Source organism: Heptranchias perlo, chromosome 39, assembly GCF_035084215.1.
Source record: "Heptranchias perlo isolate sHepPer1 chromosome 39, sHepPer1.hap1, whole genome shotgun sequence".
NCBI lineage: Eukaryota > Metazoa > Chordata > Chondrichthyes > Hexanchiformes > Hexanchidae > Heptranchias > Heptranchias perlo.
The window spans coordinates 17853504-18399754 of NC_090363.1; positions in this window are offsets into that span (position 1 = coordinate 17853504).

The following is a 546251-nucleotide window of genomic DNA, read 5'->3' on the forward strand; positions in this document are numbered from 1 at the left end:
AAAAAAAAGAAAGAAGAGCAGGACCTAAGAGGAAGAGAGAGAGATAGATAGATAGAGAGAGAGAGCTGGAAAAGAGATAAGAAGCAAGAAGCAGAGACAGCAAAAGTAACAGAGCAAACCAAGAGAGCAAAACAAGTGACAGCAAAAGCAAGACTGCAGAACACGAGGGAGAGGGGTTTCGAGCTTTCACTTATGTACACCTCTCTTACAATGTTCTTCGTCGTTAAAAGAGGCACTTCATGTCTGTTTAAACAGTTCTTACAAAGTCCTTATGAATCTTTGATGGCTTTTGATGGTCTCCCATCATGTTGCAATCATTCTCTCGATGGGCCATTGTTCATTCCGATTTGTTGAGCACTTGCCATACAAGGCTCTCTTTGTATCGAACGCTCTAGGTGTTGATCGCTTTTGTTTTAAAACAAAGGCGTGGCCCCAACTTGTCTGGAGCAGTTGCCTCTCTCAATGGCCGACTGCCTCTCGAATTAGTGCTGAGTGTTGATCACATGCTGTAGGTTTTGCATTAAAATAGAGACATGTCTGAAACAATAAATCTTCCACATTCCACTGTGTGTGTTGTTGATTCGTCTGGTGACCTCTCACCTATTCTTCCATCTTAGAATTTTGGTCAATGGCCAAAATTTTACATACTCAGGGAAAAGGTGGAATTCCCAGAATCCTTACAATGTGATGTGGGCGTCGCTGGCAAGCCCAGCATTTATTGCCCATCACTAATTGCCCTTGAGAAGGTGGTGGTGAGCCGCCTTCTTGAACCGCTGCAGTCTGTGTGGTGAAGGTTCTCTCACAGTGTTGTTAGGTAGGGAGTTCCAGGATTTTGACTCAGCGTTGATGAAGGAACGGCGATATATTTCCAAGTCGGGATGGTATGTGACTTGGAGGGGAACGTGCAGGTGGTGTTGTTCCCATGTGCCTGTTGCCCTTGTCCTTCTAGGTGGTTGATGTCGCGGATTTGGTAGGTTCTGTCGAAGAAGCCTGGGCGAGTTGCTGCATTGCATCCTGTGGATGGTACACACTGCAGCCACGGTGCGCCCTGGTGAAGTGAGTGAATGTTTACGTTGCTGGGTTGGGTGCCAATCACGTGGACTGCTATGTCCTGAATGGTGTCGAACTTCTTGAGTGTGGTTGGAGCTGCACTCATCCCGGCAAGTGGAGAGTATTGCATCACAGTCCTGTCATGTGCCTTGCAGATGGTGGAAAGATTTTTTTGGGCGAAATTAGTCTTTCGCTGCAGATTACCCAGCCTCTTGTCGAGCTCTTGTAGCGACAATGTTTATGCGGTTGGTCCAGTTAAGTGTCTGGTCAATGGTGTAAGAATCAACCCAATAATGGATATAATTTTGTATTTATATAAACAATAGTGGAAGTAGAATAGAATATACTATGAATCCATGTATCTATACATTTAAACTACTGTGTATTAATATAGCATGAACTATGTAAACATGTGTTTAATAAGAAAGTGCTGTTAGGTCGAGAAGGATGCACAATGATTATTATAATCAAGTTTGCAGCTGAAAATAACAGAATGCTGACAAACATTGAAGTGGGAATTAATAGACCTTGGGGAAAATCACAGGCGCGGAGAGGGGATGTGCTGCAATGACATAATGTCCAAAAGGCATGTAGATAAAGGGACTGAAGGTGAAATAAATCAAGGAGTCTCACAGCCTTAGGCCTCTCTATCTCGATATCTCAAGCCCCCAGAAGCTCGTGATTGTCATGGAAGAGTCTGGGACGTTGGCAGAAAGGTAGATTCTGTGAGTATGGCTATGTCAGGCTGTTGTTTGACTATTCTGTGAGACAGCTCTCCTAATGTTGGGACAAGTCCCCAAATATAAATGAGGATAGTCTGGGCTTGGTTTGCCTTTGTCGTGTCCGGTGCCTGGTAGTCTGTCCATTTTCATTATGACTTTTTGTAGCGAGAGTGTACAACTGAGTGGCTTGCTGGGCCAATTCAGAGGGTGATTAAGAGTCAACCACAGAGCTGTGGGTCTGGAGTCATATATAGGCCAGACCGGGTAAGGGCGGCAGGTTTCCTTCCCTAAAGGTCATTAGTGAACCAGATGGGTTTTTACAACAATCCGGTAGTTTCATGGCCACCATTACTGATAGTAGTATTTTATTCCAGATTTTATTCAATTAAATGAATTGAAATTCCCCAGCTGCCGTGGCGGAATTTGAATTCATGACTCCGGATTATTAGTACAGGCCTCTGGATTATTAGTCGAGTAACATAACCACTATGCGACCGAGCAACAACTCGTGGACATTGTTTTTCTTGGAACAACATATCATGATTTATGTACAGACATCGCATTGAAATAGCTTTGTACAACTGTGAGGCAGCTTTTCGGGAGTCACCTATCTAATATGAGACCAGCAACAATGACTAGGATCAAAAGCAAAATACTGCGGATGCTGGAAATCTGAAATAAAAACAGAAAATGCTGGAGAAGTTCAGCAAGTCAGGCAGCATCTGTTGAGAAAGAAACAGATTTAACGTTTCAGGTCGAAGACCTTTCGTCAGAACTGGAAGATGTGAAAGAGTTGAAGTTTTTGAACAAGTACAGAGTCAGGGGAAGGGGGGCGGTAGCGGGGAGTGCAGGAAAACACAAAAGGGAAGGTTTGTGATAGGGTAGAGGGCAAGAGTGATTAAATGACAAAAGGGATGACGGTGCAAGTTCAGGAAAGTACTAATGGGATAGATTAAGAAAGAAAAGGTTGGTCAAGAGCAGCTGTAAACAGTGACTAAGATGAAGTTTTAATGGCCATTTGTCTTTTTGCTCTTTCGTTATATTCCGTTTCATTGTTCTCTGCAACTGATGATTAGGCTGATTTTTCAGTTGCTAAAGGAACAGAGTTTGGTTCAGCACAGGATGGAACACAGAACAGGGAGACTTCACTGTTCAAAGCGACATTCAGGGAAACTTGCCTAAGTTCGAAAGTCATCCTTGTTGCTTCAGGCTGTTTTGAAGCCAAACTCAGGCAATCTACTTTCACGGAGATAAGCGGCAAGGTTAAAGATAAGACACCTGCCGAGCTCAGCCTTGAAAGTCTGTTGGGTACTGCCGTAAATAACAGATGCTGCAGCATCAGTTTGTTGAACCATGGGAAGGAGAGAGGGAACAGTACCAGCAGGTTGTTGTTGCCAGCGAGAGTGGGATCAGATCAACAACTCTAGGAAGGAGGAGACACGGTCCACGAGTCAGACCAGAAGAACATCAAGAAGGATGTTCCTCTACACTGTCGTATCAAACACTCCCAGGGCAGATACAACATGGATTAGAAACAGAACAAAGCTCCCTCTACGTTGTCCCTCTATACTGCCTACAGTAAACATCCAGTAGTGTAATATCTCCTCTATTGTTGCTTACTTTTAACCAAATAGATTCTGCCTTTGATCCCTAAAGTAAATCATCCCTTTCCAGTGCTATAATAGTTTCTTTGATCAATACTGCCAATCCAACCCCCTCCTTTCTTTCCTTCTCTATCGTTCCTGAACAGCTTGTAGCTAGGAATATTATGTACCCAATCCTCCCCTTCTTTGAGCCAGACCTCTGTCATTGCCGCTGTGTCATATTCCCACGTGACGACTTGAGCCTGCAGCTCACCAACCTTATTCATTATGCTAAGTGCATTTACGGCCTTGAACTCCAATCTAATTTTAGACTGCGTCGCAGTTGCCTCCTGACTGATCCCTCTTATTTCTTAACTACACATTACCCTAGTGCTACTTATCCCTCCCAGACCTCTGTGCTCCTTGTTTCTCCTCTGTATTGTTTCCTCCTGGTGACCATTCCCCTGCCAAATTAGTTTAAACCCTCCTCCACCTCACTAGTTAACGTCCCCGAGAACATTTTGAATCTGCCGCTCTGGATCTCCAGATCGGCTCTGCTGCTACTGCTGGCAACACGTTTATTGTATTCAATTTGTTCCAAGGTGTCATACATTCATTTGGCGCTTGGAGGGACAGTGGGCATGAAGCAGAAGGGTGAGAAAGTTTTCGGTTGCAAGTTTTGAAGTTAAGGATAGAGAAACGTGTCTGAAGAATCATTTTATTCCCACAAATGTGCAAATCAGTCTGCTTGTTTACATTCATCCACAATGTATACGTAACTTTGTCTGTACACATCTCAATCTGTCGGTGCACACACCTATCTGTTTAACTACATTCTGTTGCTTTTCCTGTAACTCAGTCAGTTTGCTTCTCTCTATGTGAAATGTACATACAATGAGAGCCATAACAGTTACAATGAGATCCACTCAGTGTGGCTCTGGATTCCCGGCGCAATTCCAGATGTTCATCTCCAGTTGAACTGAAATGATAACCCCACAGCATGAAACAGATCAACGTTTATGAGTGACAATTGAAAAGTAGCACTCCTGCAACATTGAAGTGGACACTACTCGAACATTATTGGTAATGACCCTACTCTAACATTAATGGTAATGAACCTACTCAAAAAGTACTGGTGATGGCCCTAATCTAACATTACTGATGTTGACCCTACTCTAACATTACCGCTGTTGACCCGACTCTAACATTACTGCTAATGACCCTACGCTAACATTACTGGTGTTGACCCTACTCTAACATTACTGGTAATGACCCTACTCTAACATTAATTGTATTTACTCTACTCTAACATTACTGGTAATGACCCTACTCTAACATTACTGATGGTGAACCTACTCTAACATTACTGGTGTTGAGCCTACTCTAACACTACCGGTGTTGACCATTCTCCAACATTACTGGTGTTGACCGTACGGTGACATTACTGGTGTTGACCCTACTGTAACATTACTGGTGTAGACCCTACCCTAACATTGCTGGTGTTGACCCTACGGTAACATTACTGGTGTTGATCCTACTCTAACATTACTGGTGTTGACCATACTCTAACATTACCGGTGTTGACCCTACTCTAACATTACTGGTGGTGACCCTACTCTAACATTACTGGTGTTGACCATACTCTAACATCACTGGTGTTGACCCTACTCTAACATTACTGATAATGACCCTACTCTAACATTACTGATGGTGAACCTACTCTAAAATACTTGTGTTGACGCTACTTTAACATAACTGATGTTGACCCTGCTCTAACTTTACTGGTGTTGACCCTACTCAAACATTACTGGTAATGACCCTACTCTAACACTACTGGTGTTGACCATACTCTAACATTACTGGTGGTGACCCTACTCTAACATTACTGGTGTTGGCCCTACGGTAACATTACTGGTGGTGACCCTATTCTAACATTACTGGTGTTGACCGTACTCTAACATTACTGGTGTTGACCCTACTCTAACAGTACTCGTTCTGACCCTACTCTAACATTACTGGTGGTGACCCTATTCTAACATTACTGGTGTTGGCCCTACGGTAACATTCCTGGTGTTGACCCTACTCTAACATTACTGGTGTTGACCCTACTCTAACATTACTGGTATTGACCCTATTCTAACATTACTGGTGTTGACCCTACTGTAATATTACTGGTGTTGACCCTACTCTAACATTCCTGGTGTTGACCCTACTCTAACATTACCGGTATTGACCCTACTCTAACATTATTGGTGTTGACCATACTCTAATATTATTGGTGTTGACCCTACTCTAACACTACTCGTTTTGACCCTACTCTAAGATTACTGGTGTTGACCCCACTCTAACATTACTGGTGTTGACCCTACTCTAACATTACTGGTATTGACCCTATTCTAACATTACTGGTGTTGACTCTACTCTAACATTACTGGTGTTGACCCTACTCTAACACTACTCGTTTTGACCCTACTCTATCATTACTGGTGATGGCTCTACTCTAACATTATTGGTGATGACACTACGGTAACATTACTGGTGATGACTCATTTCCCTGCAATAGAAAAGCGAACAGTGTGCTAAATAGTGAGATAATCTATCCCATGGATCACTTCCCATGACCATGATCTTGCATTCGGGTGACGAATGGTTGAACTTAAGATCCAATGGACGATTGTTCACGTGGGTTCCGACCCCACTTCTAGTAGTTCTGATAAGCGACGTGTTTGAATTCGCATCTGCTGGTTGTATATTTACTGAATCTGCATTAAAATGATCAAATCTTTGGAGAGAATGTGCCATATTTATACTTGACAGTTTGCGCAGTTTCAAGTCAACTTTTCCTTATTTACTTTTATTACTGATGATCAGGAGACTTACCCAATCAATCTTACCCAAAAATGTAATTAACCGGAATACCAGCCATTTACCGGCTCAGTTTCCACTGTATACACAAGAACAAATCAGGCCGAGTTCCACCCTTGCCAATGGGGAACATCCAGCCCCGGATATCCATCAAAATCAGCGCTTTGGAACCGGATGACTGAGTCTTGTGACCCTGTTGCTGGGCCTCTGACGTCAGAACGGGCGACAACGCTCGCTCAGCTCGAGCTGGAGACCGTTAAGAGCGGTTAGGATTTAAACCTGGAGCGGCCCGATGAAGGGCAGGTACAGAAAATGGCTAAAAATGTTCATATAATGAAACTAATAACGTTTATATATTGAAATGATCACAACTCCACTCTCAGTCCGGGTCTGATATCCTGCAACGACTTCAGCTGATTCTGTCCAGTTGAACTCAACTGATTCTCCAACAGTCTGAAACAGATTAAAGATTAAACACCAAATGAACAGATTGCACAACAATATAAATAAAAGGGAGACTGGAGTTAAAATGGGGCAGAAATCGTTCCCCCAATAACGGAGGAGCTCCAAAGAGCTCTCAGTTGTTGGTGCAAAAGGGTGGAGCAAGTTCCGATGTTCGTACACGCGCAGCGAAACGTGCAAATCTGCAACTTGTTCCTACTGGTTAGCCGGCGATTTGACAGGTTCAAATTAAAGGGACATCACAGGCTGCAATCAGGAAAATCATTGAAAAAGCGCCAACTTGCTTATCCGCCTAGCTGGAAAGTAACTAATTACGCCACCAAACAGATGCATTTAAAAATACCAGGTTTAAACTAAGTTTTAACAGCGCTGTAAGTGTTAATGACTAGCAAACAACTAAAAATTAACTTTCAAAATTGTGGAGTCTGATATTACTCCTTATTTTAATAGTTTTTGATCAACCCTTACTGCGGGCTGTATGGCGTGCAATTCCTTGAATTTGAATTTTTAAAATGTTGTTCACTATCAATCCAGCCTCTGAGCGGCTGGGAGAGGAGATGACACGCCCACAAAATCTGCCAGGAAGAGAAGTCACGCCCACAGATTCAGCCTGCATTGCTCAATTTAGACTGAAACGAAGGGGGCACGATTAAGATGTTTTCAGATGATACTAAAATTGGCCGTGTGTTTGACAGTGAAGAAGAAATCTGTAGACTGCAGGAAGATATCAATGGACTGGTCAGGTGGGCAGAAAAGTGGCAAATGGAATTTAATTCGGAGAAGTGTGAGGTCATTTATTTGGGGAGGGCAAACAAGGCAAGGGAATACACAATTTGGTAGGATACTTAGAAGTTTAGAAGAACAGAGGCACCTTGGAGTGCATGTCCACAGAACCCTGAAGGTAGCAGGACAGGTAGATCAGGTGGTTAAGAAGACATACGGGACAGTTTCCTTTATTAGCTGAGGCATAGAATATAAGAGCAGGGAGGCTATGCTAGAACTGTATAAAACACTAGTTAGGCCACAGCTAGAGTACTGAGTACAATTCTGTTCACCACATTACAGGAAGGATGTAATTGCACTAGAGAGGGTGCAGAGGAGATTTACGAGGATGTTGCCAGGACTGGAGAATTTTAGCTATGAGGATTGATTGGATAGGCTGGTGTTGTTTTCTTTGGAGCAGAGGAAGCTGAGGGGAGATTTAATTGAGGTGTGTAAAATTATGAGGGGCCGAAATAGAGTGGACAGGAATGACTTATTTTCCTTAGTAGAGATGTCAGTAACCAGGGGCCATAGATTTAAGGTGATTGGTATAAGGATTAGAGGGCAATTGAGGAGATTTTTTTTTCACCCAGAGGATGGTGGGTGTCTGCAGCTCACTGCCTGAAAGGGCGGTAGAGGCAGAAAGCCTCATCACATTTAAAGGACACTTGGATGTGCACTTGAGATGCCATAACCTACAAGGTTAGCTCTTTTTCTGTCTGCACAGACACGATGAGCCGAATGGCCTCCTTCTGTGCCATAAATTTATATGATTCCATGAAACACTCATTGGATCCGCTCCAGGCTCCTGCGGGTCAGTATGAGGCGGAGGAAAGCGGGGACAGATCGGGCTGTGAAGGAATTTGATCTCAGACTCAGGAACGTCAGTGACCGCATTGAACTGAGAGCGGAGACGAGAGCCTCGGTACAAGAATCTGTGAGACCGACATCATACAACCTGGGAATCAGAGAGAGAGAGAGAGAATAGTAACACGAATCACGATAATTCCCCAATATTTATTGATAAAACTATTAGATACTGATAATGTACAGTTTTTATTACTAACAGTATTACTGATACAAATAATAATTTACAGTGTTTATTAATAACACTATTACTGACACTAATAATGTACAGTGTATATTAATAACATTATTACGGATACTAATTATGCTCAGTGTTTATTAATAACACTATCACTGATACGGATGATAACATACAGTGTTTATTATTATCTGTAATAGTGTCATTACTAAACACAGTACATTATTTGTGTCAGTAATAGTGTTATTAATAAACACTGTACAGTATTAGTGTCAGTAATAGTGTGATTCATATGCACTGTACATTATTAGTATCATTAACAGTGTTATTAATAAACACTGTACATTATTAGTAGCAGTTACTAATAATAATGTACAGTGTTTATTAATGACAGAATTACTGATATGAATAATAATCTACAGTGCTTATTAATTACACTATTACTGATACTATTAATGATGTAGTGTTTATTAATAATACGATTACTGGTGCTAATAATGTAGCGTTTAATAATAACTCTATTGCTGATACCAATAATAATGTATAGTGTTGACTAATTACTGTATTACTGGTAATAATAATGTAGTGTTTGTTAATGACACTATTACTGATACTAATAATAATGTACAGTTTTGACTATTTACAGTAGTACTGGTACTAATAATGTAGTGTTGATTAATAAGACTATTACTGACACTAATAATAATGTAGTGTTGATTAATAACACTGCTACTGACACTAACAATAATGTAGTGTTTATTAATAACACTGTTACTGACACTAATAATAATGTAGTGTTTATTAATAACACTACTGCTGACATGAATAATAATATACTTTATTAATAACACTATTATTGACACGAATAATAATGTCCTGTTTTTTAATAACACTATTGCTGACACTAATAATAATGTAAACTTTTCGACATTCAGTTACTATGAAAACAGTCTGGTACTTACACCAGTTTCTGTATTTTACAGTCCGGGTTCCTCAGAGCCGCAGACAATAGTTTCACTCCTGAATCTCCCAGTTTATTATTACCCAGGTTCAGATCCGTTAGTAACATGTTTGTATTGAGAGCGGAGGCGAGGTCTTCGGTGGAAGAAATTGTGAGACCGTCATGATACAGCCTGGGGATCAAAGAGAAATAACAGGATTCAGTGTAAATCCTGTGAGTTTATGAATAACAATATTACTGATATTAATAAACACTGTACATTATTATTAGTAACACCATTACTGATACAGTAATAATGTACAGTGTCAGACATCCAGTTATTATAAACAAAATCTCACACTAAATCCAGTTTCTGTATTTTACATTCCGGGTTACTGAGGGCCGCAGACATTAGTTTCACTCCTGAATCTCCAAGTTTATTGGTGCCTAATCTAAATACAAACAGACAGAGAAGGAGAAACAAACTGAATGAAACTCCGGATCTGATACAATTTTTCTGTCACGGATATTACCGAAGGCATTGAGAAACTTCAGGAAATGATTAAACAGATTTTCTTGTCACCAACAATCAATCTCACTCAGTGCATCTCCCCACATATTCAGGGACTGTCAATAAATGCATTTATTAAATAAAGCGCTGGCTGTGTGAAGCTTTTAAATATCCATCTGGAGAGTTTCATTCCCTCATGATCAGAATAACCACCTGGGAGGTCAGGGACCGGGTCCGTCATGCTTGGGGAAACTTGGGCTCGATTTTAGCAGGCCTGCGGGTTTCCTGCGGGTTGGGTTTCGGGTGCGTGGCCTCCGCGCCCGTTGAAATTAGTGGGTTGCCCGCGCGATCGTAGCAGGCAACACACTAATAGGAATCAATTACCTGCTCCTCCGGGCTCCGCGCTGCTGGTGTGCGCGTCGGGCGGGCTGCGCATGCGCAGTACGATCTGTCAGCTGGAGACTCTCTAGTTAAAGGGGCAGTCCTCCACTGACAGATGCTGCAACCAATGGAACAAATTACAGCATGGAGCAGCCCAGGGGGAAGGCTGCTCCCAGTTTAATGATGCCTCATCACAGGTATCATCAGATGGGGTGCGGAGGAGGGGGAGGACAGAGATCTTCCACCTGGCGGGTGGGAGGAAGCGGCCTGCCTCTGCCACCAAGAAGGCCTGGCTCGAGGTGGCAGAGGGGGTCACCTGCGCCACCAACATATCGCCCACCTGCATACAGTGCAGGAGGCGCTGCAATGACCGCAGTAGGTCAGCCACAGTGAGAACACGAAGTCTTTCCCCTACACTCCGTCTGCACAACACTGCCCCCACCCCACATCTCCTTCGGCACCGCCAACACTACTCTGTCACATCACCCGTCATACCCACTCAAACCCCATCCTCATCTGACCTCCACCTACTCACCTCGCCAGTACTCATCCTGCCACTAACACGCAACCCAATCCCATACTCACCCTCTCGTGCATCTCCCTCACGGCCAGCCTCACTCAACCTGCCACCACCTGTGCTGCAGCCACAGGGCATGCATCACATATGTGCAGTAGGCAGCGTAAGGCAAACGTGTCGTGAGCATGAAGGGGGTGCACAAGGGTGTCGGAGGGTTTGCCATGGGTGTTACCTATATTGAATTGCAGAGCAACAAACATCACACATTATATTGGCACCACCACTGCCATGTCTCCGAGAATCCTGTCTGTTGTGTCCAATAATGCCCGCTCCTGGGTATCACTATGAGGACCCACCACTGATGCCACCCATCGTGTTACTGCAGAGTAGGTGCAGGTGTATTTGCAGGGCTCTTCCGCGCAGACGACTGAGAGACATCGGCGGTGTACCCGGCTGCACCCTGGAAGGATGCGGAGGAGAAGTTGTGGAGGGCAGTGGTGACTTTGACAGCGACAGGTAAGCAGTTGGTGCTGGGGTCAGCCAGGAGCAGCTCAGCATGAAAGAGCCTGCAGATCTCCACGACAACATGTCGAGCGAATCTGCGCCTCCGTGTGCACTGCTGCTCAGAGAGGTCCGGGGAGCTGCGCCTCGGTCTGTGGACCCTGTGGCGAGGGTAGTGGCCTCTGCGATGCGTCTCTCTCTGCGGTAGCCCACCCTCCTGCTGTGCAGGTGGGCGTGCAACAACACCGTGTTGGGGGGCTCCACCTCTCTGCGGCAGACGGTGTGGACTGCGAGGCTGCTGGGGCTGATCATGCTGTTCGTCCTCCGAGGGTGTCCACGCACCACCCATCTGGCAGTTGTTGGTCTGAGGGGTTGTGCAGGGTAGGTGGGTGGTTCCTCGGACTGGGGCTGCGGTTTCCTGTCGGTCTGTCCTCTGGCTTGGCGGGGGGTGGTGGGGGACAGGGGTTGCCCTATGTGACGCGGTGGCCTCCTGCGTGGGTGAGGGTACTCCCCCGTGGATTGCACCTTGGCACCTGCCACAGGCTGCTGGCTGCAACACGCCTGGTTGGAGGGAGATTGTTTCCCCCAGTGTGTGAAACACTCTGCGATGAAGGTGAAATCCCACACTTCCTCTTTTGACAGCTGATTCAGCTCATTTAATGACCTCAACAAGCAAGGTAAGTACACTCAAGTGGAACCCCGCTGACTTTAATTGCCTGCGGGATTCGCACCAGCGGGGGACACACACGCAGCCCCGCAAGTCATCGGGGAACCCGGAAGTGGTCGGGATCGCGGCGCGATCCGTTCACGTGACCGGATATCGGGATTTTCGCACCCCCCCGCTGGAAACCCGCAGGAAACCAGACGCTAATATCGAGCCCATTGACTCCAGGTCTGTACACAGTCACTGACTCACTGTCTGAAAAGAGTCAATGATTCTGGCCTCAACAAATTCATGGACTCCCGGCCTGTACAGATTCAATGACTCCCCGTCAGTACAGATTCACTGATTCCGGTCCGTGCAGAGTCACTGACTCCCCGGCCTGCACCGAGTCACTAACTCCCGGTCTGTACAGAGTCACTGATACCCGGTATTAACAGAGTAACTGACACTCATTCTGGCGAGAGTTTCTGACTCCCGGCCTATGAAGAATCACTGACTCCCAATCTGTATAGAATCATTGCCGCCCGGTCTGGAGAGAGTCCCTGACAGCCGGTCTGTACAGAGTCACTGAATCCCGGACTGTACAGAGCCACTGACTCCAGATCTGTGCAGGTTCACTAAATCACTGTCTGCACAGAGTCACTGATTCCGGTCTGTACAGAGTCACCGACTTCCGGTCGGTACAGAATCACTGACTCTCGCTCTGTACAGCATCGCTGACTCCAGGTCTGTACATGATCAATGATTCGAACTGCACAGATTCGCAGACTCCCGGCCTGTACAGAGTAATTGACTCCCGTTCTATACAGAGTAACTGACTCCCGGTCTGTGCAGAGTCACTGACTCCAGGTCTGTACAGCATCACTGACTCCCGGTCGTACAGCGTCACTGATTCCCGGTTGGACAGAGTCACTAACACTCGGTCTGTTCAGTAATACTGACTCCCGGTCTGCAAAGACTCACTGACAACCGGTCTGTACAGAATTACTGACTCCCGGTCTGCACAGAGCCACTAACTCCCGGTCTGTACAGCTTCACTAACTCCAGGTCTGCAGAGAGTCACTGAACCTCGCTATGCACAGAGTCAATGACTCCCGGTCTGTACAGAGTAACTGACGACCGTTCTGTACAGAGTCACTGGCTCCCTCTCTCTACAGAGTCAATGATTCCGATCTGTACAGAGTCACTGACTCCCCGGACTGTACCGAGTCACTGACTCCCGGTCCGTACAGAGTTACTGACTCCCGATATATGAAGACTCACTAACACCCGGTCTGTACAGAGTCACTGACACCCGGTCTGTGCAGTGTCACTGATTCCTGTCTGTACAGAGTAACTGACTCCCGGTCTGTGCAGAGGCACTGATTCCAGTTATGTACAGCATCACTGAATTCCGTTTGGACAGAGTCACTAACACTCGGTCTGTTCAGAGTTACTGACTCCAGGTCTGTACAGAGTAACTGACTTCCTGTCTATGCAGAGTCACTGACTTCCGGTCTGCACAGAGTCACCGACTCCCGGTCTGCACAGAGCCATTGAATCCCGGTCTCCACAGAGAAACTGACTCCAGGTCTGTGCAGAGTCACTGACACCCGGTCTGTACAGAGTCACCGACTCCCGGTCTGCACAGAGCCATTGAATCCCGGTCTCCACAGAGACACTGACTCCAGGTCTGTGCAGAGTCACTGAAACACGGTCTGTACAGAGCCACTGACGCTAGGTCGGTAGAGATTCACTGACTAACTGTCTGTACAGATTCAGTGACTCCCGGTTGTACAGAGTCACTGACTACCTGTCTGTACAGTTCACTGACTCGCTGTCTGCACAGAGTAACTGATTTCGGTCTGTGCAGAGTCACTGACACCCCGTCTGTAAAAAGTCACTGACTCCCGGTCCGTACAGTGTCACAGACTCCAGGTCTGTACAGTCACTGATTCCAGGCCTGTACACAGTCACTGACTCCCGGTCCGTGCACTGTCACTAAATCCAGGTCAGCACAGAGTCACTAACTCTCGTTCCGTTCAAAGTTATTGACTCCCGGTCCATGAAGACTCACTGACTCCCGGTCTGCAGAGAGTCAATGATACCCAGTCTGTACAAAGTCTCTGACTCCCGGTCTGAACAGAATCACTGACTCCCGGTCTGTACATAGTAATTGACTATCGGTCGATGCAGATTCACTGACTCCCGGTCTGGACAGAGTAACTGACTCCCGGGCCGTACAGAATCACTGATTGCCGGTCATTACAGAGTCACCGATTTGCGGTACGTGCAGAATCACTGACTCCCGGTATGTACAGAGTCGCTGACTCCAGGTCTGTACATAATCAATGATTCTGAACTGTACAGAGTCAAGGACCCCCGGTCTGTACATAGTAATTGACTTCCGGTCAATGCAGATTCACTGACTCCCGGTCTGGACAGAGTAACTGACTCCAGGGCCGTACAGAATCACTGACTGCCGGTCTGTACAGAGTCACCGACTTGCGGTACGTACAGAATCGCTGACTCCAGGTCTGTACATAATCAATGATTCCGAACTGTACAGAGTCACTGACTCCCAGCCTGCACAGAGTCACCGACTCCAGGTCTGTACAGAATCAATGACTCCCCGACTGTACAGAGTCACTGACTCCCGGTCTGGACAGACTCACAGACTCCGGGTCTGTAGAAAGCCACTGACTCCAGGTCTGCATACGTTTACTGACTCACTGTCTGAATAGAGTCACTGATTCCGGTCAATACAGAGTCACGGACTCCCGGCCTGTACAGATTCACTGACACCCTGTCTGTACAGATTCACTGAATCCGGCCTGTTCAGAGTCACTAACTGCTGGACTGCACAGAGTTACTGATTCCCGGTCATACAGAGCCACTGACTACCGGTCTGTCCAGAGTTATTGACTCCCTTATTGTACAGAGTCAATGATTCCGATCTGTACAGAGTCACTGATGCCCCGGCCTGTACCGAGTCACTGACTCCCGGTCTGTACAGACTTACTGAATCCCGATCTATGAAGACTCACCGACACCCGGTCTGTCCCGAGTCAATGACACCCGGTCTGCACAGAGTCACTGATTCCAGTCTGTACAGAGTAACCGACTTCCGGTCGGTACAGAATCAATGACTCCCGCTGTTTCGAGAGTCGCTGACTCCAGGTATGTAAATAATCAATGATTCCGAACTGCACAGAGTCGCTGAATCCCGGCCTGTACAGAGAAATTGGCTCCCGTTCTGTACAGAGTGACTGACTCCCGGTCTGTGCAGAGTCACTGACTCCAGGTCTGTACAGCATCACTGACTCCCGGTTGGACAGAGTCACTAACACTCGGTCTGTTCAGAGTTACTGTCTCCCGGTCCGTAAAGACTCACTGACTCCCGGTCTGGACAGAATCACTGACTCCGGGTCTGCACAGAGCCACTAACTCCCGGTCTCTACAGATTCACTGACTCCAGGTCTGCAGAGAGTCACTGAATCCCGCTATGCACAGAGTCATTGACTCCTGGACGATACAGAGTAACTGACTTCCGGTCTATGCAGGGTCACTGACTTCCGGTCTGCACAGATTCACCGACTTCAGGCCCATACAGAATCACGGACTCCCGGTCTGCACAGAGCAATTCATCCCGGTCTGCACAGGGACACTGAATCCAGGTCTGCACAGAGACACTGACTCCCAGTCTGTACAGAGAAACTGACTCCAGGTCTGTACTGAATCAATGACTTCCTGTTTGTACAGATTTACTGATTCCGGTCTGAAGAGTGTCACTGACTCCCGGTCTGTGCAGAGTCAGTGACTCCAGGTCGGTACAGAGTCACTAAGTCTCGTTCCTTTCAGAGTTCCCGACTCCCGGTCTCTGAAGATTCACTGACACCCGGTCTGTAGAGAGCCACTGACTCCAGATCTGCGCAGATTAACTAAATCACTGCCTGCAGAGAGTCGCTGATTCCAGGTCTGCACATAATCAACGATTCCGAACTGCACAGAGTCGCAGACTCCCGGCCTGTACAGAGTAATTCACTCACGTCCTATACAGAATAACTGACTCCCGGTCTGTGCAGAGTCACTGACGCAAGGTCAGTACATCATCACAGGCTCCCCGACTGCACAGAGTCACTGACTCCCGGTCTGTACAGACTGACGGACTCCGGGTCTGTACGGAGTCACTGACGCCCGGTCTGTACAGAGTTACTTACTCCCGGTCTTACAGAGTCACTGACTCCCTGTCAGTACAGATTCACTGATTCCGGTCCGTGCAGAGTCACTGACTCCCCGGCCTGTACCGAGTCACTAACTCCCGGTCTGTACAGAGTCACTGATACCCGGTATTAACAGAGTAACTGACACTCATTCTGGCGAGAGTTTCTGACTCCCGGCCTATGAAGAATCACTGACTCCCAATCTGTGTAGAATCATTGCCGCCCGGTCTGTAGAGAGTCCCTGACAGCCGGTCTGTACAGAGTCACTGACTCCAGATCTGTGCAGGTTCCCTAACTCACTGTCTGCACAGAGTCACTGATTCCGGTCTGTACAGAGTCACCGACTTCCGGTCGGTACAGAATCACTGACTCTCGATCTGTACAGCATCGCTGACTCCCGGTCCGTACAGTGTCACTGATTGCAGGACTGTACAGAGTTACTGATTCCCGTTCTTACAGAGTCACTGGCGACCGTTCTGTACAGAGTCACTGGCTCCCTCTCTCTACAGAGTCAATGATTCCGATCTGTACAGAGTCACTGACTCCCCGGACTGTACCGAGTCACTGACTCCCGGTCCGTACAGAGTTACTGACTCCCGATATATGAAGACTCACTAACACCCGGTCTGTACAGAGTCACTGACACCCGGTCTGTGCAGTGTCACTGATTCCTGTCTGTACAGAGTAATTGACTCCCGTTCTTTACAGAGTAACTGACTCCCGGTCTGTGCAGAGGCACTGATTCCAGTTATGTACAGCATCACTGAATTCCGTTTGGACAGAGTCACTAACACTCGGTCTGTTCAGAGTTACTGACTCCAGGTCTGTACAGAGTAACTGACTTCCTGTCTATGCAGAGTCACTGACTTCCGGTCTGCACAGAGTCACCGACTCCCGGTCTGCACAGAGCCATTGAATCCCGGTCTCCACAGAGAAACTGACTCCAGGTCTGTGCAGAGTCACTGACACCCGGTCTGTACAGAGTCACAGACTCCCGGTCTGCACAGAGCCATTGAATCCCGGTCTCCACAGAGACACTGACACCCGGTCTGTACAGAGCCACTGAAGCCAGGTCGGTAGAGATTCACTGACTAACTGTCTGTACAGATTCAGTGACTCCCGGTTCTACAGAGTCACTGACTACCTGTCTGTAAAAAGTCACTGACTCCCGGTCCGTACAGTGTCACAGACTCCAGGTCTGTACATTCACTGATTCCAGGCCTGTACACAGTCACTGCCTCCCGGTCCGTGCACTGTCAATAAATCCAGGTCAGCACAGAGTCACTAACTCTCGTTCCGTTCAAAGTTATTGACTCCCGGTCCATGAAGACTCACTGACTCCCGGTCTGCAGAGAGTCAATGATACCCAGTCTGTACAAAGTCTCTGACTCCCGGTCTGAACAGAATCACTGACTCCCGGTCTGTACATAGTAATTGACTATCGTTCGATGCAGATTCACTGACTCCCGGTCTGGACAGAGTAACTGACTCCCGGGCCGTACAGAATCACTGATTGCCGGTCATTACAGAGTCACCGATTTGCGGTACGTGCAGAATCACTGACTCCCGGTATGTACAGAGTCGCTGACTCCAGGTCTGTACATAATCAATGATTCTGAACTGTACAGAGTCAAGGACCCCCGGTCTGTACATAGTAATTGACTTCCGGTCAATGCAGATTCACTGACTCCCGGTCTGGACAGAGTAACTGACTCCAGGGCCGTACAGAATCACTGACTGCCGGTCTGTACAGAGTCACCGACTTGCGGTACGTACAGAATCGCTGACTCCAGGTCTGTACATAATCAATGATTCCGAACTGTACAGAGTCACTGACTCCCAGCCTGCACAGAGTCACCGACTCCAGGTCTGTACAGAATCAATGACTCCCCGACTGTACAGAGTCACTGACTCCCGGTCTGGACAGACTCACAGACTCCGGGTCTGTAGAAAGCCACTGACTCCAGGTCTGCATACGTTTACTGACACACTGTCTGAACAGAGTCACTGATTCCGGTCAATACAGAGTCACGGACTCCCGGCCTGTACAGATTCACTGACTCCCGGTCTGTACAGACATACTGACTCCCGATCTATGTAGACTCACTGACACCTGGTCTGTACAGAGACACTGACACCCGGCCTGTACAGAGCCACTGATCCCGGTCTGGGCAGAGTCACCGACTTCCGGTTTGGACATAATCACTGATTCCCGCTCTGTACAGCATCGCTGACTCCAGGTCTGTATATAGTCAATGATTCTGAACTGCACAGAGTCGCTGACTCCCGGCCTGTAAAGAGCAATTGACTCCTATTCTATACAGAGTAACTGACTCCCAGTCTGTGCAGAGTCACTGACTCCAGGTCTGTACAGCATCACTGACTCCCGGTCGTACAGCGTCACTGACTCCCGGTTGGACAGAGTCACTAACACTCGGTCTGTTCAGAGTTACTGACTCCCGGTCTGTAAAGGCTCACTGACACCCTGTCTGGACAGAATCACTGACTCCCGGTCTGCACAGAGCCACGAACTCCCGGTCTGTACAGATTCACTGACTCCAGGTCTGCAGGGAGTCATTGAATCCCGCTATGCACAGAGTCACTGACTCCCGGTCTGTACAGAGTATCTGACGTCCGATCTTTGCAGACTCACTGACTTCCGGTCTGCACAGAGCCACCGACTTCAAGTCCGTACAGTATCACCGACTCCCGGTCTGAACAGAGTAACTGACTCCCGGTCTGTACATAGTAATTGACTTCCGTTCGATGCAGATTCACTGACTCCCGGTCTGGACAGAGTAACTGACTCCCGGGCCGTACAGAATCACTGTCTGCCGGTCTGTACAGAGTGACCGACTTGCGGTACGTACAGAATCACTGACTCCCGGTCTGTACAGAATCGCTGACTCCAGGCCTGTACATAATCAATGATTCCGAACTGTACAGAGTCACTGAGTCCCGGCCTATACAGAGTCACCGACTCCAGGTCTGTACAAAATCAATGACTCCCCGACTGTACAGAGTCACTGACTCCTGGTCTGTACAAAGCCATTGAATCCCGGTCTGCACAGGGACACTGACTTCCGGTCTGTACAGAGTCACTGACACCCGATCTGGACAGAGCCACTGACTCCAGGTCTGCACAGTTTCACTGACTCACTGTCTGAACAGAGTCACTGATTCCGGTCCACACAGTGTCATGGACTCCCGGCCTGTACAGATTCACTGACTCCATGCCTGTACAGATTCACTGATTCCGGTACGGACAGATTCACTGACTCATGGCCTGTGCAGTCACTGACTCCCGGTCTGTAGAGAGACACTGACACCCCGTCTGTACAAAGTCACTGACTCCCGGTCCGTACAGTGTCACTGATTGCAGGACTGTACAGAGTTACTGATTCCCGTTCTTACAGAGTCACTGGCGACCGTTCTGTACAGAGTCACTGGCTCCCTCTCTCTACAGAGTCAATGATTCCGATCTGTACAGAGTCACTGACTCCCCGGACTGTACCGAGTCACTGACTCCCGGTCCGTACAGAGTTACTGACTCCCGATATATGAAGACTCACTAACACCCGGTCTGTACAGAGTCACTGACACCCGGTCTGTGCAGTGTCACTGATTCCTGTCTGTACAGAGTAATTGACTCCCGTTCTTTACAGAGTAACTGACTCCCGGTCTGTGCAGAGGCACTGATTCCAGTTATGTACAGCATCACTGAATTCCGTTTGGACAGAGTCACTAACACTCGGTCTGTTCAGAGTTACTGACTCCAGGTCTGTACAGAGTAACTGACTTCCTGTCTATGCAGAGTCACTGACTTCCGGTCTGCACAGAGTCACCGACTCCCGGTCTGCACAGAGCCATTGAATCCCGGTCTCCACAGAGAAACTGACTCCAGGTCTGTGCAGAGTCACTGACACCCGGTCTGTACAGAGTCACCGACTCCCGGTCTGCACAGAGCCATTGAATCCCGGTCTCCACAGAGACACTGACTCCAGGTCTGTGCAGAGGCACTGACACCCGGTCTGTACAGAGCCACTGAAGCCAGGTCGGTAGAGATTCACTGACTAACTGTCTGTACAGATTCAGTGACTCCCGGTTCTACAGAGTCACTGACTACCTGTCTGTAAAAAGTCACTGACTCCCGGTCCGTACAGTGTCACAGACTCCAGGTCTGTACATTCACTGATTCCAGGCCTGTACACAGTCACTGCCTCCCGGTCCGTGCACTGTCAATAAATCCAGGTCAGCACAGAGTCACTAACTCTCGTTCCGTTCAAAGTTATTGACTCCCGGTCCATGAATACTCACTGACTCCCGGTCTGCAGAGAGTCAATGATACCCAGTCTGTACAAAGTCTCTGACTCCCGGTCTGAACAGATTCACTGACTCCCGGTCTGGACAGAGTAACTGACTCCCGGGCCGTACAGAATCACTGATTGCCGGTCATTACAGAGTCACCGATTTGCGGTACGTGCAGAATCACTGACTCCCGATATGTACAGAGTCGCTGACTCCAGGTCTGTACATAATCAATGATTCTGAACTGTACAGAGTCAAGGACCCCCGGTCTGTACATAGTAATTGACTTCCGGTCAATGCAGATTCACTGACTCCCGGTCTGGACAGAGTAACTGACTCCAGGGCCGTACAGAATCACTGACTGCCGGTCTGTACAGAGTCACCGACTTGCGGTACGTACAGAATCGTTGACTCCAGGTCTGTACATAATCAATGATTCCGAACTGTACAGAGTCACTGACTCCCAGCCTGCACAGAGTCACCGACTCCAGGTCTGTACAGAATCAATGACTCCCCGACTGTACAGAGTCACTGACTCCCGGTCTGGACAGACTCACAGACTCCGGGTCTGTAGAAAGCCACTGACTCCAGGTCTGCATACGTTTACTGACACACTGTCTAAACAGAGTCACTGATTCCGGTCAATACAGAGTCACGGACTCCCGGCCTGTACAGATTCACTGACACCCTGTCTGTACAGATTCACTGAATCCGGCCTGTTCAGAGTCACTAACTGCTGGACTGCACAGAGTTACTGATTCCCGGTCATATAGAGCCACTGACTACCGGTCTGTCCAGAGTTATTGACTCCCTTATTGTACAGAGTCAATGATTCCGATCTGTACAGAGTCACTGATGCCCCGGCCTGTACCGAGTCACTGACTCCCGGTCTGTACAGACTTACTGAATCCCGATGTATGAAGACTCGCCGACACCCGGTCTGTACCGAGTCAATGACACCCGGTCTGCACAGAGTCACTGATTCCAGTCTGTACAGAGTAACCGACTTCCGGTCGGTACAGAATCAATGACTCCCGCTGTTTAGAGAGTCGCTGACTCCAGGTATGTAAATAATCAATGATTCCGAACTGCACAGAGTCGCTGAATCCCGGCCTGTACAGAGTAATTGGCTCCCGTTCTGTACAGAGTGACTGACTCCCGGTCTGTGCAGAGTCACTGACTCCAGGTCTGTACAGCATCACTGACTCCCGGTTGGACAGAGTCACTAACACTCGGTCTGTTCAGAGTTACTGTCTCCCAGTCCGTAAAGACTCACTGACTCCCGGTCTGGACAGAATCACTGACTCCGGATCTGCACAGAGCCACTAACTCCCGGTCTCTACAGATTCACTGACTCCAGGTCTGCAGAGAGTCACTGAATCCCGCTATGCACAGAGTCATTGACTCCTGGACGATACAGAGTAACTGACTTCCGGTCTATGCAGGGTCACTGACTTCCGGTCTGCACAGATTCACCGACTTCAGGCCCATACAGAATCACGGACTCCCGGTCTGCACAGAGCAATTCATCCCGGTCTGCACAGGGACACTGAATCCAGGTCTGCACAGAGACACTGACTCCCAGTCTGTACAGAGAAACTGACTCCAGGTCTGTACTGAATCAATGACTTCCTGTTTGTACAGATTTACTGATTCCGGTCTGAAGAGTGTCACTGACTCCCGGTCTGTGCAGAGTCAGTGACTCCAGGTCGGTACAGAGTCACTAAGTCTCGGTCCGTTCAGAGTTCCCGACTCCCGGTCTCTGAAGATTCACTGACACCCGGTCTGTAGAGAGCCACTGACTCCAGGTCTGTTCAGATTCACTGACTAACTGTCTGTACAGAGAAACTGACTCCAGGTCTGTACAGAGTCAGTGACTCCCGGTCCTACAGAGTCACTGACTCCCTGTCTGCACAGATTCACTGCCTCTCGGTTTGTACAGATTCACTGACTCCCTGTCTGTACAGAGTCATTGATACCGGTCTGCACAGTGTCACTGATTCCCGGTCTATGCACAATCACTGACTCCTTTTCTGTCCAGAATCACTGACTTCCGGTCCATGCAGCAAATCTGACTTCCGGTCTATGCAGAGTCACTGAATCCCTGTCTGTTCAAAGTCATTAACTCTCGGTCTGTACAGGGTCAATGATTCTCTGTCTGTACAGATTCACTGACTCCCGGTCCGTACAGAATCACAGGCTCCCGTTTTGTACAGAGTCAGTAACTCTCGGCCTGTTCAGAGTTACTGATTCTCGGTCTGTACAGAGACACTGACTCCAAGTCTGTGCAGCGTCACTGGCTCCAGCTCTGTACAGACTAACTGTCCCCAGGTCTGGACAGATTCACTGACTCCAGCTGTGTACAGAATCAATGACTCCCCGTCTGCACAAAGTCACTGACTCCCGTTCTGTACAGAATCACTGACTCCCGGTCTGTACAGAGAATCCGACTGCAGGTCTGTACAGAATCATTTACTCCAGGTCTGCACAGCGTCACTGACTTAAGGTCTGTACAGAGTCACTGACTCCACGTCTGTCCAGAGCCACTGACTCCCTTTCGTTCCAGAATCACTGATGCACATAATCAATAATTCTCCTTCTGCACAGAGTCACTGACTCCCGGTCTGTTCAGAGTCACTGACTCCCGGTATGTGCAGAATCACTGAATCCGGTCTGCACAGATTCACTGACTCCAGGTCAGTACAGAGTCACTGACAACCGGTACTACAGACACACTGACACCCGGTCTGTACAGAGTCACTGACTCTCGGAATGTTCAGATTCACGGACTCCCTGTCCATACAGAGTCACTGATATCGGTCCACACAGTGTCACTGACTCCCGGTCTGTGCAGTGTCACTGTCTCCAGGCCAGTGCAGTGTCATTGACTCCGGGTCGTAGAGATTCACTGACTCCCAGTCTGCATTGAGTCACTGACTTCCGGTCCGTGCAGCTAAACTGACTTCCGGTCTAAAAACTGTCACTGACTCCGGTCTGTGCAGACTCACTGATTGCTGGTCTGCACAGATTCAATGACACACGGTGTAAAGAAGTCAGTGACTCCCTGTCTGTGCAAAGTCACTAACTCACCGTCTGTACAGGGTCAATAATTCCCTGGCTGTACAGGTTCAGTGATTCCCGGTCTGGACAAACTCACTGAATCCCAGTCAGTGCATCGTCATTTGCTCCAGGTCTGCACAGACTCACTGACTCCAGGTCTGCACGGAGTCACTGAATCCAGGTCTGCACAGGGCTACTGACTCCAGGTTTTGTACAGATTCACTGACTCCAGGTCTGTACAGAATCAATGACTCCCCCTCTGTACCGATTCACTGACTCCCGGCCCCTACAGAATTACAGACTACCGTTCTGTACATAACCATTGACTCCCGGTCTGTACAGAGAACCCGACTCGAGGTCTGTACAGAGTCACTTACTCCCGGTCTGTACAACGTCACTGATTACAGGACTGTACAGAGTCACTGACTCCAGGTCCATACAGAATCAATGACTCCCCATCCGTACAAAATCAATGACTCCCCGTCTGTACAGAATCACTGACTACCGACCTGTATAGAGTCACTGATTCGTGGTCTGTACAGAGACACTGACTCTAGTCTTTACAGAGTCACTGACTCCCGGTCTGTGCAGAGTCACCGACTCCCGGTCCGTACAGAATCACTGACTCCCGGTCTCAACAAAGTCACTTACTCCCGGTCTGTACAGACTCGCTGACTCCAGGTCTGTACAGAGTCACTGACTCCCGGTCTGTACAGAGTCACTGACTTCCGGTCTGTACAACGTCACTTGCTCCAAATCTGTGCAGACTCACTCACTCCAGATCTGTACAGAGTCACTGAAACCCCGTCTGTACAGCGTCACTGATTCCAGATCTGTACAGAATCAATGACTCCCCGACTGTACACAGTCACTGACTCCCGGTCTGTACAGACTCACGGATGCCCGGTCTGTACAGAATCCCTGACTCGAGGTTTGTACAGAATTGCTGACTCCCACTCTGTACGGAGTCACTGACGCCCGGTCTGTACAGAGTTACTGACGCCCGCTCTGTACACTGCCACTGATACCCGTTCTGTACAGAATCGCAGAATCCCGGTCTGTCCAGAGTCACTGGCTCTCGGTCTGTACAGCGTCACTGGCTCCAGAGCTGTACAGACTCACTGACTCCAGGTCTGGACAGAGTCACTGACTCCCGGCCTGTGCAGTGTCACTGACTCCAGGTCTGTACAGAGTCACTGACTCCCCGTCGCACAGCGTCACTGACTCCCCGTCGCACAGCGTCACTGACTCCCGGTCGTACAGAGTCAGTAACTCTCCGTCTGTTCAGAGTGACTGACTCTCAGTCTGTACAGAGCAACTGACTCCAGATCTGTACAGAGTCATTGTCCCCAGGTCTGGAGAGAGTCACTGACTCCGGTCTGTACAGAGTTACTGACTCCACGTCTGTACAGAGTCGCTGACTCCAGGTCTGTACATAATCAATAATTCCCCGTCTGTACAGAGTCACTGACACTAGGTCTGTACAGAATCACTTACTCCCGGTCTGTACAGCATCATTGATTTCAGGTCTGTACAGAGCCATTGAGTCCAGGTCTATACAGAATCAATGACTCCACGTCTGTACAGAATCAATGACTCCCCATCTGTACAGAAGCACTGAATCCCGTTCCGTACAGAATCACAGACTCCCGTTCTGTACAGGACCACTAAATCCCGGTCTGTACAGAGAACCCGACTCCAGGTCTGCACAGAGTCTCTTACTCCCGGTCTGTACAGCTCACTGATTTCACGTCTGTACAGAATCAATGACTGCCCGTCTGTACAGAATCACTGACAACCGACCTGTACAGACTCACTGACTGCCGGTCTGCACAGAGTCACTGACTCCGGTTGTACACAGAGTAAATGACTCCAGGTCTGTACAGCGCAACTGGCTTCAGGTCCGTACAGGCACTCTGTCCCTAAGTCCGGACAGAGTCACTGACTCCCGGTCTTACAGAGTCAGTAAATCACGGTCAGTTCAGAGCTACTGAATCTCGGTCTGTACAGAGACACTGACTCCAGGTCTGCACAGCGCCACTGGCTCCAGGTCTATACATAATCAATAATTCCCCGTCTGTACAGAGTCAATGACTCCAGCTCTGTGCAGAGGTACTGACTCCAGGTCTGTACAGAATCACTGACTCCCGGTATGTACAGACTCACTGACTACCGGTCTGCATAGAGTCACTGACTCGAGGTCTATACAGAATCAACGACTCCCCGTCTGGACAGAATCACTGACTACGGACTTGTACAGAGTCACTGACTCGTCGTCTATTCAGAGACACTTACACTGGGCTTTACAGCGTCCCTAACTCCCGGTCTGTACAGTGTCACCGACTCCCGGTCCGTTCAGAATCACTGACTCCCGGTCTGTACAGAGTGACTGATTCCCTGTCTGTACAAAGTCACTAACTCTCGGTCTGTACAAGGTAAATGATTCCCTTTCAGTACAGGGTCATTGATTCCCGATCTGTACAGACTCATTGACTACCGGTCTGTACATCTTCACTTGCTCCAGTTCTGCACAGACTCACTGACTCCAGGTCTGTACGGAGTCACTGAATCCCGGTCTGTACAGCGTCAATGACTCCAAGTTTTGTACATATTCACTGACTCCAGGTCTGCACAGAGCCACTGATTCCGGTCCGTACAGAGTCACTAACAGCCGGCCAGTACAGAGTCACCGACTCCAGGATGGTACAGAATCACTGACTCCCGGACTCGTCAGAGTCACTTACTCCCGTCTGCAAAGAGTCGCTGACTCCAGGCCTGTACATAGTCACTGACTCCTGGTCTGCACAGTGTCACTGACTTCCGGTCTGTACAGCCTCACTTGCTCCAGGTCTGTGCAGACTCACTCACTGCAGGTCTGTAGAGAGTCACTGAAACCCTGTCCGCACATCGTCACTTACTCCAGGTCTGCAAAGAATCAATGACTCCCCGACTGTACAGTTTCACTGATTCCCGATCTGTACAGTCACACTGACTCCTGGCCTGTACAGAGTCACTGACTCCCGGTCCGACAGAGATACTGAAACCCGATCTGTACAGAGCCACTGACTCTCGGTATGTTCAGATTCACTCACTCCCTGGATGCACAGAGTGACTGATTCCGGTCTGTACAGAGTCACTGACTCCCGGTCTACACAGTGTCACTGACTCCCGCTCTGTGCAGAGTCACTGTCGTTAGTTCTGTTCAGATTCACTGACTCCTGGTCGTCGAGAGTCACTGACTCCCGGTCTGTCCAGATTCACTGACTTCCGGTCCGTGCAGCGACACTGACTTCCGGTCGAAGCACTGTCACTGACACCCGGTCTGTGCAGACTCACTAATTGCTGGTCTGCACAGAGTCTAGAGAAGTCACTGATCCCAGGTCTGTACAGAGTCACTGACTACCCGGCATGTACACAGTCACTGACTTCCGGTCTGTACAGAGTCACTGATACACGATCTGTACAGAGCCACTGATTCCAGGTCTGCACAGCTTCACTGACTCACAGTCTGAATAGAGTCACTGATTCCAGTCCATACAGTGTCACGGACTCATGGCCTGCACAGACTCCCGATGTATGAAGACTCAATAACATTCGGTCTGGAAAGAGCCTTTGAATCCCGGTCTGCACAAGTTCACTGACTCACTGTCTGAAAAGAGTCACTGATTCCGGTCAACACAGAGTCACGGACTCCCGGCCTGTAGAGATTCACTGACTCCCTGTCTGTACAGATTCACTGATTCCGGTCTGTACAGAGCCACTGACTGCAGGACCGCACAGAGTTACTGATTCCGGGTCTTACAGAGCCACTGACTGTGCAGAGTCACTGATTCCGGTCTGTGCAGAGTCACCGACATCCGGTCGGTACAGAATCACTGACTCCCGCTCTGTACTGAGTCGCTGACATCAGGACTTTACAGCATCACTGACTCCCGGTCGTACAGCGTCACTGACTCCACGTCTGTATAGAGTCATGAACTCTCGGTGTCAGTGACTCTGTACAGACTGGAAGGCAGTGACTCTGTAGAGAGTCATTGTCACCCCGTCTGTCCAAAGTCACTGACTCCCGGCCCGTACAGAGTCACTGACTGCAGGACTGTACAGAGTTACTGATTCCCGGTCTTACAGAGCCAGTGACTACCGGCCTGTACAGAGTCACTGACTCCCTCACTGTACTGAGTCAATGATTCCGATCTGCACAGAGTCACTTACTCCCCCGTCTGTACCTAGTCACTGACTCCCGTTCTGTATAGACTTACTTACTCCCGATCTATGAAGACTCACCGATACTCGGTCTGTAAAGAGCCTTTGAATCCCGGTCTGCACAGGGAAACTGACTCCAGTTCTGCACAGATTCACTGACTCACTGTCTGCACAGAGTCACTGATTCCGGTTTGTACATTGTAACCGACTTCCGGTCGGAACAGAATCAATAACTCCCGGTCTGTACAGATTCACTGACTCCAGGTCTGCAGGGAGTCACTGAATCCCGCTATGCACAGAGTCACTGACTCCTGGTCTGTACAGAGTAACTGACTTCCGGTCTATGCACGGTCACTGAATTCCGGTCTGCACACAGTCACCGACTTCATTTCCGTACAGGATCACCGACTACCAGTCTGCACAGAGCCATTAAATCCCGGTCTGCACAGGGAAACTGACTCCAGGTCTGGGCAGATTCACTGACTCACTGTCTGCACAGAGTCACTGATTCCGGTTTCTACAGAGTAACCGACTTCCGGTCGGTACAGAATTACTGAATCCCGCTCTGTACAGAGTCGCTGACTCCAGGTCTGTACAAAATCAATGATTCCGAACTGCACAGAGTCGTTGACTCCCGGCCTGTACAGAGTAATTGAGTCCCGTTCCATACAGAGTAACTGACTCCCGGTCTGTGCAGAGTCACTGACTCCAGGTCTGTAAAGCATCACTGACTCCCGGTCTGGACAGAATCACTGACTACCGGTCTGCACAGAGCCACTAACTCCCGGTCTGTAAAGATTCACTGACTCCAGGTCTGCACAGAGTCACTGACTCCCAGTCTGTACAGGGAAACTGGCTCCATGTCTGTCCTGAATCAATGAATCCCTGTTTGTACAGATTCACTGATTCCGGTCTGTACAGTGTCACTGACTCCCGGTCTGTGCAGAGTCACTGACTCCAGGTCGGTACAGAGTCCCTAATTCTCGGTCCGTTCAGAGGTACCGACTCCCGGTCTCAGAAGACTCACTGACACCCGGTCTGTACTGAGTCACTGACTCCAGGTCTGCACAGATTCACTGAATAACTGTGTACAGAGACACTGACTCCAGGTCTGTACACAGTCAGTGACTCCCAGTTCCACAGAGTCACTGACTCCCAATCTGTACAGGTTCACTGACTCTCGGTTTGTACAGATTAAATGACTCCCTGTCTGTACAGAGTCACTGACTCCCGGTCTGCACAGTGTCACTGATTCCCGGTCTATGCAGATTCACTGACTCCCTTTCTCTCCAGTATCACTGACTTCCGGTCCGTGCAGCGAATCTGACTTCCGGTCTATGCAGAGTCACTGACACCCTGTCTGTTCAAAGTCACTCACTCTCGGTCTGTACAGGGTCAATGATTCCCTGTCTGTACAGATTCACTGACTCCCGGTCCGTGCAGAATCACAGACTCCCGTTTTGTACAGAACCACTGACTCCCGTTCTGTGCAGAGTACCCGACTCCAGGTCTGTGCAGAATCACGGACACCCGGTCTGTAAAGAGTGACCGACTCCCGGTCTGCAAAGAGTCCCTGGCGCCCGGTCTGTGAAGAGTCACCGAGTTCCGGTCCTTAAAGAAACACCGATTCCCGGTCTGGACAACGTCACTGAATTCAGGTCTGTACAGAATCACTGACGACCGGCCTGTACAGAATCAATGACTCTCGGTCCGTACAGAGGCACTGACTCCAGGCCTGTACAGAATTACTGACACCCGTTGGACAGCGTCACTGACTCTCGGTCGTACAGAATCGCAGAATCCCGGTCTGTCCAGAGTCACTGGCTCTCGGTCTGTGCAGCATCACTGGCTCTCGGTCTGTACAGCGTCACTGGCTCCAGAGCTGTACAGACTCACTGACTCCAGGTCTGGACAGAGTCACTGACTCCCGGCCTGTGCAGTGTCACTGGCTCCAGGTCTGTACAGAGTCACTGACTCCCCGTCGCACAGCGTCACTGACTCCCGGTCGTACAGAGTCAGTAACTCTCCGTCTGTTCAGAGTTACTGACTCTCAGTCTGTACAGAGACACTGACTCCAGGTCTCTTCAGCGTCACTGGCCCCAGATCTGTACAGAGTCATTGTCCCCAGGTCTGGAGAGAGTCACTGACTCCGGTCTGTACAGAGTTACTGACTCCACGTCTGTACAGAGTCGCTGACTCCAGGTCTGTACATAATCAATAATTCCCCGTCTGTGCAGAGTCACTGACACTAGGTCTGTACAGAATCACTTACTCCCGGTCTGTACAGCATCATTGATTTCAGGTCTGTACAGAGCCATTGAGTCCAGGTCTATACAGAATCAATGACTCCACGTCTGTACAGAATCAATGACTCCCCATCTGTACAGAAGCACTGAATCCCGTTCCGTACAGAATCACAGACTCCCGTTCTGTACAGGACCACTAAATCCCGGTCTGTACAGAGAACCCGACTCCAGGTCTGCACAGAGTCTCTTACTCCCGGTCTGTACAGCTCACTGATTTCACGTCTGTACAGAATCAATGACTGCCCGTCTGCACAAAATCACTGACTACCGACCTGTACAGACTCACTGACTGCCGGTCTGCACAGAGTCACTGACTCCGGTTGTACACAGAGTAAATGACTCCAGGTCTGTACAGCGCAACTGGCTTCAGGTCCGTACCGGCACTCTGTCCCCATGTCTGGACAGAGTCACTGACTCCCGATCTGTACATAGTCACTGACTCCCCGTCGCACAGCTTCACTGACTACCGGTCTTACAGAGTCAGTAAATCACGGTCAGTTCAGAGCTACTGAATCTCGGTCTGTACAGAGACACTGACTCCAGGTCTGCACAGCGCCACTGGCTCCAGGTCTATACATAATCAATAATTCCCCGTCTGTACAGAGTCAATGACTCCAGCTCTGTGCAGAGGTACTGACTCCAGGTCTGTACAGAATCACTGACTCCCGGTATGTACAGACTCACTGACTACCGGTCTGCATAGAGTCACTGACTCGAGGTCTATACAGAATCAATGACTCCACGTCTGTGCAGAATCAATGACTCCCCGTCTGTACAGAATCAATGAATACGGACTTGTACAGAATCACTGACTCGTAGTCTATGCAGAGACACTTACACTGGTCTTTACAGCGCCCCTAACTCCCGGTCTGTACAGTGTCACCGACTCCCGGTCCGTACAGAATCACTGACTCCCGGTCTGTACAGAGTGACTGATTCCCTGTCTGTACAAAGTCACTAACTCTCGGTCTGTACAAGGTAAATGATTCCCTTTCAGTACAGGGTCATTGATTCCCGGTCTGTACAGACTCATTGACTACCGGTCTGTACATCGTCACTTGCTCCAGTTCTGCACAGACTCACTGACTCCAGGTCTGTACGGAGTCACTGAATCTCGGTCTGTACAGCGTCAATGACTCCAAGTTTTGTACATATTCACTGACTCCAGGTCTGCACAGAGCCACTGATTCCGGTCCGTACCGAGTCACTAACAGCCGGCCAGTACAGAGTCACCGACTCCAGGATGGTACAGAATCACTGACTCCCGGACTCGTCAGAGTCACTTGCTCCCGTCTGCACAGAGTAGCTGACTCCAGGCCTGCACATAGTCACTGACTCCTGGTCTGCACAGTGTCACTGACTTCCGGTCTGTACAGCCTCACTTGCTCCAGGTCTGTGCAGACTCACTCACTGCAGGTCTGTCGAGAGTCACTGAAACCCTGTCCGCACATCGTCACTTATTCCAGGTCTGCAAAGAATCAATGACTCCCCGACTGTGCAGAGTCACTGATTCCGGTCTGTGCAGAGTCACCGACATCCGGTCGGTACAGAATCACTGACTCCCGCTCTGTACTGAGTCGCTGACATCAGGTCTTTACAACATCACTGACTCCCGGTCGTTCAGCGTCACTGACTCCACGTCTGTATAGAGTCATGAACTCTCGGTGTCAGTGACTCTGTACAGACTAGAAGGCAGTGACTCTGTAGAGAGTCATTGTCACCCCGTCTGTCCAAAGTCACTGACTCCCGGCCCGTTCAGAGTCACAGACTGCAGGACTGTACAGAGTTACTGATTCAGGGTCCTACAGAGCCAGTGACTACCGGCCTGTACAGAGTCACTGACTCCCTCACTGTACTGAGTCAATGATTCCGATCTGTACAGAGTCACTTACTCCCCCGCCTGTACCTAGTCACTGACTCCCGTTCTGCATAGACTTACTGACTCCCGATCTATGAAGACTCACCGATACTCGGTCTGTAAAGAGCCTTTGAATCCCGGTCTGCACAGGGAAACTGACTCCAGGTCTGCACAGAGTCACTGACTCCCAGTCTGTACAGAGAAACTGACTCCAGGTCTGTGCAGATTCACTGACTCACTGTCTGCACAGAGTCACTGATTCCGGTTTGTACAGTGTAACCGACTTCCGGTCGGAACAGAATCAATAACTCCCGGTCTGTACAGATTCACTGCCTCCAGGTCTGCAGGGAGTCACTGAATCCCGCTATGCACAGAGTCACTGACTCCTGGTCTGTACAGAGTAACTTACTTCCGGTCTATGCACGGTCACTGAATTCCAGTCTGCACACAGTCACCGACTTCATTTCCGTACAGGATCACCGACTACCAGTCTGCACAGAGCCATTCAATCCCGGTCTGCACATGGAAACTGACTCCAGGTCTGCACAGAATCACTGACTCCCAGTCTGTACAGAGAAACTGACTCCAGGTCTGTGCAGATTCACTGACTCACTGTCTGCACAGAGTCACTGATTCCGGTTTCTACAGAGTAACCGACTTCCGGTCGGTACAGAATTACTGAATCCCGCTCTGTACAGAGTCGCTGACTCCAGGTCTGTACATAATCAATGATTCCGAACTGCACAGAGTCGCTGACTCCCGGCCTGTACAGAGTAATTGAGTCCCGTTCCATACAGAGTAACTGACTCCCGGTCTGTGCAGAGTCACTGACTCCAGGTCTGTAAAGCATCACTGACTCCGGGTCTGGACAGAATCACTGACTACCGGTCTGCACAGAGCCACTAACTCCCGGTCTGTAAAGATTCACTGACTCCAGTTCTGCAGAGAGTCACTGAATCCCGCTATGCAGAGAGTCACTGACTCCTGGTCTGTACAGAGTAACTGACTTCCGGTCTATGCACGGTCACTTACTTCCGGTCTGCCCAGAGTCACCGACTTCAGGACCTTACAGAATCACCGACTCCCGGTCTGCACAGAGCCATTGAATCCCGGTCTGCACAGGGACACTGACTCCAGGTCTGCACAGAGTCACTGACTCCCAGTCTGTACAGGGAAACTGGCTCCATGTCTGTCCTGAATCAATGAATCCCTGTTTGTACAGATTCACTGATTCTGGTCTGTACAGTGTCACTGACTCCCGATCTGTGCAGAGTCACTGACTCCAGGTCGGTACAGAGTCCCTAATTCTCGGTCCGTTCAGAGGTACCGACTCCCGGTCTCAGAAGACTCACTGACACCCGGTCTGTACTGAGTCACTGACTCCAGGTCTGCACAGATTCACTGAATAACTGTGTACAGAGACACTGACTCCAGGTCTGCACACAGTCAGTGACTCCCAGTTCTACAGAGTCACTGACTCCCAATCTGTACAGGTTCACTGACTCTCGGTTTGTACAGATTAAATGACTCCCTGTCTGTACAGAGTCACTGACTCCCGGTCTGCACAGTGTCACTGATTCCCGGTCTATGCAGATTCACTGACTCCCTTTCTCTCTGGTATCACTGACTTCCGGTCCGTGCAGCGAATCTGACTTCCGGTCTATGCAGAGTGACTGACACCCTGTCTGTTCAAAGTCACTCACTCTCGGTCTGTACAGGGTCAATGATTCCCTGTCTGTACAGATTCACTGACTCCCGGTCCGTGCAGAATCACAGACTCCCGTTTTGTACAGAACTCCCGACTCCAGGTCTGTGCACAGGAACTGATTCCAGGTCTGTACAGAATCACGGACACCCGGTCTGTAAAGAGTGACCGACTCCCGGTCTGCAAAGAGTCCCTGGCGCCCGGTCTGTGAAGAGTCACCGAGTTCCGGTCCGTACAGAAACACCGATTCCGGGTCTGGACAACGTCACTGAATTCAGGTCTGTAAACAATCACTGACTACCGGCCTATACAGAATCAATGAATCCCCGAATGTGCAGAGCCACTGAATCCTGGTCTGTACAGATTCATTGACTCACTGTCTGTACAGAGTCACTGATTCCGGTCTTTACAAGGTCACTGACTCCCGTTCTGTGCAGAGTCACTGACTCCAGCTCTGAACTGAGTGGCTGACTCTCGGTCCGTTCAGCGTTACTGACTCCTGGTCTATGAAGACTCACTGCCTCCCGGTCTGTACAGAATCATTGCCTCCCGGACTGTGGAGAGTCACTGACTCCCGGTCTGTAAAGAGTAATTGACTTCCGGTCTGTACAGATTCACTGACTCCCAGTCTGCACCAAGTAACTGACTCCAGTTCTGTACAGAGTGACTGACTCCCGTCCTTTGCAGATACACTGACTCCCTGTCTGCACTGAATCACTGATTCCGGTCCGTACAGAGTCACTAACTCCCGTCCTGTACAGAGTCAGTGACTCTGGTTCTATACAGAGTCACTGACTCCCCGTCGTACAGCGTCACTGACTCCCGGTCGTACAGAGTCAGTAACTCTCGGTCTGTTCAGAGGTACTGATTCTCGGTCTGTACAGAGACACTGACTCCAGGTTTGTGCAGCGTCACTGGATCCAGGTCTGTGCAGACTCATTGTTCCCAGGTCTGGACAGAGTCACTGACTCCCTGTCTGTGCAGAGTCACTTACTCCAGGTGTGTACAGAATCACAGATTCCCGTTCTGTACAGAACCACTGACTCCCGGTCTGTACGGAGAACCCATCGCCAGGTCTGTACAGAGTCACATGCTGCCGGTCTGCACAGCGTCACTGAATTAAGGTCTGTACAGAGCAACTGACGCCAGATTTGTACAGATTCACTGACTAACTGTCTGTTCAGAGACACTGACTCCAGGTCCGTACATAGTCAGTGACTCCCGGTCCTACAGAGTCACTGATTCCCGGTCTGCACAGTGTCACTGATTCCCGGTCCATGCAGAGTCACTGACTCCCTTTCTGTCCAGAATCACTGACTTCCGGTCCGTGCAGCGAATCTGACTTCCGGTCTATGCAGAGTCACTATCACCCTGTCTGTTCCAATTCACTCACTCTCGGTCTGTACAGGGTCAATGATTCCCTGTCTGTACAGATTCACTGACTCCCGGTCCGTACAGAATCACAGACTCCCGTTTTGTACAGAACCACTGACTCCCGGTCTGCGCAGAGAACCCGACTCCAGGTCTGTGCAAAGCAACTGATTCCAGGTCTGTACAGAATCACGGATACCCGGTCTGTACAGAGTGACCGACTCCCGATCTGCAAAGACTCACTGACGGCCGGTCTGTACAGAGTCACCGAGTGCCGGTCCGTAAAGAAACACAAGATTCCCGGTCTGGACAACGTCACTGAATTCAGGTCTGTGAAGAATCAATGACGACCGGCCTGTACAGAATCAATGACTCCCCGACTGTACAGAGTCACTGAATCCGGGTCTGTACAGACTCACTGACTCTCGGCCCGTGCAGAGGCACTGACTCCAGGTCTGTACAGAATCACTGACTACTGGCCTGTACAGAGTCACTGACTTCCTGTCTGTACAGAATCACTGACACCCGGACTGTACAGAGCCACTGACACTCGGTCTGTGCAGAGCCACTGAATCCTGGTCTGTACAGATTCATTGACTCACTGTCTGTAGAGTGTCAATGATTCCGGTCTCTACATTGTCACTGACTCCCGGTCTGTGCAGAGTCACTGACTCCAGCTCTGAACAGAGTGGCTAACTCTCGGTCCGTTCTGAGTTACTGACTCCGGGTGTATGAAGGCTCACTGCCTCCCGGTCTGTGCAGAATCATTGCCTCCCGCACCGTGGAGAATCACTGTAAAGAGTAATTGACATCCGGTCTGTACAGATTCACTGACTCCCGGTCTGCACAGAGTAACTTACACCAGTTCTGTACAGATTGACTGACTCCCGTCCTGTACAGATACACTGACGCCCAGTCTGCACTGAATCACTGATTCCGGTCCGTACAGAGTCATTAACTCCCGGCCTGTACAGAGTCAGTGACTTCGGTTCTGTACAGAGTCACTGACTCCCGGTCGTACAGAGTCAGTAACTCTCGGTCTGTTCAGAGTTACTGATTCTCTGTCTGTACAGGGACACTGGCTCCAGGTCTGAACAGACTCACTGGCCCCAGGTCTGGACAGTGTCACGGACTCCCTGTCTGTACAGAACCACTGACTCCCGGTCTGTATGGAGAACCCGACTCCAGGTCTGTACAGAGTCAATTAATCCCGGTCTGCACAGCGTCACTGACTTAAGGTCTGTACAGAGTCACTGACTCCAGGTCTGTACCGAGCTACTGACTCCCTTTCATTACAGAATCACTGATTCCGGTCCGTACAGAGTCACAAACTCCCGGCCTGTAAAGAGTCACTGACTCCAGTTCTATACAGAGTAATTGACTCCAGGTCTGCACAGGGTGACTGACTCCCGTCCTGTCCATATTCATGGGCTCCCTGTCTGCACAGAATCACTGATTCCGGTCCATACAAAGTCACTAACTCCCGGCCTGTACAGAGTCGCTGACTCCGCGTGTGCACATAATCAATAATTCCCCGTCTGTACAGGATCACTGACTCCGGTCTGTACAGAGTCACTGACTCCCGGTCTGTGCAGAATCACTGAATCCGGTCTGCACAGAGACACTGACTACCGGTCTGCACAGAGATATTGACTCCCGGTCTGGACAGAGGCACTGACTCCAGGTCTGTACACAGTCACTGACTCACGGTCAGTACAGAGCCAGTGACTCTCGGTATGTTCAGATTCACGGACTCCCTGTCTATAAAGTGTCACTGATTCCGGTCAACACAGTGTCACTGACTCCCGGTCTGTGCAGAGTCACTGATTCCAGGTTTGTACAGACTCACTGACTCACTGTTTGAAAAGAGTCACTGATTCCGGTCCATACAGAGTAACGACCTCCCAGCCTGTACAGATTCACTGACTCCCTGTCTGTACAGATTCACTGATTCCGGTCTGTACAGAGACACTTCCTCCAGGCCTGTACAGTCACAGCCACCCCGTCTGTACAAAGTCACTGACTCCCAGTCCGTACAGAGTAACTGACTGCAGGACTGTACAGAGTTACTGACTACCTCCCTCTACAGAGTCAATGATTCCGATCTGTACATAGTCACTGACTCCCGGTCTGTACAGACTTACTGAATCCAGATTTCTGAAGACACACTGACACCCGATCTGTACAGGGTCACTGACACCCGGCCTGTACAGAGCCACTGACTTCAGGTCTGTGCAGACTCACTGACTCACTGTCTGCACAGAGTAATTGACTCCCGTTCTGTACAGAGTAACTGACTCCCGGTCGCTGCAGAGTCACTGACTCCATGTCTGTACAGCATCACGGACTCAATGTCTGCACAGAGCCAGTAACTCCCGGTCTGCACAGAGTTACTGATCCCGGTCTGTAAAGACTCACTGACTCCCGGTCTGGACAGAATCACTGACTCCCGGTCTGCACTGAGCCACTAACTCCTGGTCTGCACAGATTCACTGACTCCAGGTCTGCACAGAGTCACTGAATCCCGGACTGTACAGAGAAACTGACTCCAGGTCTGCACTGAATCAATGACTCCCTGTTTGTACAGATTCACTGATTCCAGTCTGTACATTGTCAATGATTCCCGGCCTGTGCTGAGTCACGGACTGCAAGCCCGTACGGAGTCACTATGTCTCGGTCAACTCAGATTTGCCGACTCCCGGTCTCTGAAGACTCACTGTCACCCGGTCTGTACAGAGCCACTGACTCCAGGTCTGTACGGATTCACTGACTAACTGTCTGTACGGAGATACTGACATCAGGTCTGCACAGTGTCACTGATTCCCGGTCTATGCAGATTCACTGACTCCCTTCTATTTACATGGGTAAGATGGGTATAGAGGGATATGGGCCAAGTGCAGGCAACTGGGACGAGCTTAGTGGTATAAACTGGGCGACATGGACATGTTGGGCCGAAGGGCCTGTTTCCATGTTGTAAACTTCTATGATTGTACAGAGTCACTGACTCACGGTCCTTACCGAATCATTGACTCTCGGTCTGTATAGAGTCACTTACTCACGGTCTGCACAGACTCACTGACTCCAGGTCTGTACAGTCACTGACTCCCGGTCTGTACAGACTCACTGAATCCAGGTCTGTACAGAGTCACTTACGCACGGTCTGTGCAGAGTCACTGACTCCGGTCTGTACAAAATCACTGACTCCCGGTCTGTACAGAGTTATTTACTCCAGGTCTGCACAGACTCACTGGCTCCACATCTGTACAGAGCCATTGACTCCCGGTCTGTCCAGATTCACTGACTTCCGATCTGAACAGCGTCACTTGCTACACGTCTGTAGAGAGTCACATACACCCGGTCTGTGCAGCTTCACTGACTCCAGGTCTGTACAGAATCAATGACTCCCTGACTGTGCAGAGTCACTGACTCCAGGTCTGTACAGACTCACTGACTCTCGGTCAGTGCAGAGGCATTGACTACAGGTCTGCACAGAACCACTGACTCCCGGTCTGTACGGAGTCACGGACGCCCGGTCTGGACAGAGTTACTGACTCCCGCTCTGACAGAGCCACTGACTACCGGTCTGTACAGAGTCACTGATTCCCTCCCTCGACAGAGTCAATGATTCCAATCTGTACACAGTCACTGACTCCCGGTCTGTACAGACTTAATGACTCCCGATTTCTGAAGACACGCTGACACCCGGTCTGTGCAGGGTCACTGATACCTGGCCTGTACAGAGCCACTGACTTCAGGTCTGTGCAGATTCACTGACTCCCGCTCTATACAGAGTCGCTGCATCCCGGCCTGTACAGAATAATTGACTCCCGTTCTGCACAGAGTAACTGACTCCCGGTCTCTGCAGAGTCACTGACTCCAGGTGTGTGCAGCTTCACTGACTCAATGTCTGCACAGAGCCACTAACTCCCGGTCTGTACAGAGAATAACTGACATCCGGTCTGCAGAGAGTCACCGACTTCAAGTCCGTAAAGAATCACCGACTCCCGGTCTGCACAGGGACACTCACTCCAGGTCTGCACAGAGTCACTGAATTCCGGACTGTACAGAGAAACTGACTCCAGGTCTGCACTGAATCAATGACTCCCTGTTTGTACAGATTCACTGATTCCGGTCAGTACAGTGTCAATGACTCCCGGCCTGTGCTGAGTCACTGACTCCAAGTCCGTGCGGAGTCACTAAGTCTCGGTCCGTTCAGAGTTACCGACTCCCGGTTTCTGAAGAGTCACTGACACCCGGTCTGTACGGAGACACTGACTCCAGGTCTGCACAGTGTCACTGATTCCCGGTCGATTCAGAGTCACTGACTCGCTTTCTGTCCAGAATCACTGATTTCCGGTCCGTGCAGCGAATCTGACTTCCTGTCTATGCAGAGTCACTGACTCCCTGTCTGTTCAAAGACAATAACTCTCGGTCTGTGCTGGGTCAATGATTCCCTGTCTGTACAGATTCCCTGACTCCCGGTCCGCACAGACTCCCGTTTTGTACAGAACCACTGACTCCCGCTCTGTGCAGAGAACCCGACTCCAGGTCCGTGCACAGTAACAGATTGCAGGTCTGCACAGGATCACGGACACCCGGTCTGTACAGAGTGACCGACTCCCGGTCCGCAAAGAGTCACTGACGTCCGGTCCGTACAGAAACACCGATTCCTGGTCTGGACAACGTCACTGAATTCAGGTCTGTAAAGAATCACTGACGACCGGTCTGTACATCATCAATGACTCCCCGACTGTACAGAGTCAATGAATCCCGGTCTGTACAGACTCACTGACTCTCGGCCCGTACAGAGGCACTGACTCCAGGTCGGTACAGAATCACTGACTACCGGTCTGTACAGAGTCACTGACTCCCTCTCTGTACAGAGCAATTGACACCCGCTCTGTGCAGACTCACTTACTCCCGGTCTCGACAGAATCACTGACTCCCGGTCTGCACAGAGCTACTAACTCCCGGCCTGTACAGATTCACTGACTTCAGGTCTGCAGAGAGTCACTGAATCCCGCTATGCACAGAGTCACTGACTCCTGGTCTGTGCAGAGTCAATGACTCCCGATCTGTGCAGAGTCACTGACTTCATGTCCGTACAGAATCACCGACTCCCGGTCTGCACAGAGCCATTGAATCCCGGTCTGCACAGGGAAACTGACTCCAGGTCTGTACTGAATCAATCACTCCCTGTATGTCCAGATTCACTGATTCCGGTCTGTACAGTGTCAATGACCCCCGGCCTGTCCTGAGTCACTGACTCCAGGTCTGCAGAGAGTCACTGAATCCCGCTATGCACAGAGTCACTGACTCCTGGTCTGCACAGTGTCACTGATTCCCGATCTATGCAGAGTCACTGACTCCCTTTCTGTCCAGAATCACTGAATTCCGGTCCGTTCAGCGAATCTGACTTCCGGCCTATGCAGAGTCACTGACTCCCTGTCTGTTCAGAGTCACTAACTGTCGGTCTGTGCAGAGAATCCGACTCCAGGTCTGTGCACAGTAACTGATACCAGGTCTGTACAGAATCACGGACACCCGGTCTGTACAGAGTGACCGACTCCCGGTCTGCAAAGACTCACTGACACCCGGTCTGTTTGGAGTCACCGAGTTCCGGTCCTTGCAGAAACACCGATTCCCGGTCTGGACAACGTCACTGAATTCAGGTCTATACAGAATCACTGACGACCGGCCAGTACAGAATCATTGACTCGTAATCTGCACAGAGTCACTGACTCCGATTTGTACAGACTCATTGACTCCAGGTCTGTACGGATTCACTGACTAACTGTATGTACGGAGACACTGACTCCAGGTCTGCACAGTGTCACTGACTCCCAGTCTATGCAGATTCACTGACTCCCTTCTATTTACATGGGTAAGATGGGTATAGATGGATATAGGCAAAGTGCAGGCAATAGGGACTAGCTTAGTGGTATAAACTGGGCGACATGGACATGTTGGGCCGAAGGGCCTGTTTCCATGTTGTAAACTTCTATGATTGTACAGAGTCACTGACTCACGGTCCTTACCGAATCACTGACTCTCGGTCTGTATAGAGTCACTTACTCCCGATCTGCACAGACTCACTGACTCCAGGTCTGTACAGAGTCACTGACTCCCGGACTGCACAGACTCACTGACTCCAGGTCTGTACAGAGTCACTCACTCCCGGTCTGTACAGACTCACTGACTCCAGGTCTGTACAGAGTCACTTACGCACGGTCTGTGCAGAGTCACTGACTCCGGTCTGCACAGAATCACTGACTCCCGGTCTGTGCAGAGTCATTTACTCCAGGTCTGCACAGACTCACTGGCTCCACATCTGTACAGAGTCATTGACTCCCGGTCTGTCCAGATTCATTGACTTCCGGTCTGTACAGCGTCACTTGCTACAGGTCGGTGCAGACTCACTCATTCCAGGTCTGTAGAGAGTCACTGACACCCGGTCTGTGCAGCTTCACTGACTCCAGGTCTGTACAGAATCATTGACTCCCTGACTGTACAGAGTCAGTGACTCCCGATCTGTACAGACTCACTGACTCTCGGTCAGTACAGAGGCACTGACTCCAGGTCTGCACAGAATCACTGACTCCCGGTCTGTACGGAGTCACGGACGCCCGGTCTGTACAGAGTTACTGACTCCCGCTCTTACGGAGCCACTGACTACCGGTCTGTACAGGGTCACTGACTCCCTCCCTCTCCAGAGTCAATGATTCCGATCTGTACATAGTCACTGACACCCGGTCTGTACAGACTTACTGACTCCCGATTTCTGAAGACACGCTGACACCCGGTCTGTACAGGGTCACTGATACCCGGCCTGCACAGAGCCACTGACTTCAGGTCTGTGCAGATTCACTGACTCACTGTCTGCACAGAGTCACTGATTCCGGTCTGTACAGAGTCACCGACTTCCGGTCGGTACAGAATCACTGACTCCCGCTCTGTACAGAGTCGCTGACTCCAGGTCTGTACATAATCAATGATTCCGAACTGCGCAGAGTCGCTGCATCCCGGCCTGTACAGAGTAATTGACTCCCGTTCTGTACAGAGCAACTGACTCCCGGTCTGTGCAGAGTCACTGACTCCAGGTCTGAGCAGCGTCACTGACTCAATGTATGCACAGAGCCACTAACTCCCGGTCTGTACAGAGTTACTGACTCCCGGTCTGTAAAGACTCATTGACACCCGGTCTGGACAGAATCACTGACTCCCGATCTGTCCTGAGTCACTGACTCCAGGTCGGTACAGAGTCACTAAGTCTCGGTCCGTTCAGAGTTACCGACTCCCGGTCTCAGAAGACTCACTGACACCCGGTCTGTCCAGAGTTACTGACTCCCGGTCTGTAAAGACTCATTGACTCCCCGTCTGGACAGAATCACTGACTCCCGGTTAGCACAGAGCCACTAACTCCCGGTTCTGTACAGATTCACTGACTCCAGGTCTGCAGAGAGTCACTGAATCCCGCTATGCACAGAGTCACTGACTCCTGGTCTGTACAGAGTAACTGACTTCCGGTCTGCAGAGAGTCACCGACTTCACGTCCGTACAGAATCACCGACTCCCGGTCTGCACAGAGCCATTGTATCCCGGTCTGCACAGGGGCACTGACTCCAGGTCTGCACAGAGTCACTGAATCCAGGACTGTACAGAGAAACTGACTCCAGGTCTGCTCTGAATCAATGACACCCTGTTTGTACAAATTCACTGATTCCGGTCTGTACAGTGTCAATGAGTCCCGGCCTGTGCTGAGTCACTGACTTCAACTCCGTGCGGAGTCACTAAGTCTCGGTCCGTTCAGAGTTACCGACTCCCTGTCTCTGAAGATTCAATGACACCCGGTCTGTACAGAGTCACTGACACCCGGTCGGTACAGAGCCACTGACTCCAGGTCTGTACGGATTCACTGATTAACTGTCTGTACGGAGACGCTGACTCCAGGTCTGCACAGTGTCACTGATTCCCGGTCTATGCAGAGTCACTGACTCCCTTTCTGTCCAGAGTCACTGACTTCCGGTCCGTGCAGCGAATCTGACTTCCGTTCTCTGCAGAGTCACTGACTCCCTGTCTGTTCAAAGTCACTAACTCTCGGTCTGTACAGGGTCAATGATTCCCTGTCTGTACAGAACCACTGACTCCCGGTCCGTACAGAATCACAGACTCCCGTTTTGTACAGAACCACTGACTCCCGCTCTGTGCAGAGATCCCGACTCCAGGTCCGTGCACAGTAAATGATTGCAGTCCTGTTCAGGATCACGGACAACCGGTCTGCACAGAGTGACCGACTCCCGATCTGCAAAGAGTCACTGACGCCCGGTCTGTACAGAGTCATGGAGTTCCGGGCCGTACAGACACACAGATTCCCGGTCTGGACAACGTCACTGAATTCAGGTCTGTAAAGAATCACTGACGACCGGCCTGTTCAGAATCAATGACTCCCCGACTGTACAGAGTAACTGAATCCGGGTCTGTACAGACTCACTGACTCTCGGCCCGTACAGAGGCACTGACTCCAGGTCTGTACAGAATCACTGACTCCCAGTCTGTACAGAGACACTGACTCCCGGTCTGCACAGTGTCACTGATTCCCGGTCTATGCAGAGTCACTGACTCACTTTCTCTCCAGAATCACTGACTTCCGGTCCGTGCAGCGAATCTGACTTCCGGTCTATGCAGAGTCACTGACACCCTATCTGTTCAAAGTCACTCACTCTCGGTCTGTACAGGGTCAATGATTCCCTTCTGTACAGATACACTGACTCCCGGTCCGTACGGAATCACAGACTTCCGTTTTGTACAGAACAACTGATTCCCGGTCTGTGCATAGAACCCGACTCCAGGTCTGTGCACAGGAACTGATTCCAGGTCTGTACAGAATCACGGACACCGGGTCTGTAAAGAGTGACCGACTCCCGGCCGCAAAGAGTCACTGACGCCCGGTCTGTTTCGAGTCACCGAGTTCCGGTCCGTACAGAAACACCGATTCCAGGTCTGGACAACGTCACTGAATTCAGGTCTGTAAAGAATCACTGACGACCGGCCTGTACAGAATCAATGACTCCCCGACTGTACAGAGTCACTGAATCCGGTTCTGTACAGACTCACTGACTCTCGGCCCGTACAGAGGCACTGACTCCAGGTCGGTACAGAATCACTGACAACCGGTCTGTGCAGATTCACTGACTCCCTCTCTGTACAGAGTCATTGACACCCGCTCTGTGCAGACTCACTGACTCTCGGTCTGGACAAAATCACTGAATCCCGGTCTGCACAGAGCCAATGACTCCCGGTCTGTACAGATTCACTGACTTCAGGTCTGCAGAGATTCACTGAATCCCGCTATGCACAGAGTCACTGACTTCTGGTCTGTACAGAGTTACTGACTTCCGATCTATGCAGAGTCACTGACTTCCGGTCTGCGGAGAGTGACCGATTTCAAGTCCGTGCAGAATCACCGACTCCCGGTCTGCACAGAGCAATTGAATCCCGGTCTGCACAGTGACACTGACTCCAGGACTGTACAGAGTCACTGAATCCCGGTCTGTCCTGAGTCACTGACTCCAGGTCGGTGCAGAGTCACTAAGTCTCGGTCCGTTCAGAGTTACCGACTCCCGGTCTCAGAAGACTCACTGACACCCGGTGCGTACAGAGTCACTGACTCCAGGTCTGCACAGATTCACTGAATAACTGTGTCCAGAGACACTGACTCGAGGTCTGTACAGAGTCAGTGTCTCCCAGTCCTGCAGAGTCACTGACTGCCAATCTGTACAGATTCACTGACTCTCGGTTTGTACAGATTAACTGACTCCCTGTCTGTACAGAGTCACTGACTCACGGTCTGCTCAGTGTCACTGATTCCCGGTCTATGCAGAGTCACTGACACCCTGTCTGTTCAAAGTCACTATCTCTCGGTCTGTACTGGGTCAATGATTCCCTGTCTGTACAGATTCACTGACTCCTGGTCCGTACAGAATCACAGACTCCCGTTTTGAACAGAACAACTGACTTCCGGTCTGTGCAGAGAACCCGACTCCAGGTCTGTGCACAGTAACTGATTCCAGGTCTGTACAGAATCACGGACACCCGGTCTGTACAGAGTGACCGACTCCCGGTCTGCAAAGAGTCAATAACGCCCGGTCTGTACAGAGTCACCGATTCCCGGTCTGGACAACGTCACTGAATTCAGGTCTGTACAGAATCACTGACGACCGGCCTGTGCAGAATCATTGACTCGTAATCTGCACAGAGTCACTGACTCCGATTTGTACAGATTCACTGACTCACGGTGCTCACCGAATCACTGACGCTCGGTCTGTATAGAGTCACTTACTCCCGTTCTGCACAGACTCATTGACTCCAGGTCTGTACAGAGTCACTGACTCCCGGTCTGTACAGACTCACTGACTCCAGGTCTGTACAGAGTCAGTTACGCACGGCCTGTGCAGAATCACTGACTGCGGTCTGTACAGATTCACTGATTCCGGTCTGTACAGTGTCAATGACCCCCGGCCTGTCCTGAGTCACTGACTCCAGGTCTGTACTGATTCACTGACGAACTGTCTTTACGGTGACACTGACTCCAGGTCTGCACAGTGTCACTGATTCCCGATCTATGCAGAGTCACTGACTCCCTTTCTGTCCAGAATCACTGAATTCCGGTCCGTGCAGCGAATCTGACTTCCGGCCTATGCAGAGTCACTGACTCCCTGTCTGTTCAGAGTCACTAACTGTCGGTCTGTGCAGAGAATCCGACTCCAGGTCTGTGCACAGTAACTGATACCAGGTCTGTACAGAATCACGGACACCCGGTCTGTACAGAGTGACCGACTCCCGGTCTGCAAAGACTCACTGACACCCGGTCTGTTTGGAGTCACCGAGTTCCGGTCCTTGCAGAAACACCGATTCCCGGTCTGGACAACGTCACTGAATTCAGGTCTATACAGAATCACTGACGACCGGCCAGTACAGAATCATTGACTCGTAATCTGCACAGAGTCACTGACTCCGATTTGTACAGACTCATTGACTCCAGGTCTGTACGGATTCACTGACTAACTGTATGTACGGAGACACTGACTCCAGGTCTGCACAGTGTCACTGACTCCCAGTCTATGCAGATTCACTGACTCCCTTCTATTTACATGGGTAAGATGGGTATAGATGGATATAGGCAAAGTGCAGGCAATAGGGACTAGCTTAGTGGTATAAACTGGGCGACATGGACATGTTGGGCCGAAGGGCCTGTTTCCATGTTGTAAACTTCTATGATTGTACAGAGTCACTGACTCACGGTCCTTACCGAATCACTGACTCTCGGTCTGTATAGAGTCACTTACTCCTGATCTGCACAGACTCACTGACTCCAGGTCTGTACAGAGTCACTGACTCCCGGACTGCACAGACTCACTGACTCCAGGTCTGTACAGAGTCACTCACTCCCGGTCTGTACAGACTCACTGACTCCAGGTCTGTACAGAGTCACTTACGCACGGTCTGTGCAGAGTCACTGACTCCGGTCTGCACAGAATCACTGACTCCCGGTCTGTGCAGAGTCATTTACTCCAGGTCTGCACAGACTCACTGGCTCCACATCTGTACAGAGTCATTGACTCCCGGTCTGTCCAGATTCATTGACTTCCGGTCTGTACAGCGTCACTTGCTACAGGTCGGTGCAGACTCACTCATTCCAGGTCTGTAGAGAGTCACTGACACCCGGTCTGTGCAGCTTCACTGACTCCAGGTCTGTACAGAATCATTGACTCCCTGACTGTACAGAGTCAGTGACTCCCGATCTGTACAGACTCACTGACTCTCGGTCAGTACAGAGGCACTGACTCCAGGTCTGCACAGAATCACTGACTCCCGGTCTGTATGGAGTCACAGACGCCCGTTCTGTACAGAGTTACTGACTCCCGCTCTTACGGAGCCACTGACTACCGGTCTGTACAGGGTCACTGACTCCCTCCCTCTCCAGAGTCAATGATTCCGATCTGTACATAGTCACTGACACCCGGTCTGTACAGACTTACTGACTCCCGATTTCTGAAGACACGCTGACACCCGGTCTGTACAGGGTCACTGATACCCGGCCTGCACAGAGCCACTGACTTCAGGTCTGTGCAGATTCACTGACTCACTGTCTGCACAGAGTCACTGATTCCGGTCTGTACAGAGTCACCGACTTCCGGTCGGTACAGAATCACTGACTCCCGCTCTGTACAGAGTCGCTGACTCCAGGTCTGTACATAATCAATGATTCCGAACTGCGCAGAGTCGCTGCATCCCGGCCTGTACAGAGTAATTGACTCCCGTTCTGTACAGAGCAACTGACTCCCGGTCTGTGCAGAGTCACTGACTCCAGGTCTGAGCAGCGTCACTGACTCAATGTATGCACAGAGCCACTAACTCCCGGTCTGTACAGAGTTACTGACTCCAGGTCTGTAAAGACTCATTGACACCCGGTCTGGACAGAATCACTGACTCCCGATCTGTCCTGAGTCACTGACTCCAGGTCGGTACAGAGTCACTAAGTCTCGGTCCGTTCAGAGTTACCGACTCCCGGTCTCAGAAGACTCACTGACACCCGGTCTGTCCAGAGTTACTGACTCCCGGTCTGTAAAGACTCATTGACTCCCCGTCTGGACAGAATCACTGACTCCCGGTTAGCACAGAGCCACTAACTCCCGGTTCTGTACAGATTCACTGACTCCAGGTCTGCAGAGAGTCACTGAATCCCGCTATGCACAGAGTCACTGACTCCTGGTCTGTACAGAGTAACTGACTTCCGGTCTGCAGAGAGTCACCGACTTCACGTCCGTACAGAATCACCGACTCCCGGTCTGCACAGAGCCATTGTATCCCGGTCTGCACAGGGGCACTGACTCCAGGTCTGCACAGAGTCACTGAATCCAGGACTGTACAGAGAAACTGACTCCAGGTCTGCTCTGAATCAATGACACCCTGTTTGTACAAATTCACTGATTCCGGTCTGTACAGTGTCAATGAGTCCCGGCCTGTGCTGAGTCACTGACTTCAACTCCGTGCGGAGTCACTAAGTCTCGGTCCGTTCAGAGTTACCGACTCCCTGTCTCTGAAGATTCAATGACACCCGGTCTGTACAGAGTCACTGACACCCGGTCGGTACAGAGCCACTGACTCCAGGTCTGTACGGATTCACTGATTAACTGTCTGTACGGAGACGCTGACTCCAGGTCTGCACAGTGTCACTGATTCCCGGTCTATGCAGAGTCACTGACTCCCTTTCTGTCCAGAGTCACTGACTTCCGGTCCGTGCAGCGAATCTGACTTCCGTTCTCTGCAGAGTCACTGAATCCCTGTCTGTTCAAAGTCACTAACTCTCGGTCTGTACAGGGTCAATGATTCCCTGTCTGTACAGAACCACTGACTCCCGGTCCGTACAGAATCACAGACTCCCGTTTTGTACAGAACCACTGACTCCCGCTCTGTGCAGAGATCCCGACTCCAGGTCCGTGCACAGTAAATGATTGCAGTCCTGTTCAGGATCACGGACAACCGGTCTGCACAGAGTGACCGACTCCCGATCTGCAATGAGTCACTGACGCCCGGTCTGTACAGAGTCATGGAGTTCCGGGCCGTACAGACACACAGATTCCCGGTCTGGACAACGTCACTGAATTCAGGTCTGTAAAGAATCACTGACGACCGGCCTGTTCAGAATCAATGACTCCCCGACTGTACAGAGTAACTGAATCCGGGTCTGTACAGACTCACTGACTCTCGGCCCGTACAGAGGCACTGACTCCAGGTCTGTACAGAATCACTGACTCCCAGTCTGTACAGAGACACTGACTCCCGGTCTGCACAGTGTCACTGATTCCCGGTCTATGCAGAGTCACTGACTCACTTTCTCTCCAGAATCACTGACTTCCGGTCCGTGCAGCGAATCTGACTTCCGGTCTATGCAGAGTCACTGACACCCTATCTGTTCAAAGTCACTCACTCTCGGTCTGTACAGGGTCAATGATTCCCTTCTGTACAGATACACTGACTCCCGGTCCGTACGGAATCACAGACTTCCGTTTTGTACAGAACAACTGATTCCCGGTCTGTGCATAGAACCCGACTCCAGGTCTGTGCACAGGAACTGATTCCAGGTCTGTACAGAATCACGGACACCGGGTCTGTAAAGAGTGACCGACTCCCGGCCGCAAAGAGTCACTGACGCCCGGTCTGTTTCGAGTCACCGAGTTCCGGTCCGTACAGAAACACCGATTCCAGGTCTGGACAACGTCACTGAATTCAGGTCTGTAAAGAATCACTGACGACCGGCCTGTACAGAATCAATGACTCCCCGACTGTACAGAGTCACTGAATCCGGTTCTGTACAGACTCACTGACTCTCGGCCCATACAGAGGCACTGACTCCAGGTCGGTACAGAATCACTGACAACCGGTCTGTGCAGATTCACTGACTCCCTCTCTGTACAGAGTCATTGACACCCGCTCTGTGCAGACTCACTGACTCCCGGTCTGGACAAAATCACTGAATCCCGGTCTGCACAGAGCCAATGACTCCCGGTCTGTACAGATTCACTGACTTCAGGTCTGCAGAGATTCACTGAATCCCGCTATGCACAGAGTCACTGACTTCTGGTCTGTACAGAGTTTCTGACTTCCGATCTATGCAGAGTCACTGACTTCCGGTCTGCGGAGAGTGACCGATTTCAAGTCCGTGCAGAAACACCGACTCCCGGTCTGCACAGAGCAATTGAATCCCGGTCTGCACAGTGACACTGACTCCAGGACTGTACAGAGTCACTGAATCCCGGTCTGTCCTGAGTCACTGACTCCAGGTCGGTGCAGAGTCACTAAGTCTCGGTCCGTTCTGAGTTACCGACTCCCGGTCTCAGAAGACTCACTGACACCCGGTGCGTACAGAGTCACTGACTCCAGGTCTGCACAGATTCACTGAATAACTGTGTCCAGAGACACTGACTCGAGGTCTGTACAGAGTCAGTGTCTCCCAGTCCTGCAGAGTCACTGACTGCCAATCTGTACAGATTCACTGACTCTCGGTTTGTACAGATTAACTGACTCCCTGTCTGTACAGAGTCACTGACTCACGGTCTGCTCAGTGTCACTGATTCCCGGTCTATGCAGAGTCACTGACACCCTGTCTGTTCAAAGTCACTATCTCTCGGTCTGTACTGGGTCAATGATTCCCTGTCTGTACAGATTCACTGACTCCTGGTCCGTACAGAATCACAGACTCCCGTTTTGAACAGAACAACTGACTTCCGGTCTGTGCAGAGAACCCGACTCCAGGTCTGTGCACAGTAACTGATTCCAGGTCTGTACAGAATCACGGACACCCGGTCTGTACAGAGTGACCGACTCCCGGTCTGCAAAGAGTCAATAACGCCCGGTCTGTACAGAGTCACCGATTCCCGGTCTGGACAACGTCACTGAATTCAGGTCTGTACAGAATCACTGACGACCGGCCTGTGCAGAATCATTGACTCGTAATCTGCACAGAGTCACTGACTCCGATTTGTACAGATTCACTGACTCACGGTGCTCACCGAATCACTGACGCTCGGTCTGTATAGAGTCACTTACTCCCGTTCTGCACAGACTCATTGACTCCAGGTCTGTACAGAGTCACTGACTCCCGGTCTGTACAGACTCACTGACTCCAGGTCTGTACAGAGTCAGTTACGCACGGCCTGTGCAGAATCACTGACTGCGGTCTGTACAGATTCACTGATTCCGGTCTGTACAGTGTCAATGACCCCCGGCCTGTCCTGAGTCACTGACTCCAGGTCTGTACTGATTCACTGACGAACTGTCTTTACGGTGACACTGACTCCAGGTCTGCACAGTGTCACTGATTCCCGATCTATGCAGAGTTACTGACTCCCTTTCTGTCCAGAATCACTGAATTCCGGTCCGTGCAGCGAATCTGACTTCCGGCCTATGCAGAGTCACTGACTCCCTGTCTGTTCAGAGTCACTAACTGTCGGTCTGTGCAGATAATCCGACTCCAGGTCTGTGCACAGTAACTGATACCAGGTCTGTACAGAATCACGGACACCCGGTCTGTACAGAGTGACCGACTCCCGGTCTGCAAAGACTCACTGACACCCGGTCTGTTTGGAGTCACCGAGTTCCGGTCCTTGCAGAAACACCGATTCCCGGTCTGGACAACGTCACTGAATTCAGGTCTATACAGAATCACTGACGACCGGCCAGTACAGAATCATTGACTCGTAATCTGCACAGAGTCACTGACTCCGATTTGTACAGACTCATTGACTCCAGGTCTGTACGGATTCACTGACTAACTGTATGTACGGAGACACTGACTCCAGGTCTGCACAGTGTCACTGACTCCCAGTCTATGCAGATTCACTGACTCCCTTCTATTTACATGGGTAAGATGGGTATAGATGGATATAGGCAAAGTGCAGGCAATAGGGACTAGCTTAGTGGTATAAACTGGGTGACATGGACATGTTGGGCCGAAGGGCCTGTTTCCATGTTGTAAACTTCTATGATTGTACAGAGTCACTGACTCACGGTCCTTACCGAATCACTGACTCTCGGTCTGTATAGAGTCACTTACTCCTGATCTGCACAGACTCACTGACTCCAGGTCTGTACAGAGTCACTGACTCCCGGACTGCACAGACTCACTGACTCCAGGTCTGTACAGAGTCACTCACTCCCGGTCTGTACAGACTCACTGACTCCAGGTCTGTACAGAGTCACTTACGCACGGTCTGTGCAGAGTCACTGACTCCGGTCTGCACAGAATCACTGACTCCCGGTCTGTGCAGAGTCATTTACTCCAGGTCTGCACAGACTCACTGGCTCCACATCTGTACAGAGTCATTGACTCCCGGTCTGTCCAGATTCATTGACTTCCGGTCTGTACAGCGTCACTTGCTACAGGTCGGTGCAGACTCATTCATTCCAGGTCTGTAGAGAGTCACTGACACCCGGTCTGTGCAGCTTCACTGACTCCAGGTCTGTACAGAATCATTGACTCCCTGACTGTACAGAGTCAGTGACTCCCGATCTGTACAGACTCACTGACTCTCGGTCAGTACAGAGGCACTGACTCCAGGTCTGCACAGAATCACTGACTCCCGGTCTGTACGGAGTCACAGACGCCCGGTCTGTACAGAGTTACTGACTCCCGCTCTTACGGAGCCACTGACTACCGGTCTGTACAGGGTCACTGACTCCCTCCCTCTCCAGAGTCAATGATTCCGATCTGTACATAGTCACTGACACCCGGTCTGTACAGACTTACTGACTCCCGATTTCTGAAGACACGCTGACACCCGGTCTGTACAGGGTCACTGATACCCGGCCTGCACAGAGCCACTGACTTCAGGTCTGTGCAGATTCACTGACTCACTGTCTGCACAGAGTCACTGATTCCGGTCTGTACAGAGTCACCGACTTCCGGTCGGTACAGAATCACTGACTCCCGCTCTGTACAGAGTCGCTGACTCCAGGTCTGTACATAATCAATGATTCCGAACTGCGCAGAGTCGCTGCATCCCGGCCTGTACAGAGTAATTGACTCCCGTTCTGTACAGAGCAACTGACTCCCGGTCTGTGCAGAGTCACTGACTCCAGGTCTGAGCAGCGTCACTGACTCAATGTATGCACAGAGCCACTAACTCCCGGTCTGTACAGAGTTACTGACTCCCGGTCTGTAAAGACTCATTGACACCCGGTCTGGACAGAATCACTGACTCCCGATCTGTCCTGAGTCACTGACTCCAGGTCGGTACAGAGTCACTAAGTCTCGGTCCGTTCAGAGTTACCGACTCCCGGTCTCAGAAGACTCACTGACACCCGGTCTGTCCAGAGTTACTGACTCCCGGTCTGTAAAGACTCATTGACTCCCCGTCTGGACAGAATCACTGACTCCCGGTTAGCACAGAGCCACTAACTCCCGGTTCTGTACAGATTCACTGACTCCAGGTCTGCAGAGAGTCACTGAATCCCGCTATGCACAGAGTCACTGACTCCTGGTCTGTACAGAGTAACTGACTTCCGGTCTGCAGAGAGTCACCGACTTCACGTCCGTCCAGAATCACCGACTCCCGGTCTGCACAGAGCCATTGTATCCCGGTCTGCACAGGGGCACTGACTCCAGGTCTGCACAGAGTCACTGAATCCAGGACTGTACAGAGAAACTGACTCCAGGTCTGCTCTGAATCAATGACACCCTGTTTGTACAAATTCACTGATTCCGGTCTGTACAGTGTCAATGAGTCCCGGCCTGTGCTGAGTCACTGACTTCAACTCCGTGCGGAGTCACTAAGTCTCGGTCCGTTCAGAGTTACCGACTCCCTGTCTCTGAAGACTCAATGACACCCGGTCTGTACAGAGTCACTGACACCCGGTCGGTACAGAGCCACTGACTCCAGGTCTGTACGGATTCACTGATTAACTGTCTGTACGGAGACGCTGACTCCAGGTCTGCACAGTGTCACTGATTCCCGGTCTATGCAGAGTCACTGACTCCCTTTCTGTCCAGAGTCACTGACTTCCGGTCCGTGCAGCGAATCTGACTTCCGTTCTCTGCAGAGTCACTGACTCCCTGTCTGTTCAAAGTCACTAACTCTCGGTCTGTACAGGGTCAATGATTCCCTGTCTGTACAGAACCACTGACTCCCGGTCCGTACAGAATCACAGACTCCCGTTTTGTACAGAACCACTGACTCCCGCTCTGTGCAGAGATCCCGACTCCAGGTCCGTGCACAGTAAATGATTGCAGTCCTGTTCAGGATCACGGACAACCGGTCTGCACAGAGTGACCGACTCCCGATCTGCAAAGAGTCACTGACGCCCGGTCTGTACAGAGTCATGGAGTTCCGGGCCGTACAGACACACTGATTCCCGGTCTGGACAACGTCACTGAATTCAGGTCTGTAAAGAATCACTGACGACCGGCCTGTTTAGAATCAATGACTCCCCGACTGTACAGAGTAACTGAATCCGGGTCTGTACAGACTCACTGACTCTCGGCCCGTACAGAGGCACTGACTCCAGGTCTGTACAGAATCACTGACTCCCAGTCTGTACAGAGACACTGACTCCCGGTCTGCACAGTGTCACTGATTCCCGGTCTATGCAGAGTCACTGACTCACTTTCTCTCCAGAATCACTGACTTCCGGTCCGTGCAGCGAATCTGACTTCCGGTCTATGCAGAGTCACTGACACCCTATCTGTTCAAAGTCACTCACTCTCGGTCTGTACAGGGTCAATGATTCCCTTCTGTACAGATACACTGACTCCCGGTCCGTACGGAATCACAGACTTCCGTTTTGTACAGAACAACTGATTCCCGGTCTGTGCATAGAACCCGACTCCAGGTCTGTGCACAGGAACTGATTCCAGGTCTGTACAGAATCACGGACACCGGGTCTGTAAAGAGTGACCGACTCCCGGCCGCAAAGAGTCACTGACGCCCGGTCTGTTTCGAGTCACCGAGTTCCGGTCCGTACAGAAACACCGATTCCAGGTCTGGACAACGTCACTGAATTCAGGTCTGTAAAGAATCACTGACGACCGGCCTGTACAGAATCAATGACTCCCCGACTGTACAGAGTCACTGAATCCGGTTCTGTACAGACTCACTGACTCTCGGCCCGTACAGAGGCACTGACTCCAGGTCGGTACAGAATCACTGACAACCGGTCTGTGCAGATTCACTGACTCCCTCTCTGTACAGAGTCATTGACACCCGCTCTGTGCAGACTCACTGACTCCCGGTCTGGACAAAATCACTGAATCCCGGTCTGCACAGAGCCAATGACTCCCGGTCTGTACAGATTCACTGACTTCAGGTCTGCAGAGATTCACTGAATCCCGCTATGCACAGAGTCACTGACTTCTGGTCTGTACAGAGTTACTGACTTCCGATCTATGCAGAGTCACTGACTTCCGGTCTGCGGAGAGTGACCGATTTCAAGTCCGTGCAGAATCACCGACTCCCGGTCTGCACAGAGCAATTGAATCCCGGTCTGCACAGTGACACTGACTCCAGGACTGTACAGAGTCACTGAATCCCGGTCTGTCCTGAGTCACTGACTCCAGGTCGGTGCAGAGTCACTAAGTCTCGGTCCGTTCAGAGTTACCGACTCCCGGTCTCAGAAGACTCACTGACACCCGGTGCGTACAGAGTCACTGACTCCAGGTCTGCACAGATTCACTGAATAACTGTGTCCAGAGACACTGACTCGAGGTCTGTACAGAGTCAGTGTCTCCCAGTCCTGCAGAGTCACTGACTGCCAATCTGTACAGATTCACTGACTCTCGGTTTGTACAGATTAACTGACTCCCTGTCTGTACAGAGTCACTGACTCACGGTCTGCTCAGTGTCACTGATTCCCGGTCTATGCAGAGTCACTGACACCCTGTCTGTTCAAAGTCACTATCTCTCGGTCTGTACTGGGTCAATGATTCCCTGTCTGTACAGATTCACTTACTCCTGGTCCGTACAGAATCACAGACTCCCGTTTTGAACAGAACAACTGACTTCCGGTCTGTGCAGAGAACCCGACTCCAGGTCTGTGCACAGTAACTGATTCCAGGTCTGTACAGAATCACGGACACCCGGTCTGTACAGAGTGACCGACTCCCGGTCTGCAAAGAGTCAATAACGCCCGGTCTGTACAGAGTCACCGATTCCCGGTCTGGACAACGTCACTGAATTCAGGTCTGTACAGAATCACTGACGACCGGCCTGTGCAGAATCATTGACTCGTAATCTGCACAGAGTCACTGACTCCGATTTGTACAGATTCACTGACTCACGGTGCTCACCGAATCACTGACGCTCGGTCTGTATAGAGTCACTTACTCCCGTTCTGCACAGACTCATTGACTCCAGGTCTGTACAGAGTCACTGACTCCCGGTCTGTACAGACTCACTGACTCCAGGTCTGTACAGAGTCAGTTACGCACGGCCTGTGCAGAATCACTGACTGCGGTCTGTACAGATTCACTGATTCCGGTCTGTACAGTGTCAATGACCCCCGGCCTGTCCTGAGTCACTGACTCCAGGTCTGTACTGATTCACTGACGAACTGTCTTTACGGTGACACTGACTCCAGGTCTGCACAGTGTCACTGATTCCCGATCTATGCAGAGTCACTGACTCCCTTTCTGTCCAGAATCACTGAATTCCGGTCCGTGCAGCGAATCTGACTTCCGGCCTATGCAGAGTCACTGACTCCCTGTCTGTTCAGAGTCACTAACTGTCGGTCTGTGCAGAGAATCCGACTCCAGGTCTGTGCACAGTAACTGATACCAGGTCTGTACAGAATCACGGACACCCGGTCTGTACAGAGTGACCGACTCCCGGTCTGCAAAGAGTCAATAACGCCCGGTCTGTACAGAGTCACCGATTCCCGGTCTGGACAACGTCACTGAATTCAGGTCTGTACAGAATCACTGACGACCGGCCTGTGCAGAATCATTGACTCGTAATCTGCACAGAGTCACTGACTCCGATTTGTACAGATTCACTGACTCACGGTGCTCGCCGAATCACTGACGCTCGGTCTGTATAGAGTCACTTACTCCCGTTCTGCACAGACTCATTGACTCCAGGTCTGTACAGAGTCACTGACTCCCGGTCTGTACAGACTCACTGACTCCAGGTCTGTACAGAGTCAGTTACGCACGGCCTGTGCAGAATCACTGACTGCGGTCTTTACAGATTCACTGATTCCGGTCTGTACAGTGTCAATGACCCCCGGCCTGTCCTGAGTCACTGACTCCAGGTCTGTACTGATTCACTGACGAACTGTCTTTACGGTGACACTGACTCCAGGTCTGCACAGTGTCACTGATTCCCGATCTATGCAGAGTTACTGACTCCCTTTCTGTCCAGAATCACTGAATTCCGGTCCGTGCAGCGAATCTGACTTCCGGCCTATGCAGAGTCACTGACTCCCTGTCTGTTCAGAGTCACTAACTGTCGGTCTGTGCAGATAATCCGACTCCAGGTCTGTGCACAGTAACTGATACCAGGTCTGTACAGAATCACGGACACCCGGTCTGTACAGAGTGACCGACTCCCGGTCTGCAAAGACTCACTGACACCCGGTCTGTTTGGAGTCACCGAGTTCCGGTCCTTGCAGAAACACCGATTCCCGGTCTGGACAACGTCACTGAATTCAGGTCTATACAGAATCACTGACGACCGGCCAGTACAGAATCATTGACTCGTAATCTGCACAGAGTCACTGACTCCGATTTGTACAGACTCATTGACTCCAGGTCTGTACGGATTCACTGACTAACTGTATGTACGGAGACACTGACTCCAGGTCTGCACAGTGTCACTGACTCCCAGTCTATGCAGATTCACTGACTCCCTTCTATTTACATGGGTAAGATGGGTATAGATGGATATAGGCAAAGTGCAGGCAATAGGGACTAGCTTAGTGGTATAAACTGGGTGACATGGACATGTTGGGCCGAAGGGCCTGTTTCCATGTTGTAAACTTCTATGATTGTACAGAGTCACTGACTCACGGTCCTTACCGAATCACTGACTCTCGGTCTGTATAGAGTCACTTACTCCTGATCTGCACAGACTCACTGACTCCAGGTCTGTACAGAGTCACTGACTCCCGGACTGCACAGACTCACTGACTCCAGGTCTGTACAGAGTCACTCACTCCCGGTCTGTACAGACTCACTGACTCCAGGTCTGTACAGAGTCACTTACGCACGGTCTGTGCAGAGTCACTGACTCCGGTCTGCACAGAATCACTGACTCCCGGTCTGTGCAGAGTCATTTACTCCAGGTCTGCACAGACTCACTGGCTCCACATCTGTACAGAGTCATTGACTCCCGGTCTGTCCAGATTCATTGACTTCCGGTCTGTACAGCGTCACTTGCTACAGGTCGGTGCAGACTCACTCATTCCAGGTCTGTAGAGAGTCACTGACACCCGGTCTGTGCAGCTTCACTGACTCCAGGTCTGTACAGAATCATTGACTCCCTGACTGTACAGAGTCAGTGACTCCCGATCTGTACAGACTCACTGACTCTCGGTCAGTACAGAGGCACTGACTCCAGGTCTGCACAGAATCACTGACTCCCGGTCTGTACGGAGTCACAGACGCCCGGTCTGTACAGAGTTACTGACTCCCGCTCTTACGGAGCCACTGACTACCGGTCTGTACAGGGTCACTGACTCCCTCCCTCTCCAGAGTCAATGATTCCGATCTGTACATAGTCACTGACACCCGGTCTGTACAGACTTACTGACTCCCGATTTCTGAAGACACGCTGACACCCGGTCTGTACAGGGTCACTGATACCCGGCCTGCACAGAGCCACTGACTTCAGGTCTGTGCAGATTCACTGACTCACTGTCTGCACAGAGTCACTGATTCCGGTCTGTACAGAGTCACCGACTTCCGGTCGGTACAGAATCACTGACTCCCGCTCTGTACAGAGTCGCTGACTCCAGGTCTGTACATAATCAATGATTCCGAACTGCGCAGAGTCGCTGCATCCCGGCCTGTACAGAGTAATTGACTCCCGTTCTGTACAGAGCAACTGACTCCCGGTCTGTGCAGAGTCACTGACTCCAGGTCTGAGCAGCGTCACTGACTCAATGTATGCACAGAGCCACTAACTCCCGGTCTGTACAGAGTTACTGACTCCCGGTCTGTAAAGACTCATTGACACCCGGTCTGGACAGAATCACTGACTCCCGATCTGTCCTGAGTCACTGACTCCAGGTCGGTACAGAGTCACTAAGTCTCGGTCCGTTCAGAGTTACCGACTCCCGGTCTCAGAAGACTCACTGACACCCGGTCTGTCCAGAGTTACTGACTCCCGGTCTGTAAAGACTCATTGACTCCCCGTCTGGACAGAATCACTGACTCCCGGTTAGCACAGAGCCACTAACTCCCGGTTCTGTACAGATTCACTGACTCCAGGTCTGCAGAGAGTCACTGAATCCCGCTATGCACAGAGTCACTGACTCCTGGTCTGTACAGAGTAACTGACTTCCGGTCTGCAGAGAGTCACCGACTTCACGTCCGTACAGAATCACCGACTCCCGGTCTGCACAGAGCCATTGTATCCCGGTCTGCACAGGGGCACTGACTCCAGGTCTGCACAGAGTCACTGAATCCAGGACTGTACAGAGAAACTGACTCCAGGTCTGCTCTGAATCAATGACACCCTGTTTGTACAAATTCACTGATTCCGGTCTGTACAGTGTCAATGAGTCCCGGCCTGTGCTGAGTCACTGACTTCAACTCCGTGCGGAGTCACTAAGTCTCGGTCCGTTCAGAGTTACCGACTCCCTGTCTCTGAAGACTCAATGACACCCGGTCTGTACAGAGTCACTGACACCCGGTCGGTACAGAGCCACTGACTCCAGGTCTGTACGGATTCACTGATTAACTGTCTGTACGGAGACGCTGACTCCAGGTCTGCACAGTGTCACTGATTCCCGGTCTATGCAGAGTCACTGACTCCCTTTCTGTCCAGAGTCACTGACTTCCGGTCCGTGCAGCGAATCTGACTTCCGTTCTCTGCAGAGTCACTGACTCCCTGTCTGTTCAAAGTCACTAACTCTCGGTCTGTACAGGGTCAATGATTCCCTGTCTGTACAGAACCACTGACTCCCGGTCCGTACAGAATCACAGACTCCCGTTTTGTACAGAACCACTGACTCCCGCTCTGTGCAGAGATCCCGACTCCAGGTCCGTGCACAGTAAATGATTGCAGTCCTGTTCAGGATCACGGACAACCGGTCTGCACAGAGTGACCGACTCCCGATCTGCAAAGAGTCACTGACGCCCGGTCTGTACAGAGTCATGGAGTTCCGGGCCGTACAGACACACAGATTCCCGGTCTGGACAACGTCACTGAATTCAGGTCTGTAAAGAATCACTGACGACCGGCCTGTTCAGAATCAATGACTCCCCGACTGTACAGAGTAACTGAATCCGGGTCTGTACAGACTCACTGACTCTCGGCCCGTACAGAGGCACTGACTCCAGGTCTGTACAGAATCACTGACTCCCAGTCTGTACAGAGACACTGACTCCCGGTCTGCACAGTGTCACTGATTCCCGGTCTATGCAGAGTCACTGACTCACTTTCTCTCCAGAATCACTGACTTCCGGTCCGTGCAGCGAATCTGACTTCCGGTCTATGCAGAGTCACTGACACCCTATCTGTTCAAAGTCACTCACTCTCGGTCTGTACAGGGTCAATGATTCCCTTCTGTACAGATACACTGACTCCCGGTCCGTACGGAATCACAGACTTCCGTTTTGTACAGAACAACTGATTCCCGGTCTGTGCATAGAACCCGACTCCAGGTCTGTGCACAGGAACTGATTCCAGGTCTGTACAGAATCACGGACACCGGGTCTGTAAAGAGTGACCGACTCCCGGCCGCAAAGAGTCACTGACGCCCGGTCTGTTTCGAGTCACCGAGTTCCGGTCCGTACAGAAACACCGATTCCAGGTCTGGACAACGTCACTGAATTCAGGTCTGTAAAGAATCACTGACGACCGGCCTGTACAGAATCAATGACTCCCCGACTGTACAGAGTCACTGAATCCGGTTCTGTACAGACTCACTGACTCTCGGCCCGTACAGAGGCACTGACTCCAGGTCGGTACAGAATCACTGACAACCGGTCTGTGCAGATTCACTGACTCCCTCTCTGTACAGAGTCATTGACACCCGCTCTGTGCAGACTCACTGACTCCCGGTCTGGACAAAATCACTGAATCCCGGTCTGCACAGAGCCAATGACTCCCGGTCTGTACAGATTCACTGACTTCAGGTCTGCAGAGATTCACTGAATCCCGCTATGCACAGAGTCACTGACTTCTGGTCTGTACAGAGTTACTGACTTCCGATCTATGCAGAGTCACTGACTTCCGGTCTGCGGAGAGTGACCGATTTCAAGTCCGTGCAGAATCACCGACTCCCGGTCTGCACAGAGCAATTGAATCCCGGTCTGCACAGTGACACTGACTCCAGGACTGTACAGAGTCACTGAATCCCGGTCTGTCCTGAGTCACTGACTCCAGGTCGGTGCAGAGTCACTAAGTCTCGGTCCGTTCAGAGTTACCGACTCCCGGTCTCAGAAGACTCACTGACACCCGGTGCGTACAGAGTCACTGACTCCAGGTCTGCACAGATTCACTGAATAACTGTGTCCAGAGACACTGACTCGAGGTCTGTACAGAGTCAGTGTCTCCCAGTCCTGCAGAGTCACTGACTGCCAATCTGTACAGATTCACTGACTCTCGGTTTGTACAGATTAACTGACTCCCTGTCTGTACAGAGTCACTGACTCACGGTCTGCTCAGTGTCACTGATTCCCGGTCTATGCAGAGTCACTGACACCCTGTCTGTTCAAAGTCACTATCTCTCGGTCTGTACTGGGTCAATGATTCCCTGTCTGTACAGATTCACTGACTCCTGGTCCGTACAGAATCACAGACTCCCGTTTTGAACAGAACAACTGACTTCCGGTCTGTGCAGAGAACCCGACTCCAGGTCTGTGCACAGTAACTGATTCCAGGTCTGTACAGAATCACGGACACCCGGTCTGTACAGAGTGACCGACTCCCGGTCTGCAAAGAGTCAATAACGCCCGGTCTGTACAGAGTCACCGATTCCCGGTCTGGACAACGTCACTGAATTCAGGTCTGTACAGAATCACTGACGACCGGCCTGTGCAGAATCATTGACTCGTAATCTGCACAGAGTCACTGACTCCGATTTGTACAGATTCACTGACTCACGGTGCTCACCGAATCACTGACGCTCGGTCTGTATAGAGTCACTTACTCCCGTTCTGCACAGACTCATTGACTCCAGGTCTGTACAGAGTCACTGACTCCCGGTCTGTACAGACTCACTGACTCCAGGTCTGTACAGAGTCAGTTACGCACGGCCTGTGCAGAATCACTGACTGCGGTCTGTACAGATTCACTGATTCCGGTCTGTACAGTGTCAATGACCCCCGGCCTGTCCTGAGTCACTGACTCCAGGTCTGTACTGATTCACTGACGAACTGTCTTTACGGTGACACTGACTCCAGGTCTGCACAGTGTCACTGATTCCCGATCTATGCAGAGTCACTGACTCCCTTTCTGTCCAGAATCACTGAATTCCGGTCCGTGCAGCGTATCTGACTTCCGGCCTATGCAGAGTCACTGACTCCCTGTCTGTTCAGAGTCACTAACTGTCGGTCTGTGCAGAGAATCCGACTCCATGTCTGTGCACAGTAACTGATACCAGGTCTGTACAGAATCACGGACACCCGGTCTGTACAGAGTGACCGACTCCCGGTCTGCAAAGACTCACTGACACCCGGTCTGTTTGGAGTCACCGAGTTCCGGTCCTTGCAGAAACACCGATTCCCGGTCTGGACAACGTCACTGAATTCAGGTCTATACAGAATCACTGACGACCGGCCAGTACAGAATCATTGACTCGTAATCTGCACAGAGTCACTGACTCCGATTTGTACAGACTCATTGACTCCAGGTCTGTACGGATTCACTGACTAACTGTATGTACGGAGACACTGACTCCAGGTCTGCACAGTGTCACTGACTCCCAGTCTATGCAGATTCACTGACTCCCTTCTATTTACATGGGTAAGATGGGTATAGATGGATATAGGCAAAGTGCAGGCAATAGGGACTAGCTTAGTGGTATAAACTGGGCGACATGGACATGTTGGGCCGAAGGGCCTGTTTCCATGTTGTAAACTTCTATGATTGTACAGAGTCACTGACTCACGGTCCTTACCGAATCACTGACTCTCGGTCTGTATAGAGTCACTTACTCCCGATCTGCACAGACTCACTGACTCCAGGTCTGTACAGAGTCACTTACGCACGGTCTGTGCAGAGTCACTGACTCCGGTCTGCACAGAATCACTGACTCCCGGTCTGTGCAGAGTCATTTACTCCAGGTCTGCACAGACTCACTGGCTCCACATCTGTACAGAGTCATTGACTCCCGGTCTGTCCAGATTCATTGACTTCCGGTCTGTACAGCGTCACTTGCTACAGGTCGGTGCAGACTCACTCATTCCAGGTCTGTAGAGAGTCACTGACACCCGGTCTGTGCAGCTTCACTGACTCCAGGTCTGTACAGAATCATTGACTCCCTGACTGTACAGAGTCAGTGACTCCCGATCTGTACAGACTCACTGACTCTCGGTCAGTACAGAGGCACTGACTCCAGGTCTGCACAGAATCACTGACTCCCGGTCTGTACGGAGTCACAGACGCCCGGTCTGTACAGAGTTACTGACTCCCGCTCTTACGGAGCCACTGACTACCGGTCTGTACAGGGTCACTGACTCCCTCCCTCTCCAGAGTCAATGATTCCGATCTGTACATAGTCACTGACACCCGGTCTGTACAGACTTACTGACTCCCGATTTCTGAAGACACGCTGACACCCGGTCTGTACAGGGTCACTGATACCCGGCCTGCACAGAGCCACTGACTTCAGGTCTGTGCAGATTCACTGACTCACTGTCTGCACAGAGTCACTGATTCCGGTCTGTACAGAGTCACCGACTTCCGGTCGGTACAGAATCACTGACTCCCGCTCTGTACAGAGTCGCTGACTCCAGGTCTGTACATAATCAATGATTCCGAACTGCGCAGAGTCGCTGCATCCCGGCCTGTACAGAGTAATTGACTCCCGTTCTGTACAGAGCAACTGACTCCCGGTCTGTGCAGAGTCACTGACTCCAGGTCTGAGCAGCGTCACTGACTCAATGTATGCACAGAGCCACTAACTCCCGGTCTGTACAGAGTTACTGACTCCCGGTCTGTAAAGACTCATTGACACCCGGTCTGGACAGAATCACTGACTCCCGATCTGTCCTGAGTCACTGACTCCAGGTCGGTACAGAGTCACTAAGTCTCGGTCCGTTCAGAGTTACCGACTCCCGGTCTCAGAAGACTCACTGACACCCGGTCTGTCCAGAGTTACTGACTCCCGGTCTGTAAAGACTCATTGACTCCCCGTCTGGACAGAATCACTGACTCCCGGTTAGCACAGAGCCACTAACTCCCGGTTCTGTACAGATTCACTGACTCCAGGTCTGCAGAGAGTCACTGAATCCCGCTATGCACAGAGTCACTGACTCCTGGTCTGTACAGAGTAACTGACTTCCGGTCTGCAGAGAGTCACCGACTTCACGTCCGTACAGAATCACCGACTCCCGGTCTGCACAGAGCCATTGTATCCCGGTCTGCACAGGGGCACTGACTCCAGGTCTGCACAGAGTCACTGAATCCAGGACTGTACAGAGAAACTGACTCCAGGTCTGCTCTGAATCAATGACACCCTGTTTGTACAAATTCACTGATTCCGGTCTGTACAGTGTCAATGAGTCCCGGCCTGTGCTGAGTCACTGACTTCAACTCCGTGCGGAGTCACTAAGTCTCGGTCCGTTCAGAGTTACCGACTCCCTGTCTCTGAAGACTCAATGACACCCGGTCTGTACAGAGTCACTGACACCCGGTCGGTACAGAGCCACTGACTCCAGGTCTGTACGGATTCACTGATTAACTGTCTGTACGGAGACGCTGACTCCAGGTCTGCACAGTGTCACTGATTCCCGGTCTATGCAGAGTCACTGACTCCCTTTCTGTCCAGAGTCACTGACTTCCGGTCCGTGCAGCGAATCTGACTTCCGGTCTATGCAGAGTCACTGACTCCCTGTCTGTTCAAAGTCACTAACTCTCGGTCTGTACAGGGTCAATGATTCCCTGTCTGTACAGAACCACTGACTCCCGGTCCGTACAGAATCACAGACTCCCGTTTTGTACAGAACCACTGACTCCCGCTCTGTGCAGAGATCCCGACTCCAGGTCCGTGCACAGTAAATGATTGCAGTCCTGTTCAGGATCACGGACAACCGGTCTGCACAGAGTGACCGACTCCCGATCTGCAAAGAGTCACTGACGCCCGGTCTGTACAGAGTCATGGAGTTCCGGGCCGTACAGACACACAGATTCCCGGTCTGGACAACGTCACTGAATTCAGGTCTGTAAAGAATCACTGACGACCGGCCTGTTCAGAATCAATGACTCCCCGACTGTACAGAGTAACTGAATCCGGGTCTGTACAGACTCACTGACTCTCGGCCCGTACAGAGGCACTGACTCCAGGTCTGTACAGAATCACTGACTCCCAGTCTGTACAGAGACACTGACTCCCGGTCTGCACAGTGTCACTGATTCCCGGTCTATGCAGAGTCACTGACTCACTTTCTCTCCAGAATCACTGACTTCCGGTCCGTGCAGCGAATCTGACTTCCGGTCTATGCAGAGTCACTGACACCCTATCTGTTCAAAGTCACTCACTCTCGGTCTGTACAGGGTCAATGATTCCCTTCTGTACAGATACACTGACTCCCGGTCCGTACGGAATCACAGACTTCCGTTTTGTACAGAACAACTGATTCCCGGTCTGTGCATAGAACCCGACTCCAGGTCTGTGCACAGGAACTGATTCCAGGTCTGTACAGAATCACGGACACCGGGTCTGTAAAGAGTGACCGACTCCCGGCCGCAAAGAGTCACTGACGCCCGGTCTGTTTCGAGTCACCGAGTTCCGGTCCGTACAGAAACACCGATTCCAGGTCTGGACAACGTCACTGAATTCAGGTCTGTAAAGAATCACTGACGACCGGCCTGTACAGAATCAATGACTCCCCGACTGTACAGAGTCACTGAATCCGGTTCTGTACAGACTCACTGACTCTCGGCCCGTACAGAGGCACTGACTCCAGGTCGGTACAGAATCACTGACAACCGGTCTGTGCAGATTCACTGACTCCCTCTCTGTACAGAGTCATTGACACCCGCTCTGTGCAGACTCACTGACTCCCGGTCTGGACAAAATCACTGAATCCCGGTCTGCACAGAGCCAATGACTCCCGGTCTGTACAGATTCACTGACTTCAGGTCTGCAGAGATTCACTGAATCCCGCTATGCACAGAGTCACTGACTTCTGGTCTGTACAGAGTTACTGACTTCCGATCTATGCAGAGTCACTGACTTCCGGTCTGCGGAGAGTGACCGATTTCAAGTCCGTGCAGAATCACCGACTCCCGGTCTGCACAGAGCAATTGAATCCCGGTCTGCACAGTGACACTGACTCCAGGACTGTACAGAGTCACTGAATCCCGGTCTGTCCTGAGTCACTGACTCCAGGTCGGTGCAGAGTCACTAAGTCTCGGTCCGTTCAGAGTTACCGACTCCCGGTCTCAGAAGACTCACTGACACCCGGTGCGTACAGAGTCACTGACTCCAGGTCTGCACAGATTCACTGAATAACTGTGTCCAGAGACACTGACTCGAGGTCTGTACAGAGTCAGTGTCTCCCAGTCCTGCAGAGTCACTGACTGCCAATCTGTACAGATTCACTGACTCTCGGTTTGTACAGATTAACTGACTCCCTGTCTGTACAGAGTCACTGACTCACGGTCTGCTCAGTGTCACTGATTCCCGGTCTATGCAGAGTCACTGACACCCTGTCTGTTCAAAGTCACTATCTCTCGGTCTGTACTGGGTCAATGATTCCCTGTCTGTACAGATTCACTGACTCCTGGTCCGTACAGAATCACAGACTCCCGTTTTGAACAGAACAACTGACTTCCGGTCTGTGCAGAGAACCCGACTCCAGGTCTGTGCACAGTAACTGATTCCAGGTCTGTACAGAATCACGGACACCCGGTCTGTACAGAGTGACCGACTCCCGGTCTGCAAAGAGTCAATAACGCCCGGTCTGTACAGAGTCACCGATTCCCGGTCTGGACAACGTCACTGAATTCAGGTCTGTACAGAATCACTGACGACCGGCCTGTGCAGAATCATTGACTCGTAATCTGCACAGAGTCACTGACTCCGATTTGTACAGATTCACTGACTCACGGTGCTCACCGAATCACTGACGCTCGGTCTGTATAGAGTCACTTACTCCCGTTCTGCACAGACTCATTGACTCCAGGTCTGTACAGAGTCACTGACTCCCGGTCTGTACAGACTCACTGACTCCAGGTCTGTACAGAGTCAGTTACGCACGGCCTGTGCAGAATCACTGACTGCGGTCTGTACAGATTCACTGATTCCGGTCTGTACAGTGTCAATGACCCCCGGCCTGTCCTGAGTCACTGACTCCAGGTCTGTACTGATTCACTGACGAACTGTCTTTACGGTGACACTGACTCCAGGTCTGCACAGTGTCACTGATTCCCGATCTATGCAGAGTCACTGACTCCCTTTCTGTCCAGAATCACTGAATTCCGGTCCGTGCAGCGAATCTGACTTCCGGCCTATGCAGAGTCACTGACTCCCTGTCTGTTCAGAGTCACTAACTGTCGGTCTGTGCAGAGAATCCGACTCCAGGTCTGTGCACAGTAACTGATACCAGGTCTGTACAGAATCACGGACACCCGGTCTGTACAGAGTGACCGACTCCCGGTCTGCAAAGACTCACTGACACCCGGTCTGTTTGGAGTCACCGAGTTCCGGTCCTTGCAGAAACACCGATTCCCGGTCTGGACAACGTCACTGAATTCAGGTCTATACAGAATCACTGACGACCGGCCAGTACAGAATCATTGACTCGTAATCTGCACAGAGTCACTGACTCCGATTTGTACAGACTCATTGACTCCAGGTCTGTACGGATTCACTGACTAACTGTATGCACGGAGACACTGACTCCAGGTCTGCACAGTGTCACTGACTCCCAGTCTATGCAGATTCACTGACTCCCTTCTATTTACATGGGTAAGATGGGTATAGATGGATATAGGCAAAGTGCAGGCAATAGGGACTAGCTTAGTGGTATAAACTGGGCGACATGGACATGTTGGGCCGAAGGGCCTGTTTCCATGTTGTAAACTTCTATGATTGTACAGAGTCACTGACTCACGGTCCTTACCGAATCACTGACTCTCGGTCTGTATAGAGTCACTTACTCCCGATCTGCACAGACTCACTGACTCCAGGTCTGTACAGAGTCACTGACTCCCGGACTGCACAGACTCACTGACTCCAGGTCTGTACAGAGTCACTCACTCCCGGTCTGTACAGACTCACTGACTCCAGGTCTGTACAGAGTCACTTACGCACGGTCTGTGCAGAGTCACTGACTCCGGTCTGCACAGAATCACTGACTCCCGGTCTGTGCAGAGTCATTTACTCCAGGTCTGCACAGACTCACTGGCTCCACATCTGTACAGAGTCATTGACTCCCGGTCTGTCCAGATTCATTGACTTCCGGTCTGTACAGCGTCACTTGCTACAGGTCGGTGCAGACTCACTCATTCCAGGTCTGTAGAGAGTCACTGACACCCGGTCTGTGCAGCTTCACTGACTCCAGGTCTGTACAGAATCATTGACTCCCTGACTGTACAGAGTCAGTGACTCCCGATCTGTACAGACTCACTGACTCTCGGTCAGTACAGAGGCACTGACTCCAGGTCTGCACAGAATCACTGACTCCCGGTCTGTACGGAGTCACGGACGCCCGGTCTGTACAGAGTTACTGACTCCCGCTCTTACGGAGCCACTGACTACCGGTCTGTACAGGGTCACTGACTCCCTCCCTCTCCAGAGTCAATGATTCCGATCTGTACATAGTCACTGACACCCGGTCTGTACAGACTTACTGACTCCCGATTTCTGAAGACACGCTGACACCCGGTCTGTACAGGGTCACTGATACCCGGCCTGCACAGAGCCACTGACTTCAGGTCTGTGCAGATTCACTGACTCACTGTCTGCACAGAGTCACTGATTCCGGTCTGTACAGAGTCACCGACTTCCGGTCGGTACAGAATCACTGACTCCCGCTCTGTACAGAGTCGCTGACTCCAGGTCTGTACATAATCAATGATTCCGAACTGCGCAGAGTCGCTGCATCCCGGCCTGTACAGAGTAATTGACTCCCGTTCTGTACAGAGCAACTGACTCCCGGTCTGTGCAGAGTCACTGACTCCAGGTCTGAGCAGCGTCACTGACTCAATGTATGCACAGAGCCACTAACTCCCGGTCTGTACAGAGTTACTGACTCCCGGTCTGTAAAGACTCATTGACACCCGGTCTGGACAGAATCACTGACTCCCGATCTGTCCTGAGTCACTGACTCCAGGTCGGTACAGAGTCACTAAGTCTCGGTCCGTTCAGAGTTACCGACTCCCGGTCTCAGAAGACTCACTGACACCCGGTCTGTCCAGAGTTACTGACTCCCGGTCTGTAAAGACTCATTGACTCCCCGTCTGGACAGAATCACTGACTCCCGGTTAGCACAGAGCCACTAACTCCCGGTTCTGTACAGATTCACTGACTCCAGGTCTGCAGAGAGTCACTGAATCCCGCTATGCACAGAGTCACTGACTCCTGGTCTGTACAGAGTAACTGACTTCCGGTCTGCAGAGAGTCACCGACTTCACGTCCGTACAGAATCACCGACTCCCGGTCTGCACAGAGCCATTGTATCCCGGTCTGCACAGGGGCACTGACTCCAGGTCTGCACAGAGTCACTGAATCCAGGACTGTACAGAGAAACTGACTCCAGGTCTGCTCTGAATCAATGACACCCTGTTTGTACAAATTCACTGATTCCGGTCTGTACAGTGTCAATGAGTCCCGGCCTGTGCTGAGTCACTGACTTCAACTCCGTGCGGAGTCACTAAGTCTCGGTCCGTTCAGAGTTACCGACTCCCTGTCTCTGAAGACTCAATGACACCCGGTCTGTACAGAGTCACTGACACCCGGTCGGTACAGAGCCACTGACTCCAGGTCTGTACGGATTCACTGATTAACTGTCTGTACGGAGACGCTGACTCCAGGTCTGCACAGTGTCACTGATTCCCGGTCTATGCAGAGTCACTGACTCCCTTTCTGTCCAGAGTCACTGACTTCCGGTCCGTGCAGCGAATCTGACTTCCGTTCTCTGCAGAGTCACTGACTCCCTGTCTGTTCAAAGTCACTAACTCTCGGTCTGTACAGGGTCAATGATTCCCTGTCTGTACAGAACCACTGACTCCCGGTCCGTACAGAATCACAGACTCCCGTTTTGTACAGAACCACTGACTCCCGCTCTGTGCAGAGATCCCGACTCCAGGTCCGTGCACAGTAAATGATTGCAGTCCTGTTCAGGATCACGGACAACCGGTCTGCACAGAGTGACCGACTCCCGATCTGCAAAGAGTCACTGACGCCCGGTCTGTACAGAGTCATGGAGTTCCGGGCCGTACAGACACACAGATTCCCGGTCTGGACAACGTCACTGAATTCAGGTCTGTAAAGAATCACTGACGACCGGCCTGTTCAGAATCAATGACTCCCCGACTGTACAGAGTAACTGAATCCGGGTCTGTACAGACTCACTGACTCTCGGCCCGTACAGAGGCACTGACTCCAGGTCTGTACAGAATCACTGACTCCCAGTCTGTACAGAGACACTGACTCCCGGTCTGCACAGTGTCACTGATTCCCGGTCTATGCAGAGTCACTGACTCACTTTCTCTCCAGAATCACTGACTTCCGGTCCGTGCAGCGAATCTGACTTCCGGTCTATGCAGAGTCACTGACACCCTATCTGTTCAAAGTCACTCACTCTCGGTCTGTACAGGGTCAATGATTCCCTTCTGTACAGATACACTGACTCCCGGTCCGTACGGAATCACAGACTTCCGTTTTGTACAGAACAACTGATTCCCGGTCTGTGCATAGAACCCGACTCCAGGTCTGTGCACAGGAACTGATTCCAGGTCTGTACAGAATCACGGACACCGGGTCTGTAAAGAGTGACCGACTCCCGGCCGCAAAGAGTCACTGACGCCCGGTCTGTTTCGAGTCACCGAGTTCCGGTCCGTACAGAAACACCGATTCCAGGTCTGGACAACGTCACTGAATTCAGGTCTGTAAAGAATCACTGACGACCGGCCTGTACAGAATCAATGACTCCCCGACTGTACAGAGTCACTGAATCCGGTTCTGTACAGACTCACTGACTCTCGGCCCGTACAGAGGCACTGACTCCAGGTCGGTACAGAATCACTGACAACCGGTCTGTGCAGATTCACTGACTCCCTCTCTGTACAGAGTCATTGACACCCGCTCTGTGCAGACTCACTGACTCCCGGTCTGGACAAAATCACTGAATCCCGGTCTGCACAGAGCCAATGACTCCCGGTCTGTACAGATTCACTGACTTCAGGTCTGCAGAGATTCACTGAATCCCGCTATGCACAGAGTCACTGACTTCTGGTCTGTACAGAGTTACTGACTTCCGATCTATGCAGAGTCACTGACTTCCGGTCTGCGGAGAGTGACCGATTTCAAGTCCGTGCAGAATCACCGACTCCCGGTCTGCACAGAGCAATTGAATCCCGGTCTGCACAGTGACACTGACTCCAGGACTGTACAGAGTCACTGAATCCCGGTCTGTCCTGAGTCACTGACTCCAGGTCGGTGCAGAGTCACTAAGTCTCGGTCCGTTCAGAGTTACCGACTCCCGGTCTCAGAAGACTCACTGACACCCGGTGCGAACAGAGTCACTGACTCCAGGTCTGCACAGATTCACTGAATAACTGTGTCCAGAGACACTGACTCGAGGTCTGTACAGAGTCAGTGTCTCCCAGTCCTGCAGAGTCACTGACTGCCAATCTGTACAGATTCACTGACTCTCGGTTTGTACAGATTAACTGACTCCCTGTCTGTACAGAGTCACTGACTCACGGTCTGCTCAGTGTCACTGATTCCCGGTCTATGCAGAGTCACTGACACCCTGTCTGTTCAAAGTCACTATCTCTCGGTCTGTACTGGGTCAATGATTCCCTGTCTGTACAGATTCACTGACTCCTGGTCCGTACAGAATCACAGACTCCCGTTTTGAACAGAACAACTGACTTCCGGTCTGTGCAGAGAACCCGACTCCAGGTCTGTGCACAGTAACTGATTCCAGGTCTGTACAGAATCACGGACACCCGGTCTGTACAGAGTGACCGACTCCCGGTCTGCAAAGAGTCAATAACGCCCGGTCTGTACAGAGTCACCGATTCCCGGTCTGGACAACGTCACTGAATTCAGGTCTGTACAGAATCACTGACGACCGGCCTGTGCAGAATCATTGACTCGTAATCTGCACAGAGTCACTGACTCCGATTTGTACAGATTCACTGACTCACGGTGCTCACCGAATCACTGACGCTCGGTCTGTATAGAGTCACTTACTCCCGTTCTGCACAGACTCACTGACTCCAGGTCTGTACAGAGTCACTGACTCCCGGTCTGTACAGACTCACTGACTCCAGGTCTGTACAGAGTCAGTTACGCACGGCCTGTGCAGAATCACTGACTGCGGTCTGTACAGATTCACTGACTCCGGTCTGTGCAGAATCACTGACTTCCGGTCTGTACAGAGTCATTGACTCCCGGTCTGTCCAGATTCACTGACTTCCGATCTGTACAGCGTCACTTGCTCCAGGTCTGTGCAGACTCACTCACTCCAGGTCTGTAGATAGTCACTGACTCCCGGTCTGTGCAGCTTCATTGACTCCAGGTCTGCACAGAATCAATGACTCCCTGACTGTACAGAGTTACTGACTCCCGGTTTGTACAGACTCACTGACTCTCGGTCTGTACGGAGTCACGGACGCCCGGTCTGTACAGAGTCACTGATTCCGGTCTTTACAGGGTCACTGACACCCGGTCTGTGCAGAGTCACTGACTCCAGCTCTGAACAGAGTGGCCAACTCTCGGTCCGTTCAGAGTTACTGACTCCGGGTTTATGAAGACTCACTGCCTCCCGGTCTGTACAGAATCATTGCCTCCCGGTCTGTGGAGAGTCACTGACATTCCGTCTGGACAAAGTCACTGACTATTGGTTTATTCAGAGTCACTGACCCCCGGTCTGTAAAGAGAAATTGACTTCCGGTCGATGCAGATTCACTGACTCCCGGTCTGTCAGGAGTAACTGACTCCCGGTCCGCACAGAATCACTGACTCCCGGTCTGTAGGGAGACAGTGACTCCAGGTCTGCACAGAGTGACTGACTCCCGTCCTGTACAGATAAACTGACTCCCAGTCTGCACAGAATCACTGATTCCGGTCCGGACAGAGTCACTAACTCCCGGCCTCTACAGAGTCAGTGACTCCGGTTCTATACAGAGTCACTGACACCCCGTCGTACAGCGTCACTGATTCCCGGTCGTACAGAGTCAGTTATTCTCGGTCTGTTCAGAGTTAATGATTCTCGGTCTGTGCAGAGACACTGACTCAATGTCTGTATAGAGTCACTGCCTCCAGGTGTGTACAGAAGCAATGACTCCCCGTCTGTACAGATAAACTGAATCCCGGTCCGGACAGAATCACAGACTCCTGTTCTGTACAGAACCACTGACTCCCGGTTTGTACGGACAACCCGCCTTCAGGACTGCACAAACTCACTTACTCCCGGTCTGCACAGCGTCACTTAATTAAGTTCAGTACAGAGTCACTGACTCCAGGTCTGTACAGAGCCACTGACATCCGGTCTGTTCAGAGCCACTGACTCCAGGTCTGGACGGATTCACTGACTAACTGTCTGCATGGAGACACTGAATCCAGGTGTGCACATAATCAATAATTCACCGTCTGTCCAGAGACACTTCCTCCCGGCCTGTACAGAGTCACTGACATCCGGTCTATGCAGAGCCACTGACTCCAGGTCTGGACGGATTCACTGACTAACTGTCTGCATGGAGACACTGAATCCAGGTCTGCACAGTGTCACTGATTCCCGATCTATGCAGAGTCACTGACTCCCTTTCTGTCCAGAATCACTGACTTCCGGTCCATGCAGCAAATCTGACTTCCGGTCTATGCAGAGTCACTAAATCCCTGTCTGTTCAAAGTCATTAACTCTCGGTCTGTACAGGGTCAATGATTCTCTGTCTGTACAGATTCACTGACTCCCGGTCCGTACAGAATCACAGGCTCCCGTTTTGTACAGAACCACTCACTCACGGCCTGTGCAGAGAACCCGACTCCAGGTCTGTGCACAATAACTGATTCCACGTCTGTGCAGAATCACGGACACCCGGTATGTACAGAGCGACCGTCTCCCGGTCTGCAAAGAATCACTGATGCCCGGTCTGTGAAGAGTCACCGAGTTCCGGTCCGTACAGAAACACCGATTCCCGGTCTGGACAACGTCACTGAATTCAGGTCTGCACAGAATCACTGACGACCGGCCTGTACAGAATCAATGACTCCCCGACTGTACATAGTCACTGAATCCCGGTCTGTACAGACTCACTGACTCTCGGTCCGTACAGAGGCACTGACTCCAGGTCTGTACAGAATCACTGACACCCGTGGGACAGCGTCACTGACTCTCGGTCGTAAAGAGTCAGTAACTCTCGGCCTGTTCAGAGTTACTGATTCTCGGTCTGTACAGAGACACTGACTCCAGGTCTGTGCAGCGTCACTGGCTCCAGCTCTGTACAGACTAACTGTCCCCAGGTCTGGACAGATTCACTGACTCCAGCTGAGTACAGAATCAATGACTCCCCGTCTGCACAAAGTCACTGACTCCCGTTCTGTACAGAATCACTGACTCCCGGTCTGTACAGAGAATCCGACTGCAGGTCTGTACAGAATCATTTACTCCAGGTATGCACAGCGTCACTGACTTAAGGTCTGTACAGAGTCACTGACTCCACGTCTGTCCAGAGCCACTGACTCCCTTTCGTTCCAGAATCACTGATGCACATAATCAATAATTCTCCTTCTGCACAGAGTCACTGACTCCCGGTCTGTTCAGAGTCACTGACTCACGGTATGTGCAGAATCACTGAATCCGGTCTGCACAGATTCACTGACTCCAGGTCAGTCCAGAGTCACTGACAACCGGTCCTACAGACACACTGACACCCGGTCTGTACAGAGTCACTGACTCTCGGTATGTTCAGATTCACGGATTCCCTGTCCATACAGAGTCACTGATATCGGTCCACACAGTGTCACTGACTCCCGGTCTGTGCAGTGTCACTTTCTCCAGGCCAGTGCAGTGTCATTGACTCCGGGTCGTAGAGATTCACTGACTCCCAGTCTGCATTGAGTCACTGACTTCCGGTCCGTGCAGCTAAACTGACTTCCGGTCTAAAAACTGTCACTGACTCCGGTCTGTGCAGACTCACTGATTGCTGGTCTGCACAGATTCAATGACACACGGTGTAAAGAAGTCAGTGACTCCCTGTCTGTGCAAAGTCACTAACTCACCGTCTGTACAGGGTCAATAATTCCCTGGCTGTACAGGTTCAGTGATTCCCGGTCTGGACAAACTCACTGAATCCCAGTCAGTGCTTCGTCATTTGCTCCAGGTCTGCACAGACTCACTGACTCCAGGTCTGCACGGAGTCACTGAATCCAGGTCTGCACAGGGCTACTGACTCCAGGTTTTGTACAGATTCACTGACTCCAGGTCTGTACAGAATCAATGACTCCCCGTCTGTACCGATTCACTGACTCCCGGCCCCGACAGAATTACAGACTACCGTTCTGTACAGAACCATTGACTCCCGGTCTGTACAGAGAACCCGACTCGAGGTCTGTACAGAGTCACTTACTCCCGGTCTGTACAACGTCACTGATTACAGGACTGTACAGAGTCACTGACTCCAGGTCCATAGAGAATCAATGACTCCCCATCCGTACAAAATCAATGACTCCCCGTCTGTACAGAATCACTGACTACCGACCTGTATAGAGTCACTGATTCGTGGTCTGTACAGAGACACTGACTCTAGTCTTTACAGAGTCACTGACTCCCGGTCTGTGCAGAGTCACCGACTCCCGGTCCGTACAGAATCACTGACTCCCGGTCTCGACAAAGTCACTTACTCCCGGTCTGCACAGACTCGCTGACTCCAGGTCTGTACAGAGTCACTGACTCCCGGTCTGTACAGAGTCACTGACTTCCGGTCTGTACAACGTCACTTGCTCCAAATCTGTGCAGACTCACTCACTCCAGATCTGTACAGAGTCACTGAAACCCGGTCTGTACAGCGTCACTGATTCCAGGTCTGTACAGAATCAATGACTCCCCGACTGTACACATCACTGACTCCCGGTCTGTACAGACTCACGGATGCCCGGTCTGTACAGAGTCCCTGACTCTAGGTCTGTACAGAATTGCTGACTCCCACTTTGTACGGAGACACTGACGCCCGGTCTGTACAGAGTTACTGACTCCCGCTCTGTACACTGCCACTGACACCCACTGGCTCTCGGTCTGTACAGCGTCACTGGCTCCAGAGCTGTACAGACTCACTGACTCCAGGTCTGGACAGAGTCACTGACTCCCGGCCTGTGCAGTGTCACTGACTCCAGGTCTGTACAGAGTCACTGACTCCCCGTCGCACAGCGTCACTGACTCCCGGTCGTACAGAGTCAGTAACTCTCCGTCTGTTCAGAGTTACTGACTCCACGTCTGTACAGAGTCGCTGACTCCCGGTCTGTACATAGTCACTGACTCCCCGTCGCACAGCGTCACTGACTACCGGTCTTACAGAGTCAGTAAATCACGGTCAGTTCAGAGCTACTGAATCTCGGTCTGTACAGAGACACTGACTCCAGGTCTGCACAGCGTCACTGGCTCCAGGTCTACACATAATCAATAATTCCCGTCTGTACAGAGTCAATGACTCCAGCTCTGTGCAGAGGTACTGGCTCCAGGTCTGTACAGAATCACTGACTCCCGGTATGTACAGACTCACCCCCCAGTGTTTCTCTATATCCCTCTCTCCCTCCCCCCAGTGTTTCCCTCTCTCCAAAGGTAGGGGAGTCTATAACGAGGGGGCACAGATTTAAGGTGAGAGGGGAGAGATACAAAAGGATCCAGAGGGGCAATTTTTTCACTCAAAGGGTGGTGAGTGTCTGGAACGAGCTGCCAGAGGCAGTAGTAGAGGCGGGTACAATTTTGTCTTTTAAAAAGCATTTGGACAGTTACATGGGGAAGATGGGTATCGAGGGATATGGGCCAAGTGCAGGCAATTGGGACTAGCTTAGTGGTATAAACTGGGCGACATGGACATGTTGGGCCGAAGGGCCTGTTTCCATGTTGTAACTTCTATGATTCTATGATGATTCTCCCCCAGTGTTTCTGTTTCTCTCTCCCCCAGTGTTTCTCTCTCTCTCTCCCCAGTGTTTCTCTCTCTCTCCCCACAGTGTTTATCTCCCTCTCCTCCCCCCAGTGTTTATCTCTCTCCCCACAGGGTCTTTCTCTCTCTCTCCCCCCTGTGGTTCTCTCTCTCCCCAGTGTTTCTCTCTCTCCCCACCAGTGTTTCTCTCTCTCTCCCCACAGTGTTTCTCTCTCTCCCTCTCCCCCCAGTGTTTCTCTCTCTCTCCCCCAGTGTTTCTCTTTCTCTCTTTCTCCCCGTAGTGTTTCCCTCTCTCCCCCCCCGCAGTGTTTCACTCTGTCTCTCTCCCCTCAGTGTTTCTCTCTCTCTATGCCTCCAGTGTTTCTCTCTCTCTCTATCTCCTCCCCCAGTATTTCACTCTTTCTCTCCCCGCAGTGTTTCTCTCTCTCCCTCGCTCCTCACCCATTGTTTCTCTCTCTCTCTCCCCCCAGTGTTTCTTTCTCTCTCCCCAGTTTTTCTCTCTCTACCCCGAGTGTTTCTCTTTCTCACCCCAGTGTTTCTCACTCTCTCTCTCTCCTCCCCCAGTGTTCCTCTCTCTCTCTCCCCCAGTGTCTCTCTCTCTCTCTCCCCCGCAGCGTTTCTCACTATCTCCCCCAGTGTTTCTCTCTCTCTCCCCAGTGTTTTTCTCTCTCTCCCTCCAGTGTTTCACTCTCTCTCTCTCCTCCCCCAGTTTTACTCTCTTTCTCTCCCCGCAGTGTTTCTCTCTCTCCCCCCCAGAGTTTCACTCTGTCTCTCTCCCCTCAGTGTTTCTCTCTCTCTATCCCTCCAGTGTTTCTCTCTCTCTCTCTCCTCCCCCAGTGTTTCTCTCTTTCTCTCCCCCCAGTGTTTCTCTCTCTCCCTCTCTCCTCCCCCATTGTTTCTCTCTCTCTCTCCTCCCCCATTGTCTCTCTCTCTCTCTCCCCCCAGTATTTCTCACTATCTCCCCCCAGTGTTACTCTCTCTATCCCCAGTGTTTCTCTCTCTCTCCCCCAGGGTTTCTATCTCTCCCCACAATGATTCTCACTCTCTCATCCCCCCAGTGTTTCCCATTCTCACCCCAGTGCTTCTCTCTCTCTCTCTCTCCCCAGTGTTTCTATCTCTCCCCCAGTTTTTCTCTTTCTCTCTTTCCCACCCCAGTGTTTCTCCCTCTCTCTCTCCCACCAGTTTTTCTCCCTCTCTCCCCCAGTGTTTCTCTCTCTCTCTACCCCCAGTGTTTCTCTCTGTCTTTCCCCCAGTGTTTCTCTCTCTCTCACCCCAGTGTTTCTCTCTCTCTCCCCACAGTGTTTCTCTCTCTCTCCTCCCCCCAGTGTTAATCTCTCTCCCCCCAGTGTCTTTCTCTCTCTCTCCCCCCAGTGTTTCTCTCTCTCTCTCTCCCCACAGTGTTTCTCTCTCTCTCTCTCTCTGTCTCTCTCTCCGACCAGTTTTTTTCTCTCTCTCCCCCAGTGTTTCTCTCTCATTTCCCCTCAGTGTTTCACTCTCTCTCTCTCCTCCCCCCGTGTTTCTCTCACTCTCTCCCCCCAGTGTTTCTCTCTCTCTCTCCCCAGTGTTTCTCTCTCTAGCCCAGTGTTTCTCTCTCTCACCCCAGTGATTCGCTCTTTCTCTATCTCCTCCCCCAGTGTTCCTCTCTCTCTCTTTCCCCATTGTTTCTCTCTCTTCCCCAGTGTTTCTCTCTCTCTCTCTCTCTCCAACCAGTTTTTTTCTCTCTCTCCCCCATTGTTTCTCTCTCTCTATCCCTCCAGTGTTTCACTCTCTCTCTCTCCTCCCACCATGTTTCTTTCTTTCTCTCCCCCCAGTGTTTCTCTCTCTCTCTCTCCCCAATGTATCTCTCTCTAACCCCAGTGTTTCTCTCTCTCACCCCAGTGTTTCGCTCGCTCTCTCTCTCCTCCCCCAGTGTTCCTCTCTCTCTCTCTCCCCAGTGTGTCTCTCTCTCTCTCCCCCCAGTTTTTCTCACTATCTCCCCCTAGTGTTTCTCTCTCTCCCCCCAGTGTTTCTCTCTCTCTCCCGCAGGGTTTCTCACTCTCCCCACAATGATTCTCACTCTCTCATCCCCCCAGCGTTTCCCATTCTCACCCCAGTGCTTCTCTCTCTCTCTCTCTCTCTCTCTCTCCCCAGTGTTTCTCTCTCCCCCAGTTTTTCTCTCTCTCTCTCTCTCTCACCCCAGTGTTTCTCTCTCTCTCTCCCACCAGTTTTGCTCCCTCTCTCCCCCAGTGTTTCTCTGTCACTCTTCCCCCAGTGTTTCTCTTTCTCTCTCCCCCAGTGTTTCTCTCTCTCTCTCCCCACTGTCTCTCTCTCTCCCCACAGTGTTTCTCTCTCTCTCCTCCCCCCAGTGTTTATCTCTCTCCCACCAGTGTCTTTCTCACTCTCTCCCCCTGTGTTTCTCTCTCTCCCCACTGTTTCTCTCTCCCCCCCCCCAGTGTTTCTCTCTCTCTCCCCACAGTGTTTCTCTCTCTCCCTCTCCCCCCAGTGTTTCTCTGTCTCTCTCTCCCAGTGTTTCTCTTTCTCTCTTTCTCCCCGCAGTGTTTTTCTCTCTCTCCCACAGTGTTTCACTCTGTCTCACTCTCCTAATTGTTTCTCTCTCTCTATCCCTCCAGTGTTTCTCTCTCTCTCTCTCTCTCCTCCCCCACTGTTTCTCTCTTTCTGTCCCCCCAGTGTTTCTCTCTCCCTCTCTCCTCCCCCATTGTTTCTCTCTCTCTCTCCCCCCAGTGTTTCTCTCTCTCTCCCCAGTTTTTCTCTCTCCACCCCCAGTGTTTCTCTCTCTCACCCCAGTGTTTCTCACTCTCTCTCTCACCTCCCCCAGTGTTCCTCTCTCTCTCTCCCCCAGTGTCTCTCTCTCTCTCCCCCGCAGTGTTTCTGACTATCTCCCCCAGTGTTTAACTCTCTCCCCCCAGTGTTTTTCTCTCTCTCCCTCCAGTGTTTCACTCTCTCTCTCTCCTCCCCCAGTTTTACTCTCTTTCTCTCCCCGCAGTGTTTCTCTCTCTCCCCCCCCAGTGTTTCACTCTGTCTCTCTCCCCTCAGTGTTTCTCTCTCTCTATCCCTCCAGTGTTTCTCTCTCTCTCTCTCCTCCCCCAGTGTTTCTCTATTTCTCTCCCCCCAGTGTTTCTCTCTCTCCCTCTCTCCTCCCCCATTGTTTCTCTCTCTCTCTCCTCCCCATTGTCTCTCTCTCTCTCTCCCCCCAGTTTTTCTCACTATCTCCCCCCAGTGTTTCTCTCTCTCTCCCCAGTGTTTCTCTCTCTCTCCCCCAGGGTTTCTATCTCTCCCCACAATGATTCTCACTCTCTCATCCCCCCAGTGTTTCCCATTCTCACCCCAGTGCTTCTCTCTCTCTCTCTCTCCCCAGTGTTTCTCTCTCTCCCCCAGTTTTTCTCTCTCTCTCTTTCCCACCCCAGTGTTTCTCTCTCTCTCCCCAGTGTTTCTCTCTCTCTCCCCCAGGGTTTCTATCTCTCCCCACAATGATTCTCACTCTCTCATCCCCCCAGTGTTTCCCATTCTCACCCCAGTGTTCCTCTCTCTCTCTCTCCCGAGTGTCTCTCTCTCTCTCTCCCCCCAGTTTTTCTCACTAGCTCCCCCTAGTGTTTCTCTCTCTCCCCCCAGTGTTTCTCTCTCTCTCCCGCAGGGTTTCTCACTCTCCCCACAATGATTCTCACTCTCTCATCCCCCCAGCGTTTCCCATTCTCACCCCAGTGCTTCTCTCTCTCTCTCTCTCTCTCTCTCCCCAGTGTTTCTCTCTCCCCCAGTTTTTCTCTCTCTCTCTCTCTCACCCCAGTGTTTCTCTCTCTCTCTCTCCCACCAGTTTTTCTCCCTCTCTGCCCCAGTGTTTCTCTCTCTCTCTACCCCCAGTGTTTCTCTCTCCCTCTCCCCCAGTGTTTCTCTCTCTCTCACCCCAGTGTTTCTCTCTCTCTCCCCACAGTGTTTCTCTCTCTCTCCTCCCCCCAGTGTTAATCTCTCACCCCCCAGTGTCTTTCTCTCTCTCTCCCCCCAGTGTTTCTCTCTCTCTCTCTCCCCACAGTGTTTCTCTCTCTCTCCCCCAGTGTTTCTCTCTCTCTCTCTTTCTCCCCCCAGTGTTTCTCTCTCTCTCTCTGTCTCTCTCTCCGACCAGTTTTTTTCTCTCTCTCCCCCAGTGTTTCTCTCTCACTTCCCCTCAGTGTTTCACTCTCTCTCTCTCCTCCCCCCGTGTTTCTCTCACTCTCTCCCCCCAGTGTTTCTCTCTCTCTCTCCCCAGTGTTTCTCTCTCTAGCCCAGTGTTTCTCTCTCTCACCCCAGTGATTCGCTCTTTCGCTATCTCCTCCCCCAGTGTTCCTCTCTCTCTCTTTCCCCATTGTTTCTCTCTCTCCCCCAGTTTTTCTCTCTCTCTCTTTCTCACCACAATGTTTCTCTCTCTCTCTCTCCCCAGTGTTTCTCTATCTCTCTCCCCCATTGTTTCTCTCTCTTCCCCAGTGTTTCTCTCTCTCTCTCTCTCCAACCAGTTTTTATCTCTCTCTCCCCCAGTGTTTCTCTCTCTCTATCCCTCCAGTGTTTCACTCTCTCTCTCTCCTCCCACCGTGTTTCTTTCTTTCTCTCCCCCAGTGTTTCTGTATCTCTCTCTCCCCAGTGTATCTCTCTCTAACCCCAGTGTTTCTCTCCCTCACCCCAGTGTTTCGCTCTCTCTCTCTCTCTCTATCCCTCCAGTGTTTCTCTCTCTCTCTCTCTCCTCCCCCACTGTTTCTCTCTTTCTCTCCCCCCAGTGTTTCTCTCTCCCTCTCTCCTCCCCCATTGTTTCTCCCTCTCTCTCCCCCCAGTGTTTCTCTCTCTCTCCCCAGTTTTTCTCTCTCCACCCCCAGTGTTTCTCTCTCTCCCCCGCAGTGTTTCTGACTATCTCCCCCAGTGTTTAACTCTCTCCCCCCAGTGTTTCTCTCTCTCTCCCCAGTGTTTCTCTCTCTCTCCCCCAGGGTTTCTATCTCTCCCCACAATGATTCTCACTCTCTCATCCCCCCAGTGTTTCTCATTCTCACCCCAGTGTTCCTCTCTCTCTCTCTCCCGAGTGTCTCTCTCTCTCTCTCCCCCCAGTTTTTCTCACTAGCTCCCCCTAGTGTTTCTCTCTCTCCCCCCAGTGTTTCTCTCTCTCTCCCGCAGGGTTTCTCACTCTCCCCACAATGATTCTCACTCTCTCATCCCCCCAGCGTTTCCCATTCTCACCCCAGTGCTTCTCTCTCTCTCTCTCTCTCTCTCTCTCTCCCCAGTGTTTCTCTCTTCCCCAGTTTTTCTCTCTCTCTCTCTCTCACCCCAGTGTTTCTCTCTCTCTCTCTCCCACCAGTTTTTCTCCCTCTCTGCCCCAGTGTTTCTGTCTCTCTCTACCCCCAGTGTTTCTCTCTCCCTCTCCCCCAGTGTTTCTCTCTCTCTCACCCCAGTGTTTCTCTCTCTCTCCCCACAGTGTTTCTCTCTCTCTCCTCCCCCCAGTGTTAATCTCTCACCCCCCAGTGTCTTTCTCTCTCTCTCCCCCCAGTGTTTCTCTCTCTGTCTCTCCCCACAGTGTTTCTCTCTCTCTCCCCCAGTGTTTCTCTCTCTCTCTCTTTCTCCCCCCAGTGTTTCTCTCTCTCTCTCTCTCTGTCTCTCTCTCCGACCAGTTTTTTTCTCTCTCTCCCCCAGTGTTTCTCTCTCATTTCCCCTCAGTGTTTCACTCTCTCTCTCTCCTCCCCCCCTGTTTCTCTCACTCTCTCCCCCCAGTGTTTCTCTCTCTCTCTCCCCAGTGTTTCTCTCTCTAGCCCAGTGTTTCTCTCTCTCACCCCAGTGATTCGCTCTTTCGCTATCTCCTCCCCCAGTGTTCCTCTCTCTCTCTTTCCCCATTGTTTCTCTCTCTCCCCCAGTTTTTCTCTCTCTCTCTTTCTCACCACAATGTTTCTCTCTCTCTCTCTCCCCAGTGTTTCTCTATCTCTCTCCCCCATTGTTTCTCTCTCTTCCCCAGTGTTTCTCTCTCTCTCTCTCTCCAACCAGTTTTTCTCTCTCTCTCCCCCAGTGTTTCTCTCTCTCTATCCCTCCAGTGTTTCACTCTCTCTCTCCTCCCACCGTGTTTCTTTCTTTCTCTCCCCCAGTGTTTCTGTATCTCTCTCTCCCCAGTGTATCTCTCTCTAACCCCAGTGTTTCTCTCCCTCACCCCAGTGTTTCGCTCTCTCTCTCTCTCTCTATCCCTCCAGTGTTTCTCTCTCTCTCTCTCTCTCCTCCCCCACTGTTTCTCTCTTTCTCTCCCCCCAGTGTTTCTCTCTCTCTCCCCAGTTTTTCTCTCTCCACCCCCAGTGTTTCTCTCTCTCCCCCGCAGTGTTTCTGACTATCTCCCCCAGTGTTTAACTCTCTCCCCCCAGTGTTTTTCTCTCTCTCCCTCCAGTGTTTCACTCTCTCTCTCTCCTCCCCCAGTTTTACTCTCTTTCTCTCCCCGCAGTGTTACTCTCTCTCCCCCCCAGTGTTTCACTCTGTCTCTCTCCCCTCAGTTTTTCTCTCTCTCTATCCCTCCAGTGTTTCTCTCTCTCTCTCTCCTCCCCCAGTGTTTCTCTATTTCTCTCCCCCCAGTGTTTCTCTCTCTCCCTCTCTCCTCCCCCATTGTTTCTCTCTCTCTCTCCTCCCCATTGTCTCTCTCTCTCTCTGCCCCCAGTTTTTCTCACTATCTCCCCCCAGTGTTTCTCTCTCTCACCCCAGTGTTTCTCTCTCTCTCCCCCAGGGTTTCTATCTCTCCCCACAATGATTCTCACTCTCTCATCCCCCCAGTGTTTCCCATTCTCACCCCAGTGCTTCTCTCTCTCTCTCTCTCTCTCTCTCTCTCCCCAGTGTTTCTCTCTCTCCCCCAGTTTTTCTCTCTCTCTCTTTCCCACCCCAGTGTTTCTCCCTCTCTCTCTCCCACCAGTTTTTCTCCCTCTCTGCCCCAGTGTTTCTCTCTCTCTCTACCCCCAGTGTTTCTCTCTCCCTCTCCCCCAGTGTTTCTCTCTCTCTCACCCCAGTGTTTCTCTCTCTCTCCCCACAGTGTGTCTCTCTCTCTCCTCCCCCCAGTGTTAATCTCTCACCCCCCAGTGTCTTTCTCTCTCTCTCCCCCCAGTGTTTCTCTCTCTCTCTCTCCCCACAGTGTTTCTCTCTCTCTCCCCCAGTGTTTCACTCTCTCTCTCTCCCCACAGTGTTTCTCTCTCTCTCCCCCATTGTTTCTCTCTCTTCCCCAGTGTTTCTCTCTCTCTCTCTCTCTCCAACCAGTTTTTCTCTCTCTCTCCCCCAGTGTTTCTCCCTCTCTATCCCTCCAGTGTTTCACTCTCTCTCTCTCCTCCCACCGTGTTTCTTTCTTTCTCTCCCCCCAGTGTTTCTCTCTCTCTCTCTCCCCAGTGTATCTCTCTCTAACCCCAGTGTTTCTCTCTCTCACCCCAGTGTTTCGCTCTCTCTCTCTCTCCTCCCCCAGTGTTCCTCTCTATCTCTCCCCCCAGTGTCTCTCTCTCTCTCTCCCCCTAGTTTTTCTCACTATCTCCCCCTAGTGTTTCTTTCTCTCCCCCCAGTGTTTCTCTCTCTCTCCCGCAGGGTTTCTCACTCTCCCCACAATGATTCTCACTCTCTCATCCCGCCAGCGTTTCCCATTCTCACCCCAGTGCTTCTCTCTCTCTCTCTCTCTCTCTCTCTCTCTCCCCAGTGTTTCTCTCACCCCCAGTTTTTCTCTCTCTCTCTCTCACCCCAGTGTTTCTCTCTCACTCTCTCCCTCCAGTTTTGCTCCCTCTCTCCCCCAGTGTTTCTCTGTCACTCTTCCCCCAGTGTTTCTCTTTCTCTCTCCCCCAGTGTTTATCTCTCTCTCTCCACACTGTCTCTCTCTCTCCCCACAGTGTTTCTCTCTCTCTCCTCCCCCCAGTGTTTATCTCTCTCCCACCAGTGTCTTTCTCACTCTCTCCCCCTGTGTTTCTCTCTCTCCCCAGTGTTTCTCTCTCCCCCCCCCCAGTGTTTCTCTCTCTCTCCCTACAGTGTTTCTCTCTCCCTCTCCCCCCAGTGTTTCTCTTTCTCTCTTTCTCCCCGCAGTGTTTTTCTCTCTCTCCCCCAGTGTTTCACTCTGTCTCACTCCCCTCATTGTTTCTCTCTCTCTATCCCTCCAGTGTTTCTCTCTCTCTCTCCTCCCCCACTGTTTCTCTCTTTCTCTCCCCCCAGTGTTTCTCTCTCCCTCTCTCCTCCCCCATTGTTTCTCTCTCTCTCTCCCCACAGTGTTTCTCTCTCTCTCCCCAGTTTTTCTCTCTCCACCCCCAGTGTTTCTCTCTCTCACCCCAGTGTTTCTCACTCTCTCTCTCTCACCTCCCCCAGTGTTCCTCTCTCTCTCTCCCAGTGTCTCTGTCTCTCTCTCCCCCGCAGTGTTTCTGACTATCTCCCCCAGTGTTTAACTCTCTCCCACCAGTGTTTTTCTCTCTCTCCCTCCAGTGTTTCACTCTCTCTCTCTCTCCTCCCCCAGTTTTTCTCTCTTTCTCTCCCCCCAGTGTTTCTCTCTCTCTCTCTCTCTCCCCTCAGTGTTTCTCTCTCTCCCCACTCTTTCTCTCTCTCTTTCTCCCCCCAGTGTTTCTCGCTCTCTCTCTCTCTCCCACCAGTGTTTCTCGCTCTCTCCCCCAGTGTTTCTCTCTCTCTCTCCCGCCAGTGTTTCTCTCTCTCTCATTCTCCCCCCAGTGTTTCTACATATCCCTCTCTCCCTCCCCCCAATGTTTCTCACTCTCTCTCCCCCAGTGTTTCCCTATCTCTCTCTCCAACCAGTGTTTCCCCCTCTCTCCCCCAGTGTTTCACTCTCTCTCTCCCAGTGTTTCTCTCTCTCTCTCTTTCTGCCCCCAGTGTTTCTCGATATCCCTCTCTCCCTCCCCCCAGTGTTTCTCTCTCTCTCCCCCAGTGTTTCCCTCTCTCTCCACAGTGTTTCTCTCTCTCTCCCCACGGTGTTTATCTCTCTCTCCTCTCCCCATTGTTTATCTCTCTCCCCACAGGGTCTTTCTCTCTCTCTCCCCCCTGTGTTTCTCTCTCTCCCCAGTGTTTCTCTCTCTCCCCCCCAGTGTTTCTCTCTCTCTCCCCACAGTGTTTCTCTCTCTCCCTCTCCCCCCAGTGTTTCTCTCTCTCCCCCCAGTGTTTCTCTTTCTCTCTTTCTCCTCGCAGTGTTTCTCTCTCTCCCCCCCAGTGTTTCACTCTGTCTTTCTCCCCTCAGTGTTTCTCTCTCTATCCCTCCAGTGTTTCTCTCTCTCACTCTCTCCCCCCAGTGTTTCTCTCTCTCTCTGCCCAGTGTTTCTCTCTCTAGCCCTGTGTTTCTCTCTCTCACCCCAGTGATTCGCTCTTTCTCTATCTCCTCCCCCAGTGTTCCTATCTCTCTCTTTCCCCATTGTTTCTCTCTCTCCCCCAGTTTTTCTCTCTCTCTCTTTCTCACCACAATGTTTCTCTCTCTCTCTCTCCCCCCAGTGTTTCTCTATCTCTCTCCCCCATTGTTTCTCTCTCTTCCCCAGTGTTTCTCTCTCTCTCTCTCTCTCCAACCAGTTTTTCTCTCTCTCTCCCCCAGTGTTTCTCTCTCTCTATCCCTCCAGTGTTTCACTCTCTCTCTCTCCTCCCACCGTGTTTCTTTCTTTCTCTCCCCCAGTGTTTCTGTATCTCTCTCTCCCCAGTGTATCTCTCTCTAACCCCAGTGTTTCTCTCCCTCACCCCAGTGTTTCGCTCTCTCTCTCTCTCCTCCCCCAGTGTTCCTCTCTCTCTCTCTCCCCAGTCTCTCTCTCTCTCTCTCTCCCCCCAGTTTTTCTCACTATCTCCCCCTAGTGTTTCTCTCTCTCCCCCCAGTGTTTCTCTCTCTCTCCCGCAGGGTTTCTCACTCTCCCCACAATGATTCTCACTCTCTCATCCCCCCAGCGTTTCCCATTCTCACCCCAGTGCTTCTCTCTCTCTCTCTCTCTCCCCAGTGTTTCTCTCTCCCCCAGTTTTTCTCTCTCTCTCTCTCTCACCCCAGTGTTTCTCTCTCTCTCTCTCCCACCAGTTTTGCTCCCTCTCTCCCCCTGTGTTTCTCTGTCACTCTTCCCCCAGTGTTTCTCTTTCTCTCTCCCCCAGTGTTTCTCTCTCTCTCTCCCCACTGTCTCTCTCTCTCTCCCCACAGTGTTTCTCTCTCTCTCCTCCCCCCAGTGTTTATCTCTCTCCCACCAGTGTCTTTCTCACTCTCTCCCCCCTGTGTTTCTCTCTCTCCCCAGTGTTTCTCTCTCCCCCCCAGTGTTTCTCTCTCTCTCCCCCCAGTGTTTCTCTCTCTCTCTCTCTGTCTCTCTCTCCGACCAGTTTTTTTCTCTCTCTCCCCCAGTGTTTCTCTATCATTTCCCCTCAGTGTTTCACTCTCTCTCTCTCCTCCCCCCGTGTTTCTCTCACTCTCTCCCCCAAGTGTCTTTCTCTCTCTCTCCCCCCAGTGTTTCTCTCTCTCTCTCTCTCCCCACAGTGTTTCTCTCTCTCTCCCCCAGTGTTTCTCACTCTCCCTTTCTCCCCCCAGTGTTTCTCTCTCTCTCTCTGTCTCTCTCTCCGACCAGTTTTTTTCTCTCACTCCCCGCAGTGTTTCTCTCTCATTTCCCCATCAGTGCTTCACTCACTCTCTCTCCCTCCAGTGTTTCTCTCCCTCTATCCCTCCAGTGTTACACACTCTCTCTCTCTCCTCCCCCAGTGTTTCTCTCTTTCTATCCCCCCAGTTTTTCTCTCTCTCCCTCTCTCCTCCACCAGTGTTTCTCTCTCTCTCTCTCCCCCCAGTGTTTCTCTCTCTCTCCTCCCACAGTGATTCTCTGTCTCTCCCCCAATGTTTCTCTCTCTCTCTCTCTCTCTCTCCCCCCAGTATTTCTATCTCCACCAGTGTTTCTCCTTCCCTCCCCCACGGTTTCTCTCTCTCCCCCAATGTTTCTCACTCTCTCCTCGCTCCAGTGTTTCCCTCTATCACCCCAGTGTTTCCCCCTCTTTCCCCCAGTGTTTCACTCTCTCTCTCCCCAGTGTTTCTCTCTCTCTCTCTTTCTGTCCCCAGTGTTTCTATATATCCCTCTCTCCCTCCCCCCAGTGTTTCTCTCTCTCTCCCCCAGTGTTTCCCTCTCTCTCCCCCAGTGTTTCTCTTTCTCTCTCCCCCAGTGTTTGTCTCTCTCTCTCCCCAGTGTTTCTCTCTCTCTCCCCACAGTGTTTATCTCTCTCTCCTCTCCCCAGTGTTTATCTGTCTCCCCACAGGGTCTTTCTCTCTCTCTCCCACCTGTGTTTCTCTCTCTCCCCAGTGTTTCTCTCTCTCCCCCCCACTGTTTCTCTCTCTCTCCCCACAGTGTTTCTCTCTCTCCCTCTCCCCCCAGTGTTTCTCTCTCTCCCCCCAGTGTTTCTCTTTCTCTCTTTCTCCCCGCAGTGTTTTTCTCTCTCCCCCCCCAGTGTTTCACTCTGTCTCTCTCCCATCAGTGTTTCTCTCTCTATCCCTCCATTGTTTCTCTCTCTCTCTATCTCCTCCCCCAGTGTTTCTCTCTTTCTCTCCGCCCAGTGTTTCTCTCTCTCTCTCCCCAGTGTTTCTCTCTCTAGCCCAGTGTTTCTCTCTCTCACCCCATTGATTCGCTCTTTCTCTATCTCCTCCCCCAGTGTTCCTCTCTCTCTCTTTCCCCATTGTTTCTCTCTCTCCCCCAGTTTTTCTCTCTCTCTCTTTCTCACCACACTGTTTCTCTTTCTCTCTCTCCCCCCAGTGTTTCTCTATCTCTCTCCCCCATTGTTTCTCTCTCTTCCCCAGTGTTTCTCTCTCTCTCTCTCCAACCAGTTTTTCTCTCTCTCTCCCCCAGTGTTTCTCTCTCTCTATCCCTACAGTGTTTCACTCTCTCTCTCTCCTCCCACCATGTTTCTTTCTTTCTCTCCCCCCAGTGTCTCTCTCTCTCTCTCTCCCCAGTGTATCTCTCTCTAACCCCAGTGTTTCTCTCTCTCACCCCAGTCTTTCGCTCTCTCTCTCTCTCCTCCCCCAGTGTTCCTCTCTCTCTCTCTCCCCCCATTGTCTCTCTCTCTCTCTCCCCACAGTTTTTCTCACTATCTCCCCCTAGTGTTTCTCTCTCTCCCCCCAGTGTTTCATAGAATCATAGAATCATAGAAGTTACAACATGGAAACAGGCCCTTCGGCCCAACATGTCCATGTCGCCCAGTTTATACCACTAAGCTAGTCCCAATTGCCTGCACTTGGCCCATATCCCTCGATACCCATCTTACCCATGTAACTGTCCAAATGCTTTTTAAAAGACAAAATTGTACCCGCCTCTACTACTGCCTCTGGCAGCTCGTTCCAGACACTCACCACCCTTTGAGTGAAAAAATTGCCCCTCTGGATCCTTTTGTATCTCTCCCCTCTCACCTTAAATCTGTGCCCCCTCGTTATAGACTCCCCTACCTTTGGGAAAAGATTTTGACTATCGACCTTATCTATGCCCCTCATTATTTTATAGACTTCTATAAAATCACCCCTTAACCTCCTACTCTCCAGGGAATAAAGTCCCAGTCTGTCTAACCTCTCCCTGTAAGTCAAACCATCAAGTCCCGGTAGCATCCTAGTAAATCTTTTCTGCACTCTTTCTAGTTTAATAATATCCTTTCTATAATAGGGTGACCAGAACTGTACACAGTACTCCAAGTGTGGCCTCACCAATGCCCTGTACAACTTCAACAAGACATCCCAACTCCTGCATTCAATGTTCTGACCAATGAAACCAAGCATGCTGAATGCCTTCTTCACCACCCTATCCACCTGTGACTCCACTTTCAAGGAGCTATGAATCTGTACTCCTAGATCTATTTGTTCTATAACTCTCCCCAACGCCCTACCATTAACGGAGTAGGTCCTGGCCCGATTCGATCTACCAAAATGCATCACCTCACATTTATCTAAATTAAACTCCATCTGCCATTCATCGGCCCACTGGCCCAATTTATCAAGATCCCGTTGCAATCCTAGATAACCTTCTTCACTGTCCACAATGCCACCAATCTTGGTGTCATCTGCAAACTTACTAACCATGCCTCCTAAATTCTCATCCAAATCATTAATATAAATAACAAATAACAGCGGACCCAGCACCGATCCCTGAGGCACACCGCTGGACACAGGCATCCAGTTTGAAAAACAACCCTCGACAACCACCCTCTGTCTTCTGTCGTCAAGCCAATTTTGTATCCAATTGGCTACCTCACCTTGGATCCCATGAGATTTAACCTTATGTAACAACCTACCATGCGGTACCTTGTCAAATGCTTTGCTGAAGTCCATGTAGACCACGTCTACTGCACAGCCCTCATCTATCTTCTTGGTTACCCCTTCAAAAAACTCAATCAAATTCGTGAGACATGATTTTCCTCTCACAAAACCATGCTGACTGTTCCTAATTAGTCCCTGCCTCTCCAAATGCCTGTAGATCCTGTCCCTCAGAATACCCTCTAACAACTTACCCACTACAGATGTCAGGCTCACTGGTCTGTAGTTCCCAGGCTTTTCCCTGCCGCCCTTCTTAAACAAAGGCACAACATTTGCTACCCTCCAATCTTCAGGCACCTCACCTGTAGCGGTGGATGATTCAAATATCTCTGCTAGGGGACCCGCAATTTCCTCCCTAACCTCCCATAACGTCCTGGGATACATTTCATCAGGTCCCGGAGATTTATCTACCTTGATGCGCGTTAAGACTTCCAGCACCTCCCTCTCTGTAATATGTACACTCCTCAAGACATCACTATTTATTTCCCCAAGTTCCCTAACATCCATGCCTTTCTCAACCGTAAATACCGATGTGAAATATTCATTCAGGATCTCACCCATCTCTTGTGGTTCCGCACTTAGATGACCTTGTTGATCCTTAAGAGGCCCTACTCTCTCCCTAGTTACCCTTTTGCCCTTTATGTATTTGTAGAAGCTCTTTGGATTCACCTTTGCCTGATCTGCCAAAGCAATCTCATATCCCCTTTTTGCCCTCCTGATTTCTCTCTTAACTCTACTCCGGCAATCTCTATACTCTTCAAGGGATCCACTTGATCCCAGCTGCCTATGCATGTCATATGCCTCCTTCTTATTTTTGACTAGTGCCTCAATCTCCCGAGTCATCCAAGGTTCCCTACTTCTACCAGCCTTGCCCTTCACTTTATAAGGAATGTGCTTACCCTGAACCCTGGTTAACACACTTTTGAAAGCCTCCCACTTACCAGACGTCCCTTTGCCTGCCAACAGACTCTCCCAATCAACTTCTGAAAGTTCCTGTCTCTCTCCCGCAGGGTTTCTCACTCTCCCCACAATGATTCTCACTCTCTCTTCCCCAGTGTTTCTCTCTCTCTCTCCCCACTGTCTCTCTCTCTCTCCCCACAGTCTTTCTCTCTCTCTCCTCCCCCCAGTGTTTATCTCTCTCCCACCAGTGCCTTTCTCACTCTCTCCCCCCTGTGTTTCTCTCTCTCCCCAGTGTTTCTCTCTCCCCCCCCCCCAGTATTTCTCTCTCTCTCTCTCTCCTCCCCCACTGTTTCTCTCTTTCTCTCCCCCAGTGTTTCTCTCTCCCTCTCTCCTCCCCCATTGTTTCTCTCTCTCTCTCCCCCCAGTGTTTCTCTCTCTCTCCCCAGTTTTTCTCTCTCTACCCCCAGTGTTTCTCTCTCTCACCCCAGTGTTTCTCACTCTCTCTCTCACCTCCCCCAGTGTTCCTCTCTCTCTCTCCCCCAGTGTCTCTCTCTCTCTCTCCCCCGCAGTGTTTCTCACTATCTCCCCCAGTGTTTAACTCTCTCCCCCCAGTGTTTTTCTCTCTCTCCCTCCAGTGTTTCACTCTCTCTCTCTCTCCTCCCTCAGTTTTTCTCTCTTTCTCTCCCCCAGTGTTTTTCTCTCTCCCTCGCTCTCTCCCCGCAGTGTTCCTCCTTCTGTCGCCCAAGTGTTTCTCTCGCTCTCCCCCAAGTGTTTCTCTCTCTCTCTCTCTCTCTCTCCCCAATATTTCTATCTCTCTCCCCCAGTGTTTCTCTCTCCCTCCCACACGATTTCTCTCTCTCCGACCAAATGTTTCTCACTCCCTCCTCCGTCCAGTGTTTCACTCTCTCACCCCAGTGTCTCTCTATCTCTCTCTCTCTCTCCCCTCAGTGTTTCTCTCTCTCCCCCACTCTTTCTCTCTCTCTTTCTCCCCCCAGTGTTTCTCGCTCTCTCTCTCTCTCTCTCCCACCAGTGTTTCTCCCTCTCTCCCCCAGTGTTTCTCTCTCTCTCTCCCGCCAGTGTTTCTCTCTCTCTCATTCTCCCCCCAGTGTTTCTACATATCCCTCTCTCCCTCCCCCCAATGTTTCTCACTCTCTCTCCCCCAGTGTTTCCCTATCTCTCTCTCCAACCAGTGTTTCCCCCTCTCTCCCCCAGTGTTTCACTCTCTCTCTCCCCAGTGTTTCTCTCTCTCTCTCTTTCTGCCCCCAGTGTTTCTCTATATCCCTCTCTCCCTCCCCCCAGTGTTTCTCTCTCTCTCCCCCAGTGTTTCCCTCTCTCTCCCCCAGTGTTTCTCTTTCTCTCTCTCCCCAGTGTTTCTCTCCCTCCCCACCCAGTGTTTCTCTCTCTCTCCCCACAGTGTTTCTCTCTCTCCCTCTCCCCCCAGTGTTTCTCTCTCTCCCCCCAGTGTTTCTCTTTCTCTCTTTCTCCCCGCAGTGTTTCTCTCTCTCCCCCCCCCCCCAGTGTTTCACTCTGTCTCTCTCCCCTCAGTGTTTCTCTCTCTATCCCTCCAGTGTTTCTCTCTCTCTCTATCTCCTCCCCCAGTGTTTCACTCTTTCTCTCCCCCCAGTGTTTCTCTCTCTCAAACTCTCCCCCCAGTGTTTATCTCTCTCTCTCCCCAGTGTTTCTCTCTCTAGCCCAGTGTTTCTCTCTCTCACCCCAGTGATTCGCTCTTTCTCTATCTCCTCCCCCAGTGTCTCTCTCTCTCTCTCCCCCGCAGTGTTTCTCACTATCTCCCCCAGTGTTTCTCTCTCTCTCCCCAGTGTTTTTCTCTCTCTCCCTCCAGTGTTTCACTCTCTCTCTCTCCCCTCAGTGTTTCTCTCTCTCCCTCTCTCCTCCCCCATTGTTTCTCTCTCTCTCTCCCCCCAGTGTTTCTCTCTCTCTCCCCAGTGTTTCTCTCTCTACCACCAGTGTTTATCTCCATCACCCCAGTGTTTCGCTCTCTCTCTCTCTCCTCCCCCAGTGTTCCTCTCTCTCTCTCCCCCCATTGTCTCTCTCTCTCTCTCCCCCAGTTTTTCTCACTATCTCCCCCCAGTGTTTCTCTCTCTCTCCCCAGTGTTTCTCTCTCTCTCCCCCAGGGTTTCTATCTCTCCCCACAATGATTCTCACTCTCTCATCCCCCCAGTGTTTCCCATTCTCACCCCATAGCTTCTCTCTCTCTCTCTCTCCCCAGTGTTTCTCTCTCTCCCCCAGTTGTTCTCTCTCTCTCTTTCCCACCCCAGTGTTTCTCCCTCTCTCTCTCCCACCAGTTTTTCTCCCTCTCTCCCCCAGTGTTTCTCTCTCTCTCTACCCCAAGTGTTTTCTCTCTCTCTCCCCCAGTGTTTCTCTCTCTCTCACCCCAGTGTTTCTCTCTCTCTCCCCACAGTGTTTCTCTCTCTCTCCTCCCCCCAGTGTTAATCTCTCTCCCCCCAGTGTCTTTCTCTCTCTCTCCCCCCAGTGTTTCTCTCTCTCTCTCTCTCTCTGTCTCTCTCTCTCCGACCAGTTATTTTCTCTCTCTCCCCCAGTGTTTCTATATCATTTCCCCTCAGTGTTTCACTCTCTCTCTCTCCTCCCCCCGTGTTTCTCTCACTCTCTCCCCCAAGTGTCTTTCTCTCTCTCTCCCCAAAGTGTTTCTCTCTCTCTCTCTCTCCCCACAGTGTTTCTCTCTCTCTCCCCCAGTGTTTCTCACTCTCCCTTTATCCCCCCAGTGTTTCTCTCTCTCTCTCTGTCTCTCTCTCCGACCAGTTTTTTTCTCTCACTCCCCGCGGTGTTTCTCTCTCATTTCCCCTCAGTGTTTCACTCACTCTCTCTCCCTCCAGTATTACACTCTCTCTCTCTCTCCTCCCCCAGTGTTTCTCTCTTTCTCTCCCCCCAGTTTATCTCTCTCTCCCTCTCTCCTCCACCAGTGTTTCTCTCTCTCTCTCCTCCCACAGTGATTCTCTGTCTCTCCCCCAATGATTCTCTCTCTCTCTCTCTCTCTCTCTCTCTCTCTCTCTCCCCCCCCCCAGTATTTCTCTCTCCACCAGTGTATCTCCTTCCCTCCCCCACGGTTTCTCTCTCTCCGCCAATGTTTCTCACTCTCTCCTCGCTCCAGTGTTTCCCTCTATCACCGCAGTGTTTCTCTCTCTCTCTCTCTCTCTCTCTCTCCCCACTGTTTGACTCTCTCACCCACTCTTTCTCTCTCTCTCTTTCTCCCCCCAGTGTTTCTCTCTCTCTCTCTCTCTCCCACCAGTGATTCTCCATCTCTCCCCCTGTGTATCTCTCTCTCTCCCCCAGTGTTTCTCTCTCTCTCTTTCTCCCACCAGTGTTTCTCTGTATCCCTCTCTCCCTCCCCCAGTGTTTCTCTCTCTCTCCTCCCCCGAGTGTTTTTCTCTCTCCCCCCAGTGTTTCTCTCTTTCTCCCCATTGTGTTTCTGTTTCTTCCCCAGTGTTTCTCTCTCTATCTCTCTCCAACCAGTTTTTCTCTCTCTCTCCCCCAGTGTTTCTCTCTCTCTATCACTCCAGTGTTTCACTCTCTCTCTCTCCTCCCCCCGTGTTTCTCTCACTCTCTCCCCCCAGTGTTTCTCTCTCTCTCTCCCCAGTGTTTCTCTCTCTCCCCCCAGTGTTTATCTCTCTCACCCCAGTGTTTCGCTCTCTCTCTCTCCTCCCCCAGTGTTCCTCTCTCTCTCCCCCCAGTGTCTCTCTCTCTCTCCCGCCAGTTTTTCTCACTATCTCCCCCCAGTATTTCTCTCTCTCTTCCCAGTGTTTCTCTCTCTCTCATGCCCCCATTGTTTCCCATTCTCACCGCAGTGCTTCTCTCTCTCTCTCTCCCCAGTGTTTCTCTCTCTCCCCCAGTTTTTCTCTCTCTCTCTTTCTCACCCCAGTGTTTCTCTCTCTGTCTCTCCCACCAGTGTTTCTCCCTCTCTCCCCCAGTGTTTCTCTCTCTCTCCCCGCAGTGTTTCTCTCTCCCCACAGTGTTTCTCTCTCTCTCCTCCCCCCAGTGCTTATCTCTCTCCCCCCAGTGTCTTTCTCTCTCTCTCCCCCCAGTGTTTCTCTCTTTCTCTCTTTCCCCAGTGTTTTTCTCTCTCCCCCCCCCCCCCCAGTGTTTCTCTCTCTCTCCCCAGGGTTTCTCTCTCTCCCCAAAATGTTTCTCACTCACTCATCCCCCAGTGTTTCCCTTTCTCACCTCAGTGCTTCTCTCTCTCTCTCTCTCCCCAGTGTTTCTTTCCCTCCCCCAGTTTTTTTCTCTCTCTCTTTCTCACCCCAGTGTTTCCCTCTCTCTCTCTCCCACCAGTGTTTCTCCCTCTCTCCCCCAGTGTTTCTCTCTCTCTCCCCCAGTGTTTCTCTCTCTCTCTTTCTGCCCCCAGTGTTTCTCTATATCCCTCTCTCCCTCCCCCCAGTATTTCTCTCTCTCTCCTCCCCCCAGTGTTTATCTCTCTCCCCCCAGTGTTTCTCTCTCTCTCTCCCCCAAGTGTTTCTCTCTCTCTCCCTCTCCCCAGTGTTTTTCTCTCTCCCCCCAGTTTTTCTCTCTTTCTCCCCATTGTGTTTCTCTCTCTCCCCCCCCCAGTGTTTCTCTCTCTTCCCCAGTGTTTCTCTCTCTCTCTCTCTCTCTCTCTCTCTCCAACCAGTTTATCTCTCTCTCTCCCCCAGTGTTTCTCTGTCTTAATCCCTCCAGTGTTGCACTCTCTCTCTCCTCCCCCCGTGTTTCTCTCTTTCTCTCCCCCCTGTGTTTCTCTCTCTCCCTCTCACCTCCCCAATTGTTTCTCTCACTCTCTCCCCCCAGTGTTTCTCTCTCTCTCTCCTCAGTGTTTCTCTCTCTAACCCCAGTGTTTCTCTATCTAACCCCAGTGTTTCGCTCTCTCTCTCTCCTCCCCCAGTGTTCCTCTCTCTCTCTCCCCCCATGTCTCTCTCACTCTCTCCCCCCAGTTTTTCTCACTATCTCCCCCCAGTATTTCTCTCTCTCTCCCCAGTGTTTCTCTCTCTCTCATCCCCCCAGTGTTTCCCATTCTCACCGCAATGCTTCTCTCTCTCCCCCCAGTGTTTCTCTCTCTCCCCCAGTTTTACTCTCCCTCTCTTTCTCACCCCAGTGTTTCTCTCTCTCTCTCCCACCAGTGTTTCTCCCTCTCTACCCCAGTGTTTCTCTCTCTCTACCCAGTGTTTCTCTCTTTCTCCCCACAATGATTCTCACTCTCTCATTCCCCCAGTGTTTCCCATTCTCACCGCAGTGCTTCTCTCTCTTTCTCTCTCTTTCCCCAGTGTTTCTCTCTCTCTTCCAGTTTTTCTCTCTCTCTCTTTCTCACCACAGTATTTCTCTCTCTATCTCTCCCACCAGGGTATCTCCCTCTCTCCCCCAGTGTTTCTCTCTCTCTCTCCCCAGTGTTTCTCTCTCTCCCCCAGTTTTTCTCTCTCTCTCTCCCCCATCAGTGTTTCTCCCGATCTCCCCCACTGTTTCTCTCTCTCTCCCCCCGCAGTGTTTCTCTATCTCTCTCCCCTAGTGTTAATCTCTCTCCCCCCAGTGTCTTTCTCTCTCTCTCCCCCCAGTGTTTCTCTCTCTCTCTCCCCCAGTGTTTCTCTCTCTCTCTCTTTCCCCCCAGTGTTTCTCTCTCTCTCTCTGTCTCTCTCTCCGACCAGTTTTTTTCTCTCTCTCCCCGCAGTGTTTCTCTCTCATTTCCCCTCAGTGTTTCACTCACTCTCTCTCCCTCCAGTGTTTCTCTCCCTCTATCCCTCCAGTGTTACACTCTCTCTCTCTCTCCTCCCCCAGTGTTTCTCTCTTTCTCTCCCCCCATTTTTTCTCTCTCTCCCTCTCTCCTCCACCAGTGTTTCTCTCTCTCTCTCTCCCCCCAGTGTTCCTCTCTCTGTCGCCCCAGTGTTTCTCTCTCTCTCCTCCCACAGTGATTCTCTGTCTCTCCCCCAATGTTTCTCTCTCTCTCTCTCTCTCTCTCTCCCCCTAGTATTTCTCTCTCCACCACTGTTTCTCCTTCCCTCCCCCACGGTTTCTCTCTCTCCCCCAATGTTTCTCACTCTCTCCTCGCTCCAGTGTTTCCCTCTATCACCCCAGTGTTTCTCTCTCTCTCTCTCTCTCTACCCCAGTGTTTGTCTCTCTCACCCACTCTTTCTCTCTCTCTCTTCCTCCCCCCAATCTCTCTCTCTCCCTCTCTCCCACCAGTGTTTCTCCATCTCTCCCCCAGTGTTTCTCTCTCTCTCTCCCCCAGTGTTTCTCTCTCTCTCTTTCTGCCCCCAGTGTTTCTCTGTATCCCTCTCTCCCTCCCCCAGTGTTTCTCTCTCTCTCTAACCCAGTGTTTATCTCTCTCTTCCCCCAGTGTTTCTCTCTCTCTCCTCCCCCTCGTGTTTTTCTCGCTCCCCCCAGTGTTTCTCTCTTTCTCCCCATTGTGTTTCTCTCTCTTCCCCAGTGTTTCTCTCTCTCTCTATCTCTCTCCAACCAGTTTTTCTCTCTCTCTCCCCCAGTATTTCTCTCTCTCTATCACTCCAGTGTTTCACTCTCTCTCTCTCCTCCCCCCGTGTTTCTCTCACTCTCTCCCCCCAGTGTTTCTCTCACTCTCTCCCCAGTGTTTCTCTCTCTACCCCCAGTGTTTCTCTCTCTCACCCCAGTGTTTCGCTCTCTCTCTCTCCTCCCCCAGTGTTCCTCTCTCTCTCTCTCCCCCCAGTCTCTCTCTCCCCCCATTTTTTCTCACTATCTCCCCCCACTATTTCTCTCTCTCTCCCCAGTGTTTCTCTCTCTCTCATGCCCCCAGTATTTCCCATTATCACCGCAGTGCTTCTCTCTCTCTCTCTCCCCAGTGTTTCTCTCTCTCCCCCAGTTTTTCTCTCTCTCTCTTTCTCACCCCAGTGTTTCTCTCTCTCTCTCTCCCACCAGTGTTTCTCCCTCTCTCCCCCAGTGTCTTTCTCTCTCTCTCCCCCCAGTGTTTCTCTCTTTCTCTCTCTCCCCAGTGTTTCTCTCTGCCCCCCCCCCCCCCCAGTTTTTCTCTCTCTCTCCCCAGGGTTTCTCTCTCTCCCCAAAATGTTTCTCACTCACTCATCCCCCAGTGTTTCCCTTTCTCACCTCAGTGCTTCTCTCTCTCTCTCTCTCCCCAGTGTTTCTCTCCCTCCCCCAGTTTTACTCTCTCTCTCTCTCCCACCAGTGTTTCTCCCTCTCTCGCCCAGTGTTTCTCTCTCTCCTCCCCCCAGTGTTTATCTCTCTCCCCCCATTGTTTCTCGCTCTCTCTCCCCCAAGTGTTTCTCTCTCTCTCTCTCTCTCTCCCCAGTGTTTTTCTCTCTCCCCCCAGTTTTGCTCTCTTTCTCCCCATTGTGTGTCTCTCTCTCTCCCCCCCCCCAGTGTTTCTCTCTCTTCCCCAGTGTTTCTCTCTCTCTCTCTCTCTCCAACCAGTTTTTCTCTCTCTCTCCCCCAGTGTTTCTCTCTCTTTATCCCTCCAGTGTTGCACTCTCTCTCTCCTCCCCCCTGTGTTTCTCTCTCTCCCTCTCACCTCCCCAACTGTTTCTCTCACTCTCTCCCCCCAGTGTTTCTCTCTCTCTCTCCCCAGTGTTTCTCTCTCTAACCCCAGTGTTTCTCTATCTCACCCCAGTGTTTCGCTCTCTCTCTCTCCTCCCCCAGTGTTCCTCTCTCTCTCTCTCCCACCAGTGTTTCTCCCTCTCTCCCCCAGTGTTTCTCTCTCTCGACCCAGTGTTTCTCTCTCTCTCCCCACAATGATTCTCACTCTCTCATTCCCCCAGTTTTTCCCATTCTCACCGCAGTGCTTCTCTCTCTCTCTCTTTCCCCAGTATTTCTCTCTCTCCCCCAGTTTTTTTCTCTCTCTCTTTCTCACGCCAGTGTTTCTCTCTCTCTCTCTCCCTCCAGTGTATCTCCCTCTCTCCCCCAGTGTTTCTCTCTCTCTCTCTCCCCAGTGTTTCTCTATCTCTCTCCCCCAGTTTTTCTCTCTCCCCCCCAGTGTCTCTCTCTCCCTCCCCACAGTGTTTCTCTCTCCCCCCCCCCCCTCACTGATTATCTCTCTCCCCCCCAGTGTCTTTCTCTCTCTCTCCCCCCAGTGTTTCTCTCTCTCTCTCTCTCCCCAGTGTTTCTCTCTCTCCCCCCCCCTGTGTTTCTCTCTCTCCCCCCCAGGGTTTCTCTCTCTCCTCCAAAATGTTTCTCACTCTCTCATCCCCCCAGTGTTTCCCTTTCTCACCAAAGTGCTTCTCTCTCTCTCTCGCTCCCCAGTGTTTCTCTCTCTCCCCCAGTTTTTCTCTTTCTCTCTTTCTCACCCCAGTGTTTCTGTCTCTCTCTCTCCCTCCAGTGTTTCTCCCTCTCTCCCCCAGTGTTTCTCTCTCTCTCTCCCCCTGTGTTTCTCTGTCTCTCTTTCTGCCCCCAGTGTTTCTCTATATCCCTCTCTCCCTCCCCCCAGTGTTTCTCTCTCTCTCCCTGTGTTTCCCTCTCTCTCCCCCCAGTGTTTCTCTCTCTCTCCCCCCAGTGTTTCGCTCTCTCCCCCCAGTGTTTCTCTCTCTCTCTCTCCCCCCAGTTGTTCTCTCTCTCTCTCTCCCCAGTGTTTCTCTCTCCCTCCAGTGTTTCTCTCTCTCTCCCCCAGTGTTTCTCTCTCTCTCTTTCTCCACCCAGTGTTTCTCTCTCTGTCTCTGTCTCTCTCTCCAACCAGTTTTTGCTCTCTCTCCCCGCAGTGTTTCTCTCTCTCTCCCCCCAGTGTTTCACTCACTCTCTCTCCCTCCAGTGTTTCTCTCCCTCTATCCCTCCAGTGTTTTTCTCCCTCTATCCCTCCAGTGTTTCACTCTCTCTCTCTCCTCCCCCATTGTTTCTCTCTCTCTCTCTCCCCCCGTGTTACTCTCTCTGTCGCCCCAGTGTTTCTCTCTCTCTCCTCCAAGTGTTTCTCTCTCTCTCCTCCCACAGTGATTCTCTGTCTCTTCCCCGATTGTTTCTCTCTCTCTCTCTCTCCCTCTCTCTCTGTCTCTCTCTCTCTCCCCAGTATTTCTATCTCCCCCAGTGTTTCTCTTTCCCTCTCCCACGGTTTCTCTCTCTGTCCCAATGTTTCTCACTCTCTCCTCGCTCCAGTGTTTCCCTCTATCACCCCAGTGTTTATCTCTCTCTCTCTCTCTCTCTCTCCAGTGTTTCTCTCTATCCACCAACTCTTTCTCTCTCTCTCTTTCTCCCCCCAGTGTTTCTCTCTCCCTCTCCCTCTCTCCCACCAGTGTTTCTCCCTCTCTCCCCCAGTGTTTCTCTCTTTCTCGCCCCCCAGTGTTTCTCTCTCTCTTTCTGCCCCCAATGTTTCTCTATATCCCTCTCTCCCTCCCCCAGTGTTTCTCTCTCTCTCCCACAGTGTTTCTCTCTCTCTTCCCCCAGTGTTTCTCTCTCTCTCCCCCACAGTGTTTCTCTCTCTCCTCCCCCGAGTATTTATCTCTCTCCCCCCGTGTTTCTCGCTCTCTCACCCCCAGTGTCTCTCTCTCTCTCCCCACAGTGTTTCTCTCTCTCCCCCCCCCATTGTTTCTCTCTTCTCCCCAGTGTTTCTCTCTCTCTCTCACTCCAACCAGTTTTTTTCTCTCTCTCCCCCCGTGTTTCTCTCTCTCTATCCCTCCAGTGTTTCACTCTCTCTCTCTCCCCCCCCCCGTGTTTCTCTCTCTCCCTCTCTCCTCCCCAATTATTTCTCTGTCTGTCTCCCCCCAGTGTTTCTCTCTTTCTCTCACCCCAGTGTTTCGCTCTCTCTCCCTATCTCCCCCAGTGTTTCTCTCTCTCTCCCCCCGCAGTGTTTCTCGATCTCTCTCCCCCAGTGTTTCTCTCTCTCTCCCCCCAGTGTTTCTCTCTCCCCACAGTGTTTCTCTCTCTCTACTCCCCCCAGTGCTTATCTCTCTCCTCCCAGTGTCTTTCTCTCTCTCTCCCCCCAGTGTTTCTCTCTTTCTCTCTCTCCCCAGTGTTTCTCTCTCCAACCCCCCCCCCCCCCCCAGTGTTTCTCTCTCTCTCCCCAGGGTTTCTCTCTCTCCCCAAAATGTTTCTCACTCTCTCATCCCCCAGTGTTTCCCTTTCTCACCTCAGTGCTTCTCTCTCTCTTTCTCTCCCCAGTGTTTCTCTCCCTCCCCCAGTTTTTCTCTCTCTCTCTTTCTCATTCCAGTGTTTCCCTCTCTCTCCCACCAGTGTTTCTCCCTCTCTCGCCCAGTGTCTCTCTCTCTCTCTCTCCCTCCAGTGTTTCTCACTCTCTCTTTCTGCCCCCAGTGTTTCTCTATATCCCTCTCTCCCTCCCCCCAGTATTTCTCTCTCTCTCCCCCAGTGTTTCTCTCTCTCTCTCTCCCCCCAGTGTTTCTCTCTCTCTCTCTCTCCCCAGTGTTTTTCTCTCTCCCCCAGTTTTTCTCTCTTTCTCCCCATTGTGTTTCTCTCTCTCTCCCCCCAGTGTCTCTCTCTCTCTCCCCACAGTGTTTCTCTCTCTCCACCCCCCCCACCTCAGTGTTTATCTCTCTCCCCCCAGTGTCTTTCTCTCTCTCTCCCCCCAGTGTTTCTCTCTCTCCCCCCCTGTGTTTCTCTCTCTCCCCCCCAGGGTTTCTCTCTCTCCCCAAAATGTTTCTCACTCTCTCATCCCCCCAGTGTTTCCCTTTCTCACCACAGTGCTTCTCTCTCTCTCTCGCTCCCCAGTGTTTCTCTCTCTCCCCCAGTTTTTCTCTTTCTCTCTTTCTCACCCCAGTGTTTCTGTCTCTCTCTCTCCCTCCAGTGTTTCTCCCTCTCTCCCCCAGTGTTTCTCTCTCTCTCCCCCTGTGTTTCTCTGTCTCTCTTTCTGCCCCCAGTGTTTCTCTATATCCCTCTCTCCCTCCCCCCAGTGTTTCTCTCTCTCTCCCTGTGTTTCCCTCTCTCTCCCCCCAGTGTTTCTCTCTCTCTCCCCCCAGTGTTTCGCTCTCTCCCGCCAGTGTTTCTCTCTCTCTCTCTCCCCCCAGTTGTTCTCTCTCTCTCTCTCCCCAGTGTTTCTCTCTCCCTCCAGTGTTTCTCTCTCTCTCCCCCAGTGTTTCTCTCTCTCTCTTTCTCCACCCAGTGTTTCTCTCTCTGTCTCTGTCTCTCTCTCCAACCAGTTTTTGCTCTCTCTCCCCTCAGTGTTTCTCTCTCTCTCCCCCCAGTGTTTCTCTCTTTCTCTCTCTCCCCAGTGTTTCTCTCCCCCCCCCAGTGTTTCTCTCTCTCTCCCCAGGGTTTCTCTCTCTCCCCAAAATGTTTCTCACTCTCTCATCCCCCAGTGTTTCCCTTTCTCACCTCAGTGCTTCTCTCTCTCTCTCTCTCCCCAGTGTTTCTCTCCCTCCCCCAGTTTTTCTCTCTCTCTCTTTCTCATTCCAGTGTTTCCCTCTCTCTCCCACCAGTGTTTCTCCCTCTCTCGCCCAGTGTTTCTCTCTCTCTCTCTCCCTCCAGTGTTTCTCTCTCTCTCTTTCTGCCCCCAGTGTTTCTCTATATCCCTCTCTCCCTCCCCCCAGTATTTCTCTCTCTCTCCCCCAGTGTTTCTCTCTCTCTCTCTCCCCCCAGTGTTTCTCTCTCTCTCTCTCTCCCCAGTGTTTTTCTCTCTCCCCCAGTTTTTCTCTCTTTCTCCCCATTGTGTTTCTCTCTCTCTCCAACCAGTTTTTCTCTCTCTCCCCCAGTGTTTCTCTCTCTTTATCCCTCCAGTGTTGCACTCTCTCTCTCCTCCCCCCGTGTTTCTCTCTTTCTCTCCCCCCTGTGTTTCTCTCTCTCCCTCTCACCTCCCCAACTGTTTCTCTCACTCTCTCCCCCCAATGTTTCACTCTCTCTCTCCCCAATGTTTCTCTCTCCAACCGCAGCGTTTCTCTATCTCACCCCAGTGTTTCGCTCTCTCTCTCCCCCCAGTGTCTCTCTCACTCTCTCCCCCACTGTTTCTCTCTCTCTCTCCCCATTGTTTCTCTCTCTCCCACCCCCCATTGTTTCTCTCTCTCTCCCCTAGGGTTTCTCTCTCTCCCCAAAATGTTTCTCACTCTCTCATCCCCCAGTGTTTCCCTTTCTCACCTCAGTGCTTCTCTCTCTCTCTCCCCCCTGTGTTTCTCTCTCTCTCCCCCAGTGTTTCTCTCTCTCTCTTTCTCCCCCCAGTGTTTCTCTATATCCCTCTCTCCCTCCCCCATTGGTTCTCTCTCTCTCTAACCCAGTGTTTCTCTCTCTCTTCCGCCAGTGTTTCTATCACTCTCCTCCCCCGAGTGTTTTTCTCTCTCCCCCCAGTGTTTCTCTCTTTCTCCCCATTGTGTTTCTCTCTCTTCCCCAGTGTTTCTCTCTCTCTCTATCTCTCTCCAACCAGTTTTTCTCTCTCTCTCCCCCAGTGTTTCTCTCTCTCTATCACTCCAGTGTTTCAGTCTCTCTCTCTCCTCCCCCCGTGTTTCTCTCACTCTCTCCCCCCAGTGTTTTTCTCTCTCTCTCCCCAGTGTTTCTCTCTCTACCCCCAGTTTTTCTCTCTCTCACCCCAGTGTTTCGCTCACTGTCTCTCTCCTCCCGCAGTGTTCCTCTCTCTCTCTCCCCCAGTGTCTCTCTCTCTCTCTCTCCCCAGTTTGTCTCACTATCTCCCCCCAGTGGTTCTGTCTCTCTCATGCCCCCAGTGTTTCCCATTCTCACCGCAGTGCTTCTCTCTCTCTCCCCCAGTGTTTCTCTCTCTCTATCACTCCAGTGTTTCAGTCTATGTCTCTCCTCCCCCCGTGTTTCTCTCACTCTCTCCCCCCAGTGTTTCTCTCTCTCTCTCCCCAGTGTTTCTCTCTCTACCCCCAGTTTTTCTCTCTCTCACCCCAGTGTTTCGCTCACTGTCTCTCTCCTCCCGCAGTGTTCCTCTCTCTCTCTCCCCCAGTGACTCTCTCTCTCTCTCCCCCCAGTTTGTCTTACTATCTCCCCCCAGTGGTTCTCTCTCTCTCATGTGTTTCCCATTCTCACCGCAGTGCTTCTCTCTCTCTCCCCCAGTGTCTCTCTCTCTCTCTCTCCCCCAGTTTTTCTCTCTCTCCCCCCAGTGTTTCTCTCTCCCCACAGTGTTTCTCTCTCTCTCCCCCCAGTGTTTCTCTCTCCCCCCAGTGTCTTTCTCTCTCTCCCCCCCCCCAGTGTTTCTCTCTTTTTCTCTCTCCCCAGTATTTCTCTCTCCCCCCCAGTGTTTCTCTCTCTCTCCCCAGGGTTTCTCTCTCTCCCCAAAATGTTTCTCACTCTCTCATCCCCCAGTGTTTCCCTTTCTAACCTTAGTGCTTCTCTCTCTCTCTCTCTCTCTCTCTCTCTCTCCCCAGTGTTTCTCTCCCTCCCCCAGTTTTTCTCTCTCTCTCTTTCTCACCCCAGTGTTTCCCCCTCTCTCTCTCCCACCAGTGTTTCTCCCTCTCTCCCCCAGTGTTTCTCTCTCTCTCTCCCTCCAGTGTTTCTCCCTCTCTCTTTCTGCCCCCAGTGTTTCTCTATATCCCTCTCTCCCTCCCCCCAGTATTTCTCTCTCTCTCCCCCAGTGTTTCTCTCTCTCTCCTCCCCCCAGTGTTTATCTCTCTCTCTATCCCCAGTGTTTTTCTCTCTCCCCCCAGTGTTTCTCTCTCTTCCCCAGTGTTTCTCTCTCTCTCTCTCCAACCAGTTTTTCTCTCTCTCTCCCCCAGTGTTTCTCTCTCTCTCTCTCCCCCAGTGTCTCTCTCTCTCTCTCTCCCCAGTTTGTCTCACTATCTCCCCCCAGTGGTTCTGTCTCTCTCATGCCCCCAGTGTTTCCCATTCTCACCGCAGTGCTTCTCTCTCTCTCCCCCAGTGTTTCTCTCTCTCTATCACTCCAGTGTTTCAGTCTATGTCTCTCCTCCCCCCGTGTTTCTCTCACTCTCTCCCCCCAGTGTTTCTCTCTCTCTCTCCCCAGTGTTTCTCTCTCTACCCCCAGTTTTTCTCTCTCTCACCCCAGTGTTTCGCTCACTGTCTCTCTCCTCCCGCAGTGTTCCTCTCTCTCTCTCCCCCAGTGACTCTCTCTCTCTCTCCCCCCAGTTTGTCTTACTATCTCCCCCCAGTGGTTCTCTCTCTCTCATGTGTTTCCCATTCTCACCGCAGTGCTTCTCTCTCTCTCCCCCAGTGTCTCTCTCTCTCTCTCTCCCCCAGTTTTTCTCTCTCTCCCCCCAGTGTTTCTCTCTCCCCACAGTGTTTCTCTCTCTCTCCCCCCAGTGTTTCTCTCTCCCCCCAGTGTCTTTCTCTCTCTCCCCCCCCCAGTGTTTCTCTCTTTTTCTCTCTCCCCAGTATTTCTCTCTCCCCCCCAGTGTTTCTCTCTCTCTCCCCAGGGTTTCTCTCTCTCCCCAAAATGTTTCTCACTCTCTCATCCCCCAGTGTTTCCCTTTCTAACCTTAGTGCTTCTCTCTCTCTCTCTCTCTCTCTCTCTCTCTCCCCAGTGTTTCTCTCCCTCCCCCAGTTTTTCTCTCTCTCTCTTTCTCACCCCAGTGTTTCCCCCTCTCTCTCTCCCACCAGTGTTTCTCCCTCTCTCCCCCAGTGTTTCTCTCTCTCTCTCCCTCCAGTGTTTCTCCCTCTCTCTTTCTGCCCCCAGTGTTTCTCTATATCCCTCTCTCCCTCCCCCCAGTATTTCTCTCTCTCTCCCCCAGTGTTTCTCTCTCTCTCCTCCCCCCAGTGTTTATCTCTCTCTCTATCCCCAGTGTTTTTCTCTCTCCCCCCAGTGTTTCTCTCTCTTCCCCAGTGTTTCTCTCTCTCTCTCCAACCAGTTTTTCTCTCTCTCTCCCCCAGTGTTTCTCTCTCTCTCTCCCCCCCAGTGTTTCTTTCTCTCTCTCTTTCTGCCCCCATTGTTTCTCTATATCCCTCTCTCCCTCCCCCCAGTGTTTCTCTCTCTCTCCCCAAGTATTTCCCTCTCACTCCCCCCAGTGTTTCTCTCTCTCTCTCCCCAGTGTTTCTCTCTCTCTCCTCCCCCCAGTGTCTATCTCTCTCCCCCCAGTGTTTCTCTTTCTCTCTCTCCCCAGTGTTTCTCTCCCCCCCCATTGTTTCTCTCTCTCGCCCCACAGTGTTTCTCTCTCTCCCTTTCCCCACATGGTTTCTCTCTATCTCCCCCAGTGTTTATCTCTCTCTCTTTCTCCCCCCAGTGTTTCACTCTCTCTCTCTATCTCTCTCTCCCACCAGTTTTTTTCTCTCTCTCCCCGCAGTGTTTCTCTCTCTCCCCCCAGTGTTTCACTCACTCTCTCACCCTCCAGTGTTACTCTCCCTCTATTCCTCCAGTGTTTCACTCTCTCTCTCCTCCCCCAGTGTTCCTCTCTTTCTCTCCCCCCAGTTTTTCTCTCTCTCCCTCTCTCCTCCCCCAGTGTTTCTCTCTCTCTCTCTCCCCCCAGTGTTCCTCTCTCTGTCGCCGCAGTGTTTCTCTCTCTCCTCCCACAGTGATTCTCTGTCTCCCTCCAGTGTTCCTCTCTCTGTCGCCGCAGTGTTTCTCTCTCTTCCCCAGTGTTTCTCTCTCTCTCTCTCTCTCTCTCTCTCTCTCCAACCAGTTTTTCTCTCTCTCCCCCAGTGTTTATCTCTCTCTATGCCTCCAGTGTTTCACTCTCTCTCTCTCCTCCCACCGTGTTTATTTCTTTCTCTCACCCCAGTGTTTCTCTCTCTCTCCCCAGTGTATCTCTCTCTAACCCCAGTGTTTCGCTCTCTCTCTCTCTCCTCCCCCAGTGTTCCTCTCTCTCTCTCCCCCCAGTTTTTCTCACTATCTCCCCCCAGTGTTTCTCTCTCTCCCCCCAGTGTTTCTCTCTCTCTCCCGCAGGGTTTCTCACTCTCCCCACAATGATTCTCACTCTCACATCCCCCCAGTATTTCCCATTCTCACCCCAGTGCTTCTCTCTCTCTCTCTCTCTCCCCAGTGTTACTCTCTCTCCCCCAGTTTCTCTCTCTCTCTCTCTCTCACCCCAGTGTTTCTCTCTCTCTCTCTCCCACCAGTTTTTCTCCCTCTCTCCCCCAGTGTTTCTCACTCACTCTTCCCCCAGTGTTTCTCTTTCTCTCTCCCACAGTGTTTCTCTCTCTCTCTCCCCACTGTTTCTCCCTCTCTCCCCACAGTGTTTCTCTCTCTCTCCTCCCCCCAGTGTTTATCGCTCTCCCCCCAGTGTCTTTCTCACTCTCTCCCCCCTGTGTTTCTCTCTCTCCCCAGTGTTTCTCTCTCCCCCCCCAGTGTTTCTCTCTCTCTCCCCACAGTGTTTCTCTCTCTCCCTCTCCCCCCAATGTTTCTCTCTCTCTCTCCCCCAGTGTTTCTCTTTCTCTCTTTCTCCCCGCAGTGTTTTTCTCTCTCTCCCCCCAGTGTTTCATTCTGTCTCTCTCCCCTCAGTGTTTCTCTCTCTCTATCCCTCCAGTGTTTCTCACTCTCTCTCTCTCCTCCCCCACTGTTTCTCTCTTTCTCTCCCCCCAGTGTTTCTCTCTCCCTCTCTCCTCCCCCATTGTTTCTCTCTCTCTCTCCCCCCAGTGTTTCTCTCTCTCTCCCCAGTTTTTCTCTCTCTACCCCCAGTGTTTCTCTCTCTCTCTCCCCCAGTGTTTCTCTTTCTCTCTTTCTCCCCGCAGTGTTTTTCTCTCTCTCCCCCCAGTGTTTCACTCTGTCTCTCTCCCCTCAGTGTTTCTCTCTCTCTATCCCTCCAGTGTTTCTCACTCTCTCTCTCTCCTCCCCCACTGTTTCTCTCTTTCTCTCCCCCCAGTGTTTCTCTCTCCCTCTCTCCTCCCCCATTGTTTTTCTCTCTCTCTCTACCCCCAGTGTTTCTCTCTATCACCCCAGTGTTTCTCACTCTCTCTCTCACCTCCCCCAGTGTTCCTCTCTCTCTCCCCCCCAGTGTCTCTCTCTCTCTCTCTCCCCCGCAGTGTTTCTCACTATCTCCCCCAGTGTTTCTCTCTCTCTCCACAGTGTTTCTCTCTCTCTCTCTCTCTCTCCCCCCAATATTTCTATCTCTCTCCACCAGTGTTTCTCTCTCCCTCCCACACGGTTTCTCTCTCTCCCACCAAATGTTTCTCACTCCCTCCTCACTCCAGTTTTTCACTATCTCACCCCAGTGTTTCTCTCTCTCTCTCTCTCTCTCTCTCTCCCCTCAGTGTTTCTCTCTCTCCCCCACTCTTTCTCTCTCTCTTTCTCCCCCCAGTGTTTCTCGCTCTCTCTCTCCCACCAGTGTTTCTCCCTCTCTCCCCCAGTGTTTCTCTCTCTCTCTCCCGCCAGTGTTTCTCTCTCTCTCATTCTCCCCCCAGTGTTTCTACATATCCCTCTCTCCCTCCCCCCAATGTTTCTCTCTCTCACTCCCCCAGTGTTTCGCTCTCTCTCCCCACAGTGTTTCTCTCTCTCTCTCCCCCAGGGTTTCTCTCTCTCCGCACAATGTTTCTCTCTCTCACCCCCCAAAGTTTCTCTCTCTCTCTCTCCCCGCAGTGTTCCTCCCTCTTTCGCCCGAGTGTTTATCTCGCTTTCCCCGAAGTGTTCCTCTCTCTCTCTTTCCACATTGATTCTCTCTTTCTCCCCAGTGTTTCTCTCTCTCTCCCCCCAATATTTCTCTCTCTCTCCCCCAGTGTTTCTCTCTCCCTCCCACACGGTTTCTCTCTCTCCCACCAAATGTTTCTCGCACCCTCCTCCCTCCAGTGTTTCACTCTCTCACCCCAGTGTTTCTCTCTCTCTCTCTCCCCTCAGTGTTTCTCTCTCTCCCCCACTCTTTCTCTTTCTCCCCCCAGTGTTTCTCTCTCTCGCTCTCTCTCCCACCAGTGTTTCTCCCTCTCTCCCGCCAGTGTTTCTCTCTCTCTCATTCTCCCCCGAGTGTTTCTACACATCCCTCTCTCCCTCCCCCCAATGTTTCTCTCACTCTCTCAACCAGTGTTTCTCCTTCTCTCCCCACAGTGTTTCTCTCTCTCTCCTCCCCCCAGTGTTTATCTCTCTCCCCCAGTGTCTGTCTCTCTCTCTCCCCTCAGTGCTTCTCTCTCTCTCTCTCTCTCTCCCCAGTGTTTCTCTCTCTCACCCCCCCAGTGATTCTCTATCTCTCCCCCAGGGTTTCTCTCTGTCCCCAAAATGTTTCTCACTCTCTCATCCCCCAGTGTTTCCCTTTCTCACCCCAGTGCTTCTCTCTCTCTCTCTCTCTCTCTCTCCCCAGTGTTTCTCACTCTCCCCCAGTTTTTCTCTCTCTCTCTTTCTCACCCCAGTGTTTCCCTCTCTCTCTCTCCAACCAGTGTTTCCCCCTCTCTCCCCCAGTGTTTCACTCTCTCTCTCCCCACAGTGTTTCTCTCTCTCTCCCCCAGTGTTTCACTCTCTCTCCCCCAGTGTTTCTCTCTCTCTCTCCCCAGTGTTTCTCTCTCTCTCCCCACAGTGTTTCTCTCTCTCTCCTCCCCCCAGTGTTCATCTCTCTCCCCACAGGGTCTTTCTCTCAGTCTCCCCCCTGTGTTTCTCTCTCTCCCCAGTGTTTCTCTCTCTCCCCCCCAGTGTTTCTCTCTCTCTCCCCACAGTGTTTCTCTCTCACCCTCTACCCCCAGTGTATCTCTCTCTCTCCCCCAGTGTTTATCTTTCTCTCTTTCTCCCCGCAGTGTTTCTCTCTCCCCCCCCCAAGGTTTCACTCTGTCTCTCTCCCCTCAGTGTTTCTCTCTCTCTATCCCTCCAGTGTTTCTCTCTATCTCTCTCCTCCCCCAGTGTTTCTCTCTTTCTCTCCCCCCAGTGTTTCTCTCTCTCCCACTCTCCTCCCCCATTGTTTCTCTCTCTCTCTCCCCCCAGTGTTTCTCTCTCTCACCCTAGTGTTTCTCCCTCTCTCTCTCTCCTCCCCCAGTGTTCCTCTCTCTCTCTCCCCCAGTGTGTCTCTCTCTCTCTCCCCTGCAGTATTTCTCACTATCTCCCCCAGTGTTTCTCTCTCTCTCCCCAGTGTTTTTCTCTCTCTCCCTCCAGTGTTTCACTCTCTCTCTCTCTCCTCCCCCAGTTTTTCTCTCTTTCTCTCCCCGCAGTGTTTCTCTCTCTCCCCCCCAGTGTTTCACTCTGTCTCTCTCCCCTCAGTGTTTCTCCCTCTCTATCCCTCCAGTATTTCTCTCTCTCTCTCTCTCCACCCCCATTGTTTCTCTCTCTCTCTCCCCCCAGTATTTCTCTCTCTCTCACCCCCCATTGTCTCTCTCTCTCCCCCCAGTTTTTCTCACTATCTCCCCCCAGTGTTTCTCTCTCTACCCCCAGTGTTTATCTCCATCACCCCAGTGTTTCGCTCTCTCTCTCTCTCCTCCCCCAGTGTTCCTCTCTCTCTCACCCCCCATTGTCTCTCTCTCTCTCCCCAGTTTTTCTCACTATCTCCCCCCAGTGTTTCTCTCTCTCTCCCCAGTGTTTCTCTCTCTCTCCCCCAGGGTTTCTCTCTCTCCCCACAATGATTCTCACTCTCTCATCCCCCCAGTGTTTCCCATTCTCACCCCAGTGCTTCTCTCTCTCTCTCTCCCCCCAGTGTTTCTCTCTCTCCCCCAGTTTTTCTCTCTCTCTCTTTCCCACCCCAGTGTTTCTCTCTCTCTCTCTCCCACAAGTTTTTCTCCCTCTCTCCCCCAGTGTTTCTCTCTCTCTCTACCCCCAGTGTTTCTCTCTCTCTCTCCCCCAGTGTTTCTCTCTCTCTCACCCCAGTGTTTCTCTCTCCCTCCCCACAGTGTTTCTCTCTCTCTCCTCCCCCCAGTGTTAATCTCTCTCTCTCTCCCCACAGTGTTTCTCTCTCTCTCCCCCAGTGTTTCTCTCTCTCTTTCTCCCCCCAGTGTTTCTGTCTCTCTCTCTGTCTCTCTCTCCGACCAGTTTTTTTCTCTCTCATTTCCCCTCAGTGTTTCACTCACTCTCTCTCCCTCCAGTGTTTCTCTCCCTCTATCCATCCAGTGTTACACTCTCTCTCTCTCCTCCCCCAGTGTTTCTCTCTTTCTCTCCCCCCAGTTTTTCTCTCTCTCCCTCTCTCCTCCACCAGTGTTTCTCTCTCTCTCTCTCCCCCCAGTGTTCCTCTCTCTGTCGCCCGAGTGTTTCTCTCTCTCTCCTCCCACAGTGATTCTCTGTCTCTCCCCCAATGTTTCCCTCTCTCTCTCTCTCTCTCTCCCCCCAGTATTTCTCTCTCCACCAGTGTTTCTCCTTCCCTCCCCCACGGTTTCTCTCTCTCCCCCAATGTTTCTCACTCTCTCCTCGCTCCAGTATTTCCCTCTATCACCCCAGTGTTTCTCTCTCTCTCTCTCTCTCTCTCTCTCTCTCCCCAGTGTTTGTCTCTCTCACCCACTCTTTCTCTCTCTCTCTTTCTCCCCCCAGTGTTTCTCTCTCTCTCTCTCTCTCTCCCAGCAGTGTTTCTCCATCTCTCCCCCAGTGTTTCTCTCTCTCTCTCCCCCAGTGTTTCTCTCTATCTCTTTCTCCCCCCAGTGTTTCTCTATATCCCTCTCTCCCTCCCCCAGTGTTTCTCTCTCTCTCTAACCCAGTGTTTCTCTCTCTCTTCCCCCAGTGTTTCTCTCTCTCTCCTCCCCCGAGTGTTTTTCTCTCTCCCCCCAGTGTTTCTCTCTTTCTCCCCATTGTGTTTCTCTCTCTTCCCCAGTGTTTCTCTCTCTCTCTCTCTCTCTCTCTCTCTCTGTCTCTCTCTCTCTCCCCAGTGTTTGTCTCTCTCACCCACTCTTTCTCTCTCTCTCTTTCTCCCCCCCAGTGTTTCTCTCTCTCTCTTTCTCTCCCACCAGTGTTTCTCCATCTCTCCCCCAGTGTTTCTCTCTCTCTCTCCCCCAGTGTTTCTCTCTCTCTCTTTCTCCCCCCAGTGTTTCTCTATATCCCTCTCTCCCTCCCCCTGTGTTTCTCTCTCTCTCTCTAACCCAGTGTTTCACTCTCTCTTCCCCCAGTGTTTCTCTCTTTCTCCCCATTGTGTTTCTCTCTCTTCCCCAGTGTTTCTCTCTCTCTCTATCTCTCTCCAACCAGATTTTCTCTGTCTCTCCCCCAGTGTTTTTCTCTCTCTATCACTCCCGTGTTTCACTCTCTCTCTCTCTCCTCCCCCCGTGTTTCTCTCACTCTCTCCCCCCAGTGTTTCTCTCTCCCTCTCCCCAGTGTTTCTCTCTCTCCCCCCAGTGTCTCTCACTCTCCCCCCCAGTTTATCTCAATATCTCCCCCAGTGTTTCTCTCTCTCTCACCAGTGTTTCTCTCTCATTCCCCCAGTGTTTCCCATTCTCACCTCAGTGCTTCTCTCTCTCTCTCTCCCCAGTGTTTCTCTCTCTCCCCCAGTTTTTCTCTCTCTCTCTTTCTCACCCCAGTGTTTCTCTCTCTCTCTCTCCCACCAGTGTTTCTCCCTCTCTCCCCCAGTGTTTCTCTCTCTCTCTCCCCGCAGTGTTTCTCTCTCTCTTTCTACCCCCAGTGTTTCTCTATATCCCTCTCTCCCTCCCCCAGTGTTTCTCTCTCTCTCTCCCCCAGTGTTTATCTCCATCACCCCAGTGTTACGCTCTCTCTCTCTCTCCTCCCCCAGTGTTCCTCTCTCTCTCACCCCCCATTGTCTCTCTCTCTCTCCCCCCAGTTTTTCTCACTATCTCTCCCCCCAGTGTTTCTCTCTGTCTCCCCAGTGTTTCTCTCTCTCTCCCCCAGGGAATCTCTCTCTCCCCACAATGATTCTCACTCTCTCATCCCCCCAGTGTTTCCCATTCTCACCCCAGTGCTTCTCTCTCTCTCTCTCTCCCCAGTGTTTCTCTCTCTCCCCCAGTTTTTCTCTCTCTCTCTTTCCCACCCCAGTGTTTCTCTCTCTCTCTCCCACCAGTTTTTCTCCCTCTCTCCCCCATTGATTCTCTCTCTCTCTACCCCCAGTGTTTCTCTCTCTCTCCCCCAGTGTTTCTCTCTCTCTCACCCCAGTGTTTCTCTCTCTCTCCCCACAGTGTTTCTCTCTCTCTCCTCCCCCCAGTGTTAATCTCTCTCTCTCTCCCCACAGTGTTTCTCTCTCTCTCTCTGTCTCTCTCTCCGACCAGTTTTTTTCTCTCTCTCCCCGCAGTGTTTCTCTCTCATTTCCCCTCAGTGTTTCACTCACTCTCTCTCCCTCCAGTGTTTCTCTCCCTCTATCCCTCCAGTGTTACACTCTCTCTCTCTCCTCCCCCAGTGTTTCTCTCTTTCTATCCCCCCAGTTTTTCTCTCTCTCCCTCTCTCCTCAACCAGTGTTTCTCTCTCTCTCTCTCCCCCCAGTGTTCCTCTCTCTGTCGCCCCAGTGTTTCTCTCTCTCTCCTCCCACAGTGATTCTCTGTCTCTCCCCCAATGTTTCCCTCTCTCTCTCTCTCTCTCTCCCCCCAGTATTTCTCTCTCCACCAGTGTTTCTCCTTCCCTCCCCCACGGTTTCTCTCTCTCCCCCAATGTTTCTCACTCTCTCCTCGCTCCAGTGTTTCTCTCTCTCACCCCAGTGTTTCTCACTCTCTCTCTCTCCTCCCCCAGTGTTCCTCTCTCTCTCTCCCCCAGTGTCTCTCTCTCTCTCTCCCCCGCAGTATTTCTCACTATCTCCCCCAGTGTTTCTCTCTCTCCCCGCAGTTTTTCTCTCTCTCCCCCCCAGTGTTTCACTCTGTCTCTCTCCCCTCAGTGTTTCTCCCACTCTATCCCTCCACTGTTTCTCTCTCTCCCTCTGTCCTCCCCCATTGTCTCTCTCTCTCTCTCCCCCCAGTGTTTCTCTCTCTCTCCCCAGTGTTTCTCTCTCTACCCCCAGTGTTTATCTCCATCACCCCAGTGTTTAGCTCTCTCTCTCTCTCCTCCCCCAGTGTTCCTCTCTCTCTCACCCCCCATTGTCTCTCTCTCTCCCCCCAGTTTTTTTCACTATCTCCCCCCAGTGTTTCTCTCTCTCTCCCCAGTGTTTCTCTCTCTCTCCCCCAGGGTTTCTCTCTCTCCCCACAATGATTCTCACTCTCTCATCCCCCCAGTGTTTCCCATTCTCACCCCAGTGCTTCTCTCTCTCTCTCTCTCCCCAGTGTTTCTCTCTCTCCCCCAGTTTTTCTCTCTCTCTCTTTCTCACCCCAGTGTTTCTCTCTCTCTCTCTCCCACCAGTTTTTCTCCCTCTCTCCCCCAGTGTTTCTCTCTCTCTCTACCCCCAGTGTTTCTCTCTCTCTCCCCCAGTGTTTCTCTCTCTCTCACCCCAGTGTTTCTCTCTCTCTCCCCACAGTGTTTCTCTCTCTCTCCTCCCCCCAGTGTTAATCTCTCTCTCTCTCCCCACAGTGTTTCTCTCTCTCTCCCCCAGTGTTTCTCTCTCTCTTTCTCCTCACAGTGTTTCTCTCTCTCTCTCTGTCTCTCTCTCCGACCAGTTTTTTTCTCTCTCTCCCCGCATTGTTTCTCTCTCATTTCCCCTCAGTGTTTCACTCACTCTCTCTCCCTCCAGTGTTTCTCTCCCTCTATCCCTCCAGTGTTACACTCTCTCTCTCTCCTCCCCCAGTGTTTCTCTCTTTCTATCCCCCCAGTTTTTCTCTCTCTCCCTCTCTCCTCCACCAGTGTTTCTCTCTCTTTCTCTCCCCCCAGTGTTCCTCTCTCTGTCGCCCCAGTGTTTCTCTCTCTCTCCTCCCACAGTGATTCTCTGTCTCTCCCCCAATGTTTCCCTCTCTCTCTCTCTCTCTCTCTCCCCCCAGTATTTCTCTCTCCACCAGTGTTTCTCCTTCCCTCCCCCACGGTTTCTCTCTCTCCCCCAATGTTTCTCTCTCTCTCTCTCTCTCTCTCTCTCCCCAGTGTTTGTCTCTCTCACCCACTCTTTCTCTCTCTGTCTTTCTCCCCCCCAGTGTTTCTCTCTCTCTCTCTCTCCCCCCAGTTTTTCTCTATATCCCTCTCTCCCTCCCCCTGTGTTTCTCTCTCTCTCTAACCCAGTGTTTCTCTCTCTCTTCCCCCAGTGTTTCTCTCTCTCTCCTCCCCCGAGTGTTTTTCTCTCTCCCCCCAGTTTTTCTCTCTCTCTCCCCCAGTGCTTTTCTCTCTCTATCACTCCAGTGTTTCACTCTCTCTCTCTCCTCCCCCCGTGTTTCTCTCACTCTCTCCCCCCAGTGTTTCTCTCTCTCTCTCCCCAGTGTTTCTCTCTCTCCCCCCAGTGTCTCTCTCTCTCCCCCCAGTTTTTCTCACTATCTCCCCACAGTGTTTCTCTCTCTCGCCCCAGTGTTTCTCTCTGTCTCATGCCCCCAGTGTTTCCCAATCTCACCGCAGTGCTTCTCCCTCTCTCCCCCAGTTTTTCTCTCTCTCTCTTTCTCACCCCAGTGTTTCTCTCTCTCTCTCTCCCACCAGTGTTTCTCCCTCTCTCCCCCAGTGTTTCTCTCTCTCTCCCCCCGCAGTGTTTCTCTATCTCTCTCCCCCAGTGTTAATCTCTCTCCCCCAGTCTCTTTCTATCTCTCTCCCCCCAGTGTTTCTCTCTCTCTCTTTCTCCCCCCAGTGTTTCTCTCTCTCTCTCTGCCTCTCTCTCCGACCACTTTTTTTTCCTCTCTCCCCGCAGTGTTTCTCTCTCATTTCCCCTCAGTGTTTCACTCACTCTCTATCCCCCCAGTGTTCCTCTCTCTGTCGTCCCAGTGTTTCTCTCTCTCTCCTCCCACAGTGATTCTCTGTCTCTCCCCCAATGTTTCTCTCTCTCTCTCTCTCTCTCCCCCCCCCAGTATTTCTCTCTCCACCAGTGTTTCTCCTTCCCTGCCCGACGGTTTCTCTCTCTCCCCCAATGTTTCTCACTCTCTCCTCGCTCCAGTGTTTCCCTCTATCACACCAGTGTTTCTCTCTCTCTCTCTCTCTCTCTCTCTCTCCCCCCAGTGTTTGTCTCTCTCACCCACTCTTTCTCTCTCTCTCTTTCACCCCCCAGTGTTTCTCTCTCTCTCTCTCTCTCTCTCTCTCCCACCAGTGTTTCTCCATCTCTCCCCCAGTGTTTCTCTCTCTCTCCCCCAGTGTTTCTCTCTCTCTCTTTCTCCCACCAGTGTTTCTCTATATCCCTCTCTCCCTCCCCCAGTGTTTCTCTCTCTCGAACCCAGTGTTTCTCTCTCTCTTCCCCCAGTGTTTCTCTCTCTCCTCCCCCGAGTGTTTTTCTCTCTCCGCCCAGTGTTTTTCTCTCTCTCACCCAGTGTTTCTCTCTCTCTATCACTCCAGTGTTTCTCTCTCTCTCTCCCCAGTGTTTCTCTCTCTATCCCCAGTGTTTCTCTCTCTCAAACCAGTGTTTCGCTCTCTCTCTCTCCTCCCCCAGTGTTCCTCTCTCTCTCCCCCCAGTGTTTCTCTCTCTCTCATGCCCCCAGTGTTTCCCATTCTCACCGCTGTGCTTCTCTCTCTCTCTCTCTCTCTCTCCCCAGTGTTTCTCTCTCTCACCCAGTTTTTCTCTCTCTCTCTTTCTCACCCCAGTGTTTCTCTCAATCTCTCTCCGACCAGTGTTTCTCCTTCTCTCCCCCAGTGTTTCTCTCTCTCCCCCCCGCAGTGTTTCTCTATCTCTCTCCCCCAGTGTTTCTGTCCCTCTCCCCCCAGTGTTTCTCTCTCCCCACAGTGTTTCTCTCTCTCTCCTCCACCCAGTACTTATCTCTCTCCCCCCAGTGTCTTTCTCTCTCGCTCCCCCCAGTGTTTCGCTCCTTCTCTCTCTCCCCAGTGTTTCTCTCTCCCCCCCCCAATGTTTCTCTCTCTCTCTCCCCCAGTGTTTCTCTTTCTCTCTTTCTCCCCGCAGTGTTTTTCTCTCTCTCCCCCCAGTGTTTCATTCTGTCTCTCTCCCCTCAGTGTTTCTCTCTCTCTATCCCTCCAGTGTTTCTCACTCTCTCTCTCTCCTCCCCCACTGTTTCTCTCTTTCTCTCCCCCCAGTGTTTCTCTCTCCCTCTCTCCTCCCCCATTGTTTCTCTCTCTCTCTCCCCCCAGTGTTTCTCTCTCTCTCCCCAGTTTTTCTCTCTCTACCCCCAGTGTTTCTCTCTCTCTCTCCCCCAGTGTTTCTCTTTCTCTCTTTCTCCCCGCAGTGTTTTTCTCTCTCTCCCCCCAGTGTTTCACTCTGTCTCTCTCCCCTCAGTGTTTCTCTCTCTCTATCCCTCCAGTGTTTCTCACTCTCTCTCTCTCCTCCCCCACTGTTTCTCTCTTTCTCTCCCCCCAGTGTTTCTCTCTCCCTCTCTCCTCCCCCATTGTTTTTCTCTCTCTCTCTACCCCCAGTGTTTCTCTCTATCACCCCAGTGTTTCTCACTCTCTCTCTCACCTCCCCCAGTGTTCCTCTCTCTCTCCCCCCCAGTGTCTCTCTCTCTCTCTCTCCCCCGCAGTGTTTCTCACTATCTCCCCCAGTGTTTCTCTCTCTCTCCACAGTGTTTCTCTCTCTCTCTCTCTCTCTCCCCCCAATATTTCTATCTCTCTCCACCAGTGTTTCTCTCTCCCTCCCACACGGTTTCTCTCTCTCCCACCAAATGTTTCTCACTCCCTCCTCACTCCAGTTTTTCACTATCTCACCCCAGTGTTTCTCTCTCTCTCTCTCTCTCTCTCTCCCCTCAGTGTTTCTCTCTCTCCCCCACTCTTTCTCTCTCTCTTTCTCCCCCCAGTGTTTCTCGCTCTCTCTCTCCCACCAGTGTTTCTCCCTCTCTCCCCCAGTGTTTCTCTCTCTCTCTCCCGCCAGTGTTTCTCTCTCTCTCATTCTCCCCCCAGTGTTTCTACATATCCCTCTCTCCCTCCCCCCAATGTTTCTCTCTCTCACTCCCCCAGTGTTTCGCTCTCTCTCCCCACAGTGTTTCTCTCTCTCTCTCCCCCAGGGTTTCTCTCTCTCCGCACAATGTTTCTCTCTCTCACCCCCCAAAGTTTCTCTCTCTCTCTCTCCCCGCAGTGTTCCTCCCTCTTTCGCCCGAGTGTTTATCTCGCTTTCCCCGAAGTGTTCCTCTCTCTCTCTTTCCACATTGATTCTCTCTTTCTCCCCAGTGTTTCTCTCTCTCTCCCCCCAATATTTCTCTCTCTCTCCCCCAGTGTTTCTCTCTCCCTCCCACACGGTTTCTCTCTCTCCCACCAAATGTTTCTCGCACCCTCCTCCCTCCAGTGTTTCACTCTCTCACCCCAGTGTTTCTCTCTCTCTCTCTCCCCTCAGTGTTTCTCTCTCTCCCCCACTCTTTCTCTTTCTCCCCCCAGTGTTTCTCTCTCTCGCTCTCTCTCCCACCAGTGTTTCTCCCTCTCTCCCGCCAGTGTTTCTCTCTCTCTCATTCTCCCCCGAGTGTTTCTACACATCCCTCTCTCCCTCCCCCCAATGTTTCTCTCACTCTCTCAACCAGTGTTTCTCCTTCTCTCCCCACAGTGTTTCTCTCTCTCTCCTCCCCCCAGTGTTTATCTCTCTCCCCCAGTGTCTGTCTCTCTCTCTCCCCTCAGTGCTTCTCTCTCTCTCTCTCTCTCTCCCCAGTGTTTCTCTCTCTCACCCCCCCAGTGATTCTCTATCTCTCCCCCAGGGTTTCTCTCTGTCCCCAAAATGTTTCTCACTCTCTCATCCCCCAGTGTTTCCCTTTCTCACCCCAGTGCTTCTCTCTCTCTCTCTCTCTCTCTCTCTCTCCCCAGTGTTTCTCACTCTCCCCCAGTTTTTCTCTCTCTCTCTTTCTCACCCCAGTGTTTCCCTCTCTCTCTCTCCAACCAGTGTTTCCCCCTCTCTCCCCCAGTGTTTCACTCTCTCTCTCCCCACAGTGTTTCTCTCTCTCTCCCCCAGTGTTTCACTCTCTCTCCCCCAGTGTTTCTCTCTCTCTCTCCCCAGTGTTTCTCTCTCTCTCCCCACAGTGTTTCTCTCTCTCTCCTCCCCCCAGTGTTCATCTCTCTCCCCACAGGGTCTTTCTCTCAGTCTCCCCCCTGTGTTTCTCTCTCTCCCCAGTGTTTCTCTCTCTCCCCCCCAGTGTTTCTCTCTCTCTCCCCACAGTGTTTCTCTCTCACCCTCTCCCCCCAGTGTATCTCTCTCTCTCCCCCAGTGTTTATCTTTCTCTCTTTCTCCCCGCAGTGTTTCTCTCTCCCCCCCCCCAAGGTTTCACTCTGTCTCTCTCCCCTCAGTGTTTCTCTCTCTCTATCCCTCCAGTGTTTCTCTCTATCTCTCTCCTCCCCCAGTGTTTCTCTCTTTCTCTCCCCCCAGTGTTTCTCTCTCTCCCACTCTCCTCCCCCATTGTTTCTCTCTCTCTCTCCCCCCAGTGTTTCTCTCTCTCACCCTAGTGTTTCTCCCTCTCTCTCTCTCCTCCCCCAGTGTTCCTCTCTCTCTCTCCCCCAGTGTGTCTCTCTCTCTCTCCCCTGCAGTATTTCTCACTATCTCCCCCAGTGTTTCTCTCTCTCTCCCCAGTGTTTTTCTCTCTCTCCCTCCAGTGTTTCACTCTCTCTCTCTCTCCTCCCCCAGTTTTTCTCTCTTTCTCTCCCCGCAGTGTTTCTCTCTCTCCCCCCCAGTGTTTCACTCTGTCTCTCTCCCCTCAGTGTTTCTCCCTCTCTATCCCTCCAGTATTTCTCTCTCTCTCTCTCTCCACCCCCATTGTTTCTCTCTCTCTCTCCCCCCAGTATTTCTCTCTCTCTCACCCCCCATTGTCTCTCTCTCTCCCCCCAGTTTTTCTCACTATCTCCCCCCAGTGTTTCTCTCTCTACCCCCAGTGTTTATCTCCATCACCCCAGTGTTTCGCTCTCTCTCTCTCTCCTCCCCCAGTGTTCCTCTCTCTCTCACCCCCCATTGTCTCTCTCTCTCTCCCCAGTTTTTCTCACTATCTCCCCCCAGTGTTTCTCTCTCTCTCCCCAGTGTTTCTCTCTCTCTCCCCCAGGGTTTCTCTCTCTCCCCACAATGATTCTCACTCTCTCATCCCCCCAGTGTTTCCCATTCTCACCCCAGTGCTTCTCTCTCTCTCTCTCCCCCCAGTGTTTCTCTCTCTCCCCCAGTTTTTCTCTCTCTCTCTTTCCCACCCCAGTGTTTCTCTCTCTCTCTCTCCCACAAGTTTTTCTCCCTCTCTCCCCCAGTGTTTCTCTCTCTCTCTACCCCCAGTGTTTCTCTCTCTCTCTCCCCCAGTGTTTCTCTCTCTCTCACCCCAGTGTTTCTCTCTCCCTCCCCACAGTGTTTCTCTCTCTCTCCTCCCCCCAGTGTTAATCTCTCTCTCTCTCCCCACAGTGTTTCTCTCTCTCTCCCCCAGTGTTTCTCTCTCTCTTTCTCCCCCCAGTGTTTCTGTCTCTCTCTCTGTCTCTCTCTCCGACCAGTTTTTTTCTCTCTCTCCCCGCAGTGTTTCTCTCTCATTTCCCCTCAGTGTTTCACTCACTCTCTCTCCCTCCAGTGTTTCTCTCCCTCTATCCATCCAGTGTTACACTCTCTCTCTCTCCTCCCCCAGTGTTTCTCTCTTTCTCTCCCCCCAGTTTTTCTCTCTCTCCCTCTCTCCTCCACCAGTGTTTCTCTCTCTCTCTCTCCCCCCAGTGTTCCTCTCTCTGTCGCCCGAGTGTTTCTCTCTCTCTCCTCCCACAGTGATTCTCTGTCTCTCCCCCAATGTTTCCCTCTCTCTCTCTCTCTCTCTCCCCCCAGTATTTCTCTCTCCACCAGTGTTTCTCCTTCCCTCCCCCACGGTTTCTCTCTCTCCCCCAATGTTTCTCACTCTCTCCTCGCTCCAGTATTTCCCTCTATCACCCCAGTGTTTCTCTCTCTCTCTCTCTCTCTCTCTCTCTCTCCCCAGTGTTTGTCTCTCTCACCCACTCTTTCTCTCTCTCTCTTTCTCCCCCCAGTGTTTCTCTCTCTCTCTCTCTCTCTCCCAGCAGTGTTTCTCCATCTCTCCCCCAGTGTTTCTCTCTCTCTCTCCCCCAGTGTTTCTCTCTATCTCTTTCTCCCCCCAGTGTTTCTCTATATCCCTCTCTCCCTCCCCCAGTGTTTCTCTCTCTCTCTAACCCAGTGTTTCTCTCTCTCTTCCCCCAGTGTTTCTCTCTCTCTCCTCCCCCGAGTGTTTTTCTCTCTCCCCCCAGTGTTTCTCTCTTTCTCCCCATTGTGTTTCTCTCTCTTCCCCAGTGTTTCTCTCTCTCTCTCTCTCTCTCTCTCTCTCTGTCTCTCTCTCTCTCCCCAGTGTTTGTCTCTCTCACCCACTCTTTCTCTCTCTCTCTTTCTCCCCCCCAGTGTTTCTCTCTCTCTCTTTCTCTCCCACCAGTGTTTCTCCATCTCTCCCCCAGTGTTTCTCTCTCTCTCTCCCCCAGTGTTTCTCTCTCTCTCTTTCTCCCCCCAGTGTTTCTCTATATCCCTCTCTCCCTCCCCCTGTGTTTCTCTCTCTCTCTCTAACCCAGTGTTTCACTCTCTCTTCCCCCAGTGTTTCTCTCTTTCTCCCCATTGTGTTTCTCTCTCTTCCCCAGTGTTTCTCTCTCTCTCTATCTCTCTCCAACCAGATTTTCTCTGTCTCTCCCCCAGTGTTTTTCTCTCTCTATCACTCCCGTGTTTCACTCTCTCTCTCTCTCCTCCCCCCGTGTTTCTCTCACTCTCTCCCCCCAGTGTTTCTCTCTCCCTCTCCCCAGTGTTTCTCTCTCTCCCCCCAGTGTCTCTCTCTCTCCCCCCCAGTTTATCTCAATATCTCCCCCAGTGTTTCTCTCTCTCTCACCAGTGTTTCTCTCTCATTCCCCCAGTGTTTCCCATTCTCACCTCAGTGCTTCTCTCTCTCTCTCTCCCCAGTGTTTCTCTCTCTCCCCCAGTTTTTCTCTCTCTCTCTTTCTCACCCCAGTGTTTCTCTCTCTCTCTCTCCCACCAGTGTTTCTCCCTCTCTCCCCCAGTGTTTCTCTCTCTCTCTCCCCGCAGTGTTTCTCTCTCTCTTTCTACCCCCAGTGTTTCTCTATATCCCTCTCTCCCTCCCCCAGTGTTTCTCTCTCTCTCTCCCCCAGTGTTTATCTCCATCACCCCAGTGTTACGCTCTCTCTCTCTCTCCTCCCCCAGTGTTCCTCTCTCTCTCACCCCCCATTGTCTCTCTCTCTCTCCCCCCAGTTTTTCTCACTATCTCTCCCCCCAGTGTTTCTCTCTGTCTCCCCAGTGTTTCTCTCTCTCTCCCCCAGGGAATCTCTCTCTCCCCACAATGATTCTCACTCTCTCATCCCCCCAGTGTTTCCCATTCTCACCCCAGTGCTTCTCTCTCTCTCTCTCTCCCCAGTGTTTCTCTCTCTCCCCCAGTTTTTCTCTCTCTCTCTTTCCCACCCCAGTGTTTCTCTCTCTCTCTCCCACCAGTTTTTCTCCCTCTCTCCCCCATTGATTCTCTCTCTCTCTACCCCCAGTGTTTCTCTCTCTCTCCCCCAGTGTTTCTCTCTCTCTCACCCCAGTGTTTCTCTCTCTCTCCCCACAGTGTTTCTCTCTCTCTCCTCCCCCCAGTGTTAATCTCTCTCTCTCTCCCCACAGTGTTTCTCTCTCTCTCTCTGTCTCTCTCTCCGACCAGTTTTTTTCTCTCTCTCCCCGCAGTGTTTCTCTCTCATTTCCCCTCAGTGTTTCACTCACTCTCTCTCCCTCCAGTGTTTCTCTCCCTCTATCCCTCCAGTGTTACACTCTCTCTCTCTCCTCCCCCAGTGTTTCTCTCTTTCTATCCCCCCAGTTTTTCTCTCTCTCCCTCTCTCCTCAACCAGTGTTTCTCTCTCTCTCTCTCCCCCCAGTGTTCCTCTCTCTGTCGCCCCAGTGTTTCTCTCTCTCTCCTCCCACAGTGATTCTCTGTCTCTCCCCCAATGTTTCCCTCTCTCTCTCTCTCTCTCTCCCCCCAGTATTTCTCTCTCCACCAGTGTTTCTCCTTCCCTCCCCCACGGTTTCTCTCTCTCCCCCAATGTTTCTCACTCTCTCCTCGCTCCAGTGTTTCTCTCTCTCACCCCAGTGTTTCTCACTCTCTCTCTCTCCTCCCCCAGTGTTCCTCTCTCTCTCTCCCCCAGTGTCTCTCTCTCTCTCTCCCCCGCAGTATTTCTCACTATCTCCCCCAGTGTTTCTCTCTCTCCCCGCAGTTTTTCTCTCTCTCCCCCCCAGTGTTTCACTCTGTCTCTCTCCCCTCAGTGTTTCTCCCACTCTATCCCTCCACTGTTTCTCTCTCTCCCTCTGTCCTCCCCCATTGTCTCTCTCTCTCTCTCCCCCCAGTGTTTCTCTCTCTCTCCCCAGTGTTTCTCTCTCTACCCCCAGTGTTTATCTCCATCACCCCAGTGTTTAGCTCTCTCTCTCTCTCCTCCCCCAGTGTTCCTCTCTCTCTCACCCCCCATTGTCTCTCTCTCTCCCCCCAGTTTTTTTCACTATCTCCCCCCAGTGTTTCTCTCTCTCTCCCCAGTGTTTCTCTCTCTCTCCCCCAGGGTTTCTCTCTCTCCCCACAATGATTCTCACTCTCTCATCCCCCCAGTGTTTCCCATTCTCACCCCAGTGCTTCTCTCTCTCTCTCTCTCCCCAGTGTTTCTCTCTCTCCCCCAGTTTTTCTCTCTCTCTCTTTCTCACCCCAGTGTTTCTCTCTCTCTCTCTCCCACCAGTTTTTCTCCCTCTCTCCCCCAGTGTTTCTCTCTCTCTCTACCCCCAGTGTTTCTCTCTCTCTCCCCCAGTGTTTCTCTCTCTCTCACCCCAGTGTTTCTCTCTCTCTCCCCACAGTGTTTCTCTCTCTCTCCTCCCCCCAGTGTTAATCTCTCTCTCTCTCCCCACAGTGTTTCTCTCTCTCTCCCCCAGTGTTTCTCTCTCTCTTTCTCCTCACAGTGTTTCTCTCTCTCTCTCTGTCTCTCTCTCCGACCAGTTTTTTTCTCTCTCTCCCCGCATTGTTTCTCTCTCATTTCCCCTCAGTGTTTCACTCACTCTCTCTCCCTCCAGTGTTTCTCTCCCTCTATCCCTCCAGTGTTACACTCTCTCTCTCTCCTCCCCCAGTGTTTCTCTCTTTCTATCCCCCCAGTTTTTCTCTCTCTCCCTCTCTCCTCCACCAGTGTTTCTCTCTCTTTCTCTCCCCCCAGTGTTCCTCTCTCTGTCGCCCCAGTGTTTCTCTCTCTCTCCTCCCACAGTGATTCTCTGTCTCTCCCCCAATGTTTCCCTCTCTCTCTCTCTCTCTCTCTCCCCCCAGTATTTCTCTCTCCACCAGTGTTTCTCCTTCCCTCCCCCACGGTTTCTCTCTCTCCCCCAATGTTTCTCTCTCTCTCTCTCTCTCTCTCTCTCCCCAGTGTTTGTCTCTCTCACCCACTCTTTCTCTCTCTGTCTTTCTCCCCCCCAGTGTTTCTCTCTCTCTCTCTCTCCCCCCAGTTTTTCTCTATATCCCTCTCTCCCTCCCCCTGTGTTTCTCTCTCTCTCTAACCCAGTGTTTCTCTCTCTCTTCCCCCAGTGTTTCTCTCTCTCTCCTCCCCCGAGTGTTTTTCTCTCTCCCCCCAGTTTTTCTCTCTCTCTCCCCCAGTGCTTTTCTCTCTCTATCACTCCAGTGTTTCACTCTCTCTCTCTCCTCCCCCCGTGTTTCTCTCACTCTCTCCCCCCAGTGTTTCTCTCTCTCTCTCCCCAGTGTTTCTCTCTCTCCCCCCAGTGTCTCTCTCTCTCCCCCCAGTTTTTCTCACTATCTCCCCACAGTGTTTCTCTCTCTCGCCCCAGTGTTTCTCTCTGTCTCATGCCCCCAGTGTTTCCCAATCTCACCGCAGTGCTTCTCCCTCTCTCCCCCAGTTTTTCTCTCTCTCTCTTTCTCACCCCAGTGTTTCTCTCTCTCTCTCTCCCACCAGTGTTTCTCCCTCTCTCCCCCAGTGTTTCTCTCTCTCTCCCCCCGCAGTGTTTCTCTATCTCTCTCCCCCAGTGTTAATCTCTCTCCCCCAGTCTCTTTCTATCTCTCTCCCCCCAGTGTTTCTCTCTCTCTCTTTCTCCCCCCAGTGTTTCTCTCTCTCTCTCTGCCTCTCTCTCCGACCACTTTTTTTTCCTCTCTCCCCGCAGTGTTTCTCTCTCATTTCCCCTCAGTGTTTCACTCACTCTCTATCCCCCCAGTGTTCCTCTCTCTGTCGTCCCAGTGTTTCTCTCTCTCTCCTCCCACAGTGATTCTCTGTCTCTCCCCCAATGTTTCTCTCTCTCTCTCTCTCTCTCCCCCCCCCCAGTATTTCTCTCTCCACCAGTGTTTCTCCTTCCCTGCCCGACGGTTTCTCTCTCTCCCCCAATGTTTCTCACTCTCTCCTCGCTCCAGTGTTTCCCTCTATCACACCAGTGTTTCTCTCTCTCTCTCTCTCTCTCTCTCTCTCCCCCCAGTGTTTGTCTCTCTCACCCACTCTTTCTCTCTCTCTCTTTCACCCCCCAGTGTTTCTCTCTCTCTCTCTCTCTCTCTCTCTCCCACCAGTGTTTCTCCATCTCTCCCCCAGTGTTTCTCTCTCTCTCCCCCAGTGTTTCTCTCTCTCTCTTTCTCCCACCAGTGTTTCTCTATATCCCTCTCTCCCTCCCCCAGTGTTTCTCTCTCTCGAACCCAGTGTTTCTCTCTCTCTTCCCCCAGTGTTTCTCTCTCTCCTCCCCCGAGTGTTTTTCTCTCTCCGCCCAGTGTTTTTCTCTCTCTCACCCAGTGTTTCTCTCTCTCTATCACTCCAGTGTTTCTCTCTCTCTCTCCCCAGTGTTTCTCTCTCTATCCCCAGTGTTTCTCTCTCTCAAACCAGTGTTTCGCTCTCTCTCTCTCCTCCCCCAGTGTTCCTCTCTCTCTCCCCCCAGTGTTTCTCTCTCTCTCATGCCCCCAGTGTTTCCCATTCTCACCGCTGTGCTTCTCTCTCTCTCTCTCTCTCTCTCCCCAGTGTTTCTCTCTCTCACCCAGTTTTTCTCTCTCTCTCTTTCTCACCCCAGTGTTTCTCTCAATCTCTCTCCGACCAGTGTTTCTCCTTCTCTCCCCCAGTGTTTCTCTCTCTCCCCCCCGCAGTGTTTCTCTATCTCTCTCCCCCAGTGTTTCTGTCCCTCTCCCCCCAGTGTTTCTCTCTCCCCACAGTGTTTCTCTCTCTCTCCTCCACCCAGTACTTATCTCTCTCCCCCCAGTGTCTTTCTCTCTCGCTCCCCCCAGTGTTTCGCTCCTTCTCTCTCTCCCCAGTGTTTCTCTCTCCCCCCCCCCCAGTGTTTCTCTCTCTCTCCCCAGGGTTTCTCTCTCTCCCCAAAATGTTTCTCACTCACTCATCCCCTAGTGTTTCCCTTTCTCACCTCAGTGCTTCTCTCTCTCTCTCTCTCCCCAGTGTTTCTCTCCCTCCCCCAGTTTTTTTCTCTCTCTCTTTCTCACCCCAGTGTTTCCCTCTCTCTCTCTCCCACCAGTGTTTCTCCCTCTCTCCCCCAGTGTTTCTCTCTCTCTCTCCCCCCAGTGTTTATCTCTCTCCCCCCAGTGTTTCTCTCTCTTTCTGCCCCCAGTGTTTCTCTATATCCCTCTCTCCCTCCCCCCAGTATTTCTCTCTTTCTCCCCCAGTGTTTCTCTCTCTCTCCTCCCCCCAGTGTTTATCTCTCTCCCCCCAGTGTTTCTCTCCCTCTCTCCCCCCAGTGTTTCTCACTCTCTCCCCCAGGGTTTCTCTCTCTCCCCAAAATGTTTCTCACTCTCTCATCCCCCAGTGTTTCCCTTTCTCACCTCAGTGCTTCTCTCTCTCTCTCTCTCTCCCCAGTGTTTCTCTCTCTCCCCCAGTTTTCTCTCTCTCTCTCTTTCTCACCCCAGTGTTTCCCTCTCTCTCTCTCCCACCAGTGTTTCTCCCTCTCTCCCCCAGTGTTTCTCTCTCTCTCCCCCCCCCAGTGTTTCTCTCTCTCTCTCTTTCTGCCCCCAGTGTTTCCCTATATCCCTCTCTCCCTCCCCCCAGTGTTTCTCTCTCTCTCCCCCAGTGTTTCCCTCTCTCTCCCCCCAGTGTTTCTCTCTCTTTCTCCCCAGTGTTTCTCTCTCTCTCCTCCCCCCAGTGTTTATCTCTCTCCCCCCAGTGTTTCTCTCTCTCTCTCTCTCCCCAGTGTTTCTCTCTCCCCCCATTGTTTCTCTCTCTCTCCCCACAGTGTTTCTCTCTCTCCCTTTCCCCACAGTGTTTCTCTCTCTCTCCCCCAGTGTTTATCTCTCTCTCTTTCTCCCCCCAGTGTTTCACTCTCTCTCTCTGTCTCTCTCTCCCACCAGTTTTTTTCTCTCTCTCCCCGCAGTGTTTCTCTCTCTCTCCCCCCAGTGTTACACTCATTCTCTCGCTCCAGTGTTACTCTCCCTCTATCCCTCCAGTCTTTCACTCTCTCTTTCTCTCCTCCCCCAGTGATTCTCTCTTTCTCTCCCCCCAGTGTTTCTCTCTCTCCCTCTCTCCTCCCCCAGTGTTTCTCTCTCTCTCTCTCCCCCCAGTGTTTCTCTCTCTGTCGCCGCAGTGTTTCTCTCTCTCTCCCCCAAGTGTTTCTCTCTCTCTCCTCCCACAGTGATTCTCTGTCTCTCCCCCAATGTTTCTCTCTCTCTCTCTCTCTCTCTCTCTCTCTCCCCCCAGTATTTCTCTCTCCCCCAATTTTCTCTTTCCCTCCCCCACGGTTTCTCTCTCTGCCCCAATGATTTTCACTCTCTCCTCGCTCCAGTGTTTCCCTCTATCACCTCAGTGTTTCTCTCTCTCTCACTCTCTCCCCAGTGTTTCTCTCTCTCCCCCAGTCTTTCTCTCTCTCTCTTTCTCCCCCAGTGTTTCTCTCTCTCTCTCCCTCTCTCCCACCAGTGTTTCGCCCTCTCTCCCCCAGTGTTTCTCTCTTTCTCTCCCCCCAGTGTTTCTCTCTCTCTCTTTCTCCCCCCAGTGTTTCTCTCTATCCCTCTCTACCTCCCCCAGTGTTTCTCTGTCTCTCTCCCCCAGTATCTCTCTCTCTACCCCCAGTGTTTCTCTCTCTCTCCCCCCAGTGTTTCTCACTCTCTCCTCCCCCGAGTGTTTATCTCTCTCCCCCTCTGTTTCTCGCTCTCTCACCCCCAGTATTTCTATCTCTCTCCCCACAGAGTTTCTCTCTCTCTCCCCGCATTGTTTCTCTCTCTTCCCCAGTGTTTCTCTCTCTCTCTCCAACCAGTTTTCTCTCTCTATCCCTCCAGTGTTTCACTCTCTCTCTCTCCTCCCACCGTGTTTCTTTCTTTCTCTCCAACCAGTGTTTCTCTCTCTCTCTCCCCAGTGTTCCTCTCACTTTCTCTCTCCCCAGTGTCTCTCTGTCTCTCTCCCCCCAGTTTTTCTCCCTCTCTCCCCAGTGTTTCTCTCTCTCCCGCAGGTTTTCTCACTCTCCCCACAATGATTCTCACTCTCTCATCACCCCAGTGTTTCCCATTCTCACCCCAGTGCTTCTCTCTCTCTCTCTCTCCCCAGTGTTTCTCTCTCTCTCCCAGTTTTTCTCTCTCTCTCTCTCACCCCAGTGTTTCTCTCTCTCTCTCTCCCACCAGTTTTTCTCCCTCTCTCCCCCAGTGTTTCTCTCTCTCTCTCCCCACTGTTTCTCTCTCTCTCCCCACAGTGTTTCTCTGTCTCTCCTCCCCCCAGTGTTTATCTCTCTCCCCCCAGTGTCTTTCTCACTTTCTCCCCCCCGTGTTTCTCTCTCTCCCCAGTGTTTCTCTCTCTCCACCCCAGTGTTTCTCTCTCTCTCCCCACAGTGTTTCTCGCTCTACCTCTCCCCCCAGTGTTTCTCTCTCTCTCTCCCCCAGTGTTTCTCTTTCTCTCTCTCTCTCTCCTCCCCCAGTGTTTCTCTCTTTCTCTCCCCCCAGTGTTTCTCTCTCTCCCTCTCTCCTCCCCCATTGTTTCTCTCTCTCTCTACCCCCAGTGTTTATCTATCTCTCTCTTTCTGCCCCCAGTTTTTCTCTATATCCCTCTCTCCCTCCCCACAGTGTTTCTCTCTCTCTCCCCCAGTGTTTCCCTCTCTCTCCCCCCCAGTGTTTCTCTCTCTCTCTCCCCAGTGTTTCTCTCTCTCTCCTCCACCCAGTGCTTATCTCTCTCCCCTCAGTGTCTTTCTCTCTCGCTCCTCCCAGTGTTTCGCTCTTTCTCTCTATCCCCAGTGTTTCTCTCTCCCCCCCCCACCAGTGTTTCTCTCTCTCTCCCCAGGGTTTCTCTCTCTCCCCAAAATGTTTCTCACTCACTCATCCCCCAGTGTTTCCCTTTCTCACCTCAGTGCTTCTCTCTCTCTCTCTCTCCCCAGTGTTTCTCTCACTCCACCAGTTTTTTTCTCTCTCTCTTTATCACCCCAGTGTTTCCCTCTCTCTCTCTCCCACCAGTGTTTCTACCTCTCTCCCCCAGTGTCTCTCTCTCTCGCTCCCCCCAGTGTTTATCTCTCTCCCCCCAGTGTTTCTCTCTCTTTCTGCCCCCAGTGTTTCTCTATATCCCTCTCTCCCTCCCCCCAGTATTTCTCTCTTTCTCCCCCAGTGTTTCTCTCTCTCTCCTCCCCCCAGTGTTTATCTCTCTCCCCCCAGTGTTTCTCTCTCTCTCTCCCCCCAGTGTTTCTCACTCTCTCCCCCAGGGTTTCTCTCTCTCCCCAAAATGTTTCTCACTCTCTCATCCCCCAGTGTTTCCCTTTCTCACCTCAGTGCTTCTCTCTCTCTCTCTCTCTCCCCAGTGTTTCTCTCTCTCCCCCAGTTTTTCTCTCTCTCTCTTTCGCACCCCAGTGTTTCCCTCTCTCTCCCACCAGTGTTTATCCCTCTCTCCCCCAGTGTTTCTCTCTCTCTCCCCCCCCCAGTGTTTCTCTCTCTCTCTCTCTTTCTGCCCCCATTGTTTCCCTATATCCCTCTCTCCCTCCCCCCAGTGTTTCTCTCTCTCCTCCCCCCAGTGTTTCTCTCTCTCTCCTCCCACAGTGATTCTCTGTCTCTCCCCCAATGTTTCTCTCTCTCTCTCTCTCTCCCCCCCCCAGTATTTCTCTCTCCCCAATGTTTCTCTTTCCCTCCCCCACGGTTTCTCTCTCTGCCCCAATGTTTCTCACTCTCTCCTCGCTCCAATGTTTCCCTCTATCACCTCAGTGTTTCTCTCTCTCTCACTCTCTCCCCAGTGTTTCTCTCTCTCCCCCAGTCTTTCTCTCTCTCTCTTTCTCCCCCCAGTGTTTCTCTCTCTCTCTCCCTCTCTCCCACCAGTGTTTCTCAATCTCTCCCCCAGTGTTTCTCTCTTTCTCTCCCCCCAGTGTTTCTCTCTCTCTCTTTCTCCCCCCAGTGTTTCTCTCTATCCCTCTCTACCTCCCCCAGTGTTGCTCTGTCTCTCTCCCCCAGTATCTCTCTCTCTACCCCCAGTGTTTCTCTCTCTCTCCCCCCAGTGTTTCTCACTCTCTCCTCCCCCGAGTGTTTATCTCTCTCCCCCTCTGTTTCTCGCTCTCTCACCCCCAGTATTTCTCTCTCTCTCCCCACAGTGTTTCTCTCTCTCTCCCCGCATTGTTTCTCTCTCTTCCCCAGTGTTTCTCTCTCTCTCTCCAACCAGTTTTCTCTCTCTCTCCCCCAGTGTTTCTCTCTCTCTATCCCTCCAGTGTTTCACTCTCTCTCTCTCCTCCAACCGTGTTTCTTTCTTTCTCTCCCACCAGTGTTTCTCTCTCTCCCTCTCCCCAGTGTATCTCTCTCTAACCCCAGTGTTTCTCTCTCTCAGCCCAGTGTTCCTTTCTCTATCTCTCCCCAGTGTCTCTCTCTCGCTCTCCCCCCAGTTTTTCTCACTATCTCCCCCCAGTGTTTCTCTCTCTCTCCCGCAGGTTTTCTCACTCTCCCCACAATGATTCTCACTCTCTCATCACCCCAGTGTTGCCCATTCTCACCCCAGTGCTTCTCTCTCTCTCTCTCTCTCTCCCTCTCCCCAGTGTTTCTCTCTCTCTCCCAGTTTTTCTCTCTCTCTCTCTCTCACCCCAGTGTTTCTATCTCTCTCTCTCCCACCAGTTTTTCTCCCTCTCTCCCCCAGTGTCTCTCTCTCTCTCTTCCCACTGTCTCTCTCTCTCTCCCCACAGTGTTTCTCTCTCTCTCCTCCCCCCAGTGTTTATCTCTCTCCCCCCAGTGTCTTTCTCACTCTCTCCCCCCTGTGTTTCTCTCTCTCCCAAGTGTTTCTCTCTCTCCACCCCAGTGTTTCTCTCTCTCTCCCCACAGTGTTTCTCTCTCTATCTCTCCCCCCAGTGTTTCTCTCTCTCTCTCCCCCAGTGTTTCTCTTTCTCTCTTTGTCCCCGCAGTGTTTTTCTCTCTCTCCCCCCAGTGTTTCACTCTGTCTCTTTCCCCTCAGTGTTTCTCTCTCTCTCTCTCTCTCTCTCTCCTCCCCCAGTGTTTCTCTCTTTCTCTCCCCCCAGTGTTTCTCTCTCTCCCTCTCTCCTCCCCCATTGTTTCTCTCTCTCTCTACCCCCAGTGTTTATCTCTCTCTCTCTCTTTCTGCCCCCAGTTTTTCTCTATATCCCTCTCTCCCTCCCCACAGTGTTTCTCTCTCTCTCCCCCAGTGTTTCCCTTTCTCTCCCCCCAGTGTTTCTCTCTCTCTCTCCCCAGTGTTTCTCTCTCTCTCCTCCCCCCAGTGTTTATCTCTCTCCCCCCAGTGTTTATCTCTCTCTCTCTTTCTGCCCCCAGTTTTTCTCTATATCCCTCTCTCCCTCCCCCCATTGTTTCTCTCTCTCTCCCCACAGTGTTTCTCTCTCTCCCTTTCCCCACAGTGTTTCTCTCTCTCTTCCCCAGTGTTTATCTCTCTCTCTTTCTCCGCCCAGTGTTTCACTCTCTCCCTGTCTCTCTCTCCCACGAGTTTTTTTCTCTCTCTCCCCGCAGTGTTTCTGTCTCTCTCCCCCCTGTGTTTCACACACTCTCTCTCGCTCCAGTGTTACTCTCCCTCTATCCCTCCAGTGTTTCACTCGCTCTCTCTCTCCTCCCCCAGTGTTTCTCTCTTTCTCTCCCCCCAGTGTTTCTCTCTCTCCCTCTCTCCTCCCCCAGTGTTTCTCTCTCTCTCTCCCCCCAGTGTTCCTCTCTCTGTCGCCGCAGTGTTTATCTCTCTCTCCCCCAAGTGTTTCTCTCTCTCTCCTCCCACAGTGATTCTCTGTCTCTCCCCCAATGTTTCTCTCTCTCTCTCTCTCTCTCTCTCTCCCCCCCCAGTATTTCTCTCTCCCCCATTGTTTCTCTTTCCCTCCCCCACGGTTTCTCTCTCTGCCCCAATGTTTCTCACTCTCTCCTCGCTCCAGTGTTTACCTCTATCACCTCAGTGTTTCTCTCTCTCTCACACTCTCCCCAGTGTTTCTCTCTCTCGCCGACTCTTTCTCTCTCTCTTTCTCCCCCCAGTGTTTCTCTCTCTCTCTCTCCCTCTCTCCCCTCAGTGTTTCTCCCTCTCTCCCCCAGTGTTTCTCTCTTTCTCTCCCGCCAGTGTTTCTCTCTCTCTCTTTCTCCCCCCAGTGTTTCTCTATATCCCTCTCTACCTTCCCCAGTGTTTCTCTCTCTCTCTCTCCCAGTGTCTCTCTCTCTCTTCCCCCAGTGTTTCTCTCTCTCTCCCCCCAGTGTTTCTCACTCTCTCCTCCCCCGAGTGTTTATCTCTCTCCCCCCGTGTTTCTCGCTCTCTCACCCCCAGTATTTCTCTATCTCTCTCTCCACAGTGTTTCTCTCTCTCCCCCCAGTGTTTCTCTCTCTCTCCCCACAGTGTTTCTCTCTCTCTCCCCCATTGTTTCTCTCTCTTACCCAGTGTCTCTCTCTCTCTCTCTCTCTCCAACCAGTTTTTCTCTCTCTCTCCCCCAGTGTTTCTCTCTCTCTATCCCTCCAGTGTTTCACTCTCTCTCTCTCCTCCCACCGTGTTTCTTTCTTTCTCTCCCCCCAGTGTTTCGCTCTCTCTCTCTCTCCTCCCCGAGTCTTCCTCTCTCTCTCTCTCCCCAGTATCTCTCTCTCACTTCCCCCAGTTTTTCACACTATCACCCCCAGTGTTTCTCTCTCTCCCCCCAGTGTTTCTCTCTCTCTCCCGCAGGGTTTCTCACTCTCCCCACAATGATTCTCACTCTCTCATCCCCCCAGTGTTTCCCATTCTCACCCCAGTGCTTCTCTCTCTCTCTCTCTCCCCAGTGTTTCTCTCTCTCCCCCAGTTTTTTTCTCTCTCTCTCTCTCACCCCAGTGTTTCTCTCTCTCTCTCTCCCACCAGTTTTTCTCCCTCTCTCCCTCGGTGTTTCTCTCTCTCTCCCCACTGTTTCTCTCTCTCTCCCCACATTGTTTCTCTCTCTCTCCTCCCCCCAGTGTTTATCTCTCTCCCTCCAGTGACTTTCTCACTCTCTCCCCCCTGTGTTTCTCTCTCTCCCCAGTGTTTCTCTCTCTCCCCCCCAGTGTTTCTCTCTCTCTCCCCACAGTGTTTCTCTCTCACCCTCTCCCCCCAGTGTTTCTCACTCTCTCTCCCCAGTGTTTCTCTTTCTCTCTTTCTCCCCGCAGTGTTTTTCTCTCTCTCCCCCCAGTGTTTCACTCTGTCTCTCTCCCCTCAGTGTTTCTCTCTCTCTATCCCTCCAGTGTTTCTCTCTCTCTCTCCTCCCCCAGTGTTTCTCTCTTTCTCTCCTCCCAGTGTTTCTCTCTCTCCCTCTCTCCTCCCCCATTGTTTCTCTCTCTCTCTCCCCCCAGTGTTTCTCTCTCTCTCACCATTTTTTCATCTCTCTAACCCCAGTGTTTCTCTCTCTCCCCCCAGTGTTTCTCTCTCTCCCTCTCTCCTCCCCCATTGTTTCTCTATCTCTCTACCCACAGTGTTTCTCTCTCAACAGTTTTTCTCTCTCTAACCCCAGTGTTTCTCTCTCTCACCCCAGTGTCTCTCTCTCTCTCCCCCGCAGTGTATCTCACTATCTCCCCCAGTGTTTCTCTCTCTCTCCCCAGTGTTTTTCTCTCTCTCCCCCCAGTGTTTCTCTCTCTCCCTCTCTCTCCCCCCGCAGTTTTCCTCCCTCTTTCGCCCCAGTGTTTCTCTCGCTCTCCCCCAAGTGTTTCTCTCTCTCTCTTCCCACAGTGATTCTCTCTCTCTCCCCAGTGTTTCTCTCTCTCTCTCTCTCTCTCCCCTCAATATTTCTATCTCTCTCCCCCATTGTTTCTCTCTCCCTCCCACACGGTTTCTCTCTCTCCCACCAAATGTTTCTCACTCCCTCCTCCCTCCAGTGTTTCCCTCTCTCACCCCAGTGTTTCTCTCTCTCTCTCTCTCTCCCCTCAGTGTTTCTCTCTCTCCCCCACTCTTTCTCTCTCTCTTTCTCCCCCCAGTGTTTCTCTCTCTCTCTCTCTCTCTCTCTCTCTCTCTCTCCCACCAGTGTTTCTCCCTTTCTCCCCCAATGTTTCTCTCTCTCCCTCCCCCAATGTTTCTCTCTCTCTCTCCGCACAATGTTTCTCTCTCACACCCCCCACAGTTTCTCTCTCTCTCTCCCCGCAGTGTTCCTCCCTCTTTCGCCCCATTGTTTCTCTCGCTCTCCACGAAGTGTTTCTCTCTTTCTCTTCCAACAGTGATTCTCTCTCTCTCCCCAGTGTTTCTCTCTTTCTCTCTCTCTCTCTCCCCCCAATATTTCTCTCTCTCTCCCCCAGTGTTTCTCTCTCCCTCCCACATGGTTTCTCTCTCTCCCACCAAATGTTTCTCACTCCCTCCTCCCACCAGTGTTTCACTCTCTCACCCCACTGTTTCTCTCTCTCTTTCTCTCTCTCTTTCTCCCCCCAGTGTTTCTCACTCTCTCTCACTCTCTCTCCCACCAGTGTTTCTCCCTCTCTCCCCCAGTGTTTCTCTCTATCTCTCCCGCCAGTATTTCTCTATCTCTCATTCTCCCCCCAGTGTTTCTACATATCCCTCTCTCCCTCCCCCCAATGTTTCTCTCTCTCTCTCCCCCAGTGTTTCTCTCTCTCTCCCCACAGTGTTTCTCTCTCTCTCCTCCCCCAGTGTTTATCTCTCTCCCCCACTGTCTTTCTCTCTCTCTCCCCCCAGTGTTTCTCTCTCTCTCTCTCTCCCCAGTGTTTCTCTCTCCCCCCCCCCCCTGTGTTTCTCTCTCTCTCCCCCAGGGTTTCTCTCTCTCCCCAAAATGATTCTCACTCTCTCATCCCCCAGTGTTTCCCTTTCTCACCCCAGTGCTTCTCTCTCTCTCTCTCTCTCTCCCCAGTGTTTCTGCCTCTCCCCCAGTTTTTTTCTCTCTCTCTTTCTCACCCCAGTGCTTCCCTCTCTCTCTCTCCAACCAGTGTTTCCCCCTCTCTCCCCCAGTGTTTCACTCTCTCTCTCCCCAGTGTTTCACTCTCTCTCTCTTTCTGCCCCCAGTGTTTCTCTATATCCCTCTCTCCCTCCCCCCAGTGTTTCTCTCTCTCTCCCCCAGTGATTCCCTCTCTCTCCCCCAAGTGTTTCTCTTTCTCTCTCCCTCAGTGTTTCTCTCTCTCTCTCCCCAGTGTTTCTCTCTCTCTCCCCACAGTGTTTCTCTCTCTCTCCCCCCCTGTGTTTCTCTCTCTCCCCAGTGTTTCTCTCTCTCCCCCCCCAGTGTTTCTCTCTCTCCCTCGCAGTGTTTTACTCTCTCTCCCCACAGTGTTTCTCTCTCTCCCTCTCCCCCCAGTGTTTCTCTCTGTCTCCCCCAGTGTTTCTCTTTCTCTCTTTCTCCCCGCAGTGTTTCTCTCTCTCTCCCCCCAGTGTTTCACTCTCTCTCTCCCCTCAGTGTTTCTCTCTCTGTCTCTCTCCTCCCCCAGTGTTTCTCTCTTTCGCTCCCCCCAGTGTTTCTCTCTCTCCCTCTCTCCTCCCCCATTGTTTCTCTCTCTCTCTCCCCACAGTGTTTCTCTCTCTCTCCCCAGTGTTTTTCTCTCTCTCCCTCCATTGTTTCACTCTCTCAATCTCCTCCCCCAGTTTTTCTCTCTTTCTCTCCCCCCAGTTTTTCTCTCTCTCCCTCTCTCTCTCCCCACCGTGTTCCTCCCTCCGTCGCCCCAGTGTTTCTCTCGCTCTCCCCCAAGTGTTTCTCTCTCTCTCTTCCCACAGTGATTCTCTCTCTCTCCCCAGTGTTTCTCTCTCTCTCTCTCTCTCTCCCCCCAGTATTTCTCTCTCTCTCCCCCAGTTTTTCTCTCTCTCTCTTTCTCACCCCAGTGTTTCCCTCTCTCTCTCTCCAACCAGTGTTTCCCCCTCTCTCCCCCAGTGTTTCACTCTCTCTCTCCCCAGTGTTTCTCTCTCTCTCTTTCTGCCCCCAGTGTTTCTCTATATACCTCTCTCCCTCCCCCAGTGTTTCTCTCTTTCTCCCCCACTGTTTCCCTCTCTCTCCCCCCAATGTTTCTCTCTCTCTCTCCCCAGTGTTTGTTTCTCTCTCCTCCCCCCAGTGTTTATCTCTCTCCCCCCAAGTGTTTCTCTCTCTCTCTCCCCCCAGTGATTCTCTCTCTCTCTCTCTCTCCCCAGTGATTCTCTCTCCCCCCATTGTTTGTCTCTCTCTCCCCACAGTGTTTCTCTCTCTCCCTTTCCCCACAGTGTTTCTCTCTCTCTCCCCGCAGTGTTTCTCTCTCTCTCCCTCCAGTGTTTCTCTCCCTCTTTCCCTCCAGTGTTTCTCTCTCTCTCTCTCTCCTCCCCCAGTGTTTCTCTCTTTCTCTCCCCCCAGTGTTTATCTCTCTCCCTCTCTCCTCCCCCATTGTTTCTCTCTCTCTCTCCCCACAGTGTTTGTCTCTCTCTCCCCAGTTTTTTCTCTCTCTACCCCCAGTGTTTCTCTCTCTCACCCCAGTGTTTCTCACTCTCTCTCTCTCCTCCCCCAGTGTTCCTCTCTCTCTCTCCCCCAGTGTCTCTCTCTCTCTCTCCCCCGCAGTGTTTCTCACTATCTTCCCCAGTGTTTCTCTCTCTCTCCCCAGTGTTTTTCTCTCTCTCCCTCCAGTGTTTCACTCTCTCTCTCTCTCTCTCCTCCCCCAGTTTTTCTCTCTTTCTCTCCCCCCAGTTTTTCTCTCTCTCCCTCTCTCTCTCCCCCCAGTGTTTTTCTCTCTCCCTCTCTCTCTCCCCACCGTGTTCCTCCCTCTGTCGCCCCAGTGTTTCTCTCGCTCTCCCCCAAGTGTTTCTCTCTCTCTCTTCCCACAGTGATTCTCTCTCTCTCCCCAGTGTTTCTCTCTCTCTCTCTCTCTCTCTCTCTCTCTCCCCCCAGTATTTCTCTCTCTCTCCCCCAGTTTTTCTCTCTCTCTCTTTCTCACCCCAGTGTTTCCCTCTCTCTCTCTCTCCAACCAGTATTTCCCTCTCTATCCACCAGTGTTTCACTCTCTCTCTCCCCAGTGTTTCTCTCTCTCTCTTTCTGCCCCCAGTATTTCTCTATATCCCTCTCTCCCTCCCCCCAGTGTTTCTCTCTCTCTCCCCCACTGTTTCCCTCTCTCTCCCCCCAGTGTTTCTCTCTCTCTCTCCACCCATTGTTTCTCTCTCTCTCCCCACAGTGTTTCTCTCTCTCCCTTTCCCCACAGTGTTTCTCTCTCTCTCCCCGCAGTGTTTCTCTCTCTCTCCCTCCAGTGTTTCTCTCCCTCTTTCCCTCCAGTGTTTCACTCTCTCTCTCTCTCCTCCCCCAGTGTTTCTCTCTTTCTCTCCCCCCAGTGTTTCTCTCTCTCTCTCTCCTCCCCCAGCGTTTCTCTCTCTCTCTCTCCCACCAGTGTTCCTCTCTCTGTCGCCCCAGTGTTTCTCTCTCTCTCCTCCCACAGTGATTCTCTGTCTCTCCCCCATTGTTTCTCTCTCTCTCTCTCTCTCTCTCTCCCCAGTATTTCTCTCCCCCCCAGTGTTTCTCTTTCCCTCCCACACGGTTTCTCTCTCTGCCCCAATGTTTCTCACTCTCTCCTCGCTTCAGTGTTTCCCTCTATCACCTCAGTGTTTCTCTCTCTCTCACTCTCTCCCCAGTGTTTCTCTCTCTCCCTCTCTCCTCCCCCAGTGTTTCTCTCTCTCTCTCTCCCACCAGTGTTCCTCTCTCTGTCGCCCCAGTGTTTCTCTCTCTCTCCTCCCACAGTGATTCTCTGTCTCTCCCCCATTGTTTCTCTCTCTCTCTCTCTCTCTCTCTCTCTCTCTCTCTCTCTCCCCAGTATTTCTCTCCCCCCCAGTGTTTCTCTTTCCCTCCCACACGGTTTCTCTCTCTGCCCCAATGTTTCTCACTCTCTCCTCGCTTCAGTGTTTCCCTCTATCACCTCAGTGTTTCTCTCTCTCTCACTCTCTCCCCAGTGTTTCTCTCTCTCCCTCTCTCCTCCCCCAGTGTTTCTCTCTCTCTCTCTCCCACCAGTGTTCCTCTCTCTGTCGCCCCAGTGTTTCTCTCTCTCTCCTCCCACAGTGATTCTCTGTCTCTCCCCCATTGTTTCACTCTCTCTCTCTGTCTCTCTCTCCCACCAGTTTTTTCTCTCTCTCCCCGCAGTGTTTCTCTCTCTCTCCCCCCAGTGTTTCACTCACTCTCTCACCCTCCAGTTGTTTCTCTCCGTCTTTCCCTCCAGTGTTTCACTCTCTCTCTCTCTCCTCCCCCAGTGTTTCTCTCTTTCTCTCCCCCTAGTGTTTCTCTCTCTCCCTCTCTCCTCCCCCAGTGTTTCTCTCTCTCTCTCTCTCTCCCACCAGTGTTCCTCTCTCTGTCGCCCCAGTGTTTCTCTCTCTCTCCCCCAAGTGGTTCTCTCTCTCTCCTCCCACAGTGATTCTCTGTCTCTCCCCCAATGTTTCTCTCTCTCTCTCTCTCTCTCTCTCTCCCCAGTATTTCTCTCTCCCCCAGTGTTTCTCTTTCCCTCCCACATGGTTTCTTTCTCTGCCCCAATGTTTCTCACTCTCTCCTCGCTCCAGTGTTTCCCTCTATCGCCCCAGTGTTTCTCTCTCTCTCTCTCTCTCTGCCCAGTGTTTCTCTCTCTCTCCCACTCTTTCTCTCTCTCTCTTTCTCCCACCAGTGTTTCTCTCTCTCTCTCCCTCTCTCCAACCAGTTTTTCTCCCTCTATCCCCCAGGGTTTCTCTCTTTCTCTTTCTCCCCCCAGTGTTTCTCTATATCCCTCTCTCCCTCCCCCAGTGTTTCTCTTTCTCTCTCCCCCAGTGTTTCTCTGTCTCTTCCCCCAGTGTTTCTCTCTCTCTCCCACTCAGTGTTTCTCTCTATCTCCTCCCCCGAGTGTTTATCTCTCTCCCCCCGTGTTTCTCGCTCTCTCACCCCCAGTGTTTCTCTCTCTCTCTCCCCCCAGTGTTTCTCTCTCTCTCTCTCCCCACTGTTTCTCTCTCTACCCCCAGTGTTTCTCTCTCTCACCCCAGTGTTTCGCTCTCTCTCTCTCCTCCCCCAGTGTTCCTCTCTCCCTCTCCCCCCAGTGTCTCTCTCTCTCTCTCCCCCCAGTTAGTCTCAATATCTCCCGCCAGTGTTTCTCCCTCTCTCCCCAGTGTTTCTCTCTCTCTCCCCCAGGGTTTCTCTCTCTCCCCACAATGATTCTCACTCTCTCATCAACCCAGTGTTTCCCATTCTAACCCCAGTGCTTCTCTCTCTCTCTCTCTCTCTCCCCAGTGTTTCTCTCTCGCCCGCAGATTTTCTCTCTCTCTCTTTCTGACCCCAGTGTTTCTCTCTCTATCTCTCCCACCAGTTTTTCTCCCTCTATCCCCCAGTGTTTCTATTTCTCACCCCCCGGTGTTTCTCTTTCTCTCTCCCCCAGTGTTTCTCTCTCTCTCTCCCCAGTGTTTCTCTCTCCCTCCCCGCAGTGTTTCTCTCTCTCTCTCTCCCCAGTGTTTCTCTCTCTCCCCCCAGTGTTTCTCTCTCTCTCCCCCAAGTATTTCTCTCTCTCTCCTCCCACAGTGATTCTCTCTCTCTCCCCAGTGTTTCTCTCTCTCTCTCTCTCATTCCCCTCAGTGTTTCTCTCTCTTCAACACTCTTTCTCTCTCTCTCTTTCTCCCCCCAGTGTTTCTCTCTCTCTCTCTCCTCTCTCTCCCACCAGTGTTTCTCCCTCTCTCCCCCAGTGTTTCTCTCTCTCTCTCCCGCCAGTGTTTCTCTCTCTCTCTTTCTCCCCCCAGTGTTTCTCCATATCCCTCTCTCCCTACCCCCAATGTTTCTCTTTCTCTCTCCCCCAGTGTTTCTCTCTCTCCCCAGTGTTTCTCTCTCCCTCCCCACAGTGTTTCTCTCTCTCTCCTCCCCCCAGTGTTTATCTCTCTCCCTCCAGTGTGTTTCTCTCTCTCTCCTCCCAGTGTTTCTCTCTCTCTCTCTCTCTCTCCCCAGTGTTTCTCTCTCTCCCCCCCAGTGTTTCTCTCTCTCCCCACAGTGTTTCTCTCTCTCCCTCTCCCCCCAGTGTTTCTCTCACTCCCCCAGTGTTTCTCTCTCTCTCTTTCTCCCCCCAGTGTTTCTCTGTCTCTCTGTCTCTCTCTGCCACCAGTTTATTTCTCTCTCTCCCCGCAGTGTTTCTCTCTCTCTCCCCCCAGTGCTTTACTCTGTCTCTCTCCCCTCAGTGTTTATCTCTCTCTATCCCTCCAGTGTTTCTCTCTCTCTCTCTCTCCTCCCCCAGTGTTTCACTCTTTCTCTCCCCCCAGTGTTTCTCTCTCTCCCTCTCTCCTCCCCCACTGTTTCTCTCTCTCTCTCCCCCCAGTGTTTCTCTCTCTCTCCACAGTTTTTCTCTCTCTACCCCCAGTGTTTCTCTCTCTCACCCCAGTGTTTCTCACTCTCTCTCTCTCCTCCCCCAGTGTTCCTCTTTCTCTCTCCCCCAGTATCTCTCTCTCTCTCTCCCCCCAGTGTTTCCTTCTCTCTCCCCAGTGTTTCTCTCTCTCTCTCCCTCCAGTGTTTCACTCTCTCTCTCTCTCCTACCCCAGTGTTCCTCTTTCTCTCTCCCCCAGTATCTCTCTCTCTCTCCCCCGCATTGTTTCTAACTATCTCCCCCAGTGTTTCTCTCTCTCCCCAGTGTTTCTCTCTCTCTCCCTCCAGTGTTTCACTCTCTCTCTCTCTCCTCCCCCAGTTTTTCTCTCTTTCTCTCCCCTCAGTGTTTCTCTCTCCCCCCAACTCTTTCTCTCTCTCTCTTTCTCCCCCCAGTGTTTCTCTCTCTCTCTCTCTATCTCCCACCAGTGTGTCTCCCTCTCTCCCCCAGTGTTTCTCTCTCTCTCTTTCTCCCCCCAGTGTTTCTCCATATCCCTCTCTCCCTCCCCCCAATGTTTCTCGCTCTCTCTTCCCCAGTGTTTCTCTCTCTCTTCGCCCAGCGTTTCTCTCTCACTACCCCCCAGTGTTTTCCTCTCTCTCTCTCCCCAGTGTTTTTCTCTCTCCCCCCAGTGTTTCTCTCTCTTCCCCTGTGTTTCTCTCTCTCTCTCTCTCTATCTCTCTCCAACCAGTTTTTCTCTCTCTCTCCCCCAGTGTTTCTCTCTCTTTTTCCCTCCAGTGTTGCACTCTCTCTCTCCTCCCCCCGTGTTTCTCTCTTTCTCTCCCCCCAGTGTTTCTCTCTGTCCCTCTCTCCTCCCCAACTATTTCTCTCACTCTCTCCCACCAGTGTTTCTCTCTCTCTCCCCAGTGTTTCTCTCTCTACCCCCAGTGTTTCTCTCTCTCACCCCAGTGTTTCGCTCTCTCTCTCTCTCCTCCCCCAGTGTTCCTCTCTCTCTCTCCCCCCATTGTCTCTCTCTCTCTCTCCACCCAGTTTTTCTAACTATCTCCCCCCAGTGATTCTCTCTCTCTCCCCAGTGTTTCTCTCGCTCTCATCCCCCCAGTGTTTCCCATTCTCACCGCAGTGCTTCTCTCTCTCTCTCTCTCCCCAGTGTTTCTCTCTCTCCCCCAGTTTTTCTCTCCCTCTCTTTCTCACCCCAGTGTTTCTCTCTCTCTCTCCCACCAGTGTTTATCCCTCTCTCTCCCAGTGTTTCCCCCTCTCTCTCCCCCCAGTGTTGCTCTATCTCTCTCCCCCAGTGTTTCTCTCTCTCTCCCCCCCAGTGTTTCTCTCTCTCTCCTCCCCCCCAGTGTTTATCTCTCTCCCCCCCAGTGTCTTTCTCTCTCTCCCCCCCAGTGTTTCTCTCTCTCTCCCCCAGGGTTTCTCTCTCTCCCCAAAATGTTTCTCACTCTCTCATCCCCAGTGTTTCACTTTCTCACCTCAGTGCTTCTCTCTCTCTCTCTCTCTCCCCAGTGATTCTCTCTCCCCCCCCCAGTTTTTCTCTCTCTCTCTTTCTCACCCCATTGTTTCCCTCTCTCTCTCTCCCACCAGTTTTTCTCCCTCTCTCCCTCAGTGTTTCTCTCTCTCTCTCTTTCTGCCCCCATTGTTTCTCTATATGCCTCTCTCCCTCCCCCCATTGTTTCTCTCTCTCTCCCCACAGTGTTTCTCTCTCTCCCTTTCCCCACAGTGTTTCTCTCTCTCTCCCCCAGTGTTTCTCTCTCTCTCTTTCTCCCCCCAGTGTTTCTCTCTCTCTCTGTCTCTCTCTCCCACCAGTTTTTTTCTCTCTTTCCCCGCAGTGTTTCTCTCTCTCTCCGCCCAGTGTTTCACTCACTCTCTCTCCCTCCAGTGTTACTATCCCTCTATCCCTCCAGTGTTTCACTCTCTCTCTCTCTCCTCCCCCAGTGTTTCACTCTTTCTCTCCCCCCAGTGTTTATCTCTCTCCCTCTCTCCTCCCCCAGTGTTTCTCTCTCTCTCTCTCTCCTCCCCCAGTGTTTCTCTCTCTCTCTCTCTCCCCAGTGTTCCTCTCTCTGTCGCCCCAATGTTTCTCTCTCTCTCCCCCAAATGTTTCTCTCTCTCTCCTCCCACAGTGATTCTCTGTCTCTCCCCCAATGTTTCTCTCTCTCTCTCTCTCCCCCCAGTATTTCTCTCTCCCCCAGTGTTTCTCTTTCCCTCCCCCACGGTTTCTCTCTCTGCCCCAATGTTTCTCACTATCTCCTCGCTCCAGTGTTTCTCTCTCTCTCCTCCCCCCAGTGTTTATCTCTCTCCCCCCAGTGTATTTCTCTCTCTCTCCCCCCAGTGTTTCTCTCTCTCTCTCTCTCCCCAGTGTTTCTCTCTCTCCCCCCCCCCAGTGTTTCTCTCTCTCTCCCCCCCAGGGTTTCTCTCTCTCCCCAAAATGTTTCTCACTCTCTCATCCCCCAGTGTTTCCCTTTCTCACCCCAGTGCTTCTCTCTCTCTCTCTCTCTCTCTCTCTCTCTCCCCAGTGTTTCTCTCTCTCCCCCAGTTTTTCTCTCTCTCTCTTTCTCACCGCAGTGTTTCCCTCTCTCTCTGTCCAAACAATGTTTCCCCCTCTCTCCCCCAGTGTTTCACTCTCTCTCTCCCCAGTGTTTCTCTCTCTCTCTTTCTGCCCCCAGTGTTTCTCTATATCCCTCTCTCCCTCCCCCCAGTGTTTCTCTCTCTCTCCCCCAGTGTTTCCCTCTCTCTCCCCCCACTGTTTCTCTCTCTCTCTCCACAGTGTTTCCCTCTCTCTCCTCCCCCCAGTGTTTACCTCTCCCCCTAGTGTTTATCGCTCTCTCCACCCCCAGTGTTTCTCTCTCTCTCTCTCTCCCCAGTGATTCTCTCTCCCCCCATTGTTTCTCTCTCTCTCCCCCAGTGTTTCTCTCTCTCTTTCTACCCCCAGTGTTTCTCTCTCTCTCTCTCTGTCTCTCTCTGTCACCAGTTTATTTCTCTCTCTCTCCGCAGTGTTTCTCTCTCTATCCCCCCACTGTTTCTCTCTCTCTCTCCCCCCAGTGTTTCTCTCTCTCTCTCCACAGTTTTTCTCTCTCTACCCCCAGTGTTTCTCTCTCTCACCCCAGTGTTTCTCACTCTCTCTCTCTCCTCCCCCAGTGTTCCACTCTCTCTCTCCCCCAGTATCTCTCTCTCTCTCTCCCCCGCAGTGTTTCTCACTATCTCCCCCAGTGATTCTCTCTCTCTCCCCAGTGTTTCTCTCTCTCTCTCTCTTTCCCCTCAGTGTTTCTCTCTCTCCCCCACTCTTTCTCTCTCTCTCTTTCTCCCCCCAGTGTCTCTCTCTCTCTCTCTCTCTCCCACCAGTGTTTCTCCCTCTCTCCCCCAGTGTTTCTCTCTCTCTCTCCCGCCAGTGTTTCTCTCTCTCTCTTTCTCCCCCCAGTGTTTCTCCATATCCCTCTCTCCCTACCCCCAATGTTTCTCTTTCCCTCTCCCCCAGTGTTTCTCTCTCTCCCCAGTGTTTCTCTCTCCCTCCCCACAGTGTTTCTCTCTCTCTCCTCACCCCAGTGTTTATCTCTCTCCCTCCAGTGTCTTTCTCTCTCTCTCCTCCCCAGTGTTTCTTTCTCTCTCTCTCTCTCTCTCCCCAGTGTTTCTCTCTCTCCCCCCCCAGTGTTTCTCTCTCTCCCCACAGTGTTTCTCTCTCTCCCTCTCCCCCCAGTGTTTCTCTCTCTCCCCCAGTGTTTCTCTCTCTCTCTTTCTCCCCCCAGTGTTTCTCTCTCTCTCTGTCTCTCTCTGCCACCAGTTTATTTCTCTCTCTCCCCGCAGTGTTTCTCTCTCTCTCCCCCCAGTGTTTTACTCTGTCTCTCTCCCCTCAGTGTTTATCTATCTCTATCCCTCCAGTGTTTCTCTCTCTCTCTCTCTCCTCCCCCAGTGTTTCACTCTTTCTCTCCCCCCAGTGTTTCTCTCTCTCCCTCTCTCCTCCCCCACTGTTTCTCTCTCTCTCTCCCCCCAGTGTTTCTCTCTCTCTCCACAGTTTTTCTCTCTCTACCCCGAGTGTTTCTCTCTCTCACCCCAGTGTTTCTCACTCTCTCTCTCTCTCCTCCCCCAGTGTTCCTCTTTCTCTCTCCCCCAGTATCTCTCTCTCTCTCTCCCCCCAGTGTTTCCTTCTCTCTCCCCAGTGTTTCTCTCTCTCTCTCCCTCCAGTGTTTCACTCTCTCTCTCTCTCCTACCCCAATGTTCCTCTTTCTCTCTCCCCCAGTATCTCTCTCTCTCTCCCCCGCATTGTTTCTAACTATCTCCCCCAGTGTTTCTCTCTCTCCCCAGTGTTTCTCTCTCTCTCCCTCCAGTGTTTCACTCTCTCTCTCTCTCCTCCCCCAGTTTTTCTCTCTTTCTCTCCCCTCAGTGTTTCTCTCTCCCCCCAACTCTTTCTCTCTCTCTCTTTCTCCACCCAGTGTTTCTCTCTCTCTCTCTCTATCTCCCACCAGTGTTTCTCCCTCTCTCCCCCAGTGTTTTTCTCTCTCTCTTTCTCCCCCCAGTGTTTCTCCATATCCCTCTCTCCCTCCCCCTAATGTTTCTCGCTCTCTCTCCCCCAGTGTTTCTCTCTCTCTTCGCCCAGCGTTTCTCTCTCACTACCCCCCAGTGTTTTCCTCTCTCTCTCTCCCCAGTGTTTTTCTCTCTCCCCCCAGTGTTTCTCTCTCTTCCCCTGTGTTTCTCTCTCTCTCTCTCTCTCCAACCAGTTTTTCTCTCTCTCTCCCCCAGTGTTTCTCTCTCTTTATCCCTCCAGTGTTGCACTCTCTCTCTCCTCCCCCCGTGTTTCTCTCTTTCTCTCCCCTCAGTGTTTCTCTCTGTCCCTCTCTCCTCTCCCAGTGTTTCTCTCTCTCTCTCTCTCCCCAGTGTTCCTCTCTCTGTCGCCCCAATGTTTCTCTCTCTCTCCCCCAAATGTTTCTCACTCTCTCATCCCCCAGTGTTTCCCTTTCTCACCCCAGTGCTTCTCTCTCTCTCTCTCTCTCTCTCCCCAGTGTTTCTCTCTCTCCCCCAGTTTTTCTCTCTCTCTCTTTCTCACCGCAGTGTTTCCCTCTCTCTCTGTCCAAACAATGTTTCCCCCTCTCTCCCCCAGTGTTTCACTCTCTCTCCCCAGTGTTTCTCTCTCTCTCTTTCTGCCCCCAGTGTTTCTCTATATCCCTCTCTCCCTCCCCCCAGTGTTTCTCTCTCTCTCCCCCAGTGTTTCCCTCTCTCTCCCCCCACTGTTTCTCTCTCTCTCTCCACAGTGTTTCCCTCTCTCTCCTCCCCCCAGTGTTTACCTCTCCCCCTAGTGTTTATCGCTCTCTCCACCCCCAGTGTTTCTCTCTCTCTCTCTCTCCCCAGTGATTCTCTCTCCCTCCATTGTTTCTCTCTCTCTCCCCACAGTGTTTCTCTCTCTCCCTCTCCCCCAGTGTTTCTCTCTCTCCCCCAGTGTTTCTCTCTCTCTCTCTGACTCTCTCTGTCACCAGTTTATTTCTCTCTCTCTCCGCAGTGTTTCTCTCTCTATCCCCCCACTGTTTCTCTCTCTCTCTCCCCCCAGTGTTTCTCTCTCTCTCTCCACAGTTTTTCTCTCTCTACCCCCAGTGTTTCTCTCTCTCACCCCAGTGTTTCTCACTCTCTCTCTCTCCTCCCCCAGTGTTCCACTCTCTCTCTCCCCCAGTATCTCTCTCTCTCTCTCTCTCCCCCGCAGTGTTTCTCACTATCTCCCCCAGTGTTTCTCTCTCTCTCCCCAGTGTTTCTCTATCTCTCCCTCCAGTCTTTCACTCTCTCTCTCCTCCCCCAGTTTTTCTCTCTTTCTCTCCCCCCAGTGTTTCTCTCTCTCCCTAACTCCTCCCCCACTGTTTCTCTCTCTCTCCGCACAATGTTTCTCTCTATCACCCCCCAGAGTTTCTCTCTCTCTCTCTCCCCGCAGTGATCCTCCCTCTGTCGCCCCAGTGTTTCTCTCTCTCTCCCCGAAGTGTTTCTCTCTCTCTCCTCCCACAGTGAATCTCTCTCTCTCCCCAGTGTTTCTCTCTCTCTCTCTCTCTCCCCCCAGTATTTCTCTCTCTCTCCCTCCAGTGTTACTATCCCTCTATCCCTCCAGTGTTTCACTCTCTCTCTCTCTCCTCCCCCAGTGTTTCACTCTTTCTCTCCCCCCAGTGTTTATCTCTCTCCCTCTCTCCTCCCCCAGTGTTTCTCTCTCTCTCTCTCCCCAGTGTTCCTCTCTCTGTCGCCCCAATGTTTCTCTCTCTCTCCCCCAAATGTTTCTCTCTCTCTCCTCCCACAGTGATTCTCTGTCTCTCCCTCAATGTTTCTCTCTCTCTCTCTCTCCCCCCAGTATTTCTCTCTCCCCCTGTGTTTCTCTTTCCCTCCCCCACGATTTCTCTCTCTGCCCCAATGTTTCTCACTATCTCCTCGCTCCAGTGTTTCTCTCTCTCTCCTCCCCCCCAGTGTTTATCTCTCTCCCCCCAGTGTATTTCTCTCCCCCCCCCCAGTGTTTCTCTCTCTCTCCCCCCCCAGGGTTTCCCTCTCTCCCCAAAATGTTTCTCACTCTCTCATCCCCCAGTGTTTCCCTTTCTCACCCCAGTGCTTCTCTCTCTCTCTCTCTCTCTCTCTCCCCAGTGTTTCTCTCTCTCCCCCAGTTTTTCTCTCTCTCTCTTTCTCACCGCAGTGTTTCCCTCTCTCTCTGTCCAAACAATGTCTCCCCCTCTCTCCCCCAGTGTTTCACTCTCTCTCTCCCCAGTGTTTCTCTCTCTCTCTTTCTGCCCCCAGTGTTTCTCTATATCCCTCTCTCCCTCCCCCCAGTGTTTCTCTCTCTCTCCCCCAGTGTTTCCCTCTCTCTCCCCCCACTGTTTCTCTCTCTCTCTCCACAGTGTTTCCCTCTCTCTCCTCCCCCCAGTGTTTACCTCTCCCCCTAGTGTTTATCGCTCTCTCCACCCCCAGTGTTTCTCTCTCTCTCTCTCTCCCCAGTGATTCTCTCTCCCCCCATTGTTTCTCTCTCTCTCCCCACAGTGTTTCTCTCTCTCCCTCTCCCCCAGTGTTTCTCTCTCTCTCTTTCTCCCCCCAGTGTTTCTCTCTCTCTGTCTCTCTCTCCCACCAGTTTTTTTCTCTCTCTCCCCGCAGTGTTTCTCTCTCTCTCCACCCAGTGTTTCACTCACTCTCTCTCCCTCCAGTGTTATTCTCCCTCTATCCCTCCAGTGTTTCACTCTCTCTCTCTCCTCCCCCAGTGTTTCTCTCTTTCTCTCCCCCCAGTGTTTCTCTCTCTCCCTCTCTCCTTCCCAAGTGTTTCTCTCTCTCTCTCTCCCCCCAGTGTTCCTCTCTCTGTCGCCCCAGTGTTTCTCTCTCTCTCCCCCAAGTGGTTCTCTCTCTCTCCTCCCACAGTGATTCTCTGTCTCTCCCCCAATGTTTCTCTCTCACACTCTCTCTCTCTCCCCAGTATTTCTTTCTCCCCCAGTGTTTCTCTTTCCCTCCCCCACGGTTTCTCTCTCTGCCCCAATGTTTCTCACTCTGTCCTCGCTCCAGTGTTTCCCTCTATCACCTCAGTGTCTCTCTCTCTCTCTCTCTCCCCAGTGTTTCTCTCTCTCCCCACTCTTTCTCTCTTTCTCTTTCTCCCCCCAGTGTTTCTCTCTCTCTCTCCCTCTCTCCCACCAGTGTTTCTCCCTCTCTCCCCCAGTGTTTCTCTCGTTCTCTCCCCCCAGTGTTTCTCTCTCTCTCTTTCACCCCCCAGTGTTTCTCTATATCCCTCTCTACCTCCCCCAGTGTTTCTCTCTCTCTCCTCCCCCGAGTGTTTATATTTCTCCCCCCGTGTTTCTCTCTCTCCCTCCACAGTGTTTCTCTCTCTTCCCCCAGTGTTTCTCTCTCTCTCCCCACAGTGTTTCTCCCTCTCTCCCCCATTGTTTCACTCTCTTCCCCAGTTTCTCTCTCTCTCTCTCTCTCCAACCAGTTTTTCTCTCTCTCTCCCCCAGTGTTTCTCTCTCTCTATCCCTCCAGTGTTTCACTCTCTCTCTCTCTCCTCCCCCAGTGTTTCACTCTTTCTCTCCCCCCAGTGTTTATCTCTCTCCCTCTCTCCTCCCCCAGTGTTTCTCTCTCTCTCTCTCTCCTCCCCCAGTGTTTCTCTCTCTCTCTCTCTCCCCAGTGTTCCTCTCTCTGTCGCCCCAATGTTTCTCTCTCTTACCCCCAAATGTTTCTCTCTCTCTCCTCCCACATTGATTCTCTGTCTCTCCCCCAATGTTTCTCTCTCTCTCACTCTCCCCCCAGTATTTCTCTCTCCCCTAGTGTTTCTCTTTCCCTCCCCCACGGTTTCTCTCTCTGCCCCAATGTTTCTCACTATCTCCTCGCTCCAGTGTTTCTCTCTCTCTCCTCCCCCCAGTGTTTATCTCTCTCCCCCCAGTGTATTTCTCTCTCTCTCCCCCCAGTGTTTCTCTCTCTCTCTCTCTCCCCAGTGTTTCTCTCTCTTCCCCCCCCAGTGTTTCTCTCTCTCTCCCCCCCCCAGGGTTTCTCTCTCTCCCCAAAATGTTTCTCACTCTCTCATCCGCCAGTGTTTCCCTTTCTCACCCCAGTGCTTCTCTCTCTCTCTCTCTCTCTCTCCCCAGTGTTTCTCTCTCTCCCCCAGTTTTTCTCTCTCTCTCTTTCTCACCGCAGTGTTTCCCTCTCTCTCTGTCCAAACAATGTTTCCCCCTCTCTCCCCCAGTGTTTCACTCTCTCTCTCCCCAGTGTTTCTCTATCTCTCTTTCTGCCCCCAGTGTTTCTCTATATCCCTCTCTCCCTCCCCCCAGTGTTTCTCTCTCTCTCCCCCAGTGTTTCCCTCTCTCTCCCCCCACTGTTTCTCTCTCTCTCTCCACAGTGTTTCCCTCTCTCTCCTCCCCCCAGTGTTTACCTCTCCCCCTAGTGTTTATCGCTCTCTCCACCCCCAGTGTTTCTCTCTCTCTCTCTCTCCCCAGTGATTCTCTCTCCCCCCATTGTTTCTCTCTCTATCCCCCCACTGTTTCTCTCTCTCTCTCCCCCCAGTGTTTCTCTCTCTCTCTCCACAGTTTTTCTCTCTCTACCCCCAGTGTTTCTCTCTCTCACCCCAGTGTTTCTCACTCTCTCTCTCTCCTCCCCCAGTGTTCCACTCTCTCTCTCCCCCAGTATCTCTCTCTCTCTCTCTCCCCCGCAGTATTTCTCACTATCTCCCCCAGTGTTTCTCTCTCTCTCCCCAGTGTTTCTCTATCTCTCCCTCCAGTCTTTCACTCTCTCTCTCTCTCCTCCCCCAGTTTTTCTCTCTTTCTCTCCCCCCAGTGTTTCTCTCTCTCCCTAACTCCTCCCCCACTGTTTCTCTCTCTCTCTCTACGCACAATGTTTCTCTCTCTCACCCCCCAGAGTTTCTCTCTCTCTCTCTCCCCGCAGTGATCCTCCCTCTGTCGCCCCAGTGTTTCTCTCTCTCTCCCCCAAGTGTTTCTCTCTCTCTCCTCCCACAGTGAATCTCTCTCTCTCCCCAGTGTTTCTCTCTCTCTCTCTCTCTCCCCCCAGTATTTCTCTCTCTCTCCCCCAGTGTTTCTTTCTCCCTCCCCCACGGTTTCTCTCTCCCCCACTCTTTCTCTCTCTCTCTTTCTCCCCCCAGTGTTTCTCTCTATCTCTCTCTCTCTCTCTCCCACCAGTGTTTCTCCCTCTCTCCCCCAGTGTTTCTCTCTCTCTCTCCCCCCAGTGTTTCTCCATATCCCTCTCTCCCTCCCCCCAATGTTTCTCTCTCTCTCCCCAGTGTTTCTCACTCTCCCCCAGTGTTTCTCTCTCTCTCCCCACATTGTTTCTCTCACTCTCCCACCCCAGTGTTTCTCTCTCTCCCCCAGTTTTTCTCTCTCTCTCTCTCGCCAACCAGTTTTTCTCTCTTTCTCACCCCAGTGTTTCCCTCTCTCTCTCTCTCCAACCAGTGTTTCTCCCTCTCTCCCCCAGTGTTTCACTCTCTCTCTCCCCAGTGTTTCTCTCTCTATCTCTTTCTGCCCAAAGTGTTTATCTATATCCCTTTCTCCCTCCCCCCAGTGTTTCTCTCTCTCTCCCCAGTGTTTCTCTCTCTCTCCTCTCCCCAGTGTTTATCTCACTCCCCCCAGTGTTTCTCTCTCTCTCTACCCCCAGTGATTCTCTTTCCCCCCATTGTTTCTCTCTATCTCCCCACAGTGTTTCTCTCTCTCCCTCTCCCCCCAGTGTTTCTCTCTCTCCCCCAGTGTTTCTCTCTCTCTCTTTCTCCCCCCAGTCTCTCTCTCTCTCTCTCTCTGTCTCTCTCTGCCACCAGTTTATTTCTCTCTCTCCCCGCAGTGTTTCTCTCTCTCTCCCCTCAGTGTTTCACTCTGTCTCTCTCCCCTCAGTGTTTCTCTCTCTCTATCCCTCCAGTATTTCACTCTCTCTCATCTCCTCCCCCAGTGTTTCTCTCTTTCTCTCCCCCCAGTGTTTCTCTCTCTCCCTCTCTCCTCCCCCACTGTTTCTCTCTCTCTCTCCCCCCAGTGTTTCTCTCTCTCTCTCCACAGTTTTTCTCTCTCTCCCCTCAGTGTTTCTCTCTCTCTATCCCTCCAGTGTTTCTCTCTCTCTCTCTCTCCTCCCCCAGTGTTTCACTCTGTCACTCTCCCCTCAGTGTTTCTCTCTCTCTATCCCTCCAGTATTTCACTCTCTCTCATCTCCACTCCCAGTGTTTCTCTCTTTCGCTCCCCCCAGTGTTTCTCTCTCTCCCTCTCTCCTCCACCACTGTTTCTCTCTCTCTCTCCCCAGTATTTCTGTCCCTCTCTCCCCAGTTTTTCTCTCTCTAACCCCAGTGTTTCATTTTCTCCCCCCAGTGTTTCTCTCTCTCTCTCACCCCAGTGTTTCTCTCTCTCTCTCTCTCTCTCCCCAGTGTTTTTCTCTCTCCCCCCAGTGTTTCTCTCTTTCTCCCCATTGTGTTTCTCTCTCTCCCCCCCCCCAGTGTTTCTCTCTCTTCCCCAGTGTTTCTCTCTCTCTCTCTCTCCAACCAGTTTTTCTCTCTCTCTCCCCCAGCGTTTCTCTCTCTTTATCCCTCCAGTGTTGCACTCTCTCTCTCCTCCCCCCGTGTTTCTCTCTTTCTCTCCCCCCAGTGTTTCTCTCTCTCCCTCTCTCCTACCCAACTGTTTCTCTCACTCTCTCCCCCAAGTGTTTCTCTCTCTCTCTCCAGTGTTTCTCTCTCTACCCCCAGTGATTCTCTCTCTCACCCCAGTGTTTCGCTCTCTCTCTCTCTCCTCCCCCAGTGTTCCTCTCTCTCTCTCCCCGCAGTGTCTCTCTCTCTCTCCCCCCAGTTTTTCTCACTATCTCCCCCATTGTTTCTCTCTCTCTCCCCAGTGTTTCTCTCTCTCCCCCAGATTTTCTCTCCCTCTATTTCTCACCCCAGTGTTTCTCTCTCTCTCTCTCCACCAGTGTTTCGCTCTCTCTCTCTCTCCCCAGTGTTTCTCTCTCTCCCCCCCAGTGTTTCTCTCTCTCTCCCCCAGGGTTTCTCCCTCTCCCCAAAATTTTTCTCACTCTCTCATCCCCCAGTGTTTCCCTTTCTCACCTCAGTGTTTCTCTCTCTCTCTCTCTCTCCCCAGCGTTTCACTCTCTCCCCCAGTTTTTCTCTCTCTCTCTTTCTCACCCCAGTGTTTCCCTCTCTCTCTCTCCCACCAGGGTTTCTCCCTCTCTCCCCCAGTGTTTCTCTCTCTCTCTCCCCCCAATTGTTTCTCTATCTCTCTTTCTGCCCCCAGTGTTTCTCTATATCCCTCACTCCCTCCCCCCAGTGTTTCTCTCTCTCTCCCCCAGTGTTTCCCTCTCTCTCCCCAGTGTTTCTCTCTCTCTCCTCCCCCCAGTGTTGATCTCTCTCCCCCAGTGTTTCACTCTCTCTCTCCCCCCAGTGCTTCTCTCTCTCTCTCTCACCCCAGTGTTTCTCTCTCCCCCCATTGTTTCTCTCACTCTCCCCACAGTGTGTCTCTCTCTCCCTTTCCGCACAGTGTTTTTCTCTCTCTCCCCCAGTGTTTCTCTCTCTCTCTTTCTCCCCCCAGTGTTTCTCTCTCTCTGTCTCTCTCTCCCACCAGTTTTTTTCTCTCTCTCCCCGCAGTGTTTCTCTCTCTCTCCACCCAGTGTTTCACTCACTCTCTCTCCCTCCAGTGTTATTCTCCCTCTATCCCTCCAGTGTTTCACTCTCTCTCTCTCCTCCCCCAGTGTTTCTCTCTTTCTCTCCCCCCAGTGTTTCTCTCTCTCCCTCTCTCCTCCCCAAGAGTTTCTCTCTCTCTCTCTCCCCCCAGTGTTCCTCTCTCTGTCGCCCCAGTGTTTCTTTCTCTCTCCCCCAAGTGGTTCTCTCTCTCTCCTCCCACAGTGATTCTCTGTCTCTCCCCCAATGTTTCTCTCTCACACTCTCTCTCTCTCCCCAGTATTTCTTTCTCCCCCAGAGTTTCTCTTTCCCTCCCCCACGGTTTCTCTCTCTGCCCCAATGTTTCTCACTCTGTCCTCGCTCCAGTGTTTCCCTCTATCACCTCAGTGTCTCTCTCTCTCTCTCTCTCCCCAGTGTTTCTCTCTCTCCCCACTCTTTCTCTCTTTCTCTTTCTCCCCCCAGTGTTTCTCTCTCTCTCTCCCTCTCTCCCACCAGTGTTTCTCCCTCTCTCCCCCAGTGTTTCTCTCTTTCTCTCCCCCCAGTGTTTCTCTCTCTCTCTTTCACCCCCCAGTGTTTCTCTCTCTGTCGCCCCAGTGTTTCTCTCTCTCTCCCCCAAGTGTTTCTCTCTCTCTCTTTCTCCCCCCAGTGTCTCTCTCTCTCTATCTCCCACCAGTTTTTTTCTCTCTCTCCCCCAGTGTTTCTCTCTTTCTCTCCCCCCAGTGTTTCTCTCTCTCTCTTTCACCCGCCAGTGTTTCTCTATATCCCTCTCTACCTCCCCCAGTGTTTCTCTCTCTCTCCTCCCCCGAGTGTTTATATTTCTCCCCCCGTGTTTCTCTCTCTCTCTCCACAGTGTTTCTCTCTCTTCCCCCAGTGTTTCTCTCTCTCTCCCCACAGTGTTTCTCTCTCTCTCCCCCATTGTTTCACTCTCTTCCCCAGTTTCTCTCTCTCTCTCTCTCTCCAACCAGTTTTTCTCTCTCTCTCCCCCAGTGTTTCTCTCTCTCTATCCCTCCAGTGTTTCACTCTCTCTCTCTCCTCCCCCCGTGTTTCCCTCTCTCACTCCCCCCAGTGTCTCTCTCTCTCTCTCTCCCCAGTGTATCTCTCTCTAACCCCAGTGTTTCTCTCTCTCACCCCAGTGTTTCGCTCTCTCTCTCTCTCCTCCCCCAGTGTTCCACTCTCTCTCTCCCCCCAGTGTCTCTCTCTCTCTCCTCCCTGTTTTTCTCACTATCTCCCCCCAGTTTTTCTCTCTCTCTCCCCAGTGTTTCTCTCTCTCTCTCCCGCAGGGTTTCTCACTCTCCCCACAATGATTCTCACTCTCTCATCCCCCCAGTGTTTCCCATTCTCATCCCAGTGCTTCTCTCTCTCTCTCTCTCTCCCCAGTGTTTCTCTCTCTCCCCCAGTTTTTCTCTCTCTATCTTTCTCCGCCCAGTGTTTCTCTCTCTCTCTCTGTCTCTCTCTCCCAACCAGTTTTTTTCTCTCTCTCCACCCAGTGTTTCACTCACTCTCTCTCCCTCCAGTGTTACTCTCCCTCTATCCCTCCAGTGTTTCACTCTCTCTCACTCTCCTCCCGCAGTGTTTCTCTCTTTCTCTCCCCCCAGTGTTTCTCTCTCTCCCTCTCTCCTCCCCCAGTGTTTCTCTCTCTCTCTCTCTCCCCCCAGTGTTCCTCTCTCTGTCGCCACAGTGTTTCTCTCTCTCTCCCTCAAGTGTTTCTCTCTCTCTCTTTCTCCCCCCAGTGTCTCTCTCTCTCTATCTCCCACCAGTTTTTTTATCTCTCTCCCCGCAGTGTTTCTCTCTATCTCCACCCAGTGTTTCACTCACTCTCTCTCCCTCCAGTTTTACTCTCCCTCTATCCCTCCAGTGTTTCACTCTCTCTCTCCTCCCCCAGTCTTTCTCTCTTTCTCTCCACCCAGTGTTTCTCTCTCTCCCTCTCTCCTCCCCCAGTGTTTCTCTCTCTCTCTCTCCCCCCAGTGTTCCTCTCTGTGTCGCCCCAGTGTTTCTCTCTCTCTCCCCCAAGTGTTTCTCTCTCTCTCCTCCCACAGTGATACTCTGTCTCTCCCCCAATGTTTCTCTCTCACTCTCTCTCTCTCCCCAGTATTTCTCTCTCCCCCAGTGTTTCTCTTTCCCTCCCCCACGGTTTCTCTCTCTGCCCCAATGTTTCTCACTCTCTCCTCGCTCCAGTGTTTCCCTCTATCACCTCAGTGTTTCTCTCTCTCTCTCTCCCCAGTGTTTCTCTCTATCCCCCACTCTTTCTCTCTCTCTCTTTCTCCCCCCAGTGTTTCTCTCTCTCTCCCTCTCTCCCACCAGTGTTTCTCCCTCTCTCCCAAAGTGTTTCTCTCTTTCTCTCCCCCCAGTGTTTCTCTCTCTCTCTTTCTCCCCCCAGTGTTTCTCTATATCCCTCTCTACCTCCGCCAGTGTTTCTCTCTCTCTCTCCCCCAGTTTCTCTCTCTCTCTTCCCCCAGTGTTTCTCTCTCTCTCCCCCCAGTGTTTCTCTCTCTCTCCTCCCCCGAGTGTTTATCTCTCTCCCCCCGTGTTTCTCGCTCTCTCACCCCCAGTGTTTCTCTCTCTCTCTCCCCACAGTGTTTCTCTCTCTCTCCCCCCATTGTTTCTCTCTCTTCCCCAGTTTTTCTCTCTCTCTCTCCAACCAGTTTTTCTCTCTCTCTCCCCCAGTGTTTCTCTCTCTCCTCCCCCCGTGTTTCTTTCTTTCTCTCCCCTCAGTGTTTCTCTCTCTCCCTCTCTCCTCCCCAACTGTTTCCCTCTCTCTCTCCCCCCAGTGTTTCTCTCTCTCTCTCTCTCCCCAGTTTTTCTCTCTCTACCCCCAGTGTTTCTCTCTCTCACCACAGTGTTTCGCTCTCTCTCTCTCTCCTCCCCCAGTGTTCCTCTGTCTCTCTCCCCCCAGTGTCTCTCTCTCTCCCCCCAGTTTTTCTCACTATCTCCCCCCAGTGTTTCTCTCTCTCTCCCCAGTGTTTCTCTCTCTCTCCCGCAGGCTTTCTCACTCTCCCCACAATGATTCTCACTCTCTCATCCTCCAGTGTTTCCCATTCTCACCCCAGTGCTTCTCTCTCTCTCTCTCTCCCCCCAGTGTTTCTCTCTCTCTCCCCCAGTTTTTTTCTCTCTCTCTTTCTCACCCCAGTGTTTCTCTCTCTCTCTCTCTCCCACCAGTTTTTCTCCCTCTCTCCCCCAGTGTTTCTCTCTCTCCCTTCCCCCAGTGTTTATCTTTCTCTCTCCCCCAGTGTTTCTCTCTCTCTCTCCCCACCGTTTCTCTCTCTCTCCTCCCCCCAGTGTTTATCTCTCACCCCCAGTGTCTTTCTCTCTCTCTCCCCCCTGTGTTTCTCTCTCTCCCCAGTGTTTCTCTTTCTCTCCCCACAGTGTCTCTCTCTCTCCCTCTCCCCCCAGTGTTTCTCTCTCTCTCCCCAGTTTTTCTCTCTCTACCCCCAGTGTTTCTCTCTCTCACCCCAGTGTTTCTCACTCTCTCTCTCCTCCCCCAGTGTTCCTCTCTCTCTCTCCAGTGTTTTTCTCTCTCTCCCTCCATTGTTTCACTCTCACTCTCTCTCCTCCCCCAGTTTTTGTCTCTTTCTCTCCCCCAGTGTTTCTCTCTCTCTCTCTCTCTCCCCGCAGTGTTCCTCCCTCTGTCGCCCCAGTGTTTCTCTCGCTCCCCCCCAAGTGTTTATCTCTCTCTCTTCCCACAGTGATTCTCTCTCTCTCCCCAGTGTTTCTCTCTCGCTCCCACACGGTTTCTCTCTCTCCCACCAAATGTTTCTCACTCCCTCCTCCCTCCAGTGTTTCACTCTCTCACCCGTGTCTCTCTCTCTCTCTCTCTCTCTCTCTCTCCCCTCAGTGTTTCTCTCTCTCCCCCACTCTTTCTCTTTCTCTTTCTCCCCCCAGTGTTTCTCTCACTCTCCCGCCAGTGTTTCTCTCTCTCTCATTCTCCCCCCAGTGTTTCTACATATCCCTCTCTCCCTCCCCACAATGTTTCACTCTCTCTCTCCCCCAGTGTTTGCTCTCTCTCCCCACAATGTTTATCGCTCTCGCCCCAGTGTCTTTCTCTCTCTCTCCCCCCAGTGTTTCTCTCTCTCACTCTCTCCCCAGTGTTTCTCTCTCTCCCCAAAATGTTTCTCACTCTCTCATCCCCCAGTGTTTCCCTTTCTCACCCCAGTGCTTCTTTCTCTCTCTCTCTCTCTCTCTCTCTCTCTCTCCCCAGTGTTTCTCTCTCTCCCCACTCTTTCTCTCTTTCTCTTTCTCCCCCCAGTGTTTCTCTCTCTCTCTCCCTCTCTCCCACCAGTGTTTCTCCCTCTCTCCCCCAGTGTTTCTCTCTTTCTCTCCCCCCAGTGTTTCTCTCTCTCTCTTTCACCCCCCAGTGTTTCTCTATATCCCTCTCTACCTCCCCCAGTGTTTCTCTCTCTCTCCTCCCCCGAGTGTTTATATTTCTCCCCCCGTGTTTCTCTCTCTCTCTCCACAGTGTTTCTCTCTCTTCCCCCAGTGTTTCTCTCTCTCTCCCCACAGTGTTTCTCTCTCTCTCCCCCATTGTTTCACTCTCTTCCCCAGTTTCTCTCTCTCTCTCTCTCTCCAACCAGTTTTTCTCTCTCTCTCCCCTAGTGTTTCTCTCTCTCTATCCCTCCAGTGTTTCACTCTCTCTCTCTCCTCTCCCCTTGTTTCCCTCTCTCACTCCCCCCAGTCTCTCTCTCTCTCTCTCTCTCTCCCCAGTGTATCTCTCTCTAACCCCAGTGTTTCTCTCTCTCACCCCAGTGTTTCGCTCTCTCTCTCTCTCCTCCCCCAGTGTTCCACTCTCTCTCTCCCCCCAGTGTCTCTCTCTCTCTCCTCCCAGTTTTTCTCACTATCTCCCCCCAGTTTTTCTCTCTCTCGCCCCAGTGTTTCTCTCTCTCTCCCGCAGGGTTTCTCACTCTCCCCACAATGATTCTCACTCTCTCATCCCCCCAGTGTTTCCCATTCTCATCCCAGTGCTTCTCTCTCTCTCTCTATCTCCCCAGTGTTTCTCTCTCTCCCCCAGTTTTTCTCTCTCTATCTTTCTCCGCCCAGTGTTTCTCTCTCTCTCTCTGTCTCTCTCTCCCACCAGTTTTTTTTCTCTCTCTCCACCCAGTGTTTCACTCACTCTCTCTCCCTCCAGTGTTACTCTCCCTCTATCCCTCCAGTGTTTCACTCTCTCTCAATCTCCTCCCGCAGTGTTTCTCTCTTTCTCTCCCCCCAGTGTTTCTCTCTCTCCCTCTCTCCTCCCCCAGTGTTTCTCTCTCTCTCTCTCTCCCCCCAGTGTTCCTCTCTCTGTCGCCCCAGTGTTTCTCTCTCTCTCCCCCAAGTGTTTCTCTCTCTCTCTTTCTCCCCCCAGTGTCTCTCTCTCTCTATCTCCCACCAGTTTTTTTCTCTCTCTCCCCGCAGTGTTTCTCTCTATCTCCACCCAGTGTTTCACTCACTCTCTCTCCCTCCAGTGTTACTCTCCCTCTATCCCTCCAGTGTTTCACTCTCTCTCTCCTCCCCCAGTCTTTCTCTCTTTCTCTCCACCCAGTGTTTCTCTCTCTCCCTCTCTCCTCCCCCAGTGTTTCTCTCTCTCTCTCTCCCCCCAGTGTTCCTCTCTGTGTCGCCCCAGTGTTTCTCTCTCTCTCCCCCAAGTGTTTCTCTCTCTCTCCTCCCACAGTGATACTCTGTCTCTCCCCCAATGTTTCTCTCTCACTCTCTCTCTCCCCAGTATTTCTCTCTCCCCCAGTGTTTCTCTTTCCCTCCCCCACGGTTTCTCTCTCTGCCCCAATGTTTCTCACTCTCTCCTCGCTCCAGTGTTTCCCTCTATCACCTCAGTGTTTCTCTCTCTCTCTCTCCCCAGTGTTTCTCTCTATCCCCCACTCTTTCTCTCTCTCTCTTTCTCCCCCCAGTGTTTCTCTCTCTCTCTCCCTCTCTCCCACCAGTGTTTCTCCCTCTCTCCCAAAGTGTTTCTCTCTTTCTCTCCCCCCAATGTTTCTCTCTCTCTCTTTCTCCCCCCAGTGTTTCTCTATATCCCTCTCTACCTCCGCCAGTGTTTCTCTCTCTCTCTCCCCCAGTTTCTCTCTCTCTCTTCCCCCAGTGTTTCTCTCTCTCTCCCCCCAGTGTTTCTCTCTCTCTCCTCCCCCGAGTGTTTATCTCTCTCCCCCCGTGTTTCTCGCTCTCTCACCCCCAGTGTTTCTCTCTCTCTCTCTCCCCACAGTGTTTCTCTCTCTCTCTCCCCATTGTTTCTCTCTCTTCCCCAGTTTTTCTCTCTCTCTCTCCAACCAGTTTTTCTCTCTCTCTCCCCCAGTGTTTCTCTCTCTCTCTCCCTCCAGTGTTTCACTCTCTCTCTCTCCTCCCCCCGTGTTTCTTTCTTTCTCTCCCCTCAGTGTTTCTCTCTCTCCCTCTCTCCTCCCCAACTGTTTCCCTCTCTCTCTCCCCCCAGTGTTTCTCTCTCTCTCTCTCTCCCCAGTTTTTCTCTCTCTACCCCCAGTGTTTCTCTCTCTCACCCCAGTGTTTCGCTCTCTCTCTCTCTCCTCCCCCAGTGTTCCTCTCTCTCTCTCCCCCCAGTGTCTCTCTCTCTCCCCCCGGTTTTTCTCACTATCTCCCCCCAGTGTTTCTCTGTCTCTCCCCAGTGTTTCTCTCTCTCTCCCGCAGGCTTTCTCACTCTCCCCACAATGATTCTCACTCTCTCATCCCCCAGTGTTTCCCATTCTCACCCCAGTGCTTCTCTCTCTCTCTCTCTCCCCCCAGTGTTTCTCTCTCTCTCCCCCAGTTTTTTTTCTCTCTCTCTTTCTCACCCCAGTGTTTCTCTCTCTCTCTCTCTCCCACCAGTTTTTCTCCCTCTCTCCCCCAGTGTTTCTCTCTCTCCCTTCCCCCAGTGTTTATCTTTCTCTCTCCCCCAGTGTTTCTCTCTCTCTCTCCCCACTGTTTCTCTCTCTCTCCTCCCCCCAGTGTTTATCTGTCACCCCCAGTGTCTTTCTCTCTCTCTCCCCCCTGTGTTTCTCTCTCTCCCCAGTGTTTCTCTCTCTCTCCCCACAGTGTCTCTCTCTCTCCCTCTCCCGCCAGTGTTTCTCTCTCTCTCTCCCCCAGTGTTTCTCTTTCTCTCTTTCTCCCCGCAGTATTTCTCTCTCTCTCTCCCCAGTGTTTCACTCTGTAACTCTCTCCTCCCCATTGTTTCTCTCTCTCTCTCCCCCCAGTGTTTCTCTCTCTCTCCCCAGTTTTTTTCTCTCTCTCTCCCTCTCTCCCACCAGTGTTTCTCAATCTCTCCCCCAGTGTTTCTCTCTTTCTCTCCCCCCAGTGTTTCTCTCTCTCTCTTTCTCCCCCCAGTGTTTCTCTATATCCCTCTCTACCTCCGCCAGTGTTTCTCTCTCTCTCTCCCCCAGTTTCTCTCTCTCTCTTCCCCCAGTGTTTCTCTCTCTCTCCCCCCAGTGTTTCTCTCTCTCTCCTCCCCCGAGTGTTTATCTCTCTCCCCCCGTGTTTCTCGCTCTCTCACCCCCAGTGTTTCTCTCTCTCTCTCTCCCCACAGTGTTTCTCTCTCTCTCCCCCCATTGTTTCTCTCTCTTCCCCAGTTTTTCTCTCTCTCTCTCCAACCAGTTTTTCTCTCTCTCTCCCCCAGTGTTTCTCTCTCTCTCTCCCTCCAGTGTTTCACTCTCTCTCTCTCCTCCCCCCGTGTTTCTTTCTTTCTCTCCCCTCAGTGTTTCTCTCTCTCCCTCTCTCCTCCCCAACTGTTTCCCTCTCTCTCTCCCCCCAGTTCTTCTCTCTCTCTCTCTCTCCCCAGTTTTTCTCTCTCTACCCCCAGTGTTTCTCTCTCTCACCCCAGTGTTTCGCTCTCTCTCTCTCTCCTCCCCCAGTGTTCCTCTCTCTCTCTCCCCCCAGTGTCTCTCTCTCTCCCCCCAGTTTTTCTCACTATCTCCCCCCAGTGTTTCTCTGTCTCTCCCCAGTGTTTCTCTCTCTCTCCCGCAGGCTTTCTCACTCTCCCCACAATGATTCTCACTCTCTCATCCCCCAGTGTTTCCCATTCTCACCCCAGTGCTTCTCTCTCTCTCTCTCTCTCTCCCCCCAGTGTTTCTCTCTCTCTCCCCCAGTTTTTCTCTCTCTCTCTTTCTCACCCCAGTGTTTCTCTCTCTCCCTTCCCCCAGTGTTTATCTTTCTCTCTCCCCCAGTGTTTCTCTCTCTCTCTCCCCACTGTTTCTCTCTCTCTCCTCCCCCCAGTGTTTATCTCTCACCCCCAGTGTCTTTCTCTCTCTCTCCCCCCTGTGTTTCTCTCTCTCCCCAGTGTTTCTCTCTCTCTCCCCACAGTGTCTCTCTCTCTCCCTCTCCCCCCAGTGTTTCTCTCTCTCTCTCCCCCAGTGTTTCTCTTTCTCTCTTTCTCCCCGCAGTATTTCTCTCTCTCTCTCCCCAGTGTTTCACTCTGTAACTCTCTCCTCCCCATTGTTTCTCTCTCTCTCTCCCCCCAGTGTTTATCTCTCTCTCCCCAGTTTTTCTCTCTCTACCCCCAGTGTTTCTCTCTCTCACCCCAGTGTTTCTCACTCTCTCTCTCCTCCCCCAGTGTTCCTCTCTCTCTCTCCAGTGTTTTTCTCTCTCTCCCTCCATTGTTTCACTCTCACTCTCTCTCCTCCCCCAGTTTTTCTCTCTTTCTCTCCCCCAGTGTTTCTCTCTCTCCCTCTCGCCTCCCCCAGTGTTTCTCTCTCTCTCCACACAATGTTTCTCTCTCTCAACCCCCAGAGTTTCTCTCTCTCTCTCCCCGCAGTGTTCCTCCCTCTGTCGCCCCAGTGTTTCTCTCGCTCTCCCCCAAGTGTTTCTCTCTCTCTCTTCCCACAGTGATTCTCTCTCTCTCCCCAGTGTTTCTCTCTCGCTCCCACACGGTTTCTCTCTCTCCCACCAAATGTTTCTCACTCCCTCCTCCCTCCAGTGTTTCACTCTCTCACCCGTGTCTCTCTCTCTCTCTCTCTCTCTCCCCTCAGTGTTTCTCTCTCTCCCCCACTCTTTCTCTTTCTCTTTCTCCCCCCAGTGTTTCTCTCACTCTCCCGCCAGTGTTTCTCTCTCTCTCATTCTCCCCCCAGTGTTTCTACATATCCCTCTCTCCCTCCCCACAATGTTTCACTCTCTCTCTCCCCCAGTGTTTGCTCTCTCTCCCCACAATGTTTATCGCTCTCGCCCCAGTGTCTTTCTCTCTCTCTCCCCCCAGTGTTTCTATCTCTCTCTCTCTCCCCAGTGTTTCTCTCTCTCCCCAAAATGTTTCTCACTCTCTCATCCCCCAGTGTTTCCCTTTCTCACCCCAGTGCTTCTCTCTCTCTCTCTCTCCCTCTCTCTCCCCGGTGTTTCTCTCTCTCCCCCAATTTTTCTCTCACTCTCTTTCTCCCCCCAGTGTTTCCCTCTCTCTCTCTCCAACCAGTGTTTCCCCCTCTCTCCCCCAGTGTTTCACTCTCTCTCCCCAGTTTATCTCTCTCTCTCTTTCTGCCCCCAGTATTTCTCTGTATCCCTCTCTCCCTCCCCCCAGTGTTTCTCTCTCTCTCCCCCAGTGTTTCCCTCTCTCTCCCCCCAGTGTCTCTCTCCCCCCAGTGTTTCTCTATCTCTCTCTCCCCCCAGTGTTTATCTCTATCTCCCCCCAGTGTTTCACTCTCTCTCCCCAGTGTTTCTCTCTCTCTCCCCCCAGTGTATCTTCCTCAACCCCCAGTGTTTCTCTCTCTCTCTCCCCCCGTGTTTCTATCTCCCTCTCTTTCTCTCCGCAGTGTTTCTCTCTCCCTCTCTCTCTCTCTCTCCCACCAGTGTTTCTCCCTCTCTCCCCAAGTGTTTCTCTCTCTCTCTCTCCCCCAAGTATTTATCTCTCTCTTTCTCTCCCCACTGTTTAACTCTCTCCCACCAGTTTTTCTCTCTCTCTCCCCCCAGCGTTCCTCTCTCTCTATCCCTCCAGTGTTTCACTCCCTCTCACTCCTCCCCCAGTGTTTCTCTCTCTCTCTCTCCCCCCAGCGTTCCTCTCTCTCTATCCCTCCAGTGTTTCACTCCCTCTCACTCCTCCCCCAGTGTTTCTCTCTCTCTCTCTCCCCCCAGCGTTCCTCTCTCTCTATCCCTCCAGTGTTTCACTCCCTCTCACTCCTCCCCCAGTGTTTCTCTCTTTCTCTCCCACCAGTGTTTCTCTCTCTCCCTCTCTCCACACCACTGTTCCTCTTTCTCTCTCCCCCCAGTGTCTCTCTCTCTCCCCGCCGTGTTTCTCTCTATCTACCCCCAGTGTTTCTCTCTCTCTCCCCAGTGTTTCCCTCTCTCTCCCTCCAGTGTTTCACTCTCTCTACCACTAGTGTTTCTCTCTCTCCCCCCAGTGTTTCTCCCTCACCCCCCATTGTTTTTCTCTCTCTCTCTCTCTCTCTCCCCTCAGTGTTTCTCTGTCTCTCTCTCACCCCAGTGTTTCTCTCTCTCTCGCTCTCCCCAATGTTTCTCTCTCTCCCCAGTGTTTCTCTCTCTCCCCACAGTGTTTCTCTCTGTCTCCCCCCAGTGTTTCTCCCCCACCTCACCAGTGTTTCTCTCTCTCACTCTCCCTCTCCCCCCCATTGTTTCTCTCTCGCTCGCTCTCCCCAATGTTTCTCTCTCTCTCTCCCACCTGTGTTTCTCTCTCTCTCTCCCCAGTGTTCCTCTCCCCCCCATTGTTTCTCTCTCGCTCGCTCTCCCCAATGTTTCTCTCTCTCTCTCCCACCTGTGTTTCTCCCTCTCTACCCCAGTGTTTTTCTCTCTCTCTCCCCCAAGTATTTCTGTCCCTCTTTCTCCCCCCAGTGTTTATCTCTCTCCCCCCAGTGTTTCTCGCTCTCCCCACCCCCCAGTATTTCTCTCTCTCTCTCTGGTGGGAGAGAGAGAGAAACACAGGGGGAAGAAAGAGAGAGAGAGAGAGAAACACTGGGGAGAGAGAGAAACACTGGGGAGAGAGAGAGAGAAACACAGGTGGGAGAGAGAGAGAGAAACATTGGGGAGAGCGAGCGAGAGAGAAACAATGGGGGGGAGAGGGAGAGTGAGAGAGAGAAACACTGGTGAGGTGGGGGAGAAACACTGGGGGGAGACAGAGAGAAACAGGGAGTTAGGAGGTAAATTAAAAAATAGGACCTCAAAGGTAGTAATCTCAGGATTGCTGCCAGTGCCACGTGCTAGTCAGAGTAGAAATAGGAGGATATTTCAAATGAATACGTGGCTAGAGGAATGGTGCAAGGGGGAGGGATTCAAATTCCTGGGACACTGGAAACGGTTCTGGGGGAGGTGGGACCAGTACAAACCGGATGGTCTGCACCTGGGCAGGGCCGGGACCGCTGTCCTAGGAGGAGTGTTTGCTAGTGCTGTTGGGGAGGGTTTAAACTAAAGTGGCAGGGGTTTGGGAACCTGAGCAGGGAGAGAGAGGAAAGCGTAACAGGAAGGGACAGAAGGTATGGAGTAATAGGTAAAGTGTTAAAAAAGGAAAAAGCAGGAACTAAGCATCACAAAACAGATTTGAAAGTTGTTTATCTGAATGCACGTAGCATTCGTAATAAAATGGACGAGTTAACGGCACAAATACCTACGTATGGGTATGATCTTGTGGCCATTACAGAAACATGGCTGCAGGGTGACAACGACTGGGAATTAAATATGCCAGGTTATTTAACAATCAGGAAGGACAGGCAGGAAGGAAGGGGAGGTGGGGTGGCTATGTTAATAAAGGAAGGAAACACTGTAATACAGAGAAATGATATTGGGACAAAGCATCAAGATAATGAAACAGTTTGGGTGGAGATAAGGAATAATAAGGGAAAAAAAAACATTAGTGGGCGTAGTATATAGGCCTCCTAATAGTTGCAACTCTGCTGGAAGAAGTATTAATCAGGAGATAGTCGGGGCATGTAGTAAGGGAACAGCCATAATTATGGGGGATTTTAATTATCATATTAACTGGACAAATCAAATTGGGCAGAGCAGCCTTGAGGACGAGTTCATTGAGTGCATCAGGGATGGATTTCTTGAGCAGTATGTAACTGATCCTACAAGGGGGCAGGCAACCTTGGACCTGGTCCTGTGTAATGAGTCAGGATTAATTAATAATGTCCTAGTTAAGGATCCCCTTGGAACGAGCGACCACAACATGGTTGAATTCCATATCCAATTAGAGGGTGAGAAGGTTGATTCTCAAACAAGCGTACTGAGCTTGAATAAAGGAGACTATGATGGTATGAGAGCGGAATTGATTAAAGTGGACTGGGAAAATAGATTAAAGGGTAAGACGGTACATGAGCAGTGGTGTTCATTGAGGGAGTTATTTTACAACTTTCAAAATAAATATATTCCACTGAGGAAAAAAGGGTGTAAAAGAAATGACAGCCATCCGTGGCTAAGTAAAGAAATCAAGGATAGTATCCGACTAAAAACAAGGACATATAAGGTAGCCAAACTTAGTGGGAGGATAGAAGATTGGGAATTCTTCAAAAGACAGCAAAAAGTAACTAAAGGATTGATTAAGAAAGGGAAGTTAGATTATGAAAAGAAATTAGCAAAAAATATAAAAACAGATAGCAAGAGTTTCTATAGTTATATAAAAAGAAAAAGGGTGGCTAAGGCAAACATAGGTCCCTTAGAGGATGAGACCGGGAAATTAATGGTGGGAAACATGGAGATGGCAAAAATGCTGAACAAATATTTTGTTTCAGTCTTTACAGTAGAGGACACTAAGAATATCCCAACACTGGACAAACAGGGGACTCTCGGGGGGGAGGAGCTAAATACGATTAAAATCACTCAGGAGATGGTACTCAGTAAAATAATGGGACTCAAGGCGGATAAATCCCCTGGACCTGATGGCTTCCATCCTAGGGTCTTGAGGGAAGTGGCAGTAGGGATTGTGGATGCTTTGGTGATAGTTTTCCAAAATTCCCTGGACTCAGGAGAGGTCCCGGCAGATTGGAAAACTGCTAATGTAACACCGTTATTTAAAAAGGGTAGTAGGCAGAAGGCTGGAAATTATAGGCCAGTTAGCTTAACATCTGTGGTGGGTAAAATTTTGGAGTCTATTATTAAGGAGACAGTAACGGAACATTTAGATAAGCATAATTTAATAGGACAAAGTCAGCATGGCTTTATGAAGGGGAAGTCATGTCTGACAAATTTGCTTGAGTTCTTCGAGGATATAACGTATAGGGTGGATAAAGGGGAACCAGTGGACATAGTGTATTTCGACTTCCAGAAGGCATTCGACAAGGTGCCACATAAAAGATTATTACTTAAGATAAAAAATCACGGGATTGGGGGTAATATTCTGGCATGGGTGGAGGATTGGTTATCGAACAGGAAGCAGAGAGTTGGGATAAATGGTTCATTTTCGGACTGGCAACCAGTAACCAGTGGTGTTCCACAGGGGTCGGTGCTGGGTCCCCAACTCTTTACAATCTATATTAACGATTTGGAGGAGGGGACCGAGTGCAACATATCAAAATTTGCAGATGATACAAAGATGGGAGGGAAAGTAGAGAGTGAGGAGGACATAAAAAACCTGCAAGGGGATATAGACAGGCTGGGTGAGTGGGCGGAGATTTGGCAGATGCAATATAATATTGGAAAATGTGAGGTTATGCACTTTGGCAGGAAAAATCAGAGAGCAAGTTATTTTCTTAATGGCGAGAGACTGGAAAGTACTGCAGTACAAAGGGATCTGGGGGTCCTAGTGCAAGAAAATCAAAAAGTTGGTATGCAGGTGCAGCAGGTGATCAAGAAAGCCAACGGAATGTTGGCTTTTATTGCTAGGGGGATAGAATATAAAAACAAGGAGGTATTGCTGCAGTTATATAGGGTATTGGTGAGACCGCACCTGGAATACCGCATACAGTTTTGGTCTCCATACTTAAGAAAAGACATACTTGCTCTCGAGGCAGTACAAAGAAGGTTCACTCGGTTAATCCCGGGGATGAGGGGGCGGACATATGAGAAGAGGTTGAGTAGATTGGGACTCTACTCATTGGAGTTCAGAAGAATGAGAGGCGATCTTATTGAAACATATAAGATTGTGAAGGGTCTTGATCGGGTGGATGCAGTAAGGATGTTCCCAAAGATGGGTGAAACTAGAACTAGGGGGCATAATCTTAGAATAAGGGGCTGCTCTTTCAAAACTGAGATGAGGAGAAACTTCTTCACTCAGAGGGTGGTAGGTCTGTGGAATTTGCTGCCCCAGGAAGCTGTGGAAGCTACATCATCAGATAAATTTAAAACAGAAATAGACAGTTTCCTAGAAGTAAAGGGAATTAGGGGTTATGGGGAGCGGGCAGGAAATTGGACATGAAGCTGAGTTCGGATCGGTCAATGCCCTGTGGGTGGCGGAGAGGGCCCAGGGGCTATGTGGCCGGGTCCTGCTCCGACTTCTTGTGTTCTTTACATTTGTGGTTGGGATCAGATCAGCCATGATCTCATTGAATGGTGGAGCAGGCTCGAGGGGCCGATTGGCCTACTCCTGCTCCAATTTCTTATGTTCTTATGTTCTTATGTACCCCAGTGTTTCTCTCTCTCCCCCAGTGTTTATCTCTCTCTCTCCACGGTGTTTCTCTCTCTCCCTCACCCCTAGTGTTTCTCTCTCTCTCCCCCCAGTATTTCTCTCTCTCACTTTCTCCCCCATTGTCTCTCTCTCTCTTTCTCTCTCCCAGCAGTTTTTCTCTCTCTCTCTCCCCAGTGTTTCTCTCTCTCTCCCCCCAGTGTTTCTCTCTCTCCCCCCAGTGTTTCTCTCTCTCTCCCCACAGTGTTTCTCTCTCTCCCTCACCCCCCAGTGTTTCTCTCTCTCTCCCCCCAGTGTTTCTCTCTCTCTTTCTCCCCCAGTGTCTCTCTCTCTCTCCAACCAGGTTTTCTCTCTCTCTCCCCACAGTGTTTCTCTCTCTCTCTCCCCCCGTGTTTCTGTCTCTCTCTCTCCCCCCAGTTTTCCTCTCTCTTTATCCCTCCAGTATTTCACTCTCTCTCTCTCCTCCCCCAGTGTTTCTCTCTTTCTCTCCCCCTAGTGTATCTCTCTCTCCCTCTCTCCACTCCCACTGTTCCTCTCTCTCTCCCCTCAGTGTCTCTCTCTCTCTCCCCGCAGTGTTTCCCTCTATCCCTCCAGTGTTTCACTCTCTCTCTCCCTCCTCCCCCAGTCTTTCTCTCTTTCTCTCCCCCCAGTGTTTCTCTCTCTCTCCGTCCAGTGTTTCACTCTCTCTCGCCACAGCGTTTCTCTCTCTCTCCACCCGTGTTTCTCTCTCTCTCTCTCCCCCAGTGTTTCTCTCTCTCTCTCTCTCCACCCGTGTTTCTCTCTCTCTCTCTCCCCCAGTGTTTCTCTCTCTCTCGCTCTCCCGAATGTTTCTCTCTCTCCCCAGTCTTCCTCTCTCTCCCCACAGTGTTTCTCTCTCTCTCCCCCCAGTGTTTCTCCCTCAACCCCCAGTGTTTCTCTGTCTCTCTCCCCCAGTGTTTCTCACTCTCTCTCTATCCCTCTGTCCCCATTGTTTCTGTCTCTCTCGCTCTCCCAAATGTTTCTCCCTCTCTCTCCCCCCTGTGTTTCTCTCTCTCTCTCCCCAGTATTTCTCTCTCTTCCCCAGTGTTTCTCGCTCTCCTCCCCCAGTGTTTCTCTCTCTCTCTCCCCCCAGTGTTTCTCTCTCTCCGCCCGTGTTTCACTCTCTCTCTCTTTCTCCCCCCAGTGTTTCTCTCTCTCTCTCTCTCTTTCCCACCAGTGTTTCTCCCTCTCTCCCCCAGTGTTTCTCTCTCTCTCTCCCCCAAGTATTTCTCTCTCTCTTTCTCTCCCCAGTGTTTAACTCTCTCCCCCCAGTGTTTCTCTCTCTCTCTTTCTCCCCAAGTGTTTCTCTCTCTCTCTCTCTCTCCCACCAGTTTATCTCTCTCTCTCCCCACAGTGTTTCTCTCTCCCTCCCCAGTGTTTCACTCTCTCTCTCTCCCCCCAGTGTTCCTCTCTCTCTATCCCTCCAGTGTTTCACTCTCTCTCACTCCTCCCCCAGTGTTTCTCTCTTTCTCTCCCACCAGTGTTTCTCTCTCTCCCTCTCTCCACCCCACTGTTCCTCCCTCTCTCTTCCCCCAGTCTCTCTCTCTCTCTCTCCCCCAAGTGTTTCTCTCCATCGACGCCCAGTGTTTCTCTCTCTCTCCCCACTGTTTCCCTCTCTGTCCCTCCAGTGTTTCTCTCTCTCTACCCCCAGTGTTTCTCTCTCTCCCCCCAGAGTTTCTCCCTCACCCCCCATTATTTCTCTCTCTCTCTCTCCCCCCAGTGTTTCTCTGTCTCTCTCTCCCCCCAGTGTCTCTCTCTCTCTCCCCCCAGTGTTTCTCGATATCTCCCCCCAGTGTTTCACTCTCTCTCCCCCGTGTTTCTCTCTCTCTCTCTCTCTTTACCCCCAGTGTTTCTCTCTCTCTCTCCCCCCAGTGTTTCTCTCTCTCCCCCCAGTGTTTCTCTCTCTCCCCCCGTGTTTCACTCTCTCTCTCTTTCTCCCACCAGTGTTTCTCCCTCTCTCCCCCAGTGTTTCTCTCTCTCTCTCCCCCAAGTATTTCTCTCTCTCTTTCTCTCCCCCGTGTTTAACTCTCTCCCCACAGTGTTTCTCTCTCTCTCTTTCTCCCCAAGTGTTTCTCTCTCTCTCTCTCTCCCACCAGTTTATCTCTCTCTCTCCCCCCAGTGTTTCTCTCTCCCTCCCCAGTGTTTCACTCTCTCTCTCTCTCCCCAGTGTTCCTCTCTCTCTATCCCTCCAGTGTTTCACTCTCTCTCACTCCTCCACCAGTGTTTCTCTCTTTCTCTCCCACCAGTGTTTCTCTCTCTCCCTCTCTCCACCCCACTGTTCCTCTCTCTCTCTTCCCCCAGTGTCTCTCTCTCTCTCTCCCCCAAGTGCTTCTCTCTATCAACGCCCAGTGTTTCTCTCTCTCTCCCCAGTGTTTCCCTCTCTCTCCCTCCAGTGTTTCACTCTCTCTACCCCCAGTGTTTCTCTCTCTCTCCCCCCAGAGTTTCTCCCTCACCCCCCATTATTTCTCTCCCTTTCTCTCCCACCAGTGTTTCTCTCTCTCCCTCTCTCCACCCCACTGTTCCTCCCTCTCTCTTCCCCCAGTGTCTCTCTCTCTCTCTCCCCCAAGTGTTTCTTTCTATCGACGCCCAGTGTTTCTCTCTCTCTCCCCACTGTTTCCCTCTCTCTCCCTCCAGTGTTTCACTCTCTCTACCCCCAGTGTTTCTCTCTCTCTCCCCCCAGAGTTTCTCCCACACCCCCCATTATTTCTCTCTCTCTCTCTCCCCCCAGTGTTTATCTGTCTCTCTCTCCCCCCAGTGTCTCTCTCTGTCTCTCCCCCCCAGTGTTTCTCGATATCTCCCCCCAGTGTTTCACTCTCTCTCCCCAGTGTTTCTCTCTCTCTCTCTTTACCCCCAGTGTTTCTTTCTCACTCTCCCCCCAGTGTTTCTCTCTCTCCTCCCAGTGTTTCTCTCTCTCCCCCCGTGTTTCACTCTCTCTCTCTTTTTTTTCCCACCAGTGTTTCTCCCTCTCTCCCCCAGTGTTTCTCTCTCTCTCTCCCCCAAGTATTTCTCTCTCTCTTTCTCTCCCCAGTGTTTAACTCTCTCCTCACAGTGTTTCTCTCTCTACCCCCAGTTTTTCTCTCTCTCACCACAGTGTTTCTCTCTCTCTCTCCATCCTCCCCCAGTGTTCCTCTCTCTCTCTCCCCCCAGTCTCTCTCTCTCTCTCTCACTCCCCCCCCACTGTTTCTCTCTATCTCCCCCCAGTGTTTCTCTCTCTCTCCCCAGTGTGTCTCTCTCTCTCCTTCCAGTGTTTCACTCTCTCTCCCCCCAGTGCTTCTCTCTCTCTCCCCCCAGTGTTTCTCTCTCTCACCCCATTGTTTCTCTCTCTCTCCCTTCAGTGTTTCACTCTTTCTCCCCCCAGTTATTCTCTCTCTCTCCCCCCAGTGTTTCTCTCTCTCTCCTCCCCAGTGTTCCTCTCTCTCTCCCCAGTGCTTCTCTCTCTCCCCCCGTGTTTCTCTCTCACACCCCAGTGTTTCTCTTTCTCTCGCTCTCCCCAATGTTTCTCTCTCTCTCCCCCCAGTGTTTCTCTCTCTCTCCTCCCCAGTGTTCCTCTCTCTCTCCCCAGTGCTTCTCTCTCTCCCCCCGTGTTTCTCTCTCACTCACCCCAGTGTTTCTCTCTCTCACCCCAGTGTTTCTCTTCTCTCTCTTCCCCCAGTTTTCCTCTCACTCTCCCCAGTGTTTCTCTCTCTCCCCTCAGTGTTTCTCTCTCTCACCCCAGTGTTTCTCTCTCCCTCGCTCTCCCCAATGTTTTTCTCTCTCTCTCCCCACAGTGTTTCTCTCTCTCTCCCACCAGTGTTTATCTCTCTCTCCCCACAGTGTTTCTCTCTCTCTCCACCCCCAGTGTTTCTCTCTCTCTCCCCCAGTGTTTCTCTCTCTCTCTCTCTCCCCCCAGTGTTTCTCTAAATCCCTCTCTCCCTCCCCGCAGTGTTTCTTTCTCTCTCTCCCCGAGTTTTTCTCTCTCTCTCTCCCACCAGTTTTTCTCTCACTCTCCCCCAGTGTTTCTCTCTCTCTCCCCCCAGTGTTTCACTCCCTCGCTCTCACCCCAGTGTTTCTCTCTCTCTCCCCCCAGTGTTTCACTCCCTCGCTCTCCCCCCATTGTTTCTCTCTCTCCTCCCCCAGTGTTCCTCTCTCTGTCGCCTCAGTGTTTCTCTCTCTCTCCTCCCACAGTGTTTCTCACTCTCTCCCCTCAGTGTTTCTTTCTCTCTCCTCCCACAGTGTTTCTCTCTCTCTCCCCCAGTGTTTCTCTCTTTCTTTCTCTATCTCTCTCCCCCCAGTGTTTCGCTCTCTCTTCCCCAGTGTTTCTCTATCTCTCTCCCCCAGGGTTTCTCTCTCTCCCCCCTATGTTTCTCACTCTCTCCACCCCCCAGTGTTTATATCTCTCCAACCACTGGTTCTCTCTCTCTCTCCCCCCAGTGTTTCTCTCTCTCTCTCTCCCGTGTTTTTCTCTTCCCCCCAGTGTTTCTCTCTTTCTGCCCACAGTGTTTCTCTCTCTCCCTCTCCCCAAGTGTTTCTCTCTCTCTCTCCCCCAGTGTTTCTCTCTCTCTCTTTCACCTCCCAGTGTTTCTCTCTCTCTCTCTCACACCAGTTTTTCTCTCTCTCTCCCCCCAGTGTTTCTCTCTCTCTCTCTCCCGTGTTTTTCTCTTCCCCCCAGTGTTTCTCTCTTTCTGCCCACAGTGTTTCTCTCTCTCCCTCTCCCCAAGTGTTTCTCTCTCTCTCTCCCCCCAGTGTTTCTCTCTCTATATTCCTCCAGTGTTTCACTCTCTCTCTCCTCCCCCAGTGTTTCTGTCTTTCTCTCCCCCCAGTGTTTCTCTCTCTCCCTCTCTCCTCCCCCACGGTTTCGCTCTCTCTCCCCCTAGTTTTTCTCTCTCTCCCTCTCCCTAGTGTTTCTCTCTCTAACCCCAGTTTTTCTCTCTCTCACCCCAGTGTTACTCTCTTTCTCTCTCCCTCCTCCCCCAGTGTTCCTCTCTCTCTCTCCCCCAGTCTCTCTCTCTCTCTCTCTCTCACCCCCCCCCCAGTGTTTCTCTCTATCTCCCCCAGTGTTTCTCTCGCTTCCCAGTGTGTCTCTCTCTCTCCCTCCAGTGTTTCACTCTCTCTCCCCCCAGTGTTTCTCTCTCCCTCCCCCCAGTGTATCTCTCTATCACCCCAGTGTTTATCTCTCTCTCCATCCAGTGTTTCACTCTCTCCCCCCATTGTTTCTCTCTCTCACCCCAGTGTTTCTCTCTCTATCTCACCCCAGTGTTTCACTCTCTCCTCCCCCCAGTGTTTCTCTCTCTCTCCCCCCAGTGTTACTCTCTCTCTCCTCCCACAGTGTTTCTCTCCCCAGTGTTTATCTCTCTCCACTCAGTGTTTCTCTCTCTATCTCTCCAGTGTTCCTCTCTCTGTCGCCTCAGTGTTTCTATCTCTCTCCTCCCACAGTGTTTCTCACTTTCTCCCCTCAGTGTTTCTTTCTCTATATTCCTCCAGTGTTTCACTCTCTCTCTCCTCCCCCAGTGTTTCTGTCTTTCTCTCCCCCCAGTGTTTCTCTCTCTCCCTCTCTCCTCCCCCACGATATAACGTATAGGGTGGATAAAGGGGAACCAGTGGACGTAGTGTATTTAGACTTCCAGAAGGCATTCGACAAGGTGCCACATAAAAGATTATTACTTAAGATAAAAAATCACGGGATTGGGGGTAATATTCTGGCATGGGTGGAGGATTGGTTATCAAACAGGAAGCAGAGAGTTGGGATAAATGGTTCATTTTCGGACTGGCAACCAGTAACCAGTGGTGTTCCACAGGGGTCGGTGCTGGGTCCCCAACTCTTTACAATCTATATTAACGATTTGGAGGAGGGGACCGAGTGCAACATATCAAAATTTGCAGATGATACAAAGATGGGAGGGAAAGTAGAGAGTGAGGAGGACATAAAAAACCTGCAAGGGGATATAGACAGGCTGGGTGAGTGGGCGGAGATTTGGCAGATGCAATATAATATTGGAAAATGTGAGGTTATGCACTTTGGCAGGAAAAATCAGAGAGCAAGTTATTTTCTTAATGGCAAGAAACTGGAAAGTAGTGCAGTACAAAGGGATCTGGGGGTCCTAGTGCAAGAAAATCAAAAAGTTGGTATGCAGGTGCAGCAGGTGATCAAGAAAGCCAACGGAATGTTGGCTTTTATTGCTAGGGGGATAGAATATAAAAACAAGGAGGTATTGCTGCAGTTATATAAGGTATTGGTGAGACTGCACCTGGAATATTGCATACCGTTTTGGTCTCCATACTTAAGAAAAGACATACTTGCTCTCGAGGCAGTACAAAGAAGGTTCACTCGGTTAATCCCGGGGATGAGGGGGCGGACATATGATGAGAGGTTGAGTAGATTGGGACTCTACTCATTGGAGTTCAGAAGAATGAGAGGCGATCTTATTGAAACATATAAGATTGTGAAGGGTCTTGATCGGGTGGATGCAGTAAGGATGTTCCCAAAGATGGGTGAAACTAGAACTAGGGGGCATAATCTTAGAATAAGGGGCTGCTCTTTCAAAACTGAGATGAGGAGAAACTTCTTCACTCAGAGGGTGGTAGGTCTGTGGAATTTGCTGCCCCAGGAAGCTGTGGAAGCTACATCATGAGATAAATTTAAAACAGAAATAGACAGTTTCCGAGAAGTAAAGGGAATTAGGGGTTATGGGGAGCGGGCAGGAAATTGGACATGAAGCTGAGTTCGGATCGGTCAATGCCCTGTGGGTGGCGGAGAGGGCCCAGGGGCTATGTGGCCGGGTCCTGCTCCGACTTCTTGTGTTCTTTAGATTTGTGGTTGGGATCAGATCAGCCATGATCTTATTGAATGGCGGAGCAGGCTCGAGGGGCCGATTGGCCTACTCCTGCTCCAATTTCTTATGTTCTTATGTTCTTATGTTCTCCCACAGTGTTTCTCTCTCTCCCCCCAGTGTTTCTCTCTCTCTTTCTCAATCTCTCTCCCCCCAGTGTTTCGCTCTCTCTTCCCCAGTGTTTCGCTATCTCTCTCCCCCAGGGTTTCTTTCTCTCCCCCCTATGTTTCTCACTCTCTCCACCCCCCACTGTTTATCTCTCTCCAACCACTGGTTCTCTCTCTCTCTCCCCCCAGTGTTTCTCTCTCTCTCTCTCTCTCCCGTGTTTTTCTCTTCCCCCCAGTGTTTCTCTCTTTCTGCCCACAGTGTTTCTCTCTCTCCCTCTCCCCAAGTGTTTCTCTCTCTCTCTCCCCCAGTGTTTCTCTCTCTCTCTTTCACCTCCCAGTGTTTCTCTCTCTCTCCCACCAGTTTTTCTCTCTCTCTCCCCCCAGTGTTTCTATCTCTCTCTCCCCCCTGTGTTTCACTCTCTCTCTCTCCCCCCAGTGTTTCTCTCTCTATATCCCTCCAGTGTTTCACTCTCTCTCTCCTCCCCCAGTGTTTCTGTCTTTCTCTCCCCCCAGTGTTTCTCTCTCTCCCTCTCTCCTCCCCCACGGTTTCGCTCTCTCTCCCCCGAGTTTTTCTCTCTCTCCCTCTCCCCAGTGTTTCTCTCTCTACCCCCAGTTTTTCTCTCTCTCACCCAGTGTTACTCTCTCTCTCTCTCCCTCCTCCCCCAGTGTTCCTCTCTCTCTCTCCCCCAGTCTCTCTCTCTCTCTCTCTCTCTCTCACCACCCCCCCCCAGTGTTTCTCTCTATCTCCCCCCAGTGTTTCTCTCGCTCCCCAGTGTTTCTCTCTCTCTCCCTCCAGTGTTTCACTCTCTCTCCCCCCAGTGTTTCTCTCTCCCTCCCCCCAGTGTATCTCTCTATCTCCCCAGTGTTTCTCTCTCTCTCCATCCAGTGTTTCACTCTCTCCCCCCCATTGTTTCTCTCTCTCACCCCAGTGTTTCTCTCTCTCTCACCCCAGTGTTTCACTCTCTCCTCCCCCCAGTGTTTCTCTCTCTCTCCCCCCAGTGTTACTCTCTCTCTCCTCCCACAGTGTTTCTCTCCCCAGTGTTTATCTCTCTCCACTCAGTGTTTCTCTCTATCTATCTCTCCAGTGTTCCTCTCTCTGTCGCCTCAGTGTTTCTATCTCTCTCCTCCCAGAGTGTATCTCACTCTCTCCCCCAAGTGTTTCTTTCTCTCTCCTCCCACAGTGATTCTCTCTCTCTCCCCCAGTGTTTCGCTCTCTCTCCCCCACTGTTTCTCTATCTCTCTCCCCCAGGGTTTCTCTCTCTCCCCCCAATGTTTCTCACTCTCTCCTCCACCCAGTATTTATCTCTATCCACCCAGTGTTTCTCTCTCTCTCCCCCAGTGTTTCTCTCTCTCTCTCTCTCCTCAGTGTTTTTCTCTCCCCCCATTGTTTCTCTCTTTCTGACCTCAGTGTTTCTCTCTCTCCCTCTCCACCAATGTTTCCCTCTCTCTAACCCAATGTTTCTCTCTCTCTCTTTCACCTCCCAGTGTTTTTCTCTCTCTCTCTCCCACCAGTTTTTCTCTCTCTCTCCCCCCAATGTTTCTCTCTCTCTCTCCCCACAGTGTTTAACTCTCTCTCTCTTCCCCCAGTTTTTCTCTCTCCATATTCCTCCAGTGTTTCACAATCTCTCCTCCCCCAGTGTTTCTCTCTTTCTCTCCCCCCAGTGTTTCTCTCTCTCCCTCTCTCCTCCCCCACTGTTTCTCTCTCTACCCCCAGTTTCTCTCTCTCTCCCCCAGTGTTTCTCTCTCTCTCTCCCTCCTCCCCCAGTGTTCCTCTCTCTCTCTCTCCCCCCCCCCATTGTCTCTCTCTCTCTCTCACCTCCCCCCAGTGTTTCCCTCTATCTCCCCCCAGTGTTTCTCTCTTTCTCCCCAGTGTTTCTCTCTCTCTCCCTCCAGTTTTTCTCTCTTTCTCCCCTGTGTTTCTCACTCTCTCCCCACAATGTTTCTCTCTCTCACCCCAGTGTTTCTCTCTCCCTCGCCCTCCCCAATGTTTCTCTCTCTCTCTCCACTCAGTGTATCTCTCTCTCCTCCCCCCAGTGATTCTCTCTCTCTCCCCCCAGTGTTTATCTATCTCTCTCAGCAGTATTTCTCTCTCTCTCTCACCCCAGTGTTTCTCTCTCTCTCTCACCCCAGTGTTTCACTCTCTCCTCCCCCCAGTGTTTCTCTCTCTCTCCCCCCAGTGTTTATCTCTCTCTCTCCCCAGTGTTTCTCTCTCTCTCCCCCCAGTGTTACTCTCTCTCTCCTCGCACAGTGTTTCTCTCCCCAGTGTTTATCTCTCTCCAATCAGTGTTTCTCTCTCTCTATCTCTCCAGTGTTCCTCTCTCTGTCGCCTCAGTGTTTCTCTCTCTCTCCTCCCACAGTGTTTCTCACTCTCCCCCTAGTGTTTCTTTCTCTCTCCTCCCACAGTGATTCTCTCTTTCTCTCCCCCCAGTGTTTCTCTCTCTCCCTCTCTCCTCCCCCACTGTTTCTCTCTCTCTCCCCCTAGTTTTTCTCTCTCTCCCTCTCCCCAGTGTTTCTCTCTCTACCCCCAGTTTCTCTCTCTCATCCCAGTGCTTCTCTCTCTCTCTCACCCCAGTGTTTCAGTCTCTCCTCCCCCCAGTGTTTCTCTCTCTCTCCCCCAGTGTTTCTCTCTCTCTCTCCCTCCTCCCCCAGTGTTCCTCTCTCTCTCTCCCCCCATTGTCTCTCTCTCTCTCTCACCCCCCCCCCAGTGTTTCCCTCTATCTCCCCCCAGTGTTTCTATCTTTCTCATCAGTGTTTCTCTGTCTCTCCCTCCAGTTTTTCTCTCTCTCTCCCCAGTGTTTCTCACTCTCTCTCCCCACTGTTTCTCTCTCTCACCCCAGTGTTTCTCTCTCTCTCCTCCCCCAGTGCTCCTCTCTCTCTCCCCAGTGTTTCTCTCTCTCACCCCAGTGTTTCTCTCTCCCTCGCTCTCCCCAATGTTTCTGTCTCTCTCTCCCCACAGTGTATCTCTCTCTCCTCCCCCCAGTGTTTCTCTCTCTCTCCCCCCAGTGTTTATCTATCTCTCTCCGCAGTATTTTTCTCTCTCTCTCACCCCAGTGTTTCACTCTCTCCTCCCCCCAGTGTTTCTCTCTCTCTCCCCCCAGTGTTTATCTCTCTCTCTCCCAAGTGTTTCTCTCTCTCCCCCCAGTGTTATTCTCTCTCTCCTCCCACAGTGTTTCTCTCCCCAGTGTTTTTCTCTCTCCACTCAGTGTTTCTCTCACTCTCCCTCCAGTGTTTCACTCTCTCTCCTCCCAGTGTTTCTCTCTACCTCCCCCCAGTGTATCTCTCTATCTCCCCAGTGGTCCTCTCTCTCCATCCAGTGTTTCACTCTCTCACCCCATTGTTTCTCTCTCTCATCCCAGTGCTTCTCTCTCTCTCTCACCCCAGTGTTTCAGTCTCTCCTCCCCCCAGTGTTTCTCTCTCTCTCCCCCCAGTGTTTATCTCTCTCTCCCCAGTGTTTCTCTCTCTCTCCCCCCAGTGTTACTCTCTCTCTCCTCCCACAGTGTTTCTCTCCCCAGTGTTTATCTCTCTCCACTCAGTGTTTCTCTCTCTCTATCTCTCCAGTGTTCCTCTCTCTGTCGCCTCAGTGTTTCTATCTCTCTCCTCCCACAGTGTTTCTCACTCTCTCCCCCCAGTGTTTCTTTCTCTCTCCTCCCACAGTGATTCTCTCTCTCTGCCCCAGTGTTTCCTCTCTCTCTCTCTCTCTCTCTCTCTCTCTCTCCCCACAGTGTTTCGCTCTCTCTCCCCCACTGTTTCTCTATCTCTCTCCCCCAGGGTTTCTCTCTCTCCCCCAATGTTTCTCACTCTCTCCTCCCCCCAGTATTTATCTCTCTCCACCCAGTGGTTCTCTCTCTCTCTCCCCCAGTGTTTCCTCTCTCTCTCTCTCTCTCTCTCTCTCTCTCCCCACAGTGTTTCGCTCTCTCTCCCCCACTGTTTCTCTCTCTCTCTCCGCCCAGTGTTTCTCTCTTTCTGCCCACAGTGTATCTCTCTCTCCCTCTCCACCAGTTTTTCTCTCTCTCCCCCCAGTGTTTCTCTCTCTCTCTCCCCACAGTGTTTCACTCTCTCTCTCTTCCCCCAGTGTTTCTCTCTCCATATTCATCCAGTGTTTCACAATCTCTCCTCCCCCAGTGTTTCTCTCTATCTCTCCCCCCAGTGTTTCTCTCTCTCCCTCTCTCCTCCCCCACTGTTTCTCTCTCTCTCCCCCTAGTTTTTCTCTCCCACCCTCTCCCCAGTGTTTCTCTCTCTACCCCCAGTTTCTCTCTCTCTCCCCCAGTGTTTCTCTCTCTCTCTCCCTCCTCCCCCAGTGTTCCTCTCTCTCTCCCCCCCCATTGTCTCTCTCTCTCTTTCACCCCCCCCAGTGTTTCCCTCTATCGCCCCCCAGTGTTTCTCTCTTTCTCCCCAGTGTTTCTCTCTCTCTCCCTCCAGTTTTTCTTTCTCTCTCCCCAGTGTTTCTCACTCTCTCTCCCCAGTTTTTCTTTCTCTCACCCCAGTGTTTCTCTCTCCCTCGCGCTCCCCAATGTTTCTCTCTCTCTCTCCCCACAGTGTATCACTCTCTCCTCCCCCCAGTGTTTCTGTCTCTCTCTCTTTCACCTCCCAGTGTTTCTCTCTCTCTCTCTCCCACCAGTTTTTTTTCTCTCTCTCCCCCCAGTGTTTCTCTCTCTCTCTCCCCACAGTGTTTCACTCTCTCTCTCTTCCCGCAGTGTTTCTCTCTCCATATTCCTCCAGTGTTTCACTCTCTCTCCTCCCCCAGTGTTTCTCTCTTTCCCTCCCCCCAGTGTTTCTCTCTCTCCCTCTCTCCTCCCCCATTGTTTCTCTCTCTCTACCACTAGTTTTTCTCTCTCTCCCTCTCCCCAGTGTTTCTCTCTCTACCCCCAGTTTCTCTCTCTCTCCCCCAGTGTTTCTCTCTCTCCCTCCTCCCCCAGTGTTCCTCTCTCTCTCTCCACCCATTCTCTCTCTCTCTCTCTCTCTCTCTCTCTCACCCCCCCAGTGTTTCCCTCTATCTCCCCCCAGTGCTTTCTCTCTTTCTCCCCAGTGTTTCTCTCTCTCTCCCTCCAGTTTTTCTCTCTCTCTCCCCAGTGTTTCTCACTCTCTCCCCCCAGTGTTTCTCTCTCTCACCCCAGTGTTTCTCTCTCTCTCCTCCCCCAGTGTTGCTCTCTCTCTCCCCAGTGTTTCTCTCTCTCCCCCCAGTGTTTCTTTCTCTCACGCCAGTGTTTCTCTATCCCTCCCTCTCCCCAATATTTCTCTCTCTCTCTCCCCACAGTGTATCTCTCTCTCTCTCACCCCAGTGTTTCTCTCTCTCTCGCCCCCCAGTGTTTCTCTCTCTCTCCCCCCAGTGTTTATCTCTCTCTCCCCCCAGTGTTTATCTCTCTCTCTCCCCAGAGTTGCTCTCTCCCACCAAGTATTCCTCTCTCTCTCTCCCCCAGTGTTTCTCTCTCTCTCTCCCCCCAGTTTTTCTCTCTCTCTCCTCCCCCCAGTGTTTCTCTCTCTGTATCCCCAGTATTTCTTTCTCTCTCCTCCCACAGTGTTTCTCTCTCTCTCCTCCCCCAGTGTTTATCTCTCTCCACCCAGTGTTTCTCTCTCTATATTCCTCCAGTGTTTCACTCTCTCTCCTCCCCCAGTGTTTCTCTCTTTCTCTCCCCCAGTGTTTCTCTCTGTCCCTCTCTCCTCCCCCACTTTTTCTCTCTGTCTCCCCCTAGTTTTTCTCTCTCTCCCTCTCCCCAGTGTTTCTCTCTATACCCCCAATTTTTCTCTGTCTCCCCCATTGTTTCTCTCTCTCTCTCTCCCTCCACCCCTAGTGTTCCTCTCTCTCTCTGCCCCCATTGCCGCTCTCTCTCTCTCGCCCCTCCAGTGTTTCTCTCTCTCGCCCCAGTTTTTCTCTATCTCTCCTCCCCCAGTGTTCCTCTTTCTCTCCCCAGTGTTTCTCTCTCTCCCCCAGTGTTTCTTTCTATCACCCTATCTCTCCCTCGCTCTCCCCAATGTTTCTCTCTCTCTCTCCCCCACAGTGTTTGTCTATCTCTCTCCCCCCAGTGTTTCGGTCTCTCTCTCCCCCCAGTGTTTCACTCTCTCCTCCCCAAGTGTTTCTCTCTCTCTCCCCCCAGTGTTTCTCTTTCTCTCCTCCCCGCAGTGTTTCTCTCTCTGTACCCCCAGTATTTCTCTCTCTCTATCCTCCAACAGTGTTTCTCTCTCTCTCTACCCCAGTGTTTCTCTCTCTCTCTTTCTCCACCCAGTGTTTCTCTATATCCTTCTCTCCCCCCCCAAGTGTTTCTTTCTCTCTCTCCCCCAGTTTTTCTCTCACTCTCCCCCCAGTGCTTCTCTCTCTCTCTCACCCCAGTGTTTCACTCCCTCTCTCTCCTCCCAGTGTTTCTCTCTCTCCTCCCACAGTGTTTCTCACTCTCTCCCCCCAGTGTTTCTTTCTCTCTCCTCCCACAGTGTTTCTCTCTCTCCCCCAGTGTTTCTCTCACTCTATCTCTCTCTCTCTCCCCCCAGTGTTTCTCTATCTCTCTCCCCCAGGGATTCTCTCTCTCCCCCCAATGTTTCTCACTCTCTCCTCCCCCCATTGTTTATCTCTCTCCACCCAGTGGTTCTCTCTCTCTCTCCCCCCAGTGTTTCTCTCTCTCTCCTCCCCAGTGTTTCTCTCTTTCTGCCCACAGTGTTTCTCTCTCTCCCTCTCCCCCAGTGTTTCTCTCTCTCTCTCCCCCAGTGTTTCTCTCTCTCTCTTTCACCTCCCAGTGTTTCTCTCTCTCTCTCTCTCCCACCAGTTTTTCTCTCTCTCTCCCTCCAGTGTTTCTCTCTCTCTCCCCCCGTGTTTCACTCTCTCTCTCCCCTCAGTGTCTCTCTCTCTATATTCCTCCAGTGTTTCACTCTCTATCTCTCTCTCCTCCCCCATTGTTTCTCTCTCTCTCCACCTAGTTTTTCTCTCTCTCCCTCTCCCCAGTGTTTCTCTCTTTACCCCCAGTGTTTCTCTCTCTCACCCCAGTGTTTCTCTCTCTCTCCCTCTCTCCTCCCCCAGTGTTCCTTTCTCACTCTCTCCCCCCAGTGTTTCTCTCTCTCTCCCTCCAGTGTTTCACTCTCTCTCCCCCCAGTGTTTCTCTCTCTCACCGCAGCGTTTCTTTCTCTCTCCTCCCCCCGTGTTCCTCTCTCTCCCCACAGTGTTTCACTCTCTCTCTCTTCCCGCAGTGTTTCTCTCTCCATATTCCTCCAGTGTTTCACTCTCTCTCCTCCCCCAGTGTTTCTCTCTTTCCCTCCCCCCAGTGTTTCTCTCTCTCCCTCTCTCCTCCCCCATTGTTTCTCTCTCTCTACCACTAGTTTTTCTCTCTCTCCCTCTCCCCAGTGTTTCTCTCTCTACCCCCAGTTTCTCTCTCTCTCCCCCAGTGTTTCTCTCTCTCCCTCCTCCCCCAGTGTTCCTCTCTCTCTCTCCACCCATTCTCTCTCTCTCTCACCCTCCCCCAGTGTTTCCCTCTATCTCCCCCCAGTGCTTTCTCTCTTTCTCCCCAGTGTTTCTCTCTCTCTCCCTCCAGTTTTTCTCTCTCTCTCCCCAGTGTTTCTCACTCTCTCCCCCCAGTGTTTCTCTCTCTCACCCCAGTGTTTCTCTCTCTCTCCTCCCCCAGTGTTGCTCTCTCTCTCCCCAGTGTTTCTCTCTCTCCCCCCAGTGTTTCTCTCTCTCACCCCAGTGTTTCTCTATCCCTCCCTCTCCCCAATATTTCTCTCTCTCTCTCCCCACAGTGTATCTCTCTCTCTCACCCCAGTGTTTCTCTCTCTCTCGCCCCCCAGTGTTTCTCTCTCTCTCCCCCCAGTGTTTATCTCTCTCTCCCCCCAGTGTTTATCTCTCTCTCTCCCCAGAGTTGCTCTCTCCCACCAAGTATTCCTCTCTCTCTCTCCCCCAGTGTTTCTCTCTCTCTCTCCCCCCAGTTTTTCTCTCTCTCTCCTTCCCCCAGTGTTTCTCTCTCTGTATCCCCAGTATTTCTTTCTCTCTCCTCCCACAGTGTTTCTCTCTCTCTCCTCCCCCAGTGTTTATCTCTCTCCACCCAGTGTTTCTCTCTCTATATTCCTCCAGTGTTTCACTCTCTCTCCTCCCCCAGTGTTTCTCTCTTTCTCTCCCCCCAGTGTTTCTCTCTGTCCCTCTCTCCTCCCCCACTTTTTCTCTCTCTCTCCCCCTAGTTTTTCTCTCTCTCCCTCTCCCCAGTGTTTCTCTCTATACCCCCAATTTTTCTCTGTCTCCCCCATTGTTTCTCTCTCTCTCTCTCCCTCCTCCCCTAGTGTTCCTCACTCTCTCTGCCCCCATTGCCTCTCTCTCTCTCGCCCCTCCAGTGTTTCTCTCTCTCGCCCCAGTGTTTCTCTATCTCTCCTCCCCCAGTGTTCCTCTTTCTCTCCCCAGTGTTTCTCTCTCTCCCCCAGTGTTTCTTTCTCTCACCCTATCTCTCCCTCGCTCTCCCCAATGTTTCTCTCTCTCTCTCCCCCACAGTGTTTGTCTATCTCTCTCCCCCCAGTGTTTCGGTCTCTCTCTCCCCCCAGTGTTTCACTCTCTCCTCCCCAAGTGTTTCTCTCTCTCTCCCCCCAGTGTTTCTCTTTCTCTCCTCCCCGCAGTGTTTCTCTCTCTGTACCCCCAGTATTTCTCTCTCTCTATCCTCCAACAGTGTTTCTCTCTCTCTCTACACCAGTGTTTCTCTCTCTCTCTTTCTCCACCCAGTGTTTCTCTATATCCTTCTCTCCCCCCCCCCAAGTGTTTCTTTCTCTCTCTCACCCCAGTGTTTCACTCCCTCTCTCTCCTCCCAGTGTTTCTCTCTCTCCTCCCACAGTGTTTCTCACTCTCTCCCCCCAGTGTTTCTTTCTCTCTCCTCCCACAGTGTTTCTCCCTCTCCCCCAGTGTTTCTCTCACTCTATCTCTCTCTCTCTCCCCCCAGTGTTTCTCTATCTCTCTCCCCCAGGGTTTCTCTCTCTCCCCCCAATGTTTCTCACTCTCTCCTCCCCCCATTGTTTATCTCTCTCCACCCAGTGGTTCTCTCTCTCTCTCCCCCCCAGTGTTTCTCTCTCTCTCCTCCCCAGTGTTTCTCTCTTTCTGCCCACAGTGTTTCTCTCTCTCCCTCTCCCCCAGTGTTTCTCTCTCTCTCTCCCCCAGTGTTTCTCACTCTCTCTTTCACCTCCCAGTGTTTCTCTCTCTCTCTCTCTCCCACCAGTTTTTCTCTCTCTCTCCCTCCAGTGTTTCTCTCTCTCTCCCCCCGTGTTTCACTCTCTCTCTCCCCTCAGTGTCTCTCTCTCTATATTCCTCCAGTGTTTCACTCTCTATCTCTCTCTCCTCCCCCATTGTTTCTCTCTCTCTACACCGAGTTTTTCTCTCTCTCCCTCTCCCCAGTGTTTCTCTCTTTACCCCCAGTGTTTCTCTCTCTCACACCAGTGTTTTTCTCTCTCCCTCTCTCCTCCCCCAGTGTTCCTTTCTCACTCTCTCCCCCCAGTGTTTCTCTCTCTCTCCCTCCAGTGTTTCACTCTCTCTCCACCCAGTGTTTCTCTCACTCTCCCCCCAGTGTTTCTCTCTCTCACCGCAGCGTTTCTTTCTCTCTCCTCCCCCCGTGTTCCTCTCTCTCCCCGCAGTGTTTCTCTCTCTCTCCTCCCCCCAGTGTTTCTCTCTCTGTAACCCCAGTGTTTCTCTCTCTCTCCTCCCACAGTGTTTCTCTCTCTCTCCTCCCCCCAGTGTTTATCTCTCTCCACCCAGTGTTGCTCTCTCTCTCTCCCCACAGTGTTTCTCTCTCTCTCCCCCCCCAGTGTTTCTCTCTCTCTCTTTCTCCCCCCAGTGTTTCTGTCTCTCTCTCTCTCTCCCCCCAGTGTTTCTCTCTCTCTCCTCCCCAGTGTTTCTCTCTTTCTGCCCACAGTGTTTCTCTCTCTCCCTCTCCCCCAGTGTTTCTCTCTCTCTCTCCCCCAGTGTTTCTCTCTCTCTCTTTCACCTCCCAGTGTTTCTCTCTCTCTCTCTCTCCCACCAGTTTTTCTCTCTCTCTCCCCCCATTGTTTCTCTCTGTCTCCCCCGTGCTTCACTCTCTCTCTCCCCTCAGTGTCTCTCTCTCTATATTCCTCCAGTGTTTTACTCTCTCTCTCTCTCTCTCCTCCCCCACTGTTTCTCTCTCTCCACCTAGTTTTTCTCTCTCTCCATCTCCCCAGTGTTTCTGTCTCTACCCCCAGTGTTTCTCTCTCTCACCCCGGTGTTTCTCTCTCTCTCCCTCTCTCCTCCCCCAGTGTTCCTCTCTCTCTCTCTCCCCCCAGTGTTTCTCTCTCTCTCCCCAGTGTTTCTCTCTCTCTGCCTCCAGTGTTTCACTCTCTCTCCACCCAGTGTTTCTCTCACTCTCCCCTCAGTGTTTCTCTCTCTCACCGCAGCGTTTCTTTCCCTCTCCTCCCCCCGTGTTCCTCTCTCTCTCCCTAGTGTTTCTCTCTCCCCCCCCCCAGTGTTTCTCTCTCTCACCCCAGTGTTTCTCTCTCTCTCGCTCTCCCCAATGTTTCTCTCTCTCTCCCCCCAGTGTTTCTCTCTCTCCTCCCCCCAGTTTTTCTCTCTCTCTCTCCCCCCAGTGTTTATCTCACTCTCTCCCCAGTATTACTCTCTCCCCCCCAGTATTTCTTTCTCTCTCTCCCCAGTGTTTCTCTCTCTCTCTCCCCAGCAGTGTTTCTCTCTCTCTCCTCCCCCCAGTGTTTCTCTCTCTGTACCCCCAGTGTTTCTCTCTCTCTCCTCCCACAGTGTTTCTCTCTCTCTCCTCCCCCCAGTGTTTATCTCTCTCTACCCAGTGTTTTTCTCTCTCTCTCCCCCCAGTGTTTCTCTCTCTCTTTCTCCCCCCAGTGTTTCTCTCTCTCTCCCTCTCCCACCTGTGTTTCGCCCTCTCCCCCCAGTGTTTCTCTCTCTCTCTACCCCCAGTGTTTCTCTCTCTCTTTCTCCCCACAGTTTTTCTCTATATCCCTCTCTCCCTCACCCCAGTTTTTCTCTCACTCTCCCCCCATTTTTTCTCTCTCTCTCTCCCCCCAGTGCTTCTCTCTCTCTCCCCAGTTTTCCTCTCTCTGTCGCCTCAGTGTTTCTCTCTCTCTCCTCCCACAGTGTTTCCCATTCTCTCCCCCCAGTGTTTCTTTCTCTCTCCTCCCACAGTGTTTCCCTCTCTCACCCCAGTCTCTCTCTCTCTCTCTCTCTCTCTCTCTCCCCCCCCCTGTGTTTCTCTCTCTCCCCCAGTGATTCTCTATATCTCTTTCTCACCCCCAGTGTTTCTCGCTCTCCCTCCCACCAGTGTTTCTCCCTCTCTCCCCCAGTGATTCTCTCTCTCTCCCCCCAGTGTTTCTCTCTCTCTCTCTTTCTCCCCCCAGTGTTTCTCTATATACATCTCTCCCACCCCCAGTGTTTCTCTCTCTCTACCCCAGTGTTTCTCTCTCTCTCCCCCCAGTGTTTCTCTCCCTCTCCTCCCCCCAGTGTTTATCTCTCTCCAACCATTGGTTCTCTCTCTCTCTCCCCCCAGTGTTTCTATCTCTCTCTCTCCCCCCAGTGTTTTTTCTCTCTCCCCCCCAGCGTTTCTCTGTCTCTCTTTCACCTCTCAGTCTCTCTCTCTCTCTCCCACCAGTTTTTCTCTCTCTCTCCCCCCAGTGTTTCTCTCTCTCTCCCCACAGTGTTTCTCTCTCTCCCCCCCTAGTGTATCTCTCTCCATATTCCTCCAGTGTTTCACTCTCTCTCTCTCCTCCCACAGTGTTTCTCTCTTTCTCTGCCCCCAGTGTTTCTCTCTCTCCCTCTCTCCTCCCCCACTGTTTCTCTCTCTCTCTCCACCCAGTTTTTCTCTCTCTCCCTCTCCCCAGTGTTTCTCTCTCTACCCCCAGTGTTTCTCTCTCTCCTCCCAGTGTTTCTCTCTATCTCCCCCCAGTGTTTCTTTCTCTCCCCCAGTGTTTCTCTCTCTCTCCATCCAGTGTTTCACTCTCTCTCCCCCCAGTGTTGCTCTCTCTCATCCCAGTGTTTCTCTCTCTCTCGCTCTCCCCAATGTTTCTCTCTCTCATTCCCCACAGTATTTCTCTCTCTCCTCACCCCATTGTTTCTCTCTCTCTCTCCCCCCAGTGTTTATCTCTCTTTCTCTCCCCAGTGTTACTCTCTCCCCACCAGTATTTCTCTCTCTCTCTCCCCAGTGTTTCTCTCTCTCTCCCCCCAGTGTTTATCTCTCTCTCCTCCCTCCAGTGTTTCTCTCACTGTACCCCCAGTATTTCTCACTCTCTCCTCCCACAGTGTTTCTCTCTCTCTCACCCCAGTGTTTCTCTGTCTCCTCCTTCAGTGTTTCTCTCTCTCTCCTCCCACAGTGTTTCTGTCTCCCCCCCCAGTGTTTCTCTCTCTCCTCCCCCAGTGTTTCTCTCTCTCTCCCCCCAGTGTTTCACCCTCTCTCTCCCCCGCAGTGTTTTTCTCTCTCCTCCCCCCAGTGTTTCTCTCTCTATCCCCCCACTGTTTCTCTCTCTCTCCCCCCCAGTGTTTCTCTCTCTCACTTTCTCCCTATATTGTTTCTCTCTCTCTCTCCTACCAGTGTTTCTCATTCTCTCCGCCCAGTGTTTCTCTCTCACTCTCCCCCCCCCACCCGCCCAGTGTTTCGCTCTCTCTATCCCTCCAGTGTTTCTCTCTCTCTCTCTCTCCTCCCTCAGTGTTTCTCACTCTCTCCTCCCCCCAGAGTTTCCCTCTCTCACCCCAGTGTTTCTCTCTCTCTCTCTCTCCCCCAGTGATTCTCTCTCTCTCTCTCTCCCCCCAGTGTTCCTCTCTCTCCCCCAGTGATTCTCTCTCTCTCTCTTTCTCCCCCCAGTATTTCTCTCGCTATCTCTCTCCCACCAATGTTTCTCCCTCTCTCCCCTAGTGTTTCTCTCTCTCTCTCCCCCAGTGTTTCTCCCTCTCTCTTTCTCCCCCAAGTGTTTCTCTATATCCCTCCCTCCCTCCACCCAGTGTTTCTCTCTCTCCCACAGTGTTTCTCTCTCTCTCCCCCCAGTGGTTCTCTCTCTCCCCCCAGTGTTTCTCTCTCTCTCCTCCCCCCAGTGTTTATCTCTCTCCACCCAATGTTTCTCTCTCTCTCCCCCGAGTGTTTATCTCTCTCTCTCTCTCCCCAGTGTTTCTCTCTCCCCCCAGTGTTTGTCTCTCTCTGCCCACAATGTTTCTCTCTCTCCCTTTCCCCCCAGTATTTCTCTCTCTCTCTTCCCCAGTGATTCTCTCTCCCTCTTTCTCCCACCAGTGTTTCTCTCTCGCTCTCTTTCTCCCACCAGTTATTCTCTCTCTCCCCCCTGTGTTTCTCTCTCTCTCCTCCCCACAGTGTTTATCTCTCTCCACCCAATGTTTCTTTCTCTCTCTCCCCCGAGTGTTTCTCTCTCTCCCCTCCCACAGTGTTTCTCGCTCTCTCCCCGCAGTGTTTCTCTCTCTCCCCCAGTGTTTCTCTATCTCTCCCCCAATGTTTCTCACTCTCTCCTCCCCCCAGATTTTCCCTCTCTCACCCAAGTGTTTCTCTCTCTCTCTCCCCCCAGTGTTCCTCTCCCTCCCCCAGTGATTCTCTCCCTCTCTTTCTCCCCCCAGTGTTTCTCTCTCTCTCTCTCCCACCAGTGTTTCTCCCTCTCTCCCCCAGTGTTTCTCTCTCTCTCTCCCCCAGTGTTTCTCCCTCTCTCTTTCTCCCCCAAGTGTTTCTCTATGTCCCTCTCTCCCTCCACCCAGTGTTTCTCTCTCTCCCCCAATGTTTCTCTCTCTCTCCCCCAGTGGTTCTCTCTCTCCCCCCAGTGTTTCTCTCTCACTCCTCCCCCCAGTGTTTATCTCTCTACACCCAATGTTTCTCTCTCTCCCTTTCCCCCCAGTATTTTTCTCTCTCTCTCCCCCAGTGATTCTCTCTCTCTTTTTCTCCCACCAGTGTTTCTCTCTCTCTCGCTCTCTCTCTCCCACCAGTTATTCTCTCTCTCCCCCCAGTGTTTCTCTCTCGCTCTCCCTACAGTGTTTCACTCTCTTTCTCTCTCCTCCTCCAGTGTTTCTCTCTTTCTCTCCCCCCCCCCCAGTGTTTCTCTCTCTCCCTCTCTCCTCCCCACTGTTTTTCTCTCTCTCTCCCCCCAGTTTTTATCTCTCTCACTCTCTCTCCCCAGTGTTTCTCTCTCTACCCCCAGTGTTTTTCTCTCTCACCCCAGTGTCTCTCTCTCTCTCCCCCCCACCAGTGTTTCTCTCTATCTCCCCCCAGTGTGTCTCTCTCTCGATCCAGTGTTTGTCACTCTCTCCCTCCAGTGTTTCACTCTCTATCCCCCCAGTGTTTCTCTCTCTCCCCCCAGTGTTTCTCTCTCTCTCCCCCAGGGTTTTCTTTCTCTCCCCACAATGTTTCTCACTCTCTCATCCCCCCAGTGTTTCCCTTTCTCACCCCAGTGTTTCTCTCTCTCTCCCCCAGTGTTTCTCTCTCTCTCTCCCCCCAGTGGTTCTCTCTCCCTCTTTCTGCCCCCAGTGTTTCTCTATATCCCTCTCTCCCTCCCCCCAGTTATTCTCTCTCTGCCCCCCCCAGTGTTTCTCTCTCTCTCCTCCCCCCAGTGTTTATGTCTCTCCCCCCAGTGTTTCTCTCTCTCTCTCCCACCATTGTTTCTCTCTCTCTCTCTCTCTCTCTCCCCAGTGTTTCTCTCCCCCCCGCATTGTTTCTCTCTCTCCCCACAGTGTTTCTCTCTCTCCCTCTCCCCCCAATGTTTCGCTCTCTCTCCCCCAGTGTTTCTCTCTCTCTCTTTCTCCCCCCAGTGTTTCTCTCTCTCTCTATCTCTCTCTCCCACCAGTTTATTTCTCTCTCTCCACGCAGTGTTTCTCGATCTCTCCCCCCAGTGTTTCTCTCCCTCCATCCCTCCAGTGTTTCACTCTCTCTCTCTCTTCTCCAACAGTGTTTCTCTCTTTTTCCCCCCAGTGTTTCTCTCTCTCCCTCTCTCCTCCCCCAATGTTTCTCTTTCTCCCCCCCCCCCCAGTGTTCCTCTCTCTGTCGCCCCAGTGTTTCTCTCTCTCTCCCCCAAGTCATAGAGTCATAGAGTCATAGAGTTATACAGCACGGATGGAGTCCCTTCGGCCCATCGTGTCCGCGCCGGCCATCAAGCCCTGTCTACTCTAATCCCATATTCCAGCATTTGGTCCGTAGCCTTGTATGCTATGGCATTTCAAGTGCTCATCCAAATGCTTCTTGAATGTTGTGAGGGTTCCTGCCTGCACAACCCTTTCAGGCAGTGAGTTCCAGACTCCAACCACCCTCTGGCTGAAAAAGTTCTTTCTCAAATCCCCTCTGAACCTCCCGCCTTTTACCTTGATTCGATGCACCCTTGTAATAGAACCCTCAACGAAGGGAAAAAGCTCCTGATTATCCATTCTATCTTTGCCCCTCATAATTTTGTACACCTCAATCATGTAACCCCTCAGCCTCCTCTGCTCCAAGGAAAACAAACCCAATCTTCCCAGTCTCTCTTCACAGCTGAAGCGCTCCAGTTTCTCTCTCTCTCTCCTCCCACAGTGATTCTCTATCTCTCCCCCAATGTTTCTCTCTCTCTCTCTCTCTCTCTCCCCAGTGTTTCTCTCTCTCCCCCACTCTTTCTCTCTCTCTCTTCCTCCCCTCAGTGTTTCTCACTCTCTCTCTCTCTCCCACCAGTGTTTCTCCCTCTCTCCCCCAGTGTTTCTTTCTCTCTCCCTCCAGTGTTTCTCTCTCTCTCTTTCACCCCCCAGTGTTTCTCTATATCCATCTCTCCCTCCCCCCAGTGTTTTACTCTCTCTCTCTCCCACAGTGTTTCTCTCTCTCCCCCCACCAGTGTTTCTCTCTCTCTCCTCCCCCAAGTGTTTCTCTCTCTCCGCCAGTGTCTCTCTCTCTCTCCCCACAGTGTCTCTCTCTCACTCTCCCCCCCCACCCAGTGCTTCTCTCTCTTCCCCAGTGTTTCTCTCTCTCTCTCACCAACCAGTTTTTCTCTCTCTCTCCCCCAGTGTTTCTCTCTCTCTCCCCCCAGTGTTTCACTCTCTCTCTCCCTCCGCCCAGTGTTTCTCTCTCTCTATCCCTCCAGTGTTTCACTCTCCCTCTCTCCTCCCCAAGTGTTTCTCTATTTCTCTCCCCCGAGTGTTTCTCTCTATCCCTCTCTCCTCCCCAACTATTTCTCTCTCTCTCCCCCCCCCCCAGTGTTTCTCTCTCTCTCTCTATCCCCAGTGTTTCTCTCTCTACCCCCAGTGTTTCTCTCTCTCACCCCAGTGTTTCTCTCTCTCTCTCTCTCTCTCTCTCTCTCCCCAGTGTTTCTCGCTCTCTCCCCCAGGATTTCTCTCTCTCCCCACAATAATTCTCACTCTCTCATCACCTCAGTGTTTCCCATTCTCACCCGAGTGCTTCTCTCTCTCTCTCTCTCACCCCAGTGTTTCTCTCTCTCCCCCAGTTTTCTCTCTCTCTCTTTCTCACCCCAGTGTTTCTCTCTCTCTCACTCCCACCAGTGTTTCTCCCTTGCTCCCCCAGTGTTTCTCTCTCTCTCCCCCCGCAGTGTTTCTCTCTCTCTTTCTACCCCCAGTGTTTCTCTATATCCCTCTCTCCCTCCCCCAGTGTTTCTCTCTCTCTCTCCCCCAGTGTTTCTCTCTCTCTCCCCCCACTGTTTCTCTCTCTCTCTCTCCCAGTGTTTCTCCCTCTCTCCCCCCAGTGTTTCTCTCTCTCCTCCCCCCAGTGTTTATCTCTCTATCCCCAGTGTCTTTCTCTCCCTCTCCCCCCAGTGTTTCTCACTCTCTCTCTCTCCCCAGTGTTTCTCTCTCTACCCCCACAGTGTTTCTCTCTCTCCCTCTCCCCCCAGTGTCTCTCTCTCTCTCTCCCCCAGTGTTTCTCGCTCTCTCTTTCTCCCCCCAGTGTTTCTCTCTCTCTCTCTGTCTCTCTCCCCCACCAGTTTATTTATCTCTCTCCCCGCAGTGTTTCTCTCTCTCTCCCCCCAGTGTTTCACTCTCTTTCTCTCCCCCCAGTGTTTCTCTCTCTCCCTTTCTCCTCCCCCAGTGTTTCTCTCTCTCTCTCTCCGCACAATTTTTCTCTCTCTCTCCCCCCAGTGTTTCACTCTCTTTCTCTCCCCCCAGTGTTTCTCTCTCTCCCTTTCTCCTCCCCCAGTGTTTCTCTCTCTCTCTCTCCGCACAATGTTTCCCTCTCTCTCCCCGCAGTGTTCCTCCCTCTGTCGCCCCATTGTTTCTCTCTCACTCTCCCCACAGTGTTTCTCTCTCTCCCCCAGTGTTTCTCTCTCTCTCTCTCCAACCAGTTTTTCTCTCTCTCTCCCCCAGTGTTTCTCTCTCTCTCTACCCCCAGTGTTTCACTCTGTCTCTCTCCCCCCAATGTTTCTCCCTCTCTTTCCCTCCAATGTTTCACTCTCTCTCTCTCCTCCACCAGTGTTTCCCTCTTTCTCTCCCCCCAGTGTTTCTCCCCCTCCCTGTCTCCTCCCCCACTGTTTCTCTCTTTCTCTCCCCCCAGTGTTTCCCACTCTCCCTCTCTCCTTCCCCACTGTTTCTCTCTCTCTCTCCCCAGTGTTTCTCTCTCTCCCCCATTGTTTCTCTCTCTCTCTTTCTCCCCCCAGTGTTTCTCTCTCTTTCTCTCCCACCAGTGTTTCTCCCTCTCTCCCTCAGTCTTTCTCTCCTTCTCTCCCCCCAGTGTTTCTCTCTATCTCTTTCTCCCCCCAGTGTTTCTCCATATCCCTCTCTCCCTCCCGCCAGTGATTCTCTCACTCCCCCCCAGTCTTTCTCTCTCTCTCCCCACAGTGTTTCTCTCTCTCACTCTCCCCCCAGTATTTCTCTCTGTCTCTCCGCCCAGTGTTTCTCACTCTCTCTTTCTCCCCCAGTGTTTCTCTTTCTCTCTTTCCCACCAGTTTTTTTCTCTCTCTTCCCCCAGTGTTTCTCTCTCTCTCTCTCCCCCCAGTGTTTCACTCTCTCTATCTCCCCCCAGTGTTTCTCACGCTCCATCCCTCCAGTGTTTCACTCTCTCTCTCTCCTCAACCAGTGTTTCTCTCTTTTATCTTCCCCCAGTGTTTCTCTCTCTCCCTCTCTCCTCCCCCACTGTTCCTCTCTCTCTCTCCTCCCCCAGTGTTACACTCTCTCTCTCCCCCAGTGTCTCTCTCACTCTCCCCCCAGTGTTTCTCACAATCTCCCCCCAATTTTTCTCTCTCTCTCCCCAGTTTTTCTCTCTCTCTCCCTCCAGTATTTCACTCTCTTTCCCCCCAGAGTTTCTCTCTCTCTCTCCCCAGTGTTTCTCTCTCTGTCCCCAGTGTTTCTCTCTCCCTCCCCCAGGGTTTCTCTCTCTCCCCCCAATGTTTCTCACTTACTCCTCCCCCCAGTGTTTCCCTCTCACACCCCAGTATTCCTCTCTCTCTCTCCCCAGTGTTTCTCTCTCTCCCCCACTGATTCTCTCTCTCTCTTTCTCTCCCACCAGTGTTTCTCCCTCTCTCCCTCAGTCTTTCTCTCCTTCTCTCCCCCCCTGTTTCTCTCAATCTCTTTCTCCCCCCAGTGTTTCTCCATATCCCTCTCTCCCTCCCGCCAGTGTTTCCCTCTCTCTCTCTCCCACAATGTTTCTCACTCTCTCACCCCAGTGTTTCTCTCTCTCTCCCCCCAGTGTTTCTCCCTCTCTCCTCCCCCCTGTGTTTAACTCTCTCCCCCAGTGTTTCTCTCTCTCTCTCCCCCAGTGTTTCTCTCTCTCTCTCTCTCACCAGTGTTTCTCTCTCTCCCTCCCAGTGTTTCTCTCTCTCTCCCCACAGTGTTTCTCTCTCTCACTCTCCCCCCAGTGTTTCTCTCTGTCTCTCCCCCAGTGTTTCTCTCTCTCTCTTTTTCCCCCAGTGTTTCTCTCTCTCTCTCTCTCTCCCACCGGTTTTTCTCTCTCTCTCTCCCCAGTGTTTCTCTCTCTCTCTCCCCCCAGTGTTTCACTCTCTCTCTCCTCCACCAGTGTTTCTCTATTTTTCACCTCCCAGTGTTTCTCTCTCTCCCTCACTCCTCCCCCACTGGTCCTCTGTCTCTCTCCCCCCCCAGTGTCTCTACCTCTCTCTCTCCATCCAGTGTTTCTCTCTATCTCCCCCCAGTGTTTCTCTCTCACTCCCCAGTACTTCTCTCTTTCTCCCTCCAGTGTTTCACTCTCTCTCCCCCCAGTCTTTCTCTCTCTCTCCCCCCAGTGTTTCTCTCTCTCCCCACAGTGTTTCTCTCTCTCTCCCCCTGTCTTTCTCTCTCTCTCTCCACCCAGTGTTTATCTCTCTCTCTCCCCCCAGTGTTTCTCTCTCTCTACTCCCCCCAGTGTTTCTCTCTCTGTCCACCCAGTGATTCTCTCCGTCCTCCCACTGTGTTCTCTCTCTCTCTACCCAGTGTTTCTCTCTCTCCTCCCCCAGTGTTTCTCTCTCTCTCCTCCCCAGTGTTTCTCGCTCTCCCTCCCCCCAGTGTTTCTCTCACTCTCCCCCCCAGTGTTTCTCTCTCTCTCTCTCCAACCAGTTTTTCTCTCTCTCTCCCCCCAGTGTTTCTCTCTCTCTCGCCCCAGTGTTTCACTCTGTCTCTCTCCCTCCAGTGTTTCTCTCTCTCTATCCCTCCAGTGTTTCACTCCCTCTCTCCTCCCGCAGTGTTTCTCTCTTTCTGTCCCCCCATTGTTTCTCTTTCTCCCTCTCTCCTCCCCCACTGTTTCTCTCACTCTCTCCCCCAGTGTTTCTCTCTCTCTCTCTCTCTCTCTATCTCTCTCCCCAGTGTTTCTCTCTACCCCCAGTGTTTCTCTCTCTCACCCCAATGTTTCTCTCTATCTCTCTCCTCCCCCGTGTTCCTCCCTCTCTCTCCCCCAGTGTCTCTCTCTCTCTCTCCCCCCACTGTTTCTCACTATCTCCCCCCAGTGTTTCTCTCTCTCTCCCCATTGTTTCTCTCTCACTCCCTCCAGTTTTTCACTCCCTCTCCCCCCAGTGTTTCTCTCTGTCTCCCCCCGCTGTTTCTCTCTGTCCCCTCAGTGTCTCTCTCTCTCTCTCCCCCCACTGTTTCTCACTATCTCCCCCCAGTGTTTCTCTCTCTCTCCCCATTGTTTCTCTCTCACTCCCTCCAGTTTTTCACTCCCTCTCCCCCCAGTCTTTCTCTCTCTCTCCCCCCGCTGTTTCTCTCTGTCCCCTCAGTGTTTCTATCTCTCTCCCCAGAGTTTCTCTCCCTCCCCCCAATGTTTCTCACTCTCTCCACCCCCCAGTGTCTCCCTCTCTCCCCCCACTGTTTCTCACTATCTCCCCACAGTGTTTCTGCTCTCCCCAGTATTTCTCTCTCTCCTCCCCCCTCTGTTTAACTCCCTCCCCCCAGTGTCTCTCTCTCTCTCTCCCCCCAGTGTTTCTCTCTCTCTCCCCAGTGTTTCTCTCTCTCCCCCCCTTTGTTTCTCTCTCTCTCCCCACAGTGTTTCTCTCTCTCACTCTCCCCCCAATGTTTCACTCTGTCTTTCACCCCAGTGTTTCTCTCTCTCTTTTTCTCCCCCAGTGTTTCTCTCTCTCTCTCGCTCTCTTTCTCCCACCAGTTATTCTCTCTCTCCCCCCAGTGTTTCTCTCTCTCTCCTCCCCACAGTGTTTATCTCTCTCCACCCAATGTTTCTTTCTCTCTCTCCCCCGAGTGTTTCTCTCTCTCCCCTCCCACAGTGTGTCTCGCTCTCTCCCCGCAGTGTTTCTCTCTCTCCCCCCAGTGTTTCTCTCTCTCCCCCAATGTTTCTCACTCTCTCCTCCCCCCAGATTTTCCCTCTCTCACCCAAGTGTTTCTCTCTCTCTCTCCCCCCAGTGTTCCTCTCCCTCCCCCAGTGATTCTCTCTCTCTCTTTCTCCCCCCAGTGTTTCTCTCTCTCTCTCTCTCCCACCAGTGTTTCTCCCTCTCACCCCCAATGTTTCTCTCACTCTCTCCCCCAGTGTTTCTCCCTCTCTCTCTCTCCCCCAATGTTTCTCTCTCTCTCCCCCCAGTGGTTCTCTCTCTCCCCCCAGTGTTTCTCTCTCACTCCTCCCCCCAGTGTTTATCTCTCTCCACCCAATGTTTCTCTCTCTCCCTTTCCCCCCAGTATTTCTCTCTCTCTCCCCCAGTGTTTCTCTCTCTCACCCCAGTGTCTCTCTCTCTCTCCCCCCAGTGTTTCTCTCTATCTCCCCCCAGTGTTTCTCTCTCTCGATCCAGTGTTTGTCACTCTCTCCCTCCAGTGTTTCACTCTCTATCCCCCCAGTGTTTCTCTCTCTCCCCCCAGTGTTTCTCTCTCTCTCCCCCAGGGTTCTCTTTCTCTCCCCACAATGTTTCTCACTCTCTCATCCCCCCAGTGTTTCCCTTTCTCACTCCAGTGCTTCTCTCTCTCCCCAGTGTTTCTCTCTCTTCCCCAGTTTGTCTCTCTCTCTCTTTCTCACCCCAGTGTTTCTCTCTCTCTCCCCCAGTGTTTCTCTCTCTCTCTCCCCCCAGTGCTTCTCTCTCCCTCTTTCTGCCCCCAGTGTTTCTCTATATCCCTCTCTCCCTCCCCCCAGTTATTCTCTCTCTGCCCCCCCCAGTGTTTCTCTCTCTCTCCTCCCCCGTGTTTATGTATCTCCCCCCAGTGTTTCTCTCTCTCTCTCCCATCATTGTTTCTCTCTCTATCTCTCTCCCCAGTGTTTCTCTCCCCCCCACCATTGTTTCTCTCTCTCCCCACAGTGTTTCTCTCTCTCCCTCTCCCCCCAATGTTTCGCTCTCTCTCCCCCAGTGTTTCTCTCTCTCTCTTTCTCCCCCCAGTGTTTCTCTCTCTCTCTCTATCTCTCTCTCCCACCAGTTTATTTCTCTCTCTCCACGCAGTGTTTCTCTATCTCTCCCCCCAGTGTTTCTCTCCCTCCATCCCTCCAGTGTTTCACTCTCTCTCTTCTCCAACAGTGTTTCTCTCTTTTTCCCCCCAGTGTTTCTCTCTCTCCCTCTCTCCTCCCCCAATGTTGCTCTTTCTCTCTCTCCCCCCCCCAGTGTTCCTCTCTCTGTCGCCCCAGTGTTTCTCTCTCTCTCCCCCAAGTCATAGAGTCATAGAGTCATAGAGTTATACAGGACGGATGGAGTCCCTTCGGCCCATCGTGTCCGCGCCGGCCATCAAGCCCTGTCTACTCTAATCCCATATTCCAGCATTTGGTCCGTAGCCTTGTATGCTATGGCACTTCAAGTGCTCATCCAAATGCTTCTTGAATGTTGTGAGGGTTCCTGCCTGCACAACCCTTTCAGGCAGTGAGTTCCAGACTCCAACCACCCTCTGGCTGAAAAAGTTCTTTCTCAAATCCCCTCTGAACCTCCCGCCTTTTACCTTGATTCGATGCACCCTTGTAATAGAACCCTCAACGAAGGGAAAAGCTCCTGATTATCCATTCTATCTGTGCCCATCATAATTTTGTACACCTCAATCATGTCCCCCCTCAGCCTCCTCTGCTCCAAGGAAAACAAACCCAATCTTCCCAGTCTCTCTTCACAGCTGAAGCGCTCCAGTTTTTCTCTCTCTCTCCTCCCACAGTGATTCTCTATCTCTCCCCCAATGTCTCTCTCTCTCTCTCTCTCTCTCTCCCCAGTGTTTCTCTCTCTCCTCCACTCTCTCTCTCTCTCTCTTCCTCCCCTCAGTGTTTCTCACTCTCTCTCTCTCCCACCAGTGTTTCTCCCTCTCTCCCCCAGTGTTTCTTTCTCTCTCCCACCAGTGTTTCTCTCTCTCTCTTTCACCCCCCAGTGTTTCTCTATATCCATCTCTCCCTCCCCCCAGTGTTTTACTCTCTCTCTCTCCCACAGTGTTTCTCTCTCTCTTCCCCCAGTGTTTCTCTCTCTCTCCCCCCACCAGTGTTTCTCTCTCTCTCCTCCCACAAGTGTTTCTCTCTCTCCGCCAGTGTCTCTCTCTCTCTCCCCACAGTGTCTCTCTCTCTCTCCCCCCCCAGTGCTTCTCTCTCTTCCCCAGTGTTTCTCTCTCTCTCTCACCAACCAGTTTTTCTCTCTCTCTCCCCCAGTGTTTCTCTCTCTCTCTCCCCCCAGTGTTTCACTCTCTCTCTCCCTCCGCCCAGTGTTTCTCTCTCTCTATCCCTCCAGTGTTTCACTCTCCCTCTCTCCTCCCCCAGTGTTTCTCTCTTTCTCTCCCCCGAGTGTTTCTCTCTATCCCTCTCTCCTCCCCAACTATTTCTCTCTCTCTCCCCTCCCCAGTGTTTCTCTCTCTCTCTCTATCCCCAGTGTTTCTCTCTCTACCAAGGATAGTATCCGACTAAAAACAAGGACATATAAGGTAGCCAAACTTAGTGGCAGGATAGAAGATTGGGAATTCTTCAAAAGACAGCAAAAAGTAACTAAAGGATTGATTAAGAAAGGGAAGTTAGATTATGAAAAGAAATTAGCAAAAAATATAAAAACAGATAGCAAGAGTTTCTATAGTTATATAAAAAGAAAAAGGGTGGCTAAGGCAAACATAGGTCCCTTAGAGGATGAGACCGGGAAATTAATGGTGGGAAACATGGAGATGGCAAAAATGCTGAACAAATATTTTGTTTCAGTCTTTACAGTAGAGGACACTAAGAATATCCCAACACTGGACAAACAGGGGACTCTCGGGGGGGAGGAGCTAAATACGATTAAAATCACTCAGGAGATGGTACTCAGTAAAATAATGGTGGATAAATCCCCTGGACCTGATGGCTTCCATCCTAGGGTCTTGAGGGAAGTGGCAGTAGGGATTGTGGATGCTTTGGTGATAGTTTTCCAAAATTCCCTGGACTCAGGAGAGGTCCCGGCAGATTGGAAAACTGCTAATGTAACACCGTTATTTAAAAAGGGTAGTAGGCAGAAGGCTGGAAATTATAGGCCAGTTAGCTTAACATCTGTGGTGGGTAAAATTTTGGAGTCTATTATTAAGGAGACAGTAACGGAACATTTAGATAAGCATAATTTAATAGGACAAAGTCAGCATGGCTTTATGAAGGGGAAGTCATGTCTGACAAATTTGCTTGAGTTCTTCGAGGATATAACGTATAGGGTGGATAAAGGGGAACCAGTGGACGTAGTGTATTTAGACTTCCAGAAGGCATTCGACAAGGTGCCACATAAAAGATTATTTCTTAAGATAAAAAATCACGGGATTAGGGGTAATATTCTGGCATGGGTGGAGGATTGGTTATCAAACAGGAAGCAGAGAGTTGGGATAAATGGTTCATTTTCGGACTGGCAACCAGTAACCAGTGGTGTTCCACAGGGGTCGGTGCTGGGTCCCCAACTCTTTACAATCTATATTAACGATTTGGAGGAGGGGACCGAGTGCAACATATCAAAATTTGCAGATGATACAAAGATGGGAGGGAAAGTAGAGAGTGAGGAGGACATAAAAAACCTGCAAGGGGATATAGACAGGCTGGGTGAGTGGGCGGAGATTTGGCAGATGCAATATAATATTGGAAAATGTGAGGTTATGCACTTTGGCAGGAAAAATCAGAGAGCAAGTTATTTTCTTAATGGCGAGAGACTGGAAAGTACTGCAGTACAAAGGGATCTGGGGGTCCTCGTGCAAGAAAATCAAAAAGTTGGTATGCAGGTGCAGCAGGTGATCAAGAAAGCCAACGGAATGTTGGCTTTTATTGCTAGTGGGATAGAATATAAAAACAAGGAGGTATTGCTGCAGTTATATAAGGTATTGGTGAGACCGCACCTGGAATACTGCATACCGTTTTGGTCTCCATACTTAAGAAAAGACATACTTGCTCTCGAGGCAGTACAAAGAAGGTTCACTCGGTTAATCCCGGGGATGAGGGGGCGGACATATGAGGAGAGGTTGAGTAGATTGGGACTCTACTCATTGGAGTTCAGAAGAATGAGAGGCGATCTTATTGAAACATCTTGTGAAGGGTCTTAATCGGGTGGATGCATTAAGGATGTTCCCAAAGATGGGTGAAACGAGAACTCGGGGGCATAATCTTAGAATAAGGGGCTGCTCTTTCAAAACTGAGATGAGGAGAAACTTCTTCACTCAGAGGGTGGTAGGTCTGTGGAATGTGCTGCCCCAGGAAGCTGTGGAAGCTACATCATTAGATAAATTTAAAACAGAAATAGACAGTTTCCTAGAAGTAAAGGGAATTAGGGGTTATGGGGAGCGGGCAGGAAATTGGACATGAAGCTGAGTTCGGATCGGTCAATGCCCTGTGGGTGGCGGAGAGGGCCCAGGGGCGATGTGGCCGGGTCCTGCTCCGACTTCTTGTGTTCTTTAGATTTGTGGTTGGGATCAGATCAGCCATGATCTTATTGAATGGCGGAGCAGGCTCGAGGGGTCGATTGGCCTACTCCTGCTCCAATTTCTTATGTTCTTATGTTCTTATGTTCCTCTCTCTCTCTCTCCCCAGTGTCTCTCCCTCTCTCTCTCCCTCCAGTGTTTCTCTCTATCTCCCCGCAGTGTTTCTCTCTCTCTCCCCAGTGTTTCTCTCTTTCTCCCTACTGTGTTTCTCTCTCTCTCCACCCACTGTTTCTCTCTCTCGCTCTCCCCAGTGTTTCTCTCTCTCTCTCCCCCCACTGTGTTTCACTCTCTCTCCCCACAGTATTTCTCTCTCTCTCTCCCACCAGTGTTTCTCTCGCTCTCTCCTCCCAGTGATTATCTCTCTCCCCCAGTGTTTCTCTCTCTCTGCTCCCCCCAGTGTTTCTCTCTCTGTCCACCCAGTGATTCTCTCTCTCCTCCCATTGTGTTTCTCTCTCTCTCTCCCCAGTGTTTCTCTCTCTCCTCCCCCAGCGATTCTCTCTCTCTCCTCCCCAGTGTATCTCTCTCTCTCTCCCCCCAGTGTTTCTCTCGCACTCTCTCTCTACTCCCAGTATTTCTCTCTCTCTCTCCCAGTGTTTCACTCTCTCCCCCAGCGTTTCTCTCTCTCACCCCCCAGTGTTTCTCTCTCTCTCCTCCAACCAGCGTTTCTCTCTCTCCCCCAGTGTTTCACTCTCTCTCTCGTTCTCCCCCCAGTGTTTCTCTGTCTCTCTCTATCTCCCACCAGTGAGTCCTCCTCTCACCCCAGCGTTTCTCTCTCTCACCCCCCAGTGTCTCTCTCTCTCTATCTCCCACCAGTGATTCTCCCTCTCTCCCCCAGTGTTTACCTCTCTCCCCCCCGTGTTACTCTCTCTCTCCACCCCGCAGTGTCTCTCTCTCTCTCTCTCCACCCAGTGTTTCTCTCTCTCACCCCAGTGTTTCTCTCTCTCCCCCACAGTGTTTCTCTCTCTCTCTCTCCCCAGTGTTTGTCTCTCTCTCTCCCCCCAGTGTTTCTCTCTCTCTCTCCCCCCATTGTTTCTCTGTCTCTGCTCCCCCCAGTGTTTCTCTATCTGTCCACCCAGTGATTATCTCCCTCCTCCCACTCTGTTCCTCTCTCTCTCCCCCAGTGTTTCACTCTCTCCCCCAGCGTTTCTCTCTATCACCCCCTGTGTTTCTCTCTCTCCCACCTCCCCCCAGTGTTTCTCTCTCTCCCCCCAGTGTTTCTCTCTCTCCCCCAGTGTTTCTCTCTCTCTCTCGTTCTCCACCCAGTTTTTTTTTCTCTCTCTCTCTCTCCCACCAGTGTTTCTCCCTCTCTCCCCCAGCGTTTCTCTCTCTCACCCCGCAGTGTCTCTCACTCTCTCTCTCCCACCAGTGTATCTGCCTCTCTCCCCCAGTGTTTATCTCGCTCCCCCCAATGTTTCTCTCTCTCTCCACCCCCAGTGTTTCTCTCTCTCTCTCTACCCAGTGTTTCTCTCTCTCCCCCCAGTGTTTCTCTCTCTCTCCCCCCAGTGTTCCTCACTCTCTATCCCTCCAGTGTTTCACTCTCTCACTCTCCTCCCCCAGTGTTTATCTCTTTCTCTCCCCCAGTCTTTCTCTCTCTCCTCCCCCAGTGTTTCTCTCTCTCTGTCCCCCACTGTTTCTCTCTCTACCCCCCCCCCCAGTGTTTCTCTCTCTCTCCTCCCACGGTGTTTCTCTCTCTCTCCCCCCAGTGTCTCTCTATCTCCCCCCACTGTTTCTCTCAATCTCCCCCCAGCGTTTCTCTCTCTCCCCCCATTGTTTCTCCCTCACCCACCAGTATTGCTCTCTCTCTCTCTCCCCCTAGCGTTTCTCAATCTCTCCCCATAGTGTTTCTCTCTCTCTCCCCACCTTGTTTCTCCCTCACCCCCCAGTGTTTCTCTCTATCTCTCTCCCCCCAGTGTTTCTCTATCTCTCTCTCCCTCTACCCCCATTGTTTCTGACTCTCTCGCTCTCCCCAATGTTTCTCTCTCTCTCTCCCCCCAGTGTTTCCCTCTCCCTCTCTCTCTACCCCCAGAGTTTCTCTCACCGCCCAGTGTTTCCCTGTCTCTCTCCTCCCCCCAGTGTTTCTCTCCCCACCAGTGTTTCTCTCTCTCCCCCAGTGTTTCTCTCTCTCTCTCTTTCTCACCACAGTGTTTCTCTGTCTCTGTCTCTCTCTCTCTCCTACCAGTGTTTCTCCCTCTCTCCCCCAGTATTTCGCTCTCTCTCCCCACAGTGTTTCTCGCTCTCTCCCCCCACTGTTTCTCTCACTCTCACTCTCTCTCTCCCCACAGTGTTTCTCGCTCTTTCTCCCCCCAGTGTTTCACTCTCTCTATCTCCCTCCAGTGTTTCTCTCTCTCTATCGCTCCAGTGTTTCACTCTCTCTCTCTCCTCCACCAGTGTTTCTCTCTTCCCCCCCCCAGTGTTTCTCTCGCTCGCTCTCTCCTCCCCCACTGTCCCTCTCTCTCTCTGTCCCCAGTGTCTCTCCCTCTCTCTCTCCCTCCAGTGTTTCTCTCTATCTCCCCCAAGTGTTTCTCTCTCTCTCCCCAGTGTTTCTCTCTTTCTCCCTACTGTGTTTCTCTCTCTCTCCACCCAGTGTTTCTCTCTCTCTCTCTCCCACCAGTGTTTCTCCCGCTCTCTCCTGACAGTGTTTATCTCTCTCCCCATAGTGTTTCTCTCTCTTTGCTCCCCCCAGTGTTTCTCTCTCTGTCCACCCAGTGATTCCCTCTCTCCTCCCATTGTGTTTCTCTCTCTCTCTCCCCAGTGTTTCTCTCTCTCCTCCCCCAGCGTTTCTCTCTCTCTCCTCCCCCAGTGTATCTCTCTCTCTCTCCCCCCAGTGTTTCTCTCGCACTCTCTCTACTCCCAGTGTTTCTCTCTCTCACCCAGTGTTTTACTCTCTCCCACAGCGTTTCTCTCTCTCACCCCCCAGTGTTTCTCTCTCTCTCCTCCAACCAGTGTTTCTCTCTCTCCCCCAGTGTTTCTCTCTCTCGCTCCCCCCAATGTTTCACTCTCTCTCCACCCCCAGTGTTTCTCTCTCTCTCTCTACCCAGTGTTTCTCTCTCTCACTCCAGTGTTTCTCTCTCTCTCCCACCCCAGTGTTTCTCTCTCTCTCCCCCCAGTGTTCCTCTCTCTCTATCCCTCCAGTGTTTCACTCTCTCTCTCTCCTCCCCGAGTGTTTCTCTCTCTCTCTCCCCCCAGTGTTTCTCTCTCCCCTCCCCCAGTGTTTCTCTCTCTCTCCTCCCACAGTGTTTCTCTCTCTCTCCCCCAGTGCCTCTCAATCTCCCCCCAGTGTTTCTCTCTCTCCCCCCAGTGTTTCTCCCTCACCCACCAGTATTTCTCTCTCTCTCTCTCCCCCCAGTGTTTCTCTCTCTCTCCCCCCAGTGTTTCTCTCTCTCTCCCACCGTGTTTCTCCCTCACCCCCCAGTGTTTCTCTATCTCTCTCTCCCTCGACCCCCATTGTTTCTGAGTCTCTCGCTCTCCCCAATGTTTCTCTCTCTCTCCACCCTGTGTTTCTCTCTGTCTCTCACCAGTGTTTCTTTCTCTCCCCAGTGTTTCTCGCTCTCCCCACAGTGTTTCTCTCTCTCTCTCTACCCTCAGTGTTTCTCTCTCTCTGTCTCCCCCCCCCTCTTTCTCCTCTCCTCCCCCCAGTGTTTCTCTCTCTCTCTCACCCCAGTGTTTATCTCTTTCTCTCCCCCCAGTGTTTCTCTCTCTCCTCCCCCAGTGTTTCTCTCTCTCTCTCCCCCCAGTGTTTTTCTCTCTCCTCCCCCAGTGTTTCTCTCTCTCTCCTCCCACAGTGTTTCTCTCTCTCTCCCCACAGTGTTTCTCTCTCTCTCCCCAGTGTTTCTCTCCCTCTCCATCCAGTGTTTCACTTTCTCTCCTCCCAGTGTTTCTCCCTCACCCACCAGTATTTCTCTCTCTCTCTCTCCCCCCAGTGTTTCTCTCTCTCTCCCCCTAGTGTTTCTCTCTCTCTCCCCCCGTGTTTCTCCCTCACCCCCCAGTTTTTCTCTCTATCTCTCTCCCCCCAGTGTTTCTCTATCACTCTCTCCCTCTACCCCCATTGTTTCTGACTCTCTCGCTCTCCCCAATGTTTCTCTCTCTCTCTCCCCCCTGTGTTTCTCTCTGTCTCTCACCAGTGTTTCTCTCTCTACCCAGTGTTTCTCGCTCTCCCCACAGTGTTTCTCTCTCTCTCTACCCTCAGTGTTTCTCTCTCTGTCTCGCCCCAGTCTTTCTCCTCTCCTCCCCCCAGTGTTTCTCTCTCTCTCTCACCCCAGTGTTTATCTCTTTCTCTCCCCCCAGTGTTTCTCTCTCTCCTCCCCCAGTGTTTCCCTCTCTCTCTCCCCCCAGTGTTTCTCTCTCTCCTCCCCCAGTGTTTCTCTCTCTCTCCTCCCACAGTGTTTCTCTCTCTCTCCCCACAGTGTTTCTCTCTCTCTCCCCAGTGTTTCTCTCCCTCTCCATCCAGTGTTTCACTCTCTCTCCCCCCAGTGTTTCTCTCTCTCCCCCCAGTGTTTCTCCCTCACCCACCAGTATTTCTCTCTCTCTCTCTCCCCCCAGTGTTTCTCTCTCTCTCCCCCAAGTGTTTCTCTCTCTCTCCACCCCGTGTTTCTCCCTCACCCCCCAGTTTTTCTCTCTATCTCTCTCCCCCCAGTGTTTCTCTATCTCTCTCTCCCTCTACCCCCATTGTTTCTGACTCTCTCGCTCTCCCCAATGTTTCTCTCTCTCTCCCCCCTGTGTTTCTCTCTGTCTCTCACCAGTGTTTCTCTCTCTACCCAGTGTTTCTCGCTCTCCCCACAGTGTTTCTCTCTCTCTCTACCCTCAGTGTTTCTCTCTCTCTGTCTCGCCCCAGTCTTTCTCCTCTCCTCCCCCCAGTGTTTCTCTCTCTCTCTCACACCAGTGTTTATCTCATTCTCTCCCCCCAGTGTTTCTCTCTCTCCTCCCCCAGTGTTTCTCTCTCTCTCTCCCCCCAGTGTTTCTCTCTCTCCTCCCCCAGTGTTTCTCTCTCTCTCCTCCCCCAGTGTTTCACTGTCTCCCCCAGCGTTTCTCTCTCTCACACCCCAGTGTTTCTCTCTCTCTCCTCCCCCCGGTGTTTCTCTCTCTCCCCCCAGTGTGTCTATCTCTCCCCCCAGTGTTTCTCTCTCTGTCTATCCATCCAGTGTATCAATCTCTCTCTCCTCCCCTAGTGTATCTCTCTTTCTCTCCCCCCAGTGTTTCTCTCTCTCCCTCTCTCCTCCCCCACTGTTTCTCTCACTCTCTCCCCAGTGTTTCTCTCTCTCTCCCCAGTGTTTCTCTCTCTACCCCCAGTGTTTCTCTCTCTCACCCCAGTGTCTCTCTCTCTCTCTCTCTCCTCCCCCATTGTTCCTCTCTCTCTCTCCTCCAGTGTCTCTCTCTCTCTCTCCCCCCAGTTTTTCTCACTACCTCTCCCCAGTGTTTATCTCTCTCTCCCCAGTGTTTCTCTCTCTCTCCAGTGTTTCACTCTCTCCCCTCAGTGTTTCTCTCTCTCTCCCCCTGGGTTTCTCTCTCTCCCCCCAATGTTTCTCACTCTCTCCTCCCCCCAGATTTTCCCTCTCTCACCCCAGTGTTCCTCTCTCTCTCTCTCCCCAGTGTTTCTCTCACTCTTTCTCCCCACCAGTGTTTCTCCCTCTCTCACCCGGTCTTTCTCTCCTTCACTCACCCCAGTGTTTCTCTCTATCTCTTTCCCCCCCCCCCCCAGTGTTTCTCTCACTCTTTCTCTCCCACCAGTATTTCTCCCTCTCTCACCCGGTCTTTCTCTCCTTCACCCCCCCCCCCAGTGTTTCTCTCTATCTCTTTCTCCCCCCAGTGTTTCTCCATATCCCTCTCTCCCTCCCCCAGTGTTTCTTTATCTCTCTCCCCTAGTGTTTCTCTCTCTCCCCCAAGTGTTTCTCTCTCTCTGCCCCAGTGTTTCTCATTCTCTCCTCGCCCCTGTGTTTAACTCTCTCCCCCCAGTGTTTCTCTCCCTCTCCCCCAGTGTTTCTCTCTCTCTCTCTCTCCCCACTGTTTCTCTCTCTCCCACCAGTGTTTCTCTCTCTCTCCCCGCATTGTTTCTCCCTCTTTCTCCCCCCAGTGTTTCACTCTCTCTATCTCCCCCCAGTGTTTCTCTCTCTCTATTCCTCCACTGTTTCACTCTCTCTCTCTCCTCCACCAGTGTTTCTCTCTCTACCCAGTGTTTCTCGCTCTCCCCACAGTGTTTCTCTCTCTCTCTACCCTCAGTGTTTCTCTCTCTCTGTCTCGCCCCAGTCTTTCTCCTCTCCTCCCCCCAGTGTTTCTCTCTCTCTCTCACACCAGTGTTTATCTCATTCTCTCCCCCCAGTGTTTCTCTCTCTCCTCCCCCAGTGTTTCTCTCTCTCTCTCCCCCCAGTGTTTCTCTCTCTCCTCCCCCAGTGTTTCTCTCTCTCTCCTCCCCCAGTGTTTCACTGTCTCCCCCAGCGTTTCTCTCTCTCACACCCCAGTGTTTCTCTCTCTCTCCTCCCCCCGGTGTTTCTCTCTCTCCCCCCAGTGTGTCTCTCTCTCCCCCCAGTGTTTCTCTCTCTGTCTATCCATCCAGTGTATCAATCTCTCTCTCCTCCCCTAGTGTATCTCTCTTTCTCTCCCCCCAGTGTTTCTCTCTCTCCCTCTCTCCTCCCCCACTGTTTCTCTCACTCTCTCCCCAGTGTTTCTCTCTCTCTCCCCATTGTTTCTCTCTCTACCCCCAGTGTTTCTCTCTCTCACCCCAGTGTCTCTCTCTCTCTCTCTCTCCTCCCCCATTGTTCCTCTCTCTCTCTCCTCCAGTGTCTCTCTCTCTCTCTCCCCCCAGTTTTTCTCACTACCTCTCCCCAGTGTTTATCTCTCTCTCCCCAGTGTTTCTCTCTCTCTCCAGTGTTTCACTCTCTCCCCTCAGTGTTTCTCTCTCTCTCCCCCTGGGTTTCACTCTCTCCCCCCAATGTTTCTCACTCTCTCCTCCCCCCAGATTTTCCCTCTCTCACCCCAGTGTTCCTCTCTCTCTCTCTCCCCAGTGTTTCTCTCACTCTTTCTCCCCACCAGTGTTTCTCCCTCTCTCACCCGGTCTTTCTCTCCTTCACTCACCCCAGTGTTTCTCTCTATCTCTTTCCCCCCCCCCCCCCAGTGTTTCTCTCACTCTTTCTCTCCCACCAGTATTTCTCCCTCTCTCACCCGGTCTTTCTCTCCTTCACCCCCCCCCCCAGTGTTTCTCTCTATCTCTTTCTCCCCCCAGTGTTTCTCCATATCCCTCTCTCCCTCCCCCAGTGTTTCTTTATCTCTCTCCCCTAGTGTTTCTCTCTCTCCCCCAAGTGTTTCTCTCTCTCTGCCCCAGTGTTTCTCATTCTCTCCTCGCCCCTGTGTTTAACTCTCTCCCCCCAGTGTTTCTCTCCCTCTCCCCCAGTGTTTCTCTCTCTCTCTCTCTCCCCACTGTTTCTCTCTCTCCCACCAGTGTTTCTCTCTCTCTCCCCGCATTGTTTCTCGCTCTTTCTCCCCCCAGTGTTTCACTCTCTCTATCTCCCCCCAGTGTTTCTCTCTCTCTATTCCTCCACTGTTTCACTCTCTCTCTCTCCTCCACCAGTGTTTCTCTCTTTTTCTCCCCCCAGTGTTTCTCTCGCTCCCTCTCTCCTCCCGCACTGTTCCCCCCTCTATCTCCCCCCAGTGTGTCTCCCTCCAGTGTTTCTCTCTATCTCCCCCCAGTGTTTCTCTCTCTCTCCCCAGTGTTTCTCTCTTTCTCCCTCAAGTGTTTCACTCTCTCCCCCCAGTGTTTCTCCCTCTCTCCCCCCACTGTTTCTCTCACTCTCACTCTCCCTCTCCACCCATTGTTTCTCTCTCTCGCTCTCCACAGTGCTTCTCTCTCTCTCTCCCCGCTGTGTTTCTCTCTCTCTCTCCCCCAGTGTTTCTCTCTCTCCCCAGTGTTTCTCTCTCTCCCAACAGTGTTTCTCTCTCTCTCTCTCCCCCCAGTGTTTCTCTCTCTCTCTCCCCCCAGTGTTTCTCTCTCTCTCTCTCCCCCCAGTGTCTCTCTCTCTCTCTACCCCCAGTGTTTCTCTCTCTCTCCCCCCAGTGTTTATCTCTCTCTCTCTCCCACCAGTGTTTCTCCCTCTCTCCCCCAGTGTTTCTCTCTCTCTCTCCCCCCAGTGTCTCTCTCTCTCTCTCTCTCTCCCACCAGTGTTTCTCCCTCTCTCCCCCAGTGTTTCTCTCTCTCTCTCCACCCAGTGTTTCTCTCTCCCTCTCTCTCTCCCCCCCAGTGTTTCTCTCTCTCACCGCCCAGTGTTTCTCTCTCTCTCCTCCCCCCAGTGTTTCTCTCCCCCCCCAGTGTTTCTCTCTCTCCCCCAGTGTTTCTCTCTCTCTCTCTTTCTCACCCCAGTGTTTCTCTGTCTGTCTCTCTCTCTCCCACCAGTGTTTCTCCCTCTCTCCCCCAGTGTTTCGCTCTCTCTCCCCCCCAAGTATTTCTCTCTCTCTTTCTCTCCCCAGTGTTTATCTCTTTCCCCCAGTGTTTCTCTCCTCCACCCCCAGTGCTTCTCTCTATCTCTCTCTCCAGTGTTTCTCTCTCTCACCCCAGTGTCTCTCTCTCTCTCTCCCCCCAGTGTTCCTCTCTCTCTATCCCTCCAGTGTTTCACTCTCTCCCTCTCTCCTCCCCCACTGTTCCTCCCTCTCTCTCCCCCAGTGTCTCTCTCTCTCCCCCCCCCATTGTTTCTCTCTATCTCCCCACAGTGTTTCTCTCTCTCTCTCCAGTGGTTCTCTCCCTCTCCCTCCAGTGTTTCACTCGCTCTCCCCCCAGTGTTTCTCTCTCTCTCCCCCCAGTGTTTCTACCTCTCTGCTCCCCTCTGTGTTTAACTCTCTACCCCCAGTGTTTCTCTTTCTCTCGCACTCCCGAATATCTCTCTCTCCCCAGTGTTTCTCTCTCTCCCCACAGTGTTTCTCTCTCTCTCCCCCCAGTGATTCTCCCTCACCCCGCAGTGTTTCTCTCTCTCTCTCTCTCCCCAGTGTTTCTCTCGCTCACCCCAGTGTTTCTCTCTCTCTCCCTCCAGTGTTCCTCTCTCTCTTTCCCTCCAGTGTTTCACTCTCTCTCTCCTCTCCCAGTGTTTCTCTCTTTCTCTCCCACCAGTGTTTCTCTCTCTCCCTCTCTCCTCCCCCACTGTTCCTCTCTATCTCTACCCCCAGTGTCTCTGACTCTCTCCCCCCAGTGTTTCTCTCTCTCTCTCACCCCAGTGTTTCTCTCTCTCTATTTCTCCCCCAGTGTTTCTCTCTCTCTCTCTCCCACCAGTTTTTCTCTCTCTCTCCCCCCAGTGTTTCTCTCTCGCTCTCCCCCACTGTTTCACTCTCTCTATGTCCCTCCAGTGTTTCTCTCTCTCTATCCCTCCAGTATTTCACTATCTCTCTCTCTCCTCCACCAGTGTTTCTCTCTTTTTCTCCCCCCAGTGTCTCTCCCTCTCTCTCTCCCTCCAGTGTTTCTCTCTCTCTCCTCCCAGTGTTTCTCTCTCTCTCCCTCCAGTATTCTCTCTCTCCCCTCAATGTTTCTCTCTCTACCCCCAGTGTATCTCTCTCTCACCCCAGTGTTTCTCTCTCTCTCTCTCTCTCCTCCCCCAGGGTTCATCTCTCTCTCTCCCCCAGTGTCTCCCTCTGTCTCTCCCCCCAGTGTTTCTCACTCTCTCCCCCCAGTGTTTCTCTCTCTCTCCCCAGTGTTTCTCTCTCTCTCCCTCCAGTGTTTCACTCTCTCTCCCCCCAGTGTTTCTCTCTCTCTCCCCCCAGTGTTTCTCTCTCTCTCCCCTCAGTGTTTCTCTCTCTCTCCCCCACTGTTTCTCTCTCTCTCTTGTTCTCCCCCCAGTGTTTCTCTCACTCCTCCTCTCCCCCCAGTGTTTCTCTCTATCTCGTTCTCCCCCCAGTGTTTCTCTCTCTGTCTCCCCCAGTGTTTCTCTCTCTCTCCCCCCAGTGTTTCTCTCTCTCTCCCCCCAGTGTTTCTCCCTCTCTCCTCCCCACTGTGTTTAACTCTCTCCCCCCAGTGTTTCTCTCTCTCTCGCTCTCCCGAATGTCTCTCTATCCCCATTGTTTCTCTCTCTCCCCACAGTGTTTCTCTCTCTCTCCCCCCAGTGATTCTCCCTCACCCCGTAGTGTTTCTCTCTCTCCCTCTCTCCTCCCCCACTGTTCCTCTCTCTCTCTCCCCCCAGTGTTTCTCTGTCTCTCCCCCCAGTGCTCCCTCACTCCTCCCCCCTGTGTTTAACTCTCTCCCCCCAGTGTTTCTCTCTCTCTCTCCCCCCAGTATTTCTCTCTCGCTCGCTCTCCCGAATGTCTCTCTCTCCCCAGTGTTTCTCTCTCTCCCCCCAGTGTTTCTCGGTCTCTCCCCCCAATGTTTCGCTCACTCTCACTCTCCCTCTCCCCCCATTGTTTGTCTCTCTCGCTCTCCCCAGTGTTTCTCTCTCTCTCTCCCCCCTGTGTCTCTCTCTCTCTCTCCCCAGTGTTTCTCTCTCTCCCCAGTGTTTCTCTCTCTCCCCACAGTGTTTCTCTCTCTCTCTCTCCCCCCAGTGTTTCTCTCTCTCTCTCCCCCAGTGTTTCTCTCTCTATCTCTCCCCCCAGTGTTTATCTCTCTCTCTCCTACCAGTGTTTATCTCTCTCTCCTCCCCCAGTGTTTCTCTCTCTCTCTCCCCCAGTGTTTCTCTCTCCCTCTCTCTCTACCCACAGTGTTTCTCTCTCTCGCCCAGTGTTTCTCTCTCTCTCTCTTTCTCACCCCAGTATTTCTCCCTCTCTCCCCCAGTGTTTCGCTCTCTCTTTCTCTCCCCAGTGTTTATCTCTCTCCCCCAGTATTTCTCTCTCTCCACCCCCCAGTGCTTCTCTCTCTATTTCTCACCAGTGTTTCTCTCTCTCACCCCAGTCTATCTCTTTCTCTCCCCCCAGTGTTCCTCTCTCTCGATCCCTCCAGTGTTTCACTCTCTCTCTCCTCTTCCAGTGTTTCTCTCTTTCTCTCCCCCCAGTGTTTCTCCCTCTCCCTCTCTCCTCCCCCACTGTTCCTCTCTCTCTCTCCCCCAGTGTCTCTCTCTCTCTATCCCCCCATTGTTTCACTCTATCTCCCCACAGTGCTTCTCTCTCTCTCCCCAGTGTTTCTCTCCCTCTCCCTCCAGTGTTTCACTCTCTCTCCCCCCAGTGTTTCTCTCTCTCTCCCGCCAGTGTTTCTACCTCTCTCCTCCCCCTTGTGTTTAACTCTCTCCCCCCAGTGTTTCTCTCTCTCCCTCTCTCCTCCCCCACTGTTCCTCTCTCTCTCCCCCCAGTGTCTCTCACTTTCTCCCCCAAGTGTTTTTCTCTCTCTCTCTCCCCAGTGTTTCTCTATCTCCCCCCAGTGTTTCTCTCTCTCTCCGCACAGTGTTTCTCCCTCTCACTCTCCCCCCAATGTTTCACTCTGTCTCTCACCCCAGTGCGTCTCTCTCTCTCTATCTCCCTCCAGTGTTTCTCTCTCTCTATCCCTCCAGTGTTTCACAATCTCTCTCTCTCCTCCACCAGTGTTTCTCTCTTTTTCTCCCCCCAGTGTCTCTACCTCTCTCTCTCCCTCCAGTGTTTCTCTCTCTCTCCCCCCAGTGTTTCTCTCTCTCTCCCTCCAGTATTGTCTCTCTCCCCTCAGTGTTTCTCTCTCTACCACCAGTGTTTCTCTCACTCACCCCAGTGTTTCTCTCTCTCTCTCCTCCCCCAGTGTTCATCGCTCTCTCTCCCCCAGTGTCTCTCTCTCTCTCTCCCCCCAGTGTTTCTCACTCTCTCCCCCCAGTGTTTCTCTCTCTCTCCCCAGTGTTTCTCTCTCTCTCCCTTCAGTGTTTCACTCTCTCTCCCCCCAGTGTTTCTCTCTCTCGCCTCAGTGTTTCTCCCTCTCTCCCCCACTGTTTATCTCTCTCTCGTTCTCCCCCCAGTGTTTCTCCATATCCATCTCTCCCTCCCCCCAGTGTTTCACTCTCTGTCTCCCCCAGTGTTTCTCTCTCTCTCCACCAGTGTTTCTCTCTCTCTCCCCCCAGTGTTTCTCCCTCTCTCCTCCCCCCTGTGTTTAACTCTCTCCCCCCAGTGTTTATCGCTCTCTCTCCCCCCAGTGTTTCTCTCGCTCCCTCTCTCCTCCCCCACTGTTCCTCTGTCTCTCTCCCCACAGTGTCTCTCCCTCTCTCTTCTCCCTCCAGTGTTTCTCTCTATCTCCCCCCAGTGTTTCTCTCTCTCTCCCCAGTGTTTCTCTCTTTCTCCCTCCTGTGTTTCTCTCTCTCTCCACCCAGTGTTTCTCTCTCTCGCTCTCCCCAGTGTTTCTCTCTCTCTCTCCCCCCACTGTGTTTCACTCTCTCTCCCCACAGTATTTCTCTCTCTCCCTCTCCCACCAGTGTTTCCCTCTCTCTCTCCTCCCAGTGTTTATCTCTCTCTCTCCCCGCAGTGTTTCTCTGTCTCTCTCTCTCACTCTCTCCCAGCAGTGTTTCTCCCTCTCTCCCCAGCGTTTCTCTCTCTCACCCCCCAGTGTCTCTCTCTCTCTCTCTCTCTCCCACCATTGATTCTCCCTCTCTCCCCCAGTGTTTAAATCTCTCCCCCAGTATTTCTCTCTCTCTCCAGCCCCAGTGTTTCTCTCTCTCTCTCTACCCAGTGTTTCACTCTCTCACCCCAGTGTTTACCTCTCTCCCCCCAGTGTCTCTCTCTCTCTCCACCCAGTGTTTCTCTCTCTCACCCCAGTATCTGTCAATCTCCCCCCAGTGTTTCGATCTCTGTCCCCAGTGTTTCTCTCCCTCTCCATCCAGTGTTTCACTCTCTCTCCCCCCAGTGTTTCTCTCTCTCCCCCCAGTGTTTCTAACCTCACCCACCAGTATTTATCTCTCTCTCTCCCCCCAGTGTTTCTCTCTCTCTCCCCCTCGTGTTTCTCTCTCTCCCCCCCCCGTGTTTCTCCCTCACCCCCAAGTGTTTCTCTCTATCTCTCTCCCCCCAATGTATCTCTATCTCTCTCTCCCTCCACCCCCATTGTATCTGACTCTCTCGCTCTCCGCATTGTTTCTCTCTCTCTCTCCCCCCTGTGTATCTCTCTGTCTCTCACCAGTGTTTCTCTCTCCCCCCAGTGTTTCTCGCTCTCCCCACAGTGTTTCTCTCTCTCTCTACCCTCAGTGTTTCTGTCTCTCTGTCTCCCCCCAGTCTTTCTCCTCTCCTCCCCCCAGTGTTTCTCTCTCTCTCTCACCCCAGTGTTTATCGCTTTCTCTCCCCCCAGTGTTTCTCTCTCTCCTCCCCCAGTGTTTCTCTCTCTCTCTCCCCCCAGTGTTTCTCTCTCTCCTCCCCCAGTGTTTATCTCTCTCTCTCCCCCCAGTGTTTCTCTCTCCCTCTCTCTCCCCCCACCCCGTGTTTCTCTCTCTAACCCAGTGTTTCACTCTCTCCCCCCCCAGTGTTTCTCTCTCTCTCCTCCCCCCGGTGTTTCTCTCTCTCCCCCCAGTGTGTCTCTCTCTCCCCCCAGTGTTTCTCTCTCTCTATCCATCCAGTGTATCACTCTCTCTCTCCTCCCCCAGTGTTTCTCTCTTTCTCTACCCCCAGTATTTATCTCTCTCCCTCTCTCCTCCCCCACTGTTTCTCTCACTCTCTCCCCAGTGTTTCTCTCTCTCTCTCTCCCCAGTGTTTCTCTCCCTTCCCCCAGTGTTTCTCTCTCTCACCCCAGTGTTTCTCTCTCTCTCTCTCCTCCCTCTGTGTTCCTCTCTCTCTCCCCCCCAGTGTCTCTCTCTCTCTCCCCCCCCAGTTTTTCTCACTACCTCCCCCCAGTGTTTATCTCTCTCTCCCCAGTGTTTCTCTCTCTCTCTCTCTCTCCAGTGTTTCACTCTCTCCCCTCAGTGTTTCTCTCTCTCTCCCGCTGGGTTTCTCTCTCTCCCCCCAATGTTTCTCACTCTCTCCTCCCCCCAGAGTTTCCCTCTCTCACCCCAGTGTTCCTCTCTCTCTCTCTCCCCAGTGTTTCTCTCACTCTTTCTCTCCCACCAGTGTTTCTCACTCTCTCACCCGGTCTTTCTCTCCTTCACTCCCTCCAGTGTTTCTCTCTATCTCTTTCTCCCCCCAGTGTTTCTCCATATCACTATCTCCCTCCCCCCAGTGTTTCTCTCTCTCTCTCTCCCCCAGTGTTTCTCTCTCTCTCCCCCAAGTGTTTCTCTCCCTCTCCCCCAGTGTTTCTCTTCCTCTCTCCAGTGTTTCTCTCTCTCTCCCCACAGTGTTTCTCTCTCTTTCTCCCCCCAGTGTTTCACTCTCTCTATCTCCCCCCAGTGTTTCTCTCTCTCTATCCCTCCAGTGTTTCACTCTCTCTCTCTCCTCCACCAGTGTTTCTCTCTTTTTCTCCCCCAGTGTTTCTCTCGCTTCCTCTCTCCTCCCGCACTGTTCCCCTCTCTCTTCCCCCAGTGTCTCTCCCTCTCTCTCCCTCCAGTGTTTCTCTCTATCTCCCCCAGTGTTTCTCTCTCTCTCCCCAGTGTTTCTCTCTCTATCCCTCCAGTGTTTCACTCTCTCTCTCTCCTCCACCAGCGTTTCTCTCTTTTTCTCCCCCAGTGTTTCTCTCGCTCCCTCTCTCCTCCCACACTGTTCCCCTCTCTCTCTCCCCCCAGTGTCTCTCCCTCTCTCTCCCTCCAGTGTTTCTCTCTATCTCCCCCAGTGTTTCTCTCTCTCTCCCCAGTGTTTCTCTCTTTCTCCCTCCAGTGTTTCACTCTCTCTCCCCATTGTTTCTCTCTCTCGCTCTCCACAGTGTTTCTCTCACTCTCTCCCCCCTGTGTTTCTCTCTCTCTCTCCCCAGTGTTTCTCTCTCTCCCCAGTGTCTCTCTCTCTCCCCACAGTGTTTCTCTCTCTCTCTCTCCCCCCAGTGTTTCTCTCTCTTTCTCCCCCCAGTGTTTCTCTCTCTCTCTCTCTCTCCCCCCAGTGTTTCTCTCTCTCTCTCCCCCCAGTGTTTATCTCTCTCTCTCCCCCCAGTGTTTATCTCTGTCTCCTCCACCACTGTTTCTCTCTCTCTCCTCCCCCAGTGTTTCCCTCTCTCTCTCCCCCCAGTGTTTCTCTCTCCCTCTCTCTCTACCCCCAGTGTTTCTCTCTCTCACCGCCTAGTGTTTCTCTCTCTCTCCTCCCCCCAGTGTTTCTCTCCCCCCGCAGTGTTTCTCTCTCTCCCCCAGTGTTTCTCTCTGTCTCTCTTTCTCACCCCAATGTTTCTCTGTCTCTCACTCTCTCTCTCTCTCTCTCCCACCAGTGTTTCTCCCTCTCTCCCCCATTGTTTCGCTCTCTCTCCCCCCAGTGTTTCTCGCTCTCTCCAGCCACTGTTTCTCTCACTCTCACTCTCCCTCAGCCCCCATTGTTTCTCTCTCTCGCTCTCCCCAGTGTTTCTCTCTCTCTCACCCCCCTGTGTTTCTCCCTGTCTCTCCCCAGTGTTTATCTCTCTCTCCTCCCCCACTGTTTCTCTCTCTCTCCTCCACCAGTGTTTCTCTCTCTCTCTCCCCAGTGTTTCTCTCTCCCTCTCTCTCTACCCCCAGTGTTTCTCTCTCTCACCGCCCAGTGTTTCTCTCTTTCTGCTCCCCCTAGTGTTTCTCTCCCCCCCCCAGTGTTTCTCTCTCTCTCTCTTTGTCACCCCAGTGTTTCTCTGTCTCTCTCTCTATTTCTCTCCCACCAGTGTTTCTCCCTCTCTCCCCCAATGTTTCGCTCTCTCTCCCCCCGCAAGTATTTATCTCTCTCTTTCTCTCCCCAGTGTTTATCTCTCTCCCCCAGTGTTTCTCTCTCTCCACCCCCCAGTGCTTCTCTCTCTCTCTCTCTCCCCAGTGTTTCTCTCTCTCACCCCAGTGTCTCTCTCTATCTCCCCCCAGTGTTCCTCTCTCTCTATCCCTCCAGTGTTTCACTCTCTCTCCTCATCCAGTGTTTCTCTCTTTCTCTCCCCCCAGTGTTTCTCTCTCTCCCTCTCTCCTCCCCCACTGTTCCTCTCTCTCTCTCTCCCCGAGTGTCTCTCTATCTCTCCCCACATTGTTTCTCTCTATCTCCCCACAGTGTTTCTCTCTCTCTCCCCAGTGTTTCTCTCCCTCTCCCTCCAGTGTTTCACTCTCTCACCCCAGTGTTTATCTCTCTCCCCCCAGTGTTTCTCTCTCTCTCTCTCTACCCAGTGTTTCTCTCTCTCACCCCAGTGTCTCTCTCTCCCCCCATTGTTTCTCTCAATCTCCCCCCAGTGTTTCTATCTCTCTCCCCAGTGTTTCTCTCCCTCTCCATCCAGTGTTTCACTCTCTCTCCCCCCAGTGTTTCTCTCTCTCCCCCCAGTGTTTCTACCTCACCCACAAGTATTTCTCTCTCTCTCTCTCCCCCAGTGTTTCTCTCTATCTCCCCCTCGAGTTTCTCTCTCTCTCCCCCCCCCTGTGTTTCTCCCTCACCCCCAAGTGTTTCTCTCTATCTCTCTCCCCCCAATGTTTCTCTATCTCTCTCTCCTTCTACCCCCATTGTTTCTGACTCTCTCGCTCTCCCCAATGTTTCTCTCTCTCTCTCCCCCCTATGTTTCTCTCTGTCTCTCACTAGTGTTTCTCTCTCTCCCCAGTGTTTCTCGCTCTCCCCACAGTGTTTTTCTCTCTCTACCCTCAGTGTTTCTGTCTCTCTGTCTCCCCCCAGTCTTTCTCCTCTCCTCCCCCCAGTGTTTCTCTCTCTCTCTTACCCCAGTGTTTATCGCTTTCTCTCCCCCCAGTGTTTCTCTCTCTCCTCCCCCAGTGTTTCTCACTCTCTCTCCCCCCAGTGTTTCTCTCTCTCCTCCCCCAGTGTTTCTCTCTCTCTCTCCCCCCAGTGTTTCTCTCTCCCTCTCTCTCCCCCCACCCCGTGTTTCTCTCTCTAACCCAGTGTTTCACTCTCTCCCCCAGCGTTTCTCTCTCTCACCCCCCAGTGTTTCTCTCTCTCTCCTCCCCCGGTGTTTCTCTCTCTCCCCCCAGTGTGTCTCTCTCTCCCCCCAGTGTGTCTCTCTCTCCCCCAGTCTTTCTCTCTCTCTATCCATCCAGTGTATCACTCTCTCTCTCCTCCCCCGGTGTTTCTCTCTTTCTCTCCCCCCAGTGTTTCTATCTCTCCCTCTCTCCTCCCCCACTGTTTCTCTCACTCTCTCCCCAGTGTTTCTCTCTCTCTCTCTCCCCAGTGTTTCTCTCTCTTCCCCCAGTGTTTCTCTCTCTCACCCCAGTGTTTCTCTCTCTCTCTCTCCTCCCCCAGTGTTCCTCTCTCTCTCTCCCCCAGTGTATCTCTCTCTCTCCCCCCCAGTTTTTCTCAATACCTCCACCCAGTGTTTCTCTCTCTCTCCCCAGTGTTTCTCTCTCTCTCTCTCTCTCTCCAGTGTTTCACTCTCTCCCCTCAGTGTTTCTCTCTCTCTCCCCCTGGGTTTCTCTCTCTCCTCCCAATGTTTCTCACTCTCTCCTCCCCCCAGAGTTTCCCTCTCTCACCCCAGTGTTCCTCTCCCTCTCTCTCCCCAGTGTTTCTCTCACTCTTTCTCTCCCACCAGTGTTTCTCCCTCTCTCACCCGGTCTTTCTCTCCTTCACTCCCCCCAGTGTTTCTCTCTGTCTCTTTCTCCCCCCAGTTTTTCTCTCACTCTTTCTCTCCCACCAGTGTTTCTCCCTCTCTCACCCGGTCTTTCTCTCCTTCACTCCCCCCAGTGTTTCTCTCTATCTCTTTCTCCCCCTAGTGTTTCTCCATATACCTCTCTCCCTCCCCCCAGTGTTTCTCTCTCTCTCTCCCCCAGTGTTTCTCTCTCTCTCCCCCAAGTGTTTCTTTCTCTCTCCCCCCAGTGTTTCTCAATCTCTCCTCGCCCCTGTATTTAACTCTCTCCCCCAGTGTTTCTCTCCCTCTCCCCCAGTGTTTCTCTCTCTCTCTCCAGTGTTTCTCTCTCTCTCCCCACAGTGTTTCTCTCTCTTTCTCCCCCCAGTGTTTCACTCTCTCTGTCTCCCCCCAGTGTTTCTCTCTCTCTATCCCTCCAGTGTTTCACTCTCTCTCTCTCCTCCACCAGTGTTTCTCTCTCTCTCTCACCCCAGTGTTTATCTCTCTCTCTCCCCCCAGTGTTTATCTCTCTCTCCTCCAGCACTGTTTCTCTCTCTCTCCTCCCCCAGTGTTTCCCTCTCTCTCTCCCCCAGTGTTTCTCTCTCCCTCTCTCTCTAGCCCCAGTGTTTCTCTCTCTCACCGCCTAGTGTTTCTCTCTCTCTCCTCCCCCCAGTGTTTCTCTCCCCCCGCAGTGTTTCTCTCTCTCCCCCAGTGTTTCTCTCTCTCTCTCTTTCTCACCCCAGTGTTTCTCTCTCTCTCTCTCCTCCCCCAGTGTTCCTCTCTCTCTCTCCCCCAGTGTATCTCTCTCTCTCCCCCCCAGTTTTTCTCAATACCTCCACCCAGTGTTTCTCTCTCTCTCCCCAGTGTTTCTCTCTCTCTCTCTCTCTCTCTCTCTCCAGTGTTTCACTCTGTCCCCTCAGTGTTTCTCTCTCTATCCCGCTGGGTTTCTCTCTCTCCCCCCAATGTTTCTCACTCTCTCCTCCCCCCAGAGTATCCCTCTCTCACCCCAGTGTTCCTCTCCCTCTCTCTCCCCAGTGTTTCTCTCACTCTTTCTCTCCCACCAGTGTTTCTCCCTCTCTCACCCGGTCTTTCTCTCCTTCACTCCCCCCAGTGTTTCTCTCAGTCTCTTTCTCCCCCCAGTGTTTCTCTCTCTCTCTCTCTCCCACCAGTGTTTCTCTCTCTCTCCCCCATTGTTTCGCTCTCTCTCCCCCCAGTGTTTCTCGCTCTCTCCCCCCACTGTTTCTCTCTCTCTCACTCTCCCTCAGCCCCCATTGTTTATCTCTCTCGCTCTCCCCAGTGTTTCTCTCTCTCTCACCCCCCTGTGTTTCTCTCTGTCTCTCCCCAGTGTTTCTCTCTCCCCCCAGTGTTTCTCTCTCTCTCTCCCCCCAGTGTTTCTCTCTCTCTCTCCCCCAGTGTTTCTCTCTCTCTCCCCCCAGTGTTTATCACCCTCTCTCCCCCCAGTGTTTATCTCTCTCTCCTCCCCCACTGTTTCTCTCTCTCTCCTCCCCCATTGTTTCTCTCTCTCTCTCCCCAGTGTTTCTCTATCCCTCTCTCTCTACCCCCAGTGTTTCTCGCTCTCACCGCCCAGTGTTTCTCTCTTTCTCCTCCCCCAGTGTTTCTCTCCCCCCACAGTGTTTCTCTCTCGCCCCCAGTGTTTCTCTCTCCCTCTCTTTCTCACCCCAGTGTTTCTCTGTCTCTCTCTCTCTTTCACTCCCACCAGTGTTTCTCCCTCTCTCCCCCAGTCTTTCGCTCTCTCTCCCCCCCCCCCCAAGTATTTATCTCTCTCTTTCTCTCCCCAGTGTTTATCTCTCTCCCCCAGTGTTTCTCTCTTTCCACCCCCCAGTGCTTCTCTCTCTCTCTCTCTCTCTCCCCAGTGTTTCTCTCTCTCACCCCAGTGTCTCTCTCTCTCTCCCCCCAGTGTTCCTCTCTTTCCATCCCTCCAGTGTTTCACTCTCTCTCTCCTCATCCAGTGTTTCTCTCTTACTCTCCCCCCAGTGTTTCTCTCTCTCCCTCTCTCCTCCCCCACTGATCCTCTCTCTCTCTCCCCCCAGTGTCTCTCTCTCTCTCCCCCCATTGTTTCTCTCTATCTCCCCACAGTTTTTTTCTCTCTCTCCCCAGTGTTTCTCTCCCTCTCCCTCCAGTGTTTCACTCTCTCTCCCCCCAGTGTTTCTCTCTCTCTCCCCCAGTGATTCTCCCTCACCCAGCAGTGTTTCTCTCTCTCTCTCTCTCCCCAGTGTTTCTCTCTCACCCCACTGTTTCTCTCTCTCTCCCCCCAGTGTTCCTCTCTCTCTATCCCTCCAGTGTTTCACTCTCTCTCTCCTCTCCCAGTGTTTCTCTCTTTCTCTCCCACCAGTGTTTCTCTCTCTCCCTCTATCCTCCCCCACTGTTCCTCTCTCTCTCTCCCCCCAGTGTCTCTCTCTCTCTCCCCCCCCACCATTGTTTCACTCTATCTCCCCACAGTCTTTCTCTCTCTCTACCCAGTGTTTCTCTCCCTCTCCCCCCAGTGTTTCTCTCTCTCTCCTCCCAGTGTTTGTTCCTCTCTCCTCCCCCTGTGTTTAACTCTCTCCCCCCAGTGTTTCTCTCTCTCTCTCCCGCCAGTATTTCTCTCTCGCTCGCTCTCCCGAATGTCTCTCTCTCCCCAGTGTTTCTCTCTCTCCCCACAGTGTTTCTCTCTCTCCCCCCCAATGATTCTCCCTCACCCCCATTGTTTCTCACTCTCTCTCTCCCCCCAGTGTTTCTCTCTCTCTCTCTCCCTCTCCCCCCATTGTTTCTGTCTCTCGCGTTCTCCCCAATGTTTCTCTCTCTCGCCTCTGTGTTTCTCTCTCTCTCTCCCCAGTGTTTCTCTCTCTCCCCAGTGTTTCTCGCTCTCCCCACAGTGTTTCTATCTCTCTCTTTCCCCCAGCGTTTCTCTCTCTCTCTCCCCCCAGTGTTTATTTCTCTCTCCCCCCAGTGTTTCTCTCTCTCCTCCCCCAGTGTTTCTCTCTCTCTCCCCACATTGTTTCTCTCTATCTCCCCACAGTGTTTCTCTCTCTCTCCCCAGTGTTTCTCTCCCTCTCCCTCCAGTGTTTCACTCGCTCACCCCAGTGTTTATCTCTCTCCCCCCAGTGTTTCTCTCTCCCTCTCTCTCCCCCCACCCCGTGTTTCTCTCTCTAACCCAGTGTTTCACTCTCTCCCCCAGCGTTTCTCTCTCTCACCCCCAGTGTTTCTCTCTCTCTCCTCCCCCCGGTGTTTCTCTCTCTCCCCCCAGTGTGTCTCTCTCTCCCCCCAGTGTTTCTCTCTCTCTATCCATCCAGTGTATCACTCTCTCTCTCCTCCCCCAGTGTTTCTCTCTTTCTCTCCCCCCAGTGTTTCTCTCTCTCCCTCTCTCCTCCCCCACTGTTTCTCTCACTCTCTCCCCAGTGTTTCTCTCTCTCTCTCTCCCCAGTGTTTCTCTCTCTTCCCCCAGTGTTTCTCTCTCTCACCCCAGTGTTTCTCTCTCTCTCTCTCCTCCCCCAGTGTTCCTCTCTCTCTCTCCCCCAGTGTCTCTCTCTCTCTCCCCCCCCCAGTTTTTCTCAATACCTCCCCCCAGTGTTTCTCTCTCTCTCCCCAGTGTTTCTCTCTCTCTCTCTCTCCAGTGTTTCACTCTCTCCCCTCAGTGTTTCTCTCTCTCTCCCGCTGGGTTTCTCTCTATCCCCCCAATGTTTCTCACTCTCTCCTCCCCCCCAGAGTTTCCCTCTCTCACCCCAGTGTTCCTCTCTCTCTCTCTCTCCCCAGTGTTTCTCTCACTCTTTCTCTCCCACCAGTGTTTCTCCCTCTCTCACCCGGTCTTTCTCTCCTTCACTCCCCCCAGTGTTTCGCTCTGTCTCTTTCTCCCCCCAGTGTTTCTCTCAATCTTTCTCTCCCACCAGTGTTTGTCCCTCTCTCACCCGGTCTTTCTCTCCTTCCCTCCCCCCAGTGTTTCTCTCCCTCTCTCCCCCAGTGTTTCTCTCTCTCTCCCCCAAGTGTTTCTTTCTCTCTCCCCCCAGTGTTTCTCAATCTCTCCTCGCCCCTGTATTTAACTCTCTCCCCCCAGTGTTTCTCTCCCTCTCCCCCAGTGTTTCTCTCTCTATCTCCAGTGTTTCTCTCTCTCTCCCCACAGTGTTTCTCTCTCCTTCTCCCCCCAGTGTTTCACTCTCTCTATCTCCCCCCAGTGTTTCTCTCTTTCTATCCCTCCAGTGTTTCACTCTCTCTCTCTCCTCCACCAGTGTTTCTCTCTTTTTCTCCCCCCAGTGTTTCTCTCGCTCCCTCTCTCCTCCCGCACTGTTCCCCTCTCTCTCTCCCCCCAGTGTCTCTCCCTCTCTTTCCCTCCAGTGTTTCTCTCTATCTCCCCCAGTTTTTCTCTCTTTCTCCCCAGTGTTTCTCTCTCTCTCCCCAGTGTTTCTCTCTTTCTCCCTCCAGGGTTTCACTCTCTCTCCCCCCAGTGTTTCTCGCTCTCTCCCCCCACTGCTTCTCTCAATCTCACTCTCCCTCTCCCCCCATTGTTTCTCTCTCTCGCTCTTCCCAGTGTTTCTCTCACTCTCTCCCCCCTGTGTTTCTCTCTCTCTCTCCCCAGTGTTTCTCTCTCTCCCCAGTGTTTCTCTCTCTCCCCACAGTGTTTCTCTCTCTCTTTCTCCCCCCAGTGTTTCTCTCTCTTTCTCCCCCCAGTGTTTCTCTCTCTCTCTCCCCCCAGTGTTTCTCTCTCTCTCTCCCCCCAGTGTTTATCTCTCTCTCTCCCCCGAGTGTTTATCTCTCTCTGCTCCACCACTGTTTCTCTCTCTCTCCTCCCCCAGTGTTTCCCTCTCTCTCTCCCCCCAGTATTTCTCTCTCCCTCTCTCTCTAGCCCTAGTGTTTCTCTCTCTCACCGCCTAGTGTTTCTCCCTCTCTCCTCCCCCCAGTGTTTCTCTCCCCCCGCAGTGTTTCTCTCTCTCCCCCAGTGTTTCTCTCTGTCTCTCTTTCTCACCCCAGTGTTTCTCTGTCTCTCTCTGTCTCTCTCTCTCTCTCCCACCAGTGTTTCTCTCTCTCTCCCCCATTGTTTCGCTCTCTCTCACCCCAGTGTTTCTCGCTCTCTCTCCCCACTGTTTCTCTCTCTCTCACTCTCCCTCAGCCCCCATTGTTCCTCTCTCTCGCTCTCCCCAGTGTTTCTCTCTCTCTCACCCCCCTGTGTTTCTCTCTGTCTCTCCCCAGTGTTTCTCTCTCCCCCCAGTGTTTCTCTCTCTCTCTCCCCCCAGTGTTTCTCTCTCTCTCTCTCCCCCAGTGTTTCTCTCTCTCTCCCCCCAGTGTTTATCTCCCTCTCTCCCCCCAGTGTTTATCTCTCTCTCCTCCCCCATTGTTTCTCTCTCTCTCCTCCCCCATTGTTTCTCTCTCTCTCCCCAGTGTTTCTCTCTCCCTCTCTCTCTACCCCCAGTGTTTCTCTCTCTCACCGCCCAGTGTTTCTCTCTTTCACCTCCCCCAGTGTTTCTCTCCCCCCACAGTGTTTCTCTCTCGCCCCCAGTGTTTCTCTCTCTCTCTCTTTCTCACCCCAGTGTTTCTCTGTGTCTCTCTCTCTTTCACTCCCACCAGTGTTTCTACCTCTCTCCCCCAGTCTTTCGCTCTCTCTCCCCCCCAAGTATTTATCTCTCTCTTTCTCTCCCCAGTGTTTATCTCTCTCCCCCAGTGTTTCTCTCTCTCCACCCCCCAGTGCTTCTCTCTCTCTCTCTCTCTCCCCAGTGTTTCTCTCTCTCACCCCAGTGTCTCTATCTCTCTCTCCCCCCAGTGTTCCTCTCTGTCTATCCCTCCAGTGTTTAACTCTCTCTCCACTCATCCAGTGTTTCTCTCTTTCTCTCCCCACAGTGTTTCTCTCTCTCCCTCTCTACTCCCCCACTGTTCCTCTCTCTCTCTCCCCCCAGTGTCTCTCTCTCTCTCTCTCCCCCCATTGTTTATCTCTATCTCCCCACAGTGTTTCTCTCTCTCTCCCCAGTGTTTCTCTCCCTCTCCCTCCAGTGTTTCACTCTCTCTCCCCCCAGTGTTTCTCTCTCTCTCCCCCCAGTGTTTCTCCCTCTCTCGTCCCCCCTATGTTTAACTCTCTCCCCCCAGTGTTTCTCTCTCTCTCTCCCACCAGTGTTTCTCTCTCTCTCGCTCTCCCGAATGTCTCTCTCTCCCCAGTGTTTCTCTCTCTCCCCCACAGTGTTTCTCTCTCTCTCCCCCAGTGATTCTCCCTCACCCAGCAGTGTTTCTCTCTCTCTCTCTCTCCCCAGTGTTTCTCTCTCACCCCACTGTTTCTCTCTCTCTCCCCGCAGTGTTCCTCTCTCTCTATCCCTCCAGTGTTTCACTCTCTCTCTCCTCTCCCAGTGTTTATCTCTTTCTCTCCCACCAGTGTTTCTCTCTCTCCCTCTATCCTCCCCCACTGTTCCTCTCTCTCTCTCCCCCCAGTGTCTCTCTCTCTCTCCCCCCCACCATTGTTTCACTCTATCTCCCCACAGTGGTTCTCTCTCTCTCCCCAGTGTTTCTCTCCCTCTCCCTCCAGTGTTTCACTCTCTCTCTCCCCAGTGTTTCTCTCTCTCTCCCCCCAGTGTTTGTCCCTCTCTCCTCCACCCTGTGTTTAACTCTCTCCCCCCAGTGTTTCTCTCTCTCTCTCCCGCCAGTATTTCTCTCTCGCTCGCTCTCCCGAATGTCTCTCTCTCCCCAGTGTTTCTCTCTCTCCCCACAGTGTTTCTCTCTCTCTCTCTCCCTCTCCCCCCATTGTTTCTGTCTCTCGCGTTCTCCCCAATGTTTCTCTCTCTCGCCTCTGTGTTTCTCTCTCTCTCTCTCCCCAGTTTTTCTCTCTCTCCCCAGTGTTTCTCGCTCTCCCCACAGTGTTTCTCTCTCTCTCTACCCCCAGCGTTTCTCTCTCTCTCTCCCCCCAGTGTTTATTTCTCTCTCCCCCCAGTGTTTCTCTCTCTCCTTCCCCAGTGTTTCTCTCTCTCTCCTCCCCCAGTGTTTCTCTCTCTCTCTCCCCCCAGTGTTTCTCTCTCCCTCCCCATTGTTTCTCTCTTTCTCTATCCAGTGTTTCACTCTCTCTCCCCCCAATGTTTCTCTCTCACTCCCCCCTGTGTTTCTCTCACTCTCACTCTCCCTCTTCCCCCAGTGTTTCTCTCTCTCTCTCACCCCTGTGTTTCTCTCTCTCTCTCCCCAGTGTTTCTCTCTCTCCCCAGTGTTTCTGTCTCTCCCCACAGTGTTTATCTCTCCCTCTCTCTCTACCCCCAGTGTTTCTCTCTCTCTCCCCCAGTGTTTCACTCTCTCCCCCAGCGTTTAGCTCTCTCACCCCCCAGTGTTTCTCTCTCTCTCCTCCCCGCAGTGTTTCTCTCTCTCCCCCCAGTGTTTCTCTCTCTCCCCCAGTGTTTATCTCTCACTCTTTCTCACCCCAGTGTTTCTCTGTCTCTGTCTCTCTCTCCCACCAGTGTTTCTCCCTCTCTCCACCAGTGTTTCTCTCTCTCTCCCCCCAAGTATTTCTCTCTCTCTTTCACCCCCAGTGTTTATCTCTCTCCCCCCAGTGTTTCTCTCTCTCCACCCCCAGTGTTTCTCTCTCTCTCCCCAGTGTTTCTCTCTCTCACCCCAGTGTTTCTCTTTCACTCCCCCCAGTATTTATCTCTCTCCCTCTCTCCTCCCCCACTGTTCCTCTCTCTTTCTCCCCCCAGTGTTTCTCTCACTCTCCCTCTCCCTCCAGTGTTTCACTCTCTCTCCCCCCAGTGTTTCTCTCTCACTCCCCCCTGTGTTTCTCTCACTCTCACTCTCCCTCTTCCCCCACTGTTTCTCTCTCTCGCTCTCCCCAGTGTTTCTCTCTCTCTCTCCCCCCTGTGTTTCTCTCTCTCTCTCCCCAGTGTTTCTCTCTCTCCCCAGTGTTTCTGTCTCTCCCCACATTGTTTCTCTCTCCCTCTCTCTCTACCCCCAGTGTTTCTCTCTCTCCCCCAGTGTTTCACTCTCTCCCCCAGCGTTTCGCTCTCTCACCCCCCAGTGTTTCTCTGTCCCTCTTCCCCCACTGTTTCTCTCTCTCGCTCTCCCCAGTGTTTCCCTCTGTCCCTCCCTACAGTGTTTCTCTCTCTCTCCCCCCAGTGATTCTCCCTCATCCCACAGTGTTTCTCACTCTCTCTCTCCCCCCAATGTTTCTCTCTCTCTCTCCCTCTCCCCCCATTGTTTCTGTCTCTTGCGTTCTCCCCAATGTTTCTCTCTCTCGCCTCTGTGTTTCTCTCTCTCTCTCTCTCTCCCCAGTGTTTCTCTCTCTCCCCAATGTTTCTCGCTCTCCCCACAGTGTTTCTCTCTCTCTCTCTCCCCCCAGCGTTTCTCTCTCTCACTCCCCCTAGTGTTTATCTCACTCTCTCCCCCCAGTGTTTCTCTCTCTCCTCCCCCAATGTTTCTCTCTCTCTCCTCCCCCAGTGTTTCTCTCTCTCTCTCCCCCCAGTGTTTCTATCTCCCTCCCCAGTGTTTCTCTCTTTCTCCCTCCAGTGTTTCACTCTCTCTCCCTCCAGTGTCTCTCTCTCTGTCCCCCCTGTGTTTCTCTCACTCTCACTCTCCCTCTCCCCCCACTGTTTCTCTCTCTCGCTCTCCAATGTGTTTCTTTCTCTCTCTCCCCCCTGTGTTTCTCTCTCTCTCTCCCCAGTGTTTCTCTCTCTCCCCAGTGTTTCTGTCTCTCCCCACAGTGTTTCTCTCTCTCCCCCAGTGTTTAACTCTCTCCCCCAGCGTTGAGCTCTCTCACCCCCCAGTGTTTCTCTCTCTCTCCTCCCCACAGTGTTTCTCTCTCTCCCCCCAGTGTTTCTTTCTCTCCCCCAGTGTTTCTCTCTCTCTCTCTTTCTCACCCCAGTGTTTCTCTCTCTCTCTCTCTCTCTCTCTCCCACCAGTGTTTCTCCCTCTCTCCCCCAGTGTTACTCTCTCTCTCCCCCCAAGTATTTCTCACTCTCTTTCTCCCCCAGTGTTTATCTCTCTCCCCCCAGTGTTTCTCTCTCTCCACCCCCCAGTGTTTCTCTCTCTCTCTCCTCAGTGTTTCTCTCTCTCACCCCAGTGTTTCTCTCCATCTCCCTCCAGTGTTTCACTCTCTCTCCCCCCAGTGTTTCTCCCTCTCTCCTCCCCGCTGTGTGTAACTCTCTCCCCCCAGTGTTTCTCTCTCTCTCTCCCCACAGTGTTTCTCACTCTCTCGCTCTCCCCAATGTTTCTCTCTCTCCCCAGTGTTTCTCTCCCTCCCCACAGTGTTTCTCTCTCTCTCCCCCAATGTTTTTCCCTCACCCCCCAGTGTTTCTCCCTCTCTCTCCCTCCAGTGTTTCTCTCTCTCCCCAGTGTTTCTCGCTCACCCCACAGTGTTTCTCTCTCTCTCTCTCTCCACCCTAAGTGTTTCTCTCTCTCTCTCCCCCCAGTGTTTATCTCTCTCACCCCCAGGTTCCTCTCTCTCTCTCCCCAGTGTTTCTCTCTCTCCCCCACTGTTTCTCTCTCTCTTTCTCCCCCCAGTGTTTCTCTCACTCTTTCTCTCCCACCAGTGTTTCTCCCTCTCTCACCCGGTCTTTCTCTCCTTCTCTCCCCACAGTGTTTCTCTCTATCTCTTTCTCCCACAGTGTTTCTCCATATCACTCTCTCCCTCCCCCCAGTGTTTCTCTCTCTCTCTCCCCCAGTGTTTCTCTCTCGCTCCCCCAAGTGTTTCTCTCTCTCTCCCTCCAGTGTTTCTCCCTCTCTCCTCGCCCCTGTGTTTACCTCTCTCCCCCCAGTGTTTGTCCCTCTCTCCCCCAGTGTTTCTCTCTCTCTCTCTCTCTCCCCAGTGTTTCTCTCTCTCCCCCCCAGTTTTTCTCTCTCTCTCCCCACAGTTTTTTTCTCTCTCTCTCTCCCCCAGTGTTTCTCTCTCTTTCTCCCCCCAGTGTTTCACTCTCTCTATCTCCCCCCAGTGTTTCTCTCTCTCTATCCCTCCAGTGTTTCACTCTCTCTCTCTCCTCCACCAGTGTTTCACTCTTTTTCTCCCCCCGGTGTTTCTCTCGCTCCCTCTCTCCTCCCCCACTGTTCCTCTCTCTCTCTCCCTCAGTGTCTCTCCTTCTCTCTCTCCCTCCAGTGTTTCTCTCTATCTCCCCCCTGTGTTTCTCTCTTTCTCCCTCCAGTGTTTCACTCTCTCTCCCCCCAGTGTTTCTCGCTCTCTCCCCCAGTGTTTCTCTCACTCTCACTCTCCCTCTCCCCCCATTGTTTATCTCTCTCGCTCTCCCCAGGGTTTCTCTCTCTCTCTCCCCCCTGTGTTTCTCTCTCTATCTCCCCAGTGTTTCTCTCTCTCCCCAGTGTTTCTCTCTATCCCCACAGTGTTTCTCTCTCGCTCTCCTCCCCCAGTGTTTCTCTTTCTCTCTCCCCCCAGTGTTTCTCTCTCCCTCTCTCTCTACCCCCAGTGTTTCTCTCTCTCTCCCCCAGTGTTACACTCTCTCCCCCAGCGTTTCTCTCTCTCCCCCAGTGTTTCTCTCTCTCTCTTTCTCACCCCAGTGTTTCTCTCTCTCTCTCTCTCTCTCCCCCAGTGATTCTCCCTCACTCACCCGTGTTTCTCACTCTCTCTCTCTCCCACTCCCCCCATTGTTTCTGTTTCTCTCGCCCTCCCCAATGTTTCTCTCTCTCTCTCGCCCCTGTGTTTCTCTCTCTCTCTCCCCAGTTTTCCTCTCTCTCCCCAGTGTTTCTCGCTCTCCACACAGTGTTTTTCTCTCTCTCTCTACCCTCACTATTTCTCTCTCTCTCTCCCCCCAGTGTTTCTCACTCCCTCCCCAGTGTTTCTCTCTTTCTCCCTCCAGTATTTCACTCTCTCTGCCCCCAGTGTTTCTCTCTCTCTCCCCCCAGTGTTTCTCTCACTCTCACTCTCCCTCTCCCCCCATTGTTTCTCACTCTCGCTCACCCCACTGTTTCTCTCTCACTTTCTCCCCCCAGTGTTTCTCTCACTCTTTCTCTCCCACCAGTGTTTCTCCCTCTCTCACCCGGTCTTTCTCTCCTTCTCTCCCCACAGTGTTTATCTCTATCTCTTTCTCCCACAGTGTTTCTCCATATCACTCTCTCCCTCCCCCCAGTGTTTCTCTCTCTCTCTCCCCCAGTGTTTCTCTCTCTCTCCCCCAAGTGTTTCTCTCTCTCTCCCCCCAGTGTTTCTCCCTCTCTCCTCGCCCCTGTGTTTACCTCTCTCCCCCCAGTGTTTGTCTCTTTCTCCCCCAGTGTTTCTCTCTCTCTCTCTCTCTCCCCAGTGTTTCTCTCTCTCTCCCCCAGTGTTTCTCTCTCTCTCCCCACAGTTTTTCTCTCTCTCTCTCCCCCCAGTGTTTCTCTCTCTTTCTCCCCCCAGTGTTTCACTCTCTCTCTCTCCTCCCCCACTGTTCCTCTCTCTCTCTCACTCAGTGTCTCTCCCTCTCTCTCTCCCTCCAGTGTTTCTCTCTATCTCCCCCCAGTGTTTCTCTCTTTCTCCCTCCAGTGTTTCACTCTCTCTCCACCCAGTGTTTCTCGCTCTCTCCCCCAGTGTTTCTCTCACTCTCACTCTCCCTCTCCCCCATTGTTTCTCTCTCTCGCTCTCCCCAGGGTTTCTCTCTCTCTCTCCCCCCTGTGTTTCTCTCTCTCTCTCCCCAGTGTTTCTCTCTCTCCCCACAGTGTTTCTCTCTCTCTCTCCTCCCCCAGTGTATCTCTCTCTCTCTCCCCCCAGTTTTTCTCTCTCCCTCTCTCTCTACCCCCAGTGTTTCTCTCTCTCTCCCCCAGTGTTTCACTCTCTCCCCCAGCGTTTCTCTCTCTCCCCCAGTGTTTCTCTCTCTCTCTTTCTCACCCCAGTGTTTCTCTGTCTCTCTCTCTCTCCCCCCAGTGATTCTCCCTCACCCACCCGTGTTTCTCACTCTCTCTCTCTCCCACTCCCCCCATTGTTTCTGTCTCTCTCGCCCTCCCCAATGTTTCTCTCTCTCTCTCGCCCCTGTGTTTCTCTCTCTCTCTCCCCAGTTTTCCTATCTCTCCCCAGTGTTTCTCGCTCTCCCCACAGTGTTTTTTTCTCTCTCTCTACCCTCACTATTTCTCTCTCTCTCTCCCCCCAGTGTTTCTCTCTCCCTCCCCAGTGTTTCTCTCTTTCTCCCTCCAGTATTTCACTCTCTCTGCCCCCAGTGTTTCTCTCTCTCTCCCCCCAGTGTTTCTCTCACTCTCACTCTCCCTCTCCCCCCATTGTTTCTCACTCTCGCTCACCCCTGTGTTTCTCTCTCACTCTCCCCAGTGTTTCTCTCTCTCCCCACAGTGTTTCTCTCTCTCCCCACAGTGTTTCTCTCTCTCTCTCCCCCCAGTGTTTCTCTCTCTCTCTCCCCAGTGCTTATCTCTCTCTCTCCCCCCAATGTTTCTCTCTCCCCCCCCCGTGTTTCTCTCTCTCCCCCAGTTTTTCTCTCTCTCTCTCTTTCTCACCCCAGTGTTTCTCTGTCTCTCTCTCTCTCTCCCACCAGTGTTTCTCCATCTCTCCCCCAGTGTTTCTCTCTCTCTCCCCCCAAGTATTTATCTCTCTCTTTCTCCCCCCAGTGTTTATTTCTCTCCCCCCAGTGTTTCTTCTCTCCACCCCCCAGTGTTTCTCTCTCTCTCCCCAGTTTTTCTCTCTCTCACCCCAGTGTTTCTCTTTCTCTCCACCCAGTATTTCTCTCTCTCCCTCTCTCCTCCCCCACTGTTCCTCTCTCTCTCTCCCCCCAGTGTCTCTGTCTCTCTCTCCCCCCATTGTTTCTCTCTATCTCCCCACAGTGTTACTCTCTCTCGCTGCAGTGTTTCTCTCCCTCTCCCTCCAGTGTTTCACTCTCTCTCCCACCCGTGTTTCTCTCTCTCTCCCCCCAGTGTTTCTCCCTCTCTCCTCCCCGCTGTGTTTAACTCTCTCCCCCCAGTTTTACTCTCTCTCTCTCCCCCCAGTTTTTCTCTCTCTCTCGCTCTCCCCAATGTTTCTCTCTCTCCCCAGTGTTTCTCTTTCTCAAGACATGCCAGATCATCGACACAGATACCACCATCACACGAGAGGACACCACCCACCAGGTGCATGGTTCATACTCCTGTGACTCGGCCAACGTTGTCTACCTCATACGTTGCAGGAAAGGATGCCCCAGAGCATGGTACATTGGCGAGACCATGCAGACGCTGCGACAACGGATGAACGGACACCGCGCAACAATCGCCAGACAGGAGGGTTCCCTCCCAGTCGGGGAACACTTCAGCAGTCATGGACATTCATCCACCGACCTTCGGGTAAGCGTACTCCAAGGCGGCCTTCGAGACACACGACAACGCAAAATCGTCGAGCAGAAATTGATAGCCAAGTTCCGCACCCATGAGGACGGCATCAACCGGGATCTTGGGTTCATGTTACCCCACCAGCGAACAAATGTTATCTGTTTTTAATATAATGGGTCATTTGCTGGCTTTCTCTGCCTTCCGGATGTTTCTGCCTCTCTCTGTTTTTTTTCTCTGTTTTTTTTCCCTGTTTGTTTTTTTGTTGAATGTGTATTCGGGGGTTCTGCAGGTGACACCTCTCTGTCTGAACACGGTGATTGCCTTGGCAACGGGCAGTTGCAGGGGCAGTCTGTAAACACCATGCATTGTTCTATATGTATAAATGCGTAGGCTTCAAGGAGCTCCTGAACATTTACCTGAGGAAGGAGGAAGTCTCCGAAAGCTTGTGAATTTAAAATAATAATTGCTGGACTATAACTTGGTGTTGTAAAATTGTTTACAATTGTCAACCCCAGTCCATCACCGGCATCTCCTCATCATCTCTTTCTCCCCACAGTGTTTCTCTCACTCTGCCCCCAGTGTTTCTCCCTCACCCCCAGTGTTTCTCTCTCTCTCTCCCCCCAGTGTTTCTCTCTCTCTCTCTCCCTCTCCCCCCATTGTTTCATTCTCTCTCGCTCTCCCCAATGTTTCTCTCTCTCTCTCGCCCCTGTGTTTCTCTCTCTCTCTCCCCAGTGTTTCTCTCTCTCCCCAGTGTTTCTCGCTCTCCCCACAGTGGCTCTCTCTCTACCCTCAGTGTTTCTCGCTCTCTCTCCCCCCAGTGGTTATCTCTCTCTCTCCCCCCACCAGTGTTCCTCTCTCTCTCTCCCCAGTGTTTCTCTCTCTCCCCCACTGTTTATCTCTCTCTCTTTCTTCCCCCAGTGTTTCTTTCACTTTTTCTCTCCCACCAGTGTTTCTCCCTCTCTCACCCGGTCTTTCTCTCCTTCTCTCCCCCCTGTGTTACTCTCTATCTCTTTCTCCCCCCAGTGATTCTCCATATCCCTCTCTCCCTCCCCCCAGTATTTCTCTCTCTCTCTCTCCCCCAGTGTTTCTCTCTCTCTCCCCCAAGTGTTTCTCTCTCTCTCCCCCCAGTGTTTCTCCCTCTCTCCTCGCCCCTGTGTTTAACTCTCTCCCCCCAGTGTGTCTATCTCTATTCCCCAGTGTTTCTCTCTCTCTCTCTCCCCAGTGTTTATCTCTCCCCCCCCCAGTATTTCTCTCTCTCTCCCCCCAGTCTTTCTCTCTCTCTCCCTCCAGTGTTTCTCTCGCTCCCTCTCTCCTCCCCCACTGTTCCTCTCTCTCTCCCCCCAGTGTCTCTCCCTCTCTCTATCCCTCCAGTGTTTCTCTCCATCTCCCCCCAGTGTTTCTCTCTCTCTCCCCAGTATATCTCTCTTTCTCCCTCGAGTGTTTCACTCTCTCCCCACAGTGTTTCTCTCCCTCTCCCCCCATTGTTTCTCTCTCTCTCTCCCCCCAGTGTTTCGCTATCTCTCTCCCCCCAGTGTTTATCTCTCTCACTCCCCCCAGTGTTTCTCTCTCTCTCCTCCCCCAGTGTTTCTCCCTCTCTCCTCCCCGCTGTGTTTAACTCTCTCCCCCCAGTGTTTCTCTCTCTCTCTCCCCAGTGTTTCTCTCTCTCACCCACTGTTTCTCTCTCTCTCTTTCTCCCCCCAGTGTTTCTCTCACTCTTTCTCTCCCACCAGTGTTTTTCCATCTCTCACCGGGTCTTTCTCTCCTTCTCTCCCCCCTATGTTTCTCTCTATCTCTTTCTCCCCCCAGTGTTTCTCCATATCCCTCTCTCCCTCCCCCCAGTTTTTCTCTCTCTCTCCCCCAAGTGTTTCTCTCTCTCACCCCCCAGTGTTTCTCCCTCTCTCCTCGCCCCTGTGTTTAACTCTCTCCCCCCAGTGTTTCTCTCTCTCTCCCCCAGTGTTTCTCTCTCTCTCTCTCTCCCCAGTGTTTCTCTCTCTCCCCCCCAGTGTTTCTCTCTCTCTCCCCACAGTGTTTCTCTCTCTCTCTACCCCCAGTGTTTCTCTCTCTCTCTCCCTCCAGTGTTTCTCTCGCTCCCTCTCTCCTCCCCCACTGTTCCTCTCTCTCTCTCCCCCCAGTGTTTATCTCTCCCCCCCCAAGTGTTTCTCTCTCTCTCCCCACAGTGTTTCTCTCTCTCTCTCCCCCCAGTGTTTCTCTCTCTCCATCCCTCCAATGTTTCTCTCAATCTCCCCCCAGTGTTTCTCTCTCTCTCCCCAGTGTTTCTCTCTTTCTCCCTCCAGTGTTTCACTCTCTCTCCCCCCAGTGTTTCTCGCTCTCTCCCCCCAGTGTTTATCTCACTCTCACTCTCCCCCCATTGTTTCTCTCTCTCGCTCTCCCCAGTGTTTGTCTCTCTCTCTCCCCCCTGTGTTTCTCTCTCTCTCCCCCAGTGTTTCTCTGTCTCCCCAGTGTTTCTCTCTCTCCCCACAGTGTTTCTCTGTCTCTCACTCCCCCCAGTGTTTCTCTCTCTCTCTCCCCCCAGTGTTTCTCTCTCTCTCCCCAGTTTTTCTCTCTCTCACCCCAGTGTTTCTCTTTCTCTCCACCCAGTATTTCTCTCTCTCCCTCTCTCCTCCCCCACTGTTCCTCTCTCTCTCTCCCCCCAGTGTCTCTGTCTCTCTCTCCCCCCATTGTTTCTCTCTATCTCCCCACAGTGTTACTCTCTCTCGCTGCAGTGTTTCTCTCCCTCTCCCTCCAGTGTTTCACTCTCTCTCCCACCCGTGTTTCTCTCTCTCTCCCCCCAGTGTTTCTCCCTCTCTCCTCCCCGCTGTGTTTAACTCTCTCCCCCCAGTTTTACTCTCTCTCTCTCCCCCCAGTTTTTCTCTCTCTCTCGCTCTCCCCAATGTTTCTCTCTCTCCCCAGTGTTTCTCTTTCTCAAGACATGCCAGATCATCGACACAGATACCACCATCACACGAGAGGACACCACCCACCAGGTGCATGGTTCATACTCCTGTGACTCGGCCAACGTTGTCTACCTCATACGTTGCAGGAAAGGATGCCCCAGAGCATGGTACATTGGCGAGACCATGCAGACGCTGCGACAACGGATGAACGGACACCGCGCAACAATCGCCAGACAGGAGGGTTCCCTCCCAGTCGGGGAACACTTCAGCAGTCATGGACATTCATCCACCGACCTTCGGGTAAGCGTACTCCAAGGCGGCCTTCGAGACACACGACAACGCAAAATCGTCGAGCAGAAATTGATAGCCAAGTTCCGCACCCATGAGGACGGCATCAACCGGGATCTTGGGTTCATGTTACCCCACCAGCGAACAAATGTTATCTGTTTTTAATATAATGGGTCATTTGCTGGCTTTCTCTGCCTTCCGGATGTTTCTGCCTCTCTCTGTTTTTTTTCTCTGTTTTTTTTCCCTGTTTGTTTTTTTGTTGAATGTGTATTCGGGGGTTCTGCAGGTGACACCTCTCTGTCTGAACACGGTGATTGCCTTGGCAACGGGCAGTTGCAGGGGCAGTCTGTAAACACCATGTATTGTTCTATATGTATAAATGCGTAGGCTTCAAGGAGCTCCTGAACATTTACCTGAGGAAGGAGGAAGTCTCCGAAAGCTTGTGAATTTAAAATAATAATTGCTGGACTATAACTTGGTGTTGTAAAATTGTTTACAATTGTCAACCCCAGTCCATCACCGGCATCTCCTCATCATCTCTTTCTCCCCACAGTGTTTCTCTCACTCTGCCCCCAGTGTTTCTCCCTCACCCCCAGTGTTTCTCTCTCTCTCTCCCCCCAGTGTTTCTCTCTCTCTCTCTCCCTCTCCCCCCATTGTTTCATTCTCTCTCGCTCTCCCCAATGTTTCTCTCTCTCTCTCGCCCCTGTGTTTCTCTCTCTCTCTCCCCAGTGTTTCTCTCTCTCCCCAGTGTTTCTCGCTCTCCCCACAGTGGCTCTCTCTCTACCCTCAGTGTTTCTCGCTCTCTCTCCCCCCAGTGGTTATCTCTCTCTCTCCCCCCACCAGTGTTCCTCTCTCTCTCTCCCCAGTGTTTCTCTCTCTCCCCCACTGTTTATCTCTCTCTCTTTCTTCCCCCAGTGTTTCTTTCACTTTTTCTCTCCCACCAGTGTTCCTCTCTCTCTCTCCCCAGTGTTTCTCTCTCTCCCCCACTGTTTATCTCTCTCTCTTTCTTCCCCCAGTGTTTCTTTCACTTTTTCTCTCCCCCCTGTGTTACTCTCTATCTCTTTCTCCCCCCAGTGATTCTCCATATCCCTCTCTCCCTCCCCCCAGTATTTCTCTCTCTCTCTCTCCCCCAGTGTTTCTCTCTCTCTCCCCCAAGTGTTTCTCTCTCTCTCCCCCCAGTGTTTCTCCCTCTCTCCTCGCCCCTGTGTTTAACTCTCTCCCCCCAGTGTGTCTATCTCTATTCCCCAGTGTTTCTCTCTCTCTCTCTCCCCAGTGTTTATCTCTCCCCCCCCCCCCCAGTATTTCTCTCTCTCTCCCCCCAGTCTTTCTCTCTCTCTCCCTCCAGTGTTTCTCTCGCTCCCTCTCTCCTCCCCCACTGTTCCTCTCTCTCTCCCCCCAGTGTCTCTCCCTCTCTCTATCCCTCCAGTGTTTCTCTCCATCTCCCCCCAGTGTTTCTCTCTCTCTCCCCAGTGTATCTCTCTTTCTCCCTCGAGTGTTTCACTCTCTCCCCACAGTGTTTCTCTCCCTCTCCCCCCATTGTTTCTCTCTCTCTCTCCCCCCAGTGTTTCGCTATCTCTCTCCCCCCAGTGTTTATCTCTCTCACTCCCCCCAGTGTTTCTCTCTCTCTCCTCCCCCAGTGTTTCTCCCTCTCTCCTCCCCGCTGTGTTTAACTCTCTCCCCCCAGTGTTTCTCTCTCTCTCTCCCCAGTGTTTCTCTCTCTCACCCACTGTTTCTCTCTCTCTCTTTCTCCCCCCAGTGTTTCTCTCACTCTTTCTCTCCCACCAGTGTTTTTCCATCTCTCACCGGGTCTTTCTCTCCTTCTCTCCCCCCAATGTTTCTCTCTATCTCTTTCTCCCCCCAGTGTTTCTCCATATCCCTCTCTCACTCCCCCCAGTTTTTCTCTCTCTCTCCCCCAAGTGTTTCTCTCTCTCACCCCCCAGTGTTTCTCCCGCTCTCCTCGCCCCTGTGTTTAACTCTCTCCCCCCAGTGTTTCTCTCTCTCTCCCCCAGTGTTTCTCTCTCTCTCTCTCTCCCCAGTGTTTCTCTCTCTCCCCCCCAGTGTTTCTCTCTCTCTCCCCACAGTGTTTCTCTCTCTCTCTACCCCCAGTGTTTCTCTCTCTCTCTCCCTCCAGTGTTTCTCTCGCTCCCTCTCTCCTCCCCCACTGTTCCTCTCTCTCTCTCCCCCCAGTGTTTATCTCTCCCCCCCCAAGTGTTTCTCTCTCTCTCCCCACAGTGTTTCTCTCTCTCTCTCCCCCCAGTGTTTCTCTCTCTCTATCCCTCCAATGTTTCTCTCAATCTCCCCCCAGTGTTTCTCTCTCTCTCCCCAGTGTTTCTCTCTTTCTCCCTCCAGTGTTTCACTCTCTCTCCCCCCAGTGTTTCTCGCTCTCTCCCCCCAGTGTTTATCTCACTCTCACTCTCCCTCTCCCCCCATTGTTTCTCTCTCTCGCTCTCCCCAGTGTTTGTCTCTCTCTCTCCCCCCTGTGTTTCTCTCTCTCTCCCCCAGTGTTTCTCTGTCTCCCCAGTGTTTCTCTCTCTCCCCACAGTGTTTCTCTGTCTCTCACTCCCCCCAGTGTTTCTCTCTCTCTCTCCCCCCAGTGTTTATCTCTCTCTCCACCACCAGTGTTTCTCCCTCTCTCCTCCCCCAGTGTTTCTCCCTCACCCCCAGTGTTTCTCTCTCTCTCCCCCCAGTGTTTCTCTCTCTCTCTCCCTCTCCCCCATTGTTTCAGTCTCTCTCGCTCTCCGCAATGTTTCTCTCTCTCTCTCGTCCCTGTGTTTCTCTCTCTCTCCCCCAGTGTTTCACTCTCTCCCCCAGTGTTTCTCTCTCTCACCCCAGTGTTTCTCGTTCTCACCCCCCAGTATTTCTCTCTCTCCCTCTCTCTTGTCCCACTTTTCCTCTCTCTCTCTCCCCCCATTGTTTCTCTCTATCTCCCCACAGTGTTTCTCTCTCTCTCCCCAGTGTTTCTCTACCTCCCCCTCCAGTGTTTCACTCTCTCGCCCCCCAGTGCTTCTCTCTCTCTCTCTCCCCAGTGTTTCTCCCTCTTTCCTCCCCGCTGTGTTTAACTCTCTCCCCCTTTTTTACTCTCTCTCTCTCCCCCCAGTGTTTCTCTCTCTCTCGCTCTCCCCAATGTTTCTCTCTCTCCCCAGTGTTTCTCTTCCTCCCCACAGTGCTTCTCTCACTCTCCCCCCAGTGTTTCTCCCTCACCCCCCAGTGATTCTCTCTCTCTCTCCCTCTCCACCTCATTGTTTCAGTCTCTCTCGCTCTCCCCAATGTTTCTCTCTCTCCCCTGTGTTTCTCTCTCTCTCTCCCCAGTGTTTCTCTCTCTCCCCAGTGTTTCTCGCTCTCCCCACAGTGTTTCTCTCTCTCTCTCTACCCTCAGTGTTTCTCGCTCTCTCTCCCCCCAGTGTTTATCTCTCTCTCTCCCCCCTCCTGTGTTCCTCTCTCTCTCTCCCCAGTGTTTCTCTCTCTCCCCCACTGTTTCTCTCTCTCTCTTTCTTCCCCCAGTGTTTCTCTCACTCTTTCTCTCCCACCAGTGTTTCTCGCTCTCTCACCAGGTCTTTCTCTCCTTCTCTCCCCCCAGTGTTACTCTCTACCTCTTTCTCCCCCCAGTGATTCTGCATATCCCTCTCTCCCTCCCCCCAGTGTTTCTCTCTCTCTCTCCCCCAGTGTTTCTCTCTCTCTCCCCCAAGTGTTTCTCTCTCTCTCCCTCCAGTGTTTCTCCCTCTCTCCTCGCCCCTGTGTTTACCTCTCTCCCCCAGTGTTTGTCTCTCTCCCCCCAGTGTTGCTCTCTCTCTCGCTCTCCCCAATGTTTCTCTCTCTCCCCAGTGTTTCTCTTCTCCCCACAGTGCTTCTCTGACTCTCCCCCCAGTGTTTCTCCCTCACCCCCCAGTGATTCTCTCTCTCTCTCCCTCTCCACCTCATTGTTTCAGTCTCTCTCGCTCTCCCCAATGTTTCTCTCTCTCCCCTGTGTTTCTCTCTCTCTCTCCCCAGTGTTTCTCTCTCTCTCTCCCCAGTGTTTCTCTCTCTCCCCAGTGTTTCTCGCTCTCCCCACAGTGTTTCTCTCTCTCTCTCTACCCTCAGTGTTTCTCGCTCTCTCTCCCCCCAGTGTTTATCTCTCTCTCTCCCCCCACCTGTGTTCCTCTCTCTCTCTCCCCAGTGTTTCTCTCTCTCCCCCACTGTTTCTCTCTCTCTCTTTCTTCCCCCAGTGTTTCTCTCACTCTTTCTCTCCCACCAGTGTTTCTCGCTCTCTCACCAGGTCTTTCTCTCCTTCTCTCCCCCCAGTGTTACTCTCTATCTCTTTCTCCCCCCAGTGATTCTGCATATCCCTCTCTCCCTCCCCCCAGTGTTTCTCTCTCTCTCTCCCCCAGTGTTTCTCTCTCTCTCCCCCAAGTGTTTCTCTCTCTCTCCCCCCATTGTTTCTCGCTCTCTTCTCGCCCCTGTATTTAACTCTCTCCCCCCGTGTTTCTCTCTCTCTCTCTCTCTCTCTCTCTCTCCCCAGTGTTTCTCTCTCTCCCCCCCAGTGTTTCTCTCTCTCTCCCCACCGTCTCTCTCTCTCTCTCTCTCTCCCCCCAGTGTTTCTCTCTCTCTCTCCCTCCAGTGTTTCTCTCGCTCCCTCTGTCCTCCCCCACTGTTCCTCTCTCTCTCTCCCCCCAGTGTCTCTCCCTCTCTCTATCCCTCCAATGTTTCTCTCAATCTCCCCCCAGTGTTTCTCTCTCTCTCCCCAGTGTTTCTCTCTTTCTCCCTCCAGTGTTTCATTCTCTCTCCCCCCAGTGCTTCTCGCTCTCTCCCCCCATTGTTCATCTCCCTCGCTCTCCCCAGTGTTCGTCTCTCTCTCTCACCCCTTTGTTTCTCTCTCTCTCTCCCCAGTGTTTTTCTGTCTCCCCAGTGTTTCTCTCTCTCCCCACACTGTTTCTCTCTCTCTCTCTCCCCCCAGTGTTTCTCTCTCTCTCCCCCCAGTCTTTATCTATCTCTCTCCCCACAGTGTTTCTCTCTCTCTCCTCCCCCAATGCTTCTTTCTCTCTCCCCCCAGTGTTTCTCCCTCACCCCCCAGTGTTTCTCTCTCTCTCTCCCCCCAGTGTTTCTCTCTCTCTCTCCCTCTCCCCCCATTGTTTCAGTCTCTCTCGCTCTCCCCAATGTTTCTCTCTCTCTCTCGTCCCTGTGTTTCTCTCTCTCTCTCCCCAGTGTTTCTCTCTCTCCCCAGTGTTCCTCGATCTCCCCACAGTGTTTCAATCTCTCTCTCTACCCTTAGTGTTTCTCTCTCTCTCCCCCCAGTGTTTATCTCTCTCACCACAGTGTTCCTCTCTCTCTCTCCCCAGTGTTTCTCTCTCTCCCCCACTGTTTCTCTCTCTCTCTTTCTCCTCCCAGTGTTTCTCTCACTCTTTCTCTCCCACCAGTGTTTCTCCCTCTCTCACCCGGTCTTTCTCTCTTTCCCCCCCAGTGTTTCTCCATATCCCTCTCACCCTACCCCCAGTGTTTCTCTCTCTCTCTCCCCCAGTGTTTCTCTCTCTCTCCCCCAAGTGTTTCTCTCTCTCTCCCCCCAGTGTTTCTCCCTCTCTCCTCGCCCCTGTGTTAAACTCTCTCCCCCCAGTGTTTCTCTTTCTCTCTCTCTCTCCCCAGTGTTTCTCTCTCCCCCCCCAGTGTTTCTCTCACTCTCGCCACAGTGTTTCTCTCTCTCTCTCCCCCCAGTGTTTCTCTCTCTCTCTCCCCCCAGTGTTTCACTCTATCTATCTCCCCCCAGTGTTTCTCTCTCTCCATCCCTCCAGTGTTTCACACTCTCTCACTCCTCCACCAGTGTTTATCTCTTTTTCTCCCCCCACTGTTTCTCTCGCTCCCTCTCTGCTCCCCCACTGTTCCTCTCTCTCTCTCCCCCCAGTGTCTCTCCCTCTCTCTATCCCTCCAGTGTTTCTCTCTATCTCCCCACAGTGTTTCTCTCTATCTCCCCAGTGTTTCTCTCTTTCTCCCTCCAGTGTTTCACCCTCTCTCCCCCCAGTGTTTCTCGATCTCTCCCCCCAGTGTTTCCCTCACTCTCACTCTCCCTCTCCCCCCAGTGTTTCACTCTCTCTCCCCCCTGTGTTTCTCTCTCTCTCTCCCCAGTGTTTCTCTCTCTCCCCAGTGTTTATCTCTCTCCCCACAGTGTTTCTCTCTATCTCTCTCCCCCAGTGTTTCTCTCTCTCTCCTCCCCCAGTGTTTCTCTCTCTTTCTCCCCCCAGTGTTTCTCTCTCCCTCTCTCTCTATCCCCAGTGTTTCTCTCTCTCTCTCTCCCCAGTGTTTCTCTCTCTCACTCCAGTGTTTCTCTCTCTCTCCCCCCAGTGATCCTCTCTCTCTATCCCTCCAGTGTTTCACTCTCTCTCTCTCCTCTTCCAGTGTTTCTCTCTTTCTCTCCCCGCAGTGTTTCTCTCTTTCCCTCTCTCCTCCCCCACGGTTACTCTCTCTCACTCACCCCAGTCTCTCTCTCTCTATCTCTCCACAGTGTTTCTCGCTCTCTCCCCAGTGTTTCACTCCCTCTCCCTCCAGTGTTTCACTCTATCTCCCCCCAGTATTTCTTTCTCTCTCCCCCCAGTGTTTCGCCCTCTCTCATCCCCCTGTGTTTAACTCTCTCCCCCCAGTGTTTCTCTCTCTCTCGCTCTCCCGAATGTCTCTCTCTCCCCAAAGTGTTTCTCTCTCTCCCCCTATTGTTTCTCCCTGTCTCCTCCCCCCTGTGTTTAACTCTCTCCCCCCCAGTGTTTCTCTCTCTCTCTCCCCCCAGTGTTTCTCTCTCTCGCTCTCCCGAATGTCTCTCTCTCCCCAGTGTTTCTCCCTCATCCCCCAGTGTTTCTCACTCTCTCTCTCACCCCAGTGTTTTCTCTCTCTTTCTCACTCTCCCCCATTGTTTCTGTCTCTCTCACTCTCCCCAATGTTCCTCTCTCTCTCTCGCCCCTGTGTTTCTATCTCTCTCTCCCCAGTGTTTCTCTCTCTCCCCAGTGTTTCTCGCTCTCTCCACAGTGTTTCTCTCTCTCTCTCTACACTCAGTGTTTCTCTCTCTCTCTCCCCCCAGTGTTTCTCTCTCACTCCCCAGTGTTTCTCTCTTTCTCCCTCCAGTGGTTCACTCTCTCTCCCCCAGTGTTTCTCTTTCTCTCTCTCTCTCCCCAGTGTTTCTCTCTCCCCCCCCAGTTTTTCTCTCACTCTCGCCACAGTGTTTCTCTCTCTCTCTCCCCCCAGTGTTTCTCTCTCTCTCTCCCCCCAGTGTTTCACTCTATCTATCTCCCCCCAGTGTTTCTCTCTCTCTATCCCTCCAGTGTTTCACACTCTCTCACTCCTCCACCAGTGTTTATCTCTTTTTCTCCCCCCACTGTTTCTCTCGCTCCCTCTCTGCTCCCCCACTGTTCCTCTCTCTCTCTCCCCCCAGTGTCTCTCCCTCTCTCTATCCCTCCAGTGTTTCTCTCTATCTCCCCACAGTGTTTCTCTCTATCTCCCCAGTGTTTCTCTCTTTCTCCCTCCAGTGTTTCACCCTCTCTCCCCCCAGTGTTTCTCGATCTCTCCCCCCAGTGTTTCCCTCACTCTCACTCTCCCTCTCCCCCCAGTGTTTCACTCTCTCTCCCCCCTGTGTTTCTCTCTCTCTCTCCCCAGTGTTTCTCTCTCTCCCCAGTGTTTCTCTCTCTCCCCAGTGTTTATCTCTCTCCCCACAGTGTTTCTCTCTATCTCTCTCCCCCAGTGTTTCTCTCTCTCTCCTCCCCCAGTGTTTCTCTCTCTTTCTCCCCCCAGTGTTTCTCTCTCCCTCTCTCTCTATCCCCAGTGTTTCTCTCTCTCTCTCTCCCCAGTGTTTCTCTCTCTCACCCCAGTGTTTCTCTCTCTCTCCCCCCAGTGATCCTCTCTCTCTATCCCTCCAGTGTTTCACTGTCTCTCTCTCCTCTTCCAGTGTTTCTCTCTTTCTCTCCCCGCAGTGTTTCTCTCTTTCCCTCTCTCCTCCCCCACGGTTACTCTCTCTCACTCACCCCAGTCTCTCTCTCTCTATCTCTCCACAGTGTTTCTCGCTCTCTCCCCAGTGTTTCACTCCCTCTCCCTCCAGTGTTTCACTCTATCTCCCCCCAGTATTTCTTTCTCTCTCCCCCCAGTGTTTCGCCCTCTCTCATCCCCCTGTGTTTAACTCTCTCCCCCCAGTGTTTCTCTCTCTCTCGCTCTCCCGAATGTCTCTCTCTCCCCAAAGTGTTTCTCTCTCTCCCCCTATTGTTTCTCCCTGTCTCCTCCCCCCTGTGTTTAACTCTCTCCCCCCCAGTGTTTCTCTCTCTCTCTCCCCCCAGTGTTTCTCTCTCTCTCGCTCTCCCGAATGTCTCTCTCTCCCCAGTGTTTCTCCCTCACCCCCCAGTGTTTCTCACTCTCTCTCTCACCCCAGTGTTTTCTCTCTCTTTCTCACTCTCCCCCATTGTTTCTGTCTCTCTCACTCTCCCCAATGTTCCTCTCTCTCTCTCGCCCCTGTGTTTCTATCTCTCTCTCCCCAGTGTTTCTCTCTCTCCCCAGTGTTTCTCGCTCTCTCCACAGTGTTTCTCTCTCTCTCTCTACACTCAGTGTTTCTCTCTCTCTCTCCCCCCAGTGTTTCTCTCTCACTCCCCAGTGTTTCTCTCTTTCTCCCTCCAGTGGTTCACTCTCTCTCCCCCCAGTGTTTATCTCTCTCTCCCCCCAGTGATTATCTCTCTCTCTCCCCCCAGTGTTTCTCTCTCTCTCTCTCCCCAGTGTTTCTCTCTCTCACCCCAGTGTTTCTCTCTCTCTCTCCGCAGTGATCCTCTCTCTCTATCCCTCCAGTGTTTCACTATCTCTCTCTCCTCTTCCAGTGTTTCTCTCTTTCTCTCCCCGCAGTGCTTCTCTCCCTCCCTCTCTCCTCCCCCCCTGTTACTCTCTCTCACTCACCCCAGTGTCTCGCTCTATCCCCCCAGTGTCTCTCTCTCTCCCCATTGTTTCTCTCTATCTCCCGACAGTGTTTCTCTCTCTCTCCCCAGTGTTTCTCTCCCTCTCCCTCCAGTGTTTCACTCTCTATCCCCCCAGTGTTTCTCTCTCTCTCTCCCCCCAGTGTTTCTCTCTTTCTCTCCCCCCAGTGTTTCTCTCTCTCCCTCTCTCCTCCCCCACTGTTTCTCTCACTCTCTCCCCCCAGTGTTTCCCTCTCTCTCCCCAGTGTTTCTCTCTTTCTCCCTCCAGTGTTTCACTCTCTCTCCCCCCAGTGTTTCTCGCTCTCTCCCCCCAGTGTTTATCTCACTCTCACTCTCCCTCTCCCCCCATTGTTTCTCTCTCTCGCTCTCCCCAGTGTTTGTCTCTCTCTCTCCCCCCTGTGTTTCTCTCTCTCTCTCCCCCAGTGTTTCTCTGTCTCCCCAGTGTTTCTCTCTCTCCCCACAGTGTTTCTCTGTCTCTCACTCCCCCCAGTGTTTCTCTCTCTCTCTCCCCCCAGTGTTTATCTCTCTCTCCACCACCAGTGTTTCTCTCTCTCTCCTCCCCCAGTGTTTCTCCCTCACCCCCCAGTGTTTCTCTCTCTCTCTCCCCCCAGTGTTTCTCTCTCTCTCTCCCTCTCCCCCATTGTTTCAGTCTCTCTCGCTCTCCGCAATGTTTCTCTCTCTCTCTCGTCCCTGTGTTTCTCTCTCTCTCCCCCAGTGTTTCACTCTCTCCCCCAGTGTTTCTCTCTCTCACCCCAGTGTTTCTCGTTCTCTCCCCCCTGTATTTCTCTCTCTCCCTCTCTCTTGTCCCACTGTTCCTCTCTCTCTCTCCCCCCATTGTTTCTCTCTATCTCCCCACAGTGTTTCACTCTCTCTCCCCAGTGTTTCTCTACCTCCCCCTCCAGTGTTTCACTCTCTCGCCCCCCAGTGTTTCTCTCTCTCTCTCCCCAGTGTTTCTATCTCTTTCCTCCCCGCTGTGTTTAACTCTCTCCCCCCAGTTTTACTCTCTCTCTCTCCCCCCAGTGTTTCTCTCTCTCTCGCTCTCCCCAATGTTTCTCTCTCTCCCCAGTGTTTCTCTTCCTCCCCACAGTGCTTCTCTGACTCTCCCCCCAGTGTTTCTCCCTCACCCCCCAGTGATTCTCTCTCTCTCTCCCTCTCCACCTCATTGTTTCAGTCTCTCTCGCTCTCCCCAATGTTTCTCTCTCTCCCCTGTGTTTCTCTCTCTCTCTCCCCAGTGTTTCTCTCTCTCCCCAGTGTTTCTCGCTCTCCCCACAGTGTTTCTCTCTCTCTCTCTACCCTCAGTGTATCTCGCTCTCTCTCCCCCCAGTGTTTATATCTCTCTCTCCCCCCACCTGTGTTCCTCTCTCTCTCTCCCCAGTGTTTCTCTCTCTCCCCCACTGTTTCTCTCTCTCTCTTTCTTCCCCCAGTGTTTCTCTCACTCTTTCTCTCCCACCAGTGTTTCTCGCTCTCTCACCAGGTCTTTCTCTCCTTCTCTCCCACCAGTGTTACTCTCTATCTCTTTCTCCCCCCAGTGATTCTTCATATCCCTCTCTCCCTCCCCCCAGTGTTTCTCTCTCTCTCTCCCCCAGTGTTTCTCTCTCTCTCCCCCAAGTGTTTCTCTCTCTCTCCCCCAAGTGTTTCTCCCTCTCTTCTCGCCCCTGTATTTAACTCTCTCCCCCCGTGTTTCTCTCTCTCTCTCTCTCTCCCCAGTGTTTCTCTCTCTCCCCCCCAGTGTTTCTCTCTCTCTCCCCACCGTGTTTCTCTCTCTCTCTCTCCCCCCAGTGTTTCTCTCTCTCTCTCCCTCCAGTGTTTCTCTCGCTCCCTCTCTCCTCCCCCACTGTTCCTCTCTCTCTCTCCCCCCAGTGTCTCTCCCTCTCTCTATTCCTCCAATGTTTCTCTCAATCTCCCTCCAGTGTTTCACTCTCTCTCCCCCCAGAGTTTATCGCTCTCTCCCCCCATTGTTTATCTCCCTCGCTCTCCCCAGTGTTTGTCTCTCTCTCTCACCCCTTTGTTTCTCTCTCTCTCTCCCCAGTGTTTTTCTGTCTCCCCAGTGTTTCTCTCTCTCCCCACACTGTTTCTCTCTCTCTCCCCCCAGTGTTTCTCTCTCTCTCCCCCCAGTCTTTATCTCTCTCTCTCCCCCCAGTGTTTCTCTCTCTCTCCTCCCCCAATGCTTCTCTCTCTCTCCCCCCAGTGTTTCTCCCTCACACACCAGTGTTTCTCTCTCTCTCTCCCCCCAGTGTTTTTCTCTCTCTCTCCCTCTCCCCCCATTGTTTCAGTCTCTCTCGCTCTCCCCAATGTTTCTCTCTCTCTCGTCCCTGTGTTTCTCTCTCTCTCTCCCCAGTGTTTCTCTCTCTCCCCAGTGTTTCTCGATCTCCCCACAGTGTTTCAATCTCTCTCTCTACCCTTAGTGTTTCTCTCTCTCTCTCCCCTCAGTGTTTATCTCTTCACCCCAGTGTTCCCCTCTCTCTCTCCCCAGTGTTTCTCTCTCTCCCCAGTGTTTCTCGATCTCCCCACAGTGTTTCAATCTCTCTCTCTACCCTTAGTGTTTCTCTCTCTCTCCCCCCAGTGTTTATCTCTCTCACCACAGTGTTCCTCTCTCTCTCTCCCCAGTGTTTCTCTCTTTCCCCCACTGTTTCTCTCTCTCTCTTTCTCCTCCCAGTGTTTCTCTCACTCTTTCTCTCCCACCAGTGTTTCTCCCTCTCTCACCCGGTCTTTCTCTCTTTCCCCCCCAGTGTTTCTCCATATCCCTCTCACCCTACCCCCAGTGTTTCTCTCTCTCTCTCCCCCAGTGTTTCTCTCTCTCTCCCCCAAGTGTTTCTCTCTCTCTCCCCCCAGTGTTTCTCCCTCTCTCCTCGCCCCTGTGTTAAACTCTCTCCCCCCAGTGTTTCTCTCTCTCTCCCCCAGTGTTTCTCTTTCTCTCTCTCTCTCCCCAGTGTTTCTCTCTCCCCCCCAGTGTTTCTCTCACTCTCGCCACAGTGTTTCTCTCTCTCTCTCCCCCCAGTGTTTCTCTCTCTCTCTCCCCCCAGTGTTTCACTCTATCTATCTCCCCCCAGTGTTTCTCTCTCTCTATCCCTCCAGTGTTTCACACTCTCTCACTCCTCCACCAGTGTTTATCTCTTTTTCTCCCCCCACTGTTTCTCTCGCTCCCTCTCTGCTCCCCCACTGTTCCTCTCTCTCTCTCCCCCCAGTGTCTCTCCCTCTCTCTATCCCTCCAGTGTTTCTCTCTATCTCCCCACAGTGTTTCTCTCTATCTCCCCAGTGTTTCTCTCTTTCTCCCTCCAGTGTTTCACCCTCTCTCCCCCCGTGTTTCTCGATCTCTCCCTCCAGTGTTTCCCTCACTCTCAATCTCCCTCTCCCCCCAGTGTTTCACTCTCTCTCCCCCCCGTGTTTCTCTCTCTCTCTCCCCAGTGTTTCTCTCTCTCCCCAGTGTTTATCTCTCTCCCCACAGTGTTTCTCTCTATCTCTCTCCCCCAGTGTTTCTCTCTCTCTCCTCCCCCAGTGTTTCTCTCTCTTTCTCCCCCCAGTGTTTCTCTCTCCCTCTCTCTCTACCCCCAGTGTTTCTCTCTCTCTCTCTCCCCAGTGTTTCTCTCTCTCACCCCAGTGTTTCTCTCTCTCTCCCCCCAGTGATCCTCTCTCTCTATCCCTCCAGTGTTTCACTCTCTCTCTCTCCTCTTCCAGTGTTTCTCTCTTTCTCTCCCCGCAGTGTTTCTCTCTTTCCCTCTCTCCTCCCCCACGGTTACTCTCTCTCACTCACCCCAGTCTCTCTCTCTCTATCTCTCCACAGTGTTTCTCGCTCTCTCCCCAGTGTTTCACTCCCTCTCCCTCCAGTGTTTCACTCTATCTCCCCCCAGTATTTCTTTCTCTCTCCCCCCAGTGTTTCGCCCTCTCTCATCCCCCTGTGTTTAACTCTCTCCCCCCAGTGTTTCTCTCTCTCTCGCTCTCCCGAATGTCTCTCTCTCCCCAAAGTGTTTCTCTCTCTCCCCCTATTGTTTCTCCCTGTCTCCTCCCCCCTGTGTTTAACTCTCTCCCCCCCAGTGTTTCTCTCTCTCTCTCCCCCCAGTGTTTCTCTCTCTCTCGCTCTCCCGAATGTCTCTCTCTCCCCAGTGTTTCTCCCTCACCCCCCAGTGTTTCTCACTCTCTCCTCCCCCAATGCTTCTCTCTCTCTCCCCCCAGTGTTTCTCCCTCACACACCAGTGTTTCTCTCTCTCTCTCCCCCCAGTGTTTTTCTCTCTCTCTCCCTCTCCCCCCATTGTTTCAGTCTCTCTCGCTCTCCCCAATGTTTCTCTCTCTCTCGTCCCTGTGTTTCTCTCTCTCTCTCCCCAGTGTTTCTCTCTCTCCCCAGTGTTTCTCGATCTCCCCACAGTGTTTCAATCTCTCTCTCTACCCTTAGTGTTTCTCTCTCTCTCTCCCCTCAGTGTTTATCTCTTCACCCCAGTGTTCCCCTCTCTCTCTCCCCAGTGTTTCTCTCTCTCCCCAGTGTTTCTCGATCTCCCCACAGTGTTTCAATCTCTCTCTCTACCCTTAGTGTTTCTCTCTCTCTCCCCCCAGTGTTTATCTCTCTCACCACAGTGTTCCTCTCTCTCTCTCCCCAGTGTTTCTCTCTTTCCCCCACTGTTTCTCTCTCTCTCTTTCTCCTCCCAGTGTTTCTCTCACTCTTTCTCTCCCACCAGTGTTTCTCCCTCTCTCACCCGGTCTTTCTCTCTTTCCCCCCCAGTGTTTCTCCATATCCCTCTCACCCTACCCCCAGTGTTTCTCTCTCTCTCTCCCCCAGTGTTTCTCTCTCTCTCCCCCAAGTGTTTCTCTCTCTCTCCCCCCAGTGTTTCTCCCTCTCTCCTCGCCCCTGTGTTAAACTCTCTCCCCCCAGTGTTTCTCTCTCTCTCCCCCAGTGTTTCTCTTTCTCTCTCTCTCTCCCCAGTGTTTCTCTCTCCCCCCCAGTGTTTCTCTCACTCTCGCCACAGTGTTTCTCTCTCTCTCTCCCCCCAGTGTTTCTCTCTCTCTCTCCCCCCAGTGTTTCACTCTATCTATCTCCCCCCAGTGTTTCTCTCTCTCTATCCCTCCAGTGTTTCACACTCTCTCACTCCTCCACCAGTGTTTATCTCTTTTTCTCCCCCCACTGTTTCTCTCGCTCCCTCTCTGCTCCCCCACTGTTCCTCTCTCTCTCTCCCCCCAGTGTCTCTCCCTCTCTCTATCCCTCCAGTGTTTCTCTCTATCTCCCCACAGTGTTTCTCTCTATCTCCCCAGTGTTTCTCTCTTTCTCCCTCCAGTGTTTCACCCTCTCTCCCCCCGTGTTTCTCGATCTCTCCCTCCAGTGTTTCCCTCACTCTCAATCTCCCTCTCCCCCCAGTGTTTCACTCTCTCTCCCCCCCGTGTTTCTCTCTCTCTCTCCCCAGTGTTTCTCTCTCTCCCCAGTGTTTATCTCTCTCCCCACAGTGTTTCTCTCTATCTCTCTCCCCCAGTGTTTCTCTCTCTCTCCTCCCCCAGTGTTTCTCTCTCTTTCTCCCCCCAGTGTTTCTCTCTCCCTCTCTCTCTACCCCCAGTGTTTCTCTCTCTCTCTCTCCCCAGTGTTTCTCTCTCTCACCCCAGTGTTTCTCTCTCTCTCCCCCCAGTGATCCTCTCTCTCTATCCCTCCAGTGTTTCACTCTCTCTCTCTCCTCTTCCAGTGTTTCTCTCTTTCTCTCCCCGCAGTGTTTCTCTCTTTCCCTCTCTCCTCCCCCACGGTTACTCTCTCTCACTCACCCCAGTCTCTCTCTCTCTATCTCTCCACAGTGTTTCTCGCTCTCTCCCCAGTGTTTCACTCCCTCTCCCTCCAGTGTTTCACTCTATCTCCCCCCAGTATTTCTTTCTCTCTCCCCCCAGTGTTTCGCCCTCTCTCATCCCCCTGTGTTTAACTCTCTCCCCCCAGTGTTTCTCTCTCTCTCGCTCTCCCGAATGTCTCTCTCTCCCCAAAGTGTTTCTCTCTCTCCCCCTATTGTTTCTCCCTGTCTCCTCCCCCCTGTGTTTAACTCTCTCCCCCCCAGTGTTTCTCTCTCTCTCTCCCCCCAGTGTTTCTCTCTCTCTCGCTCTCCCGAATGTCTCTCTCTCCCCAGTGTTTCTCCCTCACCCCCCAGTGTTTCTCACTCTCTCTCTCAGCCCAGTGTTTTCTCTCTCTTTCTCACTCTCCCCCATTGTTTCTGTCTCTCTCACTCTCCCCAATGTTGCTCTCTCTCTCTCGCCCCTGTGTTTCTATCTCTCTCTCCCCAGTGTTTCTCGCTCTCTCCACAGTGTTTCTCTCTCTCTCTCTACACTCAGTGTTTCTCTCTCTCTCTCCCCCCAGTGTTTCTCTCTCACTCCCCAGTGTTTCTCTCTTTCTCCCTCCAGTGGTTCACTCTCTCTCCCCCCAGTGTTTCTCTCTCTCTCCCCCCAGTGATTATCTCTCTCTCTCCCCCCAGTGTTTCTCTCTCTCTCTCTCCCCAGTGTTTCTCTCTCTCACCCCAGTGTTTCTCTCTCTCTCTCAGCAGTGATCCTCTCTCTCTATCCCTCCAGTGTTTCACTATCTCTCTCTCCTCTTCCAGTGTTTCTCTCTTTCTCTCCCCGCAGTGCTTCTCTCCCTCCCTCTCTCCTCCCCCCCTGTTACTCTCTCTCACTCACCCCAGTGTCTCGCTCTATCCCCCCAGTGTCTCTCTCTCTCCCCCCATTGCTTCTCTCTATCTCCCCACAGTGTTTCTCTCTCTCTCCCCAGTGTTTCTCTCCCTCTCCCTCCAGTGTTTCACTCTCTATCCCCCCAGTGTTTCTCTCTCTCTCTCTCCCCCCAGTGTTTCTCTCTTTCTCTCCCCCCAGTGTTTCTCTCTCTCCCTCTCTCCTCCCCCACTGTTTCTCTCACTCTCTCCCCCCAGTGTTTCTCTCTCTCTCTCTCCCCAGTGTTTCTCTCTCTACCCCCAGTGTTTCTCTCTCTCACCACAGTGTTTCTCTCTCTCTCTCCCCTCCCCCAGTGTTTCTCTCTCTCTCTCACCCAGTGTCTCTCGCTCTCTCACCCCACTGTTTCTCACTATCTCCCCCCAGTGTTTCTCTCTCTCTCTCCCCAGTGTTTCTCTCTCTCTCCCCCAAGTGTCTCTCGCTCTCTCCCCCCATTGTTTCTCACTATCTCCCCCCAGTGTTTCTCTCACTCTCCCCATTGTTGCTCTCTCTCTCCCTCAAGTGTTTCACTCTCTCTCCCCCAGTGTCCCTCTCTCTCTCTCCCCCAGTGTTTCTCACTATCTCCCCCCCAGTGTTTCTCTCTCTCTCCCCAGTGTTTCTCTCTCTCTCCCTCCAGTGTTTCACTGTCTCTCCCCCCAATGTTTCTCTCTCTCTCCCCGCAGTGTTTTTCTCTCTCGCCTCAGTGTTTCTCTCTCTACCCCCAGTGTTTCTCTCTCTCACCCCAATGTTTCTCTCTCTCTCTCTCTCTCTCTCTCTCCTCCCCAGTGTTCCTCTCTCTCTCTCCCCCAGTGTCTCTCTCTCTCTCTCCCCCCAGTGTTTCTCACTAACTCCCCCCAGTGTTTCTCTCTCTCTCCCCAATGTCTCTCTCTCTCCCCAAAGTTATTCTATCACTCTCCCCACCCCCCAGTGGTTCTCTCCCTCTCTCTCTCCAACCAGTTTTTCTCTCTCTCTCCCCCCAGTGTTTCTCTCTCTCGCTCCCCCCAGTGTTTCACTTTGTCTCTCTCCCCCAGTGTTTCTCTCTCTCTATTCATCCAGTGTTTCACTCCCTCTCTCCTCCCCCAGTGTTTCTCTCTTTCTCTCCCCCCAGTGTTTCTCTCTCTCCCTCTCTCCTCCCCCACTGTTTCTCTCACTCTCTCCCGCCAGTGTTTCTCTCTCTCCCTCCCCAGCGTTTCTCTCTCTACCCCCAGTGTTTCTCTCTCTCACCACAGTGTTTCTCTTTCTCTCCCCCAGTGTCTCTCGCTCTCTCCCCCCACTGTTTCTCACTATCTCCCCCCAGTGTTTCTCACACTCTCCCCAGTTTTGCTCTCTCTCTCCCTCAAGTGTTTCACTCTCTCTCCCCCAGTGTCTCTCTCTCTCCCCTCAGTGTTTCTCACTATCTCCCCCCAGTGTTTCTCTCTCTCCCCAGTGTCTCTCTCTCTCTCCCTCCAGTGTTTCACTGTCTCTCCCCCCAGTTTTTCTCTCCCTCTCCCCCCAGTGTTTTTCACTCTCCCCTCAGTGTTTCACTCTCTTTCTCTCTCCTCCCCAGTGTTCCACTCTCTCTTTCCCCCAGTGTCTCTCTCTCTCTCTCTCCCCCCAGTGTTTCTCACTATCTCACCCAGTGATTCTCTCTCTCTCCCCCAGTGTCTCTCACTATCTCCCCCCAGTGTTTCTCTCTCTCTCCCCAGTGTTTCTCTCTCTCTCCCTCCAGTGTTTCACTGTCTCTCCCCCAATGTCTCTCTCTCTCTCCCCGCAGTGTTTTTCTCTCTCGCCTCAGTGTTTCTCTCTCTGCCCCCAGTGTTTTTCTCTCTCCGCTCAGTGTTTCTCTCCCTACCCCCAGTGTTTCTCTCTCTCACCCCAATGTTTCTCTCTCTCACCCCAATGTTTCTCTCTCTCTCTCTCTCTCTCTCTCTCTCTCCTCCCCAGTGTTCCTCTCTCTCTCTCCCCCAGTGTCTCTCTCTCTCTCTCCCCCCCCAGTGTTTCTCACTAACTCCCCCCAGTGTTTCTCTCTCTCTCCCCAATGTCTCTCTCTCTCCCCAAAGTGTTTCTATCACTCTCCCCACCCCCCAGTGGTTCTCTCCCTCTCTCTCTCCAACCAGTTTTTCTCTCTCTCTCCCCCCAGTGTTTCTCTCTCTCGCTCCCCCCAGTGTTTCACTCTGTCTCTCTCCCCCAGTGTTTCTCTCTCTCTATTCATCCAGTGTTTCACTCCCTCTCACCTCCCCCAGTGTTTCTCTCTTTCTCTCCCCCCAGTGTTTCTCTCTCTCCCTCTCTCCTCCCCCACTGTTTCTCTCACTCTCTCCCGCCAGTGTTTCTCTCTCTCTCTCTCTCCCCAGCGTTTCTCTCTCTATCCCCAGTGTTTCTCTCTCTCACCACAGTGTTTCACTCTCTCTCCCCCAGTGTCTCTCTCTCTCTCTCCCCCCAGTGTTTCTCACTATCTCCCCCCAGTGTTTCTCTCTCTCCCCAGTGTTTCTCTCTCTCTCCCTCCAGTGTTTCACTGTCTCTCCCCCCAGTTTTTCTCTCTCTCTCCCCCCAGTGTTTTTCACTCTCCCCTCAGTGTTTCTCTCTCTTTCTCTCTCCTCCCCAGTGTTCCACTCTCTCTCTCCCCCAGTGTCTCTCTCTCTCTCTCCCCACAGTGTTTCTCACTATCTCCCCCAGTGATTCTCTCTCTCTCCCCCAGTGTCTCTCTCTCTCCCCGAAGTGTTTCTCACACTCTCCCCTCCCCAGTGTTTCACTCCCTCTCTCCTCCCCCAGTGTTTCTCTCTTTCTCTCCCCCCAGTGTTTCTCTCTCTCCCTCTCTCCTCCCCCACTGTCTCTCTCACTCTCTCCCCCCAGTTTCTCTCTCTCTCTCTCTCTCCCCAGTGTTTCTCTCTCTACCCCCAGTGTTTCTATCTCTCACCCCAGTGTTTCTCTCTCTCTCTCTCCTCCCCCAGTGTTCCTCTCTCTCTCTCACCCAGTGTATCTCGTTCTCTCACCCCACTGTTTCTCACTATCTCCCCCCAGTGTTTCTCTTTCTCTCCCCAGTGTCTATGTTTCTCTCTCCCCAGTGTTTCTCACTAACTCCCCCAGTGTTTCTCTCTCTCTCCCCAGTTTTTCTCTCTCGATCCCTCCAGTGTTTCACTCTCTCTTCCCCCAGTTTTTCTCTCTCTCCCCCAGTGTTTCTCTCTCTCCCCTCAGTGTTTCTCACTCTCTCCCCCATTGTTTCTGTCTCCATCTTTCTCCCCCCAGTGTTTCTCTCACTCCTCTCCCCCCAGTGTTTCTCTCTATCTCTTTCTCCCCCCAGAGTTTCTCCATATCCCTCTCTTCCTCTCACCAGTGTTTCCCTCTCTCTCCCCCAGTGTTTCTCTCTCTCCCCCCAGTGTTTCTCTCTCTCTCCCCCCAGTGTCTCTCGTTCTCTCCCCCCACTGTTTCTCACTATCTCCCCCCAGTGTTTCTCTCACTCTCCCCAGTGTTGCTCTCTCTCTCGGTCAAGTGTTTCCCTCTCTCTCCCCCAGTGTTTCTCTCTCTCCCCCCAGTGTTTCTCTCTCTCTCCCCCCAGTGTCTCTCGCTCTCTCCCCCCACTGTTTCTCACTATCTCCCCCCAGTGTTTATCTCTCTCTCCCCAGTGTTTCTCTCTCTCTCCCTCCAGTGTTTCACTGTCTCTCCCCCCAATGTTTCTCTCTCTCTCCCCCCAGTGTTTTTCCCTCTCCCCTCAGTGTTTCTCTCTCTACTCCCAGTGTTTTTCTCTCTCCCCTCAGTGTTTCTCTCTCTACCCCCAGTGTTTCTCTCTCTCACCCGAGTGTTTTTCTCTCTCTCTCTCTCTCTCCTCCCCAGTGTTCCTCTCTATCTCTCCCCCAGTGTCTCTCTCTCTCTCCCCAAAGTGTTTCTATCACTCTCCCCACCCCCCAGTGTTTCTCTCTCTCTCTCTCACCAACCAGATTTTCTCTCTCTCTCCCCCCTGTGTTTCTCTCTCTCGCTCCCCCCAGTGTTTCACTCTGTCTCTCTCCCCCCAGTGCTTCTCTCTCTCTATTCCTCCAGTGTTTCACTCCCTCTCTCCTCCCACAGTGTTTCTCTCTTTCTCTCCCCCCAGTGTTTCTCTCTCTCCCTCTCTCCTCACCCACTGTTTCTCTCACTCTCTCCCCCCAGTGTTTCTCTCTCTCTCTCCCCAGTGTTTCTCTCTCTACCCCCAGTGTTTCTCTCTCTCACCACAGTGTCTCTCTCTCTCTCTCTCTCCTCCCCCAGTGTTCCTCTCTCTCTCTCACCCAGTGTCTCTCGCTCTCTCACCCCACTGTTTCTCACTATCTCCCCCCAGTGTTTCTCACTAACTCCCCCCAGTGTTTCTCTCTCTCTCCCCAATGTCTCTCTCTCTCTCCCCAAAGTGTTTCTATCACTCTCCCCACCCCCCAGTGTTTCTCTCTCTCTCTCTCCAACCAGTTTTTCTCTCTCTCTCCCCCCAGTGTTTCTCTCTCTCGCTCCCCCCAGTGTTTCACTCTGTCTCTCTCCACCAAGTGTTTCTCTCTCTCTATTCCTCCAGTGTTTCACTCCCTCTCTCCTCCCCCAGTGTTTCTCTCTTTCTCTCCCCCCAGTGTTTCTCTCTCTCCCTCTCTGCTCTCCCACTGTTTCTCTCACTCTCTCCCCTCAGTGTTTCTCACTCTCTCCCCCATTCTTTCTCTCTCTATCTTTTCCCCCCAGTGTTTCTCTCACTCCTCCTCTCCCCACAGTGTTTCTCTCTATCTCATTCTCCCCCCAGAGTTTCTCCATATCCCTCTCTCCCTCTCACCAGTGTTTACCTCTCTCTCCCCCAGTGTTTCTCTCTCTCTCCCCCCAGTGTTTCTCTCTCTCTCCCTCCAGTGTCTCTCGCTCTCTCCCCCCACTGTTTCTCACTATCTCCCCCCAGTGTTTCTCTCACTCTCCCCAGTGTTGCTCTCTCTCTCCCTCAAGTATTTCACTCTCTCTCCCCAAGTGTCTCTCTCTCTCTCTCCCCCAGTGTTTCTCACTATCTCCCCCCAGTGTTTCTCTCTCTCTCACCAGTGTTTCTCTCTCTCTCCCTCCAGTGTTTCACTGTCTCTCCCCCCAATGTTTCTCTCTCTCTCCCCCCAGTGTTTTTCTCTCTCCCCTCAGTGTTTCTCTCTCTACCCCCAGTGTTTCTCTCTCTCACCCCAGTGTTTCTCTCTCTCTCTCTCTCTCCTCCCCAGTGTTCCTCTCTCTCTCTCCCCCAGTGTCTCTCTCTCTCTCTCTCCCCCCAGTGTTTCTCACTAACTCCCCCCAGTGTTTCTCTCTCTCTCCCCCAGTGTCTCTCTCTCTCTCCCCAAAGTGTTTCTATCACTCTCCCCACCGCGCAGTGTTTCTCTCTCTCTCTCTCTCCAACCAGATTTTCTCTCTCTCTCCCCCCAGTGTTTCTCTCTCTCTATTCCTCCAGTGTTTCACTCCCTCTCTCCTCCCCCAGTGTTTCTCTCTTTCTCTCCCCCCAGTGTTTCTCTCTCTCCCTCTCTCCTCCCCCACTGTTTCTCTCACTCTCTCCCCCCAGTGTCTCTCTCTCTCTCTATCCCCAGTGTTTCTCTCTCTCTCTCTCTCTCCTCCCCAGTGTTCCTCTCTCTCTCCCCCAGTGTCTCTCTCTCTCTCCCCCCAGTGTTTCTCACTAACTCTCCCCAGTTTTTCTCTCTCTACCCCCAGTGTTTCTCTCTCTCACCACAGTGTCTCTCTCTCTCTCTCTCCTCCCCCAGTGTTCCTCTCTCTCTCTCACCCAGTGTCTCTCGCTCTCTCACCCCACTGTTTCTCACTATCTCCCCCCAGTGTTTCTCTCTCTCTCCCCAGTGTCTCGCTCTCTCTCTCCCCAGTGTTTCTCTCTCGATCCCTCCAGTGTTTCACTCTCTCTCCCCCCAGTTTTTCTCTCTCTCCCCCAGTGTTTCTCTCTCTCCCCTCAGTGTTTCTCACTCTCTCCCCCATTCTTTCTCTCTCTGTCTTTCCCCCCAGTGTTTCTCTCACTCCCTAGTGTTTCTCTCTGTCTCCCCCCAGTGTTTTTCACTCTCCCCTCAGTGTTTCTCTCTCTTTCTCTCTCCTCCCCAGTGTTCCACTCTCTCTCTCCCCCAGTGTCTCTCTCTCTCTCTCCCCACAGTGTTTCTCACTATCTCCCCCAGTGATTCTCTCTCTCTCCCCCAGTGTCTCTCTCTCTCTCCCCGAAGTGTTTCTCACACTCTCCCCTCCCCAGTGTTTCTCTCTCTCTCTCTCTCCAACCAGTTTTTCTCTCTCTCTCCCCCCAGTGTTTCTCCCTCTCGCTCCCCCCATTGTGTCTCTCTCTCTACCCCTCCAGTGTTTCACTCCTTCTCTCCTCCCCCAGTGTTTCTCTCTTTCTCTCCCCCAAGTGTTTCTCTCTCTCCCTCTCTCCTCCCCCACTGTCTCTCTCACTCTCTCCCCCCAGTTTCTCTCTCTCTCTCTCTCTCCCCAGTGTTTCTCTCTCTACCCCCAGTGTTTCTCTCTCTCACCCCAGTGTTTCTCTCTCTCTCTCTCCTCCCCCAGTGTTCCTCTCTCTCTCTCACCCAGTGTATCTCGTTCTCTCACCCCACTGTTTCTCACTATCTCCCCCCAGTGCTTCTCTCTCTCTCCCCAGTGTCTATCTTTCTCTCTCCCCAGTGTTTCTCACTAACTCCCCCAGTGTTTCTCTCTCTCTCCCCAGTTTTTCTCTCTCGATCCCTCCAGTGTTTCACTCTCTCTCCCCCCAGTTTTTCTCTCTCTCCCCCAGTGTTTCTCTCTCTCCCCTCAGTGTTTCTCACTCTCTCCCCCATTGTTTCTGTCTCCATCTTTCTCCCCCCAGTGTTTCTCTCACTCCTCCTCTCCCCCCAGTGTTTCTCTCTATCTCTTTCTCCCCCCAGAGTTTCTCCATATCCCTCTCTTCCTCTCACCAGTGTTTCTCTCTCTCTCCCCCAGTGTTTCTCTCTCTCCCCCCAGTGTTTCTCTCTCTCTCCCCCCAGTGTCTCTCGCTCTCTCCCCCCACTGTTTCTCACTATCTCCCCCCAGTGTTTCTCTCACTCTCCCCAGTGTTGCTCTCTCTCTCGGTCAAGTGTTTCACTCTCTCTCCCCCAGTGTCTCTCTCTCTCTCTCTCCCAGTGTTTCTCACTATCTCCCCCCAGTGTTTATCTCTCTCTCCCCAGTGTTTCTCTCTCTCTCCCTCCAGTGTTTCACTGTCTCTCCCCCCAATGTTTCTCTCTCTCTCCCCCCAGTGTTTTTCCCTCTCCCCTCAGTGTTTCTCTCTCTACTCCCAGTGTTTTTCTCTCTCCCCTCAGTGTTTCTCTCTCTACCCCCAGTGTTTCTCTCTCTCACCCGAGTGTTTTTCTCTCTCTCTCTCTCTCTCCTCCCCAGTGTTCCTCTCTATCTCTCCCCCAGTGTCTCTCTCTCTCTCCCCAAAGTGTTTCTATCACTCTCCCCACCCCCCAGTGTTTCTCTCTCTCTCTCTCTCACCAACCAGATTCTCTCTCTCTCTCCCCCCTGTGTTTCTCTCTCTCGCTCCCCCCAGTGTTTCACTCTGTCTCTCTCCCCCCAGTGCTTCTCTCTCTCTATTCCTCCAGTGTTTCACTCCCTCTCTCCTCCCCCAGTGTTTCTCTCTTTCTCTCCCCCCAGTGTTTCTCTCTCTCCCTCTCTCCTCACCCACTGTTTCTCTCACTCTCTCCCCCCAGTGTTTCTCTCTCTCTCTCCCCAGTGTTTCTCTCTCTACCCCCAGTGTTTCTCTCTCTCACCACAGTGTCTCTCTCTCTCTCTCTCTCCTCCCCCAGTGTTCCTCTCTCTCTCTCACCCAGTGTCTCTCGCTCTCTCACCCCACTGTTTCTCACTATCTCCCCCCAGTGTTTCTCTCTCTCTCTCCCCAGTGTTTCTCTCTCTCTCTCTCCTCCCCAGTGTTCCTCTCTCTCTCCCCCCCAGTGTCTCTCTCTCTCCCCCCAGTGTTTCTCACAAACTCCCCCCAGTGTTTCTCACTAACTCCCCCCAGTGTTTCTCTCTCTCTCCCCAATGTCTCTCTCTCTCTCCCCAAAGTGTTTCTATCACTCTCCCCAGCCCCCAGTGTTTCTCTCTCTCTCTCTCCAACCAGTTTTTCTCTCTCTCTCCACCAAGTGTTTCTCTCTCTCTATTCCTCCAGTGTTTCACTCCCTCTCTCCTCCCCCAGTGTTTCTCTCTTTCTCTCCCCCTAGTGTTTCTCTCTCTCCCTCTCTCCTCTCCCACTGTTTCTCTCACTCTCTCCCCTCAGTGTTTCTCACTCTCTCCCCCATTCTTTCTCTCTCTATCTTTTCCCCCCAGTGTTTCTCTCACTCCTCCTCTCCCCCCAGTGTTTCTCTCTATCTCATTCTCCCCCCAGAGTTTCTCCATATCCCTCTCTCCCTCTCACCAGTGTTTACCTCTCTCTCCCCCAGTGTTTCTCTCTCTCTCCCCCCAGTGTTTCTCTCTCTCTCCCTCCAGTGTCTCTCGCTCTCTCCCCCCACTGTTTCTCACTATCTCCCCCCAGTGTTTCTCTCACTCTCCCCAGTGTTGCTCTCTCTCTCCCTCAAGTATTTCACTCTCTCTCCCCCAGTGTCTCTCTCTCTCTCTCCCCCAGTGTTTCTCACTATCTCCCCCCAGTGTTTCTCTCTCTCTCACCAGTGTTTCTCTCTCTCTCCCTCCAGTGTTTCACTGTCTCTCCCCCCAATGATTCTCTCTCTCTCCCCCCAGTGTTTTTCTCTCTCCCCTCAGTGTTTCTCTCTCTACCCCCAGTGTTTCTCTCTCTCACCCCAGTGTTTCTCTCTCTCTCTCTCTCTCCTCCCCAGTGTTCCTCTCTCTCTCTCCCCCAGTGTCTCTCTCTCTCTCTCCCCCCAGTGTTTCTCACTAACTCCCCCCAGTGTTTCTCTCTCTCTCCCCCAGTGTCTCTCTCTCTCTCCCCAAAGTGTTTCTATCACTCTCCCCACCCCGCAGTGTTTCTCTCTCTCTCTCTCTCCAACCAGATTTTCTCTCTCTCTCCCCCCAGTGTTTCTCTCTCTCGCTCCCCCCAGTGTTTCACTCTGTCTCTCTCCCCCCAGTGTTTCTCTCTCTCTATTCCTCCAGTGTTTCACTCCCTCTCTCCTCCCCCAGTGTTTCTCTCTTTCTCTCCCCCCAGTGTTTCTCTCTCTCCCTCTCTCCTCCCCCACTGTTTCTCTCACTCTCTCCCCCCAGTGTCTCTCTCTCTCTCTATCCCCAGTGTTTCTCTCTCTCTCTCTCTCTCCTCCCCAGTGTTCCTCTCTCTCTCCCCCACTGTCTCTCTCTCTCTCCCCCCAGTGTTTCTCACTAACTCTCCCCAGTGTTTCTCTCTCTACCCCCAGTGTTTCTCTCTCTCACCACAGTGTCTCTCTCTCTCTCTCTCCTCCCCCAGTGTTCCTCTCTCTCTCTCACCCAGTGTCTCTCGCTCTCTCACCCCACTGTTTCTCACTATCTCCCCCCAGTGTTTCTCTCTCTCTCCCCAGTGTCTCTCTCTCTCTCCCCAGTGTTTCTCTCTCGATCCCTCCAGTGTTTCACTCTCTCTCCCCCCAGTTTTTCTCTCTCTCCCCAAGTGTTTCTCTCTCTCCCCTCAGTGTTTCTCACTCTCTCCCCCATTCTTTCTCTCTCTATCTTTCCCCCCAGTGTTTCTCTCACTCCTCCGCTCCCCCCAGTGTTTCTCTCCATCTCTTTCTCCCCCCAGAGTTTCTCCATATCCCTCTCTCCCTCTCACCAGTGTTTACCTCTCTCTGCCCCAGTGTTTCTCTCTCTCTCCCCCCAGTGTTTCTCTCTCTCCCTCCAGTGTCTCTCGCTCTCTCCCCCCACTGTTTCTCACTATCTCCCCCCAGTGTTTCTCTCACTCTCCCCAGTGTTGCTCTCTCTCTCCCTCAAGTGTTTCACTCTCTCTCCCCCAGTGTCTCTCTCTCTCTCTCCCCCCAGTGTTTCTCACTATGTCCCCCCAGTGTTTCACTGTCTCTCCCCCCAGTGTTTCTCTCTCACTCCCCCCAGTGTTTTTCTCTCTCCCCTCAGTGTTTCTCTCTCTACCCCCAGTGTTTCTCTCTCTCACCCCAGTGTTTCTCTCTCTCTCTCTCCTCCCCAGTGTTCCACTCTCTCTCCCCCTGTGTCTCTCTCTCTCTCTCCCCCCAGTGTTTCTCACTAACTCCCCCCAGTGTTTCTCTCTCTCTCCCCCAATGTCTCTCTCTCTCTCCCCAAAGTGTTTCTCTCACTCTCCCCCCGAACAGTGTTTCTCTCTCTCTCTCCAACCAGTCTTTCTCTCTCTCTCCCCCCAATCTTTCTCTCTCTCGCTCCCCCCAGTGTTTCTCTCTCTCTATCCCTCCAGTGTTTCACTCCCTCTCTCCTCCCCCAGTGTTTCTCTCTTTCTCTCCCCCCAGTGTTTCTCTCTCTCCCTCTCTCCTCCCCCACTGTTTCTCTGACTCTCTCCCCCCAGTTTCCCTCTCTCTCTCTCTCTCCCCAGTGTTTCTCTCTCTACCCCCAGTGTTTCACTCTCTCTCTCTCTCCTCCCCCAGTGTTCCTCTCTCTCTCTCCCCCAGTGTCTCTCTCTCTCTCTCCCCCCACTGTTTCTCACTATCTCCCCCCAGTGTTTCTCTCTCTCTATTCCTCCAGTGTTTCACTCCCTCTCTCCTCCCCCAGTGTTTCTCTCTTTCTCTAGCCCCAGTGTTTCTCTCTCTCCCACTCTCCTCCCCCACTGTTTCTCTCACTCTCTCCCCCCAGTGTTTCTCTCTCTCTCTCTCCCCAGTGTTTCTCTCTCTCTCTCTCTCTCTCTCCTCCCCAGTGTTCCTCTCTCTCTCTCCCCCAGTGTCTCTCTCTCTCTCTCTCTCTCTCTCTCCCCCCAGTGTTTCTCACTTACTCGCCCAGTGTTTCTCTCTCTCCCCAATGTCTCTCTCTCTCTCCCCAAAGTGTTTCTATCACTCTCCCCACCCCCCAGTGTTTCTCTCTCTCTCTCTCTCCAACCAGTTTTTCTCTCTCTCTCCCCCCAGTGTTTCTCTCTCTCGCTCCCCCCAGTGTTTCACTCTGTCTCTCTCCCCCCAGTATTTCTCTCTCTCTATTCCTGCAGTGTTTCACTCCCTCTCTCCTCCCCCAGTTTTTCTCTCTTTCTCTCAACCCAGTGTTTATCTCTCTCCCTCTCTCCTCACCCACTGTTTCTCTCACTCTCTCCCCCCAGTGTTTCTCTCTCTCTCTCGCCAGTGTTTCTCTCTCTACCCCCAGTGTTTCTCTCTCTCACCACAGTGTCTCTCTCTCTCTCTCTCTCCTCCCCCAGTGTTCCTCTCTCTCTCTCACCCAGTGTCTCTCGCTCTCTCACCCCACTGTTTCTCACTATCTCCCCCCAGTGTTTCTCTCTCTCTCCCCAGTGTCTCTCTCTCTCTCCCCAGTGTTTCTATCTCGATCCCTCCAGTGTATCACTCTCTCTCCCCCCAGTTTTTCTCTCTCTCCCCCAATGTTTCTCTCTCTCCCCTCAGTGTTTCTCACTCTCTCCCCCATTCATTCTCTCTCTATCTTTTCCCCCCAGTGTTTCTCTCACTCCTCCTCTCCCCCCAGTGTTTCTCTCTATGTCTTTCTCCCCCCAGAATTTCTCTATATCCCTCTCTCCCTCTCACCAGTGTTTACCTCTCTCTCCCCCAGTGTTTCTCTCTCTCTCCCCCCAGTGTTTCTCTCTCTCTCCCTCCAGTGTCTCTCGCTCTCTCCCCCCACTGTTTCTCACTATCTCGCCCCAGTGTTTCTCTCACTCTCCCCAGTGTTGCTCTCTCTCTCCTTCAAGTGTTTCACTCTCTCTCCCCCAGTGTCTCTCTCTCTCTCTCCCCCAGTGTTTCTCACTATCTCCCCCCAGTGTTTCTCTCTCTCTCCCCAGTGTTTCTCTCTCTCTCTCCCTCCAGTGTTTCAATATCTCTCCCCCCAATGTTGCTCTCTCTCTCCCCCCAGTCTTTTTCTCTCTCCCCTCAGTGTTTCTCTCTCTACCCCCAGTGTTTTTCTCTCTCCCCTCAGTGTTTCTCTCTCTACCCCCAGTGTTTCTCTCTCTCACCCCAGTGTTTCTCTCTCTCTCTCTCTCCTCCCCAGTGTTCCTCTCTCTCTCTCTCCCCAGTGTTTCTCTCTCTCTCTCTCTCCTCCCCAGTTTTTCTCTCTCTCTCTCCAGTGTTCCTCTCTCTCTCCCCCAGTGTCTCACTCTCTCTCTCCCCCCAGAGATTCTCACTAACTCTTCCCAGTGTTTCTCTCTCTCTCCCCCAGTGTCTCTCTCTCTCTCCCCAAAGAGTTTCGATCACTCTCCCCACCCCCCAGTGTTTCTCTCTCTCTCTCTCTCCAACCAGATTTTCTCTCTCTCTCCCCCCAGTGTTTCTCTCTCTCGCTCCTCCCAGTGTTTCACTCTGTCTCTCTCCCCCCAGTGTTTCTCTCTCTCTATTCCTCCAGCGTTTCACTCCCTCTCTCCTCCCCCAGTGTTTCTCTCCTTCTCTCCCCCCAGTGTTTCTCTCTCTCCCTCTCTCCTCCCCCACTGTTTCTCTCACTCTCTCCCCCCAGTGTTTCTCTCTCTCTCTCCCCAGTGTTTCTCTCTCTCTCTCTCCTCCCCAGTTTTTCTCTCTCTCTCCCCCAGTGTTTCTCTCTCTCGCTCCCACCAGTGTTTCACTCTGTCTCTCTCCCCCCAGTCTTTCTCTCTCTCTGTTCCTCCAGTGTTTCACTCCCTCTCTCCTCCCCCAGTGTTTCTCTCTTTCTCTCCCCCCAGTGTTTCTCTCTCTCCCTCTCTCCTCCCCCACTGTTTCTCTCACTCTCTCCCCACAGTGTTTCTCTCTCTCTCTCTCCCCAGTGTTTCTCTCTCACTCTCTCTCCTCCCCAGTGTTCCTCTCTCTCTCCCCCCGTGTCTCTCTCTCTCTCTCTCCCCTCAATGTTTCTCACTAACTCACCCCAGTGTTTCTCTCTCTCTCCCCAATGTCTCTCTCTCTCTCCCCAAAGTGTTTCTATCACTCTCCCCACCCCGCTGCGTTTCTCTCCCTCTCTCCTCCCCCACTGTTTCTCTCACTCTCACCCCCCAGTGTTTCTCTCTCTCTCTCTCCCCAGTGTTTCTCTCTCACTCTCTCTCTCCTCCCCAGTTTTTCTCTCTCTCTCCCCCCAGTGTTTCTCTCTCTCGCTCCCCCCAGTGTTTCACTCTGCCTATCTCCCCCCAGTGTTTCTCTCTCTCTATTCCTGCAGTGTTTCACTCCCTCTCTCCTCCCCCAGTGTTTCTCTCTTTCTCTCCCCCCAGTGTTTCTCTCTCTCCCTCTCTCCTCCCCCACTGTTTCTCTCACTCTCTCCCCCCAGTGTTTCTCTCTCTCTCTCTCCCCAGTGTTTCTCTCTCTCTCACTCTCTCCTCCCCAGTGTTCCTCTCTCTCTCCCCCAGTGTCTCTCTCTCTCTCTCCCCTCAATGTTTCTCACTAACTCTCCCCAGTGTTTCTCTCTCTCTCCCCAATGTCTCTCTCTCTCTCCCCAAAGTGTTTCTATCACTCTCCCCACCCCGCTGTGTTTCTCTCTCTCTCTCTCCAACCAGTTTTTCTCTCTCTCTCCCCCCAGTGTTTCTCTCTCTCGCTCCCCCCAGTGTTTCACTCTGTCTCTCTCCCCCCAGTGTTTCTCTCTCTCTATTCCTCCAGTGTTTCACTCCCTCTCTCCTCCCCCAGTGTTTCTCTCTTTCTCTCCCCCCAGTGTTTCTCTCTCTCCCTCTCTCCTCCCCCACTGTTTCTCTCACTCTTTCCCCCCAGTGTTTCTCTCTCTCTCTCCCCAGTGTTTCTCTCTCTACCCCCAGTGTTTCTCTCTCTCACCAAAGTGTCTCTCTCTCTCTCTGTCCTCCCCCAGTGTTCCTCTCTCTCTCTCACCCAGTGCCTCTCGCTCTCTCACCCCACTGTTTCTCACTATCTCCCCCCAGTGTTTCTCTCTCTCTCCCCAGTGTCTCTCTCTCTCTCTTCCCAATGTTAATTTCTCGATCCCTCCAGTGTATCACTCTCTCTCCCCCCAGTTTTTCTCTCTCTCCCCCAGTGTTTCTCTCTCTCCCCTCAGTGTTTCTCACTCTCTCCCCCATTCTTTCTCTCTCTATTTTCCCCCCAGTGTTTCTCTCACTTCTCCTCTCCCCCCAGTGTTTCTCTCTATCTCTTTCTCCCCCCAGAGTTTCTCCATATCCCTCTCTCCCTCTCACCAGTGTTTACCTCTCTCTCCCCCAGTGTTTCTCTCTCTCTCCCCCCAGTGTTTCTCTCTCTCTCCCTCCAGTGTCTCTCGCTCTCTCCCCCACTGTTTCTCACTATCTCCCCCCAGTGTTTCTCTCACTCTCCCCAGTGTTGCTCTCTCTCTCCCTCAAGTGTTTCACTCTCTCTCCCCCAGTGTCTCTCTCTCTCTCTCCCCCCAGTGTTTCTCTCTCCCTCTATCTCTACCCCCACTGTTTCTCTCTCTCACCGTCCAGTGTTTCTCTCTCTCCTCCCACCAGTGTTTCTCTCTCCCCCCAGCATTTCTCTCTCTCCCAAAGTGTTTCTCCCTCTCTCTCTCTTTCTCACGCCAGTGTTTCTCTGTCTCTCTCTCTCTCCCGGCGGTGTTTCTCCCTCTCTCCCCCAGTGTTTCTCTCTCTCTCCCCCCCAAGTATTTCTCTCTCTCGTTCTCTCCCCAGTGTTTATCTCTCTCCCCCAGTGTTTCTCTCTCTCCACCCCCCAGTGTTTCTCTCTCTCTCTCTCTCTCCCCAGTTTTTCTCTCTCTCACCCCAGTGTTTCTCTGTCTCTCCCCTCAGTGTTCCTCTCTCTCTATCCCTCCAATGTTTCACTCTATCTCTCTCCTCTTCCAGTGTTTCTCTCTCTCTCCCCCCAGTGTTACTCTCTCTCTACTCCCCCAAGTATTTCTCTCTCTCCATCTCTCCTCAGTGTTTCTCTCTCTCCCACCAATGTTCTTCTCTCTCTCTATCTCCCCAGTGTTTCACTCTGTGTCTCTCCCCCCAGTGTTTCTCTCTCTCTCTGTCCCCCCAGTGTTTCACTCTGTCTCTCTCCCCCCAGTGTTTCTCTCTTTCTCACCCCCAGTGTTTCTCTCTCACTCTCTCTCTCCCCAGTGTTTCTCTCTCTACCCCCAGTGTTTCTCTATCTCACCCCAGTGTTTCTCTCTCTCTCTCTCTCCTCACCCAGTGTTTCTCTCTCTGTCCCTCCAGTGTTTCACTCCCTCTCCCCCCAGTGTTTCTCTCTCTCCCCCCAATGCAATTCTCTCTCCCCTCAGTGTTTCTCTCTCTACGCCCAGTGTTTCTCTCTCTCTACCCCAATGTCTCTCTCTCTCCCCAGTGTTTCTCACTATCTCCCCGTGTTTCTCTCTCTCTCCCTCCAGTTTTTAACTCTCTCTCCCCCCAGTGTTTCTCTCTCTCCCCCCAGTGTTTCTCTCTCTCCCCTCAGTGTTTCTCTCTCTCCCCTCAGTGTTTCTCTCTCTCCCCCCAGTGTTTCTCTCTCTCCCCTCAGTGTTTCTCACTCTCTCCCCCACTTTTTCTCTCTCTGTCTTTCTCCCACCAGTGTTTCTCTCACTCCTCCTCTCCCCCCCGTATTTCTCTCTATCTCTTTCTCCCCCAGAGTTTCTCCATATCCCTCTCTCCCTCTCCCCAGTGTTTCTCTCTCTCTCCCCCAGTGTTTCTCTCTCTCTCTCCCCAGTGTTTCTCCCTCTCTCCTCCCCCCTGTGTTTAACTCTCTCCCCCCAGTGTTTCTCTCTCTCTCTCCCCAGTGTTTCACTCTCTACCCCCAGTGTTTCTCTCGCCCCAATGTTTATCTCTCTCTCTCCTCCCCCAGTGTTCCTTTCTCTCTCTCCCCCAGTGTATCTCTCTCTCTCTCCCCCCAGTGTTTCTCACTATCTCCCCCCAGTGTTTCTCTCTCTCCCCAGTGTTTCTCTCTGTCTCCCTCCAGTTTTTCACTGTCTCTCCCCCCGCCCCGTGTTTCTCTCTCTATCCCCCCAGAGTTTTTCACTCTCCCCTCTGTGTTTCTCTCTCTACCCCCAGTGTTACTCTCTCTCACCCCAATGTTTCTCTTTCTCTCTCTCCTCCCCCAGTGTTCCTCTCCCTCTCTCCCCCAGTGTGTCTCTCTCTCTCCCCCCAGTGTTTCTCAATATCTCTCCCCAGGGTTTCTCTCTCTCTCCCCCAGTGTCTCTCTCTCTCCCCCCTGTGTTTCTCATTATCTCCCCCCAGTGATTCTCCCTCACCCCCATTGTTTCTCACTCTCTCTCTCCCCCCAGTGTTTCTCTCTCTCCCCACAGTGTTTCTCTCTCTCCCCCCCAGTGATTCTCCCTCACCCCCATTGTTTCTCACTCTCTCTCTCCCCCCAGTGTTTATCTCTCTCTCTCTCCCTCTCCCCCCATTGTTTCTGTCTCTCGCGTTCTCCCCAATGTTTCTCTCTCTCGCCTCTGTGTTTCTCTCTCTCTCTCTCCCCAGTGTTTCTCTCTCTCCCCATTGTTTCTCGCTCTCCCCACAGTATTTCTCTCTCTCTCTCTCCCCCCAGCGTTTCTCTCTCTCTCTCCCCCCAGTGTTTATTTCTCTCTCCCCCAGTGTTTCCCTCTCTCTCTCCCAAAGTGTTTCTCTCTCTCTCTCTCTCCCCCCAGTGTTTCTCTCTCTCTCTCTCCCCAGTGTTTCTCTCTCTCCGCCCAGTGTTTCTCTCTCTCTCCACACAGTGTGTCTCTCTCTCACTCTCTCCCCAATGTTTCACTCTGTCTCTCACCCCAGTGTTTCTCTCTCTCTATTTCTCCCCCAGTGTCTCTCTCTCTCTCTCTCTCTCTCTCTCCCACCAGTTTTTCTCTCTCTCTTCCCCCAGTGTTTCTCTCTCTCCCCCCCCTGTTTCACTCTTTCTATCTTCTTCCAGTGTTTCTATCTCTCTATCCCTCCAGTGCTTCACTCTCTCTCTCTCCTCCACCAGTGTTTCTCTCTCTTTCTCCCCCCAGTGTCTCTCCATCACTCTATCCCTCCAGTGTTTCTCTCTATCTCCCCCAGTGTTTCCCTCTCTCTCCCAAGTGTTTCTCTCTTTCTCCCTCCAGTGTTTCTCTCTCTCTCCCCCCAGTGTTTCTCTCTCTCCCTCCAGTGTTTCTCTCACTATCACTCTCCCTCTCCCTCCATTGTTTCTCTCTCTCGCTCTCCCCAGTGTTTCTCTCTCTCCGCCCAGTGTTTCTCTCTCTCTCCACACAGTGTGTCTCTCTCTCACTCTCTCCCCAATGTTTCACTCTGTCTCTCACCCCAGTGTTTCTCTCTCTCTATTTCTCCCCCAGTGTCTCTCTCTCTCTCTCTCTCTCTCTCTCTCCCACCAGTTTTTCTCTCTCTCTTCCCCCAGTGTTTCTCTCTCTCCCCCCCTGTTTCACTCTTTCTATCTTCTTCCAGTGTTTCTATCTCTCTATCCCTCCAGTGCTTCACTCTCTCTCTCTCCTCCACCAGTGTTTCTCTCTTTCTCCCCCCAGTGTCTCTCCATCACTCTATCCCTCCAGTGTTTCTCTCTATCTCCCCCAGTGTTTCCCTCTCTCTCCCAAGTGTTTCTCTCTTTCTCCCTCCAGTGTCTCTCTCTCTCTCTCTCTCTCCCTCCAGTGTTTCTCTCTCTCTCCCCCCAGTGTTTCTCTCTCTCCCTCCAGTGTTTCTCTCACTATCACTCTCCCTCTCCCTCCATTGTTTCTCTCTCTCGCTCTCCCCAGTGTTTCTCTCTCTCCCCAGTGTTTCTCTCTCTCCCCCACAGTGTTTCTCTCTCACTCTCTCTCCCACCAGTGTTTCTCTCTCTCTCCCCCAAGTTTTTATCTCTCTCTCTCTCCCCCCCAGTGTTTCTCTCTCTCTGCTCCCACCAGTGTTTCTCTCTCTGTCCACCCATTGATTCTCTCTCTCCTCCCACTGTGTTTCTCTCTCTCTCTACCCAGTGTTTCTCTCTCTCTCCCCCAGTGTTTCTCTCTCTCACTCGTTCTCCCCCCAGTGTTTCTCTGACACTCTCTCTCTCTCTCCCACCAGTGTTTCTCCCTCTCTCCCCCAGCGTTTCTCTCTCCCACCCCCCAGTGTGTCTCTCTCTCTCTCTCCCACCAGTGTTTCTCCCTCTCTCCCCCAGTGTTTATCTCTCTCCCCCAGTGTTTCTCTCTCTCTCCACCCCCCAGTGTTTATCTCTCTCTCTCTCTACCCAGTGTTTCACTCTCTCACCCCAGTGTTTCTCTCTCTCTCCCCCCAGTGTTTCTCTCTCTCTCTCTACCCAGTGTTTCTCTCTCTCACCCCAGTGTTTCTCTCTCTCCCCACAGTGTTTCTCTCTCTCTCTCTATCTCCCCAGTGTTTCTCTCTCTCTCTCGCCCCAGTGTTTATCTCTCTCTCTCTCCCCAGTGTTTCTCTCTCTCTGCTCCCCCCAGTGTTTTTCTCTCTGTCCACCCAGCCATTCTCTATCTCCTCCCACTGTGTTTCTCTCTCTCTCTCCCCAGTGTCTCTCTCTCTCTCTCTCCCCAGTGTTTCTCACCATCTCCCCCAGTGTTTCTCTCTCTCTCCCCAGTGTTTCTCTCTCGATCCCTCAAGTGTTTCACTCTCTCTCCTCCCCAGTTTTTCTCTCTCTCTCCCCAGTGTTCCTCTCTCTCTCCCCCAGTGTCTCTCTCTCTCTCTCCCCCCAGAGTTTCTCACTAACTCTCCCCAGTGTTTCTCTCTCTCTCCCCCAGTGTCTCTATATCTCTCTCTCTCCAACCAGATTTTCTCTCTCTCTCCCCCCAGTGTTTCTCTCTCTCGCTCCTCCCAGTGTTTCACTCTGTCTCTCTCCCCCCAGTGTTTCTCTCTCTCTATTCCTCCAGTGTTTCACTCCCTCTCTCCTCCCCCAGTGTTTCTATCTTTCTCTCCCCCCAGTGTTTCTCTCTCTCCCTCTCTCCTCCCCCACTGTTTCTCTCACTCTCTCCCCCCAGTGTTTCTCTCTCTCTCTCTCCCCAGTGTTTCTCTCCCTCTCTCTCTCTCCTCCCCAGTTTTTCTCTCTCTCTCCCCCCAGTGTTTCTCTCTCTCGCTCCCCCCAGTGTTTCACTCTGTCTCTCTCCCCCCAGTGTTTCTCTCTCTCTATTCCTCCAGTGTTTCACTCCCTCCCTCCTCCCCCAGTGTTTCTCTCTTTCTCTCCCCCCAGTGTTTCTCTCTCTCCCTCTCTCCTCCCCCACTGTTTCTCTCACTCTCTCCCCCCAGTGTTTCTCTCTCTCTCTCCCCCCAGTGTTTCTCTCTCTCTCTCTGTCTCCTCCCCAGTGTTCCTCTCCCTCTCCCCCAGTGTCTCTCTCTCTCTCTCCCCCCAGTGTTTCTCACTAACTCCACCCAGTGTTTCTCTCTCTCTCCCCAATGTCTCTCTCTCTCTCCCCAAAGTGTTTCTATCACTCTCCCCACCCCGCAGTGTTTCTCTCTCTCTCTCTCCAACCAGTTTTTCTCTCTCTCTCCCCCCAGTGTTTCTCTCTCTCGCTCCCCCCAATGTTTCTCTCTCTCGCTCCTCCCAGTGTTTCACTCTGTCTCTCTCCCCCCAGTGTTTCTCTCTCTCTATTCCTCCAGTGTTTCACTCCCTCCCTCCTCCCCCCAGTGTTTCTCTCTTTCTCTCCCCCCAGTGTTTCTCTCTCTCCCTCTCTCCTCCCCCACTGTTTCTCTCACTCTCTCCCCCCAGTGTTTCTCTCTCTCTCTCTCCCCAATGTTTCTCTCACTCTCTCTCTCCTCCCCAGTTTTTCTCTCTCTCTCCCCCCAGTGTTTCTCTCTCTCGCTCCCCCCAGTGTTTCACTCTGTCTCTCTCCCCCCAGTGTTTCTCTCTCTCTATTCCTGCAGTGTTTCACTCCCTCTCTCCTCCCCCAGTGTTTCTCTCTTTCTCTCCCCCCAGTGTTTCTCTCTCTCCCTCTCCCCTCCCCCACTGTTTCTCTCACTCTCTCCTCCCCAGTGTTCCTCTCTCTCTCCCCCAGTGTCTCTCTCTCTCTCTCTCTCTCTCCCCTCAATGTTTCTCACTAACTCCCCCCAGTGTTTCTCTCTCTCTCCCCAATGTCTCTCTCTCTCTCCCCAAAGTGTTTCTATCACTCTCCCCACCCAGCTGTGTTTCTCTCTCTCTCTCTCTCCAACCAGTTTTTCTCTCTCTCTCCCCCCAGTGTTTCTCTCTCTCGCTCCCCCCAGTGTTTCACTCTGTCTCTCTCCCCCCAGTGTTTCTCTCTCTCTATTCCTCCAGTGATTCACTCCCTCTCTCCTCCCCCAGTGTTTCTCTCCTTCTCTCCCCCCAGTGTTTCTCTCTCTCTCCACCCCCCAGTGTTTATCTCTCTCTCTCTCTACCCAGTGTTTCACTCTCTCACCCCAGTGTTTCTCTCTCTCTCCCCCCAGTGTTTCTCTCTCTCTCTCTACCCAGTGTTTCTCTCTCTCACCCCAGTGTTTCTCTCTCTCCCCACAGTGTTTCTCTCTCTCTCTCTATCTCCCCAGTGTTTCTCTCTCTCTCTCGCCCCAGTGTTTATCTCTCTCTCTCTCCCCAGTGTTTCTCTCTCTCTGCTCCCCCCAGTGTTTTTCTCTCTGTCCACCCAGTCATTCTCTATCTCCTCCCACTGTGTTTCTCTCTCTCTCTCCCCAGTGTCTCTCTCTCTCTCTCTCCCCAGTGTTTCTCACCATCTCCCCCAGTGTTTCTCTCTCTCTCCCCAGTGTTTCTCTCTCGATCCCTCAAGTGTTTCACTCTCTCTCCTCCCCAGTTTTTCTCTCTCTCTCCCCAGTGTTCCTCTCTCTCTCCCCCAGTGTCTCTCTCTCTCTCTCCCCCCAGAGTTTCTCACTAACTCTCCCCAGTGTTTCTCTCTCTCACCCCAGTGTCTCTATCTCTCTCTCTCTCCAACCAGATTTTCTCTCTCTCTCCCCCCAGTGTTTCTCTCTCTCGCTCCTCCCAGTGTTTCACTCTGTCTCTCTCCCCCCAGTGTTTCTCTCTCTCTATTCCTCCAGTGTTTCACTCCCTCTCTCCTCCCCCAGTGTTTCTATCTTTCTCTCCCCCCAGTGTTTCTCTCTCTCCCTCTCTCCTCCCCCACTGTTTCTCTCACTCTCTCCCCCCAGTGTTTTTCTCTCTCTCTCTCCCCAGTGTTTCTCTCCCTCTCTCTCTCTCCTCCCCAGTTTTTCTCTCTCTCTCCCCCCAGTGTTTCTCTCTCTCGCTCCCCCCAGTGTTTCAATCTGTCTCTCTCCCCCCAGTGTTTCTCTCTCTCTATTCCTCCAGTGTTTCACTCCCTCTCTCCTCCCCCAGTGTTTCTCTCTTTCTCTCCCCCCAGTGTTTCTCTCTCTCCCTCTCTCCTCCCCCACTGTTTCTCTCACTCTCTCCCCCCAGTGTTTCTCTCTCTCTCTCCCCATTGTTTCTCTCTCTCTCTCTGTCTCCTCCCCAGTGTTCCTCTCTCACTCCCCCAGTGTCTCTCGCTCTCTCTCCCCCCAGTGTTTCTCACTAACTCCACCCAGTGTTTCTCTCTCTCTCCCCAATGTCTCTCTCTCTCTCCCCAAAGTGTTTCGATCACTCACCCCAGCCCGCAGTGTTTCTCTCTCTGTCTCTCCAACCAGTTTTTCTCTCTCTCTCCCCCCAGTGTTTCTCTCTCTCTCTCCACCCTGTGTTTCTCTCTCTCTGTTCCTCCAGTGTTTCACTCCCTCCCTCCTCCCCCAGTGTTTCTCTCTTTCTCTCCCCCCAGTGTTTCTCTCTCTCCCTCTCTCCTCCCCCACTGTTTCTCTCACTCTCTCCCCCCAGTGTTTCTCTCTCTCTCTCTCCCCAATGTTTCTCTCTCACTATCTCTCTCCTCCCCAGTTTTTCTCTCTCTCTCCCCCCAGTGTTTCTCTCTCTCGCTCCCCCCAGTGTTTCACTCTGTCTCTCTCCCCCCAGTGTTTCTCTCTCTCTATTCCTGCAGTGTTTCACTCCCTCTCTCCTCCCCCAGTGTTTCTCTCTTTCTCTCCCCCCATTGTTTCTCTCTCTCCCTCTCCCCTCCCCCACTGTTTCTCTCACTCTCTCCTCCCCAGTGTTCCTCTCTCTCTCCCCCAGTGTCTCTCTCTCTCTCTCTCTCCCCTCAATGTTTCTCACTAACTCCCCCCAGTGTTTCTCTCTCTCTCCCCAATGTCTCTCTCTCTCTCCCCAAAGTGTTTCTATCACTCTCCCCACCCAGCTGTGTTTTTCTCTCTCTCTCTCCAACCAGTTTTTCTCTCTCTCTCCCCCCAGTGTTTCTCTCTCTCGCTCCCCCCAGTGTTTCACTCTGTCTCTCTCCCCCCAGTGTTTCTCTCTCTCTATTCCTCCAGTGATTCACTCCCTCTCTCCTCCCCCAGTGTTTCTCTCCTTCTCTCCCCCCAGTGTTTCAATCTCTCCCTCTCTCCTCCCCCACTGTTTCTCTCACTCTCTCCCCCCAGTGTTTCTCCCTCTCTCTCCCCAGTGTTTCTCTCTCTACCCCCAGTGTTTCTCTCTCTCACCACAGTGTCTCTCTCTCTCTCTGTCCTCCCCCAGTGTTCCTCTCTCTCTCTCACCCAGTGTCTCTCGCTCTCTCACACCACTGTTTCTCACTATCTCCCCCCAGTGTTTCTCTCTCTCTCCCCAGTGTCTCTCTCTCTCTCTCCCCAGTGTTTCTCTCTCGATCCCTCCAGTGTTTCACTCTCTCTCCCCCCAGTTTTTCTCTCTCTCCCCCAGTGTTTCTCACTCTCTCCCCCATTCTTTCTCTCTCTATTTTCCCCCCAGTGTTTCTCTCACTCCTCCGCTCCCCCCAGTGTTTCTCTCTATCTCTTTCTCCCCCCAGAGTTTCTCCATATCCCTCTCTCCCTCTCACCAGTGTTTACCTCTCTCTGCCCCAGTGTTTCTCTCTCTCTCCCCCCAGTGTTTCTCTCTCTCCCTCCAGTGTCTCTCGCTCTCTCCCCCCACTGTTTCTCACTATCTCCCCCCAGTGTTTCTCTCACTCTCCCCAGTGTTGCTCTCTCTCTCCCTCAAGTGTTTCACTCTCTCTCCCCCAGTGTCTCTCTCTCTCTCTCCCCCCAATGTTTCTCTCTCCCTCTATCTCTACCCCCACTGTTTCTCTCTCTCACCGTCCAGTGTTTCTCTCTCTCCTCCCACCAGTGTTTCTCTCTCCCCCCAGCGTTTCTCTCTCTCCCAAAGTGTTTCTCTCTCTCTCTCTCTTTCTCACCCCAGTGTTTCTCTGTCTCTCTCTCTCTCCCGGCAGTGTTTCTCCCTCTCTCCCCCAGTGTTTCTCTCTCTCTCCCCCCCCCCAAGTATTTCTCTCTCTCGTTCTCTCCCCAGTGTTTATCTCTCTCCCCAGTGTTTCTCTCTCTCCACCCCCCAGTGTTTCTCTCTCTCTCTCTCTCCCCAGTTTTTCTCTCTCTCACCCCAGTGTTTCTCTGTCTCTCCCCTCAGTGTTCCTCTCTCTCTATCCCTCCAATGTTTCACTCTATCGCTCTCCCCTTCCAGTGTTTCTCTCTCTCTCCCCCCAGTGTTACTCTCTCTCTACTCCCCCCAGTATTTCTCTCTCTCCATCTCTCCTCAGTGTTTATCTCTCTCCCACCAATGTTTCTCTCTCTCTCTGTCTCCCCAGTGTTTCACTCTGTGTCTCTCCCCCCAGTGTTTCTCTCTCTCTCTGTCCCCCCAGTCTTTCACTCTGTCTCTCTCCCCCCAGTGTTTCTCTCTTTCTCACCTCCAGTGTTTCTCTCTCTCCCTCTCTCCTCCCCCACTGTTTCTCTCACTCTCTACCCCAGTGTTTCTCTCTCACTCTCTCTCTCCCCAGTGTTTCTCTCTCTACCCCCAGTGTTTCTCTCTCTCACCCCAGTGTTTCTCTCTCTCTCTCTCCTCACCCAGTGTTTCTCTCTCTGTCCCTCTTCTCTCTGTCCCTCCAGTGTTTCACTCCCTCTCCCCCAGTGTTTCTCTCTCTCCCCCCAATGTAATTCTCTCTCCCCTCAGTGTTTCTCTCTCTACGCCCAGTGTTTCTCTCTCTCACCCCAGTGTTTCTCTCTCTCTCTCCTCCCCCAGTGTTCCTCTCTCTCTCTACCCCAGTGTCTCTCTCTCTCCCCAGTGTTTCTCACTATCTCCCCGTGTTTCTCTCTCTCTCCCCAGTGTTTCTCTCTCTCTCCCTCCAGTGTTTAACTCTCTCTGCCCCCAGTGTTTCTCTCTCTCCCCCAGTGTTTCTCTCTCTCTCCTCAGTGTTTATCTCTCTCCCACCAATGTTTCTCTCTCTCTCTGTCTCCCCAGTGTTTCACTCTGTGTCTCTCCCCCCAGTGTTTCTCTCTCTCTCTGTCCCCCCAGTCTTTCACTCTGTCTCTCTCCCCCCAGTGTTTCTCTCTTTCTCACCCCCAGTGTTTCTCTCTCTCCCTCTCTCCTCCCCCACTGTTTCTCTCACTCTCTACCCCAGTGTTTCTCTCTCACTCTCTCTCTCCCCAGTGTTTCTCTCTCTACCCCAGTGTTTCTCTCTCTCACCCCAGTGTTTCTCTCTCTCTCTCTCCTCACCCAGTGTTTCTCTCTCTGTCCCTCTAGTGTTTCACTCCCTCTCCCCCAGTGTTTCTCTCTCTCCCCCAATGTAATTCTCTCTCCCCTCAGTGTTTCTCTCTCTACGCCCAGTGTTTCTCTCTCTCACCCAGTGTTTCTCTCTCTCTCTCCTCCCCCAGTGTTCCTCTCTCTTTATACCCCAGTGTCTCTCTCTCTCCCCAGTGTTTCTCACTATCTCCCCGTGTTTCTCTCTCTCTCCCCAGTGTTTCTCTCTCTCTCCCTCCAGTGTTTAACTCTCTCTGCCCCCAGTGTTTCTCTCTCTCCCCCAGTGTTTCTCTCTCTCCCCTCAGTGTTTCTCTCTCTCCCCCAGTGTTTCTCTCTCTCCCTCAGTGTTTCTCACTCTCTCCCCACTTTTTCTCTCTCTCTCTTTCTCCCCCCAGTGTTTCTCTCACTCCTCCTCTCCCCCCAGTGTTTCTCTCTATCTCTTTCTCCCCCAGAGTTTCTCCATATCCCTCTCTCCATCTCCCCAGTGTTTCTCTCTCTCTCCCAGTGTTTCTCTCTCTGTCCCCCCAGTGTTTCACTCTGTCTCTCTCCCCCAGTGTTTCTCTCTCTCTATCACTCCAGTGTATCACTCTCTCTCTCCTCCCCAGTGTTTCTCTCTTTCTCACCCCCAGTGTCTCTCTCTCTCTCTCCCCAGTGTTTCTCTCTCTCACCCCAGTGTTTCTCTCTCTCTCTCTCCTCCCCCAGAGTTCCACTCTCTCTCTCCCCCAGTGTTTCTATCGCTCTCTCCTCCCAGTGTTTCTCACTATCTCCCTCCAGTGTTTCACTGTCTCTCCCCAGTGTTTCTCTCTCTTCCCCCCCCCCAGTGTTTTTCTCAATCCCCTCAGTGATTCTCTCTCTCACCCTAGTGTTTCTCTCTCTCCCCAGGTGTCTCTCTCTCTCTCCCCCCAGTATTTCTCTCTCTCTCCCCAGTGTCTCTCTCTCTCTCCCCTGTGTTTCTCACTATCTCCCCAGTGTTTCTCTCTCTCTCCCAGTGTTTCTCTCTCGATCCCTCCAGTGTTTCACTCTCTCTCCCACCAGTTTTTCTCTCTCTCCCCAGTGTTTCTCTCTCACCCCTCAATGTTTCTCACTCTCTCCCCCACTGTTTCTCTCTCTATCTTTCTCCCCCAGTGTTTCTCTCACTCCTCCTCTCCCCCAGTGTTTCTCTCTATCTCTTTCTCCGCCCAGAGTTTCTCCATATCCCTCTCTCCCTCTCACCAGTGTTTCCCTCTCTCTCCCCCAGTATTTCTCTCTCTCTCCCCCAGTGTTTCTCTCTCTCTCCCCCCAGTGTTTCTCTCTCTCTCTCCCCAGTGTTTCTCTCTCTACCCCCAGTGTTTTTCTCCCTCCCCTCTGTGTTTCTCTCTCTCCCCCCAGTGTTTCTCAATATCTCTCCCCAGGGTTTCTCTCTCTCTCCCCCGCGTTTCTCATTATCTCCCCCCAGTGTTTCTCTCTCTCTCCCCAGTGTTTCTCTCTCTCTCCCTCCAGTGTTTCACTCTCTCTCCCACCAGTGTTTCTCCCTCTCTCCCCCTAGTGTTTCTCTCTCTCCCCTCAGTGTTTCTCTCTCTCTCCCCCACTATTTCTCTCTCTCTCTTTCTCCCCCCAGTGTTTCTCTCACTCCTCCTCTCCCCCCAATGTTTCTCTCTATCTCTTTCTCCCCCCAGTGTTTCTCCATATCCCTCTCTCCCTCCCCCAGTGTTTCCCTCTCTCTCTCCCACAGTGTTTCTCTCTCTCTCTCTCCCCCCCAGTGTTTCTCTCTCTCTCCCTCTCTCTCCCCAGTGTTTCTCTCTCTCCGCCCAGTGCTTCTCTCTCTCTCCACACAGTGTCTCTCTCTCACTCTCTCCCCAATGTTTCACTCTGTCTCTCACCCCAGTGTTTCTCTCTCTCTATTTCTCCCCCAGTGTCTCTCTCTCTCTCTCTCTCTCTCTCCCACCAGTTTTTCTCTCTCTCTCCCCCCAGTGTTTCTCTCTCTCTCCCCCCAGTGTTTCACTCTTTCTATCTCCCTCCAGTGTTTCTATCTCTCTATCCCTCCAGTGCTTCACTCTCTCTCTCTCCTCCACCAGCGTTTCTCTCTTTTTCTCCCCCAGTGTCTCTCCATCACTCTATCCCTCCAGTGTTTCCCTCTCTCTCCCAAGTGTTTCTCTCTTTCTCCCTCCAGTGTTTCTCTCTCTCCCCCCAGTGTTTCTCTCTCTCTCCCCCCAGTGTTTCTCTCACTATCACTCTCCCTCTCCCCCCATTGTTTCTCTCTCTCGCTCTCCCCAGTGTTTCTCTCTCTCCGCCCAGTGTTTCTCTCTCTCTCCACACAGTGTGTCTCTCTCTCACTCTCTCCCCAATGTTTCACTCTGTCTCTCACCCCAGTGTTTCTCTCTCTCTATTTCTCCCCCAGTGTCTCTCTCTCTCTCTCTCTCTCTCTCCCACCAGTTTTTCTCTCTCTCTTCCCCCAGTGTTTCTCTCTCTCCCCCCCTGTTTCACTCTTTCTATCTTCTTCCAGTGTTTCTATCTCTCTATCCCTCCAGTGCTTCACTCTCTCTCTCTCCTCCACCAGTGTTTCTCTCTCTTTCTCCCCCCAGTGTTTCTCTCTCTCCCTCCAGTGTTTCTCTCACTATCACTCTCCCTCTCCCCCCATTGTTTCTCTCTCTCGCTCTCCCCAGTGTTTATCTCTCTCTCTACCCCCTGTGTTTCACTCTCTCTCTCCCCAGTGTTTCTCTCTCTCCCCAGTGTTTCTCTCTCTCCCCCACAGTGTTTCTCTCTCACTCTCTCTCCCACCAGTGTTTCTCTCTCTCTCCCCCAAGTTTTTATCTCTCTCTCTCTCCCCCCAGTGTTTCTCTCTCTCTGCTCCCCCCAGTGTTTCTCTCTCTGTCCACCCAGTGATTCTCTCTCTCCTCCCACTGTGTTTCTCTCTCTCTCTCCCCAGTGTTTCTCTCTCTCCTCCCCCAGCGTTTCTCTCTCTCTCCTCCCACAGTGGAGATCTCCCTCACTCCCCACAGTGTTTCTCTTTCTCCCCCCAGAGTTTCTCTCTCTCCCCCAGTGTTTCTCTCTCTCACTCGTTCTCCCCCCAGTGTTTCTCTCTCTCTCTCTCTCTCTCTCTCTCCCACCAGTTTTTCTCTCTCTCTTCCCCCAGTGTTTCTCTCTCTCCCCCCCTGTTTCACTCTTTCTATTTTCTTCCAGTGTTTCTATCTCTCTATCCCTCCAGTGCTTCACTCTCTCTCTCTCCTCCACCAGTGTTTCTCTCTCTTTCTCCCCCCAGTGTCTCTCCATCACTCTATCCCTCCAGTGTTTCTCTCTATCTCCCCCAGTGTTTCCCTCTCTCTCCCAAGTGTTTCTCTCTCTCTCCCCCCAGTGTTTCTCTCTCTCCCTCCAGTGTTTCTCTCACTATCACTCTCCCTCTCCCTCCATTGTTTCTCTCTCTCGCTCTCCCCAGTGTTTCTCTCTCTCCGCCCAGTGTTTCTCTCTCTCTCCACACAGTGTGTCTCTCTCTCACTCTCTCCCCAAGGTTTCACTCTGTCTCTCACCCCAGTGTTTCTCTCTCTCTCTATTTCTCCCCCAGTGTCTCTCTCTCTCTCTCTCTCTCTCTCCCACCAGTTTTTCTCTCTTTCTTCCCCCAGTGTTTCTCTCTCTCCCCCCCCTGTTTCACTCTTTCTATCTTCTTCCAGTGTTTCTATCTCTCTATCCCTCCAGTGCTTCACTCTCTCTCTCTCCTCAACCAGTGTTTCTCTCTCTTTCTCCCCCCAGTGTCTCTCCATCACTCTATCCCTCCAGTGTTTCTCTCTATCTCCCCCAGTGTTTCCCTCTCTCTCCCAAGTGTTTCTCTCTTTCTCCCTCCAGTGTTTCTCTCTCTCTCCCCCCAGTGTTTCTCTCTCTCCCTCCAGTGTTTCTCTCACTATCACTCTCCCTCTCCCTCCATGGTTTCTCTCTCTCGCTCTCCCCAGTGTTTCTCTCTCTCCGCAGTGTTTCTCTCTCTCCCCCACAGTGTTTCTCTCTCACTCTCTCTCCCACCAGTGTTTCTCTCTCTCTCCCCCAAGTTTTTATCTCTCTCTCTCTCCCCCCCAGTGTTTCTCTCTCTCTGCTCCCCCCAGTGTTTCTCTCTCTGTCCACCCAGTGATTCTCTCTCTCCTCCCACTGTGTTTCTCTCTCTCTCTACCCAGTGTTTCTCTCTCTCCTCCCCCAGCGTTTCTCTCTCTCTCCTCCCACAGTGGAGATCTCCCTCACTCCCCCCAGTGTTTCTCTCTCAGTCTCTCTCTACTCCCAGCGTTTCTCTCTCTCACTCGTTCTCCCCCCAGTGTTTCTCTGACACTCTCTCTCTCTCTCTCTCTCCCACCAGTGTTTCTCCCTCTCTCCCCCAGCGTTTCTCTCTCCCACCCCCCAGTGTGTCTCTCTCTCTCTCTCTCCCACCAGTGTTTCTCCCTCTCTCCCCCAGTGTTTATCTCTCTCCCCCAGTGTTTCTCTCTCTCTCCACCCACCAGTGTTTATCTCTCTCTCTCTCGACCCAGTGTTTCACTCTCTCACCCCAGTGTTTCTCTCTCTCTCCCCCCAGTGTTTCTCTCTCTCTCTCTACCCAGTGTTTCTCGCTCTCACCCCAGTGTTTCTCTCTCTCCCCACAGTGTTTATCTCTCTCTCTCTCCCCAGTGTTTCTCTCTCTCTGCTCCCCCCAGTGTATTTCTCTCTGTCCACCCAGTCATTCTCTATCTCCTCCCACTGTGTTTCTCTCTCTCTCTCCCCAGTGTCTCTCTCTCTCTCTCTCCCCAGTGTTTCTCACCATCTCCCCCAGTGTTTCTCTCTCTCTCCCCAGTGTTTCTCTCTCGATCCCTCAAGTGTTTCACTCTCTCTCCTCCCCAGTTTTTCTCTCTCTCTCCCCAGTGTTCCTCTCTCTCTCCCCCAGTGTCTCTCTCTCTCTCTCCCCCCAGAGTTTCTCACTAACTCTCCCCAGTGTTTCTCTCTCTCTCCCCCAGTGTCTCTATATCTCTCTCTCTCCAACCAGATTTTCTCTCTCTCTCCCCCCAGTGTTTCTCTCTCTCGCTCCTCCCAGTGTTTCACTCTGTCTCTCTCCCCCCAGTGTTTCTCTCTCTCTATTCCTCCAGTGATTCACTCCCTCTCTCCTCCCCCAGTGTTTCTCTCCTTCTCTCCCCCCAGTGTTTCTCTCTCTCCCTCTCTCCTCCCCCACTGTTTCTCTCACTCTCTCCCCCCAGTGTTTCTCTCTCTCTCTCCCCAGTGTTTCTCTCCCTCTCTCTCTCTCCTCCCCAGTTTTTCTCTCTCTCTCCCCCCAGTGTTTCTCTCTCTCGCTCCCCCCAGTGTTTCAATCTGTCTCTCTCCCCCCAGTGTTTCTCTCTCTCTATTCCTGCAGTGTTTCACTCCCTCTCTCCTCCCCCAGTGTTTCTCTCTTTCTCTCCCCCCAGTGTTTCTCTCTCTCCCTCCCTCCTCCCCCACTGTTTCTCTCACTCTCTCCCCCCAGTGTTTCTCTCTCTCTCTCTCCCCATTGTTTCTCTCTCTCTCTCTGTCTCCTCCCCAGTGTTCCTCTCTCTCTCCCCCAGTGTCTCTCTCTCTCTCTCCCCCCAGTGTTTCTCACTAACTCCACCCAGTGTTTCTCTCTCTCTCCCCAATGTCTCTCTCTCTCTCCCCAAAGTGTTTCTATCACTCTCCCCACCCCGCAGTGTTTCTCTCTCTCTCTCTCCAACCAGTTTTTCTCTCTCTCTCCCCCCAGTGTTTCTCTCTCTCGCTCCCCCCAGTGTTTCTCTCTCTCGCTCCTCCCAGTGTTTCACTCTGTCTCTCTCCCCCCAGTGTTTCTCTCTCTCTATTCCTCCAGTGTTTCACTTCCTCCCTCCTCCCCCAGTGTTTCTCTCTTTCTCTCCCCCCAGTGTTTCTCTCTCTCCCTCTCTCCTCCCCCACTGTTTCTCTCACTCTCTCCCCCCAGTGTTTCTCTCTCTCTCTCTCCCCAATGTTTCTCTCTCACTCTCTCTCTCCTCCCCAGTTTTTCTCTCTCTCTCCCCCCAGTGTTTCTCTCTCTCGCTCCCCCCAGTGTTTCACTCTGTCTCTCTCCCCCCAGTGTTTCTCTCTCTCTATTCCTGCAGTGTTTCACTCCCTCTCTCCTCCCCCAGTGTTTCTCTCTTTCTCTCCCCCCAGTGTTTCTCTCTCTCCCTCTCCCCTCCCCCACTGTTTCTCTCACTCTCTCCTCCCCAGTGTTCCTCTCTCTCTCCCCCAGTGTCTCTCTCTCTCTCTCTCTCTCCCCTCAATGTTTCTCACTAACTCCCCCCAGTGTTTCTCTCTCTCTCCCCAATGTCTCTCTCTCTCCCCAAAGTGTTTCTATCACTCTCCCCACCCAGCTGTGTTTCTCTCTCTCTCTCTCTCCAACCAGTTTTTCTCTCTCTCTCCCCCCAGTGTTTCTCTCTCTCGCTCCCCCCAGTGTTTCACTCTGTCTCTCTCCCCCCAGTGTTTCTCTCTCTCTATTCCTCCAGTGATTCACTCCCTCTCTCCTCCCCCAGTGTTTCTCTCCTTCTCTCACCCCAGTGTTTCTCTCTCTCTCCCCCCAGTGTTTCTCTTTCTCTCTCTACCCAGTGTTTCTCTCTCTCACCCCAGTGTTTCTCTCTCTCTCCCCACAGTGTTTCTCTCTCTCTCTCTATCTCCCCAGTGTTTCTCTCTCTCTCTCGCCCCAGTGTTTATCTCTCTCTCTCTCCCCAGTGTTTCTCTCTCTCTGCTCCCCCCAGTGTTTTTCTCTCTGTCCACCCAGTCATTCTCTATCTCCTCCCACTGTGTTTCTCTCTCTCTCTCCCCAGTGTCTCTCTCTCTCTCTCTCCCCAGTGTTTCTCACCATCTCCCCCAGTGTTTCTCTCTCTCTCCCCAGTGTTTCTCTCTCGATCCCTCAAGTGTTTCACTCTCTCTCCTCCCCAGTTTTTCTCTCTCTCCCCCAGTGTTCCTCTCTCTCTCCCCCAGTGTCTCTCTCTCTCTCTCCCCCCAGAGTTTCTCACTAACTCTCCCCAGTGTTTCTCTCTCTCTCCCCCAGTGTCTCTATCTCTCTCTCTCTCCAACCAGATTTTCTCTCTCTCTCCCCCCAGTGTTTCTCTCTCTCGCTCCTCCCAGTGTTTCACTCTCTCTATTCCTCCAGTGTTTCACTCCCTCTCTCCTCCCCCAGTGTTTCTATCTTTCTCTCCCCCCAGTGTTTCTCTCTCTCCCTCTCTCCTCCCCCACTGTTTCTCTCACTCTCTCCCCCCAGTGTTTCTCTCACTCTCTCCCCCCAGTGTTTCTCTCTCTCTCTCTCCCCAGTGTTTCTCTCCCTCTCTCTCTCTCCTCCCCAGTTTTTCTCTCTCTCTCCCCCCAGTGTTTCTCTCTCTCGCTCCCCCCAGTGTTTCACTCTGTCTCTCTCCCCCCAGTGTTTCTCTCTCTCTATTCCTCCAGTGTTTCACTCCCTCTCTCCTCCCCCAGTGTTTCTCTCTTTCTCTCCCCCCAGTGTTTCTCTCTCTCCCTCTCTCCTCCCCCACTGTTTCTCTCACTCTCTCCCCCCAGTGTTTCTCTCTCTCTCTCTCCCCAGTGTTTCTCTCCCTCTCTCTCTCTCCTCCCCAGTTTTTCTCTCTCTCTCCCCCCAGTGTTTCTCTCTCTCGCTCCCCCCAGTGTTTCACTCTGTCTCTCTCCCCCCAGTGTCTCGCTCTCTATTCCTCCAGTGTTTCACTCCCTCTCTCCTCCCCCAGTGTTTCTCTCTTTCTCTCCCCCCAGTGTTTCTCTCTCTCCCTCTCTCCTCCCCCACTGTTTCTCTCACTCTCTCCCCCCAGTGTTTCTCTCTCTCTCTCCCCATTGTTTCTCTCTCTCTCTCTGTCTCCTCCCCAGTGTTCCTCTCTCTCTCCCCCAGTGTCTCTCTCTCTCTCTCCCCCCTGTGTTTCTCACTAACTCCACCCAGTGTTTCTCTCTCTATCCCCAATGTCTCTCTCTCTCTCCCCAAAGTGTTTCTATCACTCTCCCCACCCCGCAGTGTTTCTCTCTCTCTCTCTCCAACCAGTTTTTCTCTCTCTCTCCCCCCAGTGTTTCTCTCTCTCGCTCCCCCCAGTGTTTCTCTCTCTCGCTCCTCCCAGTGTTTCACTCTGTCTCTCTCCCCCCAGTGTTTCTCTCTCTCTATTCCTCCAGTGTTTCACTCCCTCCCTCCTCCCCCAGTGTTTCTCTCTTTCTCTCCCCCCAGTGTTTCTCTCTCTCCCTCTCTCCTCCCCCACTGTTTCTCTCACTCTCTCCCCCCAGTGTTTCTCTCTCTCTCTCTCCCCAATGTTTCTCTCTCACTCTCTCTCTCCTCCCCAGTTTTTCTCTCTCTCTCCCCCCAGTGTTTCTCTCTCTCGCTCCCCCCAGTGTTTCACTCTGTCTCTCTCCCCCCAGTGTTTCTCTCTCTCTATTCCTGCAGTGTTTCACTCCCTCTCTCCTCCCCCAGTGTTTCTCTCTTTCTCTCCCCCCAGTGTTTCTCTCTCTCCCTCTCCCCTCCCCCACTGTTTCTCTCACTCTCTCCTCCCCAGTGTTCCTCTCTCTCTCCCCCAGTGTCTCTCTCTCTCTCTCTCTCTCCCCTCAATGTTTCTCACTAACTCCCCCCAGTGTTTCTCTCTCTCTCCCCAATGTCTCTCTCTCTCTCCCCAAAGTGTTTCTATCAATCTCCCCACCCAGCTGTGTTTCTCTCTCTCTCTCTCTCCAACCAGTTTTTCTCTCTCTCTCCCCCCAGTGTTTCTCTCTCTCGCTCCCCCCAGTGTTTCACTCTGTCTCTCTCCCCCCAGTGTTTCTCTCTCTCTATTCCTCCAGTGATTCACTCCCTCTCTCCTCCCCCAGTGTTTCTCTCCTTCTCTCCCCCCAGTGTTTCTCTCTCTCTCCACCCCCCAGTGTTTATCTCTCTCTCTACCCAGTGTTTCACTCTCTCACCCCAGTGTTTCTCTCTCTCTCCCCCCAGTGTTTCTCTCTCTCTCTCTACCCAGTGTTTCTCTCTCTCACCCCAGTGTTTCTCTCTCTCCCCACAGTGTTTCTCTCTCTCTCTCTATCTCCCCAGTGTTTCTCTCTCTCTCTCGCCCCAGGGTTTATCTCTCTCTCTCTCCCCAGTGTTTCTCTCTCTCTGCTCCCCCCAGTGTTTTTCTCTCTGTCCACCCAGTCATTCTCTATCTCCTCCCACTGTGTTTCTCTCTCTCTCTCCCCAGTGTCTCTCTCTCTCTCTCTCCCCAGTGTTTCTCACCATCTCCCCCAGTGTTTCTCTCTCTCTCCCCAGTGTTTCTCTCTCGATCCCTCAAGTGTTTCACTCTCTCTCCTCCCCAGTTTTTCTCTCTCTCTCCCCCAGTGTTCCTCTCTCTCTCCCCCAGTGTCTCTCTCTCTCTCTCCCCCCAGAGTTTCTCACTAACTCTCCCCAGTGTTTCTCTCTCCCTCCCCCAGTGTCTCTATCTCTCTCTCTCTCCAACCAGATTTTCTCTCTCTCTCCCCCCAGTGTTTCTCTCTCTCGCTCCTCCCAGTGTTTCACTCTGTCTCTCTCCCCCGAGTGTTTCTCTCTCTCTATTCCTCCAGTGTTTCACTCCCTCTCTCCTCCCCCAGTGTTTCTATCTTTCTCTCCCCCCAGTGTTTCTCTCTCTCCCTCTCTCCTCCCCCACTGTTTCTCTCACTCTCTCCCCCCAGTGTTTCTCTCTCTCTCTCTCCCCAGTGTTTCTCTCCCTCTCTCTCTCTCCTCCCCAGTTTTTCTCTCTCTCTCCCCCCAGTGTTTCTCTCTCTCGCTCCCCCCAGTGTTTCACTCTGTCTCTCTCCCCCCAGTGTTTCTCTCTCTCTATTCCTCCAGTGTTTCACTCCCTCTCTCCTCCCCCAGTGTTTCTCTCACTCTCTCCCCCCAGTGTTTCTCTCTCTCTCTCCCCATTGTTTCTCTCTCTCTCTCTGTCTCCTCCCCAGTGTTCATCTCTCTCTCCCCCAGTGTCTCTCTCTCTCTCTCCCCCCTGTGTTTCTCACTAACTCCACCCAGTGTTTCTCTCTCTCTCCCCAATGTCTCTCTCTCTCTCCCCAAAGTGTTTCTATCACTCTCCCCACCCCGCAGTGTTTCTCTCTCTCTCTCTCCAACCAGTTTTTCTTTCTCTCTCCCCCCAGTGTTTCTCTCTCTCGCTCCCCCCAGTGTTTCTCTCTCTCGCTCCTCCCAGTGTTTCACTCTGTCTCTCTCCCCCCAGTGTTTCTCTCTCTCTATTCCTCCAGTGTTTCACTCCCTCCCTCCTCCCCCAGTGTTTCTCTCACTCTCTCTCCCCAGTGTTTCTCTCTCTCTCTCTCCCCAATGTTTCTCTCTCACTCTCTCTCTCCTCCCCAGTTTTTCTCTCTCTCTCCCCCCAGTGTTTCTCTCTCTCGCTCCCCCCAGTGTTTCACTCTGTCTCTCTCCCCCCAGTGTTTCTCTCTCTCTATTCCTGCAGTGTTTCACTCCCTCTCTCCTCCCCCAGTGTTTCTCTCTTTCTCTCCCCCCAGTGTTTCTCTCTCTCCCTCTCCCCTCCCCCACTGTTTCTCTCACTCTCTCCTCCCCAGTGTTCCTCTCTCTCTCCCCCAGTGTCTCTCTCTCTCTCTCTCTCTCCCCTCAATGTTTCTCACTAACTCCCCCCAGTGTTTCTCTCTCTCTCCCCAATGTCTCTCTCTCTCTCCCCAAAGTGTTTCTATCACTCTCCCCACCCAGCTGTGTTTCTCTCTCTCTCTCTCTCCAACCAGTTTTTCTCTCTCCCCCCCCCCCAGTGTTTCTCTCTCTCGCTCCCCCCAGTGTTTCACTCTGTCTCTCTCCCCCAGTGTTTCTCTCTCTCTATTCCTCCAGTGATTCACTCCCTCTCTCCTCCCCCAGTGTTTCTCTCCTTCTCTCCCCCCAGTGTTTCTCTCTCTCTCCACCCCCCAGTGTTTATCTCTCTCTCTCTCTACCCAGTGTTTCACTCTCTCACCCCAGTGTTTCTCTCTCTCTCCCCCCAGTGTTTCTCTCTCTCTCTCTACCCAGTGTTTCTCTCTCTCACCCCAGTGTTTCTCTCTCTCCCCACAGTGTTTCTCTCTCTCTCTCTATCTCCCCAGTGTTTCTCTCTCTCTCTCGCCCCAGTGTTTATCTCTCTCTCTCTCCCCAGTGTTTCTCTCTCTCTGCTCCCCCCAGTGTTTTTCTCTCTGTCCACCCAGTCATTCTCTATCTCCTCCCACTGTGTTTCTCTCTCTCTCTCCCCAGTGTCTCTCTCTCTCTCTCTCCCCAGTGTTTCTCACCATCTCCCCCAGTGTTTCTCTCTCTCTCCCCAGTGTTTCTCTCTCGATCCCTCAAGTGTTTCACTCTCTCTCCTCCCCAGTTTTTCTCTCTCTCTCCCCCAGTGTTCCTCTCTCTCTCCCCCAGTGTCTCTCTCTCTCTCTCCCCCCAGAGTTTCTCACTAACTCTCCCCAGTGTTTCTCTCTCTCTCCCCCAGTGTCTCTATCTCTCTCTCTCTCCAACCAGATTTTCTCTCTCTCTCCCCCCAGTGTTTCTCTCTCTCGCTCCTCCCAGTGTTTCACTCTGTCTCTCTCCCCCCAGTGTTTCTCTCTCTCTATTCCTCCAGTGTTTCACTCCCTCTCTCCTCCCCCAGTGTTTCTATCTTTCTCTCCCCCCAGTGTTTCTCTCTCTCCCTCTCTCCTCCCCCACTGTTTCTCTCACTCTCTCCCCCCAGTGTTTCTCTCTCTCTCTCTCCCCAGTGTTTCTCTCTCTCTCTCTCTCTCCTCCCCAGTTTTTCTCTCTCTCTCCCCCCAGTGTTTCTCTCTCTCGCTCCCCCCAGTGTTTCACTCTGTCTCTCTCCCCCCAGTGTTTCTCTCTCTCTATTCCTCCAGTGTTTCACTCCCTCCCTCCTCCCCCAGTGTTTCTCTCTTTCTCTCCCCCCAGTGTTTCTCTCTCTCCCTCTCTCCTCCCCCACTGTTTCTCTCACTCTCTCCCCCCAGTGTTTCTCTCTCTCTCTCCCCCCAGTGTTTCTCACTAACTCCACCCAGTGTTTCTCTCTCTCTCCCCAATGTCTCTCTCTCTCTCCCCAAAGTGTTTCTATCACTCTCCCCACCCCGCAGTGTTTCTCTCTCTCTCTCTCCAACCAGTTTTTCTCTCTCTCTCCCCCCAGTGTTTCTCTCTCTCGCTCCCCCCAGTGTTTCTCTCTCTCGCTCCTCCCAGTGTTTCACTCTGTCTCTCTCCACCCTGTGTTTCTCTCTCTCTATTCCTCCAGTGTTTCACTCCCTCCCTCCTCCCCCAGTGTTTCTCTCTTTCTCTCCCCCCAGTGTTTCTCTCTCTCCCTCTCTCCTCCCCCACTGTTTCTCTCACTCTCTCCCCCCAGTGTTTCTCTCTCTCTCTCCCCAATGTTTCTCTCTCACTCTCTCTCTCCTCCCCAGTTTTTCTCTCTCTCTCCCCCCAGTGTTTCTCTCTCTCGCTCCCCCCAGTGTTTCACTCTGTCTCTCTCCCCCCAGTGTTTCTCTCTCTCTATTCCTGCAGTGTTTCACTCCCTCTCTCCTCCCCCAGTGTTTCTCTCTTTCTCTCCCCCCAGTGTTTCTCTCTCTCCCTCTCCCCTCCCCCACTGTTTCTCTCACTCTCTCCTCCCCAGTGTTCCTCTCTCTCTCCCCCAGTGTCTCTCTCTCTCTCTCTCTCTCCCCTCAATGTTTCTCACTAACTCCCCCCAGTGTTTCTCTCTCTCTCCCCAATGTCTCTCTCTCTCTCCCCAAAGTGTTTCTATCACTCTCCCCACCCAGCTGTGTCTCTCTCTCTCTCTCTCTCCAACCAGTTTTTCTCTCTCTCTCCCCCCAGTGTTTCTCTCTCTCGCTCCCCCCAGTGTTTCACTCTGTCTCTCTCCCCCCAGTGTTTCTCTCTCTCTATTCCTCCAGTGATTCACTCCCTCTCTCCTCCCCCAGTGTTTCTCTCCTTCTCTCCCCCCAGTGTTTCAATCTCTCCCTCTCTCCTCCCCCACTGTTTCTCTCACTCTCTCCCCCCAGTGTTTCTTCCTCTCTCTCCCCGGTGTTTCTCTCTCTACCCCCAGTGTTTCTCTCTCTCACCACAGTGTCTCTCTCTCTCTCTGTCCTCCCCCAGTGTTCCTCTCTCTCTCTCACCCAGTGTCTCTCGCTCTCTCACACCACTGTTTCTCACTATCTCCCCCCAGTGTTTCTCTCTCTCTCCCCAGTGTCTCTCTCTCTCTCTCCCCAGTGTTTCTCTCTCGATCCCTCCAGTGTTTCACTCTCGATCCCTCCAGTGTTTCACTCTCTCTCCCCCCAGTTTTTCTCTCTCTCCCCCAGTGTTTCTCTCTCTCCCCTCAGTGTTTCTCACTCTCTCCCCCATTCTTTCTCTCTCTATTTTCCCCCCAGTGTTTCTCTCACTCCTCCTCTCCCCCCAGTGTTTCTCTCTATCTCTTTCTCCCTCCAGAGTTTCTCCATATCCCTCTCTCCCTCTCACCAGTGTTTCTCTATCTCTCCCCCCAGTGTTTCTCTCTCTCTCCCTCCAGTGTCTCTCGCTCTCTCCCCCCACTGTTTCTCACTATCTCCCCCCAGTGTTTCTCTCACTCTCCCCAGTGTTGCTCTCTCTCTCCCTCAAGTGTTTCACTCTCTCTCCCCCAGTGTCTCTCTCTCTCTCTCCCCCCAGTGTTTCTCTCTCCCTCTATCTCTACCCCCACTGTTTCTCTCTCTCACCGTCCAGTGTTTCTCTCTCTCCTCCCACCAGTGTTTCTCTCTCCCCCCAGCGTTTCTCTCTCTCCCAAAGTGTTTCTCTCTCTCTCTCTCGTTCTCTCCCCAGTGTTTATCTCTCTCCCCCAGTGTTCCTCTCTCTCCACCCCCCAGTGTTTCTCTCTCTCCCCAGTTTTTCTCTCTCTCACCCCAGTGTTTCTCTGTCTCTCCCCTCAGTGTTCCTCTCTCTCTATCCCTCCAATGTTTCACTCTATCGCTCTCCCCTTCCAGTGTTTCTCTCTCTCTCCCCCCAGTGTTACTCTCTCTCTACTCCCCCCAGTATTTCTCTCTCTCCATCTCTCCTCAGTGTTTATCTCTCTCCCACCAATGTTTCTCTCTCTCTCTGTCTCCCCAGTGTTTCACTCTGTGTCTCTCCCCCCAGTGTTTCTCTCTCTCTCTGTCCCCCCAGTGTTTCACTCTGCCTCTCTCCCCCCAGTGTTTCTCTCTTTCTCACCCCCAGTGTTTCTCTCTCTCCCTCTCTCCTCCCCCACTGTTTCTCTCACTCTCTACCCCAGTGTTTCTCTCTCACTCTCTCTCTCCCCAGTGTTTCTCTCTCTACCCCCAGTGTTTCTCTCTCTCACCCCAGTGTTTCTCTCTCTCTCTCTCCTCACCCAGTGTTTCTCTCTCTGTCCCTCCAGTGTTTCACTCCCTCTCCCCCAGTGTTTCTCTCTCTCCCACCAATGTAATTCTCTCTCCCCTCAGTGTTTCTCTCTCTACGCCCAGTGTTTCTCTCTCTCACCCCAGTGTTTCTCTCTCTCTCTCTCCTCCCCCAGTGTTCCTCTCTCTCTCTACCCCAGTGTCTCTCTCTCTCCCCAGTGTTTCTCACTATCTCCCCGTGTTTCTCTCTCTCTCCCCAGTGTTTCTCTCTCTCTCCCTCCAGTGTTTAACTCTCTCTGCCCCCAGTGTTTCTCTCTCTCCCCCCAGTGTTTCTCTCTCTCCCCTCAGTTTTTCTCTCTCTCCCCTAGTGTTTCCATCTCTCCCCTCAGTGTTTCTCACTCTCTCCCCCACTTTTTCTCTCTCTCTCTTTCTCCCCCCAGTGTTTCTCTCACTCCTCCTCTCCCCCCAGTGTTTCTCTTTATCTCTTTCTCCCCCCAGAGTTTCTCCATATCCCTCTCTCCATCTCCCCAGTGTTTCTCTCTCTCCCCCAGTGTTTCTCTCTCTCTCTCTCCAACCAGTTTTTCTCTCTCTCTCCCCCCAGTGTTTCTCTCTCTGTCCCCCCAGTGTTTCACTCTGTCTCTCTCCCCCCAGTGTTTCTCTCTCTCTATCACTCCAGTGTATCACTCTCTCTCTCCTCCCCCAGTGTTTCTCTCTTTCTCACCCCCCAGTGTTTCTCTCTCTCTCTCCCCAGTGTTTCTCTCTCTCACGCCAGTGTTTCTCTCTCTCTCTCTCCTCCCCCAGAGTTCCACTCTCTCTCTCCCCCAGTGTTTCTATCGCTCTCTCCTCCCAGTGTTTCTCACTATCTCCCTCCAGTGTTTCACTGTCTCTCCCCCAGTGTTTCTCTCTCTTCCCCCCCCAGTGTTTTTCTCAATCCCCTCAGTGATTCTCTCTCTCACCCCAGTGTTTCTCTCTCTCTCTCCTCCCCCAGTGTTCCTCTCTCTCCCCAGGTGTCTCTCTCTCTCTCTCCCCAGTGTTTCTCTCTCTCTCCCCAGTGTCTCTCTCTCTCTCTCCCCTGTGTTTCTCACTATCTCCCCCAGTGTTTCTCTCTCTCTCCCCAGTGTTTCTCTCTCGATCCCTTCAGTGTTTCACTCTCTCTCCCCCCAGTTTTTCTCTCTCTCCCCCAGTGTTTCTCTCTCACCCCTCAATGTTTCTCACTCTCTCCCCCACTGTTTCTCTCTCTATCTTTCTCCCCCCAGTGTTTCTCTCACTCCTCCTCTCCCCCCAGTGTTTCTCTCTATCTCTTTCTCCGCCCAGAGTTTCTCCATATCCCTCTCTCCCTCTCACCAGTGTTTCCCTCTCTTCCCCCAGTGTTTCTCTCTCTCTCCCCCAGTGTTTCTCTCTCTCTCCCCCCAGTGTTTCTCTCTCTCTCTCCCCAGTGTTTCTCTCTCTACCCCCAGTGTTTTTCTCCCTCCCCTCTGTGTTTCTCTCTCTCCCCCCAGTGTTTCTCAATATCTCTCCCCAGGGTTTCTCTCTCTCTCCCCCAGTGTCTCTCTCTCTCCCCCCAGCGTTTCTCATTATCTCCCCCCAGTGTTTCTCTCTCTCCCCCCAGTGTTTCTCTCTCTCTCCCTCCAGTGTTTCACTCTCTCTCCCCCCAGTGTTTCTCCCTCTCTCCCCCTAGTGTTTCTCTCTCTCCCCTCAGTGTTTCTCTCTCTCTCCCCCACTATTTCTCTCTCTCTCTTTCTCCCCCCAGTGTTTCTCTCACTCCTCCTCTCCCCCCAATGTTTCTCTCTATCTCTTTCTCCCCCCAGTGTTTCTCCATATCCCTCTCTCCCTCCCCCAGTGTTTCCCTCTCTCTCTCCCACAGTGTTTCTCTCTCTCTCTCCCCCCCCCCAGTGTTTCTCTCTCTCTCCCTCTCTCTCCCCAGTGTTTCTCTCTCTCCGCCCAGTGCTTCTCTCTCTCTCCACACAGTGTGTCTCTCTCTCACTCTCTCCCCAATGTTTCACTCTGTCTCTCACCCCAGTGTTTCTCTCTCTCTATTTCTCCCCCAGTGTCTCTCTCTCTCTCTCTCTCTCTCTCTCCCACCAGTTTTTCTCTCTCTCTCCCCCCAGTGTTTCTCTCTCTCTCCCCCCAGTGTTTCACTCTTTCTATCTCCCTCCAGTGTTTCTATCTCTCTATCCCTCCAGTGCTTCACTCTCTCTCTCTCCTCCACCAGTGTTTCTCTCTTTTTCTCCCCCCAGTGTCTCTCCATCACTCTATCCCTCCAGTGTTTCTCTCTATCTCCCCCAGTGTTTCCCTCTCTCTCCCAAGTGTTTCTCTCTTTCTCCCTCCAGTGTTTCTCTCTCTCTCCCCCCAGTGTTTCTCTCTCTCCCTCCAGTGTTTCTCTCACTATCACTCTCCCTCTCCCCCCATTGTTTCTCTCTCTCGCTCTCCCCAGTGTTTATCTCTCTCTCTACCCCCTGTGTTTCACTCTCTCTCTCCCCAGTGTTTCTCTCTCTCCCCAGTGTTTCTCTCTCTCCCCCACAGTGTTTCTCTCTCACTCTCTCTCCCACCAGTGTTTCTCTCTCTCTCCCCCAAGTTTTTATCTCTCTCTCTCTCCCCCCAGTGTTTCTCTCTCTCTGCTCCCCCCAGTGTTTCTCTCTCTGTCCACCCAGTGATTCTCTCTCTCCTCCCACTGTGTTTCTCTCTCTCTCTCCCCAGTGTTTCTCTCTCTCCTCCCCCAGCGTTTCTCTCTCTCTCCTCCCACAGTGGAAATCTCCCTCACTCCCCACAGTGTTTCTCTTTCTCCCCCCAGAGTTTCTCTCTCTCCCACCAGTGTTTCTCCCTCTCTCCCCCAGCGTTTCTCTCTCTCACCCCCCAGTGTCTCTATCTCTCTCTCCCACCACTGTTTCTCCCTCTCTCCCCCAGTGTTTATCTCTCTCCCCCAGTGTTTCTCTCTCTCTCCACCCCTCAGTGTTTATCTCACTCTCTCTCTACCCAGTGTTTCACTCTCTCACCCCAGTGTTTCTCTCTCTCCCCCAGTGTTTCTCTCTCTCTCTCTACCCAGTGTTTCTCTCTCTCATCCCAGTGTTTCTCTCTCTCGCCCCAGTGTTTATCTATCTCTCTCCCCCCAGTGTTTCTCTCTCTCTGCTCCCCCCAGTGTTTCTCTCTCTGTCCACCCAGTGATTCTCTATCTCCTCCCACTGTGCTTATCTCTCTCTCTCCCCAGTATTTCTCTCTCTCCTCCCCCAGCGTTTCCCTCTCTCTCCCCCCCCAGTGTTTCTCTCTCTCTCTCCCCAATGTTTCTCTCTCTCCTCCCCCAGTGTTTCTCTCTATCTCCCCCCAGTGTTTCTCTCTCTCTCCCCAGCGTTTCAATCTTTCTCCCTCCAGTCTGTCTCTCTCTCTCCCCCCAGTGTTTCTCTCTCTCCCTCCAGTGTTTCTCTCACTATCACTCTCCCTCTCCCCCCATTGTTTCTCTCTCTCGTTCTCCCCAGTGTTTATCTCTCTCTCTACCCCCTGTGTTTCACTCTCTCTCTCCCCAGTGTTTCTCTCTCTCCCCAGTGTTTCTCTCTCTCCCCCACAGTGTTTCTCTCTCACTCTCTCTCCCACCAGTGTTTCTCTCTCTCTCCCCCAAGTTTTTATCTCTCTCTCTCTCCCCCCAGTGTTTCTCTCTCTCTGCTCCCCCCAGTGTTTCTCTCTCTGTCCACCCAGTGATTCTGTCTCTCCTCCCACTGTGTTTCTCTCTCTCTCTCCCCAGTGTTTCTCTCTCTCCTCCCCCAGCGTTTCTCTCTCTCTCCTCCCACAGTGGAGATCTCCCTCACTCCCCACAGTGTTTCTCTTTCTCCCCCCAGAGTTTCTCTCTCTCCCCCAGTGTTTCTCTCTCTCACTCGTTCTCCCCCCAGTGTTTCTCTGACTCTCTCTCTCTCTCTCTCCCACCAGTGTTTCTCCCTCTCTCCCCCAGCGTTTCTCTCTCTCACCCCCCAGTGTCTCTCTCTCTCTCTCCCACCACTGTTTCTCCCTCTCTCCCCCAGTGTTTATCTCTCTCCCCCAGTGTTTCTCTCTCTCTCCAACCCTCAGTGTTTATCTCACTCTCTCTCTACCCAGTGTTTCACTCTCTCACCCCAGTGTTTCTCTCTCTCCCCCAGTGTTTCTCTCTCTCTCTCTACCCAGCGTTTCTCTCTCTCACCCCAGTGTTTCTCTCTCTCGCCCCAGTGTTTATCTCTCTCTCTCCCCCCAGTGTTTCTCTCTCTCTGCTCCCCCCAGTGTTTCTCTCTCTGTCCACCCAGTGATTCTCTATCTCCTCCCACTGTGTTTATCTCTCTCTCTCCCCAGTGTTTCTCTCTCTCCTCCCCCAGCGTTTCCCTCTCTCTCCTCCCCCAGTGTTTCTCTCTCTCTCTCCCCAATGTTTCTCTCTCTCCTCTACCAGTGTTTCTCTCTATCTCCCCCCAGTGTTTCTCTCTCTCTCCCCAGCGTTTCTCTCTTTCTCCCTCCAGTGTGTCTCTCTCTCTCCCCCCAGTGTTTCTCTCTCTCTCCCTCCAGTGTTTCTCTCACTCTCACTCTCCCTCACCCCCATTGTTTCTCTCTCTCGCTCTCCCCAGGGTTTGTCTCACTCTCTCCCCCCTATGTTTCACTTTCTCTCTCCCCAGTGTTTCTCTCTCTCCCCCCAGTGTTTCTCTCTCTCTCCCCCCCCAGTGTTTATCTATATCTCTCCCCCAAGTGTTACTCTATCTCTGCTCCCCACAGTGTTTCTCTCTCTGTCCACCCAGTGATTCTCTCTCTCCTCCCCCAGTGTTTCACTCTCTCTCCTCCCCCAGTGTTTCTCGCTCTCTCTCCCCCCAGTGTTTCTCTCTCGCTATCTCTCCCCAGTGTTTCTCTCTCTCCCTCCCAGTGTTTCTCTCTCTCTCCCCAAAGTGTTTCTCTCACACTCCCGCCCCCAGTGTTTCTCTCTCTCACCCAGTGTTTCTCTCTCTCTCTCTCTCCCCATTGTTTCTCTCTCTACCCCCAGTGTTTCTCTCTCTCACCCCAGTGTTTCTCGCTCTGCCCAGTGTTTCTCTCTCTCCGCACTATCTCTCTCTCTCTCTCTCCCCCCCCCCCCAGTGTTTCTCTCTCTCTCCCCCAAGTGTTTCTCTATCTCTGCTCCCCCCAGTGTTTCTCTCTCTGTCCACCCAATGATTCTCTCTCTCCTCCCACTGTGTTTCTCTCTCTCTCTCCCCAGTGTTTCACTCTCTCTCCTCCCCCAGTGTTTCTCGCTCTCTCTCCCCCCAGTGTTTCTCTCTCGCTATCTCTCCCCAGTGTTTCTCTCTCTCTCCGCAAAGTGTTTCTCTCACTCTCCCGCCCCCAGTGTTTCTCTCTCTCCCCCAGTGTTTCTCTCTCTCTCTCCAACCAGTTTTTCTCTCTCGCTCCCCCCAGTGTTTCTCTCTCTCCCTATCCCCAGTGTTTCACTCTGTCTCTCTCCCCCCAGCGTTTCTCTCTCTCTATCCCTCCAGTGTTTCACTCTCTATCTCCTCCCCCAGTGTTTCTCTCTTTCTCTCCCCCAGTGTTTCGCTCTCTCCCTCTCTCCTCACCCACTGTTTCTCTCACTCTCTCCCCCCAGTGTTTCTCTCTCTCTCTCTCTCTCACCCCAGTGTTTCTCTCTCTCTCTCCTCCCCCAGTGTTCCTCTCTCTCTCCCCCAATGTCTCTCTCTCTCTCTCCCCCCAGTGTTTCTCACTATCTCCCCCCAGTGTTTCCCTCTCTCTCCCCAGTGTTTCTCTCTCTCTCTCCCTCTAGTGTTTCACTCTCTCTCAACCCAGTTTTTTTCTCTCTCTCCCCCGAGTGTTTCTCTCTCTCCCCTCAGTGTTTCTCTCTCTCCCCTCAGTGTTTCTCTCTCTACCCCCTGTGTTTCTCTCTCTCACCCCAGTGTTTCTCTCTCTCCCTCTCTCCTCACCCACTGTTTCTCTCACTCTCTCCCCCCAGTGTTTCTCTCTCTCTCTCCCCCAGTGTTTCTCTCTCTCCCCTCAGTGTTTCTCTCTCTCTCCCCCACTGTTTCTCTCTCTATCATTCTCCCCCAGTGTTTCTCTCACTCATCCTCTCCCCCCAGTGTTTCTCTCGATCTCTGTCCCCAGTGTTTCTCTCTCTCACCCCAGTGTTTCTCTCTCTCCCAAGTGTTTCTCTCTCTCCGCACTGTGTTTCTCTCTCTCTCTCTCTCCCCCCAGTGTTTCTCTCTCTCTCCCCCCCCACCCAGTGTTTATCTCTCTCTCTCCCCCAAGTGTTTCTCTATCTCTGCTCCCCCCAGTGTTTCTCTCTCTCTCTCACTCCCCAGTGTTTCTCTCTCTACCCCCAGTGTTTCTCTCTCTCCCCCCAGTGTTTCTCTCTCTCTCTCTCTCCTCCCCCAGTGTTCCTCTCTCTCTCTCCCAGTGTCTCTCTCTCTCTCTCCCCCCAGTGTTACTCACGATCTCCCCCCAGTGTTTCTCTCTCTCTCCCCCCAGTGTTTTTCTCCCTCCCCTCAGTGTTTCTCTCTCTCACCCCATGTTTCTCTCTCTCTCTCTCTCTCTCCTCCCCCAGTGTTCCTCTCTCTCTCTCCCCAGTGTCTCTCTCTCCCCCCAGTATTTCTCAATATCTCCCCCCAGTGTCTCTCTCTCCCTCCCCCAGTGTCTCTCTCTCTCTACCCCCAGTGTTTCTCACTATCTCCCCCCAGTGTTGCTCTCTCTCTCCCAAGTGTTTCTCTCTCTCTCCCTCCAGTGTTTCACTCTCTCTCCCCCCAGTGTTTCATCTCTCTTCCCCCAGTGTTTCTCTCTCTCCCTTCAGTGTTTCTCTCTCTCTCCCCCACTGTTTCTCTCTCTCTCTTTCTCCACCCAGTCTTTCTCTCACTCCTCCTCTCCCCCCCAGTGTTTCTGTCTATCTATTTCTCCCCCCAGTGTTTCTCCATATCCCTCTCTCCCTCCCCCCAGTGTTTCTCTCTCTCTCTCCCCCAGTGTTTCTCTCTCTCTCCCCCCAGTGTTTTTCTCTCTCGCCCCCAAGTGTTTCTCCCCCTCACCTCCCACCTGTGTTTAACTCTCTCCCCCCAGTGTTTCTCTCTCTCTCTCTCTCTCCCCCAGTGTTTCTCTCTCTCTCTCTCCCGAGTGTTTCTCTCTCTCTCCCCCCAGTGTTTCTCTCTATCTCCGCACAGTGTTTCACTCTCTATATCTCCCTCCAGTGTTTCTCTCCCTCTATCCCTCTAGTGTTTCACTATATCTCTCTCTCCTCCACCAGTGTTTCTCTCTTTTTCTCCCCCCAGTGTCTCTCCCTCTCTCTCTCCCTCCAGTGTTTCTCTCTCTCTCCCCCCAGTGTTTCACTCTCTCTCCCTCCAGTATTCTCTCTCTCCCCTCAGTGTTTCTCTCTCTCCCCCCAGTGTTTCTCTCTCTCTCCCTCCAGTATTCTCTCTCTCACCCCAGTGTTTCTCTCTCTCTCTCTCTCCTCCCCCAGTGTTCATCTCTCTCTCTCCCCCAGTGTCTCTCTCTCTCCCCCCAGTGTTTCTCACTCTCTCCCCCCAGTGTTTCTCTCTCTCTCCCCAGTGTTTCTCTCTCTCTCCCTCCAGTGTTTCATTCTCTCTCCCCCGAGTTTTTCTCTCTCTCTCCCCCCAGTGTTTCTCTCTCTCCCCTCAGTGTTTCTCTCTCTCTCCCCCACTGTTTGTCTCTCTCTCGTTCTCCCCCCAGTGTTTCTCTCACCCCTCCTCTCCCCCAGTGTTTCTCTCTATCTCTTTCTCCCCCCAGTGTTTCTCAATATCCCTCTCTCCCTCCCCCCAGTGTTTCTCTCTTTGTCTCCCCCAGTGTTTCTCTCTCTCTCCCCCCAGTGTTTCTCTCTCTCCCCCCAGTGTTTCTCCCTCTCTCCTCCCCCCTGTGTTTAACTCTCTCCCCCCAGTGTTTCTCTCTCTCTCTCCCCCCAGTGTTTCTCTCTCTCTCCCCCACTGTTTGTCTCTCTCTCGTTCTCCCCCCAGTGTTTCTCTCACCCCTCCTCTCCCCGGTTAATCCCGGGGATGAGGGGGCGGACATATGAGGAGAGGTTGAGTAGATTGGGACTCTACTCATTGGAGTTCAGAAGAATGAGAGGTGATCTCATTGAAACATATAAGATTGTGAAGGGTCTTGATCGGGTGGATGCAGTAAGGATGTTCCCAAAGATGTTCCCAAAGATGGGTGAAACTAGAACTAGGGGGCATAATCTTAGAATAAGGGGCTGCTCTTTCAAAACTGAGATGAGGAGAAACTTCTTCACTCAGAGGGTGGTAGGTCTGTGGAATTTGCTGCCCCAGGAAGCTGTGGAAGCTACATCATTAGATAAATTTAAAACAGAAATAAACAGTTTCCGAGAAGTAAAGGGAATTAGGGGTTATGGGGAGCGGGCAGGAAATTGGACATGAAGTTGAGTTCGGATCGGTCAATGCCCTGTGGGTGGCGGAGAGGGCCCAGGGGCTATGTGGCCGGGTCCTGCTCCGACTTCTTGTGTTCTTTAGATTTGTGGTTGGGATCAGATCAGCCATGATCTTATTGAATGGCGGAGCAGGCTCGAGGGGCCGATTGGCCTACTCCTGCTCCAATTTCTTATGTTCTTATGTTCTTATGTTCTCCCCCCAGTGTTTCACTCTCTCTATCTCCCTCCAGTGTTTCTCTCTCTCTATCCCTCCAGTGTTTCACTCTCTCTCTCTCTCCTCCACCAGTGTTTCTGTCTTTTTCTCCCCCCAGTGTTTCTCTCCCTCCCTCTCTCCTCCCCCACTGTTCCTCTCTCTCTCTCTCCCCAGTGTCTCTCCCTCTCTCTCTCCCTCCAGTGTTTCTCTCTATCTCCCCCAGTGTTTCTCTCTCTCTCCGCAGTGTTTCTCTCTTTCTCCATCCTGTGTTTCTCTCTCTCTCCACCCAGTGTTTCTCTCTCTCGCTCTCCCCATTGTTTCTCTCTCTCTCTCCCCCCACTGAGTTTCACTCTCTCTCCCCACAGTATTTCTCTCTCTCTCTCTCCCCCAGTGTTTCTCTCACTCCTCCTCTCCCCCCAGTGTTTCTCTCTATCTCTTTCTCCCCCCAGTGTTTCTCAATATCCCTCTCTCCCGCCCCCCAGTGTTTCTCTCTCTGTCTCCCCAAGTGTTTCTCTCTCTCTCCCCCCAGTGTTTCTCTCTCTCTCCCCCCAGTGTTTCTCCCTCTCTCCTCCCAGCTGTGTTTAACTCTCTCCCCCCAGTGTTTCTCTCTCTCTCTCCCCCCAGTGTTTCTCTCTCTCTCTCTCCCACGAGTTTTTCTCTCTCTCTCCCCCCAGTGTTTCTCTCTCTCTCCCCCCAGTGTTTCACTCTCTCTATCTCCCTCCAGTGTTTCTCTCTCTCTATCCCTCCAGTGTTTCACTCTCTCTCTCTCCTCCACCAGTGTTTCTCTCTTTTTCTCCCCCCAGTGTTTCTCTCGCTCCCTCTCTCCTCCCCCACTGTTCATCTCTCTCTCTCTCCCCAGTGTCTCTCCCTCTCTCTCTCCCTCCAGTGTTTCTCTCTATCTCCCCCCGGTGTTTCTCTCTCTCTCCCCAGTGTTTCTCTCTCTCTCTCCTCCCAGTGTTTATCTCTCTCCCCCTAGTGTTTCTCTCTCTCTGCTCCCTCCAGTGTTTCTCTCTCTGTCCACCCAGTGATTCTCTCTCTCCTCCGACTGTGTTTCTCTCTCTCTCTCCCCACTGTTTCTCTCTCTCCTCCCCCAGCGTTTCTATCTCTGTCCTCCCCCAGTGTATCTCTCTCTCTCTCCCCCCAGTGTTTCTCTGGCACTCTCTCTCTACTCCCAGTGTCTCTCTCTCTCTCTCTCTCTCCCAGTATTTCACTCTCTCCCCCAGCGTTTCTCTCTCTCACCCCCCAGTGTTTCTCTCTCTCTCCTCCAACCAGTGTTTCTCTCTCTCCCCCAGTGTTTCTCTCTCTCTCTCGTTCTCCACCCAGTGTTTCTCTGTCTCTGTCTCTCTCTCCTACCAGTTTTTCTCCCTCTCTCCCCACCGTTTCTCTCTCTCACCCCCCAGTGTCTCTCTCTCTCTCTCCCACTAGTGATTCTCCCTCTCTCCCCCAGTGTTTAACTCTCTCCCCCCAGTGTTACTCACTCTCTCTCTCCCCCCAGTGTTTCTCTCTCTCTCTCCCCACAGTGTTTATCTCTCTCTCTCCCCCCAGTGTTTCACTCTCTCACCCCAGTGTTTATCTCTCTCCCCTCAGTGTCTCTCTCTCTCTCTCTCTATACCCAGTGTTTCTCTCTCTCACCCCAGTGTTTCTCTCTCTCCCCACAATGTTTCTCTCTCTCTCTCTCACCCCAGTGTTTCTCTCTCTCTCTCCCCACAGTGTTTCTCTCTCTCCCCCCAGTGTTTCTCTCTCTCCGCTCCCCCCAGTGTTTCTCTCTCTGTCCACCCAGTGATTATCTCCCTCCTCCCACTGTGTTTCTCTCTCTCACTCCCGAGTGTTTCTCTCTCTCCTCCCCCAGCGTTTCTCTCTCTCTCCTCCCCCAGTGTATCTCTCTCTCCCCCCCCCAGTGTTTCGCTCTCACTCTCTCTCTACTCCCAGTGTTTCTCTCTCTCTCCCCAGTGTTTCTCTCTTTCTCCCTCCTGTGTTTCTCTCTCTCTCCACCCAGTGTTTCTCTCTCTCGCTCTCCCCAGTGTTTCTCTCTCTCTCTCCCACCAGTGTTTCTCTCTCTCTCTCTCCTCCCAGTGTTTAACTCTCTCCCCCTAGTGTTTCTCTCTCTCTGCTCCCCCCAGTGTTTCTCTCTCTGTCCACCCAGTGATTCTCTCTCTCCTCCCACTGTGTTTCTCTCTCTCTCTCTCCCCAGTGTTTCTCTCTCTCCTCCCCCAGCGTTTCTCTCTCTCTCCTCCCCCAGTGTATCTCTCTCTCTCCTCCAACCAGTGTTTCTCTCTCTCCCACCAGTGTTTCTCCCTCTCTCCCCAGCGTTTCTCTCTCTCAACCCCCAGTGTCTCTCTCTCTCTCTCCCACCAGTGATTCTCCCTCTCTCCCTCAGTGTTTAACTCTCTCCCCCCAGTGTTACTCTCTCTCTCCACCCCCAGTGTTTCTCTCTCTCTCTCTACCCAGTGTTTCACTCTCTCACCCCAGTGTTTATCTCTCTCCCCCCAGTGTCTCTCTCTCTCTCTCTCTACCCAGTGTTTCTCTCTCACCCCAGTGTTTCTCTCTCTCCCCACAGTGTTTCGCTCTCTCTCTCTCCCCCCAGTGTTTCTCTCTCTCTCTCCCCACGGTGTTTATCTCTCTCTCTCCCCCCAGTGTTTCTCTCTCTCTGCTCCCCCCAGTGTTTCTCTCTCTGTCCACCCACTGATTATCTCCCTCCTCCCACTGTGTTTCTCTCTCTCTCTCCCGAGTGTTTCTCTCTCTCCTCCCCCAGCGTTTCTCTCTCTCTCCTCCCCCAGTGTATCTCTCTCTCTCCCCCAGTGTTTCTCTCTCACTCTCTCTCTACTCCCAGTGTTTCACTCTCTACCCCAGCGTTTCTCTCCATCACCCCACTGTCTTTCTCTCTCTCCCACCTCCCCCCAGTGTTTCTCTCTCACCCCCAGTGTTTCTCTCTCTCCCGCAGTGTTTCTCTCTCTCTCTCGTTCTCCCCCCAGTGTTTCTCTGTCTCTCTCTCTCTCTCCCACCAGTGTTTCTCCCTCTCTCCCCCAGCGTTTCTCTCTCTCACCCCGCAGTCTCTCTCTCTCTCTCTCTCCCACCAGTGTTTCTGCCTCTCTCCCCCAGTGTTTATCTCTCTCCCCCCAATGTTTATCTCTCTCTCCACCCCCCAGTGTTTCTCTCTCTCTCTCTACCCAGTGTTTCTCTCTCTCACCGCAGTGTTTCTCTCTCTCTCCCCCCAGTGTTCCTCTCTCTCTATCCCTCCAGTGTTTCACTCTCTCTCTCTCCTCCCCCAGTGTTTCTCTCATTCTCTCCCCCCAGTGTTTCTCTCTCTCCCTCTCCCCTCCCCCACTGTTTCTCTCACTCTCTCCTCCCCAGTGTTCCTCTCTCTCTCCCCCAGTGTCTCTCTCTCTCTCTCTCTCTCCCCTCAATGTTTCTCACTAACTCCCCCCAGTGTTTCTCTCTCTCTCCCCAATGTCTCTCTCTCTCTCCCCAAAGTGTTTCTATCACTCTCCCCACCCAGCTGTGTTTCTCACTCTCTCTCTCTCCAACCAGTTTTTCTCTCTCTCTCCCCCCAGTGTTTCTCTCTCTCGCTCCCCCCAGTGTTTCACTCTGTCTCTCTCCCCCCAGTGTTTCTCTCTCTCTATTCCTCCAGTGATTCACTCCCTCTCTCCTCCCCCAGTGTTTCTCTCCTTCTCTCCCCCCAGTGTTTCAATCTCTCCCTCTCTCCTCCCCCACTGTTTCTCTCACTCTCTCCCCCCAGTGTTTCTCCCTCTCTCTCCCCAGTGTTTCTCTCTCTACCCCCAGTGTTTCTCTCTCTCACCACAGTGTCTCTCTCTCTCTCTGTCCTCCCCCAGTGTTCCTCTCTCTCTCTCACCCAGTGTCTCTCGCTCTCTCACACCACTGTTTCTCACTATCTCCCCCCAGTGTTTCTCTCTCTCTCCCCAGTGTCTCTCTCTCTCTCTCCCCAGTGTTTCTCTCTCGATCCCTCCAGTGTTTCACTCTCTCTCCCCCCAGTTTTTCTCTCTCTCCCCCAGTGTTTCTCTCTCTCCCCTCAGTGTTTCTCACTCTCTCCCCCATTCTTTCTCTCTCTATTTTCCCCCCAGTGTTTCTCTCACACCTCCTCTCCCCCCAGTGTTTCTCTCTATCTCTTTCTCCCCCCAGAGTTTCTCCATATCCCTCTCTCCCTCTCACCAGTGTTTCTCGATCTCTCTCCCCTAGTGTTTCTCTCTCTCTCCCCCCAGTGTTTCTCTCTCTCTCCCTCCAGTGTCTCTCGCTCTCTCCCCCCACTGTTTCTCACTATCTCCCCCCAGTGTTTCTCTCACTCTCCCCAGTGTTGCTCTCTCTCTCCCTCAAGTGTTTCACTCTCTCTCCCCCAGTGTCTCTCTCTCTCTCTCCCCCCAGTGTTTCTCTCTCCCTCTATCTCTACCCCCACTGTTTCTCTCTCTCACCGTCCAGTGTTTCTCTCTCTCCTCCCACCAGTGTTTCTCTCTCCCCCCAGCGTTTCTCTCTCTCCCAAAGTGTTTCTCTCTCTCTCTCTCTTTCTCACCCCAGTGTTTCTCTGTCTCTCTCTCTCTCCCGGCAGTGTTTCTCCCTCTCTCCCCCAGTGTTTCTCTCTCTCTCCCCCCCAAGTATTTCACTCTCTCGTTCTCTCCCCAGTGTTTATCTCTCTCCCCCAGTGTTTCTCTCTCTCCACCCCCCAGTGTTTCTCTCTCTCACCAGTTTTTCTCTCTCTCACCCCAGTGTTTCTCTGTCTCTCCCCTCAGTGTTCCTCTCTCTCTATCCCTCCAATGTTTCACTCTATCGCTCTCCCCTTCCAGTGTTTCTCTCTCTCTCCCCCCAGTGTTACTCTCTCTCTACTCCCCCCAGTATTTCTCTCCCTCCATCTCTCCTCAGTGTTTATCTCTCTCCCACCAATGTTTCTCTCTCTCTCTGTCTCCCCAGTGTTTCACTCTGTGTCTCTCCCCCCAGTGTTTCTCTCTCTCTCTGTCCCCCCAGTGTTTCACTCTGTCTCTTTCCCCCCAGTGTTTCTCTCTTTCTCACCCCCAGTGTTTCTCTCTCTCCCTCTCTCCTCCCCCACTGTTTCTCTCACTCTCTACCCCAGTGTTTCTCTCTCACTCTCTCTCTCCCCAGTGTTTCTCTCTCTACCCCCAGTGTTTCTCTCTCTCACCCCAGTGTTTCTCTCTCTCTCTCTCCTCACCCAGTGTTTCTCTCTCTGTCCCTCCAGTGTTTCACTCCCTCTCCCCCAGTGTTTCTCTCTCTCCCCCCAATGTAATTCTCTCTCCCCTCAGTGTTTCTCTCTCTACGCCCAGTGTTTCTCTCTCTCACCCCAGTGTTTCTCTCTCTCTCTCTCCTCCCCCAGTGTTCCTCTCTCTCTCTACCCCAGTGTCTCTCTCTCTCCCCAGTGTTTCTCACTATCTCCCCGTGTTTCTCTCTCTCTCCCCAGTGTTTCTCTCTCTCTCCCTCCAGTGTTTAACTCTCTCTGCCCCCAGTGTTTCTCTCTCTCCCCCCAGTGTTTCTCTCTCTCCCCTCAGTGTATCTCTCTCTCCCCCAGTGTTTCTCTCTCTCCCCTCAGTGTTTCTCACTCTCTCCCCCACTTTTTTTCTCACTCTCTTTCTCCCCCCAGTGTTTCTCTCACTCCTCCTCTCCCCCCAGTATTTCTCTCTATCTCTTTCTCCCCCCAGAGTTTCTCCATATCCCTCTCTCCATCTCCCCAGTGTTTCTCTCTCTCCCCCAGTGTTTCTCTCTCTCTCTCTCCAACCAGTTTTTCTCTCTCTCTCCCCCCAGTGTTTCTCTCTCTGTCCCCCCAGTGTTTCACTCTGTCTCTCTCCCCCCAGTGTTTCTCTCTCTCTATCACTCCAGTGTATCACTCTCTCTCTCCTCCCCCAGTGTTTCTCTCTTTCTCACCCCCCAGTGTTTCTCTCTCTCTCTCCCCAGTGTTTCTCTCTCTCACCCCAGTGTTTCTCTCTCTCTCTCTCCTCCCCCAGAGTTCCACTCTCTCTCTCCCCCAGTGTTTCTATCGCTCTCTCCGCCCAGTGTTTCTCACTATCTCCCTCCAGTGTTTCACTGTCTCTCCCCCGGTGTTTCTCTCTTTTCCCCCCCCCCAGAGTTTTTCTCAATCCCCTCAGTGATTCTCTCTCTCACCCCAGTGTTTCTCTCTCTCTCTCCTCCCCCAGTGTTCCTCTCTCTCCCCAGGTGTCTCTCTCTCTCTCTCCCCAGTGTTTCTCTCTCTCTCCCCAGTGTCTCTCTCTCTCTCTCCCCTGTGTTTCTCACTATCTCCCCCAGTGTTTCTCTCTCTCTCCCCAGTGTTTCTCTCTCGATCCCTCCAGTGTTTCACTCTCTCTCCCCCCAGTTTTTCTCTCTCTCCCCCAGTGTTTCTCTCTCACCCCTCAATGTTTCTCACTCTCTCCCCCACTGTTTCTCTCTCTATCTTTCTCCCCCCAGTGTTTCTCTCACTCCTCCTCTCCCCCCAGTGTTTCTCTCTATCTCTTTCTCCGCCCAGAGTTTCTCCATATCCCTCTCTCCCTCTCACCAGTGTTTCCCTCTCTCTCCCCCAGTGTTTCTCTCTCTCTCCCCCAGTGTTTCTCTCTCTCTCCCCCAAGTGTTTCTCTCTCTCTCTCCCCAGTGTTTCTCTCTCTACCCCCAGTGTTTTTCTCCCTCCCCTCTGTGTTTCTCTCTCTCCCCCCAGTGTTTCTCAATATCTCTCCCCAGGGTTTCTCTCTCTCTCCCACAGTGTCTCTCTCTCTCCCCCCAGCGTTTCTCATTATCTCCCCCCAGTGTTTCTCTCTCTCTCCCCAGTGTTTCTCTCTCTCTCCCCAGTGTTTCTCTCTCTCTCCCTCCAGTGTTTCACTCTCTCTCCCCCCAGTGTTTCTCCCTCTCTGCCCCTAGTGTTTCTCTCTCTCCCCTCAGTGTTTCTCTCTCTCTCCCCCACTATTTCTCTCTCTCTCTTTCTCCCCCCAGTGTTTCTCTCACTCCTCCTCTCCCCCCAATGTTTCTCTCTATCTCTTTCTCCCCCCAGTGTTTCTCCATATCCCTCTCTCCCTTCCCCAGTGTTTCCCTCTCTCTCTCCCACAGTGTTTCTCTCTCTCTCTCTCCCCCCCCCCCAGTGTTTCTCTCTCTCTCCCTCTCTCTCCCCAGTGTTTCTCTCTCTCCGCCCAGTGCTTCTATCTCTCTCCACACAGTGTGTCTCTCTCTCACTCTCTCCCCAATGTTTCACTCTGTCTCTCAACCCAGTGTCTCTCTCTCTCTATTTCTCCCCCAGTGTCTCTCTCTCTCTCTCTCTCTCTCTCTCCCACCAGTTTTTCTCTCTCTCTCCCCCCAGTATTTCTCTCTCTCTCCCCCCAGTGTTTCACTCTTTCTATCTCCCTCCAGTGTTTCTATCTCTCTATCCCTCCAGTGCTTCACTCTCTCTCTCTCCTCCACCAGTGTTTCTCTCTTTTTCTCCCCCCAGTGTCTATCCATCACTCTATCCCTCCAGTGTTTCTCTCTATCTCCCCCAGTGTTTCCCTCTCTCTCCCAAGTGTTTCTCTCTCTCTCCCACCAGTGTTTCTCCCTCTCTCCCCCAGCGTTTCTCTCTCTCACCCCCCAGTGTCTCTCTCTCTCTCTCCCACCACTGTTTCTCCCTCTCTCCCCCAGTGTTTATCTCTCTCCCCTAGTGTTTCTCTCTCTCTCCACCCCTCAGTGTTTATCTCACTCTCTCTCTACCCAGTGTTTCACTCTCTCACCCCTGTGTTTCTCTCTCTCCCCCAGTGTTTCTCTCTCTCTCTCTACCCAGTGTTTCTCTCTCTCACCCCAGTGTTTCTCTCTCTCGCCCCAGTGTTTATCTCTCTCTCTCCCCCCAGTGTTTCTCTCTCTCTCTCTCCAACCAGTGTTTCTCTCTCTGTCCCCCCAGTGTTTCACTCTGTCTCTCTCCCCCCAGTGTTTCTCTCTCTCCTCCCCCAGCGTTTCCCTCTCTCTCCTCCCCCAGTGTTTCTCTCTCTCTCCCCAATGTTTCTCTCTCTCCTCCCCCAGTGTTTCTCTCTATCTCCCCCCAGTGTTTCTCTCTCTCTCCCCAGCGTTTCTCTCTTTCTCCCTCCAGTGTGTCTCTCTCTCTCCCCCCAGTGTTTCTCTCTCTCTCCCTCCAGTGTTTCTCTCACTCTCACTCTCCCTCACCCCCATTGTTTCTCTCTCTCGCTCTCCCCAGGGTTTGTCTCACTCTCTCCCCCCTATGTTTCACTTTCTCTCTCCCCAGTGTTTTTCTCTCTCCCCCCAGTGTTTCTCTCTCTCCCCCCCCCCCAGTGTTTATCTATATCTCTCCCCCAAGTGTTACTCTATCTCTGCTCCCCACAGTGTTTCTCTCTCTGTCCACCCAGTGATTCTCTCTCTCCTCCCCCAGTGTTTCACTCTCTCTCCTCCCCCAGTTTTTCTCGCTCTCTCTCCCCCCAGTGTTTCTCTCTCGCTATCTCTCCCCAGTGTTTCTCTCTCTCCCTCCCAGTGTTTCTCTCTCTCTCCCCAAAGTGTTTCTCTCACACTCCCGCCCCCAGTGTTTCTCTCTCTCCCCCAGTGTTTCTCTCTCTCTCCCCATTGTTTCTCTCTCTACCCCCAGTGTTTCTCTCTCTCACCCCAGTGTTTCTCGCTCTGCCCAGTGTTTCTCTCTCTCCGCACTATCTCTCTCTCTCTCTCTCCCCCCCCCCCCAGTGTTTCTCTCTCTCTCCCCCAAGTGTTTCTCTATCTCTGCTCACCCCAGTGTTTCTCTCTCTGTCCACCCAATGATTCTCTCTCTGCTCCCACTGTGTTTCTCTCTCTCTCTCCCCAGTGTTTCACTCTCTCTCCTCCCCCAGTGTTTCTCGCTCTCTCTCCCCCCAGTGTTTCTCTCTCGCTATCTCTCCCCAGTGTTTCTCTCTCTCTCCGCAAAGTGTTTCTCTCACTCTCCCGCCCCCAGTGTTTCTCTCTCTCCCCCAGTGTTTCTCTCTCTCTCTCTCTCCAACCAGTTTTTCTCTCTCGCTCCCCCCAGTGTTTCTCTCTCTCCCTATCCCCAGTGTTTCACTCTGTCTCTCTCCCCCCAGCGTTTCTCTCTCTCTATCCCTCCAGTGTTTCACTCTCTATCTCCTCCCCCAGTGTTTCTCTCTTTCTCTCCCCCAGTGTTTCGCTCTCTCCCTCTCTCCTCACCCACTGTTTCTCTCACTCTCTCCCCCCAGTGTTTCTCTCTCTCTCTCTCTCTCTCCCCAGTGTTTCTCTCTCTACCCCCAGTGTTTCTCTCTCTCACCCCAGTGTTTCTCTCTCTCTCTCCTCCCCCAGTGTTCCTCTCTCTCTCCCCCAATGTCTCTCTCTCTCTCTCCCCCCAGTGTTTCTCACTATCACCCCCCAGTGTTTCCTTCTCTCTCCCCAGTGTTTCTCTCTCTCTCTCCCTCTAGTGTTTCACTCTCTCTCAACCCAGTTTTTTTCTCTCTCTCCCCCGAGTGTTTCTCTCTCTCCCCTCTGTGTTTCTCTCTCTCACCCCAGTGTTTCTCTCTCTCACCCCAGTGTTTCTCTCTCTCCCTCTCTCCTCACCCACTGTTTCTCTCAATCTATCCCCACAGTGTTTCTCTCTCTCTCTCCCCCCAGTGTTTCTCTCTCTCCCTCCCAGTGTTTCTCTCTCTCTCCCCCACTGTTTCTCTCTCTCTCTTTCTCCCCCAGTGTTTCTCTCACTCATCCTCTCCCCCCAGTGTTTCTCTCGATCTCTGTCCCCAGTGTTTCTCTCTCTACCCCCAGTGTTTCTCTCTCTCACCCCAGTGTTTCTCTCTCTCCCAAGTGTTTCTCTCTCTCCGCACTGTGTTTCTCTCTCTCTCTCTCTCCCCCCAGTGTTTCTCTCTCTCTCCCCCCCCCACCCAGTGTTTATCTCTCTCTCTCCCCCAAGTGTTTCTCTATCTCTGCTCCCCCCAGTGTTTCTCTCTCTCTCTCACTCCCCAGTGTTTCTCTCTCTACCCCCAGTGTTTCTCTCTCTCCCCCCAGTGTTTCTCTCTCTCTCTCTCTCCTCCCCCAGTGTTCCTCTCTCTCTCTCCCAGTGTCTCTCTCTCTCTCCCCCCAGTGTTTCACTGTCTCTCCTCCCAGTGTTTTTCTCCCTCCCCTCAGTGTTTCTCTCTCTCACCCCATGTTTCTCTCTCTCTCTCTCTCTCTCCTCCCCCAGTGTTCCTCTCTCTCTCTCCCCAGTGTCTCTCTCTCTCTCCCCCCAGTATTTCTCAATATCTCCCCCCAGTGTCTCTCTCTCCCTCCCCCAGTGTCTCTCTCTCTCTCTCCCCCCAGTGTTTCTCACTATCTCCCCCCAGTGTTGCTCTCTCTCTCCCAAGTGTTTCTCTCTCTCTCCCTCCAGTGTTTCACTCTCTCTCCCCCCAGTGTTTCTCTCTCTTCCCCCAGTGTTTCTCTCTCTCCCTTCAGTGTTTCTCTCTCTCTCCCCCACTGTTTCTCTCTCTCTCTTTCTCCACCCAGTCTTTCTCTCACTCCTCCTCTCCCCCCCAGTGTTTCTGTCTATCTCTTTCTCCCCCCAGTGTTTCTCCATATCCCTCTCTCCCTCCCCCCAGTGTTTCTCTCTCTCTCTCCCCCAGTGTTTCTCTCTCTCTCCCCCCAGTGTTTTTCTCTCTCGCCCCCAAGTGTTTCTCCCCCTCACCTCCCACCTGTGTTTAACTCTCTCCCCCCAGTGTTTCTCTCTCTCTCTCTCTCTCCCCCAGTGTTTCTCTCTCTCTCTCTCCCGAGTGTTTCTCTCTCTCTCCCCCCAGTGTTTCTCTCTATCTCCGCACAGTGTTTCACTCTCTATATCTCCCTCCAGTGTTTCTCTCCCTCTATCCCTCTAGTGTTTCACTATATCTCTCTCTCCTCCACCAGTGTTTCTCTCTTTTTCTCCCCCCAGTGTCTCTCCCTCTCTCTCTCCCTCCAGTGTTTCTATCTCTCTCCCCCCAGTGTTTCACTCTCTCTCCCTCCAGTATTCTCTCTCTCCCCTCAGTGTTTCTCTCTCTCCCCCCAGTGTTTCTCTCTCTCTCCCTCCAGTATTCTCTCTCTCACCCCAGTGTTTCTCTCTCTCTCTCTCTCCTCCCCCAGTGTTCATCTCTCTCTCTCCCCCAGTGTCTCTCTCTCTCCCCCCAGTGTTTCTCACTCTCTCCCCCCAGTGTTTCTCTCTCTCTCCCCAGTGTTTCTCTCTCTCTCCCTCCAGTGTTTCATTCTCTCTCCCCCGAGTTTTTCTCTCTCTCTCCCCCCAGTGTTTCTCTCTCTCCCCTCAGTGTTTCTCTCTCTCTCCCCCACTGTTTGTCTCTCTCTCGTTCTCCCCCCAGTGTTTCTCTCCCCCCTCCTCTCCCCCCAGTGTTTCCCTCTATCTCTTTCTCCCCCCAGTGTTTCTCAATATCCCTCTCTCCCTCCCCCCAGTGTTTCTCTCTTTGTCTCCCCCAGTGTTTCTCTCTCTCTCTCCCCCCAGTGTTTCTCTCTCTCCCCCCAGTGTTTCTCCTTCTCTCCTCCCCCCTGTGTTTAACTCTCTCCCCCCAGTGTTTCTCTCTCTCTCTCCCCCCAGTGTTTCTCTCTCTCTCCCCCACTGTTTGTCTCTCTCTCGTTCTCCCCCCAGTGTTTCTCTCACCCCTCCTCTCCCCGGTTAATCCCGGGGATGAGGGGGCGGACATATGAGGAGAGGTTGAGTAGATTGGGACTCTACTCATTGGAGTTCAGAAGAATGAGAGGTGATCTTATTGAAACATATAAGATTGTGAAGGGTCTTGATCGGGTGGATGCAGTAAGGATGTTCCCAAAGATGTTCCCAAAGATGGGTGAAACTAGAACTAGGGGGCATAATCTTAGAATAAGGGGCTGCTCTTTCAAAACTGAGATGAGGAGAAACTTCTTCACTCAGAGGGTGGTAGGTCTGTGGAATTTGCTGCCCCAGGAAGCTGTGGAAGCTACATCATTAGATAAATTTAAAACAGAAATAAACAGTTTCCGAGAAGTAAAGGGAATTAGGGGTTATGGGGAGCGGGCAGGAAATTGGACATGAAGCTGAGTTCGGATCGGTCAATGCCCTGTGGGTGGCGGAGAGGGCCCAGGGGCTATGTGGCCGGGTCCTGCTCCGACTTCTTGTGTTCTTTAGATTTGTGGTTGGGATCAGATCAGCCATGATCTTATTGAATGGCGGAGCAGGCTCGAGGGGCCGATTGGCCTACTCCTGCTCCAATTTCTTATGTTCTTATGTTCTTATGTTCTCCCCCCAGTGTTTCACTCTCTCTATCTCCCTCCAGTGTTTCTCTCTCTCTATCCCTCGAGTGTTTCACTCTCTCTCTCTCTCCTCCACCAGTGTTTCTGTCTTTTTCTCCCCCCAGTGTTTCTCTCCCTCCCTCTCTCCTCCCCCACTGTTCCTCTCTCTCTCTCTCCCCAGTGTCTCTCCCTCTCTCTCTCCCTCCAGTGTTTCTCTCTATCTCCCCCCAGTGTTTCTCTCTCTCTCCGCAGTGTTTCTCTCTTTCTCCATCCTGTGTTTCTCTCTCTCTCCACCCAGTGTTTCTCTCTCTCGCTCTCCCCATTGTTTCTCTCTCTCTCTCCCCCCACTGAGTTTCACTCTCTCTCCCCACAGTATTTCTCTCTCTCTCTCTCCCCCAGTGTTTCTCTCACTCCTCCTCTCCCCCCAGTGTTTCTCTCTATCTCTTTCTCCCCCCAGTGTTTCTCAATATCCCTCTCTCCCGCCCCCCAGTGTTTCTCTCTCTGTCTCCCCAAGTGTTTCTCTCTCTCTCCCCGCAGTGTTTCTCTCTCTCTCCCCCCAGTGTTTCTCCCTCTCTCCTCCCAGCTGTGTTGAACTCTCTCCCCCCAGTGTTTCTCTCTCTCTCTCCCCCCAGTGTTTCTCTCTCTCTCTCTCCCACGAGTTTTTCTCTCTCTCTCCCCCCAGTGTTTCTCTCTCTCTCCCCCCAGTGTTTCACTCTCTCTATCTCCCTCCAGTGTTTCTCTCTCTCTATCCCTCCAGTGTTTCACTCTCTCTCTCTCTCCTCCACCAGTGTTTCTCTCCTTTTCTCCCCCCAGTGTTTCTCTCGCTCCCTCTCTCCTCCCCCACTGTTCATCTCTCTCTCTCTCCCCAGTGTCTCTCCCTCTCTCTCTCCCTCCAGTGTTTCTCTCTATCTCCCCCCGGTGTTTCTCTCTCTCTCCCCAGTGTTTCTCTCTCTCTCTCCTCCCAGTGTTTATCTCTCTCCCCCCAGTGTTTCTCTCTCTCTGCTCCCTCCAGTGTTTCTCTCTCTGTCCACCCAGTGATTCTCTCTCTCCTCCGACTGTGTTTCTCTCTCTCTCTCCCCAGTGTTTCTCTCTCTCCTCCCCCAGCGTTTCTCTCTCTCTCCTCCCCCAGTGTATCTCTCTCTCTCTCCCCCCAGTGTTTCTCTGGCACTCTCACTCTACTCCCAGTGTCTCTCTCTCTCTCTCTCTCCCAGTATTTCACTCTCTCCCCCAGCGTTTCTCTCTCTCACCCCCCAGTGTTTCTCTCTCTCTCCTCCAACCAGTGTTTCTCTCTCTCCCCCAGTGTTTCTCTCTCTCTCTCGTTCTCCACCCAGTGTTTCTCTGTCTCTGTCTCTCTCTCCTACCAGTTTTTCTCCCTCTCTCCCCACCGTTTCTCTCTCTCACCCCCCAGTGTCTCTCTCTCTCTCTCCCACTAGTGATTCTCCCTCTCTCCCCCAGTGTTTAACTCTCTCCCCCCAGTGTTACTCACTCTCTCTCTCTCCCCCCAGTGTTTCTCTCTCTCTCCCCACAGTGTTTATCTCTCTCTCTCCCCCCAGTGTTTCACTCTCTCACCCCAGTGTTTATCTCTCTCCCCTCAGTGTCTCTCTCTCTCTCTCTACCCAGTGTTTCTCTCTCTCACCCCAGTGTTTCTCTCTCTCCCCACAATGTTTCTCTCTCTCTCTCTCCCCCCAGTGTTTCTCTCTCTCTCCCCACAGTGTTTCTCTCTCTCTCTCCCCCCAGTGTTTCTCTCTCTCCGCTCCCCCCTGTGTTTCTCTCTCTGTCCACCCAGTGATTATCTCCCTCCTCCCACTGTGTTTCTCTCTCTCACTCCCGAGTGTTTCTCTCTCTCCTCCCCCAGCGTTTCTCTCTCTCTCCTCCCCCAGTGTATCTCTCTCTCCCCCCCAGTGTTTCGCTCTCACTCTCTCTCTACTCCCAGTGTTTCTCTCTCTCTCCCCCAGTGTTTCACTCTCTCCCCCAGCGTTTCTCTCTATCACCCCCTGTGTTTCTCTCTCTCCCACCTCCCCCCAGTGTTTCTCTCTCTCCCCCCAGTGTTTCTCTCTCTCCCCCAGTGTTTCTCTCTCTCTCTCGTTCTCCCCCCCAGTGTTTCTCTGTCTCTCTCTCTCTCCCACCAGTGTTTCTCACTCTCTCCTCGCCCCTGTGTTTAACTCTCTCCCCCCAGTGTTTCTATCCCTCTCCCCCAGTGTTTCTCTCTCTCTCTCCCCCCAGTGTTTCTCTCTCTCTCTCCCACGAGTTTTTCTCTCTCTCTCCCCCCAGTGTTTCTCTCTCTCTCCCCCCAGTGTTTCACTCTCTCTATCTCCCTCCAGTGTTTCTCTCTCTATATCCCTCCAGTGTTTCACTCTCTCTCTCTCTCCTCCACCAGTGTTTCTCTCTTTTTCTCCCCCCAGTGTTTCTCTCGCTCCCTCTCTCCTCCCCCACTGTTCATCTCTCTCTCTCTCTCCCCAGTGTCTCTCCCTCTCTCTCTCCCTCCAGTGTTTCTCTCTATCTCCCCCCAGTGTTTCTCTCTCTCTCCCCAGTGTTTCCCTCTTTCTCCCTCCTGTGTTTCTCTCTCTCTCCACCCAGTGTTTCTCTCTCTCGCTCTCCCCAGTGTTTCTCTCTCTCTCTCCCACCAGTGTTTCTCTCGCTCTCTCCTCCCAGTGTTTAACTCTCTCCCCCTAGTGTTTCTCTCTCTCTGCTCCCCCCAGTGTTTCTCTCTCTGTCCACCCAGTGATTCTCTCTCTCCTCCCACTGTGTTTCTCTCTCTCTCTCTCCCCAGTGTTTCTCTCTCTCCTCCCCCAGCGTTTTTCTCTCTCTCCTCCCCCAGTGTATCTCTCTCTCTCTCCCCCCAGTGTTTCTCTGGCACTCTCTCTCTACTCCCATTGTCTCTCTCTCTCTCCCAGTGTTTCACTCTCTCCCCCAGCGTTTCTCTCTCTCACCCCCCAGTGTTTCTCTCTCTCTCCTCCAACCAGTGTTTCTCTCTCTCCACCAGTGTTTCTCTCTCTCTCTCGTTCTCCCCCCAGTGTTTATCTGTCTCTCTCTCTCTCTCCCACCAGTGTTTCTCCCTCTCTCCCCAGCGTTTCTCTCTCTCAACCCCCAGTGTCTCTCTCTCTCTCTCCCACCAGTGATTCTCCCTCTCTCCCTCAGTGTTTAACTCTCTCCCCCCAGTGTTACTCTCTCTCTCCACCCCCAGTGTTTCTCTCTCTCTCTCTACCCAGTGTTTCACTCTCTCACCCCAGTGTTTATCTCTCTCCCCCCAGTGTTTCGCTCTCTCTCTCTCCCCCCAGTGTTTCTCTCTCTCTCTCCCCACAGTGTTTATCTCTCTCTCTCCCCCCAGTGTTTCTCTCTCTCTGCTCCCCCCAGTGTTTCTCTCTCTGTCCACCCACTGATTATCTCCCTCCTCCCACTGTGTTTCTCTCTCTCTCTCCCGAGTGTTTCTCTCTCTCCTCCCCCAGCGTTTCTCTCTCTCTCCTCCCCCAGTGTATCTCTCTCTCTCCCCCAGTGTTTCTCTCTCACTCTCTCTCTACTCCCAGTGTTTCACTCTCTACCCCAGCGTTTCTCTCTATCACCCCACTGTGTTTCTCTCTCTCCCACCTCCCCCCAGTGTTTCTCTCTCACCCCCAGTGTTTCTCTCTCTCCCCCAGTGTTTCTCTCTCTCTCTCGTTCTCCCCCCAGTGTTTCTCTGTCTCTCTCTCTCTCTCCCACCAGTGTTTCTCCCTCTCTCCCCCAGCGTTTCTCTCTCTCACCCCGCAGTGTCTCTCTCTCTCCCACCAGTGTTTCTGCCTCTCTCCCCCAGTATTTATCTCTCTCCCCCCAATGTTTCTCTCTCTCTCCACCCCCCATTGTTTCTCTCTCTCTCTCTACCCAGTGTTTCTCTCTCTCACCGCAGTGTTTCTCTCTCTCTCCCCCCAGTGTTCCTCTCTCTCTATCCCTCCAGTGTTTCACTCTCTCTCTCTCCTCCCCCAGTGTTTCTCTCATTCTCTACCCCCAGTGTTGCTCTCTCTCCTCCCCCAGTGTTTCTCGCTCTCTCTCCCCCCAGTGTTTCTCTCTCTCCTCCCCCAGTGTTTCTCTCTCTCTCCTCCCTCAGTTTTTCTCTCTCTCTCCCCCTGTGTCTCTCTCTCTCCCCCCATTCTTTCTCTCAATCTCCCCCAGTGTTTCTCTCTCTCTCTCCCCAGTGTTTCTCTCCCTCTCCATCCAGTGTTTCTCTCTCTCCCCCCAGTGTTTCTCCCACACCAACCAGTATTTTTCTCTCTCCCTCTCCCCCCAGTGTTTCTCTCTCTCTCCCCCTACTGTTTCTCTCTCTCTCCCCCCGTGTTTCTCCCTCACCCCCCAGTGTTTCTCTATCTCTCTCTCCCTCTACCCCCATTGTTTCTGACTCTCTCGCTCTTCCCAATATTTCTTTCTCTCCCTCCCCCCTGTGTTTCTCTCTGTCTCTCACCAGTCTTTCTCTCTCTCCCCAGTGTTTCTCGCTCTCCCCACAGTGTTTCTCTCTCTCTCTCACCTCAGTGTTTATCTCTTTCTCTCCCCCCAGTGTTTCTCTCTCTCCTCCCCCAGTGTTTCACTCTCTCCCCCAGCGTTTCTCTCTCTCACCCCCCAGTGTTTCTCTCTCTCTCCTCCCCCCGGTGTTTCTCTCTCACCCCCCAGTGTTTCTCTCTCTCTATCCATCCAGTGTATCACTCTCTCTCTCCTCCCGCCGTGTTTCTCTCTTTCTCTCCCCCAAGTTTTTCTCACTACCTCCCCCCAATGTCTCTCTCTCTCTCCCCAGTGTTTCTCTCTCTCTCCAGTGTTTCACTCTCTCCCCTCAGTGTTTCTCTCTCTCTCCCCCTGGGTTTCTCTCTCTCCCCCCAATGTTTCTCACTCTCTCCTCCCCCCAGAGTTTCCCTCTCTCACCCCAGTGTTTCTCTCACTCTTTCTCTCCCAACAGTGTTTCTCCCTCTCTCCCCCGGTCTTTCTCTCCTTCACTCCCACAATGTTTCTCTCTATCTCTTTCTCCCCCCAGTGTTTCTCCATATCGCTCTCTCCCTCCCCCAAGTGTTTCTCTTTCTCTCTCTCCCCCAGTGTTTCTCTCTCTCTCCCCCAAGTGTTTCTCTCTCTCTCCCCCCAGTGTTTCTCACACTCTCCTCGCCCCTGTGTTTAACTCTCTCCCCCCAGTGTTTCTCTCCCTCTCCCCCAGTGTTTCTCTCACTCCCCCCAGTGTTTCTCTCTCTCTCCCCACAGTGTTTCTCTCTCTCCCCCCCCCCAGTGTTTCACTCTCTCTATCTCCCCCCAGTGTTTCTCTCTCTCTATCACTCCACTGTTTCACTCTCTCTCTCTGCTCCACCAGTGTTTCTCTCTTTTTCTCCCCCCAGTGTTTCTCTCGCTCCCTCTCTCCTCCCGCACTGTTCCCCTCTCTCTCTCCCCCCACTGTTTCTCCCTCCAGTGTTTCTCTGTATCTCCCCCCAGTGTTTCTCTCTCTCTCCCCAGTGTTTCTCTCTTTCTCCCTCAAGTGTTTCACTCTCTCTCCCCCCAGTGTTTCTCCCTCTCTCCCCCCACTGTTTCTCTCACTCTCACTCTCCCTCTCCCCCCATTTTTCTCTCTGTCGCTCTCCACAGTGTTTCTCTCTCTCTCTCCCCCCTGTGTTTCTCTCTCTCTCTCCCCAGTGTTTCTCTCTCTCCCCAGTGTTTCTCTCTCTCCCCACAGTGTTTCTCTCTCTCTCTCTCCCCCCAGTGTTTCTCTCTCTCTCTCTCCCCCCAGTGTTTCTCTCTCTCTCTCTCCCCCCAGTGTTTATCTCTCTCTCCTCCCCCAATGTTTCTCTCTCTCTCCTCCCCCAGTGTTTCTCTCACTCTCTCCTCCCCCCAGTGTTTCTCTCCCCCCAGTGTTTCTCTCTCTCCCCCAGTGTTTCTCTCTCTCTCTTTCTCACCCCAGTGCTTCTCTGTCTCTCTCTCTCTCTCTCTCCCACCAGTGTTTCTCCCTCTCTCCCCCAGTATTTCGCTCTCTCTCCCCCCAGTGTTTCTCGCTCTCTCCCCCCACTTTTTCTCTCACTCTCACTCTCTCTCTCCTCCCAGTGTTTCTCGCTCTTTCTACCCCAGTGTTTCACTCTCTCTCTCTCTTCTCCACCAGTGTTTCTCTCTTTTTCTCCCCCCAGTGTTTCTCTCGCTCCCTCTCTCCTCCCCCACTGTTCCTCTCTCTCTCTCCCCAGTGTCTCTCCCTCTCTCTCTCCCTCCAGTGTTTCTCTCTATCTCCCCCCAGTGTTTCTCTCTCTCTCCCCAGTATTTCCCTCTTTCTCCCTACCTTGTTTCTCTCTCTCTCCACCCAGTGTTTCTCTCTCTCGATCTCCCCAGTGTTTCTCTCTCTCTCTTCCCCCACTGTTTTTCACTCTCTCTCCCCACAGTATTTCTCTCTCTCTCTCTCCCACCAGTGTTTCTCTCGCTCTCTGCTCCCAGTGTTTATCTCTCCCCCCCCCCAGTGTTTATCTTCTCTGCTCCCCCCAGTGTTTCTCTCTCTGTCCAACCAGTGATTCTCTCTCTCCTCCCATTGTGTTTCTCTCTCTCTCTCCCCAGTGTTTCTCTCTCTCCTCCCCCAGCGTTTCTCTCTCTCTCCTCCCCCAGTGTGTCTCTCTCTCTCTCCCCCCAGTGTTTCTCTCGCACTCTCTCTCTACTCCCAGTGTTTCTCTCTCTCTCTCCCAGTTTTTCACTCTCTCCCGCAGCGTTTCTCTCTCTCACCCCCCAGTGTTTCTCTCTCTCTCCTCCAACCAGTGTTTCTCTCTCTCCCCCAGTGTTTCTCTCTCTCTCTCGTTCTCCCCCCAGTGTTTCTCTGTCTCTGTCTCTCTCCCACCTGTGTTTCTCCCTCTCTCCCCATCGTTTCTCTCTCTCACCCCCCAGTGTCTCTCTCTCTCTCTCTCCCACCAGTGATTCTCCCTCTCTCCTCCAGTGTTTAACTCTATCCCCCCAGTGTTACTCTCTCTCTCCAACCTCAGTGTCTCTCTCTCTCTCTCTCTACCCAGTGTTTCACTCTCTCACCCCAGTGTTTATCTCTCTCCCCAGTCTCTCTCTCTCTCTCTCTCTCTCTACCCAGTGTTTCTCTCTCTCATCCCAGTGTTTCTCTCTCTCCCCACAGTGTTTCTCTCTCTCTCCCCCCAGTGTTTCTCTCTCTCTCTCCCCAGTGTTTCTCTCTCTCTGCTCCCCCCAGTGTTTCTCTCTCTCTCCCCCCAGTGTTTCCCACTCTCTCCTCGCCCCTGTGTTTAACTCTCTCCCCCCAGTGTTTCTCTCCCTCTCCCCCAGTGTTTCTCTCTCTCTCTCCCCAGTGTTTCTCTCTCTCCCCCCAGTGTTTCTCTCTCTCTCCCCACAGTGTTTCTCTCTCTTTCTCCCCACAGTGTTTCACTCTCTCTATCTCCCCCCAGTGTTTCTCTCTCTCTATCCCTCCAGTGTTTCACTCTCTCTCTCTCCTCCACCAGTGTTTCTCTCTTTTTCTCCCCCCAGTGTTTCTCTCGCTCCCTCTCTCCTCCCGCACTGTTCCCCTCTCTCTCTCTCCCCAGTGTGTCTCCCTCCAGTGTTTCTCTCTATCTCCCCCCAGTGTTTCTCTCTCTCCCCCCAGTGTTTCTCTCCCTCTCCCCCCATTGTTTCTCTCTCTCGCTCTCCACAGTGTTTCTCTCACTCTCTCCCCCCTGTGTTTCTCTCTCTCTCCCCCCAGTGTTTCTCTCTCTCTCTCTCCCCCCAGTGTTTCTCTCTCTCTCTCTCCCCCCAGTGTTTCTCGACCTCTCTCCCCCCAGTGTTTATCTCTCTCTCCTCCCCCACTGTTTCTCACTCTCTCCTCCCCCAGTGTTTCTCTCACTCTCTCCTTCCAGTGTTTCTCTCTCCCTCTCTCTCGACCCCCAGTGTTTCTCTCTCTCACCGCCCAGTGTTTCTCTCTCTCTCTCTCCTCCCCCAGTGTTTCTCTCCCCCCAGTGTTTCTCTCTCTCCCCCAGTGATTCTCTCTCTCTCTCTTTCTCACCCCAGTGTTTCTCTGTCTGTCTCTCTCTCTCTCTCCCACCAGTGTTTCTCCCTCTCTCCCCCAGTATTTCGCTCTCTCTCCCCCCAGTGTTTCTCGCTCTCTCCCCCCACTGTTTCTATCACTTTCACGCTCTCTCTCCCCACAGTGTTTCTCGCTCTTTCTCCCCCCCAGTGTTTCTCTCTCTCTATCCCTCCAGTGTTTCACTCTCTCTCTCTCTCCTCCACCAGTGTTTCTCTCTCTCTCTCCCCAGTGTCTCTCCCTCTCTCTCTCCCTCCAGTGTTTCGCTCTCTCTCTCTCTTTCTCAACCCAGTGTTTACCTGTCTCTCTCTCTCTCTCTCCCCCCAGTGTTTCTCTCTCTCCCCCAGTGTTTCTCTCTCTCTCTCTCTTTCTCAACCCAGTGTTTACCTGTCTCTCTCTCTCTCTCTCCCACCAGTGTTTCTCCCTCTCTCCCCCAGTATTTCGCTCTCTCTCCCACCAGTGTTTCTCGCTCTCTCCCCCCACTGTTTCTCTCACTCTCACTCTCTCTCTCCCCACAGTGTTTCTCGCTCTTTCATCCCCAATGTTTTACTCTCTCTATCTCCCTCCAGTGTTTCTCTCTCTATCCCACCAGTGTTTCACTCTCTCTCTCTCTCCTCCACCAGTGTTTCTCTCTTTTTCTCCCCCCAGTGTTTCTCTCGCTCCCTCTCTCCTCCCCCACTGTTCCTCTCTCTCTCTCTCCCCAGTGTCTCTCCCTCTCTCTCTCCCTCCAGTGTTTCTCTCTATCTCCCCCCAGTGTTTCTCTCTCTCTCCCCAGTGTTTCTCTCTTTCTCCCTACTGTGTTTCTCTCTCTCTCCACCCAGTGTTTCTCTCTCTCGCTCTCCCCAGTGTTTCTCTCTCTCTCTCCCCCAATGTGTTTCACTCTCTCTCCCCACAGTATTTCTCTCTCTCTCTCTCTCTCTCTCCCACCAGTGTTTCTCTCGCTCTCTGCTCCCAGTGTTTATCTCTCTCCCCCCAGTGTTTATCTTCTCTGCTCACCCCAGTGTTTCTCTCTCTGTCCAACCAGTGATTCTCTCTCTCCTCCCATTGTGTTTCTCTCTCTCTCTCCCCAGTGTTTCTCTCTCTCCTCCCCCAGCGTTTCTCTCTCCCTCCTACCCCAGTGTATCTCTCTCTCTCTCCCCCCAGTGTTTCTCTCGCACTCTCTCTCTACTCCCAGTGTTTCTCTCTATCTCTCCCAGTTTTTCACTCTCTCCCGCAGCGTTTCTCTCTCACACCCCCCATTGTTTCTCTCTCTCTCCTCCAACCAGTGTTTCTCTCTCTCCCCCAGTGTTTCTCTCTCTTTCTCCCCACAGTGTTTCTCTCGCTCCCTCTCTCCTCCCGCACTGTACCCCTCTCTCTCTCCCCCCAGTGTGTCTCCCTCCAGTGTTTCTCTCTATCTCCGCCCAGTGTTTCTCTCTCTCTCCCCAGTGTTTCTCTCTTTCTCCCTCAAGTGTTTCACTCTCTCTCCCCCCAGTGTTTCTCCCTCTCTCCCCCCACTGTTTCTCTCACTCTCACTCTCCCTCTCCCCCATTGTTTCTCTCTCTCGCTCTCCACAGTGTTTCTCTCACTCTCTCTCCCCTTTGTTTCTCTCTCTCTCTCCCCAGTGTTTCTCTCTCTCCCCAGTGTTTCTCTTTCTCCCCACAGTGTTTCTCTCTCTCTCTCTCCCCCCAGTGTTTCTCTCTCTCTCTCCCCCCAGTGTTTCTCTCTCTCTCTCCCTCCCCCCAGTGTTTCTCTCTCTCTCTCCCCCCAGTGTTTCTCTCTCTCTCCCCCCAGTGTTTATCTTTCTCTCCTCCCCCACTGTTTCTCACTCTCTCCTCCCCCAGTGTTTCTCTCTCTCTCTCCCCCCAGTGTTTCTCTCTCCCTCTCTCTCTACCCCCAGTGTTTCTCTCTCTCACCGCCCAGTGTTTCTCTCTCTCTCTCCTCCCCCAGCGTTTCTCTTCCCCCCAGTGTTTCTCTCTCTCCCCCAGTGATTCTCTCTCTCTCTCTCTCCCTCCAGTGTTTCTCTCTCTCTCACCCCCAGTGTTTCTCTCTCTCTCTCTCTCCCCCCAGTGTTTCTCTCTCTCTCTCCCCCCAGTGTTTCTCTCTCCCTCTCTCTCTACCCCCACTGTTTCTCGCTCTCTCCCCCCACTGTTTCTCTCACTCTCACGCTCTCTCTCCCCACAGTGTTTCTCGCTATTTCTCCCCTCAGTGTTTCTCTCTCTTTATCCCCCAGTGTTTCTCTCGCTCCCTCTCTCCTCCTCCACTGTCTCTCTCTCTCTCTCTCCCCCAGTGTCTCTCCCTCTCTCTCTCCCTCCAGTGTTTCTCTCAATCTCCCCCCAGTGTTTCTCTCTCTCTCTCCAGTGTTTCTCTCTTTCTCCCTACTGTGTTTCTCTCTCTCTCCCCCCAGTGTTACTCTCTCACTCCACCCCCCAGTGTCTCTCTCTCTCTCTCTACCCAGTGTTTCACTCTCTCACCCCAGTGTTTATCTCTCTCCCCCCAGTCTCTCTCTCTCTCTCTACCCAGTGTTTCTCTCTCTCACCCCAGTGTTTCTCTCTCTCCCCACAGTGTTTCTCTCTCTCTCTCCCCCCAGTGTTTCTCTCTCTCTCTCTCCCCCCCAGTGTTTATCTCTCTCTCTCCCCCCAGTGTTTCTCTGTCTCTGCTCCCCCCAGTGTTTCTCTCTCTGTCCACCCAGTGATTATCTCCCTCCTCCTACTGTTTCTCTCTCTCTCCCCCAGTGTTTCACTCTCTCCCCCAGCGTTTCTCTCTATCACCCCCTGTGTTTCTCTCTCTCCCACCTCCCCCCAGTGTTTCTCTCTCTCCCCCCAGTGTTTCTCTCTCTCCCCCAGTGTTTCTCTCTCTCTCTCGTTCTCCCCCCAGTGTTTCTCTGTCTCTCTCTCTCTCTCCCACCAGTGTTTCTCCCTCTCTCCCCCAGCGTTTCTCTCTCTCACCCCGCAGTGTCTCTCACTCTCTATCCCTCCAGTGTTTCACTCTCTCACTCTCCTCCCCCAGTGTTTATCTCTTTCTCTCCCCCCAGTCTTTCTCTCTCTCCTCCCCCAGTGTTTCTCTCTCTGTCCCCCCAGTGTTTCTCTCTCTCCTCCCCCAGTGTTTCTCTCTCTCTCCTCCCACGGTGTTTCTCTCTCTCTCTCCCCAGTGTTTCTCCCTCACCCACCAGTATTGCTCTCTCTCTCTCTCCCCCTAGTGTTTCTCACTCTCTCCCCCTTGTGTTTCTCTCTCTCTCCCCCCCGTGTTTCTCCCTCACCCCCCAGTGTTTCTCTCTATCTCTCTCCCCCCAGTGTTTCTCTATCTCTCTCTCCCTCTACCCCCATTGTTTCTGACTCTCTCGCTCTCCCCAATGTTTCTCTCTCTCTCCCCCCAGTGTTTCTCTCTCCCTCTCTCTCTACCCCCAGTGTTTCTCTCTCTCACCGCCCAGTGTTTCCCTGTCGCTCTCCTCCCCCCAGTGTTTCTCTCTCTCTCCTCCCCCAGTGTTTCTCTCTCTCCCCTAGTGTTTCTCTCTCTCTCTCTCTCTTTCTCACCACAGTGTTTCTCTGTCTCTGTCTCTCTCTCTCTCCCACCAGTGTTTCTCCCTCTCTCCCCCAGTATTTCGCTCTCTCTCCCCACAGTGTTTCTCGCTCTCTCCCCCCACTGTTTCTCTCACTCTCACTCTCTCTCTCCCCACAGTGTTTCTCGCTCTTTCTCCCCCCAGTGTTTCACTCTCTCTATCTCCCTCCAGTGTTTCTCTCTCTCTATCGCTCCAGTGTTTCACTCTCTCTCTCTCTCCTCCACCAGTGTTTCTCTCTCCACCCCCCAGTGTTTCTCTCGCTCCCTCTCTCCTCCCCCACTGTTCCTCTCTCTCTCTCTCCCCGTGTCTCTCCCTCTCTCTCTCCCTCCAGTGTTTCTCTCTATCTCCCCCAAGTGTTTCTCTCTCTCTCCCCAGTGTTTCTCTCTTTCTCCCTACTGTGTTTCTCTCTCTCTCCACCCACTGTTTCTCTCTCTCGCTCTCCCCAGTGTTTCTCTCTCTCTCTCCCCCCACTGTGTTTCACTCTCTCTCCCCACAGTATTTCTCTCTCTCTCTCTCCCACCAGTGTTTCTCTCGCTCTCTCCTGCCAGTGTTTATCTCTCTCCCCCAGTGTTTCTCTCTCTCTGCTCCCCCCAGTGTTTCTCTCTCTGTCCACCCAGTGATTCCCTCTCTCCTCCCATTGTGTTTCTCTCTCTCTCTCCCCAGTGTTTCTCTCTCTCCTCCCACAGCGTTTCTCTCTCTCTCCTCCCTCAGTGTATCTCTCTCTCTCTCCCCCCAGTGTTTCTCTCGCACTCTCTCCACTCCCAGTGTTTCTCTCTCTCTCCCAGTGTTTCACTCTCTCCCACAGCGTTTCTCTCTCTCACCCCCCAGTGTTTCTCTCTCTCTCCTCCAACCAGTGTTTCTCTCTCTCCCCCAGTGTTTCTCTCTCTCTCTCTCGTTCTCCCCCCAGTGTTTCTCTGTCTCTCTCTCTCTCTCCCACCAGTGTTTCTCCCTCTCTCCCCAGCGTTTCTCTCTCTCACCCCCGAGTGTCTCTCTCTCTCTCTCTCCCACCAGTGATTCTCCCTCTCTCCCCCAGTGTTTAACTCTCTCCCCCCAGTGTTACTCTCTCTCTCCACCCCCAGTGTCTCACTCTCTCTCTCTACCCAGTGTTTCTCTCTCTCACCCCAGTGTTTCTCTCTCTCCCCACAGTGTTTCTCTCTCTCTCTCCCCCCAGTGTTTCTCTCTCTCTCCCCCCAGTGTATATCTATCTCTCTCTCCCCAGTGTTTCTCTCTCTCTGCTCCCCCCAGTGTTTCTCTCTCTGTCCACCCAGTGATTATCTCCCTCCTCCCACTCTGTTTCTCTCTCTCTCCCCCAGTGTTTCACTCTCTCCCCCAGCGTTTCTCTCTATCACCCCCCTGTGTTTCTCTCTCTCCCACCTCCCCCCAGTGTTTCTCCCTCACCCCCCAGTGTTTCTCTCTATCTCTCTCCCCCCAGTGTTTCTCTATCTCTCTCTCCCTCTACCCCCATTGTTTCTGACTCTCTCGCTCTCCCCAATGTTTCTCTCTCTCTCCCCCCAGTGTTTCTCTCTCCCTCTCTCTCTACCCCCAGTGTTTCTCTCTCTCACCGCCCAGTGTTTCCCTGTCGCTCTCCTCCCCCCAGTGTTTCTCTCCGCACCAGTGTTTCTCTCTCTCCCCTAGTGTTTCTCTCTCTCTCTCTCTCTTTCTCACCACAGTGTTTCTCTGTCTCTGTCTCTCTCTCTCTCGCACCAGTGTTTCTCCCTCTCTCCCCCAGTATTTCGCTCTCTCTCCCCACAGTGTTTCTCGCTCTCTCCCCCCACTGTTTCTCTCACTCTCACTCTCTCTCCCCACAGTGTTTCTCGCTCTTTCTCCCCCCAGTGTTTCACTCTCTCTATCTCCCTCCAGTGTTTCTCTCTCTCTATCGCTCCAGTGTTTCACTCTCTCTCTCTCTCCTCCACCAGTGTTTCTCTCTCCCCCCCCCCAGTGTTTCTCTCGCTCCCTCTCTCCTCCCCCACTGTTCCTCTCTCTCTCTCTCCCCAGTGTCTCTCCCTCTCTCTCTCCCTCCAGTGTTTCTCTCTATCTCCCCCAAGTGTTTCTCTCTCTCTCCCCAGTGTTTCTCTCTTTCTCCCTACTGTGTTTCTCTCTCTCTCCACCCACTGTTTCTCTCTCTCGCTCTCCCCAGTGTTTCTCTCTCTCTCTCCCCCCACTGTGTTTCACTCTCTCTCCCCACAGTATTTCTCTCTCTCTCTCTCCCACCAGTGTTTCTCTCGCTCTCTCCTGCCAGTGTTTATCTCTCTCCCCCAGTGTTTCTCTCTCTCTGCTCCCCCCAGTGTTTCTCTCTCTGTCCACCCAGTGATTCCCTCTCTCCTCCCATTGTGTTTCTCTCTCTCTCTCCCCAGTGTTTCTCTCTCTCCTCCCACAGCGTTTCTCTCTCTCTCCTCCCTCAGTGTATCTCTCTCTCTCTCCCCCCAGTGTTTCTCTCGCACTCTCTCCACTCCCAGTGTTTCTCTCTCTCTCCCAGTGTTTCACTCTCTCCCACAGCGTTTCTCTCTCTCACCCCCCAGTGTTTCTCTCTCTCTCCTCCAACCAGTGTTTCTCTCTCTCCCCCAGTGTTTCTCTCTCTCTCTCTCGTTCTCCCCCCAGTGTTTCTCTGTCTCTCTCTCTCTCTCCCACCAGTGTTTCTCCCTCTCTCCCCAGCGTTTCTCTCTCTCACCCCCGAGTGTCTCTCTCTCTCTCTCTCTCCCACCAGTGATTCTCCCTCTCTCCCCCAGTGTTTAACTCTCTCCCCCCAGTGTTACTCTGTCTCTCCACCCCCAGTGTCTCACTCTCTCTCTCTACCCAGTGTTTCTCTCTCTCACCCCAGTGTTTCTCTCTCTCCCCACAGTGTTTCTCTCTCTCTCTCCCCCCAGTGTTTCTCTCTCTCTCCCCCCAGTGTTTATCTATCTCTCTCTCCCCAGTGTTTCTCTCTCTCTGCTCCCCCCAGTGTTTCTCTCTCTGTCCACCCAGTGATTATCTCCCTCCTCCCACTCTGTTTCTCTCTCTCTCCCCCAGTGTTTCACTCTCTCCCCCAGCGTTTCTCTCTATCACCCCCCTGTGTTTCTCTCTCTCCCACCTCCCCCCAGTGTTTCTCTCTCTCCCCCAGTTTTTCTCTCTATCTCTCTCCCCCCAGTGTTTCTCTATCTCTCTCTCCCTCTACCCCCATTGTTTCTGACTCTCTCGCTCTCCCCAATGTTTCTCTCTCTCTCCCCCCAGTGTTTCTCTCTCCCTCTCTCTCTACCCCCAGTGTTTCTCTCTCTCACCGCCCAGTGTTTCCCTGTCGCTCTCCTCCCCCCAGTGTTTCTCTCCGCACCAGTGTTTCTCTCTCTCCCCTAGTGTTTCTCTCTCTCTCTCTCTCTTTCTCACCACAGTGTTTCTCTGTCTCTGTCTCTCTCTCTCTCCCACCAGTGTTTCTCCCTCTCTCCCCCAGTATTTCGCTCTCTCTCCCCACAGTGTTTCTCGCTCTCTCCCCCCACTGTTTCTCTCACTCTCACTCTCTCTCTCCCCACAGTGTTTCTCGCTCTTTCTCCCCCCAGTGTTTCACTCTCTCTATCTCCCTCCAGTGTTTCTCTCTCTCTATCGCTCCAGTGTTTCACTCTCTCTCTCTCTCCTCCACCAGTGTTTCTCTCCCCCCCCCCCCAGTGTTTCTCTCGCTCCCTCTCTCCTCCCCCACTGTTCCTCTCTCTCTCTCTCCCCAGTGTCTCTCCCTCTCTCTCTCCCTCCAGTGTTTCTCTCTATCTCCCCCAAGTGTTTCTCTCTCTCTCCCCAGTGTTTCTCTCTTTCTCCCTACTGTGTTTCTCTCTCTCTCCACCCACTGTTTCTCTCTCTCGCTCTCCCCAGTGTTTCTCTCTCTCTCTCCCCCCACTGTGTTTCACTCTCTCTCCCCACAGTATTTCTCTCTCTCTCTCTCCCACCAGTGTTTCTCTCGCTCTCTCCTGCCAGTGTTTATCTCTCTCCCCCAGTGTTTCTCTCTCTCTGCTCCCCCCAGTGTTTCTCTCTCTGTCCACCCAGTGATTCCCTCTCTCCTCCCATTGTGTTTCTCTCTCTCTCTCCCCAGTGTTTCTCTCTCTCCTCCCACAGCGTTTCTCTCTCTCTCCTCCCTCAGTGTATCTCTCTCTCTCTCCCCCCAGTGTTTCTCTCGCACTCTCTCCACTCCCAGTGTTTCTCTCTCTCTCCCAGTGTTTCACTCTCTCCCACAGCGTTTCTCTCTCTCACCCCCCAGTGTTTCTCTCTCTCTCCTCCAACCAGTGTTTCTCTCTCTCCCCCAGTGTTTCTCTCTCTCTCTCTCGTTCTCCCCCCAGTGTTTCTCTGTCTCTCTCTCTCTCTCCCACCAGTGTTTCTCCCTCTCTCCCCAGCGTTTCTCTCTCTCACCCCCGAGTGTCTCTCTCTCTCTCTCTCTCTCTCTCTCCCACCAGTGATTCTCCCTCTCTCCCCCAGTGTTTAACTCTCTCCCCCCAGTGTTACTCTCTCTCTCCACCCCCAGTGTCTCACTCTCTCTCTCTACCCAGTGTTTCTCTCTCTCACCCCAGTGTTTCTCTCTCTCCCTACAGTGTTTCTCTCTCTCTCTCTCCCCCAGTGTTTCTCTCTCTCTCCCCCCAGTGTTTATCTATCTCTCTCTCCCCAGTGTTTCTCTCTCTCTGCTCCCCCCAGTGTTTCTCTCTCTGTCCACCCAGTGATTATCTCCCTCCTCCCACTCTGTTTCTCTCTCTCTCCCCCAGTGTTTCACTCTCTCCCCCAGCGTTTCTCTCTATCACCCCCCTGTGTTTCTCTCTCTCCCACCTCCCCCCAGTGTTTCTCTCTCTCCCCCAGTGTTTCTCTCTCTCCCCCAGTGGTTCTCTCTCTCTCTCGTTCTCCCCCCAGTGTTTCTCTGTCTCTCTCTCTCTCTCTCTCCCACCAGTGTTTCTCCCTCTCTCCCCCAGCGTTTCTCTCTCTCACCCCGCAGTGTCTCTCACTCTCTCTCTCCCACCAGTGTTTCTGCCTCTCTCCCCCAGTGTTTATCTCGCTCCCCCCAATGTTTCACTCTCTCTCCACCCCCCAGTGTTTCTCTCTCTCTCTCTACCCAGTGTTTTTCTCTCTCACCCCAGTGTTTCTCTCTCTCTCCCACCCCAGTGTTTCTCTCTCTCTCCCCCCAGTGTTCCTCTCTCTCTATCCCTCCAGTTTTTCACTCTCTCTCTCTCCTCCCCCAGTGTTTCTCTCTTTCTCTCCCCCCAGTGTTTCTCTCTCTCCTCCCCCAGTGTTTCTCTCTCTCTCTCCCTCCAGTGTTTCTCTCTCCCCTCCCCCAGTGTTTCTCTCTCTCTCCTCCCACAGTGTTTCTCTCTCTCTCCCCCAGTGTCTCTCTATCTCCCCCCATTGTTTCTCTCAATCTCCCCCCAGTGTTTCTCTCTCTCTCCCCCAGTGTCTCTCTATCTAGAATCATAGAATCATAGAATCATAGAATCATAGAAGTTACAACATGGAAACAGGCCCTTCGGCCCAACATGTCCATGTCGCCCAGTTTATACCACTAAGCTAGTCCCAATTGCCTGCACTTGGCCCATATCCCTCGATACCCATCTTCCCCATGTAACTGTCCAAATGCTTTTTAAAAGACAAAATTGTACCCGCCTCTACTACTGCCTCTGGCAGCTCGTTCCAGACACTCACCACCCTTTGAGTGAAAAAATTGCCGCTCTGGATCCTTTTGTATCTCTCCCCTCTCACCTTAAATCTGTGCCCCCTCGTTATAGACTCCCCTACCTTTGGGAAAAGATTTTGACTATCGACCTTATCTATGCCCCTCATTATTTTATAGACTTCTATAAGATCACCCCTTAACCTCCTACTCTCCAGGGAATAACGTCCCAGTCTGTCTAACCTCTCCCTGTAAGTCAAACCATCAAGTCCCGGTAGCATCCTAGTAAATCTTTTCTGCACTCTTTCTAGTTTAATAATATCCTTTCTATAATAGGGTGACCAGAACTGTACACAGTACTCCAAGTGTGGCCTCACCAATGCCCTGCACAACTTCAACAAGACATCCCAACTCCTGCATTCAATGTTCTGACCAATGAAACCAAGCATGCTGAATGCCTTCTTCACCACCCTATCCACCTGTGACTCCACTTTCAAGGAGCTATGAATCTGTACTCCTAGATCTCTTTGTTCTATAACTCTCCCCAACGCCCTACCATTAACGGAGTAGGTCCTGGCCCGATTCGATCTACCAAAATGCATCACCTCACATTTATCTAAATTAAACTCCATCTGCCATTCATCGGCCCACTGGCCCAATTTATCAAGATCCCGTTGCAATCCTAGATAACCTTCTTCACTGTCCACAATGCCACCAATCTTGGTGTCATCTGCAAACTTACTAACCATGCCTCCTAAATTCTCATCCAAATCATTAATATAAATAGCAAATAACAGCGGACCCAGCACCGATCCCTGAGGCACACCGCTGGACACAGGCATCCAGTTTGAAAAACAACCCTCGACAACCACCCTCTGTCTTCTGTCGTCAAGCCAATTTTGTATCCAATTGGCTACCTCACCTTGGATCCCATGAGATTTAACCTTATGTAACAACCTACCATGCGGTACCTTGTCAAATGCTTTGCTGAAGTCCATGTAGACCACGTCTACTGCACAGCCCTCATCTATCTTCTTGGTTACCCCTTCAAAAAACTCAATCAAATTCGTGAGACATGATTTTCCTCTCACAAAACCATGCTGACTGTTCCTAATTAGTCCCTGCCTCTCCAAATGCCTGTAGATTCTGTCCCTCAGAATACCCTCTAACAACTTACCCACTACAGATGTCAGGCTCACTGGTCTGTAGTTCCCAGGCTTTTCCCTGCCGCCCTTCTTAAACAAAGGCACAACATTTGCTACCCTCCAATCTTCAGGCACCTCACCTGTAGCGGTGGATGATTCAAATATCTCTGCTAGGGGACCCGCAATTTCCTCCCTAACCTCCCATAACGTCCTGGGATACATTTCATCAGGTCCCGGAGATTTATCTACCTTGATGCGCGTTAAGACTTCCAGCACCTCCCTCTCTGTAATATGTACACTCCTCAAGACATCACTATTTATTTCCCCAAGTTCCCTAACATCCATGCCTTTCTCAACCGTAAATACCGATGTGAAATATTCATTCAGGATCTCACCCATCTCTTGTGGTTCCGCACATAGATGACCTTGTTGATCCTTAAGAGGCCCTACTCTCTCCCTTGTTACCCTTTTGCCCTTTATGTATTTGTAGAAGCTCTTTGGATTCACCTTTGCCTGATCTGCCAAAGCAATCTCATATCCCCTTTTTGCCCTCCTGATTTCTCTCTTAACTCTACTCCGGCAATCTCTATACTCTTCAAGGGATCCACTTGATCCCAGCTGCCTATGCATGTCATATGCCTCCTTCTTATTTTTGACTAGTGCCTCAATCTCCCGAGTCATCCAAGGTTCCCTACTTCTACCAGCCTTGCCCTTCACTTTATAAGGAATGTGCTTACACTGAACCCTGGTTAACACACTTTTGAAAGCCTCCCACTTACCAGACGTCCCTTTGCCTGCCAACAGACTCTCCCAATCAACTTCTGAAAGTTCCTGTCTAATACCATCAAAATTGGCCTTTCCCCAATTTAGAATTTTAACTTTTGGGCCAGACCTATCCTTCTCCATAGCTATCTTAAAACTAATGGAATTATGATCACTGGTCCCAAAGTGATCCCTCACTAACACTTCTGTCACCTGCCCTTCCTTATTTCCCAAGAGGAGGTCAAGTTTTGCCCCCTCTCTAGTCGGGCCATCCACATACTGAATGAGAAATTCCTCCTGAATACACTCAACAAATTTCTCTCCATCCAAGCCCCTAATGCTATGGCTGTCCCAGTCAATGTTGGGAAAGTTAAAGTCCCCTACTATTACCACCCTATTTTTCTTGCAGCTGTCTGTAATCTCCTTACATATTTGCTCCTCAATTTCCCGTTGACTATTTGGGGGTCTGTAGTACAATCCTATCAAAGTGATCTCTCCCTTCTTATTTTTCAGTTCTACCCATATGGACTCAGTGGGCGAACCCTCGGATATATCCCCTCTCACCACTGCCGTGATGTTCTCCCTAATCAAGAACGCAACTCCCCCTCCTCTCTTACCTCCTGCTCTATCTTTCCTATAGCATCTGTACCCTGGAACATTGAGCTGCCAGTCCTGCCCCTCCCTTAGCCATGTTTCAGTAATAGCTATAACATCCCAGTCCCATGTACCCATCCATGCCCTGAGTTCATCTGCCTTGCCCATCAGACTTCTTGCATTGAAATAAATGCAGTTTAATCTAGTCTTCCCTTGGTCTTTGCCCTGCTTTCTCAGACCATCTGTCCGGTCATGTTCTGTACACTCTCCCTTACTGCCTTTTGTTTCTGTCACCACTTTATTTCCCACTGACTTCCTGCATCGGTTCCCATCCCCCTGCCACATTAGTTTAAACCCTCCCCAACAGCACTAGCAAACACTCCCCCTAGGACATTGGTTCCAGTCCTGCCCAGATGCAGACCGTCCAATTTGTACTGGTCCCACCTCCCCCAGAACCGGTTCCAATGGCCCAGGAATTTGAATCCCTCCCTCTTGCACCATCTCTCAAGCCACGTATTCATCTTAGCTATCCTGTCATTCCTACTCTGACTAGCCCGTGGCACTGGTAGCAATCCTGAGATTACTACCTTTGAGGTCCTACTCTTTAGTTTAACTCCTAACTCCCTAAATTCAGCTTGTAGGACCTCATCCTGTTTTTTACCTATATCGTTGGTGCCTATATGCACCACGACAACTGGCTGTTCACCCTCCCCCTCCAGAATGTCCTGCAGCCGCTCCGAGACATCCTTGACCCTTGCACCAGGGAGGCAACATACCATCCTGGAGTCTCGGTTGCGTCCGCAGAAACGCCTGTCTATTCCCCTTACAATCGAGTCCCCTATCACTATAGCTCTGCCACTCTTTTTCCTGCCCTCCTGTGCAGCAGAGCCAGCCACGGTGCCATGAACCTGGCCACTGCCACCTTCCCCTGGTGAGCCATCTCCGCCAACAGTATCCAAAACGGTATACCTGTTTTGGAGGGAGATGACCGCAGGGGACCCCTGCACTGCCTTCCTACTCTTCCTCTGTCTGTTGGTCACCCATTCACTATCTCCCTCAGTAATTTTTATCTGCGGTGTGACCAACTCACTGAACGTGCTATCCACGACTTTCTCAGCATCGCGGATGCTCCAAAGTGAGTCCATCCGCAGCTCCAGAGCCGTCAAGCGGTCAAACAATAGCTGCAGCTGGACACACTTCCCGCAGGTGAAGGAATCAGGGATACAGGAAGGATCCCTGAATTCCCACATCCCACAAGAGGAACATGACACGGCGCTGGGATCTCCTGCCACGACTTAACCCTTAAATTAGCTTAAGAACAACTACAATGTCAAGAGAAAAAAAAAGGAAAGCAAAACTACTTACCACTCCCTTTAAGGAGTTTACTCCTTTAAATTGTTCTCAATTTAGAGAATGTTAACTACACTAGGGACCTTGATTCACTAAAAAATAAACGCTACTTCCTAGAAGACCTGCAGACCTTCCCTTTCCTTTTACTTCAGTTACTGTAGATAAGGAGAAATACTCACCTGAACCTACTCACCAATCAGGTGCCTCCCCTGTGTCGCGTCCCGATCTGATTCCTGACGTCACTTCGAACTCGGTCGCAGCTCCGCTCGGCTCCTCTCAGCGCTCCGAAATCCCGCCTTTTATCGGACGCTCCCTCCGCTCGGCTCGGCTCCTCTCAGCTGTTCTCAGCGCTCTGAAATCCCGCCTTTTATCGGACGCTCCCTCCGCTCGGCTCGGCTCCTCTCAGCTGTTCTCAGCGCTCTGAAATCCCGCCTTTATCTCCCCCCATTGTTTCTCTCAATCTCCCCCCAGTGTTTCTCTCTCTCCCCCCAGTGTTTCTCCCTCACCCACCAGTATTTCTCTCTCTCTCTCTCCCCTCAGTGTTTCTCTCTCTCTCCCCCTAGTGTTTCTCTCTCTCCCCCCAGTGTTTCTCACTCACCCACCAGTATTTCTCTCTCTCTCTCTCCCCCCAGTGTTTCTCTCTCTCTCCCCCTAGTGTTTCTCTCTCTCCCCCCCCCCGTGTTTCTCCATCACCCCCCAGTTTTTCTCTCTATCTCTCTCCCCCCAGTGTTTCTCTATCTCTCCCTCCCTCGAACCCCATTGTTTCTGACTCTCTCGCTCTCCCCAATGTTTCTCTCTCTCTCCCCCCTGTGTTTCTCTCTGTCTCTCACCAGTGTTTCTCTCTCTACCCAGTGTTTCTCGCTCTCCCCACAGTGTTTCTCTCTCTCTCTACCCTCAGTGTTTCTCTCTCTCTGTCTCGCCCCAGTCTTTCTCCTCTCCTCCCACCAGTGTTTCTCTCTCTCTCTCACCCCAGTGTTTATCTCTTTCTCTCCCCCCAGTGTTTCTCTCTCTCCTCCCCCAGTGTTTCTCAATCTCTCTCCCCCCAGTGTTTCTCTCTCTCCTCCCCCAGTGTTTCTCTCTCTCTCCTCCCATAGTGTTTCTCTCTCTCTCCGCACAGTGTTTCTCTCTCTCTCCCCAGTGTTTCTCTCCCTCTCCATCCAGTGTTTCACTCTCTCTCCCCCCAGTGTTTCTCTCTCTCCCCCCAGTGTTTCTCCCTCACCCACCAGTATTTATCTCTCTCTCTCTCCCCCCCCCCAGTGTTTCTCTCTCTCTCCCCCTCGTGTTTCTCTCTCTCTCCCCCCCGTGTTTCTCCCTCACCCCCCAGTTTTTCTCTCTATCTCTCTCCCCCCAGTGTTTCTCTATCTCTCTCTCCCTCCACCCCCATTGTTTCTGACTCTCTCGCTCTCCCCAATGTTTCTCTCTCTCTCCCCCCTGTGTTTCTCTCTGTCTCTCACCAGTGTTTCTCTCTCTACCCAGTGTTTCTCGCTCTCCCCACAGTGTTTCTCTCTCTCTCTACCCTCAGTGTTTCTCTCTCTCTGTCTCGCCCCAGTCTTTCTCCTCTCCTCCCCCCAGTGTTTATCTCTCTCTCACACCAGTGTTTATCTCATTCGCTCCCCCCAGTGTTTCTCTCTCTCCTCCCCCAGTGTTTCTCTCTCTCACTCCCCCCAGTGTTTCTCTCTCTCCTCCCCCAGTGTTTCTCTCTCTCTCCTCCAACAGTGTTTCACTGTCTCCCCCAGCGTTTCTCTCTCTCACCCCCCAGTGTTTCTCTCTCTCTCCTCCCCCCGGTGTTTCTCTCTCTCCCCCCAGTGTGTCTCTCTCTCCCCCCAGTGTTTCTCTCTCTCTCTATCCATCCAGTGTATCAATCTCTCTCTCCTCCCCCAGTGTATCTCTCTTTCTATCCCCCCAGTGTTTCTCTCTCTCCCTCTCTCCTCCCCCACTGTTTCTCTCACTCTCTCCCCAGTGTTTCTCTCTCTCTCCCCAGTGTTTCTCTCTCTACCCCCAGTGTTTCTCTCTCTCACCCCAGTGTTTCTCTCTCTCTCCCTCCTCCCCCATTGTTCCTCTCTCTCTCTCCCCCAGTGTCTCTCTCTCTCTCCCCCCAGTTTTTCTCACTACCTCCCGCCAGTGTTTCTCTCTCTCTCCCCAGTGTTTCTCTCTCTCTCCAGTGTTTCACTCTCTCCCCTCAGTGTTTCTCTCTCTCTCCCCCTGGGTTTCTCTCTCTCACCCCAGTGTTCTTCTCTCTCTCTCTCCCCAGTGTTTCTCTCACTCATTCTCTCCGACCAGTGTTTCTCCCTCTCTCACCCGGTCTTTCTCTCCTTCACTCCCCCAATGTTTCTCTCTATCTCTTTTCCCCCCCAGTGTTTCTCTCACTCTTTCTCTCCCACCAGTGTTTCTCCCTCTCTCACCCGGTCTTTCTCTCTCTCTCCCCCAAGTGTTTCTCTCTCTCTCCCCCAGTGTTTCTCATTCTCTCCTCGCCCCTGTGTTTATCTCTCTCCCCCCAGTGTTTCTCTCCCTCTCCCCCAGTGTTTCTCTCTCTCTCTCTCCCCAGTGTTTCTCTCTCTCCCACCAGTGTTTCTCTCTCTCTCCCCACAGTGTTTCTCTCTCTTTCTCCCCCCAGTGTTTCACTCTCTCTATCTCCCCACAGTGTTTCTCTCTCTCTATCCCTCCACTGTTTCACTCTCTCTCTCTCCTCCACCAGTGTTTCTCTCTTTTTCTCCCCCCAGTGTTTCTCTCGCTCCCTCTCTCCTCCCGCACTGTTCCCCCCTCTATCTCCCCGCAGTGTGTCTCCCTCCAGTGTTTCTCTCTATCTCCCCCCAGTGTTTCTCTCTTTCTCCCCAGTGTTTCTCTCTTTCTCCCTCAAGTGTTTCACTCTCTCCCCCCAGTGTTTCTCCCTCTCTCCCCCCACTGTTTCTCTCACTCTCACTCTCCCTCTCCCCCCATTGTTTCTCTCTCTCGCTCTCCACAGTGTTTCTCTCTCTCTCCCCGCTGTGTTTCTCTCTCTCTCTCCCCAGTGTTTCTCTCTCTCCCCAGTGTTTCTCTCTCTCCCCACAGTGTTTCTCTCTCTCTCTCCCCCCAGTGTTTCTCTCTCTCCTCCCCCATTGTTTCTCTCTCTCTCCTCCCCCAGTGTTTCTATCTCTCTCTCCCCCCAGTGTTTCTCTCTCCCTCTCTCTCACCGCCCAGTGTTTCTCTCTCTCTCTCCTCCCCGCAGTGTTTCTCTCTCTCTCTCCCCCCAGTGTTTCTCTCTCCCTCTCTCTCACCGCCCAGTGTTTCTCTCTCTCTCTCCACCCCCCGTGTTTCTCTCTCTCCCCCAGTGTTTCGCTCTCTCTCTCTTTCTCACCCCAGTGTTTCTTTGTCTCTCTCGCTCTCTCTCCCCCCAGTTTTTTTCTCTCTCTCCCCCCAGTGTTTCTCTCTCTCTCTCCCCCCAGTGTTTCTCTCTCTCTCTCTCCCCCCACAGTTTATCTCTCTCTCCTCCCCCATTGTTTCTCTCTCTCTCCTCCCCCAGTGTTTCTCTCTCTCTCTCCCCCCAGTGTTTCTCTCTCCCTCTCTCTCTACCCCCAGTGTTTCTATCTCTCTACCCCCAGTGTTTCTCTCTCTCCCCCAGTGTTTTTTTCTCTCTCTCTCTTTCTCACCCCAGTGTTCCTCTGTCTGTCTGTCTCTCTCTCTCCCACCAGTGTTTCTCCCTCTCTCCCCCAGTGTTTCTCTCTCTCTCTCCCCCCAGTGTTTCTCTCTCCCTCTCTCACTACCCCCAGTGTTTCTCTCTCTCACCGCCCAGTGTTTCTCTCTCTCTCCTCCCCCCAGTGTTTCTCTCCCCCCCCCAGTGTTTCTCTCTCTCCCCCAGTGTTTCTCTCTCTCTCTCTTTCTCACACCAGTGTTTCTCTGTCTGTCTCTCTCTCTCCCACCAGTATTTCACCCTCTCTCCCCCAGTGTTTCGCTCTCTCTCCCCCCCAAGTATTTCTCTCTCTGTTTCTCTCCCCAGTGTTTATCTCTTTCCCCCAGTGTTTCTCTCTCTCCACCCCCAGTGCTTCTCTCTCTCTCTCCAGTGTTTCTCTCTCTCACCACAGTGTCTCTGCTCTCTCCCCCCAGTGTTCCTCTCTCTCTATCCCTCCAGTGTTTCACTCTCTCCCTCTCTCCTCCCCCACTGTTCCTCTCTCTCTCTCCCCCCAGTTTCTCTCTCTCTCTCTCTCCCCCCATTGTTTCTCTCTATCTCCCCACAGTGTTTCTCTCTCTCCCCCCAGTGTTCCTCTCTCTCGTTCCCTCCAGTGTTTCACTCTCTCTCTCCTCTCCCAGTGTTTCTCTCTTTCTCTCCCACCAGTGTTTCTCTCTCTCCCTCTCTCCTCCCCCACTGTTCCTCTCTCTCTCTCTACCCCCAGTGTCTCCCACTCTCTCCCCCCAGTGTTTCTCTCTCTCTCTCACCCCAGTGTTTCTCTCTCTCTATTTCTCCCCCAGTGTTTCTCTCTCTCTCTCTCTCCCACCAGTTTTTCTCTCTCTCTCCCCCCAGTGTTTCTCTCTCGCTCTCCCCCCAGTGTTTCACTCTCTCTATATCCCTCCAGTGTTTCTCTATCTCTATCCCTCCAGTGTTTCACTATCTCTCTCTCTCCTCCACCAGAGTTTCTCTCTTTTTCTCCCCCCAGTGTCTCTCCCTCTCTCTCTCCCTCCAGTGTTTCTCTCTCTCTCCTCCCAGTGTGTCTCTCTCTATCCCTCCAGTATTCTCTCTCTCCCCTCAATGTTTCTCTCTCTACCCCCAGTGTATATCTCTCTCAACCCAGTGTCTCTCTCTCTCTCTCTCCCTCCTCCCCCAGTGTTCATCTCTCTCTCCCCCAGTGTCTCCCTCTGTCTCTCCCCCCAGTGTTTCTCACTCTCTCCCCCCAGTGTTTCTCTATCTCTCCCCAGTGTTTCTCTCTCTCTCCCTCCAGTGTTTCACTCTCTCTCCCCCCAGTGTTTCTCTCTCTCTCCCCCCAGTGTTTATCTCTCTCCCCTCAGTGTTTCTCTCTCTCTCCCCCACTGTTTCTCTCTCTCTTGTTCTCCCCCAGTGTTTCTCTCACTCCTCCTCTCCCCCCAGTGTTTCTCTCCATCTCGTTCTCCCCCCAGTGTTTCTCCATATGCCTCTCTCCCTCCCCCCAGTGTTTCTCTCTCTGTCTCCCCCAGTGTTTCTCTCTCTCTCCCCCAGTGTTTCTCTCTCTCTCCCCCCAGTGTTTCTCCCTCTCTCCTCCCCACTGTGTTTAACTCTCTCCCCCCAGTGTTTCTCTCTCTCCCCCAGTGTTTCTCTCTCTCTCTCTTTCTCACCCCAGTGTTTCTCTGTCTGTCTCTATCCCTCCCACCAGTGTTTCTCCCTCTCTCCCCCAGTGTTTCGCTCTCTCCCCCCCCCAAGTATTTCTCTCTCTCTTTCTCTCCCCAGTGTTTATCTCTTTCCCCCAGTGTTTCTCTCTCTCAACCCCCAGTGCTTCTCTCTCTCTCTCTCTTCAGTGTTTCTCTCTCTCACCCCAGTGTCTCTGCTCTCTCCCCCCAGTGTTCCTCTCTCTCTATCCCTCCAGTGTTTCACTCTCTCCCTCTCTCCTCCCCCACTGTTCCTCTCTCTCTCTCCCCCCAGTGTCTCTCTCTCTCTCTCTCTCTCCCCCCATTGTTTCTCTCTATCTCCCCACAGTGTTTCTCTCTCTCCCCTCAGTGGTTCTCTCCCTCTCCCTCCAGTGTTTCACTCGCTCTCCCCCCAGTGTTTCTCTCTCTTTCCCCCCAGTGTTTCTACCTCTCTGCTCCCCTCTGTGTTTAACTCTCTACCCCCAGTGTTTCTCTTTCTCTCGCACTCCCGAATATCTCTCTCTCCCCAGTGTTTCTCTCTCTCCCCACAGTGTTTCTCTCTCTTTCCCCCCAGTGATTCTCCCTCACCCCGCAGTGTTTCTCTCTCTCTCTCCCCAGTGTTTCTCTCTCTCACCCCAGTGTTTCTCTCTCTCTCCCCCCAGTGTTCCTCTCTCTCTTTCCCTCCAGTGTTTCACTCTCTCTCTCCTCTCCCAGTGTTTCTCTCTTTCTCTCCCACCAGTGTTTCTCTCTCTCCCTCTCTCCTCCCCCACTGTTCCTCTCTCTCTCTACCCCCAGAGTCTCTCACTCTCTCCCCCCAGTGTTTCTCTCTCTCTCTCACCCCAGTGTTTCTCTCTCTCTATTTCTCCCCCAGTGTTTCTCTCTCTCTCTCTCTCCCACCAGTTTTTTTCTCTCTCTCCCCCCAGTGTTTCTCTCTCGCTCTCCCCCCAGTGTTTCACTCTCTCTATATCCCTCCAGTGTTTCTCTCTCTCTATCCCTCCAGTTTTTCACTATCTCTCTCTCTCCTCCACCAGTGTTTCTCTCTTTTTCTCCCCCCAGTGTCTCTCCCTCTCTCTCTCCCTCCAGTGTTTCTCTCTCTCTCCTCCCAGTGTTTCTCTCTCTCTCCCTCCAGTATTCTCTCCCACCCCTCAATGTTTCTCTCTCTACCTCCAGTGTATCTCTCTCTCACCCCAGTGTCTCTCTCTCTCTCTCTCTCCTCCCCCAGTGTTCATCTCTCTCTCTCCCCCAGTGTCTCCCTCTGTCTCTCCCCCCAGTGTTTCTCACTCTCTCCCCCCAGTGTTTCTCTCTGTGTCTCCCCCAGTGTTTCTCTCTCTCTCCCCCCAGTGTTTCTCCCTCTCTCCTCCCCACTGTGTTTAACTCTCTCCCCCCAGTGTTTCTCTCTCTCTCGCTCTCCCGAATGTCTCTCTATCCCCAGTGTTTCTCTCTCTCCCCACAGTGTTTCTCTCTCTCTCTCCCCAGTGATTCTCCCTCACCCCGTAGTGTTTCTCTCTCTCCCTCTCTCCTCCCCCACTGTTCCTCTCTCTCTCCCCCCAGTGATTCTCCCTCACCCCGTAGTGTTTCTCTCTCTCCCTCTCTCCTCCCCCACTGTTCCTCTCTCTCTCTCCCCCCAGTGTTTCTCTCTCCCCCCAGTGTTTCTCCCTCTCTCCTCCCCCCTGTGTTTAACTCTCTCCCCGCAGTGTTTCTCTCTCTCTCTCCCCCCAGTATTTCTCTCTCGCTCGCTCTCACGAATGTCTCTCTCTCCCCAGTGTTTCTCTCTCTCCCCCCAGTGTTTCTCGGTCTCTCCCCCAACTGTTTCGCTCACTCTCACTCTCCCTCTCCCCCCATTGTTTCTCTCTCTCGCTCTCCCCAGTGTTTCTCTATCTCTCTCCCCCCTGTGTTTCTCTCTCTCTCCCCAGTGTTTCTCTCTCTCCCCAGTGTTTCTCTCTCTCCCCACAGTGTCTCTCTCTCTCTCTCCCCAGTGTTTCTCTCTCTCTCTCCCCAGTGTTTCTCTCTCTCTCTCCCCCCAGTGTTTCTCTCTCTCTCTCTCTCCCCAGTGTTTCTCTCTCTCTCCCCCCCCCAGTGTTTATCTCTCTCTCTCCCCCCAGTGTTTATCTCTCTCTCCTCCCCCACTGTTTCTCTCTCTCTCCTCCCCCAGTGTTTCTCTCTCTCTCTCTCTCCCCAGTGTTTCTCTCCCTCTCCCTCCAGTGTTTCACTCTCTCTCCCCCCAGTTAATTGGTTAGCGAGATTCAATTGGTCCCTGAAGGTGGGGCAGGCCTGACTCATCTGAGTCTCAACTGTAGAAATACAGGGGCCTGTCAGTGCGGACTGCACGGTGTGCGGATATTACACAGTGTGCTGAGAGTTCGGTAAGTGTGGGAGTCTGGTGAAGTGGGGGAAGGAGGTGCTGCTTTGCCTTGCTTTTCCAAACTTTTCCTGCAGAGCGGTAGTGGACCTGAGAGTAGAAGACTGAGATTGTGGAATAAAAGCAGCAGCAGACCTGCACCAAGAGACAACTACTGTGCGACATCACAGGGACTTAACTCCTGGACCTAAGATAAATAAGAAGCAAAAAGTAATCCAAGTGGTACGTCACCAAGGAAGAGGTAAGTGATTGGCTGGTGAGTATTTTCCTGCTGAATTTGTCTCAGGTTAGAGTTTGTGGATTCTCTGGTCTCTGTTGTGTAGTGGGGGACTGCTGTTCAGCAAGGGCCCTTGAGTATACCTTTTTAATTGAAGTGAAATTGGTGGGATTCATTTAATTTGAATTAATTAGATAAAGGGTAAGTCATGACAGGACAGCCCAGCCCCGTGTTATGCTCTTCCTGCTCTATGTGGGAAATCAGGGACCCATCCGGTGTCCCTGACGACCATGTGTGCGGGAAATGCATCCAGCTGCAGCTACTGACAAACCGCATTGCGGCACTGGAGCTGCGGATGGATTCATTATGGAGCATTCGCGATGCTGAGAACGTCGTGGATAGCACGGTTAGTGAGGTGGTCACACCGAAGGTAAAGGTTGTACAGGCAGGAAGTAATTGGGTGACCACCAGGCAGAGTAAGAAGAGCAGGCAGGCAGTGCAGGGGTCCCCTGTGGCCGTCCCCCTCTCAAACAAATATACCGCTTTGGATATTGTTGAGGGGGATGACTTATCAGGGGAAGGCAGCAGCAGCCAACTTCCTGGCACCAGGGGTAGCTCTGCTGCACAGGCTGGGAGGAAAAAGAGTGGAAGAGCTATAGTGGTAGGGGATTCTATCGTAAGGGGAACAGACAGGCGTTTCTGTGGCCGTACACGTGACTCCAGGATGGTTTGTTGCCTCCCTGGTGCCAGGGTCATGGATGTCACTGAGCGGCTTCAGGGCATTCTCAAGGGGGAGGGTGAGCAGGCAGAGGTCGTGGTCCACATTAGGACCAACGACATAGGTAGGAAGGGAGATGAGGTCCTGCATCAAGAATTTAGGGAGCTAGGTAGCAGATTAAAGAGCAGGACCTCAAAGGTTGTAATCTCTGGATTACTCCCAGTGCCACGGGCTAGTGAGTATAGAACAGATGAATGCGTGGCTCAAGAGTTGGTGCAGGAGGGAGGGTTTCAGTTTCCTGGATCACTGGGCCTGCTTCTGGGGAAGGTGGGACTTGTACAAGTCGGATGGGTTGCATCTGAACCAGAGCGGGACAAATATCCTTGCGGGGACGTTTGCTAGCACTGTTGGGGGGGGGGGGGGATTAAACTAACTTGGCAGGGGGATGGGTTACAGAGTGGAGCTCCAATAGGGGGTGATGTGCAGCCAAATATAGAGAAAAAAACAAGTCAGCTTGGAAGACAGGGCAAATATGTGAGGGCAAGGCTGGATGGCATCTATTTTAATGCAAGGAGTCTTGCGAATAAGGTGGATGAACTGAAGGTGTTGATAAACACATGGGAGTATGATATTGTTGCTGTCACAGAGACATGGTTGAGGGAGGGGCAAGACTGACAACTCAATATTCCGGGGTACAGAATCTTCAGGCGAGACAGAGGGGGAGGTATAAGAGGAGGGGGGGGGGGTCGCAATATTAATTAAAGAATCAATTACTGCCATAAGGAGGGATGATATATTAGCAGGTTCCACTAATGAGGCCATATGGGTGGAGCTTAAAAACAAAAAGGGGGCAAGCACTTTGATGGGAGTGTACTATAGGCCCCCAAACAGTCAGGGGGAGATAGAGGAACAGATATGTAGGCAAATCTCAGAAAATTGTGCAAATAATAGGGTAATAATAGTGGGGGATTTCAACTTCCCCAATATTAACTGGGATACTCAGAGTGTAAAAGGCTTAGAGGGTACAAAATTCTTAACGTGCATCCAGGAGAGCTTGTTGAGCCAGCATGTAGAAAGTCCTACAAGAGAGGGGGCGGCACTGGACCTAATTCTAGGGAATGTGGCCGGCCAAGTGGAAGAAGTGCTAGTAGGTGAGCACTTTGGTGAGAGTGACCATAATTTGGTGAGATTTAAGGTGGTCATGGAAAAGGACAGGGAGGGGCCGGAAATAAAGGTTCTAAATTGGGGGAAGGCCGATTTTAATAGGATAAGGCAGGATCTGGCCAAAATGGACTGGGATCAGCTGCTTGTAGGAAAATCCGCATCGGAGCAATGGGAGTCTTTCAGAAGGGAGATTGAGACCATACAATGGCAACATGTTCCCGTAAAGGTCAAGGGTGGTTCCAAGAACTCCAGGGAACCTTGGATGTCAGGGGATATACGAGAATGGATTAGGAAAAAAAGGAGGGCTTTTTGCAGATACAAAAGACTAAAGACGGAGGAAGCCCCAGAGGAGTACAAAAAGTGCAGGGGGATACTTAAAAAAGAAATTAGGAGATCAAGGAGGGGCCATGAAATAACACTGGCGAGCAAAATAAAGGAAAATCCTAAGATGTTTTATAAGTATATTAAGGGTAAGAGGATGACGAGGGAAAAAATAGGGCCCATTTGGGACAAAAATGGCAATCTGTGTGTGGAGCCGGCAGATGTGGGAGGGGTTCTGAATGAATTTTTTGCGTCTGTTTTCACTATGGAGGAGGACGATGTAGACATAGAAATACGGCAGGGGGACTGTGATATACTCGAACATATTAACATCGAGCGGGAGGAGGTATTGGCGGTTTTAGCAGGCCTAAAGGTGGATAAATCCCCAGGCCCGGACGAAATGTATCCCAGGCTACTGTGTGAGGCAAAGGAGGAGATTGCGTGGGCTCTGACACATATATTCAGAACCTCACTGGCCACAGGGGATGTGCCAGAGGACTGGAGAACCGCTAATGTAATACTATTATTCAAGAAGGGGAGTAGGGAAAAACCGGGGAACTACAGGCCAGTGAGCCTAACATCAGTGGTAGGAAAATTATTGGAAAAAATTCTGAAGGACAAAATTAGTCTCCACTTGGAGAAGCAAGGATTAATCAGGGATAGTCAACATGGCTTTTTCAAGGGAAGAACATGTCTGACTAATTTGATTGAATTTTTTGAGGGGGTGACTAGGCGTGTGGATGAGGGTAACGCAGTGGATGTGTATACATGCATTTCAGTAAGGCATAGAGTCATAGAGTCATAGAGTCATACAGCACGGATAGAGGCCCTTCGGCCCATCGTGTCCGCGCCGGCCATCAGCCCTGTCTACTCTAATCCCATATTCCAGCATTTGGTCCGTAGCCTTGTATGCTATGGCATTTCAAGGCCTTCGATAAAGTCCCGCACAGGAGACTGGTCAAGAAGGTACGAGCCCATGGAATCCAGGGTGCCTTGGCACTTTGGATACAAAACTGGCTTAGTGGCAGCAGGCAGAGGGTGATGGTCGAAGGTTGTTTTTGTGACTGGAAGCCTGTGGCCAGTGGGGTACCACAGGGATCGGTGCTGGGTCCCTTGCTGTTTGTGGTCTACATTAATGACTTGGATATGAATGTAAAAGGTATGATCAGTAAGTTCGCTGATGATACAAAAATTGGTAGGGTGGTAAATAGCGAGGAGGATAGCCTCAGTCTGCAGGACGATATAGATGGGTTGGTCAGATGAGCGGAACAGTGGCAAATGGAATTTAACCCGGAAAAGTGCGAGGTGATGCACTTTGGAGGGACTAACAAGGCAAGGGAATACACAATGAATGGGAGGACCCTAGGCAAGACAGAGGGTCAGAGGGATCTTGGTGTGCAAGTTCACAGATCCCTGAAGGCGGCGGAACAGGTAGATAAGGTGTTAAAGAAGGCATATGGGATACTTGCCTTTATTAGCCGAGGCATAGAATATAAGAGCAAGGAGGTTATGATGGAGCTGTATAAAACACTGGTTAGGCCACAGCTGGAGTACTGTGTGCAGTTCTGGTCGCCACACTACAGGAAGGATGTGATCGCTTTGGAGAGGGTGCAGAGGAGATTCACCAGGATGTTACCAGGGCTGGAGCGCTTCAGCTATGAAGAGAGACTGGGAAGATTGGGTTTGTTTTCCTTGGAGCAGAGGAGGCTGAGGGGGGACATGATTGAGGTGTACAAAATTATGAGGGGCACAGATAGGATGGATACGAAGGAGCTATTTCCCTTCGTTGAGGGTACTATAACAAGGGGACATAGATTCAAGGTAAAAGGCGGGAGGTTCAGAAGGGATTTGAGAAAGAACTTTTTCACCCAGAGGGTGGTTGGAGTCTGGAACTCACTGCCTGAAAGGGTTGTGGAGGCAGGAACCCTCACAACATTCAAGAAGCATTTGGATGAGCACTTGAAATGACATAGCATACAAGGCTACGCACCAAATGCTGGAATATGGGATGAGAGCAGACAAGGGCTGATGGCCGGCTCGGACACGATGGGCCGAAGGGCCTCTGTCCGTGCTGTATAACTCTTTGACTCTATGACTCTAGTGTTTCTCTCTCTCTCCCCCCAGTGTTTCTACCTCTCTCCTCCCCCCTGTGTTTAACTCTCTCCCCCCAGTGTTTCTCTCTCCCTCTCCCCCCAGTGTTTCTCTCTCTCTCGCTCTCCCGAATGTCTCTCTCTCCCCAGTGTTTCTCTCTCGCCCCACAGTGTTTCTCTCTCTCTCCCCGCAGTGATTCTCCCTCACCCCGCAGTGTCTCTCTCTCTCTCTCTCTCCCCAGTGTTTCTCTCTCTCACCCCAGTGTTTCACTCTTTCTCACCACAGTGTTTCACTCTCTCTCCCCCCAGTGTTCCTCTCTCTCTATCCCCCCAGTGTTTCACTCTATCTCTTCTCTCCCAGTGTTTCTCTCTTTCTCTCCCACCAGTGTTTCTCTCTCTCCCTCTCTCCTCCCCCACTGTTCCTCTCTCTCTCTCCCCCCAGTGTCTCTCACTCTCTCCCCCCAGTGTTTCTCTCTCTCACTCTCCCCAGTGTTTCTCTCTCTCCCCCCCAATGTTTCTCTCTCTCTCCGAACAGTGTTTCTCCCTCTCACTCTCCCCCAATGTTTCACTCTGTCTCTCACCCCAGTGTTTCTCTCTCTCTATTTCTCCCCCAGTGTTTTTCTCTCTCTCTCTCTCCCACCAGTTTTTATCTCTCTCTCCCCCCACTGTTTCTCTCTCGCTCTCCCCCCAGTGTTTCACTCTCTCTATCTCCCTCCAGTGTTTCTCTCTCTCTATCCCTCCAGTGTTTCACTATCTCTCTCTCTCCTCCACCAGTGTTTCTCTCTTTTTCTCCCCCCAGTGTCTATCCCTCTCTCTCTCCCTAGAGTGTTTCTCTCTCTCTCCCCCCAGTGTTTGCTCTATCTTCCTCTAGTATTCTCTCTCTCCCCTCAGTGTTTCTCTCTCTACGGCCAGTGTATCTATCTCACCCCAGTGTTTCTCTCTCTCGCTCTCTCCTCCCCCAGTGTTCATCTCTCTCTCTCCCCCAGTGTGTGTCTCTCTCTCTCCCCCCAGTGTTTCTCACTCTCTCCCCCCAGTGTTTCTCTTTCTCTCCCCAGTGTTTCTCTTTCTCTCCCCAGTGTTTCTCTCTCTGTCTCCCCCAGTGTTTCTCCCTCTCTCCTCCCCCCTGTGTTTAACTCTCTCCCCCCAGTGTTTCTCTCTCTCTCTCCCCCCAGTTTTTCTCTCTCTCTCGCTCTCCCGAATGTCTCTGTCTCTCTCCCCAGTGTTTCTCTCTCTCACCCCAGTGTTTCTCGCTCTCTCCCCCCAGTGTTCCTCTCACTCTATCCCTCCAGTGTTTCACTCTCTCTCCTCTCCCAGTGTTTCTCTCTTTCTCTCCCACCAGTGTTTATCTCTCTCCACCCAGTGTTTCTCTCTCTCTCTCCACGGCCCAGTGTTTCTCTCTCTCCCTCTCTCCTCCCCCACTGTTCCTCTCTCTCTCTCCCCACAGTGTTTCTCTCTCTCCCCCCCAGTGTTTCTCCCTCTCTCCTCTACCCTGTGTTTAACTCACTCCCCCCAGTGTCTCTCTCTCTCTCTCCCCCCAGTATTTCTCTCTCGCTCGCTCTCCCGAATGTCTTTCTCTCCCCAGTGTTTCTCTCTCTCTCCCCAGTGTTTCTCTCCCTCTCCTTCCAGTCTTTCACTCTCTCTCCGCCCAGAGTTTCTCTCTCTCTCCCCCAGTGTTTCTCCCTCTCTCCTCCCCCTTGTGTATAACCTCTCCCCCCAGTGTTTCTCTCTCTCTCTCTCCCCCCAGTATTTCTCTCTCGCTCGCTCTCCCGAATGTCTCTCTCCCCCCAGTGTTTCTCGGTCTCTCCCCCCAATGTTTCGCTCACTCTCACTCTCCCTCTCCCCCCATCGTTTGTCTCTCTCGCTCTCCCCAGTGTTTCTCTCTCTCTCTCCCCCCTGTGTTTCTCTCTCTCTCTCCCCAGTGTTTCTCTCTCTCCCCAGTGTTTCTATCTCTCCCCACAGTGTTTCTCTCTCTCTCTCCCCCCAGTGTTTCTCTCACTCTCTCCCCCCAGTGTTTTTCGCTCTATCTCTCCCCCCAGTGTTTATCTCTCTCTCTCCTACCAGTGTTTATCTCTCTCTCCTCCCCCAGTGTTTCTCTCTCTCTCTCCCCCAGTGTTTCTCTCTCCCTCTCTCTCCACCCACAGTGTTTCTCTCTCTCGCCCAGTGTTTCTCTCTCTCTCTCTTTCTCACCCCAGTATTTCTCCCTCTCTCCCCCAGTGTTTCGCTCTCTCTTTCTCTATCCAGTGTTTATCTCTCTCCCCCAGTGTTTCTCTCTCTCCACCCCCCAGTGCTTCTCTCTCTATTTCTCACCACTGTTTCTCTCTCTCACCCCAGTCTCTCTCTCTCTCTCTCTCCCCCCAGTGTTCCTCTCTCTCGATCCCTCCAGTGTTTCACTAACTCTCTCCTCTTCCAGTGTTTCTCTCTTTCTCTCCCCCCAGTGTTTCTCCCTCTCCCTCTCTCCTCCCCCACTGTTCCTCTCTCTCTCTCCCCCAGTGTCTCTCTCTCTCTATCCCCCCATTGTTTCACTCTATCTCCCCACAGTGCTTCTCTCTCTCTCCCCAGTGTTTCTCTCCCTCTCCCTCCAGTGTTTCACTCTCTCTCCCCCCAGTGTTTCTCTCTCTCTCCCCCCAGTGTTTCTACCTCTCTCCTCCCCCTTGTGTTTAACTCTCTCCCCCCAGTGTTTCTCTCTCTCCCTCTCTCCTCCCCCACTGTTCCTCTCTCTCTCCCCCCAGTGTCTCTCACTTTCTCCCCCAAGTGTTTCTCTCTCTCTCTCTCCCCAGTGTTTCTCTATCTCCCCCCAGTGTTTCTCTCTCTCTCCGCACAGTGTTTCTCCCTCTCACTCTCCCCCCAATGTTTCACTCTGTCTCTCACCCCAGTGCGTCTCTCTCTCTCTATCTCCCTCCAGTATTTCTCTCTCTCTATCCCTCCAGTGTTTCACAATCTCTCTCTCTCCTCCACCAGTGTTTCTCTCTTTTTCTCCCCCCAGTGTCTCTCCCTCTCTCTCTCCCTCCAGTGTTTCTCTCTCTCTCCCCCCAGTGTTTCTCTCTCTCTCCCTCCAGTATTCTCTCTCTCCCCTCAGTGTTTCTCTCTCGACCACCAGTGTTTCTCTCCCTCACCCCGCAGTGTCTCTCTCTCTCTCTCTCTCCCCAGTGTTTCTCTCTCTCACCCCAGTGTTTCACTCTTTCTCACCACAGTGTTTCACTCTCTCTCCCCCCAGTGTTCCTCTCTCTCTATCCCCCCAGTGTTTCACTCTATCTCTTCTCTCCCAGTGTTTCTCTCTTTCTCTCCCACCAGTGTTTCTCACTCTCGCTCTCTCCTCCCCCAGTGTTCATCTCTCTCTCCCCCAGTGTGTGTCTCTCTCTCTCCCCCCAGTGTTTCTCACTCTCTCCCCCCAGTGTTTCTCTTTCTCTCCCCAGTGTTTCTCTCTCTGTCTCCCCCAGTGTTTCTCTCTCTCTCCCCCAGTGTTTCTCTCTCTCTCCCCCCAGTGTTTCTCCCTCTCTCCTCCCCCCTGTGTTTAACTCTCTCCCCCCAGTGTTTCTCTCTCTCTCTCCCCCTAGTTTTTCTCTCTCTCTCGCTCTCCCGAATGTCTCTGTCTCTCTCCCCAGTGTTTCTCTCTCTCACCCCAGTGTTTCTCGCTCTCTCCCCCCAGTGTTCCTCTCACTCTATCCCTCCAGTGTTTCACTCTCTCTCCTCTCCCAGTGTTTCTCTCTTTCTCTCCCACCAGTGTTTATCTCTCTCCACCCAGTGTTTCTCTCTCTCTCTCCACGGCCCAGTGTTTCTCTCTCTCCCTCTCTCCTCCCCCACTGTTCCTCTCTCTCTCTCCCCACAGTGTTTCTCTCTCTCCCCCCCAGTGTTTCTCCCTCTCTCCTCCACCCTGTGTTTAACTCACTCCCCCCAGTGTCTCTCTCTCTCTCTCCCCCCAGTATTTCTCTCTCGCTCGCTCTCCCGAATGTCTTTCTCTCCCCAGTGTTTCTCTCTCTCTCCCCAGTGTTTCTCTCCCTCTCCTTCCAGTCTTTCACTCTCTCTCCCCCCAGAGTTTCTCTCTCTCTCCCCCAGTGTTTCTCCCTCTCTCCTCCCCCTTGTGTATAACCTCTCCCCCCAGTGTTTCTCTCTCTCTCTCTCCCCCCAGTATTTCTCTCTCGCTCGCTCTCCCGAATGTCTCTCTCCCCCCAGTGTTTCTCGGTCTCTCCCCCCAATGTTTCGCTCACTCTCACTCTCCCTCTCCCCCCATCGTTTGTCTCTCTCGCTCTCCCCAGTGTTTCTCTCTCTCTCTCCCCCCTGTGTTTCTCTCTCTCTCTCCCCAGTGTTTCTCTCTCTCCCCAGTGTTTCTATCTCTCCCCACAGTGTTTCTCTCTCTCTCTCCCCCCAGTGTTTCTCTCACTCTCTCCCCCCAGTGTTTTTCGCTCTATCTCTCCCCCCAGTGTTTATCTCTCTCTCTCCTACCAGTGTTTATCTCTCTCTCCTCCCCCAGTGTTTCTCTCTCTCTCTCCCCCAGTGTTTCTCTCTCCCTCTCTCTCCACCCACAGTGTTTCTCTCTCTCGCCCAGTGTTTCTCTCTCTCTCTCTTTCTCACCCCAGTATTTCTCCCTCTCTCCCCCAGTGTTTCGCTCTCTCTTTCTCTCTCCAGTGTTTATCTCTCTCCCCCAGTGTTTCTCTCTCTCCACCCCCCAGTGCTTCTCTCTCTATTTCTCACCACTGTTTCTCTCTCTCACCCCAGTCTCTCTCTCTCTCTCTCTCTCTCTCCCCCCAGTGTTCCTCTCTCTCGATCCCTCCAGTGTTTCACTAACTCTCTCCTCTTCCAGTGTTTCTCTCTTTCTCTCCCCCCAGTGTTTCTCCCTCTCCCTCTCTCCTCCCCCACTGTTCCTCTCTCTCTCTCCCCCAGTGTCTCTCTCTCTCTATCCCCCCATTGTTTCACTCTATCTCCCCACAGTGCTTCTCTCTCTCTCCCCAGTGTTTCTCTCCCTCTCCCTCCAGTGTTTCACTCTCTCTCCCCCCAGTGTTTCTCTCTCTCTCCCCCCAGTGTTTCTACCTCTCTCCTCCCCCTTGTGTTTAACTCTCTCCCCCCAGTGTTTCTCTCTCTCCCTCTCTCCTCCCCCACTGTTCCTCTCTCTCTCCCCCCAGTGTCTCTCACTTTCTCCCCCAAGTGTTTCTCTCTCTCTCTCTCCCCAGTGTTTCTCTATCTCCCCCCAGTGTTTCTCTCTCTCTCCGCACAGTGTTTCTCCCTCTCACTCTCCCCCCAATGTTTCACTCTGTCTCTCACCCCAGTGCGTCTCTCTCTCTCTATCTCCCTCCAGTATTTCTCTCTCTCTATCCCTCCAGTGTTTCACAATCTCTCTCTCTCCTCCACCAGTGTTTCTCTCTTTTTCTCCCCCCAGTGTCTCTCCCTCTCTCTCTCCCTCCAGTGTTTCTCTCTCTCTCCCCCCAGTGTTTCTCTCTCTCTCCCTCCAGTATTCTCTCTCTCCCCTCAGTGTTTCTCTCTCGACCACCAGTGTTTCTCTCACTCACCCCAGTGTTTCTCTCTCTCTCTCCTCCCCCAGTGTTCATCGCTCTCTCTCCCCCAGTGTCTCTCTCTCTCTCTCCCCCCAGTGTTTCTCTCTCTCTCCCCAGTGTTTCTCTCTCTCTCCCCAGTGTTTCTCTCTCTCTCCCCAGTGTTTCTCTCTCTCTCCCCAGTGTTTCTCTCTCTCTCCCCCCAGTGTTTCACTCTCTCTCCCCCCAGTGTTTCTCTCTCTCTCCCCCCAGTGTTTCTCTCTCTCGCCTCAGTGTTTCTCCCTCTCTCCCCCACTGTTTATCTCTCTCTCGTTCTCCCCCCAGTGTTTCTCTCACTCCTCCTCCCCCCCCAGTGTTTCTCACTGTCTCGTTCTCCCCCCAGTGTTTCTCCATATCCATCTCTCCCTCCCCCCAGTGTTTCACTCTCTGTCTCCCCCAGTGTTTCTCTCTCTCTCCCCCAGTGTTTCTCTCTCTCTCCCCCCAGTGTTTCTCCCTCTCTCCTCCCCCCTGTGTTTAACTCTCTCCCCACAGTGTTTATCGCTCTCTCTCCCCCCAATGTTTCTCTCTCTCTCCCACCAGTTTTTCTCTCTCTCTCCCCCAGTGTTTCTCTCTCTCTCCACCCAGTGTTTCACTCTCTCTATCTCCCTCCAGTGTTTCTCTCTCTCTAACCTTCCAGTGTTTCACTCTCTTTCTCTCCTCCACCAGTGTTTCTCTCTTTTTCTCCCCCCAGTGTTTCTCTCGCTCCCTCTCTCCTCCCCCACTGTTCCTCTGTCTCTCTCCCCACAGTGTCTCTCCCTCTCTCTTCTCCCTCCAGTGTTTCTCTCTATCTCCCCCCAGTGTTTCTCTCTCTCTCCCCAGTGTTTCTCTCTTTCTCCCTCCTGTGTTTCTCTCTCTCTCCACCCAGTGTTTCTCTCTCTCGCTCTCCCCAGTGTTTCTCTCTCTCGCTCCCCCCACTGTGTTTCACTCTCTCTCCCCACAGTATTTCTCTCTCTCCCTCTCCCACCATTGTTTCCCTCTCTCTCTCCTCCCAGTGTTTATCTCTCTCTCTCCCCGCAGTGTTTCTCTGTCTCTCTCTCTCACTCTCTCCCACCAGTGTTTCTCCAACTCTCCCCAGCGTTTCTCTCTCTCACCCCCCAGTGTCTCTCTCTCTCTCTCTCTCTCCCACCATTGATTCTCCCTCTCTCCCCCAGTGTTTAAATCTCTCCCCCAGTGTTTCTCTCTCTCTCCAGCCCCAGTGTTTCTCTCTCTCTCTCTACCCAGTGTTTCACTCTCTCACCCCAGTGTTTACCTCTCTCCCCCCAGTGTCTCTCTCTCTCTCTCTCCACCCAGTGTTTCTCTCTCTCACCCCAGTATCTGTCAATCTCCCCCCAGTGTTTCTCTCCCTCTCCATCCAGTGTTTCTCTCCCTCTCCATCCAGTGTTTCTCTCCCTCTCCATCCAGTGTTTCACTCTCTCTCCCCCAGTGTTTCTCTCTCTCCACCCAGTGTTTCTAACCTCACCCACCAGTATTTATCTCTCTCTCTCCCCCCAGTGTTTCTCTCTCTCTCCCCCTCGTGTTTCTCTCTCTCTCCCCCCCCGTGTTTCTCCCTCACCCCCAAGTGTTTCTCTATATCTCTCTCCCCCCAATGTATCTCTATCGCTCCACCCCCATTGTTTCTGACTCTCTCGCTCTCCGCATTGTTTCTCTCTCTCTCTCCCCCCTGTGTATCTCTCTGTCTCTCACCACTGTTTCTCTCTCTCCCCATTGTTTCTCGCTCTCCCCACAGTGTTTCTCTCTCTCTCTACCCTCAGTGTTTCTGTCTCTCTGTCTCCCCCCAGTCTTTCTCCTCTCCTCCCCCCAGTGTTTCTCTCTCTCTCTCACCCCAGTGTTTATCGCTTTCTCTCCCCCCAGTGTTTCTCTCTCTCCTCCCCCAGTGTTTCTCTCTCTCTCTCCCCCCAGTGTTTCTCTCTCTCCTCCCCCAGTGTTTCTCTCTCTCTCTCCCCCCAGTGTTTCTCTCTCCCTCTCTCTCCCCCCACCCCGTGTTTCTCTCTCTAACCCAGTGTTTCACTCTCTCCCCCAGCGTTTCTCTCTCTCACCCCCCAGTGTTTCTCTCTCTCTCCTCCCCCCGGTGTTTCTCTCTCTCCCCCCAGTGTGTCTCTCTCTCCCCCCAGTGTTTCTCTCTCTCTATCCATCCAGTGTATCACTCTCTCTCTCCTCCCCCAGTGTTTCTCTCTTTCTCTCCCCCCAGTATTTCTCTCTCTCCCTCTCTCCTCCCCCACTGTTTCTCTCACTCTCTCCCGAGTGTTTCTCTCTCTCTCTCTCCCCAGTGTTTCTCTCTCTTCCCCCAGTGTTTCTCTCTCTCACCCCAGTGTTTCTCTCTCTCTCTCTCCTCCCTCTGTGTTCCTCTCTCTCTCCCCCCCAGTGTCTCTCTCTCTCTCTCCCCCCCCCAGTTTTTCTCACTACCTCCCCCCAGTGTTTCACTCTCTCCCCTCAGTGTTTCTCTCTCTCTCCCGCTGGGTTTCTCTCTCTCCCCCCAATGTTTCTCACTCTCTCCTCCCCCCAGAGTTTCCCTCTCTCACCCCAGTGTTCCTCTCTCTCTCTCTCCCCAGTGTTTCTCTCACTCTTTCTCTCCCACCAGTGTTTCTCACTCTCTCACCCGGTCTTTCTCTCCTTCACTCCGCCCAGTGTTTCTCTCTATCTCTTTCTCGCCCCAGTGTTTCTCCATATCCCTCTCTCCCTCCCCCCAGTGTTTCTCTCTCTCTCCCCCAAGTGTTTCTCTCCCTCTCCCCCAGTGATTCTCTCTCTCTCTCCAGTGTTTCTCTCTCTCTCCCCACAGTGTTTATCTCTCTTTCTCCCCCCAGTGTTTCACTCTCTCTATCTCCCCCCAGTGTTTCTCTCTCTCTATCCCTCCAGTGTTTCACTCTCTCTCTCTCCTCCACCAGTGTTTCTCTCTTTTTCTCCCCCAGTGTTTCTCTCGCTTCCTCTCTCCTCCCGCACTGTTCCCCTCTCTCTCCCCCCAGTGTCTCTCCCTCTCTCCCTCCAGTGTTTCTCTCTATCTCCCCCAGTGTTTCTCTCTCTCTCCCCAGTGTTTCTCTCTCTATCCCTCCAGTGTTTCACTCTCTCTCTCCTCCACCAGTGTTTCTCTCTTTTTCTCCCCCAGTGTTTCTCTCGCTCCCTCTCTCCTCCCGCACTGTTCCCCTCTCTCTCTCCCCCCAGTGTCTCTCCCTCTCTCTCCCTCCAGTGTTTCTATTTATCTCCCCCAGTGTTTCTCTCTCTCTCCCCAGTGTTTCTCTCTTTCTCCCTCCAGTGTTTCACTCTCTCTCCCCCCAGTGTTTCTCCCTCTCTCCCCCCACTGTTTCTCTCACTCTCACTCTCCCTCTCCCCCATTGTTTCTCTCTCTCGCTCTCCACAGTGTTTCTCTCACTCTCTCCCCCCTGTGTTTCTCTCTCTCTCTCCCCAGTGTTTCTCTCTCTCCCCAGTGTTTCTCTCTCTCCCCACAGTGTTTCTCTCTCTCTCTCTCCCCCCAGTGTTTCTCTCTCTCTCACCCCCCAGTGTTTATCTCTCTCTCTCCCCCCAGTGTTTATCTCTCTCTCCTCCGCCACTGTTTCTCTCTCTCTCCTCCCCCAGTGTTTCCCTCTCTCTCTCCCCCCAGTGTTTCTCTCTCCCTCTCTCTCTACCCCCAGTGTTTCTCTCTCTCACCGCCTAGTGTTTCTCTCTCTCTCCTCCCCCCAGTGTTTCTCTCCCCCCGCAGTGTTTCTCTCTCTCCCCCAGTGTTTCTCTCTGTCTCTCTTTCTCACCCCAGTGTTTCTCTGTCTCTCACTCTCTCTCTCTCTCTCCCACCAGTGTTTCTCCCTCTCTCCCCCATTGTTTCGCTCTCTCTCCCCCCAGTGTTTCTCGCTCTCTCCCCCCACTGTTTCTCTCACTCTCACTCACCCTCAGCCCCCATTGTTTCTCTCTCTCGCTCTCCCCAGTGTTTCTCTCTCTCTCACCCCCCTGTGTTTCTCTCTGTCTCTCCCCAGTGTTTCTCTCTAACCCCAGTGTTTCTCCCTCTCTCTCCCCCCAGTGTTTCTCTCTCTCTTTCTCCCCCAGTGTTTATCTCTCTATCCCCCCAGTGTTTATCTCTCTCTCCTCCCCCACTGTTTCTCTCTCTCTCCTCCCCCAGTGTTTCTCTCTCTCTCTCCCCAGTGTTTCTCTCTCCCTCTCTCTCTACCCCCAGTGTTTCTCTCTCTCACCGCCCAGTGTTTCTATCTTTCTCCTCCCCCGAGTGTTTCTCTCCCCCCCCCAGTGTTTCTCTCTCTCTCTCTTTCTCACCCCAGTGTTTCTCTGTCTCTCTCTCTCTTTCTCTCCCACCAGTGTTTCTCCCTCTCTCCCCCAATGTTTCGCTCTCTCTCCCCCCGCAAGTATCATCTCTCTCTTTCTCTCGCCAGTGTTTATCTCTCTCCCCCAGTGTTTCTCTCTCTCCACCCGCCAGTGCTTCTCTCTCTCTCTCTCTCTCCCCAGTGTTTCTCTCTCTCACCCCAGTGTCTCTCTCTATCTCCCCCCAGTGTTCCTCTCTCTCTATCCCTCCAGTGTTTCACTCTCTCTCCTCATCTAGTGTTTCTCACTTTCTCTCCCCCCAGTGTTTCTCTCTCTCCCTCTCTCCTCCCCCACTGTTCCTCTCTCTCTCTCTCCCCCAGTGTCTCTCTCTCTCTCCCCACATTGTTTCTCTCTATATCCCCACAGTGTTTCTCTCTCTCTCCCCAGTGTTTCTCTCCCTCTCCCTCCAGTGTTTCACTCTCTCACCCCAGTGTTTATCTCTCTCCCCCCATGTTTCTCTCTCTCTCTCTACCCAGTGTTTCTCTCTCTCACCCCATTGTCTCTCTCTCCCCCCATTGTTTCTCTCAATCTCCCCCCAGTGTTTCTATCTCTCTCCCCAGTGTTTCTCTCCCTCTCCATCCAGTGTTTCACTCTCTCTCCCCCCAGTGTTTCTCTCTCTCCCCCCAGTGTTTCTACCTCACCCACCAGTATTTCTCTATCTCTCTCTCCCCCCAGTGTTTCTCTCTCTCTCCCCCTCGAGTTTCTCTCTCTCTCCCCCCCCCCGTGTTTCTCCCTCACCCCCAAGTGTTTCTCTCTATCTCTCTCCCCCCAATGTTTCTCTATCGCTCTCTCCTTCTACCCCCATTGTTTCTGACTCTCTCGCTCTCCCCAATGTTTCTCTCTCTCTCTCCCCCCTGTGTTTCTCTCTGTCTCTCACCAGTGTTTTTCTCTCTCTCCCCAGTGTTTCTCGCTCTCCCCACAGTGTTTCTCTCTCTCTACCCTCAGTGTTTCTGTCTCTCTGTCTCCCCCCAGTCTTTCTCCTCTCCTCCCCCCAGTGTTTCTCTCTCTCTCTCACCCCAGTGTTTATCGCTTTCTCTCCCCCCAGTGTTTCTCTCTCTCCTCCCCCAGTGTTTCTCTCTCTCTCTCCCCCCAGTGTTTCTCTCTCTCCTCCCCCAGTGTTTCTCTCTCTCTCTCCCCCCAGTGTGTCTCTCTCCCTCTCTCTCCCCCCACCCCGTGTTTCTCTCTCTAACCCAGTGTTTCACTCTCTCCCCCAGCGTTTCTCTCTCTCACCCCCCAGTGTTTCTCTCTCTCTCCTCCCCCCGGTGTTTCTCTCTCTCCCCCCAGTCTGTCTCTCTCTCCCCCCAGTGTGTCTCTCTCTCCCCCAGTGTTTCTCTCTCTCTATCCATCCAGTGTATCACTCTCTCTCTCCTCCCCCAGTGTTTCTCTCTTTCTCTCCCCCCAGTGTTTCTCTCTCTCCCTCTCTCCTCCCCCACTGTTTCTCTCACTCTCTCCCCAGTGTTTCTCTCTCTCTCTCTCCCCAGTGTTTCTCTCTCTTCCCCCAGTGTTTCTCTCTCTCACCCCAGTGTTTCTCTCTCTCTCTCTCCTCCCCCAGTGTTCCTCTCTCTCTCTCCCCCAGTGTCTCTCTCTCTCTCTCCCCCAGTTTTTCTCAATACCTCCCCCCAGTGTTTCTCTCTCTCTCCCCAGTGTTTCTCTCTCTCTCCCCAGTGTTTCTCTCTCTCTCCAGTGTTTCACTCTCTCCCCTCAGTGTTTCTCTCTCTCTCCCCCTGGGTTTCTCTCTCTCCCCCCAATGTTTCTCACTCTCTCCTCCCCCCAGAGTTTCCCTCTCTCACCCCAGTGTTCCTCTCTCTCTCTCTCCCCAGTGTTTCTCTCACTCTTTCTCTCCCACCAGTGTTTCTCCCTCTCTCACCCGGTCTTTCTCTCCTTCACTCCCCCCAGTGTTTCTCTCTGTCTCTTTCTCCCCCCAGTGTTTCTCTCACTCTTTCTCTCCCACCAGTGTTTCTCCCTCTCTCACCCGGTCTTTCTCTCCTTCACTCCCCCCAGTGTTTCTCTCTATCTCTTTCTCCCCCCAGTGTTTCTCCATATATCTCTCTCCCTCCCCCCAGTGTTTCTCTCTCTCTCTCCCCCAGTGTTTCTCTCTCTCTCCCCCAAGTGTTTCTTTCTCTCTCCCCCCAGTGTTTCTCAATCTCTCCTCGCCCCTGTATTTAACTCTCTCCCCCCAGTGTTTCTCTCCCTCTCCCCCAGTGTTTCTCTCTCTCTCTCTCTCCAGTGTTTCTCTCTCTCTCCCCACAGTGTTTCTCTCTCTTTCTCCCCCCAGTGTTTCACTCTCTCTGTCTCCCCCCAGTGTTTCTCTCTCTCTATCCCTCCAGTGTTTCACTCTCTCTCTCTCCCCACAGTGTTTCTCTCTCTTTCTCCCCCCAGTGTTTCACTCTCTCTCTCTCCCCCCAGTGTTTATCTCTCTCTCCTCCCCCACTGTTTCTCTCTCTCTCCTCCCCCAGTGTTTCCCTCTCTCTCTCCCCCCAGTGTTTCTCTCTCCCTCTCTCTCTAGCCCCAGTGTTTCTCTCTCTCACCGCCTAGTGTTTCTCTCTCTCTCCTCCCCCCATTGTTTCTGTCCCCCCGCAGTGTTTCTCTCTCTCCCCCAGTGTTTCTCTCTCTCTCCCCCATTGTTTCGCTCTCTCTCCCCCCAGTGTTTCTCGCTCTCTCCCCCCTGTTTCTCTCTCTCTCACTCTCCCTCAGCCCCCATTGTTTATCTCTCTCGCTCTCCCCAGTGTTTCTCTCTCTCTCACCCCCCTGTGTTTCTCTCTGTCTCTCCCCAGTGTTTCTCTCTCCCCCCAGTGTTTCTCTCTCTCTCTCCCCCCAGTGTTTCTCTCTCTCTCTCCCCCAGTGTTTCTCTCTCTCTCCCCCCAGTGTTTATCTCCCTCTCTCCCCCCAGTGTTTATCTCTCTCTCCTCCCCCACTGTTTCTCTCCCTCTCCTCCCCCATTGTTTCTCTCTCTCTCTCCCCAGTGTTTCTCTCTCCCTCTCTCTCGACCCCCAGTGTTTCTCTCTCACCGACCAGTGTTTCTCTCTTTCTCCTCCCCCAGTGTTTCTCTCCCCCCACAGTGTTTCTCTCTCGCCCCCAGTGTTTCTCTCTCTCTCTCTTTCTCACCCCAGTGTTTCTCTGTCTCTCTCTCTCTTTCACTCCCACCAGTGTTTCTCCCTCTCTCCCCAGTCTTTCGCTCTCTCTCTCCCCCAAGTATTTATCTCTCTCTTTCTCTCCCCAGTGTTTATCTCTCTCCCCCAGTGTTTCTCTCTTTCCACCCCCAGTGCTTCTCTCTCTCTCTCTCTCTCCCCAGTGTTTCTCTCTCTCACCCCAGTTTCTCTCTCTCTCTCCCCCCAGTGTTCCTCTCTTTCTATCCCTCCAGTGTTTCACTCTCTCTCTCCTCATCCAGTGTTTCTCTCTTTCTCTCCCCACAGTGTTTCTCTCTCTCCCTCTCTCCTCCCCCACTGTTCCTCTCTCTCTCTCCCCCCAGTGTCTCTCTCTCTCTCTCCCCCCATTGTTTCTCTCTATCTCCCCACAGTTTTTCTCTCTCTCTCCCCAGTGTTTCTCTCCCTCTCCCTCCAGTGTTTCACTCTCTCTCCCCCCAGTGTTTCTCTCTCTCTCCCCCAGTGATTCTCCCTCACCCAGCAGTGTTTCTCTCTCTCTCTCTCTCCCCAGTGTTTCTCTCTCACCCCACTGTTTCTCTCTCTCTCCCCCCAGTGTTCCTCTCTCTCTATCCCTCCAGTGTTTCACTCTCTCTCTCCTCTCCCAGTGTTTCTCTCTTTCTCTCCCACCAGTGTTTCTCTCTCTCCCTCTATCCTCCCCCACTGTTCCTCTCTCTCTCTCCCCCCAGTGTCTCTCTCTCTCTCCCCCCCCACCATTGTTTCACTCTATCTCCCCACAGTGTTTCTCTCTCTCCCCAGTGTTTCTCTCCCTCTCCCTCCAGTGTTTCACTCTCTCTCCCCCAGTGTTTCTCTCTCTCTCCCCCCAGTGTTTGTCCCTCTCTCCTCCCCCCTGTGTTTAACTCTCTCCCCCCAGTGTTTCTCTCTCTCTCTCCCGCCAGTATTTCTCTCTCGCTCGCTCTCCCGAATGTCTCTCTCTCCCCAGTGTTTCCATCTCTCCCCACAGTTTTTCTCTCTCTCCCCCCCAATGATTCTCCCTCACCCCCATTGTTTCTCACTCTCTCTCTCCCCCCAGTGTTTCTCTTTCTCTCTCCCTCTCCCCCCATTGTTTCTGTCTCTCGCGTTCTCCACAATGTTTCTCTCTCTCGCCTCTGTGTTTCTCTCTCTCTCTCTCCCCAGTGTTTCTCTCTCTCCCCAGTGTTTCTCGCTCTCCCCACAGTGTTTCTCTCTCTCTCTCTCCCCCCAGCGTTTCTCTCTCTCTCTCCCCCCAGTGTTTATTTCTCTCTCCCCCCAGTGTTTCTCTCTCTCTCCCCACATTGTTTCTCTCTATCTCCCCACAGTGTTTCTCTCTCTCTCCCCAGTGTTTCTCTCCCTCTACCTCCAGTGTTTCATTCTCTCACCCCAGTGTTTATCTCTCTCCCCCCAGTGTTTCTCTCTCCCCCCAGTGTTTCTCTCTCTCTCTCCCCCCAACGTTTCTCTCTCTCTCTCTCCACCAGTGTTTCTCTCTCTCTCCCCCCAGTGTTTATCTCCCTCTCTCCCCCCAGTGTTTATCTCTCTCTCCTCCCCCACTGTTTCTCTCTCTCTCCTCCCCCATTGTTTCTCTCTCTCTCTCCCCAGTGTTTCTCTCTCCCTCTCTCTCTAACCCCAGTGTTTCTCTCTCTCACCGCCCAGTGTTTCTCTCTTTCTCCTCCCCCAGTGTTTCTCTCCCCCCACAGTGTTTCTCTCTCGCCCCCAGTGTTTTTCTCTCTCTCTCTTTCTCACCCCAGTGTTTCTCTCTCTCTCTCTTTCTCACCCCAGTGTTTCTCTGTCTCTCTCTCTCTTTCACTCCCACCAGTGTTTCTCCCTCTCTCCCCCAGTCTTTCGCTCTCTCTCCCCCCCAAGTATTTATCTCTCTCTTTCTCTCCCCAGTGTTTATCTCTCTCCCCCAGTGTTTCTCTCTCTCCACCCCCCAGTGCTTCTCTCTCTCTCTCTCTCTCCCCAGTGTTTCTCTCTCTCACCCCAGTGTCTCTCTCTCTCCCCCCAGTGTTCCTCTCTGTCTATCCCTCCAGTGTTTCACTCTCTCTCTCCTCATCCAGTGTTTCTCTCTTTCTCTCCCCACAGTGTTTCTCTCTCTCCCTCTCTCCTCCCCCACTGTTCCTCTCTCTCTCTCCCCCAGTGTCTCTCTCTCTCCCTCTCTCCCCCCATTGTTTCTCTCTATCTCCCCACAGTGTTTCTCTCTCTCTCCCCAGTGTTTCTCTCCCTCTCCCTCCAGTGTTTCACTCTCTCTCCCCCCAGTGTTTCTCTCTCTCTCCCCCCAGTGTTTCTCCCTCTCTCGTCCCCCCTGTGTTTAACTCTCTCCCCCCAGTGTTTCTCTCTCTCTCTCCCACCAGTGTTTCTCTCTCTCTCGCTCTCCTGAATATCTCTCTCTCCCCAGTGTTTCTCTCTCTCCCCCACAGTGTTTCTCTCTCTCTCCCCCAGTGATTCTCCCTCACCCAGCAGTGTTTCTCTCTCTCTCACTCTCCCCAGTGTTTCTCTCTCACCCCACTGTTTCTCTCTCTCTCCCCCCAGTGTTCCTCTCTCTCTATCCCTCCAGTGTTTCACTCTCTCTCTCCTCTCCCAGTGTTTCTCTCTTTCTCTCCCACCAGTGTTTCTCTCTCTCCCTCTATCCTCCCCCACTGTTCCTCTCTCTCTCTCCCCCCAGTGTCTCTCTCTCTCTCCCCCCCCACCATTGTTTCACTCTATCTCCCCACAGTGTTTCTCTCTCTCTCCCCAGTGTTTCTCTCCCTCTCCCTCCAGTGTTTCACTCTCTCTCTCCCCAGTGTTTCTCTCTCTCTCCCCCCAGTGTTTGTCCCTCTCTCCTCCCCCCTGTGTTTAACTCTCTCCCCCCAGTGTTTCTCTCTCTCTCTCCCGCCAGTATTTCTCTCTCGCTCGCTCTCCCGAATGTCTCTCTCTCCCCAGTGTTTCTCTCTCTCCCCACAGTGTTTCTCTCTCTCTCTCTCTCCCTCTCCCCCCATTGTTTCTGTCTCTCGCGTTCTCCCCAATGTTTCTCTCTCTCGCCTCTGTATTTCTCTCTCTCTCTCTCCCCAGTTTTTCTCTCTCTCCCCAGTGTTACTCGCTCTCCCCACAGTGTTTCTCTCTCTCTCTCCCCCCAGCGTTTCTCTCTCTCTCTCCCCCCAGTGTTTATTTCTCTCTCCCCCCACTGTTTCTCTCTCTCCTTCCCCAGTGTTTCTCTCTCTCTCCTCCCCCAGTGTTTCTCTCTCTCTCTCCCCCCAGTGTTTCTCTCTCCCTCCCCATTGTTTCTCTCTTTCTCTATCCAGTGTTTCACTCTCTCTCCCCCCAATGTTTCTCTCTCACTCCCCCCTGTGTTTCTCTCACTCTCACTCTCCCTCTTCCCCCAGTGTTTCTCTCTCTCTCTCACCCCTGTGTTTCTCTCTCTCTCTCCCCAGTGTTTCTCTCTCTCCCCAGTGTTTCTGTCTCTCCCCACAGTGTTTATCTCTCCCTCTCTCTCTACCCCCAGTGTTTCTCTCTCTCTCCCCCAGTGTTTCACTCTCTCCCCCAGCGTTTAGCTCTCTCACCCCCCAGTGTTTCTCTCTCTCTCCTCCCCGCAGTGTTTCTCTCTCTCCCCCCAGTGTTTCTCTCTCTCCCCCAGTATTTCTCTCTCACTCTTTCTCACCCCAGTGTTTCTCTGTCTCTGTCTCTCTCTCTCCCACCAGTGTTTCTCCCTCTCTCCACCAGTGTTTCTCTCTCTCTCCCCCCAAGTATTTCTCTCTCTCTTTCACCCCCAGTGTTTATCTCTCTCCCCCCAGTGTTTCTCTCTCTCCACCCCCAGTGTTTCTCTCTCTCTCCCCAGTGTTTCTCTCTCTCACCCCAGTGTTTCTCTTTCACTCCCCCCAGTATTTATCTCTCTCCCTCTCTCCTCCCCCACTGTTCCTCTCTCTTTCTCCCCCCAGTGTTTCTCTCCCTCTCCCTCTCCCTCCAGTGTTTCACTCTCACTCCCCCCTGTGTTTCTCTCACTCTCACTCTCCCTCTTCCCCCACTGTTTCTCTCTCTCGCTCTCCCCAGTGTTTCTCTCTCTCTCTCCCCCCTGTGTTTCTCTCTCTCTCTCCCCAGTGTTTCTCTCTCTCCGCAGTGTTTCTGTCTCTCCCCACATTGTTTCTCTCTCCCTCTCTCTCTACCCCCAGTGTTTCTCTCTCTCCCCCAGTGTTTCACTCTCTCCCCCAGCGTTTCGCTCTCTCGCCCCCGAGTTTTTCTCTGTCCCTCTTCCCCCACTGTTTCTCTCTCTCGATCTCCCCAGTGTTTCTCTCTCTCCCTCCCTACAGTGTTTCTCTCTCTCTCCCCCCAGTGATTCTCCCTCATCCCACAGTGTTTCTCACTCTCTCTCTCCCCCCAATGTTTCTCTCTCTCTCTCCCTCTCCCCCATTGTTTCTGTCTCTTGCGTTCTCCCCAATGTTTCTCTCTCTCGCCTCTGTTTTTCTCTCTCTCTCCCACCAGTGTTTCTCCCTCTCTCCACCAGTGTTTCTCTCTCTCTCCCCCCAAGTATTTCTCTCTCTCTTTCACCCCCAGTGTTTATCTCTCTCCCCCCAGTGTTTCTCTCTCTCCACCCCCAGTGTTTCTCTCTCTCTCCCCAGTGTTTCTCTCTCTCACCCCAGTGTTTCTCTTTCACTCCCCCCAGTATTTATCTCTCTCCCTCTCTCCTCCCCCACTGTTCCTCTCTCTTTCTCCCCCCAGTGTTTCTCTCCCTCTCCCTCTCCCTCCAGTGTTTCACTCTCACTCCCCCCTGTGTTTCTCTCACTCTCACTCTCCCTCTTCCCCCACTGTTTCTCTCTCTCGCTCTCCCCAGTGTTTCTCTCTCTCTCTCCCCCCTGTGTTTCTCTCTCTCTCTCCCCAGTGTTTCTCTCTCTCCGCAGTGTTTCTGTCTCTCCCCACATTGTTTCTCTCTCCCTCTCTCTCTACCCCCAGTGTTTCTCTCTCTCCCCCAGTGTTTCACTCTCTCCCCCAGCGTTTCGCTCTCTCGCCCCCGAGTTTTTCTCTGTCCCTCTTCCCCCACTGTTTCTCTCTCTCGATCTCCCCAGTGTTTCTCTCTCTCCCTCCCTACAGTGTTTCTCTCTCTCTCCCCCCAGTGATTCTCCCTCATCCCACAGTGTTTCTCACTCTCTCTCTCCCCCCAATGTTTCTCTCTCTCTCTCCCTCTCCCCCATTGTTTCTGTCTCTTGCGTTCTCCCCAATGTTTCTCTCTCTCGCCTCTGTGTTTTTCTCTCTCTCTCTCCCCAGTGTTTCTCTCTCTCCCCAATGTTTCTCGCTCTCCCCACAGTGTTTCTCTCTCTCTCTCTCCCCCCAGCGTTTCTCTCTCTCACTCCCCCCAGTGTTTATCTCTCTCGCTCCCCCCAGTGTTTCTCTCTCTCCTCCCCCAATGTTTCTCTCTCTCTCCTCCCCCAGTGTTTCTCTCTCTCTCACCCCCCAGTGTTTCTCTCTCCCTCCCCAGTGTTTATCTCTTTCTCCCTCCAGTGTTTCACTCTCTCTCCCTCCAGTGTCTCTCTCTCTGTCCCCCCTGTGTTTCTCTCACTCTCACTCTCCCTCTCCCCCCACTGTTTCTCTCTCTCGCTCTCCAATGTGTTTCTTTCTCTCTCTCCCCCCTGTGTTTCTCTCTCTCTCTCCCCAGTGTTTCTCTCTCTCCCCAGTGTTTCTGTCTCTCCCCACAGTGTTTCTCTCTCTCCCCCAGTGTTTAACTCTCTCCCCCAGCGTTGAGCTCTCTCACCCCCCAGTGTTTCTCTCTCTCTCCTCCCCACAGTGTTTCTCTCTCTCCCCCCAGTGTGTCTTTCTCTCCCCCAGTGTTTCTCTCTCTCTCTCTTTCTCACCCCAGTGTTTCTCTGTCTCTCTCTCTCTCTCTCCCACCAGTGTTTCTCCCTCTCTCCCCCAGTGTTTCTCTCTCTCTCCCCCCAAGTATTTCTCACTCTCATTCTCCCCCAGTGTTTATCTCTCTCCCCCCAGTGTTTCTCTCTCTCCACCCCCAGTGTTTCTCTCTCTCTCTCCTCAGTGTTTCTCTCTCTCACCCCAGTGTTTATCTTTCCCTCCCCCCAGTATTTCTCTCTCTCCATCTCTCCTCCCACACTGTTCCTCTCTCTCTCTCCCCCCAGTGTCTCTCTCTCTCTCCCCATTGTTTCTCTCCATCTCACCACAGTGTTTCTCTCTCTCTCCCCAGTGTTTCTCTCCATCTCCCTCCAGTGTTTCACTCTCTCTCCCCCCAGTGTTTCTCCCTCTCTCCTCCCCGCTGTGTTTAACTCGCTCCCCCCAGTGTTTCTCTCTCTCTCTCCCCACAGTGTTTCTCACTCTCTCGCTCTCCCCAATGTTTCTCTCTCTCCCCAGTGTTTCTCTCCCTCCCCACAGACTTTCTCTCTCTCTCCCCCAGTGTTTTTCCCTCACCCCCCAGTGTTTCTCCCTCTCTCTCCCCCCAGTGTTTCTCTCTCTCTCTCCCTCTCCCCCCATTATTTCAGTCTCTCTCGCTCTCCCCAATGTTTCTTTCTCTCTCGCCCCTCTGTTTGTCTCTCTCTCTTCCCAGTGTTTCTCTCTCTCCCCAGTGTTTCTCGGTCACCCCACAGTGTTTTTCTCTCTCTCTAACCACCCGAAGTGTTTCTCTCTCTCTCGCCCCCCAGTGTTTATCTCTCTCACCCCCAGGTTCCTCTCTCTCTCTCCCCAGTGTTTCTCTCTCTCCCCCACTGTTTCTCTCTCTCTTTCTGCCCCCAGTGTTTCTCTCACTCTTTCTCTCCCACCAGTGTTTCTCCCTCTCTCACCCGGTCTTTCTCTCCTTCTCTCCCCACAGTGTTTCTCTCTATCTCTTTCTCCCACAGTGTTTTTCCATATCGCTCTCTCCCTCCCCCCAGTGTTTCTCTCTCTCTCTCCCCCAGTGTTTCTCTCTCTCTCCCCCAAGTGTTTCTCTCTCTCTCCCTCCAGTGTTTCTCCCTCTCTCCTCACCCCTGTGTTTACCTCTCTCCCCCCAGTGTTTGTCCCTCTCTCCCCCAGTGTTTCTCTCTCTCTCTCTCTCTCCCCAGTGTTTCTCTCTCTCCCCCCCCAGTGTTTCTCTCTCTCTCCCCACAGTTTTTCTCTCTCTCTCTCTCCCCCAGTGTTTCTCTCTCTTTCTCCCCCCAGTGTTTCACTCTCTCTATCTCCCCCCAGTGTTTCTCTCTCGCTATCCCTCCAGTGTTTCACTCTCTCTCTCTCCTCCACCAGTGTTTCACTCTTTTTCTCCACCCAGTGTTTCTCTCGCTCCCTCTCTCCTCCCCCACTGTTCCTCTCTCTCTCTCCCTCAGTGTCTCTCCCTCTCTCTCTCCCTCCAGTGTTTCTCTCTATCTCCCCCCAGTGTTTCTCTCTTTCTCCCTCCAGTGTTTCACTCTCTCTCCCCCCAGTGTTTCTCGCTCTCTCCCCCAGTGTTTCTCTCACTCTCACTCTCCCTCTCCCCCCATTGTTTCTCTCTCTCGCTCTCCCCAGGATTTCTCTCTCTCTCTCCCCCCTGTGTTTCTCTCTCTATCTCCCCAGTGTTTCTCTCTCTCCCCAGTGTTTCTCTCTCTCCCCACAGTGTTTCTCTCTCGCTCTCCTCCCCCAGTGTTTCTCTTTCTTTCTCCCCCAGTGTTTCTCTCTCCCTCTCTCTCTACCCCCAGTGTTTCTCTCTCTCTCCCCCAGTGTTACACTCTCTCCCCCAGCGTTTCTCTCTCTCCCCCAGTGTTTCTCTCTCTCTCTTTCTCACCCAGTGTTTCTCTGTCTCTCTCTCTCTCTCCCCAGTGTTTCTCTCTCTCCCCACAGTGTTTCTCTCTCGCTCTCCTCCCCCAGTGTTTCTCTTTCTTTCTCCCCCAGTGTTTCTCTCTCCCTCTCTCTCTACCCCCAGTGTTTCTCTCTCTCTCCCCCAGTGTTACACTCTCTCCCCCAGCGTTTCTCCCTCACCCACCCGTGTTTCTCACTCTCTCTCTCTCCCACTCCCCCCATTGTTTCTGTCTCTCTCGCCCTCCCCAATGTTTCTCTCTCTCTCTCGCCCCTGTGTTTCTCTCTCTCTCCCCCAGTGTTACACTCTCTCCCCCAGCGTTTCTCTCTCTCCCCCAGTGTTTCTCTCTCTCTCTTTCTCACCCAGTGTTTCTCTGTCTCTCTCTCTCTCTCCCCCAGTGATTCTCCCTCACCCACCCGTGTTTCTCACTCTCTCTCTCTCCCACTCCCCCCATTGTTTCTGTCTCTCTCGCCCTCCCCAATGTTTCTCTCTCTCTCTCGCCCCTGTGTTTCTCTCTCTCTCTCCCCAGTTTTCCTCTCTCTCCCCAGTGTTTCTCGCTCTCCACACAGTGTTTTTCTCTCTCTCTCTACCCTCACTATTTCTCTCTCTCTCTCCCCCCAGTGTTTCTCACTCCCTCCCCAGTGTTTCTCTCTTTCTCCCTCCAGTATTTCACTCTCTCTGCCCCCACTGTTTCTCTCTCTCTTTCTCCCCCAAGTGTTTCTCTCTCTCTCCCCCCAGTGTTTCTCCCTCTCTCCTCGCCCCTGTGTTTACCTCTCTCCCCCCAGTGTTTGTCTCTTTCTCCCCCAGTGTTTTTCTCTCTCTCTCTCTCTCCCCAGTGTTTCTCTCTCTCTCCCCCAGTGTTTCTCTCTCTCTCCCCACAGTTTTTCTCTCTCCCTCTCTCTCTACCCCCAGTGTTTCTCTCTCTCTCCCCCAGTGTTTCACTCTCTCCCCCAGCGTTTCTCTCTCTCCCCCAGTGTTTCTCTCTCTCTTTTTCTCACCCCAGTGTTTCTCTGTCTCTCTCTCTCTCCCCCCAGTGATTCTCCCTCACCCACCCGTGTTTCTCACTCTCTCTCTCTCCCACTCCCCCCATTGTTTCTGTCTCTCTCGCCCTCCCCAATGTTTCTCTCTCTCTCGCCCCTGTGTTTCTCTCTCTCTCTCCCCAGTTTTCCTCTCTCTCCCCAGTGTTTCTCGCTCTCCCCACAGTGTTTTTCTCTCTCTCTCCACCCTCACTATTTCTCTCTCTCTCTCCCCCCAGTGTTTCTCACTCCCTCCCCAGTGTTTCTCTCTTTCTCCCTCCAGTATTTCACTCTCTCTGCCCCCAGTGTTTCTCTCTCTCTCCCCCCAGTGTTTCTCTCACTCTCACTCTCCCTCTCCCCCCATTGTTTCTCACTCTCGCTCACCCCACTGTTTCTCTCTCTCTCTTTCTCCCCCCAGTGTTTCTCTCACTCTTTCTCTCCCACCAGTGTTTCTCCCTCTCTCACCCGGTCTTTCTCTCCTTCTCTCCCCACAGTGTTTATCTCTATCTCTTTCTCCCACAGTGTTTCTCCATATCACTCTCTCCCTCCCCCAGTGTTTCTCTCTCTCTCTCCCCCAGTGTTTCTCTCTCTCTCCCCCAAGTGTTTCTCTCTCTCGCCCCCCAGTGTTTCTCCCTCTCTCCTCGCCCCTGTGTTTACCTCTCTCCCCCCAGTGTTTGTCTCTTTCTCCCCCAGTGTTTTTCTCTCACTCTCTCTCTCCCCAGTGTTTCTCTCTCTCTCCCCCAGTGTTTCTCTCTCTCTCCCCCCGGTTTTTCTCTCTCCCTCTCTCTCTACCCCCAGTGTTTCTCTCTCTCTCCCCCAGTGTTTCACTCTCTCCCCCAGCGTTTCTCTCTCTCCCCCAGTGTTTCTCTCTCTCTCTTTCTCACCCCAGTGTTTCTCTGTCTCTCTGTCTCTCCCCCCAGTGATTCTCCCTCACACACCCGTGTTTCTCACTCTCTCTCTCTCCCACTCCCCCCATTGTTTCTGTCTCTCTCGCCCTCCCCAATGTTTCTCTCTCTCTCTCGCCCCTGTGTTTCTCTCTCTCTCTCCCCAGTTTTCCTCTCTCTCCCCAGTGTTTCTCGCTCTCCCCACAGTGTTTTTCTCTCTCTCTCTACCCTCACTATTTCTCTCTCTCTCTCCCCCCAGTGTTTCTCTCTCCCTCCCCAGTGTTTCTCTCTTTCTCCCTCCAGTATTTCACTCTCTCTGCCCCCAGTGTTTCTCTCTCTCTCCCCTCAGTGTTTCTCTCACTCTCACTCTCCCTCTCCCCCCATTGTTTCTCACTCTCGCTCACCCCAATGTTTCTCTCTCTCTCTCCCCCCTGTGTTTCTCTCTCACTCTCCCCAGTGTTTCTCTCTCTCCCCAGTGTTTCTCTCTCTCCCCACAGTGTTTCTCTCTCTCTCGCCCCTGTGTTTCTCTCTCTCTCTCCCCAGTTTTCCTCTCTCTCCCCAGTGTTTCTCGCTCTCCCCACAGTGTTTTTCTCTCTCTCTCTACCCTCACTATTTCTCTCTCTCTCTCCCCCCAGTGTTTCTCACTCCCTCCCCAGTGTTTCTCTCTTTCTCCCTCCAGTATTTCACTCTCTCTGCCCCCAGTGTTTCTCTCTCTCTCCCCCCAGTGTTTCTCTCACTCTCACTCTCCCTCTCCCCCCATTGTTTCTCACTCTCGCTCACCCCACTGTTTCTCTCTCTCTTTCTCCCCCCAGTGTTTCTCTCACTCTTTCTCTCCCACCAGTGTTTCTCCCTCTCTCATCCGGTCTTTCTCTCCTTCTCTCCCCACAGTGTTTATCTCTATCTCTTTCTCCCACAGTGTTTCTCCATATCACTCTCTCCCTCCCCCAGTGTTTCTCTCTCTCTCTCCCCCAGTGTTTCTCTCTCTCTCCCCCAAGTGTTTCTCTCTCTCGCCCCCCAGTGTTTCTCCCTCTCTCCTCGCCCCTGTGTTTACCTCTCTCCCCCCAGTGTTTGTCTCTTTCTCCCCCAGTGTTTTTCTCTCACTCTCTCTCTCCCCAGTGTTTCTCTCTCTCTCCCCCAGTGTTTCTCTCTCTCTCCCCCCGGTTTTTCTCTCTCCCTCTCTCTCTACCCCCAGTGTTTCTCTCTCTCTCCCCCAGTGTTTCACTCTCTCCCCCAGCGTTTCTCTCTCTCCCCCAGTGTTTCTCTCTCTCTCTTTCTCACCCCAGTGTTTCTCTGTCTCTCTGTCTCTCCCCCCAGTGATTCTCCCTCACCCACCCGTGTTTCTCACTCTCTCTCTCTCCCACTCCCCCCATTGTTTCTGTCTCTCTCGCCCACCCCAATGTTTCTCTCTCTCTCTCGCCCCTGTGTTTCTCTCTCTCTCTCCCCAGTTTTCCTCTCTCTCCCCAGTGTTTCTCGCTCTCCCCACAGTGTTTTTCTCTCTCTCTCTACCCTCACTATTTCTCTCTCTCTCTCCCCCCAGTGTTTCTCTCTCCCTCCCCAGTGTTTCTCTCTTTCTCCCTCCAGTATTTCACTCTCTCTGCCCCCAGTGTTTCTCTCTCTCTCCCCTCAGTGTTTCTCTCACTCTCACTCTCCCTCTCCCCCCATTGTTTCTCACTCTCGCTCACCCCAATGTTTCTCTCTCTCTCTCCCCCCTGTGTTTCTCTCTCACTCTCCCCAGTGTTTCTCTCTCTCCCCAGTGTTTCTCTCTCTCCCCACAGTGTTTCTCTCTCTCTCTCCCCCCAGTGTTTCTCTCTCTCTCTCCCCAGTGCTTATCTCTCTCTCTCCCCCCAATGTTTCTCTCTCCCCCCCCCCGTGTTTCTCTCTCTCCCCCAGTGTTTCTCTCTCTCTCTCTTTCTCACCCCAGTGTTTCTCTGTCTCTCTCTCTCTCTCTCCCACCAGTGTTTCTCCATCTCTCCCCCAGTGTTTCTCTCTCTCTCCCCCCAAGTATTTATCTCTCTCTTTCTCCCCCCAGTGTTTATTTCTCTCCCCCCAGTGTTTCTTCTCTCCACCCCCCAGTGTTTCTCTCTCTCTCCCCAGTGTTTCTCTCTCTCTCCCCAGTGTTTCTCTCTCTCACCCCAGTGTTTCTCTTTCTCTCCACCCAGTATTTCTCTCTCTCCCTCTCTCCTCCCCCACTGTTCCTCTCTCTCTCTCCCCCCAGTGTCTCCGTCTCTCTCTCCCCCCATTGTTTCTCTCTATCTCCCCACAGTGTTACTCTCTCTCGCTGCAGTGTTTCTCTCCCTCTCCCTCCAGTGTTTCACTCTCTCTCCCACCCGTGTTTCTCTCTCTCTCCCCCCAGTTTTTTTCTCTCTCTCGCTCTCCCCAATGTTTCTCTCTCTCCCCAGTGTTTCTCTTTCTCAAGACATGCCAGATCATCGACACAGATACCACCATCACACGAGAGGACACCACCCACCAGGTGCATGGTTCATACTCCTGTGACTCGGCCAACGTTGTCTACCTCATACGTTGCAGGAAAGGATGCCCCAGAGCATGGTACATTGGCGAGACCATGCAGACGCTGCGACAACGGATGAACGGACTCCGCGCAACAATCGCCAAACAGGAGGGTTCCCTCCCAGTCGGGGAACACTTCAGCAGTCAGGGACATTCATCCACCGACCTTCGGGTAAGCGTACTCCAAGGCGGCCTTCGAGACACACGACAACGCAAAATCGTCGAGCAGAAATTGATAGCCAAGTTCCGCACCCATGAGGACGGCCTCAACCGGGATCTTGGGTTCATGTCACGCTACACGTTACCCCACCAGCGAACAAATGTTATCTGTTTTTAATATAATGGGTCATTTGCTGGCTTTCTCTGCCTTCCGGATGTTTCTGCCTCTCTCTGTTTTTTTTCTCTGTTTTTTTTCCCTGTTTGTTTTTTTGTTGAATGTGTATTCGGGGGTTCTGCAGGTGACACCTCTCTGTCTGAACACGGTGATTGCCTTGGCAACGGGCAGTTGCAGGGGCAGTCTGTAAACACCATGTATTGTTCTATATGTATAAATGCGTAGGCTTCAAGGAGCTCCTGAACATTTACCTGAGGAAGGAGGAAGTCTCCGAAAGCTTGTGAATTTAAAATAATAATTGCTGGACTATAACTTGGTGTTGTAAAATTGTTTACAATTGTCAACCCCAGTCCATCACCGGCATCTCCACATCATCTCTTTCTCCCCACAGTGTTTCTCTCACTCTGCCCCCAGTGTTTCTCCCTCACCCCCAGTGTTTCTCTCTCTCTCTCCCCCCAGTGTTTCTCTCTCTCTCTCTCCCTCTCCCCCCATTGTTTCATTCTCTCTCGCTCTCCCCAATGTTTCTCTCTCTCTCTCGCCCCTGTGTTTCTCTCTCTCTCTCCCCAGTGTTTCTCTCTCTCCCCAGTGTTTCTCGCTCTCCCCACAGTGTCTCTCTCTCTACCCTCAGTGTTTCTCGCTCTCTCTCCCCCCAGTGGTTATCTCTCTCTCTCCCCCCACCAGTGTTCCTCTCTCTCTCTCCCCAGTGTTTCTCTCTCTCCCCCACTGTTTATCTCTCTCTCTTTCTTCCCCCAGTGTTTCTTTCACTTTTTCTCTCCCACCAGTGTTTCTCCCTCTCTCACCCGGTCTTTCTCTCCTTCTCTCCCCCCTGTGTTACTCTCTATCTCTTTCTCCCCCCAGTGATTCTCCATATCCCTCTCTCCCTCCCCCCAGTATTTCTCTCTCTCTCTCCCCCAGTGTTTCTCTCTCTCTCCCCCAAGTGTTTCTCTCTCTCTCCCCCCAGTGCTTCTTCCTCTCTCCTCGCACCTGTGTTTAACTCTCTCCCCCCAGTGTGTCTCTCTCTATTCCCCAGTGTTTCTCTCTCTCTCTCTCCCCAGTGTTTATCTCTCCCCCCCCCAGTGTTTCTCTCTCTCTCCCCCCAGTCTTTCTCTCTCTCTCCCTCCAGTGTTTCTCTCGCTCCCTCTCTCCTCCCCCACTGTTCCTCTCTCTCTCTCCCCCCAGTGTCTCCCCCTCTCTCTATCCCTCCAGTGTTTCTCTCTATCTCCCCCCAGTGTTTCTCTCCCTCTCCCCCCATTTTTTCTCTCTCTCGCTCTCCCCAGTGTTTCTCTCTCTCCCCACAGTGTTTCTCTCTCTCTCTCTCCCCCCAGTGTTTCGCTATCTCTCTCCCCCCAGTGTTTATCTCTCTCACTCCCCCCAGTGTTTCTCTCTCTCTCCTCCCCCAGTGTTTCTCCCTCTCTCCTCCCCGCTGTGTTTAACTCTCTCCCCCCAGTGTTTCTCTCTCTCTCTCCCCAGTGTTTCTCTCTCTCACCCACTGTTTCTCTCTCTCTCTTTCTCCCCCCAGTGTTTCTCTCACTCTTTCTCTCCCACCAGTGTTTTTCCATCTCTCACAGGGTCTTTCTCTCCTTCTCTCCCCCCAATGTTACTCTATATCTCTTTCTCCCCCCAGTGTTTCTCCATATCCCTCTCTCCCTCCCCCCAGTCTTTCTCTCTCTCTCCCCCAAGTGTTTCTCTCTCTCACCCCCCAGTGTTTCTCCCTCTCTCCTCGCCCCTGTGTTTAACTCTCTCCCCCCAGTGTTTCTCTCTCTCTCCCCCAGTGTTTCTCTCTCTCTCTCTCTCCCCAGTGTTTCTCTCTCTCCCCCCCAGTGTTTCTCTCTCTCTCCCCACAGTGTTTCTCTCTCTCTCTCCCCCCAGTGTTTCTCTCTCTCTCTCCCTCCAGTGTTTCTCTCGCTCCCTCTCTCCTCACCCACTGTTCCTCTCTCTCTCTCCCCCCAGTGTTTCTCTCTCTAACCCCCAGTGTTTCTCTCTCTCTCCCCACAGTGTTTCTCTCTCTCTCCCCCCAGTGTTTCTCTCTCTCTATCCCTCCAATGTTTCTCTCAATCTCCCCCCAGTGTTTCCCTCTCTCTCCCCAGTGTTTCTCTCTTTCTCCCTCCAGTGTTTCACTCTCTCTCCCCCCAGTGTTTCTCGCTCTCTCCCCCCAGTGTTTATCTCACTCTCACTCTCCCTCTCCCCCCATTGTTTCTCTCTCTCGCTCTCCCCAGTGTTTGTCTCTCTCTCCCCCCTGTGTTTCTCTCTCTCTCTCCCCCAGTGTTTCTCTGTCTCCCCAGTGTTTCTCTCTCCCCACAGTGTTTCTCTGTCTCTCACTCCCCCCAGTGTTTCTCTCTCTCTCTCCCCCCAGTGTTTATCTCTCTCTCCACCACCAGTGTTTCTCTCTCTCTCCTCCCCCAGTGTTTCTCCCTCACCCCCCAGTGTTTCTCTCTCTCTCTCCCCCCAGTGTTTCTCTCTCTCTCTCCCTCTCCCCCATTGTTTCAGTCTCTCTCGCTCTCCGCAATGTTTCTCTCTCTCTCTCGTCCCTGTGTTTCTCTCTCTCTCCCCCAGTGTTTCACTCTCTCCCACAGTGTTTCTCTCTCTCACCCCAGTGTTTCTCTCTCTCTCTCCCCCAGTGTTTCTCTCTCTCCCCCAAGTGTTTCTCTTTCTCTCTCCCCCCATTGTTTCTCCCTCTCTTCTCGCCCCTGTATTTAACTCTCTCCCCCCGTGTTTCTCTCTCTCTCTCTCTCTCTCTCCCCAGTGTTTCTCTCGCTCCCCCCCCAGTGTTTCTCTCTCTCTCCCCACCGTGTTTCTCTCTCTCTCCCCCCCCCCAGTGTTTCTCTCTCTCTCTCCCTCCAGTGTTTCTCTCGCTCCCTCTCTCCTCCCCCACTGTTCCTCTCTCTCTCTCCCCCCAGTGTCTCTCCCTCTCTCTATCCCTCCAATGTTTCTCTCAATCTCCCCCCAGTATTTCTCTCTCTCTCCCCAGTGTTTCTCTCTTTCTCCCTCCAGTGTTTCACTCTCTCTCCCCCCAGTGTTTCTCGCTCTCTCCCCCCATTGTTTATCTCCCTCGCTCTCCCCAGTGTTTGTCTCTCTGTCTCACCCCTTTGTTTCTCTCTCTCTCTCCCCAATGTTTTTCTGTCTCCCCAGTGTTTCTCTCTCTCCCCACACTGTTTCTCTCTCTCTCTCTCCCCCCAGTGTTTCTCTCTCTCTCCCCCCAGTGTTTCTCTCTCTCTCCCCCCAGTGTTTCTCTCTCTCTCCCCCCAGTCTTTATCTCTCTCTCTCCCCCCAGTGTTTCGCTCTCTCTCCTCCCCCAATGCTTCTCTCTCTCTCCCCCCAGTGTTTCTCCCTCACCCCCCAGTGTTTCTCTCTCTCTCTCCCCCCAGTGTTTCTCTCTCTCTCTCCCTCTCCCCCCATTGTTTCAGTCTCTCTCGCTCTCCCCAATGTTTCTCTCTCTCTCTCGTCCCTGTGTTTCTCTCTCTCTCTCCCCAGTGTTTCTCGATCTCCCCACAGTGTTTCAATCTCTCTCTCTACCCTTAGTGTTTCTCTCTCTCTCTCCCCTCAGTGTTTATCTCTTCACCCCAGTGTTCCTCTCTCTCTCTCCCCAGTGTTTCTCTCTCTCCCCAGTGTTTCTCGATCTCCCCACAGTGTTTCAATCTCTCTCTCTACCCTTAGTGTTTCTCTCTCTCACCACAGTGTTCCTCTCTCTCTCTCCCCAGTGTTTCTCTCTCTCCCCCACTGTTTCTCTCTCTCTCTTTCTCCTCCCAGTGTTTCTCTCACTCTTTCTCTCCCACCAGTGTTTCTCCCTCTCTCACCCGGTCTTTCTCTCTTTCCCCCCCAGTGTTTCTCCATATCACTCTCACCCTACCCCCAGTGTTTCTCTCTCTCTCTCCCCCAGTGTTTCTCTCTCTCTCCCCCAAGTGTATCTCTCTCTCTCCCCCCAGTGTTTCTCCCTCTCTACTCGCCCCTGTGTTAAACTCTCTCCCCCCAGTGTTTCTCTCTCTCTCCCCCAGTGTTTCTCTTTCTCTCTCTCTCTCCCCAGTGTTTCTCTCTTCCCCCCCCAGTGTTTCTCTCACTCTCGCCACAGTGTTTCTCTCTCTCTCTCCCCCCAGTGTTTCTCTCTCTCTCTCCCCCCAGTGTTTCACTCTATCTATCTCCCCCCAGTGTTTCTCTCTCTCTATCCCTCCAGTGTTTCACACTCTCTCACTCCTCCACCAGTGTTTATCTCTTTTTCTCCCCCCACTGTTTCTCTCGCTCCCTCTCTGCTCCCCCACTGTTCCTCTCTCTCTCTCCCCCCAGTGTCTCTCCCTCTCTCTATCCCTCCAGTGTTTCTCTCTATCTCCCCACAGTGTTTCTCTCTATCTCCCCAGTGTTTCTCTCTTTCTCCCTCCAGTGTTTCACCCTCTCTCCCCCCAGTGTTTCTCGATCTCTCCCCCCAGTGTTTCCCTCACTCTCACTCTCCCTCTCCCCCCATTGTTTTACTCTCCCGCTCTCCCCAGTGTTTATCTCTCTCCCCACCAGTGTTTCTCTCTCTCTCCCCACAGTGTTTCTCTCTCTCTCTCCCCCCAGTGTTTCTCTCACTCTCACTCTCCCTCTCCCCCCAGTGTTTCACTCTCTCTCCCCCCTGTGTTTCTCTCTCTCTCTCCCCAGTGTTTCTCTCTCTCCCCAGTGTTTCTCTCTCTCCCCAGTGTTTATCTCTCTCCCCACAGTGTTTCTCTCTATCTCTCTCCCCCAGTGTTTCTCTCTCTCTCTCTCCCTCTCCCCCCATTGTTTCATTCTCTCTCGCTCTCCCCAATGTTTCTCTCTCTCTCTCGCCCCTGTGTTTCTCTCTCTCTCCCCAGTGTCTCTCTCTCTCCCCAGTGTTTCTCGCTCTCCCCACAGTGTCTCTCTCTCTACCCTCAGTGTTTCTCGCTCTCTCTCCCCCCAGTGGTTATCTCTCTCTCTCCCCCCACCAGTGTTCCTCTCTCTCTCTCCCCAGTGTTTCTCTCTCTCCCCCACTGTTTATCTCTCTCTCTTTCTTCCCCCAGTGTTTCTTTCACTTTTTCTCTCCCACCAGTGTTTCTCCCTCTCTCACCCGGTCTTTCTCTCCTTCTCTCCCCCCTGTGTTACTCTCTATCTCTTTTTCCCCCCAGTGATTCTCCATATCCCTCTCTCCCTCCCCCCAGTATTTCTCTCTCTCTCTCCCCCAGTGTTTCTCTCTCTCTCCCCCAAGTGTTTCTCTCTCTCTCCCCCCAGTGTTTCTCCCTCTCTCCTCGCCCCTGTGTTTAACTCTCTCCCCCCAGTGTGTCTCTCTCTATTCCCCAGTGTTTCTCTCTCTCTCTCTCCCCAGTGTTTATCTCTCCCCCCCCAGTGTTTCTCTCTCTCTCCCCCCAGTCTTTCTCTCTCTCTCCCTCCAGTGTTTCTCTCGCTCCCTCTCTCCTCCCCCACTGTTCCTCTCTCTCTCTCCCCCCAGTGTCTCTCCCTCTCTCTATCCCTCCAGTGTTTCTCTCTATCTCCCCCCAGTGTTTCTCTCTCTCTCCCCAGTGTTTCTCTCTCTCTCCCCAGTGTATCTCTCTTTCTCCCTCGAGTGTTTCTCTCTCTCCCCACAGTGTTTCTCTCTCTCTCTCTCCCCCCAGTGTTTCGCTATCTCTCTCCCCCCAGTGTTTATCTCTCTCACTCCCCCCAGTGTCTCTCTCTCTCTCCTCCCCCAGTGTTTCTCCCTCTCTCCTCCCCGCTGTGTTTAACTCTCTCCCCCCAGAGTTTCTCTCTCTCTCCCCAGTGTTTCTCTCTCTCACCCACTGTTTCTCTCTTATCTCTTTCTCCCCCCAGTGTTTCTCCATATCCCTCTCTCCCTCCCCCCAGTCTTTCTCTCTCTCTCCCCCAAGTGTTTCTCTCTCTCACCCCCCAGTGTTTCTCCCTCTCTCCTCGCCCCTGTGTTTAACTCTCTCCCCCCAGTGTTTCTCTCTCTCTCCCCCAGTGTTTCTCTCTCTCTCTCTCTCCCCAGTGTTTCTCTCTCTCCCCCCCCCAGTGTTTCTTTCTCTCTACCCACAGTGTTTCTCTCTCTCTCTCCCCCCAGTGTTTCTCTCTCTCTCTCCCTCCAGTGTTTCTCTCGCTCCCTCTCTCCTCCCCCACTGTTCCTCTCTCTCTCTCCCCCCAGTGTTTCTCTCTCTCCCCCCCAATGTTTCTCTCTCTCTCCCCACAGTGTTTCTCTCTCTCTCTCCCCCCAGTGTTTCTCCCTCTCTATCCCTCCAATGTTTCTCTCAATCTCCCCCCAGTGTTTCTCTCTCTCTCCCCAGTGTTTCTCTCTTTCTCCCTCCAGTGTTTCACTCTCTCTCCCCCCAATGTTTCTCGCTCTCTCCCCCCAGTATTTATCTCACTCTCACTCTCCCTCTCCCCCCATTGTTTCTCTCTCTCGCTCTCCCCAGTGTTTGTCTCTCTCTCTCCCCTCTGTGTTTCTCTCTCTCTCTCCCGCAGTGTTTCTCTGTCTCCCCAGTGTTTCTCTCTCTCCCCACAGTGTTTCTCTGTCTCTCACTCCCCCCAGTGTTTCTCTCTCTCTCTCCCCCCAGTGCTTATCTCTCTCTCCACCACCAGTGTTTCTCTCTCTCTCCTCCCCCAGTGTTTCTCCCTCACCCCCCAGTGTTTCTCTCTCTCTCTCCCCCCAGTGTTTCTCTCTCTCTCTCCCTCTCCCCCATTGTTTCAGTCTCTCTCGCTCTCCGCAATGTTTCTCTCTCTCTCTGTCCCTGTGTTTCTCTCTCTCTCCCCCAGTGTTTCACTCTCTCCCCCAGTGTTTCTCTCTCTCACCCCAGTGTTTCTCGTTCTCTCCCCCCAGTATTTCTCTCTCTCCCTCTCTCTTGTACCACTGTTCCTCTCTCTCTCTCCCCCCATTGTTTCTCTCTATCTCCCCACAGTGTTTCTCTCTCTCTCCCCAGTGTTTCTCTGCCTCCCCCTCCAGTGTTTCACTCTCTCGCCCCCCAGTGTTTCTCTCTCTCTCTCCCCAGTGTTTCTCCCTCTTTCCTCCCCGCTGTGTTTAACTCTCTCCCCCCAGTTTTACTCTCTCTCTCTCCCCCCAGTGTTTCTCTCTCTCTCGCTCTCCCCAATGTTTCTCTCTCTCCCCATTGTTTCTCTTCCTCCCCACAGTGCTTCTCTCACTCTCCCCCCAGTGTTTCTCCCTCACCCCCCAGTGATTCTCTCTCTCTCTCCCTCTCCACCTCATTGTTTCAGTCTCTCTCGCTCTCCCCAATGTTTCTCTCTCTCCCCTGTGTTTCTCTCTCTCTCTCCCCAGTGTTTCTCTCTCTCCCCAATGTTTCTCGCTCTCCCCACAGTGTTTCTCTCTCCCTCTCTACCCTCAGTGTTTCTCGCTCTCTCTCCCCCAAGTGTTTATCTCTCTCTCTCCCCCCACCTGTGTTCCTCTCTCTCTCTCCCCAGTGTTTCTCTCTCTCCCCCTCTGTTTCTCTCTCTCTCTTTCTCCCCCCAGTGATTCTCCATATCCCTCTCTCCCTCCCCCCAGTGTTTCTCTCTCTCTCTCCCCCAATGTTTCTCTCTCTCTCTCCCCCAGTGTTTCTCTCTCTCTCCCCCAAGTGTTTCTCTCTCTCCCCCCATTGTTTCTCCCTCTCTTCTCGCCCCTGTATTTAACTCTCTCCCCCCGTGTTTCTCACTCTATCTCTCTCTCTCTCCCCTGTGTTTCTCTCTCTCCCCCCCATTGTTTCTCTCTCTCTCCCCATCGTGTTTCTCTCTCTCTCTCTCCCCCCAGTGTTTCTCCCTCTCTCTCCCTCCAGTGTTTCTCTCGCTCCCTCTCTCCTCCCCCACTGTTCCTCTCTCTCTCTCCCCCCAGTGTCTCTCCCTCTCTCTATCCCTCCAATGTTTCTCTCAATCTCCCCCCAGTGTTTCTCTCTCTCTCCCCAGTGTTTCTCTCTTTCTCCCTCCAGTGTTTCACTCTCTCTCCCCCCAGTGTTTCTCGCTCTCTCCCCCCATTGTTTATCTCCCTCGCTCTCCCCCAGTGTTTGTCTCTCTCTCTCACCCCTTTGTTTCTCTCTCTCTCTCCCCAGTGCTTTTCTGTCTCCCCAGTGTTTCTCTCTATCCCCACACTGTTTCTCTCTCTCTCTCTCTCCCCAGTGTTTCTCTCTCTCTCCCCCAAGTCTTTATCTCTCTCTCTCCCCCCAGTGTTTCTCTCTCTCTCCTCCCCCAATGCTTCTCTCTCTCTCCCACCAGTGTTTCTCCCTCACCCCCAGTGTTTCTCTCTCTCTCTCCCCCCAGTGTTTCTCTCTCTCTCTCCCTCTCCCCCCATTGTTTCAGTCTCTCTCGCTCTCCCCAATGTTTCTCTCTCTCTCTCTCGTCCCTGTGTTTCTCTCTCTCTCTCCCCAGTGTTTCTCTCTCTCCCCAGTGTTTCTCGATCTCCCCACAGTGTTTCAATCTCTCTCTCTACCCTTAGTGTTTCTCTCTCTCTCTCCCCTCAGTGTTTATCTCTTCACCCCAGTGTTCCTCTCTCTCTCTCCCCAGTGTTTCTCTCTCTCCCCAGTGTTTCTCGATCGCCCCACAGTGTTTCAATCTCTCTCTCTACCCTTAGTGTTTCTCTCTCTCTCTCCCCCCAGTGTTTATCTCTCTCACCACAGTGTTCCTCTCTCTCTCTCCCCAGTGTTTCTCTCTCTCCCCCACTGTTTCTCTCTCTCTATTTCTCCTCCCAGTGTTTCTCTCACTCTTTCTCTCACACCAGTGTTTCTCCCTCTCTCACCCGGTCTTTCTCTCTTTCCCCCCCAGTGTTTCTCCATATCCCTCTCACCCTACCCCCAGTGTTTCTCTCTCTCTCTCCCCCAGTGTTTCTCTCTCTCTCCCCCAAGTGTTTCTCTCTCTCTCCCCCCAGTGTTTCTCCCTCTCTCCTCGCCCCTGTGTTAAACTCTCTCCCCCCAGTGTTTCTCTCTCTCTCTCCCAGTGTTTCTCTTTCTCTCTCTCTCTCCCCAGTGTTTCTCTCTCCCTATCCCTCCAGTGTTTCACACTCTCTCACTCCTCCACCAGTGTTTATCTCTTTTTCTCCCCCCACTGTTTCTCTCGCTCCCTCTCTGCTCCCCCACTGTTCCTCTCTCTCTCTCCCCCAGTGTCTCTCCCTCTCTCTATCCCTCCAGTGTTTCTCTCTATCTCCCCACAGTGTTTCTCTCTATCTCCCCAGTGTTTCTCTCTTTCTCCCTCCAGTGTTTCACCCTCTCTCCCCCCAGTGTTTCTTGATCTCTCCCCCCAGTGTTTCCCTCACTCTCACTCTCCCTCTCCCCCCATTGTTTTACTCTCTCGCTCTCCCCAGTGTTTATCTCTCTCCCCACCAGTGTTTCTCTCTCTCTCCCCACAGTGTTTCTCTCTCTCTCTCTCCCCCCAGTGTTTCTCTCACTCTCACTCTCCCTCTCCCCCCAGTGTTTCACTCTCTCCTCCCCCTGTGTTTCTCTCTCTCCCCAGTGTTTCTCTCTCTCCCCAGTGTTTATCTCTCTCCCCACAGTGTTTATTTCTATCTCTCTCCCCCAGTGTTTCTCTCTCTCTCCTCCCCCAGTGTTTCTCTCTCTCTCTCCCCCCAGTGTTTCTCTCTCCCTCTCTCTCCACCCCCAGTGTTTCTCTCTCTCTCTCCCCAGTGTTTCTCTCTCTCACCCCAGTGTTTCTCTCTCTCTCTCCCCAGTGATCCTCTCTCTCTATCCCTCCAGTGTTTCCCTCTCTCTCTCTCCTCTTCCAGTGTTTCTCTCTTTCTCTCCCCGCAGTGTTTCTCTCTTTCCCTCTCTCCTCCCCCACGGTTACTCTCTCTCACTCACCCCAGTCTCTCTCTCTCTATCTCTCCACAGTGTTTCTCGCTCTCTCCCCAGTGTTTCACTCCCTCTCCCTCCAGTGTTTCACTCTCTCTCCCCCCAGTATTTCTTTCTCTCTCCCCCCAGTGTTTCGCCCTCTCTCATCCCCCTGTGTTTAACTATCTCCCCCCAGTGTTTCTCTCTCTCTCGCTCTCCCGAATGTCTCTCTCTCCCCAAAGTGTTTCTCTCTCTCCCCCTATTGTTTCTCCCTGTCTCCTCCCCCCTGTGTTTAACTCGCTCCCCCCCAGTGTTTCTCTCTCTCTCTCCCCCCAGTGTTTCTCTCTCTCTCGCTCTCCCGAATGTCTCTCTCTCCCCAGTGTTTCTCCCTCACCCCCCAGTGTTTCTCACTCTCTCTCACCCCAGTGTTTTCTCTCTCTTTCTCACTCTCCCCCCATTGTTTCTGTCTCTCTCACTCTCCCCAATGTTCCTCTCTCTCTCTCGACCCTGTGTTTCTATCTCTCTCTCCCCAGTGTTTCTCTCTCTCCCCAGTGTTTCTCGCTCTCTCCACAGTGTTTCTCTATCTCTCTACACACTCAGTGTTTCTCTCTCTCTCTCCCCCCAGTGTTTCTCTCTCACTCCCCAGTGTTTTTCTCTTTCTCCCTCCAGTGGTTCATTCTCTCTCCCCCCAGTGTTTCTCTCTCTCTCCCCCCAGTGTTTATCTCTCTCTCTCCCCCCAGTGTTTCTCTTTCTCTCTCTCCCCAGTGTTTCTATCTCTCACCCCAGTGTTTCTCTCTCTCTCTCCGCAGTGATCCTCTCTCTCTATCCCTCCAGTGTTTCACTATCTCTCTCTCCTCTTCCAGTGTTTCTCTCTTTCTCTCCCCGCAGTGTTTCTCTCCATCCCTCTCTCCTCCCCCACTGTTACTCTCTCTCACTCACCCCAGTGTCTCGCTCTCACCCCCCAGTGTCTCTCTCTCTCCCCCCATTGTTTCTCTCTATCTCCCCACAGTGTTTCTCTCTCTCTCCCCAGTGTTTCTCTCCCTCTCCCTCCAGTGTTTCACTCTCTATCCCCCCAGTGTTTCTCTCTCTCTCTCCCCCCAGTGTTTCTCTCTTTCTCCCCCCCCAGTGTTTCTCTCTCTCCCTCTCTCCTCCCCCACTGTTTCTCTCACTCTCTCTCCCCAGTGTTTCTCTCTCTCTCTCCCCAGTGTTTCTCTCTCTACCCCCAATGTTTCTCTCTCTCACCACAGTGTTTCTCTCTCTCTCTCTCTCCTCCCCCAGTGTTCCTCTCTCTCTCTCACCCAGTGTCTCTCGCTCTCTCACCCCACTGTTTCTCACTATCTCCCCCCAGTGTTTCTCTCTCTCTCTCCCCAGTGTTTCTCTCTCTCTCCCCCAAGTGTCTCTCGCTCTCTCCCCCCACTGTTTCTCACTATCTCCCCCCAGTGTTTCTCTCACTCTCCCCAGTGTTGCTCTCTCTCTCCCTCAAGTGTTTCACTCTCTCTCCCCCAGTGTCTCTCTCTCTCTCTCTCCCCCCAGTGTTTCTCTCTCTCTCGCTCTCCCGAATGTCTCTCTCTCCCCAGTGTTTCTCCCTCACCCCCCAGTGTTTCTCACTCTCTCTCACCCCAGTGTTTTCTCTCTCTTTCTCACTCTCCCCCCATTGTTTCTGTCTCTCTCACTCTCCCCAATGTTCCTCTCTCTCTCTCGACCCTGTGTTTCTATCTCTCTCTCCCCAGTGTTTCTCTCTCTCCCCAGTGTTTCTCGCTCTCTCCACAGTGTTTCTCGATCTCTCTACACACTCAGTGTTTCTCTCTCTCTCTCCCCCCAGTGTTTCTCTCTCACTCCCCAGTGTTTTTCTCTTTCTCCCTCCAGTGGTTCACTCTCTCTCCCCCCAGTGTTTCTCTCTCTCTCTCCCCAGTGTTTATCTCTCTCTCTCCCCCCAGTGTTTCTCTCTCTCTCTCTCCCCAGTGTTTCTCTCTCTCACCCCAGTGTTTCTCTCTCTCTCTCCGCAGTGATCCTCTCTCTCTATCCCTCCAGTGTTTCACGATCTCTCTCTCCTCTTCCAGTGTTTCTCTCTTTCTCTCCCCGCAGTGTTTCTCTCCATCCCTCTCTCCTCCCCCACTGTTACTCTCTCTCACTCACCCCAGTGTCTCGCTCTCACCCCCCAGTGTCTCTCTCTCTCCCCCCATTGTTTCTCTCTATCTCCCCACAGTGTTTCTCTCTCTCTCCCCAGTGTTTCTCTCCCTCTCCCTCCAGTGTTTCACTCTCTATCCCCCCAGTGTTTCTCTCTCTCTCTCCCCCCAGTGTTTCTCTCTTTCTCCCCCCCCAGTGTTTCTCTCTCTCCCTCTCTCCTCCCCCACTGTTTCTCTCACTCTCTCCCCCCAGTGTTTCTCTCTCTCTCTCCCCAGTGTTTCTCTCTCTACCCCCAATGTTTCTCTCTCTCACCACAGTGTTTCTCTCTCTCTCTCTCCTCCCCCAGTGTTCCTCTCTCTCTCTCACCCAGTGTCTCTCGCTCTCTCACCCCACTGTTTCTCACTATCTCCCCCCAGTGTTTCTCTCTCTCTCTCCCCAGTGTTTCTCTCTCTCTCCCCCAAGTGTCTCTCGCTCTCTCCCCCCACTGTTTCTCACTATCTCCCCCCAGTGTTTCTCTCACTCTCCCCAGTGTTGCTCTCTCTCTCCCTCAAGTGTTTCACTCTCTCTCCCCCAGTGTCTCTCTCTCTCTCCCCCAATGTTTCTCACTATCTCCCCCCAGTGTTTCTCTCTCTCTCCCCAGTGTTTATCTCTCTCTCCCTCTAGTGTTTCACTGTCTCTCCCCCCAATGTTTCTCTCTCTCTCCCCGCAGTGTTTTTCTCTCTCGCCTCAGTGTTTCTCTCTCTGCCCCCAGTGTTTTTCCTCTCTCCCCTCAGTGTTTCTCTCTCTACCCCCAGTGTTTCTCTCTCTCACCCCAATGTTTCTCTCTTTCTCTCTCTCTCTCTCTCTCTCTCCTCCCCAGTGTTCCTCTCTCTCTCTCCCCCAGTGTCTCTCTCCCTCTCTCCCCCCAGTGTTTCTCACTAACTCCCCCCAGTGTTTCTCTCTCTCTCCCCAATGTCTCTCTCTCTCCCCAAAGTGTTTCTATCACTCTCCCCACCCCCCAGTGTTTATCTCTCTCGCTCCCCCCAGTGTTTCACTCTGTCTCTCTCCCCCAGTGTTTCTCTCTCTCTATTCATCCAGTGTTTCACTCCCTCTCTACTCCCCCAGTGTTTCTCTCTTTCTCTCCCCCCAGTGTTTCTCTCTCTCCCTCTCTCCTCCCCCACTGTTTCTCTCACTCTCTCCCGCCAGTGTTTCTCTCTCTCTCTCTCTCCCCAGCGTTTCTCTCTCTACCCCCAGTGTTTCTCTCTCTCACCACATTGTTTCTCTTTCTCTCCCCCAGTGTCTCTCGCTCTCTCCCCCCACTGTTTCTCACTATCTCCCCCCAGTGTTTCTCACACTCTCCCCAGTTTTGCTCTCTCTCTCCCTCAAGTGTTTCACTCTCTCTCCCCCAGTGTCTCTCTCTCTCTCTCCCCCCAGTGTTTCTCACTATCTCCCCCCAGTGTTTCTCTCTCTCCCCAGTGTTTCTCTCTCTCTCCCTCCAGTGTTTCACTGTCTCTCCCACCAGTTTTTCTCTCTCTCTCCCCCCAGTGTTTTTCACTCTCCCCTCAGTGTTTCTCTCTCTTTCTCTCTCCTCCCCAGTGTTCCACTCTCTCTCTCCCCCAGTGTCTCTCTCTCTCTCTCCCCCCAGTGTTTCTCACTATCTCCCCCAGTGATTCTCTCTCTCTCCCCCAGTGTCTCTCTCTCTCTCCCCAAAGTGTTTCTCACACTCTCCCCTCCCCAGTGTTTCTCTCTCTCTCTCTCTCCAACCAGTTTTTCTCTCTCTCTCCCCCCAGTGTTTCTCCCTCTCGCTCCCCCCATTGTGTGTCTCTCTCTATCCCTCCAGTGTTTCACTCCCTCTCTCCTCCCCCAGTGTTTCTCTCTTTCTCTCCCCCCAGTGTTTCTCTCTCTCCCTCTCTCCTCCCCCACTGTCTCTCTCACTCTCTCCCCCCAGTTTCTCTCTCTCTCTCTCTCTCCCCAGTGTTTCTCTCTCTACCCCCAGTGTTTCTCTCTCTCACCCCAGTGTTTCTCTCTCTCTCTCTCCTCCCCCAGTGTTCCTCTCTCTCTCTCTCTCACCCAGTGTATCTCGTTCTCTCACCCCACTGTTTCTCATATCTCCCCCCAGTGTTTCTCTCTCTCTCCCCAGTGTCTCTCTTTCTCTCTCCCCAGTGTTTCTCACTAACTCCCCCAGTGTTTCTCTCTCTCTCCCCAGTTTTTCTCTCTCGATCCCTCCAGTGTTTCACTCTCTCTCCCCCCAGTTTTTCTCTCTCTCCCCCAGTGTTTCTCTCTCTCCCCTCAGTGTTTCTCACTCACTCCCCCATTGTTTCTGTCTCCATCTTTCTCCCCCCAGTGTTTCTCTCACTCCTCCTCTCCCCCCAGTGTTTCTCTCTATCTCTTTCTCCCCCCAGAGTTTCTCCATATCCCTCTCTCCCTCTCACCAGTGTTTCCCTCTCTCTCCCCCAGTGTTTCTCTCTCTCCCCCCAGTGTTTCTCTCTCTCTCTCCCCAGTGTCTCTCGCTCTCTCCCCCCACTGTTTCTCACTATCTCCCCCCAGTGTTTCTCTCACTCTCCCCAGTGTTGCTCTCTCTCTCGCTCAAGTGTTTCACTCTCTCTCCCCCAGTGTCTCCCTCTCTCTCTCCCCCAGTGTTTCTCACTATCTCCCCCCAGTGTTTCTCTCTCTCTCCCTCCAGTGTTTCACTGTCTCTCCCCCCAATGTTTCTCTCTCTCTCCCCCCAGTGTTTTTCCCTCTCCCCTCAGTGTTTCTCTCTCTACTCCCAGTGTCTTTCTCTCTCCCCTCAGTGTTTCTCTCTCTACCCCCAGTGTTTCTCTCTCTCACCCGAGTGTTTTTCTCTCTCTCTCTCTCTCTCCTCCCCAGTGTTCCTCTCTCTCTCTCCCCCAGTGTCTCTCTCTCTCCCCCCAGTGTTTCTCACTAACTCCCCCCAGTGTTTCTCACTAACTCCCCCCAGTGTTTCTCTCTCTCTCCCCAATGTCTCTCTCTCTCTCCCCAAAGTGTTTCTATCACTCTCCCCACCCCCCAGTGTTTCTCTCTCTCTCTCTCTCTCCAACCAGTTTTTCTCTCTCTCTCCCCCCAGTGTTTCTCTCTCTCGCTCCCCCCAGTGTTTCACTCTGTCTCTCTCCCCCAAGTGTTTCTCTCTCTCTATTCCTCCAGTGTTTCACTCCCTCTCTCCTCCCCCAGTGTTTCTCTCTTTCTCACTCCCCAAGTGTTTCTCTCTCTCCCCTCAGTGTTTCTCACTCTCTCCCCCATTCTTTCTCTCTCTATCTTTTCCCCCCAGTGTTTCTCTCACTCCTCCTCTCCCCCCAGTGTTTCTCTCTATCTCATTCTCCCCCCAGAGTTTATCCATATCCCTCTCTCCCTCTCACCAGTGTTTACCTCTCTCTCCCCCAGTGTTTCTCTCTCTCTCCCCCCAGTGTTTCTCTCTCTCTCCCTCCAGTGTCTCTCGCTCTCTCCCCCCACTGTTTCTCACTATCTCCCCCCAGTGTTTCTCTCACTCTCCCCAGTGTTGCTCTCTCTCTCCCTCAAGTATTTCACTCTCTCTCCCCCAGTGTGTGTCTCTCTCTCTCCCCCAGTGTTTCTCACTATCTCCCCCCAGTGTTTCTCTCTCTCTCACCAGTGTTTCTCTCTCTCTCCCTCCAGTGTTTCACTGTCTCTCCCCCCAATGTTTCTCTCTCTCTCCCCCCAGTGTTTTTCTCTCTCCCCTCAGTGTTTCTCTCTCTACCCCCAGTGTTTTTCTCTCTCCCCTCAGTGTTTCTCTCTCTACCCCCAGTGTTTCTCCCTCTCACCCCAGTGTTTCTCTCTCTCTCTCTCTTCTCCCCAGTGTTCCTCTCTCTCTCTCCCCCAGTGTATCTCTCTCTCTCTCCCCCCAGTGTTTCTCACGAACTCCCCCCAGTGTTTCTCTCTCTCTCCCCCAGTGTCTCTCTCTCTCTCCCCAAAGTGTTTCTATCACTCTCCCCACCCCGCTGTGTTTCTCTCTCTCTCTCTCTCCAACCAGATTTTCTCTCTCTCTCCCCCCAGTGTTTCTCTCTCTCGCTCCCCCCAGTGTTTCACTCTGTCTCTCTCCCCCAGTGTTTCTCTCTCTCTATTCCTCCAGTGTTTCACTCCCTCTCTCCTCCCCCAGTGTTTCTCTCTTTCTCTCCCCCCAGTGTTTCTGTCTCTCCCTCTCTCCTCCCCCACTGTTTCTCTCACTCTCTCCCCTCAGTGTCTCTCTCTCCCCAGTGTTTCTCTCTCTCTCTCTCTCCTCCCCAGTGTTCCTCTCTCTCTCCCCCAGTGTCTCTCTCTCTCTCCCCCCAGTGTTTCTCACTAACTCCCCCCAGTGTTTCTCTCTCTCCCCAATGTCTCTCTCTCTCCCCAAAGTGTTTCTATCACTCTCCCCACCCCGCAGTGTTTCTCTCTCTCTCTCTCTCCAACCAGTTTTTCTCTCTCTCTCCCCCCAGTGTTTCTCTCTCTCGCTCCCCCCAGTGTTTCACTCTGTCTCTCTCCCCCAGTGTTTCTCTCTCTCTATTCCTCCAGTGTTTCACTCCCTCTCTCCTCCCCCAGTGTTTCTCTCTTTCTCTCCCCCCAGTGTTTCTCTCTCTCCCTCTCTCCTCCCCCACTGTTTCTCTCACTCTCTCCCCCCATTGTTTCTCTCTCTCTCCCCAGTGTTTCTCTCTCTACTCCCAGTGTTTCTCTCTCTCACCACAGTGTCTCTCTCTCTCTCTCTCTCTCTCCTCCCCCAGTGTTCCTCCCTCTCTCTCACCCAGTGTCTCTCGCTCTCTCACCCCACTGTTTCTCACTATCTCCCCCCAGTGTTTCTCTCTCTCTCCCCAGTGTCTCTCTCTCTCTCTCCCCAGTGTTTCTCTCTCGATCCCTCCAGTGTTTCACTCTCTCTCCCCCCAGTTTTTCTCTCTCTCCCCCAGTGTTTCTCTCTCTCTCCTCAGTGTTTCTCACTCTCTCCCCCATTCTTTCTCTCTCTATATTTCCCCCCCAGTGTTTATCTCACTCCTCCTCTCCCCCCAGTGTTTCTCTCTATCTCTTTCTCCCCCCCAGAGTTTCTCCATATCCCTCTCTCCCTCTCACCAGTTTTTACCTCTCTCTCCCCCAGTGTTTCTCTCTCTCTCCCCCCAGTGTTTCTCTCTCTCTCCCTCCAGTGTCTCTCGCTCTCTCCCCCCACTGTTTCTCACTATCTCCCCCCAGTGTTTCTCTCACTCTCCCCAGTGTTGCTCTCTCTCTCCCCAATGTCTCTCTCTCTCCCCAAAGTGTTTCTATCACTCTCCCCACCCCCCAGTGTTTCTCTCTCTCTCTCCCCCCAGTGTTTCACTCTGTCTCTCTCCCCCAGTGTTTCTCTCTCTCTATTCATCCAGTGTTTCACTCCCTCTCTGCTCCCCCAGTGTTTCTCTCTTTCTCTCCCCCCAGTGTTTCTCTCTCTCCCTCTCTCCTCCCCCACTGTTTCTCTCTCTCTCTCTCCCCAGCGTTTCTCTCTCTACCCCCAGTGTTTCTCTCTCTCACCACATTGTTTCTCTTTCTCTCCCCCAGTGTCTCTCGCTCTCTCCCCCCACTGTTTCTCACTATCTCCCCCCAGTGTTTCTCACACTCTCCCCAGTTTTGCTCTCTCTCTCCCTCAAGTGTTTCGCTCTCTCTCCCCCAGTGTCTCTCTCTCTCTCTCCCCCCAGTGTTTCTCACTATCTCCCCCCAGTGTTTCTCTCTCTCCCCAGTGTTTCTCTCTCTCTCCCTCCAGTGTTTCACTGTCTCTCCCACCAGTTTTTCTCTCTCTCTCCCCCCAGTGTTTTTCACTCTCCCCTCAGTGTTTCTCTCTCTTTCTCTCTCCTCCCCAGTGTTCCACTCTCTCTCTCCCCCAGTGTCTCTCTCTCTCTCTCCCCCCAGTGTTTCTCACTATCTCCCCCAGTGATTCTCTCTCTCTCCCCCAGTGTCTCTCTCTCTCTCCCCAAAGTGTTTCTCACACTCTCCCCTCCCCAGTGTTTCTCTCTCTCTCTCTCTCCAACCAGTTTTTCTCTCTCTCTCCCCCCAGTGTTTCTCCCTCTCGCTCCCCCCATTGTGTCTCTCTCTCTATCCCTCCAGTGTTTCACTCCCTCTCTCCTCCCCCAGTGTTTCTCTCTTTCTCTCCCCCCAGTGTTTCTCTCTCTCCCTCTCTCCTCCCCCACTGTCTCTCTCACTCTCTCCCCCCAGTTTCTCTCTCTCTCTCTCTCTCCCCAGTGTTTCTCTCTCTACCCCCAGTGTTTCTCTCTCTCACCCCAGTGTTTCTCTCTCTCTCTCTCCTCCCCCAGTGTTCCTCTCTCTCTCTCTCACCCAGTGTATCTCGTTCTCTCACCCCACTGTTTCTCACTATCTCCCCCCAGTGTTTCTCTCTCTCTCCCCAGTGTCTCTCTTTCTCTCTCCCCAGTGTTTCTCACTAACTCCCCCAGTGTTTCTCTCTCTCTCCCCAGTTTTTCTCTCTCGATCCCTCCAGTGTTTCACTCTCTCTCCCCCCAGTTTTTCTCTCTCTCCCCCAGTGTTTCTCTCTCTCCCCTCAGTGTTTCTCACTCTCTCCCCCATTGTTTCTGTCTCCATCTTTCTCCCCCCAGTGTTTCTCTCACTCCTCCTCTCCCCCCAGTGTTTCTCTCTATCTCTTTCTCCCCCCAGAGTTTCTCCATATCCCTCTCTCCCTCTCACCAGTGTTTCCCTCTCTCTCCCCCAGTGTTTCTCTCTCTCCCCCCAGTGTTTCTCTCTCTCTCTCCCCAGTGTCTCTCGCTCTCTCCCCCCACTGTTTCTCACTATCTCCCCCCAGTGTTTCTCTCACTCTCCCCAGTGTTGCTCTCTCTCTCGCTCAAGTGCTTCACTCTCTCTCCCCCAGTGTCTCTCTCTCTCTCTCCCCCAGTGTTTCTCACTATCTCCCCCCAGTGTTTCTCTCTCTCTCCCTCCAGTGTTTCACTGTCTCTCCCCCCAATGTTTATCTCTCTCTCCCCCCAGTGTTTTTCCCTCTCCCCTCAGTGTTTCTCTCTCTACTCCCAGTGTCTTTCTCTCTCCCCTCAGTGTTTCTCTCTCTACCCCCAGTGTTTCTCTCTCTCACCCGAGTGTTTTTCTCTCTCTCTCTCTCTCTCCTCCCCAGTGTTCCTCTCTCTCTCTCCCCCAGTGTCTCTCTCTCTCCCCCCAGTGTTTCTCACTAACTCCCCCCATTGTTTCTCACTAACTCCCCCCAGTGTTTCTCTCTCTCTCCCCAATGTCTCTCTCTCTCTCCCCAAAGTGTTTCTATCACTCTCCCCACCCCCCAGTGTTTCTCTCTCTCTCTCTCTCCAACCAGTTTTTCTCTCTCTCTCCCCCCAGTGTTTCTCTCCCTCGCTCCCCCCAGTGTTTCACTCTGTCTCTCTCCCCCAAGTGTTTCTCTCTCTCTATTCCTCCAGTGTTTCACTCCCTCTCTCCTCCCCCAGTGTTTCTCTCTTTCTCACCCCCCAGTGTTTCTCTCTCTCCCTCTCTCCTCTCCCACTGTTTCTCTCACTCTCTCCCCTCAGTGTTTCTCACTCTCTCCCCCATTCTTTCTCTCTCTATCTTTTCCCCCCAGTGTTTCTCTCACTCCTCCTCTCCCCCCAGTGTTTCTCTCTATCTCATTCTCCCCCCAGAGTTTATCCATATCCCTCTCTCCCTCTCACCAGTGTTTACCTCTCTCTCCCCCAGTGTTTCTCTCTCTCTCCCCCCAGTGTTTCTCTCTCTCTCCCTCCAGTGTCTCTCGCTCTCTCCCCCCACTGTTTCTCACTATCTCCCCCCAGTGTTGCTCTCTCTCTCCCTCAAGTATTTCACTCTCTCTCCCCCAGTGTGTGTCTCTCTCTCTCCCCCAGTGTTTCTCACTATCTCCCCCCAGTGTTTCTCTCTCTCTCACCAGTGTTTCTCTCTCTCTCCCTCCAGTGTTTCACTGTCTCTCCCCCCAATGTTTCTCTCTCTCTCCCCCCAGTGTTTTTCTCTCTCCCCTCAGTGTTTCTCTCTCTACCCCCAGTGTTTTTCTCTCTCCCCTCAGTGTTTCTCTCTCTACCCCCAGTGTTTCTCCCTCTCACCCCAGTGTTTCTCTCTCTCTCTCTCTTCTCCCCAGTGTTCCTCTCTCTCTCTCCCCCAGTGTATCTCTCTCTCTCTCCCCCCAGTGTTTCTCACGAACTCCCCCCAGTGTTTCTCTCTCTCTCCCCCAGTGTCTCTCTCTCTCTCCCCAAAGTGTTTCTATCACTCTCCCCACCCCGCTGTGTTTCTCTCTCTCTCTCTCTCCAACCAGATTTTCTCTCTCTCTCCCCCCAGTGTTTCTCTCTCTCGCTCCCCCCAGTGTTTCACTCTGTCTCTCTCCCCCAGTGTTTCTCTCTCTCTATTCCTCCAGTGTTTCACTCCCTCTCTCCTCCCCCAGTGTTTCTCTCTTTCTCTCCCCCCAGTGTTTCTGTCTCTCCCTCTCTCCTCCCCCACTGTTTCTCTCACTCTCTCCCCTCAGTGTCTCTCTCTCCCCAGTGTTTCTCTCTCTCTCTCTCTCCTCCCCAGTGTTCCTCTCTCTCTCCCCAATGTCTCTCTCTCTCCCCAAAGTGTTTCTATCACTCTCCCCACCCCGCAGTGTTTCTCTCTCTCTCTCTCTCCAACCAGTTTTTCTCTCTCTCTCCCCCCAGTGTTTCTCTCTCTCGCTCCCCCCAGTGTTTCACTCTGTCTCTCTCCCCCAGTGTTTCTCTCTCTCTATTCCTCCAGTGTTTCACTCCCTCTCTCCTCCCCCAGTGTTTCTCTCTTTCTCTCCCCCCAGTGTTTCTCTCTCTCCCTCTCTCCTCCCCCACTGTTTCTCTCACTCTCTCCCCCCATTGTTTCTCTCTCTCTCCCCAGTGTTTCTCTCTCTACTCCCAGTGTTTCTCTCTCTCACCACAGTGTCTCTCTCTCTCTCTCTCTCTCCTCCCCCAGTGTTCCTCCCTCTCTCTCACCCAGTGTCTCTCGCTCTCTCACCCCACTGTTTCTCACTATCTCCCCCCAGTGTTTCTCTCTCTCTCCCCAGTGTCTCTCTCTCTCTCTCCCCAGTGTTTCTCTCTCGATCCCTCCAGTGTTTCACTCTCTCTCCCCCCAGTTTTTCTCTCTCTCCCCCAGTGTTTCTCTCTCTCTCCTCAGTGTTTCTCACTCTCTCCCCCATTCTTTCTCTCTCTATATTTCCCCCCCAGTGTTTATCTCACTCCTCCTCTCCCCCCAGTGTTTCTCTCTATCTCTTTCTCCCCCCAGAGTTTCTCCATATCCCTCTCTCCCTCTCACCAGTTTTTACCTCTCTCTCCCCCAGTGTTTTTCTCTCTCTCCCCCCAGTGTTTCTCTCTCTCTCCCTCCAGTGTCTCTCGCTCTCTCCCCCCACTGTTTCTCACTATCTCCCCCCAGTGTTTCTCTCACTCTCCCCAGTGTTGCTCTCTCTCTCCCCAATGTCTCTCTCTCTCCCCAAAGTGTTTCTATCACTCTCCCCACCCCCCAGTGTTTCTCTCTCTCTCTCCCCCCAGTGTTTCACTCTGTCTCTCTCCCCCAGTGTTTCTCTCTCTCTATTCATCCAGTGTTTCACTCCCTCTCTGCTCCCCCAGTGTTTCTCTCTTTCTCTCCCCCCAGTGTTTCTCTCTCTCCCTCTCTCCTCCCCCACTGTTTCTCTCTCTCTCTCTCCCCAGCGTTTCTCTCTCTACCCCCAGTGTTTCTCTCTCTCACCACATTGTTTCTCTTTCTCTCCCCCAGTGTCTCTCGCTCTCTCCCCCCACTGTTTCTCACTATCTCCCCCCAGTGTTTCTCACACTCTCCCCAGTTTTGCTCTCTCTCTCCCTCAAGTGTTTCGCTCTCTCTCCCCCAGTGTCTCTCTCTCTCTCTCCCCCCAGTGTTTCTCACTATCTCCCCCCAGTGTTTCTCTCTCTCCCCAGTGTTTCTCTCTCTCTCCCTCCAGTGTTTCACTGTCTCTCCCACCAGTTTTTCTCTCTCTCTCCCCCCAGTGTTTTTCACTCTCCCCTCAGTGTTTCTCTCTCTTTCTCTCTCCTCCCCAGTGTTCCACTCTCTCTCTCCCCCAGTGTCTCTCTCTCTCTCTCCCCCCAGTGTTTCTCACTATCTCCCCCAGTGATTCTCTCTCTCTCCCCCAGTGTCTCTCTCTCTCTCCCCAAAGTGTTTCTCACACTCTCCCCTCCCCAGTTTTTCTCTCTCTCTCTCTCTCCAACCAGTTTTTCTCTCTCTCTCCCCCCAGTGTTTCTCCCTCTCGCTCCCCCCATTGTGTCTCTCTCTCTATCCCTCCAGTGTTTCACTCCCTCTCTCCTCCCCCAGTGTTTCTCTCTTTCTCTCCCCCCAGTGTTTCTCTCTCTCCCTCTCTCCTCCCCCACTGTCTCTCTCACTCTCTCCCCCCAGTTTCTCTCTCTCTCTCTCTCTCCCCAGTGTTTCTCTCTCTACCCCCAGTGTTTCTCTCTCTCACCCCAGTGTTTCTCTCTCTCTCTCTCCTCCCCCAGTGTTCCTCTCTCTCTCTCTCACCCAGTGTATCTCGTTCTCTCACCCCACTGTTTCTCACTATCTCCCCCCAGTGTTTCTCTCTCTCTCCCCAGTGTCTCTCTTTCTCTCTCCCCAGTGTTTCTCACTAACTCCCCCAGTGTTTCTCTCTCTCTCCCCAGTTTTTCTCTCTCGATCCCTCCAGTGTTTCACTCTCTCTCCCCCCAGTTTTTCTCTCTCTCCCCCAGTGTTTCTCTCTCTCCCCTCAGTGTTTCTCACTCTCTCCCCCATTGTTTCTGTCTCCATCTTTCTCCCCCCAGTGTTTCTCTCACTCCTCCTCTCCCCCCAGTGTTTCTCTCTATCTCTTTCTCCCCCCAGAGTTTCTCCATATCCCTCTCTCCCTCTCACCAGTGTTTCCCTCTCTCTCCCCCAGTGTTTCTCTCTCTCCCCCCAGTGTTTCTCTCTCTCTCTCCCCAGTGTCTCTCGCTCTCTCCCCCCACTGTTTCTCACTATCTCCCCCCAGTGTTTCTCTCACTCTCCCCAGTGTTGCTCTCTCTCTCGCTCAAGTGCTTCACTCTCTCTCCCCCAGTGTCTCTCTCTCTCTCTCCCCCAGTGTTTCTCACTATCTCCCCCCAGTGTTTCTCTCTCTCTCCCTCCAGTGTTTCACTGTCTCTCCCCCCAATGTTTATCTCTCTCTCCCCCCAGTGTTTTTCCCTCTCCCCTCAGTGTTTCTCTCTCTACTCCCAGTGTCTTTCTCTCTCCCCTCAGTGTTTCTCTCTCTACCCCCAGTGTTTCTCTCTCTCACCCGAGTGTTTTTCTCTCTCTCTCTCTCTCTCCTCCCCAGTGTTCCTCTCTCTCTCTCCCCCAGTGTCTCTCTCTCTCCCCCCAGTGTTTCTCACTAACTCCCCCCATTGTTTCTCACTAACTCCCCCCAGTGTTTCTCTCTCTCTCCCCAATGTCTCTCTCTCTCTCCCCAAAGTGTTTCTATCACTCTCCCCACCCCCCAGTGTTTCTCTCTCTCTCTCTCTCCAACCAGTTTTTCTCTCTCTCTCCCCCCAGTGTTTCTCTCCCTCGCTCCCCCCAGTGTTTCACTCTGTCTCTCTCCCCCAAGTGTTTCTCTCTCTCTATTCCTCCAGTGTTTCACTCCCTCTCTCCTCCCCCAGTGTTTCTCTCTTTCTCACCCCCCAGTGTTTCTCTCTCTCCCTCTCTCCTCTCCCACTGTTTCTCTCACTCTCTCCCCTCAGTGTTTCTCACTCTCTCCCCCATTCTTTCTCTCTCTATCTTTTCCCCCCAGTGTTTCTCTCACTCCTCCTCTCCCCCCAGTGTTTCTCTCTATCTCATTCTCCCCCCAGAGTTTATCCATATCCCTCTCTCCCTCTCACCAGTGTTTACCTCTCTCTCCCCCAGTGTTTCTCTCTCTCTCCCCCCAGTGTTTCTCTCTCTCTCCCTCCAGTGTCTCTCGCTCTCTCCCCCCACTGTTTCTCACTATCTCCACCCAGTGTTTCTCTCACTCTCCCCAGTGTTGCTCTCTCTCTCCCTCAAGTATTTCACTCTCTCTCCCCCAGTGTGTGTCTCTCTCTCTCCCCCAGTGTTTCTCACTATCTCCCCCCAGTGTTTCTCTCTCTCTCACCAGTGTTTCTCTCTCTCTCCCTCCAGTGTTTCACTGTCTCTCCCCCCAATGTCTCTCTCTCTCCCCCCAGTGTTTTTCTCTCTCCCCTCAGTGTTTCTCTCTCTACCCCCAGTGTTTTTCTCTCTCCCCTCAGTGTTTCTCTCTCTACCCCCAGTGTTTCTCCCTCTCACCCCAGTGTTTCTCTCTCTCTCTCTCTTCTCCCCAGTGTTCCTCTCTCTCTCTCCCCCAGTGTATCTCTCTCTCTCTCCCCCCAGTGTTTCTCACTAACTCCCCCCAGTGTTTCTCTCTCTCTCCCCCAGTGTCTCTCTCTCTCTCCCCAAAGTGTTTCTATCACTCTCCCCACCCCGCTGTGTTTCTCTCTCTCTCTCTCTCCAACCAGATTTTCTCTCTCTCTCCCCCCAGTGTTTCTCTCTCTCGCTCCCCCCAGTGTTTCACTCTGTCTCTCTCCCCCAGTGTTTCTCTCTCTCTATTCCTCCAGTGTTTCACTCCCTCTCTCCTCCCCCAGTGTTTCTCTCTTTCTCTCCCCCCAGTGTTTCTGTCTCTCCCTCTCTCCTCCCCCACTGTTTCTCTCACTCTCTCCCCTCAGTGTCTCTCTCTCCCCAGTGTTTCTCTCTCTCTCTCTCTCCTCCCCAGTGTTCCTCTCTCTCTCCCCCAGTGTCTCTCTCTCTCTCCCCCCAGTGTTTCTCACTAACTCCCCCCAGTGTTTCTCTCTCTCCCCAATGTCTCTCTCTCTCCCCAAAGTGTTTCTATCACTCTCCCCACCCCGCAGTGTTTCTCTCTCTCTCTCTCTCCAACCAGTTTTTCTCTCTCTCTCCCCCCAGTGTTTCTCTCTCTCGCTCCCCCCAGTGTTTCACTCTGTCTCTCTCCCCCAGTGTTTCTCTCTCTCTATTCCTCCAGTGTTTCACTCCCTCTCTCCTCCCCCAGTGTTTCTCTCTTTCTCTCCCCCCAGTGTTTCTCTCTCTCCCTCTCTCCTCCCCCACTGTTTCTCTCACTCTCTCCCCCCATTGTTTCTCTCTCTCTCCCCAGTGTTTCTCTCTCTACTCCCAGTGTTTCTCTCTCTCACCACAGTGTCTCTCTCTCTCTCTCTCTCCTCCCCCAGTGTTCCTCCCTCTCTCTCACCCAGTGTCTCTCGCTCTCTCACCCCACTGTTTCTCACTATCTCCCCCCAGTGTTTCTCTCTCTCTCCCCAGTGTCTCTCTCTCTCTCTCCCCAGTGTTTCTCTCTCGATCCCTCCAGTGTTTCACTCTCTCTCCCCCCAGTTTTTCTCTCTCTCCACCAGTGTTTCTCTCTCTCCCCTCAGTGTTTCTCACTCTCTCCCCCATTCTTTCTCTCTCTATATTTCCCCCCCAGTGTTTCTCTCACTCCTCCTCTCCCCCCAGTGTTTCTCTCTATCTCTTTCTCCCCCCAGAGTTTCTCCATATCCCTCTCTCCCTCTCACCAGTTTTTACCTCTCTCTCCCCCAGTGTTTCTCTCTCTCTCCCCCCAGTGTTTCTCTCTCTCTCCCTCCAGTGTCTCTCGCTCTCTCCCCCCACTGTTTCGCACTATCTCCCCCCAGTGTTTCTCTCACTCTCCCCAGTGTTGCTCTCTCTCTCCCTCAAGTGTTTCACTCTCTCTCCCCCAGTGTCTCTCTCTCTCTCTCCCCCCAGTTTTTCTCACTATCTCCCCCCAGTTTTTCTCACTATCTCCCCCCAGTGTTTCTCTCTCTCTCCCCAGTGTTTCTCTCTCTCACCCCAGTGTTTCTCTCTCTCTCTCTCTCCTCCCCAGTGTTCCACTCTCTCTCTCTCCCCCAGTGTCTCTCTCTCTCTCTCCCCCAGTGTTTCTCACTAACTCCCCCCAGTGTTTCTCTCTCTCTCCGCCAATGTCTCTCTCTCTCTCCCCAAAGTGTTTCTCTCACTCTCCCCCCCCCCACAGTGTTTCTCTCTCTCTCCCCCCAATGTTTCTCTCTCTCGCTCCCCCCAGTGTTTCTCTCTCTCTATCCCTCCAGTGTTTCACTCCCTCTCTCCTCCCCCAGTGTTTCTCTCTTTCTCTCCCCCCAGTGTTTCTCTCTCTACCCCCAGTGTTTCTCTCTCTCACCCCAGTGTTTCTCTCTCTCTCTCTCTCCTCCCCAGTGTTCCTCTCTCTCTCTCCCCCAGTGTCTCTCTCTCTCTCTCCCCCACTGTTTCTCACTATCTCCCCCCAGTGTTTCTCTCTCTCTATTCCTCCAGTGTTTCACTCCCTCTCTCCTCCCCCAGTGTTTCTCTCTATCTCTTTCTCCCCCCAGAGTTTCTCCATATCCCTCTCTCCCTCTCACCAGTTTTTACCTCTCTCTCCCCCAGTGTTTCTCTCTCTCTCCCCCCAGTGTTTCTCTCTCTCTCCCTCCAGTGTCTCTCGCTCTCTCCCCCCACTGTTTCGCACTATCTCCCCCCAGTGTTTCTCTCACTCTCCCCAGTGTTGCTCTCTCTCTCCCTCAAGTGTTTCACTCTCTCTCCCCCAGTGTCTCTCTCTCTCTCTCCCCCCAGTTTTTCTCACTATCTCCCCCCAGTGTTTCTCTCTCTCTCCCCAGTGTTTCTCTCTCTCACCCCAGTGTTTCTCTCTCTCTCTCTCTCCTCCCCAGTGTTCCACTCTCTCTCTCCCCCAGTGTCTCTCTCTCTCTCTCCCCCCAGTGTTTCTCACTAACTCCCCCCAGTGTTTCTCTCTCTCTCCGCCAATGTCTCTCTCTCTCTCCCCAAAGTGTTTCTCTCACTCTCCCCCCCCCCCCACAGTGTTTCTCTCTCTCCCCCCAATGTTTCTCTCTCTCGCTCCCCCCAGTGTTTCTCTCTCTCTATCCCTCCAGTGTTTCACTCCCTCTCTCCTCCCCCAGTGTTTCTCTCTTTCTCTCCCCCCAGTGTTTCTCTCTCTACCCCCAGTGTTTCTCTCTCTCACCCCAGTGTTTCTCTCTCTCTCTCTCTCCTCCCCCAGTGTTCCTCTCTCTCTCTCCCCCAGTGTCTCTCTCTCTCTCTCCCCCACTGTTTCTCACTATCTCCCCCCAGTGTTTCTCTCTCTCTATTCCTCCAGTGTTTCACTCCCTCTCTCCTCCCCCAGTGTTTCTCTCTTTCTCTCCCCCCAGTGTTTCTCTCTCTCCCACTCTCCTCCCCCACTGTTTCTCTCACTCTCTCCCCCCAGTGTTTCTCTCTCTCTCTCCCCAGTGTTTCTCTCTCTCTCTCTCTCTCCTCCCCAGTGTTCCTCTCTCTCTCTCTCCCAGTGTCTCTCTCTCTCTCCCCCCAGTGTTTCTCACTAACTCCCACCAGTGTTTCTCTCTCTCCCCAATGTCTCTCTCTCTCTCCCCAAAGTGTTTCTATCACTCTCCCCACCCTCCAGTGTTTCTCTCTCTCTCTCTCTCCAACCAGTTTTTCTCTCTCTCTCCCCCCAGTGTTTCTCTCTCTCGCACCCCCCAGTGTTTCACTCTGTCTCTCTCCCCCCAGTGTTTCTCTCTCTCTATTCCTCCAGTGTTTCACTCCCTCTCTCCTCCCCCAGTGTTTCTCTCTTTCTCTCCCCCCAGTGTTTCTCTCTCTCCCTCTCTCCTCACCCACTGTTTCTCTCACTCTCTCCCCCCAGTGTTTCTCTATCTCTCTCCCCAGTGTTTCTCTCTCTACCCCCAGTGTTTCTCTCTCTCACCACAGTGTCTCTCTCTCTCTCTCTCTCCTCCCCCAGTGTTCCTCTCTCTCTCTCACCCAGTGTCTCTCGCTCTCTCACCCCACTGTTTCTCACTATCTCCCCCAGTGTTTCTCTCTCTCTCCCCAGTGTCTCTCTCTCTCTCCCCAGTGTTTCTATCTCGATCCCTCCAGTGTATCACTCTCTCTCCCCCCAGTTTTTCTCTCTCTCCCCCAGTGTTTCTCTCTCTCCCCTCAGTGTTTCTCACTCTCTCCCCCATTCATTCTCTCTCTATCTTTTCCCCCCAGTGTTTCTCTCACTCCTCCTCTCCCTCCAGTGTTTCTCTCTATGTCTTTCTCCCCCCAGAGATTCTCCATATCCCTCTCTCCCTCTCACCAGTGTTTACCTCTCTCTCCCCCAGTGTTTCTCTCTCTCTCCCCCCAGTGTTTCTCTCTCTCTCCCTCCAGTGTCTCTCGCTCTCTCCCCCCACTGTTTCTCACTATCTCCCCCCAGTGTTTCTCTCACTCTCCCCAGTGTTGCTCTCTCTCTCCCTCAAGTGTTTCACTCTCTCTCCCCCAGTGTCTCTCTCCCTCTCCCCCAGTGTTTCTCACTATCTCCCCCCAGTGTTTCTCTCTCTCTCCCCAGTGTTTCTCTCTCTCTCCCTCCAGTGTTTCAATGTCTCTCCCCCCAATGTTTCTCTCTCTCTCCCCCCAGTCTTTTTCTCTCTCCCCTCAGTGTTTCTCTCTCCACCCCCAGTGTTTTTCTCTCTCCCCTCAGTGTTTCTCTCTCTACCCCCAGTGTTTCTCTCTCTCACCCCAGTGTCTCTCTCTCTCTCTCTCCTCCCCAGTGTTTCTCTCTCTCTCTCTCTCCAACCAGTTTTTCTCTCTCTCTCCCCCCAGTGTTTCTCTCTCTCGCTCCCCCCAGTGTTTCACTCTGTCTCTCTCCCCCAAGTGTTTCTCTCTCTCTATTCCTCCAGTGTTTCACTCCCTCTCTCCTCCCCCAGTGTTTCTCTCTTTCTCTCCCCCCAGTGTTTCTCTCTCTCCCTCTCTCCTCTCCCACTGTTTCTCTCACTCTCTCCCCTCAGTGTTTCTCACTCTCTCCCCCATTCTTTCTCTCTCTATCTTTTCCCCCCAGTGTTTCTCTCACTCCTCCTCTCCCCCCAGTGTTTCTCTCTATCTCATTCTCCCCCCAGAGTTTATCCATATCCCTCTCTCCCTCTCACCAGTGTTTACCTCTCTCTCCCCCCAGTGTTTCTCTCTCTCTCACCAGTGTTTCTCTCTCTCTCCCTCCAGTGTTTCACTGTCTCTCCCCCCAATGTTTCTCTCTCTCTCCCCCCAGTGTTTTTCTCTCTCCCCTCAGTGTTTCTCTCTCTACCCCCAGTGTTTCTCTCTCTCACCCCAGTGTTTCTCTCTCTCTCTCTCTCCTCCCCAGTGTTCCTCTCTCTCTCTCCCCCAGTGTCTCTCTCTCTCTCCCCCCAGTGTTTCTCACTAACTCCCCCCAGCGTTTCTCTCTCTCTCCCCCAGTGTCTCTCTCTCTCTCCCCAAAGTGTTTCTATCACTCTCCCCACCCCGCAGTGTTTCTCTCTCTCTCTCTCTCCAACCAGATTTTCTCTCTCTCTCCCCCCAGTGTTTCTCTCTCTCGCTCCCCCCAGTGTTTCACTCTGTCTCTCTCCCCCCAGTGTTTCTCTCTCTCTATTCCTGCAGTGTTTCACTCCCTCTCTCCTCCCCCAGTGTTTCTCTCTTTCTCTCCCCCCAGTGTTTCTCTCTCTCCCTCTCTCCTCCCCCACTGTTTCTCTCACTCTCTCCCCTCAGTGTCTCTCTCTCTCTCTCTCCCCAGTGTTTCTCTCTCTCTCTCTCTCCTCCCCAGTGTTCCTCTCTCTCTCCCCCAGTGTCTCTCTCTCTCCCCCAGTGTCTCTCTCTCTCCCCCCAGTGTTTCTCACTAACTCCCCCCAGTGTTTCTCTCTCTCTCCCCAATGTCTCTCTCTCTCCCCAAAGTGTTTCTATCAATCTCCCCACCCCGCAGTGTTTCTCTCTCTCTCTCTCCAACCAGTTTTTCTCTCTCTCTCCCCCCAGTGTTTCTCTCTCTCGCTCCCCCCAGTGTTTCACTCTCTCTCTCTCTCCCCAGTGTTTCTCTCTCGATCCCTCCAGTGTTTCACTATCTCTCCCCCCAGTTTTTCTCTCTCTCCCCCGTGTTTCTCTCTCTCCCCTCAGTGTTTCTCACTCTCTCCCCCATTCTTTCTCTCTCTATATTTTCCCCCCAGTGTTTCTCTCACTCCTCCTCTCCCCCCAGTGTTTCTCTCTATCTCTTTCTCCCCCCAGAGTTTCTCCATATCCCTCTCTCCCTCTCACCAGTGTTTACCTCTCTCTCCCCCAGTGTTTCTCTCTCTCTCCCCCCAGTGTTTCTCTCTCTCTCCCTCCAGTGTCTCTCGCTCTCTCCCCCCACTGTTTCTCACTATCTCCCCCCAGTGTTTCTCTCACTCTCCCCAGTGTTGCTCTCTCTCTCCCTCAAGTATTTCACTCTCTCTCCCCCAGTGTGTGTCTCTCTCTCTCCCCCAGTGTTTCTCACTATCTCCCCCCAGTGTTTCTCTCTCTCTCCCCAGTGTTTCTCTCTCTCTCCCTCCAGTGTTTCACTGTCTCTCCCCCCAGTGTTTCTCTCTCACTCCCCCCAGTGTTTTTCTCTCTCCCCTCAGTGTTTCTCTCTCTACCCCCAGTGTTTCTCTCTCTCACCCCAGTGTTTCTCTCTCTCTCTCTCTCCTCCCCAGTGTTCCACTCTCTCTCTCCCCCAGTCTCTCTCTCTCTCTCTACCCCCAGTGTTTCTCTCTCTCTCTCTCCAACCAGTTTTTCTCTCTCTCTCCCCCCAATGTTTCTCTCTCTCGCTCCCCCCAGTGTTTCTCTCTCTCTATCCCTCCAGTGTTTCACTCCCTCTCTCCTCCCCCAGTGTTTCTCTTTCTCTCCCCCCAGTGTTTCTCTCTCTCCCTCTCTCCTCCCCCACTGTTTCTCTCACTCTCTCCCCCCAGTTTCCCTCTCTCTCTCTCTCTCCCCAGTGTTTCTCTCTCTACCCCCAGTGTTTCTCTTTCTCACCCCAGTGTTTCTCTCTCTCTCTCTCTCCTCCCCCAGTGTTCCTCTCTCTCTCTCCCCCAGTGTCTCTCTCTCTCTCTCCCCCCAGTGTTTCTCTCTCTCCCTCTCTCATCCCCCACTGTTTCTCTCACTCTCTCCCCCCAGTGTTTCTCTCTCTCTCGCTCCCCAGTGTTTCTCTCTCTCTCTCTCTCTCTCTCCTCCCCAGTTTTTCTCTCTCTCTCCCCAGTGTTCATCTCTCTCTCCCCCAGTGTCTCTCTCTCTCTCTCCCCCCAGAGTTTCTCACTAACTCTCCTCAGTATTTCTCTCTCTCTCCCCCAGTGTCTCTCTCTCTCTTCCCAAAGAGTTTCTATCACTCTCCCCACCCCCCAGTGTTTCTCTCTCTCTCTCTCTCCAACCAGATTTTCTCTCTCTCTCCCCCCAGTGTTTCTCTCTCTCGCTCCTCCCAGTGTTTCACTCTGTCTCTCTCCCCCCAGTGTTTCTCTCTCTCTATTCCTCCAGTGTTTCACTCCCTCTCTCCTCCCCGGTGTTTCTCTATTTCTCTCCCCCCAGTGTTTCTCTCTCTCCCTCTCTCCTCCCCCACTGTTTCTCTCACTCTCTCCCCCCAGTGTTTCTCTCTCTCTCTCTCCCCAGTGTTTCTCTCTCTCTCTCTCTCTCCTCCCCAGTTTTTCTCTCTCTCTCCCCCAGTGTTTCTCTCTCTCGCTCCCCCCAGTGTTTCACTCTGTCTCTCTCCCCCCAGTGTTTCTCTCTCTCTATTCCTCCAGTGTTTCACTCCCTCTCTCCTCCCCCAGTGTTTCTCTCTTTCTCTCCCCCCAGTGTTTCTCTCTCTCCCTCTCTCCTCCCCCTCTGTTTCTCTCACTCTCCCCCCCCAGTGTTTCTCTCTCTCTCTCTCCCCATTGTTTCTCTCTCTCTCTCTGTCTCCTCCCCAGTGTTCCTCTCTCTCTCCCCCAGTGTCTCTCTCTCTCTCTCCCCCCAGTGTTTCTCACTAACTCCCCCCGGTGTTTCTCTCTCTCTCCCCAATGTCTCTCTCTCTCCCCAAAGTGTTTCTATCACTCTCCCCACCCCGCAGTGTCTCTCTCTCTCTCTCTCTCCAACCAGTTTTTCTCTCTCTCTTGGCCCAGTGTTTCTCTCTCTCGCTCCCCCAGTGTTTCTCTCTCTCGCTCCTCCCAGTGTTTCACTCTGTCTCTCTCCCCCCAGTGTTTCTCTCTCTCTATTCCTCCAGTGTTTCACTCCCTCTCTCCTCCTCCAGTTTTTTCTCTCTTTCTCTCCCCCCAGTGTTTCTATCTCTCCCTCTCTCCTCCCCCACTGTTTCTCTCACTCTCTCCCCCCAGTGTTTCCCTCTCTCTCTCTCCCCAGTGTTTCTCTCTCACTCTCTCTCTCCTCCCAGTTTTTCTCTCTCTCTCCCCCCAGTGTTTCTCTCTCTCGCTCCCCCCAGTGTTTCACTCTGTCTCTCTCCCCCCAGTGTTTCTCTCTCTCTATTCCTGCAGTGTTTCACTCCCTCTCTCCTCCCCCAGTGTTTCTCTCTTTCTCTCCCCGCAGTGTTTCTCTCTCTCCCTCTATCCTCCCCCACTGTTTCTCTCACTCTCTCCCCCCAGTGTTTCTCTCTCTCTCTCTCCCCAGTGTTTCTCTCTCTCTCACTCTCTCCTCCCCAGTGTTCCTCTCTCTCTCCCCCAGTGTCTCTCTCTCTCTCTCCCCTCAATGTTTCTCACGAACTCTCCCCAGTGTTTCTCTCTCTCTCCCCAATGTCTCTCTCTCTCTCCCCAAAGTGTTTCTATCACTCTCCCCACCCCGCTGTGTTTCTCTCTCTCTCTCTCTCTCCAACCAGTTTTTCTCTCTCTCTCCCCCCAGTGTTTCTCTCTCTCGCTCCCCCCAGTGTTTCACTCTGTCTCTCTCCCCCCAGTGTTTCTCTCTCTCTATTCCTCCAGTGTTTCACTCCCTCTCTCCTCCCCCAGTGTTTCTCTCTTTCTCTCCCCCCAGTGTTTCTCTCTCTCCCTCTCTCCTCCCCCACTGTTTCTCTCACTCTCTCCCCCCAGTGTTTCTCTCTCTCACCACAGTGTCTCTCTCTCTCTCTCTGTCCTCCCCCAGTGTTCCTCTCTCTCTCTCACCCAGTGTCTCTCGCTCTCTCACCCCACTGTTTCTCACTATCTCCCCCCAGTGTTTCTCTCTCTCTCCCCAGTGTCTCTCTCTCTCTCTCTCCCCAGTGTTTCTCTCTCGATCCCTCCAGTGTTTCACTCTCTCTCCCCCCAGTTTTTCTCTCTCTCCCCCAGTTTTCTCTCTCTCCCCTCAGTGTTTCTCACTCTCTCCCCCATTCTTTCTCTCTCTATTTTCCCCCCAGTGTTTCTCTCACTCCTCCTCTCCCCCCAGTGTTTCTCTCTATCTCTTTCTCCCCCCAGAGTTTCTCCATATCCCTCTCTCCCTCTCACCAGTGTTTACCTCTCTCTCCCCCAGTGTTTCTCTCTCTCTCCCCCCAGTGTTTCTCTCTCTCTCCCTCCAGTGTCTCTCGCTCTCTCCCCCCACTGTTTCTCACTATCTCCCCCCAGTGTTTCTCTCACTCTCCCCAGTGTTGCTCTCTCTCTCCCTCAAGTGTTTCACTCTCTCTCCCCCAGTGTCTCTCTCTCTCTCTCCCCCCAGTGTTTCTCTCTCCCTCTATCTCTACCCCCAGTGTTTCTCTCTCTCACCGCCCAGTGTTTCTCTCTCTCCTCCCACCATTGTTTCTCTCTCCCCCCAGTGTTTCTCTCTCTCTCCCCCCCAAGTATTTCTCTCTCTCGTTCTCTCCCCAGTGTTTATCTCTCTCCCCCAGTGTTTCTCTCTCTCCACCCCCCAGTGTTTCTCTCTCTCTCTCTCTCCCCAGTTTTTCTCTCTCTCACCCCAGTGTTTCTCTGTCTCTCCCCTCAGTGTTCCTCTCTCTCTATCCCTCCAATGTTTCACTCTATCTCTCTCCTCTTCCAGTGTTTCTCTCTCTCTCCACCCAGTGTTACTCTCTCTCTACTCCCCCCAGTATTTCTCTCTCTCCATCTCTCCTCAGTGTTTCTCTCTCTCCCACCAATGTTTCTCTCTCTCTCTATCTCCCCAGTGTTTCACTCTGTGTCTCTCCCCCCAGTGTTTCTCTCTCTCTCTGTCCCCCCAGTGTTTCACTCTGTCTCTCTCCCCCCAGTGTTTCTCTCTTTCTCACCCCCAGTGTTTCTCTCTCTCCCTCTCTCCTCCCCCACTGTTTCTCTCACTCTCTACCCCAGTGTTTCTCTCTCACTCTCTCTCTCCCCAGTGTTTCTCTCTCTACCCCCAGTGTTTCTCTCTCTCACCCCAGTGTTTCTCTCTCTCTCTCTCCTCACCCAGTGTTTCTCTCTCTGTCCCTCCAGTGTTTCACTCCCTCTCCCCCCAGTGTTTCTCTCTCTCCCCCCAATGTAATTCTCTCTCCCCTCAGTGTTTCTCTCTCTACGCCCAGTGTTTCTCTCTCTCACCCCAGTGTTTCTCTCTCTCTCTCTCTCCTCCCCCAGTGTTCCTCTCTCTCTCTACCCCAGTGTCTCTCTCTCTCCCCAGTGTTTCTCACTATCTCCCCGTGTTTCTCTCTCTCTCCCCAGTGTTTCTCTCTCTCTCCCTCCAGTGTTTAACTCTCTCTGCCCCCAGTGTTTCTCTCTTTCCCCCCAGTGTTTCTCTCTTTCCCCCCAGTGTTTCTCTCTCTCCCCTCAGTGTTTCTCTCTCTCCCCCCAGTGTTTCTCTCTCTCCCCTCAGTGTTTCTCTCTCTCCCCCCAGTGTGTCTCTCTCTCACCTCAGTGTTTCTCACTCTCTCCCCCACTTTTTCTCTCTCTCTCTTTCTCCCCCCAGTGTTTCTCTCACTCCTCCTCTCCCCCCAGTGTTTCTCCCTATCTCTTTCTCCCCCCAGAGTTTCTCCATATCCCTCTCTCCATCTCCCCAGTGTTTCTCTCTCTCCCCCAGTGTTTCTCTCTCTCTCTCTCCAACCAGTTTTTCTCTCTCTCTCCCCCCAGTGTTTCTCTCTCTGTCCCCCCAGTGTTTCACTCTGTCTCTCTCCCCCCAGTGTTTCTCTCTCTCTATCACTCCAGTGTATCACTCTCTCTCTCCTCCCCCAGTGTTTCTCTCTTTCTCACCCCCCAGTGTTTCTCTCTCTCTCTCCCCAGTGTTTCTCACTCTCACCCCAGTGTTTCTCTCTCTCTCTCTCTCCTCCCCCAGAGTTCCACTCTCTCTCTCCCCCAGTGTTTCTATCGCTCTCTCCTCCCAGTGTTTCTCACTATCTCCCTCCAGTGTTTCACTGTCTCTCCCCCAGTGTTTCTCTCTCTCCCCCCCAGTGTTTTTCTCGATCCCCTCAGTGATTCTCTCTCTCACCCCAGTGTTTCTCTCTCTCTCTCCTCCCCCAGTGTTCCTCTCTCTCCCCCAGTGTCTCTCTCTCTCTCTCTCCCCAGTGTTTCTCTCTCTCTCCCCAGTGTCTCTCTCTCTCTCTCCCCTGTGTTTCTCACTATCTCCCCCAATGTTTCTCTCTCTCTCCCCAGTGTTTCTCTCTCGATCCCTCCAGTGTTTCTCTCTCGATCCCTCCAGTGTTTCACTCTCTCTCCCCCCAGTTTTTCTCTCTCTCCCCCAGTGTTTCTCTGTCACCCCTCAATGTTTCTCACTCTCTCCCCCACTGTTTCTCTCTCTATCTTTCTCCCCCCAGTGTTTCTCTCACTCCTGCTCTCCCCCCAGTGTTTCTCTCTATCTCTTTCTCCGCCCAGAGTTTCTCCATATCCCTCTCTCCCTCTCACCAGTGTTTCCCTCTCTCTCCCCCCCAGTGTTTCTCTCTCTCTCCCCCAGTGTTTCTCTCTCTCTCCCCCAGTATTTCTCTCTCTCTCCCCCCAGTGTTTCTCCCTCTCTCCTCCCCCCTGTGTTTAACTCTCTCCCCCCAGTGTTTCTCTCTCTCCCCCCCCAGTGTTTCTCCCTCTCTCCTCCCCCCTGTGTTTAACTCTCTCCCCCCCAGTGTTTCTCTCTCTCTCCCCCCAGTGTTTCTCTCTCTCCCCCCAGTGTTTCTCCCTCTCTCCTCCCCCCTGTGTTTAACTCTCTCCCCCCTGTGTTTAACTCTCTCCCCCCAGTGTTTCTCTCTCTCCCCCCAGTGTTTCTCTCTCTCCCCCCAGCGTTTCTCATTATCTCCCCCCAGTGTTTCTCATTCTCTCCCCAGTGTCTCTCTCTCTCTCCCTCCAGTGTTTCACTCTCTCTCCCCCCAGTGTTTCTCCCTCTCCCCCTAGTGTTTCTCTCTCTCCCCTCAGTGTTTCTCTCTCTCTCCCCCACTATTTCTCTCTCTCTCTTTCTCCCCCCAGTGTTTCTCTCACTCCTCCTCTCCCCCCAATGTTTCTCTCTATCTCTTTCTCCCCCCAGTGTTTCTCCATATCCCTCTCTCCCTCCCCCAGTGTTTCCCTCTCTCTCTCCCACAGTGTTTCTCTCTCTCTCTCTCCCCCCCAGTGTTTCTCTCTCTCTCCCTCTCTCTCCCCAGTGTTTCTCTCTCTCCGCCCAGTGCTTCTCTCTCTCTCCACACAGTGTGTCTCTCTCTCACTCTCTCCCCAATGTTTCACTCTGTCTCTCACCCCAGTGTTTCTCTCTCTCTATTTCTCCCCCAGTGTCTCTCTCTCTCTCTCTCTCTCCCACCAGTTTTTTTCTCTCTCTCCCCCCTGTGTTTCTCTCTCTCTCCCCCCAGTGTTTCACTCTTTCTATCTCCCTCCAGTGTTTCTATCTCTCTATCCCTCCAGTGCTTCACTCTCTCTCTCTCTCTCCTCCACCAGTGTTTCTCTCTTTTTCTCCCCCCAGTGTCTCTCCATCACTCTATCCCTCCAGTGTTTCTCTCTATCTCCCCCAGTGTTTCCCTCTCTCTCCCAAGTGTTTCTCTCTTTCTCCCTCCAGTGTTTCTCTCTCTCTCCCCCCAGTGTTTCTCTCTCTCCCTCCAGTGTTTCTCTCACTATCACTCTCCCTCTCCCCCCATTGTTTCTCTCTCTCGCTCTCCCCAGTGTTTATCTCTCTCTCTACCCCCTGTGTTTCACTCTCTCTCTCCCCAGTGTTTCTCTCTCTCCCCAGTGTTTCTCTCTCTCCCCAGTGTTTCTCTCTCTCCCCAGTGTTTCTCTCTCTCCCCAGTGTTTCTCTCTCTCCCCCAAGTTTTTATCTCTCTCTCTCTCCCCCCAGTGTTTCTCTCTCTCTGCTCCCCCCAGTGTTTCTCTCTCTGTCCACCCAGTGATTCTCTCTCTCCTCCCACAGTGTTTCTCTCTCTCTCTCCCCAGTGTTTCTCTCTCTCCTCCCCCAGCGTTTCTCTCTCTCTCCTCCCACAGTGGAGATCTCCCTCACTCCCCACAGTGTTTCTCTTTCTCCCCCCAGAGTTTCTCTCTCTCCCCCAGTGTTTCTCTCTCTCACTCGTTCTCCCCCCAGTGTTTCTCTGATTCTCTCTCTCTCTCTCTCCCACCAGTGTTTCTCCCTCTCTCCCCCAGCGTTTCTCTCTCTCACCCCCCAGTGTCTCTCTCTCTCTCTCCCATCACTGTTTCTCCCTCTCTCCCCCAGTGTTTATCTCTCTCCCCCAGTGTTTCTCTCTCTCTCCACCCCTCAGTGTTTATCTCACTCTCTCTCTACCCAGTGTTTCACTCTCTCACCCCAGTGATTCACTCTCTCACCCCAGTGTTTCTCTCTCTCCCCCAGTGTCTCTCTCTCTCTCTCTACCCAGTGTTTCTCTCTCTCTACCCAGTGTTTCTCTCTCTCACCCCAGTGTTTCTCTCTCTCGCCCCAGTGTTTATCTCTCTCTCTCCCCCCAGTGTTTCTCTCTCTCTGCTCCCCCCAGTGTTTCTCTCTCTGTCCACCCAGTGATTCTCTATCTCCTCCCACTGTGTTTATCTCTCTCTCTCCCCATTGTTTCTCTCTCTCCTCCCCCAGCGTTTCCCTCTCTCTCCTACCCCCATTGTTTCTCTCTCTCTCTCCCCAATGTTTCTCTCTCTCCTCCCCCAGTGTTTCTCTCTCTCTCTCCCCAGCGTTTCTCTCTTTCTCCCTCCAGTGTGTGTCTCTCTCTCCCCCCAGTGTTTCTCTCTCTCTCTCTCCCTCCAGTGTTTCTCTCACTCTCACTCTCCCTCACCCCCATTGTTTCTCTCTCTCGCTCTCCCCAGGGTTTGTCTCACTCTCTCCCCCCTATGTTTCACTTTCTCTCTCCCCAGTGTTTCTCTCTCTCCCCCCAGTGTTTCTCTCTCTCTCCCCCCCCCCAGTGTTTATCTATATCTCTCCCCCAAGTGTTTCTCTATCTCTGCTCCCCACAGTGTTTCTCTCTCTGTCCACCCAGTGATTCTCTCTCTCCTCCCCCAGTGTTTCACTCTCTCTCCTCCCCCAGTGTTTCTCGCTCTCTCTCTCCCCCCAGTGTTTCTCTCTCGCTATCTCTCCCCAGTGTTTCTCTCTCTCCCTCCCAGTGTTTCTCTCTCTCTCCCCAAAGTGTTTCTCTCACACTCCCGCCCCCAGTGTTTCTCTCTCTCCCCCAGTGTTTCTCTCTCTCTCTCTCCCCATTGTTTCTCTCTCTACCCCCAGTGTTTCTCTCTCTCACCCCAGTGTTTCTCGCTCTGCCCAGTGTTTCTCTCTCTCCGCACTGTCTTTCTCTCTCTCTCTCTCTCTCTCTCTCTCTCCTCCCCCAGTGTTTCTCTCTCTCTCCCCCAAGTGTTTCTCTATCTCTGCTCCCCCCAGTGTTTCTCTCTCTGTCCACCCAATGATTCTCTCTCTCCTCCCACTGTGTTTCTCTCTCTCTCTCCCCAGTGTTTCACTCTCTCTCCTCCCCCAGTGTTTCTCGCTCTCTCTCCCCCCAGTGTTTCTCTCTCGCTATCTCTCCCCAGTGTTTCTCTCTCGCTATCTCTCCCCAGTGTTTCTCTCTCTCCCTCCCAGTGTTTCTCTCTCTCTCCCCAAAGTGTTTCTCTCACACTCCCGCCCCCAGTGTTTCTCTCTCTCCCCCAGTGTTTCTCTCTCTCTCTCTCCCCATTGTTTCTCTCTCTACCCCCAGTGTTTCTCTCTCTCACCCCAGTGTTTCTCGCTCTGCCCAGTGTTTCTCTCTCTCCGCACTGTCTCTCTCTCTCTCTCTCTCTCTCTCTCCTCCCCCAGTGTTTCTCTCTCTCTCCCCCAAGTGTTTCTCTATCTCTGCTCCCCCCAGTGTTTCTCTATCTCTGCTCCCCCCAGTGTTTCTCTCTCTGTCCACCCAATGATTCTCTCTCTCCTCCCACTGTGTTTCTCTCTCTCTCTCCCCAGTGTTTCACTCTCTCTCCTCCCCCAGTGTTTCTCGCTCTCTCTCCCCCCAGTGTTTCTCTCTCGCTATCTCTCCCCAGTGTTTCTCTCTCTCCACCCCAGTGTTTCTCTCTCTCTCCGCAAAGTGTTTCTCTCACTCTCCCGCCCCCAGTGTTTCTCTCTCTCCCCCAGTGTTTCTCTCTCTCTCTCTCTCTCCAACCAGTTTTTCTCTCTCGCTCCCCCCAGTGTTTCTCTCTCTCCCTATCCCCAGTGTTTCACTCTGTCTCTCTCACCCCAGCGTTTCTCTCTCTCTATCACTCCAGTGTTTCACTCTCTCTCTCCTCCCCCAGTGTTTCTCTCTTTCTCTCCCCCAGTGTTTCGCTCTCTCCCTCTCTCCTCACCCACTGTTTCTCTCACTCTCTCCCCCCAGTGTTTCTCTCTCTCTCTCTCCCCAGTGTTTCTCTCTCTACCCCCAGTGTTTCTCTCGCTCACCCCAGTTTTTTTCTCTCTCTCCCCCGAGTGTTTCTCTCTCTCCCCTCAGTGTTTCTCTCTCTCCCCTCAGTGTTTCTCTCTCTCGCCTCAGTGTTTCTCTCTCTCCCCTCAGTGTTTCTCTCTCTCACCCCAGTGTTTCTCTCTCTCCCTCTCTCCTCACCCACTGTTCTCTCACTCTCTCCCCCCAGTGTTTCTCTCTCTCTCTCCCCCCAGTGTGTCTCTCTCTCCCCTCAGTGTTTCTCTCTCTCTCCCCCACTGTTTCTCTCTCTCTTTCTCCCCCAGTGTTTCTCTCACTCATCCTCTCCCCCCAGTGTTTCTCTCGATCTCTGTCCCCAGTGTTTCTCTCTCTACCCCCAGTGTTTCTCTCTCTACCCCCAGTGTTTCTCTCTCTCACCCCAGTGTTTCTCTCTCTCTCCCCAGTGTTTCTCTCTCTCCCCAGTGTTTCTCTCTCTCCCCAGTGTTTCTCTCTCTCCGCACTGTGTTTCTCTCTCTCTATCTCTCTCCCCCCAGTGTTTCTCTCTCTCTCCCACCCACCCAGTGTTTATCTCTCTCTCTCCCCCAAGTGTTTCTCTATCTCTGCTCCCCCCAGTGTTTCTCTCTCTCTCTCACTCCCCAGTGTATCTCTCTACCCCCAGTGTTTCTCTCTCTCCCCCCAGTGTTTCTCTCTCTCTCTCTCTCTCCTCCCCCAGTGTTCCTCTCTCTCTCTCCCAGTGTCTCTCTCTCTCTCCCCCCAGTGTTACTCACGATCTCCCCCCAGTATTTCTCTCTCTCCCCAGTGTTTCTCTCTCTCTCCCTCCAGTGTTTCACTGTCTCTCCTCCCAGTGTTTCTCTCTCTCTCCCCCCAGTGTTTTTCTCCCTCCCCTCAGTGTTTCTCTCTCCACCCCCAGTGTTTCTCTCTCTCACCCCATGTTTCTCTCTCTCTCTCTCCTCCCCCAGTGTTCCTCTCTCTCTCTCCCCAGTGTCTCTCTCTCTCTCCCCCCAGTATTTCTCAATATCTCCCCCCAGTGTCTCTCTCTCCCTCCCCCAGTCTCTCTCTCTCTCTCTCCCCCCAGTGTTTCTCACTATCTCCCCCCAGTGTTGCTCTCTCTCTCACAAGTGTTTCTCTCTCTCTCCCTCCAGTGTTTCACTCTCTCTCCCCCCAGTGTTTCTCTCTCTTCCCCCAGTGTTTCTCTCCCTCCCCTCAGTGTTTCTCTCTCTCTCCCCCACTGTTTCTCTCTCTCTCTTTCTCCACCCAGTCTTTCTCTCACTCCTCCTCTCTCCCCCAGTGTTTCTCTCTATCTCTTTCTCCCCCCAGTGTTTCTCCATATCCCTCTCTCCCTCCCCCCAGTGTTTCTCTCTCTCTCTCCCCCAGTGTTTCTCTCTCTCTCCCCCCAGTGTTTTTCTCTCTCGCCCCCAAGTGTTTCTCCCTCTCACCTCCCACCTGTGTTTAACTCTCTCCCCCCAGTGTCTCTCTCTCTCTCTCTCTCTCTCCCCCAGTGTTTCTCTCTCTCTCTCTCCCGAGTGTTTCTCTCTCTCTCCCCCCAGTGTTTCTCTCTATCTCCGCACAGTGTTTCACTCTCTATATCTCCCTCCAATGTTTCTCTCCCTCTATCCCTCTAGTGTTTCACTATCTCTCTCTCTCCTCCACCAGTTTTTCTCTCTTTTTCTCCCCCCAGTGTTTCACTCTCTCTCCCTCCAGTATTCTCTCTCTCCCCTCAGTGTTTCTCTCTCTCCCCCCAGTGTTTCTCTCTATCTCCCTCCAGTATTCTCTCTCTCACCCCAGTGTTTCTCTCTCTCTCTCCTCCCCCCGTGTTCATCTCTCTCTCTCCCCCAGTGTCTCTCTCTCTCTCCCCCCAGTGTTTCTCACTCTCTCCCCCCAGTGTTTCTCTCTCTCTCCCCAGTGTTTCTCTCTCTCTCCCCAGTGTTTCTCTCTCTCTCCCTCCAGTGTTTCATTCTCTCTCCCCCGAGTTTTTCTCTCTCTCTCCCCTCAGTGTTTCTCTCTCTCCCCTCAGTGTTTCTCTCTCTCTCCCCCACTGTTTGTCTCTCTCTCGTTCTCCCCCCAGTGTTTCTCTCACCCCTCCTCTCCCCCCAGTGTTTCTCTCTATCTCTTTCTCCCCCCAGTGTTTCTCAATATCCCTCTCTCCCTCCCCCCAGTGTTTCTCTCTCTGTCTCCCCCAGTGTTTCTCTCTCTGTCTCCCCCAGTGTTTCTCTCTCTGTCTCCCCCAGTGTTTCTCTCTCTGTCTCCCCCAGTGTTTCTCTCTCTCTCCCCCCAGTGTTTCTCTCTCTCCCCCAGTGTTTCTCCCTCTCTCCTCCCCCCTGTGTTTAACTCTCTCCCCCCAGTGTTTCTTTCTCTCTTTCCCCCCAGTGTTTCTCTCTCTCTCCCCCACTGTTTGTCTCTCTCTCGTTCTCCCCCCAGTGTTTCTCTCACCCCTCCTCTCCCCGGTTAATCCCGGGGATGAGGGGGCGGACATATGATGAGAGGTTGAGTAGATTGGGACTCTACTCATTGGAGTTCAGAAGAATGAGTGGCGATCTTATTGAAACATATAAGATTGTGAAGGGTCTTGATCGGGTGGATGCAGTAAGGATGTTCCCAAAGATGTTCCCAAAGATGGGTGAAACTAGAACTAGGGGGCATAATCTTAGAATAAGGGGCTGCTCTTTCAAAACTGAGATGAGGAGAAACTTCTTCACTCAGAGGGTGGTAGGTCTGTGGAATTTGCTGCCCCAGGAAGCTGTGGAAGCTACATCATTAGATAAATTTAAAACAGAAATAAACAGTTTCCTAGAAGTAAAGGGAATTAGGGGTTATGGGGAGCGGGCAGGAAATTGGACATGAAGCTGAGTTCGGATCGGTCAATGCCCTGTGGGTGGCGGAGAGGGCCCAGGGGCTATGTGGCCGGGTCCTGCTCCGACTTCTTGTGTTCTTTAGATTTGTGGTTGGGATCAGATCAGCCATGATCTTATTGAATGGCGGAGCAGGCTCCAGGGGCCGATTGGCCTACTCCTGCTCCAATTTCTTATGTTCTTATGTTCTTATGTTCTCCCCCCAGTGTTTCACTCTCTTTATCTCCCTCCAGTGTTTCTCTCTCTCTATCCCTCCAGTGTTTCACTCTCTCTCTCTCTCCTCCACCAGTGTTTCTGTCTTTTTCTCCCCCCAGTGTTTCTCTCCCTCCCTCTCTCCTCCCCCACTGTTCCTCTCTCTCTCTCTCCCCAGTGTCTCTCCCTATCTCTCTCCCTCCAGTGTTTCTCTCTATCTCCCCCCAGTGTTTCTCTCTTTCTCCATCCTGTGTTTCTCTCTTTCTCCATCCTGTGTTTCTCTCTCTCTCCACCCAGTGTTTCTCTCTCTCGCTCTCCCCATTGTTTCTCTCTCTCTCTCCCCCCACTGAGTTTCACTCTCTCTCCCCACAGTATTTCTCTTTCTCTCTCTCCCCCAGTGTTTCTCTCACTCCTCCTCTCCCCCCAGTGTTTCTCTCTATCTCTTTCTCCCCCCAGTGTTTCTAAATATCCCTCTCTCCCGCCCCCCAGTGTTTCTCTCTCTCTCCCCCCAGTGTTTCTCTCTCTCTCCCCCCAGTGTTTCTCTCTCTCTCCCCCCAGTGTTTCACTCTCTCTATCTCCCTCCAGTGTTTCTCTCTCTATCCCTCCAGTGTTTCTCTCTCTCTCTCTCTCCTCCACCAGTGTTTCTCTCTTTTTCTCCCCCCAGTGTTTCTCTCGCTCCCTCTCTCCTCCCCCACTGTTCATCTCTCTCTCTCTCCCCAGTGTCTCTCCCTCTCTCTCTCCCACCAGTGATTCTCCCTCTCTCCCCCAGTGTTTAACTCTCTCCCCCCAGTGTTACTCACTCTCTCTCTCTCCCCCCAGTGTTTCTCTCTCTCTCTCCCCCCAGTGTTTCTCTCTCTCTCCCCCCAGTGTTTCACTCTCTCTATCTCCCTCCAGTGTTTCTCTCTCTCTATCCCTCCAGTGTTTCTCTCTCTCTCTCTCTCCTCCACCAGTGTTTCTCTCTTTTTCTCCCCCCAGTGTTTCTCTCGCTCCCTCTCTCCTCCCCCACTGTTCATCTCTCTCTCTCTCCCCAGTGTCTCTCCCTCTCTCTCTCCCACCAGTGATTCTCCCTCTCTCCCCCAGTGTTTAACTCTCTCCCCCCAGTGTTACTCACTCTCTCTCTCTCCCCCCAGTGTTTCTCTCTCTCTCTCCCCACAGTGTTTATCTCTCTCTCTCCCCCCTGTGTTTCACTCTCTCACCCCAGTGTTTATCTCTCTCCCCCCAGTGTCTCTCTCTCTCTCCCTCTACCCAGTGTTTCTCTCTCTCACCCCAGTGTTTCTCTCTCTCCCCACAATGTTTCTCTCTCTCTCTCTCTCCCCCCAGTGTTTCTCTCTCTCTCTCCCCACAGTGTTTCTCTCTCTCCTCCCCCAGCGTTTCTCTCTCTCTCCTCCCCCAGTGTATCTCTCTCTCCCCCAGCGTTTCTCTCTCTCTCCTCCCCCAGTGTTTCACTCTCTACTCCCAGTGTTTCTCTCTATCACCCCCTGTGTTTCTCTCTCTCCCACCTCCCGCCAGTGTTTCTCTCTCTCCCCCCAGTGTTTCTCTCTCTCCCCCAGTGTTTCTCTCTCTCTCTCGTTCTCCCCCCCAGTGTTTCTCTGTCTCTCTCTCTCTCTCCCACCAGTGTTTCTCACTCTCTCCTCGCCCCTGTGTTTAACTCTCTCCCCCCAGTGTTTCTATCCCTCTCCCCCAGTGTTTCTCTCTCTCTCTCCCCCCAGTGTTTCTCTCTCTCTCTCTCCCACGAGTTTTTCTCTCTCTCTCCCCCCACTGTTTCTCTCTCTCTCCCCCCAGTGTTTCACTCTCTCTATCTCTCCTCCACCAGTGTTTCTCTCTTTTTCTCCCCCCAGTGTTTCTCTCGCTCCCTCTCTCCTCCCCCACTGTTCATCTCTCTCTCTCTCCCCAGTGTCTCTCCCTCTTTCTCTCCCTCCAGTGTTTCTCTCTATCTCCCCCAAGTGTTTCTCTCTCTCTCCCCAGTGTTTCTCTCTTTCTCCCTCCTGTGTTTCTCTCTCTCTCCACCCAGTGTTTCTCTCTCTCGCTCTCCCCAGTGTTTCTCTCTCTCGCTCTCCCCAGTGTTTCTCTCTCTCTCTCCCACCAGTGTTTCTCTCTCTCTCTCCTCCCAGTGTTTAACTCTCTCCCCCTAGTGTTTCTCTCTCTCTGCTCCCCCCAGTGTTTCTCTCTCTGTCCACCCAGTGATTCTCTCTCTCCTCCCACTGTGTTTCTCTCTCTCTCTCTCCCCAGTGTTTCTCTCTCTCCTCCCCCATCGTTTCTCTCTCCTCCCCCAGTGTATTTCTCTCTCTCTCCCCCCAGTGTTTCTCTGGCACTCTCTCTCTACTCCCAATGTCTCTCTCTCTCTCCCAGTTTTTCACTCTCTCCCCCAGCGTTTCTCTCTCTCACCCCCCAGTGTTTCTCTCTCTCTCCTCCAACCAGTGTTTCTCTCTCTCCCCCAGTGTTTCTCTCTCTCTCTCGTTCTCCCCCCAGTGTTTATCTGTCTCTCTCTCTCTCTCCCACCAGTGTTTCTCCCTCTCTCCCCAGCGTTTCTCTCTCTCAACCCCCAGTGTCTCTCTCTCTCTCCCACCAGTGATTCTCCCTCTCTCCCTCAGTGTTTAACTCTCTCCCCCCAGTGTTACTCTCTCTCTCCACCCCCAGTGTTTCTCTCTCTCTCTACCCAGTGTTTCACTCTCTCACCCCAGTGTTTATCTCTCTCCCCCCAGTGTCTCTCTCTCTCTCTCTCTCTACCCAGTGTTTCTCTCTCTCACCCCAGTGTTTCTCTCTCTCCCCACAGTGTTTCGCTCTCTCTCTCTCCCCCCAGTGTCTCTCCCTCTCTCTCTCCCTCCAGTGTTTCTCTCTATCTCCCCCCGGTGTTTCTCTCTCTCTCCCCAGTGTTTCTCTCTCTCTCTCTCCTCCCAGTGTTTATCTCTCTCCCACTAGTGTTTCTCTCTCTCTGCTCCCTCCAGTGTTTCTCTCTCTGTCCACCCAGTGATTCTCTCTCTCCTCCCACTGTATTTCTCTCTCTCTCTCCCCAGTGTTTCTCTCTCTCCTCCCCCAGCGTTTCTCTCTCTCTCCTCCCCCAGTGTATCTCTCTCTCTCTCCCCCCAGTGTTTCTCTGGCACTATCTCTCTACTCCCAGTGTCTCTCTCTCTCTCTCTCTCTCTCTCTCCCAGTATTTCACTCTCTCCCCCAGCGTTTCTCTCTCTCACCCCCCAGTGTTTCTCTCTCTCTCCTCCAACCAGTGTTTCTCTCTCTCCCCCAGTGTTTCTCTCTCTCTCTCGTTCTCCACCCAGTGTTTCTCTGTCTCTGTCTCTATCTCCTACCAGTGTTTCTCCCTCTCTCCCCACCGTTTCTCTCTCTCACCCCCCAGTGTCTCTCTCTCTCTCTCTCCCACCAGTGATTCTCCCTCTCTCCCCCAGTGTTTAACTCTCTCCCCCCAGTGTTACTCACTCTCTCTCTCTCCCCCCAGTGTTTCTCTCTCTCTCTCCCCACAGTGTTTATCTCTCTCTCTCCCCCCAGTGTTTCACTCTCTCACCCCAGTGTTTATCTCTCTCCCCCCAGTGTCTCTCTCTCTCTCTCTACCCAGTGTTTCTCTCTCTCACCCCAGTGTTTCTCTCACTCCCCACAATGTTTCTCTCTCTCTCTCTCTCTCCCCACAGTGTTTCTCTCTCTCTCTCCCCACAGTGTTTCTCTCTCTCTCTCCCCCCAGTGTTTCTCCCTCTCCGCTCCCCCCAGTGTTTCTCTCTCTGTCCACGCAGTGATTATCTCCCTCCTCCCACTGTGTTTCTCTCTCTCACTCCCGAGTGTTTCTCTCTCTCCTCCCCCAGCGTTTCTCTCTCTCTCCTCCCCCAGTGTATCACTCTCTCTCCCCCAGTGTTTCTCTCTCACTCTCTCTCTACTCCCAGTGTTTCTCTCTCTCTCCCCCAGTGTTTCACTCTCTCCCCCAGCGTTTCTCTCTATCACCCCCCTGTGTTTCTCTCTCTCCCACCTCCCCCCAGTGTTTCTCTCTCTCACTCCCGAGTGTTTCTCTCTCTCCTCCCCCAGCGTTTCTCTCTCTCTCCTCCCCCAGTGTATCTCTCTCTCTCCCCCAGTGTTTCTCTCTCACTCTCTCTCTACTCCCAGTGTTTCACTCTCTACCCCAGCGTTTCTCTCTATCACCCCACTGTGTTTCTCTCTCTCCCACCTCCCCCCAGTGTTTCTCTCTCACCCCCAGTGTTTCTCTCTCTCTCCCAGTGTTTCTCTCTCTCTCTCGTTCTCCCCCCAGTGTTTCTCTGTCTCTCTCTCTCTCCCACCAGTGTTTCTCCCTCTCTCCCCCAGCGTTTCTCTCTCTCACCCCGCAGTGTCTCTCTCTCTCTCTCCCCCACCAGTGTTTCTGCCTCTCTCCCCCAGTGTTTATCTCTCTCCCTCACCCCAGTGTTTCTCTCTCTCACCCCAGTGTTTCTCTCTCTCTCCCCCCAGTGTTCCTCTCTCTCTATCCCTCCAGTGTTTCACTCTCTCTCTCTCCTCCCCTAGTGTTTCTCTCATTCTCTACCCCCAGTGTTTCTCTCTTTCCTCCCCCAGTGTTTCTCGCTCTCTCTCCCCCCAGTGTTTCTCTCTCTCCTCCCCCAGTGTTTCTCTCTCTCTCCTCCCTCAGTTTTTCTCTCTCTCTCCCCCTGTGTCTCTCAATCTCCCCCCATTGTTTCTCTCAATCTCCCCCCAGTGTTTCTCTCTCTCTCCCTAGTTTTTCTCTCCCTCTCCATCCAGTGTTTCTCTCTCTCCCCCCAGTGTTTCTCCCACACCAACCAGTATTATTCTCTCTCTCTCTCCCCCCAGTGTTTCTCTCTCTCTCCCCCTAGTGTTTCTCTCTCTCTCCCCCCGTGTTTCTCCCTCACCCCCCAGTGTTTCTCTCTATCTCTCTCCCTCCAGTGTTTCTCGATCTCTCTCTCCCTCTACCCCCATTGTTTCTGACTCTCTCGCTCTCCCCAATATTTCTTTCTCTCTCTCCCCCCTGTGTTTCTCTCTGTCTCTCACCAGTGTTTCTCTCTCTCCCCAGTGTTTCTCTCTCTCCCCAGTGTTTCTCGCTCTCCCCACAGTGTTTCTCTCTCTCTCCACCCTCAGTGTTTCTCTCTCTCTGTCTCCCCCAGTCTTTCTCCTCTCCTCCCCCAGTCTTTCTCCTCTCCTCCCCCAGTGTTTCTCTCTCTCTCTCACCCCAGTGTTTATCTCTTTCTCTCCCCCCAGTGTTTCACTCTCTCCCCCAGCGTTTCTCTCTCTCCTCCCCCCGGTGTTTCTCTCTCACCCCCCAGTGTTTCTCTCTCTCTATCCATCCAGTGTATCACTCTCTCTCTCCTCCCGCCGTGTTTCTCTCTCTCTCTCCCCCCAGTTTTTCTCACTACCTCCCCCCAGTGTTTCTCTCTCTCTCCCCAGTGTTTCTCTCTCTCTCCAGTGTTTCACTCTCTCCCCTCAGTGTTTCTCTCTCTCTCCCCCTGGGTTTCTCTCTCTCCCCCCAATGTTTCTCACTCTCTCCTCCCCCAGAGTTTCCATCTCTCACCCCAGTGTTTCTCTCTATCTCTTTTCCCCCCCAGTGTTTCTCTCACTCTTTCTCTCCCACCAGTGTTTCTCCCTCTCTCCCCCGGTCTTTCTCTCCTTCACTCCCCCCAGTGTTTCTCTCTATCTCTTTCTCCCCCCAGTGTTTCTCCATATCGCTCTCTCCCTCCCCCAAGTGTTTCTCTTTCTCTCTCTCCCCCAGTGTTTCTCTCTCTCTCCCCCAAGTGTTTCTCTCTCTCTCCCCCCAGTGTTTCTCACACTCTCCTCGCCCCTGTGTTTAACTCTCTCTCCCCCAGTGTTTCTCTCTCTCTCTCGTTCTCCCCCCAGTGTTTCTCTGTCTCTCTCTCTCTCCCACCAGTGTTTCTCCCTCTCACCCCCAGCGTTTCTCTCTCTCACCCCGCAGTGTCTCTCTCTCTCTCTCTCCCGCCAGTGTTTCTGCCTCTCTCCCCCAGTGTTTATCTCTCTCCCTCTACCCAGTGTTTCTCTCTCTCACCCCAGTGTTTCTCTCTCACTCCCCCCAGTGTTCCTCTCTCTCTATCCCTCCAGTGTTTCACTCTCTCTCTCCACCCCCCAGTGTTTCTCTCTCTCTCTCTACCCAGTGTTTCTCTCTCTCACCCCAGTGTTTCTCTCTCACTCCCCCCAGTGTTCCTCTCTCTCTATCCCTCCAGTGTTTCACTCTCTCTCTCCACCCCCCAGTGTTTCTCTCTCTCTCTCTACCCAGTGTTTCTCTCTCTCACCCCAGTGTTTCACTCTCTCTCTCCTCCCCCAGTGTTTCTCTCATTCTCAACCCCCAGTGTTTCTCTCTCTCCTCCCCCAGTGTTTCTCGCTCTCTCTCCCCCCAGTGTTTCTCTCTCTCCTCCCCCAGTGTTTCTCTCTCTCTCCTCCCTCAGTTTTTCTCTCTCTCTCCCCCTGTGTCTCTCTCTCTCCCCCCATTGTTTCTCTCAATCTCCCCCCAGTGTTTCTCTCTCTCTCCCCAGTGTTTCTCTCCCTCTCCATCCAGTGTTTCTCTCTCTCCCCCCAGTGTTTCTCCCACACCAACCAGTATTTTTCTCTCTCTCTCTCCCCCCAGTGTTTCTCTCTCTCTCCCCCCAGTGTTTCTCTCTCTCTCCCCCCAGTGTGTCTCTCTCTCTCCCCCCAGTGTTTCTCTCTCTCTCCCCCTAGTGTTTCTCTCTCTCTCCCCCCGTGTTTCTCCCTCACCCCCCAGTGTTTCTCTCGATCTCTCTCCCTCCAGTGTTTCTCGATCTCTCTCTCCCTCTACCCCCATTGTTTCTGACTCTCTCGCTCTCCCCAATATTTCTTTCTCTCTCTCCCCCCTGTGTTTCTCTCTGTCTCTCACCCCAGTGTTTATCTCTTTCTCTCCCCCCAGTGTTTCACTCTCTCCCCAGTGTTTCTCGCTCTCCCCACAGTGTTTCTCTCTCTCTCTACCCTCAGTGTTTCTCTCTCTCTGTCTCCCCCAGTCTTTCTCCTCTCCTCCCCCAGTGTTTCTCTCTCTCTCTCACCCCAGTGTTTCTCTCTCTCTCTCACCCCAGTGTTTATCTCTTTCTCTCCCCCCAGTGTTTCACTCTCTCCCCCAGCGTTTCTCTCTCTCACCCCTCAGTGTTTCTCTCTCTCTCCACCCCCGGTGTTTCTCTCTCACCCCCCAGTGTTTCTCTCTCTCTATCCATCCAGTGTATCACTCTCTCTCTCCTCCCGCCGTGTTTCTCTCTTTCTCTCCCCCCAGTTTTTCTCACTACCTCCCCCCAGTGTTTCTCTCTCTCTCCCCAGTGTTTCTCTCTCTCTCCAGTGTTTCACTCTCTCCCCTCAGTGTTTCTCTCTCTCTCCCCCTGGGTTTCTCTCTCTCCCCCCAATGTTTCTCACTCTCTCCTCCCCCCAGAGTTTCCCTCTCTCACCCCAGTGTTCCTCTCTCTCTCTCTCCCCAGTGTTTCTCTCACTCTTTCTCTCCCACCAGTGTTTCTCCATCTCTCACCCGGTCTTTCTCTCCTTCACTCCCCCCAGTGTTTCTCTCTATCTCTTTCCCCCCCCCAGTGTTTCTCTCACTCTTTCTCTCCCACCAGTGTTTCTCCCTCTCTCCCCAGGTCTTTCTCTCCTTCACTCCCCCCAGTGTTTCTCTCTATCTCTTTCTCCCCCCAGTGTTTCTCCATATCGCTCTCTCCCTCCCCCAAGTGTTTATCTTTCTCTCTCTCCCCCAGTGTTTCTCTCTCTCTCCCCCCAGTGTTTCTCTCTCTCTCCCCCCAGTGTTTCTCACACTCTCCTCGCCCCTGTGTTTAACTCTCTCTCCCCCAGTGTTTCTCTCTCTCTCTCGTTCTCCCCCCAGTGTTTCTCTGTCTCTCTCTCTCTCCCACCAGTGTTTCTCCCTCTCTCCCCCAGCGTTTCTCTCTCTCACCCCGCAGTGTCTCTCTCTCTCTCTCTCCCACCAGTGTTTCTGCCTCTCTCCCCCAGTGTTTATCTCTCTCCCTCGACCCAGTGTTTCTCTCTCTCACCCCATTGTTTCTCTCTCACTCCCCCCAGTGTTCCTCTCTCTCTATCCCTCCAGTGTTTCACTCTCTCTCTCTCCACCCCCCAGTGTTTCTCTCTCTCTCTCTACCCAGTGTTTCTCTCTCTCACCCCAGTGTTTCTCTCTCTCTCCCCCCAGTGTTCCTCTCTCTCTATCCCTCCAGTGTTTCACTCTCTCTCTCTCCTCCCCCAGTGTTTCTCTCATTCTCTACCCCCAGTGTTTCTCTCTCTCCTCCCCCAGTGTTTCTCGCTCTCTCTCCCCCCAGTGTTTCTCTCTCTCCCCCCAGTGTTTCTCTCTCTCCCCCCAGTGTTTCTCTCTCTCCTCCCCCAGTGTTTCTCTCTCTCTCCTCCCTCAGTTTTTCTCTCTCTCTCCCCGTGTCTCTCTCTCTCCCCCCATTGTTTCTCTCAATCTCCCCCCAGTGTTTCTCTCTCTCTCCCCAGTGTTTCTCTCCCTCTCCATCCAGTGTTTCTCTCTCTCCCCCCAGTGTTTCTCCCACACCAACCAGTATTTTTCTCTCTCTCTCTCCCCCCAGTGTTTCTCTCTCTCTCTCCCGAGTGTTTCTCTCTCTCTCTCCCGAGTGTTTCTCTCTCTCTCTCCCGAGTGTTTCTCTCTCTCTCTCCCGAGTGTTTCTCTCTCTCTCTCCCGAGTGTTTCTCTCTCTCTCTCCCGAGTGTTTCTCTCTCTCTCCCCCCGTGTTTCTCCCTCACCCCCCAGTGTTTCTCTCTATCTCTCTCCCTCCAGTGTTTCTCGATCTCTCTCTCCCTCTACCCCCATTGTTTCTGACTCTCTCGCTCTCCCCAATATTTCTTTCTCTCTCTCCCCCCTGTGTTTCTCTCTGTCTCTCACCAGTGTTTCTCTCTCTCCCCAGTGTTTCTCGCTCTCCCCACAGTGTTTCTCTCTCTCTCTACCCTCAGTGTTTCTCTCTCTCTGTCTCCCCCAGTCTTTCTCCTCTCCTCCCCCAGTGTTTCTCTCTCTCTCTCACCCCAGTGTTTATCTCTTTCTCTCCCTCCAGTGTTTCACTCTCTCCCCCAGCGTTTCTCTCTCTCACCCCCCAGTGTTTCTCTCTCTCTCCACCCCCGGTGTTTCTCTCTCACCCCCCAGTGTTTCTCTCTCTCTCTATCCATCCAGTGTATCACTCTCTCTCTCCTCCCGCCGTGTTTCTCTCTTTCTCTCCCCCCAGTTTTTCTCACTACCTCCCCCCAGTGTTTCTCTCTCTCTCCCCGGTGTTTCTCTCTCTCTCCAGTGTTTCACTCTCTCCCCTCAGTGTTTCTCTCTCTCTCCCCCTGGGTTTCTCTCTCTCCCCCCAATGTTTCTCACTCTCTCCTCCCCCCAGAGTTTCCCTCTCTCACCCCAGTGTTCCTCTCTCTCTCTCTCCCCAGTGTTTCTCTCACTCTTTCTCTCCCACCAGTGTTTCTCCCTCTCTCACCCGGTCTTTCTCTCCTTCACTCCCCCCAGTGTTTCTCTCTGTCTCTTTCTCCCCCCAGTGTTTCTCTCACTCTTTCTCTCCCACCAGTGTTTCTCCCTCTCTCACCCGGTCTTTCTCTCCTTCACTCCCCCCAGTGTTTCTCTCTATCTCTTTCTCCCCCCAGTGTTTCTCCATATATCTCTCTCCCACCCCCCAGTGTTTCTCTCTCTCTCTCCCCCAGTGTTTCTCTCTCTCTCCCCCAAGTGTTTCTTTCTTTCTCCCCCCAGTGTTTCTCAATCTCTCCTCGCCCCTGTATTTAACTCTCTCCCCCCAGTGTTTCTCTCCCTCTCCCCCAGTGTTTCTCTCTCTCTCTCCAGTGTTTCTCTCTCTCTCCCCACAGTGTTTCTCTCTCTTTCTCCCCCCAGTGTTTCACTCTCTCTGTCTCCCCCCAGTGTTTCTCTCTCTCTATCCCTCCAGTGTTTCACTCTCTCTCTCTCCTCCACCAGTGTTTCTCTCTCTCTCTCTCACCCCAGTGTTTATCTCTCTCTCTCCCCCCAGTGTTTATCTCTCTCTCCTCCCCCACTGTTTCTCTCTCTCTCCTCCCCCCAGAGTTTCCCTCTCTCACCCCAGTGTTCCTCTCTCTCTCTCTCCCCAGTGTTTCTCTCACTCTTTCTCTCCCACCAGTGTTTCTCCATCTCTCACCCGGTCTTTCTCTCCTTCACTCCCCCCAGTGTTTCTCTCTATCTCTTTTCCCCCCCAGTGTTTCTCTCACTCTTTCTCTCCCACCAGTGTTTCTCCCTCTCTCCCCCGGTCTTTCTCTCCTTCACTCCCCCCAGTGTTTCTCTCTATCTCTTTCTCCCCCCAGTGTTTCTCCATATCGCTCTCTCTCTCCCCCAGTGTTTCTCTCTCTCTCCCCCAAGTGTTTCTCTCTCTCTCCCCCCAGTGTTTCTCACACTCTCCTCGCCCCTGTGTTTAACTCTCTCTCCCCCAGTGTTTCTCTCTCTCTCTCGTTCTCCCCCCAGTGTTTCTCTGTCTCTCCCCAGTGTTTCTCTCTCTCTCCCCCTGGGTTTCTCTCTCTCCCCCCAATGTTTCTCACTCTCTCCTCCCCCCAGAGTTTCCCTCTCTCACCCCAGTGTTCCTCTCTCTCTCTATCCCCAGTGTTTCTCTCAATCTTTCTCTCCCACCAGTGTTTCTCCATCTCTCACCCGGTCTTTCTCTCCTTCACTCCCCCCAGTGTTTCTCTCTATCTCTTTCCCCCCCCCCCAGTGTTTCTCTCACTCTTTCTCCCCCACAAGTGTTTCTCCCTCTCTCCCCCGATCTTTCTCTCCTTCACTCCCCCCAGTGTTTCTCTCTATCTCTTTCTCCCCCCAGTGTTTCTCCATATCGCTCTCTCCCTCCCCCAAGTGTTTCTCTTTCTCTCTCTCCCCCAGTGTTTCTCTCTCTATCCCCCAAGTGTTTCTCTCTCTCTCCCCCCAGTGTTTCTCACACTCTCCTCGCCTCTGTGTTTAACTCTCTCCCCCCAGTGTTTCTCTCCCTCTTCCCCCAGTGTTTCTCTCTCTCCCCCCAGTGTTTCTCTCTCTCTCCCCACAGTGTTTCTCTCTCTCCCCCCCCCCAGTGTTTCACTCTCTCTATCTCCCCCCAGTGTTTCTCTCTCTCTATCACTCCACTGTTTCACTCTCTCTCTCTCCTCCACCAGTGTTTCTCTCTTTTTCTCCCCCAGTGTTTCTCTCGCTCCCTCTCTCCTCCCGCACTGTTCCCCTCTCTCTCTCCCCCCACTGTTTCTCCCTCCACTGTTTCTCTGTATCTCCCCCCAGTGTTTCTCTCTCTCTCCCCAGTGTTTCTCTCTCTCTCCCCCCACTGTTTCTCTCACTCTCACTCTCCCTCTCCCCCCATTTTTCTCTCTGTCGCTCTCCACAGTGTTTCTCTCTCTCTCTCCCCCCTGTGTTTCTCTCTCTCTCTCCCCAGTTTTTCTCTCTCTCCCCAGTGTTTCTCTCTCTCCCCACAGTGTTTCTCTCTCTCTCTCTCCCCCCAGTGTTTCTCTCTCTCTCTCCCCCCAGTGTTTCTCTCTCTCTCTCCCCCCAGTGTTTCTCTCTCTCTCTCTCCCCCCAGTGTTTATCTCTCTCTCATCCCCCAGTGTTTCTCTCTCTCTCCTCCCCCAGTGTTTCTCTCACTCTCTCCTCTCCCCAGTGTTTCTCTCCCCCCAGTGTTTCTCTCTCTCCCCCAGTGTTTCTCTCTCTCTCTCTTTCTCACCCCAGTGTTTCTCTGTCTCTCTCTCTCTCTCTCCCACCAGTGTTGCTCCCTCTCTCCCCCAGTATTTCGCTCTCTCTCCCCCCAGTGTTTCTCGCTCTCTCCCCCCACTTTTTCTCTCACTCTCACTCTCTCTCTCCCCACAGTGTTTCTCGCTCTTTCTCCCCCCAGTGTTTCACTCTCTCTATCTCCCTCCAGTGTTTCACTCTCTCTCTCTCTTCTCCACCAGTGTTTCTCTCTTTTTCTCCCCCCAGTATTTCTCTCGCTCCCTCTCTCCTCCCCCACTGTTCCTCTCTCTCTCTCCCCAGTGTCTCTCCCTCTCTCTCTCCCTCCAGTGTTTCTCTCTATCTCCCCCCTCTGTTTCTCTCTCTCTCCCCAGTATTTCTCTCTTTCTCCCTACCGTGTTTCTCTCTCTCTCCACCCAGTGTTTCTATCTCTCGATCTCCCCAGTGTTTCTCTCTCTCTCTTCCCCCACTGTGTTTCACTCTCTCTCCCCAAAGTATTTCTCTCTTTCTCTCTCCCACCAGTGTTTCTCTCGCTCTCTGCTCCCAGTGTTTATCTCTCCCCCCCCCCAGTGTTTATCTTCTCTGCTCCCCCCAGTGTTTCTCTCTCTGTCCAACCAGTGATTCTCTCTCTCCACCCATTGTGTTTCTCTCTCTCTCTCCCCAGTGTTTCTCTCTCTCCTCCCCCAGCGTTTCTCTCTCTCTCCTTCCCCAGTGTATCTCTCTCTCTCTCCCCCCAGTGTTTCTCTCGCACTCTCTCGCTACTCCCAGTGTTTCTCTCTCTCTCTCCCAGTGTTTAACTCTCTCCCGCAGCGTTTCTCTCTCTCACCCCCCAGTGTTTCTCTCTCTCTCCTCCAACCAGTGTTTCTCTGTCTCCCCCAGTGTTTCTCTCTCTCTCTCTCGTTCTCCCCCCAGTGTTTCTCTGTCTCTCTCTCTCTCCCACCAGTGTTTCTCCCTCTCTCCCCAGCGTTTCTCTCTCTCACCCCCCAGTGTCTCTCTCTCTCTCTCTCTCCCACCAGTGATTCTCCCTCTCTCCTCCAGTGTTTAACTCTCTCCCCCCAGTGTTACTCTCTCTCTCTCTACCCAGTGTTTCTCTCTCTCATCCCAGTGTTTCTCTCTCTCCCCACAGTGTTTCTCTCTCTCTCTCTCCCCCCAGTGTTTCTCTCTCTCTGCTCCCCCCAGTGTCTCTCTCTCTCTCCCCCCAGTGTTTCCCACTCTCTCCTCGCCCCTGTGTTTAACTCTCTCCCCCCAGTGTTTCTCGCCCTCTCCACCAGTGTTTCTCTCTCTCCCACCAGTGTTTCTCTCTCTCTCCCCACAGTGTTTCTCTCTCTTTCTCCCCACAGTGTTTCACTCTCTCTATCTCCCCCCAGTGTTTCTCTCTCTCTATCCCTCCAGTGTTTCACTCTCTCTCTCTCCTCCACCAGTGTTTCTCTCTTTTTCTCCCCCCAGTGTTTCTCTCGCTCCCTCTCTCCTCCCGCACTGTTCCCCTCTCTCTCTCTCCCCAGTGTGTCTCCCTCCAGTGTTTCTCTCTATCTCCCCCCAGTGTTTCTCTCTCTCTCCCCAGTGTTTCTCTCTTTCTCCCTCAAGTGTTTCACTCTCTCTCCCCCCAGTGTTTCTCCCTCTCTCCCCCCACTGTTTCTCTCACTCTCTCTCTCCCTCTCCCCCCATTGTTTCTCTCTCTCGCTCTCCACAGTGTTTCTCTCACTCTCTCCCCCCTGTGTTTCTCTCTCCCTCCCCCCAGTGTTTCTCTCTCTCTCTCTCCCCCCAGTGTTTCTCTCTCTCTCTCCCCCCAGTGTTTCTCGACCTCTCACCCCCCAGTGTTTATCTCTCTCTCCTCCCCCACTGTTTCTCACTCTCTCCTCCCCCAGTGTTTCTCTCTCTCTCTCCTTCCAGTGTTTCTCTCTCCCTCTCTCTCGACCCCCAGTGTTTCTCTCTCTCACCGCCCAGTGTTTCTCTCTCTCTCTCCTCCCCCAGTGTTTCTCTCCCCCCCAGTGTTTCTCTCTCTGTCCAACCAGTGATTCTCTCTCTCCTCCCATTGTGTCTCTCTCTCTCTCTCCCCAGTGTTTCTCTCTCTCCTCCCCCAGCGTTTCTCTCTCCCTCCTCCCCCAGTGTATCTCTCTCTCTCTCCCCCCAGTGTTTCTCTCGCACTCTCTCTCTACTCCCAGTGTTACTCTCTATCTCTCCCAGTGTTTCACTCTCTCCCGCAGCGTTTCTCTCTCTCAACCCCCAGTGTTTCTCTCTCTCTCCTCCAACCAGTGTTTCTCTCTCTCCCCCAGTGTTTCTCTCTCTCTCTCGTTCTCCCCCCAGTGTTTCTCTGTCTCTCACTCTCTCCCACCAGTGTTTCTCGCTCTCTTCCCAGCGTTTCTCTCTCTCACCCCCCAGTGTCTCTCTCTCTCTCTCCCACCAGTGATTCTCCCTCTCTCCCCAGTGTTTAACTCGCTCCCCCCAGTGTTAATCTCTCTCTCCACCCCCAGTGTCTCTCTCTCTCTCTCTACCCAGTGTTTCACTCTCTCACCCCAGTGTTTATCTCTCTCTCCCCAGTGTCTCTCTCTCTCTCTCTCTCTACCCAGTCTTTCTCTCTCTCACCCCAGTGTTTCTCTCTCTCCCCACAGTGTTTCTCTCTCTCTCTCCCCCCAGTGTTTCTCTCTCTCTCTCCCCCCAGTGTTTCTCTCTCTCTCCCCCCAGTGTTTCTCTCTCTCTGCTCGCCCCAGTGTCTCTCTCTCTCTCCCCCCAGTGTTTCCCACTCTCTCCTCGCCCCTGTGTTTAACTCTCTCCCCCCAGTGTTTCTCTCCCTCTCCCCCGTGTTTCTCTCTCTCTCTCCCCAGTGTTTCTCTCTTTCCCCCCAGTGTTTTTCTCTCTCTCCCCACAGTGTTTCTCTCTCTTTCACCCCACAGTGTTTCTCTCGCTCCCTCTCTCCTCCCGCACTGTTCCCCTCTCTCTCTCCCCCCAGTGTGTCTCCCTCCAGTGTTTCTCTCTATCTCCGCCCAGTGTTTCTCTCTCTCTCCCCAGTGTTTCTCTCTTGCTCCCTCAAGTGTTTCACTCTCTCTCCCCCAGTGTTTCTCCCTCTCTCCCCCCACTCTCACTCTCCCTCTCCCCCATTGTTTCTCTCTCTCGCTCTCCACAGTGTTTCTCTCACTCTCTCCCCCCTGTGTTTTTCTCTCTCTCTCCCCAGTGTTTCTCTCTCTCCCCAGTGTTTCTCTTTATCCCCACAGTGTTTCTCTCTCTCTCTCCCCCCAGTGTTTCTCTCTCTCTGCCCCCAGTGTTTATCTTTCTCTCCTCCCCCACTGTTTCTCACTCTCTCTCCCCCCAGTGTCTCTCTCTCCCTCTCTCTCTACCCCCAGTGTTTCTCTCTCTCTCCCCCAGTGATTCTCTCTCTCTCTCTCCCTCCAGTGTTTCTCTCTCTCTCTCCCCCCAGTGTTTCTCTCTCTCTCTCCTCCCAGTTTTTCTCTCTCTCTCTCCCCCCAGTGTTTATCTTTCTCTCCTCCCCCACTGTTTCTCGCTCTCTCCCCCCACTGTTTCTCTCACTCTCACGCTCTCTCTCCCCACAGTGTTTCTCGCTATTTCTCCCCTCAGTGTTTCTCTCTCTTTATCCCTCCAGTGTTTCTCTCTCTCTCTCTCTCTCTCCTCCACCAGTGTTTCTCTTTTTTTTTGTCCCCCAGTGTTTCTCTCGCTCCCTCTCTCCTCCTCCACTGTCTCTCTCTCTCTCTCTCCCCAGTGTCTCTCCCTCTCTCTCTCCCTCCAGTGTTTCTCTCTATCTCCCCCCAGTGTTTCTCTCTCTCTCTCCAGTGTTTCTCTCTTTCTCCCTACTGTGTTTCTCTCTCTCTCCCCCCAGTGTTACTCTCTCACTCCACCCCCCAGTGTATCTCTCTCTCTCTACCCAGTGTTTCACTCTCTCACCCCAGTGTTTATCTCTCTCCCCCCAGTCTCTCTCTCTCTCTCTCTCTCTACCCAGTGTTTCTCTCTCCCCACAGTGTTTCTCTCTCTGTCTCCCCCCAGTGTTTCTCTCACTCTCTCCCCCCAGTGTTTATCTCTCTCTCTCCCCCCAGTGTTTCTCTGTCTCTGCTCCCCCCATTGTTTCTCTCTCTGTCCACCCAGTGATTATCTCCCTCCTCCTACTCTGTTTCTCTCTCTCTCCCCCAGTGTTTCACTCTCTCCCCCAGCGTTTCTCTCTATCACCCCCCTGTGTTTCTCTCTCTCACACCTCCCCCCAGTGTTTCTGTCTCTCCCACCAGTGTTTCTCCCTCTCTCCCCCAGCGTTTCTCTCTCTCACCCCGCCGTGTCTCTCACTCTCTATCCCTCCAGTGTTTCACTCTCTCACTCTCCTCCCCCAGTGTTTATCTCTTTCTCTCCCCCCAGTCATTCTCTCTCTGTCCCCCCAGTGTTTCTCTCTCTCCTCCCCCAGTGTTTCTCTCTCTCCTCCCCCAGTGTTTCTCTCTCTCCTCCCCCAGTGTTTCTCTGTTCTCTCCTCCCACGGTGTTTCTCTCTCTCTCCCCCCAGTGTCTCTCTATCTCCCCCCATTGTTTCTCTCAATCTCCCCCCAGTGTTTCTCTCTCTCCCCCCAGTGTTTCTCCCTCACCCACCAGTATTTCTCTCTCTCTCTCTCCCCCTAGTGTTTCTCACTCTCTCCCCCTTGTGTTTCTCTCTCTCTCCCCCCCGTGTTTCTCCCTCACCCCCCAGTGTTTCTCTCTATCTCTCTCCCCCAGTGTTTCTCTATCTCTCTTTCCCTCTACCCCCATTGTTTCTGACTCTCTCGCTCTCCCCAATCTTTCTCTCTCTCTCCCCCCAGTGTTTCTCTCTCCCTCTCTCTCTACCCCCAGTGTTTCTCTCTCTCACCGCCCAGTGTTTCCCTGTCGCTCTCCTCCCCCCAGTGTTTCTCTCCGCACCAGTGTTTCTCTCTCTCCCCCAGTGTTTCTCTCTCTCTCTCTCTTTCTCACCACAGTGTTTCTCTGTCTCTGTCTCTCTCTCTCTCCCACCAGTGTTTCTCCCTCTCCCCCCCAGTATTTCGCTCTCTCTCCCCAGTGTTTCTCGCTCTCTCCCCCCACTGTTTCTCTCACTCTCACTCTCTCTCTCCCCACAATGTTTCTCGCTCTTTCTCCCCCAAGTGTTTCACTCTCTCTATCTCCCTCCAGTGTTTCACTCTCTCTATCTCCCTCCAGTGTTTCTCTCTCTCTATCGCTCCAGTGTTTCACTCTCTCTCTCTCTCTCCTCCACCAGTGTTTCTGTCTTTTTCTCCCCCCAGTGTTTCTCTCCCTCCCTCTCTCCTCCCCCACTGTTCCTCTCTCTCTCTCTCCCCAGTGTCTCTCCCTCTCTCTCTCCCTCCAGTGTTTCTCTCTATCTCCCCCAAGTGTTTCTCTCTCTCTCCCCAGTGTTTCTCTCTTTCTCCCTACTGTGTTTCTCTCTCTCTCCACCCACTGTTTCTCTCTCTCGCTCTCCCCAGTGTTTCTCTCTCTCTCTCCCCCCACTGTGTTTCACTCTCTCCCCACAGTATTTCTCTCTCTCTCTCTCCCCCCAGTGTTTCTCTCTCTCTGCTCCCCCCAGTGTTTCTCTCTCTGTCCACCCAGTGATTCCCTCTCTCCTCCCATTGTGTTTCTCTCTCTCTCTCCCCAGTGTTTCTCTCTCTCCTCCCACAGCTTTTCTCTCTCTCTCCTCCCTCAGTGTATCTCTCTCTCTCCCCCCAGTGTTTCTCTCGCACTCTCTCCACTCCCAGTGTTTCTCTCTCTCTCCCAGTGTTTCACTCTCTCCCACAGCGTTTCTCTCTCTCACCCCCCAGTGTTTCTCTCTCTCTCCTCCAACCACTGTTTCTCTCTCTCCCCCAGTGTTTCTCTCTCTCTCTCTCTCGTTCTCCCCCCAGTGTTTCTCTGTCTCTCTCTCTCTCTCCCACCAGTGTTTCTCCCTCTCTCCCCAGCGTTTCTCTCTCTCACCCCCGAGTGTCTCTCTGTTTCTCTCTCTCTCCCCCAGTGTTTCACTCTCTCCCCCAGCGTTTCTCTCTATCACCCCCCTGTGTTTCTCTCTCTCCCACCTCCCCCCAGTGTTTCTCTCTCTCCCCCAGTGTTTCTCTCTCTCCAGCAGTGGTTCTCTATCTCTCTCGTTCTCCCCCCAGTGTTTCTCTGTCTCTCTCTCTCTCTCTCTCTCCCACCAGTGTTTCTCCCTCTCACCCCCAGCGTTTCTCTCTCTCACCCCGCAGTGTCTCTCACTCTCTCTCTCCCACCAGTGTTTCTGCCTCTCTCCCCCAGTGTTTATCTCGCTCCCCCCAATGTTTCACTCTCTCTCCACCCCCCAGTGTTTCTCTCTCTCTCTCTACCCAGTGTTTCTCTCTCTCACCCCAGTGTTTCTCTCTCTCTCCCACCCCAGTGTTTCTCTCTCTCTCCCCCCAGTGTTCCTCTCTCTCTATACCTCCAGTTTTTCACTCTCTCTCTATCCTCCCCCAGTGTTTCTCTCTTTCTCTCCCCCCAGTGTTTCTCTCTCTCCTCCCCCAGTGTTTCTCTCTCTCTCTCCCCCCAGTGTTTCTCTCTCCCCTCCCCCAGTGTTTCTCTCTCTCTCCTCCCACATTGTTTCTCTCTCTCTCCCCCAGTGTCTCTCTATCTCCCCCCATTGTTTCTCTCAATCTTCCCCCAGTGTTTCTCTCTCTCCCCCCAGTGTTTCTCCCTCACCCACCAGTATTTCTCTCTCTCTCTCCCCTCAGTGTTTCTCTCTCTCTACCCCCAGTGTTTCTCTCTCTCCCCCCCGTGATTCTCCCTCACCCCCCAGTGTTTCTCTCTATCTCTCTCCCCCCAGTGTTTCTCTATCTCTCTCTCCCTCGACCCCCATTGTTTCTGACTCTTTCGCTCTCCCCAATGTTTCTCTCTCTCTCCACCCTGTGTTTCTCTCTGTCGCTCACCAGTGTTTCTTTCTCTCCCCAGTGTTTCTCGCTCTCTCTCTCCCCAGTGTTTCTCTCACTCTTTCTCTCCCACCAGTGTTTCTCCATCTCTCACCCGGTCTTTCTCTCCTTCACTCCCCCAGTGTTTCTCTCTATCTCTTTTCCCCCCCAGTGTTTCTCTCACTCTTTCTCTCCCACCAGTGTTTCTCCCTCTCTCCCCCGGTCTTTCTCTCCTTCACTCCCCCCAGTGTTTCTCTCTATCTCTTTCTCCCCCCAGTGTTTCTCCATATCGCTCTCTCCCTCCCCCAAGTGTTTCTCTTTCTCTCTCTCCCCCAGTGTTTCTCTCTCTCTCCCCCAAGTGTTTCTCTCTCTCTCCCCCCAGTGTTTCTCACACTCTCCTCGCCCCTGTGTTTAACTCTCTCTCCCCCAGTGTTTCTCTCTCTCTCTCGTTCTCCCCCCAGTGTTTCTCTGTCTCTCTCTCTCTCCCACCAGTGTTTCTCCCTCTCACCCCCAGCGTTTCTCTCTCTCACCCCGCAGTGTCTCTCTCTCTCTCTCTCCCGCCAGTGTTTCTGCCTCTCTCCCCCAGTGTTTATCTCTCTCCCTCTACCCAGTGTTTCTCTCTCTCACCCCAGTGTTTCTCTCTCACTCCCCCCAGTGTTCCTCTCTCTCTATCCCTCCAGTGTTTCACTCTCTCTCTCCACCCCCCAGTGTTTCTCTCTCTCTCTCTACCCAGTGTTTCTCTCTCTCACCCCAGTGTTTCTCTCTCACTCCCCCCAGTGTTCCTCTCTCTCTATCCCTCCAGTGTTTCACTCTCTCTCTCCACCCCCCAGTGTTTCTCTCTCTCTCTCTACCCAGTGTTTCTCTCTCTCACCCCAGTGTTTCACTCTCTCTCTCCTCCCCCAGTGTTTCTCTCATTCTCAACCCCCAGTGTTTCTCTCTCTCCCCCCAGTGTTTCTCGCTCTCTCTCCCCCCAGTGTTTCTCTCTCTCCTCCCCCAGTGTTTCTCTCTCTCTCCTCCCTCAGTTTTTCTCTCTCTCTCCCCCTGTGTCTCTCTCTCTCCCCCTGTGTCTCTCTCTCTCCCCCCATTGTTTCTCTCAATCTCCCCCCAGTGTTTCTCTCTCTCTCCCCAGTGTTTCTCTCCCTCTCCATCCAGTGTTTCTCTCTCTCCCCCCAGTGTTTCTCCCACACCAACCAGTATTTTTCTCTCTCTCTCTCCCCCCAGTGTTTCTCTCTCTCTCCCCCTAGTGTTTCTCTCTCTCTCCCCCCGTGTTTCTCCCTCACCCCCCAGTGTTTCTCTCGATCTCTCTCCCTCCAGTGTTTCTCGATCTCTCTCTCCCTCTACCCCCATTGTTTCTGACTCTCTCGCTCTCCCCAATATTTCTTTCTCTCTCTCCCCCCTGTGTTTCTCTCTGTCTCTCACCCCAGTGTTTATCTCTTTCTCTCCCCCCAGTGTTTCACTCTCTCCCCAGTGTTTCTCGCTCTCCCCACAGTGTTTCTCTCTCTCTCTACCCTCAGTGTTTCTCTCTCTCTGTCTCCCCCAGTCTTTCTCCTCTCCTCCCCCAGTGTTTCTCTCTCTCTCTCACCCCAGTGTTTATCTCTTTCTCTCCCCCCAGTGTTTCACTCTCTCCCCCAGCGTTTCTCTCTCTCACCCCTCAGTGTTTCTCTCTCTCTCCACCCCCGGTGTTTCTCTCTCACCCCCCAGTGTTTCTCTCTCTCTATCCATCCAGTGTATCACTCTCTCTCTCCTCCCGCCGTGTTTCTCTCTTTCTCTCCCCCCAGTTTTTCTCACTACCTCCCCCCAGTGTTTCTCTCTCTCTCCCCAGTGTTTCTCTCTCTCTCCAGTGTTTCACTCTCTCCCCTCAGTGTTTCTCTCTCTCTCCCCCTGGGTTTCTCTCTCTCCCCCCAATGTTTCTCACTCTCTCCTCCCCCCAGAGTTTCCCTCTCTCACCCCAGTGTTCCTCTCTCTCTCTCTCCCCAGTGTTTCTCTCACTCTTTCTCTCCCACCAGTGTTTCTCCATCTCTCACCCGGTCTTTCTCTCCTTCACTCCCCCCAGTGTTTCTCTCTATCTCTTTCCCCCCCCCAGTGTTTCTCTCACTCTTTCTCTCCCACCAGTGTTTCTCCCTCTCTCCCCCAGTGTTTCTCTCTCTCTCCCCCAGTGTTTCTCTCTCTCTCCCCCAAGTGTTTCTCTCTCTCTCCCCCCAGTGTTTCTCACACTCTCCTCGCCCCTGTGTTTAACTCTCTCTCCCCCAGTGTTTCTCTCTCTCTCTCGTTCTCCCCCCAGTGTTTCTCTGTCTCTCTCTCTCTCCCACCAGTGTTTCTCCCTCTCTCCCCCAGCGTTTCTCTCTCTCACCCCGCAGTGTCTCTCTCTCTCTCTCTCCCACCAGTGTTTCTGCCTCTCTCCCCCAGTGTTTATCTCTCTCCCTCGACCCAGTGTTTCTCTCTCTCACCCCATTGTTTCTCTCTCACTCCCCCCAGTGTTCCTCTCTCTCTATCCCTCCAGTGTTTCACTCTCTCTCTCTCCACCCCCCAGTGTTTCTCTCTCTCTCTCTACCCAGTGTTTCTCTCTCTCACCCCAGTGTTTCTCTCTCTCTCCCCCCAGTGTTCCTCTCTCTCTATCCCTCCAGTGTTTCACTCTCTCTCTCTCTCCTCCCCCAGTGTTTCTCTCATTCTCTACCCCCAGTGTTTCTCTCTCTCCCCCCAGTGTTTCTCTCTCTCCTCCCCCAGTGTTTCTCTCTCTCTCCTCCCTCAGTTTTTCTCTCTCTCTCCCCCTGTGTCTCTCTCTCTCCCCCCATTGTTTCTCTCAATCTCCCCCCAGTGTTTCTCTCTCTCTCCCCAGTGTTTCTCTCCCTCTCCATCCAGTGTTTCTCTCTCTCCCCCCAGTGTTTCTCCCACACCAACCAGTATTTTTCTCTCTCTCTCTCCCCCCAGTGTTTCTCTCTCTCTCTCCCGAGTGTTTCTCTCTCTCTCTCCCGAGTGTTTCTCTCTCTCTCTCCCGAGTGTTTCTCTCTCTCTCCCCCCGTGTTTCTCCCTCACCCCCAGTGTTTCTCTCTATCTCTCTCCCTCCAGTGTTTCTCGATCTCTCTCTCCCTCTACCCCCATTGTTTCTGACTCTCTCGCTCTCCCCAATATTTCTTTCTCTCTCTCCCCCCTGTGTTTCTCTCTGTCTCTCACCAGTGTTTCTCTCTCTCCCCAGTGTTTCTCGCTCTCCCCACAGTGTTTCTCTCTCTCTCTACCCTCAGTGTTTCTCTCTCTCTGTCTCCCCCAGTCTTTCTCCTCTCCTCCCCCAGTGTTTCTCTCTCTCTCTCACCCCAGTGTTTATCTCTTTCTCTCCCTCCAGTGTTTCACTCTCTCCCCCAGCGTTTCTCTCTCTCACCCCCCAGTGTTTCTCTCTCTCTCCACCCCCGGCGTTTCTCTCTCACCCCCCAGTGTTTCTCTCTCTCTCTATCCATCCAGTGTATCACTCTCTCTCTCCTCCCGCCGTGTTTCTCTCTTTCTCTCCCCCCAGTTTTTCTCACTACCTCCCCCCAGTGTTTCTCTCTCTCTCCCCGGTGTTTCTCTCTCTCTCCAGTGTTTCACTCTCTCCCCTCAGTGTTTCTCTCTCTCTCCCCCTGGGTTTCTCTCTCTCCCCCCAATGTTTCTCACTCTCTCCTCCCCCCAGAGTTTCCCTCTCTCACCCCAGTGTTCCTCTCTCTCTCTCTCCCCAGTGTTTCTCTCACTCTTTCTCTCCCACCAGTGTTTCTCCCTCTCTCACCCGGTCTTTCTCTCCTTCACTCCCCCCAGTGTTTCTCTCTGTCTCTTTCTCCCCCCAGTGTTTCTCTCACTCTTTCTCTCCCACCAGTGTTTCTCCCTCTCTCACCCGGTCTTTCTCTCCTTCACTCCCCCCAGTGTTTCTCTCTATCTCTTTCTCCCCCCAGTGTTTCTCCATATATCTCTCTCCCACCCCCCAGTGTTTCTCTCTCTCTCTCCCCCAGTGTTTCTCTCTCTCTCCCCCAAGTGTTTCTTTCTTTCTCCCCCCAGTGTTTCTCAATCTCTCCTCGCCCCTGTATTTAACTCTCTCCCCCCAGTGTTTCTCTCCCTCTCCCCCAGTGTTTCTCTCCCTCTCCCCCAGTGTTTCTCTCTCTCTCTCCAGTGTTTCTCTCTCTCTCCCCACAGTGTTTCTCTCTCTTTCTCCCCCCAGTGTTTCACTCTCTCTGTCTCCCCCCAGTGTTTCTCTCTCTCTATCCCTCCAGTGTTTCACTCTCTCTCTCTCCTCCACCAGTGTTTCTCTCTCTCTCTCTCACCCCAGTGTTTATCTCTCTCTCTCCCCCCAGTGTTTATCTCTCTCTCCTCCCCCACTGTTTCTCTCTCTCTCCTCCCCCCAGAGTTTCCCTCTCTCACCCCAGTGTTCCTCTCTCTCTCTCTCCCCAGTGTTTCTCTCACTCTTTCTCTCCCACCAGTGTTTCTCCATCTCTCACCCGGTCTTTCTCTCCTTCACTCCCCCCAGTGTTTCTCTCTATCTCTTTTCCCCCCCCAGTGTTTCTCTCACTCTTTCTCTCCCACCAGTGTTTCTCCCTCTCTCCCCCGGTCTTTCTCTCCTTCACTCCCCCCAGTGTTTCTCTCTATCTCTTTCTCCCCCCAGTGTTTCTCCATATCGCTCTCTCTCTCCCCCAGTGTTTCTCTCTCTCTCCCCCAAGTGTTTCTCTCTCTCTCCCCCCAGTGTTTCTCACACTCTCCTCGCCCCTGTGTTTAACTCTCTCTCCCCCAGTGTTTCTCTCTCTCTCTCGTTCTCCCCCCAGTGTTTCTCTGTCTCTCCCCAGTGTTTCTCTCTCTCTCCCCCTGGGTTTCTCTCTCTCCCCCCAATGTTTCTCACTCTCTCCTCCCCCCAGAGTTTCCCTCTCTCACCCCAGTGTTCCTCTCTCTCTCTATCCCCAGTGTTTCTCTCAATCTTTCTCTCCCACCAGTGTTTCTCCATCTCTCACCCGGTCTTTCTCTCCTTCACTCCCCCCAGTGTTTCTCTCTATCTCTTTCCCCCCCCAGTGTTTCTCTCACTCTTTCTCCCCCACCAGTGTTTCTCCCTCTCTCCCCCGATCTTTCTCTCCTTCACTCCCCCCAGTGTTTCTCTCTATCTCTTTCTCCCCCCAGTGTTTCTCCATATCGCTCTCTCCCTCCCCCAAGTGTTTCTCTTTCTCTCTCTCCCCCAGTGTTTCTCTCTCTATCCCCCAAGTGTTTCTCTCTCTCTCCCCCCAGTGTTTCTCACACTCTCCTCGCCCCTGTGTTTAACTCTCTCCCCCCAGTGTTTCTCTCCCTCTTCCCCCAGTGTTTCTCTCTCTCCCCCCAGTGTTTCTCTCTCTCTCCCCACAGTGTTTCTCTCTCTCCCCCCCCCCAGTGTTTCACTCTCTCTATCTCCCCCCAGTGTTTCTCTCTCCCTATCACTCCACTGTTTCACTCTCTCTCTCTCCTCCACCAGTGTTTCTCTCTTTTTCTCCCCCAGTGTTTCTCTCGCTCCCTCTCTCCTCCCGCACTGTTCCCCTCTCTCTCTCCCCCCACTGTTTCTCCCTCCACTGTTTCTCTGTATCTCCCCCCAGTGTTTCTCTCTCTCTCCCCAGTGTTTCTCTCTCTCTCCCCCCACTGTTTCTCTCACTCTCACTCTCCCTCTCCCCCCATTTTTCTCTCTGTCGCTCTCCACAGTGTTTCTCTCTCTCTCTCCCCCCTGTGTTTCTCTCTCTCTCTCCCCAGTTTTTCTCTCTCTCCCCAGTGTTTCTCTCTCTCCCCACAGTGTTTCTCTCTCTCTCTCTCCCCACAGTGTTTCTCTCTCTCTCTCCCCCCAGTGTTTCTCTCTCTCTCTCTCCCCCCAGTGTTTATCTCTCTCTCATCCCCCAGTGTTTCTCTCTCTCTCCTCCCCCAGTGTTTCTCTCACTCTCTCCTCTCCCCAGTGTTTCTCTCCCCCCAGTGTTTCTCTCCCCCCAGTGTTTCTCTCTCTCCCCCAGTGTTTCTCTCTCTCTCTCTTTCTCACCCCAGTGTTTCTCTGTCTCTCTCTCTCTCTCTCCCACCAGTGTTGCTCCCTCTCTCCCCCAGTATTTCGCTCTTTCTCCCCCCAGTGTTTCACTCTCTCTATCTCCCTCCAGTGTTTCACTCTCTCTCTCTCTTCTCCACCAGTGTTTCTCTCTTTTTCTCCCCCCAGTATTTCTCTCGCTCCCTCTCTCCTCCCCCACTGTTCCTCTCTCTCTCTCCCCAGTGTCTCTCCCTCTCTCTCTCCCTCCAGTGTTTCTCTCTATCTCCCCCCTCTGTTTCTCTCTCTCTCCCCAGTATTTCTCTCTTTCTCCCTACCGTGTTTCTCTCTCTCTCCACCCAGTGTTTCTATCTCTCGATCTCCCCAGTGTTTCTCTCTCTCTCTTCCCCCACTGTGTTTCACTCTCTCTCCCCAAAGTATTTCTCTCTTTCTCTCTCCCACCAGTGTTTCTCTCGCTCTCTGCTCCCAGTGTTTATCTCTCCCCCCCCCCCAGTGTTTATCTTCTCTGCTCCCCCCAGTGTTTCTCTCTCTGTCCAACCAGTGATTCTCTCTCTCCACCCATTGTGTTTCTCTCTCTCTCTCCCCAGTGTTTCTCTCTCTCCTCCCCCAGCGTTTCTCTCTCTCTCCTCCCCCAGTGTATCTCTCTCTCTCTCCCCCCAGTGTTTCTCTCGCACTCTCTCGCTACTCCCAGTGTTTCTCTCTCTCTCTCCCAGTGTTTAACTCTCTCCCGCAGCGTTTCTCTCTCTCACCCCCCAGTGTTTCTCTCTCTCTCCTCCAACCAGTGTTTCTCTGTCTCCCCCAGTGTTTCTCTCTCTCTCTCTCGTTCTCCCCCCAGTGTTTCTCTGTCTCTCTCTCTCTCCCACCAGTGTTTCTCCCTCTCTCCCCAGCGTTTCTCTCTCTCACCCCCCAGTGTCTCTCTCTCTCTCTCTCTCCCACCAGTGATTCTCCCTCTCTCCTCCAGTGTTTAACTCTCTCCAACCCCAGTGTTACTCTCTCTCTCCAACCCCAGTGTCTCTCTCTCTCTCTCTACCCAGTGTTTCACTCTCTCACCCCAGTGTTTATCTCTCTCTCCCCAGTGTCTCTCTCTCTCTCTCTCTCTCTCTCCCCACAGTGTTTCTCTCTCTCTCTCTCCCCCCAGTGTTTCTCTCTCTCTCCCCCCAGTGTTTCTCTCTCTCTGCTCCCCCCAGTGTCTCTCTCTCTCTCCCCCCAGTGTTTCCCACTCTCTCCTCGCCCCTGTGTTTAACTCTCTCCCCCCAGTGTTTCTCGCCCTCTCCACCAGTGTTTCTCTCTCTCCCACCAGTGTTTCTCTCTCTCTCCCCACAGTGTTTCTCTCTCTTTCTCCCCACAGTGTTTCACTCTCTCTATCTCCCCCCAGTGTTTCTCTCTCTCTATCCCTCCAGTGTTTCACTCTCTCTCTCTCCTCCACCAGTGTTTCTCTCTTTTTCTCCCCCCAGTGTTTCTCTCGCTCCCTCTCTCCTCCCGCACTGTTCCCCCCTCTCTCTCTCCCCAGTGTGTCTCCCTCCAGTGTTTCTCTCTATCTCCCCCCAGTGTTTCTCTCTCTCTCCCCAGTGTTTCTCTCTTTCTCCCTCAAGTGTTTCACTCTCTCTCCCCCCAGTGTTTCTCCCTCTCTCCCCCCACTGTTTCTCTCACTCTCTCTCTCCCTCTCCCCCCATTGTTTCTCTCTCTCGCTCTCCACAGTGTTTCTCTCACTCTCTCCCCCCTGTGTTTCTCTCTCCCTCCCCCCAGTGTTTCTCTCTCTCTCTCTCCCCCCAGTGTTTCTCTCTCTCTCTCCCCCCAGTGTTTCTCGACCTCTCACCCCCCAGTGTTTATCTCTCTCTCCTCCCCCACTGTTTCTCACTCTCTCCTCCCCCAGTGTTTCTCTCTCTCTCTCCTTCCAGTGTTTCTCTCTCCCTCTCTCTCGACCCCCAGTGTTTCTCTCTCTCACCGCCCAGTGTTTCTCTCTCTCTCTCCTCCCCCAGTGTTTCTCTCCCCCCCAGTGTTTCTCTCTCTGTCCAACCAGTGATTCTCTCTCTCCTCCCATTGTGTCTCTCTTTCTCTCTCCCCAGTGTTTCTCTCTCTCCTCCCCCAGCGTTTCTCTCTCCCTCCTCCCCCAGTGTATCTCTCTCTCTCTCCCCCCAGTGTTTCTCTCGCACTCTCTCTCTACTCCCAGTGTTTCTCTCTATCTCTCCCAGTGTTTCACTCTCTCCCGCAGCGTTTCTCTCTCTCAACCCCCAGTGTTTCTCTCTCTCTCCTCCAACCAGTGTTTCTCTCTCTCCCCCAGTGTTTCTCTCTCTCTCTCGTTCTCCCCCCAGTGTTTCTCTGTCTCTCACTCTCTCCCACCAGTGTTTCTCGCTCTCTTCCCAGCGTTTCTCTCTCTCACCCCCCAGTGTCTCTCTCTCTCTCTCCCACCAGTGATTCTCCCTCTCTCCCCAGTGTTTAACTCGCTCCCCCCAGTGTTAATCTCTCTCTCCACCCCCAGTGTCTCTCTCTCTCTCTCTACCCAGTGTTTCACTCTCTCACCCCAGTGTTTATCTCTCTCTCCCCAGTGTCTCTCTCTCTCTCTCTCTCTACCCAGTCTTTCTCTCTCTCACCCCAGTGTTTCTCTCTCTCCCCACAGTGTTTCTCTCTCTCTCTCCCCCCAGTGTTTCTCTCTCTCTCCCCCCAGTGTTTCTCTCTCTCTGCTCGCCCCAGTGTCTCTCTCTCTCTCCCCCCAGTGTTTCCCACTCTCTCCTCGCCCCTGTGTTTAACTCTCTCCCCCCAGTGTTTCTCTCCCTCTCCCCCGTGTTTCTCTCTCTCTCTCCCCAGTGTTTCTCTCTCTCCCCCCAGTGTTTTTCTCTCTCTCCCCACAGTGTTTCTCTCTCTTTCACCCCACAGTGTTTCTCTCGCTCCCTCTCTCCTCCCGCACTGTTCCCCTCTCTCTCTCCCCCCAGTGTGTCTCCCTCCAGTGTTTCTCTCTATCTCCGCCCAGTGTTTCTCTCTCTCTCCCCAGTGTTTCTCTCTTGCTCCCTCAAGTGTTTCACTCTCTCTCCCCCAGTGTTTCTCCCTCTCTCCCCCCACTCTCACTCTCCCTCTCCCCCATTGTTTCTCTCTCTCGCTCTCCACAGTGTTTCTCTCACTCTCTCCCCCCTGTGTTTTTCTCTCTCTCTCCCCAGTGTTTCTCTCTCTCCCCAGTGTTTCTCTTTCTCCCCACAGTGTTTCTCTCTCTCTCCCCCCAGTGTTTCTCTCTCTCTGCCCCCAGTGTTTATCTTTCTCTCCTCCCCCAGTGTTTCTCCCTCTCTCCCCCCACTCTCACTCTCCCTCTCCCCCATTGTTTCTCTCTCTCGCTCTCCACAGTGTTTCTCTCACTCTCTCCCCCCTGTGTTTTTCTCTCTCTCTCCCCAGTGTTTCTCTCTCTCCCCAGTGTTTCTCTTTCTCCCCACAGTGTTTCTCTCTCTCTCTCCCCCCAGTGTTTCTCTCTCTCTGCCCCCAGTGTTTATCTTTCTCTCCTCCCCCACTGTTTCTCACTCTCTCTCCCCCCAGTGTCTCTCTCTCCCTCTCTCTCTACCCCCAGTGTTTCTCTCTCTCTCCCCCAGTGATTCTCTCTCTCTCTCTCCCTCCAGTGTTTCTCTCTCTCTCTCCCCCCAGTGTTTCTCTCTCTCTCTCCTCCCAGTTTTTCTCTCTCTCTCTCCCCCCAGTGTTTATCTTTCTCTCCTCCCCCACTGTTTCTCGCTCTCTCCCCCCACTGTTTCTCTCACTCTCACGCTCTCTCTCCCCACAGTGTTTCTCGCTATTTCTCCCCTCAGTGTTTCTCTCTCTTTATCCCTCCAGTGTTTCACTCTCTCTCTCTCTCTCCTCCACCAGTGTTTCTCTTTTTTTTTGTCCCCCAGTGTTTCTCTCGCTCCCTCTCTCCTCCTCCACTGTCTCTCTCTCTCTCTCTCCCCAGTGTCTCTCCCTCTCTCTCTCCCTCCAGTGTTTCTCTCTATCTCCCCCCAGTGTTTCTCTCTCTCTCTCCAGTGTTTCTCTCTTTCTCCCTACTGTGTTTCTCTCTCTCTCCCCCCAGTGTTACTCTCTCACTCCACCCCCCAGTGTATCTCTCTCTCTCTACCCAGTGTTTCACTCTCTCACCCCAGTGTTTATCTCTCTCCCCCCAGTCTCTCTCTCTCTCTCTCTCTACCCAGTGTTTCTCTCTCTCACCCCAGTGTTTCTCTCTCCCCACAGTGTTTCTCTCTCTCTCTCCCCCCAGTGTTTCTCTCACTCTCTCCCCCCAGTGTTTATCTCTCTCTCTCCCCCCAGTGTTTCTCTGTCTCTGCTCCCCCCATTGTTTCTCTCTCTGTCCACCCAGTGATTATCTCCCTCCTCCTACTCTGTTTCTCTCTCTCTCCCCCAGTGTTTCACTCTCTCCCCCAGCGTTTCTCTCTATCACCCCCCTGTGTTTCTCTCTCTCACACCTCCCCCCAGTGTTTCTGTCTCTCCCACCAGTGTTTCTCCCTCTCTCCCCCAGCGTTTCTCTCTCTCACCCCGCCGTGTCTCTCACTCTCTATCCCTCCAGTGTTTCACTCTCTCACTCTCCTCCCCCAGTGTTTATCTCTTTCTCTCCCCCCAGTCATTCTCTCTCTCCTCCCCCAGTGTTTCTCTCTCTGTCCCCCCAGTGTTTCTCTCTCTCCTCCCCCAGTGTTTCTCTCTCTCCTCCCCCAGTGTTTCTCTGTTCTCTCCTCCCACGGTGTTTCTCTCTCTCTCCCCCCAGTGTCTCTCTATCTCCCCCCATTGTTTCTCTCAATCTCCCCCCAGTGTTTCTCTCTCTCCCCCCAGTGTTTCTCCCTCACCCACCAGTATTTCTCTCTCTCTCTCTCCCCCTAGTGTTTCTCACTCTCTCCCCCTTGTGTTTCTCTCTCTCTCCCCCCCGTGTTTCTCCCTCACCCCCCAGTGTTTCTCTCTATCTCTCTCCCCCAGTGTTTCTCTATCTCTCTTTCCCTCTACCCCCATTGTTTCTGACTCTCTCGCTCTCCCCAATCTTTCTCTCTCTCTCCCCCCAGTGTTTCTCTCTCCCTCTCTCTCTACCCCCAGTGTTTCTCTCTCTCACCGCCCAGTGTTTCCCTGTCGCTCTCCTCCCCCCAGTGTTTCTCTCCGCACCAGTGTTTCTCTCTCTCCCCCAGTGTTTCTCTCTCTCTCTCTCTTTCTCACCACAGTGTTTCTCTGTCTCTGTCTCTCTCTCTCTCCCACCAGTGTTTCTCCCTCTCCCCCCCAGTATTTCGCTCTCTCTCCCCAGTGTTTCTCGCTCTCTCCCCCCACTGTTTCTCTCACTCTCACTCTCTCTCTCCCCACAATGTTTCTCGCTCTTTCTCCCCCAAGTGTTTCACTCTCTCTATCTCCCTCCAGTGTTTCACTCTCTCTATCTCCCTCCAGTGTTTCTCTCTCTCTATCGCTCCAGTGTTTCACTCTCTCTCTCTCTCTCCTCCACCAGTGTTTCTGTCTTTTTCTCCCCCCAGTGTTTCTCTCCCTCCCTCTCTCCTCCCCCACTGTTCCTCTCTCTCTCTCTCCCCAGTGTCTCTCCCTCTCTCTCTCCCTCCAGTGTTTCTCTCTATCTCCCCCAAGTGTTTCTCTCTCTCTCCCCAGTGTTTCTCTCTTTCTCCCTACTGTGTTTCTCTCTCTCTCCACCCACTGTTTCTCTCTCTCGCTCTCCCCAGTGTTTCTCTCTCTCTCTCCCCCCACTGTGTTTCACTCTCTCCCCACAGTATTTCTCTCTCTCTCTCTCCCCCCAGTGTTTCTCTCTCTCTGCTCCCCCCAGTGTTTCTCTCTCTGTCCACCCAGTGATTCCCTCTCTCCTCCCATTGTGTTTCTCTCTCTCTCTCCCCAGTGTTTCTCTCTCTCCTCCCACAGCTTTTCTCTCTCTCTCCTCCCTCAGTGTATCTCTCTCTCTCCCCCCAGTGTTTCTCTCGCACTCTCTCCACTCCCAGTGTTTCTCTCTCTCTCCCAGTGTTTCACTCTCTCCCACAGCGTTTCTCTCTCTCACCGCCCAGTGTTTCCCTGTCGCTCTCCTCCCCCCAGTGTTTCTCTCCGCACCAGTGTTTCTCTCTCTCCCCCAGTGTTTCTCTCTCTCTCTCTCTTTCTCACCACAGTGTTTCTCTGTCTCTGTCTCTCTCTCTCTCCCACCAGTGTTTCTCCCTCTCCCCCCCAGTATTTCGCTCTCTCTCCCCAGTGTTTCTCGCTCTCTCCCCCCACTGTTTCTCTCACTCTCACTCTCTCTCTCCCCACAATGTTTCTCGCTCTTTCTCCCCCAAGTGTTTCACTCTCTCTATCTCCCTCCAGTGTTTCACTCTCTCTATCTCCCTCCAGTGTTTATCTCTCTCTATCGCTCCAGTGTATCACTCTCTCTCTCTCTCTCCTCCACCAGTGTTTCTGTCTTTTTCTCCCCCCAGTGTTTCTCTCCCTCCCTCTCTCCTCCCCCACTGTTCCTCTCTCTCTCTCTCCCCAGTGTCTCTCCCTCTCTCTCTCCCTCCAGTGTTTCTCTTTATCTCCCCCAAGTGTTTCTCTCTCTCTCCCCAGTGTTTCTCTCTTTCTCCCTACTGTGTTTCTCTCTCTCTCCACCCACTGTTTCTCTCTCTCGCTCTCCCCAGTGTTTCTCTCTCTCTCTCCCCCCACTGTGTTTCACTCTCTCCCCACAGTGTTTCTCTCTCTCTCTCTCCCCCCAGTGTTTCTCTCTCTCTGCTCCCCCCAGTGTTTCTCTCTCTGTCCACCCAGTGATTCCCTCTCTCCTCCCATTGTGTTTCTCTCTCTCTCCTCCCTCAGTGTATCTCTCTCTCTCCCCCCAGTGTTTCTCTCGCACTCTCTCCACTCCCAGTGTTTCTCTCTCTCTCCCAGTGTTTCACTCTCTCCCACAGCGTTTCTCTCTCTCACCCCCCAGTGTTTCTCTCTCTCTCCTCCAACCACTGTTTCTCTCTCTCCCCCAGTGTTTCTCTCTCTCTCTCTCTCGTTCTCCCCCCAGTGTTTCTCTGTCTCTCTCTCTCTCTCCCACCAGTGTTTCTCCCTCTCTCCCCAGCGTTTCTCTCTCTCACCCCCGAGTGTCTCTCTGTTTCTCTCTCTCTCCCCCAGTGTTTCACTCTCTCCCCCAGCGTTTCTCTCTATCACCCCCCTGTGTTTCTCTCTCTCCCACCTCCCCCCAGTGTTTCTCTCTCTCCCCCAGTGTTTCTCTCTCTCCAGCAGTGGTTCTCTATCTCTCTCGTTCTCCCCCCAGTGTTTCTCTGTCTCTCTCTCTCTCTCTCTCCCACCAGTGTTTCTCCCTCTCACCCCCAGCGTTTCTCTCTCTCACCCCGCAGTGTCTCTCACTCTCTCTCTCCCACCAGTGTTTCTGCCTCTCTCCCCCAGTGTTTATCTCGCTCCCCCCAATGTTTCACTCTCTCTCCACCCCCCAGTGTTTCTCTCTCTCTCTCTACCCAGTGTTTCTCTCTCTCACCCCAGTGTTTCTCTCTCTCTCCCACCCCAGTGTTTCTCTCTCTCTCCCCCCAGTGTTCCTCTCTCTCTATACCTCCAGTTTTTCACTCTCTCTCTATCCTCCCCCAGTGTTTCTCTCTTTCTCTCCCCCCAGTGTTTCTCTCTTTCTCTCCCCCCAGTGTTTCTCTCTCTCCTCCCCCAGTGTTTCTCTCTCTCTCTCCCCCCAGTGTTTCTCTCTCCCCTCCCCCAGTGTTTCTCTCTCTCTCCTCCCACATTGTTTCTCTCTCTCTCCCCCAGTGTCTCTCTATCTCCCCCCATTGTTTCTCTCAATCTTCCCCCAGTGTTTCTCTCTCTCCCCCCAGTGTTTCTCCCTCACCCACCAGTATTTCTCTCTCTCTCTCCCCTCAGTGTTTCTCTCTCTCTCCCCCCAGTGTTTCTCTCTCTCCCCCCCGTGATTCTCCCTCACCCCCCAGTGTTTCTCTCTATCTCTCTCCCCCCAGTGTTTCTCTATCTCTCTCTCCCTCGACCCCCATTGTTTCTGACTCTTTCGCTCTCCCCAATGTTTCTCTCTCTCTCCACCCTGTGTTTCTCTCTGTCGCTCACCAGTGTTTCTTTCTCTCCCCAGTGTTTCTCGCTCTCCCCACAGTGTTTCTCTCTCTCTCTACCCTCAGTGTTTCTGTCTCTGTCTCCCCCCAGTCTTTCTCCTCTCCTCCCCCCAGTGTTTCTCTCTCTCTCTCACCCCAGTGTTTATCTCTTTCTCTCCCCCCAGTGTTTCTCTCTCTCCTCCCCCAGTGTTTCTATCTCTCTCTCCCCCCAGTGTTTCTCTCTCTCTCTCCCCCCAGTGTTTCTCTCTCTCCTCCCCCAGTGTTTCTCTCTCTCCTCCCCCAGTGTTTCTCTCTCTCTCCTCCCACAGTGTTTATCTCTCTCTCCCCACATTGTTTCTCTCTCTATCCCCAGTTTTTCTCTCCCTCTCCATCCAGTGTTTCACTCTCTCTCCCCCCAGTGTTTCTCTCTCTCCTCCCCCAGTGTTTCTCAATCTCTCTCCCCCCAGTGTTTCTCTCTCTCCTCCCCCAGTGTTTCTCTCTCTCTCCTCCCATAGTGTTTCTCTCTCTCTCCGCACAGTGTTTCTCTCTCTCCCCCCAGTGTTTCGATCTCTCCTCCCCCAGTGTTTCTCTCTCTCCTCCCCCAGTGTTTCTCTCTCTCTCCTCCCATAGTGTTTCTCTCTCTCTCCGCACAGTGTTTCTCTCTCTCTCCCCAGTGTTTCTCGCTCTCCCCACAGTGTTTCTCTCTCTCTCTACCCTCAGTGTTTCTCTCTCTCTGTCTCGCCCCAGTGTTTCTCCCTCACCCACCAGTATTTCTCTCTCTCTCTCCCCCCAGTGTTTCTCTCTCTCTCCCCCCAGTGTTTCTCTATCTCTCCCCCCAGTGTTTCTCTCTCTCTCTCTCACACCAGTGTTTATCTCATTCGCTCCCCCCAGTGTTTCTCTCTCTCCTCCCCCAGTGTTTCTCTCTCTCTCTCCCACCAGTGTTTCTCTCTCTCCTCCCCCAGTGTTTCTCTCTCTCTCCTCCCACAGTGTTTCACTGTCTCCCCCAGCGTTTCTCTCTCTCACCCCCCCAGTGTTTCTCTCTCTCTCCTCCCCCCGGTGTTTCTCTCTCTCCCCCCAGTGTGTCTCTCTCTCCCCCCAGTGTTTCTCTCTCTCTCTATCCATCCAGTGTATCAATCTCTCTCTCCTCCCCCAGTGTATCTCTCTTTCTCTCCCCCCAGTGTTTCTCTCTCTCCCTCTCTCCTCCCCCACTGTTTCTCTCACTCTCTCCCCAGTGTTTCTCTCTCTCTCCCCAGTGTTTCTCTCTCTACCCCCAGTGTTTCTCTCTCTCACCCCAGTGTTTCTCTCTCTCTCTCTCCTCCCCCATTGTTCCTCTCTCTCTCTCCCCCAGTGTCTCTCTCCCCACAGTTTTTCTCACTACCTCCCGCCAGTGTTTCTCTCTCTCTCCCCAGTGTTTCTCGCTCTCTCCAGTGTTTCACCCGCTCCCCTCAGTGTTTCTCTCTCTCTCCCCCTGGGTTTCTCTCTCTCCCCCCAATGTTTCTCACTCTCTCCTCCCCCCAGAGTTTCCCTCTCTCACCCCAGTGTTCCTCTCTCTCTCTCTCTCCCACCAGTGTTTCTCCCACTCTCACCCGGTCTTTCTCTCCTTCACTCACCCCAGTGTTTCTCATTCTCTCCTCGCACCTGTGTTTCTCTCCCTCTCCCCCAGTGTTTCTCTCCCTCTCCCCCAGTGTTTCTCTCTCTCTCTCTCCCCAGTGTTTCTCTCTCTCCCACCAGTGTTTCTCTCTCTCTCCCCACAGTGTTTCTCTCTCTTTCTCCCCCCAGTGTTTCACTCTCTCTATCTCCCCCCAGTGTTTCTCTCTCTCTATCCCTCCACTGTTTCACTCTCTCTCTCTCCTCCACCAGTGTTTCTCTCTTTTTCTCCCCCCAGTGTTTCTCTCGCTCCCTCTCTCCTCCCGCACTGTTCCCCCCTCTATCTCCCCGCAGTGTGTCTCCCTCCACTGTTTCTCTCTATCTCCCCCCAGTGTTTCTCTCTCTCTCCCCAGTGTTTCTCTCTTTCTCCCTCAAGTGTTTCACTCTCTCCCCCCAGTGTTTCTCCCGCTCTCCCCCCACTGTTTCTCTCACTCTCACTCTCCCTCTCCCCCATTGTTTCTCTCTCTCGCTCTCCACAGTGTGTCTCTCTCTCTCTCCCCGCTGTGTTTCTCTCTCTCTCTCCCCAGTGTTTCTCTCTCTCCCCAGTGTTTCTCTCTCTCCCCAGTGTTTCTCTCTCTCCCCACAGTGTTTCTCTCTCTCTCTCTCCCCCCAGTGTTTCTCTCTCTCCTCCCCCATTGTTTCTCTCTCTCTCCTCCCCCAGTGTTTCTATCTCTCTCTCCCCCCAGTGTTTCTCTCTCCCTCTCTCTCACCGCCCATTGTTTCTCTCTCTCTCTCCTCCCCGCAGTGTTTCTCTCTCTCTCTCCCCCCAGTGTTTCTCTCTCCCTCTCTCTCTACCCCCAGTGTTTCTATCTCTCTACCCCCAGTGTTTCTCTCTCTCCCCCAGTGTTTTTCTCTCTCTCTCTCTTTCTCACCCCAGTGTTTCTCTGTCTGTCTGTCTCTCTCTCCCACCAGTGTTTCTCCCTCTCTCCCCCAGTGTTTCTCTCTCTCTCTCCCCCCAGTGTTTCTCTCTCCCTCTCTCTCTACCCCCAGTGTTTCTCTCTCTCACCGCCCAGTGTTTCTCTCTCTCTCCTCCCCCCAGTTTTTCTCTCCCCCCCCCCAGTGTTTCTCTCTCTCCCCCAGTGTTTCTCTCTCTCTCTCTTTCTCACACCAGTGTTTCTCTGTCTGTCTCTCTCTCTCCCACCAGTATTTCACCCTCTCTCCCCCAGTGTTTCGCTCTCTCTCCCCCCCCAAGTATTTCTCTGTCTCTTTCTCTCCCCAGTGTTTATCTCTTTCCCCCAGTGTTTCTCCTCTCTGCTCCCCTCTGTGTTTAACTCTCTACCCCCAGTGTTTCTCTTTATCTCGCACTCCCGAATATCTCTCTCTCCCCAGTGTTTCTCTCTCTCTCCCCCAAGTGTTCCTCTCTCTCTTTCCCTCCAGTGTTTCACTCTCTCTCTCCTCTCCCAGTGTTTCTCTCTTTCTCTCCCACCAGTGTTTCTCTCTCTCCCTCTCTCCTCCCCCACTGTTCCTCTCTCTCTCTACCCCCAGTGTCTCTCACTCTCTCCCCCCAGTGTTTCTCTCTCTCTCTCACCCCAGTGTTTCTCTCTCTCTATTTCTCCCCCAGTGTTTCTCTCTCTCTCTCTCTCCCACCAGTTTTTCTCTCTCTCTCCCCCCAGTGTTTCTCTCTCGCTCTCCCCCCAGTGTTTCACTCTCTCTATATCCCTCCAGTGTTTCTCTCTCTCTATCCCTCCAGTGTTTCACTATCTCTCTCTCTCCTCCACCAGTGTTTCTCTCTCTCTCCTCCCAGTGTGTCTCTCTCTCTCCCTCCAGTATTCTCTCTCTCCCCTCAATGTTTCTCTCTCTACCCCCAGTGTATATCTCTCTCAACCCAGTGTCTCTCTCTCCCTCTCTCTCTCTCCTCCCCCAGTGTTCATCTCTCTCTCCCCCAGTGTCTCCCTCTGTCTCTCCCCCCAGTGTTTCTCACTCTCTCTCCCCAGTGTTTCTCACTCTCTCTCCCCAGTGTTTCTCTATCTCTCCCCAGTGTTTCTCTCCCTCTCCCCCCAGTGTTTCTCTCTCTCCCCTCAGTGTTTCTCTCTCTCTCCCCCACTGTTTCTCTCTCTCTTGTTCTCCCCCAGTTTTTCTCTCACTCCTCCTCTCCCCCCAGTGTTTCTCTCCATCTCGTCCTCCCCCCAGTGTTTATCCATATCCCTCTCTCCCTCCCCCCAGTGTTTCTCTCTCTGTCTCCCCCAGTGTTTCTCTCTCTGTCTCCCCCAGTGTTTCTCTCTCTGTCTCCCCCAGTGTTTCTCTCTCTCTCCCCCCAGTGTTTCTCTCTCTCTCTCTCCCCCCAGTGTTTCTCCCTCTCTCCTCCCCACTGTGTTTAACTCTCTCCCCCCAGTGTTTCTCTCTCTCCCCCAGTGTTTCTCTCTCTCTCTCTTTCTCACCCCAGTGTTTCTCTGTCTGTCTCTCTCTCTCCCACCAGTGTTTCTCCCTCTCTCCCCCAGTGTTTCGCTCTCTCTCCCCCCCAAGTATTTCTCTCTCTCTTTCTCTCCCCAGTGTTTATCTCTTCCCCCCAGTGTTTCTCTCTCTCCACCCCCAGTGCTTCTCTCTCTCTCTCCAGTGTTTCTCTCTCTCACCCCAGTGTCTCTGCTCTCTCCCCCCAGTGTTCCTCTCTCTCTATCCCTCCAGTGTTTCACTCTCTCCCTCTCTCCTCCACCACTGTTCCTCTCTCTCACTCCCCCCAGTGTCTCTCTCTCTCTCTCTCTCCCCCCATTGTTTCTCTCTATCTCCCCACAGTGTTTCTCTCTCTCCCCCCAGTGGTTATCTCCCTCTCCCTCCAGTGTTTCACTCGCTCTCCCCCCAGTGTTTCTCTCTCTTTCCCCCCAGTGTTTCTACCTCTCTGCTCCCCTCTGTGTTTAACTCTCTACCCCCAGTGTTTCTCTTTCTCTCGCACTCCCGAATATCTCTCTCACCCAGTGTTTCTCTCTCTACCCACAGTGTTTCTCTCTCTCTCCCCCCAGTGATTCTCCCTCACCCCGCAGTGTTTCTCTCTCTCTCTCCCCAGTGTTTCTCTCTCTCACCCCAGTGTTTCTCTCTCTCTCCCCCCAGTGTTCCTCTCTCTCTTTCCCTCCAGTGTTTCACTCTCTCTCTCCTCTCCCAGTGTTTCTCTCTTTCTCTCCCACCAGTGTTTCTCTCTCTCCCTCTCTCCTCCCCCACTGTTCCTCTCTCTCTCTACCCCCAGTGTCTCTCATTCTCTCCCCCCAGTGTTTCTCTCTCTCTCTCACCCCAGTGTTTCTCTCTCTCTATTTCTCCCCCAGTGTTTCTCTCTCTCTCTCTCTCCCACCAGTTTTTCTCTCTCTCTCCCCCCAGTGTTTCTCTCTCGCTCTCCCCCCAGTGTTTCACTCTCTCTATATTCCTCCAGTGTTTCTCTCTCTCTATCCCTCCAGTGTTTCACTATCTCTCTCTCTCCTCCACCAGTGTTTCTCTCTTTTTCTCCCCCCAGTGTCTCTCCCTCTCTCTCTCCCTCCAGTTTTTCTCTCTCTCTCCTCCCAGTGTTTCTCTCTCTCTCCCTCCAGTATTCTCTCCCACCCCTCAATGTTTCTCTCTCTACCCCCAGTGTATCTCTCTCTCACCCCAGTGTCTCTCTCTCTCTCTCTCTCCTCCCCCAGTGTTCATCTCTCTCTCTCCCCCAGTGTCTCCCTCTGTCTCTCCCCCCAGTGTTTCTCACTCTCTCCCCCCAGTGTTTCTCACTCTCTCCCCCCAGTGTTTCTCTCTCTGTCTCCCCCAGCGTTTCTCTCTCTCTCCCCCCAGTGTTTCTCTCTCTCTCCCCCCAGTGTTTCTCCCTCTCTCCTCCCCACTGTGTTTAACTCTCTCCCCCCAGTGTTTCTCTCTCTCTCGCTCTCCCGAATGTCTCTCTATCCCCAGTGTTTCTCTCTCTCCCCACAGTGTTTCTCTCTCTCTCCCCCCAGTGATTCTCCCTCACCCCGTAGTGTTTCTCTCTCTCCCTCTCTCCTCCCCCACTGTTCCTCTCTCTCTCTCCCCCCAGTGTTTCTCCCTCTCTCCTCCCCCCTGTGTTTAACTCACTCCCCCCAGTGTTTCTCTCTCTCTCTCCCCCCAGTATTTCTCTCTCGCTCGCTCTCACGAATGTCTTTCTCTCCCCAGTGTTTCTCTCTCTCCCCCCAGTGTTTCTCGGTCTCTCCCCCAACTGTTTCGCTCACTCTCACTCTCCCTCTCCCCCCATTGTTTCTCTCTCTCGCTCTCCCCAGTGTTTCTCTATCTCTCTCCCCCCTGTGTTTCTCTCTCTCTCTCCCCAGTGTTTCTCTCTCCCCCCTGTGTTTCTCTCTCTCTCTCCCCAGTGTTTCTCTCTCTCCCCAGTGTTTCTCTCTCTCCCCACAGTGTTTCTCTCTCTCTCTCTCCCCCCAGTGTTTCTCTCTCTCTCTCTCCCCCCAGTGTTTCTCTCTCTCTCTCTCCCCCCAGTGTTTCTCTCTCTCTCCCCCCCCCAGTTGTTTATCTCTCTCTCTCCCCCCAGTGTTTATCTCTCTCTCCTCCCCCACTGTTTCTCTCTCTCTCCTCCCCCAGTGTTTCTTTCTCTCTCTCTCCCCAGTGTTTCTCTCCCTCTCCCTCCACTGTTTCACTCTCTCTCCCCCCAGTTAATTGGTTAGCGAGATTCAATTGGTCCCTGAAGGTGGGGCAGGCCTGACTCATCTGAGTCTCAACTGTAGAAATACAGGGGCCTGTCAGTGCGGACTGCACGGTGTGCGGATATTACACAGTGTGCAGAGAGTTCGGTAAGTGTGGGAGTCTGGTGAAGTGGGGGAAGGAGGTGCTGCTTTGCCTTGCTTTTCCAAACTTTTCCTGCAGAGCGGTAGTGGACCTGAGAGTAGAAGACTGAGATTGTGGAATAAAAGCAGCAGCAGACCTGCACCAAGAGACAACTTCTGTGCGACATCACAGGGACTGAACTCCTGGATCTGAGATGAATAAGAAGCAAAAAGTAATCCAAGTGGTACGTCACCAAGGAAGAGGTAAGTGATTGGCTGGTGAGTATTTTCCTGCTGAATTTGTCGAAGGTTAGAGTTTGTGGATTCTCTGGTCTCTGTTGTGTAGTGGGGGACTGCTGTTCAGCAAGGGCCCTTGAGTATACCTTTTTAATTGAAGTGAAATTGGTGGGATTCATTTAATTTGAATTAATTAGATAAAGGGTAAGTCATGACAGGACAGCCCAGCCACGTGTAATGCTCTTCCTGCTCTATGTGGGAAATCAGGGACCCATCCGGTGTCCCTGACGACCATGTGTGCGGGAAATGCATCCAGCTGCAGCTACTGATAAACCGCATTGCGGCACTGGAGCTGCGGATGGATTCATTAAGGAGCATTCGCGATGCTGAGAACGTCGTGGATAGCACGTTTAGTGAGGTGGTTACACCACAGGTAAAGGTTGTACAGGCAGGAAGTAATTGGGTGACCACCAGGCAGAGTAAGAAGAGCAGGCAGGCAGTGCAGGGGTCCCCTGTGGCCGTCCCCCTCTCAAACAAATATACCGCTTTGGATATTGTTGAGGGGGATGACTTATCAGGGGAAGGCAGCAGCAGCCAACTTCCTGGCACCAGGGGTAGCTCTGCTGCACAGGCTGGGAGGAAAAAGAGTGGAAGAGCTATAGTGGTAGGGGATTCTATCGGAAGGGGAACAGACAGGTGTTTCTGTGGCCGTACACGTGACTCCAGGATGGTTTGTTGCCTCCCTGGTGCCAGGGTCATGGATGTCACTGAGCGGCTTCAGGGCATTCTCAAGGGGGAGGGTGAGCATGCAGAGGTCGTGGTCCACATTAGGACCAACGACATAGGTAGGAAGGGAGATGAGGTCCTGCATCAAGAATTTAGGGAGCTAGGTAGCAGATTAAAGAGCAGGACCTCAAAGGTTGTAATCTCTGGATTACTCCCAGTGCCACGGGCTAGTGAGTATAGAAATAGGAGGATAGAACAGATGAATGCGTGGCTGAAGAGTTGGTGCAGGAGGGAGGGTTTCAGTTTCCTGGATCACTGGGCCTGCTTCTGGGGAAGGTGGGACTTGTACAAGTCGGATGGGTTGCATCTGAACCAGAGCGGGACAAATATCCTTGCCGGGAGGTTTGCTAGCACTGTTGGGGGGGGGTTTAATCTAACTTGGCAGGGGGATGGGATACAGAGTGGAGCTCCAATAGGGGGTGATGTGCAGCCAAATATAGAGAAAAAAACAAGTCAGCTTGGAAGACAGGGCAAATATGTGAGGGCAAGGCTGGATGGCATCTATTTTAATGCAAGGAGTCTTGCGAATAAGGTGGATGAACTGAAGGTGTTGATAAACACATGGGAGTATGATATTGTTGCTGTCACAGAGACATGGTTGAGGGAGGGGCAAGACTGGCAACTCAATATTCCAGGGTACAGAATCTTCAGGCGAGACAGAGGGGGAGGTATAAGAGGAGGGGGGGGGGGTCGCAATATTAATTAAAGAATCAATTACTGCCATAAGGAGGGATGATATATTAGCAGGTTCCACTAATGAGGCCATATGGGTGGAGCTTAAAAACAAAAAGGGGGCAAGCACTTTGATGGGAGTGTATTATAGGCCCCCAAACAGTCAGGGGGAGATAGAGGAACAGATATGTAGGCAAATCTCAGAAAATTGTGCAAATAACAGGGTAATAATAGTGGGGGATTTCAACTTCCCCAATATTAACTGGGATACTCAGTGTAAAAGGCTAAGAGGGCACAAAATTCTTAACGTGCATCCAGGAGAGCTTTTTGAGCCAGCATGTAGAAAGTCCTACAAGAGAGGGGGCGGTACTGGACCTAATTCTAGGGAATGTGGCCGGCCAAGTGGAAGAAGTGCTAGTAGGTGAGCACTTTGGTGAGAGTGACCATAATTTGGTGAGATTTAAGGTGGTCATGGAAAAGGACAGGGATGGGCCGGAAATAAAGGTTCTAAATTGGGGGAAGGCCGATTTTAATAGGATAAGGCAGGATCTGGCCAAAATGGACTGGGATCAGCTGCTTGTAGGAAAATCCGCATCGGAGCAATGGGAGTCTTTCAGAAGGGAGATTGAGACCATACAATGGCAACATGTTCCCGTAAAGGTCAAGGGTGGTTCCAAGAACTCCAGGGAACCTTGGATGTCAGGGGATATACGAGAATGGATTAGGAAAAAAAGGAGGGCTTTTGGCAGATACAGAAGGCTAAAGACGGAGGAAGCCCCAGAGGAGTACAAAAAGTGCAGGGGGATACTTAAAAAAGAAATTAGGAGATCAAGGAGGGGCCATGAAATAACACTGGCGAGCAAAATAAAGGAAAATCCTCAGATGTTTTATAAGTATATTAAGGGTAAGAGGATGACGAGGGAAAAAAATAGGGCCCATTTGGGACAAAAATGGCAATCTGTGTGTGGAGCCGGCAGATGTGGGAGGGGTTCTGAATGAATTTTTTGCGTCTGTTTTCACTATGGAGGAGGACGATGTAGACATAGAAATACGGCAGGGGGACTGTGATATACTCGAACATATTAACATCGAGCGGGAGGAGGTATTGGCGGTTTTAGCAGGCCTAAAGGTGGATAAATCCCCAGGCCCGGACGAAATGTATCCCAGGCTACTGTGTGAGGCAAAGGAGGAGATTGCGGGGGCTCTGACACATATATTCAGAACCTCACTGGCCACAGGGGATGTGCCAGAGGACTGGAGAACCGCTAATGTAATACTATTATTCAAGAAGGGGAGTAGGGAAAAACCGGGGAACTACAGGCCAGTGAGCCTAACATCAGTGGGAGGAAAATTATTGGAAAAAATTCTGAAGGACAAAATTAGTCTCCACTTGGAGAAGCAAGGATTAATCAGGGATAGTCAACATGGCTTTGTCAAGGGAAGAACATGTCTGACTAATTTGATTGAATTTTTTGAGGGGGTGACGAGGCGTGTGGATGAGGGTAATGCAGTGGATGTGGTATACATGCATTTCAGTAAGGCATAGAGTCATAGAGTCATACAGCACGGATAGAGGCCCTTCGGCCCATCGTGTCCGCGCCGGCCATCAGCCCTGTCTACTCTAATCCCATATTCCAGCATTTGGTCCGTAGCCTTGTATGCTATGGCATTTCAAGGCCTTCGATAAAGTCCCGCACAGGAGGCTGGTCAAGAAGGTACGAGCCCATGGAATCCAGGGTGCCTTGGCACTTTGGATACAAAACTGGCTTAGTGGCAGAAGGCAGAGGGTGATGGTCGAAGGTTGTTTTTGTGACTGGAAGCCTGTGGCCAGTGGGGTAACACAGGGATCGGTGCTGGGTCCCTTGCTGTTTGTGGTCTACATTAATGACTTGGATATGAATGTAAAAGGTATGATCAGTAAGTTCGCTGATGATACAAAAATTGGTAGGGTGGTAAATAGCGAGGAGGATAGCCTCAGTCTGCAGGACGATATAGATGGGTTGGTCAGATGGGCGGAACAGTGGCAAATGGAATTTAACCCGGAAAAGTGCGAGGTGATGCACCAAGAGAGGGACGAACAAGGCAAGGGAATACACAATGAATGGGAGGACCCTAGGCAAGACAGAGGGTCAGAGGGAGCTTGGTGTGCAAGTTAACAGATCCCTGAAGGCGGCGGAACAGGTAGATAAGGTGTTAAAGAAGGCATATGGGATACTTGCCTTTATTAGCCGAGGCATAGAATATAAGAGCAAGGAGGTTATGATGGAGCTGTATAAAACACTGGTTAGGCCACAGCTGGAGTACTGTGTGCAGTTCTGGTCGCCACACGACAGGAAGGATGTGATCGCTTTGGAGAGGGTGCAGAGGAGATTCACCAGGATGTTACCAGGGCTGGAGCGCTTCAGCTATGAAGAGAGACTGGGAAGATTGGGTTTGTTTTCCTTGGAGCAGAGGAGGCTGAGGGGGGACAAGATTGAGGTGTACAAAATTATGAGGGGCACAGGTAGAATGGATACTAAGGAGCTTTTTCCCTTCGTTGAGGGTACTATAACAAGGGGACATAGATTCAAGGTAAAAGGCGGGAGGTTTAGAGGGGATTTGAGAGAGAACTTTTTCACCCAGAGGGTGGTTGGAGTCTGGAACTCACTGCCTGAAAGGGTTGTGGAGGCAGGAACCCTCACAACATTCAAGAAGCATTTGGATGAGCACTTGAAATGCCATAGCATACAAGGCTACGGACCAAATGCTGGAATATGGGATTAGAGCAGACAGGGCTGATGGCCGGCGCGGACACGATGGGCCGAAGGGCCTCTATCCGTGCTGTATAACTCTATGACTCTATGACTCTCGTGTTTCTCTCTCTCTCCCCCCAGTGATTCTACCTCTCTCCTCCCCCCTGTGTTTAACTCTCTCCCCCCAGTGTTTCTCTCTCTCTCTCCCCCCAGTGTTTCTCTCTCTCTCGCTCTCCCGAATGTCTCTCTCTCCCCAGTGTTTCTCTCTCGCCCCACAGTGTTTCTCTCTCTCTCCCCAGTGATTCTCCCTCACCCGGCAGTGTTTCTCTCTCTCTCTCTCTCCCCAGTGTTTCTCTCTCTCACCACAGTGTTTCACTCTCTCTCACCACAGTGTTTCACTCTCTCTCCCCCCAGTGTTCCTCTCTCTCTATCCCTCCAGTGTTTCACTCTCTCCCTCTCTCCTCCCCCACTGTTCCTCTCTCTCTCTCCCCCCAGTGTCTCTCACTCTCTCCCCCCAGTGTTTCTCTCTCTCACTCTCCCCAGTGTTTCTCTCTCTTCCCCCCCCCCCAATGTTTCTCACTCTCTCCGAACAGTGTTTCTCCCTCTCACTCTCCCCACAATGTTTCACTCTGTCTCTCACCCCAGTGTTTCTCTCTCTCTATTTCTCCCCCAGTGTTTTTCTCTCTCTCTCTCTCCCACCAGTTTTTCTCTCTCTCTCCCCCCAGTGTTTCTCTCTCGCTCTCCCCCCAGTGTTTCACTCTCTCTATCTCCCTCCAGTGTTTCTCTCTCTCTGTCCCTCCAGTGTTTCACTATCTCTCTCTCTCCTCCACCAGTGTTTCTCTCTTTTTCTCCCCCCAGTGTCTCTCCCTCTCTCTCTCCCTACAGTGTCTCTCTCTCTCTCCCCCCAGTGTTTGCTCTATCTTCCTCCAGTATTCTCTCTCTCCCCTCAGTGTTTCTCTCTCTACGGCCAGTGTATCTCTTTCACCCCAGTGTTTCTCTCTCTCGCTCTCTCCTCCCCCAGTGTTCATCTCTCTCTCTCCCCCAGTGTGTGTCTCTCTCTCTCCCCCCAATGTTTCTCACTCTCTCCCCAGTGTTTCTCTCTCTCTCCCCAGTGTTTCTCTCTCTCTCCCCAGTGTTTTTCTCTCTGTCTCCCCCAGTGTTTCTCTCTCTCTCCCCCAGTGTTTCTCTCTCTCTCCCCCCAGTGTTTCTCCCTCTCTCCTCCCCCCTGTGTTTAACTCTCTCCCCCCAGTGTTTCTCTCCCTCTCTCCCCCCAGTTTTTCTCTCTCTCTCGCTCTCCCGAATGTCTCTCTCTCCCCAGTGTTTCTCACTCTCCCCACAGTGTTTCTCTCTCTCTCCCCCCAGTGATACTCCCTCACACCGCAGTGTTTCTCTATCTCTCTCTCTCCCCAGTGTTTCTCTCTCTCACCCCATTGTTTCCCTCTCTCTCCCCCCAGTGTTCCTCTCTCTCTATCCCTCCAGTGTTTCACTCTCTCTCCTCTCCCAGTGTTTCTCTCTTTCTCTCCCACCAGTGTTTATCTCTCTCCCCCCACTGTTTCGCTCACTCTCACTCTCCCTCTCCCCCCATTGTTTGTCTCTCTCGCTCTCCCCAGTGTTTCTCTCTCTCTCTCCCCCCTGTGTTTCACTATCTCTCTCTCTCCTCCACCAGTGTTTCTCTCTTTTTCTCCCCCCAGTGTCTCTCCCTCTCTCTCTCCCTACAGTGTTTCTCTCTCTCCCCCCAGTGTTTGCTCTATCTTCCTCCAGTACTCTCTCTCTCCCCTCAGTGTTTCTCTCTCGACGGCCAGTGTATCTCTCTCACCCCAGTGTTTCTCTCTCTCGCTCTCTCCTCCCCCAGTGTTCATCTCTCTCTCTCCCCCAGTGTGTGTCTCTCTCTCTCCCCCCAATGTTTCTCACTCTCTCCCCCCAGTGTTTCTCTCTCTCTCCCCAGTGTTTCTCTCTCTGTCTCCCCCAGTGTTTCTCTCTCTCTCCCCCAGTGTTTCTCTCTCTCTCCCCCCAGTGTTTCTCCCTCTCTCCTCCCCCCTGTGTTTAACTCTCTCCCCCCAGTGTTTCTCTCTCTCTCTCCCCCCAGTTTTTCTCTCTCTCTCGCTCTCCCGAATGTGTCTCTCTCCCCAGTGTTTCTCACTCTCCCCACAGTGTTTCTCTCTCTCTCCCCCCAGTGATTCTCCCTCACCCCGCAGTGTTTCTCTATCTCTCTCTCTCCCCAGTGTTTCTCTCTCTCACCCCATTGTTTCTCTCTCTCTCCCCCCAGTGTTCCTCTCTCTCTATCCCTCCAGTGTTTCACTTTCTCTCCTCTCCCAGTGTTTCTCTTTTTCTCTCCCACCAGTGTTTATCTCTCTCCCCCCAGTGTGTGTCTCTCTCTCTCCCCCAAATGTTTCTCACTCTCTCCCCCCAGTGTTTCTCTCTCGCTCCCCATTGTTTCTCTCTCTGTCTCCCCAGTGTTTCTCTCCCTCTCCCTCCAGTGTTTCTCTCCCTCTCCCTCCAGTGTTTCACTCTCTCTCCCCCCAGTGTTTCTCCCTCTCTCCTCCACCCTGTGTTTAACTCTCTCCCCCCAGTGTTTCTCTCACTCTCCCCGCAGTATTTCTCTCTCGCTCGCTCTCCCGAATGTCTTTCTCTCCCCAGTTTTTCTCTCTCTCTCCCCAGTGTTTCTCTCCCTCTCCTTCCAGTCTTTCACTCTCTCTCCCCCAGAGTTTCTCTCTCTCCCCCCAGTGTTTCTCCCTCTCTCCTCCCCCCTGTGTTTAACCTCTCCCCCCAGTATTTCTCTCTCGCTCGCTCTCCCGAATGTCTCTCTCTCCCCAGTGTTTCTCTCTCTCCCCCCAGTGTTTCTCGGTCTCTCCCCCCACTGTTTCGCTCAATCTCACTCTCCCTCTCCCCCCATTGTTTGTCTCTCTCGCTCTCCCCAGTGTTTCTCTCTCTCTCTCCCCCCTGTGTTTCTCTCTCTCTCCCCCCTGTGTTTCTCTCTCTCTCCCCCCTGTGTTTCTCTCTCTCTCTCCCCAGTGTTTCTCTCTCTCCCCAGTGTTTCTCTCTCTCCCCACAGTGTTTCTCTCTCTCTCTCTCCCCCCAGTGTTTCTCTCACTCTCTCCCCCCAGTGTTTTTCTCTCTATCTCTCCCCCTAGTGTTTCTCTCTCTGTCTCCCCCCAGTGTTTATCTCTCTCTCCCACCAGTGTTTATCTCTCTACCTCCCCCACTGTCTCTCTCTCTCTCCTCCCCCAGTGTTTCTCTCTCTCTCTCCCCCCAGTGTTTCTCTCTACCTCTCTCTACCCACAGTGTTTCTCTCTCTTACCGCCCAGAGTTTCTCTCACTCTCCTCCCCCCAGTGTTTCTCTGCCCCCCAGTGTTTCTCTCTCTCGCCCAGTGTTTCTCTCTCTCTCTTTCTTACCCCAGTGTTTCTCTGTCTCTCTCTCTCTCTATCCCACCAGTGTTTCTCCCTCTCTCCCCCAGTGTTTCGCTCTCTCTCCCCTCCAAGTATTTCTCTCTCTCTTTCTCTCCCCAGTGTTTATCTCTCTCCCCCAGTGTTTCTCTCTCTCCACCCCCCAGTGTTTCTCTCTCTCCACCCCCCAGTGCTTCTCTCTCTCTCTCCCCAGTGTTTCTCTCTCTCACCCCAGTCTCTCTCTCTCTCTCCCCCCAGTGTTCCTCTCTCTCTATCCCTCCAGTGTTTCACTCTCTCTCTCCTCTTCTAGTGTTTCTCTCTTTCTCTCCCCCCAGTGTTTCTCCCTTTCCCTCTCTCCTCCCCCACTGTTCCTCTATCTCTCTCCCCCAGTGTCTCTCTCTCTCTATCCCCCCATTGTTTCACTCTATCTCCCACAGTGCTTCTCTCTCTCTCCCCAGTGTTTATCTCCCTCTCCCTCCAGTGTTTCACTCTCTCTCCCCCCAGTGTTTCACTCTCTCTCCCCCCAGTGGTTCTACCTCTCTCCTCCCCCTTGTGTTTAAATCTCTCCCCCCAGTGTTTCTCTCTCTCCCTCTCTCCTCCCCCACTGTTCCTCTCTCTCTCCCCCCAGTGTCTCTCACTTTCTCCCCCCAGTGTTTCTCTCTCTCCCCCCAGTGTTTCTCTCTCTCTCCGCACAGTGTTTCTCCCTCTCACTCTCCCCCCAACGTTTCACTCTGTCTCTCACCCCAGTGTTTCTCTCTCTCTATTTCTCCCCCAGTGTCTCTCTCTCTCTCTCTCTCTCTCTCTCTCTCCCACTAGTTTTTCTCTCTCTCTCCCCCCAGTGTTTCTCTCTCGCTCTCCACCCTGTGTTTCACTCTCTCTATCTCCCTCCAGTGTTTCACAATCTCTCTCTCTCCTCCACCAGTGTTTCTCTCTTTATCTCCCCCCAGTGTCTCTCCCTCTCTCTCCCTCCAGTGTTTCTCTCTCTCCCCCCAGTGTTTCTCTCTCTCTCCCTCCAGTATTCTCTCTCTCCCCTCAGTGTTTCTCTCTCTACCACCAGTCTTTCTCTCACTCACCCCAGTGTTTCTCTCTCTCTCTCCTCCCCCAGTGTTCATCTCTCTCTCTCCCCCAGTGTCTCTCTCTCTCTCTCCCCCCAGTGTTTCTCACTCTCTCCCCCCAGTGTTTCTGGCTCTCTCCCCAGTGTTTCTCTCTCTCTCCCTTCAGTGTTTCACTCTCTCTCCCCCCAGTGTTTCTCTCTCTCTCCCCCAGTGTTTCTCTCTCTCGCCTCAGTGTTTCTCCCTCTCTCCCCCACTGTTTATCTCTCTCTCGTTCTCCCCCCAGTGTTTCTCTCACTCTCCCCAGTGTTTCTCTCTCTGTCTCCCCCAGTGTTTCTCTCTCTCTCCCCCAGTGTTTCTCTCTCTCTCCCCCCAGTGTTTCTCCCTCTCTCCTCCCCCCTGTGTTTAACTCTCTCCCCCCAGTGTTTCTCTCTCTCTCTCCCCCCAGTTTTTCTCTCTCTCTCGCTCTCCCGAATGTGTCTCTCTCCCCAGTGTTTCTCACTCTCCCCACAGTGTTTCTCTCTCTCTCCCCCCAGTGATTCTCCCTCACCCCGCAGTGTTTCTCTATCTCTCTCTCACCCCAGTGTTTCTCTCTCTCACCCCATTGTTTCTCTCTCTCTCCCCCCAGTGTTCCTCTCTCTCTATCCCTCCAGTGTTTCACTTTCTCTCCTCTCCCAGTGTTTCTCTTTTTCTCTCCCACCAGTGTTTATCTCTCTCCCCCCAGTGTGTGTCTCTCTCTCTCCCCCAAATGTTTCTCACTCTCTCCCCCCAGTGTTTCTCTCTCGCTCCCCATTGTTTCTCTCTCTGTCTCCCCAGTGTTTCTCTCCCTCTCCCTCCAGTGTTTCTCTCCCTCTCCCTCCAGTGTTTCACTCTCTCTCCCCCCAGTGTTTCTCCCTCTCTCCTCCACCCTGTGTTTAACTCTCTCCCCCCAGTGTTTCTCTCACTCTCCCCCCAGTATTTCTCTCTCGCTCGCTCTCCCGAATGTCTTTCTCTCCCCAGTTTTTCTCTCTCTCTCCCCAGTGTTTCTCTCCCTCTCCTTCCAGTCTTTCACTCTCTCTCCCCCAGAGTTTCTCTCTCTCCCCCCAGTGTTTCTCCCTCTCTCCTCCCCCCTGTGTTTAACCTCTCCCCCCAGTATTTCTCTCTCGCTCGCTCTCCCGAATGTCTCTCTCTCCCCAGTGTTTCTCTCTCTCCCCCCAGTGTTTCTCGGTCTCTCCCCCCACTGTTTCGCTCAATCTCACTCTCCCTCTCCCCCCATTGTTTGTCTCTCTCGCTCTCCCCAGTGTTTCTCTCTCTCTCTCCCCCCTGTGTTTCTCTCTCTCTCCCCCCTGTGTTTCTCTCTCTCTCCCCCCTGTGTTTCTCTCTCTCTCTCCCCAGTGTTTCTCTCTCTCCCCAGTGTTTCTCTCTCTCCCCACAGTGTTTCTCTCTCTCTCTCCCCCCAGTGTTTCTCTCACTCTCTCCCCCCAGTGTTTTTCTCTCTATCTCTCCCCCTAGTGTTTCTCTCTCTGTCTCCCCCCAGTGTTTATCTCTCTCTCCCACCAGTGTTTATCTCTCTACCTCCCCCACTGTCTCTCTCTCTCTCCTCCCCCAGTGTTTCTCTCTCTCTCTCCCCCCAGTGTTTCTCTCCACCTCTCTCTACCCACAGTGTTTCTCTCTCTTACCGCCCAGAGTTTCTCTCACTCTCCTCCCCCCAGTGTTTCTCTGCCCCCCAGTGTTTCTCTCTCTCGCCCAGTGTTTCTCTCTCTCTCTTTCTTACCCCAGTGTTTCTCTGTCTCTCTCTCTCTCTATCCCACCAGTGTTTCTCCCTCTCTCCCCCAGTGTTTCGCTCTCTCTCCCCTCCAAGTATTTCTCTCTCTCTTTCTCTCCCCAGTGTTTATCTCTCTCCCCCAGTGTTTCTCTCTCTCTCCCCAGTGCTTCTCTCTCTCTCTCCCCAGTGTTTCTCTCTCTCACCCCAGTCTCTCTCTCTCTCTCCCCCCAGTGTTCCTCTCTCTCTATCCCTCCAGTGTTTCACTCTCTCTCTCCTCTTCTAGTGTTTCTCACTTTCTCTCCCCCCAGTGTTTCTCTCTCTCCCTCTCTCCTCCCCCACTGTTCCTCTCTCTCTCCCCCCAGTGTCTCTCACTTTCTCCCCCCAGTGTTTCTCTCTCTCCCCCCAGTGTTTCTCTCTCTCTCCGCACAGTGTTTCTCCCTCTCACTCTCCCCCCAACGTTTCACTCTGTCTCTCACCCCAGTGTTTCTCTCTCTCTATTTCTCCCCCAGTGTCTCTCTCTCTCTCTCTCTCTCTCTCTCTCCCACTAGTTTTTCTCTCTCTCTCCCCCCAGTGTTTCTCTCTCGCTCTCCACCCTGTGTTTCACTCTCTCTATCTCCCTCCAGTGTTTCACAATCTCTCTCTCTCCTCCACCAGTGTTTCTCTCTTTATCTCCCCCCAGTGTCTCTCCCTCTCTCTCCCTCCAGTGTTTCTCTCTCTCCCCCCAGTGTTTCTCTCTCTCTCCCTCCAGTATTCTCTCTCTCCCCTCAGTGTTTCTCTCTCTACCACCAGTCTTTCTCTCACTCACCCCAGTGTTTCTCTCTCTCTCTCCTCCCCCAGTGTTCATCTCTCTCTCTCCCCCAGTGTCTCTCTCTCTCTCTCCCCCCAGTGTTTCTCACTCTCTCCCCCCAGTGTTTCTGGCTCTCTCCCCAGTGTTTCTCTCTCTCTCCCTTCAGTGTTTCACTCACTCTCCCCCCAGTGTTTCTCTCTCTCTCCCCCAGTGTTTCTCTCTCTCGCCTCAGTGTTTCTCCCTCTCTCCCCCACTGTTTATCTCTCTCTCGTTCTCCCCCCAGTGTTTCTCTCACTCCTCCTCTCCCCCCAGTGTTTCTCAGTGTCTCGTTCTCCCCCCAGTGTTTCTCCATATCCATCTCTCCCTCCCCCCAGTGTTTCACTCTCTGTCTCCCCCAGTGTTTCTCTCTCTCTCCCCCCAGTGTTTCTCTCTCTCTCCCCCCAGTGTTTCTCTCTCTCTCTCCCCCCAGTGTTTCTCTCTCTCTATCCTTCCAGTGTTTCACTCTCTTTCTCTCCTCCACCAGTGTTTCTCTCTCTCTCCACCCAGTGTTTCACTCTCTCTATCTCCCTCCAGTGTTTCTCTCTCTCTAACCTTCCCGTGTTTCACTCTCTTTCTCTCCTCCACCAGTGTTTCTCTCTTTTTCTCCCCCCAGTGTTTCTCTCGCTCCCTCTCTCCTCCCCCACTGTTCCTCTGTCTCTCTCCCCACAGTGTCTCTCCCTCTCTCTCTCCCTCCAGTGTTTCTCTCTATCTCCCCCCAGTGTTTCTCTCTCTCTCGCCAGTGTTTCTCTCTTTCTCCCTCCTGTGTTTCTCTCTCTCTCCACCCAGTGTTTCTCTCTCTCGCTCTCCCCAGTGTTTCTCTCTCTCTCTCCCCCCACTGTTTTTCAGTCTCTCTCCCCACAGTATTTCTCTCTCTCCCTCTCCCACCAGTGTTTCTCTCTCTCTCTCCTCCCAGTGTTTATCTCTCTCTCTCCCAGCAGTGTTTCTCTGTCTCTCTCTCTCACTCTCTCCCACCAGTGTTTCTCCCTCTCTCCCCCAGTGTTTAAATCTCTCCCCCAGTGTTTAAATCTCTCCCCCAGTGTTTAAATCTCTCCCCCAGTGTTTATCTCTCTCTCCACCCCCCAGTGTTTCTCTCTCTCTCTCCACCCAGTGTTTATCTCTCTCCCCCAGTGTTTCTCTCTCTCTCTCTACCCAGTGTTTCTCTCTCTCACCCCAGTATCTGTCAATTTCCCCCCAGTGTTTCTATCTCTGTCCCCAGTGTTTCTCTCCCTCTCCATCCAGTGTTTCACTCTCTCTCCCCCCGGTGTTTCTCTCTCTCCCCCCAGTGTTTCTAACCTCACCCACCAGTATTTATCTCTCTCTCTCTCCCCCCAGTGTTTCTCCCTCACCCCCAAGTGTTTCTCTCTATCTCTCTCTCCCTCCACCCCCATTGTTTCTGACTCTCTCGCTCTCCCCATTGTTTCTCTCTCTCTCTCCCCCTGTGTATCTCTGTCTCTCACCAGTGTTTCTCTCTCTCCCCAGTGTTTCTCGCTCTCCCCACAGTGTTTCTCTCTCTCTCTACCCTCAGTGTTTCTGTCTCTCTGTCTCCCCCCAGTCTTTCTCCTCTCTCACCCCAGTGTTTCTCTCTCTCTCTCACCCCAGTGTTTATCGCTTTCTCTCCCCCCAGTGTTTCTCTCTCTCTCTCCCCCCAGTGTTTCTCTCTCTCTATCCTTCCAGTGTTTCACTCTCTTTCTCTCCTCCACCAGTGTTTCTCTCTCTCTCCACCCAGTGTTTCACTCTCTCTATCTCCCTCCAGTGTTTCTCTCTCTCTAACCTTCCCGTGTTTCACTCTCTTTCTCTCCTCCACCAGTGTTTCTCTCTTTTTCTCCCCCCAGTGTTTCTCTCGCTCCCTCTCTCCTCCCCCACTGTTCCTCTCTCTCTCTCTCCCCAGTGTCTCTCCCTCTCTATCTCCCCCCAGTGTTTCTCTCTATCTCCCCCCAGTGTTTCTCTCTCTCTCCCCAGTGTTTCTCTCTCTCTCCCCAGTGTTTATCTCTTTCTCCCCCCAGTCTTTCTCCTCTCCTCCCCCCAGTGTTTCTCTCTCTCTCTCACCCCAGTGTTTATCGCTTTCTCTCCCCCCAGTGTTTATCTCTCTCCTCCCCCAGTGTTTCTCTCTCTCTCTCCCCCCAGTGTTTCTCTCTCTCCCCCCACCCCGTGTTTCTCTCTCTAACCCAGTGTTTCACTCTCTCCCCCAGCGTTTCTCTCTCTCACCCCCCAGTGTTTCTCTCTCTCTCCTTCCCCCGGTGTTTCTCTCTCTCCCCAGTGTTCTCTCTCTCCCCACAGTGTTTCTCTCTCTCTCTCTCTCCCTCTCCCCCCATTATTTCAGTCTCTCTCGCTCTCCCCAATGTTTCTCTCTCTCTCGCCCCTGTGTTTGTCTCTCTCTCTTCCCAGTGTTTCTCTCTCTCCCCAGTGTTTCTCGCTCTCCCCACAGTGTTTCACTCTCTCCCCCAGCGTTTAGCTCTCTCACCCCCCAGTGTTTCTCTCTCTCTCCTCCCCGCAGTGTTTCTCTCTCTCCCCCCAGTGTTTCTCTCTCACTCTTTCTCACCCCAGTGTTTCTCTGTCTCTCTCTCTCTCCCAAAAGTATTTCTCTCTCTCTCTCACCAGTGTTTCTCTCTCTCACCCCAGTGTGTCTCTTTCACTCCCCCCAGTATTTATCTCTCTCCCTCTCTCCTCCCCCACTGTTCCTCTCTCTTTCTCCCCCCAGTGTTTCTCTCCCTCTCCCTCTCCCTCCAGTGTTTCACTCTCTCTCCCCCCAGTGTTTCTCTCTCACTCCCCCCTGTGTTTCTCTCACTCTCACTCTCCCTCTTCCCCCACTGTTTCTCTCTCTCTCTCTACCCAGTGTTTCTCTCTCTCTCTCCCCCCTGTGTTTCTCTCTCTCTCTCCCCAGTGTTTCTCTCTCTCCACAGTGTTTCTGTCTCTCCCCACATTGTTTCTCTCTCCCTCTCTCTCTACCCCCAGTGTTTCTCTCTCTCCCCCCAGTGTTTCTCTCTCTCCCCCCAGTGTTTCTCTCTCTCCCCCAGTGTTTCACTCTCTCCCCCAGCGTTTCGCTCTCTCACCCCCCAGTATTTCTCTGTCCCTCTTCCCCCACTGTTTCTCTCTCTCGCTCTCCCCAGTGTTTCTCTCTCTCCCTCCCCACAGTGTTTCTCTCTCTCTCCCCCCAGTGATTCTCCCTCATCCCCCAGTGTTTCTCACTCTCTCTCTCCCCCCAATGTTTCTCTCTCTCTCTCCCTCTCCCCCCATTGTTTCTGTCTCTTGCGTTCTCCCCAATGTTTCTCTCTCTCGCCTCTGTGTTTCTCTCTCTCTCTCTCCCCAGTGTTTCTCTCTCTCCCCAGTGTTTCTCGCTCTCCCCACAGTGTTTCTCTCTCTCTCTCTCCCCCCAGCGTTTCTCTCTCTCACTCCCCCCAGTGTTTATCTCTCTCTCCCCCCCCCCAGTGTTTCTCTCTCTCCTCCCCCAGTGTTTCTCTCTCTCTCCTCCCCCAGTGTTTCTCTCTCTCTCCTCCCCCAGTGTTTCTCTCTCTCTCTCCCCCCCAGTGTTTCTCTCTCCCTCCCCAGTGTTTCTCTCTCTCTCCCTCCAGTGTCTCTCTCTCTCTCCCCCCTGTGTTTCTCTCACTCTCACTCTCCCTCTCCCCCACTGTTTTTCTCTCTCGCTCTCCAATGTGTTTCTTTCTCTCTCTCCCCCCTGTGTTTCTCTCTCTCTCTCTCCCCAGTGTTTCTCTCTCTCCCCAGTGTTTCTCTCTCTCCCCAGTGTTTCTCTCTCTCCCCAGTGTTTCTCTCTCTCCCCAGTGTTTCTGTCTCTCCCCACAGTTTCTGTCTCTCCCCACAGTGTTTCTCTCTCTCCCCCAGTGTTTAACTCTCTCCCCCAGCGTTGAGCTCTCTCACCCCCAAGTGTTTCTCCCTCTCTCCTCCCCGCTGTGTTTATCTCTCTCCCCCCAGTGTTTCTCTCTCTCCACCCCCCAGTGTTTCTCTCTCTCTCTCTCTCCCCAGTGTTTCTCTCTCTCACCCCAGTGTTTCTCTTTCCCTCCCCCCAGTATTTCTCTCTCTCCCTCTCTCCTCCCCCACTGTTCCTCTCTCTCTCTCCCCCCAGTGTCTCTCTCTCTCTCCCCATTGTTTCTCTCTATCTCCCCACAGTGTTTCTCTCTCTCTCCCCAGTGTTTCTCTCTCTCTCCCCAGTGTTTCTCTCTCTCTCCCCAGTGTTTCTCTCCCTCTCCCTCCAGTGTTTCACTCTCTCTCCCCCCAGTGTTTCTCCCTCTCTCCTCCCCGCTGTGTTTAACTCTCTCCCCACAGTGTTTCTCACTCTCTCGCTCTCCCCAATGTTTCTCTCTCGCCCCAGTGTTCTCTCTCTCCCCACAGTGTTTCTCTCTCTCCCCCAGTGTTTTTCCCTCACCCCGCAGTGTTTCTCCCTCTCTCTCCCCCCAGTGTTTCTCTCTCTCTCTCTCCCTCTCCCCCCATTATTTCAGTCTCTCTCGCTCTCCCCAATGTTTCTCTCTCTCTCGCCCCTGTGTTTGTCTCTCTCTCTTCCCAGTGTTTCTCTCTCTCCCCAGTGTTTCTCGCTCTCCCCACAGTGTTTCTCTCTCTCTCTCTCTACCCTAAGTGTTTCTCTCTCTCTCTCCCCCCAGTGTTTATCTCTCTCACCCCCATGTTCCTCTCTCTCTCTCCCCAGTGTTTCTCTCTCTCCCCCACTGTTTCTCTCTCTCTTTCTTCCCCCAGTGTTTCTCTCACTCTTTCTCTCCCACCAGTGTTTCTCCCTCTCTCACCCGGTCTTTCTCTCCTTCTCTCCCCACAGTGTTTCTCTCTATTCATTTCTCCCACAGTGTTTCTCCATATCACTCTCTCCCGCCCCCAGTGTCTCTCTCTCTCTCTCCCCCATTGTTTCTCTCTCTCTCCCCCAAGTGTTTCTCTCTCTCTCCCCCCAGTGTTTCTCCCTCTCTCCTCGCCCCTGTGTTTACCTCTCTCCCCCAGTGTTTGTCTCTCTCTCCCCCAGTGTTTCTCTCTCTCTCTCTCCCCAGTGTTTCTCTCTCTCCCCCCCCAGTGTTTCTCTCTCTCTCCCCACAGTTTTTCTCTCTCTCTCTCCCCCCATTGTTTCTCTCTCTTTCTCCCCCCAGTGTTTCACTCTCTCTATCTCCCCCCAGTATTTCTCTCTCTCTATCCCTCCAGTGTTTCACTCTCTCTCTCCTCCACCAGTGTTTCACTCTTTTTCTCTCCCCAGTGTTTCTCTCGCTCCCTCTCTCCTCCCCCACTGTTCCTCTCTCTCTCTCCCTCAGTTTCTCTCCCTCTCTCTCTCCCTCCAGTGTTTCTCTATATCTCCCCCCAGTGTTTCTCTCTTTCTCCCTCCAGTGTTTCACTCTCTCTCCCCACAGTGTTTCTCGCTCTCTCCCGCAGTGTTTCTCTCACTCTCACTCTCCCTCTCCCCCCATTGTTTCTCTCTCTCGCTCTCCCCAGGGTTTCTCTCTCTCTCTCCCCCCTGTGTTTCTCTCTCTATCTCCCCAGTGTTTCTCTCTCTCCCCAGTGTTTCTCTCTCTCCCCACAGTGTTTATCTCGCGCTCTCCTCCCCCAGTGTTTCTCTCTCTCTCCCCCCAGTGTTTCTCTCTCCCTCTCTCTCTACCCCCAGTGTTTCTCTCTCTCTCCCCCAGTGTTTCACTCTCTCCCCCAGCGTTTCTCTCCCTCCCCCACTGTTTCTCTCTCTCTCTCTTTCTCACCCCAGTGTTTCTCTGTCTCTCTCTCTCTCTCCCCCCAGTGATTCTCCCTCACCCACCCGTGTTTCTCACTCTCTCTCTCTCCCACTCCCCGCATTGTTTCTGTCTCTCTCGCCCTCCCCAATGTTTCTCTCTCTCTCTCGCCTCTGTGTTTCTCTCTCTCTCTCCCCAGTTTTCCCCTCTCTCCCCCGTGTTTCTCGCTCTCCACACAGTGTTTTTCTCTCTCTCTCTACCCTCACTATTTCTCTCTCTCCCCCCAGTGTTTCTCACTCCCTCCCCAGTGTTTATCTCTTTCTCCCTCCAGTATTTCACTCTCTCTGCCCCCAGTGTTTCTCTCTCTCTCCCCCCAGTGTTTCTCTCACTCTCACTCTCCCTCTCCCCCCATTGTTTCTCACTCTCGCTCACCCCACTGTTTCTCTCTCTCTTTCTCCCCCCAGTGTTTCTCTCACTCTTTCTCTCCCACCAGTGTTTCTCCCTCTCTCACCCGGTCTTTCTCTCCTTCTCTCCCCACAGTGTTTATCTCTATCTCTTTCTCCCACAGTGTTTCTCCATATCACTCTCTCCATCCCCCCAGTGTTTCTCTCTCTCTCTCCCCCAGTGTTTCTCTCTCTCTCCCCCCAGTGTTCATCTCTCTCTCTCCCCCCAGTGTTTCTCCCTCTCTCTCCCCCCAGTGTTTCTCTCTTCATCTCTCTCTCCCCCCAGTGTTTCTCCCTCTCTCCTCGCCCCTGTGTTTACCTCTCTCCCCCCAGTGTTTGTATCTTTCTCCCCCAGTGTTTCTCTCTCTCTCCCCCAGTGTTTCTCTCTCTCTCCCCCAGTGTTTCTCTCTCTCTCCCCCAGTGTTTCTCTCTCTCTCCCCCAGTGTTTCTCTCTCTCTCCCCCAGTGTTTCTCTCTCTCTCCCCCAGTGTTTCTCTCTCTCTCCCCACAGTTTCTCTCTCTCTCTCTCTCCCGCCAGTGTTTCTCTCTCTTTCTCCCCCCAGTGTTTCACTCTCTCTATCTCCCCCCAGTGTTTCTCTCTCACTATCCCTCCAGTGTTTCACTCTCTCTCTATCCTCCCCCACTGTTCCTCTCTCTCTCTCACTCAGTGTCTCTCCCTCTCTCTCTCCCTCCAGTGTTTCTCTCTATCTCCACCCAGTGTTTCTCTATTTCTCCCTCCAGTGTTTCACTCTCTCTCCCCCCAGTGTTTCTCGCTCCCTCCCCCAGTGTTTCTCTCACTCTCACTCTCCCTCTCCCCCCATTGTTTCTCTCTCTCGCTCTCCCCAGTATTTCTCTCTCTCCCCCCCCCCAGTGTTTCTCTCTCTCTCCCACAGTGTTTCTCTCTCTCTCTCCCCCCAGTGTTTCTCTCACTCTCACTCTCCCACTCCCCCCATTGTCTCTCTCTCTCTCTCTCTCCCCAGTGTTTCTCTCTCTCCCCCCCCCACTGTTTCTCTCTCTCCCAAAACAGTGTTTCTCTCTCTCTCTCTCCCCCAGTGTTTCTCTCTCCACCCAGTGTTTCTCGCTCCCTCCCCCCAGTGTTTATCTCACTCTCACTCTCTCTCTCCCCCCAGTGTTTCTCTCTCTCTCTCCCCCCTGTATTTCTCTCTCTCTCCCCCCAGTGTTTCTCTCTATCTCTCTCTCCCCAGTGTTCCTCTCTCTCTCCTCCCCCAGTGTTTCTATCTCTCTCTCCCCCCAGTGTTTCTCGCTCCCTCTCTCTCTACCCCCAGTGTTTCTCTCTCTCCCCCAGTGTTTCTCTCTCTCTCTCTTTCTCACCCCATTGTTTCTCTGTCTCTCTCTCTCTCCCACCAGTGTTTGTCCCTCTCTCCCCCAGTGTTTCGCGCGCTCTCCCCCCCAAGTATTTCTCTCTCTCTTTCTCTCCCCAGTATTTATCTCTCCCCCAGTGTTTCTCTCTCTCTCTCCCCTGTGTTTCTCTCTCTCACATCAGTGTTTCTCTCTCTCTCTCCGCAGTGATCCTCTCTCTCTATCCCTCCAGTGTTTCACTCTCTCTCCCCACAGTGTTTCTTTCTCTCTCCCCCCACTGTTTCGCCCTCTCACCTCCCCCTGTGTTAAACTCTATCCCCCCAGTGTTTCTCTCTCTCTCTCTCCCCAGTGTTTCTCTCTCTCGCCAGTGTTTCTCGCTCTCCCCACAGTGTTTCTCTCTCTCTCTACCCTCAGTGTTTCTCGCTCTCTCACCCGGTCTTTCTCTCCTTCTCTCCCCCCAGTGTTATTCTCTATCTCTTTCTCCCCCCAGTGATTCTCCATATCCCTCTCTCCCTCCCCCCTGTGTTTAACTCTCTCCCCCAGTGTTTCTCTCTCTCTCTCACTCTCTCCACCCCAGTGTTTCTCTCTCTCCACCCCAGTGTTTCTCTCTCTCTCCCCACAGTGTTTCTCTCTCTCTCTCCCCCCAGTGCTTCTCTCTCTCTCTCCCTCCAGTGTTTCTCTCGCTCCCTCTCTCCTCCCCCACTGTTCCTCTCTGTCTCTCCCCCCAGTGTCTCTCCCTCTCTCTATTCCTCCAATGTTTCTCTCAATCTCCCCCCAGTGTTTCTCTCTCTCTCCCCAGTGTTTCTCTCTCTCTCCCCAGTGTTTCTCTCTCTCTCCCCAGTGTTTCTCTCTCTCTCCCCAGTGTTTCTCTCTCTCTCCCCAGTGTTTCTCTCTCTCTCCCCAGTGTTTCTCTCTTTCTCCCTCCAGTGTTTCACTCTCTCTCCCCCCAGTGTTTATCTCACTCTCACTCTCCCTCTGCCCCCATTGTTTCTCTCTCTCTCGCTCTCCCCAGTGTTTTTCTCTCTCTCTCCCCCCTGTGTTTCTCTCTCTGTCTCCCCAGTGATTCTCTGTCTCCCCAGTGTTTCTCTCTCTCCCCACAGTGTTTCACTGTCTCTCTCTCCCCCCATTGTTTCTCTCTCTCTCTCCCGCCAGTGTTTATCTCTCACTCCCCCCCCCCCAGTGTTTCTCTCTCTCTCCTCCCCCAGTGTTTCTCTCTCTCTCTCCCTCTCCCCCCATTGTTTCAGTCTCTCTCGCTCTCCCCAATGTTTCTCTCTCTCTCTCGTCCCTGTGTTTCTCTCTCTCTCTCCCCAGTGTTTCTCTCTCTCCCCAGTGTTTCTCGATCTCCCCACAGTGTTTCAATCTCTCTCTCTACCCTTAGTGTTTCTCTCTCTCTCCCCCCAGTGTTTATCTCTCTCACCACAGTGTTCCTCTCTCTCTCTCCCCAGTGTTTCTCTCTCTCCCCCACTGTTTCTCTCTCTCTCTTTCTCCTCCCAGTGTTTCTCTCACTCTTTCTCTCCCACTAGTGTTTCTCCCTCTCTCACCCGGTCTTTCTCTCTTTCTCCCCCCAGTGTTTCTCCATATCCCTCTCACCCTACCCCCAGTGTTTCTCTCTCTCTCTCTCCACCAGTGTTTCTCTCTCTCTCCCCCAAGTGTTTCTCTCTCTCTCCCCCCAGTGTTTCTCCCTCTCTCCTCGCCCCTGTGTTAAACTCTCTCCCCCCAGTGTTTCTCTCTCTCTCCCCTAGTGTTTCTCTCTCTCTCTCCCCAGTGTTTCTCTCTCTCCCCCCGAGTGTTTCTCTCACTCTCGCCACAGTGTTTCTCTCTCTCTCCCCCCAGTGTTTCTCTCTCTCTCTCCCCCCAGTGTTTCACTCTCTCTATCTCCCCCCAGTGTTTCTCTCTCTCCATCCCTCCAGTGTTTCACACTCTCTCTCTCCTCCACCAGTGTTTATCTCTTTTTCTCCCCTTAGTGTTTCTCTCGCTCCCTCTCTGCTCCCCCACTGTTCCTCTCTCTCTCTCCCCCCAGTGTCTCTCCCTCTCTCTATCCCTCCAGTGTTTCTCTCTATCTCGCCACAGAGTTTCTCTCTATCTCCCCAGTGTTTCTCTCTTTCTCCCTCCAGTGTTTCTCTCTTTCTCCCTCCAGTGTTTCACTCTCTCTCCCCCCAGTGTTTCTCGCTCTCTCCCCCCAATGTTTCTCTCACTCTCACTCTCCCTCTCCCCCCATTGTTTTACTCTCTCGCTCTCCCCAGTGTTTATCTCTCTCCCCACCAGTGTTTCTCTCTCTCTCCCCACAGTGTTTCTCTCTCTCTCTCTCTCCCCCCAGTGTTTCTCTCTCTCTCACACTCCCTCTCCCCCCAGTGTTTCTCTCTCTCTCCCCCCTGTGTTTCTCTCTCTCTCCCCCCTGTGTTTCTCTCTCTCTCCCCAGTGTTTCTCTCTCTCCCCAGTGTTTCTCTCTCTCCCCAGTGTTTCTCTCTCTCCCCAGTGTTTATCTCTCTCCCCACAGTGTTTCTCTCTATCTCTCTCCCCCAGTGTTTCTCTCTCTCTCCTCCCCCAGTGTTTCCCTCTCTCTCTCCCCCCAGTGTTTCTCTCTCCCTCTCTCTCTACCCCCAGTGTTTCACTCTCTCTCCCCCAGTGTTTCACTCTCTCCCCCAGCGTTTCTATCTCTCACCGCCCAGTGTTTCTCTCTCTCTCCTCCCCCCCAGTGTTTCTCTCTCCCCCCAGTGTTTCTCTCTCCCCCCAGTGTTTCTCTCTCTCCCCCAGTGTTTCTCTCTCTCTCTCTTTCTCACCCCAGTGTTTCTCTGTCTCTCTCTCTCCCACCAGTGTTTGTCCCTCTCTCCCCCAGTGTTTCGCTCTCTCTCCCCCCCAAGTATTTCTCTCTCTCTTTCTCTCCCCAGTGTTTATCTCTCTCCCCCAGTGTTTCACTCTCTCCCCCAGCGTTTCTCTCTCTCACCGCCCAGTGCTTCTCTCTCTCTCCTCCCCTCAGTGTTGCTCTCTCCCCCCAGTGTTTCTCTCTCTCCCCCATTGTCTCTCTCTCTCTCTCCTCAGTGTTTCTCTCTCTCACCCCAGTGTTTCTCTCTCTCTCCCCCCAGTGATCATCTCTCTCTATCCCTCCAGTGTTTCACTCTCTCTCTTTCCTCTTCCAGTGTTTCTCTCTTTCTCTCCCCGCAGTGTTTCTCTCTCTCCCTCTCTCCTCCCCCACGGTTACTCTCTCTCACTCACCCCAGTCTCTCTCTCTCTCTCCCCCCAGTGTCTCTCTCTCTCTCCCCCCATTGTTTCTCTCTATCTCCCCACAGTGTTTCTCTCTCTCTCCCCAGTGTTTCACTCCCTCTCCCTCCAGTGTTTCACTCTCTCTCCCCCCAGTATTTCTTTCTCTCTCCCCCCAGTGTTTCGCCCTCTCTCCTCCCCCTGTGTTTAACTCTCTCCCCCCAGTGTTTCTCTCTCTGTCGCTCGCCCGAATGTCTCTCTCTCCCCACAGTGTTTCTCTCTCTCCCCCCATTGTTTCTCCCTGTCTCCTCCCCCCTGTTTTTAACTCTCTCCCCCCCCCAGTGTTTCTCTCTCTCTCTTCCCCCCAGTGTTTCTCTCTCTCTCGCTCTCCCGAATGTCCCTCTCTCCCCAGTGTTTCTCCCTCACCCCCCAGTATTTCTCACTCTCTCTCTCCCCCCAGTGTTTTCTCTCTCTTTCTCACTCTCCCCCCATTGTTTCTGTCTCTCTCTCTCCCCAATGTTCCTCTCTCTCTCTCGCCCCTGTGTTTCTATCTCTCTCTCCCCAGTGTATCTCTCTCTCCCCAGTGTTTCTCGCTCTCTCCACAGTGTTTCTCTCTCTCTCTCTCCCCCCAGTGTTTCTCTCTCACTCCCCAGTGTTTATCTCTTTCTCCCTCCAGTGTTTCACTCTCTCTCCACCCAGTGTTTCTCTCTCTCTCCCCCCAGTGTTTCTCTCCCTCTCACTCTCCCTCTCCCCCCATTGTTTCTCTCTCTCGCTCTCCCCAATGTTACTCTCGCTCTCTCCCCCCAGTATCTCGCTCTCTCCCCCCAGTATCTATCTCTCTCTCCCCATTGTTTCTCTCTATCTCCCCACAGTGTTTCTCTCTCTCTCCCCAGTGTTTCTCTCCCTCTCCCTCCAGTGTTTCACTCTCTCTCCCCACAGTGTTTCTTTCTCTCTCCCCCCACTGTTTCGCCCTCTCACCTCCCCCTGTGTTAAACTCTATCCCCCCAGTGTTTCTCTCTCTCTCTCGCCCCTGTGTTTCTCTCTCTCTCTCCCCAGTGTTTCTCTCTCTCCCCAGTGTTTCTCTCTCTCCCCAGTGTTTCTCGCTCTCCCCACTGTGTTTCTCTCTCTCTCTCCCCCCAGTGTTTATCTCTCTCACTCCCCCCACCAGTGTTCCTCTCTCTCTCTCCCCAGTGTTTCTCTCTCTCCCCCACTGTTTCTCTCTCTCTCTTTCTTCCCCCAGTGTTTCTCTCTCTCACTCTTTCTCTCCCAGCAGTGTTTCTCCCTCTCTCACCCGGTCTTTCTCTCCTTCTCTCCCCCCAGTGTTACTCTCTATCTCTTTCTCCCCCCAGTGATTCTCCACATCCCTCTCTCCCTCCCCCCAGTGTTTCTCTCTCTCTCCCCCAGTGTTTCTCTCTCTCTCCCCCAGAGTTTCTCTCTCTCTCCCCCAAGTGTTTCTCTCTCTCTCTCCCCCAAGTGTTTCTCTCTCTCTCTCCCCCCAGTGTTTCTCCCTCTCCCCCCAGTGTTTCTCTCTCTCTCCCCCAGTGTTTCTCTCTCTCTCTCTCCCCAGTATTTCTCTCTCTCCCCCCCAGTGTTTCTCTCTCTCTCTCTCCACAGAGTTTCTCTCTCTCTCTCCCCCCAGTGTTTCTCTCTCTCTCTCCCTCCAGTGTTTCTCTCGCTCCCTCTCTCCTCCCCCACTGTTCCTCTCTCTCTCTCCCCCCAGTGTCTCTCCCTCTCTCTATCCCTCCAATGTTTCTCTCAATCTCTCCCAGTGTTTCTCTCTCTCTCCCCAGTGTTTCTCTCTTTCTCCCTCCAGTGTTTCACTCTCTCTCCCCCAGTGTTTCTCGCTCTCTCCCCCCAGTGTTTATCTCACTCTCACTCTCCCTCTCCCCCCATTGTTTCTCTCAATCGCTCTCCCCAGTGTTTGTCTCTCTCTCTCCCCACAGTGTTTCTCTGTCTCTCTCTCCCCCCAGTGTTTCTCTCTCTCTCTCCCCCCAGTGTTTATCTCTCTCACCCCCCCCCAGTGTTTCTCTCTCTCTCCTCCCCCAGTGTTTCTCTCTCTCTCTCCCCTAGGTGTTTCTCCCTCACCCCCCAGTGTTTCTCTCTCTCTCTCCCCCCAGTGTTTCGCTCTCTCTCTCCCTCTCCCCCCATTGTTTCAGTCTCTCTCTCTCCCCAGTGTTTCTCGATCTCCCCAGTGTTTCTCGATCTCCCCACAGTGTTTCAATCTCTCTCTACCCTTAGTGTTTCTCTCTCTCTCTCCCCTCAGTGTTTATCTCTTCACCCCAGTGTTCCTCTCTCTCTCTCCCCAGTGTTTCTCTCTCTCCCCAGTGTTTCTCGATCTCCCCACAGTGTTTCAATCTCTCTCTCTACCCTTAATGTTTCTCTCTCTCTCCCCCCAGTGTTTATCTCTCTCACCACAGTGTTCCTCTCTCTCTCTCCCCAGTGTTTCTCTCTCTCCCCCACTGTTTCTCTCTCTCTCTTTCTCCTCCCAGTGTTTCTCTCACTCTTTCTCCTCCCAGTGTTTCTCTCACTCTCACTCTCCCTCTCCCCCCATTGTTTCTCTCAATCGCTCTCCCCAGTGTTTCTCTCTCTCACCCCCAAGTGTTTCTCTCTCTCTCCCCCCAGTGTTTCTCCCTCTCTCCTCGCCCCTGTGTTAAACTCTCTCCCCCCAGTGTTTCTCTCTCTCTCCCCCAGTGTTTCTCCCTCTCTCTCTCTCTCTCTCTCTCCGCAGTGTTTCTCTCTCTCCCCCCCACCCAGTGTTTCTCTCACTCTCGCCACAGTGTCTCTCTCTCTCTCTCTCCCCCCAGTGTTTCTCTCTCTCTCCCCCCCCAGAGTTTCTCTCTCTCTCTCCCCCCAGTGTTTCTCTCTCTCTCCCCCCAGTGTTTCACTCTCTCTCTCTCCCCCCAGTGTTTCACTCTCTCTCTCTCCCCCCAGTGTTTCACTCTCTCTATCTCCCCCCAGTGTTTCTCTCTCTCTATGCATCCAGTGTTTCACACTCTCTCTCTTCTCCACCAGTGTTTATCTCTTTTTCTCCCGACAGTGTTTCTCTCGCTCCCTCTCTGCTCCCCCACTGTTCCTCTCTCTCTCTCCCCCCAGTGTCTCTCCCTCTCTCTATCCCTCCAGTGTTCCTCTTTATCTCCCCACAGTGTTTCTCTCTATCTTCCCAGTGTTTATCTCTCTCCCCACCAGTGTTTCTCTCTCTCTCCCCACAGTGTTTCTCTCTCTCTCTCTCCCCCCAGTGTTTCTCTCACTCTCACTCTCCCCCTCCCCCCAGTGTTTCTCTCTCTCTCCCCCCTGTGTTTTTCTCTGTCTCTCCCCAGTGTTTCTCTCTCTCCCCAGTGTTTATCTCTCCCCCCATAGTTTTTCTATCTATCTCTCTCCCCCAGTGTTTCTCTCTCTCTCCTCCCCCAGTGTTTCTCTCTATCTCTCCCCCCAGTGATTCTCTCTCCCTCTCTCTCTACCCCCAGTGTTTCTCTCTCTCTCCCCCAGTGTTTCTCTCTCTCCCCCAGTGTTTCACTCTCTCCCCCAGCGTTTCTCTCTCTCACCGCCCAGTGTTTCTCTCTCTCTCCTCCCCCCAGTGTTTCCCTCTCCCCCCAGTGTTTCCCTCTCCCCCCAGTGTTTCCCTCTCCCCCCAGTGTTTCCCTCTCCCCCCAGTGTTTCCCTCTCCCCCCAGTGTTTCTCTCTCCCCCCCAGTGTTTCTCTCTCTCTTTTTCTCACCCCAGTGTTTCTCTGTCTCTCTCTCTCTCTCCCACCAGTGTTTGTCCCTCTCTCCCCCAGTGTTTCGCTCTATCTCCCCCCCAAGTATTTCTCTCTCTCTTTCTCTCCCCAGTGTTTATCTCTCTCCCCCAGTGTTTCACTCTCTCCCCCAGCGTTTCTCTCTCTCACCGCCCAATGTTTCTTTCTCTCTCCTCCCCACCAGTGTTTCTCTCTCCCCCCATGGTTTCTCTCTCTCCCCCATTGTTTCTCTCTCTCTCTCTCTCCCCAGTGTTTCTCTCTCTCACCCCAGTGTTTCTCTCTCTCTCCCCCCAGTGATCCTCTCTCTCTATCCCTCCAGTGTTTCACTCTCTCTCTCTCCTCTTCCAGTGTTTCTCTCTTTCTCTCCCCGCAGTGTTTCTCTCTCTCCCTCTCTCCTCCCCCACGGTTACTCTCTCTCACTCACTCCAGTGTCTCTCTCTCTCTCCCCCCAATGTTTCTCTTTATCTCCCCACAGTGTTTCTCTCTCTCCCTCCAGTGTTTCTCTCCCTCTCCCTCCAGTGTTTCACTCTCTCTCCCCCCAGTATTTCTTTCTCTCTCCCCCCAGTGTTTCGCCCTCTCTCCTCCCCCTGTGTTTAACTCTATCCCCCAGTGTTTCTCTCTCTCTCTCCCCCCAGTGTTTCTCTCTCTCTCGCTCGCCCGAATGTCTCTCTCTCCCCAAAGTGTTTCTCTCTCTCCCCCCATTGTTTCTCCCTGTCTCCTCCCCCCTGTGTTTAACTCTCTCCCCGCAGTGTTTCTCTCTCTCTCTCCCCCCAGTTTTTTTCTCTCTCTCACTCTCCCGAATGTCTCTCTCCCCAGTGTTTCTCTCTCTCCCCACAGTGTTTCTCTGTCTCTCCCCCCAGTGTTTCTCCCTCACCCCCCAGTGTATCTCACTCTCTCTCACCCCCCAGTGTTTTCTCTCTCTTTCTCACTCTCCCCCCATTGTTTCTGTCTCTCTCACTCTCCCCAATGTTCCTCTCTCTCTCTCGCCCCTGTGTTTCTATCTCTCTCTCCCCAGTGTTTCTCTATCTCCCCAGTGTTTCTCGCTCTCTCCACAGTGTTTCTCACTCTCTCTCTCCACCCTCAGTGTTTCACTCTCTCTCTCCCCCCAGTGTTTCTCTCTCACTCCCCAGTGTTTCTCTCTTTCTCCCTCCAGTGTTTCACTCTCTCTCCCCCCCAGTGTTTCTCTCTCTCTCCCCCCAGTGTTTCTCTCCCTCTCACTCTCCCTCTCCCCCCATTGTTTCTCTCTCTCGCTCTCCCCAGTGTTCCTCTCTCTCTCTCCCCCCAGTGTTCCTCTCTCTCTCTCCCCCCAGTGTTTCTCTCTCTCTCCCCCCAGTGTTTATTTCTCTCTCTCCCCCCAGTGTTTCTCCCTCTCTCTCCCCCCAGTGTTACTCTCTCCATCTCTCTCTACCCCCAGCGTTTCTCTCTCTCACCCCCCAGTGTTTCTCTCTCTCTCTCCTCCCCCAGTGCATCTCTCTCCCCCCCACTGTTTCCCTCTCTCCCCCAGTGTTTCTCTCTCTCTCTTTTTCTCACCCCAGTGTTTCTCTGTCTCTCTCTCTCTCCCACCAGTGTTTCCCTCTCTCTCCCTCCAGTGTTTCCCTCTCTCTCCCCCCAGTGTTTCTCCCTCACCCCCCAGTGTTTCTCTCTCTCTCTCCCCCCCCCAGTGTTTCTCTCTCTCTCTCCCCCAGTGTTTCTCTCTCTCTCGCTCTCCCCAATGTTTCTCTTCCTCCCCAGTGTTTCTCGCTCTCCCCAGTGTCTCTCTCTCTCTCGCTCTCTCCCCCCCAGTGTTTCTCTCTCTCCTCCCCGCAGTGTTTCTCTCTCTGTCCACCGAGTGTTTCTCTCTCTCCTCCCACAGTGTTTCTCTCTCTCTCCTCCCAAAGAGTGTCTGTCTCTCTCCCCCCAGTGTTTCTCTCTCTCCTCCCCCAGTGTTTCTCACTCTCTCTCCCCCCATTGTTTCTCTCTCCCTCTCTCTCCCCCCAGTGTTTCTCTCTCTCTAACCCAGTGATTCACGCTCTCCCCCAGCGTTTCTCTCTCTCACCCCCCAGTGTTTCTCTCTCTCTCCTCCCCACAGTGTTTCTCTCTCTCCCCCCAGTGTTTCTCTCTCTCCACCAGTGTTTCTCTCTCTCTCTCCCCCAAGTATTTATCTCTCTCTTTCTCCCCCCAGTGTTTAACTCTCTCCCCCCAGTGTTCCTCTCTCTCTCTCCAGTGTTTCACTCTCTCTCTCCCCCGAGTGTTCCTCTCTCTATCCCTCCAGTGCTTTACTCTCTCTCATTCCTCCCCCAGTGTTTCTCTCTTTCTCTCCCCCCAGTGATTCTATATCTCCCTCTCTCCACCCCACTGTTCCTCTCTCTCTCTCCCCCCAGTGTCTCTATCTCTCTCCCCCCAGTGATTCTATCTCTCCCTCTCTCCACCCCACTGTTCCTCTCTCTCTCTCCCCCCAGTGTTTCTCTCTCTCTCTTTCTCCCCCAGTCTCTCTCTCTCTCTCTCTCCCACCAGTTTTTCTCTCTCTCTCCCCCCAGTGTTTCTCTCCCTCTCTCCCCCCAGTGTTTCTCTCTCTCTCTCTCCCCCCAGTTTTCCTCGCTCTCTATCACTCCAGTGTTTCACTCTTTCTCCCTCCTCCACCAGTGTTTCTCTCGTTTTCTCCCCGCAGTGTTTCTATCTCTCCCTCTCTCCTCCCCCACTGTTCCTCTCTCTCTCTCCCCCCAGTGTCTCTCTCTCTCTCTCTCTCCCACCAGTGTTTCTCCCTCTCTCCCCCAGTATTTCTCTCTCTCTCCCACAATTATTTCTCTCTCTCTTTCTCCCCCCAGTGTTTAACTCTCTCCCCCCTGTGTTTCTCTCTCTCTCCACCCCCATTGTTTCTATCTCTCCCTCTCTCCCCAGTGTTTCTCTCTCTCCCACCCCCAGTGTTTCTCTCTCTCTCCGCACAGTATATCTCTCTCCCTCTCCCCGCAGTGTTTCTCTCTCTCTCCCCCAGCGTTTCTCTCTCTCACCCCCCAGTGTTTCTCTCTCTCTCCTCCCCACAGTGTTTCTCTCTCTCCCCCCAGTGTTTCTCTCTCTCCACCAGTGTTTCTCTCTCTCTCTCCCCCAAGTATTTATCTCTCTCTTTCTCCCCCCAGTGTTTAACTCTCTCCCCCCAGTGTTCCTCTCTCTCTCCCCAGTGTTTCACTCTCTCTCTCGCCCCCGAGTGTTCCTCTCTCTCTATCCCTCCAGTGCTTTACTCTCTCTCATTCCTCCCCCAGTGTTTCTCTCTTTCTCTCCCCCCAGTGATTCTATATCTCCCTCTCTCCACCCCACTGTTCCTCTCTCTCTCCCCCCAGTGTCTCTATCTCTCTCCCCCCAGTGATTCTATCTCTCCCTCTCTCCACCCCACTGTTCCTCTCTCTCTCTCCCCCCAGTGTTTCTCTCTCTCTCTTTCTCCCCCACTCTCTCTCTCACTCTCTCTCTCCCCCCAGTGTTTCTCTCCCTCTCTCCCCCCAGTGTTTCACTCTCTCTCTCTCCCCCCAGTTTTCCTCTCTCTCTATCCCTCCAGTGTTTCACTCTTTCTCCCTCCTCCACCAGTGTTTCTCCCTTTTTCTCCCCGCAGTGTTTCTATCTCTTCCTCTCTCCTCCCCCACTGTTCCTCTCTCTCTCTCCCACCAGTGTTTCTCCCTCTCTCCCAGTATTTCTCCCTCTCTCCCAGTATTTCTCCCTCTCTCCCAGTATTTCTCTCTCTCTCCCACAATTATTTCTCTCTCTCTTTCTCCCCCCAGTGTTTAACTCTCTCCCCCCTGTGTTTCTCTCTCTCTCCACCCCCATTGTTTCTATCTCTCTCCACCCCCATTGTTTCTATCTCTCCCTCTCTCCCCAGTGTTTCTCTCTCTCCCACCCCCAGTGTTTCTCTCTCTCTCCGCACAGTATATTTCTCTCTCCCTCTCCCCGCAGTGTTTCTCTCTCTCTCCCCCCAGTGTTTCTCTCTCTCTCTATCACCCCAGTGTCACTCTCTCTCTCTCTCTCTCTCTCCCACCAGTTTTTCTCTCTCACTCCCCCCAGTGTTCCTCTCTCTCTCCCCAGTGTCTCTCTCTCTCTCTATCCCCACAGTGTTCCTCTCTCTCTATCCCTCCAGTGTTTCACTCTCTCTCACTCCTCCCCCAGTGTTTCTCTCTTTCACTCCCACCAGTGATTCTCTCTCCCCCTCTCTTCACGCCACTGTTCCTCTCTCTCTCTCCCCCCAGTGCCTCTCTCTCTCTCTCCCCCCAGTGTTTCTCTCTTTCTCCCCCCAGTGTTTCTCTCTCTCTCCCCAGTGTTTCCCTCTCTCCCTCCAGTGTTTCACTCTCTCTCCTCCCAGTGTATCTCTCTCTCTCCCCCCAGTGTTTCTCTGTCTCTGTCTCCCCCTCCCCCATTGATTCTCTCTCTCTCGCTCTCTCCAATGTTTCTCTCTCTCCCCAGTGTTTCTCTCTCTCCCCACAGTGTTTCTCTCTCTCTCCCCCCAGTGTTTCTCGCTCACCCCCCAGTGTTTCTCTCTCTCTCTCTCCCTCTCCCCCCATTGTTTCTCTCTCTCTCGCTCTACCCAATGTTTCCCTCTCTCTCTCCCCCTCTGTTTCTCGCTCTCTCTCCCCCTGTGTTTCTTTCTCACTCTCCCCAGTGTTTCTCTCTCTCCCCAGTGTTTCTCTCTCTCTCTTTCTCCCCCCAGTGTTTATCTGTCTCTCTCTTTCTCCCCCAGTGTTTCTCTCTCTCCACACCCCAGTGTTTCTCTCTCTCTCTCCCCACAGTGTTTCTCTCTCTCCATCACCCCGCTGTGTTTCTCTCTCTCTCTCCCCCCAGTGTTTATCTCTCTCTCCCTCCAGTGTTTCACACTCTCTCTCTCCTCCCCCACTGTTCCTCTCTCTTTCCCCGCCAGTGTCTCTCTCTCTCTCTCAACCCAGTGTTTCTCTCTATCTCCTCCCAGTGTTTCACTCTCTCCCCCCAGTGTTTCTCCCTCACCCCCCAGAGTTTCTCTCTCTCTCTCTCCCCAAGTGTTTCTCTCTCTCTCCCCCCAGTGTTTCTCTGTCTCTCGCTCTCCCCAATGTTTCTCTCTCTCCCCAGTCTTGCTCTCTCTCCCCACAGTGTTTCTCTCTCTCTCCCACCAGTGTTTCTCCCTCACCCCCCAGTGTTTCTCTCTGTCTCTCTCACCCCAATGTTTCTCACTTTCTCTCTCCTTTTCCCCTATTGTTTCTGTCTCTCTCGCTCTCCCCAATGTTTGTTTCTCTTTCTCCATACAGTGTTTCTCTCTCTCTCCGCCCCTCGGTGTTTCTCTCTCCCTCCCCCCAGTTGTTTATCTCTCTCCACCCCAAGTGTTTCTCTCTCCCTCTCACACCCCCGTGTTTCTCTCTCTCGAACCCAGTGTTTCACTTTCTCCCACAGCGTTTCTCTCTCTCACCCCTCAGTGTTTCTCTCTCTCTCCTCCCCCCAGTGTTTTTCTCTCTCCCCCCAGTGTTTCTCTCTCTCCCCCCGTGTTTCTCTCTCTCTCTTTCTCCCCCCAGTGTTTCTCTCTCTCTCTCTCTCCCACCAGAGTTTCTCCCTCTCTCCCCCAGTGTTTCTCTCTCTCTCTCCCCCCCCCCCAGTGTTTATATATCTCTCTCTCTCCCCAGTGTTTCTCTCTCTCTCCCCACAGTTTATCTCTCTCTCCTTCATCCCCCAGTGTTTCTCTCTCTCTCCCACCAGTTTTTCTCTCTCCTCCCCCCCCGTGTTTCTCTCTCTCATCCCAGTGTTTCTCCCTCCCCCCGTGTTTCTCTCACTCTCTCTTTCTCCCCACAGTGTTTCTCTCTCTCCCACCAGTGTATCTCCCTCTCACCCCTCAGTGTTTCTCTCTCTCTCCTCCCCCCAGTGTTTCTCACTCTCCCCCCAGTGTTTCTCACTCTCCCCCCAGTGTTTCTCACTCTCCCCCCAGTGTTTCTCACTCTCCCCCCAGTGTTTCTCACTCTCCCCCCAGTGTTTCTCACTCTCCCCCCAGTGTTTCTCACTCTCCCCCCAGTGTTTCTCACTCTCCCCCCAGTGTTTCTCACTCTCCCCCCAGTGTTTCTCACTCTCCCCCCAGTGTTTCTCACTCTCCCCCCATTGTTTCTCACTCTCCCCCCAGTGTTTCTCTCTCTCCCCCCGTGTTTCTCTCTCTCCCTATTTCTCCCCCCAGTGTTTCTCTCTCTCTCTCTCTCTCTCCCACCAGTGTTTCTCCCTCTCTCCGCAAGTGTTTCTCTCTCTCCCCCAAGTATTTCTCTCTCTCCCCCAAGTATTTCTCTCTCTCTTTCTCCCCCCAGAGTTTATCTCTCTCCCCCTTGTGTTTCTCTCTCTCTCTCCCCCCAGTGTTTATATATATATATATCTCTCCCCAGTGTTTTCTCTCTCTCTCCCCGCAGTGTATCTCTCTCTCCCTCACCCCTCAGTGTTTCTCTCTCTATCTCCCACCAGTGTTTCTCTCTCTCTCTTTCTCCCCGAGTGTTTATCTCTCTCTCTCTCTCCCACCAGTTTTTCTCTCTCTCCCCCCTGTGTTTCTCTCTATCTATCCCTCCAGTGTTACACTCTCTCTCCTCTTCCAGTGTTTCTCTCTTTCTCTCCCCCCAGTGTTTCTCTCTCCCTCTCTCTCCCCCCCCCCCCCCACCGTGTTTCTCTCTTTAACCCAGTGTTTCACTCTCTCCCCCAGCGTTTCTCTCTCTCACCCCCCAGTGTTTCTCTCTCTCTCCTCCCCCTGGTGTTTCTCTCTCACCCCCCAGTGTTTCTCTCTCTCTCCTCCCCCCGGCGTTTCTCTCTCTCCCCCCAGTGTTTCTCTCTCTCCTCCCCCAGTGTTCCTCTCTCTCCCCAGGTGTCACTCTCTCTCTCTCCCCCCAGTGTTTCTCTTTCTCTATCCCTCCAGTGTTTCACTCTCTCTCTCCTCCCCCAGTGTTTCTCTCTTTCTCTCACACCAGTGTTTCTCTCTCTCCCTCTCTCCTCCCCCACTGTTTCTCTCACTCTCTCCCCCCAGTGTCTCTCTCTCTCTCTCTCTCTCTCTTCCCAGTGTTTCTCTCTCTCCCCTCTATTTCTCACTCTCCCCACAGTGTTTCTCTCTCTCTCTCTCCCCCCAGTGTTTATCTCTACCCGCAGTGTTTCTGTCTCTCCCCCCAGTGTTTATCTCTCTCTCTCCCCTCAGTGTTTCTCTGTCTCTCCTCCCCCAGTGTTTCTCTCTCTCTCTCCTCCACCAGTGTTTCTCTCTCTTTCTCCCCCCATTGTTTCTCTATCTCTCTCTCTCTCCCACCAATGTTTATCTCTCTCCCCCCAGTGTTTCTCTCTCTCTGCAAGCCCCAGTTTTTTTCTCTCTCTCTCTCTCCCTAGTGTTTCTCTCTCTCACCCCAGTGTTCCTCTCTCTCTTTCCCTCCAGTGTTTCACTCTCTCTATCTCCTCCCCCAGTGTTTCTCTCTTTCTCTCCCCCCAGTGTTTCTCTCTTTCTCTCCCCCCAGTGTTTCTCTCTCTCTCTCTACTCCCCCACTGTTCCTCTCTCTCACTCTCCCCCCCCCCCAGTGTCTCTCTCTCTCTCTCCAGTATTTCTCTCTTTCTCCCTCCAGTGTTTCACTCTCTCTAACCCCAGTGTTTCTCTCTCTCTCTCCCCCCAGTGTTTCTCTCACTCTCACGCTCCCTCTCCCCGCATTATTTCTCTCTCTCGCTCTCCCAAGTGTTTCTCTCTCTCTCTCTCCCCAGTGTTTCTCTCTCTCCCCAGTCTTTCTCACTCTCCACACAGTGTTTATCTCTCTCTCTCTCTCCCCAGTGTTTCTCTGTCTCTCCTCCCCCAGTGTTTCTCTCTCTCTCCTCCACCAGTGTTTCTCTCTCTTTCTCCCACCAGTGTTTCTCCCTCTCTCCCCCCAGTGTTTCTCTCTCTTTCTCCCCCCAGTGTTTCTCCCTCTCTCCCCCAGTGTTTCTCTCCCTCTCTCCCCCCAGTGTTTCTCCCTCTCTCCCCCCAGTGTTTCTACCTCTCTCCCCCAGTGTTTCTCCCTCTCTCCCACCAGTGTTTCTCCCTCTCTCCCCCAGTGTTTCTCCCTCTCTCCCCCAGTGTTTCTCCCTCTCTCCCCCCAGTGTTTCTCCCTCTCTCCCCCAGTGTTTCTCCCTCTCTCTCTCCCCAGTGTTTCTCTCTCTCTCTCTCCCCAGTGTTTCTCTCTCTCTCCCCAGTGTTCCTCTCTCTATCCCTCCAGTGTTTCACTCTCTCTCTCTCTCCACCCCCAGTGTTTCTCTCTTTCTCTCCCCCCAGTGTTTCTCTATCTCCCTCTCTACTCCACCATTGTTCCTCTCTATCTCTCCCCTCAGTGTCTCTCTCTCTCTCCCCCCATTGTTTCTCTGTATCTCCCCTCAGTGTTTCTCTCTCTCTCCCCAGTGTTTCTCTCCCACTCCCTCCAGTGTTTCACTCTCTCTCCTCCCCCCTGTGTTCAACTCTCTCCCCCCAGTTTTTCTCTCTCTCTCTCCCCCCAGTGGTTCTCTCACTCTCGCTCTCCCCAATGTTTCTCTCTCTCCCCAGTGTCTCTCTCTCTCTCTCCCCAGTGTTTCTCTCTCTCCCCACAGTGTTTCTCTCTCTCCCCCCAGTGTTTCTGCCTCACCCCCCAGTGTTTCTCTCTCTCTCTCTGTCGCCCCTGTGTTTCTCTCTCTCTCTCCCCAGTGTTTCTCTTCCTCCCCAGTGTTTCTCGCTCTCCCCACAGTGTTTGTCTCTCTGCCCAGTGTTTCTCGCTCTCCCCCAGTCTTTCTCCTCTCCTCCCCCCAGTCTTTCACTCTCTCTCTCCCCCCAGTGTTTCTCTCTCTCTCCTCCCCCCAGTGTTTCTCTCTCTGTCTACCCAGTGATTCTCTCTCTCCTCCCACAGTATTTCTCTCTCTCTCCCCCCAGTGTTTCTCTCAATCCTCCCACAGTGTTTCTCTCTCTATCTCCCCCCAGTGTTTCTCTCTCCCTCCCTCTCCCCCCCCCCCCCCGTGTTTCTCTCTCTAACTCAGTGTTTCACTCTCTCCCCCAGCGTTTCACTCTCTCACCCCCAGTGTTTCTCTCTCTCTCTCCTCCCCCCGTTGTTTCTCTCTCTCCCCCAAGTGTTTCTCTCTCTCCGCCCCCCGGTGTTTCTCTCTCTCCCCCCGTGTTTCTCTCTCTCCCCCCGTGTTTCTCTCTCTCCCCCCCCCCAGTGTTTCTCACTCTCTCCCCCCATTGGGTCACTCTCTCTCTCTCCCCCCAGTGTTCCTCTCTCTCTTTCCCTACACTGTTTCACTCTCTCTCTCTCTCTCTCTCTCGCTCTCCCCAATGTTTCCATCTCTCTCTCTCCCCCTATGTTTCTCGCTCTCTCTCCCCCCTGTGTTTCTTTCTCACTCTCCCCAGTGTTTCTCTCTCTCCCCAGTGTTTCTCTCTCTCTCTCTCTCTCCCCCCAGTGTTTATCTGTCTCTCTCTCTCTCCCACCAGTGTTTCTCCCTCTCTCCTACAGTGTCTCTCTCTCTCTCTCCCCCAAGTATTTCTCTCTCTCTTTCTCCCCCCAGTGTTTTTCTCTCTCCACACCCCAGTGTTTCTCTCTCTCCACACCCCAGTGTTTCTCTCTCTCTCTCCCCACAGTGTTTCTCTCTCTCCATCACCCCTCAGTGTTTCTCTCTCTCTCTCCCCCCAGTGTTTATCTCTCTCTCCCTCCAGTGTTTCACACTCTCTCTCTCCTCCCCCAGTGTTTATCTCTTTCTCTCCCCCCAGCGTTTCTCTCTCTCCCTGTCTCCTCCCCCACTGTTCCTCTCTCTTTCTCCCGCCAGTGTCTCTCTCTCTCTCAACCCAGTGTTTCTCTCTATCTCCCCCCAGTGTTTCACTCTCTCTTCCCAGTGATTCTCTCTCTCCTCCCCCAGTGTTTCTCTCTCTCTCCCCCCAGTGTTTCTCTCTCTCTCCCCCCAGTGTTTCTCTCTCTCCAACCCAGTGTTTCACTCTCTCCCCCAGCGTTTCTCTCTCTCACCCCCCATTGTTTCAATCACTCTCCTCCCCCCAGTGTTTCTCTCTATCTCCTCCCAGTGTTTCACTCTCTCTCCCCAGTATTTCTCTCATTCTCCCTATAGTGTTTGACTCTCTCTCCCCCCAGTGTTTCTCTCTCTCTCCCCCCAGTGTTTCTCCCTCACCCCCCAGAGTTTCTCTCTCTCTCTCTCTCCCCAAGTGTTTCTCTCTCTCTCTCTCCCCCCAGTGTTTCTCTGTCTCTCGCTCTCCCCAATGTTTCTCTCTCTCCCCAATGTTTCTCTCTCTCCCCAGTCTTTCTCTCTCTCCCCACAGTGTTTCTCTCTCTCTCCCACCAGTGTTTCTCCCTCACCCCCCATTGTTTCTCTCTGTCTCTCCCCCCCCCCAATGTTTCTCACTTTCTCTCTCCTTTTCATAAGAACATAAGAACATAAGAAATTGGAGCAGGAGTAGGCCAATCGGCCCCTCGAGCCTGCTCCGCCATTCAATAAGATCATGGCTGATCTGATCCCAACCACAAATCTAAAGAACACAAGAAGTCGGAGCAGGACCCGGCCACATAGCCCCTGGGCCCTCTCCGCCACCCACAGGGCATTGACCGATCCGAACTCAGCTTCATGTCCAATTTCCTGCCCGCTCCCCATAACCCCTAATTCCCTTTACTTCTAGGAAACTGTCTATTTCTGTTTTAAATTTTCTAATGATGTAGCTTCCACAGCTTCCTGGGGCAGCAAATTCCACAGACCTACCACCCTCTGAGTGAAGAAGTTTCTCCTCATCTCAGTTTTGAAAGAGCAGCCCCTTATTCTAAGATTATGCCCCCTAGTTCTAGTTTCACCCATCTTTGGGAACATCCTTACTGCATCCACCCGATCAAGACCCTTCACAATCTTATATGTTTCAATAAGATCGCCTCTCATTCTTCTGAACTCCAATGAGTAGAGTCCCAATCTACTCAACCTCTCCTCATATGTCCGCCCCCTCATCCCCGGGATTAACCGAGTGAACCTTCTTTGTACTGCCTCGAGAGCAAGTATGTCTTTTCTTAAGTATGGAGACCAAAACTGTATGCAGTATTCCAGGTGCGGTCTCACCAATACCTTATATAACTGCAGCAATACCTCCTTGTTTTTATATTCTATCCCCCTAGCAATAAAAGCCAACATTCCGTTGGCTTTCTTGATCACCTGCTGCACCTGCATACCAACTTTTTGATTTTCTTGCACTAGGACCCCCAGATCCCTTTGTACTGCAGTACTTTCCAGTCTCTCGCCATTAAGAAAATAACTTGCTCTCTGATTTTTCCTGCCAAAGTGGATAACCTCACATTTTCCAATATTATATTGCATCTGCCAAATCTCCGCCCAATCACCCAGCCTGTCTATATCCCCTTGCAGGTTTTTTATGTCCTCCTCACTCTCTACTTTCCCTCCCATCTTTGTATCATCTGCAAATTTTGATATGTTGCACTCGGTCCCCTCCTCCAAATCGTTAATATAGATTGTAAAGAGTTGGGGACCCAGCACCTATTGTTTCTGTCTCTCTCGCTCTCCCCAATGTTTGTCTCTCTTTGTCCATACAGTGTTTCTCTCTCTCTCCTCCCCTCAGTGTTTCTCTCTCTGTCCACCCAGTGATTCTTTCTCTCCTCCCACAGTGTTTCTCTCTCTCTCTCCCCCAGTGTTTCTCTCTCTCCTCCCCCAGTGTTTCTCTCTCTCTCCTCCTATAGTGTTTCTCTCTCCCTCCCCCCAGTTGTTTATCTCTCTCCTCCCCAAGTGTTTCTCTCTCCCTCTCACACCCCCGTGCTTCTCTCTCTCTAACCCAGTGTTTCACTTTCTCCCACAGCGTTTCTCTCTCTCACCCCTCAGTGTTTCTCTCTCTCTCCTCCCCCCAGTGTTTCTCTCTCTCCCCCCAGTGTTTCTCTCTCTCCCCCCGTGTTGCTCTCTCTCTCTCTTTCTCCCCCCAGTGTTTCTCTCTCTCTCTCTCTCCCACCAGAGTTTTTCCCTCTCTCCCCCCAGTGTTTATATCTCTCTCTCTCTCCCCAGTTTTTCTCTCTCTCTCCCCACAGTTTATCTCTCTCTCCTTCATCCCCCAGTGTTTCTCTCTCTCTCTCCCCCCAGTGTTTCTCTCTTTCTCTTTCTCCCCCAGTGTTTCTCTCTCTCTCTCTCCCACCAGTTTTTCTCTCTACTCCCCCCCGTGTTTCTCTCTCTCATCCCAGTGTTTCTCCCTCCCCCCCCCGTGTTTCTCTCACTCTCTCTTTCTCCCCACAGTGTTTCTCTCTCTCTCCCACCACTGTATCTCCCTCTCACCCCTCAGTGTTTCTCTCTCTCTCCTCCCCCAGTGTTTCTCACTCTCCCCCAGTGTTTCTCTCTCTCTCTCTCCCCCAAGTATTTCTCTCTCTCTTTCTCCCCCCAGAGTTTATCTCTCTCCCCCTTGTGTTTCTCTCTCTCTCTCCCCCCCCCCCAGTGTTTATATATATATATATATATCTCTCCCCAGTGTTTCTCTCTCTCTCCCCGCAGTGTATCTCTCTCTCCCTCACCCCTCAGGGTTTCTCTCTCTATCTCCCACCAGTGTTTCTCTCTCTCTCTTTCTCCCCGAGTGTTTATCTCTCTCTCTCTCCAACCAGTTTTTCTCTCTCTCTCCCCCCAGTGTTTCTCTCTCTCTCCCCAGTGTTTCACTCTCTCTCTCTCTCCCCAGTGTTCCTCTCTCTCTATCCCTCCAGTGTTTCACTCTCTCTCACTCCTCCCCCAGTGTTTCTCTCTTTCTCTCCCCCCTGTGACTCTCTCTCTCTCTCTCTCTCTCTCCCCCCCCAGTGTTTCTCTCTCTCTCCCCAGTGTTTCCCTCTCTCAACCCTCCAGTGTTTCACTCTCTCTCCCCCCAGTGTTTATCTCTCTCTCCCCCTAATGTTTTTCCCTCACCGCCCAGTGTTTCTCTCTCTCTCTCTCCTTCCAGTGTTTCTCTCTCTCTCTCTCCCCCCAGTGCTTCTCTCTCTCTCGCTCTCCCCAATGTTTCTCTCTCTCCCCAGTGTTTCTCTCTCTCCCCACAGTGTTTCTCACTCTCTCTCCCCCCAGTATTTCTCTCTCTCTCTCTCTCTCCCCCCAGTGATTCTCTCTCTCTCTCGATCCCAGTGTTTCTCTCTCTCTGGCTCTCCCCAATGTTTCTCTCTCTCCCCAGTGTTTCTCTCTCTCTCCCCGCAGTGTATCTCTCTCTCCCTCACCCCTCAGGGTTTCTCTCTCTATCTCCCACCAGTGTTTCTCTCTCTCTCTTTCTCCCCGAGTGTTTATCTCTCTCTCTCTCCAACCAGTTTTTCTCTCTCTCTCCCCCCAGTGTTTCTCTCTCTCTCCCCAGTGTTTCACTCTCTCTCTCTCTCCCCAGTGTTCCTCTCTCTCTATCCCTCCAGTGTTTCACTCTCTCTCACTCCTCCCCCAGTGTTTCTCTCTTTCTCTCCCCCCTGTGACTCTCTCTCTCTCTCTCTCTCTCTCCCCCCCCAGTGTTTCTCTCTCTCTCCCCAGTGTTTCCCTCTCTCAACCCTCCAGTGTTTCACTCTCTCTCCCCCCAGTGTTTATCTCTCTCTCCCCCTAATGTTTTTCCCTCACCGCCCAGTGTTTCTCTCTCTCTCTCTCTCCTTCCAGTGTTTCTCTCTCTCTCTCTCCCCCCAGTGCTTCTCTCTCTCTCGCTCTCCCCAATGTTTCTCTCTCTCCCCAGTGTTTCTCTCTCTCCCCACAGTGTTTCTCACTCTCTCTCCCCCCAGTATTTCTCTCTCTCTCTCTCTCCCCCCAGTGATTCTCTCTCTCTCTCGATCCCAGTGTTTCTCTCTCTCTGGCTCTCCCCAATGTTTCTCTCTCTCCCCAGTGTTTCTCTCCCTCCCCACAGTGTTTCTCTCTCTCTCCACCCAGTGTTTCTCTCTCACTCTCTCCCTCTCCCCCCATTGTTTCTGTCTCTCTCGCTCTCCCCAATGTTTCTCTCTCTCTCTCCCCCCTGTATTACTCTCTCTCTCTCCCCAGTGTTTCTCTCTCTCCCCAGTGTTTCTCTCTCTCCCCAGTGTTTCTCGCTCTCCCCACAGTGTTTCTCTCTCTCTCTCTACCCTCAGTGCTTATCTCTCTCTCCCCCCCGTCTTTCTCCACTCCTCCCCCAGTGTTTCTCTCTCTCTCCTCCCACAATGTTTCTCTCTCTCTCCGCCCAGTGTTTCTCGCTCTCATCCCCCAGTGTTTCTCTCTCGCTCTCTCCCCCCCCGCCGTGTTTCTCTCTCTAACCCAGTGTTTCACTCTCTCCCCGAGCGTTTCTCTCTCTCACCCCGCAGTGTTTCTCTCTCTCTCCTCCCCCCGGTGTTTCTCTCTCTCCCCTCAGTGTTTCTCTCTCTGGCCCCAGTGTTTCACTCTGTCTCTCTCCCCCCAGTTTTTCTCTCTCTCTATCCCTCCAGTGTTTCACTCTCTCTCTCCTCCCCCAGTGTTTCTCTGTTTCTCTCACCACAGTGTTTCTCTCTCTCTCTCTCTTCCCAGCGTTTCTCTCTCTCACCCCAGTGTTTCTCTCTCTCACCCCAGTGTTTCTCTCTCTCTCCCCAGTGTTTCCCTCTCTCTCCCTCCAGGGTTTCACTCTCTCTCCCCCCAGTGTTTCTCTCTCTCTCCCCTAGTGTTTCTCTCTCTCCCCCAAATGTTTCTCTCTCCCTCCCCCCGCCCTTGTTTCTCCCTCTGTCCTCCACCCGGTGTTTAACTCTCTCCCCCCAGTGTTTCTCTCTCTCTCTCCACTGTTTCTCTCTCTCTCTCTCTCCCCAGTGTTTCTCTCTTTCCCCCCCAGTTTTTCTCTCTCTCTCCCCACAGTGTTTCTCTCTCTCACTCTCCCCCCATTGTTTCGCTCTGTCTCTCACCCCAGTGTTTCTCTCTCTCCTCCCACAGTGTTTCTCTCTCACTCCCCCAGTGTTTCTCTCTCTCCTACCCCAGTGTTTCTCTCTCTCCTACCCCAGTGTTTCTCTCTCTCTCTCCCCCCTGTGTTTCTCTCTCCCTCTCTCTCTCCCCCCCACCGTGTTTATCTCTCTAACCCAGTGTTTCACTCTCTCCCCCAGCGTTTCTCTCTCTCACCCCCCAGTGTTTTTCTCTCTCTCCTCTGCCCGGTGTTTCTCTCTCTCCCCCCAGTGTTTCTCTCTCTCCCCCCAGTGTTTATCTCTCTCTTCCCCCAGTGTTTCTCTCTCTTTCTCCCCCCAGTGTTTCTCTCTCCCCCCTCACCGTGTTTCTCTCAATCTCACTCTCCCTCTCCCCCCATTGTTTCTCTCTCTCTCTCTCCCCCTGTGTTTCTCTCTCTCTCCCCCTGTGTTTCTCTCTCTCTCCCCCAGTGTTTCTCTCTCTCCTCCCCCAGTGTTTCTCTCTCTCTCTCCCCCCAGTGTTCTCTCTCCCTCTCTCTGCCCCCCCCCCCCACCGTGTTTCTCTCTTTAACCCAGTGTTTCACTCTCTCCCCCAGCGTTTCTCTCTCTCACCCCCCAGTGTTTCTCTCTCTCTCCTCCCCCTGGTGTTTCTCTCTCTCCCCCCAGTGTTTGTCTCTCTCTATCCCTCCAGTGTTTCACTCTCTCTCTCCTCCCCCAGTGTTTCACTCTGTCTCTCTCCCCCCAGTGTTTCTCTATCTCTATCCCTCCAGTGTTTCACTCTCTCTCTCCTCCCCCAGTGTTTCTCTCTTTCTCTCACCCCAGTGTTTCTCTCTCTCTCTCTCTCTCCCCAGTGTTTCTCACTCTCCCCACAGTGTTTCGCTCTCTCTCTCCCCCCAGTGTTTATCTCCCTCTCTCCCCTCAGTGTTTCTCTGTCTCTCCTCCCCCAGTGTTTCACTCTCTCTCTCCCCCCAGAGTTTCTCTCTCCCTCTCTCTCTACCCCCAGTGTTTCTATCTCTCTCCCCCCTTGTTTCTCTCTCCCCGCAGTGTTTCTCTCTCTCTCCTCCCCCAGTGTTTCACTCTCTCTCTCCCCCCAGTGTTTCTCTCTCCCTCTCTCTCTACCCCCAGTGTTTCTTTCTCTCTCCCCCTTGTTTCTCTCTCCCCGCAGTGTTTCTCTCTCTCTCCTCCCCCAGTGTTTCACTCTGTCTCTCTCCCCCCAGTGTTTCACTCTCTCTCTCCCCCCAGTATTTCTCTCTCCCTCTCTCTCTACCCCCAGTGTTTCTATCTCTCTCCCCCCTTGTTTCTCTCTCCCCGCAGTGTTTCTCTCTCTCTCCTCCCCCAGTGTTTCACTCTGTCTCTCTCCCCCCAGCGTTTCTCTATCTCTATCCCTCCAGTGTTTCACTCTCTCTCTCCTCCCCCAGTGTTTCTCTCTTTCTCTCACCCCAGTGTTTCTCTCTCTCTATCTCTCTTCCCAGTGTTTCTCTCTCTCCCCGGTGTTTCTCACTCTCCCCACAGTGTTTCGCTCTCTCTCTCCCCCCAGTGTTTATCTCCCTCTCTCCCCTCAGTGTTTCTCTGTCTCTCCTCCCCCAATGTTTCACTCTCTCTCTCCCCCCAGTGTTTCTCTCTCCCTCTCTCTCTACCCCCAGTGTTTCTATCTCTCTCCCCCCTTGTTTCTCTCTCCCCGCAGTGTTTCTCTCTCTCTCCTCCCCCAGTGTTTCACTCTCTCTCTCCCCCCAGTGTTTCTCTCTCCTTCTCTCTCTACCCCCAGTGTTTCTTTCTCTCTCCCCCCTTGTTTCTCTCTCCCCTCAGTGTTTCTCTGTCTCTCCTCCCCCAGTGTTTCTCTCTCTCTCTCCCCTCAGTGTTTCTCTGTCTCTCCTCCCCCAGTGTTTCTCTCTCTCTCTCCTCCCCCAGTGTTTCACTCTCTCTCTCCCCCCATTGTTTCTCTATCTCTCTCTCTCCCACCAGTGTTTCTCCCTCTCTCCCCCAGTGTTTCTCTCTCTCTCCCAAGCATTTCTCTCTCTTTCTCCCCCCAGTGTTTATCTCTCTCCCCCCAGTGTTTCACTCTCTCTGCACGCCCAAGTTTCTCTCTCTCTCTCTCTCTCTCCCCAGTGTTTCTCTCTCTCACCCCAGTGTTTCTCTCTCTCACCCCAGTGTTTCTCTCTCTCCCCCCCCCAGTGTTCCTCTCTCTCTATCCCTCCAGTGTTTCACTCTCTCTCTCCTCCCCCAGTGTTTCTCTCTTTCTCTCCCCCCAGTGTTTCTCTCTCTCTCTCTCTACTCCCCCACTGTTCCTCTCTCCCTCTCCCCCCAGTGTCTCTCTCTCTCTCTCCAGTGTTTCTCTCTTTCTCCCTCCAGTGTTTCACTCTCTCTAACCCCAGTGTTTCTCTCTCTCTCTCCCCCCAGTGTCTCTCTCTCTCTCTCCAGTGTTTCTCTCTTTCTCCCTCCAGTGTTTCACTCTCTCTAACCCCAGTGTTTCTCTCTCTCGCTCTCCCAAGTGTTTCTCTCTCTCTCTCTCCCCAGTCTTTCTCTCTCTCCCCAGTCTTTCTCTCTCCCCACAGTGTTTCTCACTCTCCCCACAGTGTTTCTCTCTCTCTCCCCCCAGTGTTTCTCTGTCTCTCCTCCCCCAGTGTTTCTCTCTCTCTCCTCCACCAGTGTTTCTCTCTCTTTCTCCCCCCATTGTTTCTCTGTCTCTCTCTCTCTCTCTCCAATCAGTGTTTCTCCCTCTCTCCCCAGTGTTTCTCCCTCTCTCCCCAGTGTTTCTCCCTCTCTCCCCAGTGTTTCTCTCTCTCACCCCAGTGTTTCTCTCTCTCTCCCCAGTGTTCCTCTCTCTCTATCCCTCCAGTGTTTCACTCTCTCTCTCTCCACCCCCAGTGTTTCTCTCTTTCTCTCCCCCCAGTGTTTCTCTTTCTCCCTCTCTACTCCACCACTGTTCATCTCTATCTCTCCCCTCAGTGTCTCTCTCTCTCTCCCCCCATTGTTTCTCTGTATCTCCCCTCAGTGTTTCTCTCTCTCTCCCCAGTGTTTCTCTCTCTCTCCCCAGTGTTTCTCTCCCTCTCCCTCCAGTGTTTCACTCTCTCTCCACCCCCCTGTGTTCAACTCTCTCCCTCCAGTGTTTCTCTCTCTCTCTCCCCCCAGTGGTTCTCTTACTCTCGCTCTCCCCAATGTTTCTCTCTCTCCCCAGTGTTTCTCTCTCTCCCCACAGTGTTTCTCTCTCCCCCCCCCCAGTGTTTCTCCCTTACCCCCCAGTGTTTCTCTCTCTCTCTCTGTCGCCCCTGTGTTTCTCTCTCTCTCTCCCGAGTGTTTCTCTCTCTCCCGAGTGTTTCTCGCTCTCCCCACAGTGTTTCTCTCTCTGCCCAGTGTTTCTCGCTCTCCCCCAGTCTTTCTCCTCTCCTCCCCCCAGTCTTTCACTCTCACTCTCTCCCCAGTGTTTATCTATCTCTCTCTCCCCCAGTGATTCTCTCTCTCTCCTCCCCCCAGTGTTTCTCTCTCTGTCCACCCAGTGATTCTCTCTCTCCTCCCACAGTATTTCTCTCTCTCTCCCCCCAGTGTTTCTCTCTCTAACTCAGCGTTTCACTCTCTCACCCCCAGTGTTTCTCTCTCTCTCCTCCCACCGGTGTTTCTCTCTCTCCCCCCAGTGTTTCTCTCTCTCCGCCCCCCGTGTTTCTCTCTCTCCCCCCGTGTTTCTCTCTCTCTCTCTCTCTCCCACCAGTGTTTCTCTCTCTCTCCCACCAGTGTTTCTCTCTCTCTCTCCCCCAATTATTTCTCTCTCTCTTACTCCCCCCAGTGTTTATCTCTCTCCCCGCTGTGTTTCTCTCTCTCTCCCGCCCCAGTGTCTCTCTCTCTCTCTCCCCCAGTGTTTCTCACTCTCTCCCCCCAGTGGTTCACTCTCTCTCTCTCCCCCCAATGTTCCTCTCTCTCTTTCCCTCCACTGTTTCACTCTCTCTCTCCTCCCCCAGTGTTTCCCTCTCTCTCCTCCCCCACTGTTCCTCTCTCTCTCCTCCCCCACTGTTCCTCTCTCTCTCTCCCCCCAGTGTCTCTCTCTCTCTCATCCCCCAGTGTTTCTCGCTATCTCCCCCCAGTATTTCTCACTCTCTCCCCAGTGTTTCTCTCTCTCTCCCTCCAGTGTTTCACTCTCTCTCCGCCCAGTGTTTCTCTCTGTCCCCCCAGTGTTTATCTCTCACCCCCCCAGTGTTTCTCTCTCTATCTCTCACCCCAGTGTTTCTATGTCTCTCTCTCCCCCAGTGTTACTCTCTCTCTCGCTCTCCCCAATATTTCTCTCTCTCCCCATTGTTTTTCGCTCTCCCCACAGTGTTTCTCTGTCTCACCCACCAGTGTTTCTCTCTCTCTCTCCCCCCAGTGTTTCTCTCTCTCTCTCTCTCCCTCTCCCCCCATTGTTTCTCTCTCTCTCTCTCCCCAGTGTTTCTCTCTCTCCCCAGTGTTTCTCTCTCTCTCTCTTTCTCCCCCCAGTGTTTCCCTGTCTCTCTCTCTCTCTCTCCCACCAGTGTTTCTCCCTCTCTACCCCAGTGTTTCTCTCTCTCTCTCCCCCAAGTATTTCTCTCTCTCTTTCTCCCCCCCCCAGTGTTTCTCTCTCTCTCTCTCCCCAGTGTTTCTCACTCTCCCCACAGTGTTTCTCTCTCTCTCTCCCCCCAGTGTTTCTCTGTCTCTCCTCCCCCAGTGTTTCTCTCTCTCTCCTCCACCAGTGTTTCTCTCTCTCTCTCCCACCAGTGTTTCTCCCTCTCTCCCCCAGTGTTTCTCTCTCTCTACCCCCCAAGCATTTCTCTCTCTTTCTCCCCCCAGTGTTTCTCTCTCTCCCCCCAGTATTTCTCTCTCTCTCCACGCCCCAGTGTTTCTCTCTCTCTCTCTCTCTCCCCAGTGTTTCTCTCTCTCACCCCAGTGTTTCTCTCTCTCCCCCCAGTGTTCCTCTCTCTCTATCCCTCCAGTGTTTCACTCTCTCTCTCTCCACCCCCACTGTTCCTCTCTATCTCTCCCCTCAGTGTCTCTCACTCTCTCCCCCCATTGTTTCTCTGTATCTCCCCCCAGTGTTTCACTCTCTCTAACCCCAGTGTTTCACTCTCTCTAACCCCAGTGTTTCTCTCTTTCTCCCCCCAGTGGTTCTCTCACTCACGCTCTCCCCAATGTTTCTCTCTCTCCCCAGTGTTTCTCTCTCTCTCCCTCCAGTGTTTCACTCTCTCTCCTCCCCCCTGTGTCCAACTCTCTCCCTCCAGTGTTTCTCTCTCTCTCTCCCCCCAGTGGTTCTCTCACTCTCGCTCTCCCCAATGTTTCTCTCTCTCCCCACAGTGTTTCTCTCTCTCCCCCGCAGTGTTTCTCTCTCTCCCCCGCAGTGTTTCTCTCTCTCCCCCGCAGTGTTTCTCCCTTACCCCCCAGTGTTTCTCTCTCTCTCTCTCTGTCGCCCCTGTGTTTCTCTCTCTCTCTCCCCAGTGTTTCTCTCTCTCCCGAGTGTTTCTCGCTCTCCCCACAGTGTTTCTCTCTCTGCCCAGTGTTTCTCGCTCTCCCCCAGTCTTTCACTCTCTCTCTCTCCCCAGTGTTTATCTATCTCTCTCCCCCAGTGTTTCTCTCTCTCTCCTCCCCCCAGTGTTTCTCTCTCTGTCCACCCAGTGATTCTCTCTCTCCTCCCACAGTATTTCTCTCTCTCTCCCCCCAGTGTTTCTCTCTCTCCTACCCCAGTGTTTCTCTCTCTCTCCTCCCACAGTGTTTCTCTCTCTATCTCCCCCCCCCCCCCCGTGTTTCTCTCTCTAACTCAGCGTTTCACTCTCTCACCCCCAGTGTTTCTCTCTCTCTCCTCCCCCCGGTGTTTCTCTCTCTCCCCCCAGTGTTTCTCTCTCTCCGCCCCCCGTGTTTCTCTCTCTCCCCCCGTGTTTATCTCTCTCTCCCGCCACAGTGTCTCTCTCTCTCTCTCCACCCAGTGTTTCTCACTCTCTCCCCCCAGTGGTTCACTCTCTCTCTCTCCCCCCAATGTTCCTCTCTCTCTTTCCCTCCACTGTTTCACTCTCTCTCTCCTCCCCCAGTGTTTCCCTCTCTCTCCTCCCCCACTGTTTCCCTCTCTCTCCTCCCCCACTGTTCCTCTCTCTCTCCTCCCCCACGGTTCCTCTCTCTCTCTCCCCCCAGTGTCTCTCTCTCTCTCATCCCCCAGTGTTTCTCGCTATCTCCCCCCAGTATTTCTCACTCTCTCCCCAGTGTTTCTCTCTCTCTCCCTCCAGTTTACCTCTCTCTCTATCCCTCCAGTGTTTCACTGTCTCACTCTCCTCCCCCAATGTTTCTCTCTTTCTCTCCCCCCAGTTTTTCTCTCTCTCCCTCTCTCCACCCCACTGTTCCTCTATCTCTCTGCGCCCAGTGTTTCTCTCTCTCTCCCTCCAGTGTTTCACTCGTTCTCCCCCCAGTGTTTCTCTCTCTCTCCCCACACTGTTTCTTCCTCACCCCCCAGTGTTTCTCTCTCTCTCTCCCACAGTGTTTCTCTCTCTCTCTCTCCACCCAGTGTTTCTCTCTCTCTCGCTCTCCCCAATGTTTCTCTCTCTCCCCAGTCTTCCTCTCTCTCCCCACAGTGTTTCTCTCTCTCTCCCTCCAGTGTTTCACTCGTTCTCCCCCCAGTGTTTCTCTCTCTCTCCCCACACTGTTTCTCCCTCACCCCCCAGTGTCTCTCTCTCTCTCTCCCCCCAGTGTCTCTCTCTCTCTCTCGAGTGTTTCTCTCTTTCTCCCTCCAGTGTTTCACTCTCTCTAACCCCAGTGTTTCTCTCTCTCTCACCCCCAGTGTTTCTCTCACTCTCACTCTCCCTCTCCCACCAGTGTTTCTCTCTCTCGCTCTCCCAAGTGTTTCTCTCTCTCTCTCTCTCCCCCCTGTGTTTCTCTCTCTCTCTCCCCAGTGTTTCTCTCTCTCCTCAGTGTTTCTCACTCTCCCCACAGTGTTTCTCTCGCTCTCTCCCCCCAGTGTTTCTCTGTCTCTCCTCCCCCAGTGTTTCTCTCTCTCTCCTCCACCAGTGTTTCTCTCTCTTTCTCCCCCCATTGTTTCTCTGTCTCTCTCTCTCTCTCTCCCACCAGTGTTTCTCCCTCTCTCCCCCAGTGTTTCTCTCTCTCTCCCCCCCCAAGCATTTCTCTCTCTTTCTCCCCCCAGTGTTTCTCTCTCTCCCCCCAGTATTTCTCTCTCTCTCCACGCCCCAGTGTTTCTCTCTCTCTCTCTCTCACCCCAGTGTTTCTCTCTCTCACCCCAGTGTTTCTCTCTCTCCCCCCAGTGTTCCTCTCTCTCTATCCCTCCAGTGTTTCACTCTCTCTCTCTCCACCCCCAGTGTTTCTCTCTTTCTCTCCCCCCAGTGTTTCTCTCTCTCCCCCCAGTGTTTCTCTCTCTCCGCCCCCCGTGTTTCTCTCTCTCCCCCCGTGTTTATCTCTCTCTCCCGCCACAGTGTCTCTCTCTCTCTCTCTCCCCCCAGTGTTTCTCACTCTCTCCCCCCAGTGGTTCACTCTCTCTCTCTCCCCCCAATGTTCCTCTCTCTCTTTCCCTCCACTGTTTCACTCTCTCTCTCCTCCCCCAGTGTTTCCCTCTCTCTCCTCCCCCACTGTTCCTCTCTCTCTCCTCCCCCACTGTTCCTCTCTCTCTCTCCCCCCAGTGTCTCTCTCTCTCTCATCCCCCAGTGTTTCTCGCTATCTCCCCCCAGTATTTCTCACTCTCTCCCCAGTGTTTCTCTCTCTCTCCCTCCAGTGTTTCACTCTCTCTCCGCCCAGTGTTTCTCTCTGTCCCCCCAGTGTTTACCTCTCACCCCCCCAGTGTTTCTCTCTCTATCTCTCATCCCAGTGTTTCTATGTCTCTCTCTCCCCCAGTGTTTCTCTCTCTCTCGCTCTCCCCAATATTTCTCTCTCTCCCCAGTGTTTTTCGCTCTCCCCACAGTGTTTCTCTGTCTCACCCACCAGTGTTTCTCTCTCTCTCTCCCCCCAGTGTTTCTCTCTCTCTCTCTCTCTCTCTCCCTCTCCCCCCATTGTTTCTCTCTCTCTCTCTCCCCAGTGTTTCTCTCTCTCCCCAGTGTTTCTCTCTCTCTCCCCCCAGTGTTTCCCTGTCTCTCTCTCTCTCTCTCCCACCAGTGTTTCTCCCTCTCTACCCCAGTGTTTCTCTCTCTCTCTCCCCCAAGTATTTCTCTCTCTCTTTCTCCACCCAGTGTTTCTCTCTCTCTCTCCCCAGTGTTTCTCTCTCTCCCCCCAGTGTTTCTCTCTCTCTCCCTCAACCCCCAGTGTTTCTCTGTCTCTCCCCAGTGTTTCTCTTTCTCACTCTTTGTCCCCCAGTGTCTCTCTCTCTCTCTCCCTCCAGTTTACCTCTCTCTCTATCCCTCCAGTGTTTCACTCTCTCACTCTCCTCCCCCAATGTTTCTCTCTTTCTCTCCCCCCAGTTTTTCTATCTCTCCGTCTCTCCACCCCACTGTTCCTCTATCTCTCTGCGCCCAGTGTTTCTCTCTCTCTCCCTCCAGTGTTTCACTCGTTCTCCCCCCAGTGTTTCTCTCTCTCTCCCCACACTGTTTCTTCCTCACCCCCCAGTGTTTCTCTCTCTCTCTCTCCCCCCAGTGTTTCTCTCTCTCTCTCTCCCCCCAGTGTTTCTCTCTCTCTCGCTCTCCCCAATGTTTCTCTCTCTCCCCAGTCTTCATCTCTCTCCCCACAGTGTTTCTCTCTCTCTCCCCCCAGTGTTTCTCCCTCACCCCCCAGTGTCTCTCTCTCTCTCTCTTCTCCCAGTGTTTCTCACTCTCTCTCTCTCACTCTCCCCCCATTGTTTCTGTCTCTCTCGCTCTCCCGAATGTTTCTCTCTCTCTCTCTTTCTCCCCCCAGTGTTTCCCTGACTCTCTCTCTCTCTCCCACCAGTGTTTCCCCCTCTCTACCCCAGTGTTTTTCTCTCTCTCTCACCCACAAGTATTTCTCTCTCTCTTTCTTCCCCCAGTGTTTCTCTCTCTCTCTCTCCCCAGTGTTTCTCTCACTACCCCCAGTGTTTCTCTCTCTCCCCATAGTATTTCTCTCTCTCCCTCAACCCCCAGTGTTTCTCTCTCTCTCCCCAGTGTTTCTCTTTCTCACTCTTTCTCCCCCAGTGTCTCTCTCTCTCCCCCCAGTTTACCTCTCTCTCTATCCCTCCAGTGTTTCACTCTCTCACTCTCCTCCCCCAGTGTTTCTCTCTTTCTCTCCCCCCAGTTTTTCTCTCTCTCCCTCTCTCCACCTCACTGTTACTCTATCTCTCTCCGCCCAGTGTTTCTCTCTCTCTCCCTCCAGTGTTTCACTCGTTCTCCCCCCAGTGTCTCTCTCTCTCTCCCCACAGTGTTTCTCTCTCTCTCTCCCCCCAGTGTTTCTCTCTCTCTCGCTCTCCCCAATGTTTCTCTCTCTCGCCAGCCTTCCTCTCTCTCCCCACAGTGTTTCTCTCTCTCCCCCCAGTGTTTCTCTCTCTCCCCCCAGTGTTTCTCTCTCTCCCCCCAGTGTTTCTCTCTCTTCCCCCAGTGTCTCTCTCTCTCTCTCTTCCCCCAGTGTTTCTCTCTCTCTCTCTACTCCCCCACTGTTCCTCTCTCTCTCTCTCCCCCCAGTGTCTCTCTCTCTCTCCAGTGTTTCTCTCTTTCTCCCTCCAGTGTTTCACTCTCTCTAACCCCAGTGTTTCTCTCTCTCTCCCCCCAGTGTTTCTCTCACTCTCACTCTCCCTCTCCCACCAGTGTTTATCTCTCTCGCTCTCCCAAGTGTTTCTCTCTCTCTCTCTCCCCCCTGTGTTTCTCTCTCTCTCTCCCCCCAGTGTTTCTCTCTCTCCTCAGTGTTTCTCACTCTCCCCACAGTGTTTCTCTCTCTCTCTCTCCCCCCAGTGTTTCTCTCTCTCTCCTCCACCAGTGTTTCTCTCTCTTTCTCCCCCCATTGTTTCTCTGTCTCTCTCTCTCTCTCTCCCACCAGTGTTTCTCCCCCTCTCCCCCAGTGTTTCTCTCTCTCTCCCCCGCAAGAATTTCTCTCTCTTTCTCCCCCCATTGTTTCTCTCTCTCCCCCCAGTGTTTCTCTCTCTCTCCACGCCCCAGTGTTTCTCTCTCTCTCTCTCCCCCCAGTGTTTCTCTCTCTCACCCCAGTGTTTCTCTCTCTCCCCCCAGTGTTCCTCTCTCTCTATCCCTCCAGTGTTTCACTCTCTCTCTCTCTCTCCACCCCCAGTGTTTCTCTCTTTCTCTCCCCCCAGTGTTGCTCTCTCTCCCTCTCTACTCCACCACTGTTCCTCTCTATCTCTCCCCTCAGTGTCTCTCACTCTCTCCCCCCATTGTTTCTCTGTATCTCCCCCCAGTGTTTCACTCTCTCTCTCCCCAGTGTTTCACTCTCTCTCTCTCCCCAGTGTTTCTCTCTCTCTCCCTCCAGTGTTTCACTCTCTCTCCACCCCCCTGTGTTCAACTCTCTCCCTCCAGTGTTTCTCTCTCTCTCTCCCCCCAGTGGTTCTCTCACTCTCGCTCTCCCCAATGTTTCTCTCTCTCCCCAGTGTTTCTCTCTCTCCCCACAGTGTTTCTCTCTCTCCCCCCCAGTGTTTCTCCCTTACACCCCAGTGTTTCTCTCTCTCTCTCTGTCGCCCCTGTGTTTCTCTCTCTCTCTCCCCAGTGTTTCTCGCTCTCCCCACAGTGTTTCTCTCTCTGCCCAGTGTTTCTCGCTCTCCCCCAGTCTTTCTCCTCTCCTCCCCCCAGTCTTTCACTCTCTCTCTCCCCCCAGTGTTTATCTATCTCTCTCTCTCCCCCAGTGTTTCTCTCTCTCACTCTCCTCCCCCCAGTCTCTCTCTCTCTGTCCACCCAGTGATTCTCTCTCTCCTCCCACAGTATTTCTCTCTCTCTCCCCCCAGTGTTTCTCTCTCTCCTACCCCAGTGTTTCTCTCTCTCTCCTCCCACAGTGTTTCTCTCTCTATTTCCCCCCCCGTGTTTCTCTCTCTAACTCAGCGTTTCACTCTTTCACCCCCAGTGTTTCTCTCTCTCTCCTCCCACCGGTGTTTCTCTCTCTCCCCCCAGTGTTTCTCTCTCTCCGCCCTCCATGTTTCTCTCTCTCCCCCCGTGTTTCTCATTCTCTCTCTCTACCACCAGTGTTTCTCCCTCTCTCCCCCAGTGTTTCTCTCTCTCTCCCCCCCAATTATTTCTCTCTCTCTTACTCCCCCCAGTGTTTATCTCTCTCCCCGCTGTGTTTCTCTCTCTCTCCCGCCCCAGTGTCTCTCTCTCTCTCTCTCCCCCAAGTGTTTCTCACTCTCTCCCCCCAGTGGTTCACTCTCTCTCTCTCCTCCCCCAGTGTTTCCCTCTCTCTCCTCCCCCACTGTTCCTCTCTCTCTCCTCCCCCACTGTTCCTCTCTCTCTCTCCCCCCAGTGTCTCTCTCTCTCTCATCCCCCAGTGTTTCTCGCTATCTCCCCCCAGTATTTCTCACTCTCTCCCCAGTGTTTCTCTCTCTCTCCCTCCAGTGTTTCACTCTCATTCCGCCCAGTTTTTCTCTCTGTCCCCCCAGTGTTTGTCTCTCTCTCCCCCAGTGTTTCTCTCTCTCTCGCTCTCCCCAATATTTCTCTCTCTCCCCAGTGTTTTTCGCTCTCCCCACAGTGTTTCTCTGTCTCACCCACCAGTGTTTCTCTCTCTCTGTCCCCCCAGTGTTTCTCTCTCTCTCTCTCCCTCTCCCCCCATTGTTTCTCTCTCTCTCTCTCCCCAGTGTTTCTCTCTCTCCCCAGTGTTTCTCTCTCTCTCTCTTTCTCCCCCCAGTGTTTCCCTGTCTCTCTCTCTCTCTCCCACCAGTGTTTCTCCCTCTCTACCCCAGTGTTTCTCTCTCTCTCTCCCCCAAGTATTTCTCTCTCTCTTTCTCCCCCCAGTGTTTCTCTCTCTCTCTCTCCCCAGTGTTTCTCTCTCTCCCCCCAGTGTTTCTCTCTCTCTCCCCATAGTATTTATCTCTCTCCCTCAACCCCCAGTGTTTCTCTCTCTCTCCCCAGTGTTTCTCTTTCTCACTCTTTCTCCCCCAGTGTCTCTCTCTCTCTCTCCCTCCAGTTTACCTCTCTCTCTATCCCTCCAGTGTTTCACTCTCTCACTCTCCTCCCCCAATGTTTCTCTCTTTCTCTCCCCCCAGTTTTTCTCTCTCTCCCTCTCTCCACCCCACAGTTCCTCTATCTCTCTCCGCCCAGTGTTTCTCTCTCTCTCCCTCCAGTGTTTCACTCGTTCACCCCCCAGTGTTTCTCTCTCTCTCCCCACACTGTTTCTTCCTCACCCCCCAGTGTTTCTCTATCCCTCACCCCCAGTGTTTCTCTCTCTCTATCCCTCCAGTGTTTCAATCTCTCACTCTCCTCCCCCAATGTTTCTCTCTTTCTCTCCCCCCAGTTTTTCTCTCTCTCCCTCTCTCCACCCCACTGTTCCTCTATCTCTCTCCGCCCAGTGTTTCTCTCTCTCTCCCCCCAGTGTTTCTCCCTCACCCCCCAGTGTCTCTCTCTCTCTCTCTTCTCCCAGTGTTTCTCACTCTCTCTCTCTCACTCTCCCCCCAATGTTTCTGTCTCTCTCGCTCTCCCCAATGTTTCTCTCTCTCTCTCCGCAGTGTTTCTCTCTCTCCCCCCTGTGTTTCTCTCTCTCTCTCCAAAGTGTTTCTCTCGCTCCCCAGTGTTTCTCGCTCTCCCCACAGTGTTTCTCTCTCCCTCTCTCTACCTTCAGTGTTTCTCTCTCTCTCCTCCCCGCAGTGTTTCTCTCTGTCCACCCAGTGATTCTCTCTCTCCTCCCACAGTGTCTCTCTCTCTCTCCCCCAGTGTTCCTCTCTCTCCTCCCCCAGTGTTTCTCTCTCTCTCCTCCCACAGTGTTTCTCTCTCTCTCCCCCCAGTGTTTCTCTCTCTCCTCCTCCAGTGTTTCTCTCTCTCTCTCCCCCAGTGTTTCTCTCCCTCTCTCTCCCACCAGTGTTTCTCCCTGTCTCCCCAAGTGTTTCTCTCTCTCTCTCCCCCCAGTGTTTAACTCTCTCCCCCCTGTGTTTCTCTCTCTCTCCCCCCCCATTGCTTCTATCTCTCTCTCTCTACCCAGTTTTTCTCTCTCTCGCCCCCAGTGTTTCTCTTTCTCTCCCCACAGTGTATTTCTCTCTCCCTCACCCCGCAGTGTTTCTCTCTCTCTCTCTCCCCCAGTGTTTCTCTCTCTCTCTTTCTCCCCCAGTCTCTCTCTATCTCTCTCTCTCTCCCACCAGTTTTTCTCTCTCACTCCCCCCAGTGTTCTTCTCTCTCTCTCCAGTTTTCAACTCTCTCTCACTCCCCCAGTGTTCGTCTCTCTCGATCCCTCCAGTGTTTCACTCTCTCTCACTCCACCCCCAGTGTTTCTCTCTTTCTCTCCCACCAGTGATTCTCTCTCCCTCTCTCCACCCCACTGTTCCTGTGTCTCTCCCCCCGGTGTCTCTCTCGCTCTCTCTCCCCCCAGTGTTTCTCTTATTCTCCCCCCAGTGTTTCTCTCTCTCCCCCCAGTGTTTCTCTCTCTCCCCCAGTGTTTCGCTATCACCCCCCAGTGTTTCTCTCTCTCTCTCCGCCCCCCAGTGTTTCTCTGTCTCTCTCCCCCCCCCAGTATTTCTCTCTCTCTCGCTCTCCCCAATGTTTCTCTCTCTCCCCAGTGTTTCTCTCTCCCCACAGTGTTTCTCTCTCTCCCCCCAGTGTTTCTCCCTCATCCCTCCCACAAGTGTTTCTCTCTCTCTCTCTCTCCCCCAGTGTATCTCTCTCTCCCTCTCCCCCCATTGTTTCTCTCTCTCTCGCTCTCCCCACTGTTTCTCTCTCTCTCTTCCCCCTAGTTTCTCTCTCTCTCTCCCCAGTGTTTCTCTCTCACCCCAGTGTTTCTCTCTCTCTCTCTTTCTCCCCCCAGTGTTTATCTGTCTCTCTCTCTCTCCCACCATTGTTTCTCCCTCTCTCCAACAATGTTTCTCTCTCTCTCCCCCCAAGTATTTCTCTCTCTCTCTCTCCCCACAGTGTTCATCTCTCTCCATCACCCCTCAGTGTTTCTCTCTCTCTCCCCTCAGAGTTTCTCTTTCTCCCCCAGTGTCTGTCTCTCTCTCTCTCCCACCAGTTTTTCTCTCTCTCTCCCACCAGTGTTTCTGTCTCTCTCTCCCCCCGTGTTTCACTCTATCTCTCTCCCCCCCAGGTTCCTCTCTCTGTCCCTTCAGTGTTTCACTCTCTCTCTCTCCTCCCCCAGTGTTTCTCTCTTTCTCTCCCCCAAGTGTTTCTCTCTCTCCCTCTCTCCGCCCCCACTGTTCCTCTCTCTCTCTCCTCCCACAGTGTTTCTCCCTCTCTCCCCCCAGTGTTTATCTCTCTCCTCCCCCAGTATTTCTCCCTCTCTCCTCCCACAGTGTTTCTCTCTCTCTCCCCCTGTGTTTCTCTCTCTCCTCCCCCAGTGTTTCTCTCTCCCTCTCTCTCCCTCCAGTGTCTCTCTCTCTCTGACCCAGTGTTTCACTCTCTCCCCCACTGTTTCTCTCTCCCTCTTTCTCCCCCCAGTGTTTCTCTCACTCTTTCTCTCCCACCAGTGTTTCTCCCTCTCTCCCCCGGTCTTTCTGTCCTTCTCTCCCCCCAGTGTTTCTCTCCATTTCTTTCTCCCCTCAGTGTTTCTCCATATCCCTCTTTCGCTCCCCCCAGTGTTTCTCTCTCTCTCTCTGCCACAGTGTTTCTCTCTCTCTCCCCCCAGTGTTTCTCCCTCTCTCCTCCACCATGTGTTTAACTCTCCCCCCCCAGTGTTTCTCTGTCTCTCTCCCCACTGTTTTTCTCTCTCTCTCCCCAGTGTTTCTCTCTCACCCCCCAGTGTTTCTCTCTCTCTCCCCACAGTGTTTCTCTCTCTCACTCTCCACCCAGTGTTTCGCTCTGTCTCTCACCCCAGTGTTTCTCTCTCTCTCTCTCTCTCTCTCTCTCTCTCTCCCCCACCAGTTTTTCTCTCTCTCTCCCCCCAGTGTTTCACTCTCTCTATCTCTCCCCAGTGTTTCTCTCTCTCTAACCCTCCAGTGTTTCAGTCTCTCTCTCTCCTCCACCAGTGTTTCTCTTTTTCTCCCCCCAATGTTTCTCTCGCTCTCTCTCTACTCCCCCACTGTTCCTGTCTCTCTCTCTACCCCCAGTGTCTCTCTCTCTCTCTCTCCAGTGTTTCTCTCTTTCTCCCTCCAGTGTTTCACTCTCTCTAACCCCAGTGTTTCTCTCTCTCTCCCCCCAGTGTTTCTCTCACTCTCACTCTCCCTCTCCCCCCATTGTTTCTCTCTCTCGCTCTCCCAAGTGTTTATCTCTCTCTCTCCCCCCTGTGTTTCTCTCTCTCTCTCCCCAGTGTTTCTCTCTCTCCCCAGTGTTTCTCACTCTCCCCACAGTGTTTCTCTCTCTCTCTCTCCCCCCAGTGTTTATCTCTCTCTCTCCCCCCAGTGTTTATCTCTCTCTCTCCCCTCAGTGTTTCTCTGTCTCTCCTCCCCCAGTGTTTCTCTCTCTCTCCTCCCCCAGTGTTTCACTCTCTCTCTCCCCCTAGTGTTTCTCTCTCCCTCTCTCTCTCTACCCCCAGTGTTTCTCTCTCTCTCCCCCAGTGTTTCTCTCTCCCCCAGTGTTTCTCTCTCTCCCAGTGTTTCTCTCTCTCCCCCAGTGTTTATCTCTCTCTCTCCCCTCAGTGTTTCTCTCTCTCTCTCTCACCCCAGTGTTTCTCTCTCTCACCCCAGTGTTTCTCTCTCTCCCCCCAGTGTTCCTCTCTCTCTATCCCTCCAGTGTTTCTCTCTTTCTCTCACCCCAGTGTTTCTCTCTCTCCCTCTCTACTCCCCCACTGTTCCTCTCTCTCTCTCTTTCCCCCCAGTCTCTCTCTCTCTCTCTCTCCAGTGTTTCTCTCTTTCTCCCTCCAGTGTTTCACTCTCTCTAACCCCAGTGTTTCTCTCTCTCTCCCCCCAGTGTTTCTCTCACTCGCACTCTCCATCTCCACCCATTGTTTCTCTATTTCGCTCTCCCAAGTGTTTCTCTCTCTCTCTCCCCCCTGTGATTCTCTCTCTCTCTCCCCAGTGTTTCTCTCTCTCCCCAGTGTTTCTCACTCTCTCTCTCTCCCCCCAGTGTTTATCTCTCTCTCTCCCCTCAGTGTTTATCTGCCTCTCCTCCCCCAGTGTTTCTCTCACTCTCCTCCCCCAGTGTTTCACTCTCTCTCTCCCACCAGTGTTTCTCTCTCTCTCCCCCAATGTTTCTCTCTCGCCCCAATGTTTCTCTCTCTCCCCTCAGTGTTTCTCTGTCTCTCCTCCCCTCATGTTTCTCTGTCTCTCCTCCCCCAGTGTTTCTCTCTCTCTCCTCCCCCAGTGTTTCTCTCTCTCTCCTCCACCAGTGATTCTCTCTCTTTCTCCCCCCATTTATTTCTCTGTCCCTCTCTCTCTCTCCCACCATTGTTTCTCCCTCTCTCCCCCAGTGTTTCTCTCTCTCTCCCCCCAGTGTTTCTCTCTCTCTCCACGCCCCATTGTTTCTCTCTATCTCTCTACCCAGTGTTTCCCTCTCTCACCCCAGTGTTTCTCTGTCTCCCCCCCCAGTGTTCCTCTCTCTCTATCCCTCAAGTGTTTCACTATCTCTCTCTCCTCCCCCAGTGTTTCTCTCTTTCTCTCCCCCCAGTGTTTCTCTCTCTCCCTCTCTACTCCCCCACTGTTCCTCTCTATCTCTCCCCTCAGTCTCTTTCCCTCTCCCCCAATTGTTTCTCTGTATCTCCCCCCAGTGTTTCTCTCTCTCTCCCCCCAGTGTTTCTCCCTCTCTCCTCCCCGCTGTGTTCAACTCTCTCCCCACAGTGTTTCTCTCTCTCTCTCCACCCAGTTTTTCTCTCACTCTCGCTCTCCCCAATGTTTCTCTCTCTCCCCACAGTGTTTCTCTCTCTCTCCCCCCAGTGATTCTCCCTCACCCCCCAGTGTTTCTCTCTCTCTCTCTCGCCCCTGTGTTTCTCTCTCTCTCTCCCCAGTGTTTCTCTCTCTCCCCAGTGTTTCTCGCTCTCCCCACAGTGTTTCTCTCTCTCCCCTGTGTTTCTCGCTCTCCCCCAGTCTTTCTCCTCTCCTCCCCCCAGTGTTTCAATCTCTCTCTCCCCCCAGTGTTTATCTATCTCTCTCTCCCCCAGTGTTTCTCTCACTCTCCTCCCCCCAGTGTTTCTCTCTCTGTCCACCCAGTGATTCTCTCTCTCCTCCCACAGTATTTCTCTCTCTCTCTCCTACCCCAGTGTTTTTCTCTCTCTCCTACCCCAGTGTTTTTCTCTCTCTCCTCCCACAGTGTTTCTCTCTCTCTCTCCCCCCAGTGTTTATCTATATCTCTCTCCCCCCAGTGTTTCTCTCTCTCTCCTCCCCCCAGTGGTTCTCTCTCTGTCCACCCAGTGATTCTCTCTCTCCTCCCACAGTATCTCTCTCTCTCTCCCCCCAGTGTTTCTCTCTCTCCTACCCCAATGTTTTTCTCTCTGTCCTCCCACAGTGTTTCTCTCTCTATCTCCACCCAGTGTTTCTCTCTCCCTCTCTCTCCCCCCCACCCGTGTTTCTCTCTCTAACTCAGTATTTCACTCTCTCCCCCAGCGTTTCACTCTCTCTCTCCCACCAGTGTTTATCTATCTCTCTCCCCCCCCCCGTGTTTCTCTCTCTCCCCCCGTGTCTCTCTCTCTCTTTCTCCCCCAGTGTTTCTCTCTCTCTCTCTCTCTCAAGTATTTCTCACTCTCTTTCTCCCCCAGTGTTTATCTCTCTCCCCCCTGTGTTTCTCTCTCTCTCCCGCCCCAGTGTTTCTCTCTCTCTCTCTCCCCCCAGTGTTTCTCACTCTCTCCCCCCAGTGGTTCACTCTCTCTCTCTCCCCCCAGTGTTCCTCTCTCTCTTTCCCTCCATTGTTTCTCTCTCTCTCTCTCCTCCCCCAGTGTTTCCCTCATTCTCTCCCACCAGTGTTTCTCTCTCTCCCTATCTCCTCCCCCACTGTTCCTCTCTCTCTCTCCCCCCCAGTGTGTGTGTCTCTCTCTTCCCCCAGTGTTTCTCGCTATCTCCCTCCAGTATTTCTCTCTCTCTCCCCAGTGTTTCTCTCTCTCTCCCTCCAGTGTTTCACTCTCTCTCCCCGCAGTGGTTCTCTCTGTCCCCCCAGTGTTTATCCCTCACCCCCCAGTGTTTCTCTCTCTATCTCTCACCCCAGTGTTTCTATGTCTCTCTCTCCCCCAGTGTTTCTCTCTTTCTCGCTCTCCCCAATGTTTCTCTCTCTCCCCAGTGTTTTTATCTCTCCCCACAGTGTTTCTCTGTCTCTCCCACCAGTGTCTCTCTCTCTCTCTCCCCCCCAGTGTTACTCTCTCTCTCCCTCTACCCCCATTGTTTCTCTCTATCTCGCTCTCCCCAATGTTTCTCTCTCGCTCTCCCCAATGTTTCTCTCTCTCTCTCCACCCTGTGTCTCTCTCTCTCCCCAGTGTTTCTCTCTCTCCCCAGTGTTTCTCTCTCTCTCTCTTTCTCCCCCCAGTGTTTCCCTGTCTCTCTCTCTCTCCCACCAGTGTTTATCCCTCTCTACCCCAGTGTTTCTCTCTCTCTCTCCCCCAAGTATTTCTCTCTCTCTTTCTCCCCCCAGTGTTTATCTCTTTCGCCCCAGTGTTTCTCGCTCTCTCCACCCCCCAGTGTTTCTCTCTCTCTCTCTCCCCAGTGTTTCTCTCTCTCCCCACAGTGTTTCTCTCTCTCCCTCAACCCCCAGTGTTTTTCTCTCTCTCCCCAGTGTTTCTCTTTCTCACTCTTTCTCCCCCAGTGTCTCTCTCTCTCTCCCCCCAGTTTACCTCTCTCTCTATCCCTCCAGTGTTTCACTCTCTCACTCTCCTCCCCCAGTGTTTCTCTCTTTCTCTCACCCCAGTTTTTCGCTCTCTCCCTCTCTCCACCCCACTGTTCCTCTATCTCTATCCGCCCAGTGTTTTTCTCTCTCTCCCTACAGTGTTTCACTCGTTCTCGCCCCCAGTGTTTCTCTCTCTCCCCCCAGTGTTTCTCCCTCACCCCCCAGTGTTTCTCTCTCTCTCTCTTCCCCCAGTGTTTCTCACTCTCTCTCTCTCGCGCTTCCGCCATTGTTTCTGTCTCTCTCGCTCTCCCCAATGTTTCTCTCTCTCTCTCTCTGCAGTGTTTCTCTCTCTCCCCCCGGTGTTTCTCTCTCTCTCTCCGCAGTGTTTCTCTCTCTCCCCAGTGTTTCTCGCTCTTCCCACAGTGTTTCTCTCTCACTTTCTCTACCTTCAGTCTTTCTCTCTCTCTCCTCCCCGCAGTGTTTCTCTCTCTGTCCACCCAGTGATTCTCTCTCTCCTCCCACAGTGTTTCTCTCTCTCTCCCCCAGTTTTTCTCTCTCTCCTCCCCCAGTGTTTCTCTCTCTCTCTCCCCCAGTGTTTCTCTCTCACTCTCCCCCAGTCGTTCTCTCTCTCCTCCCCCTGTGTTTCTCTCTCTCTCTCCCCCTGTGTTTCTCTCTCTCTCTCCCCCAGTGTTTCTCTCTCCCTCTCTCTCCCCCCAGTGTTTCTCTCTCTCTCTCTTTCTCTCTCTCTCCCACCAGTTTTTCTCTCTCACTCCCCCCAGTGTTCCTCTCTCTCTCGATCCCTCCAGTGTTTCACTCTCTCTCACTCCACCCCCAGTGTTTCTCTCTTTCTCTCCCACCGGTGATTCTCTCTCTCCCTCTCTCCACCCCACTGTTCCTCTCTCTCTCCCTCCAGTGTCTCTCTCGCTCTCTCTCTCCCCAGTGTTTCTCTTATTCTCCCCCCAGTGTTTCTCTCTCCCCAGTGTTTCCATCTCTCTCCCTCCAGTGTTTCACTCTCTCTCCCCCCAGTGTTTCTCTTATTCTCCCCCCAGTGTTTCTCTCTCCCCAGTGTTTCCATCTCTCTCCCTCCAGTGTTTCACTCTCTCTCTCCCCAGTGTTTCTCTTATTCTCCCCCCAGTGTTTCTCTCTCCCCAGTGTTTCCATCTCTCTCCCTCCAGTGTTTCACTCTCTCTCCCTCCAGTGTTTCACTCTCTCTCCCCCCAGTGTTTCTCTGTCTCTCTCTCCCCCCAGTGTTTCTCTCTCTCTCGCTCTCCCGAATGTTTCTCTCTCTCCCCAGTGTTTATCTCTCTCCCCACAGTGTTTCTCTCTCTCCCACCAGTGTTTATCCGTCACCCCCCCAGTGTTTCTATCTCTCTCTCCCCCCAGTGTTTCGCTATCACCCCCCAGTGTTTCTCTCTCTCTCTACATCCCCAGTGTTTCTCTGTCTCTCTCTCCTCCCAGTGTTTCTCTCTCTCTCGCTCTCCCCAATGTTTCTCTCTCTCCCCACAGTGTTTCTCTCTCTCTCCCCCCAGTGTTTCTCCCTCATCACCCCCAGTGTTTCTCTCTCTCTCTCTCTTCCCAGTGTTTCTCTCTCACCCCAGTGTTTCTCTCTCTCTCTTTCTTCCCCCAGTGTTTATCTGTCTCTCTCTCTCTCTCCCACCAGTGTTTTTCCCTCTCTCCCACAATGTTTCTCTCTCTCTACCCAAAGTAATTCTCTCTCTCTCTCTCTCTCCCCACAGTGTTCATCTCTCTCCATCACCCCCCAGTGTTTCTCTCTCTCTCCCCCCAGAGTTTCTCTCTCTCTCTTTCTCCCCCAGTGACTCTCTCTCTCTCTCTCTCTCACTCTCCCACCAGTTTTTCTCTCTCTCTCTCCCCAGTGTTTCTCTCTCTCTCTCCCCCCGTGTTTCACTCTATCTCTCTCCCCCCAGTTTTCCTCTCTCTCTGTCCCTTCAGTGTTTCACTCTATCTCTCTCCTCCCCCAGTGTTTCTCTCTTTCTCTCCCCCCAGTGTTTCTCTCTCTCCCTCTCTCCTCCCCCACTGTTCCTCTCTCTCTCTCCCCCCAGTGCGTGTCTCTCTCTCTCTCTCCCCCTAGTGATACTCTCTATCTCCCCCCAGTGTTTCACTCTCTCTCCCCAGTGATTCTCTCTTTCCTCCCCCAGTGTTTCTGTCTCTCTCTCCCCCCAGTGTTTCTCTCTCCCTCTCTCTCCCTCCAGTGTTTCTCTCTCTCTGACCCAGTTTTTCACTCTCTCCCCCAGCGTTTCTCTCTCTCACCCCCCAGTGTTTCAAACTCTCTCCTCCCCCGATTGTTTCTCTCTATCTCCCCCCAGTGTTTCACTCTCTCTCCCCACTGTTTCTCTCTCTCTCCCTCAATTGTTTCACTCTCTCTCCCCCCAGTGTTTCTCTCTCTCTCCCCCCAGTGTTTCTCTCTCTCTCCACCCAGTGTTTCTCCCTCACTCCCCAGTGTTTCTCTCTCTCTCCCCCCAGTGTTTCTCTCTCTGTCCACCCAGTGATTCTCTCTCTCCTCCCACAGTATTTCTCTCTCTCTCCCCCAAGTGTTTCTCTCTCTCCTACCCCAGTGTTTTTCTCTCTCTCCTCCCACAGTGTTTCTCTCTCTCTCTCCCCCCAGTGTTTATCTATATCTCTCTCCCCCCAGTGTTTCTCTCTCTCTCCTCCCCCCAGTGGTTCTCTCTCTGTCCACCCAGTGATTCTCTCTCTCCTCCCACAGTATCTCTCTCTCTCTCCCCCCAGTGTTTCTCTCTCTCCTACCCCAATGTTTTTCTCTCTGTCCTCCCACAGTGTTTCTCTCTCTATCTCCACCCAGTGTTTCTCTCTCCCTCTCTCTCCCCCCCACCCGTGTTTCTCTCTCTAACTCAGTATTTCACTCTCTCCCCCAGCGTTTCACTCTCTCTCTCCCACCAGTGTTTATCTATCTCTCTCCCCCCCCCCCGTGTTTCTCTCTCTCCCCCCGTGTCTCTCTCTCTCTTTCTCCCCCAGTGTTTCTCTCTCTCTCTCTCTCTCAAGTATTTCTCACTCTCTTTCTCCCCCAGTGTTTATCTCTCTCCCCCCTGTGTTTCTCTCTCTCTCCCGCCCCAGTGTTTCTCTCTCTCTCTCTCCCCCCAGTGTTTCTCACTCTCTCCCCCCAGTGGTTCACTCTCTCTCTCTCCCCCCAGTGTTCCTCTCTCTCTTTCCCTCCATTGTTTCTCTCTCTCTCTCTCCTCCCCCAGTGTTTCCCTCATTCTCTCCCACCAGTGTTTCTCTCTCTCCCTATCTCCTCCCCCACTGTTCCTCTCTCTCTCTCCCCCCCAGTGTGTGTGTCTCTCTCTTCCCCCAGTGTTTCTCGCTATCTCCCTCCAGTATTTCTCTCTCTCTCCCCAGTGTTTCTCTCTCTCTCCCTCCAGTGTTTCACTCTCTCTCCCCGCAGTGGTTCTCTCTGTCCCCCCAGTGTTTATCCCTCACCCCCCAGTGTTTCTCTCTCTATCTCTCACCCCAGTGTTTCTATGTCTCTCTCTCCCCCAGTGTTTCTCTCTTTCTCGCTCTCCCCAATGTTTCTCTCTCTCCCCAGTGTTTTTATCTCTCCCCACAGTGTTTCTCTGTCTCTCCCACCAGTGTCTCTCTCTCTCTCTCCCCCCCAGTGTTACTCTCTCTCTCCCTCTACCCCCATTGTTTCTCTCTATCTCGCTCTCCCCAATGTTTCTCTCTCGCTCTCCCCAATGTTTCTCTCTCTCTCTCCACCCTGTGTCTCTCTCTCTCCCCAGTGTTTCTCTCTCTCCCCAGTGTTTCTCTCTCTCTCTCTTTCTCCCCCCAGTGTTTCCCTGTCTCTCTCTCTCTCCCACCAGTGTTTATCCCTCTCTACCCCAGTGTTTCTCTCTCTCTCTCCCCCAAGTATTTCTCTCTCTCTTTCTCCCCCCAGTGTTTATCTCTTTCGCCCCAGTGTTTCTCGCTCTCTCCACCCCCCAGTGTTTCTCTCTCTCTCTCTCCCCAGTGTTTCTCTCTCTCCCCACAGTGTTTCTCTCTCTCCCTCAACCCCCAGTGTTTTTCTCTCTCTCCCCAGTGTTTCTCTTTCTCACTCTTTCTCCCCCAGTGTCTCTCTCTCTCTCCCCCCAGTTTACCTCTCTCTCTATCCCTCCAGTGTTTCACTCTCTCACTCTCCTCCCCCAGTGTTTCTCTCTTTCTCTCACCCCAGTTTTTCGCTCTCTCCCTCTCTCCACCCCACTGTTCCTCTATCTCTATCCGCCCAGTGTTTTTCTCTCTCTCCCTACAGTGTTTCACTCGTTCTCGCCCCCAGTGTTTCTCTCTCTCCCCCCAGTGTTTCTCCCTCACCCCCCAGTGTTTCTCTCTCTCTCTCTTCCCCCAGTGTTTCTCACTCTCTCTCTCTCGCGCTTCCGCCATTGTTTCTGTCTCTCTCGCTCTCCCCAATGTTTCTCTCTCTCTCTCTCTGCAGTGTTTCTCTCTCTCCCCCCGGTGTTTCTCTCTCTCTCTCTCCGCAGTGTTTCTCTCTCTCCCCAGTGTTTCTCGCTCTTCCCACAGTGTTTCTCTCTCACTTTCTCTACCTTCAGTCTTTCTCTCTCTCTCCTCCCCGCAGTGTTTCTCTCTCTGTCCACCCAGTGATTCTCTCTCTCCTCCCACAGTGTTTCTCTCTCTCTCTCCCCCAGTTTTTCTCTCTCTCTCCCCCAGTTTTTCTCTCTCTCCTCCCCCAGTGTTTCTCTCTCTCTCTCCCCCAGTGTTTCTCTCTCACTCTCCCCCAGTCGTTCTCTCTCTCCTCCCCCTGTGTTTCTCTCTCTCTCTCCCCCAGTGTTTCTCTCTCTCTCTCCCCCAGTGTTTCTCTCTCCCTCTCTCTCTCCCCAGTGTTTCTCTCTCTCTCTCTTTCTCTCTCTCTCCAACCAGTTTTTCTCTCTCACTCCCCCCAGTGTTCCTCTCTCTCTCGATCCCTCCAGTGTTTCACTCTCTCTCACTCCACCCCCAGTGTTTCTCTCTTTCTCTCCCACCGGTGATTCTCTCTCTCCCTCTCTCCACCCCACTGTTCCTCTCTCTCTCCCTCCAGTGTCTCTCTCGCTCTCTCTCTCCCCAGTGTTTCTCTTATTCTCCCCCCAGTGTTTCTCTCTCCCCAGTGTTTCCATCTCTCTCCCTCCAGTGTTTCACTCTCTCTCCCCCCAGTGTTTCTCTTATTCTCCCCCCAGTGTTTCTCTCTCCCCAGTGTTTCCATCTCTCTCCCTCCAGTGTTTCACTCTCTCTCTCCCCAGTGTTTCTCTTATTCTCCCCCCAGTGTTTCTCTCTCCCCAGTGTTTCCATCTCTCTCCCTCCAGTGTTTCACTCTCTCTCCCTCCAGTGTTTCACTCTCTCTCCCCCCAGTGTTTCTCTGTCTCTCTCTCCCCCCAGTGTTTCTCTCTCTCTCGCTCTCCCGAATGTTTCTCTCTCTCCCCAGTGTTTATCTCTCTCCCCACAGTGTTTCTCTCTCTCCCACCAGTGTTTATCCGTCACCCCCCCAGTGTTTCTATCTCTCTCTCCCCCCAGTGTTTCGCTATCACCCCCCAGTGTTTCTCTCTCTCTCTACATCCCCAGTGTTTCTCTGTCTCTCTCTCCTCCCAGTGTTTCTCTCTCTCTCGCTCTCCCCAATGTTTCTCTCTCTCCCCACAGTGTTTCTCTCTCTCTCCCCCCAGTGTTTCTCCCTCATCACCCCCAGTGTTTCTCTCTCTCTCTCTCTTCCCAGTGTTTCTCTCTCACCCCAGTGTTTCTCTCTCTCTCTTTCTTCCCCCAGTGTTTATCTGTCTCTCTCTCTCTCTCTCTCCCACCAGTGTTTTTCCCTCTCTCCCACAATGTTTCTCTCTCTCTACCCAAAGTAATTCTCTCTCTCTCTCTCTCTCCCCACAGTGTTCATCTCTCTCCATCACCCCCCAGTGTTTCTCTCTCTCTCCCCCCAGAGTTTCTCTCTCTCTCTTTCTCCCCCAGTGACTCTCTCTCTCTCTCTCTCACTCTCCCACCAGTTTTTCTCTCTCTCTCTCCCCAGTGTTTCTCTCTCTCTCTCCCCCCGTGTTTCACTCTATCTCTCTCCCCCCAGTTTTCCTCTCTCTCTGTCCCTTCAGTGTTTCACTCTATCTCTCTCCTCCCCCAGTGTTTCTCTCTTTCTCTCCCCCCAGTGTTTCTCTCTCTCCCTCTCTCCTCCCCCACTGTTCCTCTCTCTCTCTCCCCCCAGTGCGTCTCTCTCTCTCTCTCTCCCCCTAGTGATACTCTCTATCTCCCCCCAGTGTTTCACTCTCTCTCCCCAGTGATTCTCTCTTTCCTCCCCCAGTGTTTCTGTCTCTCTCTCCCCCCAGTGTTTCTCTCTCCCTCTCTCTCCCTCCAGTGTTTCTCTCTCTCTGACCCAGTTTTTCACTCTCTCCCCCAGCGTTTCTCTCTCTCACCCCCCAGTGTTTCAAACTCTCTCCTCCCCCGATTGTTTCTCTCTATCTCCCCCCAGTGTTTCACTCTCTCTCCCCAGTGTTTCTCTCTCTCTCCCTCAATTGTTTCACTCTCTCTCCCCCCAGTGTTTCTCTCTCTCTCCCCCCAGTGTTTCTCTCTCTCTCCACCCAGTGTTTCTCCCTCACTCCCCAGTGTTTCTCTCTCTCTCTCCCCAAGTGTTTCTCTCTCTCTCTTCCCCCAGTGTTTCTCTCTCTCTCTCTCTCCCCACAGTGTTTCTCTCTCTCTCCCCACAGTGTTTCTCCCTCACCGCCCAGTGTCTCTCTCTCTCTCTCTCTCTCTCCCCAGTGTTTCTCACTCTCTCTATCTCCTTCTCCCCCATTGTTTCTGTCTCTCTCTTTCTCCACAATGTTTCTCTATCTATCTCCATACAGTGTTTCTCTCTCTCTCATCCCCTCAGTGTTTCTCTCTCTGTCCACCCAGTGATTCTCTCCCTCCTCCCATAGTGTTTCTCCCTCTCTCCCCCAGTGTTTTTCTCTCTCCTCCCCCAGTGTTTCTCTCTCTCTCCTCCCCCAGTGTTTCTCTCTCTCCCCCCAGTGTTTATCTCTCTCCTCCCCCAGTGTTTCTCTCTCGCCCCCTAGTGTTTCTCCCTCCCTCTCTCTCCCCCAAAGTTTCTATCTCTCTCTCCCCCCAGTGTTTCTCTCCCTCCAACCCAATGTTTCACTCTCTCCCCCAGCGTTTCTCTCTCTCACCCCCCAGTGTTTATATCTCTCTCTCTCTCGCCAGTGTTTCTCTCTCTCTCCCCACAATGCATCTCTCTCTCCCTCACCCCCAAGTGTTACTCTCTCTCTCTCTCCCCCCAGTGTTTCTCTCTCTCTCTCTTTGTCACCGTGTTTCTCTCTCTCTCTCTCTCCCACCAGTTTTTCACTCTCTCCCCCCCCAGTGTTTCTCTCTCTCACCGCAGTGTTTCACTCTCTCTCCCCCCAGTGTTCATCTCTCTATATCTCCAGTGTTTCACTCTCTCTCACTCCTCCTCCAGTGTTTCTCTATTTCTCTCCCACCACTGTTTCTCTCTCTCCCTCTCTCCACCCCACTGTTCCTCTCTCTCTCCCCACAGTGTTTCTCTCTCTCCATCACCCCGCAGTGTTTCTCTCTCACTCCCCGCAGTGTTTCTCTCTCTCCTCCCCCAGTATTTCTCTCTCTCTCTCTCCCCTCAGTGTTTCTCTCTCCCTCTCTCTCCCCCCCAGTGTTTCTCTCTCTCTAACCCAGTGTTTCACTCTCTCCCCTCGCGTTTCACTCTCTCTCCCCAGTGTTTCTCTCTCTCTCCCTCAACTGTTTCACTCTCTCTCCTCCCAGTGTTTCTCTCTCTCTCCCCCCAGTGTTTCTCCCTCCCCCCCAGTGTTTCTCTCTCTCTCCCCCCAGTGTTTCTCCCTCCCCCCCAGTGTTTCTCTCTCTTTCTCTCCCCAAGTGTTGCTCTCTCTCTCTCTCGCCCCAGTGTTTCTCTCTCTCTCGCTCTCCCCAATGTTTCTCTCTCTCCCCAGTTTTTCTCTCTCTCCCCACAGTTTTTCTCTCTCTCTCCCACCAGCGTTTCTCACTCTCTCTATCTCCTTCTCGCCCATTGTTTCTCTCTCTCTCGCTCTCCCCAATGTTTCTCTCTCTCTCCCCACAGTGTTTCTCTCTCTCTCCTCCCCTCAGTGTTTGTCTCTCTGTCCACCCAGTGAATCAATCCCTCCTCCCGCAGTGTTTCTCCCTCTCTCCCCCCAGTGTTTCTCTCTCTCCTCCACCAGAGTTTCCCTCTCTCTCCTCCCACAGTGTTTCTCTCTCTCTCCCCCCAGTGTTTATCTCTCTCCTCCCCCAGTGTTTCTCACTCTCTCTCCCCGCAGTGTTTCTCTCTCCCTCTCTCTCCCCCCAGTGTTTCTATCTCTCTAACCCAGTGTTTCACTCTCTCCCCCAGCGTTTCTCTCTCTCACCCCCCAGTGTTTCTCTCTCTCTCCTCCCCACGGTGTTTCTATCTCTCCCCCCAGTGTTTCTCTCTCTCCCCCCGTGTTTCTCTCTCTCTCTCTCTCTCTTTCTCACCACAGTGTTTCTCTCTCTCTCTCTCTCTCTCTCTCCCACCAGTGTTTCTCCCTCTCTCCCCCAATGTTTTTCTATCCCTCTCCCCCAAGTATTTCTCTCTCACTTTCTCCCCCTAGTGTTTATCTCTCTAGCCCCTGTGTTTCTCTCTCCCTCCCCCCCAGTGTTTATATCTCTCTCTCTCTCGCCAGTGTTTCTCTCTCTCTCCCCACAATGCATCTCTCTCTCCCTCACCCCAAAGTGTTACTCTCTCTCTCTCTCCCCCCAGTGTTTCTCTCTCTCTCTTTCTCCCCCAGTGTTTCTCTCTCTCTCACTCTCTCTCCCACCATGTTTTCACTCTCTCTCCCCCCCAGTGTTTCTCTCTCTCTCCCCAGTGTTTCTCTCTCTCTCTCTCCCCCCAGGGTTCCTATCTCTCTATCCCTCCAGTGTTTCACTCTCTCTCACTCCTCCCCCAGTGTTCCTCTCTCTCTCTCCCCCCCAGTCTCTCTCTCTCCCCCCCCCAGTGTTTCCATCTCTCTCCCCCCAGTGTTTCACTCTCTCTCCCCCCAGTGTTTCTCACTCTCTCCCCCCAGTGTTTCTCCCTCACTCCCAGTGTCTCTCTCTCTCTCTCTCACCCCCCAGTGTCTCTCTCTCTCTCCTCCCCCCGGTGTTTCTATCTCTCCCCTCAGTGTTTCTCTCTCTCCCCCCGTGTTTCTCTCTCTCTCTCTCTCTTTCTCACCACAGTGTTTCTCTCTCTCTCTCTCTCTCTCTCTCTCCCACCAGTGTTTCTCCCTCTCTCCCCCAATGTTTTTCTCTCCCTCTCCCCCAAGTATTTCTCTCTCACTTTCTCCCCCCAGTGTTTATCTCTCTAGCCCCTGTGTTTCTCTCTCCCTCCCCCCCAGTGTTTATATCTCTCTCTCTCTCGCCAGTGTTTCTCTCTCTCTCCCCACAATGCATCTCTCTCTCCCTCACCCCAAAGTGTTACTCTCTCTCTCTCTCCCCCCAGTGTTTCTCTCTCTCTTTCTCCCCCAGTGTTTCTCTCTCTCTCATTCTCACTCCCACCATGTTTTCTCTCTCTCTCCCCCCCAGTGTTTCTCTCTCTCTCCCCAGTGTTTCTCTCTCTCTCTCTCCCCCCTGGGTTCCTATCTCTCTATCCCTCCAGTGTTTCACTCTCTCTCACTCCTCCCCCAGTGTTCCTCTCTCTCTCTCCCCCCAGTCTCTCTCTCTCTCCCCCCCCACTGTTTCCATCTCTCTCCCTACAGTGTTTCACTCTCTCTCCCCCCAGTGTTTCTCACTCTCTCCCCCCAGTGTTTCTCCCTCACCCCCAGTGTTTCTCTCTCTCTCTCTCCTCCCAGTGTCTCTCTCTCTCTCCCTCTCCCCCCACTGCTTCTCTCTCTCTCGCTCTCCCCAATGTTTCTCTCTCTCCCCCAGTCTTTCTCTCTCTCCTCCCCACAGTGTTTCTCTCTCTCTTTGCCCCCAGTGTTTATCTCTCTCTCTCCCCCCCCGTTTCTCTCTTTCTCCTCCCCCCAGTGTTCTCTCACTGTCCACCCAGTGTTTCTCTCTATCTCATCCCACAGTGTTCCCCTCTCTCTCCCCCCAGTGTTGCTCTCTCTCCTCCCCCAGTGTTTCTCTCTCTCCCCCCCAGTGTTTCTCTCTCCCTTTCTCTCCGCCCAGTCTTTCTCTCTATCTCCCCCAGTGTTTCTTTCTCTTCCCCAGTGTTTCTCTCTCGCTCTCTTTCTCCCCCCACTGTTTATCTCTCTCTCTCTCCCAGCAGTGTTTCTCCCTCTCTCCCCCAATGTTTCTCTCTCTCGCTGCAGTGTTTCTCTCTCTCTCCCCCCAGTGTTTATCTCTCTCTCTCCCCCCAGTGTTTCTCTCTCTCTCCTCCACGCAGTGTTTCTCTCTCGCCTCCCCCAGTGTTTCTCTCTCTCCCCCAGTGTTTCTCTCTCCCTCTCTCTCCCCCGAGTATTTCTCTCGCTCTAACGCAGTGTTTCTCTCTCTCCCCCAATGTTTCTCTCTCTCGCTGCAGTGTTTCTCTCTCTCTCCCCCCAGTGTTTATCTCTCTCTCTCCCCCCAGTGTTTCTCTCTCTGTCCACCCAGTGTTTCTCTCTCGCCTCCCCCAGTGTTTCTCTCTCTCTTTCTCCCCCCAGTGTATCTCTCTCTCTGTCACTCTCTCTCCCACCAGTGTTTCTCCCTCTCTTCCCCAGTGTTTCTCTCTCTCTTCCCCAAGTATTTCTCTCTTTCTTTCTCCCCCCAGTGTTTATCTCTCTCCCCGGTGTTTCTCTCTCTCCCCCCCCCAGTGTTTCTCTCTCTCTCTCTCTCTCTCCCCAGTGTTTCTCTCTCTCCTCCCCCAGTGTTTCTCTCTCTCCTCCCTCAGTGCTTCTCTCTCTCTCTCCCCCCAGTGTTTCTCTCTCCCTCTCTCTCCCCCCCCAGTGTTTTTCTATCTCTTCCCAGTTTTTCCCTCTCTCTCCCTCCAGTGTTTCACTCTCTCTCGCCCCAGTTTTTCTCTCACTCTCCTCCCCCCAGTGTTTCTCTCACTCTCCCCCCAGTGTTTCTCTCTCTCTCGCTCTCTCCAATGTTTCTCTCTCTCCCCAATGATTCTCTCTCTCCTCCCCCCAATGTTTCTCTCTCTTTCCCCCCCCCCAGTGTTTCTCTCTCTCTCTCCTCCCCCCAGAGTTTCTCTCTCTGTCCACCCAGTGTTTCTCTCTCTCTCTCCCACCAGTGTTTCTCCCTCTCTCCCCCAGTGTTTCTCTCTCTCTCTCCCCCCAGTGTTTATCTCTCCCTATCGCCACTGTTTCTCTTTCTCTCCTCCACTCAGTGTTTCTCTCTCTGTCCACGCTGTGATTCTCTCTCTCCTCCCACAGTGTTTCTCTCTCTCTCTCCCCCCAGTTTTTCTCTCTCTTCTCCATCAGTGTTTCTCTCTCTCTCTCCCCCCAGCGTTTCTCTCTCCCTCTCTCTCCCCCCTCAGTGTTTCTCTCTCTCTCACCCAGTGTTTCACTCTCTCCCCCAGTGTTTCACTCTCTCCCCCAGCGTTTCGCTCTCTCACCCCCCCGCCTCTGTTTCTCTCTCTCCCCTCCCCCCAGAGTTTCTCTCTCTCTCCCCCCCAAGTATTTCTCTCTCTCTTTCTCCCCCCAGTGTTTATCTCTTTCCCCCCTGTGATTCTCTCGCTCTCTCCCACCAGTGTTTCTCCCTCTCTCCCCGAGGGTTTCTCTCTCTCTCTCCCCCCAGTGATTATCTCTTTCTCTCCCCCCAGTGTTTCTCTCTCTCTCCTCCACTCAGAGTTTCTCTCTCTGTCCACCCTGTGATTCTCTCTCTCCTCCCATAGTGTTTCTCTCTCTCTCCCCCCAGTGTTTCTCTCTCTCCTCCCCCAGTGTTTCTCTCTCTCCTCCCCCAGTGTTTCTCTCTCTCCTCCCCCAGTGTTTCTCTCTCTCTTCTCCCACATTGTTTCTCTCTCTCTCCCCCCAGTGTTTCACTCTCTCCCCCCAGTGTTTCTCTCTCTCCCCCCGTTTTTTTTTCTCTCTCTCTCTCTCCCCCCAGTGTTTCTCTCTGTCTCTCCCCCAAGTATTTCTCTCTCTCTTTCTCCCCCCCCCAGTGATTATCCCTCTCGCCCCTGTGTTTCTCTCTCCCCTCCCCCGTGTTTCTCTCTCTCTCCCCCCCCCCCACTGTTTCTCTCTCCCTCTCTCTACCCCCAGTGTGTCTCTCTCTCTACTCCCATTGTTTCTCTCTCAGCTCCCCCAGTGTTCCTCTCTCTCCCCCACCCAGTGTTTCTCTCTCCCTTTCTCTCCGCCCAGTCTTTCTCTCCATCTCCTGCAATGTTTCTCTCTTTCCCACAGTGTTTCTCTCTCTCTCTCTTTCTCCCCCCAGTGTTTCTCTCTCTCTCTCTCCCACCAGTGTTTCTCCCTCTCTCCCCCAGTGTTTCTCTCTCTTTCTCCCCCCAGTGTTTATCTCTTTCCCCCTGTGATTCTCTCGCTCTCTCCCACCAGTGTTTCTCCCTCTCTCCCCCAGGGTTTCTCTCTCTCTCTCCCCCCAGTGTTTATCTCTTTCTCTCCCCCCAGTGTTTCTCTCTCTCCTCCACTCAGAGTTTCTCTCTCTGTCCACCCTGTGATTCTCTCTCTCCTCCCACAGTGTTTCTATCTCTCCCCCCAGTGTTTCTCTCTCTCTCCTCTCCAAGTGTTTCTCTCTGTCTCCTCCCACAGATTTTCTCTCTCTCTCACCCCAGTGTTTCTCTATCTTCTCCCTCAGTGTTTCTCTCTCTCCCCCCAGTGTTTCTCGATCCCTCTCTCCCCCCCCCCCCCAGTTTTTCTCTCTCTCTAACTCAGTGTTTCACTCTCTCCCCCAGCGTTTCGCTCTCTCACACCACCAGTGTTTATCTCTATCCCCTCCCCCCAGTGTTTCTCTCTCTCCCACCAGCGTTTCTACCTCTCTCCCCCAGTGTTTCACTCTCTCTCTCCCCCGAGTATTTCTCTCTCTCTTTCTCCCCCCAGTGTCTATCTCTCTCCCCCCAGTGTTTCTCTCTCACTCTCTCCCCAGTGTTTCTCTCCCCCCCCCAGTGTTTCTCTCTCTCTCCCCACAGTGTATATATATATCTCTCCCCCCCCACTGTTTCTCTCTCTCTCTCTTCAACCAGTGTTACTCTCTCTCTCTTTCTCCCCCAGTGTTTCTCTCTCTCTCTCTCTACCACCAGTTTTTCTCTCTCTCCCCACCCAGTGTTTCTCTCTCTCTCTCTCCCCAGTGTTTCACTCTCTCTCTCTCCCCCCGTGTTCCTCTCTCTCTATCCCTCCAGTGTTTCACTCTCTCTCTCTGCTCCCACAATGTTTCTCTCTTTCTCTCCCCGCAATGTTTCTCTCTCTCCCTCTCTCCTCCCCCACTTTTCCTCTCTCTCTCTCACCCCAGTGTTTCTCTATCTTCTCCCTCAGTGTTTCTCTCTCTCCCCCCAGTGTTTCTCGATCCCTCTCTCCCCCCCCCCAGTTTTTCTCTCTCTCTAACTCAGTGTTTCACTCTCTCCCCCAGCGTTTCGCTCTCTCACACCACCAGTGTTTATCTCTATCCCCTCCCCCCAGTGTTTCTCTCTCTCCCACCAGCGTTTCTACCTCTCTCCCCCAGTGTTTCACTCTCTCTCTCCCCCGAGTATTTCTCTCTCTCTTTCTCCCCCCAGTGTCTATCTCTCTCCCCCCAGTGTTTCTCTCTCACTCTCTCCCCAGTGTTTCTCTCCCCCCCCCAGTGTTTCTCTCTCTCTCTCCACAGTGTATATATATATCTCTCCCCCCCCCACTGTTTCTCTCTCTCTCTCTTCAACCAGTGTTACTCTCTCTCTCTTTCTCCCCCAGTGTTTCTCTCTCTCTCTCTCTACCACCAGTTTTTCTCTCTCTCCCCACCCAGTGTTTCTCTCTCTCTCTCTCCCCAGTGTTTCACTCTCTCTCTCTCCCCCCGTGTTCCTCTCTCTCTATCCCTCCAGTGTTTCACTCTCTCTCTCTGCTCCCACAATGTTTCTCTCTTTCTCTCCCCGCAATGTTTCTCTCTCTCCCTCTCTCCTCCCCCACTTTTCCTCTCTCTCTCTCACCCCAGTATCTCTCTCTCTCTCTCCACCCAGTGTTTCTCTCTATCTCCCCCCAGTGTTTCTCTCTCACCCTCCAGTGTTTCACTCTCTCTCTCCCCAGTATTTCTCTCTCTCTCCCCCCAGTGTTTGTCCCTCACCCCCCAGTGTTTCTCTCTCTATCTCAACCAGTGTTTCTCTCTCTCTCTCTCCCCCGAGTGTTTCTCTCTCTCACGCTCTACCCAAGGTTTCTCTCTCTCCCACATTGATTCTCTCTCTCTCCCCCCCCCCAGTGTTTCTCTCTCTCCTCCCCCATTGTTTCTCTCTCTCACCCCCCCCAGTGTTTCTCTCTCCCTTTCTCTCCGACCAGTCTTTCTCTCCATCTCCCCCAATGTTTCTCTCTCTCCCCCCATTGTTTCTCTCTCTCTCTCTTTCTCCCCCCAGTGTTTCTCTCTCTCTCTCCCACCATTGTTTCTCCCTCTCTCCCCCAATGTTTCTATCTCTCTCTCCCCCCCAGTGTTTCGCTATCACCCCCCAGTGTTTCTCTTTCTCTCTCCCCTTTCTCCCCCCAGTGTTTATCTCTCTCCCCCCCCACTGTTTCTCTCTCTCTCTCCCCAGTGTTTCTCTCTCTCGCACCCCCAGTGTTTCTCTCTGCATCCCCAGTGTATATATATATCTCTCTCACCCCCCAGTGTTTCTCTATCACTCTTCAACGAGTGTTTCTCTCACTCTCTTTCTCCCCCAGTGTTTCACTCTCTCTCTCTCCCACCAGTTTTTCTCTCTGTCTCCACCCAGTGTTTCTCTCTCTCTCTCCCAAGTGTTTCACTCTCTCTCTCGCCCCCCAGTGTTCCTCTCTCTCTATCCCTCCAGTGTTTCTCTCTCTCTCTTCAACGAGTGTTTCTCTCTCTCTCTTTCTCCCCCAGTGTTTCTCTCTCTCTCTCCCACCAATTTTTTTCTCTCTCTCCACCCAGTGTTTCTCTCTCTCTCTCTCCCCTGTGTTTCTCTCTCTCTCCCCCCTTTGCTTCTATCTCTCTCTCTCTCCCCAGTGTTTCTCTCTCCCCCCCAGTGTTTCCCTCTCTCTCTTTCTCCCCCAGTCTCTCTCTCTCTCCCACCAGTTTTTCTCTCTCACTCCCCCCAGTGTTCCTCTCTCTCTCCCCAGTTTTCCACTCTCTCTCTCTCCCCCAGTGTTCCTCTCTCTCGATCCCTCCAGTGTTTCACTCTCTCTCACTCCACCCCCAGTTTTTCTCTCTTTCTCTCCCACCAGTGATTCTCTCTCTCCCTCTCTTTACCCCACTGTTCCTCTCTCTCTTCCCCCAGTGTCTCTCTCGCTCTCTCTCCCCACATTGTTTCTCTTATTCTCCCCCCAGTGTTTCTCTCTCTCTCCCCAGTGTTTCCATCTCTCTCCCTCCAGTGTTTCACTCTGTCTCCCCCCAGTGTTTCACTCTGTCTCCCCCCAGTGTTTCTCTCTCTCTCCCACCCCACTGTTTCTCTCTCTCTCCCCCTAGTGTTTATCTGTCTCTCTCTCCCCCCAGTGTTTCTCTCTCTCTCGCTCTCCCCAATGTTTCTCTCTCTCCCCAGCGTTTCTCTCTCTCCCTACAGTGTTTCTCTCTCTCTCCCCCCAGTGTTTCTCCCTCACCCCCCAGTGTTTCTATCTCTCTCTCCACCCCAGTGTTTCGCTATGACCCCACAGTGTTTCTCTCTCTCTCCCCCCAGTGTTTCTCCCTCATCCCCCCCAGTGTTTCTCGCTCTCTCTCTCCCCCCAGTGTTTCTCTCTCTCCCTCTCCCCCCATTGTTTCTCTCTCTCTCGCTCTCCCCAATGTTTCTCTCTCTCCCCAGCGTTTCTCTCTCTCCCCACAGTGTTTCTCTCTCTCTCCCCCCAGTGTTTCTCCCTCACCCCCCAGTGTTTCTATCTCTCTCTCCACCCCAGTGTTTCGCTATGACCCCACAGTGTTTCTCTCTCTCTCCCCCCAGTGTTTCTCCCTCATCCCCCCCCAGTGTTTCTCGCTCTCTCTCTCCCCCCAGTGTTTCTCTCTCTCCCTCTCCCCCCATTGTTTCTCTCTCTCTCGCTCTCACCCAATGTTTCCCTCTCTCTCTCCCCCCTAGTTTATCTCTCTCTCTCCCAGTGTTTCTCCCTCACCCCAGTGTTTCTCTCTCTCTCTTTCTTCCCCCAGTGTTTATCTGTCTCTCTCTCTCTCCCACCAGTGTTTCTCCCTCTCTTCCACAATGTTTCTCTCTCTCTCTACCCCAAGTATGTCTCTCCCTCGTTCTCCCCCAGTGTTTATATCTCTCCCCCCAGTGTTTCTCTCTCTCTCTCCACAGTGTTCATCTCTCTCCATCACCCCCCAGTGTTTCTCTCTCTCCCCCAGAGTTTCTCTCTCTCTCTTTCTCCCCCAGTGTCTCTCTCTCTCTCTCTATCTCTCTCCCCCACCAGTTTTTCTCTCTCTCTCTCCCTCCAGTGTTTCTCTCTCTCTCCCTCCAGTGTTTCACTCTCTCTCCCCCCCAGTGTTTCTCTCTCTCTCCCACCAGTGTTTCTCTCTCTCTCGCTCTCCCCAGTGTTTCTCTCTCTCTCCCCCAGAGTTTCTCTCTCTCTCTTTCTCCCCCAGTCTCTCTCCTCTCTCTCTCTCTCCCACCAGTTTTTCTCGCTCTCTCCCTCCAGTGTTTCCATCTCTCTCCCTCCAGTGTTTCACTCTCTCTCCCCCCAGTGTTTCTCTCTCTCTCCCACCAGTGTTTCTCTCGCTCTCCCCCAATGTTTATCTCTCTCCCCAGTGTTTCTCTCTCTCCCCACAGTGTTTCTCCCTCTCTCCCCCCAGTGTTTCTCCCTCACCCCCCAGTGTTTCTATCTCTCTCTCCACCCCAGTGTTTCGCTATTACCCCACAGTGTTTCTCGCTCTCTCTCTCTCCCCAGTGTTTATCTCTCTCTCTTCTTCCCCCAGTGTTGATCTGTCTCTCTCTCTCTCCCACCAGTGTTTCTCCCTCTCTCCCACAATGTTTCTCTCTCTCTCTACCCCAAGTATTTCTCTCTCTCGTTCTCCCCCAGTGTTTATCTCTCTCCCCCCAGTGTTTCTCTCTCTCTCTCTCCCCACAGTGTTCATCTCTCTCCATCACCCCCCAGTGTTTCTCTCTCTCTCCCCCAGAGTTTCTCTCTCTCTCTTTCTCCCCCAGTGTCTCTCTCTCTCTCTCTCTCTCTCTCTCCCCCACCAGTTTTTCTCTCTCTCTCTCCCCCCGTGTTTCTCTCTCTCTCTCCCCCCGTGTTTCACTCTATCTCTCTCCCCCCAGTTTTCCTCTCTCTCTGTCCCTTCAGTGTTTCTCTCTCTCTGACCCAGTGTTTCACTCTCTCCCCCAGCGTTTCTCCCTCTCTCCCCCAGTGTTTCTCTCTCTCACTCCCCCAAGTATTTCTCTCTCTCTTTCCCCCCCCAGTGTTTATCTCTCTCCCCACAGTGTTTCTCTCTCTCTCTCTCCCCAGTGTTTCTCTCACTCCCCCCCAGTGTTTCTCTCTCTCTCTCTTCACCCAGTGTTTCTCTCTCTCTCTTTCTCCCCCAGTGATTCTCTCTCTCTCTCTCTCCCACCAGTTTTTCTCTCTCTCTCCACCCAGTGTTTCTCTCTCTCTCTCTCCCCAGTGTTTCACTCTCGCTCTCTCCCCCCAGTTTTCCTCTCTCTCTATCCCTCCAGTGTTTCACTCTCTCTCTCTGCTCCCCCAGTGTTTCTCTATTTCTCTCCACGCAATGTTTCTCTCTCTCCCTCTCTCCTCCCCCACTTTTCCTCTCTCTCTCTCACCCCAGTATCTCACTCTCCCCCCGTGTTTCTCTCTATCTCCCCCCAGTGTTTCTCTCTCTCCCTCTAGTGTTTCACTCTCTCTCCCCCCAGTATTTCTCTCTCTCTCCCCCCCAGTGTTTGTCCCTCACCCCCCAGTGTTTCTCTCTCTCTCCACCAGTGTTTCTCTCTATCTCCCCCCAGTGTTTCTCTCTCTCACGCTCTCCCCAATGTTTCTCTCCCTCCCACATTGTTTCTCCCTCTCCCCCCCCCCACAGTGTTTCTCTCTCACTCTCCCCCAGCCTTTCTCTCTCTCCTCCCCCCAGTGTTTCTCTCTCTCTCTCCCCCAGTGTTTATCTCTCTCTCTCCTCCCACACTGTTTCTCTCTCTCTCCTCCCCCCAGTGTTTCTCTCTCTGTCCACCCAGCGTTTCTCTCTCTCTCCTCCCAGAGTGTTTCTCTCTCTCTCCCCCCAATGTTTCTCTCTCTCCTCCCCCAGTGTTTCTCTCTCTCACCCCCCCCCCCCCAGTGTTTCTCTCTCCCTTTCTCTCCGCCCAGTCTTTCTCTCTATCCCCGCCAATGTTTCTCTCTCTCCCCATTGTTTCTCTCTCTCTCTCTTTCTCCCCCCAGTGTTTCTCTCTCTCTCTCTCCCACCATTGTTTCTCCCTCTCTCCCCCAATGTTTCTATCACTCTCTCCCCCCCAGTGTTTCGCTATCACCCCCCAGTGTTTCTCTCTCTCTCTCCCCCCCAGTGTTTCTCTGTCTCTCTCTCCCCCAAGTATTTCTCTCTCTCTTTCTCCCCCCAGTGTTTAACTCTCTCTCCCCCCTGTGTTTCTCTCTCTCTCCCCCCCCCCCCCCATTGCTTCTATCTCTCTCTCTCTCCCCAGTGTTTCTCTCTCTCCCCCCCAGTGTTTCTCTTTCTCTCCCCACAGTGTATCTCTTTCTCCCTCACACCGCAGTGTTTCTCTCTCTCTCCCCCAGTGTTTCTCTCTCTCTCTTTCTCCCCCAGTCTCTCTCTCTCTCTCTCTGCCACCAGTTTTTCTCTCTCACTCCCCCCAGTGTTCCTCTCTCTCCCCAGTTTTCCAATCTCTCTCTCTCTCCCCAGTGTTCCTCTCTCTCTCGATCCCTCCACTGTTTCACTCTCTCTCACTTCCACCCCCAGTGTTTCTCTCTTTCTCTCCCACCAGTGATTCTCTCTCTCCCTCTCTACACCCCACTGTTCCTCTCTCTATCCCCCCAGTGTCTCTCTCGCTCTCTCTCCACCCAGTGTTTCTCTTATTCTCCCCCCAGTGTTTCTCTCTCTCTCCCCAGTGTTTCCATCTCTCTCCCTCCAGTGTTTCACTCTCTCTCCCCCCAGTGTTTCTCTCTCTCTCCCCCCAGTGTTTATCTATCACCCCCCAGTGTTTCTCTCTCTCCCCCCAGTGTTTCTCTGTCTCTCTCTCCCCCCAGTGTTTCTCTCTCTCTCGCTCTCCCCAATGTTTCTCTCTCTCCCCAGTGTTTCTCTCTCTCCCCACAGTGTTTCTCCCTCTCTCCCCCCAGTGTTTCTCCCTCACCCCCCCCCCAGTGTTTCTATCTCTCTCTCCCCCCCAGTGTTTCGCTATCACCCCCAGTGTTTCTCTCTCTCACCACCCCCCAGTGTTTCTCTGTCTCTCTCTCCCCCCAGTGTTTCTCTCTCTCTCGCTCTCCCCAGTGTTTCTCTCTCTCCCCCCAGTGTTTCTCTCTCTCTCCCCCCAGTGTTTCTCTCTCACCCCAGTGTTTCTCTCTACCTCTCTCCCCACAGTGTTCATCTCTCTCCATCACCCCCCAGTGTTTCTCTCTCTCTCCCCCCAGAGTTTCTCTCTCTCTCTTTCTCCCCCAGTGTCTCTCTCTCTCTCTCTGTCTCCCACCAGTTTTTCTCTCTATCTCCCCCCAGTGTTTCTCTCTCTCTCCCCCCGTGTTGCACTCTATCTCTCTCCCCCCAGTTTTCCTCTCTCTCTGTCCCTTCAGTGTTTCACTCTCTCTCTCCTCCCCCAGTTTTCCTCTCTCTCGATCCCTCCAGTGTTTCACTCTCTCTCACTCCACCCCCAGTGCTTCTCTCTTTCTCTCCCACCAGTGATTCTCTCTCTCCCTCTCTCCACCCCACTGTTCCTCTCTCTCTCCCCCCAGTGTCTCTCTCGCTCTCTCTCCCCCCAGTGTTTCTCTTATTCTCCCCCCAGTGTTTCTCTCTCTCTCCCCAGTGTTTCCATTTCTCTCCCTCCAGTGTTTCACTCTCTCTCCCCCCAGTGTCTCTCTCTCTCGAGGAGCCGAGGCGAGCGGAGGGAGCGTCCGATAAAAGGCGGGATTTCAGAGAGCTGAGAACAGCTGAGAGGAGCCGAGCCGAGCGGAGGTAGCGTCCGATAAAAGGCGGGATTTCAGAGCGCTGAGAGGAGCCCAGCCGAGCGGAGGGAGCGTCCGATAAAAGGCGGGATTTCAGAGAGCTGAGAACAGCTGAGAGGAGCCGAGCCGAGCGGAGGTAGCGTCCGATAAAAGGCGGGATTTCAGAGCGCTGAGAGGAGCCGAGCCGAGCGGAGGGAGCGTCCGATAAAAGGCGGGATTTCAGAGCGCTGAGAACAGCTGAGAGGAGCCGAACGGAGCGGTGGGAGGGTCCGATAAAAGGCGGGATTTCAGAGCGCTGAGAACAGCTGAGAGGAGCCGAACGGAGCGGTGGGAGGGTCCGATAAAAGGCGGGATTTCAGAGCGCTGAGAACAGCTGAGAGGAGCCGAGCCGAGCGGAGGTAGCGTCCGATAAAAGGCGGGATTTCAGAGCGCTGAGAGGAGCCGAGCCGAGCGGAGGGAGCGTCCGATAAAAGGCGGGATTTCAGAGCGCTGAGAACAGCTGAGAGGAGCCGAACGGAGCGGTGGGAGGGTCCGATAAAAGGCGGGATTTCAGAGCGCTGAGAACAGCTGAGAGGAGCCGAGCCGAGCGGAGCTGCGACGGAGTTCGAAGTGACGTCAGGAATCAGATCGGGACGCGGCACAGGGGAGGCACCTGATTGGTGAGTAGGTTCAGGTGAGTATTTCCACTTATCGACAGGAACTGAAGTAAAAAGAAAGGGAAGGTCTGCAGGTCTTATAGTAAGTAGCGTTTATTTTTTTTAGTGAATCAAGGTCCCTAGTGTAGTTAACATTCTCTAAATTGAGAACAATTTAAAGGAGTAAACTCCTTAAAGGGAGTGGTAAGTAGTTTTTCTTTCCTTTTTTTTCTCTTGACATTGCAGTTGTTGTTAAGCTAACTTAAGGGTTAAGTCATGGCAGGAGATCCCAGAGCCGTGTCATGTTCCTCTTGTGAGATGTGGGAATTCAGGGCTCCTTCCTGTATCCCTGATTCCTTCACCTGCGGGAAGTGTGTCCAGCTGCAGCTATTGTTTGACCGCTTGACGGCTCTGGAGCTGCGGATGGACTCACTTTGGAGCATCCGCGATGCTGAGAAAGTCGTGGATAGCACGTTCAGTGAGTTGGTCACACCACAGATAAAAATTACTGAGGGAGATAGTGAATGGGGTGACCAACAGACAGAGGAAGAGTAGGAAGGCAGTGCAGGGGTCCCCTGCGGTCATCTCCCTCCAAAACAGGTATACCGTTTTGGATACTGTTGGGGGAGATGGCTCACCAGGGGAAGGTGGCAGTGGCCAGGTTCATGGCACCGTGGCTGGCTCTGCTGCACAGGAGGGCAGGAAAAAGAGTGGCAGAGCTATAGTGATAGTGGACTCGATTGTAAGGGGAATAGACAGGCGTTTCTGCGGACGCAACCGAGACTCCAGGATGGTATGTTGCCTCCTGGTGCAAGGGTCAAGGATGTCTCGGAGCGGCTGCAGGACATTCTGGAGGGGGAGGGTGAACAGCCAGTTGTCGTGGTGCATATGGGCACCAACGATATAGGTAAAAAACAGGATGAGGTCCTACAAGCTGAATTTAGGGAGTTAGGAGTTAAACTAAAGAGTAGGACCTCAAAGGTAGTAATCTCAGGATTGCTACCAGTGCCACGGGCAAGTCAGAGTAGGAATGGCAGGATAGCTAAGATGAATACGTGGCTTGAGAGATGGTGCAAGAGGGAGGGATTCAAATTCCTGGGCCATTGGAACCGGTTCTGGGGGAGGTGGGACCAGTACAAATTGGACGGTCTGCATCTGGGCAGGACTGGAACCAATGTCCTAGGGGGAGTGTTTGCCAGTGCTGTTGGGGAGGGTTTAAACTAATGTGGCAGGGGGATGGGAACCGATGCAGGAAGTCAGTGGGAAACAAAATGGTGACAGAAACAAAAGGCAGTAAGGGAGAGTGTACAGAACATGACCGGACAGATGGTCTGAGAAAGCAGGGCAAAGACCAAGGGAAGTCTAGATTAAACTGCATTTATTTCAATGCAAGAAGTCTGATGGGCAAGGCAGATGAACTCAGGGCATGGATGGGTACATGGGACTGGGATGTTATAGCTATTACTGAAACATGGATAAGGGAGGGGCAGGAATGGCAGCTCAATGTTCCAGGGTACAGATGCTATAGGAAAGATAGAGCAGGAGGTAAGAGAGGAGGGGGAGTTGCGTTCTTGATAAGGGAGAACATCACTGCAGTAGTGAGAGGGGATATATCCGAGGGTTCGCCCACTGAGTCTATATGGGTAGAACTGAAAAATAAGAAGGGAGAGATCACTTTGATAGGATTGTACTACAGACCCCCAAATAGTCAACGGGAAATTGAGGAGCAAATATGTAAGGAGATTACAGACAGCTGCAAGAAAAATAGGGTGGTAATAGTAGGGGACTTTAACTTTCCCAACATTGACTGGGACAGCCATAGCATTAGGGGCTTGGATGGAGAGAAATTTGTTGAGTGTATTCAGGAGGAATTTCTCATTCAGTATGTGGATGGCCCGACTAGAGAGGGGGCAAAACTTGACCTCCTCTTGGGAAATAAGGAAGGGCAGGTGACAGAAGTGTTAGTGAGGGATCACTTTGGGACCAGTGATCATAATTCCATTAGTTTTAGGATAGCTATGGAGAAGGATAGGTCTGACCCAAAAGTTAAAATTCTAAATTGGGGAAAGGCCAATTTTGATGGTATTAGATCGGAACTTTCAGAAGTTGATTGGGAGAGTCTGTTGGCAGGCAAAGGGACGTCTGGTAAGTGGGAGGCTTTCAAAAGTGTGTTAACCAGGGTTCAGGGTAAGCACATTCCTTATAAAGTGAAGGGCAAGGCTGGTAGAAGTAGGGAACCTTGGATGACTCGGGAGATTGAGGCACTAGTCAAAAATAAGAAGGAGGCATATGACATGCATAGGCAGCTGGGATCAAGTGGATCCCTTGAAGAGTATAGAGATTGCAGGAGTAGAGTTAAGAGAGAAATCAGGAGGGCAAAAAGGGGATATGAGATTGCTTTGGCAGATCAGGCAAAGGTGAATCCAAAGAGCTTCTACAAATACATAAAGGGCATAAGGGTAACTAGGGAGAGAGTAGGGCCTCTTAAGGATCAACAAGGTCATCTATGTGCGGAACCACAATAGATGGGTGAGATCCTGAATGAATATTTCACATCGGTATTTACGGTTGAGAAAGGCATGGATGTTAGCGAACTTGGGGAAATAAATAGTGATGTCTTGAGGAGTGTACATATTACAGAGAGGGAGGTGCTGGAAGTCTTAACGCGCATCAAGGTAGATAAATCTCCGGGACCTGATGAAATGTATCCCAGGACGTTATGGGAGGTTAGGGAGGAAATTGCGGGTCCCCTAGCAGAGATATTTGAATCATCCACCGCTACAGGTGAGGTGCCTGAAGATTGGAGGGTAGCAAATGTTGTGCCTTTGTTTAAGAAGGGCGGCAGGGAAAAGCCTGGGAACAAAATTAGTCTCCACTTGGAGAAGCAAGGATTAATCAGGGATAGTCAACACGGCTTTGTCAAGGGAAGATCATGTCTGACTAATGTGATTGAATTTTTTGAGGGGGTGACTTGGCGTGTGGATGATGGTAACGCAGTGGATGTGGTATACATGGATTTCAGTAAGGCCTTCGATAAAGTCCCCCACAGGAGACTGGTCAAGAAGGTACGAGCCCATGGAATCCAGGGTGCCTTGGCACTTTGGATACAATACTGGCTTAGTGGCAGAAGGCAGAGGGTGATGGTCGAAGGTTGTTTTTGTGACTGGAAGCCTGTGGCCAGTGGGGTACCACAGGGATCGGTGCTGGGTCCCTTGCTGTTTGTGGTCTACATTAATGACTTGGATATGAATGTAAAAGGTATGATCAGTAAGTTCGCTGATGATACAAAAATTGGTAGGGTGGTAAATAGCGAGGAGGATAGCCTCAGTCTGCAGGACGATATAGATGGGTTGGACAGATGGGCGGAACTGTGGCAAATGGAATTTAACCCGGAAAAGTGCGAGGTGATGCACTTTGGAAGGACTAACAAGGCAAGGGAATACACAATGAATGGGAGGACCCTAGGCAAGACAGAGGGTCAGAGGGATCTTAGTGTGCAAGTTCACAGATCCCTGAAGGCGGCGGAACAGGTAGATAAGGTGGTAAAGAAGGCATATGGGATACTTGCCTTTATTAGCCGAGGCATAGAATATAAGAGCAAGGAGGTTATGATGGAGCTGTATAAAACACTGGTTAGGCCACAGCTGGAGTACTGTGTGCAGTTCTGGTCGCCACACTACAGGAAGGATGTGATCGCTTTGGAGAGGGTGCAGAGGAGATTCACCAGGATGTTACCAGGGCTGGAGCGCTTCAGCTATGAAGAGAGACTGGGAAGATTGGGTTTGTTTTCCTTGGAGCAGAGGAGGCTGAGGGGGGACATGATTGAGGTGTACAAAATTATGAGGGGCACAGATAGGATGGATACTAAGGAGCTTTTTCCCTTCGTTGAGGGTACTATAACAAGAGGACATAGATTCAAGGTAAAAGGCGGGAGGTTTAGAGGGGATTTGAGAAAGATCTTTTTCACCCAGAGGGTGGTTGGAGTCTGGAACTCACTGCCTGAAAGGGTTGTGGAGGCAGGAACCCTCACAACATTCAAGAAGCATTTGGATGGGCACTTGAAATGCCATAGCATACAAGGCTACGGACCAAATGCTGGAATATGGGATTAGAGTGGACAGGGCTGATGGCCGGCGCGGACACGATGGGCCGAAGGGCCTCTATCCGTGCTGTATAACTCTATGACTATGACTCTATGACTCTATAACTACAGACCAGTGAGCCTGACATCTGTAGTGGGTAAGTTGTTAGAGGGTATTCTGAGGGACAGGATCTACAGGCATTTGGAGAGGCAGGGACTAATTAGGAACAGTCAGCATGGTTTTGTGAGAGGAAAATCATGTCTCACGAATTTGATTGAGATTTTTGAAGGGGTAAGCAAGAAGATAGATGAGGGCTGTGCAGTGGACGTGGTCTACATGGACTTCAGCAAAGCATTTGACAAGGTACCGCATGGTAGGTTGTTACATAAGGTTAAATCTCATGGGATCCAAGGTGAGGTAGCCAATTGGATACAAAATTGGCTTGACGACAGAAGACAGAGGGTGGTTGTCGAGGGTTGTTTTTCAAACTGGATGCCTGTGTCCAGCGATGTGCCTCAGGGATCGGTGCTGGGTCCGCTGTTATTTGTTATTTATATTAATGATTTGGATGAGAATTTAGGAGGCATGGTTAGTAAGTTTGCAGATGACACCAAGATTGGTGGCATTGTGGACAGTGAAGAAGGTTATCTAGGATTGCAACGGGATCTTGATCAATTGGGCCAGTGGGCCGATGAATGGCAGATGGAGTTTAATTTAGATCAATGTGAGGTGATGCATTTTGGTCGATCGAATCGGGCCAGGACCTACTCCGTTAATGGTAGGGCGTTGGGGAGAGTTATAGAACAAAGAGATCTGGGAGTACAGATTCATAGCTCCTTGAAAGTGGAGTCACAGGTGGATAGGGTGGTGAAGAAGGCATTCGGCATGCTTGGTTTCATTGGTCAGAACATTGAATGCAGGAGTTGGGATGTCTTGTTGAAGTTGTGCAGGGCATTGGTGAGGCCACACTTGGAGTACTGTGTGCAGTTCTGGTCACCCTATTATAGAAAGGATATTATTAAACTAGAAAGAGTGCAGAAAAGATTTACCAGGATGCTACCGGGACTTGATGGTTTGACTTACAGGGAGAGGTTAGACAGACTGGGACTTTATTCCCTGGAGAGTAGGAGGTTAACGGGTGATCTTATAGAAGTCTATAAAATAATGAGGGGCATAGATAAGGTCGATAGTCAAAACCTTTTCCCAAAGGTAGGGGAGTCTATAACGAGTGGGCATAGATTTAAGGTGAGAGGGGAGAGATACAAAAGGGTCCAGAGGGGCAATTTTTTCACTCAAAGGGTGGTGAGTGTCTGGAACGTGCTGCCAGAGGCAGTAGTAGAGGCGGGTACAATTTTGTCTTTTAAAAAGCATTTGGACAGTTACATGGGTAAGATGGGTATAGAGGGATATGGGCCAAGTGCAGGCAATTGGGACAAGCTTGGTGGTATAAACTGGGCGACATGGACATGTTGGGCCGAAGGGCCTGTTTCCATGTTGTAACTTCTATGATTCTATGATTCTATGATTCTCTCTTTCTCTCCCCCCAGTGTTTCTCTCTCTCCCTCTCTCCTCCCCCACTGTTCCTCTCTCTCTCTCCCCCCGGTGCTTCTCTCTCTCTCTCTCCCCCCAGTGATTCTCTCTATCTCCCCCCAGTGTTTCACTCTCTCTCCGCAGTGATTCTCTCTCTCCTCCCCCAGTGTTTCTGTCTCTCTCTCCCTCCAGTGTTTCTCTCTCCCTCTCTCTCCCTCCAGTGTTTCTCTCTCTCTGACCCAGTGTTTCACTCTCTCCCCCAGCGTCTCTCTCTCTCACCCCCCAGTGTTTCAATCCCTCTCCTCCCCCCATTGTTTCTCTCTATCTCTCCCCAGTGTTTCTCTCTCTCTCCCCAGTGTTTCTCTCCCTCTCCCTCAATTGTTTCACTCTCTCTCCCCCCAGTGTTTCTCTCTCTCTCTCCCCCCAGTGTTTCTGCCTCACCCCCCAATGTTTCTCTCTCTCTCTCCCCAAGTGTTTCTCTCTCTCTCTCTCCCCAGTGTTTCTCTCTCTCTCGCTCTCCCCAATGTTTCTCTCTCCCCAGTCTTTCTCTCTCTCCCCCCATTGTTTCTCTCTATCTCCCCCAGTGTTTCACTCTCTCTCCCGAGTGTTTCTCTCTCTCTCCCTCAATTGTTTCACTCTCTCTCCCCCCAGTGTTTCTCTCTCTCTCCCCCCCCAGTGTTTCTGCCTCACCCCCAGTGTTTCTCTCTCTCTCTCCCCAAGTGTTTCTCTCTCTCTCTCTCTCCCCAAGTGTTTCTCTCTCTCTCTCCCCCCAGTGTTTCTCTCTCTCTCGCTCTCCCCAATGTTTCTCTCTCTCCCCAGTCATTCTCTCTCTCCCCACAGTGTTTCTCTCTCTCTCCCCCCAGTGTTTCTCCCTCACCCCCCAGTGTTTCTCTCTCTGTCTCTCCCCCCAGTGTTTCTCATTCTCTCTATCTCCTTCTCCCCCATTGTTTCCGTCTCTCTCGTTCTCCCCAATGTTTCTCTATCTCTCTCCACACAGTGTTTCTCTCTCTCTCATCCCCTCAGTGTTTCTCTCTCTGTCCACCCAGTGATTCTCTCCCTCCTCCCCCAGTGTTTCTCCCTCTCTCCCCCAGTGTTTCTCTCTCTCCTCCCCCAGTGTTTCTCTCTCTCTCAATCCCCCCGTGTTTCTCTCTCTCTCCTCCCACAGTGTTTCTCTCTCTCTCCCCCCAGTGTTTATCTCTCTCCTCCCCCAGTGTTTCTCTCTCGCTCTCCCCCCAGTGTTTCTCTCTCCCTCTCTCTCCCCCCAGTGTTTCTCTCCCTCCAACCCAATGTTTCACTCTCTCCCCCAGCGTTTCTCTCTCTCACCCCCTAGTGTTTCTCTCTCTCTCCTCCCCCAGTGTTTCACTCTCCCCCCCCCAGTGTTTCTCTCTCTCACCCCGTGTTTCTCTCTCTCTCTCTTTCTCCCCCCAGTGTTTCTCTCTCTCTCTCACTCTCTCTCCCACCAGTGTTTCTCACTCTCTCCCCCAAAGTTTCTATCTCTCTCTCCCCCAAGTATTTCTCTCTCTCTTTCTCCCCCCAGTGTTTATCTCTCTCCCCCCTGTGTTTCTCTCTCTCTCTCCCCCAGTGTTTATATCTCTCTCTCTCGCCAGTGTTTCTCTCTCTCTCCCCACAGTGCATCTCTCTCTCCCGCACCCCCCAGTGTTTCTCTCTTTCTCTCCCCCAATGTTTCTCTCTCTCTCTATCTCCCCCAGTGCTTCTCTCTCTCTCTAACCCACCAGTTTTTCTCTCTCTCCCCCCCAGTGTTTCTCTCTCTCTCCCCAGTGTTTCACTCTCTCTCTCCCCCCCAGTGTTCCTGCCTCTCTATCCCTCCAGTGTTTCACTCTCTCTCACTCCTCCTCCAGTGTTTCTCTCTTTCTCTCCCACCACTGTTTCTCTCTCTCCCTCTCTCCACCCCACTGTTCCTCTCTCTCTCTCCCCCCAGTGTTTCTCTCTCTCTCCCCCCAATGTTTCTCTCTCTCTCTTTCTCCCCCAGTGCTTCTCTCTCTCTCTAACCCACCAGTTTTTCTCTCTCTTCCCCCCAGTGTTTCTCTGTCTCTCCCCAGTGTTTCACTTTCTCTCTCCCCCCGAGTGTTCCTCTATCTCTATCCCTCCAGTGTTTCACTCTCTCTCACTCCTCCTCCAGTGTTTCTCTCTTTCTCTCCCACCACTGTTTCTCTCTCTCCCTCTCTCCACCCCACTGTTCCTCTCTCTCTCTCCCCCCATTGTTTCTCTCTCTCTCCCCACAGTGTTTTTCTCTCTCCATCACCCCCCAGTGTTTCTCTCTCACTCCCCACAGTGTTTCTCTCTCTCCTCCCCCAGTATTTCTCTGTCTCTCTCCCCCCAGTGTTTCTCTCTCCCTCTCTCTCCCCCCAGTGTTTCTCTCTCTCTCACCCAGTGTTTCACTCTCTCCCCTCGCGTTTCACTCTCTCAACCCCCAGTGTTTCAATCTCTCTCCTCCCCCCAATGTTTCTCTCTATCTCCCCCAAATGTTTCTCTCTATCTCCCCCCAGTGTTTCACTCTCTCTCCCCAGTGTTTCACTCTCTCTCCCCAGTGTTTCACTCTCTCTCCCCAGTGTTTCACTCTCTCTCCCCAGTGTTTCACTCTCTCTCCCCAGTGTTTCACTCTCTCTCCCCAGTGTTTCACTCTCTCTCCCCAGTGTTTCACTCTCTCTCCCCAGTGTTTCACTCTCTCTCCCCAGTGTTTCACTCTCTCTCCCCAGTGTTTCACTCTCTCTCCCCAGTGTTTCACTCTCTCTCCCCAGTGTTTCACTCTCTCTCCCCAGTGTTTCACTCTCTCTCCCCAGTGTTTCACTCTCTCTCCCCAGTGTTTCACTCTCTCTCCCCAGTGTTTCACTCTCTCTCCCCAGTGTTTCACTCTCTCTCCCCAGTGTTTCACTCTCTCTCCCCAGTGTTTCACTCTCTCTCCCCAGTGTTTCACTCTCTCTCCCCAGTGTTTCACTCTCTCTCCCCAGTGTTTCACTCTCTCTCCCCAGTGTTTCACTCTCTCTCCCCAGTGTTTCACTCTCTCTCCCCAGTGTTTCACTCTCTCTCCCCAGTGTTTCACTCTCTCTCCCCAGTGTTTCACTCTCTCTCCCCAGTGTTTCACTCTCTCTCCCCAGTGTTTCACTCTCTCTCCCCAGTGTTTCACTCTCTCTCCCCAGTGTTTCACTCTCTCTCCCCAGTGTTTCACTCTCTCTCCCCAGTGTTTCACTCTCTCTCCCCAGTGTTTCACTCTCTCTCCCCAGTGTTTCACTCTCTCTCCCCAGTGTTTCACTCTCTCTCCCCAGTGTTTCACTCTCTCTCCCCAGTGTTTCACTCTCTCTCCCCAGTGTTTCACTCTCTCTCCCCAGTGTTTCACTCTCTCTCCCCAGTGTTTCACTCTCTCTCCCCAGTGTTTCACTCTCTCTCCCCAGTGTTTCACTCTCTCTCCCCAGTGTTTCACTCTCTCTCCCCAGTGTTTCACTCTCTCTCCCCAGTGTTTCACTCTCTCTCCCCAGTGTTTCACTCTCTCTCCCCAGTGTTTCACTCTCTCTCCCCAGTGTTTCACTCTCTCTCCCCAGTGTTTCACTCTCTCTCCCCAGTGTTTCACTCTCTCTCCCCAGTGTTTCACTCTCTCTCCCCAGTGTTTCACTCTCTCTCCCCAGTGTTTCACTCTCTCTCCCCAGTGTTTCACTCTCTCTCCCCAGTGTTTCACTCTCTCTCCCCAGTGTTTCACTCTCTCTCCCCAGTGTTTCACTCTCTCTCCCCAGTGTTTCACTCTCTCTCCCCAGTGTTTCACTCTCTCTCCCCAGTGTTTCACTCTCTCTCCCCAGTGTTTCACTCTCTCTCCCCAGTGTTTCACTCTCTCTCCCCAGTGTTTCACTCTCTCTCCCCAGTGTTTCACTCTCTCTCCCCAGTGTTTCACTCTCTCTCCCCAGTGTTTCACTCTCTCTCCCCAGTGTTTCACTCTCTCTCCCCAGTGTTTCACTCTCTCTCCCCAGTGTTTCACTCTCTCTCCCCAGTGTTTCACTCTCTCTCCCCAGTGTTTCACTCTCTCTCCCCAGTGTTTCACTCTCTCTCCCCAGTGTTTCACTCTCTCTCCCCAGTGTTTCACTCTCTCTCCCCAGTGTTTCACTCTCTCTCCCCAGTGTTTCACTCTCTCTCCCCAGTGTTTCACTCTCTCTCCCCAGTGTTTCACTCTCTCTCCCCAGTGTTTCACTCTCTCTCCCCAGTGTTTCACTCTCTCTCCCCAGTGTTTCACTCTCTCTCCCCAGTGTTTCACTCTCTCTCCCCAGTGTTTCACTCTCTCTCCCCAGTGTTTCACTCTCTCTCCCCAGTGTTTCACTCTCTCTCCCCAGTGTTTCACTCTCTCTCCCCAGTGTTTCACTCTCTCTCCCCAGTGTTTCACTCTCTCTCCCCAGTGTTTCACTCTCTCTCCCCAGTGTTTCACTCTCTCTCCCCAGTGTTTCACTCTCTCTCCCCAGTGTTTCACTCTCTCTCCCCAGTGTTTCACTCTCTCTCCCCAGTGTTTCACTCTCTCTCCCCAGTGTTTCACTCTCTCTCCCCAGTGTTTCACTCTCTCTCCCCAGTGTTTCACTCTCTCTCCCCAGTGTTTCACTCTCTCTCCCCAGTGTTTCACTCTCTCTCCCCAGTGTTTCACTCTCTCTCCCCAGTGTTTCACTCTCTCTCCCCAGTGTTTCACTCTCTCTCCCCAGTGTTTCACTCTCTCTCCCCAGTGTTTCACTCTCTCTCCCCAGTGTTTCACTCTCTCTCCCCAGTGTTTCACTCTCTCTCCCCAGTGTTTCACTCTCTCTCCCCAGTGTTTCACTCTCTCTCCCCAGTGTTTCACTCTCTCTCCCCAGTGTTTCACTCTCTCTCCCCAGTGTTTCACTCTCTCTCCCCAGTGTTTCACTCTCTCTCCCCAGTGTTTCACTCTCTCTCCCCAGTGTTTCACTCTCTCTCCCCAGTGTTTCACTCTCTCTCCCCAGTGTTTCACTCTCTCTCCCCAGTGTTTCACTCTCTCTCCCCAGTGTTTCACTCTCTCTCCCCAGTGTTTCACTCTCTCTCCCCAGTGTTTCACTCTCTCTCCCCAGTGTTTCACTCTCTCTCCCCAGTGTTTCACTCTCTCTCCCCAGTGTTTCACTCTCTCTCCCCAGTGTTTCACTCTCTCTCCCCAGTGTTTCACTCTCTCTCCCCAGTGTTTCACTCTCTCTCCCCAGTGTTTCACTCTCTCTCCCCAGTGTTTCACTCTCTCTCCCCAGTGTTTCACTCTCTCTCCCCAGTGTTTCACTCTCTCTCCCCAGTGTTTCACTCTCTCTCCCCAGTGTTTCACTCTCTCTCCCCAGTGTTTCACTCTCTCTCCCCAGTGTTTCACTCTCTCTCCCCAGTGTTTCACTCTCTCTCCCCAGTGTTTCACTCTCTCTCCCCAGTGTTTCACTCTCTCTCCCCAGTGTTTCACTCTCTCTCCCCAGTGTTTCACTCTCTCTCCCCAGTGTTTCACTCTCTCTCCCCAGTGTTTCACTCTCTCTCCCCAGTGTTTCACTCTCTCTCCCCAGTGTTTCACTCTCTCTCCCCAGTGTTTCACTCTCTCTCCCCAGTGTTTCACTCTCTCTCCCCAGTGTTTCACTCTCTCTCCCCAGTGTTTCACTCTCTCTCCCCAGTGTTTCACTCTCTCTCCCCAGTGTTTCACTCTCTCTCCCCAGTGTTTCACTCTCTCTCCCCAGTGTTTCACTCTCTCTCCCCAGTGTTTCACTCTCTCTCCCCAGTGTTTCACTCTCTCTCCCCAGTGTTTCACTCTCTCTCCCCAGTGTTTCACTCTCTCTCCCCAGTGTTTCACTCTCTCTCCCCAGTGTTTCACTCTCTCTCTCCCCAGTGTTTCACTCTCTCTCCCCAGTGTTTCACTCTCTCTCCCCAGTGTTTCACTCTCTCTCTCCCCAGTGTTTCACTCTCTCTCTCCCCAGTGTTTCACTCTCTCTCTCCCCAGTGTTTCACTCTCTCTCTCCCCAGTGTTTCACTCTCTCTCCCCAGTGTTTCTCTCTCTCTCCCCAGTGTTTCACTCTCTCTCTCCCCAGTGTTTCACTCTCTCTCTCCCCAGTGTTTCACTCTCTCTCCCCAGTGTTTCACTCTCTCTCCCCAGTGTTTCACTCTCTCTCCCCAGTGTTTCACTCTCTCTCCCCAGTGTTTCACTCTCTCTCCCCAGTGTTTCACTCTCTCTCCCCAGTGTTTCACTCTCTCTCCCCAGTGTTTCACTCTCTCTCCCCAGTGTTTCACTCTCTCTCCCCAGTGTTTCACTCTCTCTCCCCAGTGTTTCACTCTCTCTCCCCAGTGTTTCACTCTCTCTCCCCAGTGTTTCACTCTCTCTCCCCAGTGTTTCACTCTCTCTCCCCAGTGTTTCACTCTCTCTCCCCAGTGTTTCACTCTCTCTCCCCAGTGTTTCACTCTCTCTCCCCAGTGTTTCACTCTCTCTCCCCAGTGTTTCACTCTCTCTCCCCAGTGTTTCACTCTCTCTCCCCAGTGTTTCACTCTCTCTCCCCAGTGTTTCACTCTCTCTCCCCAGTGTTTCACTCTCTCTCCCCAGTGTTTCACTCTCTCTCCCCAGTGTTTCACTCTCTCTCCCCAGTGTTTCACTCTCTCTCCCCAGTGTTTCACTCTCTCTCCCCAGTGTTTCACTCTCTCTCCCCAGTGTTTCACTCTCTCTCCCCAGTGTTTCACTCTCTCTCCCCAGTGTTTCACTCTCTCTCCCCAGTGTTTCACTCTCTCTCCCCAGTGTTTCACTCTCTCTCCCCAGTGTTTCACTCTCTCTCCCCAGTGTTTCACTCTCTCTCCCCAGTGTTTCACTCTCTCCCCAGTGTTTCACTCTCTCTCCCCAGTGTTTCACTCTCTCTCCCCAGTGTTTCACTCTCTCTCCCCAGTGTTTCACTCTCTCTCCCCAGTGTTTCACTCTCTCTCCCCAGTGTTTCACTCTCTCTCCCCAGTGTTTCACTCTCTCTCCCCAGTGTTTCACTCTCTCTCCCCAGTGTTTCACTCTCTCTCCCCAGTGTTTCACTCTCTCTCCCCAGTGTTTCACTCTCTCTCCCCAGTGTTTCACTCTCTCTCCCCAGTGTTTCACTCTCTCTCCCCAGTGTTTCACTCTCTCTCCCCAGTGTTTCACTCTCTCTCCCCAGTGTTTCTCCCTCTCTCCCCAGTGTTTCTCCCTCTCTCCCCAGTGTTTCTCCCTCACCCCACAGTGTTTCTCTCTCTCACCCCACAGTGTTTCTCTCTCTCTCTCCCCCCAAGTGTTGCTCTCCCTCTCGCTCTCCCCAATGTTTCTCTCTCTCCCCAGTTTTTCTCTCTCTCTCCCCCCAATGTTTCTCTCTCTCCCCAGTTTTTCTCTCTCTCTCCCCCCAGTGTTTCTCACTCTCTCTATCTCCTTCTCAACCCATTGTTTCTCTCTCTCTCGCTCTCCCCAATGTTTCTCTCTCTCTCTCCCCACAGTGTTTCTCTCTCTCTCCTCCCCTCAGTGTTTCTCTCTCTGTCCACCCAGTGAATCAATTCCTCCTCCACCAGTGTTTCACTCTCTCCCCCCAGTGTTTCACTCTCTCCCCCCAGTGTTTCACTCTCTCCCCCCGTGTTTCTCTCTCTCTCTCTTTCTCCCCCCAGTGTTCCTCTCTCTCTCTCACTCTCTCTCCCTCCAGTGTTTCTCTCTCTCTCTCACTCTCTCTCCCTCCAGTGTTTCTCACTCTCTCCCCCAAAGTTTCTATCTCTCTCTCCCCCAAGTATTTCTCTCTCTCTTTCTCCCCCCAGTGTTTATCTCTCTCCCCCCTGTGTTTCTCTCTCTCTCCCCACAGTGCATCTCTCTCTCCCGCACCCCCCAGTGTTTCTCTCTTTCTCTCCCCCCAGTGTTTTTCTCTCTCTCTCTTTCTCCCCCAGTGCTTCTCTCTCTCTCTCTAACCCACCAGTTTTTCTCTCTTCCCCCCCCCCCCCCAGTGTTTCTCTCTCTCTCCCCAGTGTTTCACTCTCTCTCTCCCCCCCCAGTGTTCCTCTCTCTCCAGCCCTCCAGTGTTTCACTCTCTCTCACTCCTCCTCCAGTGTTTCTCTCTTTCTCTCCCACCACTGTTTCTCTCTCTCCCTCTCTCCACCCCACTGTTCCTCTCTCTCTCTCCCCACAGTGTTTCTCTCTCTCCATCACCCCCCAGTGTTTCTCTCTCACTCCCCCCAGTGTTTCTCTCTCTCCCCCCCCCCCAGTATTTCTCTGTCTCTCTCCCCCCAGTGTTTCTCTCTCCCTCTCTCTCCCCCAGTGTTTCTCTTTCTCTAACCCAGTGTTTCACTCTCTCCCCTCGCGTTTCACTCTCTCACCCCCCAGTGTTTCAATCTCTCTCCTCCCCCCGGTGTTTCTATCTCTCCCCCCGGTGTTTCTATCTCTCCCCCCAGTGTTTCTCTCTCTCCCCCAGTGTTTCTCTCTCTCTCCCTTTCTCACCCCAGTGTTTCTCTCTCTCTCTCTCTCTCTCTCTCTCTCCCACCAGTGTTTCTCCCTCTCTCCCCCAATGATTCTCTCTCTCTCTCCCCCATGTATTTCTCTCTCACTTTCTCCCCCCAGTGTTTATCTCTCTACCCCCTGTGTTTCTATCTCCCTCCCCCCCAGTGTTTATATCTGTCTCTCTCGCCAGTGTTTCTCTCTCTCTCCCCCCAGTGTTTCTCTCTCTCTCTCTCCAGTGTTTCTCTCTCTCTCTCTCCCCCCAGTGTTCCCATCTCTCTATCCCTCCAGTCTTTCACTCTCTCTCACTCCTCCCCCAGTGTTCCTCTCTCTCTCTCCCCCCAGTCTCTCTCTCTCTCTCTCCCCCCGCTCAGTGTTTCCATCTCTCTCCCGACAGTGTTTCACTCTCTCTCCCCCCAGTGTTTCTCTCTCTCCCCACAGTGTCTCTCTCTCTCTCTCTCTCCCCCCAGTGTTTCTCTCTCTCTCTCCCCCAGTCTTTCTCTCTCTCCTCCCCACAGTGTTTCTCTCTCTCTTTCCCCCCAGTGTTTATCTCTCTCTCTCCCCCCAGTGTTTCTCTCTCTCTCCTCCCCCCAGTGTTCTCTCACTGTCCACCCAGTGTTTCTCCCTCTCTCATCCCACAGTGTTCCTCTCTCTCTCCCCCCAGTGTTGCTCTCTCTCCTCCCCCAGTGTTTCTCTCTCTCTCCTCCCAAAGTGTTTCTCTCTCTCCCCCCCAGTGTTTCTCTCTCCCTTTCTCTCCGCCCATTCTTTCTCTCTATCTCCCCCAGTGTTTCTTTCTCTTGCCCAGTGTTTCTCTCTATCTCTATTTCTCCCCCCAGTGTTTCTCTCTCTCTCTCTCTCTCTCCCAGCAGTGTTTCTCCCTCTCTCCCCCAATGTTTCTCTCTATCGCTCCAGTTGTTTCTCTCTCTCTCTCTCCCCAGTGTTTATCTCTCTCTCTCCCCCCAGTGTTTCTCTCCCTCTCCTCCACTCAGTGTTTCTCTCTCTCTCCCACCAGTGTTTCGCCCTCTCTTCCCCAGTGTTTCTCTCTCTCCTCCCCCAGTGTTTCTCTCTCTCTCAGCCCCCACTGTGTCTCTCTCCCTCTCTCTCCCCCCAGTGTTTCTCTCTCTCTACTCCCGGTGTTTCTCTCTCTCCTCCACCAGTGTTTCTCTCTCTCCTCCACCAGTGTTTCTCTCTCTCCTCCACCAGTGTTTCTCTCTCTCTCTCCTCCCACAGTGTTTCTCTCTCTCTCCCCCCAGTGTTTATCTCTCTCCTCCCCCAGTGTTTCTCACTCTCTCTTCCCCCCAGTGTTTCTCACTCTCTCTCCCCCCAGTGTTTCTCTCTCCCTCTCCCCCAATGTTTCTCTCTCTCTCTCTCCCCAAGTATTTCTCTCTCACTTTCTCCCCCAGTGTTTATCTCTCTACCCCCTGTGTTTCTCTCTCTCCCCCCAGTGTTTCTCTCTTCCCCCCCCCCAGTGTTTCTCTCTCTCCCCCCGTGTTTCTCTCTCTCTCTCTTTCTCCCCCCAGTGTTTCTCTCACTCTATCTCTCTCTCTCTCTCTCTCTCTCTCTCTCTCTCTCTCTCACCAGTGTTTCTCTCTCTCTCTCCCCCAATGTTTCTCTCTCTCTCTCCCCAAGTATTTCTCTCTCACTTTCTCCCCCAGTGTTTATCTCTCTACCCCCTGTGTTTCTCTCTCCCTCCCCCCAGTGTTTATTTTATATCTCCCTGTCTCTCGTCAGTGTTTCTCTCTCTCTCTCCCCCCAGTGTTGCTCTCTCTCCTCCCCCAGTGTTTCTCTCTCTCTCCTCCCAAAGTGTTTCTCTCTCTCCCCCCCAGTGTTTCTCTCTCCCTTTCTCTCCGCCCATTCTTTCTCTCTATCTCCCCCAGTGTTTCTTTCTCTTGCCCAGTGTTTCTCTCTATCTCTATTTCTCCCCCCAGTGTTTCTCTCTCTCTCTCTCTCTCCCAGCAGTGTTTCTCCCTCTCTCCCCCAATGTTTCTCTCTATCGCTCCAGTTGTTTCTCTCTCTCTCTCTCCCCAGTGTTTATCTCTCTCTCTCCCCCCAGTGTTTCTCTCCCTCTCCTCCACTCAGTGTTTCTCTCTCTCTCCCACCAGTGTTTCGCCCTCTCTTCCCCAGTGTTTCTCTCTCTCCTCCCCCAGTGTTTCTCTCTCTCTCAGCCCCCACTGTGTCTCTCTCCCTCTCTCTCCCCCCAGTGTTTCTCTCTCTCTACTCCCGGTGTTTCTCTCTCTCCTCCATCAGTGTTTCTCTCTCTCCTCCACCAGTGTTTCTCTCTCTCCTCCACCAGTGTTTCTCTCTCTCTCTCCTCCCACAGTGTTTCTCTCTCTCTCCCCCCAGTGTTTATCTCTCTCCTCCCCCAGTGTTTCTCACTCTCTCTCCCCCCAGTGTTTCTCACTCTCTCTCCCCCCAGTGTTTCTCTCTCCCTCTCCCCCAATGTTTCTCTCTCTCTCTCTCCCCAAGTATTTCTCTCTCACTTTCTCCCCCAGTGTTTATCTCTCTACCCCCTGTGTTTCTCTCTCCCCCCCCCAGTGTTTCTCTCTCCCCCCCCCCAGTGTTTCTCTCTCTCCCCCCGTGTTTCTCTCTCCCTCTCTCTTTCTCCCCCCAGTGTTTCTCTCACTCTCTCTCTCTCTCTCTCTCTCTCTCTCTCTCTCTCACCAGTGTTTCTCTCTCTCTCTCCCCCAATGTTTCTCTCTCTCTCTCCCCAAGTATTTCTCTCTCACTTTCTCCCCCAGTGTTTATCTCTCTACCCCCTGTGTTTCTCTCTCCCTCCCCCCAGTGTTTATTTTATATCTCCCTGTCTCTCGTCAGTGTTTCTCTCTCTCTCCCCACAGTGCATCTCTCTCTCCCTCACCCCCCAGTGTTACTCTCTCTCTCTCCCCAGTGTTTCTCTCTCTCTCTTTCTCCCCCAGTGTTTCTCTCTCTATCACTCTCTCTCCCACCAGTTTTTCTCTCTCTCTCCCCCCAGTGTTGCTCTCTCTCTCCCCAATGTTTCTCTCTCTCTCTCCCCACAGTGTTTCTCTCTCTCTCCTCCCCTCAGTGTTTCTCTCTCTGTCCACCCAGTGAATCAATCCCTCCTCCCACAGTGTTTCTCCCTCTCTCCCCCCCAGTGTTTATCTCTCTCCTCCCCCAGTGTTTCTCACTATCTCTCCCCCCAGTGTTTCTCTCTCCCTCTCTCTCCCCCCAGTGTTTCTATCTCTCTAACCCAGTGTTTCACTCTCTGCCCCAGCGTTTCTCTCTCTCACCCCCCCCAGTGTTTCTCTCTCTCTCCTCCCCCCGGTGTTTCTATCTCTCCCCCCAGTGTTTCTCTCTCTCCCCCAGTGTTTCTCTCTCTCTCTTTCTCACCCCAGTGTTTCTCTCTCTCTCTCTCTCTCTCTCTCTCTCTCTCTCTCTCTCCCACCAGTGTTTCTCCCTCTCTCCCCCAATGATTCTCTCTCTCTCCCCCATGTATTTCTCTCTCACTTTCTCCCCCCAGTGTTTATCTCTCTACCCCCTGTGTTTCTATCTCCCTCCCCCCCAGTGTTTATATCTGTCTCTCTCGCCAGTGTTTCTCTCTCTCTCCCCCCAGTGTTTCTCTCTCTCTCTCCAGTGTTTCTCTCTCTCTCTCTCCCCCCAGTGTTCCCATCTCTCTATCCCTCCAGTCTTTCACTCTCTCTCACTCCTCCCCCAGTGTTCCTCTCTCTCTCTCCCCCCAGTCTCTCTCTCTCTCTCTCCCCCCGCTCAGTGTTTCCATCTCTCTCCCTACAGTGTTTCACTCTCTCTCCCCCCAGTGTTTCACTCTCTCTCCCCACAGTCTCTCTCTCTCTCTCTCTCCCCCCAGTGTTTCTCTCTCTCTCTCCCCCAGTCTTTCTCTCTCTCTCTCCCCCAGTCTTTCTCTCTCTCCTCCCCACAATGTTTCTCTCTCTCTTTCCCCCCAGTGTTTATCTCTCTCTCCTCCCCCCAGTGTTCTCTCACTGTCCACCCAGTGTTTCTCCCTCTCTCATCCCACAGTGTTCCTCTCTCTCTCCCCCCAGTGTTGCTCTCTCTCCTCCCCCAGTGTTTCTCTCTCTCTCCTCCCAAAGTGTTTCTCTCTCTCCCCCCCAGTGTTTCTCTCTCCCTTTCTCTCCGCCCATTCTTTCTCTCTATCTCCCCCAGTGTTTCTTTCTCTTCCCCAGTGTTTCTCTCTCTCTCTCTTTCTCCCCCCAGTGTTTCTCCCTCTCTCCCCCAATGTTTCTCTCTCTCGCTCCAGTGTTTCTCTCTCTCTCCCCCCAGTGTTTATCTCTCTCTCTCCCCCCAGTGTTTCTCTCCCTCTCCTCCACTCAGTGTTTCTCTCTCTCCCACCAGTGTTTCGGCCTCTCTGCCCCAGTGTTTCTCTCTCTCCTCCCCCAGTGTTTCTCTCTCTCTCTCCCCCCACTGTTTCTCTCTCCCTCTCTCTCCCCCCAGTGTTTCTCTCTCTCTCCCCCCAGTGTTTCTCTCTCTCTACTCCCAGTGTTTCTCTCTCTCTACTCCCAGTGTTTCTCTCTCTCCTCCCCCAGTGTTCCTCTCTCTCCCCCACCCAGTGTTTCTCTCTCCCTTTCTCTCCGCCCAGTCTTTCTCTCTATCTCCCCCAATGTTTCTCTCTTTCCCCCAGTGTTTCTCTCTCTCTCTCTTTCTCCCCCCAGTGTTTCTCTCTCTCTCTCCCACCAGTGCTTCTCCCTCTCTCCCCCAAGTATTTCTCTCTCTCTCTCCCCCCCAGTGTTTATCTCTCTCCCCCCCAGTGTTTCTCTCTCTCTCTCTCCCCAGTGTTTCTCTCTCTCTCTCTCCCCAGTGTTTCTCTCTCTCCCCCCCAGTGTTTCTCTCTGTCTCCCCAGTGTATATATATATCTCTCTCACCCCCCAGTGTTTCTCGCTCTCTCTTCAACGAGTGTTTCTCTCTCTCTCTTTCCCCCCCAGTGTTTCTCTCTCTCTCTCTCCCACCAGTTTTTCTCTCTCTCTCCACCCAGTGTTTTTCTCTCTCTCTCTCCCCAGTGTTTTTCTCTCTCTCTCTCCCCAGTGTTTCACTCTCTCTCTCTCCCCGCAGTGTTTCTCTC